This window comes from Ahaetulla prasina, chromosome 2 (assembly GCF_028640845.1).
Source record: "Ahaetulla prasina isolate Xishuangbanna chromosome 2, ASM2864084v1, whole genome shotgun sequence".
In the NCBI taxonomy this organism is placed as follows: Eukaryota; Metazoa; Chordata; class Lepidosauria; order Squamata; family Colubridae; genus Ahaetulla; species Ahaetulla prasina.
Genome location: NC_080540.1, coordinates 146,359,463 through 146,936,178, shown reverse-complemented (window position 1 = coordinate 146,936,178; position 576,716 = coordinate 146,359,463). Strand labels below are relative to the sequence as shown.

The 576,716-nt window shown below is 41.0% G+C and overlaps 7 protein-coding genes, 1 long non-coding RNA gene and 2 other non-coding genes across 18 annotated transcripts in view; 7 read left to right on the top strand and 3 right to left on the bottom strand.

Annotated features, from left to right (window-relative positions):
* The window catches only part of RPS26 (ribosomal protein S26), a 3,633-nt gene extending 313 nt beyond the window's left edge, over positions 1–3,320 (top strand). Inside the window, exons 2-4 of the mRNA XM_058170015.1 lie at positions 1,133–1,310; positions 2,063–2,193; positions 3,225–3,320. Of these exons, the coding sequence (XP_058025998.1) occupies positions 1,133–1,310; positions 2,063–2,193; positions 3,225–3,260 (345 nt within the window). The 3' untranslated portion in view covers positions 3,261–3,320. The remainder of the gene's footprint in view (positions 1–1,132; positions 1,311–2,062; positions 2,194–3,224) is intronic.
* Positions 3,321–17,610: 14,290 nt separating this feature from the next.
* Positions 17,611–137,022, top strand: ERBB3 (erb-b2 receptor tyrosine kinase 3). 2 transcript variants are annotated; one of them, XR_009153380.1, is made up of 29 exons: positions 17,611–18,044; positions 76,696–76,847; positions 80,234–80,420; positions 96,918–97,043; positions 97,877–97,942; positions 99,944–100,062; positions 100,645–100,786; positions 100,999–101,112; positions 106,858–106,978; positions 108,114–108,187; positions 109,039–109,129; positions 109,780–109,979; positions 111,849–111,981; positions 112,083–112,173; positions 113,534–113,688; positions 115,148–115,201; positions 118,320–118,461; positions 119,943–120,062; positions 122,530–122,628; positions 124,417–124,602; positions 125,629–125,784; positions 126,445–126,520; positions 129,251–129,397; positions 130,525–130,622; positions 131,539–131,688; positions 132,595–132,666; positions 133,444–133,711; positions 134,813–136,167; positions 136,283–137,022. XR_009153380.1 is itself a non-coding variant. In XM_058168536.1 (28 exons), exons 1-28 carry the CDS (start codon positions 17,960–17,962, stop codon positions 135,352–135,354), a joined length of 3,966 nt encoding a protein of 1,321 aa, XP_058024519.1. In that variant the 5' UTR covers positions 17,611–17,959; the 3' UTR covers positions 135,355–136,207. The 2 variants fall into 2 exon arrangements, 1 of the variants encoding a protein (XP_058024519.1); XM_058168536.1 differs by lacking the exon at positions 136,283–137,022 and having other exon boundaries at positions 134,813–136,207.
* An 11,452-nt stretch (positions 137,023–148,474) lies between these two features.
* Positions 148,475–169,438, top strand: PA2G4 (proliferation-associated 2G4). Its single transcript, XM_058166919.1, has 13 exons — positions 148,475–148,792; positions 151,807–151,935; positions 154,487–154,592; positions 154,928–154,997; positions 157,738–157,830; positions 158,853–158,916; positions 160,962–161,040; positions 161,225–161,303; positions 163,301–163,434; positions 164,142–164,236; positions 164,950–165,077; positions 165,611–165,664; positions 166,508–169,438. The coding sequence occupies exons 1-13, from the start codon at positions 148,705–148,707 to the stop codon at positions 166,571–166,573; spliced, it is 1,185 nt and encodes a 394-aa protein (XP_058022902.1). The 5' UTR covers positions 148,475–148,704; the 3' UTR covers positions 166,574–169,438.
* Positions 169,439–172,308: 2,870 nt separating this feature from the next.
* ZC3H10 (zinc finger CCCH-type containing 10) lies at positions 172,309–182,839 on the top strand. 2 transcript variants are annotated; one of them, XM_058166917.1, is made up of 5 exons: positions 172,309–172,472; positions 173,232–173,254; positions 174,483–176,626; positions 177,713–177,759; positions 180,278–182,839. In XM_058166917.1, the coding sequence occupies exon 5, from the start codon at positions 180,312–180,314 to the stop codon at positions 181,494–181,496; it is 1,185 nt and encodes a 394-aa protein (XP_058022900.1). In that variant the 5' UTR covers positions 172,309–172,472; positions 173,232–173,254; positions 174,483–176,626; positions 177,713–177,759; positions 180,278–180,311; the 3' UTR covers positions 181,497–182,839. The 2 variants fall into 2 exon arrangements, with proteins under 2 accessions (XP_058022900.1, XP_058022901.1); XM_058166918.1 differs by lacking the exons at positions 172,309–172,472; positions 173,232–173,254; positions 174,483–176,626 and adding an exon at positions 176,664–177,245.
* Positions 182,840–188,358: 5,519 nt separating this feature from the next.
* ERN1 (endoplasmic reticulum to nucleus signaling 1) lies at positions 188,359–294,356 on the bottom strand. Of its 2 annotated transcripts, none has more exons than XM_058169012.1 (22): positions 294,023–294,356; positions 266,301–266,421; positions 228,261–228,294; positions 219,101–219,179; positions 212,573–212,645; positions 211,490–211,612; positions 210,437–210,538; positions 210,076–210,337; positions 207,040–207,118; positions 206,428–206,584; positions 204,368–204,507; positions 202,939–203,130; positions 201,853–202,114; positions 200,485–200,575; positions 198,767–198,956; positions 197,099–197,198; positions 196,240–196,439; positions 194,799–194,946; positions 192,575–192,702; positions 192,120–192,243; positions 191,939–192,006; positions 188,359–190,390 (listed from the first exon to the last, which is right to left on the bottom strand). In XM_058169012.1, exons 1-22 carry the CDS (start codon positions 294,113–294,115, stop codon positions 190,184–190,186), a joined length of 2,973 nt encoding a protein of 990 aa, XP_058024995.1. In that variant the 5' UTR covers positions 294,116–294,356; the 3' UTR covers positions 188,359–190,183. The 2 variants fall into 2 exon arrangements, with proteins under 2 accessions (XP_058024995.1, XP_058024996.1); XM_058169013.1 differs by having other exon boundaries at positions 204,368–204,486; positions 294,023–294,354.
* A 12,069-nt stretch (positions 294,357–306,425) lies between these two features.
* Positions 306,426–308,262, top strand: LOC131191167 (uncharacterized). Of its 2 annotated transcripts, none has more exons than XR_009153441.1 (2): positions 306,426–307,119; positions 308,127–308,262. It is a non-coding gene; the product is annotated as an uncharacterized LOC131191167 (long non-coding RNA). The 2 variants fall into 2 exon arrangements; XR_009153442.1 differs by having other exon boundaries at positions 306,426–307,988.
* Positions 307,900–307,962, top strand: LOC131193776 (small nucleolar RNA SNORD104). The gene has a single exon (XR_009154028.1). It is a non-coding gene; the product is annotated as a small nucleolar RNA SNORD104 (small nucleolar RNA).
* Positions 308,263–308,297: 35 nt separating the features above from the next.
* LOC131193782 (small nucleolar RNA SNORA50) lies at positions 308,298–308,434 on the top strand. The gene has a single exon (XR_009154033.1). It is a non-coding gene; the product is annotated as a small nucleolar RNA SNORA50 (small nucleolar RNA).
* Positions 308,435–311,250: 2,816 nt separating this feature from the next.
* TEX2 (testis expressed 2) lies at positions 311,251–416,493 on the bottom strand. Of its 4 annotated transcripts, none has more exons than XM_058169008.1 (12): positions 416,270–416,493; positions 360,274–361,883; positions 346,946–347,146; positions 345,512–345,851; positions 343,349–343,596; positions 339,448–339,594; positions 332,598–332,697; positions 326,515–326,647; positions 319,790–319,915; positions 316,695–316,904; positions 313,873–313,993; positions 311,251–312,256 (listed from the first exon to the last, which is right to left on the bottom strand). In XM_058169008.1, the coding sequence occupies exons 2-12, from the start codon at positions 361,855–361,857 to the stop codon at positions 312,134–312,136; spliced, it is 3,333 nt and encodes a 1,110-aa protein (XP_058024991.1). In that variant the 5' UTR covers positions 361,858–361,883; positions 416,270–416,493; the 3' UTR covers positions 311,251–312,133. The 4 variants fall into 4 exon arrangements, with proteins under 4 accessions (XP_058024991.1, XP_058024992.1, XP_058024993.1 ...); XM_058169009.1 differs by having other exon boundaries at positions 416,275–416,493; XM_058169010.1 differs by lacking the exon at positions 416,270–416,493 and adding an exon at positions 415,877–416,222.
* A 49,900-nt stretch (positions 416,494–466,393) lies between these two features.
* PECAM1 (platelet and endothelial cell adhesion molecule 1) lies at positions 466,394–541,288 on the bottom strand. 2 transcript variants are annotated; one of them, XM_058169015.1, is made up of 16 exons: positions 541,030–541,287; positions 540,908–540,934; positions 522,988–523,281; positions 521,013–521,318; positions 509,567–509,836; positions 504,080–504,328; positions 501,482–501,763; positions 500,453–500,734; positions 496,449–496,556; positions 495,756–495,783; positions 493,604–493,677; positions 492,382–492,441; positions 490,432–490,500; positions 488,002–488,055; positions 475,729–475,751; positions 466,394–469,121 (listed from the first exon to the last, which is right to left on the bottom strand). In XM_058169015.1, the coding sequence occupies exons 1-16, from the start codon at positions 541,061–541,063 to the stop codon at positions 469,092–469,094; spliced, it is 2,190 nt and encodes a 729-aa protein (XP_058024998.1). In that variant the 5' UTR covers positions 541,064–541,287; the 3' UTR covers positions 466,394–469,091. The 2 variants fall into 2 exon arrangements, with proteins under 2 accessions (XP_058024998.1, XP_058024999.1); XM_058169016.1 differs by lacking the exon at positions 490,432–490,500 and having other exon boundaries at positions 541,030–541,288.
* Between the last annotated feature and the right edge of the window lie 35,428 nt (positions 541,289–576,716).

Sequence of the window (576,716 nt, the reverse complement as noted above, 5' to 3'; positions counted from 1 at the left end):
TTGAGGAGTTCTCGAGCCACGGCTAACGTTCTTAGCTCGCGGTTATACGGGGGTGGGTGTGAAGGAGAGGGCGACCTCAGGATCCGTTGGCCTCCGCGTGCTGGGCTGCGATGCTGTTGCCAGTTGGGAATGATAAATGGGGTTCGCACTCGGAAACATCTGGAGGTCCCCCCGTTTAAGGGAGACCATTCCAGTAGGGCGGGCCGGACTTAAATGGCGCCTGAGACCAAGCTGGGTTAGGATTTGGGTAGCACATGTATTTCCTTCCATTCTGGCTTCTCCTGAGGCGGTGGAAAATTCCAGTGAAGGAATATTTAGCGAAAGTACTTTATAGAAACAGGATTTAGTGTGACGTTGACAGTCTGATAGTTCAACTGAATAACCCAAGCGTCTTTTAAGTGGGTTTCCCCCCCCCCCTGGAGTGGCCCAGCCGTTTTCTGAAAGGCGCCAAAAGCACCTTACTCCAATTAAAAAAAAGTTTGATTACTTGGTTATTACTAGGATTTTATTTTAAAAAGTCATGTGTGAGAAGCAAACGTTGAGACTGTTTTTCTGGAGAGGACATTAAGAAATAAATCTAAGGTGTGGAGAGATAAGGTGTCCATCTTTTCCAGTTTGTGGGTTTAAATACTGGCCTCTTGTATTATGTGATTTATTGTATTTATAATAATAGATCCCAAGAAGCGAGTATTTAAACATACTTATTGGAAAAGATGGACATCTTTGCTTATCCCGCATACACATATATGTGCATTTGCTGCTGTTTACATTTGACTTTTTTAACTGGGAAAAAGGTAGTAATAGTTCTGTTTGTGTACACACATACAGAAAGAATATTGGTTAAGATATAAATTTATAAAACTCTACAATCAATCTTTGGAAGCTTGGAAAGTATCAAAGCTGTATGCAAAATGTACCTTTGAGTTAGAGGTGTTGAGAGTTAGTGACAGGAGATAGCAGTGCTTTCTGGTTATCCAAGCAAGTACTGTCTGTAACAATATAATTTGCTCTTAGAGGAAGATATTTTCTATAGCTTGGTACCGTAACATGTTCTCACATCTATTGCTTTGCGTTGCAGAGTCTGTTCTTTATTGATCAACATTCTGTTATATATTTTTGTTCCTTTAAATAGACAAGGAAGAGAAGAAACAATGGCCGTGCCAAGAAGGGTCGAGGACATGTCCAGCCTATACGCTGTACCAACTGTGCCCGTTGTGTCCCCAAGGATAAAGCTATTAAGAAGTTTGTCATCCGAAATATTGTAGAAGCAGCTGCAGTCCGAGATATCTCTGAAGCGAGTGTCTTTGATTGTAAGCCCTTTCTCTTGCTTTGCCCCTGGTTTTAATTGCCAATGTAAAATTGAAATTAGAAAATTTAAGGATTAGGAGAAGACATTACAATGAACAGTCATATTTTCCTTTGTATTTGAGATAGTAATTTGATGATTGCTGTTATGGCGCTCATTGTACATACTCTTATTATTCTCCTGTGTCTGACAGGAAGATTTTAATACTGTTTAATAATTGTTCATCCAAATTTTCCATATTTGTAGCATTGTAATTTTGACTGATTCAAGATCTGTTAAAAGAAAAGATAGGCAGGAAAGAACCAAAAGTAGATTCTGGATGAGAGTTTTCTTAAATTTCAACTGGAGTTTGATGGGAAAGTTTTCTTTCACCATCAAAAATAATCACTCCATTGATTTTAGTGCAATAACTGAAGTACTGTAATAGAATTTTTGGGTTGTTGTTGGTTTTTTTTACCAAGATCTATCTATCTATCTTTACCAAGACCTTGCTTTTAAATGAATAATTGTTGAGAGGAAATTAAGTTGTGTTGCTAAAAATATCTTGTTTATAATTGTTCATTATGTCTTATTTGGTAAAATAATATTAAAGCTTGGTTTTTTTCTTGTTTTTAGATTCCATAATTTATTCTTTTATGGTAATGAAAGGAATCCTGGGCAGATTATAACAGACTTTCAGGGGGAATCAGAAATCTGGCTGTTGTGTCTAATTGGATCTTTGTAGTCTTTTCTAGTTACCTTTTGTTTTTCCCTCAGCCTACGTGCTACCAAAACTCTATGTGAAGCTTCACTATTGTGTTAGCTGTGCTATCCACAGCAAGGTGGTGAGGAACCGATCCCGTGAGGCCCGGAAGGACCGCACTCCTCCTCCCCGGTTCAGGCCAGCAGTAAGTATATGATCAACTGCAGATTACTGCATTATTATTAACCCCCCCAAAAATTAACTTAGTTGGTGGACTACAAATACGCTGTTTTTGTATGATTATATAAGCAGTCCTTACAACCACAGTTGGAATCAGAATTTTGGTCACTAAGCAGTGTGTTTGCTAAATGACTCAATATGTGACCGAGCCTGATTTTATGACACTTTTTACCATTGTTGTTGAGTGTGTCTGTCTTCCCCAATTGATGTTGCTTGTCGGAAACTGGGTAGGAAGGTCACAAATTGTAATCACATGGCTGCACGATACTGCAGCTGGTCATAAATGCAAGCAGATTGTCAAGTTCCTAAATTGCAATCATACAGGTTGTGTATGCAAGGGTAGGATGGAAATAATTTTTTCCGAGGCTGTGTAGCTTTGAACAGTTGTTACAACCGTAAATTGAGGGTTGCCTGTATAAGCCAGGGCTGTATAGGGAATACTTTAACAGTTGGTTACAGGGACTATTTTAGAAAGAGATTTCAGGAGGTTCGGGGATGGAATGGTGCTGTGAGCATCTTCAGATAGGGGCATGCAGCCACTGGGCTGCACTTTTTGTATTCCTCACACAAGCAGATATGCTAAGGATTTGCCTTTCTGCATTCACATGATATGCTACACATCATTAGGATTGTATGATTCCATGTTGGAATGAAGTATTCCTGATAGTTATAGTTTATTGTGCTTTCTGTTATTGGCATGGAAAAAAGCCTAGATGAAATGTGTTTCTAAAAGCTAATAATTATCTGCAGCTTTTTAATTTAATAGAAAATGAAAGATTATAAATAAAAGGATTGAATATTTTCAATGAACTGTTGAGACAGTTAGCATTTTGTTGAACTGGCAGAGGCCACAGGTATTCTTTGTTATATAAGGCAGCTATATTTTAAATCTCTGTTGAGATAGAAATGAGAATGTTCTTAGTTTGTTATATTTATCATTAGTAATAACATTAGATGAATGTCTTCTAAAACACTTCTTTTTTTTTTCTCCTCCAGGGTGCTGCACCGAGACCACCCCCTAAGCCTATGTAAGGAGATATTTTAAAAGATGTCAATTGCAAATACTGAGTCAATAAATACATTTACAAGTGATGGTTGTTTGTGTTAACCCTAGAGTGTTTTTACAAAGATGAGTCTTAAAAATGGTAGGGGTACAAGATTAATAAATATATTTTAAGTATGCTCCAAATAACTTTCAAAAATAACTTGAGTGATGCAAGTAGCCTTGAAAATACAATTAGTTTGTTCAGCACTTAGAAACAATCTAGTGTTTCATGAAGCAGCTTTGAGAGAACTCTCTCAAACTTTCATCAAAACTTGATAGCAACTCTTTTTCTTTATGGGAATTCTCATATCTGAGAGAGTGGGCTTGCCATGCCCATCCTCTTGCATATTATCAAATCAAAAAGACTCAGTGGTTTGCAAGTATTTTGTCCAGTAAAATGTTTTTAGCATGCCATTTCAAATGCTATAGAATAGCTATTACAGCTTTTAATCATTGCCTTCCAGAACTGATATAACAAGCAGCAATTTGAAAGGTGATAGTTATGAATCAAAAGATTTTCATGCAAACTAAATATTTTTCTGGATTTTTTTCCCTCTCATGGAAATGTGTTTGAAATACCTGATTCTGTAAGAATAATACAAGTGCAGCATATAAAATTAATTTTTCAAAAGGACTCTATGTATGAGACATTCTGAGTCTCAGTTCCAATTTATCTTGTGCCAGCCAAGGATGATTCCTTATGTAACTGGCTGCTGTTGTGTTGGCACCAGGGGTGAAATGCTCCTGGTTCGGACCGGATCGCCCGATCTGGTAGCGATGGCGGCGGGTGGTTCGGAGAACCAGTAGTAAAAATCCCTGGCCTTGCCCCAGCTAAGCCGCGCAATCATCAGAGTTTTTTTTTTACTTTTAAAAGCATTTTTTCTTCGGCCGAAACGATACTTTTAAAAGTAAAAAAAAAGCTGATGATCGCGTGGCTCGGCTGGGATCGTCAGAACCCTTTAAAAGCTTTTTTTTAACAACCTTTTCAGCCGAAGAGGTTGTAAAAAAAAAAGCTTTTAAAAAACAACTCTGGCGATTCCAGCTGAGTTGCCTGATCGCCAGAACCTTTTAAAAGCATGTTTCCTACAACCTCTTCGGCGGAAGGGGTTGTAGAAAAAATGCTTTTAAAAGTTTTTTAAAAAAAGTTGGCCACACTCACCCAGTCACATTAGCCCCCCTAAGCCACGCCCACAGAGCTGGTAATAACAAATTTTACATTTCACTCCTGGTTGGCACCTAAGAGAAGCTTGTTTACCCATTTGGCAGGAGATGGATTTATGAATATGAACTCATAGTACTCTTACTTGGAAATCCTGAAGTAGTTCAGCGGGCACAAATTTTTCAGCCCCTAATTATGTTAGACCTGTGAGTTTTGTTGTTAGTTGCAAAGTCGTGTCCGACCCATCGCGACCCCATGGACAACGTTCCTCCAGGCCTTCCTGTCCTCTACCATCCTCTGGAGTCCATTTAGACTCATGCCTACTGCTTCAGTGACTCCATCCAGCCATCTCGTTCTCTGTCGTCCCGTTCTTCTTTTGCCCTCAATCTTTCCCAGCATTAGGCTCTTCTCCAGTGAGTCCTTCCTTCGCATTAGGTGGCCAAAGTATTTCAGTTTCATCTTCAGGATCTGGCCTTCTAAAGAGCAGTCAGGGTTGATCTCCTCTAGGACTGACTTGTTTGTTCGTCTTGCAGTCCAAGGGACTCGCAGGAGTCTTCTCCAGCACCAGAGTTCAAAGGCTTCAATTCTTTGGCGCTCAGCCTTTCTTATGGTCCAACCTTCACAGCCATACATTGCACTGGGAAAACCATAGCTTTGACTATACGCACTTTTGTTGGTAGGGTGATGTCTCTGCTTTTTAGTACGCTGTCTAGATTTGCCATAGCTTTCCTCCCCAGGAGCAAGCGTCTTTTAATTTCTTGGCTGCAGTCCCCATCTGTGAGTTACAGACTAGTAATTTTCATCATTCTCAACTGAATCATAGTACATGTCTGCCTTCCTCCTTAAGGCAGTATTATACTTTTGGAGTTGTGTATCCATGTTTTTTTATTAATAAGTTCTGTCCAGCTAGTATTAACTTTGAAAAATTAAAGTTGATTGTAAAAACATAAAATACAATCAGAAAAATCAGAATTGTGGCTATAAATGGAAAAGATTCCTTTCATTAAGAGCTTGTAATTTTGACATTTGAGATATGAAAATGAAAGTTCGTTTTGAATCAAAATTCTTTGTCCATTAATTAATACCCTTTTGAGAAACTTCAGCTGCTTTCTTGTGTACATGAAGTAAATGCTTTGTTCTTTGTAAGGGAAGAAAAAGTAAATTAGTTCTAACGTATAACTTCAAATGCTGTTGGTCTTGGTCATAATTAATCTTCAAAGGCCTCAGCAGGTGGCAGCACCTGGCTTGTCTAGTTTAGAAGGTAAGTTGGGTCAGATCACGTTAATTCTTGATTATGAGAGTTCCAGGAACTCAAATTGGTTGTAGTCTAGAGTGGGGGGGAAATGTTCTGGTAGCGGTTAATACTAACCATTTACATTGGCAAGAAAATTGCTTCTTTACTACATCCTTGATTTAGCTAACAGATCCTGTTTAGGTCTTCAGAGTTGGTCATAATAATGCATATTTTTAAAAGTGCAAAAGAAGCAGTTGCAGGCTTCTAGTATAGAGGTGGGGAACTATGACCCCTTTAAGACAGATCCACAATATTGAGTGTGGATTCTTTGGTGTAGCCATGCCTTCAGGCCTATTGTGGCAATTGCTCCCATTATAGTAACTGGCATCTAAGATGCTGCCAAAACTTCAAATGTGCCCACTGCTCTGAAAATTTAAATTATTTCTGGATTGGACCTGGAAGCGTGATTTGTTCTTAAGAATGTTCATTGTCCTCATTTTTATCACTTGACAATATGATGGCAATCCTTTTTGATAGCCTAGGCAGCCAGTGTAGGGTTTATTACTGTAATTGCATCCAGAAAACCATAATGGAGAATAGCAAATTTAAGGTTGCTGCATTTCAGGAGTATGCAGCTGGTGTTAGCAGAAGGTCTGCACTCCAAAAGTAGGGATAGATTCTGGAGTCAGGCTTAAATGCATGCCTCTAAGCACCTTTTGCTCCTTAAGCTCCATTGCAAAACTGACCACATGGTCCCATTTTCCTGAAAAAGCTGAGCAAATAGTCTGGCAAGTGATGGGTTAACCCTAACCTTAAACTGAACTCTTAACACTCCTGTAATTCCTGCTAGCAACTCAACGGGGCACCAGCAAATAGTGGAAGCAAGAGTCAGTATTATTCATTAAGAAAAGGAGGTAGGAAGTCAATAGGTTCTCACAGCACATTAATACCATTTGTGGCTTAATATATCAGTTGAGATGGAGAGAAATCTTACTAGAAGCAAAGATGTAAGGGGATCAGTAAGCTTCTAACTGGGGTATCAGATGGATAGATTTGTGAATTGAGCTAGATTAGCTCTAAACTGCTTCTGAAAGCTGCTACAATTGAGGGAAAGACAGGGACACTAGTTTTATCTATTAGATTGTGCTTAATTATCTCCTGTCCACCATGATAATGCCAGTTTGGGGGAGAAATGTAGTGTATTGAATCAGAAATTAAACCTGCCCTTATTGTGATTTATATCAAGGCAGATTTTAAGAAAAGACATCAAAATCTTTTGGGTTATCCCATCATAGCTCTCCATCTAATGTCTGGTTTTTGGTCTGTGATTCTTACCTTAAAATGGGATTACCTTGGTGGAATTGTAACTAGGCCCTCCCCTTCAGTTCATTGACTTTTTGAGTTCCCTTTGTCTTTCGTCCTCCATTGGAAACATGATTACAGATAAAGAACAGAGGGCTCCCTTTGCCAAACAACTAGCTTGAATGAAATCAGACCTCAGTGCTTCCACTGAGTGTTGCATGTCCAAAGATGTCTTTGGCTGGATTTCCTCAGGATCTTTTCCTTGGACTTAACGTAAACAATTGCTCTTGGTTAACTGCAGGATTTTATATTTTCAAAAGTAGGACAGCTGCTTCTGTTGCCTTTTCCCAGATGCCCTCTGTGGAATCTCAAATCTTCTCCCATAGCATAAAATAATTCAATTATGTCTGGCTGACACCTCAGGCATTCATATGAAGAGATACAGCAGACTTTGGGGCTCCGCCATCATATTCTCTGCATCTTTCACACAGCCATTGTACTGTGACTGGCTCTGTCTCCTGATCTACCCCTCCAAAAAGGAGTGGGGATATAATATTCCTCTTTCAGAGCTGGACTTCATGTATCTGATGAAGTGGAACAAAATTCCTAAACGCTCATGGGTAATCTTTTAAGGTGCCATAAAATTATGGCAACAAGCTGACACGTCTCTCCTTGGTGACATGTGAAATAATTTTAGGAAAGACATATTATTGAGGGCCCTTTTTTAAAGCCAGGCAACGGTCGTTGACTCTCATGGTCATTCTCAGATCCCTTGAATCTAAGGAAGAGGCAAGGGGTGGCTACTTCAGACTTGCTCCTTTCTAGGGGAAAGACAGGGTGCCGCTTAACTTGATTCAAACTATTGATCTGTCTGGCTCAGCAGTCTCTGTACTCTTTGGCAGTCACCTTGCAACATTTCCATAATAGAAGGTTTCCCAACCTTGTTTGTCTGGAGATGCAGATGATGAAACCCGGGATCTTTTTTGCATGCAAAGCATGTACTTTCCTCTCTAACTATGGCTTTTCTAAGGAAGGACATTCCTGACAAGCCCAGTCATGGGAGCACTCTTCTTAACACATTCTGATTCCTTTTCCTTTTGCGCGCTGCCTTTTGCACGTCTTAACTTCATGAAAAAAAGAGAGAGGATGAGATGTGTTCCCACCCTTCTCCCAGTAACCCCTCAGAAGTTACTGGGAAAAGAAATTAGCCAGGGCTGCCTTAGGACCAAACAGAAAGAAGGTGCCATGATTTCTTAGTGGCTTTTCTTTCCTTCAGAATAGCAGAACCTTTTGGAGAGTCCAGTCATTTCCAACTTGGTGGGCTTTAGGCATGTTGGACTACGGGTCCCAAGACCTCTGTATAGTAACGTCTGAGAACTCCAGAAACTGTACTCCAATGAAGCAAAGCCAAGACGGGTCAGGAAGAGGTGGAGACTTGCACAGGATCAAGTGGTAGGATGTGGCTTTGGAGAAGAAAGAAATGTCAGCTTTCTCATTTTAGATTCAGCTATGCTCATTTAAGGAGTAGTCTGTGAGAAGCTATTTTCTATGATCCTGCCGAAGGAGCCAAACATGCAAGGGGAACAATTAATTAAAATACTTCAAAATCCAAAGGAATGTGTGGTAGAAACAGGCCACCCATCGCTCGGCTGCTGTTAAAAAATGCAGAGTAAAACACGTTTGGTTAGTGGAGAATACTCCCTGCCCAATTATACTTATTATTTAGTTAGTTTCAAAATATCTGTACTGCTTTCTCAAACAACTTTACGCAGTGTAAAATCTGAAAAAGAAAAATCCATCCTTAAACTTAATAAAGCCATCTTCATAAAATAAAGAATAAAGTAAAATAATAAATCCCTCTGCACTGAAAACAGCCACCCACTTGTCATTAGACAAAGTATCAAGCATTCTGTATCTGCTGTAGTTTCAGAGTTATCTTCAATTTTTGCTCCATGTAGAGCTCATTGCAGTGATCATATTATATAATAATGAGCCATGAATACCATCACCAAGGCTTTTTGGTCCTGGTTGAGTCATATTTGGTGTACAGCTGCATTGGCAAAGGGTTCCTTGGCCATGACCTCCACCTCCTATTCAAGTAGGAGCACTAACTCCAGAACAACTTCCATGTTGCAGAGTTGCTCCTTCAGGGGAGCACAACCTTCTCCAGAACTAATACTGGAACCAACTTTTTTGGAAAGTCCATCTGTTTTAAAGAAAAACCTTTAATTTGATTTAATCTAATTTTTTTTTTCCATCCAGTTTTTCACAAGACATCTATAGCATTTCTGGCCCAGCTTGGGATAATAAAGTACAACTGAGTGTCCTTAATGTAGCAATAACATCTCATTTCAAAATTGTAAATGACCTCTCCAAGTAGTTTCATATACATGTTTAATAACGTTGGGGAAAGGACTAAGCTTGGTGGTAGCTCATAATCACAGGGTCAATTGCTTCTCTTGCACAACTGGAGGAGCTGTGCAGTGTTGTCCAGTCAAGTAAGAGCAGAATCACTGTAAAACAATGTTCTCTGAGAACACCATGGTCAATAATATCTACTACCACTGAGAAATCTCATAGGGGCAGGAACAGCGCATTTCTATCAACTGATGAAGATACCTACCATAGGGAACTAATTCTGTTCCAGCTATGTCTGTATGGGGCTGAATCCTGGACAGAAGGGAATGATGTAATTTATATTTTCTAGAATTCTCAGGGGAAAAATGTGGCAGCGTCTGGAACCCTAACGTCTAGTATGGTTTCCAGGCCTGACATCTAGCTGATTCCCCATTACTTTCTCAACAACTTTTCCCAAAAAGACGACTAGATAGAAGTTGTCTAATACTGGTGGATGAGAGATTGCTCTTCAAAGAGAGGCACCCCACTGCCTCATTCAACGTAGGTGGCAACTCAACCTTCTACAGTATGCAGTGGCATTAATTGCCAGCTGCAGATTTCACCCATCCGTTGCCTGAATAAGTTAGATTGGGAGTGAGTCCAGTCCACAGATGGTGGAGGCCATGCTACAAAGCATATTTTCTACCACCCAGGATCCATAAACTCAAAATAATCCCAGTTCACAGAGAGGTAACCATTCCCTCCCATAACTCTGCCCAGTTGGCATTTAACTCTGAGCAAATTTAAATGACTTTATTAGCATGTAAGTGTGTATGTGTCTCTACATGTGAATTGCAGCAGTCTTGCCTTCCTCCTCCACCTGCCCATCTTCGAAGGGGTGCACCATGGACTGATTTCTTTGATTTCAGAATTGAGGTTACTTTCAGTAATCTTCAGCAGGAATGGGAAACTACTTTTAACTCTCCAACATGAGTTGCTTCTCTGGACTTAACACATATTCATTCATGCAACCGAGAAACTGATGAATAATCCGGTTGTCTTTTCTGAGGTGGTTGCCATCAGGGAGGAGCACACATGTCCGATCTCTTTTTATGATGCTAATAAACTCGGCATGTGCAGTAATCTAAAGGAAAACCAATTCTTGAAGCCTCTGAAAAGGTACTCCATAATCTGGAACACCAGACACCTTTCTGAAGTAGCAGAGGAGGTACTACTGCTAAATGGATGTTTGTCAGACAAATATCTGCCCCAGAAGTCTATGAATCATACCTGTCCGTGACAGTAGGGAGGAAGGACTCTGATTTATCATGAGCCGACTTGTTGACATCCTGAATGGATTATGCTACAACACCAATCTGCCTTGCAGAAATAAGGGTGGTGGACAGAGTCTACATTACATCCTTTTGCTTAGGGAGCATCTTGCTTGAATGTTATTGCCTCAGCTTGTATCAGATCTTGTCTTGGCTCCTCATGTAAACAGATGCTCTCAGACAGGATGACGATATGCTTCTCGTTCTTAAGGCTTTGGTTCAATCTGAGCCCATCGGCAAAACATGGGACTATTGTGAAGACAAAAATGCCATTAGAGTTACTTGAAGTATCTACTACACAGGAGTGGGTTCTACTTACCTTTACTATTGGTTCGCAACGGGAGCGTGCACGCTTCTGCGCATGTGCAGAAGCCCCTTGATGAGGTTGGGGTGGGTGGGCGGAGCCTCCCTCCGGTTTTACTACCAGTTCTATAGAACCAGACAGAACTGGGAGCAATTCACCACTGCTACTACATAATGCTTACATTTACAATCTTTTGACCTGCCAGATTGTGTTGAGTTCCACTTGATTTCAGAGCCAGTGGCTTCTGAAATGAAAACATTCCAGTCCTTTAACATGCAGGTCACTCCTAGGATCAGATCTGCAAAGAAGCATATTTAATATCTGAATACTCTTCATAGTGTAACATGCGGGCTGTGATGATCAGGCAACTCAGCTGGGATCGCCAGAGGGAAAAAAGCTTTTAAAGGGTTCTGACGATCCTAGCTAAGTTGCCTGATCACCAGAATCTTTTAAAAGCATTTTTTTAACAACCTCTTTGGCTGAAGAGCTTATAGAAAACATGCTTTTAAAGGGTTCTGGTGATCCCAGCTGAGCTACGCGATCATCAGAGGCTTTTTTTTTACTTTTAAAAGCATTTTTTTGGCCAAAGAAAAAATGCTTTTAAAAGTAAAAAAAAAAAAAAAAACCTCTGATGATCGCATGGCTCAGCTGGGGGGGGGGCAGGGATTTTTGCTACCGGTTCTCCGAACCATCCGCCACCATCACTACTGGATCAGGTGATCTGGTCCAAACCAGGAGCATTTTATCCCTGGATGGAAGTCAAGGGATAAAAATCAATTGAGAATTGTCTCAACAATACCCAATGAACACAAATTAAAAAGGAAGGTGAGGTCCATAAATATTCTAAAAAATAACTACTTCTACATAGCATAGATGCAGCAAAGTTAACATTATTTTTTTGCATATCTTACCCAGCTGCACTTAAAAATATACTTGAAGTAACCGAGGTATAATTCAGAAATTTGATACTGATTTTGTTAGGAATGAATGAATACTGCCACCAGTAGCCTCTCACTGACCAGTGCACTCTCACAGAGAGGGCCTCCTCCAGATACCGTCAGCTAAGCAATGTCGGCTAGCGACCTCCAGGGGGAGGGCCTTCTCTGTGGGGGCTCCTACCCTCTGGAACGAGCTCCCTCTGGGGCTTCGTCAACTCCCCGACCTCAGGACCTTCCGCTGCGAGCTGAAGACGTTGTTGTTTCGAAGAGCAGGACTAGCGTGAACATAGTTTTAAACTGGGGTTTTAAATCAGGGGTTTTAAACGGGGTTTTAAATTTGAATTTAAAAGTTTTAGGCCATCAATTGAATAAGTTTTCTATTCTTTTTTTAGCTGTTTTATATGTATTATATGTTTTCTGTTTTTATTGGCTGTGAACCGCCCTGAGTCCTTCGGGAGAAGGGCGGTATACAAATATAATAAATAAATAAATAAATAAATAAATAAATAAATAAATAAATAAACTTGGTACAATTGCAATTTTTCATTACAGTTGCACTTTTTCTCCAAGACAGCCTGTACTTTTAGCCACAAGGGGGCGCCAAATGGCAACAGCAAAGTGTACTACTTCCACCTTTCTAAAAGTCTCTAGAGATTCTCAGTCATGCAGGTCATGGTCGTCTCAAAGGTGCCTTTTCAGGAGGCAACTGGGCTTCCTTGTTTTTTCTTTGAAGACATTTTGCTTCTCATGCAGGAAGCTTCTTCAGTTCTGACTGGATGGTGGGGAGTGGAAGGATTTATATTCCTTGCAGAGGGCTGGTCATTTGCATCCTTTTTTTGAGGGTCATTGAAGCTCATGGAGGTTGGAGGACACAGATAAAAGCTTCTTGGGTGAGAAGCAAAACATCTTCAAAGAAAAAAACAAGAAAGTCCAGTTGCCTCCTGAAAAAGCACCTTAGGGAGTTTCACCTTTTTAGTTTCCCCATTCTTCTCAAATATTGACCTTTCTTTGGTGGTTAAGGTAACGATTCGTCATGACTGAGGATGTGTTTCTGTTTTGATTCAGAATAAAAGAAAAAGAAAAATTCCACAGAAGAAGAAACAGTCATTTGGGGGCAAAATGGAAACTGTTTCAAATATAAAGAATTAAAACCACCTAGAAACAGATGAAATCAAGTCCTTAGGAAGAGTTGAGTAGGAAGTACAGAGAGGTTCCATGTTATTTACTACGGTTTGCCTAAAGCTTGCTGGATTGGCTTCTAGGTCAAGACTCAGCCAGGGGCTCTAATTAGTTAAAAAAAACAATCATCTTTTTTGCTGCCACCTATTTCCGGTGTGATTCACCTTTGGGTGGGGTGGAGAGAATTCTGGCTTTAAAACTCAGCCATGCCTAGAGAAACAGAACTGAGTGGCAGTTTTAGAGTGGTTCATTTCTGAACCAAGTGGGGAGGGCGTTGGGTTCCCCTGCATTAATTCTAGGCCATACCTGGAAACTGCTTTAATTCAAGAATTAATGTAAATATGATTCAAAGCTGCTCATAGCTGCCTTGCCTGTTGGTGTACGCAAGGAATGTCCCTTAGGCAAGCTCAAAAAAGTCAAGGCAAGGTGGCTGCATCGGTGCGGTTAAAGCTTCACCTACTTTTTGATGTGACACCGATAGAAAATGGAGAGGTTCAATTGCACCATGGCAGCCACTATCTTTTGACCACACCTTGAGGTTACCCCTGCAAAAGCTCGTAGTAGATGTGATGGGAGGTGCACCTGGAGGAGCAGTGAAGGAGAGTGTTGGCAACACAGAGAGAGGCCCAGATCAAGAAACTATGCAGTCCAGAGCTGGATGGGGAGAGGAAAGAAGTTCAGTGAAGCCACATTCTAGAATTTTCAGGGTAGCTATAGTAAATTAGAAGCTTATAGCTCAGTAATGGGTAACCTTTTTGCTGTTGCGTGCCAAAAGCGGAGGGGGGGAACGCAAGGGGGTCGCACGCATGCCCACACCCATAATTCAATGCCCCCCTGCGCCCCGCCCCCTGCACATGCCTGCATGACCCCCCAAGCTCCCCCTGCTTTTGGCACATGATGGCATGGTGGGCCTGGTAGGCTCATTTTTCACCTTCCCCTGGCTCCAGAGGCTTTCTAGGACCTGGCTATTTACGAGACCGCCTTCTGCCACCGATAGTCTCCCAACGACCTGTGCGCTCCCACAGAGTGGGCCTGCTCCGGGTGCCATCAGCCAAACAGTGCCGGCTGGTGACCCCCAGGGGGAGAGCCTTCTCTGTGGCAGCACCGACCCTATGGAATGAGTTACCTCCTGGGTTACGTCAACTTCCCGACTTCCGTACTTTGAGGCGGGAACTGAAGACTCTGCTATTCAATCGGGCGGGACTAGCCTAAATATTATTTTAATTTGATATTTTAGTTTAACTTAGTTTTTAATTGATTTTAAATTGTATTAATCAATTTTTGATTTTATAGTTTAGGGTTTTATATCGGTCGTTTGACCATTTTTAGTTTTAAATTGGCCGGTTAAATATTTCATTTTAAATGTATTTTAAATTTATTGTGTACCTATGTATTTTAATAAGACTGTACACTGCCCTGAGTCCTTCGGGAGAAGGGCAGTCTAGAAATCTAATAAATAAATAAATAAATAAATAAATAAATAAATAAAATGGCATCCTCCCCCCACACACACCCAGAAGCCCTCTGGAGGCTGAAAACAGCCCATTTCCCGACTTCCGGTGGGCCCAGAAGGCCCAAAAATCAGCTGGCCGGCGTGCACAAGCATGCTGGAGCTGAGCGAGGGCAACGCTCATGTGCCTACAGATATGGCTCCATGTGCCACCTGTGGCATACATGCCATAGGTTCGCTATCACAGTTATAGCTTGTGTCTGGCAAGATTCTGTCCATTAAGCAGAAGCAAGTAAAGGATTGAACTTGATTGGATTTTGAGTGTTCTCTCTGGGCTTGGGGGCTGATAATAGCCTAACTGGGGGCACGCTGGATTTGTGGCATATCCTAAAATTGTTTATGCTTCTGCTTTCACTGTGATTAAAATTGAGGTTGATTATAAGTGGGTTTTTAAGCAGAAGCATTGGCATATCAAGTTGTAGCTCTTATATGCAGTGGAGGATTTTGTCTTTGCCAAGTTTCAGTATCTCAATAAAGCTGAACTACCAACTGACTGGGGTAGCGTTTAACAAATGCAGAAGGTAGCGTCCTTCTGCATTTGTTCTTTAAATTTTGTCCCTCCTTCTAGTAGCTACTGGGGTCTGGTGTTCAATGTTTCAATTTTGGGTGCAGAAAATAATAAATAAATAAATTCTTAATTGCTGGGCAGTTGCTTCATGATTATGCTTGGAAACAATTCAGGGAGTTTACAAGCTGTAAAGTGAGTTGGATTTAACTTTGAAACGCCTCACTTGGGTGGTTTGAAGCATAAAAACAATTCCCTGCCAAGCTGCACCTTCCTTAGATGATCTGCCTGTGTTGTATGACTTTTATCACGAGTCTAGAGTCTTTTCAGCAAAATGGTGTATCAAACAGGTGAACCTTAATCTCTTTTGTGGTGTGGAGTCCTTAGCCAGCCAGCATCTGTGAACATTGCTTTCCCTCTCTGGCTACACTGATCTCATTTCCTCCCACTCGCCTTTGAGTATGGCCATTGTTCAGGGCGCCCACTCCTGAATTTCTGCCATCATCTCTGCATCATGTGTTGTGACCTTGCCAATGGGGACACTCTCCCGGCTGTATCCTCTAGCTAAAGATCTTGTGATTTCATAAATATGAGGCACAATTCCAGCCCTCTTGCCAGGATGCCAGAATTCTGAAAGTTTGTGAGCGCCCAGGAGAAAATAGAGAGTAAGTTGGCTACTTTTAATTGGCTACTTTCCCCAAAGGGTGGAACCCTGAGCAAAAGGGCCCCCCAAACTTGCCAGATAGATAGAAGGTCAACTAGCTGAGATTGAGCACCACAATGGTAGAGGAAAACAGAAATATTGTATTTTCACACCCAGCAACTCTGTTGCCGACTTCCTCAGATTCCTACACAATCAACTCCATAGTCACGGAAAGGAGAGAATGGGCTATTGAACCTTTGATCAAATCCATAATTGGGAATGAAATCATCTACTCAACTTAAAAGTCAACATTTCTAATTCCTAGATTATTTTGCACGTAGGTAAGGCTGGTCTAAAGCCCCTTCACTAGTTCAGATGCTACTCCCTTGGGGGTAGCATTAGACAGGATGGAACTGTTGGAGAATGGAGAAACTCATGCTTAAAATGAAGAAGGTCCCAGGGTCAGTCTCTAACCATCTTCAGGTGCTAGAAATCTTGGGATGAAGTCCCAAGAACCACTGTTCAACAGAATGAAGCTAAGATGGACTACTAATTTGTGCAAGGTAGCTTCCTATGTTTCTTCTAATATGTTCAAACTTCTGCCTCTTCCTAGCTTCCAACTATTAACCCTTTTGGAGATTCATTCAATAAGTACATTACTTTTCACATATTCCTCCAGTAACTTTGTAAAGCAGACCAAGTTAAACTGAGATACCAAGCTAGCTACCTAAAATCTTTTGATGAACTTTGTATGTCTAAGCAGGATATAGGATCTCCTATAACAAATGGAAGTGATGGTGGTTACTGTATAATTGTGATCTCATGATACACTGGACGATGAGCTAGTCCACCAAATGTGGATTATGGGCCATCAATTGATTGCTAACAATCACAGATGTTCTCCATAACTACCAGTCCCTAAACTAGTCTTTCTTGGTCTTCCAATGACGTACCCATTGCCATTGTAACTGAGTCCAACCACCTTAGAGCTGGTCATCCAGCTGTTTTTTTTCCTTGTATCTTTCCTAGCATTTGGGGCCTTTTTCAGAGTATCATGTTTCTGAATTAGGCTACATTAGGTAGGATTCAAAATAAGATACCAAATGTTAGACTATGAAATACTGTTGACCCAACTCTTTGAGGATAGTGCAGATCAGATTAACTTTAGTAAATATGCCAAATGAATTTACTATGGGGACAGGTGTTGAACATTAATTTTGGGTGAAGTCCAAGGATGGTGATAGAAAAAGATGCAAGTGGGATAATGAAAGACACTTTTAAGTCATCCATGAGGAAGAATTCATTTTGAAGGTGGGCCCATGAAGGAAATGAATGAACCATTGACCTCACCCCATTCCTAAGAGGACTATAAGGGGCGTGCATAAGTGCACAAAAGTGCCTACCGTTCCTGTCCTATTGTTTCCTTTCATTGTATGTGCTTTATTTATTTTTATTTATTTTATTTTGTCCCAACAATATATGTAGGTATCTTGTATATAATATATATAATTCTTGTATATAATGTTGTGACAAAATAAAAAAAGAAAGAAAGAAAGAAACCATCCAGTGTGTGACAAACATCGCTTTTATTTAGCCCTCCTCCGAGGCTATCCAACTTAAGGGACCAAGCCGTGACTGCTGTACCGATGCATCCTTAATTTCTATCGGGACAAAAACGGTCGGACGACGCTCTCCACAAACTGCTTAGCCGGCGTCGACTTTCCTCTCTCGCTCACGCGCGCGCGCGCTTTCTCCTTCTCAAAACAAATCTCCGCTTTTCATTCCTCGTTCCGGAGTTTCTTCTCGCGTGTCCTCTGATTGGTCGGAGCGAGGCGCAGCCCTGACCAATGACGCCCGAGTTTCCCGTGAATGAAGTGTGTGTAATTTGTGAGTTGTGCCGTGAGTAAAAAAAAAACAAAAAACACCACAGATCAAAGCGCTACGAGCCGGAGTTTGTGGCTCCGGGAGGGGGAATTGGCCACTTCGGGAGGGGAACGGGGGGAAAAAAAGAGAGGCGACGGCGGATTCTTCAAGGACCCCATGAAGCAGGAAAGGAACAAGTGATCGCCACCCCGCCACCCCACTCCGGTCAAAGCTGCCTCGTCCGCCTTGGGTCTGGATCAGGTGCTTCTTCTCCTTTTCCTCCGGCTTTCCCATTCCAAAGCGGAATGCTGTAGCCCGGGATCCCCGCCGCGGGAGAAACGAGGAACGGGGCTCTCTCGTCGACTTCACAACACCCGAACCATGAAGAAGCGCCAGATCCGAAGCTGCCTGCCCGCCCTAACGCTGCTCCTCTGGTGGAGCGTCCGCTCGGCAGGTTCTCAAGCAGGTAAGCCGCCCCCACCCCTCAACGCTCGCCCCTTGCGCTCCGCGGCCTCGGGGTGGTTGTGAGCGGGATCGCGCGGGAGGAATGGCCCTTTAACAACCGAGACGATCGAGGATCTGTTTAGCCCCAAACAGGATCTGAAGCTGTGGGCGTGTTGAACGCGGCCGCGATGCTGGCTCGCTCGCTCGCTCCCTCCTTGGGGATCGGATTCCCCCGAATCGGGAATGGAAGTTTTTCCTCGTGTTTTGTCCGCGGCCGGGGAAGGGGAAGCGTGCGAGAGTTTCGTCTCACTTACCGACGCTTTTGAACCTGCGCGCCGCTGCTGCCGCCGCGAGGCAAAACCTGTTTGCTGTCTCCCTCCCCGGACACCCCCCCCCCCACAACACACACACTTTTCCCGTCTGAGGGAGCGGCGAATGGTTTGGGTTTAGTTTAGGTTGAGTTGCGCGTTTTTGTAACTTTGGGGAAGCGAGGTCGCCGGCTGACGCGGCGGGCTGAGGAGGAAACGTGGGGTGTCCCCAAGTCCCGAGAAGGGAAAGGTGAAACTGAAAGGCAGAGGAATTTGGGAAATGCGGTTTCGCCGGCTTCGTCGCCTAAAATCGTTCTCGGCTTGAAAAGGCGGCGAAGGGCTGGGCTTCGCGGAGTTTTCTTTATCGGAGGTGGGTGGGTGGGGAGTGTTATTAGGGCATTAGTCAAAAGCGGTGAAGAACTCCGGCTTGTTTCTAGCGCCTTCGCTTTGAGCGTACGAGCTAAAAATTCAGTAGTGTCTCAGAGCATGGACAGAGAGCGTTTACTCTTTCTTAACGGCCCACATGTAACTTAAATAACCGAAACCTCTTATACTGTACAACTGAGATTTTGAAGTCTAAAGGGTGCTAAGAGACATTAAAGCCTGGTTTGCAAGTGATTTTGAACCTTTTTATAGATTAAATTGTGTTCAGGACAATTACTGTTATCCTTAAGAAGCTTGTTTTTCCAGAATCCTTTTGATTAGCCACAAACATTTAATTTTTCGGGGGTGGGGGTGGGTGGGGAAACCAAATATCTGTACACACACATCCATAGACAATATACAGTATGATATACTATTTTGTAGCATATTCAAACTATAAAAGGTGTTTTCAATTGCAGCTTTGATAGGATCTATGTGTCCAGACTATCCGAAGAAGAAAAATATGCTTTTGCTAGGCATCTTTGCGGATGTTAAGAGAGGCAACGAGAAATTGGTAGTGAGATGGGATGGACACTTCCAGGAGGTCCCGTAATTCATAAACTATTTAAGGAGTCTTTTAAAAAATCAAAAAGCAGTGGCAAAATTTTCTCTCAAGAAATCAGGAAATGTAGTGGATTGGTACTCTGGCGTTTCTGTGACTTTGACAGTCAAGGTATCTGACCATGAATAAAAAACATCAAAACACCATAACAAACATAAAGACAAAAATTTACACATGACAATAAAATTTATTCAAATTTAAGAAATGCTTGGAGGAAGAGATGCGAAGGGCTTTCACCAACCTCCTAGATACTCCCTGTGCACAAATTATGCAGAAGAGGCTTCTGATTAAGCTGCATCTCCTTGTCTGAGGATTTCTTACAAACTTTTCAGCCTTCCCATCATCCACTGCTGAGTTGCACCAGCGAAAGGAGAGGGAAAACCTATTTTGCAAACCCTGACTCAGCCTGAGGTGTCTGTATGTTAGGGAGGAAGGTGCCGATGATAAGAATAAGCAGATACCAGTAAGAGAGGAAAGGGTTTGATTTGCGAAGGACTAAGTCCACTGGGTCTTGTTTTATGGCTTTTTACACCAACCGTCAGTAATAAGGGGGAGGGGAAGATTGTTTAAGCAGATACTGTTCAAAAGGTTAATCATGCCTTCTAGGCATTGTACAACTTCATAGGTGCTCTTCTTCCTTAGATTCTGGACTTAAAAGACACAAGAAGTGACTCTCCTCCTTTTGAATGTCTTGCTCCCTCCGGGCACCTAAGGCATGATTCCCATAATTCCCAGCCACCATGGCCATTCTTATTTTCTCAATCTACATTTCCAAGTTGTAGATGGTTTATTCAAACTGATAAACTGGCTTTACCAGTCAGTCTCCAGCTGATGAGGATTTCTGAACTAAACCAAGAAAGTCAGATCCATTGGATTACTAGATTTTGGAATTGATTTAGAAAATCAGTTTGATCCTGCCTGGGCTTTGGAAAAACATGTTTCTACATATCCCAGTTTCTCAAATGGCCCAGAATTTTTCCAAATGGATATCTGATCCAGTTTGATGGTTCAAACTGTTTGGAATATGTTTTGTTTGGGGAGAAAAATCAAATCATTTTTTAATTAAATTATCTTTGAATCCAAATCTCTGAATGAAATAATTGCACAGCCATAATAAATGATGCTTGAATCACTGAAGTATTTTCCAATGGAGCAAAAATTTGTAATAGTAGATACCTTTAGGATGACCAAAAATCCAGTTTTTATTTTCAAAAAAGTACAGAAAATAAACCAAAGCCAAAGAGAAAATAATTTTCCTTACAATGAAGGAATTATGGCAGATAGAAAACCATTCCAACATCTCTTAAAGAGAGACCTCTTCCTTTGGCAGAATGAGATCATAGCTGAGAAGGCTGAACTTGCATGTTTGGGTTAGAAACTCCATATGGGGCAAGAATACATCATCAGGACTTTGAGGTTTTTTTTAGGTACAGATGGTCCTCAGTTAGCGACCACAATTGGAATGGCAACTCAGTTGTTAAGTGAAACAGTTGCTAAATGAAACTGCAACTGTGCTTATGATCCTACATCAGCTTTCCTTTGCTTTACAGATCTGTGAAGGTCGTGGATGCAAGAATTGGTTGTGAAGTTATTTTTTTCATCACTGTCATAACTATGAACAGTTGCTAAATGAGTTGGTCCCTAAACAAAGACTACCTGTATGTACCTGCTGCTAGAAAAGGGAAGAGGGGTTCTCTTTCAAGTGTCAAAATACCTGAGTGACCTTGGAGACAAAGTACTTAAGAGGGGCAGCCATCCTTGGCTACTCCTCCTCAAACAGCAAAACTTTAATTCTCAAACCAAGACCAGTCTCTCAAAAGGACTCTTTATTTCTCCTCTTCCTATCTAAATGAGGCAACTTGAAAGTCCATTTTACTTTGACACATTCCTGGTGCTTGAAATAAAGAAAACAACAATTCTTAAAAAAAGGAGGGTCCAGAGAAGCCAGCTGCTGGTCTGGCCCAACTTGGAGGGTTGTGAGCTGAAATGGAATTGCAAGCATTCAAGTTTAATTAGGATGCAAATCTGGGAGGCACTCATCCGATTAGCCCCAGCCTGACTTCCAATGCAGACAGATTGGAACATTTCTCCACTTGCAAAAAATGCCCCCAGGAAGGAAGGGGAGGGCTGTGTGTGTGTGTGTGTCACTGAGCATTCCTTCTTTGTCCTGGGCCTGGTTCTCCAGAATCCATCTCCCTTCCAAACTCATTTATTCCCATCTAACGGGCCCTATTCCCTTTGGGGGACTGTTGCTGAGGAGTAAAGGGACATTATCCTCCCAGGAATGCCGCCGATATGTTTTTGCTTTCTTAATTTAGGGATTAATGGATTAGCAAACTGCAAGTGCACGTTCAGCTGAAAAGCACTGCATTAAATCACAACTGACAAACAAGGTGTTGTCACTTGGTGGTTGCCAGTAGCCAACTGCCAAACAGGCAGCAGCACCTGTAGGGCACGATGGAGTTAGAAGGGCTGCTGCCATTGAAGCTTATGAAACTTTGTTTACCCTGTCATGGCAACCATCTTGACTTTTTGGGCTGTGCCCTGTGGACACCTCAGGTAATGGGAAATGATGAGAAGCAATAACTTGAGTTTTCCTGGACTCTCATTTGCATCTGCTGATGGGCTTGTCTATTATGGTACTTCCTTGCTTCTTTGAGGCTGTTTCTAAGAGATGCTTGCTGGAGTGGTCCTGCTACCTGTTTGTCCATATATCAGACACAGCTTGTCCCAAATTTGCTTTTACAAAAGGCAGTTGGTCTTTCTTGGTTTTTTTCCTAACGTTTCTTTAGAACTGAAAGAGCTTCTTGGATGAGAAGTGAAACATTAGGGAAAAAATCCCAAGAAAGTCCAGTTGTATTTTGGAAAAGCACCTTGTGACAACCATGACCTGGATGATTGAGAATCTATATAGCCAGAAACAACCTGTCTGTTAGAACCTTTTCTGATAAAGCATTGTATAAATCAGAAGGGAGGGGTACAATGATAGAGAAATGATAAAAAAATGATTTTTCTGAAATTGAACAGAAAAATAAAAATAAAAAATGTATTCCCACAAAAGATTAACTTCCCCTAGTAAAATATCCAATGGGTAGATAAGCTACACATTCCAAAGTAACAAAACAGCATGAACATAAGATGCAAGGCAGAATAAAACTAGTGAATGGAAACTGAAAAATACAAAGACACAAAACCACAGGGATAACATTCTTTTGTTATCTCTCTAGTTTTGTGTCTTTGTATTTGGATCCCTTACTAGTGGAATTTCAGAAACGGGGCCCAGTTATCCCCATCAAACAGTATCTCTGCTCCAATTCAAGTGCTTCCCTTCAAGCTTTCTAAAGAATATACAGGCCTTTTAAAATGGGCGTGAAAACTTGTATATGTGTTGTGTGTTTCTGTTAATGTCTGCACTTTTGAACGCGGTTGTCCCTAATAGTCATCTTTTTTACTAAGCATTTTGCTCATCATAATGTGATTCTTGCTTGTTATTTGATAAGAGTACACCATGAGTACACTTTCTGGTATTTGTTTTTCACTGGAATAATGCACAGAATCCAGAAGATGGCTAATACCAAGGCATAAATGTGTTTTAGTTCAAGCCCTGCAAACAGGTGTTCATTAAAAATAAAACCAGCCGTGTTCCCTCCCGTTCTCTATAACTGCTTGATCCTTGATTTAGTATTTCTTGTTGATGCAGAGCTTGATTTTCAGTGACATTTTTACCTAAATCTTTGCCTTGTGCTGTGATACACGTCTGCATCAGCGATTCACCTCTTAAAGAGCTAAGTGATTAAGTCATCAGATAGAGAGGCAGCTGCACATTTAAGGGAAGGCGCCTTTTTTGCAGGGAGTTATAATTTGGCTGTGCCTGTTTCTGCAGCCAGCGTTAGAGATGGTAGTCCAGGTCTCCCCTTCCGAATTTCTTCTGCTTGCTTGTATGGGAATGATTCTAGAAGTAGACTGGCCAGGGTAGGTATTGTACTAAAATCTTCCTAATTTGTTGAAAATCCCACCAATCCTCCTTGGCTAAATTCCTTCCTTCCTTCCTTCCTTCCTTCCTTCCTTCCTTCCTTCCTTCCTTCCTTCCCGCCCTCCCTCCCTCTTTCTCCTCCTAATTCTCGTTCTCCTTCTCCCTAGGTTAATGAGCTGATCCCTTCATTCGCAGGGTTTGGTGGCAGGTGGAGGACAAGTGCAGTGAACTTTGTTTATGTTTTTGCAAACAGGGTTTACACTAATGAGCCCTCTTGCTCGCTTCTCCCTGGTTTATAATAGAGGCCAGGTTTCCCTGGTTGCTTGGAACCAGTTTTGTGTCAACATTCTTGACCTCTGCTAATTGCTTTCCCCTTGTATGCCACAGTGATTGTCAAATGGAGAGAAAAACAAACAGTGCCTGTCGGAACAACAGGGAGGAATCCTCTGCTTCTCCAGTAGGCCCAGTTCAAAGCATACACACACCTGCCTAAGACAAACTGGGACTAGGGAGAAACCAAAACTGCTTTTAGAATCCTTGAATCACAATTCTGCTCTCACACAATAGCCTAAAAACTTTCCTTTAATAATAACAAGAAGTTTAACCTGAAACAATATTTTGATAAATACACGTGGATGAGTTTCCTGGTATCTTTCATACATTTAAATGGACAGAAAACAACTTTTTACAGAGTCGGATTTATAAACTCTTTGGTAGAAACACGATCATTCTAATGCCTTGATGTTTTCTTAGGCTTAACACAGAATGTGATTTCTTACCCACATTTACTTTGGGAAGATGATATCCAAAAACGATACACTGAACATATCCACCTGGGCCTAAGATAAAAGTGGAACACTTTTGAGTTGCATTAAGTGCCCGCACTTTTCATTTTTAAATGTCCCACCCAGTTGCAAATAAGTGGTTTGGTTATACCTTGAATGCATTGCTTAAGATGCAAATCAAGATACTCATTAAATTATAAAGCCTGACCTTCGGCTGTTATTTGGACTCATTCTAATTCTTCCAGGTCAGGGGCCTTCAAACTTGGCAACTTTAGTCTTGTGAACTTCAACTCCATGTATGCTAGGGAATTCTGGAAGTTGAAGTTCACAAGTCTCAAAGTAGCCAGGTTTGGAGAACCCTTGTCCTAGGACCTAGGTTAAAATGTAGCTTCTCCAAGGACATCCTATCTTGATCTGAAGGTTATGAAATCCATCTCAGCTCCCCTGGAGTCCTGTCCCAATATCTCCTAAGCACTCTCTTCCACTCAGCATTGCTCTTTCCAGTTATCAGCCTCTCTGTGTTCACACTTCCAATGTGTGTTGTATTTTTTCCATTCCAGAAAGAACATTGTTTAGGGAGTACAACTCTTAAGATGTTTTGGCTTTTCTAGCCATTCCCTGCTCTGTTAATAGACCTAAGCACCTCTGCAAAGGTCCTCTTTTTCAAGTTCTTGCCCAATGATTGTATCTTAGTTAGGGACACAACTGTACCTGGTTCCTCCCTACTATGTTTGCTCCAAATTACTTCTCAGCAGGTCAGCCTGCAATCAAACCCCCAGCAAGAGCAAACAAAATGCACTGGACCAAGCAAACCCTCAACTCCAATCCCCATCATTAGCAAGTGAGTCAACCCTCATGTCACCAGGAAAGGGAAAGCAAACACTAAAAAACCTCCTACAGTCTATGGTGTCACTGATTTATGTTACCCTTTCCCGTAGACCAGGCCTAGTCAAACTGGCAACCCATGGGCAGGATATGGCTCACACAGGCCACGCCCACCCCGGCTCAGCAAAGGCAAAAAACAGCACGATCCGGCCAGCAACGCTATCGAGTTTGACACCCCGTCCGAGACTGCAGGGTGGCTTCAAAGGATGCTGCTTCTTTTTAGATTTTCATCGATCTGGCAAAATGATTTAGGAGATACTGGAGTGCAAGATAAACAATAGTGAAATCTAATAACGCATCTGCTTTCATTTACTGCAGATTCAGCTCTCTCTCTCTCTCTCTCTCTCTCTCTCTCTCTCTCTCTCTCTGTGTGTGTGTGTGTGTGTGTTCTTTTAAGTTAGTTTTGGACTCCTCGCAACTACCAGGACTAGTCCCTACAGTTTTATTGGCACCATTTTTCAGTTGCCCTTGCCTGCTTCCTAGGGCTGACAGAGAGAGACTGGTCCAAGGTTACCCAACCGTCTTTGGTCCAAAGTAAATCCAGAGCTCATGGCCTTAACTGCTATACCAAGCTGGCTCTAGAAACTGGATTTCTCAGGCAGAAATACAAAGGTATGTTGTTAAAGACAAACTGTTTGGCCCAGTGTTAAACACAACGGGTGGAATTTGATACCATAATAAATCAAAGACAATCAAACCACATTCTGACTTGAAGTTCTTGATAAGGCATGTCTAAGTTTGGGTATGTATGTTTGTCTCTTTGTGTGTTTGTGTTGTACATATATATTTGTCTGGAGGAGGAGATCTGTGGGCTGAGATGAAGATGTTCAAGAGATAGTGGCCCACAGAGGCAATTATTTCTCAGATACATTTGTTTCTCATTGGAATGTCTCCAGTTTCTAGCTCAGACCGAGTTTCTCTCTCCAAGATTAAAGACCTCTTTGTTGGCAGAGAGTGCCTTTCCTTGTTTGCTAAGTTAAAGAGGACTAAAAGATCTTAGCTCTCACGCTTGGTGTTTCATATGAAAAATGGGAAGAGTTCAGTGAATTTACAACGGTAGTGCTTACCTTCACTGGAACTTGATTGTGGATGCCAGGAAGCTATAACTCATAAAATTTAAAGAAATAATTAGCAGATCTTATGCCAGCAAAATGGTTTTCGCTGGCTGAGATGATTCCCTAGAGTAGTGACGGTGAACCTTTTTGGCACCGAGTGCCGAAAAGGTCACGCGGAAACATTGCGCCCAGGTATGCTTGTCGGGACCGCACTCCGGAAAAACCGAACTTCCGGGTTCTAGCACTCATGCGTGCCTGACCAGTTTTCAGCACTACTATGCGCATGTAGGACAGCTGATCGTAGGTTCGCCATCATGGGCCTAGAGAGAAACGGCTTTTGGTACAGGTCTAAAGGCTTTGGATATGCTATCTAGCCATCTTGCTGGAGAAACAGCCTAGAATGCACTCATCCCATGGACATTTCTGCAAGTGAAGCAGCTCAGAGACTTTCGTTAGGAGGACTAGGCATGTTTTGGTCCTTGAGATGCCTGGAACTGTTCCACTTGCCTTGAGGTTCTTGTGTCTTACCTACAAGAGTGACGATTTGTTGTAAATGTTGTACCTTGATGAACGTATCTTTTCTTTTATGTACACTGAGAGCATATGCACCAAGACAAATTCCTTGTGTGTCCAATCACACTTGGCCAATAAAAATTCTATTCTATTCTATTAAGAGGAGAATATTCATAACTGAAGGGAGCATAAGGCAGAGGTTGTTCAATTGCATGCTCTTTTCCCCCAAAGAAAAGCTTTTCCTCTTCACTAGGGAATCCAGGGCAAGTGGCGGCAGTGAGGGGAGAGCATGGAAATTGTGTGTAGTGGGGGTTGCAGTTTAAATGTTAGAACAGGACTCTGGCAGCCAGACTCCTGTCTTGAGTGTCAATTTTCTAATTTCTAGACCTCAAAAATTGCAGTGTTCTCAAGGGTGCTCAGGGCCAGCATCAGGAGTGAAATGCTCCCGGTTTGGACCGGATCGGGTGATCCGGTAGCGATTGTGGCCGGTGGTTTGGAGAACCGGTAGCGATGGCAGTACGAGGCTCTGCCTGCCCACCCAGGTGTCGTTACTTCCTGGTCTTAACTTCTGAACTGGTAAGGAAGGTAAGTAGATTTCACCCCTGGCCAGCAGCCATCTCTGAGCACCAACCAGTTTTTCAGAGTTTCTGTAAGGGTAAAATGATCTTACCTGTCACCTTGAAGAAAAGAGGGACATACACAGAAAGGGTGACTTGGTGACACAGTTAGTTGTAAATACTTGTAAATATTTCAAACTGCCAGTTGCAAAATAAGACCGATAAACCATTCAAAGTGCTCTGGCAGGTTCTTCCTCCTTGATAATTGTGAGTTTTAATTCTAGTAATTTTTAGAAGTGGGCAACCGGCCCCGCTCTGCCAGAGACTAAAGCAGAAATGCAACTGGTTGGAACGGAATCTTGCCTCCATGAACTTCTAAACTCCTTTTTTTGAGGCTCTCAAATCCTTTCCATCTCCCTCTAGTTTGCCACATTTCAGAGCCCAGCTACTTTGAAAAGGGAAGTAACGGCAATTAGGTGCCCCTTAAACAGGAGAGTCCTTATTTTAATAAGAACTAGAGAAGGCACCAATTGCAGCAAAGACCTGTCCTAAAAGAGAACATCTCATTCCCCAGCCTGAGAATGATCCCCATGCCCAATACAGAATGTCCTATTTCCTATAGCTCCTGTCCAGTGGTGGGATTCAAGTAATTTAACAACCGGTTCTCCGCCCTAATGATTTCTTCCAACAACCAGTTTACCAAACTGCTCAGAAAGTTAACAACCGGTTCTCCCGAAGTGGTGCGAACTGGCTGAATCCCACTACTGCTCCTGTCTTGCCTCTACCTAAGACCAACAAGTAATAGTTGGTCATCCTCTATCTACTGCTTTTCCAGATGTGTCACACCTGTCAGGGGTAGTGTGGATGGGAAGAGTATTTAGTGGATCGGGGGAAGGCTTTACTTCAGATAGTCTAGGACAGGGGTCTCCAACCTTGGCACCTTTAAGACTTGTGGACTTCATTCTGGGAGTTTAAGTCCACAAGTCTTAAAGTTGCCAAGGAAGGAGACCCCTGGTCTAGGAGACTGAGTTGTGGTACTGATTGCCTGGCTTGCTTTCTCCGTCACCCCTCCAAATGTTCAGCGGAGGCGCCCTCAGACCATTCTGCCTGGTACAATGGCAGGCCAGGCTAAGGGACCGTGCCCCAGTCCTTCCCTCTGCACAGGGCTTTAGGCTGTCAGAGAGATACATAGCCAGGCTGGGAAGGATGATCCCTCCCATCTATATCGCTCGTGAAGGGACCTTTCATAATAGGTAGTGCTGGCTGAGTAAACAGCTCCCAGCAATAACAAGGACTGCTGGCCATGAAGCAACCCAAACTGGCAGCAAGACAAGAGGGAAGATATTGGAGGTGGGGGGGTCAGCTCTGGAGGAAAACACCTGTGATGGGTCCTCTATTTCTAGCTGGGGCTTTTTTATATATATACACAAGCAGTGGAGGTCCTGAGACAGGAAGCAAAGTAGTTGGAGAGAAAAAGAGGGAGCTCTCAAAGCTCTACAAGCGCTGAACAGCTCTGAGACATGGTAAGAGTTTGAGCAGGGAGAAACTTTGTGGAAGCTCACCATGGAAGGATTCTATATCAGGGGTTTCCAACCTTGGCAACTTAGAGCCTGGTGGACTTCAACTCCCAGAATTCCTCAGCCAGCTTTGCTGGCTGGGGAATTCTGGGCGTTGAAGTCCGCCAGGCTCAAAGTTGCCAAGGTTGGAGACCCCTGCTCTATATTACATCGACCAGATCTGGGCAGCAAAAATCCAGGCAGCCACTAGATGGTAGCAGGCAGTCTGTTTTTTCTGTATCTCTTGGCTACCAATTGACTAGCCACCCTAATTTCTGGTGCCCAGATGTGATAACCCTATTTACTCATTGCTGTATTATTTAATGCACGCACCAAAAATGACCCATATTTTGTTTAATCGTGACTCCTTAAATGTCACAATTGGCTGGCTTCCCTCTACATCTAAGCCAAATCAAACAAGCCACATTAAAGCTTATCGTTGTACGTGAACCCGGTCACCGTCAGCCTTGTTCTCAGCCCGCTTCCCAGAACCCTCCAACAAGCTGAAGAAGGCTCTTATAAGTATTTTGATTCCTTGCTCTCTTTCAACGATTTGAGTTTCCTTCCATAAAGAAAGGTATGTTAGATCAAAAGAGAGGAAAGCCGCGCTTGCCCATTTCCATGGGAGTAAATTCTGAGCGTCATGAAACAAAACCTCTTTCTGAAACAGACACGTCTTCTGCTCCTTCTCTCTGTTTTGTTGTGCTAAAATTAATCAGGATCTGGGGTAAACCAGGAGGATCTGAATGCTTGCCTTTCTTTCGGGTGGAGATGAGAAAGGAGGAAGTGGTGGGGGAACAACCACCTGTGCCCTCCAGGGCAGCTGCCTGTGCTAATTTTAGGCCTTTCAACATTGACCTTGGCCCTTGTAAAAATACGTTCCAGAGTTTGCCTTCTTGGACATTCTTGCAACTCCCTCCTGACCCAGGATTGCCCTTTGCAGCTTAGATATGGCAGGAAAAGTTCTCCCTACAAGAATTGCTATTCTGCTGTATTCTCTTTGCCTTAGGGGGGGTATTCCCTTCGTTTTCTGTTATTCTCTTTGCCATAATGTGAAAATTCAGGGTGCCCGACACCAATAGACCCTCAGCATTTTATGCTTCTAACATTGATGTTTCTAGATAGCTCTGATGACTAACTCTCCTTTTTGTACAACGGACCTGAGACTTCAAGGGAATGCAGATGGACCAAGGTTTCCCGCATAGACCTGGTGTCATGATGAAAGGGAATTTGAATCTTTCCCTGTCAATTTGGCAACTGCTGAGTCCATCACAGATCATTTTGCTCAAAAAAACATGGATAAATTCAGTCTTTGTTGATTTGTGTTGTAAATGTTGTACCTTTGATGAAGGTTTTTTCTTTCTTTTTCTTTTTCTTTTCTTTTATGTACACTGAGAGGGTATGCACCAAGACAAATTCCTTGTGTGTCCAATCACACTTGGCCAATAAAAAATTCTATTCTATTCTATTCTATTCTATTCTAAAACACTTGTTTGACCTGCCTAGAACTTCTTACCTTCTCCAGGCTGGAGTGAAGGTGGTATTATAACTGGGCTATGGGCAGTTTTTTTCCCCCTTTTCTTTTTGAAGTCTTAAGGGTAGACTTAGTGAACTGCCTCCATATCAGCAATAGATACTGGACAGAAACCTCCAAGATGTTTCCATTTGCTGGAGGACAAAACATGGTGCTTCATTGGGTCTCTTAGCTGAGGTGGAGGAGGTTGCATTCCTCACAGCAGGCAAATAAGTTTCCAGTACTCTCCTGGAAAGCATTTTGAGGGGAGACCCATGGATTGGAAGGGTCTTGCTTTGTCTACGGCTTCAGCAAGTTGTTTGGATCCAACCATGTTGTAGCTGGTGGGTAGTTGTATAAAAAGACTCTGGGTGGAGATTAGAGGGAGAATCTTCTGCTGCTTCACATTTAATTGACGGTCACATTTAATTGTACAGGAAGGAACTCCTTGAGTCAACTAGCAAATGACTGTCACTCCTTTCTTGGACTTGAGGGAAAACTTTCTGGTCTGCATGTTAATTTGTTGACTTCTGAGTCACCATGGTGTCACTGGAAAGGGCAGGGTTAAAATTTCAGCCCCCTTTTTGGTGGGGCTGTGTGAATTCAAGAGGCCAATAAGTGCCCTAAATTCCATCAGCCCAATTTGGAGCAGGTTTAGGGAGTATTAAAAGGAAAAAAAAACCATGGGTGCTTTAATTCTCCACCACACCAGTATACAAGGATACGGAAATAGTTTTTTTTTCTTTCAAGAGTCTGCCATCAAAAGCACAGTGGCAAGGCTTCTAAAGAAAACAAGGCATGATACAATGAAGAAAAGTACGTACATAGACAGTCCCTTCCAAGCTCTCTCTCTTTGTTCCCAACAAGCTAACAATTGCATTTCCACCATGTCATTGACAGTGCTTTAAAAGACAGCTGCCTGCTTGATGCTCTCTGGAGATGTTGAGACATACGTGTCATCAACAGATCTAGAGGGTACCATCAAAGGAAAGCGGGTCAAAGGCAAACTCTGTTTCTCAAGTACTTGTGAGCTGGAGGGACAAACTATTTCTTTACAATCATCACATCTGCACGAGTTCAAAAGTTGTAGGAGTCTTGCCAAACGGGATGGTCTGGAACCAGTAGCTGTTTGTTGCCTCTGAGCTCTTATTTTTCAGGCTGCAAAATATATATATTTTGAGAGAAAGCAAGATATTGGGTGGGGGAGCGGAGAAGAATGGCTGGATATTTACTCAGCCTTTGGTTTTTCTACCTGCCTTATAGGAAACTGTTGACATGTTCTGATCACAGTGGGCTCTGATAATGTGGGGAAAATAGAATGACTGCTAATCAGGTTTCTGCTGCTTTCATTTCCACTAAAAGGCAGCTTAGACAAAAAGCAAATTCTTTTGCAAAAGTTCTTGGCAATTGAGGCTCCAGCAATGGACCACATGACTTTGCCGATCATCCTTGTTTCATAAAGGTGGTCTCTGGAGATATTCCAGGGCAGGGGTCTCCCAGAGAACGCTGGGAGTTGAAGTCTACAGGTCTTAAAGTTGCCAAGGTTGGAGACCCTGTTCTAGGGGATAGTTGGTCCTTGACTGACAACAGTTCATTTGGTGATCGTTCAAAATTACAATGGCACTGAAAACTGTGACTTATGACCGTTTTTCACACTTACGGCCGTTGCAGCAGCCCCAAAGTCACATGATTAAAATTCAGCTGCTTGGCAACGGACTCTTATTTGTGACGGTTGCAACCTCCCGGAGTCGTGTGATCATCTTTTGCGACCTTGTGACAAGCAAAGTCAATGGGGAATGCAGATTCACTTAACAACCCTGTTAGTAACAACTGTCATGATTCACTTAACAACGATGGTAAGAAAGGTCATTAAATGGGGCAAAACTCACTGAACAACTGTCTTGCTTAACAACAGAAAATTTGGGCTCAATTGTGGTCGTAAGTAAAGGACTGCCTGTACATTAACCTCAAAGAGATGAATCAAGGCAGAAGTCAGCTAACGATGGGGCTGTTTTTTACCCCGGTTGACCAAAGAAACTTCTCCTCTTATCTATCTGCCTCCTCATCTGTTGTTACCGTGGATGAGAATTAGAGGAATTGGTTTCCACACCCCTGGAGGTTGCCCAACTGGGGAAAGCTGCAGTAAGGTAAAGGTAAAGGTTCCCCTCGCACATACGTGCTAGTCGCTGCCGACTCTAGGGGGCGGTGCTCATCTCCGTTTCAAAGCCGAAGAGCCAGCGCTGTCCGAAGACGTCTCCGTGGTCATGTGGCCGGCATGATTCAATGCCAAAGGCACACGGAACGCTGTTACCTTCCCAACAAAGGTGGTCCCTATTTTTTCTACTTGCATTTTTAGGTGCTTTCGAAACTGCTAGGTTGGCAGAAGCTGGGACAAGTAACGGGAGCTCATCCCGTTACACAGCAGCACGAGGGATTCAAACTGCTGAGCTGTCGACCTTTCGATCGACAAGCTCAACGTCCTAGCCCCTGAGCCACTGTGTCCCCTTAAAGCTGCAGTAAAGTCACCCAAAAGCCAAACCTAAACTAAATGCACCAGGATTTTGGCACTGAAAATCCCGGCTGGACTGAGAAGGTGGTTGTGGGAAAACCAGTGACTCTCAGAACCTTTGCTGACTGCATGGAAGAAATGGCAGAAAATGCCTGCTGCTTTAAACCAACTCTTGGGTCTTCCTTCCCATAAATACCGTTCAGAATCAAAGCGTGTGATTCACACAGACAAGGATGGTGGTGGCTGTCCGATGGCCCTGGTCCCATTTGGCATCAGGAGGAAAAAGCAGGGCTGGGATTGGCCCCGTTTGGTAGTAGTTGGCCATGGCTGAGCGCCAGGTCTGAGGTCATTGGCAGCCAGTGAGTGATAGAAAATGGAGCCGAAGCTTTGGAGATGAGAAGTTAGTCAGGACCGACAGAAAAAGTCAACAGCTTCCTGGGCTTGGCCTTGCAGGCAGACTTTGAACTCAGCCTGCAGAAATAACAATCATATTGCATGCAAGACAAACAACCGCCATCATTATTTCTCAATAAACACCTGAAATTTACTGAGTGCTGTGCAAAGGTTAAACACAGACAGTTCCTGCTCACAGGCTTGCAATTTAATGGGTGTAAGTTAACTTAGGAAGAAAAAAGAAGAGGAGGGAAGAGGAAATAATCACAGATTGTAGTGGGCTGCATTAAGGAAGGTGGTTGCTTTTTAGATTGGAAATATGCAGGTCAGGTTTAATTTTGTTTCAGGCTTTGCAGTGTAGAGCTTGAAAGGCATCCAGAGGGTTAGCTTGTTGACTGTTCTTTTTTCATTTTTTATATATATTATAATTAGATATCGGGTCGAATTGTATTAGATAGATATCTCACCTGAAATATGTTTATATAATTTATTTTTCTTGTTAAATAAGGATGAGAAAGCTTATAATTATTTGTAGACTTGTTATGTAAAGGGAAGAGACTTAATCAGGATTTTTTTGAAAAAAAATTCTTTCCAGGATCCAGCTAGGATAGATTTTTTTTGTATATTCAACGTTAGATTTATTTGATGTTTCTTTTTTGTACACAATTTTTTGTTGTTGCTGTTGGACGTATGTTTTTCTGTTTTCTCTATTTTGCATTTTATTCCTGTTGATAAAACATAATGAATGCATATTAACAGAGAGGTGCTTTTATAAACTGAAGTACATATAGAAGATGTGAGAAAGAGTTCTCACTGTAAAGGGACATACGTTACCATGGTAAACATCTACCACCATTGCTCTCTGCAAAAAACTATGCATAGAGCTATCAAACTTTTTGGAATATCCAGGAATGCAAAGTTCTATGCCAGGGGTCTCCAAACATGGCATCTTTAAGACTTGTGGACTTCAACTCCCAGAATTCCTCAACTAGCCAATCGGAGCACCCATATTGTTTTGGCATTGATCATGGCAGCTATCTTTAACAGAAGAATCTTGGGCATTTCAGGCATCCCCTGTGAAATTGGTGGGAAGAACAGAAGAATGAATGATACAGAAATGGCATAGGTTTCCTGCCTGAGCAGGGGATTGGACTAGAAGACCTCCAAGGGCCCTCCCAACTCTTGTTAGTCTATATTCTGTAGCACAGAAAGTAAAATTTCAAAGCCCAGCTCAATGAGATCTGCTGTTGGATACATTCAAGCTCATCTTGTGAGACAATGCATCTTAAACAAATGCAGGGCTGGTTTTAAATATCCAGATCAACAGAAGTAGAAAGTTTCTATAGGATAATTAAATACATTTTGAAATGGGCACAGACATTGGTTGCACTTTCTCTAAATACTGTCCCTGATTGTGAAAATCTTTGTGAAAGAACAGAATCTTTTGCTGGGAAGTTCTTTGCTGTAAGCATTGGAAAAAAAACACACCCTTTTGTGCTAATTTTCATGAATTCAGCCTCTCTTCTTTTTCCTCCTCCTTGTCCAAATGCTTTATCCCTTTTTGTTGAAGTTTTTAAACTTGGCTTAGTCAAGCTTGACCACCTCAGTCTGCAGTCTTTTTTCGGTCTCAGTAAGAGGGTGAGGGACTGAAAAGAGTCTGGAGACCGAGGCACAGCTTTTCCCCAAAAGGAGGAGATAAAATGTTGGGACAGCAAGCCCAAAATGGAAACGGTGGTGGCGGCACTGTAGCCAGAGGCAGGCTTTGTGGATATGTGTTGCTGGGCGTGTAGGAATGTGGCTGGTGCAGTCCTTAGTTTCACGTGGCAAATACCAGCTCCGCGCAGGAATGTGCAAAGATTGCACTGTATGAGGACTAGAGAACTGGTGAGTTTTATCTAAAAATTGCCCTGGCCCACCTAGAATGTAGGAGACATTTAGCAGGTGGGCTGGTGTCATTTTTGAAGGTATGACTCAGACTTCTAAAACCTTTGCAAATGTAAAGGATGGGTTTTATTAACCTGCCCCTCTCTGCCCTTGAAAGAATGGTGGGCCCTCAAGCCCCACATTCATACCAATTCCGAACTGTGAAAAGCTTTGCCACATTTATTCCCAATTTGCATATATTTTGCATACCCTTTCTTCTTCTTAATTACAGAGAAAGCTTGCATAGATTTGCATATCTTTTTCCCCCCCTCCTCCAATTTGGGGAAGAAAGCCCAAGAGGGCCTGTGCGGAAGGGCTCAGGTTTACTACACTCTCCCTGGGCGCATCCACCTGCCGTCCTCTTAAAAGTCCGTCTTTTTACAGCCTTGAGCATCCCTTGGTAAGGCAAGCTGACCCTTCTCACCAGGGTGAATTCAGCCCAGTTCACAAAGCGAATTCAGCTTGCTTGGGCCGTGATGGCAGCAAAGACCCCCAAAGTATTGCTGTTTGTGCTGTCTCTGGCTATTTCTATCACGCTGCCACCCTGGCAGCTTTTCCAGTCGGGAGGGAGCTGTCTTCCCTGCTGAGAACATGGATTTCTCTCCCCTCCCTCCCCTTTCCTCCCCCTTTTTTTAATCTGGGGACATGGGGCTTTCTGTCTCTGTAGCTCTTTTGTTCCAGGCTTCTGGCTGCTCTGACAAGCCAGCATTATGGAAAAGCCCCTAATGGGCTGCCGCAGCAGCAGCAAAATGAAAGGCAGCCCTACGCCTTTTCCATGCAAGGGCATAAAGGCTCCTCATTGTGTAGCCATGGCAGCCTTTTAATTGGAGGGAGCTCTGGGTCAGGACCCCGGGGCGGCCTGCAGCTCCGAAAAGGCCTGCCTCTTTCCTACCCACCCTGGCTAGACAGGGAAAGAAGCAGAGGCCAGGACTGTGGGAAGGAAGCAGAGCCCCCCCACATTGTGTCGGTTGCCCCCTCCTTGGAGAGAAGTGGGGAGTCCCTTCTTTCTATGGGAGGAGAAAAGGCTCTCAGGAGGTCATTTATTTCAGGCCTGCCCGTCTGGGGGAAAAAACAAGACAGGAACATGGTTACCCTGGCAACTTTCCCTCCGTTTTTTATTTCTTTATATTTATATCCTGCCTTTCTTATTTTTTACAATTAACTCAAGGTGGGGAACATATATCCAACACACCTTCCTCCTCTACTTTCCCCGCCATAACAATCCTGTGAGGTGGGTTGGGCTGAGTGAATTTTGTCCATCTTTTAAGACTTCTCTGTCCTGCTCCAAGAGAGGATTTATTTGTCAGAGCTCACCAGCAAAATGTGTTCCTAAATATGCTTAGTTTTAGGTAGCTTTCTGATTTCTGAATGGCGTTTGGGTAGCCCTGTGAAGACTAGAAACTTATTTTTGAAAACAGAAATAAAACACAAGATTGTTCCTTCTCACACCAACTGAGACCCCTGGGAAGTGTGGGCCAAATACATCCTAAGTTTTGAACAGGAGAACTGATTCAAGGGGCAAAATCTGCAGCGTGTGGTACTTGGGGTGGGCCCTATCCTGACTGAGGACACCCAACAGTAGAGACAAGTGACCTGCTATTGTGTCTCCTATAGGAAAGAGTTGAATTTATTTAAATCAACCAGTCATCTATTAGATCAGGACTAAGCAACTACAGTCACTTTGCAACCCATAGACTTCAACTCCCAGAATTCCTGAGCCAGCATGGGTTGGCTCAGGAATTCTGGCACTTGAAGTCCACAGGTCATAAAGGGCCCATAGTTTCCCACCCCCTGTACAGAGATGATACATTCCACCAATTAGCAGCAATGTGAGAAGCTATTAGATTCATTATTTGGCCAATTTAGGTGTTAAGATTGTCATATTCTTCTTGGCTATGTGGATCAAGAATTCTGGAAGCTGTAGTTTCACATACATGGAAGGTGAAGGCCAGTGGTGGGTTGCTCCCGGTTCTGTCCGGTTCTTGCGAACCGGTAATAAAAGTGGCGGGAGGCTCCACCCACCTGCCTGGACATCATAATGGATGATCTGCGCATCCCCACTCCCCTTGCGAACCGATAGTAAAGGTAAGTAGAACCCAACCCTGGTGAAGGCTAAGATAGATTGCCCAGCTGTGGCTCCAGATTTCCCATATACAAACTTGCAAGGAGTCCTAGGCCCATCAAGCCTTCACCTATACTTTCCAATGAAAAGTCATCAGTCCTAGGAGAAGAGCTTGTCACAGGCACTGACCATTTGTACCCATCAACCAGGGGCTGAAGCTGTGAGATGCTTTCCAGTGTCTGCCCAAAGTTTTACTCTTGTGCAGCTAACATGGCTGTTCTGACAACCATTCCAAGCCTGGCTCATCTTCTGAGAGATTTAGAAGCAAGGTGGCCATTGAAACATCTGCATATTTCTGGTTCTTTCAGAAGCCCCAGGGAAGGCACCTGCTCCCTTAAGGGACTAGCTTCTGGCTGTTGTAAATAATTTACTCTGTCAGCCTCAGAGAGTCAGCGAGCTTCTTAGTCTCACTGTCTAAAGCCAGTGGGCTTTCCTCTGTCTCTACTTCAGCAGCCTATTTTCGATGAGAAGGAAAAGTGGTGGGCAAACAGACAAAAGGAGCTTGCAATCCATTCTCTCCTCCCTTGGTACATAAACTTTCATCTGGTTTTTGGAGAGCGCTTAATCAAACCCTTGGGCTCCCAGCATTTGTGTTTTTGCACGTGGGTTGGTGGGGGTGGGTGGGAGTGTATTTAATAGCTCCTTGTTTGTTGCCCTTAAACCCTCTTTTACACTTCAGTGAGCAGGTGGGAGGATATAAAAATAAAATGAACAACAAAGAGATAAAACCCAGTGCAACCTGCAGTCCTCGACAGATAACCCGAGCTATGGGAAAGCCGGCAATGCCTTGCCTTCCCAGGACCAAACAAGGCCATCAGTCAGCCCCTTAGCAGACACACATCTCCTCCCCGGGCATCACATTTTCCAGAGGAAAACTGGGGAGGGTCTGTGCAATTCTATGTCATTGATCTAAATGGGATTACAGAAGAATCTTTCAAGCACAGAGGTCCTGTGTGAAGTTTCCTGTGGCTGTGGCCTGTCCATCTCTTTCCCACCCCCAAAATGCATAGCCTTGTCCATCTCTTGGTGGTGCTGGTGGAGAAGAGGGACAGGCCTTGCATAGCAGCTGTGTTCTCTCCCTCTCCTCTTCCCTGATGAAATGTCTCCCCCTCCTTCCCCCATCCCTGCAGCCCTATCAGTGCAGCATGCCATAGATATCATCCATATTCCATACATGCCTTCGCAACCCATAGCAGCCCGGCCTTCTGATAATAGATGACAGCTTGAGCTACTGTTCATTGCCGGACAGCAAAACCTTTCAGCAAATGTCTCACGGCTCCTTAAAACTTTGGATGGGGGTAAGGCTCTAGGCAGCTGTTGAGGAATAGTAATGAGCCGAAGGGTTGCGGATTTTGAGGAGGCTCGCTTCCCCTCCCCATTATTGTCCATTAATGATTGCTATTGTGATTTGTCTTTAGAACATCAAAGTTGTTAAGGGTGTATGAAGAACTTTGCTTCTCATGCAGGGCTTGTGAGTCAAGTTCCTTCTTTCTTTGAATTGTTATGCCCTCCATTCAAGGAAATACCTATTCTGGGCAGTCCTATGTAAAGTTGTAACCTCAAAGAGTGGAAGTTTTAAAAAATAATACTGTATTTGCCAGGTGCCAAGCAGACATTAGTGGTGAAGACAAGGCAAACCTTGCAGAGAACAAATCCAATGAGAAGACTATCATAATCAGAAAACCATCACGGATCCACTGTTAGACCCCTTGCAATTTGCATACCGAGCAAACAGATCAACAGATGATGCTGTTAATATGGCTCTGCACTACTGTTGTGTTTTGTCCAATCTCACCTCAGCCGGGGTCTTCTTATCTGCTTCCGAACAGGAATGTTCTAGTATGCCTCCCGGCCCCAGCCCTGGCTCCATGCCCAGACAGGCTGAAGAGGAAGAAATACCTCCAGCCCCCAGCTCTGGCTCCATGCCCAGGCAAACGGAGCAACTAGACCCCTCCCCCTCCTCCACAGCATTTGAGCCTGAGGAAGGTCGATTGCCAACAGCTGCCGACTGGAGTGACCCTCGCATCAGAAGACTTGATAGGCGGAGGCAACAGAAGGAAGGGAGGGGCAGGCCTGGATAAGTGCTGAGTCATGGAGCCACACCCCATGGCCTATATAAAGGATCTGCTTTCTGGCATTCTCTGAGTCAGGCAAAGTCTAAACATATCTTGCTGAAGTCACTTTCTGGTCTCCTGCCTGCCCTGAGGACTTTGCTAGGACTTTGGCAGAGCTGCAGAGGCACACCTGATTCGGATTTCCCTGACCCGGCCGTCAGCGGAGGAGTGGGACACGATAACTACATCCTACAGCATCTTGAGTCTCCAAAGACCTATGCAAGGGTCCTTTTTGTAGACTTTAGTTCAGCATTCAATACCATCATTCCAGCATTCTTCTAACTAAGCTAAACCAGCTACAGGTACTGGAACAGACTTGTAAGTGGATCACAAGCTTCCTAACAAACAGGAAGCAGCAGGTGAAGCTAAGCAAGATCACATCAAATACCTGTACAATTAGCACAGGGGCCCCCCAAGGCTGTGTGCTCTCCCCACTTCTCTTCTCTCTGTATACCAATGACTGCATCTCCAATGATCCATCTGTTAAGCTACTGAAGTTCACAGATGACACAACAGTGATTGGTCTCATTCGAGACAATGACGAATCCGCATATAGACGAGAGGTCGAACGACTAGCCTTGTGGTGCAACCAAAACAATCTGGAACTGAACACACTCAAAACCGTAGAAATGGTGGTAGACTTTAGGAGAAACCCTTCCAATAAAAAAAAATTCTATTCTATTGACCCGGTACCCCCATCTCATCTCAGATGCTAGAGGCATCTGGAGCAGAGCTTCATTGGATAGTTTCAGTCTACCGACCAAGCAGTTCTACTTGTCTTCCAAAAAAGTGAAGTCGATTCTGCAGTTTTAATCACATTACACAAATGTCCACTCTTTGTTATTCCTGCCCTGTTTTTTTCCCCACATGAGGCTAGCTGTGAGGACTAATAAAGGATGGCGATTCTTTTTTTTTTCCCCCTCTCTGGGTCCTGGTTCAGCTTTTGTTGTTTCTGAGGGTTGTTTTCTAAAAATGCCTTCTGCATTTTTAGGGAAATCAATGCTTGCTTTTTTTTTGTTTTTAAACCAATGCAGAGATCCTCTGGATGTTAAATTCCAAACTTGATGCCAAGCTGCCTGCTTGGAGAAGGACACAATAAGCCCCTCTTACTACTGCTTGTTTTGCAAATCAGGGGTTGAATTGCAGGCCAGTGACTGGTCCTGGGTGCTCTATAGTTCTTTTTTCAACTGCATCGGCCTCATTCTCTTGCTGATTTATTCCTGAGCAACCTATTTATGTGTTCAAAGTACAGTAATGCTGTCCCATCTTCCCTCCAGTTTGAACTATTTATATTTCATTTTGACTGAAATTGCTTTCAAAGGCACCTAATCACAGGCTCACTGTTTCAGTTGGCAAGGTGCAATTTTGGACACCATGAGTGAAAGTGCATATAGCCCTGTTTTCACCTGTCCAGTCCTAGAAAGGCAAATCAAATGCCTAAAAGGCCCATTTCAGCCCACCTGAATTTCAGTTCTCGTTTTCACTTCAAGCTCTATCCTGTGGTCACATGAGCCCTTTGAGCACAACAAGGAGACTCCTGAATTCTTCTCAAAGCCAAAACAGCTGCAGCCTCCAAAGAGTAGGAACTCCCAGGCTCTTTCAAAAGAGTTAACGTCTTGATCTCTTTGAGGAAGGGGGGAAAAAAAGAAAGGAAGGAAGGAATAGGGCTCAGTTTAGCTCTTTGCTCTTTTTTTTTCAAACAGCTGACCAGTAGATTTCTAACTCTCTTGAAAAAAGTTCCATGTCTATAATCTTGGCTGTTTGAAGGAACAGATTTCAGGTGACAGGTAGAGGGAGGGAAAAAAGAAAGAAAATTAATATCATTTGGGGAGAACATATGCCCATTTTGTGCCCTTGAAATGTGATGAGAAGAAAGTGTAGAATTAACCCTGAACAGCATTTGGACAGATTTACCAGTTCTTAAATGGTTTTAAGAACATGGTAACTAAGAACTGGTGTCCTGAGTTGGCTTTTTTCATCCTCCCTCTTAATTCTTGAGGTCATTGTGGTTTGGAAACAATCTACAGCTTCCAAGCTTATAAGAATTAGCCAATAGTTGTAGTAAACATGGCGTAGCAGTATGAGCACATCAGGATTTAAACCAGAGTTTCTTCATCCTTAGATTAAAGCTTTAATAATCACTAAATCATATTAGTTCTTCTCTGATTTGTTTTTCAACTACCCACTCGAGATGGCTAAACTGAGTTAATAGTTGTTACCACACCTGAGTTAATTTTCATATTAATAGGGAGCCTTTAAAGGATAACAATGTGGCTGACTCTACACTCCTGACTCCAGGAAATCATTAGAAAAAAATGGGTGAGTTATTCAAATGTTAATGACTTTGGGCTGTTGACATTAATGGCCTTAATTGGATATTCTTCTGACATTGAATGATGTGGATCTGCATTCTTGGTTCAAATGGCATTGATACATTCCCTTATTCAATATTTGCAGCCTTCATTAAATGTGTGGGGTCCATGGTGCTCTCTGAACTTGGTTGTTTTCTTACAGATGTTTCATTATCAAACTATCATGTAGTACTGATGATGTTACGTAGTTTGGTAATGACTGGTAACGTCTGCAAAGAAACAACCAAGCTCAGAGAGTACCAAGGACCTCTCAGTTCAACCCTGAGCAACAAATATTCTAATGTTAAAAGTAGATAAAGTAGAATTAAGTACACTGAAATAGATGCAAGGGCTGGATTGCAATAGTTTATTTTGGAACACTAATTATGACTGTACAGGATATAGTTTTCCCCTCAAATTTCAGAATTAAATCAGGCAAATTCCTATGGATGTGCTGAAACTCCCTCCAGGTGCTTTTGATATTATCAAAGCCTTTGTGAGTCACCTGATTCTCTGTGAATCTGGATGCAGTAAGGCTTAGGTTACCTGGCCGTTGAGAAATTAAGGACCTGGTTAGAGTGAAATCAGCAAAAAGTACTTCAGAAGTGAACCCAGGATAAAGTCCATACTGATAAAATAGTCTATTTGATAGGGCAAAGGATAAAGTAAACGGTAAAGACAACTTTCCATTTCAGTATCTTGCATGTTTCTGGAAAAAAAATTCTCTCTTCAGGCTAACAGTGAGATACAGTATGAAATATCTGAAATGAAAATGGTTTGGGTGATTGAGAGAAAAAAAATCTTACCATATAGAGACTCGGTTTTATTTTACCTGGTTTTTATGAACTTAATTGGCAACAATCTACCTGAATTTCTACAGTGGTGCTCCCCCTCATTAAGAACATTGTTAGATGAATAATCAACCAATTGGATGGCCCAGTCCATACATTCCAACTTTGATTTGCAAGTGTGTTTTCAGAGTCTCTTCCCGGCTACCCAATTCAGATGTAGCTTCTAAAATGAATCTATGACTCTCCTTTTTTATTATTTCCTATATTCTCCTTTTCCTGATCTATTTTACATAACTTCTTAAATCCACATCTAATATGTATAGTCTATCCTAGGTATATTTGAGAGTATATCCCCTGAATCAGGGGTCTCCAACCTTGGCCACTTTAAGACTTGTGGACTTCAACTCCCAGAATTCCTCAGCCAGCTTTGCTGGGAGTTGAAGTCCACAAGTCTTAAAGTGGCCAAGGTTGGAGACCCCTGCCCTGAATAACAGGATTACTTCCAAGTAAATCCAAATGGGATTATGCTATTAGTTCATGTAAATGAAACCCGTGTGAGTCATGTTTATTCCTGATATTATAGTCCTTTGCTTTTCCCTGTGTCTCTCTATGTTGAATGTTGTTTGACAATGAGATGGACAGCGTTAATAAAGTAAAATTATTCTCACGTTCTCTGCTTATACTTTGAAGAGTGGAGAGGTACTGATTCCACCCTGTATGTTGCAATGATCCTTCTAACAGGTGGTTTTTCAGAACTGAACAGATTTTGAATTCCAGAGTTAACAATTTAACGTAATTTTCTCATCTTGAATAACAGCATACAGATAGAGTAATCAATTTGTTGATGTCAATCCTAAGAAGCATTGACATTTCATCCTGTATAGACTTCCTTGGAAGTAAAGTTTCCTTACACAATGAAACCAATCTCCAACAAAGGCATGTGCAGAATTTAAGGTTTTATGGGTAAAATTGTAGGCTTACTTTTAATCAACTTAAAGTTTAATTTTAAAATTATAGTACTGAACTCCCACTTCTGAAGTAACCTCACCAAATGAACACAAGGAAGCTTACAAAAAGGCCTAGAATTTTAAGGGGAAGGGTAGAAGATGAGCAAGGGATGCGGTCTAATTGAGGGTCCTATCACAGCAGGTCTCCCTATAGCTTGGTCATCTTGAAGCTTGCGAGGATTATAAGTAGAAAATTGATTTCACAGTACAGGGTGCGCTCTGAAAGTGACATGTAACTTTCTGGACTTCACAACAAGCCCTTTTGTGGAATGACGGGTTCTCGAACTCTTGGCACACAGCCCAGAAGTTTCCTAATTTGGCTTTGATGAATTTGCTGAAAGGCTATTTTCAGTCCCCACAGGATCAGTCAGAAAACAGAAGCTGCCATTCATGTTCAGGTGGCAGGTTACGAATAACCATTTCGGCCCTCCCTTGTGTTTGTAAGGGGGCCTTAAGGTGATTAAAATGGAGAAGAGTCAAATACTTTGTTTATGCCTTATCTTTCTTATGCTCCCAGTTTGACCTTTCTAAAATAATTTTTCCTTCCTCTCTTAATACTTGCAGAGATTTTAACTGCAAATTACCTCTTTCAGTATACAAAAGATCTTTATATGTAATCATTTCCTGCTTCTGTTCTATGTTTATATTTTCTACTGTATGTCTAGGACATGCCCATATAGGAACCTTATAATTTAATTTATAAGAGTATTTTTTCCAAACACGCAGAAGGGCATTTCTTAGCACATGATTTTTAAAGGCCTTATCCACTTTTTTGTCATAAATTAAATATGCATGCCATCCATATAACAAATCATAACCTTCTATATTCAAAATTCTGTCCTCTGTTAAATTAAACCAATCACTTATTGCAGAGAGAGCAGCTGCTTCATAATATAATTTAAAATTAGGCATTTTAAACCTCCCTTTCCGAGAATCTTGAATTATTTTCATTTTAACACTAGCTGTTGTACCTTCCCATATAAATTTGTTAATTCCCTTCTGCCATTCCTCAAGATTCTTATCTTTCTTAATTATTGGTATCATCTGAAAGAGGAATAAAAATCTAGGTAAAACATTCATTTTAATAGCAGCAATTCTCCCCAGCTAAGATAATTGCAATTCTTTCCAATCAATCAACTCCTTCTGAACTTTTTGCCATAAAACCTCATAGTTATTCTTATACAATTTCACATTTGATGTCGTAATATAAACCCTAAATACTTAACCTTCTTTACAATTTCAAATCCTGTTACTTCCTCTAGTTTTTCTTTCTGTTGTCTGGCCATATTTTTATTATCACTTTTGTCTTTTTCTGATTTACCTTAAACCCTGAGACATTCCCATATTGATCAATTATTTCCAACAAAGATTTACTAGAATTTATAGGGTTTGTTAAAGTAATCACCAAATCATCTGCAAAAGCTCTTAACTTATATTCATACTGTCTAACTCTAATTCCTCTATCTCCTTTACTTCGTATTTTATCCAATAATGGTTCTAGAGTTAAAATAAACAATAATGGTGATAAAGGACATCCCTGTCTTGTTCCTTTCGCAATCTTAAAAGGTTCTGTTAAGCTACCATTGATTATAATCTGTGCTGTTTGCTCTCCATAAATTGCCCTAATTATTCTTAAAAAACCATCTCCAAATTGCATCTTTTCTATTAATTTAAATAAAAAATCCCAATGCAATCGATCAAAAGCTTTCTCTGCATCGAGAAAAATAAATGCTGCTGGAATAAAATTTTTCTTTTCTAAGTACTCCAGTAAATTAACAATCTGCCTAACATTATTCCTCATCTGTCTCCCTTTTATAAATCCAGATTGATCATTATGAATTCTTCGCTGCAGAATCAACATTAATCTATTAGCTATTATTTTAACAAAAATCTTATAATCATTATTTAAAAGTGAGATTGGCCTATAATTCCCAGGTTTAGAACAATCCTGTTCCTCTTTTGGTATCAATGAAATAAAAGAGGTTCTCCATGAGGGGAATTCTCCTAGTTGTATCTGATTAAATAATTCCTTAAGTGGACCTAACATCTCATCCTGTAAATTCCTATAATAACTAACTGTAAGCCCATCCGTACCAGGAGTTTTCCCCATCTTTAATTGTTTAATTACCAAAATAATTTCTTCCGAGGTTATAGGCCGATTCAATTCATCCGTTTGTTCTAAAGTTAAATTTTTAACCTTATATTCCTTCAAATACTTATCAATATCCCTATTCGATATATTATCTTTAAGATATAAGTTTGTATAATATTCTAAAAAAGCTTTTTTAATTTTATCCTGTTGATATCTCTCTTTACCTTTGTATTCTATTTTTTCTATAGTACGTTGGTTTGTCTTTTCCTTAAAGTGTATGCTAACCACCTACCAGGTCTATTTGCGTTACAAAAGTATTATGTTTGGCATATTGTATATTTGTTGCCACCTGATCAGCCATTATCATATTAAATTGATTCTGTAGTAACTTTATTGCATCTTTAAGTTTTTGATCATGTGGGTTATGTATTAATAATTGTTGTTTCTTATAAATTTCCTCTTCTAAATACCTACGCTGTCTTTGTTGCTTATTTCTCTGTCTATTATTAAGATATATTAATACACCTCTCATAAAAGCTTTACTGCAGTCCCAAACCATTTCTATCGATGTTTCATTATTCAAATTATAATCAAAAAATTCTTTCATCTGCTTTTTACATTGATTTACATTATCCTGATATCTAAACAAATTTTCATTTAATCTCCAAGTTCTTCTACCCTCTTTTCCATATTGCAATTCCATCCAAACAGGACTATGATCAGACAAACATCTTGGAAATATCTTAGTTTTCTTCACCCTAAAAAGCAAATCATTAGAAATTAAAATAAAATCAATACGTGAGAAGGATTGATGCCTATCAGAGAAAAAAGTATAGTCTCTTTCCTCCAGATTCCGCAGTCTCCATACATCTCTTAACTCAAAATCTTCTATCATATCAAAAAAGGATTTAGGCAGCTTTGCATGTGCAGGTATCTTCTTGGAAGAAGTTCTCTTGTTTTACATAACTTCTTAAATCCACATCTAATATGTAGTCTAACCTAGGTATATTTGAGAGTATATCCCCTGAATCGGGGTCTCCAACCTTGGCCACTTTAAGACTTGTGGACTTCAACTCCCAGAATTCCTCAGCCAGCTTTGCTGGGAGTTGAAGTCCACAAGTCTTAAAGTGGCGAAGGTTGGAGACCCCTGCCCTGAATAACAAGATTACTTCCAAGTAAATCCAAATGGGATTATGCTATTAGTTCATGTAAATGAAACCCATGTGAGTCATGTTTATTCCTGATATTATAGTCCTTTGCTTTTCCCTGTGTCTCTCTATGTTGAATGTTGTTTGACAATGAGATGGACAGCGTTAATAAAGTAAAATTATTCTCACGTTCTCTGCTTATACTTTGAAGAGTGGAGAGGTACTGATTCCACCCTGTATATTGCAATGATCCTTCTAACAGGTGGTTTTTCAGAACTGAACAGATTTTGAATTCCAGAGTTAACAATTTAACGTAATTTTCTCATCTTGAATAACAGCATACAGATACAGTAATCAATTTGTTGATGTCAATCCTAAGAAGCACTGACATTTCATCCTGTATAGACTTCCTTGGAAGTAAAGTTTCCTTACACAATGAAACCGATCTCCAACAAAGGCATGTGCAGAATTTAAGGTTTTATGGGTAAAATTGTAGGCTTACTTTTAATCAACTTAAAGTTTAATTTTAAAGTTATAGTACTGAACTCCCGCTTCTGAAGTAACCTCACCAAATGAACACAAGGAAGCTTACAAAAAGGCCTAGAATTTTAAGGGGAAGGGTAGAAGATGAGCAAGGGATGCGGTCTAATTGAGGGTCCTATCACAGCAGGTCTCCCTATAGCTTGGTCATCTTGAAGCTTGCGGGGATTATAAGTAGAAAATTGATTTCACAGTACAGGGGGCGCTCTGAAAGTGACATGTAACTTTCTGGACTTCACAACAAGCCCTTTTGTGGAATGACGGGTTCTCGAACTCTTGGCACACAGCCCAGAAGTTTCCTAATTTGGCTTTGATGAATTTGCTGAAAGGCTATTTTCAGTCCCCACAGGATCAGTCAGAAAACAGAAGCTGCCATTCATGTTCAGGTGGCAGGTTACGAATAACCATTTCGGCCCTCCCTTGTGTTTGTAAGGGGGCCTTAAGGTGATTAAAATGGAGAAGAGTCAAATACTTTGTTTATGCCTTATCTTTCTTATGCTCCCAGTTTGACCTTTCTAAAATAATTATTCACAATGAAAACTTGTGTGCAGAGTTGTGATAGTTATCTCGAAACAAGGCTGCTGTGTTTTGAGAATTCTGGATCTCCCATTATATGGCTATATATTTGGAATTTAACAGGGTGGTTTGGAAGTTATATATCCCAACATGCACACTTTTAACTGGTTGGGCTTTCCAGGAGATGCTAGTTAATGACCATTTATTTATTCATGGTGAAATTTGTGAAGGGCATTTTGTAGGATATCTTCTAAATTAGGGTTACCATCCAGCATCTGCAGCTGGCCACAGGGATTCCAAAATGATAAAAAGTGCATTGTGTCATGATAAGTTCCATGGGTTCAGACTTGTTTTGTGACACCACAATTTTATGTTTCACATTTCAATGTATTTCACTTTCCTGGGGAACATCTATTTATCACATAGCCTCAAAATGGCTTTCAGTGCTTTACCAGCAATATAATAAGCAGAAATTCCACAAGAAATGTGTTCCTAATATTATTTTCCTTACGGAGTTTTGAGGAGGACAATCTCCACAATCCGTGGCCTCAAAATTTATCTGCAAAACTACCTCTGGCTTTCTGTCTGGAACAGATGAAGCACAAGTTTCCAACTTTGTCAATCAATGTACTTGAAGCTGTTACAACTTCGGTGGGTTTCTGATTTAGATCCAATGTAGCTCAAAATAACTGAAATGTTCTAAAATGCATTAGAATTATTCATGGAAAAGTTGCATTGGTAACGTAAATGATGCATAAAAGAATCCTTGCTGCTCAGATTTCCATCTTGTATATCATAGAGTCCAGGCATTTTCTATCTACTGTATAGCAAAGACAGGCGGAATTCAAGCCAGTCCAGTTCTGTTTGCACGTTTTTTTATTGCCTCATGGAGTCATATATACATCCATCCCTCATGCATTTCCCCTTTGGCATAAGCAAGGATACGCAAAGTACTAAAAAGAGCAAGTCAAGAAATAAACACATGAGCTAGAAAGACGAAAAGCAAATGCAGCTAACTCTACTTTGCAATGCCATTCACTTATTTATTTATTTAGTTACTGCTATATAGCAGCAATGGGCTGCTTAGAGCAAAGGGAAAAAAAGTGATATCTGCCCCCTTCCCCATCCCAAGAATGCTGCTAATTATTGTATTTTATTTATTAGGCTTTTATCATGCCTTTATTACTTTATAATTAATTCAAGGCAGAGAACATAGATAATAATTCTTCCTCGTCCTATTTTCCTCACAACATCAATGAGTGTTTTCAGTGGCCTTGTGAGTGTGGAAGCTTGTGGGGCAAATAGAGCTCCAAAGGGTGCAGTTCTCCACAGATCATACCTATTGTCCTGTCCAAGTCCCACTGATTTAAGATTTAGGTGAAGCTCTTAACAGAACTTCTGAAGACGTTCTCATCAGATCCATAGATTCAATACAGGTAGTTCTGGACTTAGTGACCGTTCAAAGTTACAATGGCACTGAATAAAGTGACTTATGACCATTAAATCACACAATTGTGGCAAGAAAAGTCATTAAATGGGGCAAAATTCACTTAACAACTGTCTCGCTTACCAACAGAAATTTTGGGCTCAATTGTGGTCGTATGTTGTATTGCATTGGCAAGGCAATGACTGATACTTTCAATGCTTGCGAATTGTTCCTGCCTCCAGACTGTTTTAATACTTGGTACACTGACATTTGTTCTTTAAATTTTTCTCTTCTCTCTGTTCGAAAATTTTACTAACTCCATACACTTATGTCTTTCTCCGTTTTTCCCTTCACCTTGACCCCTTCACTCTGCTTTTATCATTTTATTTTGTGATCTGATTCTTAGCTCATTCTCTCTTTATGACAAAATCATTGCACTGTACTTCTTTCATAATGTTCACTAACTTTTGTATTCAGGTCTCATTCATTCACCTGTTCATTTTGAACCCCCTTCTTGTTTCACCATATCCACTTGCGGTCAAGCTATTTTTCAAGGTTTCTGCCATTATAGCCAACTCTCACTTCCATATAACCACTTGGCAGAAGCACACTCTTAAGCAGTCATTATAGTTTCTTTCAACAAACAATAGCCACGCTATCCACCTTTCCACTAGCACGTACACATCTTCAGCTTTCTCCTTTCTAGCAAATACGGAACCAAAGCATAGAAATCTATCATTTATAGGAGCTTTGCAATCATTCATTCTGGTGTCCCTGTCATGTAAAAATACCTTGATCTTTGATGCATTAATTTTCAGATCTATATTTCTCAATGTATCACATAGTCTGTCTCATGTTCACAGCAAATAATCAGGTTTCTCAGCCCACCACACAACATTGTTTGCATACAAAAAATACTGAAATATTCACTTCGCCAACACACGCATCTCTAATGTCACCACAAGCATTCCTTATATATTTATATGTTATTTATATTTATACATTAGATATCAGGGTACATCATACATCCAGGCCTTACTTCCTGCTTAGCACTAAAAATCTGTAAACATTGCATTGCAATATATTTTACTTTCATCATCTTATCACTCTTACTGCATTCAACAGTCAGCTTTCAATTTCATGTGTTTTACAGAAGACTATACAATTCAAGCTTATTCACCACCTTACATTTTCTTTACATCAACAAATTTGCTGTAGAGAATTTTCTCACATTATATGTTGAAGAGCTAAAATCTGTTCTGTACATTCATTGTACAGCAGCAATTCCCATCATATTTTCCATTTTTTTCACATTGTCACTTCTTGTGCAGTTTTGATCAAAATACCCCAGTATCATTACCAGTTAATACTTCTATAGGTTTTGCTTCTGCTACCTTTCTTTTTGGAAGAAAGTCATTATTGTTCCCCATACATGTGGATTCAATCTGCATACATGTTTAAATAAGTTTCTAGCCCCTCTATAAACAATCCACATACACGTTTCAAGATTTGTTCAGTCCCATTAATTAAATTTGCACCCTTATTTTTCAGTATTATCACATTTATTGCTTTTTATATTTTTCCCCTCAGACTCTTAAAATTGATAGTATTTGTTTCAGTTCCATTGGTTTCTAATTCCATTCGCTCAGTTAGAAATTATTTAGCTCTCTCTTCTCATCAAAATTTTTTGGTGGTGTTTCTGTTGCTTTTCAGCTGAACCATTCTTTACTCTTTAATTACATGCTTTGTAATTCTCTTATTAGGGTATAATACAATATTTTTCATTCTCATTTTTACAGCAATCATTCCTTTATCTGTGTTTTTTCTCATCCACAGTCTCTTTCACTTCATCATTACATACTGTATGATCCAACCTTTTTCATACTTTCCATTAGTATTACTACTCACAGTTTGTGGTATTCTGTAGCCTAATTCTTTCCCTCTTCACATGCTTATTCCTTATATCCACTTTTCATTCATTCTCTCGGAAGACTAATGTATATTTTAGTCATTCTGTGAATATCATTCTACTTTCACTCATTTCTTTTATGTCTTCCTTTCCATTTTAAAACTACCAAATAATGGTTACTCTCACATTCAGACTCTCTCATCACTTTTGTATTTATCAGTATTTCTCTTAGTCTTATGAAGAAATCAGTTGTGCTTTTCAGTTCTCTCCTTTTCCATGCATATAAGCGAACAAATCTATAAATAAATCACAATTTGAAACAAAAGATGTTGAATAATTGCTTAGTAAGCAGTGTCTACTAAATGGCCCAATTAGTTTTTTTATATTCTCTCATCTCCAATCATTAATTCAAGCTGCATAACAGAATAATTTCCCCAATTTTCTTGACCATCATAGAAAAATAATTGTTTGGATATTAAATTTAGTAGTTGGAACAATGGGCCAGAACACACAATTGTAGTTGATTGGTTGGATAGAGCTGGCTCCTGGATGAGACAATCTTCGTTATGATTGGTTGCTATGGATGTAAAGGGGGGGTTTCCCTTTTTTCTCGCCTTTTTCTTCTGTGTGCTTTGTATGCTGTCTGAATTTACCTTATGATGTTCCTGTGTTCCTGATTATCTTGTGTTGCATCTTTCTGGATGATAATAAAATACAAGTTTGTGTCAGTGTTTCTGGCTTCAACAGCTGGACAGCTGTTACACAGTTCCATGACAGTAATTTACCACTGCCTTTTTCCAGGATGTTTTTTCAATTCCCGGGTCAACCTGCCAGCCCTGGGATTTATTTCTCAATGGTCTCTGTCCAAATGGTAACCAGGTCTTTCTCATTTTTTCAAGATCTTTCATGACTAGCTGGCTATTGGATTCATCCTGGGTTTAGAGAAATTATATGCCAGCATAGAATGGCAGATGAGAAAATCTACTGTGGAAAAATATAGGGCACAACACTTGCGAAAGAAGTACTTGAGAGGAACGCAGAGCAAATACACCACACATGATTCTTGATGAATATTCTGATGTGCAGCCAAAGAAACATGCAGCTCACTCCTTCTCTATTTTGAAACTTTTTGAACTCAAGACACAAACTTCCTATGCCACAAGGCATTTTTCAAACATTTTTTGAAACTGTGAAACAGCTTCAAATGTAGTCTGCTATAAACCTGAAGAATGGGGCGGTCAGCTATTAAAAGTGGGAAAAACATAATTTCTTGTAGACTGTCCCAAATGTAGCAGTTTTTTTGGAATTCAGCTTCTATCTAGTAGAGCTGTGACAGAGAAGAAGCAGATAAAACAACCATACATACAAAAAAGAGGATATTCAGGTAATCCTCGATTTACAACTATTGAAGTTACAAAAAAACCTGACTTACAAAACTGGTCCTCATACTTACAACTGTTGCAGCATCCCTATGGTCAAGTGAACAAAATTCAGGCGTTTGGTAACCAGCATGTATTTATAATGATTGCAGCATCTCGAGTCCATGTAATCGCCATTTGCAGTCTTTCCAACTGGCTTACGGCAAGCCAAAGTCAACAGGAGAAGCTGGATTTGGTTAATCACAACATGATTCACTTAACAATTGCAGCGATTCGCTTAACAAATGTGGCAAAAAAGGTCATAAAGTCAGGCATGACTCACTTTAAAATGGCCTTGCTTAGCAATGGAAATTCTGGTACTGATTGTGGTCTTAAGTGGAGGACTACTTGCATGACTTTTCATATCCTTGTCCTAAATTAATTTATTTTAATTTCTAGGAAAGCAAGAATTGGCAAAAGATTGGCCATATACCCAGACTATGGTATTTGACATTTATATGCACATGATATTGTAAAACTCAGGGTTCTCAAGTTACATGTTTTGAGACCGAGATTTTATTTTTAACTTTCCAAGGACAACAGCTGTCGAAGTTCTACCTATAGCTATAGGAAACTCAGTCTTCACTATGTAACACATCTATTTGAAAGGCCGCATGAACAGAATTTTTGGTATCCCTAACCTAATATTTCTTAACACACCCTTTTGAGGCAGTTGCTGCAATCGAGCACTTTCTCTCATGTCGGTTTAATTTTTAAGAGTTATGTTGTTAAAGAAACTGGATGGCCGCCTGCCTTAGAACACAACTCTCGGCAGCTCACAGCAACAATAACAACAAAAACAACAACATAAAACCATATAACAGAACCTAAAAATTGGTGCCTCAGGGATCCCTTTGGGATGCCCCAATAATCAACCACAGATCCATCACTGTTCCCCAGTCTGTGAGTAAAGAACCAAGTCTTGATAGGCTCTGGGGAAATTAAATGGGTGGGGGTTGCCGGATCACCCAAGGGATGATGTTTCTCAAGGTAGGGGCAGCTGCAGAAAAGGTACACTTTTGGGGACCTGCTAGATAGCAACATTACAGGGAAAGGACCCAAAGGGTGCCTATCCTATACAATTTGGTAGGACAGGCAGATATTCTCACGGAGAGGCAGTCCAGTTGTATGTGTGCTGAAATAACATCCAGACTCTTTAAGCTGTTTGTGGCAGGGACCTGAAAAGTACCATGCATAGATATGATCCCATCTTTGGTGCAACTGGTTTTTTGTTTTTAGGGGAGGATTTCAAGGAGCCATAATAGTAAGACTGTTGTTGTTGTTGTTGTTGCTTGAAACAAAGGACAAGATAGTGTCTGTCCCCATCTTGAACAGCTACCAAACAGTTTAGCAGCCAAGTCTTATTTCATGGCTGATAATGGAAACAATAGTGCAACCAGAATACATTACTCACTTAGAGTACTGTATTAATGTTTATCCAAAACTTTATATGCTTTCCCATCTTGAGACTCTAGCTGGTTTCCAGTAACACAATCAAATAAAATCAACCTCCGTACAGGTTGAAAAACAATGTATGTAATGGAGCATAGCAGAGGTCGTGCATTTCTTTCTGGTTTACGAAGATCTATCGCCTACTTGGGTATAAGTACAGTAGCATTGTACTGTGGGAAGGAAAATGCATTGTTTATATAAAAATAATACCATGAATATCCGTAAGTATATCTTCACTCTGCCATCTGCTCCATGATTATAAAATATTGGGTGTATATTTCTCCTATAAGGAAGAAAGAATTTTGGGTTAGAGTTTTGGTCCCAGTGCTCTTGTGTGTGCGCACACATGTGTGCACATGTCTTCAAGTCAGTTTCTGACCCCTGATGACTGACTGGACTAGTCCCTGCAGCTTCTTGGCAAATTTTTTCAGAAGTGGTTTGTTTTTTTCCTTCTTCCCAGGATTCAGAGTGACTGTCCCAAAGTCAACCAGCTGGCTTTGTCCCTAAGGCAGAACTAGAACTTGCTGTCTCCTATTTTCTAGTCTGGTGCCTTAACCACTACACCAGACTGGGCCTTGGACTACACTTATCAACTCAGGGATTGCCTTCAAGTCTCTTTGGAACTGCCCCCATCACCTGCTACTCTCTGGGTGGGACATTTAGGCCATCCTTAGCTGGATCCTAGCGAACACATGTCACGGTTGCATCCCTGACTGCATCTTATGAGCTCAAGATGCTTCCTTCACAGGTTTTCTGGCACTTCCAATCTGTCATTCTTTGCTTCAATTTCTGGCCTCAAATCTAAGATGGCTGCTTGATGGTGGGGCTACCCTGTTAATCATTAATAACAGTAACTGAATGTTTTTAGAGTGCTTCTGTCAGGTGCTCCAAGCATTCCTTCACAGCAATGTTATACCTGTAAATGGTTCCCCCCCCCCCGCCTTGTAAAGGTGGGGTGGGGAGGGGAGCAGAAGCTGAGCTGAAGAGACCTACATTGTTCCTGAGGAATTCTTGTTAGAGGAGTAATTTCTGTGGGGGATTTCCGGGTCCTTGAGCCATTTTCTGTGTCTTAACCATTATTCTACTTTCGTCATTAGTAGGCAGAGTTAAAAACAAAAACAGAATTGGGGAAAACAAAGTAGAAGCAGTTGGAATGGAGAAGTATGCACGTAAAAGAATTACGGAGGTGTGTAAACATCAGGGTTGCGTTTCAGGTTGGTTGGGTCAAGGCTACTCTGTTTGTGCTTTTAATCTGTAAAGGAGCATAGTGGGTGGATAATTATTTACACGGTCCTGCCTGTATCCCAGAGCACCACAACATCCAAACACTTCATCGCCAAACTGAAATCATTGACTGCCTTGGCAGAACCAAAATAAAAAGTCCTAAACATGACCCCAGTATTTGGCTGGGAGGGAGGCTGAGAATTGTTCTTATGGTTAGAAAAGGAAGAAACGCAGGGCAGTTTTCAGAACATGCCCTGCTTTTCATTTGGTCCTCAGATCTTCCATTGGAAGCATAGCTTGGAAAGACAGCAAGCTCAGCCAGAAATCTGCCTAAAATACCAAAGCCAGACTTTGTGTACGTCTTAAATTTATTCTGATTTGTTGATTTCAGTTGCCCCGCTTAGCTGGGTAGCCCTGTTGTTTTTTGATTGACAGGAACAGCGTTGAAATGACACAATTTTAATGCTTTTTGGGTAGCTGTGGTCTCAGAGATCTGGAATAAAGATGGGAGACAGGTATAAATTACAGGAATGCGGGGTTTTCAGCTGTAGAGAGGAGAATCCAGGATCAGTAATCCATGGTTTTCTATGTTTTGTACTTGGCCACAAGTGTCAAAGAGCTGCAACCACATTTCTCTCACTCCCAGTAGAATTCTGTTTTAGAATATTGATTTTCCAGTTCCTATTAGTGAAGAGAATTCTTCATTCACTCCCAACGGTTCATTCTGTATTTGTCCCCGTTCAGATGAACGGTGAACAGCTGGATACATAATGAAGTATGTATTTGTAATATGCAATATCGAAAGTAAAGCACATGTCTTTCAGCAAATGAACATGCAAAGAGGAAGAGTTAATTGAAGCAGTAGAAGCTGAAGAGGTGATATTTTTAGAATCTGCTAGAACATCTTTGGGGGAATCTCCCAGAGGTGGTATTCAGCAGATTCTGACCATTTCTGGAGAACCAGTAGCAGAAATTCTGAGTAGTTCGGAAAACTGGTAGTAAAAATTCTGACTGGTCCCGCCCCCATCTAATTTTCTGCCTCCCAAGTCCCAACTGATCGGGAGGAAGTGGGGATTTTGCAGTAGGGTGGGAATGGGAGATTTTACAGTATCCTTCCCCTGCCACGCCCACCAAGCCACGCCCACAGAACCGGTAGTAAAAAATTTTGAAACCCACCACTGGAATCTACCTGTTTTATTGCTGGTTTGCGAAGATGAAAGGGATGAAAGAGTGTTGATTTAGTTGGGAAAAAGTAAAATAGAGGTGTAGAAAGAATGATTGATCCTGTAGCAAGATGAAGTTACTAACTTCCTTTTGTTGCAGGTAATGAGGAAATGTGTTGATTATTGGACCTGAACAATATATGTAGTCCTCCACCTGAGAGGCTTTGAGTCATCTACTGAGGAAACAGGGAGTGAATGGTTGGGTAAATTTAGCTTGATGCTATAGCAATTCGATGATTGAGATTTCTTGTCCAGATTTGCACTTCCTATACTTCAAGTTTCAACTCTTACCCTCATTCTGTGATTTCATCTAAAGTGATGAAAAAGTTGATTACTTTAAAATAATGGATGACTTCATTCTGAATAGCCTTGCCTGAGATGTAAGTTCACTTCTCAAAGAATCATAGAGTTGGAAAAAAGGTTATTGAGGCCAATCTTTGTTCAAGCCTATGGCTGAAGCTGTTCGGATAATGGGGAATCTATCACTTCTCTCTGGACAAGTGGTCTTACTGCTAGGAATGTAGTGTTGGAATCTATTTTTCTATCTAATGATTCAATATTTGATGCCCTGCGCTCTGAATGTTCAAACTATCGCACCATTGCACTCATTTCACATGCTAGTAAGGTTATGCTTAAAATCCTACAAGCTAGGCTCCAGCAGTATGTGGATCGAGAACTACCAGAACTACCAGAGAACTACCAGAAGTACAGGCAGGATTTCAAAGAGTCAGAGGAACTAGAGATCAATTTGCCAACTGGATCATGGAGAAAGCTAGGGAGTTTCAGAAAAACATCTACTTCTGCTTCATTGACTATGCTAAAGCCTTTGATTGTGTGGATCAAAACAAATTGTGGCAAGTTCTTAAAGAGATGGGCGTACCAGACCATCTTATTTGTCTCTTGAGAAACCTGTATGCGGGTCAAGAACTGGAGATGGAACCACTGATTGGTTCAAAATTGGGAAAGGAGTCCGGCAAGGCTGTATATTATCACCCTGCCTATTTAACTTATATGCAGAGCACATCATGAGAAAGGCGGGCTGGATGAATCAAAAATTGGAATTAAGATTGCCGGAAGAAATATCAACAACCTCAGATATGCAGATGATACCACTCTAATGGCAGAAAACGAAAAGGAACTAAAGAGTCTCTTGATGCGAGTGAAGGAGGAGAGTGCAAAAGTTGGCTTGAAACTCAACATTAAGAAAACTTAAGATCATGGCATCCAGCCCTCTCAATTCCTGGCAGATAGATGGGGAAGAAATGGAGGTAGTGACAGATTTTATTTTCCTGGGCTCCAAGATCACCACAGATGGGGACTGTAGCCAAGAAATCAAAATACGCTTGCTCCTGAGAAGGAAAGCTATGGCAAATCTAGACAGTGTACTAAAAAGCAGAGACATCACCCTGCCAACAAAAGTGTGTATAGTCAAGGCTATGGTTTTCCCAGTTGCAATGTATGGCTGTGAAGGTTGGACCATAAGAAAGGCTGAGCGCCAAAGAATTGAGGCCTTTGAACTCTGGTGCTGGAGAAGACTCCTGCGAGTCCCTTGGACTGCAAGGTGAACAAACAAGTCAGTCCTAGAGGAGATCAACCCTGACTGCTCTTTAGAAGGCCAGATCCTGAAGATGAAACTGAAATACTTTGGCCACCTAATGCGAAGGAAGGACTCACTGGAGAAGAGCCTAATGCTGGGAAAGATTGAGGGCAAAAGAAGAACGGGACGACAGAGAACGAGATGGCTGGATGGAGTCACTGAAGCAGTAGGTGTGAGCTTAAATGGACTCCAGAGGATGGCAGAGGACAGGAAGGCCTGGAGGAATGTTGTCAATGGGGTCGCGATGGGTCGGACACAACTTCGCAACTAACAAGAACAACAACTCTGAACAAGACCAAACAAGCCTTGATCCTGTAGATGACACCCTTTTAGGGATATAGAAAGTGCCATCTCCTCTTCATAAGGATAAGCATTCCCAGCTCTATTCTCTCTTCTTAGTTTCTTGCCCTTTGATCTTCCTTTTTGAACACACTCTTTTAGTTCCCTGGTCCTCCTTTAAATATTCATAGATTATTTGTTAAAAATAATCATAATGGTTAAAAAAGTTAACACAAATTAAAAAAAGAAAAAGAAAAAAAATTGAATGCGCAGAAAATACAATGGGGGAAAAATAAACCAGAAAGAAAAAATTAAAATATAATAAAAATATATAAAGAAATTACTTTCCCTTCACCACAAGTATATATTTTAGTAACTTATCATCGTCTCTTAAAATACAACAAATGATCTCTTCTTCCCCTATCTCATCTCTTATCTGTAAATAAACCCTTAAGACCTCACTGTCTTGTGGTTTCCTTACAAGGAGTAACTGCCTGGAACATTTGTGGGTGATCTCAAGTCCTCTCCTAGTTTGGAGTGGAATTACGAAGAGCTGGTCTACTTATCTCATTCCACTGTGTTTGTCAGTCTACCTTTCTTCTCTGAAAATCTGAGTTCTCTTTAAAATGTGATGTCCAGAGCTAGACATAGAAGTTGAGATGATGTCCAATTAATGCAAAATAATCTATATTTCTACTGATGCGATTGTATGTGTATCTAAAATTGTATCTAAAATTGTATTTCCCTTTCTTGTAACCGTATCACATTTTTGACTGTTATAGGTAATTCTCGATTTATGATTGGTCACTTAGCAACCATGCAAAATTATGGAAGATCTCCGTAGGGGTACTTACAACCTGGTTCTCATGGCCACCACCCCCTGAAGTCACATGACCGCTTTTCGGGTGCTCAGCAACCAAACTGCATTTACAGCCATATGCAACTCCTGTGGCACCTGAAAATGTGTTTTATGATATTTTGCCAAAAACCAACATTTACTTCTGGTTTTCTGGAACACCAGTCCATAGCAAACAATTGGTTGATGACATGTCATTCACTTAACAAATATGGATTCACTTAACAACCACAGTAAAAAATACTCCATTATGCTTCTGAGTTGAGGACTACCTGTATTCAATTTATAATGATCCACTATCGCAAATTCCTGTAATCTCTTATCCCATTTCTACATCTTTCATTTGATTTCCATCTGTAAGTTAATTTTGCCCCTAATAATTTTTTGAAAAAGTCTATTTATCTTACCTATCCAGGTGGTTTTAAATTTTTTAAAGTATCCTATTCAATTTTGTGTCACGAGCAAAGTTAATAAAGATTTTTTCCATGTCCTCATCCAAATCGTAAGGATAAATAGTGAATAATTCAGAATCCAAGATTGGACCTTGTGATACCATCACTAATATCCTATTCTAGTTTGATTAAATGCCACTGACAAGAATTTTTGAAGGGTGATTTTTGAGCCAGCTGTGGATCCATCAACAACTCATTCCCTCAAACCCATATTTAATTAACTGTTAAATAAAATGTTATGAAGTACTTCCTGAATGCTTTGCTGAAGCAAGATATATTAATCCTAAGCATTTTGACCATGTAATACAGAAATTAAGACCTGAATCAAGCTGAACTCATGTCTTCATAAGACGTGTTCATGTAGTTTTCAGGGCAACTTTATAGAATTTATTTGCCACTGCTTTTTTTCAAGCTAGCTTTATAGCCCACTGACCCTTTGTGGCCTCCCATCCAAACAGTAGCTCGATTCAGTGTTGCTCAGCTTCCTGAGATCATTCAAGGTGATGGTGCTATCACCTTGATCAGAATATGAGGCAAGGTTAGTTTGGCAAATCTTGTCCTTGACATATCCTTACTGACCTGTGGCGATCAGTGTATGTACAGACTGATATATTTACAGAATTATCTGCTTTAGAATCTTCCCAGTACTTATGTCATGTAGATCCCTGAATTATTCTTCTCTCCTGTTTGAAGGTAGGAATATTTGCCTTCCTCCATTTATTTGTCGCTTCACTCATTCTCCAGAATTTTTTTCCAGAAATGTTCAGTCAAACTACAAACAGCAAACTTCTTCGGTACCCTAGACTGCAATTCCTCTGGTCCTGGAGGTTTAAGGTCATTCAAAATAAGTAGATGTTGCCTGATAATGCTTCTGTCAATCTCAAATTTCAGTACTTGTCCTTCTTTTCACAATTGTCTAATAAAACATACACCTTCTCCTTAAAGAAGATATGGACAAATAGAATCCAGAATAATGAAGAGAACCTTGGAGGTCTTCTAGTCCAAATGGTTGTCCAATCTCTTTTTAAAAACCTTCAGTGAAGATGCATCCACAACTTCTGAAGGCAACCCATTCCACTGGTTAATTGTTCTCACTGACAGAAAATGTCTCCTTAATTCTAGGAGGGAATTAAATAGGATATTTTCTTTGTGATTTATTGGATTTTGCTATTTTATTCAGTAGCTGATGTATTTATTTTCTTTAAAGATCATTTTCACTACCCTGTTTCCCTGAAAATAAGACATCCCCTGATAATAAGCCCAATCAGGCTTTTGAGCGCATGCGCTAAAATAAGCCTCCCCCGAAAATAAGCCTTCCCTGAAAATACTTAAAGGCAGAGCTGGAAATCAGGTAAGACAGCAAGAGGAGCCTCATCTTGCTCCACATGCCCCAAAATAATAAGACCTCCCCAAAAATAAGGCCAAGTGCTTATTTTGGGGTCCAAAAAAAAAATAGGGTCTTATTTTCGGGGAAACACGGTAATTCAAGCTGAGCTTTCCTCACACAGTTCTGAGCTAACCAGCTTTCATCTCCAATCCTAGACAATGCACGCGAAAGCCTTTCTGATCAAGCAATTCACCCTTCAGCCAAACACTTTTCTACCACTTATTATGACATACAAGTGCATCCTTATACCAGCAGTCCACTATAACTCTCCTGTATAACCAATCGTTAGTTTGCAATGAATGACAACAACACCCAATTTTCACCCTAGATCTTCCACCCTAGATCTTCAGAGAACAGGGCAACATGTTTGCAGCTGTTTCTTGAAGTATCATTTGTCCTCACATGGATTAGCAGGAAGGGATAATTGGAGATTATTCTGTCATTTTCCTGAGCCCTGCTCAGAGGCAGACAGCACATTACACGATCTGAAGGGTCTACTTGAAAAACATTTGTTTCAACTTACTATAGTAAAAAAATGATCAACTGTTAGTGAGGACTGTTTGTTATCTTATTGCAAGGAACAATAGCATCCCCTCTACTCTTGAAGAAGTCTCCATCCTGTCTCCTGTTTCACAGTGTCTCTTTTTCCTCCTCTGAAAACTCAGAACCGTTTCTTCCCCCTCACCCTCACTAGCAACTAAATGTCAGGGTTGATGGAAAATGTCACAAAGGATCTATGTATCTAGTGGGTTACAATTAATTTCTTCTCCTCTCCTTTTCTTGTTAAAGTTGTAGAGTTCATGTTCTTCTTTGTGATCGTTGAAGTAAACCAGAAGTGAAATGTAAAATTTGTTACTACCGGTTTTGTGGGCATGGCTTGGTGTAGGGGGGTAATGTGACTGGATGGGCATTTTTTTTTTAACTTTTAAAAGCATTTTTTCTACAACCTCTTCGGCCAAAGAGGTTGTAAAAAATGCTTTTAAAAGCCTCTGATGATCAGGCAACTCAGCTGGGATTGCCAGAGGAGCCCTTTAAAAGCTTTTAAAGGGTTCTGATGATCCCAGCTAAGTTGCCTGATCGCCAGAACCTTTTAAAAGCATTTTTAACAACCTCTTCAGCTGAAGAGGTTGTAAAAAATGTTTTTAAAGGGTTCTGACAATCCCAGCTGAGCCGCGCGATCATCAGAGGCTTTTTTTTTACTTCTAAAAGCATTTTTTTGGCTGAAGATTTTTGCTACCAGTTCTCCAAACCACCTGCCGCCATTGCTACTGGATCGGGTGATCCGGTCTGAACCAGGAGCATTTCACCCCTGAATTAAACCCTATTTTCCCTAGATCTGAAAAGTGGAACTACAGACTGAAGCAATGAGAAAGTAAAATTTAAACCTCGGTGGTTAAACAATTTTGTTTTTACACAACTTCTCTCAATGTGCAATACATGATTTGACACACCCACTCAAGCAGTCAGGGTTATAATTATATTGTCAAAATATAAGTTGATTGTGACCTGCCAAATGAATCAAAGTTGGTTTAGTTATGTAAAATTGCTTTAGTTGGGTTCAGATGACTCTCCAGTGTTCAGAGAATAGATGAGGATGCGTGGATCTTAGTCGACTTCCCTGTTACATAAAGGATCTTAGTACACACATTCAAGCATATATGGACGGAGCCTTTTTATAAAAAATGCATGCAAAATACATATAAGTGAGACTGGCTATGTTCTTTCAGAGCTCCCCATTGACTTTCCATATTCCAAAAAGAACACATCAGCCTTGCTTTTGTGTGTGTGTGATTCCTTTGTGGAGCCATGTAAGCTGATGGTGACTCACAAGGTTTCAATAAACAGCTTTTCTGGCATTGTTTTTTTAAAACATTGAAATGGTTGGGTCCTCTGACTTCTACAGGTGTACCTTGTAGAATTAGAATTAGAGTCAATTTGGTTTAGTGGTTATGGTGCTGATTTAGAAACCAGGAGACTGTGAGTTCTAATCCCACTTTAGGCATGAAAATTGGCTGGGTGACTTTGGCCCAGTCATTCTCTCTCAGCCAACTCACCTCACAGGGTTGTTATTATGGGGAAAACAGAAGGAGGAAGGAATATTAGGTATGTTCACTGCCTTGAGTTATTTATAAAAATAATAAAGGTAGGATATAAATAAAATATGAATGGGGGGGCGCCTTGGCTCATTAGTTAAAGATGCTGAGCTTGTGCTTATCAGCTGGAAAGCTGATAGCTTGAGTTTGAAACCCAAGCACTGTGTGATGGGGTGAGCTCCCATCCGTGCCCCAGCTCCTGTCTATCTAGCAGTTCGAAAGCATGCAAATGTGAGTAGATAAATAGGTACCACTATGGTGGAAGGTAACAGCATTCTGTGTATAGTCATGCTGGCCACTTGACCATGGAAATGTTTTCAGGCTCCCTTGATTAAGAAATGGAGATGAGCACTGCCCCCTAGAGTCGGACACAACTGGACAGGTTAAACCTTTACCTTTATAAATAAAATGAATACAAAATAAAATCCTGCATTTCTGTGTAAATTTGAAAGTGGCTCTCTGGACTCAGCCCTGGAACCCTCCAATTCCCAGGAAAAATCAGGGCCTACAAGAAGCAAAGCATAGACCCATTTCACAGTGTGAATGACCTACCCAGTATTTTCAGTGCAGAACTGGAAAGAACACTTAATAGATTCGATTACAGGCACTGATAGGGCATTTTTAGTGAGAGTCTCTGATTTCTATGCCTTCGTTTATTACTAAGTTACTGCTTCCAGCAAGTTGCTGTTTCCAGCAACGGATTGTATACATATTAGGAGAGCAATAATTTCCACCTACCAGAGCCAACTCAGGTGTCCTTGTTTTGATAGGACAGAGACCCTGGAATTATGGCAAAGTCTTTGATGGCTGGCGGAGGAGAAGTCAGTTCTTATCTCAGCCTGGGCAGAGACAAAACTGCTCTTTTTTCCCCCTTCTCCTGCTCAGCTCTGAGTCACGTCTGGGACTTGAATAGCGGCCCTGCAAAAGACTTGTCACTGTGACAGGGGGACAAAACCCAGTAGGTCTGGCTCCTAGCCCTCGCCGGCTTCCAAACCACTACTTGTCACTTCCTCCCCGCCCCCTCCAGCTCATGTTCAGCATAGACTTGAAAAAAAACAAAACAAAACCAAAAACTCTGGGCCATCCTTGATTCTTTCTTTGTAATCCGTGTCTACACCATTGAGGCTTGCCACCCAGGGAAAACTATTAGGCCTTAAACGCTTAGAGTTGTTCAGAATGGGGAGTCCGAACGGGGATCCCAGCCTCCAAGGCTGAAGAAGGAAAGCGGGGGGGGGGGAGGCGGGGCAGATGATTGAGAGGTAGTAAACATTTCTTCCCTCTTTTCCTTCCACCCCTCTTTTTTGTACCCCCCCACCCCTCCTTTGTACTGTTATCTCTTCAGGAAGTGCCTCCATATGTCTGGCTGTGGCCTCTCTCCCAGGCTGGAGCCACTGTCTGGATTAGAGAGAAGGGGCTGTGTGTGCAAAGTTGCCAGTACTCTCTGATTCTCTGCCTATTTTGCCCACTGAGAGAGGAGGCTGCCAGCCGAATGGACTAGGACGGATGTGTCACTCATGTCTGGGAGTAAGAAATGGACTCTTAAAGGCGAGCTTCCCATATACAACACAGCCACTTCCTCCACAGTGCCAAGAGCATTCAACCTCGACTTACAAAGAAAGTGTTTGTGTGTGTGTTTGTGCGTGTGCGTGTCTGTGTGAACAAAGCGCAGGCAATCCTTGACTTTCGACCACAGTGGAGCTCAACATTTCTGTTGTGAAGCACGGCAGTTGTTAAGTGAGATTTGCCCTGTTTCGCCACAGTTGTTAAGTGAATCACTGCAGTTGTTAAATTAGCAATACGGTTGTTAAGTGAATCTGGCTTTCTCATTGACTTTGCTTGTCAGAAGGTCGGAAAAGGGGATCACATGACCCTGGGACACGGCAACTATCATAAACGTTAGTCAGCTGTTAAAATTGCCAAATTGCCACATGGCCAAGGGGATGCTGCAACAGTTGTAAGTGTGAAAAATGGTCATACGTCACTTGTTTCAGTGCCATAACTGAAAAGTCCCTAAACAAATTGTTGGGGCATCACTTTAAGAGATTCGGTTGCATGCCCTTGAAAACTATTTGGGTGTTACAGCTACTCTTCTCGCTTGGCTTGACCAACTCCTGGCTGCTTAAAAAAATCTACAGCAGGGTCCCCAACCTGTGGGCCGCAGCCCTCTAACGGACCATGAGGGGTTTACAATCAGGCCATGGAAACGGCCAATGAGCACACTCAGACCCTCATTTGTGCAAGCAGTGGGCAAGCACACGCACACATGCTTCATTTAAGTGAGTGGCAGGTGTGTGCGCACACCGCTTGCACAAATGGAACTGAACATGCATGCTTGCTAGCTGCTCGCCCAGAACCATCCCTTCTCCCCCCCCACTGGTCCGCAAAGCCAGAAAGGTTGGGGAACTCTGGTCTACAGTATATGAGGGAGGAAAAGAACATGGCTGGCCAACTGCAAGAGGAAGGTATTAGTTACAACCTGGTGCACTTCACAGGATCCCTGTGAACATGCACCTATTGTGAGGACCCAACTGACGCAGCTGTCTTGATAAAGCAAGCTCTAGTAGATCTGGCCACTGTTTAGAGGTGAGACTAACCGGAATACCTATGTGTGCTGCTTTTCATTGATTCTGTGAAAGAAAAAATATGCAAAATAAACTCCAGGCTTTCCAAGGAGATGCTAGTAGCTATAGTCGCACTTCAAGGACTCTTAATGTGAGAAAGGATAATAAGAACTTTCATTTTCTAGTAATCAAATGCATTATATATATCTGCTGCAGAATGCCTGGACACGGTCTTCCCTGACACTTTATGGTTGCCTCGGCCATAAGGATGCTAGTTAGGAACTGAAGTTAAACTCAGTTGGAGAGTACCACATTGTGGAAATTAAGCAAAGTAAAGCTAACTGAAGGCAAAAGGATATTTTAGCATGTTCACTTTTTCTTCTCTTGTAGCATCCTTAGATGCCTCTACCAGTCTTTCTTCTGCATAATGGACAGATGCCCGTTTTCATTTCTGAAACACTAGGAAGAGGATAAGGAACCTTTAGCCCATCCGACAATGACTTTCAGTATCCCTCACCCTTGGCTATGATGGCTGGAGCTTTGGGGGGTGGGGAGTTATAGTTCAGGGACATCAGGTGGCTACCGCTACCCATTCCTGCCCTAGAGCAGAGGTGCCCATTCCTTGTTATCCCTGCACTGTAACTTAAACGGATTCCTTCATGAGATTATCAGTCATGTTAACCTTCTGCAACGGAGAGGCTCTTGAACCAATTGTATATGATTTCTTGGATTGGCCAGATGACATTAAAATCCAAGTAATGTCTGTTTGTGCGGGTCCTCAAAAAGTTATACACACACACCAGCATGCTATTTGGGTGGTTGTTGTGCAGCTGCCTGATAGCCCTGTGGGTTCATTGGAAGAATATACCCGACAAAACAGAAAGGAGGGATAGGAGCAAAACCCAAGCCTCTGCAGGATGGGGGAGTAGAGGGTCCTTTCAGAGCAGATCCACATTTATTTCTTCGTGTAGCCTTGGGGTAAGATCTTTTATGTCCTTGCTAGGGTGGAGTTCTTAGCCAGGCCTCCAGTTCCGTCCACCTTTCCATGGATAATCAACCCGTTGTTGTCCAGCCAGGACATTGCCTAAAGCAGCCTTTTCAGAACAGAGCAGCTCCATCCAAGGACAATGCAGCCCCTGTGACTGGACTTCCCGCCCTTTTCAGATCTGGCAGGGGTTTCTGTCTCCACACCCAAGAGGCCTAATTCTTCTGTGAACGCTTGGACCCTCTGGATGATTCATGGGGTGAAAGAGATTTGATTTACGAGAGCAGACAGAACTGATTTTAAATGATTGAATGGACTTCTAATATGCCTCTCAAGTCAAATTCATCAAGTGGGATCAATCATATAACTTGAGATGCATCAGAGAAGCAGTTAACCATTAAACAAGGAGTTGTGATCCTCTAGATCAGGGGTGTCCAAACTTGGTCCCTTTAAGACTTTTGGACTTCAACTCCCAGAGTTCCTTAGCCAGCTTTGCTGGCTGAGGGACTCTGGGAGTTGAAGTCCAAAAGTCTTAAAGGGACCAAGTTTGGACACCCCTGCTCTAGATGTTGCTGAACTACAAAGTCAAGGTATTGCAAGGGTTAAAGTGTCAGGCTGGGACCAGGAACACCTGGCCATTCAAGCTCACCACTTTGGGTCAGTTATTTTCTCTCAGCCAAGTTGTGGCTGCAGAGAAAAATTGGAAATGGCTTGAGCTCCTTATCACAACAATAACAATCAGATATGCCAGCATCCTTTCTGACTCTCCTGTCTGGGGATGCCAAGAGTTGCGGTGTATCAACATCTGGAGGCCCATTGCTTCCCTCCCCCTTGCTCAAGAATTCTGTGTTGTCATTTCTAGCCACAACTGTATCTCTTTGTCCTCGTCCCCATGGTTGAAAAAGTTGTGATGCATGTTTGGAAAGCCAAATCCTGTTGTGTTCTGGGTACCAACCAACCCTCTGAATGTCACGCACTGTAAACTCCTGATTGGCTGTTGGTTGAGCCGGTTGGTTAGTGGGTTGTGCCACACTTGGCAAAAGAAGCTGCCCAGCCAGTTTGGCGGTGTGTCAGTTTGGAGGCAATAGGAGGAGAAAGCTTGTGGGCTTAGGAAGGTTTGCATTTAACTCCCGTAAACTTCGTAGATATTAAACAACTGTACACACCCAAGCTAGGGCCTTCAATAGGACAAAACATAGCCACAATTCAGTAGTGACAAGCCTAGCATCCCCCCCTAAAAGCTTTATTAATTTCTAGAAATTCCTTTTTATGAATTGAATTGCTACCTTGATTATAGGGCTTTGTTCCGAGTGTAAACAAAGTTCTCCATTTCTTAGTTGAAGAACAAGAAACAAGCAAGATAGGTATATGTATACATTTATCTCCTAGAATTTATTTTCTAAGTGTTGAAGGATACAGTTTTTATTATTCTGTGACAAGGATAAAATATTTTTACTAGATCTATCACTGAAATTGCTTCGTTATGCACCTACAAACTACTATTTATTTACTGTATTTGGAGTGGGTTTTTTTGGGACCAGTAACTTATTTATTAGTTACATTTGTTTGCTGGCCATATTGCTCCCAGGACTAGGATCAGAGCTCAACCAGTGAAGTGACTGGAAGATTTAGAGAAAACAAAAGAACACTTTTTTACACAGTGTATAATGAACATGTGAAGTTTGTTTCCATAAGAAATAAGAACTTGGATGATTTTAAAAGGAGATCCTTTTAAATCCACAGAGGACAGTTGTTTTAAAGAGCCATGAGTTTTGAAATGTCAGTCTTCAAGAGAGCTCCATGAGCATTATAGAGCCTAGATACATCAACAATATTCTGCAAAAGCTAATACATCCCTGCAAACATTCCATATAATGAAAAAATTAACATGGGGGGAAAAGGAAGGTCATTTTTGACGGCTCTAATTTTTAAGCAGAGTGAAAAATTTGAAAAAAACCCCCACACACCATAGTTTCAGCCACATATTCTAGTCATAATTCTTTGGGGGAAAGAATGCAGGGGCCTGTTGTAGAATTCAGTGCTCTTTGCTAGTTCTCTTTCCTGAGAGCGGAAACAAATAATTTTGGTGGAGTCTGTAGACATGAGAGGCTGCAAATTGGATGTTTGTTTGGATACTCTGGATGCTCAAGTTTTTCTTGTGTCTTCATATCCATCATATGCACTGACTATAGTTTCAATTATGTGATGACTGTTTTTTCACTCTTCTTAATGTCCCAACCCAATACTTACCCTTTTGAAATTTTGCAAGCTCCCTCCCCTTAAATGCCTTTCTGATGTAATTGTTTTTCAAATTGATTGCTAAGGTACAGGAGATCCGTCTTGGGATGGGGCTGCCAGAAGTGCTTGTCAAAAGCTGGTAGGGAAAGTTGCAGATAAACCAGTTGCCAAGTGCCCTAATCATGATCACATGATTCTGGGGATGTTGTGACAGTTGCAGAACTGGTCACCACATCTGTTTGTTCAGCACCCTTACAACTTCAAATGTTTGCTGAATGAAGGTCACTAAACGAGGATGACCTGCTTTATCACCATAGGGTAACTGGGCCAGTACTTCTGTAACAGTGAAATTATGACAGCCTTAGCAGGACATAATTTTTTTCTGGAAACATAGTTCTGGAGAAGATAGAAGTAGACCATTTTCTTCTTCTTTTTCCTTCCACGTTTCCCAGCATTAAAGCTTTTTCCAGAGAGCTGAAAATACGGTAGGATAATTTGAGCCTGGTGGTTTGTGCCTCAAAATGAGAACTCTGGGTTGATTTGTCCAAGAATCCATGATTTGTTGTTTTGGCTGTCTAGGTTATTCTCAGGAGTTTTTTCTGACATCATAGTTAGTTCAAAGGTGTCAATAGTCTTCCTATCCTGCTTCTTTAAAGTTCATCTTTTGCTTTTATAAAGTGTCACATCACAGCATTCAAATGTTTTCAAAATATTCAAAATGATATTCAAAATATCTTTTCCAAGGCCTTGATGGCTGCTTTATCAAGTGCTGGTCTGCAGCGTATTTCTTGACTAAACTGTATTCATTGAAATCTTACTTCGCATATTTGATTTATTTATTTGTAAAAATTTATTAGCCACCCATCTGAGATTTGGTCCCAAAAAGCAGTTCTGGAACTAAGCAGGAAGCTTTTCAAATGTATTTGCCATTCTGTTTGCTTACTGTGTATATCAGTTGATACTCTTGCCTTAATGGCTATGAAAAGTTTACAAAAATCGACATCCAGGGACGCAGGTAATACATTACTACAGAAATATTCAAAATGCACTATCCAGCTTGTTTGTCACTCAAATCACCCAATCTACAGATTAGAGACAAATGCAAAATAATGGCCAGTAAGATGGGGCTTGTGCTTAGCCTGGGAACTTGTTTCAATTCAAGAACAATTCTGTTCACGGAGAAATCTATCCCCTTTCCTTCTGCCAAGGAAATTTCTAGATTTTAATTTTGGGTGAGAGAAAAGGCTTTTGTTTCTGCTGCTACTGTGAAATCTTTGCTGGCCTGCCGCGGAGCTGTATGCAGCAGGCCAAACTCAGTTGCAATTCCCATTCACTTTTTTATTTATTTATTTATTAATCAAACTTCTATACCGCCCTTCTCCCGAAGGACTCAGGGCGGTGTACAGCCTTCATTTAAAACAGTTAATATACATATTAAAATGACAATTAAAAAGCTTATTCAATACTAGGCCGAAATTAAAACCGTCAATTGACCATATTTTGTTATTTTATTTTATTTTTTATTTATTTTTGTCACAACAGTATACACAAACATCGTCATAAATAAAAACAACTTATCATGAAAGAAAAATATGTATATATAAGTAAAAGTATGCAACAGCTATGTTAATTTGTAAGGATATATTAGAAATGACAGGGGGTTGATCCAAATTCCATAATTGGAGACAATTTGCATCGTGACATCATGATACAAATGGCACAAATACATACAAATGATGGCATCTGCATCGTTTATTTCATAATGTAGATTTACTCTTCAACTCCCCCCAATTGGGAGAAAATGAGTTCTCTCCCTCCCCACTAGTTCAATAAAGTTTTATTGGCCGGGATAGCTCAGGCCGTTAAGAAGCCTGTTATTAGAACACAGAGCCTGCAATTACTGCAGGTTCAAGCCCGGCCCAAGGTTGACTCAGCCTTCCATCCTTTATAAGGTAGGTAAAATGAGGACCCAGATTGTTGGGGGGGCAATAAGTTGACTTTGTATATAGTATACAAATAGAATGAGACTATTGCCTAATACACTGTAAGCCGCCCTGAGTCTTCGGAGAAGGGCAGGATATAAATGTAAACAAAAAAAAAAAAAAAAGTAAGGTGTCACTACTGAAGATCTCTGAAAGTGTTACAGTAAATGGCTGTTGGCATTGTTTATTTATTTATTTATTTATTTAATTTTGTCATAACAATATACACAAGCACAACAAGCATAACACAAAAGATTATATAATATATAAACATATATATGAGGAAAAACAAGGTAGTATAAGCATATATATATATAGGGGAAGAAACAATAGGACAGGAACGGTAGGCACATTTGTGCTCTTATGCACGCCCCTTAGAGTCCTCTTAGGAATGTGGTGAGGTCAACAGTGGATAGATTTTTAATAAAACTTTTGGGGTTATGAGAAGAGACCCACAAAGTCAGGTAATGCATTCCAAGCATAGATAATTCTGTTACAGAAATCGTGTTTTCTGCAATCTAAACTGGTGCGGTTGACATTAAGTTTAAATCTGTTGGTAGCTCTTGTGTTATTGTAGTTGAAACTGAAGTAGTCATTGGCAGGAAGGACATTATAACGGATGATTCTATGAGCTAAACCCAGGTCCTGTCGAAGGCGACGAAGTTCCAAGTTTTCTAGACCCAGGATATCAAGTCTGGTGGAATAAGGTATTTTATTGGTTACGGAGGAGTGGAGAACTCTTCTCGTAAAATACCTTTGGACACGCTCAACTGTATTGATATCAGATATATGGTATGGGTTCCAGACAGGCGAGCAGTAATCAAGAATTGGCCTAGCAAAAGTTTTATATGCTCTGTTTAATTGTGTTTAATCCATTCTAGCCAATTAATAAAGATGGGCTTACCACCCTCTAGTTATTCATCCTATAGTGTATTTATATGCAGGACCTGACTTAAGAATCTATAGTGCTTGTGCATAAGAAATAGGAGGTGAGGTATGCATTTAAAAGCTGAACAGGGCATTCTCCTTGGTTATTTATTAACTCCAAATTGATGCACTCATGGAAAACAACCAGTGGGTCAAAGCTTCCTTAACCTATGATTTGTGACCAGAGTGTGGACCTGCAAATACCAAATACTCAAAGCTGTACCTCTGTTTTTAGAGCAAAATAATCCAGTCCAGAACTTTCACTGATGACTCCTCTGCTTTCTTTTAATATGCCTGTATCCGAGTTGGCCTCTCTTTCACCTTTGCCGATAAATATGATTCAGCACAGTAATACTCCACCCATGTACAAATTAATCAATATTGAAACAGCTTTGCAAGTGTTTAGTCATAGTACTCCACCTGCCTTCATAGACTCTTTTAATTAAAAAAAGCACCACGAGTTTAAAGAATCAGGCTTTAAAATTTTCAATTACTGTACAAGGGTATATTTGGGCCTCACAGACCTTCTGCCAGAAACATTTGGAGGGAGGGTTGCTAAAAAAAGACAAGATGGCAGTCGCAGCAGTGCAATTTAAGCCTGTCCCTTTATATCTGCCTGCAACATCAAAACACGTACAACATGGGGAGAACTGTGATCACGCTGCTGAATTGGCCATCTTGGGTTTTCTAACTTTCCCAGTAGATAGCAATAGCACTTAGACTTATACACCGCTTCCCAGTACTTTAAGCCCTCTCTAAGTGGTTTACAGAGTCAGCATATCTGGATCATATATGCAGAGTCAATAATTTGGGACCTCATTTTACCGACCTCGGAAGGCTGGAAGGCTGAGTCAACCTTGAGCCTGGTGAGATTTGAACTGCCAAATTGCAGGCAGCCGGCAGTCAGCAGAAATAGCCTGCAGTACTGCGCTCTAACCACTGTGCCACTGTGGCTCAATAACAGATGCTGCTATTTTCTGAGAAAAGTAAGATGGTGGAAGGCTGCAGCCTACTGCTTTATTTGAAAGTGTCTTTTTGGAAATAAATAAAAACAAGTTGAGGGGTTGGGAACGTTGGGCAGGGAGTGTCCAGGAGCAGTCTATTCTATTTGCCTTCTTGTGAATGGGCATTTTATGAGTGAATGATCAACAGTGGCACCTATTTGGTGTGAGTGTTTCTAACAGCTGTCGAACTTTAAAATGTGCTCACTGACTCAAACAATCTGGAGAAATGGTGAGTACTTATTTGTGGTTTAGTGTCCTGTGTGTGCCTCACAAAGTTTGGTTTATTCAACCAATTGTGGTTGTATCATTGTGTGGTAATGTGTTCTGCAACACAGGCTATTATATTTAGGGCAGCAGAGTTAAGCCTGTTACCCTTTGGAAACATTTTCATCTGATAAGCTTACAGTCTTAGGTACTTGAGTGTTGGACCATTCACCCAATGAGCAAGGAGCATCTTATCTGTGCTCTCAGGGTAAGTGGCTGAGTTCATACATCAAATGCTTTGTTTGGTTTCGAATTGGTGCAGTGCACAATTCTGGCCATTATGGTTTGAAAGAGAGCCATTTTGGTCTAGTGGTTAAGGCATCAGGCCATGCAAGCTGGACCAACTGGCCGGCACGTATGCGCACGACGGAACCTGGAAAAGCAACTGGCTGCCGCGCTCATGCACACGGGCCAGCTATTCTCTTCCACGTTCTGGTGCTCTGGCCTGCCCACGCGCTCCAGTTTCAGCACTCTGCTGAAAAGGTTAACCATCACTGGGCTAGAGAATGGGAAACCATAAGTTCAAGTCCTCCTTTAGCTATGAAGGCTGCCTGGATGACTTTGGGCCAGTCACTCTCTCTCCACTTGTTCTGGGGGAAGTACTGTAGGAGGAGGAAGGTTGTGTTGGATATGTTTGCCATCTTGACATTTGTAGAAAAGTCAGGATAGAAATAAATAAAAACCGTAGCATATTACTTAGTGATCCTAGCCAAATGTGGTTTCTTCAGGAATACAGGATTAATAGAAACCCTAGATTCTGACTCCAGTAGGTAGTCCTTTTTAACTTTTTGGAATCTTACTTTTCCAGTCAACTGCTTTGATCTCTGTGGTAGATAGAGGAAGAATAGACAATTAGGTCTTGCTTGTTTATTCAATAAATATTTACATACCACTTCCTGTTACTGTAAATTTCATAGTGGATTTTGTGCTTTCAGGTAACTAGATCCAAAAAGGGGTTGATCGTGATCTCATCAAGCATCTTAATAAAAAAAAAAATCTTAATTCCTTACTTAATATCTTAATTCCTTACGGTTTCAACCTTATCACACCCTTCCTCTTGCAGTGAAGTGAATCTGCTTAAGCTGTGGGGAGAATGTGACTGTTTTTATTTACCTTCAGGGAGAGGACACTGAATGTGCAAATGCTCACAATTTTCGTTCATGCATGTCACTTAGGACTGGTTGACTTTGGTTAAAGCTAGGAAGTAGGACACCAGGGTGACAGTTTTCTACCCCTTTCTACGCTTTTGGTAGGACCTGTTTGTCATCCAGTAGAGCAGCATTTTCCAACCTCACACCCTCTAGGTAGGTAGAGACTGCGCCTTTTAAACATTTCTAGTTAGCATTCATATCCTGAACCTCGGAGGCCTCATCGTAAAAGCGAATTATAGACCTATACTCCATATTCAGGGGGTGACCATTCTTTCTAGATGTGATGGATCTTCACACATTGTGTGAAACTAAAATGTTTTGGCTTTCCTAAGTAATATTGAGCCTTTTCTGATTGGCTGGGACTCCTACTCTTCAGGGTAAATGTTTAGAAGTTAGGGAGAGGGAAGAGTTAATAATAACTTGTAAGTGGGAAAAGGAGAAAGAGGAGGTGGAAGAACAACAGGTACAGAATAGGCAGTACCTGGCTGGACAGTAGTGCCTGTGACAGGGATCTAAGTGTGCTAGTAGACCACCACTTCAGTATGGGTCAGCAGGATGGTACAGTTGCCAAAAAAGCCAGCACAGTCCTAGCTTGCAACATCAGATAGTATCACTCTGTACTGTACTAATGAGGCCACATTTGGAATCACTCCGTCCAGTTCTGCATCCAGTTTCCACAATACAAAAAGGATGCTGAGGCCATGGAAAGAGTGCAGAGAAGTACAACAAAGATAATAAGGGGTCAGGGGGCTAAACTGTGTGATAAACGGCGAAGGGAATGATGGTAGGTATGTTTAGCCTGTGAAAGGAAGGCTTAAGGGAGACATGATACTTGATGGGCTGTCATAGGGAAGAGTCGATTTATTCTTTATTCTTTATAAATAAATAAATATAAATATTTATTATTTATTTACAAATAAATAAATATTCTCCATAACATCTAGAGTAGGACAAGAAGCAACGGGTGGAAGCTCATCAAAGGGGGATCCAACTTGGAAATGAGGGATTTTCTGACAGTGGGAACAATTAATGAATGGAACAGCTTGCCTCTTGGAGTTGTGAATGCTCCATCACTAGAAGTTTTGTCCGAGATGGTATAAGAACTCCTGCCTTGGGTAAGGGATTGGACTAGAAGACCTCCAAGGTCCCTTCCAGCCCTATAATTCTATGAACAGTGGAGAATATAAAATGTTCTAGTTTGTACGTCACACACTTGAAATTTCTCTTTGGATATTAGCCAGCATTACTATCCTTCTGAGGAATTCACAGGTAGATGCATATCTCTAATGTTAATAGTTCCAAGAAAGAAGCAAAAGAAAAAAAAAATTTGGAAGAGGATGCTGTACAACATAGTTGCTTGGTGTTGCTCTTATTGGATTTTGTCATATCATCTAATCTTTCTTATCAGTTTAGATGAGTGGCAATCTGTTTTTAGGAAAAGTCCTTTATGGATTATGTCTCTGTTTCTTACATATTTTTGTTTTGTGTATCTTTGTTCCTCTGCCTTGGAAGCATTAGATTCCTTGGGAAATATTTAAGGGCAATAGTTTCTCTGCTTCTCAGCTTTTCAAATGTATCTGAGATTGATCCAAGGTATTTTGACTGTAGATTTATTCCCAGTCTTCCATTCCTTACAGCTCCTCCTACTAGTTAAAATAGCCCAAGCAAAGTGAACAGGGACAAAATTGACCAGAGTTTGAACTGTCAATTACCTTGAAATGGAAGCTTCCCATCAATAGAAACTATAGAGACATAATGAGATTTTGCTTAATTACAAGGACCTGTATTAATTAATTACAGGAGAGCCCTTGGTCATGATGCCATTGGATCACCTAAAAATTTATTCCATCTCAAAACAAGGGCAGCACCTTTGTCTAATGACAAATCTTTTTTTAAGATTGACTGTAATGTCTAATCATCCTCCCTTGTCCCTGAAGAATTTTGCAAATAATAATGCAGGAAGAGATAACAACAATACCTAAGCACCTTCATAAAAATTTAATTCATATGTTTTTAGATGGAACCCATGACAGTGAAGCTAACCTCAGATATACCCATCAAGATTGATATTTGATTAATTTGAAAGAACAGAGTCCTGTAAGAACTTCGATTGGACTGGAGTATCTTATCTACTCCATTCCTGGTATTTACTAGTGCCATGCTCTGGTGGACATCGTTGATCAAAGCAGAAAGTGATGATATATGGATGCCTTTGCTTTTTATGATGCAGACTATTATAGAATAAGCACTGAACTATGTCTGGTGAGCCACAGAGGCCCTGAGCCACAGGGTCTCTGTGGCTCAGACTGGTAAGACAGTCTGTTTTTAACACAGCTGCCTGCAATTATCTAGTCCCACCAGGCCCAAGGTTGACTCAGCCTTCCATCCTTTATAAGGTAGGTAAAATGAGGACCCAGATTGTTGGGGGCAATAAGTTGACTTTGTATATAAATATACAAATAGGATGATTGCTAACATAGTGTAAGCCGCCCTGAGTCTTCGGAGAAGTGCGGGATATAAATGCAAATAAATAAAATAAAATAAAATTAAAATAAAATAAAAATAAAAATTTATGCATTCCCTTTCTTTTCATTCTTTTTCCCCCCCAGTTTGTGCAGGCACCCAAAACGAGCTCAGTGTGACAGGAGATGCCCAGCAACGGTATCAGACACTATATAAAATGTACAACAACTGTGAGATCGTCATGGGCAACCTTGAGATAGTGCTCATTGGACAAAACCAGGATCTTTCTTTCCTGCAGGTAACTAGATGTGGTGGAGGACTTGATACGTTTCCTTTTTTCAGTGAAACTAGCATAGAAAATTCTCTGTAGGAAATCTTAGCTTCCTCCATCTACATTCACCAGACTGAAGTTATCTACTCCAATTTTTGTTTCTATTAATGATTGTATTATTATTATTATTATTATTATTATTATTATTATTATTATTATTATTATTATTATTATTATTATATTAATTATTGTATGTATACATGACAAATCGTTCCCATCACCAATCTCTTTCCACTTATGACTGTATGACTGTAACTTTGCTGCTGGCAATCCCTATGATTTATATTGATATACTGACCATCAATTGTGTTGTAAATGTTGTACCTTGGTGAACGTATCTTTTCTTTTATGTACACTGAGAGCATATGCACCAAGACAAATTCCTTGTGTGTCCAATCACACTTGGCCAATAAAATTCTATTCTATTCTATTCTATTCTATTCAAATGACGGTCATGCTCTCACTTGCTCCTGGCAGATTAAAAAATAAATCAGTGATATACATCTTACTTTGCTATATTTTCAATAAGCATCTAATTAATTGGATAGATTGCAGGGAAAAAACAGAAAATGCTTACATGCCCATTCCATTGTGTCTCATCATTCTTTTCCCTTCCCTAATACCTGAATCATGAGAGACTAATGATTGTGAATAATTTAAATAATTTATCCAAGGAACATGCCAAATTTATTTACCCTAAAGAGCTTTACTCAAAAATAAATACATTTAGGATTAATGTCTCATTATATAATGTTTTGAAGTCAGTGTCAACAATTTCAGTAGATTATTTTAGATTATGACTTATTCAGCAAAGTAATATTTTTTGATAGGTAACCCCAGATATAGGAAGGAAGCCTAGTTTGATTAAAAAGTAAAAAGAGGAATTTGTCTGATTAAGAAAAACATAGAATATGTGGGTAGTGGTTGGCTAAAAATGTCTCTGTTGGGATAATTTGTTTTCATTTCGCGATTGAGGCAGCGGAAGTTTGAATTATGCTCAGAGAAGTGGCTACAAGGGTGACATACCAGGGTGAAATGCTCCCGGATCAGACCTGATCACATGATCTGGTAGCAATCGTGACCAGTAGTTTGGCGATCTGGTAGCAATGGTGGAGGAAAGCTCTGCCCACCTGCCCAGGTGTCATTACTTCCTGGTTTTAACCAGGAAGTAATGTGTTTTTTACCTTCTGCACATGCGCAGAAGGTCTGCGCGCACATTTGATGCGCGCACACACTTCCGAACCAGTAAGGAAGGTAAGTAGATTTCATCCCTGTGACATACCCATCTCTAAATGGCTATAGGATAACATTAATCTAGACCAAGCATGCCTATGGAATGTGGGCTCCATGGCATCACAAATAAAACAGAAAAAAAAACAATTGGAGCAAAGTGATCAAAGTTAACTCACTGTCCTTCCAATGGCACAATAATCTGTCGATTATTAACCCAGTGGGTGTTTTCGATATCTCAGAGGTCTTTTCCGTGCCCATTTGCTCTCTTACAATAATCTGAGGTGTCTGAAAAACATTTTCTGCAGCTAGCCAACTCCTGACTCCAATACTGGCACATAGTTAACTAAAGAGATCATCATTTCGCCGTGAGCTGAAAACATATTTATTTATTCAAGCGGGACTGGCCTAATATTTTTAAATTTTAATTGGGGTTTTATCATTTTAGGGTTTGAAATTTTAAATTTTAAATTTTTAATACTGGCCATTTTTTCTAATTTGCTCGGTTTTAAATTGTTGTTTTAATTGTATATTTTTATATTTCTTATCTTTTGGCTGTACACCGCCCTGAGTCCCTTGGGAGAAGGGCGGTATAAAAATTTAATAAAACTAAACTAAACTAAAAAACATGTGCTGATGATCGCCACACAATATGGCAGCTGGCTGAAAGAGAATTGGTTACGTATATGGCTGATAGGCCTATTATTTCATCAGTTATAACAACCAATCTCAAGCCCTGATTGTTCACACATTATGTATATCTTGGCTATGTATAGAATTTTCTGGATTTATTTATTTTACTTCAGATATTGTATTTTTCAAGAAGATAAAGACTTTTAAATTTTACTTATTTCTTTGTGACTTCATGAACCCATCCATATATGCAGATATATATCTATATATACAGGAGATGCATGAGTAAAATGCATCTCTTTACATCTATATTTCTGGGTGAAGACTGAAATGTTATCATGATTTCTCAACCCCAATTAAAAGCAAATACTAATAAAATGAGAGAGAGGATAATAGTGGAGGAGATGTGGCAGGATTGATATAAAAAGTCTGAAAATTATTTCCCTAAATAAAGAACTGAGAATATAAATGTAAGCAATTGTAGCAAGACTTAACTAACAATGAGAAAGTCAGTACTAATGTTTATGAAGATAGAATGTAGAATATAGAGCAGGATATTCTTTATTGGCCAAGTGTGATTGGACACACAAGGAATTTGTCTCCATGCAGAAGCTCTCAGTGTACATACAAACAACAAAATAAAACAATCATAAGATACCAGTAGGAGAAGGTAATTGGAAAGATGAGAGAATATTGCAAAGAACTGGGTATGTTCAGCAAAGGAATTATGAAAGTATGAAATGTTTAGTGTACATTTACATGTTATAGGGAATATTTAAGTTTTTAGATATGGATTATATCCTAATAACAGTGTAATATAAAGATATGGAGTCTACCTGAAAGCACAGGGTGGGATTTTTTTTTGCCTATATCCCACAAAATTTCTGCCAACTATACTGCTTCTCAGACACAGCTGGCTTGGTAAAATTAAAAAATGAATGGTGATAGCTCTCTAAGATCTTGCCTTCTTTCCTGTTTGGCACATTTCAATCAGAAATCACTCCCCTCTTCCTTCTGATTTATTGTTCCTTGGCAGTGATCTCTATTTAAAAATGTGAGTCTGTTTAGCTTCACTCTACTCATTGATCCTTTCCACCAACTGTTCCTTGTTGTAGTTCATCAGAACTGCGTCCAGACTTTTGTGGAGCCCGTGATGCCAATGGAACAACTATCGTATCAAATCCAGCTTTTTTTAGGCTGCCATCCATTGAGGAAGAACAGGAAAACCAATTACAATCACATGCATTTTTCTCTTCCATTAAGTCACAGCATCCTAAGATGGCGTCAATTTTACTTGGGAGCATGATAGGTTAACAAAATGACTAGCCGCATATTTGATAGTGAATATATGCAATAAATGCTATGATAGTTTCCCCTGGCTTGTTTGCATTTCTGACAATTCCCTACCAGTCTGGCAAATAACGTCTGAAAGGTATGTTAAGTCTGGCTGAGTTATGGTGAGTTTTATGTTTTCATTTCATCCTTCCTAGACCATCCGAGAAGTAACAGGCTATGTTTTGATCGCCATGAATGTCTTCACTTACCTGCCACTGCAGAACCTCCGTATGATACGTGGGACCCAATACTACGAAGACAAGTATGCCCTCTATGTGGTCCTCAACTATGAAAAAAATGTTACACACGCTTTACACCAGATGGGTTTCAATCAGCTCACAGGTAAGATGATGATAGAGTTTGAGCTCTAGGCAAACCAGACTGTGTTCCTTTACATGTGAAGCAAATCTCCCGGTAGTTTGAACAGCTTATAGCATTATGCAGGGTTATTGAAAATCAGTGGTGTATGTACAGTCAACATAGGGGAGGTAGTTGCTTCGTGGTCCTCAAGCACACAAGGCCAAAGATCTGTCTAGAGTGGCACAATTGGTGAGAGTTAAGTGGCAGCAGGCAACAAGTAAGAGGGGTGACCTCTAAATGGCAGCAAAGAGTTACAAAAAACTCTAGCTTTTTGCTACTATCTAGTGGTTCTTTGGGTTTTTGCAGCCCCAATCAGGCAGTTCCTAGTACTGATGCAACTTGATGGCACTACTCCACCCATAAAGTGTCCTGAAGTAACACTGCTGGTGTTCCTGCCTAACGGCAGCTTCTGGACACAGAACCAGTGTCCTAGAACAAGTGTAGCCACCGGCTTATTTAAGTAATGACTGATGTTGGGAGGACATCTGAGAGGCTTGTCTTGAGAGATGCTTGAGAAAGGAATCCTGAATGAGCTACTTCCTTTCCTGACGAAAAGGATTCTCACACCAGAAAGAAGGAATGTGCGAAGGGCATGATGCTCTCCAATATTCCGAACACACGATACATCTTAATAAAGTCAATGCTTTGAGGAATACCTTTTACTCAGTAGCAGGGTTAGTAAAAAGGAAAAAGAAAAAGACAAAGAAGTAAAGGGCCCACTGCATCGATCCGGCTCCCTACTTCCCATAATGGCAGTCAAGAGCTGCTGTAAATAACCTTCTAGTGAAGGGGTCTCCAACCTTGGCAACTTTAAGACTTGTGGACTTCAACTCCCAGAGTTGGCTGAGGAAATCTGGGAGTTAAAGTCCACAAGTCTTAAAGTTGTCACGGTTGGAGATCCCTGTTGTAGGGTATTTGTTCGTAACAACTTAAATTCATCAGCCCACTTCTGGTCCTAGAGATCTCACCTAGCTGCTATCAATGAATTTGTCTGATTGCCTTTTAAATAGAAAGCTACCATATGCTCTGATAATATTGTGTTCAATCAATTAATTCTGGATTGTTTGAGGAGATTGGTCTAATTGTATAACTTTGAATGCTAATATTATGAGAGGAAGAGAAAAAGATCAGGGCTGTCAAACTTGTGGCCCATGGGCCGGATGCATCACGTGCTGGCCACACCCATGCCCGGTTTAACAAAGGGGGGGGGAAAGTCCCAACACATCCCGTGATGCTGCCGTGACGATGTGAGTTTGACACCCTTGCTCTACACCATCATATTTTAGAATGAAAAGTATCATTTGGACAATATCCCTGGTCTTGCCAAAGGCATAGCCAGGAGCCATTTAGATAAAGGGAGTTGTTGGGTGCCAAAGAGAAGACTACAATTTGTCAGGATTAAAATTCCTTTTCCCTCTGATACCTTGATGAAACGATCAACAGGTGAATAGTTCTTAGGCTTGTTATAATAAAAGACGTGTACAACGAGACACGTGCGATCTTAAAGTACACGGTGAGAAGATCTATAGGTTACATGTTATTTTTTATTTTATTTATTTTTTATTGAAAAAAGTTTTTACAAAAATTCCCCCCCCTTTTTTCCCCACTCCTCCCACTCCATCCCCTCCCCATTCCCTCCAAAACCACCCCCTCCCTCCCCCCCCCCCCCCGACTTCCCATAACAAACACAAGGTATAGTTCAAAAGAAAAAACAATCATTCGCTAAATTTTCCCTAACACAAATTATAATCCTCCCCTTCTTCTCAAATCCTAACTTCCCCCATACAAATCAAAGATAAATACATCCTAATCATTCAAAAACAATCTGATATCTCTTAATGTGATATCTATTTTGCGTATATTCAATCCATTTTTTCCATTCAGTTAGATATTTTTCTTGTGTAGTGTCTTTCAAAAAGGCTGAGATTTTAGCCGTCTCAGCCAAATTAGCAACTTTCAATATCCATTCTTCTATTGTAGGTAACTTTTTTCTTCCAGTATTGTCCTATCAGTAGTCTTGCCGCTGTTATTAAATTTAAAATCAACTTAGTCTCAATTACTGTACAGTCCGTAATAATTCCCAATAAGAAAAATTGCGGTAGGAACTTTTATCTTCTTTTTCAAAACAATTTGTATAATCCACCAGATCCTTATCCAAAAAGCCTTAATCTTCTTACAAGTCCACCAAATATGAAAATATGTAGCATCATCACAATTACATCTCCAACATTTCCCTTGCATATCTGGATACATACATGATAATTTCTTAGGGTCTAAGTGCCACCTATAAAACATTTTATAAAAATTTTCCCTCAAGTTCTGTGCTTGCCTAAATTTATCATGTCTAACCCAAATTTTTTCCCAAATTTCCAAAAATATTGGTTCTTGAATATTTTGTGCCCATTTGATCATACAATCCTTTATTAAATCCCTTTCAGAGTCTATTTCTATCAACACATTATACAATCTCTTTATATGGGCCTGAGTTTGATTTATAATTTGTTTTACCAAGTTTTCTTCATTCTGCATGATACCAATTTTCTGGTCTTCTTTCCACCTAGCTCGTAATTGCCCATATTGGAACCAAGTATAGTTTCTCAGGTTACATGTTATTAAGCAGATAACAGAAGCCTTGAGTTGCAGGAACTAGACATGTATTGAGAAGATGATAAAGCAACCTAGTCTAGTGGATAATGTCTATGGAGATTCTCAGTCATCCAGGTCATGGTTGTCCCAAAGGTGCTTTTCCAAAAGGCAACTGGACTTTGTTTTTCTTTGAAGATGTTTTGTTCTGAACTGAAGAAGCCTCTTGGATAAGAAGTGAAATGTCTTCAAGGAGTCAAAGTCCAGTTGCCTTTTGAAAAAGCACCTTTGATAATGTTAATCATGGAACAAGCGATACAATTTTAATTTTTGATTCAGTAAATGAAGTTCAGTAATGATTGGGAGCTTGAAAATTTAAGGAACCAGCTTCAAAATAGCTTCCTCCTTATTGTAATCTGTAAAGTTCATTACAAAAGAATTCAAAAGTCTCTTAAGGCAGAACTAGGGAATAATATCTCCCACCTCCTCAACTTCCACTAACTTGGGCTACTTCTCAGAAGGGGCATTATAAAAGCATTATATATTTACACTGTGAAAATATATTGAGATTGTTCCCCTCCCCAGAGAACTCTCGTAGAAGTTCTACTTTTATAATGAAAGCTTAGATCTCAAAGCATCTCACTGGAGGTCGTAGCGATTGTTGACAGAAACCAAAACAATTACCCAATATGAATGTGTGTATAGGCAAGCTCTTACTTGTGATTTTTGGGTTGTCGCCTTGGTTTTTCTTGCTATCTTTGTTATGATTGCACTTATCTGAAAATACGAACTGAAGGCTGAAAGGAAGTGTAATTGGATCCAAATATTGCATCAATATGACAGGCAAGAGGGGAGGGGAGAGTTCAGATCTATGGGATCTGTTTGGCTTTCTTTTTAATTAAAATCCTTCAGCATAAAATCGTTCGTTCAGGAAAAGAAGCTACATTGACTTCTCCTACCATAGGGAAAAAACACTCTGGACTTACCTGTTCCCCTTGCTGCAGCTTTTGTAATTTCAGCAATATAGTTTTGGGATGGGCTCTGCTGTTACTATGGTAAATAGTTGGGTGTCAGAAATTACTGACTTCTTTTAACTCAGCCAGTTACCTACCAGTAAATATCCCTTCGGCCTATTCCAGATATTCAGGAAGGATTTTGAACTGTGTGGGTTCAATAGTACATGCGCTTGGACTTTAAAGAAACTTGCTAAAGTAGAAATAGTGTACATAAACCAATTCTCAAATCAAAGCAGTGGGACTTAGTGGCATTCTTGATGGGTAGACAACCATCAAACCAAAGTAGATAATGGTATTGGAAGGGCAGAATTGTCATTCAGCAACATCTGAAGGGCAATACATTCCACACTTTTAAAAATTCTTAATATTTATTATTCTCTGTTTTTTCAGTAGCAAATTTAAGTCACTGCTTAATTAACTACAGGTAGTTCTCAACTTACAACAGTTTATTTAATGACTATTCAAAGTTACAAAGGCTCTGAAAAAAGTGACTTATGACTGTTTTTCACACTTACAACCGTTGCAGCATCCCCATGGTCCTGTGATCAAAAAATCAGATGCTTGGCAACTGGTTCATATTTATGACGGTTGCAGTGTCCCAGGATTTTATGATCAATTTTTGCAACTTTCTGACAAGCAGAGTCGATGGGGAAGCCAGATTCATTTAACAGCCATGTTATTAACTTAGCAACGTCAGTGATTCATTTAAACACTGTGTCAAGAAAGGTCATAAAATGGGACAAAATTCACTTAATAACTGTCTCACTTAGCAAGAGAAATTTGGGGCTCGGTTGTGGTTGTAAGTCGAGGACTACCTGTAAAGCAAAACTTCAACTATCTGAGTTGTGCGTAGAACAACAACTTGATCATCTTGAAACTCTCGGACAGACGCCTTTGAGATTCAACTTCACTAGTTCGTTTTTGAATATAGGTGGTCCTCAGGTAATAGAATAGAATAGAATAGAATAGAATAGAATAGAATTTTTATTGGCCAAGTATGATTGGACACACAAGGAATTTGTCTTGGTGCAGATGCTCTCAGTGTACATAAAAGAAAAGATACGTTCATCAAGGTACAACATTTACAACTCAATTGATGGTCAATATATCAATATAAATCATAAGGATTGCCAGCAACAAGTTATAGTCATACAGTCATAAGTGGAAAGAGATTGGTGATGGGAACTATGAGAAGATTAATAGTAGTGCAGATTCAGTAAATAGTCTGACAGTGTTGAAGGAATTATTTGTTTAGCAGAGTCATGGCCTTCGGGAAAAAACTGTTCTTGTGTCTAGTTGTTCTGGTGTGCAGTGCTCTATAGCGTCGTTTTGAGGGTAGGAGTTGAAACAGTTTATGTCCAGGATGCGAGGGATCTGCAAATATTTTCACGGCCCTCTTCTTGATTCGTGCAGTATACAGGTCCTCAATGGAAGGCAGGTTGGTAGCAATTATTTTTTCTGCAGTTCTAATTATCCTCTGACCACAATAATGACCACAATTGAGCCTAAAATTTCTGTTATTAAGCGAGGCATTTGTTAAGTGAGTTTTGCCCTATTTTATGACTTTTCTTGCTACAGTTGTTAAATACATCTCTGCAGTTGTTAAGTGAGCAACATGATTGTTAAGTGAATCTGGCTTCCCATTGACTTTGCTTGTCAGAAGGTCATAAAAGGGGATCACAGCAAGCTGACACAGCAAGTCATAAATATGAACCAGTTGCCAAACATCTGAATTTTGATCCCATGATCAAAGGTCGTAACTGTGAAAAACGGTCATAATTCACTTTTTTCAGTGCCCTTGTAACTTTGTAAGGTCACTAAATTAACTGCTGTAAGCGATTTTCCAAACCAATTTTTTAGCTCAGAAAATTTGTGCATCTTGCAATGTACGGTATTTGATAAGTTTGTTGGTAACTGCTTCCATGTTAAAAATTAGATTAGGGCTATTATGATGGAGAGTTCCTTAATTCAATCATAGTTCAAATTATTTTCCTATGATCCAGATATTAAAAAAAAATTCAACAAAGAAATATTTAAGTGATAAGTAATGAGCATAATGTAGCCTTTTTTGGTGATAGAATTTAGGAAACCTATTTGTCACCCTGCCACAGTGGTAAAATCAGTTTTTTTACTGCCGGTTCTGTGGGCGTGGCTTGGTGGGCGTGGTGTGGCTTGGTGGGCGTGGCAGGGGAAGGATACTGCAAAATCTCCATTCCCACCCCACTCTGGAGCCAACCAGACGTGATATTTGCCGGTTCTCTCAACTGCTCAATATGTCCGCTACCGGTTCTGCAGAACCTGTCAGAACCTGCTGGATTTCACCCCTGTCCTGCCAGTTCTAACAGCTTTTTCAGTCCCAACTCCAAGATTCGGAAATCAAACTGTAAGAGAAAAGACAGGAGAATAAAAAGCGAAAGAGAAATTCTTCAGCAAGGTATATAAGATAAGGTGAAAGGGGTTTGTTTTTCTGGGCCAGCTTCCATTGGTGTGGCTTTGTTGCAACACAGAGTAGTTTGTGACAGTGGTGGGAGTATTAAGCATGGCATGGAATGGATTCCTCTGTAATTAGCTTGTGGGTTTTCTTTAAAGCATCTTCATTACTGTCAGAATTTTAAAGAAACTTTAAGGATGTTTATTGGGATGTTTTCCCATGTTTAACTGGTAGCACCCTGACCTCTGGGTAGAATAAATTACCTGCACCAAAGGAATTCAAACTTTGAATTCTGCAATCTATAAATATCACTGGGGAGAGGAAATAAAAATATACGCACAGGTACATATTTACACAATTCATTCTACTTCTGATCTCCCTGGATTTTGACCTTTTCAAATTTAAGGATTCTATACAGGTAATCCTTGACTTACAACCATCCATTTAGTGACTGTTTGAAGTTACAACGATGCTGGAAAAAAAGTAACGTGACCGTTTTTCACACTGACTCATATTTATGACGGTTGCGGTGTCCTGGAGTCATGTGATCACCTTTTGTGACCTTCTGACAAGCAAAACCAATGGGGAAGCCAGCTTCACTTAACAGCCGCCTTACTAATTTAACAACCGCAGTGATTCACTTGACAACAGTGGCAAGAAAGCTCATAAAATCAGGCAAAATTCACTTAAGATCTGTCTCGCTTAGGAACAGAAATTTTGGGCTCAGTTGTGGCTGTAAGTCGAGGATAACCTGTATTTGTTACATTTTTCACAGCTGCCCTAATTAAGGGATGGTTTCATACTAAGGAAGGAAAACAAGCCTGTGTGTCTCTTATCAGCCAGCGAGTCAGGTATTTTAAGTGGTAGGCTACATCCCTGTTCCTTCCATGGCTATCTCTCTGAACTTCTGATTATATCTGAAATCAGGTCTCCCATTTGGAGATTTATGAGTGAAAGTCCAATCCACCAAAAGAATTTATGGATCTACTTCTTAGACAATAAGCTTTCAGGGTTTAACTTAATTGCATTTTTATCAATTTCAAGAAACAGGTTTATCAGTTAGTCATATTATACTGTCTTCTAGCTGGCCAAGCCTGAAATTTTACAACAGGTAAAGTCTAATAAACAATAAGCATATACAGTAGTGGCCAAAATTGTGCAACCTTTTGGGAAAAGTGTATTCACTAAAACTAGCTAATAACACCACTTTTTTGGGAGTAGTACCATAAAATTATATATCAGTGGAAAGATAATTTAATCAGGAATGTAATGCAATAACTTTTATGAAATATTTGCTATTAGAATAGCAGTTATAAAGAAGTATAACGAGGTATACAAAAATTATCACATGTCAGTTAATATTTAGTTGGGTAACCTTTAGTATGAATTACGGCCTTACAACGTCTTCCTATGGAGTGAACCAAGTCTTTTAGTTCTGCAGCTGTTATAATGTGAAACCAAGATTGATGATTGCTTCTATTAACTGGGTTTTATTGCTGGGTCACTTCTGACTAACAAGTTTCTTTAGTAGGCATCATAGATTTTCAACTGGGTTAAGGTCTGAGCTATTCCCAGGCCATTCCAGCAATGGAATGTGATTATCTTGAAAGTCCAAAAAAAAAAAGAAGATGTTATTAGCCATCAAACCTCAAAAATACACTTTTCCCAAAAGGTTTCCACAATTTTGGCCACTACTGTAAATGCCTGATTCAAATCCATACACAACAGAGTACCTGGAATTCACGGATCAAATAGCTTGATTTGGCTCTATAATTTGTGGACAAAACTTTAGGAAGACATATACTAGCTAATTAGCTGAGAGATACACTGCCCCTGCTTGTCTTAACTATGACGAATTGGATATTGTGAAAGATCTTGGGATTAATTTGCAACATAAGGAATCACCAACTATTTTACACAATAAATGCATAACAGCATCTGATTAAGCAAGTTCTAGGATCCTAAAAGGAACTTTTTCTGATTCCTGCTCGAGATTATAGTATACGGGTAGTCCTCGACTTATGATTTATGACAAAATGTCTGTTGTAAGACAGTTGTTAAGTGAGTTTTGCCCCATTTTACCACCTTTGTTGCCAGAGTTGTTAAATGAATCCCTGCAGTTGTTAAGATAGTAACATGGTTGTTAAGTGAATCCAGCTTCCCCCATTGACTTTGCTTGTCAGAAAGTCACATAAGGGGATCGCATGACCCCGGGACACTTTCGCCGTCATAAATATGAGTCAGTTGCCAAGTGTCTGAATTTTGATCACATGTTCGTGAGGATGCAGCAACGGCCGTGAGTGTGAAAAACGGTTATAAGTCATTTTTTTCAGTGTCCTCGTAACTTTGAACTGTCACTAAATGAACTGTTATAAGTCGAGGACTACCTGTATAGCCACATTTGAAGAAGAAAAGTTAGCAGTTGATAAGGTTTTTCTGTGGGAGGGGATTTTGCATTTCTTGGGATTTAGTAAACTCCTGAGTCTGCACCAGTGTGGAGGTTAAATTTTAGAAAAGTAGAACATTATTTCAAGAAGGCAGCACATAAGTTTGCAAATCAGTTCTCTGGCCTTTTGCAAGCTATGGTAGAAGAGTTGGTGAACTCAGTATTTTCAATGCCTGGAACCAAATATGCCTGATACAGGAAGGTACTTTTGATTTCCTTGTGGACAAATGAAATGGGAGAAGAACACTAAGTCCAATTTCATGGATTGCAAAGTATGTACAGATAGTCCCTGTCTTACGATCTCAACTGGGACTGGAGTTTCAGTCACTAAGCAATGCAGCCATTAACTGAGTCATACATGACTAGACTCAATGTTGTCACCATTTTTACCACATCCAAAAGCAATCCGTGTGGTCTTTTAAGTGAAACGCTTAAGCCAATCCTGCTTTCCCAGTGACTTTGTTTGTCAGAAGCTGGCTGGGAAGTTTGTAGTTCGCAATCACGTGACCACATATGCCGCAACCATCATAAGTCTGAGCCAATTGCCAAACTTCTGGATTGCGATCATGTGATTGCAGGGAGTGGTATGACAGTTAAAACTTTTGAGAACGGGTCGTAAATTGCTTTTTCAAAGGCAGTTGTAATTTCAAAATATTGTTAAACCAACAGTTGTAAATTGAGGACTCCCTGTATTTGAAAAACATTTCAGGAGGATTCTTTCATTACAATTGTTTTTCTCTAGAAATCATTGCTGCAATATGATATTTGTTCTATGATTCATTTTCTTAGTGACTAGACAGGATTACATTATCCAGATTCTGGAACAAATGCTAAATAGTTTGGCTGGTTGAGATTCCAAATCAATCCTTATATTAAAAATGCTTTGTAAGCATAGAATCCCAAAGATTAATTTATATTTTGCACAACTGTCAAAGGTATAGCTTATCTTCTAAAAGTTTTCTGGTCGGTATTGTTCTTGATCCCCATGCTAGATTAAAACAAACCACAGGGCTGTCTCCATGTTGTTCAACCTTCTACTATAACCTTGCTATCTTAATGTTTTAAGCCTGCATAGAGATCATGAAAACCATCCTGAGAGTAGCTTTAATTGCCCTAGCAGATACTCAAGTAGTAAATCCTGCCGCAGATAAAAATTTAATAAATAAATAAATAAAATAAATAAAACTCTTTCAGAAGTTAGGAAAATGAATCCAACCTCTCATCCTTTTTCTCCAAGCAGGCAAATTTGGATCAGGTGATTTAAGATGTGCTTAAAAGTCCCACAAGGGTTCTTGGGTGCTAATAAATTTGTCCCTGTAGCTGAGTTTTCATCTAATTCAATTTTTGCCTTCTGTGGATCACAGCAGCTGCTTCTCTGATTGTGTGAAATCTCGGTTTTGATTGGTTACCTATATGCATTAGCAAAGAGTTTTCCAAGTCTGGTTTAACATTTTTTAAAATTAAATTCAGATGACTAAAGACTGTCTGTCCGTGTTATTGATTAGCAAAGAGTTTTCCAAGTCTCTTAGTTAAAAACGGATGACTAGCTGCACAAGAGCTCCTGGGATCGTGTCAGCAGAGTTAGAGTAAAGCAGAAAACCTGCAACAGGTCTGTGCATGTTGTAGATTCCTGCCCAACCAACCGGTTTGGTTGATATTGGTGTTATTATTATTGAGCTACCATGGCACCAGGAGACAGACAACACCTGTCTATCTGTATTCCCATCACTTGATCTTTCTCTTGGATGACAGAACAGCCTTAGCTGGAGAGATACTACATTATGTGTTTTTAAAATATAACATTGCTTGTTACATGGAAATATACCTTTGAGAATTCACATCAGTGGCTAGTACTTAGAATGTATTTCATGCTACCAATAGTATGCTTGATAGAATAGTAGAATGCAGGATGTACTGTATACTTTCTATTTAAAAATTACTTTAGTAATTGTGGGTCAAATTCTGGTTTACATGAATGAAGAATATGCTAATATCTGCTACTTAATCTTCCTGCCAGCAGGAGTGTTTCTACATTAGCAGAGGGAATTTCATGACTCTCCCGCTGGGGCTAAACTACAGGTCCCAGATGCTCCAGCCAATATAGTCAACTTTAGGGATGACGGGAATTCTCCAACCCCACCAAAGCAAATTCCTCCCAGGATTTGTCTAGTCTAGTGGATGTTTTTGCTGACATCTCCAGCTTCTCTCAAGCCGAGACCGAAAAGCTTGTTAAGAACAGCAAGAATTCTTAGTCTGCAAATTTCAGTAAACAAACAACGCATGGAACTGGTCTATGTGTTTTACTTATGCCTCCCAGTAGTGGGTGTGATTGAGTAGTATATAGAAAGTTGTTACTGGTTCTTTTGCAAGCTACCTTTTAGAGAAAAAAAATCATATTGGCAGCGTCAATTACGTGTAAACATTGCTGGCCTTTGAGGATACTTGCTTATCTTTCCCCATTGCATATGCATTTTAAAACTATCAAAACATAACCTTGGATTGGACCTGGACCTTGAGGAGGGAGTGGCCGGCCTGAGAGGCCTGGACTATCCTGGACTATCCTGGTAGGATAGGAGTGGGGGGGGGCGTTGAGGTTTCCTGGCCTATTAGGCCCACTCTTCTTGGGATTACAATTGGTGTTTTACCATCTTCAACACCTTACCATCTGTAATCTGCATTGTCATCTGCACTTTATGCATTTATGCATTTTATGGCCGGTACATTATGGCCGTGGAAGAAGACTGGAGACCGATCTGTGATCTACAGGGAGTTCTATTTTTATTCTTATTTCTGGACGTAACTTTCTGGACTTGTTTACTTGGAAACATCTAATTGGAAACATCTGTGGACACCGCTGTTAGGGAGAGTAATACCACCTCCCCCAGGTCATGGACTTTAGGACTGAGCTCTGGGCAGAGCAGTAGTACCTTTGTCATCATGGACTTTGCTCTGCCTATGTTCCAGCCTTCGTCATCTTTAAGCCAGCCACCATTTGATCATCATTAGTCAATGGGTGTCCATTTGATTTTGGCATGACATTTGACCACTCCGGACAGCATCGCCTCTCGTCGGCCTCTATCCTCTATTTATGCACTTTATTTATGCGATATTCAGCACTTGAACTCTTGCGCCTGCGAGGTGCCCCCGCCTCGCAGGAATGGCCCGCCGCACTATCAAGGGCCGGCCTCAATGACGGGTCTTGGGACCCACAGAGGTGGCATGCGAAAAAAAAGAGCCTTTGGGGGTTTTTAGATAGGGTTTTAAGGGGAGGGAGGGTTAGGGCGGGCGTCGGGGGTAGCCCGTCGGGTGGGGAGCCAGTCCCTGCGCGTGCTCGTGACGGTTTTTTAACGGGTTCGGAGGTTAGGGGGGGAGATTACGTTCCTGTTGGTGAGGGTGGTTCGATTTGCACGGTAAGTGGGAGGGGCAGATATGGCGGAAGGGGGATCATATCGTCCTAGGGGGCGCGCTCGATGTTTGCAGGCGATCGCGCGCCCGATCCTCGCCCTTTCCCGTTCCCGGATGGTCAAGACCCTCAGAGCCTGGGCCTTGGCTGATGTTATACAACGCACGGTCCGTAGTCAATAAGGCCCCTAATCACGATCTTATTCAGGGGCGCGGACCTTATAGGCGTTCGGAAACCTGGCTGGGCACGGAAGGGGAGTGCCTTGTCGAGATGTGCCCGCCGGGCTTCCGTGCATTCCATCAGCCGAGGGCTCAGGGTAGGGGTGGGGGTGGCGGTTGTGATTAGAGAGTCTAGAGCCGAGGAGACCACTGTACCTCAGATTGCCGGGTGTGAATCCCTCCTTGTGAGATGGGGCCATAGGTGTCAGATGGGTTTGCTGATCACGTACCTGGCTCCTTGCTGCGTGTCAGCTGCCCTGCCCGAGCTCTTGGAGGTGCTGGCTGGAGTGGCAGTTGAGACCCCCAGACTCTTAGTCATGGGGGATTTTAACTTGCCATCTTCCGGCTCGTCATCAACGGCAGCTCGGGAGTTCATGGCCTCCATGACGGCCTTGGACCTGACCCAAGTAGTGGATGGCCCTACTCACATCGGGGGTGGCACTCTGGACTTGGTTTTTGTCTCTGGTCAGTGGTTGAGAGATCTGGACTTAAAGGAAATAGTCATTGAACCTTTGTCATGGTCAGATCACTCTCTTCTTCGCCTGGACTTTCTGACCGCCATTCACCACCGCAGGGAGACGGAGCCGATACGTTGGTTCCGTCCCAGGCGCCTGATGGACCCGGAGGGGTTCCGGACGGAGCTTGGGCCATTTCCTGACGGTCTGGCTCACGGCTCGGCTGAGGAACTTGTTGCGGCCTGGGAGCGGGCGCGGCGGGGCCTTAGACCGTGTCGTGCCTTTGCGGCCTCTGACCCGGCGCGGGTCCCAACCGGCTCCTTGGTTCTCCGAGGAGTTGAGGGGATGAAGCGCCGGAGAAGGCGCCTAGAGAGTTCCTGGAGGTCTAGCCGTTCGAGGCTGATCGGACACTAGTGAAGTCCTATACTAGGGCTTACCTAGTGGCAATGAGGAAGCGAGGCGTAGCTCGCCTCCTCCCTCATTGCATCGGCAGATAACCGCCCAGCCGCCCTGTTTGGTGACTCGCTCCCTTTTACATCAGGGGAGCGGGATGACCCGTTGCAGGGGCGTGCTGAGGAGTTTAACGGTTATCTATACGATAAAATCGTTCAGCTTCGGGAGGTCTAGATCAAGATTGCAGTGGCGGGTGAGGCGGCTGAGGGTGGTCTTGGGGATATTTTATGGGATGAGTTTGACCCTGTCGCTCCGAGGACATGGACAGGTTGCTGGGGAGGTTGAATGCCACCACATGTTTACTGGACCCGTGCCCTCCTGGCTGGTACTGGCCACTCAGGAGGTGACACGAGGCTGGCTCCAGGCTATTATGAGCGCTTCCTTGGTGGAGGAGTCTTTCCGGCCGCCTTGAAAAAGGCGGTGGTGAGACCCTCCTCAAGAAGCCTTCCCTGGACCCGGCTGTTTTAGGTAATTATCGTCCGGTCTCCAACCTTCGCTTCGTGGCGAAGGTTGTAGAGAGTATGGTGGCATATCAGTTTCCCTTGCACCTGGATGAAACTGTCTATCTAGACCCGTTCCAGTCTGGCTTCCGGCCCGGTTACAGCACTGAGACGGCTTTGGTCGCGTTGGTGGATGATCTCTGGAGGGCCAGGGATAGGGGATGCTCCTCTGCCCTGGTCCTATTAGACCTCTCAGCGGCTTTTGATACCATCGACCATGGTATCCTGCTGCGCCGGTTGGAGGGATTGGGAGTGGGAGGCACCGTTTATCGGTGGTTCTCCTCCTATCTCCGATCGGTCGCAGACGGTGTTGACAGGGGGGCAGAGGTCGGCTCCGAGACACCTCACTTGTGGGGTGCCGCAGGGGTCGATCCTCTCGCCCCTTCTGTTCAACATCTATATGAAGCCGCTGGGTGAGATCATCAGTGGCTTCGGTGTGAGGTACCAGCTGTACGCTGATGACACCCAGCTGTACTTTTCCACACCGGGCCACCCCAACGAAGCTATCGAAGTGTTGTCCCGGTGCTTGGAAGCCGTACGGGTCTGGATGGGGAGAAACAGGCTCAGGCTCAATCCCTCCAAGACAGAGTGGCTGTGGATGCCGGCATCTCGGTACAGTCAGCTGAGTCCTCAGCTGACTGTCGGGGGCGAGTCATTGGCCCCGATGGAACGGGTGCGCAACTTGGGCGTCCTCCTGGATGAACGGCTGTCTTTTGAAGATCACTTGACGGCCGTCTCCAGGAGAGCTTTTTACCAGGTTCGCCTGGTGCGCCAGTTGCGCCCCTTTCTAGACCGGGATGCCCTGTGCACGGTCACTCACGCCCTCGTGACGTCTCGCCTGGATTACTGCAATGCTCTCTACATGGGGCTCCCCTTGAAGAGCATCCGGAGGCTTCAGTTAGTCCAGAATGCAGCTGCGCGGGTGATAGAGGGAGCCCCTCGTGGCTCCCGTGTGACACCTATCCTGCGCAGACTGCACTGGCTGCCTGTGGCCTTCCGGGTGCGCTTCAAGGTTCTGGTGAACATCTTCAAAGCGCTCCATGGCATAGGGCCGGGTTACTTACGGGACCGCCTACTGCTACCGGATACCTCTCACCGTCCCGTGCGCTCTCACAGAGAGGGACTCCTCAGGGTGCCGTCAGCGAAACAGTGTCGTCTGGCGACACCCAGGGGAAGGGCCTTCTGTGGGGCTCCGCCCTCTGGAACGAACTCCCCCCAGGACTTCGTCAACTTCCGGACCTCCGAACCTTCCGTCGCGAGCTTAAAACTTATTTGTTCATCTGCGCAGGACTGGATTAGTTTTTTAAATTCGTGGGTTTTTAAGGGGTTTTAAATGGGTTTTGAATGGGTTTTTAATGGGTTTTATTATTTGCTAAATTTTAATTGCGGCCAATTTGAATAAGTTTTTTAGTGGTATTTTAATAGTATTTATTTTGTAATAGTACTGTCATTTTATCTGGCTGTAAACCGCCCTGAGTCCCTCGGGAGAAGGGCGGTATAAAAATTTAAATAATAAATAAATAATAAATAAATAAATAACCAACATTAGCAAATAATTTGGGCAACTCAATAGCTATCTGTCTGAAAACTTAAAGCATTCAAAAAGATCCAGAATAGCTTCACACATCTTTACACAATAATGAAGTTATTTCCTTGGTAATCCAAAGCAATCATTCAGGAAAGCAGTCCAAAGATAGGAAATGTAACTGTGAACCCCATTTGGTGTGATGTCTTGGCAATCTAGATTTTTGTATTTTAAATAGAGTCGTTAGTCAGAAGTACCTGAGGAACTGTGCCAGGCAGGAACTAAAGTACATCGATAAATATGAAATATTTATACTAGGCCTGCCTACTTCAGAAACTTCCTCCTGCAGCCATTTTTAGGCAACAAATACCCATAATCCTTTCTCCACCTGAAGAAATCCCTGTGGCCTCAAAGATATAGAGATAGTACCCACTCCAAACTGCTGGTGAGGGCAGTGATATATTTGACCTGGATTCAATTAATTATTTCAAGGCTCCAAGAACCAAAGTCGCTAATTTAGTACATATAGATACAGTATCTATATGTATGTAAGTATGCATGCATTGATGTATACTGTCAGCTTGAAAAAAGAGGAATGGGACAGGAAGCCAAATATCTGTGATACAAGTACAACAACAACAACAACAACAACAATAATAATTATAATAGCATTTTAGATTGGAGATGGAATAAATAAGTACGTATGTTTGTAAGAAGAATTCAGACTGCCTTTTGGGAGTTCATTCTATTCCCTTTTTGATACTGTATTACTGCACATGGAGAAATGTGGCCACCAAGAGCCGACACCAATTTGATGGCACATAATAACTAAAGGAAATTACTAGAGAAAGATCTATAAACATGCATAATAATGTCTGAAAAGAGCCCTTGGATAAAGATGTTAGATGTCCAGAGTTTCTGTGTGGCCCAGAAAAAAGCAGGAAACCTTTTTGCTTACATAGAAGTTATTTCTAACTTATCAAATTATGGGAATTGGATGTTCAAGATCCCATTTCCCTTTCTTGTTCTGCTTTCTGAAACAGGCTTGGCGGAGAAACCCAACATAGTTTTTGCCTGTCAATAATTTTCAGCAGGAAGCCAGGAGAATAGCAGATATGAAACGGTATCTTATACAAGCTTAGCTTCACACATTTCTTCTTCTTTACAAGCTCTAAATGTATAAGAGGAAATTATTAGAAATAGAAATAGAATAACAGAGTTGGAAGGGACCTTGGAGGTCTTCTAGTCCAACCCCCTGCCCAGACAGGAACATCACTTCAGACAAATGGTTATCCAACATCTTCTTAAAAACTTCCAGTGTTGGAGTATTCACAACTTCTGGAGGCAAGTTGTTCCACTGATTAATTGTTCTAACTGTCAGGAAATTTCTCCTTAGTTCTAAGTTGCTTCTCTCCTTGATTAGTTTCAATTTCAATTTTTATTTTTCAGAAATCCTCTCTGGGGGTGTTTATATTGGAAAGAACAAACAGCTATGTCACATGAACACAATTGATTGGGAAGACATCATCCGAGATCCAAAATTCCATGCAGTGGTCCATGACAATGGGGAGAAATGTGAGTATTGGTCACCTGTTCACATCACTTCTCACTGGCCTTTCATTTATACAGGAGACTTTAAAGATTGTGTGCTTCTTCTAGAGCAGTGGCTTAGTTTTACCCAACCTGTTGTTTTCCAGATATTTTAGAATTTATTTAGATTAGTGGCCACATTGCTGGTTGGAAATTTTGAGAGTTGCAATACCAATATTGGTAAATCCTGAAACTATGACCATTTGGTCAGCAAAGTCCGGTTCATTAGCTAAAAAAAAGCATAGTAGAAGAAGAGGAACAAAGGTTGGAGAATCTGAAATTAAACAAGAAAGAGCTGTTTTATTTAAGAATATAAGTTTTACTTAAGTGACTTCGAGCCAGTCACTCGCTCTCAGCCCAACCCACCTCAAAGGGTTGTTGTTGTGAGGAAATTAAGATGAGAAAGGAGTATAAGATATGTTTGCCATCTTGAGTTGCTTAAAAAAATAATAAAGGTGGGATATAAACTAAATAATCAATAAGTAATTTAGGATAGCATTGAATGAAAGGTAGTTATGACTGGTCCTCGGAGCTCCAACCATCCCAGCACCTTTGTAGTCACATGACCACAAGCTGGGTGTGTGGCCAATTTACACTCATAACCGGTTGCATGGCCTCATGATCATGTTTTAAAATTTTTAAATGAACCTTTCGTAGATTTTAAAGGGTTCAGCCTGAAGTTCCAGAAGCGTAAGAACAGCTTGTTGGTAGAAGGCTAGCATTCATCTTGCATGGTAACTCTGCTTGCATCAAGCTCATTATCTCTATTGTGATGCTGTGTGTCTTTTCCTCCTCCCCCCCCCCCACTTCTCATGCAGGTGCTCCGTGCCATGAAAACTGCAATGGCCGCTGTTGGGGGCCTGGTCCTGAAGACTGTCAAAAATGTAAGTATTACAAAATATCTGACATAATTCAGCTATTATCTTTAATTAAAAGTTGAGTGTCAACATTTTTAGCCTTTTCAGGGCATTTTCTAGTAGCAGTATAGTTCTATTGTGAATTCTCCAATGAACAAATAGCATTGAAACCGGAAGCTTGAACTCATGATCCATTGTGGCCTAGCCCCATTGTTGTCATAAACAGGAAAATTTCCTTTCAAGGCAATTGCTTATAGGCTATGCAAAGAATTTAAAAGCTGTGTTTTGTGAAGCGTCTTAGCATAAGTGTTGGTCACTGCCCAAAGTCACTTTTTGTGAGATGGGCAGCTATACACATTTGATTAATAAATAAATAAGTGGCATTTTCCCTCTTGAGGCAAGCATCTTAAAGCACTTGGAGATAGCATTCAAAGCAGCCACATCATCTTTGCAGAGGATGGGACTGCTTTAAAACTTCAGAAAGATGTTCCACTTCTGCTAACTCACTTTCAAATGCTTTGGTCAGCTCTGGTCCTTTGTGGGGGGAAAAACTGTACAAGCTATGCCTCAACTGAATCACGGTTAAAGAAAAGGGGAAAAAGACCAAATATCTGACAACTTCAACCCTTTTTTTATGGCTGAGCTACTATGATGCAGAAAGGTGTCAAGACAATGGTGAAATCCAAATTTTTTTATTACCGGTTTTGTGGGCGTGGTGTAGGGAAGGATACTGCAAAATCTCCATTCCCTCCACTCCTGGAGGAAGGATATTGCAAAATCTCCATTCCCACCCCACTCTGGGGCCAGTTAGGAGGGGTATTTGCCGGTTCTCCAAACTGCTCAAAATTTCCGCTACTGGTTCTTTAGAACCTGTCAGAAGCTGCTGGATTTCACCCCTCTGTCAAGAGTCTGCAAATAAACTAGGCCAGATCAATTTAAAGTGGAATCAGAATATTTGGGCAACAAAACAGATGATTGTCTGAACATGCTATTAAAAATAGTTTTTAGGTCTAAGACTTCCCAACCAATATGGGCAGTTGTAATTTTACTTGGGGATTTTGGCAGTTGTAGTCAAGAGTTGATTGCTTTAGAAAGTTGATTTTTCATCAGCAAAATTGCTCATGTATAGATAGAAACAAAACCTATTTTCCTGTTTCAGAATGGTTTACTGTGTAGAAAACTGTTATTTTATTTCCTTTAAATTACCGTATATATGTTTTCCACTTGTGGAAAACCATTGCAAAATCATCCTTTAAAAAAAACACGAGCTGGAAATATAGCAAAGCTACCTTCCCATTCCCATTCATGGCAATTTGGTGTCATTTAAACTTTGGGATTAGAGTTTGCTAAAGTTTGGTTTGAGCATCATATCAATGATGGCAACACAGTGGTGAAATCCAGATGTTTTACTACTGGTTCTGTGGGCGTGGCTTGGTGGGCGTGGCTTGGTGGGCGTGGCAGGGGAAGAATACTGCAAAAGCCCCATTCCGTCCCCCCTCTGGGGCCAGCCAGAGGTGGTATTTGCCGGTTCTCCAAACTGCTCAAAATTTCCACTACCAGTTCTCCAGAACCTGTCAGAACCTGCTGAATTTCACCCATGTGGCAATAGCAATAACACTTACACTTATGTCCCGCTTCACAGTGCTTTACAGCATACTCTAAGCAGTTTACAGCCTATTGCCCCCAACAATCTGGGTCCTCATTTTACCGACCTCGGAAGAATGGAAGGTTGAGTCGACTTTGAGCTGGTGAGAATCGAACTGCCAGTAGCCAGCAGTCAGCAGAAGTAGCCTGTAGTACTACATCTTAACCACTGCACCACCACAGCTCTTAATATATGATATACAGTATATGATAACATCCCAAAGGCTTGCACTTTTCATTATTATTTAGAAAGCTTCTGTGTTAAAGGGTCAATATTAAATGTGTTCATGTAGATACCCAAAATCCTTCGATTGGAGAGAATGAGTGACCTTTAGAGGGCTACCAGGACACTGATCAGCATTTTTTTCCCTCTCCCTACCTTAGTGACAAAGACCATCTGTGCTCCTCAGTGCAATGGACGCTGCTTTGGCCCCAACCCCAATGAATGCTGTCACGATGAGTGTGCAGGAGGTTGCACTGGGCCGCTCAAGACAAAGTGCTTTGTACGTAACCAGGACCGCTTTCCAGGCTGACCTTCACAATTGCCATTACCTCATCTATCAACTCTGCCTCTTTTTCCCCATTAGGCCTAGTTTCCTCATTTCTACTCTTTTGCTAATACTTTCAAAACGTCATACCATCTCAATCCTACCACTTTCTTTTGATTTCTGGAGTTTCGTTGCCAGGGTCTGCCAGCCAACACCATCCACCAGCCAACACCTTGCTAAATCTTCGCATTTGTATCTTTGTACAGTCTGGCCATCGCTAGTTCTTGAACTTTAAGGCCTTTTGTTTTCATCCCAGAACCAGTGTATCCTGCCTTTCCCGCGTTCCTTCCCACATTTTTTGCTCTCTGGTTTCCCTTGATCTACAATCTTTTGTGAGGTGCCAGGGAGAATTTGAAGCCCTTGTTGTGCAATATCCACCCCAAATCTTGTCTCCTTTTAATTTGCTCAGGTTCTGTTGTGTGCTATCAGGAAGGGTGGGGGAGACTCCATCTTTCATTAGGAGAAAAGTCTCTCAGCCTGGAGTGATGGGGACAAAGTCTGTTTCAACATCTGATGACATTCTTTCCTCCACCGCAGGCCTGCCGTCACTTCAATGACAGTGGAGCCTGTGAAACCCTCTGTCCTCAGCCAATGATCTACAACAGGCTCACTTTTCAACTGGAGCCCAATCCTGATGCTAAATACCAATATGGTGGCGTGTGTGTCAAAAATTGCCCACGTAAGTCCTAGGTCATGTATACAGTGATGTACTCTGATGAAACAGAGATCGATGAATTCCTGAGGGCTTTTTCTTCTGCTCCATGACTTTTTACGCTCCCTTTCCAGAGATTTTCTATCTCCCAGCCTTTCTTTGATTTGTAATATCTTACTCTCCAGCTACCAATTTCTTACAACTTTATTTTTCCCACCCTTTGTTTTACCTCCTCACAGATAATTTTGTGGTGGACCGGACCTCCTGTGTCAGAACCTGTCCCAATGACAAAATGGAAGTTGAAAAAAATGGCCAGAAGATCTGTCAGCTTTGTGAGGGACTCTGCCCAAAAGGTATGAATGAGAACAAGCATTTCTGACTCACAGACTTTATATGGGATTAGTGGATACAGACTTGAAAGTCTCATGCAGATAGTTTGTTAATCTTAATGATGTTAATGCACAAAATTCTTTTAATTTAAGCATTAATAATTCAATTCCCTTTGAAAGATCTTCCAAAACCAACCCCAAATCATCTGCAAAAGGTCTTAACTTTTAAGTCGTTTTAAAAATCTTTATAGCCACAATCCTTAAATGAAATTTAAATTTGTCAGTAACTAAAACATCAAAGGTGCTTATTTTTTTTTTTAAATCATCCCAGCATCTATTACTTTGAAATTGAGCAGGCTTCATCCAGCTTCTTATTGGTCCAGGTGAAACCAGTTTCTAAATTACCGTATATACTCGAGTATAAGCCGACCCGAATATAAGCCGAGGCACCTAATTTTACCACAAAAAACTGGGAAAAACTATTGACTCGAGTATAAGCCGAGGGTGGGAAATGAGGCAGCTACTGGTCAATGTAAAAAATAAAGATAGAGCCAAGTAAAATAACATGAATATTTATTTGAACGAAAAACAATAAAAGTGCAAAAGGGGGAAGGAGGATTCCCAGCTCTAAACAAAGGGAAATCCCGGAATGCCAGCGCGAAAGGCGGTGCTCGCGTTCCTCCTCCCTTGCTCAAAAGCCCCAACATGATATTGGAATTGGATGCCATTATATACCTGCTGAGGGGATAATTTGAATAACTTGAAAGATATAAAAGCTCTAAACATATTTGTTTAAAAATCTAAAATCTATACTTAAAATAAATGAATATAAAGTAATAAAGTTCTTTAAAGTTGTAATTCACTTTGCTGCTGAAAAGAAAGAAGCTTAACACCTTAAATGGTATTTATTAACTGAAATATCATCAAATCAAATATATAATGAGGTATATTATAATGACCTTTGTTTTCAGAAAGAAGCATGATGGAAGTTTTTCAATAAAGGGAAATATAGACAAAACTTAGTGTCATGCTCATATATCATCTTTACAGATGTTGTTAACACTATACTATGGCAGCATATGATGGTACAATGTTTCAATCAATTTCAGGATGAAAAACTCATCAATGAGGAGGAGTATAATTTATTAACCTTGTATGATATCAGTTTCTCAAGGACTCTAGAAGGACCGAGGAAGAAATCTCTGCCCCTCCCACTTTCCCTTTCCAACCCAGCCTTCCAAGGGGACCCGAGAGGAAGAAATCTCTGCCCCTCCCACTTTCCTTTCCAACCCAGCCTTCCAAGGGGACCTTTGAGGAGAAATCTCTGCCCCTCCCACTTTCCCTTTCCAAGGCAGCCTTCCAAGAGGACCTCTCGAAAAGAGCGAAAGCTTTCTCCTGGCCGTTTTACCACCACCATACCCTCCACGCCGGCCATCCTAGGCTGGGTTAGAAACAAGGAGGGGGAAGTTCAAGGACCACATCGATGGCACGAGCTCAGATTGCCGGCTGGGGATGATGGGCGCTGCAGTGCGATCTCGGGAGAGACTAGGGGGGAAGAAAAAATGACTGTTTCCCCACACCCTAGGATTGGGGAAAACATTGACCCCCCCCCTTAGTTGCGGGAGAAGGGTTGCGCTTCAAAGCAGTCGCCTCCATCCATCAATCCATCCTTCCTTCCTTCCTTCCATCCATCCATCCATCCTTTTTTTTTTTCCCAGCGAGCGGTGCGTGTGTGTGACATGCAAGCAAGATGTCTCACGGGGCATGTGAACTGGGTATGTCTAGTTTAGGGGTGACATGATAGGAACATTCCAATATCTCAGGGGCTGCCACAAAGAAGGGGGAATCAAACTATTCTCCAAAGCACCTGAGGGCAGGACAAGAAGCATGGGTGGAAACTAATCAAGGAAAGAAGCAACCTAGAACTAAGGAGAAATTTCCTGACAGTTAGAACAATTAACCAGTGGAACAACTTGCCTCCAGAAGTTGTGAATGCTCTAACACTGAAAGTTTTTAAGAAGATATTGGATAAGCATTTGAAGTGGTATAAGGTTTCCTGCGTAAGCAGGGGTTAGACTAGAAGACCTCCAAGGTCCCTTCCAACTCTATTATTCTGTTTTTTTGTTCTGTTTTCTTTCTAATCTATCTATCTATCTATCTATCTATCTATCTATCTATCTATCTATCTATCTATCTATCTATCTAATTAGCTAGCTAGCTAGCTATCATTATCTCGCTTCAAAAGACAAAACTTAAACACGAAGTTGTAGCTGAATAGCCCTACATAATTTAGCTTTTTCCAAGCTGGTGATTTCCAAAGGCTTTGAAATGCTTTCCTCCTCTGCCAGGATAAGCTGATGTGCTCAGAAGGCTGGGAATGGTGGCATTTCCCTACATTTCTTGTGGGCAGAAGGTGGACCCCTATGTTTCCTTGAAAACACCTCCCAATATTTATTAGAGTGACTTCTCTCCCCAGAAGAAAGGTGCGAGCGCTGTTTAACAATCCCGTCAGCTAAATCCTATCGAGTCAAAGGGGCCAGTCAATGGGGCTAGGATGAAATCTGGGTCACCAGGGACCCTTTTTTTGTGCCCGTTCCCCAACCAGGGCGGGCCAAGCAGCCGCTCTTTTAGCGGCTCTGGAATGGATGTTGAGGTAACCCGAAGAGGCAGCCTCTTTTCAACTCCCCCACCCCTTTTTTTTAAACGCGTCCTGCCGGGCGGCGACAGGGACACGGACACCAAAAGCGGCGCCCCGTTCTTCTCCGCTCTTTTATTTTATTTTAGTATTCAATCGGCAGCAGAGGCTCGAGCCTTCTGGGGCGCCGGGAAAAGGAGCCGAGGAGCTGCAGCAACGTTGCAAGAGAGCAGAAAAGAGTGGGTGGGGGGAGAGAAGCAAAAAAGAAGAAGAAGCAGCAAGCTTTCCAGCCGACTTCGGTGTGGCGCGAGAATCCGATCCACCGCCTCCTTCCCCCGGCCGACAGGGCTGAACTGCCGCGCTGCACCACCACTTCCCAAAACAGATTTCCAGACTTGGAAGCAGCCCGCCACGAAAGGAGGAGGAGGAGGAGGAGGAAGCGAAGGCGAGCGCCGGCTGCTCCTGCTGCTGTTTCGCTCTCCGCCCCTTCCAGCGCCTTGACGCAGAGCGAGAGAGAGAGAAAGGAACCGCGCCGTCCGACCGGCTGTGTGTGTGTTTGTGGTGGGGTCTCGTCCCAGCCACCCACCCACTCGCTCCCTTTCCTCTTCGGAGCGTGGGCTGGTCTTAGAAGCTGCGCTGTCCCGCGGGGCCGTCGCCTCCTCCTCTTCCTCCACGCCGCTCCTCTTGCACGCCTCAACCCCCATCCCCACCCTCTCCAGCGTGAAGGTCACCTCCTCCCTCTTCCAGGTGGCGGCGGCGGCGGCTCAGCGGAGCGCCACAGCCGGCAGCTCCGCTTCCTCCCACCTTCCTCCTTGCTAAAGGGCCAAAGTCGGCTCCCCGCCCGCCCGCGGACCCGAGCCAAGCCGGTCCCAGTCCAGCCGAGCGGTGAAGGCGACATGCCGGCGCCGCTCGCTTTCACCGTTCGGCTGGACGGGACCGGCTTGCTCGGGTCGCGGTAACTCCCGCCAGGCTGTGCCGCGAAGAAACCATTTAAAAGCCCGCCAGGGCTTTCTTCTCCCTCCGTGCTTCAGAAGTTGGGCTTTTAAATGGTTTCTTCGCGGCACAGCCTGGCGGGAGTTACTGCGGACCTGAGCCAAGCCGGTCCCGGTCCAGCCGAACGGTGAAAGCGGAGCGGGTCCGCAGTAACTCCCGCCAGGCTGTGCCGAAGAAACCATTTAAAAGCCCGCCAGGCTTTCTTTCTTCTCCTCCGTGCTTCAGAAGTTGGGCTTTTAAATGGTTTCTTCGTGGCACAGCCTGGCGGAGTTACTGCGGACCAGCCAAGCCGGTCCCGGTCCAGCGAGCGGTGAAAGCGGGCGGGTCCGCAGTAACTCCGCCAGGCTGTGCCGCGAAGAAACCATTTAAAAGCCCAACTTCTGAAGCACGGAGGGAGAAGAAAGAAAGCCCTGGCGGGGCTTTTAAATGGTTTCTTCGCGGCACAGCCTGGCGGGAGTTACTGCGGACCCGCTCCGCTTTCACCATTCGGCTGGACTGGGACCGGCTTGGCTCAGGTCCGCGCGGCGAACTGCTCAGCCTTGGGCAAATCCCGCCGGACGATCTCGCCGCCTCTTTGGCGTCTCCTGTGCGGGGTTCCCGAAGTACATCGAGACGTAGACTCGAGTATAAGCCGAGGGGGTGCTTTTCAGCACAAAAAACGTGCTGAAAAACTCGGCTTATACTCGAGTATATACGGTACTAATTGGCCTCAGATGTAATCTTCCAGTTGGTGTAACTTTAATTTTTGATTCTCCCAACACAAATTATTTCCTGGGTGAAGAATTAAAAAGAAAAACCACAATCTCAACAAGCCCCTAAGTGAAGTTTGAAAAACTGAATATGTATATACTGTATGTATGTTTTATAGATTTTGCATCATCGATTCTGTATGGGGTGGAGCTGTTAAAAATGATTTCAATGTATTATCAACTTTTGCATGTCAGCTTGAGCATCCAGCAATGAATGAAACACTATTCTTTATTCTATTGTACTAAATTAAGGGAAAAGCTGGGCGGGGCAGGGGAATTAAAGCCATCTACAATGGCCACCCTAACCACTGATTTTACTAGGGTCACTGTCTATCATATATCAGATATCCCAGGGATGAAATCCAGCAGGTTCTGACAGATTCTGGAGAGCTAGTAGCAGAAATTTTGAGCAGTTCGGAGAACCGGCAGCGGAAATTTTGAATAGTTAGGAGAACTGGCAAATACCACCTCCGGCTGGCCCCAGAGTAGGGTGGGAATGGAGATTTTGCAATACCTTCCCCCAGGAGTGGGGTGGGAATGGAGATTTTGCAGTATCCTTCCCCTGCCACGCCCACCAAGCCACACCCACGAAGCCACACGAAGCCACGCCTACAGAGCTGGTAGTAAAAAAAATTGGATTTCACCACTGAGCTATTCTATTCAGTTACTCCAGATGCCCTTGGCTGCACATGACTTGGGCATGACAAATTAGTTGCATATTATTTTAGTAAAACTTAAGTGGATTTACTGGGAATGCAAAAAGAGACACCCTGGGTCTTTATACTGTACCTTTGTCCTTGGAAATATGCATGCTGATGATTACAGAGGGTAAATTTGTTATGACCCTAACTTGGAGCCACTCCAAAACCTGGGAGAGAACCCAATCCTCCTAAACCAGGGGTTTGCAACCCGTGGCTCTGTAGTCACATGTGGCTCTTTCACCCCTCTGCTGCGGCTCCCTGTTACTCAAAATATGTGTCACAACCGCCAATGTGTGACACCTGCCGGCATGTGATTTATTGAGCTTTTTGACCCATCTTTTTGTTCAGAGTTCAAAATGTGTTTGTTGCATGCAGAAATAAAAAATTGTTTTCTCTGTAGCAGTTCATTGATTTCATAAATGCAACACATTATAGTATTTTTATACATAGTATAAAGGTAAAAAATGATATATGCAGTGTTATCTTCATTTTAGACGTCAAAAGGGTTTTGTGGCTCCTGGTGTTTTCTTTTCTGTGGGAAACAGGTCCAAATGGCTCTTTGAGTGTTTAAGGTTGCCGACCCCTGTCCTAAACCTTTCCTTTTCCATTAACCTCATGGGGATATATGAAGTGGAAGGCTAAATAGGAGTCATTTACCAACTATATAAAGAATACTTTATATCCTTTACAGCTTGTGAAGGGACTGGTATTGGAAGTAAATATCAGACAGTGGATTCCAGCAACATTCACCGATTTATAAACTGCACCAAAATCTTGGGCAATTTGGATTTTCTTATCACTGGTCTAGAAGGGTAAGTACGTGTCTCTCGGTGTTATTTCAAATTATATCCTGTTTTTCTGTCACTTAAATATGCAAAGATGGTGTCTCATTCTAAACATAGCTATATTTGTTGAATGGGTCAGTCTGAGCTTGGGTTGTATTTTCATGTCTCTGGATCCCAGCAAATTGGAATGGAAATAGATATAGCACCTCTTTTATACTTCCTTCTTTGCCCTCCAGTTGCTACCATTTTTGCTGGAATTTGGTAATTTCCTGGTAAGAAGCATGAGGCTATCCTTGAACTTACAGAATATGGAATTAAAGAATTGGAAAGGACCTTGGAGGACTTCTAGTCCAATCCCCTGCTCAAGCAGAAAACCCTATACCATTGGAGACAAGGGGTTGTCCAATCTCTTCTTAAAAACCTCCAGTGATAGAGCACCCACAACTTCTGGAGGCAAATCTAGGGCCGCGGTGTGGCTCAGGCTGTAAGAAGCCTGTTATTAAAACACAGCTGCCTGCAATTACTGCAGGTTCTAGTCCCACCAGGTCCAAGGTTGACTCAGCCTTCCATCCTTTATAAGGTAGGTAAAATGAGGACCCAGATTGTTGGGGGGGCAATAAGTTGACTTTGTAAATATACAAATAGAATGAGACTATTGCCTTACACACTGTAAGCCGCCCTGAGTCTTCGGACAAGGGCGGGATATAAATGTAAATTAAAAAAACAAAACAACGTTTCACTGGTTGATTGTTCTCACTGTCAGGAAATTTCTCCTAAGTTGTAAGTTGGTTAGTTTCCATCCAGTACTTGTCCTTCCCTCAAGTGCTTCGGAGAATAGGTTGTCCCTTTCTTCTCCGTGGCAGCCACTCAAATTTTGGAAGACTGCTATCATGTCATCCCTAGTCTTTCTCTTCGTTAGACTAAATATACAGTACCCAGTTCCAGCAACTGTTCATAATATGTTTTAGCTTCCATCCCACTAATCTTCTTTGTTGCTTCTCTACACTCTTGTGGATATTAACTTATGGCTACTAATCTATGCTAACTAATATATACTAACTTATGGATGTTATATTCATAGTTATGTAAATAATCACATACTTTGAATTAAGGAAATAAACTAAATTGGAATAAGTTATCCGATGCTCCGTTCTTTCTACAGAGACCCTTGGCACAACATAAGTGCCCTGGATCCAGAAAAACTCAATGTCTTCAGGACTGTGCGAGAGATCACTGGTGAGTTGGCGTGCAGAAATCTTTAGAGAAATGTGGAATGTGCACAGTAGCATGTTGTGTATAGCGCAGGTGGTAAGGACAGTACTCTTTGATATTTCATCTGTTTTCTGGTGTCTTCTTCCTGATGTGAAACAAGCTTGAAGAAAAGCTGGAAAGTTATAGAAACTTATTTGGAAAAGAGAGTTTGGAACTTTAAGGAAGATTATACTTCAGGGTTTGGGAGAAGAAAAGCCCACATTTCTTAGCTGCTGTGTTCCACATTTCTCTTGTGAGCTTTGAGCACTGTGTTGGCAGAAAGATGGAATACAAATGAAGTAAAATTCAAATAAAATAAAATGAGATGTGTGCATGATGTAATAAAACAGACTCAGACCCATGCAGGTCACAGTGTGCCACATGAAAAGCACAGGTTGGCTATTTGAAAAGAAAACTTGCATAATAAAAATTATTTGGGGAGGTGGTGACCTATTAGTCATGCTGCCTAGTCCTTATGGGAACTTTCTGGAGAGTTAGAATAATAAGTACAATTTACATGCGGAGGTTTGAATTTTGGAGGTGGCCTAATGGTAGCTCTCAAAGTTTGATTCCTAATATCACTAACCAACAAATGCGATGTAACCATTTCATCTTACATTTGGGGATTTTCTGGACTAAGAAACAGGATGAAAAAAACATTGATAGGTCTGCAAATAGCAAAGAACAATGTTGCTTCCCCTTTACAAAATTCTATGCGTGAGGCAGGCCAGTTGCATGGTAAAAAGTCTTTATTTGGAGGCACCTGGAAAGGGGGAATGTGCAGCAATGATGGAACAAGGTATAGGGATCCAGAAATTTCATCTTTGTTGTTGTAGGTTACTTGAACATCCAGTCATGGCCCAAGCATATGCAGAATTTCAGCATCTTCTCCAACCTGGTCACCATTGGTGGGCGCAGTCTATATAAGTAAGCATTCCCCCCCCCCCTTGATCCACAAGTTTTACCTTTGCCTTTGGACTGTAGGAAACTTTAAGGATGGCGATTCCTCCAATTTGCCTCTTCTGCTGAAGAGAAGTTCGCAAGTTTGAAAAGCCTCTACAGTAAAGGCTTTGCCATAGTGGGTTCCAGTAGAGCAGGGGTGGGGAACCGTGGCCCTTTTATGACTTATGGACTTCAACTCCCAGAATTGGAGAATTCCTGAGCATGGCTGGCTCAGGAATTCTGGGAGTTGAAGTCCACAAGTCATAAAAGGGCCACGGTTCCCCACCCCTGATATAAAGGGTTGGCACCAGTGATGGGTTGCCCACGGTTCAGACCGATTCTGTAGAACTGGTAGTAAAACCGGCGGGAGGCTGACCCGAACGTCATTAAAAGTGATCTGCACATGCGCGCGGGCACGAGGCGAACCAGTCGTAAAGGTAAGTAGAACCCACCCCTGGTTGGCACCTTCATGCATATGGAGACTCCTCTCTAGGTGATCCAAGGATGTATTTGAAGACGTCTTTGGATTCTGCTCTGCCAGTTTCCCACCCTCATTGTGCCTCCGGTACTTGTGAGTTTGAATGAGTTGCTTCCATTCCACTTCTGAGACGGAGACTGCTCTGTGCTTTTTCTAGCCGTGGATTTTCTTTGCTGATCATGAAGAACATGAATGTCACCTCCTTAGACTTCCGTTCCCTTCAGGAGATCAGTGCTGGCCAGGTCTACATCACTGAGAATCGACAACTTTGCTATTATCACACCATCAACTGGGCACGTCTCTCTCGCCGGCGTGCAGATCTTAACATCAGGAGTAACAAATCTCCCAGGAAATGCAGTAAGTGAGGATAATAGAAAAGGGAGGGATGGCGTCAATGAACAGAATTAAATAGCAGCAGTTGTTTCTATAGCAGTAATACATGATGTGGTTAATTGCTGGACTAGAAATTATTTTTTAGACGTGAGCAAACATACAGATGCGCATTACATAAAGCTACTCACTCAGACCAACCTGCTGCCTTCCAGATACATTGGTTTACAATTCCCAGAATTTGGGGACAGCATGGAACACATCTATCCCATAGGAACGAACTGGTCACTTTTCCTCTCCAGGACTAACCTTACAAGGACATCCCGGAGTGCTCTCCTTTTCAACTTCCTAGAAAGAGATCATTCTCATTGGAAGGGATGTTACACTTGGATCTTGTTAAGCCCCCTTTGCTTCCTACCTGGGTTTTCCAGATGGATGTGGCTAGAGAAGACAAGAAACAGACCAGTGGTGGGATTCAAATTTTTTTTTACTACCGGTTCTGTGGGCTTGGCTTGGATAGCGTGACTTGGTGGGCATAGCAGGTGAAGCATTCTGTAAAATCTCCATTCCCACCCCACTTCAGGGGAAGGTTACTGCAAAATCCCCATTTCCTCCCAATCAGCTGTGACTCGGGAGGCAGCGAATAGATGGGGGCGGTGCCAGTCAGAGGTGGTATTTACCGGTTCTCCAAACTACTCAAAATTTCCACTGCTGGTTCTCCAGAACTGGTCAGAACCTGCTGAATACCACCTCTGAACAGAACCCATCAACAATGATGAAATAATTAGGGGTACACACATCCAAATCAGTTTCAACCACTGAGGCATTCAGGTTCTTCCGAATATATAGAGACCCAATAAAATAGCAAAACTTTCCTGGTTACAATGAACATTCCCTGTCTCTCTCTCTTTCCCTCCCTCCCTCCCTCCCTCCTTCTCCTCTCTCTCTCTCTCTCTCTCTCTCTCTCTCTCTCTCTCTCTCATACACACATACACACACACACACACACACACACACACACTTACCCAGTCCTTCTCAGTTAGGCTGCCAGTCACTAGCTAGACTAGAGGGATGGAAGCTGCTAAGTCTTGATGCAGAAATGACTTCAGGAGAGGGCAGCTTCAGAACCCCTTTTTAATCTTGCTTTGTTGATTAGCTAGGATTGGGTTTTCCTCAGGCCCAGTTTTTTATCTGCTTCAGGTAACATTTTTTTTCTTTGTTTCCTTAATAAATTTGCTTCTTATCCACCCCCCAAATGGATCTTTTACTCAAGATTCCTAGCTTTTTGTCCTCTCCTGCTTACTTGCCTGGTTCATCTTTAAATTATGGCAGCTTTATGCTTATGTTCATTATGGAAACTTAGCCTAACCCCTCATAAGGGAAAGTGATTTGATCAGACCCACTCAAGACAACATACATTTTCCACTTGCATTGTGCTTCCGCTCCTCAGTGTCCTTATAAAATGAATGAGGTGAGTCTGCTTTTGACGTACGATCGTCTGCTGGTGGTGAGACCAGTCACAGGGCTGTCATACACATCGCACCCATCCAATTGCAGGGAACAAAACTGCAACCCCATAATATCCATACTCTAAAAATGCTCATTCTCTTTTGCCCTCAGCTGTCTTGGCCAGGGCAACTCATTGATCTTCCATTAACATCTTGCTATGATGGCGATGAGAGAACGTGGGTTGCTTGCAGTAACAGCAGTGTTGTCCGGGGATAGCAAATGCTATTTATCAAATAGAGCCATCAGTGTTTTCAAAGAGTGTTGATTAAAATATATAATCTTAAAAGGATTAGATTTGATCTGTTTTCCTTCAGACAGCTCAAAAATGAACCAAAGGGGCCTTGACAAGATGGCTCCCATTTGTGATCCGTTTTCTTTTCCTATCAGCTCAAGAGGGGAAGGTCTGTGACCCTCTTTGTTCCAGTGACGGCTGTTGGGGGCCTGGCCCAGACCAGTGTGTCTCTTGCCGAAACTACAGCCGTGAAGGGGTCTGCACTGTCTCCTGCAACTTCTATGAGGGGTAAGAATAACAGCCAAGGGCGCTTGCTTCCCTCCACCCTGGGTTCCATCTCAGACCCCTGTTTCTAACATGTCCTTTTTTCTCCCCTTGGCTGCATGAAGGGAGAGTCGAGAATTTGCTCAAGGGGACGTTTGCTTGCCGTGCCATCCACAATGCCAGAAGATTGAGGGAGGCCTCACCTGTAATGGACAGGTATGATAGAACACATTTTTGTAAGGAAGCGGGGTGGGGGGTGGGGGGGAGGGATTAATTTTAAATTACTCCATTTAACCACACTGCATTTCCAGAGGTAAGAGGCAGTTTAAAACATCTCAAATAATTTCCAGGAAATGTCCTGGGGCAAAACAGCTGTTCCTATTTCCTATCCTACAACTGCTTTTCCTAAATAAATGTAGCCTTTCCTGAGGGCTCGACAGGAAGAGCTGAGATGTTCCTCTCTTGAGAGATAGCTTTTGGAGGGCAGCAAAGACCCTGTTCTTTGTAGATGACAGCATGGTGAAGATGGGAAGACTGATAACCTTATCTTCCGAATTGTCTCTCTCTCTCTATATATATATATACTAGCTGGATAATCGTGCTCCGCTATGAAATTATGTAATCGGGCTTGATAAATCCACACTTACAGCTTAAAAATTAATGAGTAGTTATGATTCGCCTCTTCTCTCCCCTTCTCTCCCTCAGGCTTGCCCCACAGAATCCCCTCCTCTCCTCTCCCCTCCCCTCCCCTTCTCTCCCTCAGGCTGGCCCCACAGAATCCTCTCCTCTCCTATCCCCCTTCTCTCCCTCAGGCTGGCCCCATTGATCCTCTCCTGTCCACTTCTCTCCATCAGGCTTGCCCCACAGAGGTCTCTCTTATCTTATCCCCTTCTTCCCCTCAGGCTGGCCCCATTGATCCTCTCCTGTCCCCTTCTCTCCCTCAGGCTTGCCCCACAGAGGCGTCTCCTATCTTATCCTCTTCTTTCCCTCAGTCTAACTCCTTAGGATCAGAGCGTTTTTCAGGTGAGGAGGGGGAGTAGAATGTCTAAACTTCCAGCCCGCAGGCCGGATGAGTCACATGCTGGCCACGCCCATGCCCGAGTGGCAGTTGGAACAGAGTTCTTTTCAGTGGGGAGGGGAAGTAGAACATCTAACTCCTTAGCATCAGAGTGTGTTAATAATAATATAAGAAATACTAACGATCTGATGGCCATTTCAAAAAATCCTTTCTTAGCAAGCACCTAGAAGCCAAGAGGAACATATGTGCCAAATTTCAAGTTTGTAGGCTTTATGGTTCTGGAGATTTTGTGATGATACATGAGTGGTATTTCGTTTTTATATATATAGATTCCAGTTTAATATCTCTCTGCCTGCCTGTCTGCCTGCCTGCCTACCTAGCTAGCTAGCTAGCTACATATCCATCCTTCAAATAAAATTGCCATTCAGTAGAAATTTGATTGATAACCTTAATTTCTGAACTGTCTCTATACTGGGAACTGCCTACCTGCTCTGACTCAAGGCTGTAAGTTCATCGTCCCCTTCCCAAATACAAATGGTGTCCTGTTTTCCTCTTCAGGGTGCTGATGAGTGTGTGACCTGTGCAAACTATAAGGATGGGCCCCATTGTGTTGAAAGCTGCCCATCAGGAATCCTTGGGGTGAAGGGACTAATCTTCAAGTACCCTGATGCCAACAAGGAGTGCTGGCTGTGCCATGAGAATTGCACAGAGGGGTAAGGGCAAAAAACAGCATCCCGATTGTTACAATCATGTTTTCTCAAGCAGCATCCCTCATTGAATTCAGTCTCCCCTGTTGGTTGGGGAATTCTGGGAGTTGAAGTCCATACATCTTCAAGTTGCCAAGGTTGAGAAACACTATATTATATCACACTTCTAGTTGGTAATATTGGTTACAGCCTTTTATTGATTTTAATTGCTGGTACTGTAACCCCACCCCCACCCCGAGAGGTATACAAATGTTGTCTGGGCAGGATATCATATTTGTACAAAAAATACATGAGAACCTACAGACATATCTATCAAAGTGCCTGGAAAAAACCAACTTTTTCAGGTGTCTTTCAGGAAGAGGGCACACTCCGAGATGCTAAGTTTTCTGCTTCCCAGCTCTGAGCCCAGGGCTTAGTGATTTCAGTCCAAAGTGTGAAATTAAGATCTTTTAAGTAGCACTAAGAGTATGATTTCAGATAGTTATTTGGCTAAGATTCTTGCTGGCACTGCTATGACTGCAGCCACAAGTGTTGTATTGTTCAAATGTCAGGAACACAGCCAGGTGAGGAAGGCAATGGAAAACTGCATTGGAGTTAATATAGACAGTACACCTGGAGAAGCTTCAGGTGGCACACTGTATTCGTGGGGTCAAGGGACCACAGTCCTTATAATGAAAATAAGGCTGTCCAAACCATTTCACAAGGAACCAAACAAGCAATCATAGCCTTGCAGGCTTGTGAAGAAGGGGAAAAAAGTCTCTAAATCATCTTTTATTTATTTTATTTTGAGCCTGACTAGGTGACTCAGTGGCTAAGACACTGAGCTTGTCGATCAGAAAGTTCAGCAGTATGGCGCTTCGAATCCCTAGTACAGGTCTTCTGCGTAAGCAGGGGGTTGGACTAGATGACCTCCAAGGTCCCTTCCAACTCTGTTACTTTTACTGTTACTGATAAAAGGATACAAGGGTGCAAGAGTTTGAATTCTTCAGACTTTTTCATTGGGCAAGGTGGTTCTAAAAGCAAGAAATGGGGGACAGTCCAAAAATTATACCTGATGTACACCAAAATCTCTATCCTGGATGGAGATTGTGGACTGAAGTATTTCTTAGTGCAAGGTAATTATTAATGTCGGATTACTCACAGGGTTCGTGGACCAAGAATAGGATTGCTTGCCCAGTTCTGAAAAAAAAAATAAAGATCTATAGAGTCCCCTGATGTTGGAAATCTATAGGAGAGTCATATTGGAAATACTCTTTTGTTTGTCATTCCCTTGACCTACCTACTTCTTCTGTAAGAAATATATTGGCTGAGTTCTCATCTTAGGTTGTTTTATGGTTCAGAGCATTCTGTCATTCGCTGTGGTTAGTTTACAGTTTGGGATGTTGTGTGAATACAGGCAGTTGGATTATTTGAATGAATCTGGGTTCAGGTAAGCAAGCTAACCCTGGGCTTCCGTTTCTTACAGGTGTTTTGGTCCAGAGATTGGAAATTGCTTCATTGTGGAACTGCCTGGCCCCAGGTACCTGTCTAGGAGCTGTTGGGGAGTCTGGGGAAAAAAAGGGAGAGGATATAAAAAGAGTGGGTGGATAGAAAAGAGTCTTTGTGATTCTTCCTGTGCTCCCAGATTACTACTAATATTTGAAAGAAATTTTACCCTTACAAAGCATTGCTGGGAGAACCTACAACCACCTAGATGTTACAAAACTATATCCTTGTACCCAGAAAGTTCTAAGTTCCATCTGTAGTATCTCCAATCTTGCCATTTGATGGATGGACATTGCGCTACATAGGCTTAGGTGATCCTTGAGTCATTTAAATCACACCTCGACTATAGACAAACACTCTACTTTTCTCTCTGTCTTCCTTGAAGACAATAGTGGCTGTCCTTTAAAATGATTGTAAGGCTGATAGAGATAATAAATTGGATCCAGATTTATTCATATTAGAGCCATAGGATTGGAATTACCATACTCTAGATAAAGCCACTGAGTTCACTCAGTTTACAAGGAACACTGGAAATAGATAATTTATTTCGTACCGTGATTATTACTTCGCTCCTCCCTGGCACATCTTCCTCCAACAGCTAGAAAATAGCTTCAGCAGTTCCTGGTTGTGGTATATAATACTTTATATTCTGCCCCAAAGCATGCTGTATGAACAGCTGGTTGAAGATAACAGATTACAATCCTTTTGTAAGGGTTAAGCCCTCCTTCCGTTAAAACATGGTTAAAAATAAATGCTTTTGCTTCCTTATTTTGACAAATTTTTTTTTTTAGCCAAAGGGCTCCTCTTTCAAGTTCCTTTTCCAAATTAAACTGTAATTGTGGCATGGATTCTCTCCAAGAGAATCCAACCCCTTTCCAAGAGAATCCATCCCCTTTCCAAGACAGTGCGGTTGAAGGAGCACTTTGGCACACCTGTGGAGGCTTCCCACGGGCCAAGACAAGAAAATGGCCAGGATCACAGCCTCTTCTCTCTGTTGGCTTCCCCTTCCCCAATATTGGTTTTTTTAATTGTCCTTCCATCTAAGGCAGGCACTCCTGTTTTTGTTTTTGTTTTTTAAAAAAAATAGGTTCACAACCTGAGTTCTCAGCTCCCTCATACTGAAAGAATCTCAAGATTTCAAATAGGTGATGGGAGGGGAGGATTAAGAAGAAATGCAAATATATTGATTTGGGTATCACACATCTACCCTAGTGCAAGATTTCTACCTCTCCCAGCATTGGCTTAAAAGAGTCCTTCTTAAGAGCCATGGTGGCGCAGTGGTTAGAGTGCAGTACTGCAGGCTACTTCTGCTGACTGCTGGTTGCCTGCAATTTGGCTGTTCGAATCTCACTGGCTCAAAGTTGACTCAGCCTTCCATCCTTCCGAGTTGGGTAAAATGAGGACCCAGATTATTGGGGGCAAGATGTTGACTCTCTAAACCACGGTTTCCAACCTTGGTAACTTTAAGGCTTGTGGACTTCAGCTCCCAGAATTCCTCAGCCAGCAAAGCAAAGCAAAGCTGGCTGGGGAATTCTGAGACCTGAAATCCACAAGTCTTAAAGTTGCTAAGATTGGAGACCCCTGCTCTAAACCGTTTAGAGAGGGCTATAAAGCGGTATATAAGTATAAGTGCTATTGCTATTGCTGTTTTTCTCATTCCATTCCCACTTTTTTCTGCTCCATTTTCTATCTCCTTTTTCCCACTGGTGCCCATGGTTTGCCTGGAGGCCTTCATGAATGGCATGGGCCGGCTACTGCAGGTTCTGGCCTGTTGCCAGAGGGCGAGGAGCATCCCATTTTGATCTCCTTCCCACGCACCTGTTTTCTCCCGTAAGAAGGGAAAGGAAGTTCCCACCTTTTTTTGGTGGAGGCTCATTTCCCTACCCCTTTTTTCTCGTGCTCTTGAAACAGAGCCAAGAATGCAGGGGAGAAAGTCATTAGAGCAATTGTGAAGAGGATTGCTGGAATTAGGGCTCTACATTGGCTTGGAGCCCAGTTAGGTAGCAGTACTGTGGCTGGTCTTGAAAAGTTAAATAGGGTCAAACGGGGTTAATGCTTCAATGGAGGAACACCAGGAAATTAGGCTAGCCTGGGAAGTCAGAAAAGCCTTCCAGAAAAAGGGAATCCCATTGTTTATTTATTAAATTTATTTGCCACTCATCTCATCATCAAGCAAATATGTGCTTATACCCATAAACTCACCTTAAGAGTTCAGTTTCATTCAAAAGAGCTCTTGTTGTACTTGCTTGGAAAGTAAACTTCTAGAATTGGGCTCACTTGGCAAAACACAAAACAAGTAGGCAACACCCTCCCCAAGCCCCCTTATTATGGGTGAGATGCAGTTACCTGATGAAAGGAGGAAGTTTGGAGCGATTATAAAACAATTTGGCACAAAGCTTTGAGCAGCAACAGATAGTAGTAAAAGGGGTGCCAGAGATGTAGGCATTTAGGAGAAATTACTCGCAAACCTTTGCTATCCAGGTTGCCTTCTAACCCTCAAATTTGGGACCATCCTTGCAGCTCCATCTCTGTTTCTCAAAGGACTGTAGAACTATGGCAAGCTCTTCGATGCTGGGCAGCACTGGTGCCAATCACCTTTCTTGATTGTCCATCTGCCAAATGCATCGCTTCTTGGCTGAAGCATCTCCACCATCAGGCATTGGTGTACTGAAAAATGATTTATGAGCAACCTTCTCAAAGAACAATAAACATGCTTGCTGGGGGATTTATTTATATGAGCATTCTATTTTAGAACATTCATCATGTTCCACTTTCATTTTCTGTGGTAATTCTTAAAAAAGGTCAAAGGCTGAGTTTTTTCCCTTAATCTGATTCAGATTAAGCCCATTTGCTTATATTTGCCCATTTGCCATTTATTCTGCCTCTGTCCCTCCCTCAAGAAACATCTTACATGGCTGCCATCCGACTACTGAAGCTGAACTTGTATGGCCTTCTTATTTCACCAGTTGCAGCTTGAGGGCCAGAAACCTGTTTCCAGAGGAAGGCTAGGATGTTCAGGATGTTGCTGAAATCTTTCTCTCTCTCTCCCTCCCCCTTCCCCCCTCGCCCCCACTTTCTTCCTTACTGTTTTTTTCCATGCCTGTGTGGAATTGTGATGCATGCATGGATCTAACATACAGTGCTTCTCTTAGGAAAGCTCCAACAATGATTGCTATGATGGTTGTGGGTTGCCTCTTCGCCTCCTGTTCATTTGTTTTGCTCACCTTCTTGTACTGCCGTGGCAAGAAGATTCGGAAGAAGAGAGCCATGCGCAGATACTTAGAGAGAGGGGAGGTAAGATGATTCATCTGGGACAGAGGTTGGTTTCAGCAGGTTCTGACCAGTTCTGGAGAACCGGTAGCGGAAATATTGAGTAGTTCGGAGAACCGGTAGTAAAAATTCTGACTGGCCTCACCTCCATCTATTCTCTGCCTCCCAAGTCCCAGCTGATTGGGGGGAAATGGGGATTTTGCAGTAACCTTCCCCTGGAGTGGGGTAGGAATGGAGATTTTACAGTATCCTTCTCCTGCCATGCCCATCAAGCCATGCACACCAAGCCACACTCACAGAACCAGCAGTAAGAAAATTTGAAACCCACCACTGATCTGGGACATGTTTGAGGATCTCAAGTAACCAGTCAGATTTGACCATATGGAAGGAAAGGGGACATTTTCATTTATTATCCAACACCTGATCCTGATCTCTTTATGTTGTGAGGAGGCAGTCTATTAAAGCTGCACTTTTGCCTGGCAGTAAATCCAAATTAAACCCAAACAGAGTGCCTTCAGAGTATAGAACTGAACTTTGCCTGAAGTACAGCCAACTACCCTGAAATGGAAACTATCACACTAGAGAAAAATGAAGGAATATTTTTCATTTAGGACTGCCCTAACGTGCACTGATAATTGGAAAATACATATATTTGAAAGTGTGGACTTCAGTTGCCCACTTGGGCCTGCCATTTGACACTGTTAATACCTCCCTTCTCCCCATCTTACGGACACCCCCGGGTCCATCAGTAGCTTTGCTTGATGGAGGTGGTGGCGACGATGGGAGATATTGTGCCTGTTTTTGAAGACTATGAGAAATGTCAGTTCCTAAAAAGAAATATCGGTACTAAAAATGCCACTGAAAAATGCTGGCATGATGGGGAAGAATTTCAGTTATTTGGCATCATCTTGGTTTCTAGAAGCTGCGCTAGAGATAATAGCCGAATCCATAAAATGGATGCCATAACAAAACAACCATTTGTGAGAAGAGAAGGCTATAGCCGTCTCAAGATGCCTGTTGCCATCCTAGTGCTGTGATTTTTGTAGATTGAAGTGAAGCTTATTTCAAAAAACTTGAAAGTTTTTGGTATATTTGAGAATTATGATGCTCCTAATTTAGGAATAAGCAGCATTGTGCCTATAGGCACAAATGTGCCTTAGGTTCCTTGCTCTCCTGATTTTAAATATTTGTTTTAACAAAAATAAATTATTAGAAAAGTGGTTGGTTGCAAAGCAAAGAATTGGCTCTCTACATCGTATTTATAACTCTGTGTCATATTTTTACCCAGCAAAGCCTTTGAAAACCTACAAAAATCCCACTCGGGTGGCAGCAGGCAACTTGATAAGGCTAATCTTGTCATAAATGGCTGTTTTGTTATTGCATCCATTTTATAATTAGGCAGGTTTCTTGTGCTCTTAGCCCCCAAAATTGCCCATCCCTGCCTTTTCCAAGAAGAATACTGAGAAAACAAGGAGTCTCTGACCTGTTTTTGTTTTCCCTATAAGAGTCTGGAACCTCTGGATCCCAGTGAGAAAGCCAACAAGGTCCTGGCTCGAATCTTCAAGGAGACAGAATTAAAGAAACTGAAAGTTCTAGGATCAGGCGTGTTTGGAACGGTGCACAGAGTAAGTTGGAAATCTGGAAGGAAGAGCTTCTGCTTCTGTGGGGTTAAACATGCTCCACGCTGCTTCAAGCTGCAATGTAGCAAGGGGCAGAAAATATTGTGAAGAATAATTTGCTGCTAGACAGTTATATCTAATACAACTGGGGAAGTTGGAGAATGAGATAAGTAAACCTGTTGAATGGAGTAAGATTGCACTGACTAGTTTTTGATTCTTTACAGCCCTGCTTATTCTCTACAGCAGTGTTTCTCAACCTTGGCAACCTTAGGACTTCAGCTCCCAGAATTCCCCAGCCAGCCATGCACTAGAAATTGAAGTCCACATGTTTTAAGGTTCCCAAGGTTAAGAAACACTGCTTTACTACATTTTACTTATATCTGTCCTCCTCCAGATATGGTGGAACTACAATTCCCAGAAGCTGACTAGGCATTCTGGAAATTGTTACTTACCAGCACATCTAAACGTTAAGCGATATTGAAAAATGAACCAGTTCCTTTCAGAGGAAGGGCCAGATCTTCCATTCTAAACTAGTTGCAGTGTATGAATCTCTTCCTGATATTTTTTCAAAGAGAAAGTCAGAAGTGATACCTCTTGCTTTGTTTATTGTCACTTTTCATTCAGCAGCTGGCTCTAGAAAGCTGTGAAAACAAGGTGGCCCCTGGAATATCCTCTACTCTATGGTGAGGGAAAGAGGCTAGTGTACCATATATACATGTACAATCATAGAGCTGCAAGGGGCCATTTAGGCACCAAGACCAATCCCTGCTCCTTGCAGCATCCAAAACAGATGGCTGGCTAGATTCCATTTGAATGCCCCCAGCCTCCATTTGAGTGCCCTCAGTGAATTAGAAGCTACCCCATCCTGCATAGTTGGTTCTACTGTCAAACTGCTCTTATTATAGTGACTTTTTTCTAATATTTATATAACCTAAATTCTGTGTCCTGAACCCTGGAACTAGAGTATAGAGTATAGCTAATGTTCTTGTACATGACATCTTCTAGGTATTTGAAGGGGGAAATGATTAAGGGGATAACACTGTCCTAGTTCTCCTCAACCATTGTTTTTTTTTTTAAGGCTAAGCATACCAAACAACTTCAGTATCTCTTCATAGGACTTCGCCCCTGATCATCTCCTCTGCTCCTCTATGAATCTTTTCCAATTTCTCTGCCATCTTCTTCAAGTGTAGTGCCCAGTGCTAAACCTGTGTTTGAGTTGTGGTTGGATCAAAGCAGAATAAAAAAGGAATTATTGGTTTCCATGATTTGGTTGAAATATTTTTGTTGCTGCAGCCTAAAACTGCAGTTGCCTTGCTTAGCAGCCAAATCTCACTACTGTCCTACATTCAGTTTATGATCAGCTGCAGTTCACAAGTACTTTATCAAGTCAAGCATCCTTCATTCTCTACATTTGCTTTCTGTTTCCTAAGTAACATTGCATTTGTCTCTCTTAAACAGAGAAGTGACTCAGCTCAATATGCTGTGGGGTATTATATAAATAGAATAGAATAGAATAGAATATATTTTTTTTATTGGCCAAGTGTGATTGGATACACAAGGAATTTGTCTTGTTGCATATGCTCTCAGTGTACATAAAAAAAAAGATACCCTCATCAAGAATTCTAAGGTACAACACTTACTGATAGTCATAGCATACAAATAAGCAATCAGGAAACAATATCAATATAAATCGTAAGGATACAAGCAACAAAGTTACAGTCATACAGTCGTAAGTGGAAGGAGATGGGTGGTGGGAATGATGAGAAGATTAATAGTAGTGCAGACTTAGTAAATAGTTTGACAGTGTTGAAGGAATTATTTGTTTAGCAGAGTGATGGCATTCGGGAAAAAACTGTTCTTGTGTCTAGTTGTTCTGGTGTGCAGTGCTCTATAGCATTGTTTTGAGGGTAGGAAACAGTTTGCAGTATGTCCAGGATGTAAGGGGTCTGTAAATATTTTCACAGCCCTCTTTTTGACTCGGGCAGTATACAGGTCCTCAATGGAAGGCAGGCTGGTAGCAATTGTTTTTTTTTGCAGTTCTAATTATACTCTGAAGTCTCTGTCTGTCTTGTTGGGTTGCAGAACCAACCCAACAGGACAGACACAGACTTCAGAGGATAATTAGAACTGCAGGGAAAAAAAACAATTGCTAAAGAGCACCCCGACTGTCTGCTTTGGCTGAGATGGAGCGATTAAAAATTCTGATGATGGGCAAATCAGAGCTATCGCTGCTCCATGGTTAAAAGTTTAGACCAATGGGATCCTACGTGTCTTGTTTTGTCTGAAAAGAGAAGCAGATAGAAAAAATTCCACCTAGAGTTTGCTGAATGACAGACTGGATAAGATAGATAAGAACTTTAGAAGCTCACGATTCCCAGTGATTCCTCAACATTTATTGTTTTATTTATTCCTCAACATTTATTGTTTTCCTCATTTTAAACAATTAGTCATTCCTAGTTTTCCTTCTTTCTAGGGGGTCTGGATTCCAGAAGGAGACTCTATTAAGATCCCTGTAAGCATCAAAGTTATCCAGGATCCGAGTGGTCGACAGTCCTTCCATGCTGTAACTGATGTAAGTGCCATATAGGTCACAGGCAGAGAAGGTGCGATTGGCCTCCATGAATTCCTTCTCGTGCACAGGCAGGCAGACAAGAAATTAATAAGATCATTATCTACTGATAAATTTCTAGGTAAAGTGCAGTAAATGTCAAAAGGCATCGGATTTCTTGTTTTTCAACCTGCAAGGAAATCCTCTTCAGTGCAGTTGATCTGGATATGAATTGCTTGCTTTTGACTTAGTATTTATTCAACTTTGCTGGTCACTTTTAATTGTGATGGAATTGCTAATAGCTGATGTTGAATGTATGGTGAACTTCATCCCTGGGCTTCTGATTTTTGTTTCTGTTTTTATTGGTACACCTCAAGTGTTTCTGTAAGACGGAAGACTTTGCATCTGTGATTACTGATTAAGACCCTCATAATCATTCTTTTTGTAGTCCTAATCAGAAACATTTAAGATGGAAGAGGGGTGTCAAACATAAATTGTTATTATTTATCCCACTTTTTTAACATATAATTCAAGGTGGGTGAACTTATCTAATGTTTCCGCCTCTTATTTTCTCTACAAGATGGGTTGAGCTGAGATGGGTTGGGCTGAGAGAGTTGACTGGTCCAAATTCACCCAGCCAGCTTTCATGCCTAAAGTGGAACTAGAATTCCTGGTTTCTAGGTCACCACTTTGGCCAATCTACCAACTGACTCCCAATATTTCAACTTCTTTTCATATCAGACTTTTGGGAATAGGACCATGATGGTCTGCCTGCCTGTAAAAACAAGGGGGAGTTTAGAGCATTTCTATATAGCCATTGGTTTCACTCCCTATCTCCCTTCAACTTTATTGTTACTTTTAGTTTATCTTGAGGATGTCTGTCCTCATTGATATTGTAAATGCAAATCTCCACTTGTAAATTTCCACTTGTAATCCAGGGTTAAGTCTCCTTCCTCTTCCAGCTGCATCCAAATCAAGAGCTAGGAGAACTCTAATGATCTCTTGGGACTGAAAAGCAGAGGGAGGGGGGAAGAGGCCATTGCCCTCTTTTCCCTATAAGGCAGTGAAAGTAGTGTGTCTGACCACAGGCAGGGCACAGTCTGTAACACCCTGGATTTCTGTAAAGGTGCCTTCCAAACATGCTGGTTCTATATATGCTGAATAGAAATTGGGAATTACAATCCTGACACATTTGTAGGGGGTCGGACTGAGGAAGGTTATAGTAAATTAAGTCATCTGTATGAAAGTCAAAATGCACAAGATATTTATTAGTATGTCTAATTTTTTGGAAGAGAACTGCTGCAGGGGTATGTAGAAGTCCATGGTATTGACAACAGATTGGGGCATGACGGACAAGACAGATCTTTGGCAAATTATGTCCAAATTAACCTATCCAGGTGCATTAAAATAACAAAACAAAACAAAAACTTGTAGATAATGCCAAGCATTAGCATTGCAAGAAGGATCCTTATCTGATGCTCTTTCATCATTGTTGCTTCATGATCCCCACCCTTTACCTCTGTGGAAGCTAGTATTAAAAACACAGGCTGACAGTCTGTTAGAAGCTTTCCTTGGCCACTGTTTGGAGGAGATGGCTAATCTCTTATATATGTATAGGCAGACTAAGGATATTGGGTTAGGTGGATGGGTGAATAGTGAAAAGACTGAAGCAAGCTGTGGCTAAGGAGTACCACTGTTGATTCCATATTCAATCCGCACTAGACTTTTTTTTTTTTCTTGGAACTTTCCCAGTTCCTGCCTTCACTTTCAGCTGCGATCAAAGCTTTACCATGATGCTTTTCTTTTGTGCAGCACATGCTAGCTATAGGTAGCCTGGATCACGCCTATATTGTCCGTCTCTTGGGCATCTGCATTGGTTCCCAGCTGCAACTTGTCACCCAGCTTCTACCATTGGGCTCCCTGCTGGAGTACGTTCGCAAAAACAGGGACGCCATTGGCCCTCAGCTGATGCTCAACTGGTGTGTCCAGATTGCCAAGGTAGGTTTTGTACAAGAACAGCTGGAATCCTTTTCCGGGTCAATTAGGATCTCCCATTGTTTGAGGGAAAGAATGCCTTCCATTCTACTTCTGGCATATCCTAATTGAGGAACTTGAGGAATCTTCTCTAGTGTAATATGAGCTATATATCAGGGCCACTTGCAGAATAGATGGACTACAAAACTTTAAGGATACAGGATATTTTGTAGAAGCACAATTACATTTTCACTGTCATAAGTGGAGTTGGAGAAACATTCCTGAAATATGTTTTTGTATTCCGTTTAACTTACCTTGCAGTTATGCGTGTGTACGAGGGTGTTGCTCTTGGTTGCTCTTTTGACTCATACAGGGCAGCTGCATGCCTAAACAGATCTAATCTAACGTGAACTAAGTGTACATCCTAAAAATGTTTAAGTTTTTTTTAATGATGTAATATATTTTTATAAGTTCCACAAATGTTCAACCTCCTTCAATTTTGCTCTTCCCCAACACATTCTTGAATGGCCCCACAGATGAGCGTTCTTATAGATCCTGGGATCTGCAGTCCTTTCAAAACTCACAATCTCGTGAAGAGATAGGGCATGAAATAAAATATTTGGTTTATATTAGGATGAGCTGAGCTAACATGTAAGGGCAAGGTTAGCATAGAATATGCTCAAACCATAATGAGTCCAACTGTCTTGAGCTTTGGAATACAGTCATTCATAAGAAGACTGATTTTATCATGCATGGTGGACTTATGAAAAAGCAAAAAACAAACAAACAACCAGATAGAAATGCATAGGTGATAGAAAGAATTCTAAAGTTTAATAATCAGCTGAAACCAGAACTGTTCTTACTGGAACTTAGGGATAACCAATTAAAAAAAAACTTATGGAAGTTTGGTTTTGTATATGGTAACTGCTTCAAGACTTCAATATGCATGAAGATGGAAAAGTAATGAAATACCTATAACACAGGAATGGGATGTAAAGATGATGGAATTCATGGAAATGGCAAAAATGATATCTCCTTCTTAATATTCAGGGTATGTACTATCTGGAAGAACATCGCATGGTACATCGCAACCTGGCTGCCCGTAATGTTTTGGTTAAATCCCCTAGTCAAGTACAAGTGGCAGATTTTGGCATTGCTGATTTGCTCTACCCAGATGATAAGAAATACTTCTACAATGAAATTAAGGTTAGTACCTGTTTCAGGGAAAGAGGGAAGGGAGGAAGGAAGGAAGGAAGGAAGGAAGGAAGGAAGGAAGGAAGGAAGGAAGGAAGGAAAAGGAAGAAAGAGAGAGAGAGAGAGAGAGAGTACATACATACATACATACATACATACATACATACAGTAGATGGATAGATGGATTTTTATGTGTGTGAGAGCACTTCTGAGTGTTTTGTGCCAATTTTAATACAACTGTAGATATTCCTGATTTCACCATCAGACATTGGGGAGAAAAGTCCATTATTTGTACTTCTGCACTTGGTCATTAAAACTGGAGCAAAGCTATCTTTATAATCCAAGTGGTGATTTTTGTTGCTCCACAAGCAGTCAGATGGGTCAGGACACTAACTGAATGGTGCCCTTCTCAACTCTTGGTTGGTTGGAAGAATCATGATTGAACACATGACATGTCAAGGTTTTATTGCCAAGGAGTTGTGAGCTACAATTCGACAAAAATATATCCTTTAAGATTTAAAGTACCACTTTATTTCAAAAGTTCCAAGGGAAAGGGAATCACATTCAGAGTGGCTCAACCGACGAAGAAATTTCTACCAGTGTATCCATGTATGCATATCTACAGGTAGATCAAATTTATTCTTAGAATTTTCCTTTCTTTATGTTTTTCAGACACCAATAAAGTGGATGGCATTAGAGAGTATACACTTCGGAAAATATACTCACCAAAGTGATGTGTGGAGTTATGGTATGTATCTGATTGTTCCATCTATTAAGTATTTGACTGCAGCTACTTAGTCTTTGTTATTGTTGTAAGTTTCCAGAAATCAAGACATTTTTAGGGATCCTTGGTGCTCTGATGATGTTACCTAGTTTGGTAATGAAACGTCTGCAAGAAAACAGTCAAGATCAGAAGGCACCAAGGACCCCTCAGTTCATCCATAAGCTACAAATATTTTACTCTTATTGGTACTTTTGTTTTACTTGATCTTGCGTAGTTATAGCTTGGTTTTCTTTCTTGGACTTCATATCCATCTCTAACGACAAAACAAGCATTTTAAGACAGAGAGACAAATTCCGGCTTTGAAATATTACATTTAAAGATTGGATGTAAAGATTTCAGCTGCAGAACTTTTCAAACTGAATTTTAAAATAAATGTGTTGAACTAAATTGTAGTGAATGCTATCAAATTGATTAGTTTAATCAAATTAGCTCAATCTGATGATTTTATTTACTTATTTTTATTTATTTAATTATAAAATTTATTTGCTGCCCATCTCATATCCAATGACTGGGCAGTTTACAACATAAAAACATTAGAAGACATTACAAATGACACCAGATAAATCATTAACCCAAGATGGAAAAGAGAGAGCCGGACTAGACATGGGGTGGGTGGGAGGGGGATTAAGTTTTCATTAGTCAACCACCTCCAGCATGAAGCTCCCCAATTGGATCCTGAAGCCATCTGGCAGAGTCAGATTTTAAGGCTTTTACGAAAAGTCAGGAGGTTGGGAGTCAATTTCACCTCAGGGAATAGAATGTTCCAGAGCAGGGGTCTCCAACCTTGGCAACTTTAAGACTTGTGGACTTCAACTCCCAGAAAGCTTTGCTGGCTGAGGAACTCTGGGAGTTGAAGTCCACAAGTCTTAAAGTTGCCAAGGTTGGAGACCCAGAGAGCAGGAGCCATGGCAGAGAAAGCTCTTCTCTTGGATCCCACTAGCCAAAATTCTTTGGCTGACAGGATTTGCAGTGTGCCTTCTCTGCCAGCAAGGGTGGGGCCGGCCAGTCCCATCAGGGTGAGACAAGTAGCCTGGATCCCATGCCATGTAGGGCTTTATAGGTGATGAGCGACACCTTGAATTGCACCCAGAAGCAAACAGGTAAACCAGTGCAGCTCGCAAAATAACATGGACCATTCTAGAGGCCCTAATAATTGCCCATGCCACCACCGCAGTCTGTGCCAGCTATAGCTTCCGAATGCTCTTCAGATTCCATGGTTTGAACTGACTCATGTTGTTGAATTATTTAAATCAGATCAAGGATGATTCCCAACAGCTATACTAGACCTGCCTTTATTATGCTTTAAGGTACTTTGAGATCTTTGACGAAGTGATCCTCCAGTAAGAACTCAGAGATACTCTAAAGATTTTTATCAGTAATAATCAGCTTAAGAACTGTGGAGTGCTTGTCCTCCTTCTGCATGGGGAAAAGGGATCTGTAGTCTGTAATTTTCCTCCTTCCAGGTCAAAACATGCAGTAAATGAGAAGAAAGCAGGAACAATCTGCCCACACTCTTGGCAACTGTTTTGGTCCCCCTGACAACATTCTTCTTGCTTTTTAGGAATCTTTGTGTTAGGTCAGGGATCTGCAAACTCGACTCTTTTAAGACTTGTGGACTTCAACTCCCAGAGTTCCTCAGCCAGCTTTGCTGAGATTTCTGGGAGTTGAAGTCCACAAGTCTTAAAAGAGTCAAGTTTGCAGACCCCTGTACTAGGTTATTAAGAGCGGCTGCTTGCTGAAATAGTGGTTCTCCACTCACGGGCAATACGGGTAGTCCTTGACTTACAACCACACTTCAGCCCAACATTTCTATTGCTAACATTTGTTAAGTGACTTTTGCCCCATTTTACGACCTTTCTTGCCACAGTTTGTAAGTGAATCATTGCAGTTGTTTAAGTTAGTAACACGGTTGTTAGGGGAATCTGACTTTGCTTGTCAGAAGGTCGCAGAAGGGAAGCTCACATGACCCTGGGACACTGTGACTGTCATAAATATGAGTCAGATGCCAAGCATTTGAGTTTGGATCACATGTCCATGGGGATGCTGCAATGGTTGTAAGTGTGAAAAACAGTCATCAGTCACTTTTTTCAGTGCTGTTGTAACTTTGAACAGTCACTAAGTGAACTATTGTAAGTCAAGGACTAACTGTAATCAACTCTGCTTCTGAGGTTGGGGAGTTCTTCTGGCTTAGACAGAAGAGACTGTCTACATCAGGGGTCTCCAACCTTGGCAACTTTAAGCTTTGCTGGCTGGGGGGTTCTGGGAGTAGAAGTCCGCCAGGCTTAAAGTTGCCAAGGTTGGAGACCCCTGGTCTGCACACAATGTTGGGTGCCAGGAGACTTTCTCCCTTCATGTTCTAAAGCAGAGGTCTCCAACCTTGGCAACTTTAAGACTTGTGGACTTCAACTCCCAGAGTTCCTCAGCCAGCAGAGCAAACCACAGCAAAGCTGGCTGAGGAATTCTTAAAGTCTTAAAAAAAAAAAAAAAAAAAAAAAAAGTTGCCAACGTTGGAGACCCCTGTTCTAAAGTTTAAAAAGGCTTTCTAACCTAGGGGTTCCAATGGATAGATTCCAGGAGAGTTGTGAACGTAGATGGAAAAAATTAAAACTCTATTTACTCATAATTACAGGTAGCTGTTCAGCTAACCATGCAACATCTACTTTGACTTATCCACTCACATTTTCACCCTAACAGGAGTTACATTGTGGGAGATGATGACTTTTGGAGGCGAACCTTATGCTGGAATCCACCTTTCAGAAGTTCCTGACCTACTGGAAAAGGGAGAACGCCTTTCACAACCTCAGATCTGCACCATTGATGTCTACATGGTGATGGTAAAATGTATGTATACATATTTTTTATACTCTTGCTTCTCTAATACCTTCTAAAATAGGGGTTTCAAACTGGCAGCTTGTGGACCAGATGTGTCACATGCAGGCCACGCCCACCCTGGCTCCACAAAGGCAAAAAAAAATTCATGATATTTTGTGATACATCACATGACATGATCAAGTTTGACACCCGTGTTCAAAAATAACATTTTTTTCATTAATTAATCAAGAAACCACAGGTTTTATGATATTACCCTAAACCCACGGTGGAGATCTATGGCCCTTTTGCCCAAAAGTGCTTTTTTCAAGAGGCAACTGGACTTTCTGGTTTTTCTTTGAAGATGTTTCGCTTCTCATCCAAGAAGTTTCCTCAGCTCTGGGACAATCATGACCTGGATGACTGAGAATCTCCATAGACATATGGCCTTTTTATGACCTGTGGAGTTCAGCTCCCAGAATTCTTGAGCCAGCATTGAAGTTCACAAGTCATAAAGGGGCCATAGTTCCCCCACCTCTGTCCTAAACTATAAGACAGTGATGGCGAATCTTTTTGCCATCACGTGCCAAAAGTGGGGAGAGAGCAGGGGGGGTCGTGCGCATGCCCACACTCATAATTGTATGCGCCCCACCCCCTCGCATGCGCACATAACAACCCCGCTGTGCTTCGCCCCCGCTTTTGGCCCGGTGGGCCCAGTAGGTCCGTTTTTTGCTCTCCTCAGGCTCCAGAGACTTTCTCAGAGCCTTGGGAGGACTAAAACGGCCTCCATCCCCACCGAGATCTTCTGGAGGCCAGAAAAGGCCCATTTGCCAACTTCCTGTGAGACCAGAAGTTGGCAAGCAGGCCATTTTCAGCCTCCCCAGCCTCATAGAAAGGCTCTGGAGCCTGAGGAGAGTGAAAAACGGGCCTTCCGGTTCCACTGGAAGTTGGCAAATGGGCTGTTTTTGGCCTCCAGAGGGCCTCCGGGGGGGGGGGGCGTTTTTGCCCCCAGGGTCCTAGAAAGCTGAGGTCGCGTGCCCACCAATATGGCTACGTGTGTCACCTGTGGCACACGTGCCATAGCTTCCCCATCACGGCTATAGGAGATGTGGTATTTGGTGCTTATTTGAATTTTTTAAAAATCTTTTCTAACCTTACAGGCTGGATGATTGATGAGAACATTCGTCCCACCTTCAAAGAACTAGCCAATGAGTTCACACGAATGGCCCGTGACCCTCCTCGCTACCTGGTGATTAAGGTCAGTTGTTGCTGACTTCCTTTCCCAGCTGAAGTTACACATTAAACCAATGGGGGCCTTAAAGGTGTTAAATTCTGAACAGTTTGGTTAAGCATGTGTTTGTTATATCCGTGAGATGCCCTCATGCTTTTCTTCTGCAGTCCTAGTTGGTCAGTAGATACATCCTGCTTATTAGACAGGACCTGGTCATGTTTCACTTTTCCAAGATAGGCAAATGGAAAGATAGTTTGTGTGAGATGTAGGCAGGAGTTTGGGTGTGGCGTGCTGGGGCTTATAAAAAAATAAAACCCTTCCTTAAAGAAAATACATTGTTGCATAATAAAACATTTCCTAGTTCCTTACCAGAAAGTGACTATGTTCCATTAATCAGAACAGTCTCCTAAGTTCTCATCTCATAGCTGAGCCCTTAGGCATGGCATGAGAGGCCTTTAAAATCCCAAGGCTCACCATGGAACCTGCTTGAAACACAGGTGTGATTCCATAATATATTGCTTGATATAGTAAGATAGGGGTATTGAACTCACGGAGTCATGTTGTCGTCACGTGACGTATCGCGACTCCCCCCCCCCCGTTTGCTAAATTGAGGTAGGTTTGGCCAGTGCGAGACGCATCTGGCCTGCGGGCTGCAAGCTTGACACCTGTTAGTAAGAGAAAAGATAATTTTGGTTGCAGTTCATCCCTATGCAGTTTGGATCTTCTCTCTCATCATGCCTGGATGTTACAGAAACCAAGACCTGAAGGGAGCGTGGAATGGACTTCCAGGATAACTGGAGGCCTATTCCTTCCCTTTCTTCAGTTCCACACTCTTATCCTGAGATGAAATGTTCTGCTCAGTGATGTTTAATGACAATCCTCAGCCAGCTGTATTAAGAGGTTTGAAATAATGTTAAAAGGCAATGCTTGGCTTTCCCCACAGAGAGAAAGCGGGACACTATCTCCAGTAGAGCCACCTTCACTCAGCGAAAAGGAGTTAGATGAGATGGAGACACTGGAGATGGAATCCGAGTTGGAGGAGGAGGAACTTCACAATCTTTTTGCCTCGCGGCAGTGGGTGGACTCCATGCGGGTAAGAAAGTTCCGCTTACCATAGTCTGTGTGACCCTGCTCCTTATGGCTACTTTAGAACGGAAATTTGGGGCCGAAGCTCTAGAATGATTTATTAGATTTACACTTAGACTATCACAAATGTATATCCGTACTGTTTGGGACAAGTGAGATTTCTGATGTTGGGCGATTAATTAGAGGACCACGCCAGAAGGCTCTGTTTTACTTGGGAGAACACTGGCTTTTCAGTGTTCTGCTGCTGTATCTCAGGGGTCCCCAATGCCCAGTCCTTGGGCTGCCACCTGTCCGCGGCATGCCAGAAACTGGTCCATGCAAACAAGCAAAACTCCATCCACGGGATGCAAGCAGCACATGAAACCACGCCCCCTCCAGTCTTTGGAATAAACTGTCTCAATGGAATGGGTCCCTGGTGCCCAAAAGGTTGGGGGCTGCTGCTCTAGCTGATTGAAAGAGGCTTTGCTTTCAGTACTATCTTATTAGAGTCACAGTGCTTAGAATGCAGTATTGCCGGCTAATTCTGCCGACTGCCAGGAATTCGATCCTCATCAGCTCAAGGGTGACTCAGCCTTCCATCCTTCCGAGATCGGCAAAATGAGGTTCCAGATTGTTGGGGGCAATATGCTGATTGTGGTTGAAGTCCACAAGTCTTAAAGGGACCAAGGTTGGAGACCCCTGAACTAGAGTTTGGTAGTTGCATTCCTCAGGGGAGAATGTACAGATGTAGGATTAAGATGCATTTGTAAACAAAGGTTAACAAATGTTAATTCTTGTCTCATTATATGATATTATAATTGAAAACTTTCATTGAAGGCAAAATAAAGCCATTCTATGTATATATTAAGGAGGGGTGGGGAAACAATTGATATTCAACACTGGGTGTTTCTTTTTTCAAACAAATCTACTCCAGCCTCCAAATCTTCTGAACTCCTCTGCTGGATACATCCCCATGAATCAAAGCAGCCTCAGTGGAAGTCGGCAGGTACGGATTTCTTCTAAGTTTGTACAGAGGAAAAAAGCTGGAGTATAATAAGCCACTATAGGTCCACCACTAGTATGAGAGGGAGAGAGGCAGTGAATTAGGAGGGTGTTGTTAGTGGGTGGTGGGAAAAGGGAAAACCTTAATGCCCTTTAGAAAATTTATTTTCACTTTTCCTAATGCATCTCCAAGTGAGTCGCACTATTATTTTCAGACAGTGCAAGTATTGGGTTATGCTAAATATGGGAGCTGTGCTCCAAAATATCTGGATTGTGTCAGGTTGGAGAATGCTACGTTAGAAGGTTCTGGTGTCTGCTATTAAAGAAGCTCAGGTAGAGACCTTCCAGATAAAGGCTATCCCCCTTTGGCCATTCTTCATAATTTGTGACTTCCGAATGTCATTAGCCATGTATTTGTACATATTTAGGCCCTTGACAAATTTCCTGATTTTTACTTTTCTGAGCTTCTGATGGACTACCATTGACAACCAGCTGTCTTGGCCTTCTTGGGTAGTTCCAAATTGGACGGGTCTACTGTAGAGCACAACTGAATGACTCTGTATGTTTAAACATTGGGACAGTGTTGTCCAGCCTAGATATCCTCTGGATGTGTGGAATTCAACTCCTTGAATTCTCATCCGTGACAAAGCGGGCTGTAGAATTTTGGAAATAGTCATTTGTAGGGTATCATTACCGCTTCTAGTGATCAGAGAAAATGGGAGCCTTCCAGGCTTCAGTATATCTTTATCATTACCTGATTTCTGACTCCTTTTGGATCCAGGGTATGGGACTCGGCTCCCGGCAGACTTTGCGGATAAGGCAGGAGTCAATGGGCCGTACTATATCGGAGTCCTCTGAAGGACGAGGCACAACCTCGGATTACGACCTCACAGAGGATCTGTCACTGTCCGGAAGCTTATGCCGCAGCCTGCAATCCCGGGGAGACAGCGCTTACCTCTCTCAGCGGGAAAGTCTCATGCTGCCCGTTGGCAATGTGGACGGAGAGGAGGATGCCAACGGCTATGTTATGCCAGATCGAAATGGCAGAGGTAAGAGCAGCATTGAAATGCTTCCCCTGCAGGGAAATGAGATGTAGTTTGTGCCCTTCTCCTCTAGAAAGAATTGGATGTACCCATACCATGATGGAGAAATCAAGGTTATTATCAGATCTGCCCTATAGGCATAGCCTTGGCTCTCTTTTCACCCTGACTTGCTCCAGTTGTTGGCCAATAATTGGCCCTAGCTTATAACTTTGACTTACTTACTCTGAAGTGAAGACAGCCACACTGAAATAGAATAAACAAAAGCTATGATTCAGGGCAATTGCTATTTATTTCCTCCTCCTCCCCGCCCCCCCTTTCTTCTCCTCATAGCAATGGAATTATCCCAGATTTTGAAACTGGCATGGCCCTATAATGGAGTTGCAGGTACAGCTTCCATGATCTCTCATTCTGTGTAGTCAACACAAGTTTTGAAACATTGCACCTGAGGTTGTTATTTCTCACCTTAACCCTTGGAATATGGAAGAGTCAATATAAGTGTAACCCTACCTGCTTTCACACAAAGCAACACTAGATGGTCTCCATAGACTCTTTCTTCCCCACCTCTTCCATTGTTCCTAGAAGCAGAATGGACTACTGTGCTGAATTCACTTGCTGCACAGATGTATCCCAATTTCAGGGGGATTCTTGTCTCAACCTTAGCAATGGTTGTTTCTTGTTCTAGGTCAGGGATCTGCAAACTTGGCTCTTTTAAGACTTGTGGACTTTTTTTTTTTTTGGTTTACATTTATATCCCGCCCTTCTCCGAAGACTCAGGGCGGCTTACAGTGTATAAGGCAATAGTCTCATTCTATTTGTATATTTTTACAAAGTCAACTTATTGCCCCCCCAACAATCTGGGTCCTCATTTTACCTACCTTATAAAGGATGGAAGGCTGAGTCAACCTTGGGCCGGGCTTGAACCTGCAGTAATTGCAGGCTACTGTGTTCTAATAACAGGCTGTAACAGCCTGAGCTATTCCGGCCCGGCCAGCCAACTCTGGGAATTGAAGTCCACAAGTCTTAAAAGAACCAAGTTTGAAGACCCCTGGTCTAGGTGACCACAAAATGACAAAACCTTAGTCTTCTTTTGTCTTTTTTTTTGTACAGAGCGCGCTGCTGGCATTACCGCTTCGCTGATGCGTGGCTCCATCCCTGTCCACGAAGTGGAGGAAGAGTATGAGTACATGAACCGGCGTACTCCGCAATCCTCACAACCCCGGCCAGCCTCTTTGGAAGAGCTTGGCTATGAGTATATGGATCTTGGCTCAGAGCTGAGTGCCTCTTTGGGCAGTGTGCCAAGCTCCCAACTAACTACACCTTGCAGGGAGGATGAAGACGAGGAAGAGGACTACGAGTATATGAACAAACAGCCCAAACTTAGCAAGTCCCTGAGTAGCATCCGCAGTTCTCAGGGAGACTATACCGATATGGATTCTGGCATCACCCAGAGCTCCCCAGATGAGCAGGGATATGAGGAAATGGGTGCTGTGTTGCCCCCAGTCCAGTATCTTGGCTGCCAGAGTCCACCCTGTCCCAAGAACGGTTTCATGAAACCCTTGCGCACACTGGACTCCTCAGATTGTGCCTTCGATAATCCGGATTACTGGCACAGCCGGATGTTCAGCAAAGTTGATGCTCAGAGGACATAGCTGGGGGCGGGAAGCTTTCTCTGACTTCACGGGTAGCTAAAAAACCCTTTAACGCAATCACACTTTATGGTGATTGTGAACTGCAAAGGCAAACCTTCTATTCATCTGCAAAGCCTCTATGATGTTGACCATAGTTAGCAAACGTATCTAGACGGCTGATGAGCTTCTGAAGAACAACTGCATTGCAGTTTTCCCCGTCTTGCACTGTGGATCAACAGCTGTCTTCAGTTGGGTCTCTTCGGTTCGAAGGCTCTGGACCCGCAAGGCAAATAGGACCAGTTGAGGAAGCACAGTTCATACTGGAATCCGTTCCTGTTATGCAAACGGAGGGATGCCTACTTTCGCAGTGTAGGGGTTTGGAAGAGACTTGCTAACAGCTGCTCCAAACCAAAGTGCTCTGACCACAGATGGACGACACTGGAAGCAGCTCAGATAAAGCCAGCCCTCTAGGCTGCCGAGGGAAGACTTGCGCTCTGTGACAACCCTCTGTCCTTTACAAGCAGAGGGGCCTTAATCGTGAACCAAGCATGTGCTGAGCCTTATTGTTGGCCATAAGGCTGAAGGGACAAACTTCTTGAGAAAAAGGAGGCCGACCCTTGTTATATATTCCTCTAGTAATATGTATAACAGTAGAGGAGTTGATTAATCCTCAGGGTGGATATGAAGGATAATGGTACTTTTTCTCTCAGAACTTGTGACAAGCAACCTCACTGAAGAAGCCAATATGCCCATGTGTGGGCTACGAGATGACTAGGTTTTTGCTCCTACCTCTCAATAAGACCTTAGGCACTCTTGGTTCTGTCTATGTCAGAGGTCTCCAACCTTGGCAACTTTAAGCCTGGCGGACTTCAACTCCCAGAATCCCCCAGCCAGCAAAGCTGGCTGGGGATTCTGGGAGTTGAAATCCGCCAGGCTTAAAGTTGCCAAGGTTGGAGACCTCTGGTCTATGTCATGCTGTTTTGCTGTTAGGAATCCCCATGTCACAATGAGAAGAGTGGATATGAACAAAGCCTGAACATGCAGGAGGCCAATTTCCACTCTAGGCATTTAGATGTTCACGATTACAAGCAACTTGAAATATTCTTCTTTCTTGATTGTGGACGATTCAGCAATAATCTCCAATACTTCCAAACCACAAGCAGTCGGGAGAGAGTGCCAACCCTGTTATAAGGAAGTGGGGGGAAGGAATCTTTCTATGGCCCTATGCAGAAGATGCCAGAGGCAGAGCCTTTTTTTTTTTTAAAGCAATAAGTTTTATATTTCCTCCTTTTCTAGAATGGAATACAGGGATGTTTGTCAGATTAGGGACCAAGGAAAGAGACCAGCAGCAACTTAATCCTTGCTACAAAAAAAATGGATAACACGAGGGAGGTCTCCTTATTCCTGAAGTTAACTAATGTACTTTTGTTTGAAAGGGCATAAAAGCACACTGAGCTTTACGGCATTATTACAATTCTTTTGAGTCAAGCTCATTTATACAAGAGCATGATATGGGAACAATTTCCCCCCCTTTTCTCACCATCACTCCTCCCTATCCTGAGGGCTTATTACAGAATATACAACCTTGACATAACTCAGGTGTTCCGGATTCCACCAAATAAAGAGGCAGTTAGAAAAAGCAAAATTCCATCCCAATTTGGGAGAGGCAAAGGCTGTGATTTGCTTTTTTTTTAAAACAAAACAAAAAAAACCCCTTGATGATGGCTTCCGCACAGTTTCAACAGCATGTTCCTCTCTTCTGTAATTGATCACTATTGTAGCCTAGTGCAGAATTTACCATGCAGCATTGTTATAGTCAGAGCAATTAACCATACTGTTTTGGAGCCATACTGCTGGTCTCTGGGTACTATTTGGAATTGCCAATGTCTGAGTAAAATGTCAGTGGATATTTCAGAAAACATATGTGTGTGTGTGCATGTAATCAGTCTGCTTTGATAGTTGCCAGCCAAGCTATTCCCCCCCACCAATCACATTGAGTGAAGAAAAAAAAAATAAGACTGCGTGATATAAAAGGAAATTTGATTATTTGTCCACGAGAGCCAGGTTGCAACCATAATGGTGTATTTTCAAGCGTACATTCTTAAATTGATGGCTGAATTCGGTTGGATTTAAACTGACCTTGAGTTTCAAGGGATTCTGGGCCGTTAGTGATATTTTGCTACTGCTGATTTTGAGAAACACAAAATGCTGATTGAACAAATCAGTTCTGTTCCTGCCCAGATCAGAATTCCTTAAGGTATAGTCATACCTGAAGGGTTGTAAACCGCCCAATTCATTCTAGCTCCTGCCAATTAGAAATGCTAAAGAGCCATAGAAGAGAAGGATGCTACGGGTGCTAGTAGGCTGCCCTCTAGTGAGTAAACTGCATAAAATATCTTGCTTTGTGACTGGACTGAGAGAGAAATTTATTGAAACGAAATCTTTGAGGAAATGGGAGATATAAATTTGTTTTCCTTGTTCGTTAAACAAACACAGCTTTTCGCATTCCTTCTGCCCTCCGTAGCAAAACGAATCTGGGTAAAAGCAAAATAATGGAGTAAACCCAGATGAACAGAGCAGAATTTACTTCTGACAAACAAACATAGATTTGCTATATTCTAAAATCAAAATACACCAGTGCTGTGTGTAATTGCAAAAAAATTCTTGGCTTGATTTTTGAGCCAGGAAGTTTTTTTTCAGCTCTTTTTCCAAAGCTGCTTTCTATTCTTCCAGAAGATCACAGGCCTCTAGACCAGATGCTCATTAGAAATATTTTTAAATTTTGATTAGTGCATGTCCCTTCAAGAAACCCCCCCCCCCCGAATCCAGTGAATTTTGAAGGAAAAATTCCCATAAAACAAAACCGAAATTAGAAAAGCAATTTTAACAAGTTCTGGTTTTGGATGATTTGGGCCTGGATACCTGCAAGCGTAAAGAAGCAAAAATCAAGATAATATTCTTGTAGACACAGGTATGCTAAAATTTGATGTAATTCCTATTTTTTCCCTAGAGTTTTCCCAGGAGTGCAAAGTCTGCTTTTTTTCAGATCGGCTGAATGTTGATCCATTGGTTGTGACAGGAATTGAGCGGTTCCCGAGCCTGAGGTTTTGGGCTGATAGAGAGTGACTGCCTGAGGTGGGACTAGAACTCAGTTTTCTGGTCTTGGTGCCTCGTGACTAGAACAAAGTGGCTCTCTGTATATTAGCATAAACCGATATGTTACTGTTTGGATTTCCAGACTGTCTCCAAAGGCTGCAATCCAATTTTTTTTTTTTTGTTCCAGAATATCCCTGGCAAAAAACCAAATTGTTTGATGTGCACTACTTATACTTACAATAGAGATCATTATGAAGAAACATCAGCTAAAGCTTTCATAGCATAAAAATAAATAGTGGCTAGGGTCAGTGCTCTTCTATGCTTTGTTTAACAAGCCCCAATTGACTGGGTTCACTCATACGAACCCCAAATTAGGCAAACAATATTATTATTTAGCATGAAGGATGATCCCCAGTTACTATCATCATCACTTCGCTACAGATCAAATCCTTAACTGAATGAAGAACTACGTAGGCTACTTTCAAATCTAGCAAATCTATGAGACTTTCACCCCTGAGATTTCTTTTATCCATATTGGGGTTGACGTTGAGAGGAAAAAAGCCTTCCCAATTGTTAGTCCTCCCTTCACTTATAGCATTTACTTATCACATTTCCTGAAATGCTATATTTTATTTTGTGCAGCCCTACAACCATAGTTTTGGCACATTTATTTGATTTTAATGGTTTTATTTGTAGGAAAGAAATTTGACCCACCCTCACTTTAAGGAGAAAGGAGAGTTAAAATAAAGGGATCCATGATGCTGGGATTTTGAAGTGAAGGTGCGCTAATCCCTACACTTCTCTTCAGATGCTGTTGTTTTTCTCTTCAGTTATGCATCAGTGCCATATAAACAACAGCCAACATCAGAGATGAGGCTTTCATTGAGGTACATGTAGATACCAATTGTTTCAGGCTATGGCAAAAATAAAAACATGAAAGCAACTCATTGAATTGTTTTAGAACAATTGTTTTTGTAGGATAAAAGTGCCACTTTTAATGTTTTCCTATTCTGTATATTGTTTGTCATAAAACTCATGTTGAATTTCTGCCTTGCTTTGTAACTGGTGAAATGAAGGTTTTTGTCTTTTTTTTATTTTAAACCAAATTGGAAGGAATCCAAATGTTGGCACACTTTGAATCGCTCAGTACAATGTTCCAGCTTCAGAATAACAAGGAATAATAGTGTTGTTTTAAAAGCAAGCAAACAGACAAACAGATATGCACTGTCTCTATTGTCACAGGCTATGATGATGGGAGCCCTCTCCTGTGCCAAGATGGAAGCAACTTGCAAGAATAGAAACAGGCCCGGGTCACATGCGGAGTTATGTATAGAAGGATTTACAGGGCACCACAACTTTCTGCTTCCCTATCAAAGCAGTGCTGATTCAAAAAGCTGAATCTAACAAGGTGATAGATTTCCAAGGTTTGGGAGCCCCGATTACTGTGATTTCACTGGGAGCTGAATATGAATTATTACATATATATTCAGACTTAGAGGCCTATTTCTTGCCGGGCAAGGACTACACATTTAACCATTTTCAAAGAAAGGATGGTTTTCCAGACAGAGGTACTTCCTGTTGCTGAAGGCCTTACAGAAGTTTGTATGTATGTGTGTGTGTGTGTGTGTTTAATACAAATATCAATAAAGCACAAAGTTTGTATCTGTGTCTGTTGATGAAAATTAGTAGGGGATGGCAGAGGTAATTTTATTTAACGCTCCTCATGATAATGTATTTCAAGGATTGGTGGTATCCTTCCTCTATGTTATTTGAGTAATAATGAGCTGAGAAGTTAAGTGTGGACGTTTGATGCTTGACAGGCATGATGCCCTCCTTGGGGTGGGGGGTTGCTGCAAAACAAAGACTGTTTTTTACACTAAGCAATGAAAGACAGCTTTCCTCATCATTGCAATTTGCATTGGAGGAAAAAACTATTGACTTTCTGCCAACAGAAGAGCTTTAAAAAGAAGCAAACTGATTGGGAGGACTAGATCTCTATATTACAGGACATCATGATTTGCCTGAGCCCTGATTAGTGGTTTAAGCCACAAAATCTGAGTTCACTCATGCCATAAACCATAGTTTACAAGCTGCAGTGGTTAGTGTCATTTAATCTGTAGAATCAAACCTAGACAAACTATGTGACTTAATACAGTTTGTGAACCCAACCGATGATCGCAAGCCAAGGGGTTGTCAAACTTATTTTTGTTCAAGCTGTTTCCCATTCAAAAGGCCTGGAAAAGTTTCACATCCCTTTCACAATACCATCTTGGTTGCCTTTAACACAAATGACCCCAGCAGTCCAAGCCAATAACATCTAGGAATTTCTGGAGAAGGAGATTGAGGCTGCTCATCCCATCCTTCCTCATGTCTATTCCATGCCACGGAGGGTTCCTCAGCCCAAAGGGGTCAAAATGCATGGGAATGTGCAATCTTTTTTTTTTTAATTGAAAAAGTTTTACAAATTTTTTTTTACCACTTAATTCCCCCCCACCCTCCTCCCTCTCCCTTTCCCCCTCCCCTCCACCCTTCCCCCCACCCTCCCCAGGACTTCCCAGAGCAGAATACAGGTTATTGCATCTAACAATCATAAACTAAATTACACCAATAAACCATAATCCATTCTCTCTCCTCTCCCATTGAAACCTTAACTCCCCTTTCCCATATAAACAAGTACATTAATACAATACAATTCTTATAATCACTCATAAACTATTTGACACTTCAGTCTAAAATTTGGTTTGAATGTAGTCAATCCAATTTTTCATTCCAGTGTATATCTTTCTTGTAGGTAGTCTTCACATACACGAAAAATATTCTTTTGTAGACATTCTTTGAGTACATTAAAGTTTCTGTTTTCTTTCTTAAGTCCATTAAAATTAGTCCAATCTTCAAGTATAAGCAGTGCTCCATCTTCCAGTGTATCAGTAGCTAAAGTCCAACTACCAATATTAGATTTAAAGTCAATTTGGACCTTATTATTCTTCAAAGTAATGTCTTATATGATCCACCAGATTTATAATTCTATCATACTTATTAACAAATAATATCATTTTTCAATCCTTAATACTCCATCTCTTATTCTATTTTTATCATTACCTTATTTGACCCCAAGTCAAATTTTATCCAAAATAATTTACAGTACTACAATCACACAAATATTTAAATTATAAATTCAAACAATACCATTTAACTAATCCAGATTCTTCCCCATACTTCCATCACTGTATGTTACCAAACCTTCAAATTATTAATTCAAACAATACCATTCCCCCTATTTCCATCACTATAAATTACCAGATATTTTCTAACCATTTTTCATACATTCCCTAATAAAATATTTCTTTTTCTATTTTTATCAAGACTCTCCCAAATCAGATAATAGTTATTAACAATTCAACCATATATAAACCAATAACCTCACATTATAAATTCAAACAAGTACAAATAATTTTTTTACAAATTCCCAATAACTATTCTCACAGAAACTATATATAAATTAACCTTTCTTCTTATATTATATTCAATTTCAATTATAATTTATCTTTTCCCATAAGAAAAAACGTAGCACCATTTTTTATTACCTTTTTACTCACCCCATTTGTTCCTCTACTTCCCCTATTTTTCCTACTATTTCTTCTTCAGCAATTACAGGCCCATCTTTACCTTGTATTTGTTTTACTTCCTTCTCCCACCCTTTTACCATCTCCTCTCCTGTTCTCATCTTAGCTTTTAACAATAAAGGATTTCCAGCCTCTAGTACATTAGTATAAAAGTCTCTTGCTTTGAGAACTGTACTAAGACAAAACTTTCTTCCTTTATAATTCACTGTTAATCCAGCTGGAACATCCCATCTATACTGTATCTGATGTTTCCTAAGTTCTTCCACCAAAAAGGCAAACTCCTTTCTATTTCTTAACATTGAAAAGGAATTTCTTTCATTACTAATACATCTTGTCCTAATATTTGAATTTTGTTTTTATAAAATGCCTGTAAAATTCCATTCCTAATCTTCTTATTCGTGAAATAGATCACAACATCTCTTGGTAGCTGCCTTTGTTTAGCAATCCACAAGTTAACTCGATAATTTTTTTCGATATGAACTTCAAAATCTACTGCATGCTCTCCATTTATATCTGTGAAAGCCTGCACAAAAATCTCTTTTAAGTTCTCCTGCTTATTTTCCTTCAGTCCTCTAACTCTCAAAGCATACTCCATCAATCTATACTGCAATGTAATAATTTCTTCGTCTGCCCTATCCATTTTACTCTGAACTTCCTCTATTTTATTTTCCCAATTCAAGTTAAGTTGATTATTCTGGGTCTCCTCTATTTTCATTTCCAAATTCAAATTAGCTTGATTAATTTCTTCTATTCTTCCATCCAACTGAATCATATTTTCTCCAATACATCGCAAAGCTGCCAGCACACTTTCACTCATATCTTTATTCCAAGGTTCCACCTTATTTTTAAGTTCCAAGATTGCTTTTCAGTTTTCTCAATTTTATTTCCCAAATTTAAATTAATTTGATTATTCTGAACCTCCTCTATTTTCTTTTCCAAATTCAAATTAACTTGATCAGTTTCTTCCATTCTTTCCTCCAATGAGATCATACTTTTTGAAAAACATTGAGCTACTACCCCCACTCTTTAAGTCATATCTTTATTCTGAACTTCCAGTGTGTTTTTAAATTCCAATGTTTCTTTTTCAATTTTACTAAATTTTTGATCTATTAGACCCTTTAGTCTAATTTAGACCCTTTCATGTCTTCTTTTAACTTATGTATTTGAGCTGGCAAAACTTCAATGTCCTTAAAAGCACTTAACTTTGTTTTTGTTAGTTACGAAGTCATGTCTGACCCATCGCGACCCCATGGACAACATTCCTTCAGGCCTTCCTGTCCTCTGCCATCCTCTGGAGTCCATTTAAACTCATGCCTACTGCTTCAGTGACTCCATCCAGCCACCTCATTCTCTGTCGTCCCCTTCTTCTTTTGCCCTCAATCTTTCCCAGCATTAGGCTCTTCTCCAATGAGTCCTTCTTTCTCATTAGGTGGCCAAAGTATTTCAGTTTCATCTTCAGGATCTGGCCTTCTAAAGAGCAGTCAGGGTTGATCTTCTCTAGAACTGACTTGTTTGTTCGCCTTGCAGTCCAAGGGACTCGCAGGAGTCTTCTCCAGCACCAGAGTTCAAAGGCCTCAATTCTTTGGCGCTCAGCCTTTCTTATGGTCCAACCTTCACAGCCATACATTGCAACTGGGAAAACCATAGCTTTGACTATACACACTTTTGTTGGCAGGGTGATGTCTCTGCTTTTTAGTACACTGTCTAGATTTGCCATAGCTTTCCTCCCCAGGAGCAAGCGTCTTTTAATTTCTTGGCTGCAGTCCCCATCTGCGGTGATCTTGGAGCCCAGGAAAATAAAATCTGTCACTACCTCCATTTCTTCCCCATCTATCTGCCAGGAATTGAAAGGGACGGATGCATGATTTTAGTTTTCTTAATTTTGAGTTTCAAGCCAACTTTTGCACTCTCCTCCTTCATCAAGAGACTCTTTAGTTCCTCTTCGCTTCCTGCCATTAGAGCGGTATCATCTGCATATCTGAGGTTGTTGATATTTCTTGCGGCAATCTTAATTCCAATTTTTGATTCATCTAGCCCCGCCTTTCTCATGATGTGTTCTGCATATCAGTTAAATAGGCAGGGTGATAGTATACAGCCTTGCCGAACTCCTTTCCCAATTTTGAACCAATCAGTGGTTCCGTGTCCAGTTCTCACTGTGGCTTCTTGACCCGCATACAGGTTTTTCAAGAGACAAATAAGATGGTCTGGTACTCCCATCTCTTTAAGAACTTGCCACATTTTGTTGTGATCCACACAATCAAAGGCTTTAACATAGTCAATGAAGCAGAAGTAGATGTTTTTCTGGAACTCCCTAGCTTTCTCCATGATCCAGCGTATGTTGGCAATTTGATCTCTAGTTCCTCTGCCTCTACGAAATCCTGCCTGTACTTCTGGTAGTTCTCAATCCACATATTGCTGGAGCCTAGCTTGTAGGATTTTAAGCATAACCTTACTAGCATGTGAAATGAGTGCAATGGTGCGATAGTTTGAACATTCTTTGGCATTGCCTTTCTTTGGAATTGGAATGTAAACTGACCTTTTCCAATCCTGTGGCCATTGTTGAATTTTCCAAATTTGCTGGCAAATTAGGTATAGCACTTTTACTGCATCGTCTTTTAAGATTTTGAATAGCTCAGCTGGAATACTGTCTCCTCCACTAGCTTTGTTGTTGCTCAGATTTCCTAAGACCCATTTGACTTCACATTCTAGGATGTCTGGCTCAAGGTTAGTGACCACCCCATCGTGGTTATCAGGGATGTTAAGCTCATTCTTGTATAGTTCTTCTGTGTAATTTTGCCACCTCTTCTTAATCTCTTCTGCCTCTGTTAGGTCCCTGCCATTTTGGTCCTTTATCATGCCCATCTTTGCATGAAACGTTCCCTTCATATCTCCAATTTTCTTGAATAGATCTCTGGTCCTCCCTATTCTATTGTTTTCTTCTATTTCTTTGCACTGTTCATTTAAGAATGCATTCTTATCTCTTCTAGCTATTCTCTGGAATTCTGCATTCAACTGGGTGTATCTTTCTCTTTCTCCCTTGCTTTTCGCTTCCCTTCTTTCCTCAGCTATTTGCAGAGCTTCCTCAGACAGCCATTTTGCTTTCTTGCATTTCTTTTTCTTTGGAATGGTTTTAGTTGCTACCTCTTGTACAATGTTGCGAACCTCCGTCCATAGTTCTTCAGGCACTCTGTCTATCAGATCTAATTCTTTAAATCTATTTGTCACCTCTACTGTATATTCATCAGGGATATGATTTAGTTCATACCTGAGTGGCCTGGTGCTTTTCCCTACTTTCTTTAGTTTAAGCCTAAATTTTGCAAGAAGAAGCTCATGATCTGAGCCACAGTCAGCTCCTGGTCTTGTTTTTACTGACTGTATAGAGCTTCTCCATCTTTGGCTGCAGAGCACATAGTCAATCTGATTTCTGTGTTGACCATCTGGTGATGTCCATGTGTAGAGTCGTCTCTTAGGTTGTTGGAAAAGAGTGTTTGCTATGACCATCGTATTGTCTTGACAGAATTCTATCAGCCTGTGCCCTGCTTTATTTTGTTCTCCAAGGCCATACTTGCCTGTTATTCTGGTTATCTTTTGGCTTCCTACTTTAGCATTCCAATCTCCCATGATGATAAGGACATCATTTTTTGGTGTTAATTCTATCAGGTGCTGTAGAACTGGTCAATTTCATCTTCTTCAGCACCAGTGGTTGGGGCATAGACTTGAACTACTGTGATATTGAATGGTTTGCCTTGGATTCGGACTGAGATCATTCTGTCTTAGTTAATTTATTTGCATAAAACTTAGTTTTATGCAAACTAAGTTTTATGCTTAATTTTTTTAATTTTTTAATTTTAAGTTTTTATGCACCTAACTTAGTTTGCATAAAAGCTATTTTTGTTAAACTTTAAACTCTACAAAAAGAGAAGAGAAAAAAAAAGGGAAAAGAAAAAAGACAATCTTCAAATCTTCTCTTAAACACTATAATTAAATTAATCAAATCATTTTAAATCCTTCCTTTGGCTTAGCCTCTTCATGTAACTCCAGCGCTGACAGCTTTAACGAGTACTTCCTTTAACTTACATTTTCACGCCTTGTTACACTAAAGACGCCATTTCCTTTCCTCTTCTTAGATCATTCCACCCAAAAAAAAGAGAAGAAAAATATATAACTGGAGAGTTAAAAATTGATACTTGCAACTGCCGGTACTCCTGATTTTGCTTTGTCTGCTTGTTAATCCATTCCAAGTTTAAAATTGATAGCAGATGTGGATGCGGTGTTTTGCTCTGCCTTCTGCAGAGGCGTCCCAGATCCGGAGCTTCTCGAGCTTGGGAGGGAGCCCTCACCCACAAGCCTCCAGTATCATTCCTGGGGCTTTCCGGGAGGCTCTACCTCAGCTCGGTTGCTCACCTCTCCCTCTTTGCCCGAGGGAGAGGTTTCCGAACCGCCAGACAGCTGATTTGTGCTGTCTGAGCAGTTCTATAAGATTGCGAGGCTGGTGGTCTAAAAAAGACCGCCATCAATGACGCAGCACCACCGGAAGTCCAGCAATGTGCAATCTTTATGTTGGCATAGACCATGGGTCTCCAACCCTAGTAACTTTAAGACTTGTGGACTTCAACTCCCAGAGTTCCTCAGTCAGCAAAGCAAACCATAGCAATGCTGGCTGAGGAATTTTGGGAGTTGAAGTCCACAAGTCTGAAAGTTGCTAAGGTTGGAGACCCCTGGTATAGACTGCATTTATCTGTTCTGTCCAAACCTTGCTCGTTTTGTGGTGGGGGGGGTACGTGGTAGCAGCAATATATAAGCACTTGGTCATTCAACAGGTACCCTGAGTGCGGCAGACGCCATGGGGCTGCTCCAATTTTATTTTTGTTTCTCTGTACCCAGCAGCCTACCTGCCAGGCTACCTTGCTCAAGACGGGTATCATCGGCCTCAGAAATAAGTTACATGCCCCCGTGCAAGGGGCAATACATAGCTTTTCATACCCTTAACTATGATGCCGACTCTCATTGCCCTGCTAGTCAATTTTTTTTGTAATTGTCCTTATGTGTGCCCTGTTCAACTTAAATCTGCACTCTTGAAAAAATTCTTTTGACATGTGGAGTGGCTAAAAGTTTGATTTGAAGGTGAGATATGGTCTTCGTTCCCATCTCATGGCATGAGTGTCACAGCTATCAAGCAGCACTATTACTGGGTTTAGTTCAGGCTATTACTAAGTCAGGAAAAGGCCTCCTGGAGCCTTCCTGATGTTTCTGACCTACCCACAACAGGCAAAGGATTATGAAAACTACAGTTCACAATACATGGAAGGCATTAGGCTGTCTATCTCTGGCATTGTGTCAGGTTAGCCTGTCTTGTCAATGGCATCATTCTTCATCCCTTTCCCCCTAATTTCCCATCAGCTTCAAGGGGAGCCTTTTTTAAAGCAAAGCTGCTTCCTCAACTGAGAGCTAATATTCATCACAGGTTTTTTTTTGTTTGCTACTGTTATTTTTCTGCTGAACAAGCGTTGCACCTCTCTAACACAAATATATATTAGTTTATTAAAATTATACTAATTTGTAATTTTTTATATAAATATATTAAATTCAAAATTTTTATTACATTTTCTATATCTAAACTGGTCCTTCATTTCCCATCCTATACTCACAATTAACGCAACAAACGTTAACCTGGGCTTTTTTAAAAAGTACTCTTCCGGACCTGATGTAGAGATTCCGAGCATAATTCAGGCATTTGAGTCGGTCATAATAAAGACGATACTAACTTTCCCCCTTTCCTGATACATCAATCTCTCTCTCATGTTTTTAAAGTGGTCAGATAAAACCAAAAGAGTGATTGTTTTCGCACAACTTCAAGGCGAGTATATATTATATTATATTATATTATATTATATTATATTATATTATATTATATTATATTATATTATATTATATTATATTATATTATATTATATTATATTATATTTATTATATTATATTATATTAATTATATTAACCTATATATATTATATTATATTATATTATATTATATTATATTATATTATATTATATTATATTATATTATATTATATTATATTATATTATATTATATGCGAGTTTATGGGATTTTTAATCGGCATTCACGTTTGATGATCACACAACCAAAGGACCGGCATTTCTGGGTTAACTGGCAGAGCAAAAGAGCTCACTAAACGCCATGGGAAAGCAGCGGAAAAGTCGGGCAACCAGAATAAACGTCAGAGAACCAAGGGGAAAGAAGAGCCCGCCTGCAAATCTCGTCCCGGGCCATTATGGGGCGCTAGTTCGGAAAAACGAAAAGAGGGCTCGTTTTTTTTCCCGTCGTGCCTCGCCCACTTGCTTCGTCCTCGGCCCGACGGGAGTTGTAGTTCTTCGCCGCCGACAGAGCGGACTCGCTTCCCAGCGTGCCCCGCGCAAAGCCCGCGCGCTCGCTCCCTTTTCCAGCCTGTCTCGCGTTCCGTCTTGGTGAGGCGAGGCGGTGTCGGCGAGCGCGGCAGCCACCGCCACCACCAGAACCTCCGCCACCACCACCCGCCCCTCTTCTTCCTCCTCCTCCTCCGCGGAGCGTGGAGAGGGAAAGGGCTTGAGGCGAGAGGAGGAGGCGGCGGCGGCGGCGGCGGGGCTCGGTCCGACCATGTCGGGCGAGGAAGAAGCGGCCGAGCTGACGATCGCGGAAGACGTGGTGGTGAACAAGTACAAGATGGGGGGAGAGATCGCCAACCGTGAGTCTGGCGCACGGCATTGGGGGAGGCTGGGACGGGGGCCTGGGAGGGAGGGAAGGGCGTCCCCGAGCTGTCAGGGGGAGCGGCAGGACAAGCGGCGGCGGATGGCGGGGGTGACGGAGAAGGGAAGGTGGGGAGAGATCGCGGGAGTCCCCGGGGGCGTAGCTTTGCCCGGCAGGACGGAAGAAACCGGGTGCAAGTCGGGCTGGGAAGAACCGACTCGGAAGCCTCCCGTTGGATCGGGGGAGGGGGGGGGAAGAGAGAGAGAGAGAGACCCATTTTTGTAGCTGTCCCATCTAGGACTAGGGTGGACACACACAACCTCTTGGGGCGATTTTCCAGGAGAATCCAGCTGCCCGTGATCCTCGATCTCTTTCCTGTGTACTTTTTAAAATATATATACACATACACACATATTTCCCCATCTTTTTTTTTGCCTCCAGCTTAAGTAAACCCTCTCCTCACCCCCCCCCCCAAAAAAAACCTGGAAGGGAAATGTAATAGTTTTACTTGAATTAATCACCCTTTGCTTGGAGGGGGGGGGGACTTTCGCTTGCTAACCTCGACTCCTTTTGGTAATCATTCCTCCTTTTGAATGATATCCGTCCTTGATTAGGTGGTCGGATTCTTTTGGGGGGCTGGAACGGCGGGAGGATCCTCGATCTCATCCCCCCCACCGGTGTGTGTGTGTGTGTGTGTGGGGTGTTGCTGAATGGAGACGCTGTCCTCCGAGAACTGCAAGGCACATGGTCTGGGACTTGCCATGTGCTGCTGCTGCTGCTGGCGCTCGCTCTCTCCTCTCCTTCACTATCTTCCGACGTCCTGGCGGCCTCCCAGGTTTCCCCCCTTTTGTTTAAGGAAGAATGCCTGCTCCGGATCAGATCACCTTAAAACACACACACGCACACACACACCGTATTCTAGGAAGTCGATAATTAGGCCGGCGCGAAGATCGGCAAAGGGAAGGCTTTTATTACAGCTCAGCCATAACTTATGCCTCTGTTTGGAGAGATGGAGGCTTTCCCTTTTAGCAAACCAAGTATGTATATATAGCACACTTGACTTTTTTTTTCCTCCTCCCCCTAGCCCCGGTGGTTTTTATAGTGTGAACAAACAGACACGGACAGATTGAGTAATCAAATACCTGGATTGCTTCATTAGAGATACATCCAGTTTATCGTTTTTTTTAAAATATATATATTTGCTTTGGTGAGGAGCAGAAGCTTCAGACTTTGTCCGCTTTCGGATAAACTGCTTGGCGCAGATGCGCCATAATAAATGTTACTGGGAAACATTCCGAATCTAAAGGAAGGATGGAAGGCTTAGCTGCAGATGTTAGCTTTACATTTGCTCACGCAGAGAGAGAGAGAAAGAGCAGTCTTATTTCTCAATCATCATTTCCCCCCCCCTCCCCGAGGTGGGGTTAGCAGTCCTCTCCTTGCCTTTTTAGCAGGGATGTTGGAGTTACATAAAATAGATCATAACTTAACTAAAAAGGATGAAAATTATTTATGCAGCCAATTGAGATCACCTGCATTGTTTTAAATTGTATATTAACCTATGTTTACTGATTATATTTCACCTAAAATAATTTGAATGATCACAAAAAAAATAGGTATCTGGCGTTATTTTTTACTACCAGATATAAAATGTACTATCAAATGTTCAGTTCTGATTCACTTGTGTTTTACATAAATTAATGATGTGTTCTTATTGCTAGATGTTGTTGAAACATTTATTTAATAGAGGTCTTCTTTTAATGGAAATAAGCACCCAAGAATTAAGCAAAAAATAAATTACTTGCCTACTGGGAGAGACTAGTGGAAAATAGAGAGCTGTTCTTTGCTGGAAGAAGAAAGGATTTTCCTCTTGCAGCAATCTATTGGGTTTTTATAATTGGGCATGTATGGAATTTCATGCACTAATCTTACTGCAGCTCCTGAGAACCTATGTAGCTACTAAGATGCTTCTTAAATTCACAGAACTACAAAGGCCCTCAAACTGTAAGTTTAAATTGGATAGGTAGTTTCTTGAGGGCAGAAAGATGCCAGACTGGAAAAACTACCATAATGGGATAGAATGAATACTTAAAGATTTCACCACCCTATGCATGTTTAATTCAGAGTTCTGAAAACCCTTTTTTAAAGTTTTTACAGTGCTTTGACATAGCTAGCTTCTCTTAATTCAATACATACTAATTTGCATAAAGACAGAATTTGATACATTTTGAATGGGCAGTTGATGTGGACATACTGTCTGATCTGAATTCAAATGTTAAAATTATATTATGAAGTCTTATCATATAGTCTTAATGGCATTGTATATTACATTTTGTGGCTTTGAATGTGCCTCGGGACTGCTATTACCAAAATTCTGTTGGAATCACAGTGCATTTCAGAATAGCATTATGTTGCATTTTTTGAAGAGACCAAATGTTCTATTGCCCAAGTTCTGACATAACCCATGTAAAGTTACTTATTGAACAGAACGCTCAAAGTTGGAAAACTAATTTTTCCCCAAGTGAAAGAAAATAGGGGGAAAATCATGGCCACAGAGTTGCAGTGTAAAGATAAATAATGTGTAAGTAAAAATAATTTGTTGGCCAAAGATGGACCAGTTTGCTATTTGCTGATGAGACACAGTACAATCAGAGAAGGCTATTATAATTTTCAGAAAGACAGCCTGGGTTTTCTTCGTCTTTTTGAATTGTATCCTAAACAGGTTTGGGCTGAAGGAAGTTCTACTGATGTCAATCAGTTTTTAAAAATAGGATGTATGCTTAAATATTAATTAAAATGATGTACTGAACATGTGGAGCAATATCCTTCAGTTAGAAGGAAAGAAAGGATTTTCTTTCAAACAGACTGTATGCTGCTGATAATGAGGTGGATGAAAAATAAAACAACTACTGAAAGTTCACTTAGTGGTATCTTCCCCCAAATTTGGTGTATCAAAATTCTGTGAAATTTTAAAATCCGTTAATATTAAATTTGTATTTTTCTGTTGAACTTCAGGTGTCTTGCGTACGGTGGTAGAGGCAGCTAAATCTGGAGTGTCTGTCCTCAGCTTATGTGAGAAAGGAGATGTCATGATCATGGAAGAAACTGGCAAAATCTTTAAGAAAGAGAAGGATATCAAGAAAGGTATTATACAGCCACAATATTTTTTTAACATATCAGTTATTCCTTATTTAAATTCTATTCATTATTCCGTGCATTAATGTATGTAGAGGTGTTGAGATTGGAATTACTGGGATATAGTCAAAAGTATTTACTGCTACCAGCAAAGCTCACCCAGATTTCCGTCTCTTAACTTTCTTTGTGGGGTTTGAACTAGTTACTAGGCTGTAGAATTGAAGGGTAAAATGTGAAGTGGAGCGATGCATACAGCCTCTTTTCTTAGATTTGCATGGCTGCCTTCTACAGCTGATGTGCAGTGCCAGGAAAAGACACATTTGGCTCAAGGTAGAAGTGTGCACAAAAAGAACAATGGTATTTTTTTGTTGTTGTTTCAAACTAGAAACAAATCATTCTCGGGGGTTCTTACAAATCACTTCAAATTGGGCACAGTTCAGAAAAACAAAACATTGAACACTTTAATTGTTCCAAATTTTGTCTCAAGCAAAATGTGGCGGGATCCCACAGTAATTTTATGAGGGAAGTAAACCATTGTTGTTAAGCAGATTTTTTTCAAGGGCTGCTATTGCCATCTGTCTATCTGCTTCTTCCTTCAGTGGTCCCAGTAAATCCCGGAGAAGGAGATCCAGCTGATGGACCTTCCTTGATCTTCCTAACTTTCCTTTTCATCCTGCTTTTCCTCATTTGCCATCCCTGCTGGCCTCATGGTGAAAGTGGGGACTTCTGCACTACGTATGGCCCTCCTCAATGTTCCAAAGGCCATGTTAGCAACTGGCCTCTTCATTCACTTGTCACAACTTGCCATATTACTGTCACTGATATGGGTGCTGGTTGTTGTAAAGGAAATCTCTCAACTTCAACTTTCTCTTTCTTTTAAATCCCCCCTTGCAACATCTCTCCTTAAAATAGGACTTCAGATCAGTGTCTGGAGCAAAAGAATCTTACTTTATCCCAAATCCGCGCATATGAAACACAGATCAGGCCAGACCACTTTATGCTAGTTGTTCCTTGTACAATACAGTAATCCACAATTATTATTATTTTTTGCACATCCCTGGTTTACACAATTCCCAGCAGTTGTTGTGCATATTCTCATGTGTGCTCCAAATTTTATTTTGCTTTTCAAATCCATATTTTTGCACAGTCCTGGTTGTAAGTTTTTTAAGTTACAACTTCTGGGAAGCCTTGTCTGTGGTGCTGGGGAGAGCATCACATAAATACTGCTCATGTTTCTTGAAGCCTGTGATATCTGGTTAACTGAAAACATTGAATTAAAGTTTTGTTTGTTCTGTTCTAGTGGGTGATTTGATACCGTGAGCAGCTGGTTTATCAATTTCCCACTTCCTTTGCTTGAATTCGTGTACTTTGAAGCAGAACTTCTAAAGTGTTTGTTTATTTGCTTATTCCATGGGCTCATAAGGCGCCTAGCTCTGAGCTGCATACATATCTAATTCAATAATTGGATAAAAACGTATAATCTAAAATACCCCCAGAGACTAATAGCATGATTTACATCTAGATACTGCTAATCAAGAGGAAGAAGATACAGTATGTCGAAACACGAAGGCATGATGAAAAAACCTATAGTTTTTTAAAAAAAATTAGGATCATGGCTACTGATCTAATCTTTGGGGAAATGCCATCATAGAGACAAACACTGCTCAGAAATTTCCCAAATATTTGCAACTTCTTGGAAGGTGACATTCCGTGCAGGAAGGGATCTTCCCAGTCTTGGTGGAAGGGCAGAGACCAGTGGAAGTTGACAGTCCTGGAAGTACCCAGATTTTAAGACATGAAGGGTGAAAATCAACACCTTGAATTACGTTCACATATGAAAACCAAACCACATCAATGTTCTTAGGGATTTTAAAGTAACATAAATGTTGTCAGTCTTAGAGGCAAAGAATGTAAGCCTATTTAAAGATTAATGGTCTTATCTGGCCTATGTATTAGGAAGTAATCGGAAATGGGGTTCCTGATTTAAGTCAGTATTTTGAATGATTTTTCTTTGGTTTCACAGAATAATATATTAGCTTGAAACACCATCCTATTGAACAAAAATAAACAGGGTTTATTTCCATCTTGAGCATGTAGTAAGATTACAACAATAGAGTGGCTGAATTCGCCTTCACCTCTTGACTGAGAGATAGCTTCATCACATGCATTGTAATCTTTGGGAAGAGTCTGAAAAAATAGTTTATGCTTCTTCAGCTATTCATGGTTACACCTTAAGTGTCTGTCTCCAAATACTGACCAAGCCCAAAGAAGCTGTTGTTACAAGACAAGTTTGTGCAGCTTTAGTAAATGCTGTATGCTCACAGCATCAGCAGAAAAATAATAATTCAAATGAGCAGTTTATGGGGCAGATAAAGTTTCTGAATTATATGAAGATCCAGAGTATCACTCCATTTATTTCTGTCTTGATTTAAAAATGGATAAGCAAAACCAAGTCTCTAATAGTAAAAGTGATAAAATTTGTACAATCAACTAATATATTTCAAGTTGGGAGACGTTACAGAACTACTGTGAACTCACTGCTACTCCCTTTTTTGTGTAGGTATTGCCTTTCCTACAAGTATATCGGTAAATAACTGTGTCTGTCACTTCTCGCCCTTGAAGAGTGACCAGGATTACATCCTTAAAGATGGTGATTTAATCAAAATGTAAGTGCCTTTGATTAAAAATTTTTGCTAGTTTTTTACTTAATTCGTTTACCGAACTGAACTATACAAGACGAGCCTCTGTGAGATTCAGAAATGTATCACTGACATACTTTGGAGTATTGCTATTGACGTAATGTGGATTTCCCATGACAGAAGCCAAATAAAGTTAGTTGTCTGTGCCCTGCTTACCAAATTGTCGGTTTTATAGTTTGTTTGAGACCCTGAGGACAAGTAACTTCTACGCACAACATTTAAACCTTAGAATGTCACAAGAATCATCCTTGTTTCTCATTTTAAAAAAACATTTTAAATCTTTTCACCTCTTTGTGTTGCAGTGACTTGGGAGTCCACGTGGATGGCTTCATAGCAAATGTAGCACATACCTTTGTCGTTGAGGCATCGAAAGTAAGTGATTTGCTTGCAGCTTTGAGAAACCACAAACAGTCAAAGTGGATTTGTCCTAGTAGAGGGAATTTATATAAACGGCATCCCTAAGTAGAAAAAGGAGCTTGCGCTCGAGTTCCAAATGGATGGCCACAGCAGTGGAAATGCCCTTGCCTTTCTCTCGGGTGTCTCTTTTTTAAAGGGCCTGCCCAGGAAAGGAACGGGAAATGGCCTTTCAAAAGGACTGAGCTTCCTTAGCCTGGGAAGCAGCAACAGAAAAGAGGAGGCCTGTGTGCAGGCCAGAGAGGAAGAAGTCAGAGAAGGCCAGAATGAGCATGGCAGAGTGATGGCGTGGGCAACAGCCACAAACTCTAGCAGACACGAGGAGGTGGGGTGACCCGAGAACCCGTGGAGGGATCTTGGGGGAAACAACAACCCAAATACTAATCCTGTTGTCAGGAAAAGAAGGTTGAAGAGCTTGCCAGGAAAAGCTAAACCCAGTACCACAGAAGAAGACCAAGGCCAACGTCACTTAGTGGAAAAAGAATCTAAAATATAATTAGAAAGGCAAAGAACACAGCAGAGCTTTATGTACCTATCGACAATGGATGCTCTTAAAGACCCAAGACAGCTGCCCTCTCTTGCCTTGCTTTTTTGGCATTTGGGCTAGAAGAGGCTGCTAAAGAAGCAGGGAATTTATTTTATTTATTTATTTATTTATTTGATTTGATTTTTATACCGCCCTTCTCCCGAAGGACTCAGGGCGGTGTACAGGCAAGATAAAACCAACAATACAAATATACACATTAAAATACCTTTAAAAAACTTATTCAAAATTAGCCTGAAATTAAAAATTACCGTCAATTAAAACCCCATTTAAAATTACTAAAATTTACTTTTAAAATCCAATTTAAGCCAGCCCCGCGCGAATAAAAAGATGTGTCTTCAGTTCGCGACGGAATGTCCGAAGGTCAGGTATTTGACGTAAACCCGGGGGAAGCTCGTTCCAGAGTGTGGGAGCCCCCACAGAGAAGGCCCTTCCCCTGGGGGCCGCCAGCCGACATTGTTTGGCGGACGGCACCCTGAGAAGTCCCTCTCTATGGGAGCGTACGGGTCGGTGGGAGGCATGTGGTAACAGCAGGCGGTCCCGTAAGTACCCAGGTCCTAAGCCATGAAGCGCTTTAAAGGTCGTAACCAACACCTTAAAGTGCACTCGAAAGGCCACAGGCAGCCAGTGCAGTCTGCACAGGAGCGGTGTTACATGGGAGCTATGTGTAGCTCCCTCTATCACCCGCGCAGCTGCATTCTGGACTAACTGAAGCCTCCGAGTGCACCTCAAGGGGAGCCCCATGTAGAGAGCATTACAGTAATCCAAGCGAGAGGTAACGAGCGCATGAGTGACTGTGCATAAGGCATCCCGATCAAGGAAGGGGCGCAACTGCCGAACCAGGCGAACCTGGTGGAAGGCCCTCCTGGAGACGGCCGTCAAATGATCTTCAAACGACAGCCGATCATCCAGGAGGACGCCTAAGTTGCGCACCCTATCCTTTGGGGCCAATAACTCGCCTCCGACAGCCAGCTGCGGCTGCAGCTGACTGAATCGGGATGCCGGCATCCACAGCCACTCCGTCTTGGAGGGATTAAGCTTGAGCCTGAATGAAGCCAAGATCAAGTTTAAACCCAAGGACAAAAAGAAATGTATCAAAGTCAAGCACAGAACATGGAAGGGTTTCTAGACTAAGTCTCCTTTTGACTCTTCCCCCTGGCTCAGCCATTTTCTCTCCTACATCTAGCCCCCTAGGTATTTTGGAAAGGTAGTTCATAAACATGATCTGAGATCAAGTGGCTTAAGTGACTGTATAAACCGTGTTGTGGGCATGTGAAACCATGGTATTCAGGTTTTCTTTTGCTAAATGTCCATAGGTTCTTATTCAAGCAATTTACTTTTAGTGACATTTCTTATCGAAAATGTTTGTGCTAAGTGAATTTGCCATCTGCCAGTGGCTGCCTCTATTAATGGGAGCGGTTGAATCCATGTATAGTGTTGATCTCTATCACTGCCCAAAAGAGCAAACAGCTATATTGATTAATCAGATCATTATATATTATTCACAGCTTTTTGAAGGATTTGTCCTATTCAGTTTAACCAGGGCAGTCAGGAGAAAAAAAAAATGCTATCAAAATTATTAAAACCACAAACAGGACAGAAAATGGTAATGAATAATGAACAATTAAGCATGAGTCATGCTGTGTTACATTAAGGTGTCTTTTGTTCTTTCAGTCAGTTGCTGCAGATACAGCAATAGGGCATCTCTGAATTCATTCATTCAGATTTATTACCGTCATCTAACTCCAGTGGACTCGATGAAATAATTAAATCAGTCTAATAAAGAATAATGGCCATATAGATTATTATTTATCTTTTTCGGCAGTTAAGATTTTTGAATCATAGGAGGTATTAATCTGGCATCAGAAGGACACTGGGGAAAATAATATCTTGTGGATCCCAAGTGTCTTGCAGGTCTTATGAGGCAAAGCACCTGGGTCTAATCAAGATAAAGTTTCATATAGTCAGGAAAGTCAGGAAAAAAATCCACGTTTACCCAGGTTATATCTTTTATGTACAGTGCAGCTAAATTCTGAACAGAATATTTAAATCTGATAAGTTTTAAGGTTTATTTCTTACATGTCAACTGGAAAGTTCTCTTTTTTTCACTTTTAAAATGGATGCTTCTGTATTATAATTTTCTCCCCATTTCAGGAAACTCCAGTGACAGGTCGCAAAGCTGACGTCATCAAAGCCGCTCACCTCTGTGCCGAAGCTGCCCTGCGCTTGGTCAAGCCAGGAAACCAGGTAATAATAGGCAACTACTTTTCACATGGACCGTGGCAGTTTGAGGAAGGTGGCCAAGACTTTCCAGCTCCCGTTCAAGCTTGAAATAATTCTGAATATACGAATAAGAAACTTGACTTTTTCTGAGAGGAGGTAATGTGAGAGTGTAGTCTAGGCCAGGGGTCTCCAACCTTGGTCACTTTAAGACTTGTGGACTTCAATTCCCAGAGTTCCTCAGCCAGCAAAGCTGGCTGAGGAATTCTAGGGGCTAAAGTCCACAAATCTTAAAGTGACCAAGGTTGGAGACCCCTGGTCTAGGCTGAGCAGTGAGGCCTTCTTCATAAAAGTTTGCTACTGTTGCTTTCAGACTGCAGAGCAAATGTGGCCAACGGGCCTCTCTTAAAACTCAGCCCTGGCCAGCATAACCGAAAGTCTGAGAGGACAGGGGTAGCACTTCAGCAATAGCTAGAGAATGTTGCCTTTAAAGGGCTTATAAATATCCAGTCAGCATTTAACCCTTTGCTTAACTAAAAATTGACAAGGTTTGTCCTGGAAACACCTTGATGTTCTGTATGTATTTTCAAAATGGTGGCATAAATACTCGGCAGCTTAAAATTTTTAAAAAATGGGAGTAATCTTTCTTTTTTCTATTTTATTAATCCATCCTTATTTCCTAGGTTTTGATAAGCTGAGCTTTTCCCCTTAGCATCCTGCTCTTGAATGGGAAGCTTTTTCCCCCTGTCTTGGAATATAGAATAATTTTTGCGTTACGGCTTTGGAGTTCGTAGTATTGTGTTACACTGTGCACCCTTTGTAATTGATTGGACCTTTCTGACCTTGCACTCTCCGCTGGTCATTAAAGCATAGGCATCTTTTGCAGTTTTCAGTGAGGAACTAAAAAGTCACCTATGCTTTAATGAATATCATAAATTCATATCCTATGTCATAAATTTCTAAAAGAGTGAAATAGAAAATAGGGTATTGGACACAGTTTTTAATTGCATTATATGGTCATATTTGAATCGTCTCCATATTCTTTGCAGAATTCACAAGTAACGGATGCCTGGAACAAGATTGCTCATTCGTTTAACTGCACACCAATTGAAGGTAAGAGTTGGCTGGATGAAGAGTGAAGTTGATGCAGAATAATACAGGTTTTTATTTTTATTTTTTTTATTTATTTACATTTATATCCCACCCTTCTCCGAAGACTCAGGGCGGCTTACAGTGTATAAGGCAATAGTCTCATTCTATTTGTATATTTACAAAGTCAACTTATTGCCCCCCCCCAATAATCTGGGTCCTCATTTTACCTACCTTATAAAGGATGGAAGGCTGAGTCAACCTTGGGCCGGGCTTGAACCTGCAGTAATTGCAGGCTGCTGTGTTCTAATAACAGGCTTCTAACAGCCTGAGCTATCACGGCCCTTCGTTGACTTAACGACTGTAACGGAGCTTGCCCATTATAGTCATAAATTGATTGCCTTGCTTAATGATCCCAAGCCCTGCTCTCCCGATTGCAGTTAGGAAATGACTGTATAGGTCATTAAGTGGAATACACGGCGCTTTGTGGGGGGGAGGCCTAGCTCAGCCTAGCACTACAACATGTCCCCAGCTTCCATGTGACCTACTCCGGGTTCCCAGGATCTCCCCCACACTGAGATGCACCATACTCCTCTTTCCGCCTAGCTGTATTTCCTCAGGCCTTGGGCCTGCTTCCCACCTCTCTCCACCCCCACCCACCCCCGTCATGGAACGGGGCCACTTACTGTAATTCTCTTTTGGGAAGCAACCATTCCACCATGCTGCCTCCCTATATTATATATACTATATACAGAGACCGTTCAGTGCCATCCTGAAAGCAGGCCTCATTTTGGGAGTGGTTGCAAAGAATAGTTGCCACACCAAAATGGCACCATGTACTTAGGGAAGCTGCCTGGCAGATCAGTTGGCTTTCCTTCCCAAAGTCGTCTTCGCATTCTTCTGGGTCTCACAACATACTCCCCAATCCCCCACCCCTATTACCAATCAGTTTATTTACCTTTTATTATAGATCTTCTGGAAGCAGCCACTGTGCCATGCAACTTTCCTACAAAGCTGTGGAGTTCATGTTGAGAAAGGAGAACAGGTCACTCTGCCCCTCAGCATCCTCGCAGGCCGTGTGGCTGTCCCAGAAACAGACACCATTTTGGGAGCAGTCACAACTAATGTTGCCCGCAGGGACCCTGTGGAGCAGGAAGCAGAGCATGGTGTGCTTTAGGGAGTGGGGGAGGCCTTGGGAGACTCGGGGCAGGTGGGCTGTACCTGCATTAGGTCTCCCAAAATTTTCTTCATACCTGAGGCACTCCATGCTCCACTTAATGACTGCATCAGGGAGACCAGGGATGGGCAGGCTTCAATACAGTAGTAAGTAAAGGACTAACTGTATAACTTGCTCAGTGGTAACTTTGAACAGTGGCTGAATGCGGGATCATAACCCAAGGACCACCTATAACATGTTTAGAAATGCACTCATTGTAACAGTGAATACAGTCAGCTGCAGATTCCTATTACCATGCAAGATATAGAAAGACCATGTTAAAAATGAGCACAGTGTATTGCGTTTACTTCACAAAAATGCTATATAAGTGGGAAGGTGACACAACATGAAAGTGCAACACCTTGTGAAGATGAAAAACAATGCAAAAGAACAAAAATCTGGTATAAAATATTGACAAGGAGTAGAAAAAGGGTGAAAACATTAGGATGTGTGAAGCACCTGGAGACTGGGAGTATAGAGATAAGTTAAGACAATCCACTTTAACAGATATGCAAATATCACATAATAGAGGTTGTGGCTTCCTTCGTAACAGCTAGATTTGAGTTGTGTTATCATTATTTAGGGTAATAAAATGTAAAGATGACTTCTGAATAATTTTACAAAGTACAAAGAATAATAAAATCAGAAAGAATTTTACTGCCAACTACCAGTAGCAACAATATCGCATTTTCCTGCGTCAACTATGCTTTGCTTTGATAATGAGTATAGCCAGACATTAAGCGAAAATGTATTTCTGGTATTAGTTTTGATTTCAAAACACAGGATGCCTTAAAATCTTATATATAAGCCTCCCTTACAATACCAATACTAACATAAGCTCTTTTCTTCTTAGGGATGCTATCACACCAGCTAAAACAGCATGTGATAGATGGAGAGAAGACCATCATCCAGAACCCTACAGACCAACAAAGGTATGAGACAATTTAGAACTGATACTCACCCATTTTTATAATGATTTGCGGGGTTTGTTTTTTTTTAAATGAATTTTGATGGGAAATGAAATGGATGAAATGATTTTCAATTAGCGGTTTATTCTGCAACTTTCCAAACCCCATTTAGATGGAAATGGTCTTTATATATTTATTCCTTATCTAGAAAGGACCATGAAAAAGCAGAATTTGAGGTTCATGAAGTATACGCCATCGATGTTCTTATCAGTACTGGAGAAGGAAAAGTAAGTCTGTTTTATATCTTACCTGTAAGTGGATATTCCAAAGACACCCAACCTCATATAATATAATAAAATATATTCCTGATTGGGTTGCTTGTCCTGATGTCTTGGAAAATCCTCAGGTTGCTAATTCCTGCAGAGTTAATGAAAGATAACAGAGTGGTTGGTTGCTGTGTTGGACTCCTTCCTGACGTATTGATCAGGATATTCAGATGCTCAAAGGCTGCTGTTCTGTTATAGTCCCAGTGTTTGATCCTGCCATATTTCCATACAATATTTAAATGTTACTCATGATGTGGTTGCTATACGTCTGCATGAGAAACACACTGATTGGCTAGGATAGCAAATCTTGGCTGAAGAACAAGAAGCTTCAGAACAAGTTGAACAACAATAGATCAAGGTATTATTCTAAGTCATGGTGGAAGAATTATTCTTTCGTTCTCAAGATTCCCTTTATGCTACTTTTGTAATTTGCAGCCAGCTTTTGATTCATTGTGGTGAAAAATATTAAATACTTATAGATCACTGTTTTATTGTACTCATAGCAAGTAGAGGATTTTTTTGGCTGCAATTTCTACTCTAAGAAGAGGCTGCATCCTGCCTTGTTTTAAATTCTCTGCACTCTAGAAAGAGTGCAGAGAAGAGCAACAAAGATGATTAGGGGACTGGAGGATAAAACATATGAAGAACGGTTGCAGGAACTGGGTATGTCTAGTTTAACAAAAAGAAGGACTAGGGGAGACATGATAGCAGTGTTCCAATATCTCAGGGGCTGCCACAGAGAAGTGGGAGTTGGGCTGTTCTCCAGAGCACCTGAGGGTAGAACAAGAAGCAATGGGTGGAAACTGATCAAGGAAAGAAGCAACTTAGAACTAAGGAGAAATTTCCTGACAGTTAGAACAATTAATCAGTGGAACGACTTGCCTGCAGAAGTTGTGAATGCTCCAACACTGGAAATTTTTAAGAAAATGTTGGATAACCATCTGACTGAGATGGTGTAGGGTTTCCTGCCTGGGCAGGGGGTTGGACTAGAAGGCCTCCAAGGTCCCTTCCAACTCTGATGTTATGTCAAATTTAATCTTTATATCTACTCCCTAATTCAAGCTCTAAGAAAAAGTGAATTTTCTGCCCAGTATCTGTTGGTTTATGCTGATGACACAGCCATTCATTTCTGAAACAAGTTCATCTTCAATAGAGCACAAGCCTTAAATACTTAGTGCAGGGAAGAAAAAATAGAAATTAATTAAACAAAAGCCATACAGTATTCGCAAAATTAGGGGCAGATGACCTTTATGAAAAGAAAGTTAACAGCAATCAGACTGAGCAAAACAAATCCTTTAACTACATTGTGTTAAATGTTTTAGTATCTGGGATTACTTCATCACACACAAAATTTCCAATGCAGTAATTAGATTTGCCACCCAGCGTAGAAATCACAGAGGCACCGGCAAATCGTTTTTTTAAAATATCTGCAGGGACTTGTCCTGGCAGTCTCTTAGAATGAAACATGACTGAATGGAAGAGAAAAAAAATATGAAATAATTGTGTTTCGTCACAATCATGCTTTTGAGGGACAACATATTGTGGTACACAAATCTATACCTAATATGTTGCAAAAAATGGAGGCAATTCAATCCAAGTTCTTAAGAGCAATACTTCATGACCCTCGTTGTCTTCAAGCATGAGCTTGAGGCTCACATTGGATTGTGTGTCAGTCAAGGCCTGCATGAGGATTAGCCAATTGAAATACTGGCTAAAACTAATTTTGGCATGAAAGCTCTCTTCCCAGTTCACAAATTGTTATTTGATGTTTTACATACCAGTTAGGTCTACAATTCTAAATGAATAAACTTGGGAAATTCACTTACATTGGGAATGATTCTATAAAATCAAAATTGTATTTCAGAAAGGTGTTTTTTTTCTCCTCTCTTGCCATATGGCTGCCCTCACATGAGACTGGGTTGCTGAAAATGTTATGAATTACCTTTGTTTGTTTTTAGGCCAAGGATGCTGGGCAAAGAACTACCATTTACAAAAGGGACCCTTCCAAACAGTATGGTTTGAAAATGAAAACTTCCCGTGCCTTTTTTAGTGAGGTGGAGAGACGATTTGATGCTATGCCATTCACTCTCAGGTTTGTATGTAACATTCAATAGCAGGCCTTCCACTGTTCAACTGTTGAACAATTCTTGCCACTGAATAGTTTCTACTCAATCTAAAACAATATCTTAAAACAGTAAGTTATATTGTAAAAGGCAGGTTTTTTTAAAAAAAATTGCCAAGCTCAGAGATACGAAGGTTGATGACGCTAGCTTGTGGTTCAGAAGCATAACAGCATGCTGAAGGAATCTAAGAGATTGTATAAGGGAAGTACACTGACTAGGTGCGCTCGGAGTTTGTGTAATCATGAATGAACAAACTGAGTACATTTGCACAATGTGCCAAAATAAATAAACTACATTGTGACTTATTGCAGTTATGAACCAAGCTCCTTACAAGTTATGAAGGAGTCTAGTGCTCTATTAAGTCCTCCTTCTGGCTTGTATGAAAACTTCCCGTATCTTTTTTTAGTGACTTGGTGGAGAGACAATTTGATGCTATGCCTTTCACTCTCAGGCAGTGTCCAAATCAAATTTGCAGTCATAAAGGCTAGAGAAGGTAAGGCTCCTTTGGAGCTGAAGCCTGTGGCTGGTGCCAAGTTATTTACTTGGATAGATGCAGGATTCTTTGCAGTTTGGAGCCAGCTTATTTTCCTGAAAAGACTAACATAATTGTTGAGTAATCAGAAAATCCCAAAAGATGAATGATTGGATTCTGAATCTGTTCTTCTGTTTCCCATAGGGCACTTGAGGATGAAAAGAAGGCCAGGATGGGGGTAGTAGAATGTGCCAAACATGAGCTGCTCCAGCCCTTTAATGTCCTCTATGAGAAAGAAGGTGAATACTTGCTGCTGAATGTCAGAGCTATTTTTGTCTTGCATCAAGCTAGACAGTTTCCTTCCAGAGGCAGTTGCTAAGCATTGCATTGCAGGCTGAGACACCACTGGCTTTTCAGGTGTTTCTGGAACCTTCCAGTGCCCCTAATCACTGACCACGTTGCTTTGGAAAACAGGAAAAATTGGGGGTGGGGGCGGACCTCTAATTTGTGAGAGCCCTGAAATTCAGTGTAACTGCAAGACTTCCCTCTCTCAGCTTCCAAGCCCGGCAAAATTGGAAGAGGCTCGTTTTCATAGTTCACTGAGGCTTGGCAGATTTTAAAGACAAAGGGCATCTTAAGTCTGGGATAAAAACCCCAGTGCTAGAACGTACGACTGTGGAGGAAGGGGCAGAATTGATGGCAGTTACAAGTTCTAATTGGGCATTTACCATCAAGGTTTGTGGCTTTTGGATCAGGGGCAATGATATCTCAGGCCAATAAGCAGACCAGAAAGGTGCTGCTCAGATAGGAACCTGCACAAAATGCTGCCTTGGATTAGATCAGATTTTAGAGGCGTGGAACCGATTCGTTTTCCTTGTGGGAAGAGATGGGGCAGAACGAAAGTAATGTGATCTTTTGGTGCATTTTGTTTTCTTGCTGTGCATTCATCTTGTTGCTAATGGTTGCTTATCTTGCTCTGTTGTCAATCCTCTACTCCCCTCCCCCTGACTAGGAGAGTTTGTGGCCCAGTTTAAGTTCACGGTGCTTTTAATGCCCAACGGCCCCATGAGAATAACCAGTGGCCCCTTTGAGCCTGAACTCTACAAATCAGAATTTGAAGTTCAAGATGCCGATCTGAAGGTCAGTAACAACTCCTGTGCTCTTGCAAGAATCAAAGTCACGAGAACAAAATTTGTTGTAGCAAGGAGAATACCTTGAATTTCCTATTCTGGTGGTAAAAACACTGTGCTATAAATATTCATTATTGGATATGTTTAACATGTTTAACATTTCCAAATTTCATAAATGCAGAGCAATAGGCATTATCTCTGCCACTATGCCTAATTCACTGGAACTGGTGAAAATTGTTTTGAATTAAAATTAGACATTTTTCCTGTCTTAAGTTAGATTATATAGCCATTTTTTAAAAAGGGAGAGAGAGAGATTGACTTCCAGCTTTTTCTAGTTATGACTACTATCCAATAATTCTCTACAAATGGATAAAAATTGAAGCAGCTGACTCCAAAAGGCATGTGGCCCTGTTCCTTGTGATTCCAAGTGTTGGAACATTCTAGGGCTGGTTACATTCCTATAGGGCTGGCAGGAATCTTAGAACAAAGAGGAATCACTTATTAGGTATCTTTACTCCAGATATTTTTTTCTCCTTTTTCTAGGCGCTCCTACAAAGCTCAACAAGCCGTAAGGCCCAAAAAAAGAAGAAAAAGAAGGTAACTTGGCTCTGAGATGTATGGTGATGTAACTCAGTTGAGCTGCAAGTAGTGACAGCTCAGATATTTTTATGCCTTGGATCATTCTTACCAGAGCTGCTTCCTCCAAGTGGATTGTTAAGTGTAATATGTAATCCATACAGTGTTATGTTATACAATGTGTAGTTCTGTAGACCTAATTGAGTCAAGTGACTTGGAAGATCAGGAAATCTTGCTAACTCCAGGATAAATGGGGTATAATCATTTAATAACCTCTGGCAAATTAACAATATACTTAATTCTAGGCCAGGACTGTCAAACTCACGGCCCGCAAGCCGGATGCACACTGGCCACGCCCGGTTTAGCAAAGGGGGAAAAAGTTGCAATACATCATGTGACAACGCTTTGGCAACATGAGTTTGACACCCCTGTTCTAGGAGGTACAGTTGAAAAGAAATGACCCCATTAGATAAGTTTTCATATACTTGGATTTGCAGAAGTGTAAAGTGGTAGGACCAGTTGCACAAAGAAAATTTCCAACTCTAGATGGATTGGGGCTTTCCATCAGCAGGTGGCAGCACCCAGGTGACCCTTGGCTGAGCACCAAAACGCTAAGATGGTTTGAAAGATCAATAGGAAATCTCAGCTGTAGATTAAGATTAGGAAGAATCCCAGAAGAGGTAGTCCATTTCCATATCATGCCAGGTAAACATGGATGCAGTCCTGTAATCCACCAGGAGTCCAACCTGTTATCTGTCTGGGTGTGTGATACAGTCTCCCATAGAATAACTCACATCTTTCGATCTCACCAAAGGCGGAACTGCTTTAAATTTCATACAGCTGACTCTCCCTTTGTTTTTCCAGGCCTCCAAGAATGCGGAGAATGCCACAACAGGAGAAACAGCAGAAGACAATGAGGCTGGCGACTGAATGGTTCTGCTTTCCTCTGCCTCACACCTGATTCTTTCTCTCACATGCCCCCTTCGAACAGGAGAAACGAGTATCCCTTCATGGCTATTTGTCTCATAGGACCACATGACAAACAGCCTGGACTTCCCACAACGTGCAACCAGCTGAGATTGACTTGGCCATTAAGGGAGGAGTCTCTTGGCCACTTCAGAATACTTTTAAATGTGTGAAATAATAAAATCAGGAGTAAAAAAACAGTCTACATTCACTCTTTCTAGCCTTTGATACTACTTGTGCTCCTTAGAAGTGAGCAAATGCAGTTCTCAGCAAGAGTGGGAGCTTTCTTCTGGCTCCACCTCTCTCTCCTTCCCTCTTAAAGGTACTTTAACTCTTCTGAAAAATCCTTCGACATCTTTGCAACTAATTATACATGCAAAAACTCAATTCCTGACTTTAGAATTGTTTTACATGCAGCTAGTATAACTTGCACATCACTGCTTTTTCAATGTTTAGGCAGTTTTCCCTTCTTAAATGGCTAGGATGTTTCTTAAGTTACTAAAGAGGGGTGTCTTTTACAAACCCCAACAAGATATTTTAATTTTTGCAGACAGGCTCTTTGAAGATTATTCTGTTCCTCTAGGCAGCGTCATTATGTGTCTACAGAATTATTTTTCATTTGGTTATATATTACTGTTGGTTTAAATTATCATCCCAGAACAAAAATAGGTTAATTGACCACCTAGTAAAATCCTTTCCAGGCTCCAGAAGTAATAAAACCCGATTTAATGGGAGCTCTTTGATGTTTGTTTGTTCGGTTTTTTTTTTTTACATTTTTTGTGCATTTGCATTTACTTATCCTACACACATTTGCCTTTTCATTACTAAAACCTTTCATTGTATTGATGTACGTGATACATAAAACAGGATTTTTCAGAAGAATTGTCCTCTATAATTTTTACATGAATGAATGATATGCTACAGAATTGGTTGGACCTGGAATTGACTCCATTTGTGAGAATCTCTTTTTTATAGTATGTCTTTCTAAATTGTTCATTTCAATTGTATATGATTGTGTGGGATGTTTTTTTTTTCTATGTTGTTCCAAACCAGGTTCTTGTCTACACCCTTAATGTAGCTGAATGGGTTTCTATAAACTGTTTAGTGCTGAATGGCAGGCAATACCCTTCTGTCCAGCATACCTGGACTTTAGCATTTAGCAGTCTCAGTTGCTACCAAAGTTTAAGACCATCAAAGGAATTTTAGATGTGTCTTTTTTCTGGTTTCTTTTTTCTTTCTTTCTTTTGTTTCTGTAAACTTCTACTTAAGTTTCTAGAGTGCTTGCCTGCTTTTGTAAGGATCACTTCCAATGCTGATTTTGGAAAGTACAGTGGGGAATATGTTGAATGGAGATTGAATCATACAGAAGTAATGAGCTTGGAGGGGATCATGCACAAGACTTGCAGTGAACTGCCAATTTAATTCTAAACTGCTCCCAATTGTGAACCATGAATTTAAGGGAGATGGGGTGGTGGGGGGAAATACTATTTGTTCCTAGCAAGGAGCATTTTAGCATTTATAAGTAATGTTTTATTATTTCCCTTCCTTTATAGTTCAGCCACATTACCAGTTTATAAACCACTAAGGTTGCAATTTATTTAATTTTTCATCTTTCTTTTGAAAAACTATAAAGCAATTGTATCCCTTTAAAAAAAATGCAGTTGAAAATTTTGGAAGAAAATTCCCACAAACTGTTCTGTAACTTTGTTTTTTTTTTCAAATAAAATTGATTAGTGATACCCATGGATAGATTAATGGGTCTGCTATGTTGAGGGGGTGGAGGAGTCTGAAATTTGAAATATACTTGAAGAAATGTCTGCTTTTATGTACTTAAGTAACTGAAAACATGAAGAGTTTATTACTCTTAACTATTACTACCTATCAGATTCTTCTCATTTTTGAACATCTGAAGATGTGTAGTGCTAGGTTTCTTACTCAAGCATTATGCTTGATTCATTGAATATTCTACAGTGCATTTAAGAAAATAAGCTTATTTTTCTCCTATTTAAAAAGTTCCCTTTTCTGATATTTTGCTTTCCCCCCCCCCTTTTTTTTTTTCTTTTTTCTTTTTTTGGAAGAAAAGAGCAATCTTTTAATTCTGGCATTAAGTGCAGCTGTTCTTTGCTTTGGCTAATTCTGTTTGCAACAAAATTCTTGGTCTTGACCATACATTTTGTCATACATCAACAATAGAACTCAATGGGCCTTACATTTCCATCATTAGATCAACTAACTCTTCAGTAGTTACTAATCCTAGAAAAAAGCAATGCCAATTTTAACTTAACTAATGGAAAGAAATCATTTTAGTCCTATGCTGTAAATTTGGTTAAGTGTTGCAGTGCACAAAATCACACATGATGACTAACTTACCAGTTAATTACACAAATTTATTGGTAAGTGGCTACTTCCAACTTCTAATAACTGCCAATGTATAAGGAAGCAGCCTATTTCTTTATTGTTCCTACTAGTCTTTATTTTTCACAATTCCAACCAAAGGGCTTCACAGCACAGTTGAATTCAATGCACCATAGAGCTGTTCAATTTGGCTTTAATGCAGGTCAAATGAAGACCTGTCGGGAATCTGTTTCTAACTTTTAAAGTGCCTTTATGAGTCTTGAATAGAATGTAATTTAATTACTGACTTGTTTCTATACAGGAAATTGGGAAGCTCCCAACATGAATTCTGTTTTGGGTTATCAGCCAACCTTACTGTTTCTGTCTTGAATATCAGTGTTATGATCACTAGGTTTAGTAATAATATTTTCAAGCTCTTTTTGACTGCCCTGTACTAGAAATGTAGATTTCAATAAAGCACTTCATTGTAATTGGGCTTCAACCCAATGAGCTATGTTATTTATTTGCTCCTTTCCATCTCTGATTGTACAAGGCGGATGCTGTATCTTAACGTTGAGCTTTTTTAGATGGCCTAAAATCAATGGGGCTGCTAGGCTTTAGTTATTATATTTCTCTTTTCACAAACTAATATTTCCGCCCCCTGATTCATCTTTGCAATCAACCTGTGATATAACTGATCTAGTTATTGACTGGATTCCCATTGTGCTTTGGGTTTCAAAAGATTCTGTTAACTCTGCCACTTTAAGCCATAATATAGCATGTGAACCCATTTTCCCAGTAAGCTTTGTAGGTGAGTAGCAATTTAAACTCAGACCCTGAGTCTAATGCAGTATTTGATACTGCATTATATGTTCGATATTTGAATTCTGATTCCAAGTTGAACCATGACTTGTGATGTAATTTGAAAGATGCAAGTTTCATTTGCACCCTGAACCATAAACAAAACAAATCATGCTTTCCTACGCGAACCCAGCCCCTGCATGGGTTATTATTTGTTTTAATGTGATCTGTGAACCTCTCCCCAAAATCGAGCTAATTCAATGTAATTAACCACTTATAAAAGTAAGGAGCAATTCAATTTGAGTAAGAGTGCAGAGATGCTTTAGTGAATAAGCTGCCAACTATTGTATTTACAGTATTCAGAAGTTCTGTGGATAAGGAACTCATTCAAGCTGAGAAATTTTGCAAAATGAAACTAGGGATGTGAATGTGGTTCTGAGTCTATACCTTTGTCATAACTTTAGTGGGCAAATCACCATGGTTGGGCAAGTTTCTATGGAGTTAAGTAGGTTATTGGATCCCTCATTCAGCCCAACCAATTGTGTTGAGGAGAAAGTCAGAAAAAGCAGGGTACAAATACCAAAATACATTCAGGATAGCAAGGTCAGTTAATAGCTGCCACCTGCATTGAAGCTGCCTACAAGCTTCCCTCTAGCTCAGCACTAGATTGTATTGAGGCTCTTGGCTTGGCTAGAATGAGGAGTATGGCCCTATTAAGGCCTGGATCTTGAAACACAATATTGTATCAAATATCTGAAACAGACAGTGCAAGCAACATTCCTACAGCACTCTGTACCTTGTCAACCTACTAGATCTGTGGGAGAAAAAATAACCCACTGAGCTTTGTGGATCAGGGGTCTCCAATCTTGGCAACTTTAAGCCTGGTGGACTTCAACTCCCAGAATGCCCCAGCCAGCTTTAGGGGAATTCTGGGAGCTGAAGTCCTCCAGGCTTAAAGTTGCCAAGGTTGGAGACCCCTGATGTGGATGATGAGATGATCATAATGATATCTGCCATATTACTGGCTACCTTAGGGCTCTGTTTACTTGAACGCAAGCTCCGTTAGCCAATACCATTGTTGAGGTATTGTTTTGGTTTTTTTATACATTAGAAGCCTGTGTCTCTTAAATAGTTTTCTCATTAAAAAAAGGGGGGGGGGGTAGTAATAGGAGAGATCTTCTTAGTCATGGCCTTCTTATTCTCCCAGTTATTTTCCAAAGCATAAGAAGGCAGGACAAGAAACAATAGATGGAAACTAATCAAGGAAAGAAGCAACCTAAAACTAAGAAAATTCCTAACAGTGAGGACAATCAGTGGAAGGACTTTCCTTCAGAAGTTGTGGGTGCTGCTGCTCCTCCATCACTTTTAAGAAGAGACTGTCCACTTGTCTGGAAAGATAGGGTCTCCTGCTTCAGCAGAGGATTGAACTAGAAGACCTCCAAAAGCCCTTCCAATTCTGTTATTAGTCGGTCTATAAGATGCTACTGTGAATGTGTAGAGTTTAGCTTTAGTGTTTAGTATGTGAAGAATTTTTTTGGAACGTAATATTTATCAAGGCTTAAACAGTTTTGATACCTCCCGATCTTCTCATGAACCGTATGTGCAATTCTTCTGTATAAAAATAACAACCTTATCTGTTCTTAGGTACTCAGCTTTCTTAGCTGTCTTTCTTTCAAGACAGTAAATATTAAATTAGTAGGTTTTAGGTCTGAGGATCTTATGGGGTTTACTAATCCACCAAGAGTAATGAAATGAGACCATATATTAATTTAGTAAATAACCCTTTTTTTATTTTTGTCACACAGTATATATAAGCATAAGCATGTAATAACTATACAATATATAAGCATATATGTAAGTATGAGTATGTAATAACTATATGAAATTGTATACAATCGAAGGGAACATTAGGACAGGAACGGTAGGCACGCTGGTGCTTTTATGTACGCCCCTTACAGACCTCTTAGGAATGGGGTGAGGTCAATAGTAGATAGTTTTTGGTTGAAGCTTTGGGGATTTTGGGAAGAGACCACAGAGTCAGGTAGTTTATTCCAAGCATTAACAACTCTGCTACTGACCCTAACCCTCTCTTTAGTTAAATACAATAATTTGCAAAATGCAAGGGTTGCAAATTTTTAAAAAAATCATGGTTTATTATTGTGCAGGGCAGTAATGATTTATAAGATTAAGCAGATATTTAAATTGATGAAGTATTTCAGGAAGTACCTTCTGTACATAAGTAGGGGCAGATTGTGCTGGATACATAGCAATTCATTGCTGGAAGAAAAGTTCATTCTGCTCTATTTGTTCACTTTTAATCATAAACTGTTTCCCCTTGAATGAATTGTGCTTGGCTATCACGTCTTACTATTTAGACAAGAATTCGAGTAAAAGTTACTTTAAATTCAAAATGGCGGAAAACGATACAGACCTAACCGGGAAATGCAGAAAAAAAACGCAAGTGCCTTTATGGATGCGAACTACATTTCCCATCTTGCAACGCGGCAGGAACGTACTTAACTCGCCCCGCCCGCTCACAAAGCAAACTATAAATAGCAAGTGACGGCCTTCCTATGCCTTTCTGCTGTTTGCCGACGGCGCCATTTTGTTTGTGAGGCGCCTGGTTGTAGTTGGCGCGGTCTTGTCCATCCGTTGCCATCCATCCGTAGCCTGGCCGTCTATTTCTAGGGAGTGACCCCAGGGGCCTCGCCCCACTATGAGAGCTAAGGTAAGTTGTGTCTCGAGCCGGAAAATGTAGGTCGGATTTGAGTTCGTTTGCTTCAACGCTCCTTTCGATGGGTGGCCAAGAAGTAAGCGAGGGCCTTCATGGTAGGTGACGGAGGGACGGTTTGAAACAAACTGAAAAGACTGGTGGAATGGCTTTGGCGGAATAAAGCTGTTTTGAGCCTCTATACTAAACTCAGGGTTGAGGCCTCGATTAAAGTATTTTTTAAAAAGGGAGCATGTCGTATGTAGCACGGAGGAATGACAGTAAAGCATGGGAGGCTTTTTTAAACCGTCTAAATAATACTTGAAACATGGGAACTCGTCTGAAAAAGCTTTCATTTAAATGGAGAAATTCAGTTTTTAGTTTCAATACCTTCCCATCGTATCTTTTGATAATATAGCCCTGTTGAACTCTGTGGGCCTCACTTCTGATGAAGCCATATATTAACTGATCACTAACTTCTGAATGGCTATTATGTATAAGTAACTCTTGCTCTGCAGTAGCACGCAGCGCTCGAGGTTTTGTAGATACTGAACCTAAATGTAGTAGGTAATATTCTACATACACCGTATTGATTTAAATGCGGAATTCATTTTCATGCTGAACTTTTTCAGCTTTGCAGCTTTTTGCCCATTTCTATTTTCAATTTACACCTTGGTGAAATTTTGCAAAATATAATTTTAAATGTGTAACAATGTTTTATTTAGTTGCTGTAATCAGAAATTCTAATTGATTTTTTTTTCTTCCCACAATTTTTAGTGGCGAAAGAAGCGAATGCGCAGGTATGTGAGCATATGTTTTTACTTTATTGTGTTTGCTTGCTCTAAAAAAACTATTAGATGTTCTTTTAATCTCTAATAAGACCTTTTTTATTTGTGGCTTGTTTAAAATTAAGTGGTAATTTGTCAAAGCTCATGGTTGAACTTAGAAACTAGGTGACTTGAACTATGAGCCTGTTTTCATGCAAATTCATATTCTTGTACCTGGGATTGCAACTGACTACCTTGAATCAGAGATTCTTACTATTGTGCATCCAAATGTGAAAACTTTTGTCAATTGATAGCAGAAATATAAATAGAATTGCAAGGTCTATTCTTGAATTGGTAACAGTAAGCAATGGTTTAAGAGTGTAGGGACTGCTAAAAGCAACATTCAAGAAAAAAGGGTTACTTCAAAACTAGTTAGTGTCTGTAGTGCCTATTACATCCAGTTTCTTGTTACTGTGCTGTTTTAAATGAATATTCTTCAATATGTCTGTACAGGTTAAAAGTTTAAGACTGAACATTTCAGGGGCCAGCAAATGGACATCTTTGTTTCATAAATTCAGGGGTTTTAAGACTTGATAGCCTAAAGAAGCAGAATGTGCCCAAGTATACTTCATACAATGTTTATTATATTTCTATAGGTGGAAGGCTTTAAGGGGTTAGGATTAGTTTGGTTTTTTTACCACTTTAAATATTGAATAGGAACATAAGTTTCTTGGATAGGTAAAAATAACAATTGCTATGAGACAATTTTTATATTGCCTGGTGTTTATGTAAATAATATAAAGACAGTGACTGCCTCAGCTGGCTGACATTGGCTGATTTGGATTGGCTGGACCATCTGAGAATTTCTGGGAAATTACTTAAGTAATGCTGCCACGAAAACTGAATCCGTAATCATCAAACCTGTATATGTTGATCAGAAAATTTAAAATGGATTTGCTTTTTTTTGTACGCTGTGGAAGTATCTATTTGAAGAAAAATAGAATTATTAAACTAAATAGTCCAATAATAGTTATTGGAATTTCTATTTGATGTCTCCTGAAATGTTCCGTCTTAACCTGCTCATCAGAAATTGATCTAGAAATATGAGTAAGTTCTATATCCCAATTTCCTCATCCTATACATTGTCTTCAAAGTTCTATTTTTGCAAGCATCTTGTGTTTAACAGAAATGCCCCAAGTCTTAATTTAAACTCTTAAAATAATATTACTTTAGGATTTTCAGTTAATATTATTTTTTCTAGGCTGAAGCGCAAAAGGAGAAAGATGAGGCAGAGGTCCAAGTAGACATCATTCACAGTGCTACTGAAGCTGCAAACAGCGTGGAAGGGTGGAGCCTTGGGAAGCCGACTTCCAGATAATGCCTTCTCTTTGCTGCTGCTAGAAGACTGCTTGCCCTATCTTCAGGAGATTCCATCTTCAAGCCTGGGAGCAGTGATCCTTCGAGGATGGCATCCCTGAGCTTTACTATTCTGGACTGATCTTGTCCTTGGTGGCTTGATGTAGCAACTGTATCAAATAAAAACCCCTTTTTGGGGGAATTCTACATGTTTTTTTCTTATGATTTTTCAGTAAAAAGATTTTGAAATTATGGTGACACAAATGTGTCTAGGTGATTTCAGTTTCACTTTGGGAAAATTCATTTATGGTTTTTTAATTTCATTTCTCAGTTTGGTAAACCATTCTGTAATGCAGCTGATGGTTTTGAGTTGTGATAATTGTATAATAGAGTAAGATAACAGTCTTATGGTATTCAGATTTTTAAAAGATGGTTTTGAAGGAAAGGCATTCTGCTTAGAATCTAACCAACACCATTTCTTCATTTAAAAAAGTCAGAACTTTCAGCTCTACAAGTTCCTGGGGGGTATTTTATACTATACCTAAAGTAGAGGAAGCACACTTCTCTTAGATTATTCTGGAACCCATGAAATCTATCCCATATTTTTTTCTAAGATCAAATGAGTTTATGATTATTGCAGAACAGATAAATTGCATTTATTTGCTATTCAAAAGTGATATGACTAGAAAACTTGAAGAGTGTGTTTTATTGCTTGTTTCAGTTGCCTGATTATTCTTATTAGGTATAATATTTATAAAATTTATTGGCTGCCTATTTTAAAAGATAACCATGTGGCTTGCAGTCATAAAAGATAGATACCTACACACACAGTGCATGTATTAAAAACAAATTGTTTTATTATAGTAATTGGTTCTGATTTCTGATCTCTCTGTGGAAGTACTGTAATATCCACTGTAAAGGAATGATGGTAACTTAGCGCTAGAAAACAAAGACTGGATAAGTGACCCGAAGCCAAATGCAGTATAATTGACCTAAGCCTACTTGGATGTTACACTGAGATTTCCTTAAAAGTTTGATCTGTTGCACAATTATGCATATGAATGATTTCAAAGCCTATGTCATTTGAGAAAGAATGTATGGCTATAAAATGGTTTTAGAAAGCTTAGTGATTTCCAAAATGCTTCTAAATCATTTATTGCAAACTTCCACTTTAGAAGGTAAGAACCATTCAATAGAAAATTGTGCCAGTTTTGAGTTATCAAAGCATGCCAATTTCATAATTATTCAGTGGTGGGGTTTGGAAAGAGCGTTGTAAATTTACTAATGCTCAGGAATGTAACAAATTTTCTGTGAAGGGTCATCACATGGAAAACTGATTTCCACTGCTATAAACTAGTATAAATGCCTGGAAGTCACTATCTTCCTTTCCAAAAATAATTGATAAATTTTTAGCTTTGTTAAAAATTGGTTCATAAATAAAAACCACAAACTGCTACGGGGAGTACTTGCTTTTGGGGGTGATCTCCCAAGTTCGAGTTAGTAAAGCTCTACTGATGCTTTTTATAGACAACGATGGCTGCCCCAGATAGGCTTTTATAAAAGCTCCTAGGAATACTGGACGTTCGTCTTTTTCCCGCGTTCCCCATCCCCCCCCCACGGGCTCTTCCTTCCGCGACCATGATGATCACACATCGCAATAACGACGCTGTCGCCCGTCGTTGGATTTGGTTGCTGACAAAAAGCGAGAGTAGCAAGAATTACTTTCCCTTAAAAGATTGTAACCGAGCGCCAGCAGCAGGGAACAGTATCCGCCGCCGGAGCTTTACGCGTAGAGTTTCCCGCCACGAAAAAGTCCGGAGTCGGTAACGGAGGCCGAGGAGGCCTGGTCAAATTCGCCTCAAGTAACAGGGCGGAAGCGGAGGAAGAGAAACTCGTCGCTATGGCAACCTTGACAGCCGGGAACTTCGGTCGACGGCCGGGCTGGAGAACGAAGCATAGAGTACTTCCGGCGGCAGCGGCAAGAGGGGAGGAAAGACTGTGACCGGAAGGGGTTGCGCTTTGTTTGGAGCAAAAGAGGTCGGAGTGAGGGTGAGTGGGTGGAGGTGGAAGTGTGTGTGTGGTGGGGGCGGGCGGGGGGAGGAAGATCGTCTCCCTCGTGGGGCTCCAGCGGCCCCCATTTCCCACTAGAAATGAAAGGCGCGTCCTCTGAGAGGCTCAGGAGCCCGTCCTGCCGAGCTCCTTCCCGGGGCCTCTGACAGGGACCCCCAGCTTCCCTTCTTGTGGTCCCCTTCCCCAAAGCCAGCCGAGCTCTGCCTCGGCCTTTCCCTCTCGGGGAATTTGTTTTTAATTCTTCAAGGTTTTCCTTCTTGAGCCTGGGAGTTCTGTATTCAAGATCCTGTACAAGATAATTGGAGAATGAGCGAGAAAGCTCAGCAAGAAACTAGGGAGTCAGAACCCTGCATCGCCTTCACCCCTGAAAGCAAAGAGCTTCGTTTTTAAGGAATATGCAAGACTTCGGTGTATGTCCTGTCATCAGCACTGGACTCCTTTCACAAATATAAACGTGATGGGGTTGTATACCTCGGCTTTCTGCTCCTTGCCCTCGCAAGATGTGTATGGGACACGGTTGCTTTCATTAGGCTGTCAAAACTCTAACAGCGGTATTTTGATATTATAAAAAGCATACAACGGCGGCATCATAAAATAGGTTGGTGCTTTTAGATGTTATGTTTAGATGTTAAGGGATTTCTCAAAAGTTTCCTAAAATTTCTAGATCAAAATGCAATTGATAGGCTTGCTCAGTGACGCTTTGCTTTCCGCTGTATAAGCCATAGAAGGAAAACTGAGCACAAAGAAGGAGAAGCACAATCCTTTTCAGTTTGTGTGAGATTAGTTAAGAACAAGTGGGATGCAACAAGCCATATATTAAGCACTTCAAGAAAATGAAAACATTCTGTTCTCTGCAATACTTGAAGTCTCAGTAGCAGATTTTCAGGTATTCTCTGTCAAATTGGAAGCTGAGAAGCCCCTGGAACAATTTGGAACATTGAGACTGGGATTGTGTAAGAAAGTGTTGATCTTTCTCTCACACATAGTTACATAGGCACAAGCACAACATTAAGTGTGTCTAGAAGGATTTTCACATCTTGCTTTTTTTGCCTTTCTTGCTTTTAGGTCTTGGGGCCATTCTGGAATGCCTTTGAAAAATTTATATCACAAAGGTAAAATTCCAATTAGACATAAGTATCTGTTGCTAATGAAATATTAGATGTTTTTAGTTTAATGGAGGGGCCTTAAATTCAATTTACAATCGTGTCGTATTTGTAATTTGATTTCTGGACTGCGTATGGGAATTTCCTCACACAATTTTTTCCAAACAGTTTGAAACTGGGAACAGTATGATAATTCAAAAAAACAAAATGCTCCTCCATATGTAGGGATTTGTATCTATTTTCACTGTTTGAAATTGTGCCATTTGAGCAGACACCTCTTTCCCCTTCCTACAGCTTCATATAAACAGTGGTATTGTGATCTTAATGATGGATGATAGAACAAGCACTCAAATTCTTTTTGCTTTTTACGGCATTGATTTAGTACAGCTTTGATTTCAGATACCGGTTGGAGGGAATAGGTCTTTAGATCTGAATATATGAAAAGTAATTTGCATAATTTATGTATGTAATTGAGGTAATTATGTCATTTATATGAAGTTACATTTACAAATGATGCTGTGCCAATGATAAATTGATGCCATTTGCAAAAGTTAATGCAATATGTTAATGCAAGTAATGGAATAAGTTCAATTACGCAACTATGTGAATGATGTAAATTAAGTCAATTATTTTGACAGCTTCAGAAGTAGCAGACCATGATTTGGAGATGACCATTCTTTGGAGGTGAACTAAATTTTGGTTGGTTGCATCCAGAATTTGCTGTATGCGGGTGATCTAGCGGTGAAATCCACTTACCTTCGCTATTGGTTTGGGAAAGCGTGCACCTCTTCTGCGCATACACAGTCTTCTGTGCATGTGCAGAGGATAAAAAAGGGACGTAATGATGTCCTGGCAGGTGGGCGGAGCCTCCCGCTCAGTGATGAAATCCTCCCCCGTTTGCCATTGGTTTGTTGCCTGCGCATGCGTGGTGCACGCCAAACACACACTGCACATGCACACATGTGCAGTGCGTGCCAAACGCACACTGCACATGCATGTGCAGTGCATACCAAATGCACGCTGTGTGCATGCCAATGCACAGTACGCACCAAACATGCTGTGCTCAGAAAAAGGCTTGGGAAGGTAAGTAGAACAGCGACGGAACAGCTGTGCTGATTGTTGGAAGTACCAGTTCAATCAACTGGTAGCTTTTTTTTACAATCGGTTCGCCGAACCAGTAGCTTTTATCACTACTGGTTCGCCTGAACCAGTGCGAACTGATAGGACTTCACCACTGCTCCTGCCACCGCTGCTACTAGTTCGTGCAAGCCGGATAGATCCGGCCGGATTTCACCGCTGAGCTGATCCAACTGAGTGTAAAATTTAAGTGTATTCATGGTTGCCGGTTCTGAACTTAATCTGTTGTGACATTTGGAACAGGATAGAGATGGAAAGGGGAGCCAGATAGGTCCATGGCTCACCAATAGAATGTATGTGGAACCTCTGGCAGGATTCTAACCCAGTCCTTCTAACCTGCAGAGCCTCAAGTCAGGCTCAACCTCCAATGCCCCCTCCTTGCAAGAAGTCTTTCTTGCAGTCTTTTCCAAATGTTAGTGGAGTGCTTAGCCTGCTTTCAGATGAAGTGCCACTCATCTTATGCTGCTTCATATCTTAAGCTGGGAATTATGAATGGTGGCGGCAGCAGTTGTCAAGAGCTGCAACGCTGAAAGCTCCCCACAATTCCCTAGAATCCATCTGTGCTTAAAGCTGTCCAGTGGGAGTGTGTTCACTTTACTAATAATGCTTGAAGCTACTTCAGTTTGAATAACATCTGTAGGGATGAACGATGTCCACTCAGCAGGAGAAAGACCTATTCCCCTCTATTCTTTATTTCATTCGTATATTGCTATTTGGGTGAAACCTAGCCACTTTAGTTGAGTCATTCAGGAAAATTACGGTGTAGTTATATTATTCCAGTGTAAAGATGTATACCATCGTCTTACTGAGGGTGGATTGTGATTAGTGAGGTATTTGACTTGGTGAAAATTATAAGTTGATACCAGGTTGCATTTTGTGAGGCAAAATTCAGTTAGTGCGAGGCTAGTGTGCATGCAGCTGAAGCTAGTTCATTTGCAGTTTCTGCTGGCATTTTAGATATTAATTGTCATATGTGCAAAATGGAAAAAAGGAAGGTTCTATTGGAGGAAAGCTTAAAAAAAGGAGAGGGTCATTTTGGAAAAGCTAGACCAGAATACAGGTATCGGCAGGTGTGCTTTGGATATGCACTTATCCTCCAGCTTCTTTTTTCTTAAATATTGTGAAATCTATGTCCTATTTTCTATATAGAAAACGGATAGGAATGATATTTAATTTTTTTCTTTTTTTCTTCCTATAGCTATAACAAATATTTCTATAGTTGTTTGTAAACTGTACGGTACAAATATTGCAATCCCCCAGTTGATCATTTATCTGACATTTTTAAAAGGTGGGTTAATGCAATGTATATATTTAACTACAAATAAATAAAAATATGAGATCCGTTCATGGCCTCTTTCCCCTTTCATCCCTTATTTGGACTCCTGCACAGCTGCTTGAGTGAAGGACGCAACCGTGACAAGAAGATGCCTGACCGGGACACCTATAACGGTAGCGGTAGTGATGAGGCAAACGCCAATGCCGACGACATCTGCCGAGACTTCCTGCGCAACGTCTGCAAGCGGGGCAAACGTTGCCGTTTCCGCCACCCGGACATCAACGAGGTGACCAACTTGGGGGTCAGCAAGAACGAGTTTATCTTCTGCCACGACTTTCAGAACAAGGAGTGCGTCCGCATCAATTGCCGCTTTATCCACGGCACCAAAGAGGACGAAGACTGCTACAAAAAGACCGGGGAGCTTCCCCCGCGCCTCCGCCAGAAAGTGGCCGCTGGACTTGGCCTGTCCCCGGCTGACCTCCCCAACAGCAAGGAAGAGGTTCCCATCTGCCGAGATTTTCTCAAGGGGGATTGCCAACGTGGGGCCAAGTGCAAATTCCAGCACTTGCAGCGGGATTATGAATACGACGCCCGGGGCCTGACTACCCGGGAACAGGGTATCACCACCCCTGTGCGTCGCTATGACCCCTATGACCCAATGTATGACTCTGACCGATGCTATGATGACCACGACCCTGTGCTCAAAAGGAGGCGAGTGGACGGGCTCCACTTTGAAACGTATGAGTACAACTTCACTAGTCCGCGCACGGTGGAATATCGTCTCCTGGAAGAAGAAAACATCATGCTCCGCAAACGGGTAGAGGACCTCAAAAAGCAGGTCAACAACCTCCTGGCCACCAACGAGGTCCTTTTGGAACAGAACGCCCAATTCCGTAACCAAGCCAAAGTGATGACTCTCAGCTCCCCGGCTACAGCCACCGAGCAGACTCTGGCTCCGACCGTGGGCACTGTGACCAACTATAACCACAGCATTGCCCAAACTCACACGACTCTGAGCAGCCAAGCCCTGCAGCCACGTCCCGTCTCCCAGCAGGATTTGGTAGCCCCCGCTGGAGCGCAGGCAGCACCCCCGAGCAACGCAGCCCCTCCTATGAACCCTGAAATCACCCCGCTGTCAGCAGCTTTGGCTCAGACCATTGCCCAGGGGATGGCTCCCCCTGTATCCATGGCCCCCGTAGCTGTATCGGTAGCGCCAGTGGCTGTGTCGATGGCTCAGCCTCTGGGGGGCATTACTATGAGCCATGCCACTACTCCCATGGTGACCTACCCCATAGCCTCCCAGAGTATGAGAATAACAGCCATGCCTCACTAGCCCACGTGCCATCGTTCAGTCTACCCCATGCTGTTCCTAAGTCAAGGGCGGGCACAAATCCTGTTGAAAGTCAAGGCAAAGAGAACGATCCCAGAGGTGGATCTTGAAGCCTCTGGAAAGTCCATGGGGAAGGATAATAACCTGGGTTGGCATTTTGTCTGAAGCAGGTTTAGGGGCTGTCCTTTCACAGTGAAAACAGAGCCCAGCCATAACAGAAAAGCAAGCAACAAAAGCATTTGGAAAGTACAGAGGTCTCAGAAGTTTTTTCTCTGTATCTTATTTCTGTTTTGCTGTTTGCCTGTTCTCCTTGTAAGTGCTCCAATTATGCTTTTGAGTCTAAGAACTGAGCATATTTTCCAGCCTGTGGATTACAGAGTCTGTTGTGTGGCTGAGCAGAGGGGAAATAACAGTTCCTTCCCTGGTACTGTACTTGTTCACAAAGTGAAGGACAATTTCCCTTAGCTCGGTCTGACGAAAGGGCAGAGACTTCATAAGCAGACCGAGCCAGCCTGAATTTTTGCACTCTTTTTCTTGGTGTAGAAAGGCAGGGATCCAGGCACCTGGAATGTAACTAATTTAAATTGTATTAGTTTAATAGACAATGAACTGGAAAAAGTTGCAGCAAACAGAACGTCCCTTCCTTTGGGGTAGATTAGCTCTTAGTTCTGGAAAGAACAGGTTCAAAGCACGTACACAGCACTGATAACTTGATAGTTTGTGTAGTGGAGGCAATTGCGTGTGTTTGCATATGTGTGTGAATCCACACACCTCATGGATACACAACACCCACATCGATGGCATCTCTTTACAGGAACGTTGAGGCTTTCAAAGAGTCCAGAGTTTAGTTGCAGGATCTCTTGCTGCTAAAAAGCTGGAGTTCTGGTTGAAATAGACAGGGATAGGCCATCGTGCAAACTCAGTTCAGCCCCTTTCTTCCACTTCTTGCCTCTTGCTTTCTGGCTTTATTTGATATCTGAATTCCCCTCACATCCAAGGACTTTGTGGTAGAACCCCACCTGCTGTATGTTACTTCACTTTTTGTTTTGTTTTTCAAGGCACCACTTTTTAATTACATATATAAATAGATTCTTTCCCTCAGTGTGAGTTTTTTGTTTTTTTCTGGGAGGTGGGAGGGTATTTTTCTTTTTGTTTTTTGTTTTAATGTGAACTTCAGCTCCTCCTTGAGTCTGAAGTAATGGTATTAAAACGATTTGAAGGAAACGAGAAAAATGTTTGATGACCCAGCTATTTCTACAGTTAACAGTGTAAATGTTTTCAGCTATTAAAACAAATGTACAGTCCTCACCGATATTCATCCCTGTAATGATTTTCTAAATTAAAAAAAAAAAGAAACAAAAAAAGATCCTCTTCAGTCTTCTCCCAGCACTTCAGAGATTTCGACACACACAGTAAAAAATCTGGTTCAGGTCTTGTTGGAGCAGAAGGCATCTGCTTCCCAAAATATTGATCATAGTTGCAAGGAAGGGAGAAAGGAGACTTCCCGAAAAATCTAAGAGGTTTATAGGTGTCATTCTCCTGAATAAGCACTGAGGTGGATCATCAGCTAAGAGGAAGACAGACCCCAGGACATTGCAACCGTCATAAATGTGAGTCAATTGCCAAGCATCTGAATTCCGATCACATGACCATCTGGATGCTGCAATAGTTGTTAAGTGTGAAAAACAGCCATAAGTCACTTTTTTGGTGCCATTGTAACTTCGAACGGCCACCAAATGAACTGTTGTAAGTCGAGGACTACCTGCATACGTTCCAGATTTGTCTTTATATCACCACCATAGATCTTTTTATGGGGTTCAAACCCTCTGCTGGGAACGTACCAGTGTACCTTTAGATAATTGCATAGGGTACATGAGGTCCTGGCCCTGAATTTGCAGGGAGGGATTTCACTATGCGGAGGCAATCCGAATGGTATGCATAGTAGTCCAAATTCTCTTCAGCTCTCAGAGCAGAGAGATTCAAAATTTACGTACATCCCGCCTTCATTTACAAGGTTTTATCTGACACTCACCATTCTCTTCTGAGAAGGTGTGGGAGGGAGTTCTAAGAGGGAGGGGGGAAGTTATGTATCACAAAGCCATAAGGTCAGTTTCAGGCAGGTCTTGGAAAATGAGATAATCAGCTGTTCCATGGGAAATAGCATTTGTTGTGCAAATTTTTTCCCACCCTCCAAAAAAAAAGAGATGAATCAAAGAAGAACAGAAAGAACAGAAACTGGAGTTTTGACTTTTGCTCACTAGGAGCGGCCAGCTGAGGGGCCTTTCTGCCCTTCCCCTTATTTTTCTTCTTCCCCAGCCTCAGGGGACCTGAGTCCGCCAAGCAGATGTGAGGTGGGACCAAAAGTTGTCACAAGCAGTCCTTACAATCAAAATTGAGCCAAAAATTTCCATTGCTAAGCAAAACAGTTGAATAGAATAGAATTTTTATTGGCCAAGTGTGATTGGACACACAAGGAATTTGTCTTGGTGCATAGGCTCTCAGCGTACATAAAAGAAAAGATACGTTCCTCAAGGTACAACATTTACAACACAATTGATGGTCAATATATCAATATAAATCATAAGGATTGCCAGCAACAAGTTATAGTCATACAGTCATAAATGGAAAGAGATTGGTGATGGGAACTATGAGAAGATTAATAGTAGTGCAGATTCAGTAAATAGTTTGACAGTGTTGATGGAATTATTTGTTTAGCAGAGTGATGGCCTTCGGGAAAAAACTGTTCTTGTGTCTAGTTGTTCTGGTGTGCAGTGCTCTATAGCGTCGTTTTGAGGGTAGGAGTTGAAACAGTTTATGTCCAGGATGCGAGGGGTCTGTAAATATTTTCACGCCCCTCTTCTTGATTCGTGCAGTATACAGGTCCTCAATGGAAGGCAGGTTGGTAGCAATTATATTTTCTGCAGTTCTAATTATCCTCTGAAGTCTGTGTTTTTCTTGTTGGGTTGCAGAACCGAACCAGACAGTTATAGAGGTGCAAATGACAGACTCAATAATTCCTCTGTAGAACTGACTCAGCAGCTCCTTGGGCAGTTTGAGCTTACTGATTTGGCGCAGAAAGAACATTCTTTGTTGTCCTTTTTTAATGATGTTTTTGATGTTAGCTGTCCATTTTAGATCTCACAATATGATAGAACCCAGAAATTTGAAGGTTTCTACTGTTGATACTGTATTGTCTAGTATTGTGAGAGGTGGAAGTATGGAAGGGTTTCTCCTAAAGTCTACCACCATTTCTACGGTTTTGAGTGTGTTCAGTTCCAGATTGTTTTGGTTGCACCACAAGGCTAGTCGTTGAGTTTTGCCCCATTTTACAACCTTTCTTGCTACAGTTGTTAAGTGAATCACTGCAGTTAAATCTGTAACGTGGCTAAGTGAATCTGACTTTTCCATTGACTTTGCTTGTCAGAAGGTCGTAAAATGTGATCACGTGACCCCAGGATGCTGCAACCCTCATAAATTCAAGCCAGTTGCCAAGCATCCAAAATTGGTCATGTGACCACCAGGCTAATGCAAAGGACATATGTGTGAAAAACAGTCATAAATCATCTTTTTTCAGTATCGCAACTTCGAATGATCACTGAATGTAAGTTGAAGACTATCTGTACTTAATGTTATCATTTCAGCTGGAATTCACAATGGTCAGGGTGTGTTTGTGTGCCAAACCAAAGTGTTAATAAGGAAGTGCACAGGCCCATCTAACTCCTAGGAATGTCTGGCCTGATGTAGCAATAGCACTTAGACTTAAATGCTGCTTTACAATGCTTTGCAGCCCTCACTACACAGTTTACAGAGTCATATTGCCCCTAACAATCTGGGTCCTCATTTTCCATTTAAGGATGGAAGGTTGAGTCAACCTTGAGCTGGTCAGGATCGAACTCCTGGCAGTGAGCAGAGTTAGCCTGCAATCCTGTATTCTAATCACTGCGATACCATAGCTCCTAAGCTTCTCTTGCACCTTTACCGTAACCCCTAACCTTAACTGGATTTTCATCCAAATAGGATTATTTCAATGTATTTTACACAGAATAGAAAATACGTTGGATTTTAAATGCTAGAGGTCTCCTAAACATAATGACCATCTCTGAATCTTTGTTCTGATCCAACTCACACAAGCAGCACCCGGTGAGAGAATAGTATGTTTATTGCACAACTATACCCCAGTAAAACACTCCTCAAACCCCTGAGTTCAAGTCCCCAAAGTTGCAGAAACGTCGGCATTTATTCATGCAGGGAGTTCAATGAGCAAGAGCAAGAGCACTTACGACTTATATACTGCTTCATAGTGCTTTACAGCTCTCTCTAAGCGGTTTACAGAATCAGCCTATTGCCCCCAACAATCTGGGTCCTCATTTTACCCACCTCGGAAGGCTGGAAGGCTGAGTCAACCTTGAGCCTGGTGAGATTCAAACTGCCTAATTGCAGGCAGACAGCAGAAGCAGCCTGCAGTACTGCACTCTAACCACTGCGCCACCGCGGCTCATGCAACAGGGAAACAACCCGCTAGACACATACAGGAGCAAAGCTCCAATGAACAGTAAAGGGAGGTAAACCAGCAGATGGTTGCCCATAAAAGAATTCCAAGCAGCACAACTCATAAGCAAGTCTCACCAAGGAAATCCAGGTGTGAGAAGTCCTGACACGATTCCCCAAAGAACAGCAGTTCCAACAAGGAAACTCACGATGCCCAACGCAAGAGTAAAGAATGGGAAATGTAAATCATGGAGACGAAGACATTGCAATGGGAGAGCAAACGGTTGTCTCTGACACCACCAGATTCCCAATGCCTGGTTAAATCCAAGCCCAGTGTTTCTCATTAGAAGGTTCAAGGCTGTTCCTTGCGAGTAGCCTCACCAATCTCCTCTGTGCTTCTCTTCCTACTGCTCTCCATGCCTGTGTATTGGGCCGGAGTGGTCGCTGTTCCTCATCAGACACAGACTGCTTTTCAGAGCTGGCCTGTGGTAGCCATGCCCATGCCTCCCATTCTTCTGCTTGCACAGGCAGCTGTCTGTCTGGTCAATCACTCCCCCTCTCCCCAATGCCTGACAGTTCTGGAGCTACATCCTCATCAGCCCCCGGGCTCTCTGAATGTTCTGGGAGACCCATGGGATTCTTGTCTAATGGCCCCGTTCCAGCTCATCCTCCTTGTTGGATCCAGCGACTGTCGGGGGTATCACACTTTCTTAGTTATATTTATTTTCTGAATTCGTGGAGGCCTAAACCTAACCTCAAGTTTGAGTTCCATCTTTAACCCTAACACCATGCTTAATGCTAACCCAAACACTAACAGGATTTCTCTCCTTAACCTTAATAATAATCCTAACCCTAGTCCTACCCTAATGACAAGTTGACTTCCATTTGTAACCCTATTTTAACCATCACCCTATGCCTAGCCTTAAATGTAGCTTTGCACTAACACTAACCTTAGCCTAAGACTATCCCTAAGGTTAACTTTTATCCTAACCCTTAAAGAACCCAGGGAGAGCAGGGTACATCGTGCAAGGACCATGGGGAAGAGCGCAGTGGTGGGTTTCAAATTTTTTTTACTATTGGTTCTGTTGATGTGGCTTGGTGGGTGTGGCAGGGGAAGGATACTGTAAAATCTCCATTCTGTCCCCACTCCAGGGAAAGATTACCGGAAAATAACCATTCCCTCCCAATCAGCTGGGACTTGTGAGGCAGAGAATAGATGGGGGTGGGGGCCAGTCAGAAATTTTAACTACTGGTTCTCCCAACTACTCAAAATTTCCACTATCGGTTCTCCAGAACTGGTCAGCACCTGCTGAAACCCACCTCTGGATTTGAACTTTACTCCTACCTCACCAGGCCCCACACTGTCCTCCTCAGTTAGCCTTTGAAGAGCTCCAGGGCCTTACAGAATGCTGGATCGTATTGTTTTATTGGTCAACCAGGTGATGCAACTCTGGAAACAGTGGCCATATTTGCAGCTACCAGAGTTCGATTTGGCTAGTGGAAAAACATGGTGGCCCCTTCCAGAACTGCGCCACATGGCCATGCCGTTCTGCTTCATCAATAAAGTCTGCAAAGCCTTTTGGAAAGTTCCAGGGCTCAGTGGTGAGAGAAAACGCGTGGAGACTCAAGGGGAGGTGGAGCATGGTGGGGTGTCTTAGGGATGGGAGAGGCCTTTTGAGGCCTGGGCAAGCTCCATTATAATTGTTTCTCAAGGACTAAACAAGTATAAACAATTGATAAGTGAAGAACAAGAAAAGCAGGCCACCCATCACTCCTTCATTAATATTTATGCACTTGTCGATCGAAAGGTCGGCAGTTCAGCGGTTCGAATCCCTAGTGCTGCCGTGTAACGGGATGAGCTCCCGTTACTTGTCCCAGCTTCTGCCAACCTAGCAGTTTTGAAAGCACGTAAAAATGCAAGTAGAAAAAATAGGGACCACCTTTGGTGGGAAGGTAACAGCATTCCGTGCTCCTTTGGCGTTGAGTCATGCCGGCCACATGACCACAGAGACGTCTTCGGACAGCGCTGGCTCTTCGGCTTTGAAACAGAGATGAGCACCGCCCTCTAGAGTCGGCAACGACTAGCACATATGTGCAAGGGGAACCTTTACCTTTACCTTATGTTAAGTTTGAGCCAAATTATCAGTTGCTAAGCTCAGGGAAGTAGAAAGTGTACATTATGTTTTTAAAATATTTATTTCAGGAGAGGATCTAATCAGGACTTTGGTTTGCAAAGGCTATGTAGATAAGAATGTTTTTCATTCTTAGTAATATGGAGGGACTACAAAAGTGTAGCGGGTAAAAGGCTTCCAAGCCTCCATTCAGATGAAAAGGAAGCTGTGCACAGAAACTTGAAATAAAGGAGAAAATACAACTATTTCAAAAATCTACTTTTATTCTTGATTTGTGTGAAGCTCTTACTCAGAAGAAATATAAAAGTCCTGTACAAATAGAACTACAAAAATATGATTTCAATTAAGTTAGCTTAAGACTATCATTATTTTCAAGCTTTGAAATCCTGTAATGTTTCTCTTTGGATATCTTACCTTAATATTCATTGTGTATCCTAAAACTAGGGGGGGGGAACTCCCTGTAATATAAAGCCCTAAATAAACAGGACAAAAGACAAAGCAGAAACCAAGTCCCCATATTAATGCCCGATCACATAATTAGCCATTAATAATTTACTAATTTAAGACTCACAACAAGCACAGGAATGTAGATTAAAGCCCTCATCTTAAAAAACATTTTTATCCAGATTGAACGAAAATGAACAAGTCAATGGAAAAGATGTTTTCTATGGATTTCCTTCTTCATGTTTATTTTATTTTTTTAAATCAATTACTACCCTGAAGAGGGCTTTGTTTTTATTAGAAAAAGAGCAATTTGGCATGTTTCACCTGTACCATTTTCAATGCGGTACTAACTTGTGATAAAAATTAAATAAATATAAATACACAAAATAAATATTTTGTAAAAGAGCATTACAAATAGGTCAACTTTGGAGCACGCCGTTGGGGATTCTTATTTGTTCTGCACACACCCTAGTTTTAAAGATACTGGAAAGGAAAACCACAACCTTCAGCATGGGAAGCAAATCCATCCATTTAGCTTCCCACAAGAGTCTGTGCGTAAAGAAAACTGGGTTTGAATGATCTAGCAAGACCCCCGGTAACCATGTGCCTGTTTTCCCTATACTTTTTAAAGGGTAATTTACACCCAAAGCTTTTTTCTCCTACTAACTGTTCATTTGGGCGAACATCTTACAGTGCAATCTTATACTTGTCTATTCAGAAACAAGCCCCACTGAATTCAGTAGCGCTCCCGGGAAGAGTACAGAGTTACCGTCTTAATCCGACAAACGGAATAAAGCACTTCTGTCAATTCTTGCGCTTCAATTACACAGCTAACTATTCACATTCTTGAAAAGAAACCTGAAATAGCATTGGAACAATAATTTTCTCCAGCTATGTAGAGTTTAACATTATGATTCCATATCTGCAAGCTAGTAGCTCTGTACAGAAATTGTACGTGTTTGTGATTTCAAGGACAAGTTGAGATCTGCGCAAATATAATTGGAGACCGAGACAGGGATGGAGGGTGGGGGGTGGGAGGTGGGCACATGTCTGTATTGGATCAGGCATGTTTGATCTACCCCATATGCCCTTTCCAAATTATTCTCTATCTGCTTCAAGTACATAAGCTGGCAGTGGTACAGAGACAGCATGCTACAGGTAAAAGGATTCTCTTCCTGAGATCCAAAAGGTGCTTGGCAATGTTATCGTTTCAATCCTTTTTAAAAAAATCAAAACAAAACAAAACAAAAACAAAACCATTCTGTGCAGTAAAAAGGCCTGAATGCCAGTATTACAAGACCCTACACGACAGGGGTCTCTTTGAAACCACAAGTGAGATAGGGAAATACCCCACCTCGTGTTTTTTTTTTCCTCTTGGGAACTCCCTTGGACTGCTCCTGCTTTAGAAACCTGGATCCTGGTACCGTCCCGTCTCCCTTCGCTTCAAATTCAACCTGGAATTTTCTTCCTGAGTCAGAGCAGGCAGAGTACAAGGCACCTTTGAGACCTCCGTGTCTCAAAAGAGTTTGCTTTGGATTTGGTTCACTCTTTTGCAGTCTGTCAAGTCACCCTGCTAAGGCAGGCTGAATGCCTCGGCCCTTTAATGTGCAAGACAACCTCCAACCGTCAAACAGCATCTCCCAGAAACACCTGCCTGCCTGAGTTCTGCATGTAGTAAGGCTGGAACAGTCTTTCCAGGCAGCAGATGCGCATCGCGTTGTAAGTGTGCAGCAGGAGATGAGGAAAACGCGACGTAAAGTAGGCCACAAAATCATCTGGGACGGATCCCAGGGTCTCCTGTACCTCTGGTGGCAGTTCTCGATAGTGATGTTTCTGTAAGAAGAGGAAGAAAAGGGCAAGGGTAGGCGTGTGCTCACTTACATTGATAAGAAATCCACATTTTTAAAATGTTGTCATTTGCCTGCCTGCATTACTATGTCGAGCATTTTCATCAGATCAGCGTATCCAAGATAAGAGAAACCTTTGATTTTCCTGAGATATTTTTTTTTTAAGAAACGCAGCTCTACTTGATCTTTTACTGGAAAAACAAGCCTTTATTTTTTTTAATTTTTTTGTCCACTGTCATTTTTATGATTTAAATTAGATGTTTGCAACTGCTATTTACCCTGCTAAGTAAAAGATAAATGTTTTCTCCATTGTCACAAATAGCAGAATGGGGGAAAACTGATCAGGAAACAATACAGGTAGTCCTTAACTTACGACCCTAACTGAACTCAGAAATATAGTCCTATGTCATGGCGGTCATTAGGTGGATCACCATGTGACCATGCCCGATTCTCTGATCTTTTTTGTAGTGTTTGCTAAGCAAATGCTATGAAGCAATGTGGCGGTCATTAAGCAAGTCTCTTTTCCCTAATGGGTGTTTTTGCTGAAAACTGGAAGTCAGTGACGAAAACTGCCCAAACATGCCAAAAATCATGGTCATGTGACTGCAAATGGCTGCAAATGCAAGTTGGTTCCCAAATGTCCAAAATGCAATCAATATGTGTGTGTGTGTCTGTGTGTGTGTGCGTGCGTGTGTGCGACTGTGCGTGCAGCTATCGGAACTTCAAAAACAGGTTGAAAGTAGCTCTGGAGAGGTCCATTGCAACTTGGAATGGTCACTAAGCGACCAGTCATTAAGTAAGCACTACTTGTACTTAATCCTCTTCTTCTAGAGCTGTTCTAATGGTCACTTCAGGGAATTGCCTTTCATATTGACATTCAGTGTTGGAAGTTCTTTTAATCCAGTAGTCCCCAACCTTTCTGGCTATGTGGACTGGTGGGGGGAGAGAATCCAGGAACAATTTCTGATCATATGCTTTCTAAAATTTGTGTCTGAATAGAGCAGGGCTAAATAAATAAGCTGTAGAAGAATGATTAATTAATTAATTAATTAATTAATTAATTAATTAATCCACTACCCCCAACCCGCAGCCCAGTCCTGGGCCATGGCTTGTTGGGAACCAGACTGTGGAAATGGCAGGCGAGTGCCCATGCAGCTCCATTTGCAAAGTGGTAGGTACGCACTACTCACACACATGGAGCTTTGCGTGTGTGCTCGCCCGCCGCTTCCATGGTCTGGTTCCCAACAGGCCATGGCCCAGGACTGGGCTGCGACCAGTGGGTTGGGGATCCGGTTTTAATTAATCAGTCTTCTGCAGCTTATTTATTTAGCCCCACTCTATTCAAACACAAATTTTAGAAAGCTCATGATCAGAATTGTTTCTGGATTTAACTGCATAGTAACTGCAAAATTGCAATTGCTGTGAATATGAGAGGCAGCTGTGACAATGAATCAGCATCTCAGCATGACTCTCCATATTTAGAAGCCGGAGGTGAGCATCTGAGAAACAATCAGCAATCTCAAAACACACATACCTTGTTCCTCATTGCCCGCAAGAGATCTCTTACTGAGCCCCCTTTATAGGACCGGAATTTTCGAAGGTCTGCAAAGAAATATTCAAATTAAGACTTTTAGAACTAACTAGCGCTATTTTTTGATTCTTGCTTTCGAGATGAGTAAAACAATATACAGTAAATAAGGAAAATAAAGTCGAACCTGTCTGAAGCGGGACGGTTATGTGCTCTCTCCAGTCCATCTTCACCACAGCTCTTCCTGCTCTCTCCAGCTCCTTCACTATTGGACCATCTAGAGATTCTTTTTCTATCCGGTCACTCACATCCTGCAATTAATATCAGACATTTATAGCCCATCAAGTTTGGCTCCAGCTCAAAAGCTTCTCCAACGGGCAAAAGAAAAAGATGCTGTGGTTGCTTTCACTACTTACCTGGGATTCTCACTGCATGACCCATGCCACTCAAGTCAACTGGGGCTGCTAGGATTGTCGTTGCTAAGCAATGCCTTCAGATGACATCCTGTTTTATGACCGCATCACTTAGCAATGGCAATCCCGGTCCCAATTGCTATTAAAATTTCTGTATTTCTGAGTACAATGTAGTTCAGATTTATAGCATGCAAAGTCAAATAGTTCACAGAAAAAAATCACAACCAACCTGGAAAAATTGAAGCTGTTTCTCTAAGCTCCAGAAAAAAGGATGCTTCAGGACACAATTAGCCGAAGGTCGTTTTTGAGGATCCATATTTATCATTTGCTCTATCAAGTCACGGGCAACAATGTCCTCTGTGGGGGGAAAAATGAAAACAAATTGGAACCTTCAGAGCCTTTTTACAGAGCTAGTATTTTTCTCCCTTAGGAGATAGGAAGCCAAAATCTACAATCCCAGTGCCAGAAAGAAAGGAAGGAAGGAAGGAAGGAAGGAAGGAAGGAAGGAAGGAAGGAAGGAAGGAAGGAAGGAAAGAGAGAGAGAGAGAGAGAGAGAGAGAGAGAGAGAGAAAGAAAGAAAGAAAGAAAGAAAGAAAGAAAGAAAGAAAGAAAGAAAGAAAGAAAGAAAGAAAGAAGAAAGACCACCACAAAAACAATAGGTTCCTTCTATGGCTGATCTGGATAATATATGGATAGATCCTGTGTTTTGTTAACTGCTCCTGCAGGAAAAGTTGATGGCACTGTCAGAGTTGCTTAGTTCAGAATGCTACTAATCAGTAAATTAATCAGTAAACTTAATTTACTGTAAATTTAATTTAATTTAAGTAAATTTAAGTAAATTTAATCAGTAAACCAAAGTATAGTTTGCTTTATAATCCGAATGTAATCCAATCCACTTTGGGTGGGAATTGCACAATGCACCCAGAGTCACTTTTCAGAGTGAGATGGATGGCCCATAAATTTAATAAATAAATAAATAAAATGCACTAGATTACATTGGATTGGATTGCTGTAGTTCACTGTTTAGGAGCCATCATCATCATCCCCAAAGTGGAAAATTAGACTGGAGGACAAGATAAAAAATTAGATTCCGATATGAGTAATTTAAAGAACATGAAAGATCAAAAAAAGGAATAATCTAAGAATTAGGATAAGCCTAATTTAAAAAAAAAATTGGTTTAGTGCCAGAAAAATTGAAAAAAACTTTAGAAATCATAAAGCAACAAATAATAGCAATTATAGGGAATATTGAATGTTATGAGGCATGAATCATCCAATTTAAACAAAATCTCCCATCTCAATCAGACCAGAGAATCTCAATCTACCAAAGAATAAATGGCAGTTAGCAATTCCGAAAATGGAAAACCAAACAAAAAAGAAACAATCCAGTTGTGGAAAGATCTATAGGAAAGTCAGAAAGATTATAATAAAAATGCTGGATGGGTAAGAGAATTTGAAGATCAATTTAGTAAAAATCAAATGGAAGAACTACTGTAATAATAACAGCATAAATGGTTAAAAATTGAGTTAAAAGAATTAAAAAATGGATATCTCCTGGATATGATCAACTACATGGCTTTTGCCTCCAATAACTGATTAGTTATTGGAGGCAAAAGCCAATTACATCCAATTACAGCTAAACAGCTTAATGAAGCATTGCATAAAGGAAACATCAGTGACAGGTAAATAAGTGGCAAAGCTTATCTGATTCAAAAAGACCCAGCAAAAGGGGCAAAACCAGAAGATGACAGGTCAATAACGTGCTTAACTACAATGTTTAAATGTACACCAGGGATGTCAAACTCGCATTGTCATGTTATCATGTGACATATCACGACTTTTTTCCCTTTCGCTAAACCGGGCGTGGGCGTGGCCAGTGCATGACGCATCCGGTCTGTGGACCGCGAGTTTGACAGTGATACACTGTTTAAAATAGTTGTTCACTATTATGCTTGTATTATGTACAGGCATAATAATGAACAACATCCAATATTACTTAGAAAAAATAACATCCTTCCAGAAGAACAGAAGGAAATAAAAGGAAAAGCAGAGGTACAAAAGACTTAACTTCCGATTGATAAAATGGTTTTGAAGAACTGGAAAAGGTGAAAAACCAATTTACATATAGTCTGGATGGATTGTCATTGGCAGACAACATGCCAAATCCAGTCTAAATATTTGGCTGACTGAACAATCAATTATAACTTTGAAGAAATCAAGTTAAGATGCAAAAAAATTCACTGTTGAATTCAGCCGCCCTCTACAGAAATCAGTGAGATTCTATCACTCCTTGCATACATATAATACACACAAAAAATTCTTCAGTACAAAATATAACCCCAACTCAACCATCAGTTTTCACATGTAGCCTCAACACCTATGCTGGACATATGGAGGTATGCATGCCACAAACACCATCATCATCATTAACAACTGAATCCTAGCCTGCTTACCATGGATCTCCAGATTTAGGAAATCCAGACTGTATGCGCCCAGTAAAATATTGGCTTGCCGCTGCAGGGATTTGCCAAACGGATGGTTGCCTTCTGATATCACGTAGTAGAAAACACAACCAGCTGAAAAAATATCCACCGTGTGGGTCTGCAAGAGAACCATTTTCAAAAAATATTACTATGCAGCATCTTTAACAAGATTATAAACCACTGAGCAGCTTTTGGGAGTTGAACAGCCTTAACAATCCAGTGATTGATTGAATGAATGAATGAATGAAAGTTGGCCATATTAAAGAAAGATAAATTTCTAAGATATAAAAAATATGAAAATTTCAACAGGATTATTTATAATACCTTACTAAAATTCTAAAGATAGTAGGGTTAAATATAATTTACAGAACCTGTGAATACAGAGGTTGTATTGCACAAGGCAAATCTTGCATTTAGCTGAATACATAATAAATAATAAAAAATTAAATCTATATTTATTTCAAAATAATATATGATATTCTTGCATTGGCAGTACATGTTTTTTGACACAAGGGGGCTTTCTTGAATGCCTTAATTTTTATCCCTTTTTCATAAACTACCTTTCTAAGTGTGTTCCCTTATTTTTTGTTCAAAACACATCTGAAACATTCTCTTTCCCCAGCATTAAAACATATATTATTTCTCATCGTGCAGCTCTAGACGTGATACAACTCTACACAAAGGAAATAAATAGATTTAGTTTAAATCAAATCAAATCAAATCAAATCATAGTATGGTGCTTTCTTAAATTGAAAGGTTTATCTAATAATGTTAACAGTTACTCCTCCTTGAATGCTGCATTAGGGATGAGAACAGTTGCCTTTGATTTCAATGCATTAATTTACTCTAAAATTAAAATCTATAGAACCTAAGTGGGTTTGAAAGACTTCGAACTTTGAAAAAGACAACAGAGCTGGAACTGTAAAATATTATTTTAAAAATCCAGCAATTACAAATACTATTATTCTCCACTGTTTACAGCATTTTACTGAAACTGAAAACAAGATCAGATTGCTGATGACTTGACTCTCCCAACTGACCAAGGAGGGATTGGAAACGTTCCTTCCTTGCCCCTGGAAGTGTTCTTCACTCCAAAAGGAATTTCTGACTGAGTTCCAAAATCCACACTTATCTAAAGAGAGCTAAGCTGGTCTAGGACCTTATTAAAGATTGACTTTATCTTAAAGACGGATCAGATCTTTCTTTCTCGTTAGGAAGGAAAACTTTGTCCCACAGGTAAACACTTTCAAACTTCTGCAGGATATCCTACCCTGCTTCTCAACTTCTTCATGCAAGAGAAAGAAAAAAGAGGCCATTGCATAAATATGTGCCTTGTTTCAAATCATCGTTCAAGGAAACCCTAGCAAAAAAAAAAGATTCAAAGCAAACGAGCAAAATGCTTCTGGCTTACCGGATTCTCTTTGCTGTCCTCGCTCAGTATCTCCGGAGCAATCCAACCTTCGGTGCCTGGGACTCCAGACCGGCGGCTAAAACTGTGCCTGCCGACTGCAAGCTTCTTGCAGAGGCCAAAGTCGGAAATCATGGCTTTTACCTTGCCATGGGCGTTCGGCATAGAGATGAGGATGTTGTGGGGCTTCAGGTCCCTGTGGACTGAAAGGAAGGCATAAGGAAGACCCCGAATAAGAAAATAGCCAACTTACTGCTTCAAGATGCTGATCTCCTCTCAAAAACCAATCTAATTATAAACCTGGGTTATTCCCATACTGGTGATTTATGGCATCATCTGTCATCATCGAACTGCTGTGGTGCCACCACAAGAGTCCCAAGTATAGGTTTTATATTCTTATGATGATGGCTAAGGGATGCTACACAACAGCTTCTTTGTAGCAATCCCTAGCCATTGTTGTGACGATATAAAGCCACTATTGCAGAAATGACCTTCTTTTAATAACATGCGCCTTTCCCATTTTCTTCTTAGAGAAGAAAGTCAACCCTATACTTCATGGGGTACAAAGCTCACCAAAAAAGATGCTTTTTAGTTTTCCCTCATATATTTAATTCCTAGATTTTTATCCTACCTTTGTATTGCTGACTTCTCATCTTCTCATCAACTTCCAGCCATATTTATAATGTTGCCGTTACATAAAACAGTAGCTCTGGCCTTAATTTGTTTATTTTCCATCTCACAACCTCAGAAGGTTCCTCAATTTTCTGAAAAATACTATCCTGACATCCAAAACTAAGTCTCTAATCCTTCCCTCAAAAGAGGGAGCGAGAGAGCTGCCTGTTAAAATAAAAGGTCTTCTTACCTATATTGAGAGAGTGAAGATAAGCCATACCAGACATGGTCTGCTGTAAGAGGGTGATTGGCTGCAAGTCATGATGAGCAAAGTCCTTCTGTTCCACATACTAAAAGTACACATACACAAAATCAGAACGAGATTAACGTTGCAATGCTCTCTAGTCTCTCTAAAAAGCAGACTAAGCAGCCATTTGTTTCTGGGTAAACATGCATGCCACTGGGCTCTGTAACTTCTGCAGGAGAGCCCAAAGGTGCTTTTCCAAAAGGCAACTGGACTTTCTTGGGTTTTTTTCCGTGAAAACATTTCATCTCTCATCCAAGAACCTTCTTCATCTCTGATTGAACTGAACCATTCAGTCAGAACTGAAAAAGCTTCTAGGATGAGAAGGAAGAGGGTTGTTTTTTTTCATGGAAAAAACAAAGAAAATCTAATTGCTTTTTGGAAAAGCACCTTTTGAGGCAACCATGACCTGGATGGTTGAGAATCTCCGTAGACTTCTGTAGGAGAGGTAACGAAATGACCATCTGGTATTTGGGACTACAATTCCCATGAAGCGTATAACTCAGAAAGTAGCAGTAGAATTGGGAAATGAATGGTGTAAACAGGTTGGAGCTTGCCCTGAAACGTTTGGATATGAAAAACTGAGTTACAGAGCCCTCTAATTGGAAGGAGTAAAAAATGGAAGAAACAAGATTCTCTTGTGGGGCTGTAAATTCAGGGATTCCACCAGGTAACAGCAGATTGGACATAGAGAGATGTCCAAAGGGAGACAGGAGAAGAGAAGTAGGAGAAGATCAGCCTGGAGGTATGGGCAAAAGGAAGAAGAGGTAGTCTAAGGAGACAAGGGACCTAGGAATTTTTAAGGGAAGACTTTAAAGGAAGAAATATACAAAGTTTACTTGGGAGCAAGAGAAATAAGAGGCAAAGCCTTCAAATTAAAGGAGAGCCAGAAAGATTCCTGGTGAATGGGATGCAAAGGGGGAAAAAGCCCAGAATTGTATCTGCTACCTACAGATACCAGAGGAAGAGACAGCTTGGGGGTGCAATGGGATTTGTTTTGGTTGGTACATTCAGTCAAAGTCCCAAAGCTGCTTTCTCAAGAGGCAACTGGGCTTTCTTTGTTTTTCCTTGAAGATGTTTTGCTTCTCATCCAAGAAGCTTTTTCAGTTCTGTCTCATCCAAGAAGCTTCTTCAGTTCTGGAGTTTCTTGGATGAGAAGCAAAATGTCTTCAAGGAAAAACAAAGGAAGTCCAGCTGTCTCTTGAGAAAGCAGTTTGAGATAACCTAGATCAGGGCTCTCCAACCTTGGCAACTTTAAGTCTGGAGGACTTCAACTCCCAGAATTCCCCAGCCAGCTTTGCTTTGCTGCTTTGCTGGCTGGGGAATTCTGGGAATTGAAGTCCTCCAGGCTTAAAGTTGCCAAGGTTGGAGACCCCTGACCTAGATGACCGAGAATCTCCACAGATGTTCAGTCAACGAGGATAAGCGGGTGGCGAGTTTCACCAGCAGACTGGATTTGAATCTGAAAGCAAAGGGGAGGGTCAAGATGTTTTTATGTGGTGGATTTTAATGACATAAGCTGACTGGAGTCACCTGTGTGTGAGTTGGTCAGCCATATAAATTTGTTCAACAACAACAACAACAATATACAAATGATATATAATTCAGGTTTACCTCCTGTAAAGTGGCAGCACAGAGTTCCAGAGCAATGTATTGGAACTGGCGGTCCCTCTCTGTGCAGAAATAGCGGATTACATTAGGGTGTTCATCAGATTCACGCAGCAGCTGAACCTCCCGGTCAGCAAAGCTGAAACATTCGGGGAGAATTCTCTTCACAGCAACATCTCTGTTGTCAAACGTGCCCCTGTGAATATTCCAACATACAAGGGGGCAATGACTTAACCTTCATCCATGCAGTCAATTAGGATCTCACCTTGAATATGGTGTTAAGAAGCTTACAACGGTATTTCAAGAGATTTTAAATCTGGTTTAGAAAGAATATTCTAGGCTGTGGATACATTTATTGGGTATGTGTATGTTTGTTCTTTATAGTATTGCAAAGAGGACCCTGCCACAGGATAGTGTATTTTTCTAACCTGAAGGTAAAAAAGTGGCATGGGTAGCAAGAGAGGTGCACTGTGCAAAGTTCCTAGTATAAAATCACAATGTAAAACTTGGTTCTTGGTCTCTGGAAGAACCTTTCTGCTAAGGAAACATGATGGGAAAGGCAGTGAAAAATCTGTCAGGGCTACAATAAACTGTCAGTGATGCCACCTGAGTCCCTCCTAAGATCGAATGAACAGGAAAGGCAGATTGCATCATCCACATATAATTTCATAGCATCCCTAAAAGGCACAGAAGATCAGAGCAACTGCATTCATTTAGTAGCACTTTTCAAGTACCTGAAGAAACATCATGAAAAATTCAGATTCTGACTGAGCATTAGGAAAAGCAGCTGGACTGTGGGATTAGTAACCCAGGGAAGTGATGGTGGACAGGTTCTCTTGAGTTGGAGGCTACTCAGCCATACTTTAAGTTCTTAAACTGAGCCACATTTGATGGCCTAAAGCAGGGGTCCCCAATCCCAGGCCATGGACCAGCACTGGTCCACAGCCTGCTAGGAACCAGGACTCATTAGCAAGTGAATCCCCATCCGCGCACATGCAAGATCCAGGCAGTATGCAAAACCAGGCCCTCCCTCCAGTCCTTGGAAAAGCTACCCTCCACAGAACTGGTCCCAGGTGCCCAAAGGTTTGGGGGCTGCTGGCCTAGACTTCTGTTCTTACAATTAGTAAAAAGTGAGATCAACACGGATTTTATGCTATGAAGGAAAATTTAAGAAAGGCTGGTCTCTCTCAACAATATACAGGTAGTCCTTGACTTACAACAATGGAGCCTTGGATTTTGTTACAAGTCATTGCAGTTGTAAGTCAAGGTACTATGTGAGCAGACTTGACTTTACTACTGTTTTTACAATGGTCCTAAGCAAATTACCATGGTTATTGAGTGAAATATGCTGTTCTTAAGCGAATCGTGATTGTTAAACAAATGCAGCCTATTGGCATTGCTGGAAAACGGTAAAAGCCAATCGCAAAGTGGGATCATCTGGCTGCGGAAGGCTGCGAACTGATCATAAATGGGAATTGGCTGTCAAGCACGCAAAATGCAACCACATGACTGCAGGGGAGGGCAGTTGTAACTTTTGAGAGTGGGTCCTAAGTAACTTCTCTTAAAATGTGTCGTAACTTGAAAACAGTCATTAAATGACCGGTCATAAGTTCAGGACTACCTGTACAGAGCTGCAGAGACATTTGTTTGGTTATATTAATTTGTTACAAATGCATCAGTGAAACACTAGATTATGAAATATTTCCTGAAAATATGTCTTTTACCTATAAACAATTGTCCCCTCGGCTCCATGTCCAAGGACATCCTTTGGATTGAATGAAATCTTTCCAACGACAATAGTGCCTGAGTTTCCATCTGAAAAGCCATGAAAGAAACAGGAAGAAAAAGAACCACGCATTACATTTTTCCGTAGCTGTTTAAAGTATCAACTCCAAAAGTCAAAATAAAAGTATTAAAAGGAATTAAGACGTTTCTTCTGAGGCAGTCAAGACTTCAAAGGTGACAATGGCAATTCAAATATACTAAAGAAAACAAATACTAAAGTGGTATCAATAAGGTATACGGCAGTGGTGGGTTTCAAAAATTTTTACTACTGGTTCTGTGGGTGTGGCTTGTTGGGTGTGGCATGGCTTGGTGGGCGTGACAGGGGAAGGATACCGTAAAATCTCCATTCCCTCCCTACTTTAGGGGAAGTTTGCTACAAAATCCCCATTTCCTCCCGATCAGCTGGGACTTGGAAGGCAGAGAATAGATGGGGGCAGGGCCAGTCAGAGGTGGTATTTGCTGGTTCTTTGAACTATTCAAAATTTCTGCTGCCAGTTCTCCAGAACTGGTCAGAACCTGCTGAAACCCACCTCTGGTATATGGGCAGCTCATGGACCTAAGATTTTGTTAACTTGCCATGCTGCAACATACTGTAACTTCCCTAACCTGGTTTAGTCTAGAGGTGTTGGATTTCAGTTCTTGTGATGCCTAATCAGCATGGCTATTAGGTATGATTGCTAACAATTGTGGGGACTGAAATTCAATCCAGAAAGCATTGCTGATGAAAGCTTTCCAACCCTTCAACCCTAAAGATAGCAGTTCCTGAAATGTTTATATAAGGATGGGAAACATTGAATGGAGGAAGACCTGTGCTAGAGAAAACTCTTTACGCACACTGGTTTAGTGGACAATTGTATGAGGTTTTCATCTAGTGCAGGGGTCTCCAAGCTTGGCAACTTTAAGCCTGGAGAACTTCAACTCCCAGAATTTCCCAGCCAGCAAAGCTTAAAGTTGCCAAGGTTGGAGACCCCTGATCTAGTGTTTAAAAATCAGATTACATCACATTAACACAAACCTGAACTTAAAAAATATCACAGCTACGGTAGCCAAGCCTTCAACTCTGACCCATTAGACCTGATGGGAAATATCATTAATCCTAACCCCACTGGGGGAAATATATATATATATATAAATTTATATTTCTATACCGCCCTTCTCCAAAGACTCAGGGCGGTTTACAGCCAAAATAAAATAATTACACAAAAGTTAAAAAACAAAATAAATCTTTAAAAATCTAATTCAATTGGCCGAAATTTAAAAATAGTGAAATAAAATTGTAAAAAAAAAAAAAAGTTGAGTTTTAACACCTCCTTCTGGTTCGGTAGAAAGGCAGCTTCCAACGTCAGAGGCAGAGAGGTTGGAGTAGGCAGAGTGGTTTGATGTCTTGGGTGATGTATTCGGTGAGCTGGCGGCTGAGCCATCTTGCTTGACACAAGGACCCTCCAGAGCTTCTGCCTCAGGAGGAAGGTCTATGGCAGGTCTGAAAGGCTGCTGCTTCAACAACTGCAGCTTCTCTTCGATCTGTTTCTGGAACTGCTGGTGCTGGCGTTGTTGCTGATGGTGCATGCTCTTAAAAGAATTTTTAAAAAAGTAACCATAAGCAAGATGAATGAGCTGAAATGAACTCATAAACCCCTCTCTTTCCTTATGCTTTCAATTTCATACTTTGTTAATTCTGGGAACTGTAATATGAAGAAGTATTGCTCTGAGGAAAGCTTCTGAAAAGACTCAAAAATATCACATTCATTGAGACAGGAGTATACTATGTAAGGGTTAACTATATCAATGTTGGCTTTAATTTCTACACCACAATGCCTAACTGCATAGAAATCTGATTTCATATGTTTTCAGTGATGTGGAAAATTCTTGGCAAATCCAAAGTAAGAGTTTCTTCTTTTGATTATTTATTTTACTTTTCACACAGAAAGCAGAAATTGAGTGACCTGGGATGCCTAAAAGGCTTCCTTGTCAAAAAAAAACTGAACATGTCTATACCTCCTTATCCATGCCCAACCATTCACTATTGTTGAAAAAGGGCCGGATAGCTCAGGCTGGTAAGGCCTGTTATTAAGAACACAAAGCCTGCAATTACTGCAGGTTCAAGCCCGGCCCAAGGTTGACTCAGCCTTCCATCCTTTATAAGGTAGGTAAAATGAGGACCCAGATTGTTGGGGGGGCAATAAGTTGACTTTGTAAAAATATACAAATGGAATGAGACTATTGCCCTATACACTGTAAGCCGCCCTGAGTCTTCGGAGAAGGGCGGGGTATAAATGTAAACAAAAAAAAAAAACAAAAAAAATTGTTATATTATTAAGACATCCCTGGCTCAAGAGTTCATAGAATATAATTTGAGCATGAACATTGCTTTAAAGTGATGGCTACACACATACCATGGGGTAGGTAATAACAAAGGCTACCCAGCCAACAAGCAGGAAAGTGCTCAAGAGAACAGTGGCAAAGTCCTTCAGGATGGAATCAACCGGAGCCTCTGGTCGGGTTGTAGCTTGGCTGGTGGTCTCGGCCGCATTCTCTGGAACAGGGTGCGGCAAATTCTTCCCGGGACTGCCAGCCATATTAATTGCCTAAGAAGCAAGAACTGCATCAATTTGAATGATCCCCTCTCTGCTACGACAGCTTAGATTTGTTTTTTGAACCATTAGAAAAAAATAATGCAAAGATACAATTTTCAGCCTTGCTAAGAGGGAATGAAAACTGGCCCCAGCAAAAAATATACTATATATAGCTTTCAAAGATCAGGTTTAATGTTGACAGTTTCACATTTTAGATTTATTGGGGGGGGGTTTAAATTCTAAATTCAACGTAGAAAGTAGCCAACTCCTCGTAGTTGATCTGTTTTATCAGTCTACATTCAAAGGGAGGCTACCAATATTTCTCAATCAATATTGGACATTTCACTCTTGCATAGAGGGCCTTCAGTGAACTCTCATCCAGAGATCAGGCATGCTTAATTTATCTTCTGCAGGGCTCCTAACCTTTGAATATATAGCTGGGGTCCTTACCATGTTACGCAGCAAGCCCACCCACACCCTCGGTCTCCTGTTCCTCTGCAAGACCTATAAAATTACTGATTCCAGCCAACAGAGCTGCAAACTCTTCCTGTGCATCTCCTAGCAAATGAAATGCAATGATTCCATTTTGAATGCACTGTTGTTGTGTAGAAAGAAGATATCATTGGGAATTAGCTCCTTAGTGGCAAGGTAATGGCCAAACCATTTGAGGTAATCTGAGGAATGATTTTAATCTTAAGGTCATCAGTAGGGCCTATTCACACACTTTTAAATGGGGAATCCATCGTGCTGGAATCGATTGTTGTATCACCGGTATATATGGCATATTAAAATGTGTGTCAACCCCCCCCCCGCTGTTCACATCTGCTTTTAAGGTTAATTTGAATGGTTAGGGTTTCTAACTGATCTCTAAGTAGGATTTTTAACTCTAGTTCTTTATTGCTGATTTTAGATAGTTTTGTGGAATTCTGGAGATATATTATTTGATATTTGTGTTTATTTTTATTTTGCAAGTAAGCCAATTTGAAAAGGCTGTTTGGCCTTTAAGAATAACATAGGCTCCTGAAAAACAATACATTAATAATATATTTGCTTGGGGAAATGTACTGACAATATTTGATGGTTGAATCTATTTAAGAAAGGCTGTTAAGGAAGCCTACCTGTAATCTGCAAGGAATTGCATCTAAGATCTTTATTATATTTACTTCCATTTATGTACATTTATTTTACAGAAGTGGAATATTCTCTAGTAAATTTGTTAACTGGGTTTTTTAAAAAAAACCAAACAAACCTCTTCAAAAACCTTTTTGTCTGAATCTGCTGGGATTACATTTTCCTGACGTTTCGGCAAGTTGCTTGGAAATTTCTCCAGGATCCTGGTTGAGGCTGATAATGGAGTCTCATGATGCCCTTCAAATAGGAACATGGTTTCTGTTATTCCCAAAGGAAAAAAAAATGTCCACGAAACAGTTTCACACAGTATACTTTCATTTAAATGGCTCGAAAATATGAACAGTCCCAGTTAGATGATCAAAGGTTAATTTAACTCAGAATTCAATTTCCAATTTCTTGGAACATTGCAAACAAGACAGGAAGCCAATAACTGTCCTTCTCTGTTATTTGTTCCCAAAGCTGGTTGTGTCTGAGGTGCCATTCAACTATCATAGTAGCAGTCACTCATAAGGTTGCCTTCTAGGACTGGAATCTATATGGCTCCAGAGGTTGGTTGTCATCCCTTCCCGAGAATTCCTTCTCATTGGCCAGGCTGGCTAGGAATGCCTGGAGTTTTAGTTCTGCAAATATCCAGAGCCAAAAGTTCTTTACACCAGTCTAAGAGATTACCCAATCTCACTTAAAAGAGAAAACATAACAGAATGACAGAGTTGAAAAGCACCTTGGAGGTCTCAGAAACCCTGCTCAGAAAGGAAACCCTATAGCATTTCAGAGAAATCTCTTCTTAAAAACCTCCAGTGTTGGAGCAGCCACAACTTCTGAAGGCAATCCGTTTCACTGGTTTATTTTTCTCACTGTCAGGAAATTTCTCCTTAGTTCTAGTTGCTTCTCTCCTTGATTACTTTCCACCCACTCTTCTTGTCCTGTCTTCTGGTGCTTTGGAAAATAGGTTGACCCCCTCTTCTTTGTGCTAACCCCTTAGATATTGGAACACTGCTATCATGATGATTAGGGGACTGGAGGATAAAACATATGAAGAACGGTTGCAGGAACTGGGTATGTCTAGTTTAACAAAAAGAAGGACTAGGGGAGACATGATAGCTGTGTTCCAATATCTTAGGGGCTGCCACAAAGAAGAGGGAGTCAGGCTGTTCACCAAAGCACCTGAGGGTAGAACAAGAAGCAATGGGTGGAAACTGGTCAAAGAAAGAAGCAACTTAGAACTAAGGAGAAATTTCCTGACAGTTAGAACAATTAATAAGTGGAACGACTTGCCTTCAGAAGTTGTGAATGCTCCAACACTGGAAATTTTTAAGAAAATGTTGGATAACCATCTGACTGAGATGGTATAGGGTTTCCTGCCTGGGCAGGGGGTTGGACTAGAAGGCCTCCAAGGTCCCTTCCAACTCTGATGTTATGTTATGTCATCCAGTGGTGGGATTCAAGTAATTTAACAACCGGTTCTCTGCCCTAATGATTTCTTCCAACAACCAGTTTGCCAAACTGCTCAGAAAGTTAACAACTGGTTCTCCCGAAGTGGTGCGAACTGGCTGAATCCCACCACTGATGTCATCCCTAGTCCTTTTTTTCACTATAGACAAACCCAATTCCTGCAACCTGCTTTGAATTCTGTTGTGGAATACCTCTGTGGAATAGTTGCATATTGTATCCTTTTACGTTAATACCCAGGATCTGAAAAGAATCACATTGCTAGTTCATTAAAGCTTCAGTTCTGGGTTTCAACTTACTGATAGCGAATGAACTCAACAAGTCAGGACCTCAGATGTAACTCTGGAAAATTCTTTTTGTACTTCATAATAACTTTCTTATATTTAAAATGACTTTTCCCCTTCCAAGTTCCCCTTCCTAATATATATTTTGCAAAAGCCAGAAACATAGAGAACTTTCTTTAAAACTTTAAATTAAACCAAGTATAATATGGTAGCAATTGACTGGCTTCTACGAACCTGCTTTTTTGTGCATTATTGTTAGTAGATTCATAAAAAAGAGAATTTTATTATTTTTCCATCTCTTGTTTATTAAAAATCCATCAGAAATTAAATGGAAACGCAGTTGGATTTACTTGGACACAGTATGCTTCAAGAATGTAATACTTATTTTAATTTTCCTTTGTGTTCACCAGAGGGCAGTATAATGTAGAAAAAGCCTTTCTGGTACCTATTAAAAGCCAGTGGTTCCTCAGATAATGGAGTCCTTTCTTTGATTTAAATCCAGGTTGAAACCTTAGATCAGTACTTGGGGTGATCACACATTCTTCAATGGTGACTCCTTGTATTTTGGGGCCTTCTATCAATGGAAGGGGACTTCCCCGGGGCTAGAAAAAGAGAGAGGAACGATGACAAAAATGTGGGATCTTTAGGTACAGGAATGGAACATTTAATACTTTATAAATGTAAACAAAATAAATTCTTCCATGGATTTAAACATTTCACATTTATATACAGCCCTGTGGAATTCACATAGCTTTTCCATTTTTTGTTACTCAATTTGGGGATGGGCAGCTTATGCTTTTCAGAAATTTGGAACTGTAATTCATGCAAGTCGCTGTCGCCAGTCACGCTGGCAAAGATTCTTAAACATGGAGTCCAAAACATGTGGTAGCTTATGTTAGATTTAAGAAATCCAAGTATTTTTTTCCCTTTAATTAAACCAAATAAAGGGAACTAAACAGAATTCATTAAATATACTGGGTGTGCACCCAAACTGTGGTGGAACAGACAAAGAAGAGAGAGATCTGATTTGTGGGTTGCATCTGCTCTGCACACTTACCATAATAGCCACCCCTTCGTGCACCATTGATGGCGAAGCGTATAAGCCGGTTGAGTATTTCCCTACATAAAGTGTTGGCCTAGAGGAAGAACATTGGGAACCAGGAAGAAAAAGTTAATAGTGCGATGCCTGTATTATCCAGCATGCTCAACAGGTACAGTGCCCGAGGCTTATACAAATGTTTTACGCTAAGGAAGATTGCGAAAATAGGGAAACAATGAAGTAAACTTTGCCTTGAAATTGTCCTTGGAAAATAAACAGAAAGGGACCCTTGAACTTAACCTATTATTATGGGTTCTCAATTAAAAGAAGGGACTGATTGAAGAATACAGTACAGGCAGTCCTTGACATGACCATAATTGGAACCAGAATTTCCATTGCTAAGCAAGGCAGTGGTTAAATGGATTGAGCCCGATTTTATGACCTTGTCTTCAATGGTTGTTAATTGAATCACAGCAGTTAAGTGAATCATGGAGTCATTAAGCAAATCTGGCTTTCCCCATTGACTTTTGCTTGTTGGGAAACCAGCTGGGAAGGTCATAAATGGCGATCACATGATCCTGAGATGCTACAACCAATGCAAATACATGCCAAGCACTCAAATTTTGATCACGTGACCAGGGGGATGCTGCAATGGTCATAAGTGTGAGAAAGACTCGTAAGTCACTTTTTTTACTGCCACTGAAAATTTGAACAGTTGCTACATGAATGGTCATAAGTCAAGGACCTCCTGTATAGGTCCAGGATTACATTGATAGCCGTAAGATTATTACAGCAGAAAGGCCCTACAAAGATCAGTGTGCCAAGGAATTACCGTACTTTTCAGAGTATAAGACGCACCTTAGTTTTTGGGGAGGAAAATAAGAAAAAAGCTGATTGGCAGGTGGATTGGCCTCCTGGAATACCCCCAATCAGCTATTCCCAGAGGTGAATTTTAGCAACAGGTTCCTTGGTTGTGAGCTCTGTGCCTTGCTCTTTTTTTTTGCCTTTTTTTTTCCTGCCTCTGAAAGCCTCCAAAACAGAACTTCAGAAAAAAAAGCCTCTGAAGCTCTGTTTGGGGGTTTCTTTTCTGAAGCTTCTTTCAGCCTCTGAAACCTCTGTTTGAGAAGCTGGGTGGAGTTACATTTGGAGTATAAGATGCACCCAGATTTTCACCCTCTTTTTAGGGGGAAAAAGGTGCGTCTTATACTACAAAAAATACAGCACCAAGGTCTTAATGCAGACTTGAACAATATACACACTCTCCTCTCCTTCTCCCTCTCTCTATTTTCAGTTGTACATCATCCTCCGTAGATATTGCTCTCAACATATTTATGCTTACTAGGCCAGTATAGAGGGACGCGGTGGCTCAGTGTCTAAGATGTTGAGCTTGTCTATCGAAAGGTTGGCAGTTCAGTGGTTCGAATCCCTAGTGTTGCGTAACGGGGTGAGCTCCTGTTACTTGTCCCAGCTTCTGCCAACCTACCAGTTCGAAAGCACGTAAAAAATGCAAGTAGAAAAATAGGGACCACCTTTGGTGGGAAGGTAACAACGTTCCGTGCACTTTTGGTGATTAGTCATGCTGGCCACATGACCAGAGATGTCTTCGGACAGTGCTGGCTCTTTGGCTTTAAAACGGAGATGAGCTCTGCCCCCTAGAATCGGGAACGACTAGCACATATGCGCGAGGGGAACCTTTATCTTTTTTAGGCCAGTATGCATTCACAAAAAACGACAGATGAGAAAGAACAGGCGAGTTTTAATGTGGGCCTTTTCTCCCTGTTTCTGGGTAACACCTGGCAGTACCTGCCTCTAGGTGGAAATTATTAGAATCTTTTTCAAGTGCTGCAAAAGGGTGGTAATTATTGTTTTTTGTATGGATTAACTATTGGCACAGCCTGTTTTTTCCTTGCACCCCTGCCTGTGTCACACAGATACACACTTGTATATATGGCTCACTTCATTAGGATCACTGATGTAGTGAACAACACACCCAGCCATGATAATTAATGGCTGACCTCAAACTATGTCCTAGAGCAGAGGTCTCCAACCTTGGCAACTTTAAAGCTTGTGGACTTCAACTCCCAGAGTTTTGCTGGCTGAGGAACTCTGGGAGTTGAAGTCCACAAGCCTTACAGTTGCCAAGGTTGCCAAGGTTGGAGACCTTTGTCCTAGGGAGACATTCAGGCCTCACACAGAATAGCCCCTGCCCAACCCTTTGCCTACATGTCACCACATCTGCCTACATCTGCAGGGTTTTATTAAAATTGTGTAGGAGATATCCTTGCAAGAGAAAGCAAATCTTGGATTTCTATTTGTATCTTTTGTGGCCCCTGTGCAGAAGCTTATTCTTGCTCTCGTTTTGGGGTTGGCATTAACATTTGTCTGCTGAGTTTCTCATGAGCAAATGTTAGTAATGGCAACAGAAGAGGCATCTGGAGTCTAGGCTATTTGAATTCTTTTCAATGCAAAGTGCTCTTCATCCATAACCCACAGACTAATACAAAAAAAGCTGTTGGCAAGTACAGGAAGTCCTCAAGTTATGACAATTGAGCCTAAAATTTCTGTTCTTAAGTGAAACAGCTGTTAAGTGAGCTTTGTCCCATTTTCTCACCTTTCTTGCCACAGTTGTTAAGTGAATCACAGCCATTGTTAAGTTAATAATATGGCTGTTAAGTGAATCTGGCTTTCCCATTGACTTTGCTAGTCAGAGGTCACAAAAAGTGATCACATGACCCTGCCACCATCGTAAGTACATGCCAGTTGCCAAGCATCTCCATTTTGATCACGTGACCATGCTGTAACAGTTGTACGTTTGAACAATAGTCATAAATCCCTTTTTTTCAGTGCCCTTGTAACTTGCCGCTAAACAAACTGCTGTAAGTCAAGGACTACCTGTAATGGGAGACTGTACTTGAACCCCATACTGAATCAGATTGATCATTGAATCCCCGTAAGAGAATGACTGAGCTGATTTGGTAATACTAAATGCACAATTTTTGACAACCAACCAAATAGGCTATGATTTGTGCGGCGGAAAAAGCCTCTCACACTCACATCAGTTTGCTTTTGGCCTCCGTTTCTTTGGGAAATGGATATTTCCATTTAGTGATGCGCCCAACTTCACCGGACATGAACGTCAAGTATCGCAGTGTTTCCACTCCCACATTGGTGTGCATTACTTTCCATAAGCCTTCCCGCTGCCAGATGTAAAAAGCTACAACGGGGGAGCCGTAATTCTGGATCCACAAGACGTCTCCGGACTCACTGTCCACAGTCACCACTAGTCCGTCTCCATTAGATGCAAAGTGAGACATTTCTGGAACGGGCACAGATAAAAAAAAACAACACATCTTCATAATTAGACACAACCAGTGGTCTTCTTACTTTAACCTGCAGGTAGGATTAATGTTCTTACTGTATTGGGCGTCTTCGTCAGGCAACGTTGCCGCGTAATTGAAGTAAGTGGCATTCCAGCGGAGTTCCTTACTCTTGGTATCGTACATGGTGATGGTATACTCTGTTGAAAGGAAAACAACGTTTTGTGAAGAAGAAAAAAATAACGATGGCATCAAATCTTTCTACTTTCTACAGAGCACAAGTGTACTGTGGAATGCTGGGAAATTCTTACCAGGTTGGCTATTATGGGAGAGAAAAGAAAAAGGAAAAAGTCTAATCCAGCAGAACTCTCACGATCTTTATGAAATCAGATATTACTAAGCAGTTTTCTCATTGGACAAAGCCTCAGCAGGCAGCACTGTCTCATTGTGAGTGGGAAGCTAATCTGATCTCTTGGTGTACGGCCTTTATCTTTATAAAGCACCTATCTATGAGCACGAAATATTCCAATGATAAGCAGGACTGAAGAAATACATGCATGTATACAGAGAGAGAGGGAGGGAGGGAGAGAGAGAGTCCCACTCACTAAATGAAGGGAACACTCCTAAGCTGACTCTGGAGCTGATATGGATTACCTGTGGAAGCCTATGAGTCCTGCAGATTGGCAAACCCTATTTTAGTTTTTTCAACACTGACACAAAGGATTGCAGTGGGTCACGAGGTTAGAATGCTGGGCTGATGTTTGAGACCCGTTGCTGCCATGGGGCAGGGTGAGTTCCCGTCACATGCTCCAGCTTCTGCTGACCCAGTGGTTCAAAAACGAGCAAGTACGAATAAATAAATGGGTACCACTTTGGTGGGCAACGGGGATGTGAAAGGAGCCCATAACAGGGCATCCCCCAGGCAACTGTGATGCCACCGGCAAATCCTTTCATCACAAAAATACTTTGGTTCTTCTGACACAGAAGTATAACACTGACAGAAAGCTATCTCAGAGGCTGAGGCGCAAGAATGTTCACTCTGATCTCTGAGAAATCAGGACAGGTCCCCTCCTAGGGACTCCAGGGTGGCAGGAGGACTTCAGTATAAGCATCTCCCTTTTCCAATGGCTTGGCTTTCAAAACTTTCTTACCTGTTCGACCAAGATACAGCAGTGAGGTAGATGGGCACAAGCTTTCAGCAAATGAAGAGGTTAAAGTCTGCTGTTTTTCTCCTGTTGCAAGGTCTACTACATACCAGCTGTCCTGCTTCTTCCCTAATAGTAAGCATCAACATGAGTATAATTAAGCTTGAAGGGAAGTAGTGGTGTTAGTCCTCGATTTACGACCATTTGTTTAGTGAGCATTCAAAGTTATGTTGGCGTTGAAGAAATTACTTATGACCAGCATTCTCATATTCAGGTAATAAGAATAAGAATTCTTGGCAACCAGTATCTATTTATGCTGGTTGCAATGTCCTGGGGTCAAGTGATTTCCATTTGTGACCTTCCTAGCTAACTTCCAATTAGCAAAGTCCAATAGGGGAAGCTGGATTTACTTAACGACTTTGTGACTCATGTAACAACAGTAGCGATTCACTTAAGAACCATGGCAAAAAAGCTCCCAATATAAATTTAATAAATAAAATAATAAAAAAATTGAGCATGACTCACTTAACTTAACAATAGCCTTGCTTATTGATGGAAGTGCCAATCTCAATTGTGATCGTAAATTGAGGACTATCTGTATTTTCAGAATCAGTTTCCTGTCTACTAGCCTCTAAGATGTATGCTTTTTCATCTGGATCTTCTATGAATATGAAACAACGGAAGCTCACAGCACTGGCAAAAATCCAGCCAATGAATTAATTACTGAAGACTAAGTAAAATTCAGGTAATCCCAAAACAAACAAAAAGCCTAAAGTCAAACAAGCAAAGAAGAACTCTAAACAACTGCAATATGGACACGGTTTTTGGTAGTTTGTCAAACATAACATTGTACCCGGCACACAAAATATTTCTAAATTAACTTCAGTTCATAAAAATGACAAAGTAATCTTTGGGTTGTTGCATGAGGAATTATAAGATTTAAACATGAGAAAATATCCGAGAGCTGTAATGGAAAGAAATTTCTATATACAAGTACTCTGGAGGCACATACCCTGTGTTTTATACTCACATGGAAAACGCTATAAAATACATGCAAATGTTATTTTTCAGTAGGAAATGGAACATTACCCATGTATAGAATTCCATCTGAACTGCGGCAAGGGGAGGCCTGGACAAGCTCTGGGATGGTGAATGGCAGTTTCTGGAACATAAATATTCATATTAGCCATCTTCACTTCATAGCAAACATTTAGCGAGGATTGCAAGACAAAGGCAATTGATGAATCCCATTTCAAAGCAGATTGTTATTGAAGGGGACTGCCAGATTTGATTTGTTTCACGTACGTCAATACCAATTAGCAATATCTGCCATCTGCATTTGCCTTGCGTCACACAAAACGACAAAAGATTTATATCAGCAAGTAACTCTGTGGGTTTTGGGTCATTGCTACTTTCCCAGAGAAGAGATATCTGTAAGTCTTAGTTTTTGGCCCATTTACTCTTGCATCCTTTTTGCTAAATATATGGTTTACCTCCCTTATTTTACTACTAATTGGAACTTTGTTCACATTCCCTAGGGAGCACCTTAAAGTTTCTATTTTGAGAAGCAAGTCCAGGAAAAAGGAGCAGGTGCTATTGCTCTATAATGGACACTTCTTTTCAGAGTGGAAGAAGATGGTACATCTATTTGCTCTAAATACTCCAAGATGTATGATGACAGAAGAGACTAAAATTGAACACACTGGCATGGATAGAGAAAGACAAAGACATCATAAATCAACCTTCCTAAACAGAAGAAAACAAAAAAGACCCTGTCTTCTCATTGTAATTATTTATCTAAAAAGAAAAGCAAACTGTCTTTTAAATGTAGTTATTTATCTAGTCTCATACTTCCTCGAAGGAGTTCAGGGTATGTCATGGCCCCATCGGAGCCTGGGTCTGAGGAGGGCGACGAGATGGAGCTAGGATCGAGGGAGGAACGATCGGAGGAACAGGACACAGGACGAAGCAGCCCCACATCCCTGGCGCCTGGGAAGGGTCGCCAGTGAAGGAGAAAGGGTGCAGGATGACCAAGCAAGGGGAGAGGAGAGGGCAGGCAACGGAGCAGAGAAGTGACGGAGCTCTGGGGATGAACAATTACCTCCCCTTCCCCATCCCGGAGCACGGAGAATGGAGAGGAGGCAGGATCAGTGCAGGGCAAGGCAACCCGATGACTCAGGAGGAGGGCACCCTGCCCCTCTTCACAAGGCTCATCTGGGGAATGAGATTTAATGAGATGCCACTGGGAGGGGCACTTGTTGGGAACAAGTCTCATGTGCTGCTCCCCATGTTGGGGCGTGCATAAGAGCACAAACGTACCTACCATTCCTGTCCTATTGTTTTCTTTCATTATATCCAATTAATATAGTTGTTACATGCTTATGCTTATATATATATGCTTATATATTATATAGTTACTTTCATGCTTATGCTTATATATACTGTTATGACAAAATAAATAAATAAATAAATAAATAAGTAAGTAAATAAATAAATAAATACTTTGCTGTGCCTTGTTCTGCTTGCTTTGCCCTGCTTGTTCCTGGCTAAGCTATGTGCGAGTTCCCAGCGACACAGTTCTGCTCTGTGTTGTGCTGCAGTCCCAGTGAACTCTTCCTGTGACAAGGACTCCTTGGAACCAAATTCCCTGAACTGTGGCCTCTCTCAGAACTATGCTGCTCCTCTGGACTAATAGCAGCCAGGAACTATTGGAGGTGCGTGTTTAGAGCTTTGCTCCTAGACTTGCAGTGAATGGTGGGACTTTGGGGGGAAAGTTGGAGCAATAAAGGGGAGCTAAGCCTCCGTTCTGGCTGTGTTGCTTCTGTGCCCTGGGTCATCACAGGGTAGTACAACCCTCTGTGTTTTACACTCACAATAACCTTGAGAAGCTAAGAATAGAGGACCAGCCCAAAATGAATCAATGGGCTGAATGGCCCATCTTGATCTTCCCAATCAACAGCCAGCACTCCTGCTTTCGATATCTCTAGAAATGCAGTAACTCCCAATGTTGAGCAGCGAAAGCCGAAGTGCCCACTTTTAGCACTGCCTAATTGTCCTGCTAACAAAGCTAAGTGCAGAATGTAAAATTCCACATGGTGTCCAGGACTGTGATCATTTGCAAGAACATACAGTGCATTCATCCAGTTTATGTGATGCATATCTGTTTGCAGCACCTACCTTATCCTCACACCTCTGTATCACAAAACTACAACACACATATGGCATGTACCCACTATAAAGATACTGTATCTAAACTCAAGCAGGGGTAAAATAGTGTAGTATTTTTCATAGCTACATAGTACCGGTAAAAAGCAACCTACAACTTCTACATTTTAGAGATGAAAATAGAGGCACTGCGATGTATCTGTATCACCCATATCGTCATACCCATATTACCCTCTGATTGCAGAGTCTTTGCCAGCAGCCATGCCAAATGGGGTAGAACGGATTTGTAATCCCAACCTATCTGGAGGACACATGGCTAGAAAGAGCAGTCTACCTAGTTCCATGATGGCGAACCTATGGCACGTGTGCCAGATGCGGTATGCAGTGCCCTCTCTGATGGCAGTTCAGCTCCACCGTGCATGTGTGCGTGTGCCTCTCGCTGGCCAGCTGGTCTTTGGGTCTCTGCCACACATGCGTGGGGAACATGGTGTGGCACTGCGCATGCATGTGTGGGGGCAGGACGCATGTGCAGGGGGCATGCGCGTACTGCATTTTGGGGGTTCGGGCACGCACGCGTGTGTTCACGCACACACTTTGGTCGAGAAAAAGTTAGCCATCACTGACCAAGCTCATATAGTAAGCTTTTATGTACAGTACCGTCAAGCCAAATTGATCAAAATTATTATGGTGCTTGAATGACCAACATCATATAGCGAAGCAAATTTGGCAGACAAAACTATAGTAATAAGATGACACATTTTATTTTTAGCTTTTTTTTTTGTCCCTTTGAGTCAGTTTTGACTCTTGTTGAGTACATGGACAAGTTCAGGCAGTTTTCTTGGCAAGTTCACAGAAGTGGTTTGTCATTGCCTTCTTTTTCCTAGGGCTGAGAGATTGACTGGCCCCAAATCACCCAGCTGGCTTTCATGCCTCAGGTGGGATTATAACTGACGGTCTTCTGCTTTCTAGCCAGGTGCCTTAACCACTACATCAAACTGGCTCTCTTAGCTCATTAATCTTTGCCAAATTATTCATCCCAGAAGGAAAAAAATATTGCAACCATTAAGGAAACCATTGAGTATATATGAATGAATAATTCAAGTGCCCTGATAGTAAAGTATTACAAAGAGAAAGCAATACAGGTAGTCCTTGACTTATGACCACAATTGAGCCCAAAATTTCTGTTGTTAAGTGAGACATTTGTTAAGTGAGTTTTGCCCCTTTTACAACTTTTCTTGCCACAGCTGTTCGGTGAATTACTGTGGTTCTTAAGTTAGTAACACAGTTATTAAGTGAATCTGTGGCTTCCCTGTTGACTTTTCTCACAGGTATCAAACTCACCGCGTTACATGATGTTTCACAATGTTTTCCCCATTCACGGAACTGGAGTGGGCGTGGCCTGTGCATGACGCATCCGGCCCATGAGCCACCAGTTTGACACCCCTGACTTCGCTTGTCAGAAGTCACAAAACGTGATTACATGACCCCAGGACACTGCAACCATCATAAATTTGAGTCAGTTGCTAAGCATATGAATTTTGATCACATGACCATGGGCATGCTGAACTGTTCGTAAGTGTGAAAAATGGCCATAAGTCACTTTTTCCAGTGCTGTTGTAACTTTGAACAATCACTTAATGTACTGTTGTAAGTCGAGGACTGCCTGTATCCAGTAAAAAGTATGAGATGAAACATGGGCTACGATTTCAAGAGCTTCAGCACAGCAAGGGGGCCTTCTAGTTTATAAGGAACTGCAGTGAAAATTATTTATCCCTCAGGCATAAGTGTAATTGTGTTTCTGGGATGAGCTTAACTGCCAAAATAGCAATTCTGACCCCCTGTATATATGGAGCAACATTCAAAAAATAAAAAATAAAATAAAAAGGCATGGCCAAAAGGTTCAAGATCACAAAAAGTACTTCATGTTTCGTATTTCAGATCTGTGGGCAGGAAAAAAACCACATTTCCTGTGCTGAAGTAGTACAATAAATATGCTATGAAACAGATCTCAATCTTCCAAAGAAATTGGTGAGAACGTACTAAACCACTTGAGTAAAGTGCATCTTAGAATTATTTCTAAACACAGTGTGATTTCTACTTTCTTGTGGGAAGATGAAAAGTCTAGCAAAATTGCCACCTTCAGGACCACAGTGTCCTTCAAAGATCTAAAGAAATGCCTTCTTAACACTCTAAAGGCTGCAAGTGCTAACAAAACCGTGTTTAGAAAAGGTTGGTTCCTACACAGACTGGAGAAAAGGTGACTTATACCGGCAAACCTTTTTCTTCGCTTCCTGCTGCCTATTTCAGCCTTCTCCAACTTGCTGCTTTTCAAATGTCTTGCAATTCCCATTCAAAACCCAGAGAAACATTTTTCCCATCAGTTGCTATCCTCTTTAATTTCAGATGCAAAAGTGGTTGCGCTTTCCTCTAACTAAAGAAACTGTTACCACTCTGCCTTTAGGGCAATTTGAGAGGAAACACATTTTTCCCCCAAAATTGTAAGAGGAAGTTATAACAGTTTCAGAAAGGAAAAAAAAAACTTTGTAGAAAGCCAAATTTAATCTCTATTTCATCACAAAGCTGCTGTTCTTAAGTAACTAAGTAGAAATCTCTGATGAGTCCTATTTAACCCTTACATATTTTGAAAACAATGACAGAGGCACTACGGTCTAAAGTTAACCAATGCAGTTATCCCAGACATCCATTTTTTTCCTGGAATAGGGTGGATTTTTGGATGCTTGCTTGTCTGATCTCCTTGAGACTATAATTAATTGCCTGGTTCTCTTCTTGCTTCATTGAAAGATGCTCCCAAATCCAATTAATCTCTTTCAATATTGTACGTGTAATGTAATTCAAAAATAAGCCAAAGCGTTTATTAGGCTTATTGCAAAGCCAAAATCATTTTCCTTAAGACAACAATGAACATTTTTAATTCAGTTTTCCCTGCTTCCAAAGGAGGAGTCTGGGCATCACCATATGCATTACCACATGCCATTCCTGGAATTATAAACCTAAGCAGGCACTAACAGTTAACAAGCTTCCAAGACAATTACCTAATCTGTACAATATTTTCATAAAAGCAGACTTATTATTATTATTATAGATTTTACTTGTTATTTATTATTTTATACTAGAATTTTTAATTGTATATTTACTAAATGTTTATATTTGTTCTCGTCTATGACTGTAATAAACTGAATTGATTGATTGAATTGATAAATGCAAAAGTTTTACCAGGCGAAAACCAGTACTTCAGACCATATAGAATAATTGACAACTTCAGTACTATGAATCTGGTTTGCTGATTGGAACAGAAAGCAGAAAGAACTATAAATTTAGGAAGAATATATGTGCTTAAGATGTTTCCTATTGTGACCACCAGGCTTATTTAGGTTGCATAAATATCATACCTCCACATTGCAGTATCTTTTAACGTATTTTCCCAACAAGTATATCTGCAACCTTCTAGTAAGAAACCTAGACCATATATATTCCTAAACCCTAATGTAGTTTGGTTTTGGCTTGACAATCTTATTCCAAGAAAGGAGCCATAGTTTATGAACCACAGTAGATGAAATTGTCTATTGCCATATACTAAAAATCATCATGTTAGTGGAATTGATGAATCCATGTTAGTCAAGGTGCAATGGAGGCATTCTATTCCATCATCTCTGCATTCTTTTTGCTCTTCTTCCAACCAACTGTTGGATTTGCAATTTTTTTTTTTTGTTTACATTTATACCTTTATAATTGACATACCATAGCTCTGTATTTTAAGAGATTAGCTTTTTGCTAACTCATACTGCAGATAGTCCTTGACTAACAAGGGCTGCTCAAAGCTACAACAGCAATGGAAAAAAGCGACTCATAACTGACCCTCACACTTAATGTAGCATTAATTGTAGCATCCCCAAGGCCACATAATTAAAATTTGGATGCTTGGCAACTGGCAACATCCTACGTTCATGCAATCACCATTTCTGACCTTCCTTGATTCTGTTCCCAATTTGGGAGCAATTGAGGACTGCCTATATAGGCCCTTGAATCTTGTATAATGTGACATATAGAAATTTTCACAACAATGATTAATGTAGAAGAGCTCTCCCAGATCTGAATGTTTATCTCTGGAGATAAACCATTTGCAGAAGTTTTACAGCTTCCTAATTTTTCTTAAAAATAACTCCAAATGTTAGTCAAGTGAGGGTTTGTTTATATAATGGGGGAAAGAGAAAAAACTTTTTTGTCTGGGGTAAAAATATATTGAAAATTACTATATGTAGGCTTCTTGTCCAGTGTTATTCCTTATAAAATCACAATTTTACATACATTGTCAAAAGAGATCTCCCTTAAGCAGCAAGACAAGCTAGATAAACCTGCTTTGTTCATCTGAAAAAGCTGGGTTTCCCATTTAGTGAGAACAAAATAATTACTTTGTGATCAAATTATACGTACAGTTAAGCCTTCGTTATTCTTGCCACCAAGCGTGTAGAGGCTTCCATCATTGGGATCAGGAAGAAATGCTGGCCTAGGACTGAAGAAATAATTAAAACAGCAATTACTGCATCACATTTGTGAAAAGAAGAGGCAGCAGAGTTGTGGTCAGTGTACATTTTCTTGTGAGCATGGCTATATTACAAAACAGATGTGAGGTTTTTTTTATTTATTTTTTTGTTTTTTTGTTTTTTTTTATTTGCATTTATATCCCGCCCTTCTCCGAAGACTCAGGGCAGCTTACACTATGTTAGCAATAGTCTTCATCCTATTTGTATATTTATATACAAAGTCAACTTTTATTGCCCCCAACAATCTGGGTCCTCATTTTACCTACCTTATAAAGGATGGAAGGCTGAGTCAACCTTGGGCCTGGTGGGACTAGAACCTGCAGTAATTGCAGGCAGCTGCTGTTAATAAGGCCCCCTTTTTAAAAAAATCAAATATGTTTTTAATTAAGCACAGTCATTTAAACCAGGGGTCTCCAACCTTAGCAACTTTAAGCCTGGAGGACTTCAACTCCCACAATACCCCAGCCAGCAATATCCCACAATATCCCAGGAATTCTGGGAGTTGAAATCCTCCAGGCTTAAAGTTGCCAAGGTTGGGGAGCCCTGATTTAAACCATGGGTTTTGTGTGTACCACCAGCCTCTGAATTTGGACGGACATAACATAGTAATTTTTCAAATTACTTGATTTCAAATTATTTTTAATCTTTCAAACTACATGCCACATTTCAATTTGGAAATTAATTATATGGGTTCATTTTAGTAATAATTTCTAATCAGCTGTTCTGGTAAAACAGGGAACAGGTTGGGCAGATGTTGCTGAAATACAAGCTCAAGCAGCCTTGCAAACCAGAGTTACCTTGCCTATTCCTGCTGAAGATCAATGTTAGTTTACGAATTTGTTAGTTTGTTAGTATTTGTTAGTTTATGAATCAGCATGCCTCTTTTGAAGCAAACACCATACTGAACTGCTCTTCAGTCAAGAATAAAGCTGTAATGTGCAAAATAAACTTCAACATATTGTTCATATTAAAATAAAAGACTTTCAGTACATACTTTAACATAATCTTAGACTGACATTTTGATTTTTTTTCAGAAGTCACTCTGGGAGTTGAAGTCCAAACATCCTAAAGCTGCCAAGGCTGAAAAACACTGCTCTATGCTCTTGTGCCCACTGTATAGTTTTATTTATTTGGGCTTTAACTCATTTTTCTACTGCCCGCTGCAACCTACAAGGACTTCTGGCCATTAAGAGTTGCAAACTCAATTAAAAATGACATTAAAAAGAAAGAAGTCATTTAAGCCATAAGGTTTTTCAGGCACCATAACAAACTATTAGGGGTATTCTGAGAGTGTCAAAAAAGTGAAGATGGCAGCCACAGTTACTATAAAATCCTGCCGCCCTTTACATGCATTGTACAGCATACTGACTAGGGAATTCTGGGAATTGAAGTTCACACATCTTAAGTTGACAAGGTTGAAACAGACTGTACAAAAACATAGCATTCTCTAACCCTCCTGTTGTTGGCGGATCACAGAGCTCCCCAGCTTTCCTGCTTTGTAGGAGACAAGTAATTATTGATTATCCTCCCAGCCTTTAAAGTATATTTGAAGTGTCTTCTGAGAAGGAATGCGACAACTCACCATGGCCAACTCGCCATGGGACAGCTTGCCATAGGCAATTCAACAAATACAAAAAATACATTACTTTTGCTGGAACCATGACCAATAATAATAAAGAAAGTCAATCCAGAAATACAAGAATTACAATAATTTGCAAGTTGTCCTGCAGCGAGTTGGCTATGGTGTATTGGCCAAAGTAAGCTTCTTCTGAGCATCCTGCACAAACTAGTTTGTGCCAGGGTCACAGAGGAGATGGGCCAGGCGGAAATTGAGGAGCACTATCTCTTAGGCTCAGTAGTGGGTTTCAATTTTGTTTGCTACCGGTTTGCTTGTGGGCGCGTGCAAGGGATGCTTCTGCACATGTGCAGAGACGTCTGGGCGGGTGGGTAGAGCGTCCTGCCGCTGCTACTGGTTTGCCCGATCCGGCGGGAACTGGTAGCAACCCACCACTGCTTAGGCTTTATGCAATTTAGCACAGACTTGGATCAAGGTCTCAGTACCACATGATCTTGAGAAAATACACAGCTCCTAATACTCCCATGTTTCTCTCTAAAGTTTGGTGCACCAGAATAGTTGTTAACGGATACCTAATGGATCCAGGTAAAAGTGACTGATTTGACCAGAGCAGATATTAAAGTTTTGAGAACCACGACAGGTTCCCTGAAAAGAAATAGTGAGTGAATCACTGGAAATAAGAGGACACTTGTACCTTGGAAAAAGAAAGGGATCTGTGCATGACCCTTGCCTGTCCAGAGACTGGAGCTCAAAATGCCTAATGGAGCCAGGTCTGCACAATAGTCCTGTCCCCAATGCCATTTGCAAGAACCTATATTGGTGTCATGATTTACATCACCAGTCAACAGCATGATCAGTCAATTGATATTGATATATTTGGTGAATTGCTGGCTGTCTTCACAGTTTTACTGCAGGACCTGGAAAGCTGCAGCTCAGATGTTTTCATTCACTTTCCAGGCACTCAGTGGTAGCCAGCCTGCGTTTGGATGTAGAACTAGGTTTTGAGGCAGGATGTCTGGGTTTTCCATGTGGTATCCTGAGTGCTCCTATGTCATTTCTACTAGGGATCGTACAAGTGGCCTTGTTCCAAAAGTCCTTTAATCTGGATCTGCCCTGATTCTGTAAACAGATCATGCTGCTGTCTACACCAGTGGGTATCACACTCTCACCTGGTCTGACAATACTCTTAGAACCAATCTTATTGTCCTCAGCTCCAATAGGTTAAGCAGCATGTTTCCCACCTTTGAGGGAATGCACCAACTTATTTAGATGCGAGTTCCTCACACCACCAGGTTTGGCATCTGTGACCACTCTGTGTCCGATTGGCATTCCCTGAACCAGATTGGCTGAGAACATTAATATAACTATTTGCATATAGATGAAATATGATGGTAATTTGGTCCTGGATTAGGAGAAGGACCTACTGTAGTACCTCAAACCATCTTCCACTATAATTTTACCTCAGCTTCCTTGACACTGGGATCACAGTCTTTTGGAACTCGAGGGTCTGCCGCTAAGATATACCCATTTTTCTTTCATCTCTGATGGTGGAATCCCAGAGACGGAATTTGCTTCAAAAAACTGTGTATGTTCTTGTCTTGCATTTCCACAGACAGTGAAGCCTCATTGTGACACTGCTCAGTGCTATCTGCATATAGGTTACTTTGATAAGCCTGGTGTCTAGTTCATTGGAAAGAAGTTGTTAAGTCCTGCTGCATGGTAAATAAGCTCAGTGCTGGTGTTGCTGTTCATATGTTGGCCAAGGCTGGTGGAATTTCCTCTCAATTTGCTGTGTTGCCCCTAGGCCTGTGATGGCGAACCTATGGCATGTAGGTTGTGGCATGCAACCTACATGCCATAACCTACATGCAACCTACATGCAACACTTGTGGCATGCGGAGCCATATCTGTGGGCAGGTGAGCATTGCCCTAGCTCAGCTCCAGCGCACTGGCCACCTGATTTTCAGGCCTTCCGGGCCTACCGGAAGTAGAGAAACAGGCTGTTTCTGGCTTCCGGAGGGCCTCTGGGGGGATGGGAAAGGCCATTTTTGCCCTCCCCAGGTTCCAAGAAAGCCTCTGGAGCTTGGGGAGGGCAAAAAATGGGCCTACTGGGCCCACTGTGCCATCACATGCCAAAAGCGTGGGAGTGGGGGGGGCGCATGCAGGGGGTAGGGCGCATTACGTTTTGGGTGTGACCCCCCTTGGGTGTGACCCCCCCTTGCGCGACCCCCACTTTTGGCACGTGACGGCAAAAAGGTTAGCCATCACTGCCCTAGGCCTTTGCTACAGTTTGTCCTGGTCAATATGACTGATTGATTGGAATGGCTCCAATGGTCCTCCTTTCGTTGATCTTATTTTTTGGCTGGCATGTGGCCTCTTGCTTGAAGCTAGTGCCTTAGTCAGCTGGTTCATGCTTGCAGGGTGTAATGTATATTTGAATATTTAGGCGGGAAACAAGCACGTTGCTGATTGGTTGAAGCCGCCGGTTAAACTGTATATAAAGAGAGGTTTTTCCCCAGCCCGGTTGCTGGGTTCACCATATAGTAAAGAGCTGTTGTCACTATCCTGGTCTCCTGTCTCGTTATTGCCCGAACATAACACTGGCGACGAAGGTGGGATCTCGAGGCTAAGAGAACCAGGAACGAGCTGAACGCACGACAGAACCGAACCCAGCAAACTCAGTGCGAAAAAAACGCAGCGATGGCCAGCTACACTCCGCCCGCGCCGTTTGACCCATCCAGGGAGAAATGGGGAACGTACATGACCCGTTTCGAGAGCTTCCTCGAGGCAAACGAGCTGCAAGGAGTTCCAGATAACCGCAAAAGGGCATATTTCCTGAGCCACTGCGGTCCCGAGGTCATCGACATTGCGGAAGCCCTAGCAGAGCCAACGCCGGTACAATCGGTATCGTGGCAAACCCTGCAAAATTTATTGAAGAACCATTTCGCGCCAACACCGTCCAAATACGTACGGCGCTATGAATTTGGAGAGCGCAGACAGAAAGAGGGCGAATCCATCAGCGATTACATGGCCGCCCTGAGAAAAGCCTCCAAGGATTGTGGGTACCGAGATTTGGATGAGGAGCTGTTAGAACAACTCATCCGTGGGGTCAGAGACATTCGTTTGCGGAGGCGGCTGCTATCAAAAAGCAATCTAACGCTGGCAAACGCTCTGGACGAAGCCAGAGCTCATGAAATGTCGACCCAAGCGGCAGAAACCCTACAAAAGCCGCTCACACCAATGGTGAGCGCGAAATCAACCCCGGTCCACAACGAAGAAATCCAGACCGAATCAGACGGCGAGGATGAGGAAGGAGTTTGCCTCACCGAGAGAAGGGGCAAAGAAGACCGGGACGAATGCGGAAGTTGCGGAGGGCAACATCAGCGTCAACAATGCAAATTCAAAGACGCTACATGTCGGCGGTGTGAGAAGAAGGGGCACCTGGCTCAAGTCTGTCGAGCACCCCAACCTTCCCGCCGAAAATTCAAATCAACCAATCAGAGCGCGGGATCGGCTAGGCGACCCGTGATTGGTCGAAACAAAAAGGGCGCAAATTCAAATCGGACGACCGTGATAATCGGTCGTGCAGCAACCCGCGTGGAGAAGAAGATCTTCACAAAACCGAAAATCGAAGGAGTGCCGTGCCGACTAGAAGTGGACACCGGGTCAGCGATCACAATCATGTCCTGGGACACTTTTGCAAAAGCTTTGCCGAAAGTCGCCAAACGCAAACTGCAAACACAGCGGCTACGAGTGCACGACTACCAAGGGAATCGCATCCCTGTTCGAGGGACCACCTCTGTCCGCGTCGAGTACGGACCACACAAGAAGACCCTGCCCATCACGATAGTCGAAGGGACCCTGCCAAGCTTGCTGGGACTAGACTGGTTCCGTGCGTTGGGCATGGGAGTGACTGGCATCTACAGAAGTGACTTTAACCTAAAGGACACACTCATGGTCGAATTCGAAGATGTGTTCAAGGACTGCCTGGGCAAGTACAAGGGGACCCCTATTTCTTTCAATTTAGACCCCTAGGTAGCCCCCATACGGTTAAAAGCAAGGAGGGTTCCTTTTGCCCTTAAGCCCAAGATTGACAAGGAGATAGATAAACTCATTAGTCAGGGGATACTGGTGCCAGTCGATCATGCAAAGTGGGAGACGCCAATCGTCACCCCAATAAAACCTGATGGGTCAGTGAGAATCTGCGCTGACTACAAGGCAACGTTAAATAAAGCCTTGCAAAAAAGCGCTTACCCGGTCCCCGTGGTACAACATTTGCTGCACTCGCTGGGGCAAGGGCACATTTTTGCCAAATTAGATTTGGCACAAGCCTACCAACAACTGCCCGTAGACGCTAACACAGCCGAAGCCCAGACAATTGTGACTCACAGAGGTGCTTTCAAGTGTACCCGGTTACAGTTTGGGGTGAGTGTGGCACCAGGACTATTTCAAAATTTGATGGAGCGACTTCTACAAGGGCTCCCGGGGGTTGTCCCCTATTTTGATGATGTATTAGTATCAGCCGAAAATTTAGAAGAATTAGGGGAACGGTTGAGAAAAGTTTTGGGCATTTTCCGGTCAGCCGGTCTGAAAGTTAAAGTGAACAAATGCCAAATAGGGGTAGAATCCGTAGAGTTCTTGGGCTACAGAATAGACAAGGAAGGAATCCACCCCACTGAGAGCAAGGTCAAGGCAATAAGAAAGGCTCCAGCGCCCAAAAACAAAACAGAGCTACAGGCATTCCTGGGTCTAGTGAACTTTTACGCGGTCTTTTTGAAAAATAAGGCAACCGTTGCCGAGCCGCTACATAAGTTACTGGGAAAAAATTCCGTTTGGTCTTGGGGGAAGGCAGAAGCTAGGGCGTTCGAGGCAGTAAAAAACCTACTCTCGAGCGATAGTTTATTGATCCAGTATCATAGCAAGATGCCATTGGTATTGGTTTGCGACGCTTCCCCTTACGGAGTGGGGGCTGTGCTCAGCCACAGGCTTCCAAATGGCACAGAAGCCCCTATAGCGTTCTACTCCAGAACGATGTCCTCGACAGAGAGGAACTATAGTCAGCTGGATAAAGAAGCCCTAGCCATAGTTTCAGGAGTAAAAAAGTTTCACGAGTACGTCTTTGGGAGAGATTTTGAAATTGTGACAGACCATAGACCACTGTTAGGGTTACTGGCTGGCGATCGCCCAACGCCTGTGGCACTGTCGCCCCGATTGACCCGATGGACTATCTTTTTAGCAGCATACTCATATAGACTGCAGCATCGGCCAGGAAAAGAGTTGGGGCATGCGGACGCATTAAGCAGATGCCCACTACCAGGGGCGGTCGAAGACCCCACTCCGGGGACGCCCATACTACTGATTGACTCTCTGGACTCTGGCCCAGTCACATCAAAGGAGGTGGCTAGGGCGTCATACCGGGACATTACTTTGAGAACTGTACTCGGCTGGGTACAAAGAGGGTGGCCCGCTGCGCCGGGCGAGCGTTTTAAAGAGTTTGTAAAGAAACGTGGGGAACTGTCGGCTCAGGGGGGTGCCTGTTATGGGGGGATCGAGTGGTGATTCCAGAAAAATTGAGAAAAAGGGTGTTGGATCTCCTCCACGAGGGTCACCCAGGGATTGTAAGGATGAAGGGTCTTGCAAGAAGCTATGTGTGGTGGCCCTTAATGGATTCGGAAATTGCTGAAAGGGTAGGGAAATGCCAGGCCTGCCAGGAATCCAGACCACTACCCCCAACGGTCCCGGTTAGGGAATGGGAGAAACCCCAAGGGCCTTGGTCGAGAATCCACATTGATTTTGCCGGCCCCTTCCACGGTCAAACCTTTTTGGTAGTAGTCGATGCCTACTCCAAATGGCTGGAAATCATTCTCATGAGATCCATGACAGCCGAGGCCGTGATCTCAGTACTACGGCACCTATTTGTAACACATGGGTTGCCCGACACGCTAGTATCCGATAACGGCCCGCAATTCACGGCAACCCAGTTCGAGGAATATTTAGCAGAAGAGGGCATCCGACATGCCCTCTCGGCGCCTTTCCACCCTGCGACGAATGGCCTTGCAGAGCGTTTCGTCCGAAGCGCTAAAGAGGCATTGTCCAGACTCAAGCCAGGCGACTGGCAAACAAAAATAGATATTTTCCTGGCCGTCCAACACAGAACCCCCTGTGTCACAACCGGCAGAAGCCCAGCAGAATTATTAATGGGCAGAAAGCTCAGGTGTCCACTAGACCGGTTAAATCCAAACTATACACCGGAGGGTTACAAGGGGGAACTCAGAAAAACAAGGGGGATGGAAATAGGCGACCGCGTATGGGCACACAACTATGGTGAGGGCCCGACCTGGATAGCAGGAGAAATCCTAAACATAACAGGGCCGAAATCATACTTGGTAGAGTTAAAGGACGGCCGAGTATGGAGGCGACACATAGACCAAATACGAAAACGCATAGCCGAACAAAGCGAATCAATAGAAACAGAAACAGGCCCTGACTATTCACTGTTTGAATCCCCAGCTGACTCAAACCCGGAAAATTCGCAGGACTTATCTGAGTTCCGGGAGGTCCAGCGACGCCCACAGGTTCCAGTAGAAAACAGCAGGGACGACTCTGAAATTAATCCAGGGCCGGAGGGCCTAGAGGAGGAGTTGAGAGAAGCGAACAGCCCCTCCGGTCAGCTCAACCCACTCCCAGGAAATGGACTGCGCAGGTCCGAAAGGGTTAGGAGACGCCCAGCCTATTTACGTGACTACGTCGAAAAGTAATATGTAAATATAATGTAAATATAGGTAAAGTGTTTTCTGGGAGGGAAGGAGTGTAATGTATATTTGAATATTTAGGCGGGAAATAAGCACGTTGCTGATTGGTTGAAGCCGCCGGTTAAACTGTATATAAAGAGAGGTTTTTCCCCAGCCCGGTTGCTGGGTTCACCATATAGTAAAGAGCTGTTGTCACTATCCTGGTCTCCTGTCTCGTTATTGCCCGAACATAACACAGGGCAAAGCCTGCTCGACTACATGTTTGTTGACATTACTAGTATTTTTCTCCTATGTTTTTTTTTCCCCTCCTCAGCTCTCAAACTGCTGGGGAAGCTTCTGCTTCCTCCTGGAAGGCAGAGGTAAAGAATGAGGCAAGGGCTGCTCCACAGAGCAGGAAGAAACCTTAAGCTAGGCTTTTTACAACAAAGTGGTGTTATTAACCCTTTCCCTCCTGGCTTCATTTTTAAGGATAGAAAATGAGGTTTTCCTTCTTGCTATATCCCACAATGTCTCCCACCCCCAACTAATACTGAGAGGTTTATGTAAAGGTTTCAGAAGAAGAATAATTCTGGAAGAAACAAATAACTCATATAATCAACCATTTTGAAGCTACAAAAGCTTGGAGTTGTGTTAGTTGTTGTTTTCCAGTGCAATAAAAAAACAAACACCAAACTAGGAACTATAGATCCTGAAAAAGTAGGGCAAAAAGAAGGAGAACTTACTCTTCCATGTGCAGCGGCACCTGAAGTACAGGATCTGCAAACAAAAAGAAAAGGTCAAGGTACAAGCAATTAAACATTCTGGCCTCACATCAAGCTTACAGCCTGTGATCCAGCTGGCACCTGAGAGGGTTTGTAGTCTGCAAGAAAAATAAGATAAGGAGTTTGCAAGAAAAAAGTTCAAACAGAAAAATGCAGTGGAAGAGTAACCTGATTAGCAATTATATTCCGATTGCTACAATTCAGGGACTTGGCAAAAATGAGGTCCCTGAGTTGCCACAGTTAAATGAGTTTATAATCTGCAAAACCTTTCTGTTCTGCTCCTTGGGAGTTTCGGTTCTTCATTAACATTCTTACTTTCATCTTAAAATTTGCCACTCTCTCTACACCCCGAGTTTAATGTTTAATTTGTCCATTCTTTAGACTACATATTTATTCATTGCTTAAGTTACTCTGTGAAGTGTATGAAATGAATTGTAGTATACACACAATAATGTTCCTTGCACTGGAATGCAATGATCTCTCTGGCCTTTCGTGGCAGCTCCCACATGACATAACAATGCTGTATTATGACCAAGAGCAGATTGGAAGACTTGTAAACCTCCAAATTCTGCTAGCACCCCAGCATCTTAAACTAGTACAATCAATGATAAAGAAATCAAAATGAGTTTTGTCACTCTTGCTCTAGTTCTTATTATCCAAATTGTTACTTTTACTCAGAACTGGAAAGACTGCCATGTGCTTTATGCATATTTTCTACATGCAAGCGAGATAAGGTAAGACAATATGTTGCAAACCTTAATAGCTATTTATGAGAGCAAGGTTGGGTCGCGCATGGTTACTCAGCACCAGTCAGTTTATTGTGATTTTTAAAATTTCTTAAATACCATTTTAATAAATTTTAATAAATTTTTAAATTTAATAAATTCAAATGGTATCAAATGATTGATACCATTTGTATCAAATGATTGATACCATTTGTATCAAATGATTGATAAATTCAGCAACTGAATTTTGTGTGCAATCATGCCTCAGACAAAATAGAGCAATAAATACACAGTTAATATCAATGAAGTGATGAATTAAAACACTTCAATGAAATACTTATATGAAGAATATAGTCCATTTACACAAAAATTCAGGAGGATTTATGTGAGCATCTGCTCCTTTAAAAAACTTCTTGGAAGGAAAACAAACCTATACAGCAACACTGCCTTGTGCTACAAACAATTTCAGATCAGCTTCTTCCCCACATAAACAAAATGATGCAAGAGCAAAGAAATAAGAGGATGAGTCCTCTTACAGGGAAACTTGGCACTGCTTTACACAAAACCATTTTTCACGTAAACAGGTCACTTAACCTTTGACAAAAACTGCTTAGTCAGTGAGGTTTCCCCATTACTGAATGCCATGGCCAAAGAAGCAAACTTGTTGAATTGTTGCCTGTTGCGTTATATTTTTTAGGCAGAAGTCTTTCCAAGAAAAGGATAAATCTCAAACAAAATGTTCCCCACTGTATCTTCCATTATTTGTCATACGCCAGAAAATGCATTCAACATAAAATAGTTGCAATGTCTTTGGACCGGTTATGCTAGAAACCTTTCACCTGGACCCAGGTCTTACTTCACTGTAGGATACCTGCCTGTGCACATTAATGGTGAACAGAATATGCATCTATTTTGTTATGATGGCATTCACTCACTTTTCAGAATGGGAAAAAATAAAGAACTATGCTTTTCTCACACATTATGAAGCAAGCACCATTTTTATTTACGAAATTAATAGTCCTATAGGAAGAACTTACTGATTTATTAATATTTTCAGACCCAAGACTTACTTTTTGCCAATTGGCATCTAAATATTTAATTCTGGCCATGTCTTTCCCATTCTCCTTTCTTTATTCTTCTACTCCTTCATATACTCTTTTTACCAAATGATAAGAGATCTCTCTCTCTCTCTCTCTCTCTCTCTCTCTCTCTCTCTCTCTCCCCAGCTCAGCTCAGAGCCTCTTTATAAAGGAGAACCATATAAATTGCAGTAATAAATAATCAGAAGGCTTTAATTTTATACATTTTCCAAACTACTAAAACTACAACTTTCTCCTTCATTATAGAGGCATCAATATAAAATGGGTCATATTTCTCTTCCAATTTTTTCTAAGCAAATAAATTGAATAAATAGAATACTCATATACCCAATGTTTCACAAAAGACCTCAATATATATTTATTTTCCACTATTTCTTTGCGCTGCCCTACAAAAACAGCCAAGTTTCTTTCACACAGGGTAAATTCCATAGCGGTTAACAAGGATAGCCAAACTTTCACACATTCCTCAATACTACCAGCAGGAAGTCCTAGGATTTGATGGCATGAGTTTCTAGCATGGTCTGATGGTTTAATTACATAAAAAGCTTTCTGAAGAGACCCTGTCCATTTCCATGCACACGTCCAGATTAATTTGTCTGTTTATAAAATAATATTTAAATTCTGAAGTGTGCTTCTCAAGTAAATTGAAGGTTTCTTTTTTACTTCCATTTTGAATGTGGAATCTTTAAGAGATAAATCATACAATGCTTGAGCTATTGTCACCCCTGGGACCCCTGGGCCCAAAGGAATCGGGCTTGAAGAGGATGCCTGCTTCTGATCGGTAAGCCATGTTAGCTCTTTGCAACAGGCCAGGTCAAGTAACAGAAGCAACATGGATTCTAGGAATGCTCTTGAACAGGGGTCTCCAACCTTGGCAACTTTAAGCCTGTCGGACTTCAACTCCCAGAATTTCCCAGCCAGGGAAATTTGCTGCTGGGAAATTCTGGGAGTTGAAGTCCGACAGGCTTAAAGTTGCCAAGATTGGAGATCCCTGCTCTTGAACATTGTAGGGTAACAGAATCTTGAAAGTTAGAAATTCTATCTGCCTTACCTAATACCAAAAAAAATCAAGGCTTTTTTGAATTTCTTTCTGGTGCTTTCTATTTTCTTAGGACTGAGTTGCTGTTTTTCCTTTCTTAATGATTCGTTGTTCTTTTGCCTTTTCCCAAGGCCAGATCTACATTCAGGCAGAGACCCAGAGAGACATGTTCTCACCAGCCTGTCCTTTACTTGGAAACTGCTGGCCTCCATATTCACATTGGATCTCACTTTCTGTCCTTCAGGAAAACTGGTGAACACTGTTTTCTTACACAGAGCATTCAGAGACTGAGTGCATCAATAGATTTAATGCTGGAATGTTTTTTTTTTTACGGAAGTCATCAAAAGTCTTATAAATAAACAGTATACAAATGTTAGAGACAGTTCAGATGGAAGCTAGTGAAACCTTCAGCAAAATGGAGGAATCCCAAACAATCTGGCAGGACACTCCATCCCAGTCTCTCTGACCCCTGACCTCAATAGAATTCAGTGTTTGATAGACAGGAAGCATTTTCCCTCTTCATTGGGTATTTTCTAGAGGACGGTATCACCCCCCTGGTGATATTAACTACCTTGGGTTTGCACTCTGCCCTTCTCTTTTTATTTCTTTTTTCATTTATTTATTTAAAAGGTGTGGAATCAAGAAGAAAAGAAGGGTGGGGGAGAAAAGCAGGAAGAAAAAGAGATTTACGAACAATATAAAAAGAAAAAATTCAATGTACCTTAAATTAGTGCTGCATATTGAAAAATCTTTTATCAACTGAAGACTTCAGAAGACTATTGAAGTCAAATTGATGCTCAGTAATTAAAACAGTAGCTGCTATAATATGAATTATAAATCCGAATTAAGGATTAACAAAGGTTTTGATCTCATCTAAAACTTCTTAATTTAATGAATCAAACAGGAATTGGTATATTAAAATATCTAACTTCAGACGCAATGCAGGTCATATGAACAATTGTAATCCATGCACAGTTTACAATTAAATTCTCCGTCAGACTTTTTCTTCAAATATGAGTGCACAAAACAGTAAGCCATCCTCTTTTATGCTGTAAAGTGTCCTAGTAACTGTTAATATATTCAGAATGAGCTTAGTATACCATGTGAATTAAAGCTTGGTAATGTTTGATAGAAAAACAACTGCCTAGAAAGATAATTCCATCTTTAAAATATTCTACAATAAATTGTCTTCCAAAATTTACAACACTAACACCAAACATGACAAAAAATCTGATCTAATTAGTGCATTTCTGAATTATTAAAGTAAACAAATTCATACATTTTAGCAGACAATACTGAGGATAAAAGATCTTGTACTATTTTTCTCTAAGTGCAACTTTCACAGTATCTTTAATATTTGTTTTCCATTCCTTTTCCTATTGCTGCGTATCGATTATTATTATCGATATTAATCATACCATCTTTAACTTGGTTTCTGAGTTATCTTGCACTAAAGGTAAAGGTAACGGTTCCCCTCGCACGTATGTGCTAGTCATTCCTGACTTTAGGGGGTGGTGCTCATCTCCGTTTCAAAGCCTAAGAGCCAGCGCTGTCAGAAGACGTCTTCGTGGTCATGTGGCCGGCATGACTCAACGCCAAAGGCGCACGGAACGCTGTTACCTTCCCACCAAATGAGGTCCCTATTTTTCTACTTAATTAATTTTTTTAAAAAATTTTTGCATTTATATCCCGCCCTTCTTCGAAGACTCAGGGCAGCTTACATTATGTTAGCAATAATCTTCATCCTATTTGTATATTTATATACAAAGTCAACTTATTGTCCCCAACAATCTGGGTCCTCATTTTACCTACCTTATAAAGGATGGAAGGCTGAGTCAACCTTGGGCCTGGTGGGACTAGAATCTGCAGTAATTGCAGGCAGCTGTGTTAATAACAGACTGTCTTACCAGTCTGAGCCACAGAGGCATTTTTTAATGCTTTTTTTACATGCATTTTTTTTACATGCATTTTTTACATGCTTTCGAACTGCTAGGTTGGCAGAAGCTGAGACAAGTAACGGGAGCTCACCCTGTTACGCGGCACTAGGGATTCGAACTGCTGAACTGCCGACCTTTCGATCAACAAGCTCAGCGTCTTACCCACTAAGCCACCGTGTCCCTGTTATCTTGTACTAATAACTTATAAATAAGCCCCCGCTGAAGTTAGAAGCTTGTCAAATTCAGTCAAGTCTCTTAGTATTCTTATCTTTGTAATTCCTTTTGAACTAGGTTGCTTATTTGAAGTCACCGGAATCAATAAGGTGATTCTGACCATTCTGAAGAAAGAACCTCAAAAGATTTCACCTTTGTTTTATTAATAATTAGCTCTTGCAGTACAGACACTTCCCCCCCCCCAATGGTCATTTTTTGGGATAGTGTATTCACTTAGATGAAAATAATATTACTGAAGCAAGGGAAGATGGTTTTGATTGATTTCCCCCCCTATATTCCATACTTTTACTACTCGTTTTATGATCAAATAGGTTGAGCACTTCTGGCTTTATTGAGCCAAACACCATCTGGGAGTCCTGCTCCCTCAAAAGAAACAACCCATCCATAAAGTGATACAATTAATTTGGTAATAAAGATTAAAATTTCAGTCAATCAAACCTTTATTACAAGGCCAGAGAACACAACTATAAAATACATAACCTTGTAAGTATTATTAATAAAACCTAAAAAAAGAAACACAAGTTTTTTAAAACAAGTTTAATTAATAATAATTATAGGTTGAAATTTGGTTTTACTAATCTACCTCCTTATTCCATTTCTTAAAAACCATAAACGTAATCCCTGGCCTTTTATTTGACCGCTCACTTATTTGTCTCTGGCACTCAATTTAATACATTGTCTTCAATTCCTATTGGAAAAAAATGAAGTACAAAGTTCACCCTTGATAAAATATTCATTTTTTACTGTTGCTCTTCTAGTCCGTTTTAGTTTTCTTCATCTTAAAAAGTTTCTTACTATGTTTTTGAATACAGTTTTTTTTAATTAAATACATTATTTTTTGTTAAATAAATTCCCAGATATCAAATTTTTTAAAAGTAGCATTTTTTCAGAGAAGTCCAATGTAATCCTTCTTATTAATTTGATATTCTGATATAACTTTGTATGTGTTCCATTCCTAACATTAGAGAATCCCTTGAATGAGTAACTGCAATAATAACCCGCATATAATTTTAATTAATTTTATTGATTTGTCAGCTTAATTCCTAAAATTTTATTTATCATTATCTTAGTGTTTTGTGTTTTTTAAATCGTCTGTAGTCATGGAAAAAATGAGTCTCAGTTCATCTTCTTCAGAGTTGTAAATATGAAAAGCCATTCCAAATTATCAAAGGCTTTTTCCATAACAAAAAAGATTATAGCTGCTTCCTTCTTTCTCTGGTTTATCAATAGCATCCAAAAGATTGATGGATATTTCCTATTTCTAAACCATTCATTTCCGTCACATAATGTATTATATTAACCCTCATGTATAAGATTGCCTTTGTGACTTAAAAGACGACTTAATCTCTTTATGAGGATTTCTGTAAAAGTCAATAGAGAGAGATACATTTCTGGGCACAGGTGTATTATGTACTTTTTTGTAAATCAAGGAAATAAAACACTTGATGTGAAGGAGGAAGAACTTGATGTTATCGGATCTCATTCATTACCTGAGTTAATGGCTTAATGAACATTTCCTGGAAGATAATATCAGAGAAAAACCATCTGGTCTTGAAGATTTTCCAATAACGAAGATAGGAGATTTAACAGTGTGTACAAATTATACAATATCCTTATTTTCATACACTAACAAAATAATACTTAGGACTATCCAATGCAGATTAGAGTCCTATATGAAATGTTCAGGCTGCCTTTAGAATGCAATAGTGCGGATATAGGCTGGATAATTAAGAAAGTCAAAGTCAGCTTCACTGATTGTCGAAAGGTCTTTGTGTTGATCATGTCAAGTTGTGGTATGTGCTTAGAAAAATGGGAAATCCAAAACTTCTCATTGACCTCATATGAAGCCTATGCATAGGTCAGGAAGCCACAGTTCAGCCAGAGCATGGTGAAATAGAATGGCCCCAGGTTGGCTTATTTATTCAAATTATATGTGGAATATATATTGAGGGAAGCTGGACTGGAAGACGTTGAGTGTGGTTTTAAAATTGAAGGAAGACACATCAATAACCCCTGCTATGCTGTGTACTTCTCTTAATAGTTGAAAATGCAAAGGATCTGTAAGGTCTATTGATAAATGTCAAGGAGCAGTAGTCAAGAAATACATTAACACTTGGAAGAGAAGCAGTGGGAATAATATTTAGCTGTCAGTATGTGTTTATACCTACAAAGCTCAGAATCATGGAGGAAGTGGTTTTCTCTGTGACACTATATGGAAGTGAAAGTTGGGACTTCTAAGAAGCAGAATAGAAAAAAAAGTATTGATGCTTTTGAACTTTAGTATTGAAGAAGACTCAGAATTCCATGGATAGCCAAGAAGACAAACAAATGGATCACTGAATAATAAAGATAAAGGTAAAAGTTTCCTCTGTCCAATCATGTGTGACTTTAAGGGTGGTGCTCATCTCTGTTTCTTAGCTGAGGGAGTCAATGATGTCTGAAGACATTTTCATAGTCACGTGGCCAACATGACTATACGCCGAGGTGCACAGAATGCTGTTATCTTCCCACCGAAGTGGTACCTATTTATCTACTTGCATTTGCATGCTTTCAAACTGCTAGGTGGGCAGGAGCTGGAGCAAGTAACGGGAACTCACCCTGTCTTGCAGCGCTTGCAGTCTTGCAGCGCTTGAGTCTCAAACCCAGCTTTCCTGCTGACAAGCTCAGCATCTTTAACTGCTGAGCCATCATGCCCCCGAATAATATAATACAATATTTGTATAATATATCACTTTTGCATTTGATCTTGAACAAGATTCCTGTGAAACTGTTGACTGAAGAGAAGCCCAACCCACAAAGAAAGTGTCAGCCCCTGGATCGCCAACCGTGCTGGGGCTGCCATTTGGGGCTGCCATTCTTGTCTCTCATAAATCCCAGAACGTGACAGAAAGCTGCAGTCTGATAGACAAACTCAGCTGTGCCAGACTTCCAGGTTTCATAGATATTATTCAGATTCCTGAATTCCACATTTCCATTTTGCTCAGGAAGAATTGGCCAAATTGAAAACCTTCTTTAACTGCTGGAAATAAGGGACTATATATTTGTTTTTGAATATAGCAGTTTGTTGAGGTTGAGATTTAATTCAGATTAAGTTAGAAAGAGCTACCTCAAAATTTAGTGAATTTTTAGGATGTGCACTGCACCACAGTCAAAAGGCTACTATTTCAAATGTTTACTGCGCGCACACAAATTTGCTTATGCACATGAAAAGAAATCCAGCAACCAGCTATTGCATCAGTGGAAGGCTAGTTTTGTTATTGTTTTGTAATAGGCATACAAGAGCCATAATAACCTTACTGAGCAGGGAAAAAACCCAAGTTGTCAGATTCACATGTACACATGGCAAAAGTTGTTTGACAGCCAATATTTTATAGGTTTAACAACAGTCATATTGAGGCCAAAAAACTTTACAAGCATGTTCTCTTTCTATTTGTTATTCCCTAAGGTTTGGGTGAACAGAGAACACTTTCTTAACCCACTGTTGCATTTCAGGTTTTTCAAGGAGTATTATGGGGAAAGATTTAACTGCTTCTTCACAGCGGCGGATCTTGTAAAATATGGGTTAATTTTTATAGTGCGTCCTGTTTTGTCACTGTTAATAATTGCTGCCTTTTAAAAGGTTATAAAGTAAGTACCCACTGCTAATATTCCCACTCTATCCCTGCTAATTTTTTTACTTAAATATTTTAGAAAATTGATATCCAATTATTATATTTCTGCTCTTATAATTCTATTAAGTAACAAAGGGAGTGTTCTTTTCCATAACAAAACCAATTCCCAGCCTGTATTCATTGTCATCTTCCTGTCAGTTCACTCAGCAGTTAGATATTTCAAACAGATCAATATTACATAGAAAAATAAATAACAATGTTCATTCAAAGGAACCTCTGTAAACAATGCATGAAGAGTTCAGTCTAAATATCTGTTTTTTAGTATGTGTGTGTGTGTATGTGTGTGTTTGTGTGTGCATGCATGCACACACACACCTTGACTCAGTTTTTTTACTCCTGGTGACTGCTTACACTAATTCCCACAGTCTTATTGGCAGGGATTTTCAAAATGGTTGGCCATTGTCTCCTTCCTAGAGCTGAAAGTGAGTGACTGGCCCAAAGCCATCCAGCTAGTTTTGTGCCCTAGGCAGGTCTAGAACTTATGGTATCCTAGTTTTTTTACTAGTATTATATATTTTAAATTAAGAAAAGTGTTAAAGAGAAAGAATAAAAAAGCGGGCACTTCCGACGTTTTACAATGCAGTAAAATATCAAACCCCTTTTGCTTTACATTTCAAACCATTTCTATAATAAAATCATTCTAAGCACCAAAAGTTTTATTTTTTTTTTGTTTTGAGCAAAAAGTCCAGAAGTAGTTTCCAAGTAGAGTCTCTCGGTTTCTATCCCAGTGCTTAGACTACTACACCAAACAGGCTTTCACAAGGAGCTGTCTAGTCCAGCAATATTTTTCAGACACTAGGCAATCTATTGCTCTAGGAAGTTTTTAATTATAACCATCATAACTTAGCAGCCTTCTTCTCTTTGGCTGAAAGCAACTGGTTTTCAAAACTCTATTGCTTTAAATTATTTAACTGTCATTGGTAATAAGCAGAAAAAAACCCTAGTCTTATAAATCTACAGATTTGTCTAATTCCACATCTACGATTCCCAGCAATAAACTCTCCGTTAATGGAATCCTTTGTGAAGGTAGGTGTCTTCCCTACCGCCTTGAAAGAGGCGGTGGTGAGGCCCCTCCTCAAGAAGCCCTCCCTGGATCCAGCTGTCTTAGCAAATTACCGTCCTGTCTCCAACCTTCGCTTTGTGGTGAAAGTTGTTGAGAGTGTGGTTGCACAACAGTTCCTCCAGTACCTGGATGAAACTGTCTATCTAGACCCGTTCCAGTCCGGTTTCCGGCCTGGTTACAGTACGGAAACGGCCTTGGTCGCGTTGGTTGATGATCTCTGGAGGGCTCGGGACAGAGATTGCTTCTCTGTCCCGGTCCTATTAGATCTCTCAGCAGCTTTTGATACCATCGACCATGGTATCCTGCTGCGCCGGCTCAGGGGACTCGGAGTGGGGGCCCCCGTTTTTCGGTGGTTCTCCTCCTTCCTTTCTGACTAGTCGCAAATGGTGTTGGCAGGGGGGCAGAGATCGGCCACGAGGCGTCTCTTATGTGGGTTGCCACAGGGGTTGGTTCTCTCGCCTCTCCTGTTCAACATTTATATGAAGCCGCTGGGTGAGATCATCCGTGGTTTTGGGGTGCGGTGTCACCTGTACGCTGATGATACACAGCTGTACATTTCCACCCCTAACCACCACAACGAAGCCGTTGAAGTGATGTCCCGGTGTCTGCAGGCCATGCGGGTCTGGATGAGGAAAAACAGGCTCCGACTCAACCCTTCGAAGACCGAGTGGCTGTGGATGCCGGCATCCTGGTACAGCCAGATGATTCCATTGCTGACTGTTGGGGGCGAGTCATTGGCCCCCACGGAGAGGGTCTGCAATCTGGGCGTCCTTCTGGATGCATGGCTGTCGTTAGAAGAACATATGACAGCCGTCGCCAGAGGAGCTTTTTATCAGGTTCGCCTGATACGCCAGTTGCATCCCTTCTTAGACCGGGATTCCCTATGCACAGTCACTCACGCCTTCGTCACTTCCTGCCTGGAGTACTGCAATGCTCTCTACATGGGGTTCCCCTTGAAGAGCACCCGGAGGTTCCAACTGGTTCAGAATGCGGCCGCGCGGGTGATAGAGGGAGCAACTCGAGGCTCCCATATAACACCTCTCCTGCACAGGCTGAACTGGCTTCCAGTGGTCTTCCGGGTGCAATTCAAGGTGTTGGTTACCACCTTTAAAGCACTCCATGGCATAGGAACGGGTTATTTACAGGACCGCCTGCTGCTACCAGTAGCCTCCCATCGACCAGTGCGCTCCCATAGGGAGGGTCTCCTCAGGGTGCCGTCAGCCAGACAATCGTCGGCAGGCGACCCCCAGGGGGAGGGCCTTCTCTGTGGGGGCTCCAGCCTTCTGGAACGAGCTACCTCCAGGGATTCGCCAACTCCCTGACCTCCGGACCTTCCGTCGCGAGTTGAAGACATTTTTATTCCATCGTGCAGGACTGGCCTAATAGTTTTTAATGGGGCTTTTATTGGATTTTTATAGTTCTCAGCCAAATTTTGAATTAGTCTTTTAATATTTGTTTTTAATTTTTGTATCTGTTATTTTATCTGGCTGTAAACCGCCCTGAGTCCTTTGGGAGAAGGGCAGTATAGAAATTAAAATAATAAATAAATAAATAAATAAATAAATAAATAAATAAATAAATAAATAAATAAATTATGGAGGAAGAAAGAAAATGGATAATGATTCATTTTTTCTAAACCTGTCAATAGTTGTATTAACAGCAATCCTGGTCCTTATTGTTATTGCTTTTCTCAACTCAACCTAGTTCTAAATGTTAGCTGTTCCTCAGATCGGGCAAACCATTTTGGCTGCTTCTTATAATACCCTTTCTGAGAAGGCTGTTTTCAGCTGACTGCGATATCCAGACCCCAAAGTAGCACTTCATATTTTGTTTTCAGTTCCTTTCCTAAAGATTAGACAAAAAGGCTGTTTGTTATCCTTGGCTTTTTTGTCTATCTAAGAAGTCCTTCCCAAGGACCTGGGTTGGCAGATGTTGCTGAATAATATTAAAGGTTTTGTTGCAAGATGCAAGCTGTTCTAGTGCAGTTGCAGGTCTTTGCTTTTTGTGATTATCATTATCCAATTAATTGTAGTTTCTCCATTCTCTACTCTCTGTCTGGTTTCCCTCCACACAGAGCTGGAGGAATTTACTAGAAAGATGAAGCTATAAGACTTCCAGGAAGTCCTTTACTTTAAAATGAGGTATTTCTATATAGATACTGGATAGATATAGATACAAAATACTGGATAGTTTTGTGTTGGTTCTTTTGATAGAGAGGCTGGAGGGGAGGGTGGGCTGCTCCTTTTCTAAAGCTGGGGAAGCCTGCATTGGCTCGTTGTTTTGATAACTGATGCTTTATCAGTCTGAGAACTAATTCACACACTATCTTTTGCAGGATAGTTAAACATTGGTCTGAGCAGACTTTCTGTCTTCTAAATTCTGTATTTGGAATATGTGGACCAGAAAATAGAGCAAAAAGGTACTTGGCATCTATCTATGCCTCCTTTAAACCAAAGATATACTTTCCTTGGACAGCCACACAATCCTGAAAAAAGATGCAGCAGACTGAAGGAAATACAGACTGATACTATGGGATTGCCCCAAGTACTTTATTGGCAATGACTCTGAAGCACTACAAGTTATACCAAATCTCTCCTTTTTAAAAAAATTATGTTTTTTATCTAGCCACTGACTTCATGGCATCTGCTGTTACTTCTTACCACTATTTTCTCAAGACAGAACAATACAATAAGGCAGGGGTGTCCAAACTTTTTTGAGTGAGGGCCAAATACAGAAAAATAAGCAAAGGCCCGGGCCGGGGGGGGGGGGGGGATGGGCATGGCTTATTTTGGGGTGTGGCTTGGTGGTCATGTGACTGGTGGGCGTGGCTAACTGCTCATGTGACTGAGTGGATGTGGCTATGGGCATAGAAACTATTCAGAGGGCTAAAAAAAGTAATTTTTGACCAGTCCTCACACTTATGACCATCCTCACATTTATGCCCATTGCAGCATTTTTAACAACCATATCACTCATTTCACAACTGCTTCTCTTCACCACGGTTACAAGATAGGGTGCAAAATGTAAAGATAGTTGTAGGTGTGAGGACCAGTCAAAAGTGTGAGGACAAGTCAAAAATAACTTTTTCAGCCCTCTGAGTAGTCCTTATGCACAAAATGCTGCAACAGGCATAAATGATGACCGGTCATAAGTGTGAGGACTGGTCAAAAGTGTGAGAACCTGTCAGAAATCACTTTTTTCAGCCGTCTGGGTAGTCCCTATGCACAGTTTAGGCTTAAGTATACTATATGTGTGTGAGTTATATATATGTGCGTGTGTATCTCTATGTTTGTGTACGTGTGTGTTTGTGTTATGTTGATTTTTAATGTAATATTTTTAAATATAATTATTCAGAAAGGCATGCGGCTGGACAACAAACAGTATATAAGCCTAGTAAATTAATGTGTGGCCCGGGCCACACACAAGAGGTGACATATTGACACATGATTACTGTGTGTATTTCTAACAGAGATCAAGAACTCTGTGTAGGACCAAACACAGTCTGATGTAGTCTGATGCCAAACTACATCCTCAATTTGCTGTGTCTGAGTCAAGACGGGCTTTACGTCCACCCTGTTGCAAGCTGCGGACGTTGTGTTTTACAGGAATATGAAATGGGGGTACTTTCTGCAGTCACACAACCGCTACCACGCAAAGACAATTTTGCCTGAGTTTTCCGCTATCAGCCCTGTGTCAGCCTTACAAAACCCATGTTCAGAGACCTGGTGTGACCTCAGAAGGTGGCTTCTGTAGACCAAGAGTAAGAAGACACCTTCAGTGGCACCTCAATTGATCCAGTCACAAAATTGCACTACGGACTACTGTTTTATACTTTTTGATTATACTTTTCTTTGCAAATGTCAGCAAGCTGATTGATAAAGGAAGTAATGTACAATACTTTTTTTCTTGATTTTCTTGACTGCGCGCCCAAGTGGGTCTTTCCAGGCCGCTTTAAGCGACCCTGGTCTGCGTGGAAAGGCGTCCCTGGCCACCTGGGCCACGTGACAGCTCCAGGCAGCAATCCGCGTCCCGTGTCATCTTTTTGCCTACGGGAAAACTTTTTTTCCTTGCTGCCTCTTGCGCGGCGCATTCTTGACTGGCGGGGAAAAGCGGCGCGGGCTGCTCGCTGCCCACCCCTTCAGTCCCCATCCCCACCTCCGCAAATCCTTTTGTTCTTCCACGCGCCTCCCCAACTCCTTCCTTGCCTTGCTTAAGTCGCCTCGCTCGCGGAGGCTCCGACCCGCCTCCCCGTTATTCCCTGCCCGAGGAAGGCGAGGACAGAGCTGCTGGGCCGGGCACGGCCAGCAGCCTCTTCGCGCTGCCGCCTCCCCCTCGCCGTTATTCCTGCCCGAGGAAGGCGAGGACAGAGCTGCTGGGCCGGGCACGCCAGCAGCCTCTTCGCGCTGCCGCCGCCTCCCCCCCCCTCCCTTCGTTATTCCCTGCCGGAGGAAGGCGAGGACAGAGCTGCTGGGCCGGGCACGGCCAGCAGCCTCTTTCGCGCTTGCCGCCGCCTCCCCTCCCTTCGTTATTCCCTGCCCGAGGAAGGCGAGGACAGAGCTGCTGGGCCGGGCACGGCCAGCAGCCTCTTCGCGCCGCCGCCTCCCTTCGTTATTCCCTGCCCGAGGAAGGCGAGGACAGAGCTGCTGGGCCGGGCATGGCCAGCAGCCTCTTTCGCGCTTGCCGCCGCCTCCCCCCCTCCCTTCGTTATTCCCTGCCCGAGGAAGGCGAGGACAGAGCTGCTGGGCCGGGCACGCCAGCAGCCTCTTCGCTGCCGCCGCCTCCCTTCATTATTCCCTGCCCGAGGAAGGCGAGGACAGAGCTGCTGGGCCGGGCACGGCCAGCAGCCTCTTTCGCGCTTGCCGCCGCCTCCCCCCCTCCCTTCGTTATTCCCTGCCCGAGGAAGGCGAGGACAGAACCCCTCCTCACCTGTTTCTCGATGGCGGCCCGAGGAAGGCGAGGGTAGAACTGCTGGGGGCAGGCACGGCCAGCAGCCTCTTTCCCGCTCGCCGCCTCCTCTGCCCCCTCCCTTCATTATTCCCCGCCCATGGGGAGGAGCCGCGAGCCTCGCAGCGCGAAAAGGGCCATTTTAAATTATACTTCCAGAATTTGCTGCGGGCCAAAAAAAACTGACCCGCGGGCTGCAGTTGGCCCGCGGGCCGTAGTTTGGACACCCTTGCAATAAGGTTTCTACAATTACAATGCATTTTTTTTAAATTTGCATTTATATCCCGCCCTTCTCCGAAGACTCAGGGCGGCTTACACTATGTTAGCAATAGTCTTCATTCTATTTGAATATTTATATACAAAGTCAACTTTTATTGCCCCCAACAATCTGGGTCCTCATTTTACCTACCTTATAAAGGATGGAAGGCTGAGTCAACCTTGGACCTGGTGGGACTTGAACTTGCAGTAATTGCAAGCAGCTGTGTTAATAACAGACTGTCTTACCAGTCTGAGCCACAGAGGCCTTTATTTACTTCTTTATCCACCTTTATTATTTTTATAAATAACTTGGGGGGGGGAATATACCTAATATTCTTTCTTTCTCCTATTTTCCCCACAATAACTCTGAGGTGGATTGGGTTGAGAGTTGACTGACCCAGTTGATTTTCAGGCCCAAGGCAGGACTAAAACTCCCAGACTTCCAGTTTCAAGCCTGGTGCCTTAACCACTAGACCAGACCTGGGCAAATTAAGGCCACATCCGGCCCTTTGTACGTCCCTGTCCGGCCCGCGTGAGGCCAATCATAAACACCATAAATTAAACTTTTTTTTAAACTTTTATTTTGAAATTTTATTTTGAAAAGCGTGCCATTATGCACGTCGTAGACGTAGCACCTTCACTCGCATATACACGTGTGTGAGTGAAGGTGATGCTGTTCGCCAGGTTATCCCCAAGATGTCGGCACACCCCATGAAAAGAAAAGTTGATAACGAATGCCGTATTCAAAATATTTAATTTAAGTATTTTACAATGAAAGAAAGTTGGTGGCCCTCTGACACAATTCAGGCTTCTCATGCGGCCCCTGATAAAAATTAATTGCCCACCCCTGCACTAGACCAAACTGGCTCTGTTATATTTTGAATATATATTATATTTTGAGAATAAGCTCTACTGCATATTGATGTTGCAATTTTTTTTTAATTGAAAAAGTTTTACAAAATTTCCCCCCCTTTCCCCCCACCCCTCCCCCCACCCTTCAGAACCCACCCACCCCCGACTTCCCGGAACAAACACAAGGTATAGTTAAAAATAAAACAAACATATGCTAAAAATTTTCCCCTCCCAACTCAATTATACTCATCAGTATATTCTCATCAATTCCTAACTTCCCCCAAAACAATCAGAAATAATACTTCCTAATCATTCAAAGGCAGTCTGATAACTCTTAGTCTGATATCTACTTTGAATATAGTGATGTTGCAATTTTTAAATTGCCATAAGACACCCGATGTAGAGTTTGTCATTTTCACAGTTGCTACTGTCAATCTTTTAATAAACCGCTGATATTCTCTTCAAGTGAATCTTTTCATGTTAAGAAGATAAGCCATTATCTACCGATATATGAAAAAAAAGTTCTTGAATCTCACTCCATTTTGGGTTCATTAATTAATTAATTTTGGAGGATATAGTCCTTTCTATAGCCTGAACAATTTAATGACACTTGGAAACAAGATCAAAATTATAGCACCAAAGCTAATACCGATGTGGCCTTACTTTCTTCCCTTGTGAAAACTGTTTCAATTCTTTGCTTCCTATTTTTTTACCCATTTTTAGGCCATTTGGAGACCCTCAGATTTATCTGAGAGCCATTGATGGGTGAACTATGCTTTCGGAAAGATTTTTGGAAAACCAATAACCATATGCCTGTTAAATAATCTTTATTAGAATTTGTTGGGCAAAGAATTCTAAAAAGCTAATGAGGCATAAATTTTCTTAATGAAAATTACATGTATTCTTCTGCAGAATCTGTTCTTCTGTATTTTTAATTATTCTAATTTAGATGTTGTTTTCCACAATGTTTTCTGAGACTGAATTTAAGCTACCATGTCTACAATTTCCAAACAATTCTCCTGCCAAATGGATCTCTCTCTTTTTTTTAATTGACCTTACATGATTTTGATAATAAGTTGCATATCAGCTGGAAAATCAACAACTGCACCTTTGAGTTGTTTAAAAACTCCAGGGCCTATGCCATCTGGACAAAGTAACTTGTTAATTTTTAATTTGAACTAGAAGAGTGTACACACACACACAAATATAAATATGAAATAGGAGTACTGTTCTAGGTCTGACAAATTAAAAATTAACAACTTTGTAACTAATTAATAATTAAAAGCCTGATTTGGGGGGGGGGGGAGAAATCATGATATCCATTTTTTTTCCTCCAACCCATATTGCATATTCTGCCAAAACATCAAATCTGGCTTAATTCTAATCCTTGCTTCTGGACAAAAATTTTGATTCTCTTTTGTGCACCAATATACCCATTTTACCTGCATAATCCCGTCTTTGATTCTTGGTCACTCAAAGCAGGTGTAGGATTAAATGTTGGCAATTATTGTTGATAGATCAATTAGAAACAATTAGAAAGCATTACATTCAATATTTTATTTCTCCCTTTTGGTCTGATATGAGTGGAGATTTTGCAAATATTGCAGGTTTTTTTTTAGGGTTATGGAGTTACTGTCCATAGCTTTGATAAAATAAACAAAAGTGTAGCTTTATATAAGACTTGAGTGAAGATCATGATCAGTCTTCTTCAGAAACAATCAAGTTTTGCCTTTCCAATGACAATTGTACAGCAGTTGCTCCTTTAAATTGTGGCAGAGGTAAAGTTTAAGATCGTATGGTGTTAAGAATTGGTATCTGGGTCTTCTTGTATTCCCCTCAACTTTTGTATTTTAAGACTCTGAGCAAGAGATAGGAGTTATCCCTTTTCATTCTTGTAAAAATCTTGGAAGCTTGTCAATGCTTCTACTGTATATCAGCCATTGTGCAATGCAGTCTAAACATTGGAGCTAGTCTAATGAAGGAAATATTTCCCCTAACCTACCTTAATGTTTCCAGATTGATTATGTTTACCGCTTCCAATCAAAAGATTAACATTTTTTTTTCTCTTCTTGTTTTAAAAACTTAAAAGAAGTACACTAGATTGTCTGGATCTCTTCTGAAATGGACAAATTGAAGCTTGGCAATTATATAATAAAAGTCTTTTTCTGATGGTCTAGTTAGTAGGAAAATGAGGATTCTATTTTTAATTATCTTTTCCATTACAACTTTATATAGTATATCATTGCTTAGGAAGGTTTTTATGAGGTTTCATATGTTACAGGTACTTAGAAAACTATTCCTGATTAAAGCATTAGTGTGTTAAATTAACCATATTGTAATATAACGTATCTGAATGATTGAGATGAGTAGCCTTAGCAGTGAAATTATAGTGAACAAATTTTGGAATTAGAGGCTCCAAAGATGACATAAAATATGCATTCTTTTTCAATACTGCTTGTCTTAAACAGATTGGGTCAAATTATTAACCATGTCCTTCTTGTTGTCTTCTAAATTTTTTACTTAAAATTTGAATCAGAAGTGTTATGTATCTTTAAATATTTTGGGCGGGAAACAAGCACGTTGCTGATTGGTTGAAGCCGCCGGTTAAACAGTATATAAAGGGTTGTTTTTCCCCAGCCAGGTTGCTGGGTTCACCATATATTAAAGAGTTGTTGTCACTACCCTGGTCTCCAGCCTCGTTACTTCCCGAACTTAACACTGGCGACGAAGGTGGGATCTCGAGGCTAAGGAGCACCAGAACCGAGCTGAAGCACGAAAGAACCGAACCCAGCAAACACAGGGCAGAAAAGCGGAGATGGCCAGTTACACTCCGCCCGCACCGTTTGACCCGGCTAGAGAGAAATGGGGAACGTATATGACCCGTTTCGAAAGCTTTCTAGAAGCCAACGAACTGCAAGGAGTTCCAGACAACCGCAAAAGGGCATACTTCTTGAGCCACTGCGGTCCCGAGGTCATCGACATCGCGGAAGCCCTGGCAGAGCCAACGCCGATACAATCGGTATCGTGGCAAACTCTGCAAACCCTGCTAAAAAACCATTTCGCCAACGCCGTCCAAATACGTGCGGCGTTTTGAATTTGGAGAGCGCCGACAGCTAGAGGGCGAATCCATCGGCGACTACATGGCCGCCCTGCGGAAAGCCTCCAAAGACTGTGGGTACCGAGACCTGGACGAGGTGCTGCTGGAGCAACTCATCAGGGGGGTCCGAGACATGCGATTGCGGAGGCGGCTGCTATCGAAAAGCAATCTGACGCTGGCAAACGCCCTGGACGAAGCCAGAGCGCATGAAATGTCCACCCAAGCGGCGGAGACACTGCAAAAGCCTCTCACACCAAAGGCGAGCACAAAGTCAACCCCGGTGCACCAAGAAGAGATCCAGACCGAATCCGACGGAGAGGATGAGGAAGGGGTCTGCCGAACCGAGAAACGCGGCAAAGAGGACCGGGACGAATGCGGAAGTTGCGGAGGTCAACACCAGCGCCAACGCTGCAAGTTTAAGGACGCAACATGTCGGCGGTGCGAGAAGAAAGGGCACCTAGCTCAAGCCTGTCGAGCTCCCCAACCTTCCCGCCGAAAATTCAAATCGGCCAATCAGAGCGCGGGTTCGGCAAGGCGACCCGCGATTGGCTCAAACAAAAAAGGCGCGGATTCGAACCAAACGACTGTGGTCATAGGCCGCGCCTCAACCCGAGTGGAGAAGAAGATCTTCACCAAACCCAAAATAGAGGGAGTGCGGTGCCGACTCGAAGTGGACACCGGGTCAGCGATCACCATAATGTCCTGGGACACTTTGGCGAAGTCACTGCCATCGGTCGCGAAGCGCCACCTGCAAACACAACGGCTACGAGTCCACGACTACCAAGGGAATCGAATCCCTGTTCGAGGGACCACCTCTGTCCGAGTCGAGTACGGACCACACAAGAAGACCCTGCCCATCACGATCGTCGAAGGGACCCTGCCTAGTTTGTTGGGACTAGACTGGTTTCGCGCACTGGGCATGGGCGTGACTGGCATCTACAGAAGTGACTGTAACCTGAAAGACATACTCATGAATGAGTTCGAAGATGTCTTCAAGGACTGCCTGGGCAAGTACAAGGGGACCCCTATTTCCTTCAACTTAGACCCCCAGGTAGCCCCCATTAGGTTAAAGGCAAGGAGAGTCCCTTTTGCCCTCAAACCTAAAATTGACAAGGAGCTAGATAAGCTCATAAATCAGGGGATTTTGGTGCCAGTCGATCACGCAAAGTGGGAGACGCCAATCGTCACCCCAGTAAAACCAGATGGGTCAATTAGAATATGCGCTGACTACAAGGCGACGCTTAACAAAGCCTTACAGAAAAGCGCTTACCCGGTTCCCGTGGTGCAACACTTGCTGCACTCTTTGGGGCAAGGGCAAGTCTTTGCAAAGTTAGACTTGGCTCAAGCCTACCAACAACTGCCCGTAGACGCCAACACAGCCGAAGCCCAAACGATTGTAACTCACAGGGGGGCATTCAAGTGTACCCGATTACAATTTGGGGTGAGTGTGGCACCAGGGCTGTTCCAAAACTTAATGGAACGACTTCTGCAAGGGCTCCCAGGGGTAGTTCCCTACTTCGATGATGTATTGATATCAGCGGAAAATGTAGAGGAATTGGGGGAGCGTCTGAGAAAGGTTCTGGGCATTTTCCGGTCAGCCGGACTAAAGGTTAAAGTGAACAAATGCCAGATAGGGGTAGAATCCGTCGAATTCTTGGGCTATCGAATAGACAAGAAAGGAATTCACCCCACTGAGAGCAAGGTCAAAGCAATCAGAAAGGCTCCAGCGCCCACAAACAAAACAGAGCTACAGGCATTCCTGGGGCTAGTGAATTTTTACGCGGTCTTTTTAAAAAACAAAGCGACCGTTGCTGAACCGCTGCATAAGCTTCTAGGGAAAAATACTGTTTGGTCTTGGGGAAAGTCGGAAAGTAGGGCTTTCGAAGCAGTAAAAAACCTGCTCTCGAGCGATAGCCTGCTCATCCAGTATCATAGCTCATTACCCTTAGTGCTGGTTTGCGATGCCTCCCCTTACGGAGTGGGGGCTGTGCTCAGCCACAGACTTCCAAACGGCACAGAAGCCCCTATAGCCTTCTACTCCAGAACGATGTCCTCCCCAGAGAGGAACTATAGCCAGTTAGATAAGGAAGCGCTAGCAATTGTGTCAGGGGTGAAAAAATTTCACGAATATGTTTTTGGGCGAGACTTTGAAATTGTGACTGACCACAGACCGCTGTTAGGAATACTGGCTGGCGACCGCCCAACGCCTGTGGCACTTTCGCCACGTTTGACTCGATGGACTATTTTCTTAGCCGCTTATTCTTACAAGCTGCAGCATCGACCAGGAAAAGAAGTGGGGCATGCGGACGCGTTAAGCAGATGCCCACTACCAGGGGCGATCGAAGACCCCACTCCGGGGACGCCCATCCTGCTTATTGACTCTTTGGACTCTGGCCCAGTCACATCTAAGGAAGTGGCTCGGGCATCATACCGGGACATTATGTTAAGGACTGTACTCGGTTGGGTACAAAGAGGGTGGCCCGCTGCGCCGGGCGAACGGTTTAAGGAATTTGTAAAAAAACGTGATGAGCTCTCGGCTCAAGGGGGGTGCCTATTATGGGGTGATCGCGTGGTTATCCCGGATAAATTAAGGGGAAAGGTATTGGACCTCCTCCACGAGGGTCACCCAGGGATCGTAAGGATGAAGGGGCTAGCAAGAAGCTATGTGTGGTGGCCACTCATGGACTCAGAGATTGCTGAGAGGGTAGGGAAATGCCAGGCTTGCCAAGAGTCCAGACCTCTACCCCCAACGGCCCCAGTCAGGGAATGGGAAAAACCCCAAGGGCCCTGGTCAAGAATCCACATTGATTTTGCTGGCCCTTTCCACGGCCAAACCTTCCTAGTGGTTGTCGACGCATTCTCTAAATGGTTAGAGATCATACTCATGAAATCCACTACGGCCGAGGCAGTAATCGCAGCCCTGCGCCACCTATTCGCAACCCACGGGTTGCCTGACACTCTGGTGTCCGACAACGGCCCGCAATTCACGGCAGCCCAGTTTGAGGAATACTTGGCAGAGGAGGGCATCCGACATGCCCTCTCCGCGCCTTTCCACCCTGCGTCGAATGGCCTTGCAGAGCGTTCCGTCCGGAGCGCTAAGGAGGCATTGTCCAGGCTCAAGCCAGGTGACTGGCAAACAAAGATAGATTTCTTTCTGGCCGTTCAGCACAGAACCCCAAGCACTGCTACAGGCAGAAGCCCAGCCGAACTATTGATGGGACGGAAGCTCCGGTGCCCACTTGACCGTTTGAATCCCCATTACACACCAGAGGGTTACAAGGGGGAACTAGAAAAAACGAGAGAAATGGGCATAGGCGACCGAGTGTGGGCCCGCAACTATGGGGACGGCCCAAGTTGGCTCGCAGGGCAAATCATAAAAGCAACCGGTCCAAAGTCATACTTAGTCGAATTACAAGACAACCGAGTATGGAGGCGCCACATAGATCAGATAAGGAAACGAATAGCTGAACAACCCGAGCTAAATGAGACAGATAATGACCACTCCTTATTTGAACCCACAGCTGACCATAACCCGGGGGAGGCGCAAGACTTAGCTGAGGTCCCGGAGGTCCAGCGACGCCATCAGGGTCCCGATGGAAACAGCAGGGAAAATTACAAAAGTAATCCAAGGCCGGATGGCCAAGAAAAAGAGTCTGCAAGTAATCCAGGGCCCGATGGCCTAGAGAAAGAGCTGGGAGGAGCAAACAGCCCCTCCGACCAGCTCAAAACACCACCCAGGACTGAACCGCGCAGGTCTGAAAGAATTAGGAGATGCCCAGGTTATTTGCGTGACTACGTCGAAAAATAACATGTAAATAAGGACTTCCTGGTTGGCTCCGTTGGCAATGGAGGTGATCTTTCTGGTCACCAACCTCTGGATCATGTTGGACTGCTAAGACAGCGACAATCAGCTGTCCAGCAGTTCGGAAACCCCCCTCTTCGGGAGAAGAAGCGGTGGTGAGCAAAAAGAAGTAGAGGTAGAGCTTCCCTAGAGCTCCTGGAAGATACCAGGGGGCTCGAAGGGTTAAGCCCCCTCAGAACTTCAAAGTGCTCCAGATCTGAGGCTTTTTTCCTGCTCCGGCAGACCTAATTGCCGCGACCAACTTCCGGGACCAATTTTAACTTAAAGAAGATAATACCGGTCTGAACAGAAACAGGAGAGCTCTAATTATAAAAGCAAGTAATCAATCAATTCCCTGTTATTTTTTTTTTTTTAAGTTTTGGATTTGACTTCAAAGTGAAAATGGCGATCGTTCTTTAATGAGCTACGCAGTTGAAAACAAAAGTGTTACAATTCTCTGTTTGCTGTTTATTGCTAAAGGCCAGCTGGAAATTTTTTTTAAACATTGTAATGAGAAGGGAGAAGAGATTGAGATATTGAGACTGATTTAAAAAAAAAAAAGACTTAAAAGGTTTATACGTAATATTAGCCGGGACCAATTTTAACTTAAAGAAGATAATACCGGACTGAACAGAAACAGGAGAGCTCTAATTATAAAAGCAAGTAATCAATCAATTCCCTGTTATTTTTTTTTTTAAGTTTTGGATCTGACTTCAAAGTGAAAATGGCGATCGTTCTTTAATGAGCTACACAGTTGAAAACGAAAGTGTTACAAGTCTCACTGTCTGTTGTTTATTGCTGAGGCCAGCTGGAAAAATTTTTTTTTTAAACATTGTAATGAGAAGGGAGAAGAGATACTGAGACTGGGGGAAAAAAAAGACTTAAAAGGTTTATACGTAATATTAAGTTAAAGAGAAATTTTAAGAGATGGCAGCAAAACAATTAAAGTCAACTGCTACAAAAACTCCAGGAACATTAACACCGAGTCTCTCCAGCACATACAGCAGATACAAAATCACTAAATTTGGAAGCACTTCAGGATAACCTGAAAGAATTTATGAAAGAATCTCTTAACGATGCTATGAATTGGCAAACTTCCCAGATAGAGGATAAGTTTAAATTAATTACAGAAGAAATGTCAGAGATGAAAAAACAGATGTTAGAAATTCAGACTGGAAATAAAGAAGTTAAAGAAGGTTTGGTGTCAGCAGTACAGGGTCTGGCATCAAATGTGATTTTATTGGAGCAGGAAGTAGAAGAAGTAAAGAAAGTTAATTTAAAATTGGAAAATGAGATTGAGGCAGTTCAAAGTAAAATGGATAAAGTTGATGATGAAATTGTTTTGGTACAATATAGAGCAATGGAACTTGCTTTACGAATCCGTGGACTAAAAGAATGTAAAAATGAGAATTTGAAGCAAATTTTTTCGGAGGCCTTTGCAGAGATTTTGGCAGTTCGGCCAGTAGATGTGGCATTTTATATTGATAAAATTTATCGTGTGAATTCCTGGATAGCAAGACAAAGAAATCTTCCCAGAGACATTGTTATTTATTTTACTACTAGAACAGTGAGAAATGAGATTTTACAAGCTTTTTTTAAAGGAGACAAGATTCAAGCAGCCGGCCAAGATATTTTAATACTAAAGGAAATTCCCCCCAAAATGTTGAGAGGTAGGAAGGAGTTTGCTTTTTTGGTGAACGAACTTAAAAAACGTCAGATTGAGTATAGATGGGACGATTCCAAAAGAGCCAAGGATGACAAGAGCAGCTGTCAAACGCAAGGAACAAGAAGAAAAGGCTCAACAGGCTCAATCTGCTATTACCAAGACGGAAACAGTGGGAGGAGCAAGGCCCAAAGAAAGATATGATTTGCGGCTGGTGCTTCAAAAGTTTCCGATTGCTGATAATGGCAATTAGACTTTTATCTTGGAATGTCAATGGATTAAACTCACCACAAAAGAGAAGAAAGATATTTCATTATTTGAAGCAATTTAAAAATGACATTGTATGTTTACAAGAAACACATATTAGAACATTAGACCAGAAATATTTGATAAATTCGAAATTGGGAATACATTTTGTTGCATCTGCTACAGAAAAGAAGAATGGACTAGTTGTTTATATAAAGAGTAATTTATCTGCAACATTAATTGAAGCGGATAATCAAGGAAGATATATTGCTATTGAACTTTTATTGGAAGGGAGAAAAATACTTTTAATAGGAGTTTATGCACCAAATCAACAACAAGAAAAATTTTATAAGTTTTTACATAAAAGAATAACATCTTGGGATTATAAAACTTATATATTAATGGGTGATTGGAATGGAGTGATGGATACCCAGAAAGATAAAAGAAGTCTTAGAAATATTTCCAATCGTGTAAAACTGCCAAAGGCATTCTTTGATTTGATGGAAGATTTAGAATTGAGAGATGTATGGCGAACGCAATGAAAAGAGAGAGATTTTACATTTTTTCTGACAGACATCAATCTTTTCTAGGATTGATTTCATTTTAATTACTAATGATTTGTTTTTCAGAGTGAAGAAGACAAAATTTGTTCTAGAACCTTGTCTGATCATAGCCGGTATGGATTGAGTTAGATCGGGAAAAAGAGGCCAGGAGGTCGTGGAGGATGAATGAGAACTTGTTTAAATATGAACAAAATGTAAATGAATGTAAAACTCTAATGAAGGAATTTTTTTCTTTGAACATGGATAAAGGGACACCTATAGAGATAGTTTGGGACACCAGTAAAGCTTATATGAGGGGAATTTTATTAGAGATGAATAATAAATATAGAAATAGACTGCACAAAAGGCGAAAAGAACTAGAAGAGGAAATTAAAAGGAAGGAGCAGTTATTGGTAGGCAATCCAGGAGATAGTAAAACAAAAGAGTCAATAAATATATTAAGAGGTCAATTTAATATGTTAATGGCAGATCAGGTGGCAACTAATTTACAATATGTAAGACATAATTTGTTTAATAATTCTAATAAACCTGGAAGGTGGTTAGCATATTTATTAAGAAAGAAACAGAAACGACGATAATTGATAAAATAGAATATAGAGGTAAGGAAGTATATCAGCAAAATTTGATTAAAAAAGCTTTTTTAGAATATTATACTAAGTTATATTCTAGAGATGTGATTAGTGATAAAGATATAGATAGATATTTACAGGACCACGGTATTTTAGAAATTACAGTAGATCAAAGGGAAGAGTTGAATCAATTAATTTCTTCAGAGGAAATAGTGTTTGCAATTAAGCAGCTTAAAGCGAATAAAGCACCAGGTACAGATGGCTTGACAACTACTTATTATAAAAATTTACAAAATGAGATGATTGTACCACTTAAGGAGTTATTTAACAGAATACAAAGGGGAGGCTCCTCCTTCGTGGAGGACAGCTTTTATTTCATTAATACCTAAAGAAGATCGAGATGGTGTTAAACCAGAGAATTATAGGCCAATATCGCTTTTAAATACTGATTATAAGATATTTGCTAAGATACTAGCGAATAGATTGATGCCACTGATGAATCAATTAATTCATAATGACCAATCAGGATTTATTAAGGGGAGACAGATGAGATATAATATGAGACAAATTGTAAATTTACTTGAATATTTGGAAGGAAACAGCCAGGTTTCAGCAGCATTCCTCTTTTTGGTTGCCGAAAAGCTTTTGATAGATTGGATTGGCAGTTTTGTTTAAAGTAATAGAAAAATGCAATTTGGGGATTATTTTATTCAAGCAATTAAGGCTATATATCAAAAGCAAACAGCTCAAATAATAGTAAATGGTGGATTAACAGAATCTTTCAAGATTGAGAAAGGGACTAGACAAGGATGTCCTTGTCACCATTATTATTCATTCTAACTTTGGAAATATTATTGAGTAAGATACGTGGTTTAGATCGAATAAAAGGAATTAGAATTAAAAATCAAGATTATAAATTAAGAGCGTTTGCAGATGATTTGGTTGTTTCTTTATCTCAACCAATACATTCAGCTGTATATTTGATGGAGACAATTGATCAGTATAGTAAGGTATCTGGGTTTAAAGTGAATCAACAGAAGACAAAATGATAATTAAAAATATGAATACACATCAGAGGAAGAATTAGAAAGAATAACTGGATATGAAGTAGTTAAAAGGTTAAATACTTAGGAGTATACATTACAGCATCGAATGTAAAATTATATAAAACAATTATGAGGTATTGTGGGGAAAAGTAATTAAAGAAATGGAGAAATGGAAGAAGTTACAATTATCATTGTTGGGAAGAGTGGCAGCTATAAAAATGAATGTTTTGCCTAGATTTTTATTTTTGTTTCAAATGATTCCAATTTTGAAGAAAGATGCAAATTTACAAGAATGGCAAAAAGGGATTAATAAATTTGTATGGAAGGGTAAAAAACCGAGGATAAAGTTAAAAATAATGCAAGGCGTTAGGGAAAGAGGGGTTTAAAATGCCTAATTTGAAATTGTACTATGATGCAGTTGTTTTAACTTTAATTTCTGATTGGATTAATTTAACAGAGGAAAGGATTTTGAATATAGAAGGTTATGGTTTGTTATATGGATGGCACGCATATGTAATATATGACAAGAAAATTGATAAGACATTTAAGAATAATATGGTCAGAAGTGCGTTGTTGAGGATTTGGAAAAAATATCAATATAAGTTAGATGGAAAGATACCAATATGGACCATCCCCAGACATATGATAGAGAATATAAATATATTACAAAAAATGGAAGTTATCAAGTACAAAGAGCTTATGACTATGGAAAAGGGGAATTACAGTTGAAATCTAGGAGAAATTGAGGATGAAGGATGAAATTATACATGGTTCCAGTATGGACAATTGCAATCTAGATGGAAAATAGATCAGAAAATTGGTATAAGGCAAAGTGATGATAATCTGGTAAAACAAATAAAAGATCAAGGTCAACAGCATATAAAGAGATTATATAATGTATTGGTTGAAATTGATTCAGAAATGGAGTTGGTTAAAGATTGTATGGTAAAATGGGCACAAAATTTTCAACAACCTATAATGTTAGAAACATGGGAAAAAATTTGGGTGAGGAATGTTAAATTCACGCAAGCACAAAATTTAAGAGAAAATTTTATAAAATGTTTTATAGATGGCATTTAGATCCTAAAAAACTGTCATGTATGTATCCAAATGTGAAAGCAAAATGTTGGAGATGTGATTGTGAGGATGCTACCTATTATCATATATGGTGGACTTGCAAAAAAGTTAAAGCCTTTTGGATTAAAATATGGTGGATTATGCAGAACATTTTGAAAAAGAAGATCAAGTTTGTTCCACAGTTCTTTTTATTAGGAATAATCTCAGATTGCACTGTTATAGAGACAAAACTGATTCTGAATTTAATAACTGCTGCAAGATTATTGATTGCACAATATTGGAAGAAAGAAGACTTACCTACAATTGGAGAATGGATTAGTAAAGTATCAAATTTAGCAGAAATGGCAAAAATTTCTGCCTACTTGAAAGACTGTACACAAGAAAAATATATATTGGAATGGAGGAAGTGGATTGATTATATTCAAAATAAGTATCAGATTAAAAAATATCAATTAGTTTTTGAGTGAAGTTAGGAATTACCGTATATACTCGAGTATAAGCCGATCCGAATATAAGCCGAGGCACCTAATTTTACCACAAAAACTGGGAAAAACTATTGACTCGAGTATAAGCCGAGGGTGGGAAATGAGGCAGCTACTGGTCAATGTAAAAAATAAAGATAGAGCCAAGTAAAATAACATGAATATTTATTTGAACGAAAAACAATAAAAGTGCAAAAGGGGGAAGCTTTAGAAAATTTAGAACTACGCCGCCTTTGGTATGACCTGAGCATAGCTCATAAAATTATCTGCTACAATGTACTTCCTATCAATGACTACTTCAGCTTCAACCACAACAATACACGAGAACACAATAGATTCAAACTTAAAAGTGAACCTCTCCAATCTAGATTGCAGAAAATGTGACTTCAGTAACAGAGTTGTTAATGCCTGGAATGTGCTACCTGACTCTGTGGTCTCTTCCCAAAATCCCCAAAGCCTTAACCAAAGACTATCTAGTATTGACCTCACCCCATTCCTAAGAGGTCTGTAAGGGGCGTGCATAAGAGCACCAGCGTGCCTACCGTCCCTGTCCTAATGTTCCCTTTAGTTGTATTCCTTTTATGTATTCAATTCATGCTTATATTTATATAATTATTTAATATGTATTTGACAAAATAAAATGAATGAATGAATGAATGAATAGAATAGAATAGAATAGAATTTTTATTGGCTAAGTGTGATTGGACACACAAGGAATGAATGAATGAATGAATGAATGAGTGAGTGAGTTACTTCAACAACATTGTCTCACAGAAATTGACAATACAACTGCAAGCATGAAAATGAGTCCTCCTTTAGCTTCCAAGGGACCAGGGTGCCTCTGAAGGTCAGTGCTCTAAGCACTAAGAACCCAGCACAAATCTAAGCCTGTATGCACACCAATAGTGAAAATACCCTGCACAGTGTCTCTTGGCAGAGAAGGTTAATTTTCATAGACGTTGGGGTGGCTCCTTTTTTTTTTGGCAGGGCAATAAGGGTCTCTAATATCATTAAACCCAAGTGTGAGGAAAAGACAGCAGCTAAAATGTTAAGGCCAGTTGTGTGACCTTCTCCAATACAGTTGGCCTGGCTGTTTGCCAAAACTTAAAACACCCTCCCATCCCCCTCCTGCTAAAGCTTCTTTCTTAAAACAATTGTGGTCTTTGCCTTTCATTGTGCCAATCGACTTTAGAAGTCTGTGTGTGTGTGTGTGTGTGTGTGTGTGAGAGAGAGAGAGAGAGAGGGAGGGAGGGAGGGAGGGAGTGCAAAAGGGGGAAGGAGGATTCCCAGCTCTAAACAAAGGGAAATCCCGGAATGCCAGCGCGAAAGGCGGTGCTCACGTTCCTCCTCCCTTGCTCAAAAGCCCCAACATGATATTGGAATTGGATGCCATTATATACCTGCTGAGGGGATAATTTGAATAACTTGAAAGATATAAAAGCTCTAAACATATTTGTTTAAAAATCTAAAATCTATACTTAAAATAAATGAATATAAAGTAATAAAGTTCTTTAAAGTTGTAATTCACTTTGCTGCTGAAAAAGAAGCTTAACACCTTAAATGGTATTTATTAACTGAAATATCATCAAATCAAATATATAATGAGGTATATTATAATGACCTTTGTTTTCAGAAAGAAGCATGATGGAAGTTTTTCAATAAAGGGGGAAATATAGAAAAAACTTAGTGTCATGCTCATATATCATCTTTACAGATGTTGTTAACACTATACTATGGCAGCATATGATGGTACAATGTTTCAATCAATTTCAGGATGAAAAACTCATCAATGAGGAGGAGGAGTATAATTTATTAACCTTGTATGATATCAGTTTCTCAAGGACTCTAGAAGGACCCGAGGAAGAAATCTCTGCCCCCTCCCCACTTTCCCTTTCCAACCCAGCCTTCCAAGGGGACCTTTGAGGGAGAAATCTCTGCCCCCTTCCCACTTTCCCTTTCCAAGGCAGCCTTCCAAGAGGACCTCTCGAAAAGAGCGAAAGCTTTCTCCTGGCCGTTTTACCACCACCACACACTCCACCATCCTAGGCTGGGTTAGAAACAAGGAGGGGGAAGTTCAAGGACCACATCGATGGCACGAGCTCAGATTGCCGGCTGGGGATGATGGGCGCTGCAGTGCGATCTCGGGAGAGACTAGGGGGAAGAAAGAATGACTGTTTCCCACACCCTGGGATTGGGGAAACCATTGACCCCCGCCTTAGTTGCGGGAGAAGGGTTGCGCTTCAAAGCGGTCGCCTCCATCCATCAATCCATCCTTCCTTCCTTACTTCCATCCATCCATCCATCCTTTTTTTTCCCCCAGCGAGCGGTGCGTGTGTGTGACATGCAAGCAAGACGTCTCACGGGGCGTGTGTGTGTGTGTTTGTGGTGGGGGTCTCGTCCCAGCCACCCACCCACTCGCTCCCTTTCCTCTTCGGGCGTGGGCTGTTCCCGTTCGCCTGGCCTCCGTCCTCCGATCTCCTGCGCTGGGAGGCGGCGGCGAGCCAGCGAGCAACGGGCACCGCGGACTTTGGCAAGGAGGAAGGTGGGAGGAAGCGGAGCTGCCGGCTGTGGGGGTTGAGGCGTGCAAGAGGAGTGAGCGTGGAAGGCCTTTTGTGTGTGTGCGTGTGTGTGCGCGCCTGTGTGCCCTAGGGAGGCGGAGCTGCCGGCTGTGTGGGGGTTGAGGCGTGCAAGAGGCGCGCCTCCTCCTCTTCCTCCACGCCGCTCCTCTTGCACGCCTCAACCCCACCATCCCCACCTCTCCAGCGTGAAGGTCACCTCCTCCCTCTTCCAGGCGGCGGCGGCGGCTCCGGCTCCGAGTGGAGCGCCACAGCCGGCAGCTCCGCTTCCCTCCCACCGGTCCCAGTCCAGCCGAACGGTGAAAGCGACATGCGGCGCCGCTCGCTTTCACCGTTCGCTGGATTGGGACCGCTTGGTCCGCGCGGGCGGGAGCCGCCAGCCTTCGGCCGACGCCACCGTTGAAACCCTCCTCCTCAGCCGAGAAGGCTGGCGGCTCCCCGCCCCAGTGGGAGGAAGCGGAGCTGCCGGCTGTGGCGCCCGCTGGGCCGGAGCCGCCGCCGCCGCCGCCTGGAAGAGGGAGGAGGTGACCTTCACGTGCGGAGAGGGTGGGGGATGGGGGGGTTGAGGCGTGCAAGAGGAGCGGCGTGGAGGAAGAGGAGGCGCTCCTCTTGCACGCCTCAACCCCCACACAGCCGGCAGCTCCGCCTCCCTAGGGCACACAGGCGCGCACACACGCACACACACAAAAGGCCTTTCCACGCTCACTCCTCTTGCACGCCTCAACCCCCACAGCCGGCAGCTCCGCTTCCTCCCACCTTCCTCCTTGCCAAAGTCCGCGGTGCCCGGTTGCTCGCTGGCTCGCCGCCGCTCCCAGCGCAGGAGATCGGAGGACGGAGGCCAGGCGAACGGGAACACTGCACCACCAGGGCTTCCGCGCCAATGCACAGCCCGCCAAGTTTGCGCCGTCCGCCCACCAGACACGGGAATGGGGGCGGCCTGGGGCGACAAATCGCGAGACCTCGGCGGGCCCGCTCCCGTCCCTCCCATGGGAGTCCGTTCGTACCCCCTCCTGTGCGGGGTTCGAAGAGTGACTCGAGTATAAGCCGAGGGGACGTTTTTCAGCACAAAAAATGTGCTGAAAAACTCGGCTTATACTCGAGTATATACGGTATTATGTATTAGTTTAAGAAAGAAGGGAATTGATAGTGTGATGGTGTGAAATGGAATATGTTTTATGTTATATTTTAGATTATGTTTGTTAGTTACAATACCCTGTATTCTGTTCTGGGAAGTCTGGGGGGGGGGGGAAGGAGGCGGGGAAGGGGAAGACTATAAATTGATTGGTTGCCATTGTACAGGAATAATAGTAGAATTAAACAAGTTGGAATGGTGTAATGTCGGGACTGCTCGGCAAACACTCCCGAAGGGAAAGGGTAAGGAAAGAGGAGTAAAGAAGGAAGAAAGTAGGTAGGTAGGTGGGTAGGGAGGAAAGAAGGGAGGGAGAAGAAAGGATAGGAGGAGGAGAAGAAGGAGAAGATAGAGGGTTAGAAAGGATGGTAGTGAGAAGTGGGAAAGAGGAGGGGAAGTAGGAAAGCGAGGAGAAGGTGGTGGGGGAAGTTTAAGAAGGATGAGAAGGGAAGAAAGGATTAAAGGGGGGAGTGGCAGTCGAGCAGCCCTGACTGAGTATAATTTGAGTATAGGACTGATTGTTGGATAAGTGATTGTATTGTACACTGGTCAAATTGTGGGAATTATTATGGAAAAATAAAAAAATTTTGCAAAAAAAAAAAAAATAACATGTAAATAATATGTAAATAGTGGTAAAGTGTTTTCTGGGAGGGGAGGAGTGTTATGTATCTTTAAATACTTTGGGCGGGAAACAAGCACGTTGCTGATTGGTTGAAGCCGCCGGTTAAACAGTATATAAAGGGTTGTTTTTCCCCAGCCAGGTTGCTGGGTTCACCATATATTAAAGAGCTGTTGTCACTACCCTGGTCTCCAGCCTCGTTACTTCCTGAACTTAACAAGAAGTATGTAGATGGAATACAGAATAAACTTTGTATGCGTGTGTGTGGTTAGTCTACTACTGTATTGAACTCAGAACACTCTAGCAACAACTTCCAATAATATGAACAATATTTACATATGTTTCTTATGTAAATAAATAGCAAATATTAAAGAAACCTCTTCATGAACTATAACAGATTCAGGTAAGAAAATAAAAATTGGTTCAAAATCTATTTTGATCCAAGTAGAGATGAAACAAGGTTTAATTAGGCTTTTATCAGAATTGCTATGGTCAAAGGTATCTCATAGTTTTGCATTAAATGTCAGTAGCAAGCTTATTTCGTGCTGTGTCCTCAATCAAGAAATGTCAGAACACAGAAATGCTTTTAAAAAGAGTTTTAGCATAATTACCCCATCCTTTTCATGCACAAAAATGTGGCTTTCTTGTATATGGAGCCGAACAAATAGGCATTAAATATCTTACAATACATCAATTGAGAAGGTTGTGTTTCAGATAGGGATCTAAAGGAATACTTCAAATGCAATAACATTTTTAAATAAAACTGGATTATCCGGTCTGACTGTTCTGATCAACCAAAGACATTTTGCAAGACATTTGCTTTGAAATTAATAGTTCCTCTATACATGTCAATGTACTTCCCTGTTTCCATCTATCTTACCACACTTCTCCAGGGAGACTGGTAGTTGGTGCTGGACCAGAGAGTAACACAGGCTACTTTCTGTGCTGTGACTGCTTATTCTGGATTGGGAAGAAATGGTTCTTGCATTTTTGCTGCTTTTTCCCAGCCCCCAAATAGCAACTTCCTGGATGGAGAACAAGCAAGAGGCAGCATTTTCTCTGCTGCAAGGGCTATATAAATAGCCCACTCCCCATTATTCCTTTCCCCACTGAGATTCCCTCCCCCAAATTTACACTGAAAGAGGAAGGGGTCAGTCCTTAGAGGTAATCCAGATAAGAGGCACCAATCATGAGTCCTAACACTCAGTGGTGGGTTTCAAATTTTTTTGCTACGGTTCTGTGGGTGTGGCTTGGTGGGCATGGCAGGAGAAGGATACTGTAAAATCTCCATTCCCATCCCACTCCGGGGGGGGGGGAAGGTTATTGCAAAATCCCCATTTCCTCCCGATCAGCTGGGACTTGGGAGGCAGCGAATAGATGGGGGCGGGGCCAGTCAGAATTTTTACTACAGGGTCTCCGAACTACTCAAAATTCCGCTACTGGTTCTCCAGAACTGGCCAGAACCTGCTGAAACCCACCTCTGCTAACACTGCCTTTACTGTAAAGTTACAGTAACAGAATTTTGCAAGTCTGAAAGTATAGATAATCCTTGCTTATAACAGTTCATTCAGGGAAATGTTACAACAGCACTGAAAAAAATGACTTATGACCGTTTTTCAGTTATGAACTTTGCAGCATTCCCATGATAATGTGATCAAAAGTCAGATGCTTAGCTACTGGTTCACATTTATGACGGTTGTAGTTGAGGTCATGTGATCCCCTTTTGTGACCTTCTGACAACCAAAGTCAATGGAGAAGCCAGACTCACTTAACAACCGGGCTACTAACTTATCAACAGCAGTGATTCATTTAACAACTGAGGCAAGAAAGGCTGTGAAATTGGGGCAAAACTCACTTAACAAATGTCTCACTCAGCAACAGAAATTTTGGGCTCAATTATGGTTGTAAGTCAAGGACTATCTGTACATTCCTCCCCCCACCCCGCCTTTAAAGCTCAAGAAACTAGGGAAGATCGTTCTGAGGCAATGGCCAAGCCCCCATTGCTTCTGTGGGCTAAACTGTCTCTTATCTGACTCTGTGGTTCTTCCTTCTCCTTTCTCTCAAGGAAATTCTCACAGACTGTTACTGAAGGTGTCTACTGCTGTTGTTTCATCCACCTGTTTCTTTCAAACCTTTCTCTATGCCTTCTTACCTTCAGGTTTTCTGGAAGACCAGGGTGGGGTTGGGGTTCAAACAATGAACACTATATAGTAAACTCTGCCCTTTTTGAAAATGTGCTGTGACATAGCACACAAGGATAAAAGGGGAGAGAATTTGCTCAGAGTTTTCCTCATTTTGGCAAATGCTTCAGATTCTACAAAATCTGGGGATGGGGTGGAGATTTCACTTCCAAACTCTTACTGCCCTTGATGTAAGATGCTTACTATTGTTTCAGGGTCACTCATGCTCACATTTTCTCAGCTCAAAGCTAATTATGTTATTTTGGCACAGAGGCAAAAAGTCCCAGAAGCATCCCTAGCCATATGCAATAAGTCAATTAGCAGCATTATTCTACCACTTCAAGATATTGCAAATTGCAATGTGCTTTTAGTATTCCTTATTAGCAATAAGCTCAAGAGTTTCAAGAGTAATATATTATCCAACAAATCCAGCTATTTTCATATATCATCCTACAAATCCAGCTATTTCCAGGAGAATTACTTCTGGAAGAACAGATGACAGCCTGAGTATTTATTATAACTTTATAAACAAGAGTGTTTTAGCTCACCAATCAATACTCAATAGAGCAGCTTGGCAGTCAAAATTATTAAATAGTTTTTAGCAGTACACTGAGACTGTGCTAACAAATATATCAATAATACCTACATCAAATGCTTTAAACTTTAATTCTCACGCCTTAAGAGAAGGCCCACAAGGTTGATGGCAAGGAATCGGAAGGATCAAAATATGTGGAAGGGCCATAATTCCCTGCTCTTATCCTATTAATAAGCTGGCAGCTTGTTTTCAGCAATTCTGAGTGGTGTTTTTTTTTTTAGGCTTAAATGGTTATGAAGAAAATGTTGGTTGTGGTACATTTGCCTTGTAATGAGTTTGTATTGGAAAAAATATTATGTTTTTCCAGATGAGAAGTAATGTGCAAATTACAACATACAGTTGTACATAGCCTTCAATTCCAAATTAACTTATCGGAAACTAAGGATCATTAAAGCCAGTACAGATGGCTATCTATCTGTAAAGTACAGATAGTCCTCGACTTACAACAATAAGTGATTCTTCAAAGTTACAATGGCACTGAAAAAAGTGATTTATGACTGTTTTTCACACTTAACAACCATTGTGCCATCCCTATGGTCACATGATCAACATTTGGATGCTTGGCAACTGGCATGTATTTATGATGGATGCATGTCCTGGAGTCATGCCTTTTGTGACCTCCTGATAAGCAAAGTCAATGGTAAAGCCAGATTTATTTAATAATCATATTACTAACTTACCAAAAGCAGTGAGTTACTTAACAACTGAGCCAAAAAAGGTCGTAAATGGGGCAAAACTCACTTAACAACTGTCTTGCTTAGCAAAAGAAATTTGGGGCTCATTGTGGTCATAAATCGAGGACTACCTGTACTAACTACTTCTGAATAATTGTATCCTTACTTTCTACTTTAGGGTGGTACACATTTAACAGACCCCAAAACTGAATAGCAATTTTCTTCCTCTCCACAGTCTTCCTCAGCCACATGTGCTCTGCAAAATAGCTCCGGACAGATTTAGGGAGTTACAGAGGTGTGAATTTCAGTTTTATGGCATTAGATTTTTGTCCTTCATTTAAAGCCATAATAAAATATTGCAATGTTTCCCTCTCTCTTACACCCACTCACTCACTCACGATATAGGCATACCCCTCTTTTCTATAAAACCATTTGTCAGTATGCATATCTGGCTGACTGAAGTGTCCTTTCATGTTCCCAAACAGTTTTGGAAAGCCATGGGTACACTTCAGTGCAAACTTTATCTGCATGACAATCCCTTCAAGAGGAGCTCCACTGTTTTTGTAGTCTGGAGCATCTGCCTGATCATTCCACATTCTAATTGTCACTTAAAATACATTCCACATTCACACAAATAAATGGAGAGAATGGGATAGCCAAATACCTGGGTATCCATATTTTGCAGCTCATTAACAACTTATTCTAACTTTTATTTGTAAACTAATTTAAATGAAAAGCCTGCTTACTTATGGGAACAGATCTACCTATCCATTACAGATAAAACTATTTCTATCTGAGAAAAAAAAGTATTGTGGCACATGGCATTTTCTCACAGTTTTGTTGGGCAATAACCGGTCTGGACATACATAGTACACTTTATCAGGTTGAATCATAGCATGCGGTCATTGCAACAGAAGAAGAAAACTCTGAAGTTTTGGAAAAGTCCCCAGAGTCTGTAAAATACCGTATATACTCGAGTATAAGCCGAGTTTTTCAGCACGTTTTTTGTGCTGAAAAACGTCCCCTCGGCTTATACTCGAGTATATACGGCTTAAACTCGAGTTTTTTTTTTTTCTTCTTTTTTTCACATTATACCGGATGGCGCAAACTTGGCGGGCTTTTGCATTAGTGCGGGGAAGCCCTGCCGGTGCAGTGAGAGGGCGGGGCGGGGGAGCCGCCAGCCTTCTCGGCTGAGGGAGGGAGGGTTTCCCCGACCGGTAGCTGCCTCATTTCCCACCCTCGGCTTATACTCGAGTCCCCAGTTTACCCCAGTTTTTTGGGGTAAAATTGGGGACCTCGGCTTATACTCGGATCGGCTTATATTCGAGTATATACGGTAGCTTGAATTTCTTAACAAAATCATTGCACACTTTAATTAAGGGTAGATGTACCTTTCTGATGGCATAAGCCTTCCCCCCCCCCCGCCCCCGCATATCCTAGATACTGATCCCACAATTATGCTACCACCCTAATGTGAAATTAGACTTTTGAAGGCAACTATTAAAAAAGAGTTTTCCAAGATTCTTGAAGGCTTGAGAAATTGGTAGATTTGGCATGCACTGTACTCATGCCACTTGAATTCAGCAGGAGTCATGCCTAGGTTTATTCTCTTAATTTGCAATCCTGTGTATTCTAACTTGGAAATACTGTAAGTTTCATTGAAATCATAGGATCAAAACCAAATAATAAGCAACCTTGCACAGGCAAGTAGGCTCTTCAGAATGTGATTTAAAAAAAACAAAACTGATTCTGATATATATTAACTTTGCAATTACCACAAGTTAATGAAGAGAAGGGCAATATAGCATCTCTTATACTCACCTTCCTTTAAAGTCCATTTAATTGACCCCGTTCTCTTGCTAACTGCATGTAAACTCCCATCAAGAGTTGAAACGAACAATAATGTCTCTGGCAAAGTCACTGAATTGGCATTTCCACAGTTCTGAAGAACAAGAAAAGAGAGAGTAGAAGCGTTAGATTCATTTTGTTGTTAACTTTAGGAAGGTGAAGATTTGATAAGAAGATTAAAAATGTATATTCTGTCACGTAATGACCAGTTTCTCTTTCTTGCAAAATAAGTAGGCTAGTTAGCACAAGCAACCCAAGCAGGATTATACTATTTTAAACTTGTGCTTTTTATTAGCGTTGCTACCATATATTGAATGCTGGGCACTTTAGATGTTGAGCTAGGAGGAAAAGAAACCATGGTACATAATCATCCTTAATCTGAAGAGCACACTGTGCTAGTCAGGCCACAATTTAGATCAGAACACAATCCACCCACTGCACAGAGAGAAGCAAAGCAAGCAGTATTCATGACCTTGATTTGCCCTTTTTCTGCTGTGTGGGCAGGAGGAACAGGGAATTTATGGCTTTCAAGATGCTGCTGAGCTATCAGCCCTCACCCCAAAATGAAGGATGGTAAAGGATTCTGGGAGCTGTAGTTCAGCAGCAACTGGAGAACCTTAATTTTCCTACCCTTAAAAAAATACGGGAGAAAGAGAGCAAGGACTGCAGTAATAATGCAAATCAAGTAATGCCATGTCACACAAAGAGATGAGATTAGGATTTTCTCTATTGTCGTCGTCTCTTCAGGTTTTATTGGAGATATTTGGCACACATTTTTAAAACTAACCTTTGTTTTACTATTTACATTATACTTTTCATATATTTGCTACTTCAAAATGATAGGAACTGTGCTGTTAATTTGGGGGAAAATACTACTAAAAAGATAACCTCAGAGGTTAGAAAAAGGAAGGGGTGTAGGGATAAGCCTCAGTTTACCAACCTTTGTCATAAGACTAAGAAAGGGGAGTGCCACTAAATGCCTACGACTTATATAATTCATAAAACTTTGGAGTAAAACAAGCCCCAAAACAATGCACTGGCACTCTACAGGTACACAATTGAGCCCAAAATTTCTGTTAAGGGAGACATTGGTTAAGTGAGTTTTGCCCCATTCTATGATCCTTCTTGCCACATTGTTAACTGAATTACAGCAGGTGATAAGTTAGTTGTTAAGGGAATCTGGCTTTCCCACTGACTTTGCTTGTCATAAGGTCACAAAGGGTGATCACATGACCTCGGGACACAGCAACGATCATAAATATGAACCAGTTGCCAAGCTAACAGTGGGGATTCTGCAAAGATCATAACTGTGAAAAAGGTCATAAATCACATTTTTCAGTGCCATTGTACTGGCACATTTGAACAATCACTAAATGAACTTTTGTAAGTCAAGGACTACCTGTATTTCTTAGGGAACTGAGTAAGGAAGAACAGAGCGCAGCCAGTGTCTTGGCTGATGGTAATTAAGGGTTAAATTCTTTCTCCTTTGAAGGAAGAGAAGGGAGAAGGTCTGAAGAAAGAGGGTTGAATGTTGGGACAGTTGGAAGTTGGGTTCGTTGGCGGTTGACAGAGGAAGGAGGAAGAAGGGCCAGACAGATATTTCTAAACATCAGTTTCCATGAATAAAAAGACAGAAGGACCTTCCTGGGTTTCCTCAAGGAGGAGAAAACCTCCCATTAAAACCTGCGGACAAAACTGCTGCCTCAGCAAGGCAACTCTAAACTCTTTGTGGTATTCTGGCCAGAAAAAGGGGAGCCAGGGAGGAAAAGGCAGATCTTACCTTTCTAGAATCAGAAAATGAAAGAACTTGATGAATTTTGTGAGGTAAAACAATGGCTTAACCCAGAACAAAACTTTTTAAAAACCTACTAGCGTTTTTTCTTCTTTAAAAGGTAAAGGTAAAGGTACCCCTCGCACATATGTGCTAGTCGTTGCCGACTCTAGGGGGCGATGCTCATCTCTGTTTCAAATCTGAAGAGCCAGCACTGTCCGAAGACGTCTCCGTAGTCATGTGGCCGGCATGACTCAATACCAAAGGCGCATGGAACGCTGTTACCTTCCCACCAAAGGTGGTCCCTATTTTTCTACTTGCATTTTTTTACGTGCTTTCGAACTGCTAGGTTGGCAGAAGCTGGGACAAGTAACGGGAGCTCACTCCGTTATGGGGCACTAGGGATTCGAACCGCTGAACTGCCGACCTTTTGATTGACCAAGTCAGTGTCTTACCCAGTAAGCCACCGCATCCCTTTCTTTTTCTTCTTAAACTCTACCAAATAGAAAGAAGAAAAAGAAGCTCTGCCTATAGAGACAATTGCCCCAGGCTGATTTGGGACACCACTTAAAGTAGCCAGAAACAGAAAGGCCTGATCTCTGAAAGAACATCCTATGACAAGGTCTCATGGAAACAAGCCGATGAAACTGCATTGTGCCCCATGGTAACCAGGGGTAGAAAAAGAAAAGGCACTTCATGTCCCAAAATAGTTTAGGGACCTTCATTGCCTCAAATAAAAATTACTAATAAAATAGAGGAACATGTAAATTAATTTTATTTCAGGGGTTTACCCACAAACTGGTGTTCTCTTCAAAGCCTTTCAGGTTTTTCACATTCCATTAGCAGGGCTCTGACCATGAGTATTTTTGCTGTAATTCTTTATCTTAAAAACAACTGTTTGGTAAGAGCATTTGATTGTTTAGCCACCTGCCATTGCCTGAGAAGTTTCAAAAGTATATTTAACACACAAGCTACTACTGTTAGCTATATGAAACTCTTAAGGGTTGAAATGACATATTTGAGCATAGGATTGATGTTTTCCAAAAGACAAGAAACTGGCTGATCAGAAACAAAGATGTTAACCATATTGAATTATTTTACACACAGTGTTTGAAAAAAAGAAAGATACAATTGGTCAGAATGGGGTTTGTTATTTTGAAAAACCGAACGAGGGTTTCATTAACTGTTGAATTACCTTCGGTCCAAACAGCGCTATATTTGTACGTGGTAAGCAAATGTGCTACAGGATCAAATGAGTTATTTTATCCAATTCATATGATCGCATAAGAGATTTGTTCCTCATACAAAAAATAGTTTTGGAGGTACCTACTTAGAAAAAAACTGAACCCTTTTCAACTTCCTTATTGGGAAATCCAAAAGAGCTCACAGAAATATTTCTTTTACAGAGATATTTGGTTTTGCAGTTTACATGTACTGAATTTTTTTTGTAAAAAAAAACCACAAATGGGAAACTGTTCCTCTAACTGCACCTGTTAGTTGAGTACTTAGGCTCCATTACCTACCAGCACCTTTTCTTTGTGATAAACAATTATTCTCACATACAGATTATTTTAGGTGAGTTTCCTGGAGGAAGATTAAATCAGGATATTTCTAAATGCACATATTAATTTTATAGCAGGCTTCATATACCACCATATTATGATAATATGTGGTATTATATATTATAATATATAATACTATATATTAGTATTTCATTAATTTTATTATTTCATAATAATTTTTATTATTTAATATTATTTAATATTAAATATTTAATATTATTAATTATTTAATAATTTTATTATTTCATATATTTCATTAATTTTATGCTACTTGTTTATAGCACCATATAATATCAGTGCCATATTTTAGATTTTATAATTTTTTACCAATGGAAGTATCATTCTTATAATTTACATCTTAGTGTTATAAAGTTCTATTATCCTATGCAGTACTCTTCGTAATTAATTAATATGTTATGTGATATCTTAAATTATTACTTCTGGAAATGATTTTAAATACTTTATACTGTTTTAAGTCTCAATGACTCACTGATTGATTATATAATGTTTTTCACATTTCTAACTCTCCCTTAAAAAAAGAAGTCGGGACTTGAATAAATGCTTGAACTTAATTGGGACAATAGTAAAGACATATCTCTTAATTTATTACATCAGATTTACATCATGTGCTTAGTGTCCTTCAGCCCCATTAAAGTGGGATAAAATTTAAGATGATAAATTCATTTTCATACATACGAAGTTCTGTCCTACAGTAATATTACGTTGCATATAGTCTTCAGGTTTTCCTCTTCACAATAGGTGAAATCTAATGATACTTTTTCTGCTTATTAAAGCATTTCAGCCTGTGGCTCACCAAGGATGGAGATGCAACTTCATCTTGCACTCCCAAATGTGCTCCAATGATTTGGAAGATCCCTTAGAACAGATTTGGAGGCGGAATGCGACAACTCTCTATGGCCAATTTGCCATGGCCAATTCACCACAGGACAACTCAACAGGACAACTCACTGCAGGACAACTTGCCGTGGAACAACTCAACAGTTCAATTTAATTATTTAAAATAAATTTTAAAATATAATTTTTGTCATTCACATTTCATTTTGTCCCTCTTTTGCCATCCTGTCTTTAATTACTATATATACACCACAATTTCTTTGATATTAGTGTAACTCTTGTTCTGCAGCAAATTATCCTGCAGTGAGTTTGCTGCGGCAAGTTGGCCATGGCAAGTTGCTTGCGGTAAGTTGTTTTAGACCCATTTGGAGGGTGCAAAATGAGCACAAAGTCCAATCAGCGGACTTTAAAATCAAGGGGCAATGTTAAGCTTCATCCTTTAAAACTAGATGAAATGGAAGTACAGAAATTGTATCTTAAACTAGTGAAATAAACTGTTACAAAAATAATTATTGAGTTGAATAGGAGTTTCCTTCAGTTAATTGCTATTTAATCAATTAATTAATTACATTTAAAAGACTGCAACTTTTAAATATGGTGCAGGATGAAAAGAACTTGCTTTACTCTTAATCATCTTTAAGTGGCATAAACCTAAATGAAACACCTACTAAGTTTTAGAAGAAGATTCAATAGGCTGTATTTCCAATGACAGAATTGGTGGGATCCTTCAAACTCAAGCTCTAAGCCAGAGTTCCCCAACCTTTTGGGCTTTGTGGACCGGCCAGGGTAGTGGTGGAGATGATGGTTCAGTGCACATGGCGGGAAAGCACACACGCATGCGCAGCACCATTTGCACAAGTGGCAGGCATGTGCGGCTGCAGCCTACACAAACGAAGCACTCTTGCCTGCCTCATTTCCAAAAGGCTCCAGGCCTGGTAGTGGGCTACAGCCCGGGGGTTGGGGACCCCTGCTCTAAGCAATGACACCATTTGCCTAACATAACATAACATAACATAACATAACATAACATAACATAACATCAGAGTTGGAAGGGACCTTGGAGGCCTTCTAGTCCAACCCCCTGCCCAGGCAGGAAACCCTACACCATCTCAGTCAGATGGTTATCCAACATTTTCTTAAAAATTTCCAGTGTTGGAGCATTCACAACTTCTGAAGGCAAGTCGTTCCACTTATCTTGGTCTTGCAAGGCGTATCAATATTCTGTAGACCAAGAATGTTGCAGAATAGCTGAAAGACTTCTGAAATTCTATGAAATTAGCAGAACAGGAACTGCTCTATGGGATAAGGAATAGATTATTAAAAAGGGACACTATTGTAAGCACTTTAAGAATTGGACAAATATTTCTTCAGAAAAAATGTCAATATGTTTTTGACTGACTAATTCCATTTTCAGTATAGAAATAATTTACCTATTACTACAAGCAAAAAAGAAGAGAAGAAATACTGTTCAACCTTTAACTGTTGCAGAATTGTGCAATTTGCACGTTCTTTTTTGATGAGTTATTAGGAAATTCACAGCCACAACCAATAAAAGGGAGGGCACAAGGATGATCCAATAAGAGCTGAACCATATTTGCTTTTTATGAAAAAGGGGCACTGGTATTGATTAGCTTGTAGCTTTGGATATTGTCATATTAGGTACAGTATTCCTCGACTTACAACAGTTCATTTAGTGACTGTTCCAAGTTACAACAGCATTGAAAAAACTGACTTATGACCATTTTTTCACACTTATGACTATTGTCACATGATCAAAATTCAGATGCTTGGCAAGTGGTTCATATTTATGACGGTTGCAGTGTCCTGAGCTCATGTGATTCCCCTTTTGCTACTTTCTGACAAGCAAATCAACTGGGAAGCCACATTTGCTTAACAACTGTGTGACTAACTTCACAACTGCAATGATTCACTTAACAATTATTGGAAGAAAAGTCTTAAAATGGGGTAAAACTCAATTAAAAAATGTCTCACTTAGCAACATAAGTTTTGGCCTCAATTGTGATCTAAGTTGAGGACTACCCATAGTAACTTTTATTTGGTTAAATTTTACTTAACAATCTGCAATTAAATACAAAGACTGAAACAGCCACATTGCATTATATTTTGAAGCCATTCACATTGGATGTACGGGACCGCCTACTGCGACCGAATACCTCCCACCGTCCCGTGCGCTCTCACAGAGAGGGTCTCCTCAGGGTGCCGTCAGCGAGGCAATGTCGTCTGGCGACGCCCAGGGGAAGGGCCTTCTCTGTGGGGGCTCCCACCCTCTGGAACGATCTACCCCCCGGACTTCGTCAGCTTTCGGACCTTCGGACCTTCCGCCGCGGGCTTAAAACATACTTATTTAATTTTGCAGGACTGAGCTAGATTTTAAATTTTGGGTTTTAATTTGGGTTTTATTTCTATTTTTTAATTGGACGGGCTTTAGAATAAGTTTTTTAAATGTTTTATATTGTATTTATATTCTATTTATCTGTTTTTAGTGCCTGTAAACCGCCCTGAGTCCCTTGGGAGATAGGGCGGTATATAAATATGATTAAATAAATAAATAAAATAAATGCAATTAATATGCAGTGGTGGGATTCAAATAATTTAATTTAACTGGTAGCAGAAATTTTGAGTAGTTCAGAGAACTGTGAGTAGTTGAGTAGTTCAGAGAACAAATACCTCTGACTGGCCCCACCCCCATTTATTCTCTGCCTCCCGAGTCCCAGCTGATCGGGAGGAAATGAGGATTTTGCAGTAACCTTCCCCTGGAGTGGGGAGGGAATGGAGATTTTACAGTATCCTTCCCCTGCCACGCCCAAGCCATGCGCACCAATCCATGCCACACCCACCAAGCCACACCTACAGAACCGGTAGTAAAAATTTTTGAAACCCACCACTGGCGTGGCCATGGTGGTCATGGCCAGGGGGTGTGACAGACAGCATTTCTCCTCCTTTCGCTCCCTGGGAGCAAAAACGAGCCATGGGGGGGATGGGCTGCCCCCCTGTGCCCCATTTGGGCCTAGGAGACCTCCCTGAAGCCTTCTAGGAATGAAAACAGACCACGAAGGGGTGCCACAGCCCCCCGCACTCTGTTTTGGGCCTAGCACTTGCCTGGGAGCCAAAATGGGGCATGTGGGGACTCCTGGAAGGGGCGGGGAGGAGCGGAGCAAGCCAGCAATTTAACTACCAGTTTACCTGAACCAGCCCAAACTGGCTGAATCCCGCCACTGCATTTAAAGCTATTTTTTTAATGCATTGTTCTCTAGCTGATCCTCATCCACACCAAATCTTTGAAGTATTCTTTCAAAGATACTGTACAAATGGTGGATTTACTATCTCAACACGAGAGGGGGGGTTCCCCTTACAATATGGCAGTTCCAGCTGTTTGTTGAATCTGAACTAATTTATTTATTTATTTATTTATTTATTTATTTTGTCACAACATCATACAAAAAGATTATATAGTATATAAACATATATATGAGTAAATGTTAGGAGGTATAAGCATATATATATATAGGAAGAAGAAAAGAAAAACAATAGGACAGGAACGGTAGGCACGTTTGTGCGCTTATGCACGCCCCTTATGGTCCTCTTAGGAATGGGGTGAGGTCAATAGTAGAAAGTTTTTGGTTAAAGCTTTTAGGATTATGGGAAGAGACCACAGAGTCAGGTAAAGTATTCCAAGCACTGATGATTCTGTTACAGAAGTCATATTTTCTGCAATCTAGATTAAAGCGGTTAACATTAAGTTTAAATCTATTGGTTGCTCTTGTATTATTGCAATTAAAGCTGAAGTAGTCTTTGACAGGAAGGACATTACAATAGATGATTCTGTGAGTTAAACTTAGGTCTTGTCGAAGGCGACGGAGTTCCAAGTTTTCTAAGCCTAGGATTTCAAGTCTGGTGGGATAAGGTATTTTGTTGTTTTCAGAGGAATGGAGAACTCTTCTTGTAAAATATTTCTGGACACGTTCAATTGTATTGATGTCAGAGATGTGGTGAGGGTTCCAAACAGGTGAGCTGTATTCTAGAATTGGTCTAGCAAATGTTTTATATGCTCTGGTTAGTAGTGTGGTGTTTTTGGAAAAGAAGCTACGCAAAATTAGGTTTACAACTCTTAGAGCTTTTTTTGCTATGTAGTTGCAGTGGGCTTTGGCACTTAGATCATTTGACATGAAAACTCCAAGGTCTTTAACGGGATGGGGGTCGTCTGTAAGGTAATGTCCATCTAGTATGTACTTAGTTTTTGGGTTCTTTTTTCCTATATGTAAGACTGAGCATTTGCTGGTTGAAATTTGGAGCTGCCAATTTTTAGACCAAGCGGTTAGATGGTCAAGGTCGTTTTGAATGATAGAAGTGTTGTCTGTGGTGTTAAATAGTTTGACGTCATCAGCATAGAGAACACAATTACTTGAGATATGGTCACAAAGATCATTAATGTATAGTATAAAGAGTGTTGGTCCAAGGACGCTGCCTTGAGGAACGCCACTCTTGACAGGAACAGGATTTGATAAAGCATTGCCAATTTTGACCACTTGTTGTCTGTTAGACAGAAAAGCAGATATCCATTTGTGGAGGGGTCCTGAGATGCCATAGGATGTTAGTTTTAGGAGAAGTTTATCATGTACTAATTACTGTATAAAATGTTTAAAAATGTTTTATATATATATTAAAATGTATAAAACTTTGTCATTTGCCCCTTCTCTTATGGTGGAAGCACAGGGTGTAATAAATGAAAGGGAGAAACCAAGCGACTCTGGTTTTGAACTGAATTTGAACTGAATTGAAAAAAGATCAAAAATCTTGCTGTTCATTGTTTCCCAAATTAAACTAAACTTTATACACAAGGTTAACTTTCCAAAAAGGGGAGATATTTGCTACTGATCCTCTCAAAATAGTTTTTTATATATGTACAGGTAGTTGTCGACTTACAACAGTTCGTTTAGTGACCATTCAAAGTTATAATGGCCCTGAAAAAGTGAGTTATGATCATTTTTCACACTTACGACCATCGCAGCATCCCTGTGGTCACATAATCAAAATTCCGATGCTTGGCAACTGATTCAGGCTTATGACAGTTGCAGTGTCCTGGGGACATGTGATCATGTTATGCGCAAAGTCAGTGGAGAAACCAGATTCACTTAACAACCATGTTACTAATTTAACAACTGCAGCGATTCACTTAAAAAGTGTGGCAAAAAAAAAGTCGTAAAATGGGGCAAAACTCACTTAAGAAATTTCTCATGTAGCAACATAAATTTTGGATTCAATTTTGGTTGTATGTTAAGGACTACTTGTAGTTCACTAAAATTTCTGTATTTCCTGTGATACAAGTACACATCTTTCATTTTAGTGTTACAGCATTAATACCTTAATGAAGTACAGTTCAGTCCTCTGAGCAATTGGAATGTTGAAAGAACTAATCAGTTTATTACATAAAAAAAACCCATGAGGCATAGGGGTAGTTCCTGTACAAATGAATGAAGAAATAGATGACATTTGTCCATTCACGTCTGAAAAGAAAATGTCACTCGGTAGTATTTGCTTTGGCTAGAGACTTCAGCCTGAGATCTAACTGACAATATTTACTGTCAGAAACAGAACATGTATTTTCCAAGAAACCCCTTTGAAGTTGAGTAATATTTTAACCATTCAACTACTCTTTAATAAACTCCTGAAAAGCACATGGCATCAATAATCAAACTGGATATATAATTTATATGTATATAAATATATAATTTTTCTGATAAGGCACACACATTTTTTCTGATAACACAGAAGTATCCTAAGGACAGCTGTACAACCTTGGAAAAAGATAAATCTATAAACATTTCAGTGTTAAAAAAGAAAAAGAATTTACACATTTACTTTGAGGACTAATGCAGGTTTCAATATCTCATTATTATATATCTAATACATATAATTTGTGATCTTCTACAATTTACACTAAAAGTCAACTTGGCTTCATGGTTAAGATTCCAGACTAGAAACCGGGAGGCCATGAGTTCGAATCCTGCCTTGGGCATAAATCCTGGGACGGGTTCTCTCAGTCCTAGGGAGAAGGCAAACCTGAAATCTCACCAAGAAAACTACAGGGATTGGTTCCTGGCAGTTGCCAGGAGTCAGAATTGACTTGAAGGCACACAGATAAACACAATTTATAGCAGAGAATTTGTTTGTGGTGTACTTCACCATTAATTGCCAATGTTCATAAAATCCAGACACTACTGGAGAAAATAGTTCTTTAATTGTTCTTTCTAGATAATAAAAAGAATATTAGATTTCTCTCTTTGATCCAGATCTTCTAAATATAATTTCTTCAAAATTTGCAAGTGAAAGTTTGTGTGATGCCGTATAATACTTTTGCTCATCAGTAAAATGAGTTAATTATTACTCACTAGTAGTAAAATAAAACATGCAGTAAAATTTAACTCTGTCAGATTATTTAAGGATATAAGAAGTTTTGCATTATTTGTTTTGACTTCACTGCTAGATTAGTCACAAAAATATGTGCCTTCTTCTCCCAGTGTGGGCTGAGAGAATAGATTAGAATGGAATGAAATGGAATAGAATAGAAAAGAAAAGAATAGAACAGAATAGAGTAGAGTAGAATAGAATTCTTTATTGGCCAAGTATGATTAGACACACAAGGAATGGGTTCAAAGTCACCAAGATGGGTTCTTGGTAGGACAAGATTTGGGTTTCACCACTCCTAGCTCAACACCTTTACCACCATGCCCCAGCAATTCTCAATTCTACAGATAAAAAAAAATAAAACAAATTGTTTTCTAGGCTTTTAAGATTAATTCAGCTATGTACAAGGTAATTTTGCTTCCAAAGCAAAGCCTTGGTTCTATTGCCTGATTTTAAAAATTAAATGGAGAATATGGAGACATAGATATGAAAAACAGAAGACCTTATCAAAAAGATACACACTGTATGCCACGTGTATCTGAATGCCAGGCATCATCATGCTTTCAAAAGGAAAAGTAGTAAGAAGGGGATTAGTTGGGTTTAATGGAATGAAGAATTGTAAGGGAGAAAGCACAGTTAGACTGAAGAGATTTATGCTCAGAACAATAGATTTCTGCTACAATGACAGATGTAGATACAGGCTGCTAAGCAAAATAATCCATATGTATGTAAGTGTGTGTGCGTGTGTGCGTATATGTATATACGCATATATGTACATGCACATATACAGCTGCTATGTATAGGTAGTCCTCAACTTATGACAATTGAAGCCAAAATTTCTGTTGTTAAGTGAGACATTTGTTAAGTGATTTTTGCCCCATTTTACGATCTTTCTTGCTACATTTGTTAATGAATCACTGCAAGTTGGTTGTTGCAGTGATTCATTAACAAATGTAACAAATGTTGCATGGTTGTTAAGTGAATCTGGCTTCCCCACTTGTTTGTCAAAAAGTCACAAAAGGTGATCACATGACCCCAGGACTCTGAAACCATCACAAATATGAACCAGTTGCCAAGCACCCAAATTCTGATCACATTACCCTGGGGAGGCCTCAACGGTCATTAAGTATGAAAAACAATCGTAAGTCACTTTTTTCAGTGTTGTTATTGGTTGTAAGTTGAGGACTACCTGTATTCAAACTTGGTCCATTACTCCCTAACACATGATTGGTTCTAGAATCATTTCAGTGACTAGTCAAGGGGTCAATTTCCCCATTCTATGCTGAAGAATGAACTTTCAGCACGAGACATGAAAAGCTGCCTCTTCTAAATAGTATGGGAAGGCAGTCCTTTTAGAGGATCAAAAGAAAAGAGAAACCGAACATCTATCACATTGTTCCATCAATATCAGGGAGCATACTGTAATCTTTAATAAAATACGTTGCTTAATGTTTAACCGACAAATAGGTTGTTCAGCATCAGTTCTTTGATACTGAAAGTTCAGACTTTGAGATATGCACAGATTCATGGCAACCCAGTCCTTGGAGAAGGCCCAGCATGAACATATAGTAGTAGTGATGGCAGTCCGTGTATCTTACATCTTATAGTAGGGATTTGCAATTTTTTGCCAGTCAAGGGTGCCTTCTATAGTTTTAGGAGGATCAAGAACTGTAATATATGGGAGACGACTTCTGGTGTCCAGCGGCAACGGACGTCTGGAAGGCTTCTCCTGCCTCCAGCGCCCGAATCCGGCCGCCGCCGAGGCCCTCAGGGGCCAGGTGTTCCGAAAAGGACACCTGCCGCACGGACGGCTCGCCAGGGGTCTCCCAGCCGACATACAGGACTGTGGGGACCGATGCTGGCGCGTCCTAGGCTTGGCGGGGTTTGGAGGCCACAGGCCGCGGCCATTATTTTGGTCGTCGCCTGGGCGCTGTGCCCGTGACACGGGGCATTGGATTTATAACTGCAGCAGCCTGGTGGTGAACAGGGAGCGGAGAAGAATTGAGGAGGAGAAGGAAGGGAATATCGGTGGCGTGGTGGAGTGCTCCGGTGCGGGGTTTTCTCCCCTGCGGTTGGAAGGAGCACGAGTTATTCTGGAGAGGAGAACTTAAAATAAGAAGATTACGGTTTTGTGGAGCTCTGGAGAGAAGAGGTGATGGAGAAATTTAGGAGGGAAGGTTTGAGGCCCCCTCCTTCTGGGGAACAGTGGTGGCGTCCAGCTTCCGCCTTCACTATGAGAATTTTGATGACATCACTTCCCTTGACTTCCTGGTTGACTAACTGTACTCTGGACTCGTTGCTCCTGTGAGTGCCCCTGGTGGATCCGGAGGAAATTACAAGGATACTGTGCCTGCCTGAGGATTTTGTATTTTTTTTCCTTAATGGCAAAGGTCAGAGACCAACTGCTGGAGAGATGGAGAATTTTGGAAAAGTTATCTAATATGGACAAGAAATTGGATGAAATAAGAGCAGAAATTGTGACTATCAAAAGGATTTAAAGGATACTCAACAAGTTTCAGCAGAAAACAAGCAGAAAGTGGAAGGTTTGGAGGGTGAGATCGGGCAGTGCAGAAAAGAGAGGAGACGACAGGCAATGCTGTGCTTGGACTACAGATGGATAAAATGTCTTATTTCCTTAGGTTTCAAAATTTGGAAGAAGTGGACCAAGAAGACTTGAGAGATGTTGTGACTAAATTGTTGGGAGAATTTCTTGGGAGAGGTGTTGATTTCATGAATTGGGATGTGGATCGAGTTTATAGAGTTAATTACAATATGCACGCACGCATGCAGTTCCCAGAGAGGTTCATGTCAAATTTGTGAGAAGAGAGACGAGAGATGAAATTCTTAGAAAACATAGGAGTGGGGCACTGATTTACAGGGGCAGGGAGATAGCCATTCTGAGGCAGATTCCCAGACAGGTACGTGAAAAAAGAAAGAAATATTATTTTTTGTCAAGCAAATAGTACCAGAAGGAGTGGGCTTCAGATGGCTGATGCCAGAGGGATTGATGATTTTCCGGGAGGGCATTACGAAAAAATCAGTACAATTGGAGGCTACGGCCTATGTGGAGGAACACAAAGCCCTCCTGGAATCAGATGACCCAGGAATTGAAGAAGGGAGGTTATAGATCATGGGCGGAGCGGCTGCCGCTGTTATGCCCTGGAGTTGGGTCAGGCTGAACCCAGAGTTCTGAGATCCAAAACTAGGAAGTGATAAAGATATTTGGGATTGTGTTGGTTTTCCTTATTCTCTTTTGTACGATATTCTGTTTATTCTTGACCCTTCTTTATTACGTATTTAAAATTTGTAAACTTAGCTACTTCGTGTTACCTGCTTGCCATATGGCTGTTGTATGTGTTAAAAAATTTGAGTAAAATTCTTATTTTAGATAAGAAAAATGAAAATTTACCATACCTGATATGTATTTGTATAAACCTTTTTTTTGACTAATAAAAACTTTTTGAATAAAAAGAACTGTAATATATGGGGCTACATCATAGACATGGATTTTTTCGGTGTGCGTATGTTAATTGGGAGTCTAATTTAGGATTTATTTCTCCTCCCACCTGCCTAAAAATTGCAAGAAACCATTCTACCAATTTGGTAGATGTGATCAGAAAGGAACACAGTAGCCACAAAAAACAGCTTTTTTGCTTTTGCCTCAGGTTGTTGCCTCAAAGGAGTAAGGGGGTCCCCTGAGTAAGGGGATCATATTAAATACTGTAACTTCTCAATGTTGAAGTGAAAGGAGATGGTTCTGCTTTGTGGATATATGTAAGAGCTCCCTGCAGCTGTCTGTTGCAACCCATGTTGAACTTTTTCTCCAGACCTTTTAGCACATAAAAGAGCTGTGGATAGCTTCAGAATGGGAGATGTGCTGCTTAATAACCTTTTACCTCACTAATAAAAGAAGCTGGTGGAGAAAGAGGACATCCCTAAGACAAGTGCTTTAGAGCAGGGGTCTCCAATCTTGGTCCCTTTAAGACTTGTGGACTTCAACTCCCAGAGTTCCTCAGCCAGCTTTGGACCAAGGTTGGAGACCCCTGCTTTAGAGTGCAGCCACAGTTTGCCAATGGCCGCCATCTTTCTACTCACTGGCAGATGGGAAAGGAAGATATCCCAACCTACCTTTCTAGTTAGATTTTTTTTACACTAACCCACCCACCCCATCAACCTTTTGGGGTGGGGTTGCCTTGAATTATTTGTCCACTAAGCCTCTTTATGTGATCTATGAGCTTCCTCCTGCCTCTGTGGGTGATTAAACCTGTGATTTTGGAAAAGGGGTGGGTGATACAATGGTGAATTACAATTTGTATAGTTGCCTAAGTTCTTGCCTGGTGCAGCACAGCCTATATTGGATTAAAGATTTATGGTTATAGGTTCAAGGAATGGAAGAGGAATTAAGAACTAGTTTCCAGCTGTTTTGTTCATGGCTGGCTGGGGAATTCTGTGAGGTGGAGTCCACAAGTCTTAAAAGTTGGACACGCCTGCTTATTTATTTTATTTATTTATTTATTTATTTTTCGTATTTATATACCGCCCTATCTCCCTAGGGACTCAGGGTGGTTTACAGGCAGATAAAAATACATATAAATACAAAATAAAACATCCATTAAAAAACTTATTCCAAATAGCCAAATAATTAAAAATAACAGTATACATAATAAAACCCATTAAAACCAATTTAAATTTAAAATCTAAAATCTAGTCCAGTCCTGCGCAGATGAATAGATGAGTTTTAAGCTCGTGGTGAAAGGTTCGGAGGTCCGGAAGTTGACGAAGTCCTGGGGGAAGCTCGTTCCAAAGGGTGGGAGCCCCCACAGAGAAGGCCCTTCCCCTGGGTGTCGCCAGACGGCACTGCCTAGCTGACGGCACCCTGAGGAGTCCCTCTCTGTGAGAGCGCACGGGTTGGTGAGAGGTATTCGGTAGCAGCAGACAGTCCCGTAAATAGCCCGGCCCTATGCCATGCTTAGAGAAAAGGTTGCAACTGACAGGTGCAGGGAGCTCTTACATACACCCATAAAGCTTCAACATTAAGAAGTGATATCAGCAATTTGGTGATCCTTAGCAGAGGTTCCACAACATTTACAAAGTAATAAGGATCGCCAATCTAATCATTGGTCTCCTCTGAAACAAATCTGTATTGGACTCCAGTATGGGACTCTATACTGGGAATTGTAGTTACACATCTGGAAGCTACCATGCTGTGAAAGGCTGATGTATAGGATTGTAGCATAACGGGGGGAAATTCTTTCTACTTATTTTGTCTAAACTGGCCTTTTAAAAATACCTCTCTTATTTTATTTTATTTTATTTCATCCTATTTCACCTTTATTGTTTTTATAAATAACTCAGGGTGGTGAACATACTTAATGTTCCTTCTTCTTCCTATTTCCCCCCACAATATCAACCCTGTGAGGTGGGTTGAGTTGAGAGACTATGTCTGGCCCAAAATCACCCAGCCAGCTTTCATGGCCAAGGCAGAACTAGAACTCACCCCAAAATTGGGTCCCAGGCCAGAATAAGCTGGGTCACGCCAAGGTTACCGACTACTTTTGAAAACAAGGGATTAAAACAGATAAATAGGGGCAAGGGCAAGAGAGGAAAAAGCAGCAGGCTTGCCAGATTGTTTCCAAAGGGTAAACTGATTAGGCAACATGGTGCCTTCCAGGTGTTTTGGATGTTATCCATGCCAGTTGGCTAATGCCCAGAGACTGTAGTATTTTTAAATCAGTGCATCTGAAAAGCACTCGGTTGGCTATCCCTTGATTGTTGTCTAGCATGTTGATATAGAATAGAATAGAATAGAATTTTATTGGCCAAGTGTGATTGGACACACAAGGAATTTGTCTTGGTGCCTATGCTCTCAGTGTACATAAAGGAAAAGATACCTTCATCAAGGTACAACTCTTTTAAGTATTGTACTTACAATTGTAAGTAATTACTTGTAAGTGTTGTATTAAGATGGACATCCAATGGCATGGGCATACGTTCAGATTCCATCTTTAAAGCAATGCCATCTGATGGACTCAAATGGTGTTGTTGTTTTTTTATATTGCTATGTTTTCCCCCTTCAACTGTAACCTTGATCCATCCTCAGTTTGAATATCCCTGACCTGCTGTCCTTTAAACAGGGCTTGAAGACCTGGCTCTTTCCCAAGCATAAGGTTAAGTCAGGTATCTGTCCGCCTGAAAGAGATTGTTCTGGATTCTGTTTTTAATTTGTACTGGTATGCCAATGCCATCCGGAGCTGTTGTGAGCTGGGCAGCCTTACCAGCCTGACAAAGAAATACTGAAGCAAGCTAGATCTTTGCCTGGACTGCAAAAAGGGATCTCATGTCTATGTATTAAACAGGCATGTGATTTTAATCATTCTTCCACTTTTCATCCAGCTATTTAAAACGTGCAACAATATTGCAAAGAACAATTGCAAGGAAAGTTTATAAATCTATAAAACGAAATGAGAGACACAAGGCGTGCAAGTAATGCCAATTATTTCAGTAAGTCATCTCTGAATGGGAAAATGAATATCTATGAGTCATAATAATTTCAACTATCCTCTTTGACTTATTTCATTTCTGTCTATTTGCAACTTATTTTCAGTTTTAGTTTTCAGTTATTTATTGAATTTAAAAGAGAAATAGGATTCTAAATTCGATATAGTTTTCTAGAAAGGACCAAAAAAGGACCATATTATCTCTCACTTATTTTATTCCATTATGCCTCTTTTTCCAAATGTTTTTGTGTTCAGTAGCAAGGACTCCTTTAATCAATGAACGGAATAACTGTTACTCACAATATAACTGACTTGTTCCCCTGCGTTATCATTACATTACCTACATGAGAATTTTGTAAGAATGTCTTGCTCACTAATTAGCCAAATAACACATTATCCAAAACTTAGAGAACTCTCTTATCACCCTCAAATTAAAACGAAAGAGCCTGGAAAGGAAATGAATTTAGGTGGTAAACCCACTACTGATCTCTTTATTTTCATTTATTTTTAATTGAAAATAATATATTTTTCTATTTTGCTTAGGATACCCTTTCCTGTACAAATGCTTTAGCACAATATCTATCTGAGGTCAAAATATTTAGATGGTGATTTACGTTAGAGGTATCAAATCTAGGCTGCAAACCTCCAGACCATTTTTAAGTGGGAGCTAAGGTTGTCCAAGTTAGCCACAATTCTTACAGCCAACACTCTCATAGAGCCTGTTTCTTTTTTCTTCTTCCTATGTCAACGTATCAGTGATATCAACATTTTGTTAGTTCTGCATTTTGATACGTGCAAAATAAAATATTATATATGATTCTATATCATAAAAGGCTGAATGTACTATAAAGGCCTGCATTTAAGTTTCAAAGCTTAAAGTCTGTTAACACAGATTGCTTTTTTAAAACAGCACCATCAAAATAAAAAAAGCCCTGCAAAGTAATCATAGATATGCTGAGCCATGAAATCCATAGTAAGTAATACATATAGACTAGAATTCAGTCACAGCGCCAGGATGTCGGAATTTTAGCATTTTAGACTGAGATGTGCTAAAACCCAAGTGACTTTCAGGAGCAAGCCAAAACTTCTGCGATTTTAACATTTTATGCCTTTTATCTAATTATTACGGAACACAAGAAAATATTACCTTTAAACCACCACTTCTGATTATATATAGCCCTCCTGTAGTTCCTGTTTATGGTTTAACAAAGCTGTATGTTCAGAACAAGTTGTTTTCCACAGCTCACCAGAGGCAGCACATAATCCTATGAGACTAAAATCCAATGCATGCTTATTTGGGGAATCATATCACTGAATGCAGCGAGACCTGCTTTGTGCTAAATGGCACAGGACTGTGTTGTGTATAAAACAATATTGATCACAAATGTCTTTAAAAAAAATACCCTGAGGTGTAATTTTCGTAGAAATGTTGTACACCTGAGTGGGAATTACTCTCTAAAATAGCATAGAATTAATTCTACCGTTGTATGATTCTATGATCTGATACCCAGGGGGACTTCTGCCCAAGTAAATATGCCCACTATTGCGCCGTTAGAATCTCTATGCTGCAACATGAATATTCTAAATTCTTCCATATGTTTTCAGTTTCATGGTTCCCAGTTGGGCATCGGGAATTAAACAAACAGAACAATTAAATGAATGACACAACAATCAATTCTGCCTGCCAGACTTCAGCAGTTGAAAAAGGATATAATGGGCTAATTTTTTGCTTAAAATGAGTTGGCTACGTTTCTTTTCTATAGTATTACAAAATGCTTGAAAGAATAGCATAATTCAACCAGGTTGTAACAACTGTTCGTCTAAACCATCCCATCTGCCACTCAAATAATGTAGGTTTTGGTATCTACGAAAGGAACTTTCCACTTTGCTAGAAATAATAAAACAGAGTATAAGAGAAAGTTAAAAATTAGGGATAAAATAAATTCTAAAACGAGATTAAGAATTACAGAAAGAGATGGTTTTCTGCAGACCTGCTAAATCCTGAGACTCCTAAAAGAATTGCTCTTTATTGTCCCATATTACTATTAATGTAATACAAGATAATAAATTACTATTTTAAACTGTATAAAATAATTTATATAATAATTTATTATAATTTTATAATATATAGATGCTATATTACTATTATCCTTCTCATCTTTCCTATTACCTATTTCTTATCTTCTTATGACTGTAACTTTCTGTTTGTATCTTATGATTTATGTTGATTATTTCTAATAGTATCCTATGACTATCACTGAATGTTGTATCCAGAGGTGGGCTTCACATAATTTAACAACCGGTTCACCCCAGCATCGAAAATGTGAGCGTGCGGCCTTCTGCGCATGTATTTTGCTCGCATGCGCGCTTGCACGCATGCATGTGGCTTAAAAACCGCAGCTAGACACGACGGCATAGGGCTGGGGCGGGTAGGTGGGCCAATCCACCCACCCGCAATTCACAACTATTGGTTCACCAAACCGGTCCGAACCGGCTGAATACCACCCCTGGTTGTATCTTATGATTTATGATGATTGCATTTTATGATTATGATCATGATTTATCACTTGTTAGTTTGCATGCTTGCTGAAAGCTTATGCACCAGAGACAAATTCTTTATGTGTCCAATCAAACTTGGCCAATAAAGAATATTCTATTCTGGACTGTTGGTCTGAGCTCTGAGCTTGGCAATTTGGTTGCAAATGTTTCGTCACCATTCGAAGAGACATCGTCAGTGTGCTTTGCATTGTTCATTTTGTTCAAACAATTCAAAGCGCACTGACAATGTCTCCTCGAATGGTGAAGAAATGTTTGCAACCAAATTGCCAAGCTCAGACCGACAGCCCAACTACCAACCCAAGCTACTTATATTCAAACACATTTTATATTTTATTCTATTTAGCCCGGGCGTAAGATAGGAGGAGCTTTCGTGTATGTCAGGATGTGAGGGTTTGGTAGCTGGTTTATCTTCAGAGGAGCCTTTTCTGATGATCTTAACCACCTGACAGATTTGTAATAAGCTAATCAGTCTTAAGCAGTTTAGAGTTTAAAGTTCGATATCATCATCTTAAATTGTGCCCAATAAATAACTGGTAGCAAATATAATCAGAGTAGGCATCATATGATCCATGCATCTTGCAATGATTAGCAGCATGGCTGCTAGATTTTTTATTACTGCCAACTTTCAGACAATTGTCCCAGAGCACTTTGCATAGTCAAGATGGGATATAACTAAGAAGTGGATAACCTCTGGTACATCTGACTGGTTTGGGAATGGTTGTAGTGGGCACACTAGATATAACTGTGTAAAAGGATGCCTTGCCATGGTCGCCAGCTGGGAAGCACTTCCAGATAGTAAACCTGCTTATTCAAAGGAATATAACCCTGTCCTGAACGGGATAAACATCAGTTCCTTAGTCATATTTACCTACAGAATCTCCATCTTGTCTAGATTTAATTTAAGATTTATTTATGTATTTATTAAATTTATAGGCCACACATCTTGTTTCAAGACAAAGGTGATTGTTTTGAAATCGTTCTTGTTCGTCCACTGTCAAATTTGGAAAATGCTTGGATGGTAAGGAAAAACAGAATTGAATGTTCACAATATATTGATAGCACTCCACTTTTAAACTCGAGAAGACCTCCCACCTCAGTGGCTTCATGTGTGTGTGTGTATGTGTTTCTATATAGCTATATATCTGGAGGAATATAAGGACAGGATGGTACCTGTGGGACATAACAGATCTTCTTGTTGTGTTGTGTTGTGTTGAACAGCAGTGCCCTATCACCGCCTTTACAACATAACCTAACAGAAAACACTAGGACTACAAAACAGCAAGCTGAAGGCCTCTTCTGTGAGTTATCAAGATGGTTATCGCCAACACTCTCACCCTTCCTGTTTAACATCTATATAAGGCTGCTGGGTGAGGTCAGCTATCAGTTGGGGTCTGATTTCATCAGTATGCTCATGATACCCAGTTATACCTCTTGGCCCTGGGACAATAATGTAATGCTGGCAAGGTCTTGTTTGAGTGCCTGGAAGTTTTGTGAGTCTGGCTAGGGAAGAATAGGCTTAAGATCAACCCTGATAAGATGTAGTGGCTGTGGGTGTCTCACAGTCTGGAGTGGTTTCCCTTTTTAGCCCTGAGTGGGGTCACCCTTCTCCTTCAGCCCTGGTGTACAATTTGGGGGATTTTTTTGGACTTCTGGCTCAGGCAGCAAGTGGCAGCTTAAGCCTTTGCACAAGTTACACACCTACCTGGCACATGGACTTCTTTACCTTCAGCCACCTCACATTTTGATTATGGCTATGCCCTCTACATGGGGCTGCCCTTGTAGACCACTTGGAAGCTGCAGCTGATGTGCTGTGGTATGTCCAGATAATACCTCTGCTCTGTGAGCCAAATTGACTACCAGTAGTCTCCTGTGTGTAATTCGAGGCACTGGTTATGTGGCCTAGGAGCTATTACTTGAGGGAGTGCTTACTTTCAGTAGTTTTTCTGCCCATCCTATCTGGCAGAGTTGATATGGTCCCATTGATTGAGTGGTGTCATCTGACGGGACTCAGGAAGTGGGCTTTCACTGTTATGGAGCCTGACCTTTAGAACGGTATTCCCTGATATTCCTGTGGCCCCCAACCTTATTTAAAATGAACTTTCAAAACCTGACCATGCCCTCAGGTCTTAGATTAAAATTATGCAATTCTTGCAATGACAAACAGTTTGCTACCGGCTGGAGGAAATCGGTAATTCTGACTGCTAGCACGTAAAGACAAAAAAATTTATCCCACTGATCCTGATTGTGTGTTACATGAATAGATATAATGGGATGGATGGGTAAACCAGGCATGTATGTTTGTGCAAAAGTATGCACCTATGTCTCAATCCACCAGCTAACACACACGGTAGACAGATGCTATGTGAATCTTATCCCCCTCCATAAGATGAAATAGGAATCCAAAAGAGGTTTAAAGGGAATAAAATTAGAGGGGAAGGGGATTAAAACAAGATTCTACCTTGAACTATTTTATTATGTTCTACTCTAAATATCACCCAATGCTAACCAGGTAGTTTCTACCATACTATTCTACCACAATGATAGCAATGGCACACAAAAAAACCCCAGTCTTATTTCTTGAGATGCAAAGTAAATTCTATAAAAGATGTTTGGATCTTAGGAAATTATGATTACAGAAATATGTAAACCAGAACTGTATGCTTTTGGTGCACCAAGAGCCTTTATGTTGTTAATAATCAGTATTACTGTCTATCATTACCAATATCCAGCAGGAAAGTCTTCCTGATACACAAACATCTGGTGATATGCTTGCTGGGTTTATTAACGCTTGATTAAAATAATAGAGTATATCAAGAGTTAATAAACCAGACAGGTAAATCATCTGGATGTTTATGTGCTAGGAAGACTTTCCTGCTGGATATTGATAATGGTAACCTATAATGCTGATTACTATGAACATTAAAATAGCAATGTTCAAAGTGTCATACAACTTCAATAAGCCTATGCCAGATGCAACAGATACATATTAGGAGCCAAGAACCTATTTCTATGAAGAATGTGGTTTATGACTACCACAGAAAAAGCATCAGGCATAATTTCCTATAGAGGATGTTGATCATATCTCTGGTAGAAATGGATGCTCTGCGGAGAAATTAGAAGCTATCTGTCTTTGCTTATCCTAACTTCATTGGTCAATTGCTAGGCTGGTGAGTGATGAGAGAATAAAGTTCCAAGGTGAGAAGTGTCTGTTCCAAGAACGTTCCAGAACTTTTTATGTATTCTCAAATTAATTACTTGGGAAAAGCATGAGGTTTTGGAATTATTTCCTAATGCCTACAAATGCATAGCCTTTTAGGTCTGATTTCTATTAAAAAGAGAAGAGGACATAGGATCCAAGTCTTCTTGCTTTGCTTTTTAGTTAATTCTTTAAAAAGCCATGAATGACTAGAACTCAGACCCTGGAACTAAAGTCGACTTAGTTCCTTGATCATGAAAAATAAAATGTATATTCTTTCTAAGTTTACTCTGGTTGAATCAACACAATCCTTTGTTTAAGTGAAACAGGGCCCTCCCAGTCTGATTATTTACTTATGTTCAGAAAGCAAATGGAAGAAAGAACAGAGAAGCAAGGTACATAATTGGTATAGGAGACCAATAACTTCACAGGCCACTCCCAATGCTGCCTTAATGCAATCATAATGAAGAAATATTGGTGGAGTCATTCTATTAATTAATTAGTGCAAGTAAAGAAATACGCCAAATGCATTACCTCGTAGTAATAAGCTTGATTGTGTTTTGTCTGGGTTCCCAGGTATACTGGTCAGATGGTAGGGTCAGAATGCAAGTTACTTTTGCAAATATTTTACTGAACTTAGTTTCTGATCCTGCCTCTATTTTTGATGGCAACACAATTTCAATTCTCTCTCCCTGCCCCTCCCTCCCTCCCTCTCTCTCTCTCTTTTTATACATAATTCAAGGCGGCAAACATGCCTTATGTTCCTTCCTCCTCCTATTTTCCCCACAACAACCACCCTGTGAATTAGCTGAAACATCATTTGTATTTCTGAGAACCTGCCAGGGACATCTCGGCAAGGCAAATATTTAGGACAGCTTCCGCACCACAACGCAAGCAACCAAGGTGATCATCCTTGATGCCCTATGATTCACGGACCTTATTTTGTCAGCTAGTGCTCTAATTACATTGCTAGGTTACAAGATGATAGTGTGCGTGCATTTAAAAAACAACTCACTAAAATATGTTTAATGGAGAAGGAGGAATGGTTATTTTTATAAAATAATTTATGTTAAAAGGGGAGTGGAAAAAAATATGACCTACGTCAAACAAGAGCTAAAAAACATTTTAATATGTTTAAGCATAAAATAAGGTTTTCAATGCTTTCTCTGACTTTCTACTCCTGTTCAGTATAATTTAAAAACTCCATATTTATCCTGCTCTTCCACAAGGAATGTCTTCCATTTACCTTCACCGAATCAGGCCTGATTACAATAATCTTGCCTGCTGATTAGATTCCTGGATTGAAGAGGCTAACTTTAAGGATCTTTGGATAATGCAGTTGCTCCAGTAAACAATTTACATTGGATTATATTCGGCCTGTTCGGCTGGGAGTGCATTGGTTGCCAATTTGTTCATAAGCACAATTCAAAGCACTGATGATGATTATGTTTAAAGCCCTAAAGCAATGATCAAGAATGGGATCAGCTCTTGCATTTGAGAAGGGCACTAATTGAAAAAGAGATACAGTAAATGGTGATCTGCAATTCCCAACATACTGAGAAATGTGAGTAGGTAGAAGACAGAAAGAAAACTATACCATCTCTGAAATGTTAATGATTATCCTTCGTTAGTATGTGTTAAGACAGATGCACATGATATAATAATTTCTTCCATTCAATCACATCTGATTCTTGGAGACTGTCTGGTCAAGTACCTAATTTTCTTGCAATAAGTGATTGGCCTAAGATCACCCAGCTGGCATCGTGTCCAAGGCAGGATTAAAATTCACAGTCTCCACAGTTTCTAGATGGATGCCTTAAGCACTAAACCAAACTGGCTATCTTAATTCTTTATAAAGCTTATCAATTCTCTCACACAAATTATGGAGCAACACTGCTGACCATACATAATGTGGCAAAAGCACCTTGCAATTCGATTCATATACACGAGTGCCAAGAGATCACTCATAATTAGTGTGCTTAACTTTACATAGCAAGAAAGTATAGTGAAATCAGAAGTAATCTTCCATTGCACCCTATTGCATAATTTTCAAGACAGCCTAAATATTTGTCAACTTTACTCATCAAAATTATTCTGATTTGCCTCACAACTAAAATCTTGACAGCCTTTCAAATAAGACTCCAAACACAAGAGCAAAACAGCAATAAAAAGTAGCCATACCCCCAAAACTATGGTATATAATTTTTAAAATGTTTCTAACTTAGAAAATGCATGAATATTTGTCTTGCAGGGATAGAAACAACAATAAATATAATGCAAGCAAATTAGTACAGTACTTATAGACCTGGTTCATGACTAAATATAAGATTGTTTGTTTGCTTTTTAAAGATGAACACTAGCCAGATATTTTTAAAATGGTAAAACATTTTAATGAAATTAAATAAATATTGTATCTTATATGATAATGTTCTATTAATTCTGAAGTATGTGTAACACCCCCCCTTTCTCAACTTCAGCAAAATGACAGAGAAAGAGCTTTCTTAAATTATTTTTCCACATTTGCTTTATTAAATTTGTATGGTGCACAAATACCAGCTTGAAGCTACTGGGTCCTCCTATCTTTATAGGAGTATAGGCATATACTCAGAGGTGGGTTTCAGCAGGTTCTGACCAGTTCTGGAGAACTGGTAGTGGAAATTTTGAGTAGTTCAGAGAACCGGTAGTAAAAATTCTGACTGGCCCCACCCCATCTATTCTCTGCCTCCTGAGTCCCAGCTGATTGGAGGAAATGGGGATTTTGTAGTAACCTTCCTCTGGAGTGGGGTGGGAATGGAGATTTTATAGTATCCTTCCCTGCCACGCCCACCAAGCCATGCCACGCCCACCAAGCCACACCCACAGAACTGGTAGAAAAAAAGTTTGAAACCCACCACTGCATACACTGCTACCAAAATATGTGACAGAGATCATGGGATGGTTGTGTTGGTGGCTGGAATGTTTTTTACCTGGGATGCTAATTGATATTTATTGTGATATTATTATTTTATCTTTTTAATTGCTGTTCCCTGTCTAGAATCATATGGTTGAGGTGGATGGCCATAGACCCTGAAATAAATTTCTAATGATGTAACACCTCAATTTGGGGATAGGTGTTAGCATCAATAACTATACCAGTACTGTTGTTAGCTCAGTTGTTGAGCTGTGTAATTATAAAAAGTGTGGAATGATCTGATTTATCTCTATTAAATGGGAGCAAAATTTCTCAGAACCCAGGCTTTAATAAAATTGACTCATAAAAACTGTGCCAGCTACAAAAAAATAATAATAATTACTGGCTAAGATAATGAGCAAAACAGTTAAAATGTTTTCATCCAAGAATGATCCTCCCCCCTCACACACACACCAAAGAAAGCAAAAGAGCATTAGGAAAGCCCTGATCCATCAAGTCAATGGTTCATACTGTCCAATATTGTCTGGACCAAGAAGTGCCCATAGCATGACATGGATGAGGAAGTGTGAACTTCCCCAGGAAGTCTACTTCTTTCTGAGTAGACCCTGCAGCATAAAGCCATCACGCTTAGCAGAAACTGATATCCTGATCTTCCCATAAATCTGTCCAGTCAACTTGCTCAAACAATCTAACATGAGAACATCATCCCATCCAGCCATAGCAGATTCCACAACTTTACATAAGCCTTTGTGTGAGAAATTATTGTGTTATTGGCTCCGAATTTCCCTACATTTTGCTTTAACAGACGACTCTGTGTTTAACACTAAAAAAAGTGGGAGAAAACCTTTTTTTTTCTGTCAGGGTTTTCCAAGCTGTGTTGAATTTATACAGAGCTCTACCAGGTCTTCCATATGGTCCCAAGCCTTGTAGTCAGCCTTCCAACCAAATTTTTCTGTGCTTGAGCCAGATTTATCTTCCAGGTAGTTGGCTTTCATCCCTACTAGGGCAAACCTTCCAAACTCTACCCTTCAAAAGTACCTTCATTGCATCACCCTGACCACTGTTGAAGCGATATCAAGTCTGTCCTCATTGCTGTTATTTTCACACACAACAATGGCTGGATAGTTGACTCCCAAAGACATTGTTAGTCACTTGCTGGGAAATGATCACAGCCTCAGTGCAAGAGGTGTAAGATAAATTTTACATTCACCCCCCCCCACCCCGCAAGTTCAAGGAGGCGGCAGAACAGTTTGCAGCCCTGCCATCAACAGAAGAAGAGCAAGAATGTCATTTTATTTCAGGTAACAAGAGCAAAGGAGAATATAGGGCTTCCTTCAAACAAAACTCTAGTTTAAATCAGACCAAACAGCAGCACTCCTAAAAGTCGGGAATTACTTTATATTTTATATGCTTTATGTTTTAAAGAGAGGGGGAGAAAACCCAGGAAACATTACACTAACTTTCCCCCAACCTGGCGCCCTCTACGTGAGCTGGACGTCCACTTTATTGATTCCCCCGGCCGGGAGGCAGCAGCGTGCTGGACCGGATAAGATCCGGAACCAGCCCCGGGATGGTCTGTTTTGCCTCCATCCCCGCCCGAGGGCCACCGCTGCTGTTTGCCCGAGTCTCTCAGCTGCAATAGCAGCTGCTTGGGACGCGCGTGTTCCCTCCGCCGCCCGCTTACAGCAAGAAAGTCTCTGCACCCCGGAACTTAACTTCGCCCTTTCTTGGCCCGTCCTCAGTTGTGTTTGTGATGTCGCAACCAGTTGTCACTTCTTTCCTCCCCCCCCACACCGCTCCACTTCTGGGAAGCCCCGACGAGCCGGACGCCCCTCTCTCCGCTGGCCAGCCCTCCTCGGCGCCCCTCTCTCCTCCGGGGACCGCAACGCCCCCCTAGCCCGCTCCTACGCATCCTTACCGCGGGCCCCGGCAAGAGAAGCAGCAGCAACAGCGCGGCCAGCCGGAGGAGATCGCCACCGCCAGCCGAGCGCTCCGGCGCCCTCCGCTCCATCGCTCGCCCTGGCAGCCAGCACCGGGCCCGCCGCGGCGCAAAGCAGAAAGCCCGGCCCGCTCGGCGATCGCCGGCGCCCCTGCCTGCAGCGTGTCCGGCCCTTCCTTCTTCGGAGGCGGAGCTGAGCCGCAGGGAGCTTTCCCGGCAGCCACGCACCGGGAGGAGAGCCGGGCGGGGTGGGAGGGGGAAAGGCCGCGAGAGGGAGGTGTTGCGGTTGGAGGGCGGGGGGGCTTTTGCCTGGCCGGCCTGGCCCTGCCTGCGCTGCCCTGCTCCGTCTGCGGGTAGCGACGTGTGGACGCGGCTGTCCTAGGGTAGCTCTACACCCCCGGCTGTATAAAATAAACAGAAGCGGAATCTGTCCCTAACAAGGCTCCGCCTCTGGCAAGCCAAAGATTGGATTTAATCAGCCTTGGAAATGGATCGATCTGCTAGCCTCCACTCGCACCTGCCTCAGGTGTATGTGACACCTGGACTCCCATAAATCTAAATCAGTTCTCCTGAGGACATGCTGTCTGGGGATTTTGGGTTATATAGTCCAAGATACTGGCAGAAATCTAGATTAGGAAAACTAAAGCTTCTGGAGTTTGGTATGTGTCTTGGTTCCCATATGATTTAATACTTGGCTATTGATTCTTAGCCTGGTTTGATTGCATTAATCTCTGTACTGATGAGATGGTGCAATCTGTACCCAAGCTACAGGTGAGGGTTTAAACGACTCCTCAAACCGCACAATTAAAAGGTAAATATAGTAACGAGGGTTATAGTATCATACCAAATATCATAGTAACACTTTCTAACTCCCCATGCTTAGTTATATGAATGGAAGTTACTCTGAAATGATACATCCCCAATATACATTTCTTTGCTATACCATAGAAATCGCTCACTATTGTTGATAAGGCTACCAAACCGGCCTGCAGAATTGTTAGATGGCAGCAAAGATAAAGATTTTCTATATCTCTTTGCTGTCCTCTAGTGGTTACCTAGATTTTTGCACCCTAGATCTGACAGTTTTAGTAGTAAAATATATTTGTATTCTCTCTCTCTCTCTCTCTCTCTCTCTCTCTCTCATATAGATATATCATACAAAATGGCAAACAAAAGTGATATTGGATACCAATATATTCCAATGTTGGAAAGTCTTCCAACACTGGATTTAGCAAATTTAAGGGCAGGATGATAAACAGAATAATCTATGCCTAAACTTAATAGAATAGAATAGAATAGAATAGAATAGAATTTTTTATTGGCCAAGTGTGATTGGACACACAAGGAATTTGTCTTGGTGCATATGCTCTCAGTGTACATAAAAGAAAAGATACCTTCATCAAGGTACAACATTTACAACACAAATGATGGTCATAGAGTACACATAGGGTACTTGTAAGAATTATCAAATTTAAAGCAGTCTGTGCAGAATATTTCATAAATATAATTGTGCAAATTTTCCTCGATGAAAACCACTTGAATAACATGGGGCTCATTTTAAAGTTATTGTGCTTTGAACCTGAAAAGGATCTTCCTCACTTTCCCATTAGTCATTGGCCTAGCTTACACATAATCCTTACTTTCTGAATTGTCAATAGGATAAGCTGGGGATCGCATTTTAGATAGATTGATAAACAAACACAACTTTCCAGTTTTAATAGCCACTCAAGTGGCAGGATGAACCTGGAAGTATTTTATAACATGTAGAAACATGCTTGTTCATAGGGTTTTTCATGGCCATAGCCATTGCAAGCAAACACCCATAATTCTTTCTCACTGAATCAATTTATTCTACAGGGATAGTATTTATTAGATTTTACAAAAATAGAAAATTAAGAGTAATTGAGTATCTTCTTTTGTTGCGGGAAAATGTTTGAGAGCTGAATCCCAGGGTACTGAAATAAATTTTAAAGAGTATGATAAAAGCTTCTATAATATCCTGGCAATTTTGAATTGCGGATCAAGTTAGTCCAATGAAAAGTATGTTTGCTTTGCACATTGGCAGGAAAATTAAGCAGGAAAAAGTCACCATGACCCTCCTATGCCTAAGTACATTTCAGCCATAATAAAAACCGAACCCATGCATTTCTATTAGCTATTCATTAGTTCCAAAGGTCCTTGAACAAATACAATGGTGACCAATGCTGCTTAGCAAATGATTTTCATGAAGGCTCCTATTTAGCGGTTATATTCTATGCTGCATTCATCATTCCTTGATGGACTTCATTTTCTGTTATCTTTCATAAAAACAAAGCAAATGCAATGCTGTTCCTTTATAAATTGGTGCCTCTGTAGCCAGAACAGTAAATAGCAGAAAAAGGAAAGAATCAGCAGGGTGAGCCAGCCAGGAATTTCTAAAAAGAAATAAAACGGAAAATAAATTTATATAAATCCTTAACTTAAAACCAGAACCTGTATTGACTTATGAGCATGGTAGGTTTGTTGGGATGGAAATTAACATGCATGGAATTAGGACTTTGATCATGGAAATTTACGTCCTAAATGAGGACACAATATTGTTTTCTAAATGATTTATGGAGAGATTAATAGGTTTCTCTTATGAAAATTGGTATTTGATGGAGGACTGGAATGAAATAATCTATCCACCACTGGACAGAACTTCTGAGAAAAATATTAGATGACTTATCTAATAGGTGAATATCTAAAGAAACAAAATTTACTAAGGATTGCAGAGGAACAGAGACAGGATAAGAATTCACATATAATAAGGGAACATTCTGAAGCTATAAAAGAGATTAAATTAGGAAAAGTGCCTGGACTAGGTGAATTATCAGAGGCTTATAAATATTTTGAGGATGAATTTTTACAACCTTTATAAAATATGATGAACGCTATCCTACAGGGAGGAAAGATACTAGAGTTGAAAAAGGCTAATGTAGTATTAATACTTAATGAGGGACAAGATTTGACTTTAACAAAAAAAAACCTGCAGCCCATTATTATTGAATAATGATTACAAGTTGTTTACAATGATTATAGCTAATAGACTGAAAATAATTTTGCAAGAATTTATTCCGAAAACCAGTGTGGGTTTTTACCAAAAAGACAGTTAAAGGAAAATGTTAGAAATCTGCCGGAGATTTTGGAATATTTGGAGTACCATAATGAAAAACAATTCACATTGATTGTCTTAGATGGAAAAATGGCCTTTGCTAATTTGAACTGAGCTTTTTTGTTCAAGGTTTAGGAAGGTATGAATTTTGGAGAGAACTTTATAAGGTGGATAAGATTGATATACACTTCATAGAAAGTACAAAGAATTGTTAACAGAGATCTAATAAAATCTTGTGAGATAAAAAAAGAAACAAGACAGGGATGCCCACTGTCTCCTCTCTTCTTTATTTGGATTGTTGAAATACTGACCAAAGATATAAGGCAAGATAAGAGGACTGTGGGAGTAAAGATTAAAAAAGAAACTTATCAGTTGAATGCTTTTGCAGATTTATTTATTTATTTATTTATTATTTAAATTTTTATACCGCCCTTCTCCCGAAGGACTCAGGGCGGTTTACAGCCAGATAAAATAAACAGTCCTATTACAGAATAAATACTATTAAAATACCACTAAAAAACTTATTCAATTTGGCCGCAATTAAAATTTAGCAAATAATAAAACCCATTAAAAAACCCATTAAAAACCCATCGATAAAACCCATTAAAAAACCCATAAAAAACTAACCCAGTCCAGCGCAGATAAATAAGTGAGTTTTGAGCTCGCGGCGAAAGGTTCGGAGGTCCGGAAGTTGACGAAGTCCTGGGGGGAGTTCGTTCCAGAGGGCGGGAGCCCCCACAGAGAAGGCCCTTCCCCTGGGTGTCGCCAGACGACACTGTCGCTACCGACGGCACCCGAGGAGTCCCTCTGTGAGAGCGCACGGGTCGGTGAGAGGTATTCGTAGCAGCAGGCGGTCCCGTAAGTAACCCGGCCCTATGCCATGGAGCGCTTTAAAGACGTTCACCAACACCTTGAAGCGCACCGGAAGGCCACAGGTAGCCAGTGCAGCCTGCGCAGGATAGGTGTCACCGGGAGCCACGAGGGCTCCTCTATCACCCGCGCAGCTGCATTCTGGACCAACTGCAGCCTCCGGATGCCCTTCAAGGGAGCCCCATGTAGAGCATTGCAGTAGTCCAGACGAGACGTCACAAGGGCGTGAGTGACTGTGCACAAGGCATCCCGGTTCAGAAAGGGCGAACTGGCGCACCAGGCGAACCTGGTGGAAAGCTCTCCTGGAGACGGCCGTCAAATGATCTTCAAAAGACAGCCGTGCATCCAGGAGAACGCCCAAATTGCGCACCCTCTCCATCGGGGCCAATGACTCGCTCCCGACAGTCAGCCGCGGACTCAGCTGACTGTACCGGGATGCCGGCATCCACAGCCACTCCGTCTTGGGGGGATTGGGCTTGGGCCTGGTTCTCCCCATCCAGACCCGTACGGCTTCCAAACACAGGGACAGCACTGATAGCTTCATTGGGGTGGCCCGTGGAAAAGTACAGCTGGGTGTCATCAGCGACAGCTGGTACCTCACACGAAGCAACTGATGATCTCACCCAGCGGCTTCATATAGATGTTGAACAGAAGGCGAGAGAATCGACCCCGCGCCCCCCCACAGGTGGGGCCCCGGGGGGCCAACCTCTGCCCCCCCGTCAACACCGTCTGCGACCGGTCGGAGAGATAGGAGGAGAACCACCGATAAACGGTGCCTCCCACTCCCAATCCCTCCAACCGGCGCAGCAGGATACCATGGTCGATGGTATCAAAAGCCGCTGAGAGGTCTAATAGGACCAGGGCAGAGGAATAACCCCTATCCCTGGCCCTCCAGAGATCACCCACCAACGCGACCAAAGCCGTCTCAGTGCTGTAACCGGTCGGAAGCCGGACTGAACGGGTCCAGATAGACAGTTTCCTCCAGGTGCAGGGGAAACTGATATGCCACCATATTTCTACAACCTTCGCCGGGCGAAGGTTGGAGACCGGACGATAGTTACCTAAAACAGCCGGGTCCAGGAAGGCTTCTTGAGGAGGGCCTCACCACCGCCTCTTTCAAGGCGGCCGGAAAGACTCCTCCAACAAGGAAGCACTCAGAAGCCCCTGGAGCCAGCCTCGTGTCACCTCCTGAGTGGCCAGCACCAGCCAGGAGGGGCACGGGTCCAGTAAACACGTGGTGGCATTCAATCTACCCAGCAACCTGTCCATGTCCTCGGGAGTCACAGGGTCAAACTCATCCCAAACAACATCACCAAGACCGCCCTCAGATACCCCGTCTGAATCGCCACAATTTTGGTCCAGACCGTCCCTAAGCTGAACGATTTTATTGTATAGATAACCGTTAAACTCCTCAGCACGTCCCCGCAACGGGTCATCCCGCTCCCCCTGGTGAAGGAGGGAGCGGGTCACCCGAAACAGGGCAGCTGGGCGGTTATCTGCTGACGCAATGAGGGAGGAGGCGTAGGAACGCCTCGCTTCCCTCAGTGCCACTAGGTAGGTCCTAGTATAGGATCTAACTAGTGTCCGATCAGCCTCTGAACGGCTGGACCTCCAGGAACTCTCTAGGCGTCTTCTCCGGCGTTTCATCCCTCTCCGCTCCTCGGAGAACCAAGGGCGGTTGGGATCTGCGCCGGGTCAGAGGCCGCAAAGGCACGACACGGTCTAAAGCCCCAGCCGCAGCCCGTTCCCAGGCTGCAGCTAGTTCCTCTGCCGTGCCGTGAGCCAGACCCTCAGGAAGTGGCCCAAGCTCCGTCCGAAACCTCTCTGGGTCCATCAGGCGCCTGGGACGGTACCATCGTAATGGTTCCGTCTCCCTGTGGTGTTGGGTAGCGGTCAGAAAGTCCAGGCGAAGGAGAGAGTGATCTGACCATGACAAAGGTTCAATGACTATTTCCTTTAAGTCCAGATCTCTCGACCACTGACCAGAGACAAAAATCAGGTCCAGTGTGCCTCCCCCAATGTGAGTGGGGCCATCCACTACTTGAGTCAGGTCCAAGGCCGTCATGGAGGCCAAGAACTCCCGAGCTACCGTCGATGACGAGCCGGCAGATGGCAAGTTAAAGTCCCCCATGACTAACAGTCTAGGGGTCTCCACTGCCACCCCAATACAATGACATGGTATTGGTTTTGAAAACTCTTTTAAAGGTAAATGCAATATTAATGGGCAAATTCAAATAATTTGGGGTAATTAGCAAGTTAAAAGATTAATAAACAGAACATGAAGATGTTAATAAAGATGTGAAAATAGAATATCAAACAGAATTGATGAGTAAAACAGGTTTTAAGATTGAGAAGAAGGTAAAATATCTCGCTGCCACTATTGACATATATGAAATATGAAATTTCAAAACAACCATGTTAAGACATGGAATTAATTTCAAAACGATATTTACATTATTGCTGGTAAGGATTTCAATGATAAAATGAATTTCTTGCCTAGAATGATACTTTTTGTTATAGACAATACCTGTTTTGACAACTAATGCACCATTTAATCAGTGACAGAAGGATACATCGGAGTTTGTATGGCAGGGGAAAAGCATGTGTTTAATTATAAATTGTTATGACATGGAAGGAAAAAGGAGTATTGGGTTACCTCATTTGGAATTGTATTTTGTCATTTGATGGTTGGTTTGAGTTATGGTTAGGGTTAGATTTTGAGTTAGAAGGACATGACCTGACTCTTCAATGCCCACTTGTCAAACTTATTGAATTTCATGACTCAGAAATATGCTCCATTTTGTTGAAGGCTGAGAATTCTACAGACATGACTAAAATTCTACTGAAAATATAGGGATGTATAGTGGCACAGTGGTCAGAATGCGGTATTGTAGGCTAATTCTGCTGATTGCCAGGGGTTCAATGCTGACCTGCTCAAGGTTGACTCAGCCTTCCATCCTTCCGAGGTTGGTAAAATGAGGACTCAGATTGTTGGAGGGAATATGCTGATTCTGTAAACAGCTTAGAGAAGTGGTATATAAATCTAAGTGTAAGTGCTATTGCTAAATGCATCTAAGTCTAACCATTTGTATGATTGTAGCCAAGGGCTGTTATCCTCATCAAACTTATTGGTAATAGATATTATTATTCTGGGATTTTACTAAACCTAACCGAAGGGAAGATTGAATGGCCCATTAACATTGTGAAATAGATTTCACTGTGGCTGCCCACACTGTAATTAGAACTATATTGCCATTTCTACCCCAAAATATCCATCCCCTTGGCAATATCCAGCAAATTGCAAGGAATCATTTGAAGCATGCTTGCAATGTTGAATATTTTGATTAGCATTTACATTTCAGTGAAAGACAAAAAGTATCAATTAATTAAATAACAGGGTTTTTTAAAGTACTGCTGCTGAACTAATAACCAGTGATGGGACCCCTGAAAGAGATGGCAGAGTTGCTACTACCAGGAGCAAGATAAGGCCAATGAACTTTTCCCTAAGGTTAGCTGAGGAGGTTGAAAGCAGGTTCCCTGGATTTTCTCATAAATAACTGCTCTGCAAAATGTTCTAGTGCACTGAGCAGCTTCCACTGAAAAGAATGGTTGGGTACAGTATATAATCAAAAGATGCCAAGCAACAATATAAAAAAATCCAATGTTCAAAGACCGGTTGTCCAGTTGTATCAAAATACCAGTTAATGACAAACCCTTCCAGGATAGCTTGCCATACTGGCTGGGATGGAAGTGGAAGAAAGGAAAGGAAAGGAAAGGACGGAAGAGCTGGAATCTCCCTCTATTGATTAACAGGACAATGGGGAGCAGGGTGTTGTTGGAATCCAGTGATTTGGAATGAATGAATCAATGATGTCAGTTCTTAAATCAAACAAATGGTGTGATAGGATTCCCGAGGTGCAACCACACACCTCATTCTTGAAGTGTTGCAGGGATTACAGACAGATCCATCTTCCATGTGTGTAACCCTCTTTGTATTTCTCTCTACTTCTCTACTTCTTCTATCTCTCCAGAAAAATATTATTTTTAACATAAATAATTATAACTCGTCATACCTTTTGACTGATAAAGCTAGATATGTATGAAGACTAAAGAAAGATTCATCAGCTCATTTCAAGGCCGTATGCAAGAAATTAAGGACAGCAGGTATCTAAACAAACAAGTATGCCATACTGAGATTTCATAGTTATAGGTAGTGCTTGACATACAACCATTTGTTTAGTGACTTACAACGGTTCTGGAAAAAAATGACTTATGAGCGGTTTTCACATTTATGACAGTTGCAGCATCTCCAGGGTCACATGATCAAAATTCGAATGCTTCACAGCTGGCATTATTTTATGACAGTTGCAGTGTCCCAGGAATCATGTGATCCCCTTTTGTGACCTTCTGACAAGCAAAGTCAACGGGGAGCCAAATTCACTTAATAACCGTGTTACTGACTTGACAACTGAAGCGATTCATTTAACAGCTGTGGTAGGAAAGGTCATAAAATGGTGCAAAACTCACTTAAAAACTGTTTCACTTAGCAATGGAAGTTTTGGATTCAATTGTGGTCATATGTCAAGGACTACCTGTATTTAAATTTATATTTTTAATAATATTATTGTATTTTATTTGCAAAGAAATAAATATTGGTAAACCAAAGGAAGGACATTGAACAAAAAAAACAGCTAGAGAATACAAAGAACAACCACATGACACTTCTTATTTTTTATAAGAATTATAAGGTATTGACTTTTTAGCCAAGCTCTTCCATTCTTCATTCACAAGAGGCAAAAAATGGGGAAAAGTGTCAATCTCATTGCCCTTCTCAGCAATTTATTTGAATCAGGGTGGACAATCTTTCAGCTGTCTGAAACCAGCTTTGGCAGTGCTGATTGGGGTCGATAGCAGGCAAAATTCAAATATTTTGAAAACTCTGGAACATGATGCGTCAGCTTTTTCTGACAGAATTACCTACTTACACCCTCAGTATGTGTGACAAACCTACTTTGGTGAGATACTCCAAATTTAATCTCCAACTGTGTTTGTATGTATTAATATAAACTGGACCTATGGGTGAGAACAGTGAGTCTCAACCTTCACACCTTAAATCCCACCAAATATCTGGGTCCTACTGAAATAAAAACAAAAAGGCAATGTTTTCCAATAAGGACATAACTATATTTAAAGGGATTTCTTTGGCTCCAGTTAGCTCTTTGGAATAGACCAGGGGAGTTGGGAAGATGGGCAGTTTCCAAGTATGATAAATAGATAAGAAATGGGTTTCCAGGCATGCTATTTTATTGTAGGGTATATTTATAGAATCTCAAAAACTTGTTGACACTCCTTCTTAAGGCCAACGAAGTCAAGGCAAGAATGTTCGGAGTCCTTTTCTCACCCTTTCTCAGGGCTGAGCAAACATTTCCTTTCTCCTTTCCCTTCCTTTCTCAAGACCACAACTAAATTCCATAACAGCTCCTAACACCAAGCCTCTTGAGGCTCTTCCAGACCAGGATGTGCTTTGCAAAGCTATGCAATAACTTTGCCTCAGGGTACTCAGTTGGAGTCCAACTCTGCTCTCCTTCTCCCCATCCTGACTCCCTTTCTCATTGGGAGAGAGGTGCCATGTTTCACCTAGATCAGGGATCTCCAACCTTAGCAACTTTAAGCCTGGAGGACTTCAACTCCCAGAATTCCCCAGCCAAAGCTGGTTAGGGAATTCTGGGAGTTGGTCCTTCAGGCTTAAAGTTGCTAAGGTTGGAGACCCCTGACCTAGATCACATCTGCAATACCACCGCACTGCACTTATCACTGCTTGAGAAACTCTCTAAGCTGCTTTTGACTGACCGGGGCAGCCATGTAGTTTAAGTCCCCAAGGAGAGTCCACTTTTTTAAAAAAAAAAAAATTATATCCCGCCCTTCTCCGAAGACTCAGGGCAGCTTACAGTGTTAAGCAATAGTCTTCATCCATTTGTATATTATATACAAAGTCAACTTTTATTGCCCCCAACAATCTGGGTCCTCATTTTACCTACCTTATAAAGGATGGAAGGCTGAGTCAACCTTGGGCCTGGTGGGACTTGAACTTGCAGTAATTGCAAGCAGCTGTGTTAACAGACAGACTTAGTCTGCTGAGCCACCAGAGGCCCTGCATATTCTCTTTCAGCCCTTTGGCAAAAAGAACTAACAAGGTGTGCATCTTTCCAGAGAATTGGCCTTTCAAATGTGCACTGGAAAGACCAAATGCCAAAAGTGGCGGGTGGGACTAGAGCAAAAACTGAGTGCAACGTTACAATTTGATAAAGCAAATAAAATTACTCTCCAGTCAGGTTTTTTATTATTTCTCCTTCTATCCCAGTTGTGCAAAAGCAAAGTCCAGTACATGTAGTCCTGGACTTACGACCATAATTGAGCCCAACAAATTATGTGGCTAAGTGAAACATTTAAGTGAATTTGCCCCATTTTACAGCTTTTCTTGCCATCGTTGTTAAGTGAATCACTGCAGTTGTTAATAACACAGTTGATAAATGAATCCGGTTTCCCCATTGACTTTGTTTGTAAGAAAGTCGGAAAAGGTTTGACATTTGAAATCAGAGAACAGGAAGATAAACAATATTATAAGATATGGGATCTATTTTACCAATGGTTAGAGGGGAAAATATCTTAAAAAAAGATTTGAGGTTTTTATAAGGGAAAAATTGTTGAAAGATATAATTGATTTAAGATGTTGGAATGGATGAGGTAATAAATCTAAATATTAATTTAGAATACTTTATATGAAATGAGAGAATGAAATATTATAGTTAATTAAATGATTAAGTGATTAAAATACTTGGATACATATCAGACTGATAAAATGTAAAATTAGACAAGCTAATGAGATGTACATGTTGAAATTGCACAAAAGATTTGTAATCAACCAACCAGCACACTGTATTTGTATTGAAGATGTTTTTATGTTTGTTTGTCTTGTAGGAATTTAGCACCCACCCCTCTCCTAGAAGAATGAAATATTTTAGAAAATATATTTCCCTGGATGAGAAATGGAGAAACATGTTTTAAAGACAAAGCAACTCCCCCCCACCTTTGTCAATGGGCCATTAAGGCCTGAGCCAGTCCATTGTCTACATGACAAAGATAGGATTAGCCCCTACCCATCTAGCAACAGAATCTTACCACATGGCAAGGCTCAAGCAAGCTTGAGAGACAACCTACAACATTACCTAAGACCCCTAGACCACCTGGGAGTTTGACAACCAATCAGGATACTCTTCCTGTGCCCCAGAAAGTTCAAAGCTCAGAAAAAGCATAAAACCAGGGAGCACACAGGATCTCAGCCCTTTTCTGTTCAGGATCTCAAGCCATGTGATCCTGGCTACCATTAAACCATCTTTCCAAGCAGCCTCCATGTTTCCAGTGTCTTTGTCCCCACTTGGAACTGAACCCAGATGGATATTTCTTCCAACAGTCTAAAAAAATAAAAAAACTTTTAAAAAAAAGAAAGTAAGTAAGTCAGAAAAGGTGATCACGTGACCCCGGGACACTGCAACCGTCATAAATACGAGTCAGTTGCCAAGCGTCTCACCAGGAGGAGAATGCAATATGAAAAACAGTCATAAGTCACTTTTTCCAGTGTCATTGTAACTTTGAACGATCAATGACCTACTGTAAATGGAGGATTACTTGCATTCCTCTGATTTTGTAGGCTAGTTTTGCTAGCCCCCTTTCCTATGCCTATCTATCCCAATGCACTTATCCATTTTCCAAACGAGCAATGACTGCCCTCCAGTGGATAGAAACACCTCACAGACGTTGAAGTCTAAGAAAGAGTTGAAGTCAAGATGACAACATTACTCAAATTATCTGGCCAGCATTATCTAGATCTGCCCGGAATCTAGTAAATGCATTCTAATCTACTCGTGTACAAAAGTACAAAATATATTAAGTAGAGAATAGAATAAATCCATTGAGTTCAAAATACTAACAAGAATCAAATAATAATTGCTGAAGACGAGATTTCTTTTTAAAGAAGGCAATCCTTAAACTCTGCAGGTTTAATGGTAACTCAAAAGCTTCTCGCCTGTCATTTACTCACTGTATATTTTGTGCAACCTGACTAACACAGGCGCTTAGAAGCCAAGTCTATCAAACATACATATGAAGTGGGAGAAAGTCTCATTAAAACCGGCGGATAGGCAAACATAGGACTCAAGAGATGGTAAATCGGCCCTGGTTTTTTTTCTCGGGCTAAAATTCTTGAGAGGAATGTAAGAATTTAGCGCCCCCTTCCCCCACCCCCAAAAAAACCCAAACATGAAAAATACGGCGGGAAAATATCTGCATTGCGCGTTACCGGCACACTTACCGCGAGTTGGCGCGGGTCACGTGACGGAGCCATTCTATCGCGATTGGTTTCTAGAGAAAGGGGCGTGTACCTAGGCGCCACGCGGCCTATAAATAGAGACGCAGGCCGCGTACTCTGCCTTTTCGTCGTGGGATGGAAGGCGTGGGAGGTGCGTGCTTGCGACCTTTGCTTTTGGGAGGCTGGGAAAGAAACGGTTGCCTCCGCTGTATCTATTCTGTGCCGCAGTAATCCGAACGATCGTGAAGCGGCAAAACGTTTGCGCCTTTTTTACAGAACGTTTCCTCGTTGCCGTCTAGCGGTCGTTGGGATTTTTGCCGCCTGACGGATGGGCAGCAGTCCTGATTGCGATTGAACATCTGGCAGATGTTATTGACCCAGCATTTATTTTACAATAAAAATGCCTGGGATTTGAGCAGAGCCTTTTAGTCGTGGTATGGTAGGGATCCTGTCTTGCCTCGCTGCTCTGATTTGGGGAATTTTTGTCCTTACTAACTTGCACTCGTACACCTTGCTTAAGGGGTGGGTAACTCACGACGGCAATGACTGCAGTGCCTTTTAGAGCCGTTTTACGAAACATCACGTGGAACTGAACTGAGAAGATCGTGGAGAAGGCATTGCGTTAGGACGGGGGACTGCAAACGTGGCTTTTTTAAGACTTGTGGACTTCAACTCCCAGATTCTCCCAACCAATGGAGAATCGTGATTGTGAGTTGGATGTGCTTCAGTGCCCTTGAGTACATTGTCCTTGGTGCTGACAAATTAAGTCTCGGTTGGTGAAAAGGGAGACTTTGGGGCTTCTTGAGGTATAGTGGTGTGGAGGTGGCGTTTTATGGTCCATAATTGGGCAGTAGATTGTACTTTGCTTTTGCAAGGACTCTCGAGAGGGAGAGAGGTCCGGTATATGTCTTGATTCCAGAGGTAGATTTGTGAGGTTTGGAATACGACTTTGCTGATGCCAAAGCACCCACCCCTTGTGCTTTCAGATGTGTTGCGCCCCTGACTTACCTAATGCTTTCTAGTTCACATGTTTGAAAAAGTTGGAATTGGTGAATAGGGCATGACTCACTTGCCATATAAAAGAAAGGTTAGAACTTTATTCTAGTTTAATGATGGCGGTGTATCCTGAGTTGGAAGTGGGTGGGGGGAACGTTTTCCTCCCTCAAATGTGAAAAGTGCCAGTGGTCCTGCAGAGAAGGTGCTTTAGAGCAAAAAAAAAAAAAGTTTAAGTTTTCCAGCCTGAAATTTATGAGCACAAGAGTGATGGCTGCTATGAATGTTGTTAAAAGAAGTGAAGAAATTCATGGGTGACATGTCTGATACGGACTTGAATAGTCTTGAAGACTCCAAAGGTTTCCTCCACATTATTAACATCTCCAAAGAACTGCAGTAGGAGAGGGATATAGCTGCATCTCCTTGTGAGCACATCAAAATAAACCTTTGTAATCCTGCTTTTGAGTGATCTAAATTGGGAACCCTATGCTGGCTGCTGTGATGATATTTTTGGCGTGTTAGACTGCTGATGCAGATGAAGAGACACTGTATCTGAGCCACCAGCATTAGTTGCCCAGGTGCAGGTAATGGCACCCTAGCTCTTAATGTTCAGTGGTATGTTCTCATTTTAAAAAAAGACATAAAACTAACCTCTAGATCTGAGCAAAGATATCTCAGTATTCTGAAATCACTACCCTGAATCCTGCTTTTTTTTACTCTAGGTGTGCCAAGATTGTCTTGATGCTGAATGAAAACCTCTGGAACCAACTGTCACTTGTTGAACCAAGCAACACAAAGAGGGCTGTAATGTGGGGATGTCTTGAATGTTGTAAATAAATAAATTTAAAAATGTAAAAACTGCTTACTTTGGATATTTTTTTCAGATAGGTTTGAAGCACTGCCTTTGAACTGGTGCATGGCCCATTCATGGTCTCACTGGCTACGCTACAGTGCAAAAATAAAAAGCTTGCTTATAACTGGTGTTGCTCAGCTTAAACCTGAGTGATTCTTTTAAAGACAAGTTACAATCCATCTCATGCTTAATGTTAAAATATGTAAGTTCCTCAAATAACTGCAGTGAACCTTCAGAGGCTGGATCATCTGGGAAGAGTATTATGTAATTGAGTGCTTCAATTTTATTTTGTTAGAATATCTGAAGATAACATGAGTTAAAGGAAAGGTTGGCTCTCATTACCTGATGTCTTTGCATAATCCCATTTTCAAAGATGATTATAATCTAGCATCAAGCAAAAGTAGTGTGTAAAACCCCACTCAGACAAACTATAAGGTACTGCAGCTCAGTGCAATCTTGTTGGTGTTATATTTCATCCAAAAGCACATGCCCACCCAACTGATTGTCTCCTATTAAACATTACCTGCTACTAGAATTGTCCTTTGCCTCAAAGATGTTTTAGGTTTTAAAAGTTTACTCTGGACATTTTGTAGAATTCTAGCACACAAACTAACCAAGTGCACATTACTTTGGGCTTGTAATACAAGCCCAAAGAGAAAACAGGACTAAAGATACATGGAGGGTGGACACTCCTATATGGGACAAACCTTTGGCATGCTAGTGGAGCATCCAAGAAAAGCCAGCAGTCAAGGTAGGGTGCTCCAATGCTAATTTCCTTCCATTTTGCTTAGGACAAAACTTCAATGGAAACAAGTTTTAGAATAAAAATACAGTTCTCTGATTTAGCCACAACTTTATAGTATGGATAAATCTTGCCACAACCAGAGAGTTCATTGCAAATAATCATTCAAGTGTGTGTGTAACATACAACTTGTTAACCAATCACATCTTTAATGCCGAGTATAGTAATGAGATAAACAACTCAAGCCTCTTAAGAGTACAACATGTTGAATGTGTAGCTTGAAATTAGGTTTTGCCAATCTTTCAAGGATGGTGAATTGATCTATTCCTGGATAAAAAATTTTTTTGGAGAACAGTTCTACAGAACAACCTCTCAACCTTTTTTTTTTTAACTTGGAGGAACCCTCAAAATTTTCACATCTGTCGGAACCCCTTACACAAATATAATTGTATTTATAGTTAAGTCAAGATCTCTTGCAAGATCTGGGCAAAACTTTAGTAATACTATCAAATAAATTAGTGCTGGTTAAATTAGCATGAAGTGATTGTAATGCAACCCAGCCTGGGTTGCATTACAATAATTTCATACTAATTTAATGTGTATTCAATTCAATGTGACACAGTGGAAACTGGATTTGTGGTGGCCTGTGGTTTAATGTGATAAGCAGATAGTTTGTCCCATGTAGTTCCTAGTATCTGGAAAAAGGCCTGAACTTGTGTGTCTGGCGCAGCTTTATTTTACATCCTGTTGAGATGCTGACTGTAAAGGAACAGAAACGGGTGCATCTCTTGAGAAAGCTGACCAAGAGATGCAAATAACTTCTATTTATTGAGCAGCAATTTTGCAGAAATTTCCTGAAACATTTGATCAATAGTTAGCACAGCTATAATATCGAACCACATTTTAGTTCAAAATGGTGCATTAATACAAAGAAAGAAAAAAACTTAAGGGCTGTTTGATAGATAGCAAGTCTTCCTATCTGGGAAGCTAATTCTGTTGTTTAGAAAATAAGACTTGTGAGCGAAAATGGACTGCATCCCCTAAACCTTGCTTTACAAATTGAAGAGGAAAATTTACAGTACTGTACCAAAAAATCCAAAATTTCCCCAGGCCTTCTATTTGGAGCAAGATTCAGGAGGCATCTTGTAGGAATGTAAATTAAATCCTGAAGAATTGTATATTATTTAAATTCTAGAGCTTTTTATCCTCTGGCTCAGTCTCCAAAGAATCTTGAGTACTCTTGGCTTAGAGGACTGGCTGGCTCCAGGTGCCATGAAACAATCTATTTTGCCTGACTGCTCCCACAGAAAATATGAGTACTGGATATAAGAGCTGAAATGTTCAGAATTGTAGAATACGATTTGGTAAATTTTTCAGTATTTCGGTCTCATTGAATTATGAGCGCTATATTCCTGGATATGCACCCACACTTCGACCCCATCAAACATCAAAACAGATTTTTGACATGGGATAACTTTATTTGAAAAAAAAAAAAAAAGCAAGCCCACTGTAGTAACCCATACAGTCTGATTATGAAGTGCAGTGAATTTACTTGTGCCAAACCTGGATAAACTTGATTACATATTTGTGCATCTAGTATTTTGACTTATTGCACAGAGGGGGGAAAAGAGCTGTGAATAAGACATGCAGATTTAAGAGGAAGGCAAATGCTTTCATTAAGAGGAGAAGAATAGTACATAAAATGGAATGGTCCCAGAGTTGAGGTAACAAAATAGTTGTCCAAATAATATGATTATGTCAATATATTAAATGCTAAATTTTAAATAAGTTTCAGGCAAGGTGCTTTTAAAAAACAACTTCAATTAGCTTCATTTGGAGATTGCAAATCATGAGAAATTTGGACGCAGGAATCTAACACAACATACAAAAAAGATCTTAGAAATGTGTAAAGCCTAGTACACTATCAAAGAGTGAACTCCATAGCTCACTTGCTTTCTTTGTAAACTAAATTAACATTCTTTCAACATAAGTAGTTGGCAATACTGAGTATCAAACACTCATTGCTTATGTAGTGTTCAAAAGAGTTAGATTCAGTATTCTGTGTTTAGTCCATACAGAAAAGGAACAGCAAGGCAGTGTTCTCTTGGCCATTCTCACTTGTAGTGCTTTGGAGTTGTTACTTTCATACAGGAATACCAAACCAGCCTACAAGGTGTTTTAGCTACATTGACCAAAAAAAAAAAAGCAGCTGTAATCAGGATTTGCACCTCCTTAAATGGATAAACGAAGACCCACTACATAGTTGGGAACAAAAACAGTTGTAAACATTCTGGTTGGTGAAAGTGAATGGCTCCTTCCATGCAATCGTTTCCGATGAGTACATGCATGGCCTTGGACGTTTCCATGTGTAGTCAACTCCAAGAGCCATCAGCCACAACTTCTGCAATTGTAACGCATTAACTAGAAGGCTTACTGTAGTTTGGTCTCATGGCTTTGTCTTAATTTGTTTCTTTTTCTAAAGAATCACAAGATCCCTTCAAACCAATTCTGTATGTTTGCATGTTTTATATGGCTACTTGTTTCCAAGAAACTCAATTTCATGTGAAAAAAAAGAAGTTACTATGCATAATCTACATGAATTGACAATATCACCTATACATCCAATGTACATTCTTAGCTCCAGAAACCACTTCAAATTTGCTTGACACAAGCTATTGGGACTGTAGGAGTGAAGAACATGCCACTTCCATTTGTATCTCTAGCTGCTTGAGAGGAGAAAGTCTTCCAGTTAGACATGTTCGTGCCTTACTGAAAACAAGTTCCAAATGACTGGATGAGACAAACTGTGAGTGTTCAGTGTGTATCCTGAATTACTGCACATCCATAAAGTACTCCCATGTGGATCAAATCTGTTGGATCAATTGCTGCTAGTTGGATTCCTCCCCCTAGTTTACTGCAGAAGAGTGCATATTAACTACTAGGGTTTAAAGCCTAGCACAGATAGAACTAATGTTCTAAAGTCAATAGAGACCCATAACTGGAGCAATTATTGGCAGAAGCAATCTTATCTTTAAAAAAAAATGGCACAAGGACAAAAATCAGCTAGATTGTTTCATTTGAAAGAGAACATGAAAACGACATCTGTTAATACTGTAAACTGCAGTCTTCACGTTTCATGGCTGTTCCAATTCGGTATCTTCAGAAACTTTCAAAGGGCACGTAGATGAGCGGGGGTCCATGACTGAGTGCATTAGAGGAATATAAAGATCATCCATGTTTGGCATGACAAAAATTTTCTGCAAGGTATAATAATGAGTTAGAATGCAATTCAAATATAAAGTCAAAAAATTAAATATACCAAACTCTTATATTGGAATCTCCCATCAGGCCCAGTAAAATTCTAAACAGGTTTATTTGAATCAAGTAACATCATGGATCACTAGTAAACATCTATGTACCTTAAATTTAGATTTGGAACAGAGTCATTATGGGTATTAAAGCAACATTGCTTACAAAATCTTAATTCCATTACATTTCAGCAAACATTAAAAAAAAATACTTGACTCCTATCTGCTATTGCTCCTTGCCCCCATCATTCCAATTTTTTTTAAAGGAAATAGCTAGAAATTTGAATAGATATATTTAATAGTTCAATAAATTCATGATGAACAGAATTCTAGAAATATAGTCAAAAAAAGTATGAGCAACAATTTATTCAAACTATTTGTCCCATGCTAAAATCAGTCTTTCTTCATGAGATTATCCATAATAATATTCCTTCTAATTATTTGGTATCTCTTAAAGGAAATTAAAATTAGGCACTATGCTCCTACTTTTAAAAATATGGGCACAGAAGGTATTACTTTAGTGTGGATATGGCACACTTCAAGTCCAAAGACAGTATTTCAGGGTATCAGTGATCTCACTTGGTGCCTCCTTTCAGATAGTCCTCCACTTAGAACTGTTTGTTTAGTGACTGTTTAAAGTTATGGCACTGAAAAAAAGTGATTTATGATCATTTTTCACACAACCGTTCCAGCATCCCCATGGTCACGTGATCAAAATTTGGAGGCTTGACAACTGGTATATATTTATGATGGTTATGGTGTCCAGGGGTCATGTGGTCATATCACCTTTTGTGACCTTCTGACAAGCAAAGTCAATGGGGAAGCCAGATTCACTTCACTTTGTTACTAACTTAACAATTGCAGTTATTCACTTAACCACAGTGGCACAAAAGCAGAGGTGGGTTTCAACAGGTTTTGACCAGTTCTGGAGAACCGGTAGCAGAAATTTTGAGTAGTTTGGAGAACCGGTAGTAAAAATTCTGACTGGCCCCACCCCTACCTATTCTCTGCCTCCCGAGTCCCAGCTGATCAGGAGGAAATGGGGATTTTGCAGTAACCTCCCCCTGGAGTGGGGTGGGAATGGAGATTTTACAGTATTCTTCCCCTGCCACGCCTACCAAGCCATGCCACACCCATAGAACCGGTAATTTAAAAAAATTGAAACCCACCACTGCATGAAAGGTTGTAAAATAGGGCAAAACTCACTTAATTGTCTTGCCAGCAAGAAAAATTTGGGGTTCAATTATAACTGTAAGTCGAGGACTATCTGTATATCTTTTGCTGGGATCATGGAGTCTGTTGAGCACAGAAGGAGTACAGTGTGTCCCAACGCCTATTCTTAAGTAGTTTTATGGCTACTGCAGTATGTTCCTATATGTGTTATCAAACTAAGGATCTGAAATTCTCAGAAGGAATGACTGGTGTTATACCAATATGTAGCCATTCAGCGTGAATGTGTGCTTTTTCATCTTAGATACATGCTACCATCTTTAAGCTCACAGACGGCTTAGCTAATGTCTTACTTATTCTTTTAACACAGTTAATGCTAATGATATTTGAAGTACCTGAAATTCTTGTTCTAGTTTCTTCTCTATCCACTCAGTTACATGAACCAAAGTCACTTCTCTTTCACCAAGCTTTGGCCGAGCTTTTAGCTCCAGATAAGGGGGTCTTCGGAAACCGTACCTGAAGATAAAGAAAATGATCCAGGTTAAGATGTTTCTATCTCAGATTTGAATCATATTTTCTTGAAGGCCTCCAGGAGAATATAACCCATGCTCAACTAAGATGAGACATGCTTAACCAAAGCCTTCCTGAGATATTCTTGAACAAACAGAAATTTTAACCTAGGCATGGTGTCTACCACACCATGCTCTCCAACCCTAATCTTGCTGGCTATGGATTCTGGGACTTGGGATCCCAGACATCTGAAGCACTCTTAAATCAGGGAAGGCTATATTACCTCATATAACCTAATTTTGTGCATTTGCAGTTTATGTTCAAGGATTTTGTGCTTGGAGGAGGATTGGAGGCTCTAAACCAGGCCTGTACAAGGCACAGAGGGGAAAAGGTCACTGATAAATTAAAAATAACTGTGGGCTGCAAAGGAATATCTGGCATACCAATCAGCTATTTGACAGCAAGTAAGAGTGCCAGTGGGACTGAAGCTGGCAGCAATGGTGTCTTGGAAGATGCTTAGCAATGCATCTTTTGGGACAATAGTGAATTGATTACTGTTTTAAAAAACTTCAGCAGCCTGCAGGTCGTATGTTGTGCAGGACTGAACTATTGTGTTCAACATAACATTTATTTCAAGTGAATACATATCTCAACATTAAAAGTAGTCTCATTCCCCCCTCCAGTTCAGGGGTGTAATTTTGTTTCTTCTATGTGCTCTGTAAACAGATTTGTCCAATTCACAATATGTCATTTTGAAATCAGATATATATTAACAATCAGTGTTACTGCTGAAGTCTAGTACCCAGCTAATACTAATTGGTGAAGGACTTTATGTCTGAAAAATTTTATTCACCTGACTTATAACTGAAATTAAGTCCAAATGATCTAGCAATAGGTACTATGATTCTCTCAAGAATGACCACAGTGAGAAATCAAATCAGCACCTTCTTAAATTCTTTTGAGTGGCACATGACATGACTTTTGTAATTTGTTAACTAAAATAGTTACTTTGTATTTTAACTTAACTTATTTCTGTCTTTTATGAGGATTTATCAAACAACTATAGACTGGAATGTAGGAAAACTTTTTATCCTATCGCTGTATGGATTGATTGATAGCTTCTAACATTCCTAAACTGAAAAGGAAACTGAAGAAGAATGAATAGATACTATTTCCTGATAAGAAAAAGTTTGTTAGTGCAAAACTGGTGTCTGGAATGTCTCTTTGTGAGCTTCAAACAACTTTCGTAGTAGATTTACTGTGCAAAGGAGAGGTTACTTTTATCCTGTCCAATCAACTTTCCTCTTGCATTTTCTTTGTTATGTTAACTATAAAATGGAATGTAAGATGGGTCTCAGGGTTCTCCCTTTTCATAGTGAGATCTCACTTTATCAGGGTACCCTAATAAATTGCTTTTAAATGATCTTCCAACTCGGTTGCTTATTGGGAAAGTAAACCAAGGCAGAACCTAGGGCCAGATTTGCCTGACACTTGTCATTAATCCTTTTCCCAATACAGTTTAAAGTAATTATGTATTGTTGGACTAAGATAATGTTTTCTGAATTACACTGCGCCTCCCAGAGGTTAATTTCCTCAAATGGAATTCCATCTCGATTAAGGTAGCCAATGGTGAAGACATTGGACTGAGAAGGCCCAACTTCAATTCCTCACTGAATATGGATCTCACTGAGGGGTTGGGAGAATAAAATTATGGGAACCCCAATATAAACTGCTTTTGAACCTCCCAGATAAAAAGACAAGATAAAAATATTAAGTGAAACACTCCCAGATAAATGAAAACAAATTTTCATTAATAATTGCATTCCATATTTCTTTCAGACAAAAAGAAGCACCGAAATAGTTTTTCTCCTTTGGCATTATTTTCAGTTATAAGAAACCACTGGAAAAAGCTTTGGCATTGACCTCTTAATTAATACCTCTGTTGATCCTCAAGTAGTTCAATATGCTGTTTTACCCAGCATGCTTCTGTATTATTCTATATTAAAGGAAGGGAAAGGTAGGAGAAAAGAAAGAACCTCCTTTTTGACCTGATTTCTGGTTGCTGTAGCTTTTATTCATGGATGATAAAATTTCTAAGCTTTGTTAGCTTTTCAGTTTCTGGAAGTTTACAAAATGCATAATAAGAAATGGAATTATACATTTTTACAAAAGATCTCTTTTTGGATAGAAGAGTAATTCAATCATACGAGCAATTTAAAATAACACCCAGTTCCATTATATTTGTCAGTAACTGTTCATAGGAATTAATGGCAAAATCCCACACACTTTGTCTCAGAATTAACTTATTTAACCCTGAATAAAATGGTACATGTCAGACTGTAGCTTATGACTCACAGATTGGTACTGCAATTTTCTAAAAAGGATCCTTACTAAGAGTCATATGAATACTTGTTGAATTCTATAAGAATGATCACATGCAGACCAACTTTGGTTCTGTATGACCTCAAACTACATTTCTGCTCCATTATTCTTTATAGTTCATTAGTCAAATGGTCCAGCTTTTTTATCTTGGATGTGTTTGAGAAAAAGTGGGAAATTTGGGGACTGGAAAATAAAATATGTTTTAGGGACTTCTTTCACAGCCACCCATAAAAACAAGAAATCTATTTTGGCTCTTTGGTTAGTTTGAGTGCCACGTTATACATGACAGATTCCAAAATCATAAAGTCTTATTAACTACACTTACCATATACGATCAGTAGGTGGGGGCGGAATGTTAATTACTAACATCCCTTTACACTCTTGAACCTCCACTGTGAGCAGGAGTGGTGTATTGGAGACTTCCTCAATCTTTTTCTTAATGAATTCTGTCTCAGTCGCCTTCTGGAAATATTTTGACTTGGTAATTTTATCCACAAATCTCATTATTTTACTTGTTCGGTGCCCTACTCCATACCTTTAAGGAAGGAAAGAAGAGAAAGTCATTTAAGTGAGTTTCAGCTTACTTTACTTTAAAAAGCAAAAGCTAATGCTTTGTGGTATTCTGCAGCTGAAAATACAACATATTAAGGGCACAGAATGCCAATCTGCTACTACAGATTGTGAAGTGTTGCATAAGTGAACAGACAGCCCAGACTTACAGTTTTCGTAAATAAAAATGGAAAAGATCCAGAGACCTGGCTGTGACAACTCAGAAGCAGAACTAATTTAAAATCAGATGTCATCTAATCACACAATAAAGATTCTGCTGAAGTGTTGTTGGTCCAATGTTCACTATTACTCTTGGAAAGCCCTACATTCTACTGGGGATTCTCCTAAATGTTTGAGAGCTTTGGCCAAACAGGTGGTTTACCTAGCTGCCTTTGGACCTTTCAACCCTAACTGCAAATTCAAGGATTTAGCAAGAGAATGCACAAATTAACAGATTCTGGATTTTTCCTTATAGCATTATTGTTCTCCACTTTTTATATTAGGTTTTGCTGCAGGTTTATGTTTGATTATTACTTTGTGTGTATTCCAATAGATTAGAAATGCAAAATATAAATGTTAAAAGAAGGATCCCCCGGGGACTTTACTCAAATAGTTGTTTCCGACTATAGGGGTCAGTGCTCATGTCTATTTCAAGACCATTGAGCCAATGCTGTCCAAAGACATTACTGGGGTCATATGGCCAGAATGATGTCACAGAGCCCTGTTACCTTCCCACCAAAGTTGTACCTATTTATCTACTCGCATTTGCACGCTTTCAAAGTGCTATGTTGGCAGGAGCTGGGGAATATAAATGTTAGATATAAGAAAATAAAAAGAAAGATTATAAATAAAAGAAAAATCAGGTATTTTTCTGAAAATAAATAAGCTATACCTGCTAGAAATTTGATAATGCTGCTAAACATAATCTATGCAGCCAAAGGTCTACTTTAAGGTCTATTGATTAATCTTTGGATGATCTGCAGTTTACTGGCAAGAATCAACTATTATTATTACTACCCTATTATTAAATAGCAGCAGCAAATCCTCTCTACTGAAATGGGGAAAAAAGATCTTTTTTTCTGCAACAGATAAAGCAGAACGATCTTTCTCTCAAGTAAAGACCTTTAAAAACAGCTACAGGAAAATAATTATTTCTACAACTTCGATCATCTGTTACAGTTGCTAAATTATTTACAGTCTAGCTAAGAAGCTGCATTGATCTATATGCTAGTCCAAAGAAACATTTCAATGCCTGTTATATAAATGTTTGTCTGCACTAACGTACAGATATTTTCAGACATCAGCTAGCTAACCAGCAATTCAGAAAAATCCATGAAACATTTATTTTTGATTAAAGAATTGTATTTCATTCAGCACAAACTATTCTCCTTTCTTGATAGCACTTGAAATATACAAGTTGGATGTTCTTACACACTGAATTTGTTTATTGTAAAATAAGCTGCTATATGCATGAAAATGCTAGCATGAAGATCATTCTTAGACCTAATTCATTCTAAATCTTTTATCCAATAACTGCAGTAAACAGCCATCTGCAAAACCAGATAATTTACATCGTGACTTGTACATTTATAAATAACACATATGGAAAAAACAGAACTGCCTCATATCCCTTATAATTTTTTCTACTAATTAGCAAATATAATTAAGAATTACCCAGAGATAAGACCATTTGGATTACTGTAATAAGAAGTATCTAATTATTTCCAGATGATATGGCCAGTAAAATTGGCACTCTGAAAACTGAATTTCCAAAAGCATTAAAATGATAAATACAAACTGGAAGCATTGAAACATTTAGAATTAACACTTAGCTTAAATATCCTATATCACTGTTGGCAAATCTTTTCACTGAGCAACAGAGCTGGAAAGGTAAGACGAGTGTCTCACAACCCAACACATCCCACCCCACCCTAATGGCCATAGCAGCCTGGTTGCTTCCCTTCCCCACCGTCTCTTTATCGAGAGGGGTGGCAGAAGCAAGATTCATGGAGCAAGACGTGGCTCCCAGAAAGCCGTCTCTTCTCCCCCGCCTCACCGGGCATGGCAGGGGTCCTGCCCCTCGCTTAGCCACCCGCCCCTTTAGGGATGCAATTTGGGGGTGGCAGGTCTTACCTTTCAAGCTCCGTCGTGTTCCTCACCATTGTGTCCAGGAAAACATGCTGTAAAAGAAACTTCTCACGAGTTCGAGAAGTTTGATTGAACTCGTGAGAAGGTTTTCTTTTACAGCATGTTTCCCTAGACACAACGGCGAGGAATGCGACGGAGTTTGAAAACCTACGTTCCCGCTTCTCGCCCACCCCCACCTGCCATCCCTCTCAATAAAGAGACGGTGGGGAAGGGAAGCAACCAGGCTGATGTTGCCATTGGGATGGGGTGGAATGTGTTGGGCCACTCGGCCGGCGCAAAGAACAGGTAGGGGAGGACATGACCCCCTTCCCCTACCTCCGGCCTCTCCTCCTCACATCGTGTTGTTTGCACAGCAAGTAACCAGAGGAAATGGTGGGACTGGCTGGGCATGCATGTAAGTAGTTAGTGGGGGGGTCTTAGTTTGTTGTGGGGGCTTATTTTATCGCATGCGCTGAAAAGCCCGATTGGGCTTATTATCCGGAGAGGTCTTAGTTTCGGGGAAACATGGTATTACAAAATCTAGTGTGAAATAATATAACCATTTGGTATATATGTGTGTCTGTTTGTACACACACACAAACACACAGAGATTTTTTCTAATGTTAGAGAAGATATCTTTGATGGAATGACTAAGCATGGAAGAAAGATGCACCACTGTTGATAATGCACACAATAGGCAGAGACAAACTGAACCAATGGCTGCCTAAAGGCAAAAAGACTCACCCTTCTGCTCCTCCCACTAAAGTTTTTTCACTTCCTGATGTTTCTGGAACATCATCTTCCTCTGAGGATCCTGCACTAGAAGATTCTTCATCGCTGTCTGCAAGGCAATATGCCCTTGGCCTGAAACTGAAAGGAGGGACACAGGTCAAGACAGAAGCAACACTTCATTAATGTATGTCAGGACAATGTTTTGATGGAAATTAGAGACTTTCTACTATTCACTTCTGTCTCCCCAGTTTGTTTTTAAGTGCATTCGAGTTCAGACAAAGGTTAGAAATGTTGTACATCAATCTACTTTCCCTGTGCCAGACTTTGCTTAAAATAAAAGGAAACGGATTTGAATAGCCTACATGCGGTGGAATGAAATGTCAAATAAATTAAAGACATATAAGGATATGTCTCTTTCATATCTAACTTCCCAGTATAATGGAATACAATGCTGGCAATTATAACATTAAGTTGATGATGAGAAACTTGGCGTGTACTTTCATTTTTTAAAATGTAATGGGATATGCTTCTGAGGTCCAAATGAATTGCTGTATCAAAAGTCAGAATTGATTTTGTAAGTGCTGCATGCTTCCAGAAGAATATGTATTCCTTCCACTGTCTCTTCCACACATGCATGTCTAGCCTATTAACCCAATACCCACAGCTGAGTTCTAGCCATACCCCACTCTAGGCCGCTAGTAATATTGGAATCAGAAATATTTTAAACAAGACATTTGGCAAATAAATGCAAAAGACCAGTTACAGCCTCAGATGCAAAGAGTGCCTGGCATGCTAAGGAAGAGTTTCCATAAGGCTTGGAGCATCTTTGCAGGATCTCTTGTATTTCAAGCTTTAAAAAGAAATGCCCAGTTGATTGTGCCTTAATTGTGAATTGTGATTTAAGGAGAGAAATGCTCAGCACCTCTACAATTTCATCCATAGCTTTTCCTGGGATTGAAATCTATTCACAATCAGTTCTTGAGAAATTGTTCTTTAAACCTAGGTTAAGTAGGTGGCAAAGTTAGAAAGAAGACTTTAGCCAAATTTGATTTGGCAGCAACCTCAAGCTTCTTTCCAGCTGAGAAAGGACTTATTTCCCTTGTGTGTAATAGAAACAGTACTTTTGCAAAATCTGTGCAACTGCCTATCTGTTAGCTGACTGCAAAATGCACCACATAATTATCTGACTTTTTTTTAAAGAAAAAAAAAGGAACAGCTCTTTAAAAATTCAATCGCTACAGAGTAAAGATAAAGATTGTTCAAGAGATCGTTAAACTTTTTCTTGCCAATAATATCTTTTGTCACCCATCATTCCCCAAGATAGTTTCCCTTTGGGTTGATTGGGAAACTTTCTGGATAAAAGTGGAAAAAGGGACAGTTTGAAGTAGATAACACTAAAGAAGTAATTTAAGAGGCTTTCCATTCACCCACTGATCCCTCCTAAAATAAGCTTACTTATTTTATTAACATTTTGTTGTTATGTATTGTACATAATATGTATGTAGCCTCTTGAACGAGTCCCCAGGAATAAACAGTCACTTTTTGTTTGCTTTATGTTTCAGTGTTATGAACAGAGAATCTCCTATTCTTTTTCTTCCCCCACACTACACCCCAATAACAATTTACAATCCTTTATCAAGGTGCATCCCAGACCAAAAGAAAAACAGGTCAGAAAATTCTATCCAGTAAAATTAGTTCATAGTTTAACAAGCCAAATATTTAGAATTAAAACAAATGCAACAACCACATAAAATACAAAGGTCTTTAATTCCCCCGCTTAAAAGTAGTCAAACTGTCACAAGAGGGAACTGATTCCTAAGAGCCCAAAGATTGGAATGTGACTCTGGAACGGCAAATGGAAAGACAACTTTGATAATATTTGGGGGGGTTAGGAGCCTACAAATGCTCATCAAAGGAAAAATTAAAATACTCATTGTAATAAGATGAATAATCCTAACCCTAACTCTCTGGAAGTCCTAGAGAAGAGAGGCTTAGACCAATTATTTTCTGTATTGCACCATTTCTCCAAAAGTTCTGTACCAATCTGATCAGCAAGTGTTTCACACAAAAATTATATGATCAAAAACTCAATTGCTCCACAGCAAACCATGCTAACATGAAAATGATAGACACAGACACGGTAACCACCACTCAAATGGTACCATTAAGTACAGTGGTACCTTGGTACTCAATTGCTTTGAAACTCATCAAATTTGGTACGTGACACATTTTGACATGAAAATTTTGTCCCAGTACTCATCGTTTGTTTGGTACTCAACGCACAAGCTAGTACTTGTCGGTGTTGGCTGCCTTGTGACTTACTATATTAGTCCTTATGGGAAAAATTTGTTTGGTACTCATTGATTTTGGTACTCATCACACCTCCTGGAACAATTTAACTATGAGTACAAAAATACCACTGTATTTGCATCCCAATGTCTGATTTGTTACAGCATGAGGATAATGATAAGGCCAGACATATCATCATTAGCTTCCCCATCTTAGAAATTAACTCAAATTTCTGTATCTTGCACAATTTGACAAGTGTTCCTAAAACTGCCTGGGAAAACAAATAAGCTAGACTATCCTGCCAACTTTTATAGATTGCTATGAATACTTCTTTCCTACTGTCCAGAATTTCTCCAAAAAGATTTATATGATAGACTCCAGCAACTTTCAATTAGGGGAGCAACATTCTCGCCATCTTCTAATCCACCCAGAGCAAAGCTCTTGGTCATTTTTAAAGAATTCCACATGCTTCTGTTCACTAGATTAGATTTAATAGGAAGTCATAGCCATAGCAAATAGTAACTGTAGTCTGGCGTTTCAGGAACTGCTTCTGTGGTTTTTTCTAAAATGATGACATTCTCATCGCTTTTGCTACAGACCAGTAGGAAGTCCACCACCCATCCACTCCAATTATTTTACTTTTGTAATGACCGTTGGCAATCTGTATTATCATCTTGTGTTTTAAGCCAAGGATAAAATGCCTTGGCTTTCAATTTTGTGCTTCAAACAGCTAAGTTCAAATACACCTTCAGCCATAGAGGTCTCTCTCTTTCAACCCAATCTAACAATAGGGTTATTGTTGCAATGTATGTATGTATGTATACAATTTATTGGCTGCCCATCTTACCATATGATAACTCTGAGTGACTTACATTTACATCTTAGTTAAAAGATAAAATATTAAAATCAAAGACACCTGGGGAGGGTATGATCTGCCATTATTCAATCAACCACCTCCACTGTGGCTTTCCCCCACTGGGGCTACAAGCCGACTGGCAAAGCCATGTCTTTAGGCCCTTACGAAAAGATAGGAGGGTTGGGGCCAACCTCACATTGGAGGGCAAGATGTTCCAGAGGGCAGGAATAATAGCAGAGAAGGCTCTTTATACACTATGTTGAGCGTCCAAGGAAAAGGCAGGAAATAAATGTCATAATGTAAATAAATATCCTTGTTACCTTTTAATTCATTATAATGAAGTCTACAATAGCAAGGAAAAAAAAAATACTTCAGAATGCTACAAAGCCTTCCGATAAATGTTCAAATTTCTCTTTAAAACCATAAGGAAGGAAAAGCAGTGTCCTGTGATAAAATACTTAAACATCTCTGGCCTTAAGCACCCAACCATGAAGAAAAGAGCTATTCATAGGATTTTCTAATAATATTAGACCAGAATAGCAATGAAACTGCATTATTATTTGCACTTCGGCACCTTCATTATTTAGCACACAATTTTATTTACAGATAAAATTCAGAAGGCTAGCTCTGAGAGGTCTTTAAAAAAACAACAATAATTCAAAAGTTAGAAGCATTCATACTTATCATTCTACCCATGGCTCAATTTTTCCAGACTTATTGCTTTACATTGCAGGTGTGAATAAGGCAAACTAGACTAGAGTGTTGGAACTGCACTGTCTTCAACTGACTGTCTCTATCAGTAATATTAGAGAAGTACAACTTGTAATAAGTGATGTTTGCTTCCAAATCTAGAGAGCACATTTCTCCATCCCTCGACACCCTCACAGACAGACATACTTCAGACATTTCAAGAACTATGGAAAGGAACGGTATCTTTTAAAGACTCCCCTTCCTCTATTACTTCAGGAGCTGTTGCAATGATTCCAGCTAGAACTAGTATCCAGGACACATAGCTATGAAGTATGGAAATCATACAGGTTTGATCAAGCATTTGAGAAGGCAACTGTATGTGCATTAAAGCTAATTATCAAGAGATGCTGGTTCCAAAGAACTGTCCTCTCCATGCCCAGGTTGTGTAGCAAATGCACTGTACAGTGGTTTCAACACTTCTGAATGTTTCAGCACTAACAGAATCAACAGTACACAGAATGGGATGATATGACACATACCACTCACCAGAAAAATATCCCAGATTGACGAATCCAAATATTATTAAAAAGAAAAGAAAATGAAGGGGAAATAAGAACAAGTGTTAAGTTAGAGAAGTGACAGTAGAGAATAATTTCTGGCTAATTTCTATTAAGACACTTTATTTGGCCAGCATGAAATAGGCAGAATTAGTTAACTTTTTTAAAAGTGCGTTTTGCTAAGTCGCATAGTGTAATCTAGATTATTATTAAAGTATCACATACACTGCTTATGAAAACATAAATTAAAATATATAGCTGACAAGTTTTAATTTTTTAAAATGTACATAGAAGTCAACCATTCTGGGGGAAGGGGGAGGCAAAATATATACTATTGCAGAGTTATGTGAAAGGTATAATCAGCTACATCTAGTGTCAACATAAACTGGGTAAGCTAGTCAATTAAAATATGAAATCAACGGAGAAGGATCCAATAGAAAAAATAATTTAAAAATGAGTCACAATTCATCCATAAATACAACCTGTTTATTTCAGCTTTTATTAAAACAGAATGTAAACACATTCACTGATTGTTGTACGACTGTATGCCTTGAGTCTTAACCATATTTTGTAGCAATATTTCTTTCCTAAGAGTTTGGGAGTCATGCCAACAGCAAAATACCTTTTCTTCCATTTAGTGCAGGCTGTATGTATGTCAGCTTTACTGCAGTTTGCCCATCTTCCTGCAAGGCTGATAAATGGATCCTTCAGCAGGAAAACAGCAAACAGCCTGACAGGAGAACCAAACACATCTGAGAATTTAAAATCTCACCCAAAGTTAAGCACAGACTAGACTCGAGCATGAGATGATGAGGAAATGGAAGGAAGGAAGAAGAAAAATTCTTTGTTGCGTTTTGTAGCTAGTTGAAATTTGAATTGGTCTGTATATACATTCCACTGCCCAATATGCACAAATATTTATATTTCAGAGTCTATTCTATTTGCTGGGATGGTTAAGGCAGAGGTCTTAAACATGTACTATAAGCCAGGGGTCTCCAACCTTGGCAACTTTAAGACTTGTGGACTTCAACTCCCAGAATTACTAAGCCAGCTTCACTGGCTGAGGAGCTCTGGGAGTTGAAGTCCACAAATTTTAAAGCTGCCAAGATTGGAGACCCCTGCCATAGGCCACTGAACTCTTTGCTACAGTCCACAATCGTTCAACGATGACTGGTACTGCTGGAGCCCAAATCCTGCTGGACTAGCTCTGCAGACACCTGCTCCCAGCTGCCGCCATAGTTATATTTTTAATCCCACTTTTTAATATTACACTAGTATAACTCAATACATATTGTGAGCATAAAACAATAACAATATATAAAAGGCTCATCAATTCATTTTGAGTTTGGGGGCAACAGAGTTAGACTGTGTACGATAGCTTTCACATAAACAATTATACGTACCGTATTTTTCAGAATATAAGACGCAGCTTAGTTTTTGAGGAAGAAAATGGGGGGGGGGGAAATCTGCCTACCAGGTATTCATCTGGCTAGCGTCATTAGTCTGGTCAGCTTCAGCACATCAGTTTGCTGGTTTTTAGCAGCACATTAGTTTGCTGCTTGGGGATAAAAAACAGCTTCTAAAGCACAACTGATCTTTGGAGAGAGAAGCAATGAGAAAAGCAGGCAAACCACGGAGATCGCTTCACTCGCTAGCGCCTACTTAGGGCTGGAAAAAAGCTTCACAGCTGAGTCAGAAGGAGCAGGCAAAGCATGGTAGCACCTCGTTAGGGCTGGAAAAAAGCTTCGAAAAAGCTACAGTCGGAGTATAAGATGCACCCAAATTTTCAGCCTCTTTTTTAGGAGGAAAAAAGTGTGTTTTATACTCTGAAAAATACGGTAGTCTTCGACTTATGATGACAATAGAGCCCAGTATTTATGTTGCTAAGGGAGAAATGTGTTAAGTGAATTTTGCCCATTTTTCTACTCTTCTTGCCACATTTGCTAAGTGAATCACTGCAGTTGTTAAATGTCAAACATGGTTGTTAAGTGAATCTGGCTTCCTCATTGACTTTGTTTGTCAGAAGGTTGCAAAAACTGATCACATGACCCCAAGATACTGCAACTGTCATAAATACGAGCCAGTTGTCAAGCATCCAAATGTAAATCACATGACCACGGGGATGCTGCATTGTGTCATAAATGTGAAAAATGGTCATAAATCACTTTTTTCAGTGCCGTTGTAACTTCAAACGGTCACTAAATGAACTGTTGTAAGTTGAGGACTACCTATCCTATATTATTTACTATAAAGAGGTCATTGAGTTCTTTCATGGATAAATGCAGAATGCTGCTCCTACGAATTTTTTTCCGTGCAAAAATTTAACTGATAACAATATTCCTTACCCTTCTTTACCAAATTCTCCAGATTTTAATGCTTCACCCAGAGGTTCTTTCCCAAGTTTGGTCAAATTCATCTTTGTCTCAAGGGTCATCAGAAAAGATCCATTGTACAATATTTCCAGGTCAATCCAAAGTCCTAGAATTGTTGGGAGAACATTATGTTACATATAAACAACAAGAAGTATTTTTCAACAAGTAACGAGTAAGGTGTTTCCAGAAAATTTTTTGCCACAGGTTGCAAATTACACAGGTGCCTTCAGATTGTTTCTACCTCTTTTGTAGAAGTCAAGGCTGTTATTATAAATGTAAACAGCAATTTGATCGGTAAAGACAAGCATGATGTAGACTTCATTAGATAAGTCAGCAGATTTAGAAAATGTTAGCATTCTAATTGGTAATAGCATTTGTATTCTGCTGTATTGATCTTGCAGTTAGATTGTATCAAAATCTTAAGAGTTTCTAGAAAATAAGAGGGTGATTCTTTCTCAGAAAGAGACTTGCTAAGGAACTCTCACTTTCACTGTTTTTTTCATCTTAAGAAAACCTGATGACCAGTTTTTATCCTGCAATACACTATTGTTGAAATCTTAAAATTCATAGATTGCTAGCTTGTGACAGTGGAGCCTCCAAAGTAACACAGGAGAAAGGATGTTTTGTTGCATTCAGACAAATAGAATGTGAGCTCAGTTAACACATACATGCACAAACATACATTCATTCATGCTGTTGGATGTCTGCATTTCAGTGTGGATAAGAGGCAAACCTATTCAGAAAAATGGAAGCGGAATAATTTCTACACTGCACACTAGAGTAGCATTATTTATATTATATGTAGGATCTTTGCATAAAAAATGGGCTAAGTCTAATGTTTTTTCCCCTCTTCTGATCAAATTTTCCACTTTGTGCTACAAAGGAATACAGGTAATCCTCAATTTACAACCACAATTGAGCCTGAAATGTTGATCCTAAGTCATTGGGGTCATTAAGCAAGGCACCTACACAAATACTTCACTCAATGACTGCAATCCTAGCACCTCCAGTTGTAGCTGTTAAGTGATTCTGTAGATCATTAAGCACAGTTTAGGGCAGGGGTCTCCAATCTTAGTAACTTTAAGGTTTGTGGACTTCAACTCCCAGAGTTCCAAAGCTGGCTGAGTTCCAAAGCTGGTTTAGGGTCCCTGAGGGGGAGGCTCTACAAGGCCTGGGCCGGCTACAAGATACAGTAGCGTGGACAAAGCTGCTGTGGGCCAGGCAGCCTTGGATCCTCTCTCTGCCCCTCCAGGCCTGAGAAGCTTTCAGTCGGCTCCCCCACCCCATTACACTCAGAAGATAAATTGTTAGCCTTATCTTTGCGTTTTTCTGCCGATGGTGACAGGTGCACCCAGCTGATGCGAGATGCAGCCTTCCAACAGAGGCTGCCTCACACCACTCTGCACGTGGCTGCTGCGGCCTAGTGGGATGTGGGAGAGGCCAAAGGCTTGCATGACACAGAAGCCTTGCATGTGCTGGTGGGTTGGGTAGAGAGATAGACAGGTGTGGGGAGTTGCAGTGCAGAGGTGGGTCTCAGCATGTTCTGACCAGTTCTGGAGAATCGGTAGTAAAAATCTGCCTGGCCCCACCCTCATCTGTTCTCTGCCTCCTGAGTCCCAGCTGATCGGGAGGAAATGGGGATTTTGCAGTAACCTTCCCCTGGAGTGGGGAGGGAATGGAGATTTTACAGTATCCTTCCCCTGTCACACCCACCAACCACACCCACAGAACCGGTAGTAAAAATACTGACTGGCCCCACCCCCATCTATTCTCTGCCTCCTGAATCCCAGCTGATCGGGAGGAAATGGGGATTTTGCAGTATCCTTCCCCTGGGATGGGGAGAGAATGGCGATTTTACAGTATCCTTCCCCTGCCACACCCACCAAGCCATGCCCACTCAGCCATGCCATGCCTACCAAGCCACGCCCACAGAACCGGTAGTAAAAAAATTGGAAACCCACCAGTGTTGCAGTGCCCCTGCAGTTAGTCATAAGGAGGGGCAGAGGGCCCAAATTTTTATTATGTGACTCTAGAAGTGCGGCAATAACTTTAACTTCAAATATAGGTTATACATCCATCTTTTCAGCACCATTGTAATTTTGAATGGTCACTGAACAAATGGTTGTAAATTGAGGACTACCCTTATGATTGGAGAAACGATGATTTCATCAGAGTCAACAGGGCTGCAATTTTTGAATTGTTTAAATTTACTTTGTTGGCAGTTAAATTTTCAAAAATTGTAACAGCAGTTTAAAAATGAAAACTGCTAAGAATTACTATTTTGCCACCAGTTTAAGTAGCACGAGCTTTGAAAGCTGTAAATCAAATAAATGCTCTTGTTATAAATGCCCATCCTTGCTCTTTAATATTGTATTCAACAAATCTAAAAGCATCTAAATATTGCCTTCCAGTTTTCTATAAAAATGCCCCAAATAAATATCCTTATGAACCCGTCTTAAGGACAATTAAAAAGCCTATAAGAAGGAACATGAAAGCTGCCTACACAGCCTATGAAAATGTTTCAGCCTTGCAATTTGGATCCTGTCATCTGCCCTGAAATCCATAGGGGGGCATCCATCTATCTGAGGCAGACTAGCAATAACCTGAGTGCGACTGTTTGTAATTGTACTGTTCTGATCTGTATGTAATATACTGCAATTATAAAGGGGAAAGCTTTAGAGAGCATCTGTGAGGCAGAGAGATAAAACAGCCACATCACAGACTCAAAACATTGTTCCTATTTTGCTAAAGAAGACAGGAAATGAAAAGGATCAGCATCTCAGAGCAGCTGCACTGTGTTATTTACAATCAGTTGTGAGGAAGCTTGTCCCTTTATAGCAAACCAAACACGCCAAACCCCTGAAGAAGGGACCACTTTGGAATGCGATATCCGCAGTCAAACGTATCTAGTAGGGATGTGCAAAACTTACCCCTTAATTCTCACGTCGCAATTTTCACTATAAAAAAACCTTATCATGGGGAATATTTCTAATATTCTTGTTTTACAGAAGAACAAATATGGATGCATGAACAGGTTCAAATGGAAGCCATTGGCATAATGCTTAAGGTGTCTGTCTAAGTTCAAATGTACCTTACAGTCTCTCGACCAGTGGTGGGATTCAGCCAGTTCGGGTGAACCGGTAGTTAAATTACTGGCTGGCTCTGCCCCTTCCCACCTCGCCCCTTCCAGGAGTCCCCACATGCCACATTTTGGCTCCCAGGTAAGTGCAGGGAGGCCTCCTAGGCCAAAAATGGGGCATAGCAGTAGGGCGCCCCCCAATGGCCTGTTTTCGCTCCCAGGAGGCTGCAGGGAGGCCTAGTAGGCCAAAAACGGGGCACAGGGGGGACAGTGCATCCCCCTCGCAGCCCATTTTTGCTTCCGGGGGAGGGGGTGCAGGAGGCTGATTGCTGCCTGTCACACCCCCTGTCCATGCCCACCAAGCCATGCCCCCAGAACCAGTACTAAAAAATGTTGAATCCCACCATTGCTCTCAGCTCTACTTAATTGGTCAATTCACCAAGCCTATTTTCTAGGGTGATTATTGAGAGGTAAAATGAAGAGAAATCCTCAAGTAAGCTCCCACAAAAATCATGGAATATAATAAACTGGGGCAGGTGTACTTAAACTCAGATGTATTTGCCCCCAAATACCTCAAAAATTTACCTCAACATCTCAATAAAGTATGTTAGTATGAAATATAGTGCAGCACCTTTTTTTCCCTTCTTCTAAGTCCGCATTTTTTCCCTTACACTTAGCTGCTTATAATATACCCAGGAAAGTATTCCTAAATTGAACATGCTGCAGTTTCACAATTAGGATTGCTTTTCAACTCTAAAGAGCTAAGTAGTAAGTGGCCTCTTTTCTTTCATTTAAATGCACCTCTAATGGAGACAATAAGCTATTTAATGATATTATCATGCGATATTATATTGGTTGCCTCTGAAATCTTTTTCAAAGCTTCAGTTTCTTTGAAGGAGTAATTCCTGAGAAATAGACGAATTTTTCACTCACAGGAAAAGTACCCAAATCTTTAAAGGGTGAATGAGGCAGAAAATAATAACACCCATTCAGGAGTCCTAACCAGTACATTTATCTTTCAGCACCAAAGATCTGGAATTTGCTTTCATGCCTTATTTTACAATGCCGTGTCTCGGTAACAATCTAGTCAAAGAATAGCCACCAATTGCTCTACAAGGGCTGGAACATTCCTATTGCAGTAAATTGAATGAACCAATTCAAATATATCATACTGTTGTTTCACAATGAAAAAAATGGTGTTGCTTTTTTTTTAAAAAAACCACTATCTTGCAATAAGAGCAGATTGAATTCTATTTCTATGAGAGGATGAAAACAAAAAAAAGAGTCATTCAAATTACAATTCTGTTCTTCGGAGTTCATTAATTTGTATTCAGATGCTCTTTTGACAATTTAATATGGCATTTATATAATGCAACAGACATGAATAGAGCCTCTTTGATTAATCTCCTCCAAAATAAATTTACTGATCAAGAACCAACAAATACATTTTTCCTGTGATTTCAGTTGGTGTAATTCAGTTGCTTTCATTTATGCAATCAGTGAGTCAGCAAGCTCCAAGTACCAATTCTTTTTTAATAAATTCATTTAGTAATGAAATTAAACAAAAATAATAATTCAAGGAGATCATGGATGATATAAATTTTTCATTCGTGACAAATCCAAATTTTCCAATATCAGGCAATAAAAAGTAGTTGTACTTTAGCTGAATGTTTTATATCGTGTCACTAAATAAAAAATAATAGTGTGCCTTTTTTTTAACTGGGTTGTTTTTTGTTGTTTGGGCTTTTAAAAAATTTTTGTAAGTCACCCAGAGTCTTCTAAAATAGGCAGTTGTAATAAATTAAATTATTAAACCACAGATAGTTAGGAAAGATGTCCCCATTTCCTTGGTGCTCTCTGAGCTTAGTGGTTTGTTTGCAGATGTTTCATTACCCAGCTAGGTAACATCATTAATGTATAATTACTGTAAGTGTGGGGTTTCCACTCTGGTGATATTCAGTAGTTTGCTGTGCCACTGTTAGTTGGGTGTGGTTTTGTAATACCCCTTATCAAGGAAGGAAGTAAACCCTAGCAAGGAAAAAAACTAGCTGGGTAATGAAACAACAACCAACCAAATTCAGGGAACACCAAGAACTCCATTTCTAGGTAGTAAAACAAATAGAAAACATGATTTGCTTGTGGAAGAAAACAAATAATAAACTAAGTTAACTGAAGCTCTACGCCATGGCTGTCAAACTTGCAGCCCACAGGCCAGATGCGTTATACACTGGCCATGCCACACCCGGTTTAGCAAAGGGGGAAAAAGTCACAATGCGTCACGTGACACTGCCGTGACGACACGAGTTTGACATCCCTGCTCTACGCAATGATGCAATCAATTCAAGTAGCATTTACATACTCCACTCCTCCCCCATTTATTTATTTATTTACTAAAGAGATTTCTAGCCCAACCCAATCCCAAAAGGAGGGGCAAACATTGAAAACAAAGCTGCAACAATGTTAAAATAAAAGCTACCCAGCTCTGGCTTGTAAGAATGACACCATGCAATAGGGTTTCCCCCCACACACACACACTTTCTTTCAAAATGCAAGGAGGGTTAGGGCTATGTCTAAGCCTCTAAGGTAAGGATTCTATAAATTGGGGGTTGTTACCCAAAAAGCCTTATTCATGCTATTTGAGCAAAGCATTGCCTGAGATAACACAATACCCCACTGTGTAGACCTAAAGATATGATGTGAGCACTCTTGAGCTGGGCTCGGAAGTTTATTGCTAACCAGTGCAGTACATTTAACCAGATGTTCCTTTATGCTGTATCATATCCTCCCTCCTGTGCAGTTGCAGCTTGGATGTTGCATCCAGAAGCAGTCCGATGCAGAGAAAAAAAATGATAGAGCACTCTAAGAGAGACATTGTTAGGATTAAAGAACATTCATTGAGTGCACATTATGATTAGGTAACAGCATGATAGTTTTCTATTATTAATGCATCCTACAACATTAAAATTCAACGCAGTACCTTTGTAATCAATGGTAGGTTTATAGGATTGAAGGATTTTCGGCAGTGCAATTCCCATGTCCAATTCTGTTAGCGTTAATTCATTCATGAAGTATGGCAACTAGAAGAAGAAAAAAAGTAGAATAAAAAAGTGCTTTCTCTCTTTTCCCAACATTCATGGTGTTTGAATGATTGACACTTCCTGGGATGGCCCAGAGCCATGTTAAGATCCCGGGAGGCCGTTGAAAACAATAATCTGATTTATTGAAGTATTACCTGCACCTTTACTTATCAATAAATCATGGCTGACTGTTGGGGGCGAATCATTGGCCCCAGTGGAAAGGGTGCGCAACTTGGGCGTCCTCCTGGATGGACGGTTGTCTTTCGAAGATCATTTGACGACCGTCGCCAGGAGGGCTTTTTACCAGGTTCGCCTGGTTCGCCAGTTGCGCCCCTTCCTCGACCGGGATGCCTTATGCACGGTCACTCATGCTCTGGTTACCTCTCGCTTGGACTACTGTAATGCTCTCTACATGGGGCTCCCCTTGAAGAGTACCCGGAGGCTCCAGTTGGTTCAGAATGCAGCTGCGCGGGTGATAGTGGGAGCCACACGTTGCTCCCATGTAACACCTCTCCTGTGCAGTCTGCACTGGCTACCTGTGGTCTTTCGGGTGCACTTCAAGGTGTTGGTGACTACCTTTAAAGCGCTCCATGGCTTAGGGCTAGGGTACTTATGGGACCGCCTGCTGTTACTGAATGCCTCCCACCGACCTGTACGCTCGCACAGAGAGGGACTCCTTAGGGTGCCGTCCGCCAAGCAATGTCGGCTGGCGGCCCCCGGGGGAGGGCCTTCTCTGTGGGAGCTCCCACCCTTTGGAACGAACTTCCCCCTGGACTTCGGCAACTGCCGGACCTTCGGACTTTCCGCCGAGAGCTGAAGACCTATTTGTTTGTTCGCGCAGGACTGGCATAGGATTTTAATAGGATTTTAATTAGTTTTAATGTTTTAACATTTTAAAATTTGGGGTTTTATTCTAAATGTTTTAATTCGGCCATTTGTATAATAAGTTTTTAAAATTATGGTTTTATGTGTATAATGCTGTTGTTTTTTATTATGGCTGTAAACTGCCCTGAGTTCTTTGGGAGAAGGGCGGTATAAAAATTTAATAAATAATAATAATAATGGCAAGTATATGCATATAAAGTGGTAACAATGCCATAAGTGTATTTAATTTTGATGTATGAACATTTTGTTCTTATTATTCTACCTTTTGAAACTTAAAACATTTTCATAGGCCCCTTTCACCCTGCAAAGTTTTGTAGGCCATAGGAGTGTACATACAGGTAGACTTCAACTTATGATCACACTGACCCTGGAATTTTGGTTGTAAATCATAGCAGTTGAGTCACCATGTGACTAAACTTAATTTTACAAGTGTTTTTACAGTGCTTGTTAAGTGAGTCATCATGGTTGTTAAGCAAATCAAGTCATAAGTCTGAATCCAGCTTACCTAGTAGAGTACGTTTTTTGCCAGAAAACTGCAAAAATCATTGCAAAATGTGATCGTATGACAGTGGGATGCTACAACTGGTTGTCAATGTGAACTGGTTGCCTGAAATGTGACTAAGTGTCACATGGGGTAGTATGTAACCAAAATAAGAAAAAAAGGTTCCTGCTTTATTTAAACTAGAAAGACACACATTATTAATTCTTCCAAATAAAGATGGGGTGTGTGTGAGAGAGAGTGAGAGAGAAAGAGAGGGAGGGAGGGAGAGGGGGGGGGGAGAGAGAGAGAGAGAGAGAGAGAGAGAGAGAGAGAGAGAGAGAGAGAGAGAGAACACGTGCACATATGTTCTTGGTGACTGCTTCGACAAATCTTGCAGTTTTCTGTGCAACATTTTTGGAAGTGGGCTGTTTTATTCTTAGGGCTGAGAGAGAGTGATTAGCTCCAGGTCATCCAACCCAGTTGGCTTTCTTGCATAAGGCCGGACTAGAGCTCATGGTCTTCTGGTTTTTAGCCTGATGCCTTAACTACTACACCAAACTGGCTCTTTTGTCCCAAATGAGAACATTACAGGTTTTCTGTTCCTTTTACCAACACATGGTTTTCAGTGCTTTCTACTATTTTTAATTTTTTGAGAGGTGTGCTATTTTGCCTATATTGTTGTTCTACATGTTCCACAGAATACCTTTGGATTCTGCCAGCTGCAGCCACTTAATATTCCCTTGCAGCACATATGAATCTGGACATATCAAAGCTGGAGTGAAACTAATAAGAGCTTCCCTTTCTAACTCAAGTGACCGAAAGACCATAAATCTGTTTCCAAAAATAGCTTGGCTGACAGATCAATAGGTGACAGGACTGTCCCAATGTGACATAAAAGCTCCCTCCTGCTTCACTCTGCATATCTTCTCCAGTCCATCAATCTGTCAGTTGGTCTATTTCTCAGCACAAATGTACCAGTCTTCTAAATCACCAGTAGCACTGTTTTCAGAAACATCCTGAGTGACAGATTACCAACGTGGAGCATCCCTGTGCCAACAACAAGTCACCAGGGAAACCTGAAAAGCGGCTAAATCATCTGCATCAAGCACTCACTCAGATACCAAAGCCCATTACTACTCCATTTTAAGGAGAGCAATCAGTCCTGCCAGCTAGTGACGGCAGAAGGGGAGGGGGAGCAAACTGAGGAGAATCACCAATTGCTTTCCTTCAATTGTCCTGTATAAGTAGTCCTCAAGTTACAACCCCAATTGGGACCAGAATTTCCATTGCTAAGCTAAGGATGGCAATACCAATAGCACTTGTGGGTCCTCATTTTACTGACCTCAGTGCTGTGTTCAGAAACATCCTGAGTGGCAGATTACCAGCATGGAGCATGGAGTCTCAGAAGGATGGAAGGCTGAGTCAACCTTCACCCGGTCAGGATCAAAGTCCTGGCAGTGAGCAGGATCAGCCTGCAACACTACATTCTAACCTCTGCGCCACCACAGCTCCTGTTAAGTACGTCATACCCAATCCTATGCCCTTTCTTAAAAATGGGGATCACTTCAGTCGTTAAGCAAATTTGGCTTTCTCCATTGATTTTGCTGGATGGAGGCTGACTTGGAACATTGCAAATGGCAATCACATGACCCCGGGATGCTAAAACCATTGTAAATACATGCTGGTTGGCAAGCAGCATAATTTTGATCATGTGAATTTTGGGATTCTGCAATAAATGTGAGGACCAGTCATATTTTTCAGTGCCATTGTAATTTCGAATGGTGGCTAAATGATGTTGTGCCTCATCCGCTTTCCCCGCAGCCGGGGCCTTCTTATCTGCTTCCGAACGCTGAGGAATGTCCTAGCATGCCTCCCGGCCCCAGCCCTGGCTCCATGCCCAGACAGGCTGAGGAAGAAGAAGCACCTCCAGCCCCCAGCCCTGGCTCCATGCCCAGGCAAACGGAGCACCTAGACCCCTCCCCCTCCCCCACAGCATATGAGCCTGAGGAAGGTCAATTACCAACAGCTGCAGACTGGAGTGACCCTCGCTTCAGGAGAATTGATAAGCGGCGTCAACAGAAGGAAGGGAGGAGCAGGCCGGGATAAGTGCTGAGTCATGGAGCCACACGCCATGGCTTATATAAAGGATCTGCTTTCTGGCATTCTCTGAGTCAGGCAAAGTCTACCTTATCTTGCTGAAATCACTTTCTGGTCTCCTGCCTGCCTTGAGAACTTTGCTAGGACTTTGGCAGAGCTGCAGAGGCACGCCTGATTCGGATTTCCCTGACCTGGCCGTAAGCGGAGGAGTGGGACACGACAAATGAATGGATGTAAGTCAAGGACTACCTGTAGTGAAGCCACTAGGTTAGGACTTGCAAGTTCTGTTACTGCAGCTCAGTTGTGAGGGCACCACACACTTTGCTGCTGTTTCAAGTTCTGGAGATATGCACATTAACACTGTGGTGAGCAGCAGCTCAAAGTCAAATAAGAAACCAGAACTGGCTCTGCAAAGAAAGTAGAGAAATATTTCTCACTCTCCTAAAGAAGAATGGCATATAAATCAGTGGACAACAACCAGTGGTCCGTGGACCACTGGTGGTCCATGAGAAAATTTTGGTGGTCCGCAGAAAAATTATTTGCATTTTTACATTGCATTAAATACTATTTATCTTTTTAAAAAATTCATATTAGTGGTCCTCGGGATTTAAAATTATGAATTTATTGGTCTCTGAGGTCCAAAAGATTGGTGACCCCTGATATAAATCACTATTAGAACCTGTGATGAATACATGAAGGGCACAAGACATGGACTAAAGCCCACCTGTTTTCTGTTTCAACAAAAGCCATCTAGAAGATACTTATTTCTATTAAAAACAAACAAAAAGGGAAGTGGGGCAACACACAAAGGGTTACATCAAACTTGTGAACGACAGTGCCTTGGCATCCATTTAAAAATCTTCAACAATGTGGTGGAATTATCAGCTGGAGGGAAAGGTGCCCCTCTAGACAGAGTAAAGAGACATTCCAGTTTAGAGTTTGTTCAGGAGAGAATAGTCTGAGGTAAAACTTTTAGGTCTATATCTGCTATTTCCCAAGGGTGACAGGCAGTCTGGAGAAATTCTTGTAATATAGATAATCTACAATAAAATATCTAATTGGTCCTATTCGAGTGGCTTGGGTTGCTTGTGCCTGCCAAACAGCGTCTCATAATCCCAAATGTGTCCATAAACCCAAAATGAGTTGCCTGTCCCTGCACTAAGAAAAAAATTAAGGATCTGTCAAAAGGTCTTGTGGAAGAGAGGGGGAAGGGAGAGTACATTTTACTGGATTAATGTACAGTATGACTTTGTAATTATAAACTAGTTGACAAAACGTTCATCTTAAAAATCTTCCACACCTTGATGTTGTCTCAGTGCATTTGGAGGGCGTTAGACTATGGAAGATTGTTCTTAAGAAATGTAGGGATGTCTGTCCTGATTTAGCTGGGGGAATTCTACTTCTTGTCAGCATTGGTTTTCTCCTCACTATTCTGGCATCACTTTTCTAGCACTTCTGGTGCTCAGCTTTAAATAGATCCTCCATCTTCCTAGCTATTAATGGATCACTAGTGTAGCAACATTGAGTATAGCAACAAGATCATTACCAAGATGACATGAATAAGAGAGAGGGTGTGTCAATAATTAATTCAACTGACCTAGTGAACTCCACGTAGATTTCCAATACTATTATTTCATGGACATTTGAACAAACTGTTTCTAGCCTTTAGTAGAAAGAACAATAAAAGCTTTGGCTGAGCTTGGAAGGCAAGCTTTTGTGTCCAAAATTGTAGGCTTTAATTCACAGATGCATCAACCAGTACCCACATTGGCTGCAGTTGCTTTTTTAAAAGATGCCAAATGACTAGCTCTACTAAAATATTCAAATGGGAAATTTGTTTTCATGCTAATATGTAATCATTCCTGCAGAACAGCATTAGGAAAACTGATCATTTATGCTGCCAGCTAATTTAGAAGTTAGTCCGCTTGTTTCATTTGTGCAATTAAGACAGGTAGAGGAATTAACTGAATGGGACACAGCTGAATCGAAGCACCACCTTGGGTCATACATTTTCATTTAAAACTCATTTAGGGGAACAGAGACACAAAAACAGTGCTTGGATCATTTATTATTCAAAAGTCTGCAGACTGGGGGCACAAACAGCACCTATCAGAATCTCTGCCTTTGGCTCTCTGATAACTCTGATAGTCCTGAAGATTAATGCTTGGTGTGGATAAATATTTCGCTCATATGAAAATCCTGAACTGTTGCAGACTGATGGACCTGAACCTGAAGCCAAAGCACAAGCATTGAGTTGTGCACAACAGGTAAATGGTTGCTGGAAAAATTATTGTTAATAATCTAAAAAGGTGGACAAAACTATGTTTATATTATTAAATAAAACTTATTTTGGGGGTTCTTAAAGGGGGAAAAGGGACGTGATGGCTCAGTGGCTAAGATGCTGAGCTTGTCGATCAGAAGGTCGGCAGTTCAGCGGTTTGAATCCCTAGCATAATGGGGTGAGCTCCCATTACTTGTCCCAGCTTCTGCCAACCTAGCAGTTCTAAAGCAGGTAAAAAATGCAAGTAGAAAAATAGGGACCACTTTGGTGGGAAGGTAACAGCTCTCCGTGCGCCTTCGGTGCTGAGTCATGCCGGCCACATAACCATGGAGATGTCTTCGGACAGTGCTGGCTCTTTGGCTTAAAAACGGAGCTGAGCACCGCCCCTAGAGCCGGAAACGACTAGCATGCATGTGCGGGGGAACCTTTACCTTTAAAGGGGGAAAAGTATCAGATCTTCTGGAGGAATCATCTCAATGAAGGTTCATTTAGTACTTTTGAGTCAAGGCAGAAAAGGGAGCAGGCCATTGCATTAGAACGGCAAAGGTTACCATCTTTTCTCTCAAAATGTTTCCGTTCTTGACCTTCTGTTTTCTTTTCCTTCCCAATCCTTTTATGACATATCTTTTAGGATGTCTGTCTAGGGCAAGGACTGCTATTACTAATTTTTGTAACCTGTTCTAGGAGTTTACTTCAGCTAACAAGTGGAATTAAAAACGGTTCAAATAAAAATAAAATGGTGTTCCCTCAGGAAGTAGAAAGACAAAAGTAGAAAACCTCTAGAAGCATTTAATCTTCCAAAAGTGTCCAGAAACCACCAAGAATCTGACTAATAGTTATGATAAACATGCCAAGCAACTTTATGGTTCAAGAGAAAAACAGACTGGTGTAGTCCCTGACACGTTGTTTGATAGCATCCTGCACTGCCAGCAGTCTGAAACTCTATAACAGTTCTCAAGAATGGGCTACCCAAACAGATGGTAGAAATTTAAGAAAATATTCCTACCTTTATTTTGCTGAGCTTCATCTGTATTTTCTTTGACACCACGGTAGACCAATATTTCTCTCCCAAGAAATCCCAAAAGATTCTTCCCAGCAGAGCATTGAGCCAGGCTTCCTGTTCTTCATCTTCACTATGGGAGGTGGTTAACAACTGACAAAATATTTCAAAAAACAAACAAACTTTTAATAAGTTTCACAATGCTACTACTGAATATATAAAGTGAACAGTTAATTTAAACATGTTTATTGAAATAATTGTGTTTTTTTGTACTTAACAGCAAGTTAAAAATATTTCGCATGAATGAGTCTAATATATTGTCCAAGGTTGTCAGCTGATGCTTCAGTATGTAAATCACCAGTGTAGGAGGAATAAGACTGGAAGCTAAACAGGCTGAAGAACGGGGTCCCAGAAAAAGAAATCAAGCAGAGCTTTGCCTCAATTCAGCCCATGAAGACTTTGACACTGATCTAAAATCAATCATCCAATCTCTTCAGGAGCGAGCTGCTGCCTTTGGCAGTCAGAGATGAGTAGCATCAGCTGTGTTTCATTAAAAGCTGGCATTCTTTCCCATCATGAACATTTCTATGCAACAGCAATCAGAAGTTGAAAAAATGTTTTGATCTTATGCACTTTCATGACCAGTTTCAAAGCTTCTTCCCCAGGACATTCCTTTGACAGGATCTGACTATGATTTCTGCTTTGCCCAATGATCACAATAGCTTTTAGTAAGGAACCTTGTGCCTTCTTAATCTTGGATCAGACTGGGACTGAGTCTTTTCTCAGTGATTCCACTGTGCTTCTATTAATATTGAGTTTTAAGAGTTTTCCTAAAACTTTTGAGTAACAGCAATATGCCATATGTGGGATTGAGAGGACATTTTTGCAAAATGTCTGTAGTTAACAAATCACAGAAGACCATGGCCAGGCCATCTGAAAGTTAGGGGGAAGACCTATGCATTCCTCATTATCTCTAACTTCCTAACTGCTGATAAAATGAAGGCCAGTTTCCAATTACACCTTATGAACAAAAATATAACTAAATATGGTTGGTTAGCCTTGGGTCTTACCAATGGGACTACTATGTTTGGAACATGGCATTGGGCTATGGTTACTATCAAAGGGCCACACTGGTGATGGCAAACACTCACCTGAAAATATAAGTCAAAATGACCGAAGAAGTCCAAAATAGGTATCTTATTAAAATAGCAAAATTACAGCAATCATTGGACTCCCAACTAGCTGAAGCTAGCACTGATGCTGATCAAAGAAGATCTTCAGGTTTGCAAAGAATGAAAAGGGCATAAGCACAGTTCAGTCTCCTCATAGGAATACTTTACAACTGTAAATTGTAAATAATTTACAAAGAAATTGGATGGGGTGGCCCAAGGCATCTTGGCTGTCCTCCTATCTGATAACAAGAGCATTTTGTATTGCTATGCCACTTATCTTAAAAATAACACAAATGCCATAATAATTGCCTTTTTTTGTTGTTATTTTAACCAGATGACCCTCATTGCATCTCAGGGGGAGCATAAAGGCATTCCTTATCTAAATCTTTGAGGAAGTTGCCATTGTAAAGGTATATAATTGTAAATCAAAGCCATCCATTACTTAGGAAGGACATATGCCTGAGGGAGTTGATTTGAAATAAACAGAAAAAAGCTTCAACAAGTGTGACTGATCTGTATCCAACAAAGAGAGGGGATAGAAAAGATTCAGAGATCCAGCTAATACAAGTTATTGAACTAATACAAATATATGCATAGACATAAAAGATTATTTATGCAGATTTAAGTATAAAGAATTGACCTCTCAATGTTGCCTCTAGATAACAAACAGGGTCTGTTGTGGTTATTATTTGGGGAAGTTGCTCAAGCCAGAGCTTTGTTTGTGAGAGATTAAATCAGAAGCAGGTGTAAGTCTTGCTGATTGTGTGATCTATTACTGAACACCCCCCCACCCCACCCCACCCCCGCATTATATTCTCAGAATCAGAGCTGGATTGTGCACAGCAGCCTGAATAAGTCAGCTTGTGTTTCAGACCCAGAAAAGATGGCTATTAATTCAGAATGGAGGCAAAACAACCCTAAGAATGACTCCAGGTAGGAACTGCTATAACAATAAAGGAAAGAGTAGTTGAATGTTAGTAGGAAGGCAAGATAGTATCTCTGTGGTGCCTTAACACCAGTCTCTCTGCCAACCTTGATAATATGGCTAACATGCTGTTAATAAGTACCAGATTAGTTAACAGAAAAGTGTTTGCCTCCACAATATCTTCCAAGAAATATATCAACTTTGCTTATTTAAGTGGTTGATAGAAGGGACTTATATGAGTCTTTTACAAATGCATACCCTGGTGTGTGTATCAACTGGAGCTTCCAGGTAGGGGGAAAGAAGGTTTTTAATCTCTAAAAAAGTCATTCATCTGCTTAGGTATCCTGGTCTGCATTTCCATTGTGCTGGGAAAATGAGATGAGACTAAGATTGAGCTAGTGTACCCTCTATCTCACTGCTCTAGAGCTTACTTCACTCACTATGGGAAATATACAAGCATCAACAGTGGACATTACATGCAAACAAAGCAAGAAAAGAATCATAAATAAGTCGCATTTCATAAACAGTATTCAAGACAGTCCCAAGTAAAACAGAAGACACTGTATATAGGGTATGCAAAGGGTGATCTTCATAGAATTTAATTTGGATGGGAAAAATCCAGCTCAGTACACAAATTCAAAGTAAACATTTCCACAAAAGATTATTCTACCCTCTGCTTGAACATATTCAGCAAAAGAGAACTACAGTTTTTCTGGGTAATTAGTTCTACTGTCAAGCTGCTCTTATTGACAGAACAAGACTTCCCAATATAATAGCTGCCTTCCTGTAATTGAAATCCATTATTCCACCTCCTACACTCTGGAATGAGAGAGAACAGGTCTTTATTATCATTTATTGATCTGATTATACCAGACCTTTATTTTGTACAACTTAAGACAGTGTATGTAATGCTTCCTCCTATTAGTCTCATAACAACTACCTACTGAGGTGGGTTACGCTGAGTGTGTGTGATTGGCCCAAAGGCTTTCAGGCCTAAAGGAGTACTAGAACTTCCAGACTCCCAAATATTAATCCAGCCTTTTAACCATTACACAAACTGGCTCTTTATCTTTTGAGCGACATCTTTCAGCTATTTGAAAATTGTAATTATATTTCCCCCTTTCCAAAACTGTCTGCTTTCTCAAGGCTAGGTCTTAGAATCTTTCTTCGTAATTTTTAGATTTCATAATTTAGATTGTGACTTTCACTGTTCTGCTCTGAATCTGTTTCGGTTTTTTGAAACATTTTTAAAATGTGGGGCCCAGAAACTGGACACAATACTTAAGTACCGTGACAAAAAAAAACTGAAATGATTTCTTCCTGTGAATTTAGAACATATTTCTGTTAATCGGCTTAAAATAACTTGTGCTTTGAATAAATACTTGAGTACACATCCTTTTACAATAGTTTTAAATCCCAATTGTTATAATTCTATTTCTATTAAAAAGAACAGTTGTTGCAATATTTTTAATTTTGCTCTCTAAGTAGTTCTATTGATGGGTAGTCCTAGAAGTGTAAGAACTAAATGAAATATCTACTGTTGCAGAGATTTTTTAAGCTGCATCAAAATAATGTTGAATGTTAAGAAAGTGAGCATACCGTAGAAATGTTACTAGCCCCACACTTCTTTGGGAACAAAAAACAGCCCCTGCACACTTGAGCTTGAATAAAGAATTCTATTCTATTCTATCTGTTCTGTTCTGTTCTGTTCTGTTCTGTTCTGTTCTGTTCTATTCTATTCTTCTGTTAGCAGTCACCACAAGATAAATCATAACACCTCAATCAAGAATATTTAAAGACTATACTTCACCTTTTTCACGGCTGTGGGGCTGCTGTCAGCACTGTGATCGGGACTAACTGTAGGGCTTGGGTGTTCTGGTGGAATGCACCTTGCCATGTACACATTATAGTCTAAAAGTATTTTCTGCCTGATGTTGGAACCCAGGTCTTTCAGCTTTGGCTGAGGAAGGATTTCTTCTACACTTCCTTTACTGCTGCTGCGGCTGTGTGTTAGAATCCCAGACTGGCTATTGGATCGACTATGTCCTGGCAAGAGGCCTGAATACAATAAGAAGAAAAATCAATGGATAAAGCATCAATACATAATCAAATATGGAACATAAGAATGAAACAGAATGAAAAACAGAAGATTATGATGCCAATACTCAAGCAAATTACAAGGTTGTCAAAATGACAAGGCGGTGAACATACACTGTGATTTAATCTATTCATTACAGAAGTACACACATTACTATTCCACACAATCTATTCAAGATTATACTGTATAATCATTTTGACTTTAACATAAACCACAGGAGATATCACTTTGTAGCCTTCAGTTGTTGAACTCCCAGAGCCACAGCCAACATGGACAATATGCTGGGTATTGTATTGTTGTTCAATAATATCCGGCAAGCCACAGGTACTCCCCCTGCCCTCTGCCGTTCTATGGCAAATGGTAAGTAAACTATCTGGTCATGCATCTTTTTCAGTACCATATATAAACACACCAATCCTTAATTTAAAAAAGGTTTTGGCAATGTTTACAAGAAACTGTCTAAAAATAAATCATAGTAAATAGAACAGAGAGAATTTTAGAGGAAAGAAGACAGCTGAGAATGTAAAACGCTGCACCAAATCTGATATGCTGAACAATTATAGACTAGAAAAGAACCTGAATGTAAGCAAAGCTAAAAATCCAAGAATCATGAGTGTCAGCAAATAAAAATACAAATACACTCACACCCACTAGCCTCAATTTAAAAGTTTTACAAGACTGAGTAAGTGGAATCACTTTCCATTATCATTCCCACTTCTGTGAAAGGGTTTTTCCATAAACTAGGTTAAGAGGAAACATATCTGAACTACACTTCAGCTTTTCAGAAGCTTGCCATAAGTTTGGCCAAACGTTTATATATAAACAGTGCAAATATTTTGCACATAGATAACTTGAAGGTTGATTTTGAATAAAGGCTTTTTAAATTGTGTTTGAGCAATCTGCATTGTCTTTAATGAAATACATTTCAGTTGTTTTAAAAAGAATAAAAACAGATATTACTTCCCTAAACATCTTCTGTAATTATTGCTGTATTAAATGCTCAAAGGTTCAATTATGGCCAAATTTCCAGGCCCTACTAATTTTAAAGAGATAGTTTTAAAAAATTTTCGTGAGCCACAATCCTAAAAAAGAACGTTCCAGAAGTATTATAGAAAAGAGAGTATAGGGGACGTGTAATAAAAGATGAAGAATTATATTAACCATTAATTGCTGTATTATATATATCAGATTTAAAGATTTGAAAACTTTGGCAGAAGTCTAATATTCCTATAAGGTTAAAATGTCATAAAATCGTACCATTATGATAACTGAACTACGTATTTAATATTAATAAAGTAAAATTAAGTCTCTTCAAGAAACAACCTTAAAATACTTTTGCCTAAAATGTATGTGTATTATTTCTGGAAATATATTGGAGTATCATGTCATTTTAAATTATTGTTTTGCAAGAAAAAAAAATCAAAGATAGATTAATTCCATGTTTACTCAAATCAACCACTTACATAAGGCAGGATATTAGAATGTAGTTTTGTTAAAATTTAATGTCTTAGAAGACATTTAGCATTCCTCGATGAACTCACTGAATAGCAGAGTTCTTTCTTAATGATGCAACAGCAATAGCACTTAAGACTTGTATACCACCTTATAGCGCTTTACAGCACTCTCTTGAGTAGTTTACAAATGTCAGCATATTGCCCCAACAATCTGGGCCCTCATTTTACTGACTTCAGAAGGATGAGTCAACTTTAAGCTCTTCAGGATTGAACACCGGACTGTGGGCAGAGTTAGCCAGCAAACCTTCATTCTAACCACTGCGCTACCAGGGCTCCAGATTAATCCCAATTAACCTTTAATAAGATGATATTTTGATCTTATTACACAGGGCCTCAATAGAATAAGCAAACAGGTGCCTACCTGACTTGCTTCCCCAAACGACAATTGGCTTTTTTTCTTCAGATTTTAATTTTTGGGCGACAAGGAATCTCCTAAACCATTCTTCTTTCTCTCGACCTGTCCTTGCAAATAAATAAAGCACTTGGTTCTTCCCAGACTTTGCTCCATCCTGAGAGGGTTTCCAGATTTCTTCATTGCTTAGGTTTTCCTTTTCTACAGAGATTTTTTCTTCTGAGATTTTTTCTTCTTTATCAGTCTGGGCTTTGGCCATGAAATCGTCTTGTCTCCCAAGCTCAATGCAGATTGGATACTTTTTATTCCAGACTCGTTTTCGAGCCAAACTTTTGGGAACCAAATAAATCTGCAAACCAAGTTGTGAAAGAGTTTCACATTTCATCTCAATAGAGAAGAGACTACAGAATACTAATGCATTGCCATAATCAAAGAAACAATCAAATCAAAACAATGTTGGGCAAGCTGCCTGCCCAATACTCAGAATTGATCAAATATGGATTAGGAACTGTAATTCTGGAACAAATTATATTTGGGCTTCTTTTGTATTTTATTTGACAGGTTGGAAAGACTTGGTGTGGGGCAAATCTCTTATCAGCCCAGCACTTTTCTTTCTTTCTTTCTTTCTTTTTTTTTGCTACTAGACTTTCTTTTCTCAAAAATCTGGGAAACAAGGCTTTAGGAGTATGGTGGTCTGAAGAGCAGCCATAGCAAGTTTTATGGGAATGGGTGCGCATGTATGCCAAATAATTGCTATCTGTAATTTCATCAGCAATCATGAAGCATGAAATCTTACAAATCAACTGAACTATCCAATGTTTATTTTAAACCAGGGGTCTCCAACCTTGGTCCCTTTAAGACTTGTGGACTTCAACTCCCAGAGTCCCTCAGCCAGCCACAAGTCTTAAAGGGACCAAGGTTGGAGACCCCTGGTTTAAACCATTTTATTCCGGTTATACAAATCATTTAAAGATCACAGCAGACAGGGCCAGAGAGGATTTCAGATGTTTGTAGAAACTTCACTCAATCTTTGATGGGATTAGAAGCATGGTAAAATGACCACCTGTCAAACCTAGATAATATCCCAGACATGGAGCTGGCATTAAAAAAAGTACTAATAACTCTGGGAATTAGACAAAAAGTTTTTTGTCTAATGAGTTTCACTCAATAGGATGATTTCCTTCTATCCACCCTTCCTCCCTTCCCCTCCCCTTTAGTGTGAAGAGGCAAGGATACCAGTAGCAAGAAGACTTCCTATATAGGAAGACTTCCTATATATTCCCGAGAATTCCTATAAGCTATAGGACAAATGATTTCTCCAAGTTTCACAGATCTTATAGTTAGCAGCGGTCTGCTTCACTCGAACTGCAATAATTCAGATGAAAACAATGTAGAACAGAAATCCAAACAATGCCAGATAGAAATTATTAATTCTGAACTCACCTTACTATCTGTAAGATCATAAATTTTCTGGCTAATGTAAGTAACGTCTGGCTTGCTTTCATTGTATAAAGCTCTTCTGGAAATATTTTTGTTAGGTTTTGAAAGTCTCAGGATGCTTCCTTCGAGTCTCACGAAAATAGAGTGAGTCAATGTAGCATGATAGGTTTCTGGATCATAATTATAGATCTCATTCATCCAGCCCTACAGAAATTAAAGAAATGAAGAGATTTTTTATTTTAAGACAAAATTAGTAAAGATGTGTTGATTGCTGACATCTTGAATCATTTTAGTCAGTTGGGTGTATGAGTTGTTGAGTTGAGTTTGAGTTAAGATTGTAACTTTCACATTTCCCACATAGTAAAAGTCTCCCAAAAGATTTAGAGGACATTTGATTAGTGAAGGCTGACCTAATTGAATTTCCAACCCCCCAAAAAAAGTTTATTTTATCTTTGGAAAAATATATTGCACATATACTGCGTGTGTCAGAACAAGAGTAGCAGGTTGTATTTCACAGCAGGTTGAATGCACTTCTTCTATAATTACTGGAAAGAGATTTTTAAATATCAAAACTGGAATGGGATCGACAGCTAAGGAGGGCATAAGGTGGTCTACTTGGAATGCTTGCTTGTTTCTTCCTAACTAGCAAGTCATGCTCAATAGCTGTACTGGGAAGGAAGATGCCTCAGTACAAAGGATAACTGGCACTTCAAATTCTCAAGAGCTTTTTTTTTAAACATATTGTTTTCACCTCTCCTTTATATCTCATATCTTGTCTTTAACATGCGACCGAAACATCTCTGAGATGTAATTCTAATACGTCCATTTTCACTCATGTTAGAGGTAAGCAGCACTACAGACGCCAGATGCTACAATTCAGCCTCCTAATCTTCTGAATGACTGCTGTACTTGAGGTCATCAACTAATGATAATCCCTTGATACCATTTAAAGAGCTGCAGCTGAACTCTTTGGCTTTGGAATATACTAGTTAAGAGTGGGAATAAGAGTAGGGTTTTTACAAAGGCAAACTACTCTTACTTTAAGACCATGCCAAGCCCTAAAAATGACCCCAAACCGCATTGCCAAAATTAGTCCAGTTTGTTACTGAAATTTGGTAGTGCAATATGAGGGTGGGAGATGAACTATGGCTGGTCCTTCTGCCTTAGGTCATGGGTCTGCAAACTTGTCTCTTTTAAGACTTGTGGACTTCAACTCCCAGAGCAAAGCTGGCTGAGGATCTCTGGGAGTTGAAGTTCACAAGTCTTAAAAGAGACAAGTTTGCAGACCCCTGCCTTAGGTCATACAGTATGATCCTAAACTCAATAGTGCTCCTTGGTCAGACTGCAGTGTACATAAAAGGCCTGTTTAAAAACAAAAATATTGTATAAATAAGGAATTGAAAACTATTGTAATTAAATTAGCATGCTCTTTGTTTGCTACACACAACTTGGTGCATTTCTATATTTACTGAATCTAAAATAGTCCCAGCATACATGAAGCAATTCTATGCCTCTGTATTATGTCACATAACTTATTATCAACCAGTTGTAATTGATTGATAGTATAGTATGTACAAGGTGTGGGTTCTACTTACCTTTACTACTGGTTTGCAATGGGAGAGCACATGAGCACGAAGTTTCTGCACATGCACAGATCGTCAATTATGGGTTCTAATTTTTTACTACTGGTTCTGTGGGCGTGGCTTATTTTGTGGGCGTGGCTTGATGGTCATGTGGCAGTGGGTGTGGCTTGATGGTCATATGACTGGGTAGGCGTGGCCAACTCAATGTCTCTCATGTCAAGGGGTACCTCGCCTGGCCCCTCCCCTCCCAGCCATTCCTTGTCACACCCAGGCTCAATGTATCTATAGTTCTGCAAAAATGTTGTTCACCTTTTTTCAACTTTATTAGTATTTATTACATACTATAGATCAGGGGTCTCCAAACCTGGCCACTTTAAGACTTATGGATTTCAACTCCCAGAATTCCTCAGCCAGCTTTGCTGTCTTAAAGTCTTAAAGTGGCCAAGGTTAGAGACCTCTACTATAGAAGCACTTTCATGGACCACTGAAAGGAGGAAATGGCTCACATGCTTTGCCCAAGAGTGTGATAGGCAACAGGCTTTTAAGGGGCTGCTAGAAATAAGGGGGGGGGGAAATATTTTCCAAAGCACCAGAAGGCAAAACAAGAAGCAATGGATGGAAACTCAACAAAGAGAGAAGCAACCTAAAACTAAGGACAAACTTTCTGACAGTGTGAACCTATATAGGTTTCAGTCATAATTTCACATATAAAATAGCCATTCATGTAATACAACCTGCATATTGTTCAAAACAATCATTAGTATTATGGCTGATGTTTGACAGCAAGCCTAAAATCCCCATTACCTCCCCACTCCAGGGGAAGGTTACTTCAAAATCCCCATTTCCTCCCCACCCCACTAATCTGTTCTGGGAAGGAATCAAACTCCCCTCTCTTCATTTCCCAAATAAAATATCCCAGATAATTAAGGAATAATCAAGCTGCTAGCAAGGAACCTGCCTGGAATTCCACATTCCTGCCAGCTGCATAAAGGAAACTTTTTAAGCAGAAAACAGCTAGAGATCATAGAAAGTGGAAGCCGGAAGTTCGGCTCCATTTACAAGCAGGCAGAAAACTCATTCAAGACAGGATACTTCACAATGGAAATTGTCCAAACCTTTTTAGAAACACAAAGCCCATGTTGCACAAACCCCAAAACTTCCAAAACATTGAACCATATAAGAATTCCTCTTCTTATCCAATTTGTTGTTCAGCTGACCCAGAAAGGAGCTTCTAGCCCCTCTGTCAATTTAAAACGACAGTGTCCCCCCCCCACCTTCTTCTTTGCCAAGCGATCTCCTGGCTGAGAAGCAATCAGTTGGGAAGCTTCTTGGCTTCTCAATTTAAAGGGACGGTGTCTTGTTTTTTTTTTCTCTTCTTCGACAAGAGAGTCTTAATTTTTTTCCTTCTAGCCGATCAGCTGGGAGTCGGGAGGCAGCAATAGATTGGGGGCGGGGCCAGGCAGAATTTTTACTACCGGTTCTCCGAACTACTCAAAATGTTTACTACCGATTCTTGCGAACTGGGGAGAACCGCTAGCAACCCACTACTGCTTCCCGCTGCTTTTACTACCGGTTCTAAAGAACCGGGAGCAACCCACCCCTGGTATGTACTTTCTGAGAGCAAGAAGAAAAAGTCCTTAAAAGTATTATCATTTTACTGCAGAATATAAGACTAGTCAGTCTTATACATATTCCAAACATGCCTTTCTCATTGCCTGTTTTCCATATTGCTGTCATTATATTTAATTAAATAACAGAAAAACCATATGCTGCACTATTGATTTATTATCCTGTTATATTAAGAGAACTCATTTGCCAGCAGCACAGAGGCAATGGCTTATCTGATGATAATTAGGTGGCCATTTTCCAAGAGCTGCTATGGCGTATTATCCAATTTTATAGACTTCCAATTCTGATTCTAAAATAATTATTAATTCTAATTTAATTCTAAAATAAGAATTTTCAGAAATAACTGTTTACAGGTAGTCATTGACTTATGACCAATCATTTAATGACTGTTCCTTGGAAAGGGTGCTATACAGTCTGTAAATCTGAGGATTATTATATAAAATAATATTACAAACCTCCAAAATAAATAAAATTTGAAGATCAAAAACAAACCAATCTGACTCAACAAGGTAAAGCCTGCCTTATCTCCTGTGCTTCTGGTGCTATGCGAAGATACACGCACCAATCCTGCTGACAGATTTGGGAGCAAACTTTTATACTTTCACACTTTTGTACCTCTTTTTTTTCTACATCTTTCCCCCCTTCGATGCACAAATTAACTTCTTTGTTTCTTTGCAAACTTTTCCCGAAAGATGAGTTACTAAAAGATAACTAAAGAGGATATTACTAAAATGTTTTTTTAAAAATCACTCAGCCATAGCTGGAACACAAGAGAAGAACCTCTCTTCCCTGGTTCAGTCAAGGTGAAGTTAAGCTAGAGCCTTAAACGCATTCACAACAACAGTGACTTACACCTGAAAACATATTCCTATAATTATATGATCAGGAAAGTGCCAATATGCAGTAAGGGGTCATCCTTTTTTTTGTTGTTGTTGTTGTTAACAGTCTTCAAATGGTTATTTCCTTTATATGTTTAGGACCTCATATTCTACAGATAAGACTATATTGCACAATTAAAGCTGAACTGTAGCATTTTCCCACCTGCCTCCAGGTGTGCTTGAGAAGTTACCAAGGGTGACCATTTGAGAGCACTTAGCCCTATCAGATCTGTCACTGGCTCCCATGGGCAACTGACCAATGACAGATTGAACAATGGAAGTCAGGTCTGCTCACAGCCAGGCTCCATTGCTTCCTGGATAAAGTCTCTTTCAAGGTTACAAACCATTAAGAGATCCTTACAAGGAATAAGGAATCAGTTATTTTTCTTTCTTCCAGTGCCAGACCTAGAGCTTGAACTGAAAACTTCCCCTAAAACAGTTGCACTTATCAGTACTACTTTGAATTTCAGAAGCAGTTGGTGCTCTTTATCAATGGTAATATGCCAAGCAATTTGTTTACACACATATGGATCAGGGCTGCTACAGCTCTTTTCAATTATCAAGAGCTACTTTACTTGAATAGTTCTAATGGATACAGTTAATCTAGTGGATCAAACATGAAAGAACAGCTAAAATAGTAAATAATCAGTGATGTTGGGCAACTTTTATCTTAATGTAACCTGAATGTGTTTAAAAAGGGGGGGGGAGGAGAAAATAAGTAAAAGAGCAAGGGGAGCCAAGATCTAAAGTTCTGTTTTAATTTACTATATTCCTCTAAACTGGTGTTTACCATTCACAGGTACTCCTCGACTTACAACCACAATTGAATCCAAAATTTATGTTGCTAAGTGGGAAATTTAAAATTTGCCTCATTTTATGACTTTCCTTGCCACATTTGTTAAGTGAATCACTGCAATTGTTCACTTAATAACATGGTGTTAAGTGAAGCTGCCTTCCCCATTGACTTTGCTTGTCAGAAGAGTCCCAAAAAGGGGATCGCTTGACCCTGGGACACTGCAACAGTCGTAAGTATGAGTCAGTTGTCAAGCATCCGAATTTTGATCACGTGACCACGGGGATGCTTCAACGGTCTAAGTGTGAAAAGTTGTAACTTTGAACAGTCACTGAACGAACTGTTGTAAGTCAAGGACTACCTATATCAGTGGTTCTCAACCTTTATAGTGCTGCGACCCCTTTAATACAATTCCCCATGATGAGGCGACCCCTTTAATACAATTCCCCACGATGTGGCGACCCCCAACCGTAAAATTATTTTCGTTTTGAATTTATCGCGCCTGAAGCCATATTGGCTAGCGATCTGAACTGCTTGCGATTGCCTTGAGGACGGAGGCATTAAAGCGGATACTCCTCCCCTATTAAGTTTATTGCGCCTGAAGCCAGGTTAGCGATTGGGAGTGATTGCAGCTGGCTTGAGAGGGAGACATCAGAGCAAAGATTTCTCTCTTTTTTTAATTGATCATGCCTGAAGCTGAATTCAGCTAGCGATTTGAAGAGCCTGCAGCTGGCTTGTGAAGTCAACCATTGGAGCACGATTCTTCGACTCACAAGTATACTTCCCATATTTCTGATGGTCTTAGGCGACTCCTGGCAAATTGTCATTTGACCCCCAAAGGGGTCCCGACCCACAGGTTGAGAACCACTGACCTATATGTTAGGTTACAGTTCCAAAAATTGCCAGCCCACAGCAGTGTGTACTGCCTAGCAGTAATGTGAAAACTAGGTGATGTTCAAAATGTAAAGGTCAAAAAGTGGTCCAAAGTATGTAGGGCAGAGTGTCTCAACTTTGGGAACTTCTAAGACAGCCGTTCCTTCCCAGGTGCATAATCCCAGGTAAAAGATATATTCATCTTAAAAGAATTGCAGAGAGTTACTACATTCTTTTCCTGCATATTCTGAACTCTTTTATTTGCCAAGGTATGCAAAGTGCCATACAACCCAAGTAAATATATCATCCATTAGGAAAAGATTATTCTCCAAGGATACATGAATATATGAATCATACATGTAATCCTAATAAACCTGCTCCAGGAAACAACCAACCTAGAAATATTATGGAAATCCAATCAAAAAAAGTTTAACGGCATTCTCAACTCTTGTCAATAGTAATTTGAGGGTTTGGGGCTTCACACACGATTTGATATAAAAAAGCACAATAATGTCCATCGACATAAAACAAAATATTGTGCTTTTCTCTCTGATAAAAGGCCATTCTACTGTTTTATTTGTTCTTTTTCCCTTCTCTGTTCTCACCCCATCTCTCTTTTTTCATCAGTAACCATCCAACAACCATCTGTGCAGTTATGAAGCTAAAATATTTCCCTAGAATTCTTCATGTTATTATTTGGTAATCTTTTTCAGTCCTTACTAAAATAATTAGAATCCATAGAATAACCTCAGACTGGGCGCTGGAGGGTAAATTATTATGGCTTCATCCTATTACTTTGCTTATGTATATCAAATTATTAATTTACAGAACTTCAAATTTTCATCTAATTCTTCTCCTATGTTTGTAAGGTATTTGCAGAGCTATTAATTTTCTATGGGAAAGTACCATATTTTTTGCTCATAAGATGCACCTGATCATAAGATGCACTTAGGTTTAGAGGACGAAAACAAGAAAAAAAAACCAGGCGGAGCCTAAAAGGACCACAGATAGGTGTCCCTTCATGTCCCAGCTCTGCCTATTGACTCCTGCATGTGGAAAAGAGTCAGAAGAGGCAGGCAGTGACAAAGACAGAAGAGGCGGAGTTCAGCACTGTAAAAGGACCCCACCGCAGCAGCCCGACTGCTATTCACCAAAGGACCGGCACTGTCCACCTTTTTTTGGGAGTGGGGGGAAGTGCATCTTATGGAGCAAAAAATATGGTAAATCTTGAGTTCATTTTGACTTATTCCACAAAAAGAACCAGAAATATCAATTCCCTAACTACTAGGCCAATTGTACATTAATCAGCTGTGCGCCCATAACACTTCAGTTAAGTTATGGTGCCAGCTTTACAGAATGAGGTTCCTCCTGAGATCCTTGATAAATGCTTTTAAAGACGTGGCTCTTCTCCCAAACATTTGGTGGTTGGAACTCCTTGTGGGTGTTGGACATGTTTTGTGTTGTTTGCCATCTTGTTACTGTTGTATTCTAGTTTTAATTGCATGTTGCTCTTTTTGTTTTTAAGCTATGAGCTGACCTGAGTTGACTGGAGTGAGGCGATGCCTGTCAAATTAAATAAATAAATGCTCCTATGTATCAGCTCTTGGCTGCCTGTATGTGAGATCATACAGAAGCTGACCAGATTAATAGCTCCATAGTACGTCCACGGTGATGAAAGGACAATAGTTTCCAACCACAAAGGACAATAGCAAAGTTGAGAGAGCAACAGGATATGATACATAGCAGATAGAGAACCTGAGGGGAATACTTTGTTGTTAATGATAGAGCATGTAGAATAACAAGTGTTTAAGATACATGCAGAGAAAAGAAACACACAGTCAAAACCTGATTTTACATTTTCTTTCACAAAGTTTAATAGCAATTCACATCTATCAAAAAGACACACCATTATTTTAGACACTAAAATAGTATCCTGGGATACTGTTTAAGGAGGCAGTTCTTGTAGGCAGAACTTTCTATTTTGCTGCCCCAGCAAATCTGCACACCAGGCTTATCAGAGAAATACGGGAAACTGAACAATGCATTTATACAAATTGCATAAACCTCTTAAAAATCAAATCATGAGCACCACTGGAATAGTCTTTTGAGGGGGAAAAAGAATTTCTAAGCCTTTTTATAAGGAATACTAGAATTAACTTTCAGTACACAAATTAAATTCATGCCTATGCTTGCACAAGCCTTCAGCATTTAAGAAGCGTACATTATTAAAAATAGTTATTAAAACATTTTTTCAAATATTATACTACACAATGTAGGTTATAATTATAGTAAATGAAGAGTGAGCAATGGATGGTTTTTGTATTAGATTTTCCAGAACTTCTAACTATTGGCTATTTTGGCTGCAGCTGCTGGGAACGGAAGTTCAACAACATCTGGAGGGCTATAATTTGCCCATTCTTTACATGAATTATTTGTAAATCCTTTCCTTTTAATCAATAATCACTGTCTCTTCTATACCTAGTCTACTTTAATTTAGCATCCCATAGAATTTCCCAACCTAAATAAGACAGATATTTTGCCATGTTTTTACCACAAGGCAGTCACAAGTTAGGAATATAAATCTTTTTTTGAAAAAAAAAATCTATGAATAAAGGGATCAAGCTTAAATACTGCTTTTCACAGCTTACTGCTAAGAAAAGCAGTATTGTTCCAAAAATAATCTCTAAAGACTGCTGATATTCCATTTGACTGCAACCTGGGACATCCAAATATTTAATCAAAACAGTTTAATTTGAATGTGAAAAGTATTGATATGTGATTCTATTTCATCTGAGGTTTTGGAATGAACAGGGGGAAGGACAAGCTAACAAAAAGCCGTACTATTTTTTGTGGGATATTGAAGAAAAACATAGTGAGTGCGAAATTCCAAAACAGGATGGGATAAAAATCTATGCTTAATGATTTATATAAAAATGTTTTTTTAATAGAGAGAGATACATCTTCATAAGTATTCATTTTTATCTGAAAAAGTATATGAATATTAAGAAAATTGTTGGAAAGCAAAGATTATGTATGGAGAATAACTGATAATGAATTTTCATACTTTAAATTTTTTAAAAAACCTAGATCATCCATCCATCCATTTATCTATCTATCTATCTGTCTGTCTGTATATCTCCATCCATCCATCCATCCTTCCACCCTTCCTTCCTTCCTTCCTTCCTTCCTTCCTTCCTTCCTTCACTTCAGTGTATAAGCCATTCCATTTCAAGAGAAATGGAATTCCATGTGATTTATACTAAGTTTTAATAAGACACTAATATTTAATAAGCTGAGAAACAAAAATCAATACAAATATAACCAATCAGTAGATGTATTACCATGTGAAGATAGCATGATAGTAAAAACTATGTATCCAACTGCCTTTTTGAAGATCCATGTTTTTACGGCTCTCCAGCAACGTAGTAAGAACAGGAGGAACATCATCAAGCAGGCTCAAGCTGAAAATCCCTGGAGATGACAGTCTCTCAATAATGGGGCTCTCAACAAACTGTCTTTCCCAGTTTTTACTGGGTTGGCAAATTCAACTCAAAAAAGGTAGTCTGTCCAAGCCTTGAGCCATCCAGGACTTTAAAGCTTATAATCAGCCCACTGAATTGCATTGTTTATCATATAACAGCAATGTTATATGATAAACACATCTGTGATTGGTTTGGCCACTCTGAGCTGCACCGACTGAAGTTTCTGAACAGTCTTCAAAGAGTTCCATGTAGATCACAGCCATAAGTGACAAGGGCATAAGAGAGTAGAGCCCCTTGATTCAGGAAATACCACAATTGACATACAAAATATAACTGTACAAAACAGTGATGAAATCCAATTTTTTTTACCGCTGGTACTGTGGGCATTGCTTGGTGTGCGTGGCAGGGGAAGGATACTGCAAAATCCCCATTCCCTCCCCACTCTGGGGCCAGTCAGAGGTGGTATTTGCCGGTTCTCTGAACTACTCAAAATTTCTGCTATCAGTTCTCCAGAACCTGTCAGAACCTGCTGTATTTCACCCCTGGTACAAAGGCCTCCTTGGCCATGGCCTGTGCCTGCTGTTCAAGCAGAAGCCATAAGTTAAAGCAGACCCCCCAGGTTATGGGTCAGCTCTGCTTGGGGGACCGCCACCCTCCAGTCAACTTCCAAATCCTTTGAGTTCTGTCTTAACAACTTTCATTCACCCTGTCCTGATAGCATTCAGTGGCCCAGCAGACAATCTTCTAGCTCAGTTTTCCTAACAGGGCCTAAGTCTCTTTAATGCTGCTCGGTTATTCATAAATGCAGTAAGAGTGGAGAAGAAAGCTTGTTTTACTGGTCTTACTGCCACAGTAAATGCTAGAATGACCTCTTGTCCGTGTTAAGTTAAATTCATTACTCCTCTTTACACAACTGTTGCTCTAAGCATGTTTTCTGTCATTCTACTTCCATGGATCAGCAACGAAGGAGAGACTGCTGGGAAGCCATCCACCAAATACCGTTATCAGTTAGGCATCTAGCTATGTCAGATGGAGGTGGTACATCCATCCTTGTGCTCCTTGATCTTTTATTGGGTTTCACTACTTCACAACTAACATTATCCTCTGGGTTCTGGAGATGGGGAACAGTATCTTACAATGGTTTGCTTCTTTTCTCTGGGGTTGATTTCAACCAGTGTTGCTTGAAGGGGGAGAGACTCTTTTTCCACGCCTTTCCTCTGTGGGGGCCATTATGTGCCATCAAGTTGTTGTTTTCTCCTAATGACCATTTAGATATTAGGGCACTGGAGGATTCTACTCACCCTTCCTTCTTCTTCAATATCTACAATATATGGAATTTGTGGGTAAGGTCATCTACTGCTTTGGGATTCGGTCTCATTAGTGCAGGTAATCCTCGAGGTACGACAGCCCTCTTACAACTATTTGACGTTATGAACGCACCCCAAAAATCTACTTACAACAGGGGTTCAAAATTGCAACCAACAAGAAGCCTGTGCAGCCATGTGGCCTGGATTCAGTCACTTCTGAAATAGCAGCTATTTTTAGACTCGTGGCTCCTTTTGGGACCCAGAACTTAGTCACCTGTGGTTACGACAGGCGATTTCCAAGGTCCATGTGGTCATGTGGTGTTTTTTTCCCCATCAGGGACTTTGCAGCTAGCATGCTTTTATTTTTTCCCCTCATTTCTGCCCTGTGGAGGACCAGAAGAGTGAATCTCTTGTGGCTGTTCTTGTTGCTATTGCCTTGAGGCCTGGAGTAATGTAATTGTCTTTGTAAGTGCTTTAAAATTTTCTTTTACATTATAGCACTGAGTGTGTTGTTAAGTACTTTACAAACTACTGTGCTTATTTGTAAGTACTTTACAGAGCTGCATAATATTTTTAAATAACTGTATATTTGTTGGTGTTTGCTTTGGAATTGCTTGCAGAAATACTAGCCAGTGTCTACAGAAAGCAGATTCAATAACTATAAAGTTCCTTTGCATTCTAATGCATGGTGTTTGCATGTGCTTTGAGATTACTTGCAGAAAGTTCCTTTGCAGGATCCAATCTATGTCAGTCACCGAGATCAGAGGTTTAGTCTTTTGAGCTTTCAGACTTGTGCTGGAGCTCATCCTCAGAGAACTTCTCACTCACCAGAATTTTCCCCTGCATTCTACTTTACTGTGTTTGTGTTAGGTTTGAGGATTAGTGTGTACTATTGTAGATTGCTTATAGAACAACTGATGGTTGGGTGGCAGTGGTTCCCTCCAGAGGCTCCACACTGGGAACCCTTACAAATTCACTCCCACCCCAATTTAAGTCCAGGCACCTGTGTGAAAGCACTGCAGTTTGGAAGCAGAAGTCTGCCTTACCTTGCCAGAACAGCTGATGGGCAGACAGAAGTGGTTTCCCCCAGATGCTCCACACCAGGAGCCATGCAAAATCTCTAAACCTCTTGGTTCATTTAATGATCGCAGAGGTCATTTAACGAACTGAAGCAATCAGCAAGCCTGATCTTCATTCACCTAACGGCATGGTTGATTTGCTTAATGAGCATGGTTGTAACAATAAGTCTTATTCATTTTATGACAGTTTTGACTTATGACCCTAATGGGCACGCTCCATTAGGGTCATACCTCAAGAACTACCTTATGCTTGTGGGTATTTGGACCGCTCTGAGAATGTACCATCTTTAAGCTTGCATGGGGTAGCAGTTCCACATTCAAGAGTGATATGCAATCTGGGAATCTTCCTAGACTCGCAGCTCCTGCTTCATGAGCAGAGAGCAAATGTGGGTAGGAAGGCCTTTGCTTGAATTTATCCACTGCCTCCCTTTCCTGAATCAGGTGGCTCTTCAGTCACTTACTCACCCTGGTCACCTCGCTGCTCGACTATTGTAAGGCACTCTAGTTTGCCCATGTAACATTTCCTTTCCACAAAGCTGCACTAATTGCCTGTTCCATTGCAAATCAAGGTACTGGTTGTTATGTATAAAGCCTACAGGGCATAGAGCCTGGTTACCTGAGGCACTGCTTATCCCCTACAACACAAATGTCAAACTCAATCATGTCACGTGACTTTTTTGCCTTTGCAGAGCCAAGGTGGATGTGGCCTGCACGTGATGCATCCGCCCCACGGGCTGCCAATTTGACATCCCTGCCCTAAGGTGCTTTGATCCGGCAAGATCCGTGGTGACTCAGGCTGTAAGATAGCCTGTTATTAAAACACAGCTGCCTGCAATTACTGCAGGTTCTAGTCCCACCAGGTCCAAGGTTGACTCAGCCTTCCATCCTTTATAAGGTAGGTAAAATGAGGACCCAGATTGTTGGGGGGGTGGCAATAAGTTGACTTTGTAAATATACAAATATACAAATAGAATGAGACTATTGCCTTACACACTGTAAGCCGCCCTGAGTCTTCAGAGAAGGGCGGGATATAAATGTAAATAAATAAATAAAAAAAGACTGGCAAACTTCATTTCCCTCAATTAACCATGTCATCTATCAGGACTCTGGAAGAACGCCTGTTCTTTCATAGCGCCTGCCCTTTGGAATGAGATTCTCCCAACTTCTAGATTTGGATTTTGGGTGGCCTTGAAGACCTGACTCTTTGCCTAGGCGTTTGGCTAGAAAAAAAGAGGATCCCCTTTTATGGCATGGATGTGTTTGTTGCTGCTCGTTTTGTGATTTTTGCTTCTTTAATTTTGGCCTCGTTATTATTGTTTAATGATTTTCATATTTTCTTGTAAGCTGCCCAGAGTTGTTGGGAGTTGGATGGAGTATAAATTGAGTCAAATAAATAAATAATAAAAGTTGAGGTTTGATTAACACATTGAACTCTGTCTTACAATATATACAACACAGTAAAGCTATCATTTGACCTCATTAATCTTCCAGTTAACAAACCATAGCATTATAAATGTACAAATTACTCTGAGGGGAAAAAGTATTAATTAAATTCATCACAATCTACCAGCTCAAGCAAGAAATTGGCATTCCCTCTATGTCTTAATTCAACACAGAGCTAAATGAATTCCAATACTGTTTGTTAATATATTTATGTCTAAACAATGTATGCAACTACAGAAGTTTCAAGGCAAAGCTGTGACTCACCTTAAATATTTCAGGCTCCTCAATATCCAGAACTTCTGCATTAACCTGGCTGTTCCAACTGGAATGTCGCCTGTTATTTGTAGCACTTGGTGTAAAAAGCCAAATTATGCAGGTAGCAATAATAAATCCAATAGCAATTCCCAAGAAAAGTCCACTGAAGTAACTAGGGAGAGGAAGTATAAGGTAAACATAGATCAACATGGTGAGAAAGTACAGCGTCTTCATTGGAAGCCTAGCTTGTGGTGCTGGTAGTTCAATTCCACCTTCACTTCTAATTAGTGTAGAAATTTCTTCTTGTACCTCTATCTTCTCCAAACTCTCCAGTTGTTGGTCTTCTCTGTCATCCTCTATTAAGCAGAAGTCCTCAGAATACAACTCGCAGAACTCTTCATCTTCCTTACTTGCCAGGGCAGACAGGCAACAGCGTTCAAGTACCAGAGAAGTCTTAGAATTAGAATCCTTTGTGCTTAAAAACGGGGAGCTTCTAGGTTCAATTTCTTTTGTGTTTCCTTCAGTGGCTTGGGTTTTGGTACTCTTATTTACACTGGAATTACTTCCATAGAAGTCTCCTTCCGAATCACATTCTTCTTCCTTTATACTATAATTATTATTGCTTTCCAAATGGCCATTCAAGCTGGAGAGATTAGACAGTTCTGAAGCACTTGAAGATAAAGCTTTGGGCCTGTGGCTGCTACTCTCATCACTCATTATTTTGCTGAAGAGCTGAAAGGGCTCATAAATCACTTCTGAAAATCGCCTCTTTGTGTTCTCAATTTTGGCTTCCATTTCAGGTACTTTAAAAAAGGAGCGAGTGTCTGGAGACGTCAAGGGAGATGAGGGGGCTGTTTTGGAATCACTACCTGTGCTTTGAGGCTGGGTGAACTGTTTGAAGAGGTGCAAGTTCAATTTAGAGTCAGGCGGTTTGAACGACACTGTTTCAGGCTCCTGCTTAGAAGTGTCTGTGGACAGAGACTTCACTAGAGTTTTCATTAACTGTCTATGTCTCGTGGGTAGAGACGGCTCTTTTGGTTCAATGTCTGTGGAAAGGGATTTGACTAAGCTCATGAAAGGCTTTGAGCTAGTCACAGTGGTTGGCGTGCTAGACAAGACATGTGACTTGGAAGGGGAGGACAAAGGAGAAGATGAAAGGCTGGTTCTCAGTTCTGAAGGCAATGCCACACCAAGTGGGCTAGGGGCTTGGCCCAAATCTGAGGAGGGTGATGCAGCCAATGGCACCACACTAAACCCTTCGGACTCCAAGGGCTTCACAGTTGGCAGAACTGTGGGAGATGCAGCCACAAAAAGCGAGGTAGTGGGAAGAAAAGAATTCTGCTCACCATGATCAAAGCATAGGTCTTCCTTAGCTTCAAGTGCAGTTACAATGCTTTGGTCATCGGGTGTCTCAGGGGGAGACTCCGTACACTTTTCTTCTTCCTCCTCCTCCTCCTCCTCCTTCCCAAATGCCGAGAAATGAATGGTGATGGTTTCTCGGGAAATGGATCGTTGGACCTGCACTTTTGGCGCTGGCTGCTTTGAGGACATTTCACTGGTTTTTTCTGCATGGCTAATGTTCAGACTTGTCATTGCAGGTCCCAGAGATACACCAGGGTCTATGAAGAGGAAGCCAAACATAAATTAGACTGAAACTTTTTAATGTTGCACAAGATAATATTTGTACAGATAGCCCTTAACTTACCACCACAATTGAGCCCAACTATTGCTAAGACAATTGCTACGTGAATTTTGCCCCATTTTATGGCCTTTCTTGCCACAATTGATAAGTGAAACACTGCAGTTAAGTTAGTAACACAGTTGTTAAATGAATCTGGCTTCCCTATTGACTTTGCTTATCAAAAAGTTGCAAAATAAATACTGGAATACTGCAGCCGTCATAAATACATGCCAGTTGCCAAGCAGCTGGATTTTGATCACATGACCATGGGGACGCTGCAATGGGTTGTAAGGAAAATGGTCATAAGTCACTTTTTTTAATGCCACTGTAAGTTGGTTATAAGTCAAGGACTACCTGTCTAACTATAAGTTTAAACCTAGCAAAAAGAAATACATTGGAAAAACAAACAACCACTTCACAAACGTATGGAACAACATAGGAAAATAAACCCATCAGGACAAGATTCAGCAGTCTATCTGTATTTGAAAGACAAGCCTCACTGTTTTGAAGACAGCAAAGTCCACATTCTAGACAAAGAGGACAGTTGAGATCAAAGGGAGTCAAAGAGTCTATCTATATTAAGATTGAACAGCCCTCCCTCAATAGAGGGGGAGGCAGGGGTAAAATGCTACCAGTTCGCACCGGTCCAGGTGAACCGGTAGTAATAAAAGCTACTGGTTCATCTGAACCAGTATTTCTGACTATCAGATGTGCTGCGCAATTTATATTCGCTAGAAAGCAGGAAATCCTGCAAATCTAAATTGTGTGGCACAACTGTTCCCCCCTCCCCCGCTGTTCTACTTACCTTCAAATGGCTCCTTTTTCTGTGCAAAGCACATGTTTGGTGCGCACTGTACATGCGTGCACGCAGCATGCGTTTGGTGCACTGCACATGGGCATGCAGCATGTAGTTAGTGTGCATTGCGCATTCACACACCAGTGGTGGGTTGCTACCAGTTCGCACTGGATCGGGAGAACCGATAGCGGCAGCAGTGGAAGGCTCCCTTCACCCCACCGGGACGCTTCTGCGTATGCACAGAAGTACCCTGCGCGTACACAAGTGCGTACACACACACAAAAGAAAAAGCGGTTGACAAATTGACCCATCATAATTGTATGGAGAAAAGGCATTAAAAATGGATTCCCATATGTTTAAAAGTTAAAAAATGAAGACTATGTGGCATGAGCTATGGTGGTGCAGTAGCTAGAATGCAGTATTGCACGCTAACTCTGCTCACACTGCCAGGAGTTCCTTCAATCCTGACTGGCTGAAGGTTGACTCAGCTTTCCATCCTTCCGAGGTCAGTAAAATGAGGACCCAGATTGTTGAGGGCAATATACTGACTCTGTAAACCACTTACATAGGGCTATAAAGCACTGTGAAGTGGTATATAAGTTTAAGTGCTATTGCTTGGATTGAAGACATATTATAGTATAAAAATATACAGGCCATTCCAAACTGATTCCATGTACTGAATGGAATCTCTACACATTGCAATAGTTGTTGATAAGGGGTAAAAAATAAACTGAGTTTAAAGAATTCTGTAGTGTATATACATACTTGAGCAGTTCTGCATTATTATTTCAGCAGTAAAAAATATTTGCATAGATAATAAATTAAAAAATGAAAGTTTTAATAAGTTGATTATTTGCCTCTCCAAGTTGTCAGTCAGGATAATTATGGTTCTGTGATAGTTCTAGTCATTCCAGAGATTATAATGTCAAGCAGTTAAATTTATTAATCAAGGAGTTCAAATATCAAATATTTTCTATTCTTTATCTGAACATTAATCTATTAAAGAACAATGCTTTAGGGAAATGTTTGTATGTGTATACATATATACAGAGATTTGTGCATATATACATGTGCTGTAGTAAGATTGTGAATTCAGGATTCCAAGATTATGCATTATATAACCATGTTCATACTTTTGGCAAAATGAACCGAAAATCCCATTGAAAACTGAATCTCTTCCATACAAAAATGCTTGTATGCCAAACAAATAGACTTGTTCTTCCAAAAATTCAATTTTCATGTAAGAAGAGTTCCTTAGCAGATCAAAAGGGTGAAAATAGCAAGCTATCATGAGAAAAAAAACAGTTCTAAAACATCTTTTAGCTTAAAAAGAACTGTATTATCAACTTCCCAGGAAGATGTGACTCCTGGACCACAACCCAAAATCAGGACTACCACACAACTGGTAAGCAAGACCATATGATCTCCAAGAGTGCAACTAATATGTACCCCTAAATGACAGTAGTGATTAATAGCCTTTATTACTTTATCCAATTTCTTTTAAAAGATATTCAACATGGCTGTCATTACTATTTAGAAATGACACAAATACATATTCTTTATTTATTTATTCAAACTATATGCTAAATATATTTTCAAGGAGGCTGGATTAGAAGAAGGTAAGAGTGGTTTCAAAATTAGAGGAAGAAACGTCATTGTGCTATGCTGATGACACTAGACTGATAGCTGAGAATGTGAATAATCTGCAAGTTTTAGTAATTAAGGAGACAGTGCAAACATGGGATTAAGATTAAATATAATGGCAACACTGGCCTTAGAATTGACAGTGAAATGGCAGATAGTTTCTTCCTTTTAGGATTATCAGCAAGTCAAGAAACGTACTGCAAGCAAACTCTTGGTAGGGTAGTAAGGAAGACCTTGGAAAAGATATTCAGAGGTGTGATGTCTATGTTACAAAGATCAGAATTTCCCAGGCGATTACTTTCATTATGACCTTCAATGGAAATAAAATTTGGAGCCTGAAGAAGCAAGATACAAAGAGTTTTGATGTTTTTGGTTGGAAAAGACTCTTGAGATTACCACAGGTAGCCAAGGAAACAAAGGAGTAGAGAATAAAACAACTCAGTCTGAAATTCTCACCAGAGGCATGAATGACCAGGTTCAAATCATCCTAAACATTATGTGTAGACTCAAGTATTTACAGAAAACTCTAATGCTAGGAAAGGTGGAAGGAAAGAGAAGAGGACAAGCAGCTGGATGGACTCAGTTACAGTACAGCAGTGACTGGTACACTATTGGAAGACCTGAAAAAAAAGGAATAGGAACTGAATGTCATGGAGAAATTTTAACTATATGTAAGAATTGACACTGACTTGATGGAATATAGTCAATCCAATTATGTGAAGATCCAGCTCCCTTGACAGAAAAGAAGAAGAGGAAGGGAAAGAGGATGATTTGATCACAGTAGTGATGGGTGTTATCATTGGAAACCATGAAGGGTAAATTGGGAATATATCATCCTTGAAAAAGTCTATCTGTACGACCATTAAAGTAGATATTGACTTGATAGGATATAAGCAATCAATCAAACAATGTGGACAATAACTGTTGGGATAGCAACACAATATATTTAAACATTTCATTAATCCATACAAAACAGGGCAAGGGGGGGGGGACACCTCATTGAATCTAACAGGCTTAATTCTGAGTAAATATGCATAGGAAAATAAAACACAATTTTGTGATTCTTGCCGTTCGTAAACCTGGTGCTCTCAAACAGCTGAAAATTACTCCCTCAAATGCAACAGTTGACTTTCTTCATTTTTTATCCCTGTGTCAGGAATTATATGCATTATTTATCTGATGATGTTAAATGGATTCCTCTAATAAAACTTTATGTTATGAAAGCTCTGCTTTATTAGAGCCAAAGACAGGCAGTCATTGACTTAAACAGTTTGTTTAGTGATGGTTCCAAGTTAGAACAGAACTGAAAAAACTGACTTATGACCATTTTTTACACTTATGACCGTTGCAGCATCTCCATTGTTACATGATCAAAATTCTGATACTTGGCAACTGGCTCATATTTATGACTGTTGCAGTGTCCTGGGGTCATGTGATCACCTTTTGCAACCTTCCGACAAGCAAAGTCAATGGGGGAACCAGATTCATTAAACAATTATGTTATTAACAACGGCAATGATTCATTTAACAACTCTGGCAGGAAAGGTCGTAAAGTGGAGAAAAACTCACTCAGCAACTGTTTCACTTAACAACATAATTTTTGGGCTCAACTGTGGTCGTAAGACAAGGACCAGCTGTACATGCATTTTACCAACATACGCAGTGTTACAACTACTTATATAAACTTACTGATTTCATTTTAAATGAGAGCTCATTCAGACCAGATGCTTTTGATTGCACGTACCGATGTCAATACACCTCTGGCTTTTGTGGCCACAGGCACGGCCACGGACCACCAAGACTCAAGATTTAAATCATAACATTTCTTCAAGCCTTCACAGATGCTCTGTGATGACATTGTGCCCCCGCACCCCGATTGAGAATCAGTGCTGTACATCATTTCATAAGCACATGTAACCATAAGCAGAAATGTAGTTATATAACAGAATAGGAGACTTGGAAGGGACCTTGGAGGTTTTCTAGTCTAATCCCCTGCTCAAGCAGAAAGCCCTATATGTTTTTCCCTGGGGCTTTTACTGGAGGAAAAAAAATGTTGTGGTGCCATCTCCTCAGCCCTAGCACACAAGTACCTTCAATGTGTCCTCCGATCATTTTTCCATGGATGTAGCTAAGAAGAGCTTACAGTCTTGCACACGCATAGAGTGTCACAACAGCACAGGGAGACAGGCTGCTGGCAAAGCAGTATTTCCGCATTAAGCAGAACACAATAGCCACACAATGTGCAGTTTGCAGTCCAAGCAGAAAACTTCACAGCAAATTTTGCACCTTTGCAACTTAGGCCAGGCAGTGTCAAAATGCAGCTCCACTGAAGTTTGGAACATAAAAATCAAATACTGGCTTCTTCTCATTCAAAAGAAAAGAGAACAAATCAGAGAGACCTTTACGTTGGTTATTCTTTGAAATGGATAGAAATGAATAATAAGTTTACAACACTGTTTTGTGAGTGAGGGAAAACAAGTACTATTGTAGGATGTTTAGATTTGCTCAATTGTACGTTCTAGGAATAGTCAGATCATTCATTAATGACTATAGTATATCACTGTGCATGGTTACTAGAGAACTCTTCTCCTACCCTACCAAAAAATGTCATATCACAACTCCCAGAATTCCCAGCCAGTGATAGTTAGGCTTGCTAGGAATTCTGAGACAAGGCCCCAATGTATCCAGAGGGCACTAAGTTGAAGAAAGCTGGTTTGATTGTACAAAACTTTCACAAGATTCCACTAAATAAGGATAAGCAACATCCATGCCGCATTGCCTGAAATAAGACTACAATTGGTCCTCCGTGCTTATAAAAGTATTTTGTAGGCATTGAAGATGCTGGCCTGCACAGGCAGGTTGCTGAGCACTATGAAGACGCAAAAGCTAGGCCATAGGAAGTGCTCCAGGAAGGGATAGGGCGGGCCTGAGGGTGACAGCCTCACAACTATCCAAGCAGGTTTCCTGAAAAGAGTACAGCTTGGTCAACCAAGTGGTGCCACTCTATGGACACATAGTTGTCTTCACTCTAGAACAGGGGTGTCAAACTCAAGGCCCACGGGCTGCTTAGATCTGGCCCACGGGGCTGCCCTGGAAACAGCAAAGGACCGGCCCGCGGTGCTTCTGCCAGCGAAAACGGAGCTTGCGAGGGCCGCATGCAGCCCTCCTGAGCTCTGTTTTCACTGGCAGAGGGTTGCAGGAGGCCGTTGTAGCCAAAAACGGAGCTCTGGAGCCCGTTTTCGCTGGCAAAGTGCTCAGGCCACCACAGGCGCCTCCGACACGAGTGACGTCAAGCTGGCCATGCCCACCACGGCCATGCCTACCCCAGTCCCCCGAGGTCAAACACAACTCTGATGTGGCCCTCAATTAAACTGAGTTTGACACTCCTGCCCTAGAACAGGCACTGCTTCAGGATTATGGACAAGGAAAGTGGGGTGACAAATTTGGTCAGGGATGATGGCCTGGGAGACTAGGACTGTTCAAGGGAAGGTAAAATGAGGAGGATGCTGAGAAGAAAGGCAAAGTATAGCTGCCCCACTGTGAGGGTCTCTGATAGATAAGAAGTGACTATGAGCAAGACCTCTTTGCTGGGCCAAGGAATGGAGGATGATCTCTGCCAGGCATGGGGAGAGAAAGGAAAAGGAAGGAGAAGACATGAGGGGGATCTGAGCAGCATTTCATAGCACGGATTTTAGATTTTATCTCCCTTGTGGAACAAAGTCTACAAGTAATCCTTGATTTACAACCTCAATTATGCCCATACTTTTGATCGCAAATCATTGTAATCACCTGGTTTTAAAATGGCTTTAAATATCTTTTGCTTTTTGCTTTTTATACTTGTATTGTTTCCTGCACTTTTTTTCCCTTTCTGTAGCTTTTCTTTGTATGTTTCCCTGGTTTTTTTACATATGTAAAAGAAGTTTAATTAAATATTTTTAGATACGTATCAGAAATAGGGAAACATACTAAGAAAACTTACAAAAAGAAGAAAAAGTGCAGGAAACAATACAAGTTAGATTAAAAATATGATTTATTATTTTAAGCCATGATACATTCATAGACTCAGATATTACATGAGACCTAAACCACAATTATAGTTTAGCAGAATGTGTAAATCTTATTTTAAGTGTATTCCTCATTGTCTGTGTGTGTGACTGTAAACCACCGAAAGTTACCCTGTGGTAAAATGGGCAGCCAATAAGTTTTATAAATAAATAATAAACTACTAAACTATTAAAATAAATAAAACTATTCTAAACATCTTACAGTATTTTGTTTTCTTTCTCACTAGATGCCAAGTGACATATCTCCATTCTTACTTCTACTAAAGCAACGTTTCACAATGGCTACATTCATACATCATAAGTCACAATGTAGTTTCTGTTTTCTGACCCCAGCAACTGTGGATCTGTAATCTATGGCTTATGACTTTGTGTGCCATGTGAACCCAGTCAATACTTGCTTCTTAAAACATGTTTAAAATATGGCTTAATGTCATATCGCAAGATGCTAGATTTTTATTCATATTATGACTTACTACATCCAACTTTCTTTCTTCCCATACAGTGTCTTCCCCAATGATAACATTCAAATTCCAAGATCAGGGGAAGGAGCCTCACCCATGCATACACTTTTGTGCTGAAACTGTACTGAGTAAAATACTAATCATTTTTCATACTAATTTAAACATACCTTTTTTAGTTATTCCTGTCATCACATATTTCCAAAAAGTATCTCAAGTACGTTACATATGGCTTATATGATGTCTGCCACAAGTTCAATTCCTCATTTAAAATTCCACCCTTTTCTTCATAACTCTTAATAATTAAAAATGTGGGGTTTTATTAGGATTTGGATGTTTTCTGTATCTTTCTGCTAGCTATCCTCTGAAGTTATTCAACTTCTTTTTTACAATCTACTTAAAACCTATGCTTATTCATCGACCGATTCTTCATTCTTCCTGAAAAGCCTGAATTCTTTCTTCTAGCTATCATGGAAAAAAATAAACAGTCATACTCAACCTTTAAAGAACTTTATAGTACCAACATTCTTATTTCCTGTTAAAGGAACATCATTGTGCTGGGTGAGATCAAAGATCAAATGATAGTTCACTGAATCATTTTTGATGGCCAGAAACCTCTCTTAATCCTTTTGGGATATCAGTGGGCTGATAATGGCAGCAGGGTTGCTATTACAAATGGATGGAACCCATGGTTTTTTAGCTTTGGGTTCTGTAGTAGAATTGATTTTTTAAAAATAAACTATTGGACCTATTTCAAATGTTATCTTTAAAATGTCTAATACAAACAAGAAGTTTATCCAAAATGTACTCATAAAAGTGGTCAACAGTAAGCAGCACATATCAATTTAATGTCTCTGTTCAATACACCATTGTTAAGCAAATCGTAGTGTGACATGTGAACCACATCTATGGTTGGATATTTGTAGTGAATTGGAGGAATCTTATCCCAAAATGTTCAAACACTGAAAGTTATTAAAGAAAAAAACAGATTGGCCTATCCAGGCAAATGGGAAGAGATATATCTGAAGTCAACAAAAATGGGACTTTAAGAAACCAATCAGAAGTAGGAAACTTTCTATCTCGAGTAGGCCTTTAAAGGAAGACGGGATCTGTTTTCCTTTTATCTTTTCCATTGGAGCTCCTCTTGGGCTGTTTGGATACCTGGTAAGAAAGAAAGCCCCAACCCAAATACTTGGGTTGACAATTGAAGAATTATATGGCAAACTGGTGGCTAACAAGAGTATGATGTGGTATATAATTTGGGTTCTCCTATGGCAGTGATGCTAACCTTTTTGCTGTCGCGTGCCAAAAACGGGGAGAGTGGGGGGGCTCGCATGCATGCCCACACCCATAATTCACTGCACCCCGTCCCCCCCCGCATGAACACATGACCCCCCCGCACTCCCCCCACTTTTGGCATGCAATGGCACAGTGGGTGTGGTATGCCCATTTTTCACCCTTCCCAGACTCCAAAGGCTTTCTAGGAGCCTGGGGAGGGTGAAAATGGCCTTCCCCACCCCGGAAGCCCTCTGGAGGCGAGAAACAGCCCACTTTGCAATTTCTGGTGGGCCTGGAAGGCCTGAAAATCAGCTGGCTGGTGCGCACATGCCCACTGGAGCTGAGCTAGGGCAACGCTTGCATGCCCACAGATATGGCTCCATATGCCACCTGTAGATTTGCCATCACGGTCCTATGGACTGTGAGCTGAGTTGGGGACTTTATGCTGTTGGTGATAGTTTGTAGAATTTTGGCTGAGCAGGTGAGCCAACTGACATCAACTTCTTCAGCATTAATTTATTCTCATTTCTTGTTCTGTTTCTTTCAACTTCATTCTAATTTTTTGTCTATTTATTTAATAAATAAATAAATAAATAAATAAATAAATAAATAAATAAATAAATAAATAAATAAATAAATAAGATGTACATAAGAAAGACTTGAATTTCTATTATTTTCCTTCTGAGGAAAGGGAGGAGACTTAGCAGAGGTCTGTCCTCCTATTAGATTAAGTTTCTGAAGGAAGAAGGAGTTGCCACTTGTTCCTCTATAATCCCCTGCAAGGCAATGAGTGACAAAGCCGAACAGATTTCACATCTCTCCTGGCTGCTCTTGGATGAACTGAAATATGGAGGAAAACATATTTTAATGCTGATACTGCCAAGGGCGACTTAAGGCTGCCTCATCCATAAGATAAAAGCAAAGTTATAAGGGACATGATAGGGGAAAAAAGAGGTTGTCAGGACATATTTGTAACATCCTTAGGTGCAAATAAGGAAATGTTAAAAACTTTTTATCAACTTAACTTAAATAAGTTTAACACACCACAAGATAGAATATCTCTTAGGATCAATGCACGTTTACCAAATAGGATGTGACTGAGGTCCTATCAGAACAGAGTAGAGCTGATACAACTGGTACAACTGGCTGAAGATTAGAAATAGTGAATAATAACGAAAGGGGAGAAATCATAAACGTAAAGTGTTTGTAAGATAATGTATAAAATGTATAAAATCAATAATACGAGTGATGGAAATTATAGTGTAATAAGGGATCGTGGGACAAGAAGGATTTAAATATTATAAGGGGAAATGGGAGAAAATGTAAATATAAGAAGACTACCGCTACGAAACAGTTGTAATAAGGGAATATATGTTATGTGTTTTGTGTTTGTCATATTGTGTTGTGTTATAAATAATTTTTTTTAAAAAAAGAACAGAGTAGAGCTTTAATAAAAACTATCATGAAATGCAAGTTACTAAAAACTGCTTTCTTGTAATTTTTTAAAAAAAATTGTTCTCAGAAGGGGAGGAAACAAATATTCAAGAACCACCTTAATCATCTTCTCCTATTTCCTGTCCTTGTTGAAAAACCAGTTTAATATTTCAATGGCCTAATTAATGAGCTTTTGGCCTGTTTTTTATTTATTCACTCACTTAAGGCATATTTACCAATTCTTTAAGCAGCTGCATGAATAAGTCAGTCCTCAGTCTTGTCATCTAAAGACATAAAAGTAAAGGTAAGAGGATTGGAAGTGACAGAGCTGAGTCTAAGCTAATGTAGACACAAGTTATTGACCACAAAATAATTCAGCAGATCACAAAGCACGGTAGAAAGGCTGATGGTTCTTATACATAAGAGACATGAACCAGCTTATCTCCCCATCATGATTTTATTAGTATCCACACTACATTTCTTGGTATTAATTAACTGAGTTAATGTCATTCTTTCACTCTTCACACCAAAGGATGGACAATTAGCAACCCCTATTTAATTTGGGAGGTTTCCAAAACAATACTGATACTAGTACCCTGTTTCCCCCAAAATAAGACATCCCCTGATGATAAGCCCAATCGGGCTTTTAAGCGCATGGCAATAAGGCCAAGCGCTTATTGCAGGGTTCAAAAAAATATAAAACAGTGTCTTATTTTCGGGGAAACACAGTATTTGGAATATTGTTAAACTACTGAAGTTTGCAGATGACACAGCAGTGATCGGTCTCATTCAAGACAATGATGAATCTGCATACAAACAGGAGGTTGAACAACTAGCTTCGTGGTGCAACCAGAACAATCTGGAACTGAACACAGTCAAAACCATAGAAATGGTTGTGGATTTTAGGAGAAACCCTGCCATACTACCACCTCTTACAATACTAGACAACACAGTATCAACAATAGAGACCTTCAAATTTCTAGGTTCTACCATATCTCAAGACCTAAAATGGACACCTAACATCAAAAACCTCATCAAAAAAGCACAACAAAGAATGTTCTTTCTGCGCCAACTCAAAAAGCTCAAACTGCCCAAGGAGCTGCTGATCCAGTTCTATAGAGCAATTACTGAGACTGTCATCTGCACCTCTATAACTGTCTGATTTGGTTCTGCAACCCAACAAGACAGACACAGACTTCAGAGGATGATTAGAACTGCAGAAAAAACAGAAAAAACTACCAACTTGCCTTCCATTGAGGACCTGTATACTGCACAAGTCAAAGAGGGTTGTGAAAATATTTACAGACCCCTCACATCCTGGACATAAACTGGTAAAAAAAAGGCTCTGGCAATCACAGCTGAGCTGCCTGATCGTCAGAGCCATTTTTTTTTTTTTACTTTTAAAAGCATTTTTTACAACCTATTCGGGTGAATAGGTTGTAAAAAATGTCTACTGTTGACCTCACCCCATTCCTAAGAGGTCTGTCAGGGGCGTGCATAAGAGCACCGGCGTGCCTACCATCCCTGTCCTAATGTTCCCTTTAATTGTATTCATTTTATTCATTCAATTCATGCTTATATATATATATTATCTAATATGTACTCGACAAAATAAATAAATAAAGAAAAAAAATATATATAAAAAAGATCACGCTCCACAGCCTATCACCCCCCCCGCCCCCGCCCTGTTCTACTTATCCCATGCCTCCTTTTGCCATGCATTGTGTGCACGCACCTCACATTTGGTGCATGGTGTGTGGTGTGCAGCCAGCGAATGGGTACTAAACCGGTTCAGATTTCACCACTGCTCTAGGTGGAGATCACCCTTCAGATTGGTAGTAGGAACCAGAGATATGGCTGTGTGTCTTTCATTGTTCTGGTTTCTCTTATTTCTTTGGTTTAGTTTTATTTTTTTGTACAAGCTACGTTTAACGCTGCAAGCTTCAGAAACTAAGATGTCTCATTGTTTCTTTGCAAGTAATTTCTGTTGATGGCCTTTTCAAATTACTTTCATTTTATTCAGTTCTGTGTTCCCCAGTAACCTCCTCTTAAGTCCTATGAGGGAGTAGCAAGAGTTACAATCAAGGGAGACAGTTTCTGACTCAAGCAAGTTTTAAAGCTATTGGGCTTTCTCCAGCTGAGTCAAAATGTCATCTGCCCATCTTGGAAAATGAAAATGTTTGTCTCTATTGCTAATACCCTTTCTGCCTTCTGTTGCTTCTGTTTTAAATCATTGCCAATCCAAGAGAGTGGGTGGTGCTAGAACGAGAGGAAGATAACACTCCATTACCAACACAGCTAAGGACAATTTAAACCCTCTCAGTCAAGGCTGTGGACAAGATAAAAGCAACATTTTATAGAGACACAATAGAGAAATGTTGCCAGGACATAGCTGTACATGTTAGGTGTAAATAGGGAAAGGCCTTATGTTGACTTCTTTTAAACCCTTAACGACAAACATAAGAACAGCATACTAGATTATGAAGCCAGCAGCAGCAGGAGCCACAGCTTACAAAAGTGACATGAACTGGCCAGCTTTAATAGAAATGTTTTAGGAAAACACAAGATTTGCCTGTATTTCACCCACTGTGAGGAAAAGTACAACGAGCTGAATGTCTGCACTTTGCTGTCATCATCATCAATACACCCACTTGAATGTGAAAACAAATACATTCTCGTATAATAAGAGGGGGAGGATGAAAATCTTGCAACAAGTGCCTGGAAGAATGCCTGGGCACCAAAAATCAGTGTATTGTGCAGAAAAAGAAACCATTCTGATTCACCTGATTTAGCAACAGAACTGCATTTTGCCTCCGGATACCGTAGCTTTTTTCCTAACCTAACTGGAAAATTCTTGATTGTATGATTGCAACACATCTGAAGGGCACCCTGTAAGGGATACTTGCTTTATGTCACTTTTGCATTTCTATTTTTCTCAGCCATAGATCCCATTAACTGTGGCTCAAAATCTGTGCTCCTTTGTCTCATCCTAGCCTATAAATTCATGCTTATATTACTATACTAAAGGGGTACTTTTGATTGGTCCTCATCTTCTCTTCTGTGTGCAGAGTTTCTGGCACTTTAATGGCAGCCACAGTGATAGCAATAGCAATATCATTTAGAGTTAGTAATAGCACTAAGACTTATATACCGTTTCATAGTTCTTTGCAGCACTGTCTGAGAGGTTTAATAGAGACAGCATATTGCCTCCAACAACCTGGGTCCTCATTTTACCAACCTTGGAAGGATGGGAGGCTGAGTCAACCTTGAGCCGGTGAGGATCGAACTGCTGGCAGTCGGCAGAGTTAGTCTGCAATACTGCATTCTGACCACTGCAGCACCATAGACCTTTCCCTGTTTCACCAGGGTGGTGATGCATTAATGGTTGAGTTTGCTTCCTCTGAGGAACAGAACAATTTAGAAAGCCAGTTTGGTTAAGGCATCAGACCAGAAACCAGGAGACCATGAGTTCTAGTCCTCATGTCCTGCCTTAGACACGAAGCCACCTGGGTGACCTTGGGTCAATTACTCTCTCTCAGCCCTAGAAAACAGACAAGGGCGAATCACTTCTGAAAACCTTGCCAAGAAAGCTGCACGGACTAATCCGGGCAGTGACCAGGAATTAAAAATTGACTTGAAGGAGAACACACAGAACAAATTACGTTTTGTGTTGTCTCACAGACCGAAGGAAAAACACATTAAAGAAGCTAAGTGAATATACCCTAAATGTTTCTCTGAAAGAAACCAGATTCCTTGAGTGGCTCAGACTGCTAAGACAGTCTGTTATTAACAGCAGCTGCTTGCAATTACTGCAGGTTCAAATCCCACCAGGCCCAAGGTTGACTCAGCCTTCCATCCTTTATAAGGTAGGTAAAATGAGGACCCAGATTGTTGGGGGCAATAAGTTGACTTTGTATATAATATACAAAAGGATGAAGACTATTGCTTGACATAGTGTAAGCCGCCCTGAATCTTTGGAGAAGGGCGGGATATAAATGTAAAAAAAAAAAAAAAGATTATTCTCTTCCTTTACCATCCAGCATAAAGTATACACTTCAAAGATATAAATGTTCCACAGAAAAATTCTGCTCGATTTATTTTTTATAAAAAAAATATTTTTATCAGAACCATTTTGAACTTCCCTTATTCAACCATCCAAAACTAAAAATTACTTCTACATGAAGTTTGCAGTAAATTACTCTTCAGATTACATTCAGCTTTCCTATGCTGCATCCTCTCAAGCAGCATTGAAGTGCTCCTTTACAAACCTCTCAGATTAAGTTCCAGGATACTGAAAGTTGAAGCTGTAACCAGTCAAGTCCTCATTTCATACAACAATTATATAAATGAATTTTTCAATTCATTATTTTCTGAAAAATAACCACATGTTTTCCACAGGAATCCAATGTAAAGCTTGGCAAGAACAAGAGAGAAAGCTAGACGCAGAAGGTAGGATCATCAAAGTAAGGTCTTTTAACCTAAAAATTAATGTGTACTGCTGAGCAGGTGCTGCCAGACTAAAGAAAATTAATAAATTATCTCTAAAAAAACATTTCCATTTTAGGGAGGTCAATAATTCACAACTCTATTTAGTATCAGAGATTTTAATTTGGGAATGGAAATCCAACAAACATGGAGGCTACCAGATTAATGAAGACTGAAGTTTAAAGCCAAAGTGTCACACATTATCCTTTCTAAACCATAATTTGTGTATTTTTAATTTGTTTTCATGCCGTTATCCTCACCTTAACCCTGCATCGAAAGCTGCTCTCAAAATTTGACTTGTTCTTCAGGTCCTTCCTATAGCTTCTTGATGACTCAGAATGAGGAATGTATGTAAAGCTTACCTTTAAAAACCAACGTCTGCAATTAGCAAAGACATTATTAGTTGCCTACCAATTTAAGCATTAAGGATTCATTCAACCAGCAACTAGAAGACCTACAAATTACAGCTTTTGGGTTCTGATGGATATTTCAGATTTTATATATAAGCTTCCGTGGGATCATGACACTGGTGCAATCAGTTGACAAATTAAGTGGAAATGGAAATATGAGCAGCTGTTCACACAGCAACTAGCTCCCCCAACCCCCCGAAAAAAAACTTTACTAATGCATGAACATCTGCAGATAGGATTCGTTGAATGCCTGGTGCTGGGAGTGAGCCACAAACAGTACAAGAGTGGCACTTGCCTTTTAGTCATTTCAACAGCTTTTAAAGAGCAAAAAGATCAGTAAGCACAATAACCTATTGTTGGAAGAAATATCCATCTGGGTTCAGTTCCAAGTGGGGACAAAGACACTGGAAACATGGAGACTGCTTGGAAAGATGGTTTAATGGTGGTCAGGTTCACATGGCTTGAGATCCTGAACAGAAAAAGGGGAGAGATCCTGTGTGCTCCCTGGCTTTATGCTTTTTCTGAGCTTTGAACTTTCTGGGGCACAAGAAGAGTACCCTGATTGGCTGTCAGACTCCCAGGGGGTGGGGGTCTTAGCTAGCTTTGCTGGCTGATGTAATCTTCCCAGGTGCCATGTGGTGAGTTTCAGTTGCTAGATGGGTTCTATTATGATGCAGACAATGGCCCATTGACAAAGGTGGGGGGTGGCAGGAAGTTGCAGGGAGCTGCTTTGTCTTTAAAACATGTTTCTCCATTTCTCATCCAGGGAAATATATTCTGCCTTTTTAAATATTTTCTAAAATATTTCATTCTTCTAGGAGGGGGGTGGGTGCTAAATTCCTACAATATAATAAAATGTACTTCTTAAACTATGGTTAATCATTGTATGCACAATTCGTCCCTCCAGTGGGCTTCATATTCCCTCCTAATGTCATCATAAACTCTCATTTGCAACTAAACATCAAGCTAAGTCAAAGCAGAAATATTTTAACTGTATGAATTGACGATTATGTCCAAACCTTAACCAGGAAAACTCTAACTTAGTCAATGTCATCCTTGTTCACAATCCTGGCTTTTTTCTCCACAGTGCTCTCCAACACTGGCTGGAAGTTATATCCAGCACAGTTGGAAAACACCAAATTGAGGATTGTTACTTTAAATAAAGAACAGACCTAAATTCAGATCAGGCAGTAGAAAACAGAAGTCTCCAGAAATCTTCAGATTTCCTCTTCATGATCATGTGGAAAAAAGATTGAGTATGCCATTCATCTGGGCTAATTCACATAGGACTGTCTACACTGAAGTTTGAATTGTGTCTCAATGATAACTCTCCATCTAAAGAGTAGGAAGGAGAGATATCCACGACCATTAAATTAAGGAATAACAAAAATCTGAACAAATAAAGGTAATCTCCGTCTGCCTCCTCCAGCAAGCCCTACCCCCAAACAAACAAAAATTAGATTCTTTCAGTTTTTTTTAGTTTTTTTTATTTGCATTTATATCCCGCCCTTCTCCAAAGACTCAGGGCGGCTTACACTATGTCAAGCAATAGTCTTCATCCATTTGTATATTATATACAAAGTCAACTTATTGCCCCCAACAATCTGGGTCCTCATTTTATCTACCTTATAAAGGATGGAAGGCTGAGTCAACCTTGGGCCTGGTGGGACTTGAACTTGCAGTAATTGCAAGCAGCTGTGTTAATAACAGACTGTCTTAGCAGTCTGAGCCACCAGAGGCCATACTGTAAAAAAAAGAATTTCCTGATCGACTTCTAATTCACCTTTAAATGACAGGGTCTTCCAGACAAAGAATTCCCATTCTATAAATATTTTGGATAATATTATATGTATAGGCATCACAGTCCTTTTGCCTGTTGAACTTGAATGTCAAGTTTCATATTTCAGACCTTTACCGTTTAAGGTTCATATTTTTGACTCGTACACAAGATCAAACTATTTACAAACTGGTCCAATGTATTGTGACCTTTTCATACTGCTCATGGGTAGGGAACATATGCCCCATAGGCTCCTCTCCCAAGAAATTCAGTAGTCATAGTAAACACTGCACAAGTAATGCAATTTCCCATTCACTTTTGGCAAGAAACAAGAGTGTTACACTTGGGAGAGTGAATATTTAGAAAACTTTTCAAAAATCAATTCCCTCAGGAAAAAAGGGGACCAGAAATCCACCTTACTAGCTCTCCATCAGTACTATACACACACACATGTGTGACCTTGCCACCAGCCACTGAAAAATCGCCACCTCAACTTAGCAACTATGTTCTTACATTATTTAAGTTTCTGGACAGATTACAAAGAGTATATTAACTACGAAAGTTCTACAATAATTACACTGTAGATTACCAAAGAATGGAAAAAACACAGCCAGGCTCTCTCTGTCAAAACTGGTGGCAGCACATACAACTCTTCATAAAGTTACAAAGAGTAAATTTCACAATGAAGAGGTAGGTACACACTCAACCTATTCAACCAACAAAGAGAGATCCTGCAGAAAAACTTTCACGAGAATGAAATAAAGTAAAAACCAAACCAACTTCATGACTTCACGGATACAGCTTTGTAATTTTCTCAACAATTCTAGAATGTGATTTTGCTTCTGCCTTCTTGAGGATATGTCGTCAATTTCCCTGTATAGTCAACAACTGTAGGATTTTTTTTTTTGATGATCTCCCATCTAAGCACCTTCAACCCTGCTTAGACTTTTGAAAACAATGTTGTCCTATTACTGTCCCCTTGCAAGGGTGTCAGAGCAAACAAATGATTCCATCTACACAAAACACTATACTTACTTAATCAACTTGTCTTCACGGGGACGATCAAGACTTTTTTTAATAGAGAGAAATGACAGAGTCCTGCAAAACACTGTTAAGAACCCAGAAAGGAAATAAGATTCTGACTTAATCTTTGCCTTTTTGGCAAAATAACTTCTACCCTGTGCACAATATTAACCGATTAACACCACTGTGCAGAAGAATGCAGTAAAAGAAATCCATAAGCTCTATCAAATATTTCAGCTGTGTTCTGAAAACATAATATAAGCTCTGTAAAATAGAGCTGATCAGAAGCCTTACACGATTTTGGAAAATGCTCTGAGTTCACCCTGCCAAGCAAAGATTTAATAAGCAATAGTTAGAAGCAAGGGATTAAAAAGTTTTATAACCCAACACTTTTGTCCTGGAATATAAAGGAAGAAACTGCTGAACAATTCACAAAAATAACACTCAAAACACATTTAAAAAAACAACAACTGTAAACATGACTAATTTTCATTTGCCCTGCAAAGAAAATATGTTGAAACAAATACAGGTTGATGGCATTGGCATATCTGCCTTGGGAAAAAAAGATTCCTGGCATTCAACCTTTCATTTGAAGCCCATGTAGATAAGGATTTGTTTTAATATTTTGCTGGTGTCCTTTTTATCTTGAGAGAAAGAGACACATGAACAAATTGCAACAGTCTACAGGTAGACTTCAACTTACGACCATATTCGAGCCCAAATTTTCCACTGTTAAGCAAGTCAGGTGTTAAATGAGTTTTGCCCCATTTTATAACCTATTGTGCCACAGTTGTTAAAGAGAATTCACTATACTTCCTAAGTTAGTAAAATGATTGTTAAGAGAATCTGGCTTCCCCATTGACTTTGGCTGTCTGAAGGTTGCAAAAGGGGACTCACATGACCCTGGGATACTGCAAATGTCATAGATATGAGCCAGTTGCCAAGCATCTGAATTTTGATCCCGTGACCATGGGAATGCTTGCAACAGTTGTAAGTGTGAAAAATAATCATGTCACTTTTTTCAGTCATTTCGAATGGTCACTAACTGAATTGTTGTAAGTCAAGGACTACTGTATCGATCTCAGTAGTTCAGAGTTCCCTTGGTCAACATTGGTTTGTTGTTTGTCTTGTTCGGAGTAGAACAATCTGTTCATCTCTAGGTTGATAAAGTCAGCAGCTACTGGATTGATACCTCCAACAAGAATATATAAATACAGAGCAAATTTATTCCAACTGTCCCATTCACTGGTTATATTTTTTTATAATTCACTGGTTATATTTTTTTATAACTGCAGCAGCATTTTCTCCTCACCTCTCCATACTGCTAGCGCCTATCTCCCCTTTCAGATGTACCCATCTACCTGGCTAAAATTTCACTGCAAAAGGGTAATCAATACACTCCCAACATTGGGTTCATATTTCACATTAGGCTATAATCTGACTTTTCTGACTGTAGATATGTACATTCTATGAACCACAAGCCACAGTTAAAGAAGCTATGCGTTGTATGTTTTGCTGTTTTAATTATTTTAAAAGGTCTCCATTTTTATGAAGGAAAATATGCAAATGAACAGAATTAATGAACTTACTTAAGTAGCCTAGAACAAGCAATATAAATGAGTGCAACCAAGTAAGAACATAGTAAGTTTCTTCAGCCTCTGCTGAGCTGCAACCATACCCCATACAAATTTCAGCAGATCTGAAATTGGACTTCTGACCCAATCTTTTTGGCTACATAATTTTGGACAGGGACAAAAAACAAATTTACCTAAGATTGAATTCATCCAAAAAGGCACATTCTTAACATATCTGGTGCATGAAAAATCTCATATAAGCTATCTTTGACAAATACAGAGCTTTTAATCAAACAAAGTAGATATTCTGGGATGAAGACTGGTCTTTCAGAAAAGATTTCCTTCAAAAAAGTTAATTAACAAGATTTGCTCTATTAATACTGGGTTTAGATGATGCAGCAAGATTAACAAATCTATTTAAAAAATCAAGAGAACAACAATTAGAGATAAGTCTCTTTGCCAGGTAAAAAGGCAGCAGGAAAATGTCAGGGAGAAGCAGAAGCAACAGGAGGTAGAAGCAACTGGTAAGAAAATATATTCATCTCTAGCAACCTCTAGCAATCTCTTATATATATGGGCTCAATATTTGTGAAATACCAGACAATGTTCTGAAGCCTGAAGATAGCTCCAAAATAGGTATTTGATCTGAAATAACATCATACATAAAAGAACGAGCCATTCTTGTAAAAAAAAATATATTACAGAAAGTACACTTATCTGATCTGAGAGAAAAAACTGGAAAGCTTCAAATAAAATTTTCAAAAATAAAGCTAGTTAATGGGGTCATAAAGCATGAAAAGTCTCTTGACATCTTAACACTAAAAACATTTCTGGATTATTACAGATCCAGAATAGAAAGTGAGATGAAATTCTCCACAAAAGCAACTCAACAGTATGAGTAGGAAAAATCAATGACTGATAGTTTGATGTAGCTATTTTTTTTCCTAGTTAGCAAGTTGGCTTCCATGAACTGTACCAATGCAAATAGGTCAACAGAGCTGTTTATTATCACGGTACTGAAATAACAGCAGCAGCAGCAACAACAACAACAGACAGTAAGTGCCACCTATGCAAAGAAGCTGAAGAAACACCTGGTAAGCTGCTGCAAGAAGATCGCACCGACTGACTACAAGCAACAGCATAACAAGTAGCAACAATGGTGCATTAAAAGATCTGCAAGAAATATCATTTGCCTGCAAGAACTGATGGGGACCATGAAATAATGAAAGTCATAAAAAATGACTGTGGCAAAGGCAAGCAAAAGTAGTACTGATAGTAAAAGGGGTCTTGGATGCAATCCCAAAATTTGCCAGCATTAACAAGTTTGTTATCAGTCAATTGCAGAAGGCAGTTTTACTTGGAACAGCTTCCATTCTGCAACGATATCTGTAACACCATCAAACATCCACATCTACCTAACCCAGTTTCTTGGAAAGGACTTGATAGGTAGACAAAAATACCAAACCCAGTCTGAACATCTGGCTGACTGTGCGACAAACAACAATAACAACAACAACAATCCAAACCTCTTCATCTGAACAATTCTGTAGAGAGTTTATTTCTAGGCACATTTAATCTTCAGCAAGAATATTACTTGCCTAGTTATATTGCTCACAATTCATTTGCTTCCAAACTAATTGTTCAAAAGCAAGGTTGCCTACTCTTTAACCTCCCCTCAAAGATGCCCAAAAGCTTATCATCATATATAGTAATCTCTCCACTATCAGATTTCATTTGTCTGATATTGGAATCAGAAGTCTTGCATATTGTAATTCAAGGACACAAATCTCTGAAGACTAAAAGTCTATAGCAAGAACTAGGAATGTGATTAACAATTCTAGCTATTGCTCAATATGAAATGGAAGCCATATTTGTAGGGACACAAAGTTTAATTCTTCTGTCTTTTTCATCCATCTATGCAACTGGTTGAAGACTTCCTGCTTTTCAGTAGAAAAAAACAATTACCACAGACATCCATTGTTAGGGTAATGGATTAGACTTGGCTTGGATGGGTATTTTTTCCTGATTTTTCCAGAAGTAGCTCTTATACAATATTAAGTCAATTATACTTTGACCTGTTCTTGAGGAAATACATTATGTTTGACATAATTTTGGATGTTGTCAATTTTTGTCCTAGAATTACAGGGAAACAAACTTTCCTACAGTTGCTTATAAATATAAGGAAAGGCAGTTTGTTTCAGATCCAACCTGTCACTGGATCATGATGTATTTTTCTTAACACATAAAATAGCAATGTTTTGACCTTACTCCTTTTCAAATAAATTCCCAAAATAAACCAATATCCACCCTGAGAGTAACCACTCGGCCTCAGGGACAAATTATTTTCCTCCCACACGTATTACAGAGTAAGAGTCCATAGCAAATTAAATTGAGCGTAGTATTGCTTCATGCTCCTTTCTCTCCATTTTCGCTTACCTTTTGACAACTGCTTCTACTCTAGTTGCTGAATCTTTATTCAGAATTTCCCTGATTAACATCAGCCTGGGAAAATTAGACTATAATGGCTGCATGCCTTCGATTTACTGCACAACCTTTTATCAATTCAGCAAATCAGAATTTAAAAACACAAAAGATCCACAATAATCTATTCAGTACAATATATATGAGAACCCAAACTCTCAAATTCTGGCTTAAATGAAATCATATACATTTGTAGAATTATTAAAGACTTTTTTTTCTTTTCATCCTCATCTAGTCAAACGAATGGTTTAATGTGCATCTATTCAAACTTAAACCCAATCAGAGTATGCAAAATCCTCTCTTCCCAGCTTATTTCTACCAGCTCTTCAGAGATAGTCCTCAACTTACAACCACTCATTCAGCAACTTTTCTAACTTACAATGGCACTGAAAAGATTACTTACGACTGGTCCTCGCACTTATGATCATCTCAGCATCCACAGGGTTGCACGCTCAGAACACAGGTGCTTGGCAACTGCCATGTATTTACAATGGTTGCAGCATTCTGGGAGTCATGTGACACTTGTGGCCTTCCAACAAGCAATGGGGGAAGCCGAATTCGCTTAACAACCGCATGATTCACTTAACTATATTGCTTCGCTTAACAACTGTGGGAAAAAGGGTTTGGACACTATTCACTTTTTAAAACAATATTTATGTTTCCTATTTCTAAACTGCTTATCTCCCTCACAGAAGGACTCTTAACAACTGCCTTGCTTAGCAATGAAAAGTCTGGTCCCAGTTGTGATCATATGTAGAGGTCTACCTGTATGCAAAGATCTACAAGCAGAAGATACATTCCGAAATGTATGGTTTGCATCTTGTAAGATCCCCTTTGAATTAATTCCAATTTAGTTTTTGTTCTAGCCCCACCAACCAGCCTTAAAGAGTAGTCTTCAGCTTTTAAAGAAGTTGTACATAGTTTGATTAAATTGATCAATGTTTAATATGATACTTCTTTATGATAAACTGTGCATCCTCATCATCATGGAGAAAAAGAATCAACAGCACAAACCTTTTGGAATGACATTTGGTTTTTTTTTCATTCTTTTTATCTTTTATAATTTTTCTAATTAAAGATAATTTATCTATTAGGATCTTCAATATTAAGTCACAAAAATGACTCCAGTTTCATTCTGAAGCACTCTGTACATTTTCAGATGCAGTGTTAACATCAATTACCAACAAAGTTTTAAAAGCTTCACCTATCACACTGTTATCTTTAAAAGATATAAATACTGGTGATTCATCTGCTTAAGTTTTGAATATTGCCATCTCAAATCTAATCTAAATTTTGAACACTGCATATCTAACGGCTACACACTGTTAGCAACTAACCTGCAATTTATTTATTTTTTGTCTCCAAGTATCCTGAACTTACAGATAACATCACTGATTAAATTAGTATAAAGGTCAGTTCTCACAGGATTTTTCAGCCCTAGTAATTCCATTTCAACTACTATAGATCAATGCTAACAGTTCTAGATTTTTTCCAGTACTTTTTTTTTTGCTTGACCAAAACCAAGATGGAAAATATCAATAGATTTAAAGGTCATGATTTCTATCTGAGAAATCTCAGTCCAGAAGAGGAGAATAGAGAGACATAGAAATATATCTATCCTCTTCAAATTCACAAGGAAATCACAAGATGTGCTGGAAATGTCACAGAGAATGCAAAGTGCTCCCAATCCTCATGTACCAATAACTTAACACTTTTCATAGCAGTGAAGCTCCAAATGGATCCCAAGTTGAACTAATATAGCATGGCTGTAGCTAGTGCAGCCTGTTATATGCGGCAAATCCAACTGCAGATTATTGAATAAACTGGTTAAACAAACCATGGTTTAGCGCAAGGTGAGAATCCACACTCTCAAAACTATTCAGCGCTGAACCACTCAACAATTTTTTTGACTTAAATACTTAAATACAGGACTCAATGATAGGCCACGTCTCTATGGACTTTGTTTTGCCTTGGAGAAAGAAAGATCCCAAAGCTAACTTACCTATTGATAAATGCCATGTAAGCTACTGGGAAAGTCATTCAATTAGTTGCCAAACTTGCCTTAATCTCTACCAGACAGGTAACAAGTCATTTAATTTTAGGAGAGCTTGTTTTGCATAATTAATCAACTGCTTAGATGTTAGACTTCACCCTAATGAAACCGTATTCTGTAATTAACATCTTTTGTAATTTTCAGGCCATTACTTTTGAATGAGCTAAGCATTAAGGATCTCACAGATGCTTTCTTGCAGTCTCTGCCTTCTCAAGGTGAGAACGTTGTTTCAGCTTTGCCTTTTCTTCCTATCTCCTTTGGTTTTTCAAAAAAGAAAAATGTCTCAAGTGCATCTGAAAATAACTGGTAAAGGAGCTGGAAATTTAGGATTAATCAAGGGAGTGCTGAAATGGCAATTAGTCTCTTTAGTACACAAGAACATCTGAAAGCACACAAATTAGGACATGAATTATTAAGGACACAGTCAGATAGGGCTATCAGCTTGAATGCTTCCTCTGAATGTGCACATTGAAAGGCACACAATGACTGCTCTAAGTATATCCATGTTATAATCCTAGCAGTCAAAAGTAATTAAAAAACATTTATTTGTTCCTCTTATGCTTCTGTTCGTTGTTAAGTTTTTGCTTCTTTTTTATTTATTTATTATTTATTTATTATTTAAATTTTTATACCGCCCTTCTCCCGAAGGACTCAGGGCGGTTTACAGGCAGATAAAATAAACAGTACTATTACAAAATAAATACTATTAAAATACCACTAAAAAACTTATTCAATTTGGCCGCAATTAAAATTTAGCAAATAATAAAACCCATTAAAAACCCATTAAAAACCCATTTTGGTTAGGTTTGTATCTCAGGTTTCTTTCATGAGCTCAGTGGAGCAAAATACACACCACCACAGCCGCCGCCACCAATTTTCTCCTTAATAGTTGCCCTATGAGGTAGGCAGGCCTAAGAAAGAATGATTGGCCACAATCCACTCACTGAGTTGCCACGGCTGTAGACTTGAACTCAAGTCTCCCTCATCCTAGTTTAATATTTTAACCTATATGAGGTACCTAAACATCCCAAGAAAGATAGCAATGTTATTTCTAAATTAAGCCAATAAGAAAGACAGTCCTATTTAAAAAAAAAATAAACCCTCTTATATGGAAGGAAATTTTCTATAACCATCATGAACTCATCTATGATTCCTATTTTCACATTTCTGATTAGAAAACGTCTTTCACCAATGTGATGCTCATAAAATATAACTTAACGGCAAGATTCCCGGAGAAATGTGTTAGAATACCATAATCAGGAGATCTCAGTTTTCACTGAGCAACTGGCAATTCTGGAAAAGAGATGTCTTCCAATTGGCCATGTTCATGTAAACATGGACAAATTACCGTATTTTGCCGAAAATAAGACCCTGTCTTATATTTTTTTGAACCCTGAAATAAGCGCTTGGCCTTATTGCCATGAGCTCAAAAGCCCAATTAGGCTTATTATCAGGGGTGTCTTATTTTGGGGGAAACAGGGTAGTTTCCTATCCATAAAGCAAAAGTCCACTGGCTGCTGAGGTGACAGGATAGCTGTGTTTCCCTCTGGAGAATTACTCAACCTTTGTAATCATATGTAATTATATTTGCTACAAAGAAAACTGGAACATCTTTCTATTTCTTATCCTTTCTTTCACTTTTTAATCTTTTTATTTGTTTTTTTAAAAATTCTGTGTTTTATGTTCTCTTTAAGACTTTTCGAAATATTTATATAAGAGGATTACTCAACTCAACATTCCACTGGCTCTTACAGAACAAGTTTGAAAGCCTTAGCCATAAGCACTTATGAATTAAGTGGCAAAGCAAATACTCTATTCTGAGCTTCTCTCAGGAAAAAAAAAGTTTGAGAATCAAACAATTAAAGAACACTGTCACTGTGTGGAACACAAGAAAAACAAATATAAACCCCAAAGGCTATACGGATTTTGGATTTTTATTTGCATATCGTTGCTTCTTCATTCAAAAATACTAGATGGGATTTTCCACATAAAAGTATTTTTAAAACGCTGATAGAAAAGATTTGTGTAATCTTTATTTAATTATGTTTTCTAATTTCAATAGTTTTAAATGATTTCAACTAAGTACATTTAATAATCTACTTGTTGTTAGAGAAATAAAAGGTAAAGTCATAGGTTAAACATGCTTTTACAGTTAGAGATTCTAAATCCCTTCTGCAAGGGCATTATTTTTAGAGAATTGAAAAACAATCAGCTACATAATCCCTTTTGAATTCTTGGAATTCAGACAGACAAGCACCTGCCACATAATACCCCAGACTTAACAATTATCAATAAGAAAGACAAAAAAAGTGGATAGTGGATGGGGCAGCAGAGACAGAATAGAACTGAAGAAAAATCAAGAAATACAAAGACCTGCAAATAGAAGTAATTTACAGAAACCCTTACCACATCAGTCATTTATCAAGGTCAAGAAGGACCATGCTAGGTGACACATCTGGTGACAAATGGGTTTCAGGACTGTTGGCTGAGCAATCAGGGACAGCAGCTGTATGACTACTATCCTGGAAGAAAAGTTATTTACTCTTTACAAATATATGAAGACCAAAAACAAAGAAATGATGATCAAGTCTAATGAGAAGAGAATATCTGAAAAGAATGCAACAGTTCTGGAAAGAACAGCATCCAGAATGGGCCCATGACAATTCGTCATGGCTAACTCGCCACGGCCAGCTCACCATGGTCAACTTGCCAAGGCCATGGCCAATTCGCCATGGGACAAGACTTACACTAGTAACTCAAAGAAATGGTGGAATAGAATCATTAAAGAAAGGATGCAAAAGGAGGGACAGAATGGAATGTGAATTACAAAAAATTACAATATTTCTTTATTTATTTTGAATAATTAAATTGAATTGTTAAATTATCCAGTGGGAATTGTCCTGTGGCAAGTTGTCCCACAACCAGCTGGCTGCAGCGAGTTGGTTGTGGCAAATATTCCCATTCCAATCCAGGATCAGAAATAACAGAACAGAGACTAGCAGATCAACATTGATTTACAATATGAAATAAAGCATAAGATGCTACTGAACTGTATTCATTCTCAAACTAGGGCCTCTCTCCGCTGCCTTCTCTTCAGAAAGAACAAAATCCTCTATCTAAAAAACAAGAGAAATTGAAATAAAGCATAACTAAGCATCCAGAACAGGACAAAAACAACAGAATTACCGTAGGTTGCTTGCATTGAAGCTTGTTCTAAAAAAAACAGCTAACACAAATATTAAAAAATCCCAATACTGTAATGTCAAATATAAGCACCAGCTCACGGCATGAAACAAACCAGGTAAAGTACAGCATGGTTGCAGATATAATTGAAAAAAGTGGATGAAAAATCAACAAAGAAGAAAAAAAAGCCGAACAGTGCACCCCCAAATGGAAGATCAGGTTGGAAAATAAGAGCAGCCTGCTAAAATCAGGTGTAAGCAAGCTGGAACAGATGAAGCTGAAGAACAAGAAAATCAAGGAATACCTGATTAAGAAATAACACCTAGAAACAAGGAAGATCAAGGAAGCAATGGAAATAATAAAGCAGCAAATAATAGTTATAGCCAAGAAGATTGGCAGGTACTACACTCAAACTGCACACTAGTAAGCAGAATATTCAATTACACTGAAAATATCAACTCTAATTGACAAAACAATTTTGGAAAACTGCAACAGAAGGAAGACCAACTTGAATGTAGCTTGGATTAATTACAAGAAGACATTTGACTCCCTTCCACATGATTGGATACTCAAGTGCCTAGAAATGACAGGAGTCAGAAGAAACGTCAGAAGCTTTGTGCAAAGATCAATGGCGCAAGGGAAGACACAGTTACTGGTCTATAGTGATAGACTGGGAAAGGTTAGTATCAAGAGAGGAATCTTTCAAGGAGTCGCACAGAAGTGGGTTTCAGCAGGTTCTGACCAGTTCTGGAGAACCGGAAGCAAAAATTTTGAGTAGTGCGGAGAACCCATAGTAAAAATTCTGAGTGGCCCCACCCCATCTATTCTCTGCCTCCCGAGTCCCAGCTGATCAGGAGGAAATGGGGATTTTGCAGTAATCTTCCCCTGGAATGGGGAGGGAATGGAGATTTTACAGTATCCTTCCCCTGCCATACCAAGCCACGCCCACAGAACCAGTAGTAAAAAATTTGAAACCCACCACTGGAGTTGCACTATAACCACTACTGTTTGTCTTTGCTTTTTGATTCAAAAATACTGAACTAGTCAGGCCATGGCTTTCAAACATTAAAAACATCTGCCAGGCTATCCCACTTCTTTTACATGGATGTTTTATAGCTAAATGGAAAAACACTATCTGAAGCAGAATTGTTGTCAACACATACAGATTTGGCAAAGCTCATTAAAGAAAAATCCAATCTGGATCTAAAGAGAAATTTTCAATGGAACAGTTTGTCTCCTGGAGTTGTGGTGCACTATTGCAGGAAGTCTTCAAGAAAAGTTTGGACAGCTATCTTTCTGAGATACAATAGTCTCCTGCCTTGGGTGGGAGGTTGGACTAGAAGAATTTATGGGGTTTTGTACATAGGTTTTTTAATAAGGGTTTTTTAAAGGGGGGGAGGGAAGTGACGGGTGGGGGGAAGAACCCGTCGGGGAGGGTAGGCCCAGTCCCGGGACTTGTTCACGGCGTTTTTTCACCAGGTCCGAGGGAGGGGGGTGAGGGGTACGTTCCAGATGTGGAAGTTGGTTCCATCTGTACGGTAAGTGGGAAGGGCAGATATGGCGGAAGCAAGGGGCCGTATCGTTTTTTGGGAGCACGTGCTCGCTGTTTAAAAGCGATCACATGCTCCGGCCCCCCAGTCTTTTCCCGTTCCCCGGAAGGCCAGGATCCTCAGAGCCCGGGCCTCCGGTTGATGTTGTGTAATGCCTGGTCCGTGGTTAATAAGGCCCCCCTGATTTGTGACCTTATTCAGGGGGAGTCCATGGACTTTATGGGCATTGCGGAGACCTGGTTGGGCGCAGAAGGGGGGGTGCCCCTAGTTGAACTGTGCCCTCCAGGTTTCCGAGCATTCCATCAACCGAGGGCCCAGGGTAGGGGTGGAGGGGTGGCGGTTGTAATGAAAGAGGGTCTGGAGCCGAGAGAGACCACTGTTCCTCAGATAGCCGGTTGTGAATCCCTTCTTGTGAAGTGGGGCCATAAGAATCAGATGGGTCTGTTGATCGCGTACCTGGCTCCTTGCTACGTGACTACAGCCCTGCCTGAGCTGCTGGAGGTGCTTGCCGGGGTGGCTGTTGAGATCCCCAGACTTTTGGTCATGGGTGATTTCAACTTGCCATCGGCCGGCTTGTCGTCAACAGTGGTTCAGGAGTTCCAGGCTTCCATGACGGCCTTGGACCTGATTCAAGTAACTGATGGCCCTACTCACACGGGGGGATCCGCGCTGGACCTGATTTATATCTCTGGACAGTGGTTTAATGATCTGGTAGTAAGAGATTTAGTGACAATACCGGTGTCATGGTCAGATCATTTTCTCCTCTGCCTAGACTTTCAGACCGCTACTCACCACCGCAGGGAGACGGAACCAATGTGTTGGTTCCGTCCCAGGTGCCTGATGGACCCTGAGAGGTTCCAGACAGAGCTTGGGCCGTTTCCTGAGGATCTTGCCCACGGCACGACCGAAGAACTAGTGGCGGCCTGGGAACAGGCCGCGGCTGGGGCTTTGGACCATGTCGTGCCTTTGTGGCCTCTGACCCGGCGCAGATCTCAATTAGCTCCTTGGTTCTCTGAGGAGCTGAGAGAGATGAAACGCCGGAGAAGACACCTAGAGAGTGTCTGGAGGTCCAGCCGTTCCGAAGCTGATCGGACACTAGTTAGGTCTTTTTCAAAGACCTACCTAGTGGCACTGAGGGTGGCGAAGCGTTCCTACGCTTCCTCCCTCATTGCGTCGGCAGATAACCGCCCGGCCGCCCTGTTTCGGGTGACCCGTTCCCTCCTACACCAGGGGGGACGGGACGACCCCTTACAGGGACGTGCCGAGGAGTTTAGCGGTTATCTATACGATAAAATAGCTCAGCTCTGGGATAGCTTGGACCAAGATTGCGATGATCCGGATGAGATGACTGAGGCGCGTCTTGTCGATGTTGTTTGGGATGAGTTTGATTCTGTGGCTCTCGAGGACGTGGACAGGTTGCTGGGGAGGCTGCATGCCACTACATGTTTACTGGATCCGTGCCCCTCCTGGCTGGTGCTGGCCACTCAGGAGGTGGCACGAGGCTGGCTCCGGGGAATTATAAATGCTTCTCTGATGGAGGGGATCTTTCCCGCCGCCTTGAAAGAGGTGGTGGTGAGACCCCTCCTCAAGAAGCCTTCCCTGGACCCAGCTATTTTGGGTAACTACCATCCAGTCTCCAACCTTCGCTTTGTGGCGAAGGTTGTAGAGAGTGTGGTGGCGTGGCAGTTCCCTCAGTACCTGGAGGAAGCTGTCTATCTAGACCCATTCCAGTCCGGCTTCCGGCCCGGGTATAGCACGGAGACAGCTTTGGTCGTGTTGGTGGATGACCTCTGGAGGGCCAGGGATAGGGGTTGCTCCTCTGCCCTGGTCCTGTTAGATCTCTCATCGGCTTTTGATACCATCGACCATGGTATCCTGCTGCGCCGGTTGGAGGGGTTGGGAGTGGGAGGCACCGTTTATCGGTGGTTCTCCTCCTACCTCTCCGACCGGACGCAGACGGTGTTGACAGGGGGGCAGAGATCGGCCGCGAGGCGCCTCACTTGTGGGGTGCCTCAGGGGTCGATTCTCTCGCCTCTCCTGTTCAACATCTACATGAAGCCGTTGGGTGAGGTCATCAGTGGCTTTGGGGTGAGTTATCACCTGTACACTGATGATACCCAGCTGTACTTTTCCACCCCAGGCCACCCCAGCGAAGCTGTCGGAGTGCTGTCCCGTTGCCTGGAGGCCGTACGGGTCTGGATGGGGAGAAACAGACTCAGACTCAATCCATCCAAGATGGAGTGGCTGTGGATGCCGGCATCCCGGTACAGTCAGCTGCAACCGCGGCTGACTGTTGGGGGCGAGTCACTGGCCCCAACGGAAGGGGTGCGCAACTTGGGCGTTCTCCTGGATGGACGGCTGTCGTTTGAAGATCACTTGGCGGCCGTCTCCAGGAGAGCTTTTTACCAGGTTCGCCTGGTCCGCCAGTTGCGCCCCTTTCTTGACTTATGCACGGTCACTCATGCTCTCATCACTTCTCGTCTGGATTATTGCAATGCTCTCTACATGGGGCTACCCCTGAAGTGCACTCGGAGACTTCAGCTAGTCCAGAATGCAGCTGCGCGGGTGATTGAGGGAGCACCACGTTGCTCCCGGGTAACACCACTCCTGCGCAGTCTGCACTGGCTACCTGTGGTCTTCCGGGTGCGCTTCAAGGTTTTGGTTACCACCTTCAAAGCGCTCCATGGCTTAGGGCCCGGGTACTTACGGGACCGCCTGCTGTTACCACATGCCTCCCACCGACCCGTGCGCTCTCACAGAGAGGGTTTTCTCAGGGTGCCGTCCGCCAAGCAGTGTCGGCGGGGGGCCCCCAGGGGAAGGGCCTTCTCTGTGGGAGCACCTACTCTCTGGAACGAACTTCCCCCCGGTTTACGCCAATTGCCTGACCTTCGGACCTTTCGCCGGGAACTGAAAACTTATTTATTTATCCAAGCGGGACTGGCCTGATTTTTAAATTCTAAATTTTAAATTTTAAATTTTTTTAATTGTAATTTTATTGGGTATTTTATATGGTCAATTGGACGGTTTTAATTTCGGCCTTTTATTGAATAAGTTTTTTAATTGTTATTTTAGTGTGTATATTAATTGTTTTAATGTAGGCTGTACACCGCCCTGAGTCCTTCGGGAGAAGGGCGGTATAAAAGTTTAATTAAATAAATAAATAAATAAATAAGACCTCAAAAGTCCCTTCCAGCCCTATGATACTATGATACAGCTAAGATATTGCAATGGATTTTGGATTGGACAAATTTTCCACCTTTACTATCAACAGTATCTCCCTATACTAGGTCCTTGGGAAGGACTTGATAGGTGGATAAAAATGTCAAATTTAAATATCTGGCTGGCTGTGTGACCAACCACAATAATAATATTCAGAAATTGTTATTAAATCAACAGCACTTCCAAAAAAAGCTATCATATATTCTGTTAGAGTGATTCTATCAAATATGGGACACAGCAATCAGGTTATTTTATTTTTGGCTCACTCATGGAAAGCAGAGCTATTGCTAAGTGCTTTACAGAGATAATTATTCATTGGTTGAAAAAAATCCACCCACTCCCTTTTCATTCATCTGATGTGGCATGCCCATGTTCATATGTATTATGAAAAGGCTAACAAATCTGTATTCAAAAGTTGATAAAGAGATAATTTTCATACAGGATCAAGCAGAGATTTTATTATAGTCCATTTAAAAAAGTCAAAGTCATTATTATTTAAATAGAATAAATACTTTGAATGTTGGACCTAATTTGTGCAAGCATGTAGACTTCTTTATCATTGCACTGTAGTTTTTCTTCTTTAGTACAATTATTTTAAAAGTAGAGAATAAATAGTAATTTGATGCCCAAATTCAATAGTTTAACTTAATTATTGTAAATCAGAGATGCTCCCAGTTCTAGAAATGGGAAATAATGCATTTTAGATTCAAAACCAGTCTACCTCACTTATTGCCTTCAAATATAGGGCCCTTGATGCTCTCTGAGCTTGTTTTCTTGCAAATGTTTACAGAAGTGCACTGATGATGTTACCTAGTTGGGTAATGAAATGTCTGTAAGAAAAGGAAAGGGGCCTCTGGTGGCTCAGCAGACTAAGTCTGTCTGTTATTAACACAGCTGCTTGCTATTACTGCAAGTTCAAGTCCCACCAGGCCCAAGGTTGACTCAGCCTTCCATCCTTTATGAGGTAGGTAAAATGAGGACCCAGATTGTTGGGGGCAATAAAAGTTGACTTTGTATATAATATACAAATGGATGAAGACTATTGCTTAACACAGTGTAAGCCACCCTGAGTCTTCGGAGAAGGGCGGGATATAAATTCAAATTTTAAAAAAAGAAAAAAAAAACCAAGCTCAGAGAGACCAAGGATCCCACAGTTGAAACCTGAGCTACAAATATTATCTTCTATCAGTGCCTTCAAATATACTGAACTTCCTAATCAGCATGATTTTGGAAGATAATGCCCAACATCAATGGAGTGCAGAGATTGGGGAAGCTGGCTTGTACAATTTAGTGAACTAACTTCAGATAGGAGGGAAGCTACAGAATTGTTCATGGGAGGTGTAGGTATAGGGGAGAAAAGTAGAAGCCAGAAAGTACTTTAACAATCTTATTTCTTTCTACCATCCCCAATATACGTATCCCTCATCCAAACAGATACTACATGGAACTATGAAACATTATTTCCACAAAGGTACATTTTTATTTAAAATTGCTGATTATTTGAGAACCATGGCACTAGCATCTCTATGTGTACATTGCTAACCAACCCCCTTCAGCATACCAATACAGGTTTTTATAGATTTCTTCAAAAATGATGAGAGGATGTCCTACCAGGATTTAATTATAAAAAATTTGAGCTATTAAGGGTGATTACTGTAAAAAGTGCTAGGCATTAAGATTCACGGTCCTTTTTGAGACCAGACCTAGGCATTTAATAAAAATCTTGAGGAATGTGAACAAGAAAAAAATTTAAACCATATATGCTTGTGGTAAAGGTCAGTCTTAGCTGAGCTCCATCTGAGAGAGTTAATCTCTTTCATGATTGGGGAAAGATCCTGTAATGCTGAGTGAGCATTGAAATAAACAGACAGCATTTGGAAAAGCAGAGAGAGAAATTCAAAGTTGGAGGAAAAAGAAGAAAGAAAATATGGAGGTGGATAAAAGCAACTAAATAAACAGAGAAAAGATACAGGAATGTAAACTACATTTCCATAACATGGATGTTAATTTAAATTGTTTTTCAAAAGAAGATGAAAGGAATGCCAAACAATAACTATTAACGAAAATATCTATGCTGAGAGTCTATCTCCACTTGCCACACGTGAAGGTCAGACAAATGAAGGGGTTGAGTTTATGCCCTCTTAATTAACTTCCTAATGTTTTGCTATCACCAGAGGCTCAACAGACATAATTTGGATTCAGTTACAGTAGCTCAAATTGTTTATCAAAATGTGTCTGGCAATGCCAAATTTATAGGTGAAACAACCTAAAATCATCATTAGGTATACAAGGTCTATTTTCCCACTTCAAGCAACATTATTCCACCAGAGCTTTGGGTTGCATCTATTCTATTATTTATTTGTTTAACTTTATATATATACCTAGGTTGCCACCGCGCGTTGCCACAGGTTCGCTGCCCACACATGTGCGGTGTGCGCCAAATGCACACTGCACATGCACAGTACATGCCAAATGCACTGTGTGCACGCATGTGCACTGTGCATCAAATGCATGCTGCACGCACATGCACTATGTGCGCCAAATGCACACTTCACATGGAAAAAGGAGCCTTTTGAACCTAAGTAGAACAGCCGGGGGGGGGGGGGGAACAGCTGCACCATGCTATTTAGATTCGCTAGAAAGCAGGATTTCCTGCTTTCTAGTGAATATAAATTGCGTGGCACAGCTGATCATCAGAAATACCAGTTCGTTCGAACCAGTAGCCTTTTTTTTTTACTACTGGTTCGCCCAAACCAGTAGCTTTTATTACTACCCGTTCACCCGAACTGGTGCGAACCGCTAGCATTTAATCCCATATATACCTCACTTTTATTACTCTTTATGACTAACTCAAGGCAGCAAACATATTTAATACTCTTTCTTCTTCCTATTTTCCCCGCAACAACACACTGTGAGGTAGGTTGGGCTGAGAGAGTGTAACTGACCCAAGGTCACCCAGCCAGCTTTCATGGCTAAAGCAGAGCTAGAACTCACAGTCTCCTGGTTTCTAGCCTGGTACCTTAAACACTAGCCCAAACTGGCATTTTGCCACCCCATTACCTTGGAGGCAAATCACATGACTTTCTGTGAATGCGATCACAAATGTGTTTTGGCAGTGTTGAAAGGGGCAGACACGATTCCATTTCTACTCACTAGCCAGCTTCCAGGGCAGCCATGTTTCTCCCTGGGTTTGCCTTCCAACAAGTATGTACCATGACTTGTTTATCTTCCATACCTGTCACTTCCTCCCATACTGTTTTGGACATCATCTTGTTGTGTCTCGTCTGATCTCACCACAGCCGGGGCCTTCTTATCTGCTTCCAAACACGGAGGAATGTCCTAGTATGCCTCCCGGCCCCAGCCCTGGCTCCATGCCCAGACAGGCTGAAGAGGAGGAAGTATCTCCAGCCCCCAGCTCTGGCTCCATGCCCAGGCAAACGAAGCAACTAGACCCCTCCCCCTCCTCCACAGCATGTGAGCCTGAGGGAGGTCAATTGCCAACAGCTGCAGACTGGAGTGACCCTCGCGTCAGAAGACTTGATAGACGGAGGCAACAGAAGGAAGGGAGGGGCAGGCCTGGATAAGTGCTGAGTCATGGAGCCACACCCCATGGCCTATATAAAGGACCTGCTTTCTGGCATTCTCTGAGTCAGGCAAAGTCTAAACATATCTTGCTGAAGTCACTTTCTGGTCTCCTGCCTGCCCTGAGGACTTTGCTAGGACTTTGGCAGAGCTGCAGAGGCACGCCTGATTCGGATTTCCCTGACCCGGCCGTCAGCAGAGGAGTGGGACACGACACATCTTTGCTCCAGACTTCCAACAAGACAGAGGAGAGGAAAGCAGAGCTCCATTATTCTACTGGGGGCAAAAAGAGGCTGTTTTAGTGCTATTCCAGTGCAGTACTGGGTTCCACTTACTTTTGCTACCAGTCTGGAACTGTGAGCACGCACATGCTTTGCTCACTCATGGGGCTTCTGTGCGTGCTCAGAACCTTCTGCGCATGTGCAGAGATCCATGATGGCGTCCGGGCGGGTGGGCAGAGCCTCCCACCGCCACCACTACCGGCTCGCCTGAACCGGAGCAAACCACTAGAAACCTACCTGTTCTGTCCCCCTCAACCACAACCCAAAAGACACGCAAGCTGACTATATTTGCCAGCAATTTATTCCTACTACAGATAACAGTTCTGGCAACGAACCTGCGATTGCCTGCCAAGTCCTCCTATCTCTTCAGTGCAACTGTGGTCCATTGCTGGAGCAACCCAGAGTTCAGAAATAAACAGAAATCCAGAAGCCAATTTCTTAGTCTCGCAATAAAGCACCCAAAGTTTCCAAAAGTCAATATGTGTCCGTCATGAAGCCCAATGGCAGCTCCACCCACTTTTATATCCTGTGGGGTGTGGCTCCATGACTCAGCACTCCCTGGGCCGCCCCCCCCCCTTTCCTTTGCTGCGCACGTTTCCCTCGGCGTCGCTGCCTTGCATCTAGCCAAGATTGATCCTCCTCAGCTGGCTCTTGGGGCGTTGCCAGGGAGAAGGAGGGATCGGGGGAAAGAGGCCATGTCAGCTCCTCCTCCTCCACCTGGCCTGCCTCTGGAACCTGGAGTGGAGCCAGAGAGGAAGGTCCTGCAGAGGGAAGCCCTGTCGGCTCTTCCCCCTCACTCTCTGAGTCACTCTCTGCCAGGAGGCCAGGTTCAGGGCTCGCAGACACAACACCACCACTATTCCACTGGCAGTAATAGCCAATCAAATTTCCTCTGTTCTATTTGGGGAAGAAGTATTTTCCACAATTCCATCTCAATAATGTTGTCAAATGTATCTTCACTGTAGATGCAGCAATCCTGTTTTTTTTTTAATTTCAGTGTTCTGAAATTAATGAGGCATGGTGTTTTAATCACCATTTCTTATCCACAAAATTTAAAAAAACGCTGCCCAATAGCTAACCAGTTGGACTTCTCCAGCTCCACAGAAACCGACTAGTGGAACAATCATAATATGGTCTGGTTCCCTCTTCCCCAGGTCTATTTCTCCTCCTTGGATGTTCCAAAATGCTTATTTAATGTAAGGCAGGTGCTGAAATGAGAAGGGGCAGGCATACCCAGCCTTGAGAATTCCAGGCTAAATCCTGAAATCAGACTTCTCCCATTCTTGTTGCAGGACCTTGATGGATAGAGGATTTGTCCACTGGTTGGGAATATGCTGAAAAGAAATGGTAGCAAACAAGAGAAGAAAAACAATCATTTTGACACATTCAGTACTATGGTCAATACTATTCAACAGTGGTTCACACAAAATACAACAGAAGCAGGACTGGATTGGCAATATGGGCATCACATTTTTATGCCTCCACGGATTTGGCTCAAGGATGGATGATTAGCACTGTATCTCAATTGCAGGGAAACTGCAGTATAGAATAACCTTGAGGGAGAAGGGGAAGGGATGCTACCTAGGAAATGATCAGGTAAGGGAGGCCAGAGCCCCCAGGGTCTTAATCGTCAAGAAGGAAGAAAGTTAGGAAGGACCCACTGTAATGCATCAAGCAGGAAAAAAATGGTGGTGGGAAGTTTGTACTTTCAGACTTACGAGATTCTGTTAATGTGGCCTTACAATAAAGTATAGTATACTTAGCTCATCGACTATTCATTATCCTGTTTCCTGTCTGGTTTAACAGGGAAGGCTGGCAAGAACACCCTTAGAATACCAATGCAACATCACTATACGTCTCAATCTATCCAACACCAATAATAGAGCAATCTACACATTCTGAAGAACAATATACAGTACATTTTATAGTAAATATGTGTTCTGAACTATTTAATACTCTGTATTTGTGCATCCAATTTGTGATATGGTATGGCAGCAAATGGGCATTGCGCCACTACCTGAGAAATTGTGAGAGAAACGCCCACAGTGGTATGGCCACGTCCTACGAGAAACACCCACACCGTTGCCTGCCTCTCTTCCCATTTTAACACAGATGGCAAGCGCCCACGTGGTAGGCTGAAGCAAAGATGGCAAGACGCAATAAATGCAGACATGAAATCTGCCCAGTTGGACCCGGATGCTGCATTTGATTATGCGAGATGGCATTCATCAATCCAAAAAGTGGACCCTGCACCTGTGAGAATAACGCTAGAAAGACAATGATGATTTGTGCATCCAGTTTGTCATATACAATATGTCAGGCCAATGATTTTGTAATACAGCTTTGAGGGTTTTTTTCCTTGATGCACAGGGAAGCCTTTCCCTGTACATTTCTGTATGTAAAGTGCGTTTTTTATAAAAAAGCAGAAAAAAAACTAAAAAACATAGAAATTGTATAACCTAAGCTGTGTAGCATTAAGTCCTAAAAAGCTAGTGCAAATAGTTAAGGTGCTGGACAGGTTTTGTATGTAACACATGACAAACAATTTCCCCCTTTTGGCTAGCAAGATACGAAAAGGTAAAAAGCTCAACAGAGGGCATAGTTAAATGAGAAGTTTGCTTTATATTTTCAATGCCAGAATTACCCAGAAACTAAGCACATGATGCACTCTTTCTACAGAGCTTTGTAACTAAAGCAACGGTTAAATAACTCTAATGCAGAGACAAAAGGCAGCACCAGGATTTTGCAGTAGGGCATGCTTAAGCTAAATGAAACATAGATTCATTAGCAATTACTATATTGATTAAAAAGAAACAAATGTCAAAATAATTCCTATTTAAATGTGCATACAGTACTTTGCCTTGGAATAAAAAAAAACCCAGAAAACCTCAACAGGTTTCCACCATGAATAAATTGTTAGTTGCATTAAAGAGAGTTAAAAAACAAGGCAAATTGCAATGTAGTGCCTCCATTTTCAAGGCAATTTGAAACATATGTTTCATATATTAGATTTTGCAGTCCACACACCCTCATCTCCTGGGCAAATTCACACATGCACAGCCAGAGAAATCTAACTGAGATTGCTCTGTAACAACAGCAGCTGCTTCCCTTCTTGAGCACAACAGCCTCATAAAGAGTCAGGAACTAGTTTCAGGCTAGTCAGGAGCTTTCAGCTTCATCATAATTTATCTGTGGGAAAGAGAGAGAGTCATGGTTTATTGGCCCATATAAGATTGCCTTTATATGTACTACTAAGAATGTTTAAACAGGATGTTGAAGAAGACATAATGATTACATTTGTACTTTTTCCGAAACCATAAAACAAAGTCCATTGTTGTTTGGTATAAGGCGTGATTTGGTAGGTCAATATCTAATGCCTTGATTATGTAATTCCTTCCAAGGTGTCCTCGGTTCTTTTTAGTCCTCCATTGGAGCATGGATCTAAGAATAACGATGTCAACGTTCTTCAAAAGGAATTCTACACAAAAATCAGGTCTCAAGAAGAACAATGCTCCGTCCAAAGTGCTTTTTACTTCTTGATGGCATTGCTTCACAGGAATGCTTTTTTTATAGCGATTAGGGTTAATATAAGAAAATACCAGTGAAAAAATAGTACAAAAAGCATCAGAGTATAGTGACACCTCCAACTGCAGCCTTTGTTTCTTCAAATTGGGTAATAGCAATCAACTAAAAAAGGTTTTGCAGACACAAAAATCATTGTGTGCCACAAGGAAGTGAAAGTCAAAGAGATGGGTTTTTAGCTCCTATCCTGATGGTATATTGGAGTAAGTGCTTGGGGAGCCCTTACCAGTTGTATTTTATGTTACAGAGAGTGTATTTTGGCCAAATGCACAGGATTTTTTAAAATTATAAATTCCCTCTAGCACTGGCCCCCCCAATCTTTTGGGCACCAGGCTCTATCTGGTTCCATGGAGAGAGGTTTTTCCGTGGACCAGATGAAATGTGATTTCATGTGCTGCCTGCATCACAGGGATGGAATTCCACTTGTTTGTGTGGTCCGGTTTCTAGCATGCTATGGTCCACGGACCAGAGGTTGGGGACTCCTGCCTTAAAGTCTTCTGTAGTTAGATGGTCTCCAAATCTAAACTGATTGAGAGATAAAATTAAATTTTTATAAACCAGATGAATCTGTATAACATAGGGGTTCCCAAGTTGCAGCTTCCCAACTGTTCCCGGGAGCTCGCGAAGTGAAAATTTAACCAACTTTCCACTCTTCCCATGTAAGATGGATCAAGTTTTGTAAAATATTGTGAACATCAATTGCTTATGAGCCCCTGGAGGATCCCAATACAAAGTTTGAGAAATCCCACCTTAATCTTGTTATTTCTGTTTCTGGTAATTTCATGTTAGCCAACTTTTAAGAAGCGTAACTTACAGACAACCAAGTCCACCGCCTCCATAATTTATATTACAATGTACACATTTCAGAAGCCAATTTTCCTTGGCAAAATCATTTACAAAAGTTTATTTTCAGGTTAAAAAAGTACAGCACATTTTCAACCGACAATATGAGTCACAGCATGAATTAATGCCGCTGCCTTCAGATGCAAACACTTTTCAATACTTTCAAGCCATGAAAACAGAACAGGAAAGAGAGAAGGGAAAGCACTCACAAAACCTTTCTCAAACTTTTAGGAAGGTGAAACTTTAGAAAAAGAGAAATATAATAATGCTGACTAACAAGTGACACCTCCCTCAAATGAGAAACAAACCATACATTCTTAACCAATTAATTAGGATTTAATATATAAAGTAGCATTGTGAAGCAACCAAGTCTGAAGATTTAGTAGGCATGCCCATGCAATTCTCTGTATTGTTTCCATCTTGTGGAACTGGCCAGTTTAGTTTACATCACTGTGATTTCCTGATATATCTCATTCAAATATTAACCAGGTCCAACCCTGCTAAGCTTTGAATCCAACTATATTGCCGAGGTATGTCTTATCTCCTGAGATGAAGTATCATCATAAATGGTGAGATAAAGTAATCATAAATACTGTATGAATAACTGTAAGCTATATATTTCTCCACCTTAGGCCACATGCCTAGTACTTTTCACTAGTTAGCAAACAGTCAAAAACAAGATGAACTGAATATGGAAAGTTTGGAAATGCTCTGTAGATTCTACGGAGGTATGTTTCATGTTCTAAACTTATAGTTTTGAAAAAATAAATATGATTATCGTAATAAAGATCCCAAACTGTTCTCTAATCTGCTGATCAAATCCATACCACTGCTTTAAGACTAACAAAAGTATAGGAAAAGAGAGGACCTAACTTTCAAAATGCAAAACTAACAATTATAACTGAACAAAAGACAAGTAAATTGAGATATAGCATACTTCTCTTATTTTATGCAGAGAAGGGATACCTTATCAGGGAGACGGGCAACATCTAAATTTAATACCTAAATAAGGTGTACCATGGTTGCATTCTCAGATTTTTATTTATTTTATGGAAAGTTAGTTTCCAAATGATGCCTTTATTGTTTGTCTGATCCAATTTGTCCTAGACATACTGTATATCCTGTAAAAAGTGAATTAAAAACAAATAACGAATAGGTTTTATTCTTAATTGTTCAATGAATTTTTAGGACTACTTTTTGTAGATATACTTTGTGCTGATTAGAATAGGTGGGGATTATTCTTCTTGTGAGTGCAAACCTGCAGCAAAGTCCCAACATCTCAGAAGATATCCATGTGAAATCTTAAAAACTCTAAAGCAGTGTTTCTCATCTTAGCCATTTTAAGATGCGTGGACTTCAACTCCCAGAATTCCTTAGCTAGCATTGGCTCAGGTTAAAAAGTGGCTGAGGAACAATGCTCTAAAGCCTTTGATGCAGATTTTATTATCTAATCAGGTTTGTTCTGTCTAGGCAGCAAACTGCCTGGACTACTTTAGATAACAAACGTGGAATCTTACCTTTAATGAAAAATAGTTCAAGGCAAAAAGAATTAAGATAATTAAGAGGGGCCAAGCCAACAATAAAGTATTATTTTGTTTTACTTATCAGGAAAGTTTTAAAAGGCTGCTTCCCTTACTTCCAATCTGAAATAGCACAGTTAAGGTATGACTCAGGCTTTTAGTACTTTGGTCTAACTTCAGTGATCTTAGCAAAGCTAGGCAACTTGCTTGCTTCATGATTAAAATGAACTTACTTCCTGCTGTGGAGTAATGCTTTCAGGTTTCCACAGGAGTAAATAATACTATAGAAGTTTTTTTAAAAAAACATGGAAGAAATTTAGCAACTCTGCTGAAACTACCAAGTCTGAATAAAATCAAAGCATAACACTTTTAAAAAATTGAAGGAGCCGCCTTCAGCAGGAGAGCCTTAATGACTCATGTGGACCAGGTCCTTATTATTTTTTTAAAGGTTCACAGTTAAAAGATTAAGATTGTATGTTTGGGTTTCTATTTCATATAGCATTTTGTTTACGCTTATTCGAGAAAGGCAACTGTATGAAGTACTGGACAGACATTATACACAAGATGGCTGTATTCTCAGAATTGTCTATTTAAATTAGAACCACACTAAAAACATAGATACGTTTTCTGACAGATGTTTCTCAGATGTTTGTTCTACACTTGGAAGTTTCAACAAACAAGGAATCATTTTTACAGCTTTCTTTCAACTTGGATACCATTTCATTATGTAACAAATTATTAATAGAAGAGAATATTTGTAGCTTAGGGTTCAATTGTGGCATTCTCAGAGTTCTCTGCGCTTGGTTGTTTTCTTGCAGATGTTTCATTACCAAACTAGGTGACATAATCTGTGATAATATGATGATATTATCTAGTTGGATAATGAAATGCCTGCAAGCAAACAGCCAAGTTCAGAGAGCACCAAGGATCCCACAACCAATTATCTATAGCAAATCATTTTGGATATATAACCTTCATTAGCATTAACTAACATGGCTAATGTCAAAAATGTATAGAAGATGTAGCATCAAACATGGAAGGCGACAAGTTACCTTTTCCTGATCAGCAGTCATATAAACTCTTCAGGCATGAATGGGGAGTTTCAAGCTATTTTCAAAAGAATTTTTTTTTTATTGCTGAATCCCTTCTATTTCTTTTGACCTTGAAAGGAGCTTATAAAAGCTTAAGAGTATCACACAGAGGTCAACTTAACAGAAGAATCAGTGACAAATGACATGGTTAGTTTCTAAGTCCTTTAGCGTACTTGAAACACTGTTGTTCGATTGTAAACAAGGCTTCTATATTTTTATATTTGAGGCAATAAACAAGGACTTGCCTGTCTGTCTCCTAAAGGAGCAATAAGATGACCACGTCAATATTTAGAACATGGCATACAAAATTGACATTTTCTCTCCGAAAGCTTCTTCTGCAAGACACATTTTGCAGTTCAATATTTTATGCTGGATCACTTCAGTCCCTGTTTCAAGATTATAGCTACAGTATTTCACAAGAAAGGAAGATGATTCATCCTCAAAAGGGAAAGTGGATAATACGCTTCTATGCAGACAAACCAGATGTAGGACTAAATTGCCAAGAAAGCCAGCTCAGTCCTAGGCTGCATCAACAGAACGATAGCATCAACTTCACGGGAAGGGATAGTACCTACTCCATACTGCACTAGTGAGGCCACGCTTGGAATACTGCATCTAGTTCTGGTTGCCACGATACCGAAAAAGATGCTGAGGCCCTAGAAAAAGTGCAGAGAAGAGCAACGAAGATGATAAAGGATCTGGAAGCTAAATTGTGTAAGAAATAGCTAAGGGAACTAGCCATACTTAGCCTATGAAAGGAAGGCTCATGGAGAAATGATACTTGAAGGACTGTCACAGATCAATTTATTCTCCATAGTAACTATGGTAGGATAAGAAGCAATGGGTAGAAGCTCATTAGAGGGAGAGCTAACCTGGAAATAAGAAGGGATTTCTGACAGTGGGAATGATTCATCAATGAAATAGCTTGCCTCCTGGAGTTCTATATAGCTATCCTGGGTCCTCCTAGGTCCTCCATTGCTGAAGGTTTTCAAGACAAGATTGGACATTCACTTGTCTGGAATGGTATAAGGGCTCCTGCCTTGGGCAATGGTTGGACTAGAACACCTCAAAGGTCCTTTCCAGCCCTATGAACTCATGGAGTTCCATAAAATTTTACTAAGTGAGGCTGAGACCACAGCTATGGAGCAGTATTTTCACAGATAGGGAATTTCAAGAACCAAACAAACACTGAAGAGATGATTAAAGATGTGAAAGTATGGTTAATTACACTGCCTCTCTCACTATGACCATTTGGTGTAAGTTCTATAGAACATGCAGTCCCAACACATCTGAAGGGAGTCAATGTAGACCCCAGAGAGGGAAGACCTCCGGATATACAAAGATTAGTACAGTGTCAATCATTCATGTGTTCACTAAGGCTGTCTTAAAACTTCCATGAGCTCCCAAGGGGCTCCATAATCTCCCGTAAGTCATTTGGTTTAGTAAGTACATACGAGTGTACGTTTGTTTCATCCAAAGGAAGAAACACTGCAAAGCTCACCCTTTGGGAAAAGGTGAATGCTTTCAAATATTATTCCCAGATTAATTTATATAATTAATATATAATTAATATTGATTTATACATCAAGAGAAATTCCAGTTTGCATATCTGGAAAATGATAATTCTAAATAATTATTTAGAATTCATTGGATTCCATTATGTGTGTACAAAAAATAATTGTCTAAGAAGCACTTTGCTGATGATGTAATGAGGATAATACTTCTTTAAAACGCATGTTTTTAGTATGTGCTATACCACAGGTGTCAAACTTGATCACATCACATGACATATCATGACTTATCATGATGTTTTTTGCCTTTGCAGAGCTGGGTGGGCATGGCCTGCGCGTGACGCATCTGGCCCGCAGGCCTGTGCTTTGACAGGAAAATGCTTTTAAAGGGTTCTGACTATCCCAGCTGAGTTGCCTGATTGCCAGAACCTTTTAAAAGCATTTTCTTAACAACCTCCTCAGCCGAAGCGGTTGTAGAAAAAATGCTTTTAAAAGGTTCTGACGATCCCCGCTGAGCCGCACGATCACCAGAGGCTTTTTTTAACTTTTAAAAGCATTTTTCAGCCAAAGAAAAAATGCTTTTAAAAGTTAAAAAAAAAACCTCTGATGATCGCGCAGCTCAGCTGGGCATGGGCGGGGGGGGGGGCAGGACAGGGATTTTTGCTACCAGTTCTCCGAACCACCCGCCGCCATCACTACCAGATCAGGTGATCCAGTCCGAACTGGAAGCATTTCACCCCTGCTTGGAGTGAATGGGATATCATAGGACAGGCTAGAGAAAGGGCTAGAAAGCCTGAGGGAGAGAAGGGGATAGAATAGGAGATGTTTCTGTGGGGCACGGCTGAGGGAGAGAAGGGAAGAGAATAGAGGAGGCTTCTGTGGGGCAAGCCTAAGGGAGAGAAGGGGAGAGGATAGGAGACGTTTCTGTGGGCAAGGCTCAGGGAGAGAAGGGGATAGGAGAGGATCTATGGGAGCAAGCTAAGGGAGAGAAGGGGAGAGGAGAGGCCAATCATAACTACTCATTAATTTTCAAACTGTCTATTTATCAAGCCCGATCACATAGTTTCGTAGCGGAGCACGGGTATTCAGCTAGTAATATATATAAATATGATTGTGCAACAAAAGCTAATTTTTTCAAAAGATAATTCTCTTGAACTATACAACTGGATAATATAAATGGATTTTTCATGTGCTTACTATGGCTAAAAGACTAATATTGTAACAACGGGAAGATTCACTCAATGGATTGAAGATCTGATTACACTTGCCACCAATGAGTGGATATGGACATAGGAGTGTGGACAAATTTAATGAAATACAGAATTCTTTTATACAAAATACATGAAACCCTCTTCTTATGACCACAATTGGGACCAAAATTTCTGTTGCTAAGCGAGGTGGTTGTTAAATCAGTTGTACCCAATTTTACGATATTTTTGTCATGAATTTTAAGCAAATCTGTACAGTTGTTAAGGGAATCAAGTAGTTGTTAAGCAAATCTGGCTTCCCCCACTGACTTTGCTTGTTAGAAACTGGCTGAGAATATCACAAATGGTAATCTTATGATACTGGGATGCTACAATCGTAACTATTTGTAACGTGCTGGCTGCCAAACATTTGAATTTTGATATGTGACAGTGGGGATGTTGCAACCACCGTGTGAGGATCTGTCACACAGTTCAGTATTGTTGACAAGTCATTAAAGAAATGGCTACAAATCAAGGACTGACTGTACAGTAGGCTAAAAAGAATGAGAATTATATAATTGTATTAAAAATACACACGCGCACACACTAATATTTACATTACATATACATTAAGTGTATATAGAATTGTAATTGTTAATTGCAATTACAATTGCAATTACAATTGTAATTGTGTTATTTTTTGTTTTTTCTGTTGTACTTTTTCACTAGAGCAATTTCTATGCATATATTTGTATGTATTCGCACTGCAATTAACATTGTTTTTCTTGATTTTTTTACAAAAAGCAATTAAAAATATTTTTTTAAAAAATGAAAAAAACAACACTCCAAACTGAGTAAGAATCAGAATCAAGAAGATTAATAAGAATCAACACTACTCCTTTCTCTACAAAAGGGGTTCCCAGCCCACAGTCCATGGAGTGGCACCAGACTGTGGCATTTCAGCAACCAGGGTGCATAAACAAGCGAAGCCTCATCCGTGGGATGCAGGCAGCATGCAAAACCACACCCCCTCCGTCCGTGGAAAAATCTTTCTCCGTGGAAACAGTGCCTGGTGCCCAAAAAGTTGGGGGCCGCTGCTCTACACTACTCACTATGGTTGGGAAAAGTCAGTTCCTGTGTCTTTTTTTTTTTTAATTGAAATTTTCTTCATTGCTTTTTAGAGCTGAAATTTCTGACTATATGTATTCCAGTTATACGACTGCATTTCCAGATATAGTTCTTAGGTGTAGTTCTTATATTGTGACAGCAACTGTAAAAGAAAGCATACCTAAAAAAGCCATGAAGTTCAATATTGTTTGATCCACTTTATAAAAATAAATCCAGATGCATGCAGCACTTCCTTGTATTTTTCTTTTCTTTTATCTGCTCTTTCTGTGAGTGAAGACTCAAATGAAATTGTTTGTATTCAAATTTTATACTAATGACTGGGCATGCGGAGAAAGGAAACTGGTAAGACCAGTTATATATCTGCTACATATCAGACAGAAACATTATCATTTTATTATCTGTTTCACTTTATCTAAAATCTTTAAAGTTCTCTTGAAGAGAAGAGGCACATCGAGTAACAAACAGGAACATACTCCATTTCAAATATTTCTTGCCCAAAACAAGAATCTAATCATTTACATGTCACATTCTGCGTGTGGCAACTAAGTTGAAAAGTTACATGAAGCTGCAGAAAATTTCATCCTCAGGATGTTATCAATAAAGTTAAAGAGCAGGAGACACAACAATAACACAATCAACAATAACAGTGTAATCAACTTGAGCCACTTGGTTCAGCAGATAGCTTAGTTAACATAACATAACAACAGAGTTGGAAGGGACCTTGGAGGCCTTCTAGTCCAACCCCCTGCCTAGGCAGGAACCCTACACCATCTCAGTCAGATGGTTATCCAAGGTCTTCAAGGTCTTTTCAGAAGCACATCAGTTTGAAAGCTACACAATTACAAAGTTAGTACTGAAGCAGAAACTGCTTCCAATCCATACAAATCTTGTCATCATAACTAGTGAAGTTCTATACCAGGGGTTTCCAACCTTGGCAACTTTAAGACTTGTGGACTTCAACTCCCAGAATTCTGGGAGCTTAGCTGGCTGAGGAATTCTGGGACTTGAAGTCCATAAATTTTAAAGTTGCTAAGGTTGGAGACCCCTGTTCTATACAATGGTTCATTTCAACTGCACAGCACAGGCATTCAGCAAGGCTGTGAATTTATCACCCCTTCAATCCTAAGCGATATCTATACTAATTATTACTATGTAAACAACAGGTTTAAGTACAATTTACATATCTTCCCACAGTTCAAGCACAAGCTGATTGATTTTAAGGCATACAGAAAAATGAGGGTCACAAAATCCTTAACACAGAACTATTCTGAAGTCAGTAAGAAACAAATGCAATATTTAAAAATGAATTAATAAATGCCACCGAATTGCAAGAAGCACTGTTGAAGCTATTTTTTTTAATCATTGTTTTTATGTAATATATTTTGTCCTTAGAACAGGATCAAAATATCTGAATTTTTTAATTCTTAAAAGGCAATTCTAACCTTACTGAAAACTGCAAAACAGGACCATTTCAAGGTCAGAACTTCTTTTTAGTAAAGTCAAATAGCTGTTTCAAAATTGTTATTTAATGAAGTAATTATTGAAGTGAATGGAAGATAAGAGTTAATATTCTGGTTCTGCCAAGTCAAAAATAAAAATTTAACGTGAAATTTAACTTTCCCCAACAATGAAAACTCAGCCTTTTGCAAGATAATTGTTGTGTGGAGGAAGAAAGGGAGGTTTGCATGGCTCTTCTCCCTATTACATTCCCAAATGATCATTAAAACCCCAAGAGCTCATTTCAGCAATGCAAATTTACCTGGAAACAAATCCATTACATTCTCTTCTCTTGAAAAGGAGGGGAGGATTTTGTTATCAATTAATCTAGGAGGAAGCAGGAGTATACATTTATATTTTCAGGCAAAGCAAGTAATACTTTTGACGCAAGCAAGCTAACCAGCACCCTGTAATCAAATTAATGGAAATCGTAATGCTTCTTTTTCAGCCATTAGTCCAGTCATACATCTAAACTCAGTTGATGGAAAGAAAAATCTATGTTCTCTATGCTGAACTGGTCTCACGGGGATCAAAGATACTGATGCGCATCATATTTTCATAACATATTGTTTAGCTCGGACAAAGCCAAAACACAGGATGTGCAACACCTGCAAACTGAAAGCAAGTCACTTTCATTCATACTACACTCACAGCTTTACACGAATATGCACCTGTTGCAGCTTTACTTTTGCTTTTTTATTCTACTCAGGTTATGATATTTGCCAAGAAATTAATCTTACTGTATTATTATGGAAAGGTGCCCTTCTAGAAATGCGTAGGCTTGAATGGTATCTGGAACAAAGATCACTCCTTTGTATTTTTGCTCCTAAACAAGCAGCTGATGCCCAAGAAGCATGACATAATCAGAAATGCTGGCTGTTCTTGCTATGTCGTAAGGCCTTACTTACTGCAGGGCTGGGCTGAGGAGAAAATCTGAACAGGGACAGCTTAGATGGCTTTACAGAGAGTGTTCTGGATGGATAAATGGATAGAAAAAGGAGTATGCAAAGGGATACAGAAAAGTCTGATCTATTGTTCTCCATCATGCATCTTAGGATACTGTTTGACCAAGAAAATTCTATTCTCATAGGAAAGTAACCTACTCACAAATGTCACTGCCTCGTATTCTCCTGTAAGTGTTCCCACTCCTGACAACAATACAATATTTTTTCCCAGTCATAATAACTAAAGGTTTGATCCAGGCTGGGTTCACACAAAATGCAAAGCTGAAATGTGATCAGTTAGTTTGCAGCTCAGTTTGCTATGTAAATCCAACCATAACTGGTTAGCTTAGTTCAGCTCAAAATGGGTCGATATGCTGAGCTTATACTTACCTTTATACAGTATATTGGACATTGTTGCAAAGAACAAATAATAGTGGAATCTTTTTGAGAACTCTAAAAGGGAGAAGGTTTTCTTCAACAAATTTAAATTTAATAAGCTAAGATATACACCTAAATTATGTCATTATTTATATTTGAAATGTCTTTCAAAGACATTTTCCTACACTTTATTTCCAATATTTATCGCAATAGTTCTACAAAGTACCATAAGTTGAGCCACAGAAACCTCCCTCTGAGTTTTCATGGCAGAGAGTGAACGTCAATCTACATTCTTCTAGTTGTAGTCCAAAGTCTTTAGTATGGACTACACAATATATTAGTCCATATAAGTCTTTACTATGACCCAATATATTTAGCCAAAAGACAAGCAGTTCTTACAAAACACAACAGAGGATGCTTTGTCTCATCAAAATAAACCAATTTGGCTTTAAAGTCTTTAAAGTTCTTGGAAAGATCTTCCAGTGACAGATTACAAGAATAATACCTGGAACCCAAAGCAGGTTCAACATAATTAGACAGAATTCACAAATCCTAAGCCATAAAATAGCTGTTTAGTTTTGGTTGTTGTATAACCAAAATTAAAGTTTATAAGTAATAGTTTTTGGACCACAAACTCTGTCGTGGTCTGTTCAATATATCATATTAAAATGAACCATGCTTTAAAACAGACATTCACAGATGTCCTTAGTTCATGGTGCCCTATTCATAATGCCCAGGCTAAAATTGTGAATTACTTTGAACTAGTAGTTTATACAGTGTCTGACAGATGTTGGAAATCATTGTGCTTTTCCTGAAAATCTAAAACATCTCACAGCTCTCATGTGAGTTTGCTGAGCTGTTCCAGGGCACCACAGTGGAGTTTGGGAACTGAGCCCTTAGACTAATGGGTGAATTCAACAACAGAGGTGAAGAATTCAAATAAATGAGCATTAATTTTAATTAACTTCCAGTTACTTCAATAAGCTTACTGTAAATGTAAACAACTTTGAATCCAGTATATACTATAGCTCTAAGCCACAATAAAATTTGATTTGTTTGGGGTTAATATACAGTAAAGAATTAGGAGAACTCAACATTTTGGTTTTTGTAAATCTAGCCACTTGTGTTATTCTAAACTATGGCTTGGTCTTAAAACAGATTCACAAAGTATATGTGTAATTTGCTTAGTTGAGATTCAGTTTCTTTTGCAAATTCAGACACTGGTTTACAAAAATGGATTATAGTTTATAGTTGGATAAATCCAGCAAGCTGTGATTCATTTAATAATCCATAATTGAACAAACCAGAGTTAGCATATTATGTGAACAAATCCTTAGTATTAAACTTTTCCCAAGAGACTTCAGCCACAATGAAAGGGAGTTCATATTCCAACAAAAACAATCCATATCGCATGTTTGTTTAGCAATGTATAATTACAAAAGTCTAATCTTATGCAGAGTAATGCATATTTAAATACACTGAAATAATTATTTTAAACATTCCTTAAATGCTTCACGAGAGAGACAGGTTGGTAGACTCGATAAGGCACCAGGCTAGAAACCAAGAGACTATGAATTCTCGTCCTGCCTTAGACATGAAGCCTGCTGGGTGACCTTGGGCCAATCACTCTCTCTCAGCCCTAAAAAACAGACAAGGGCAAATCAGACAAGGGCAAATCACTTCTGAAAAACCTTGCCAAGAAGCCTGCAGGGGCTTGTCCAGGCAGTCGCCAGGGTCAACACTGATCCTAAGACACAAAAATAAATAATTGCTTCAGGAAGCTCAGGTTACAAAGCTCCATGAAAGTTAACATTCAAGCAAAGGTTACAGTTAATTGTGCAAGTTTAAATCTGATTTCTACAACATTTCTTGTACAATAGAAAGTACCTAAACAGCAGACATAATAATGGAATTTGGGAAGTTGTTCAAGAGCATATTGTCTTACTGTTGTTGTGGAAATGTTAGTTTTGGTTTATTATTATTATTAACCAAATTTTGAAGATACAATGTTTCCTGATTGCTGTGCTCTTGTAAAAGAATTTCAAACTGAATTTACATCTGTAAGAAATCTATCATTACAAACGGCCTACTTGCTGTAAAAAGCATTCTGATAAATGCTAAAGCATTTAAATACTTTACCATTTAATAAATGCTAAAGCATTCAGATACATGTATATTCAAAGAATAATTTGGGGAAATAAATTTGCTCTTCTGGTTTTTCTTATGAACTTTAAACATCCAGAAAACAAAACACAAAAACAATAAGCAAATATCCAAGAAAAAAAATTCTTGCCTTTTAGCTATCTTTATCAGTTATCTTCTTCCACAACACTTCAAACTTGGTAGCATCTTCTTCTGACATCTTAAGATTTCAAAAGATCAAACCCTAAACTCATTTAGAAGTTACGCTATCCTTCAGATCTAACTCAACTTCAGCTGTCTGTATGGACATACCTATACAATTTTCTTGCCAACACTGTGGAAAGTATTTGCTACTGCTCTCTTCCTTTTTAAACAGCTTTGGGATTTCTTAGTGGTCTCCAATCTAGATCCATCACAGTCTTAACCTTTCCAAAATCAATCCGAGTCAGCTAAATACTATATCTTGTATGACATTTAAGCCAGAGCTGATCAGAAAACTTTCTAATGCTTGTAAAACCTGAACAGATCAGAATCTGACTCAAATTTCAAGAGCAGCGAGATTGGAGAATTGCCTTAAGATCTTCACAACCCCTTTCTGTGGTAGAGTTCACCTTCTGAACACCACTTTGGTTAAAAAAAACTCAGAACTACCTATCACTCAGTGGCAACCCATCCCAATTTAATACAGTGTACAAACTGTGCTCTTCTTGTAGCTGAAAGTCCCCAGACTGTTTGCCTGTAAATTTCAACTACAGCAGAGTCCAATGTAAAAATAAATTCCTCCCTTGAGAGTCTCACTATGAAAACCACTTTTCTTATCCCCAAAGAATGAGCCAGTCGGCAAGTCCCCTTCTTAGAAAAAAACAAATATTTATTTATTTTTTTATTTTATTTTATTTAATCACATTTTATACCGCCCTATCTCCCAAGGGACTCAGTGCGGTTTACAGCCTAATAAAAACATACATATAAATACAAAATAAAACACCAATTAAAAAACTTATTAAATAAGGCTGAATATTAAAAATTACAATAAGATAATAAAACCCCGTTAAAACCAAATTTAAAATTTGAAATTCTAGTCCAGTCCTGCGCAAATAAATAGATGTGTCTTAAGCTCGCGGCGAAAGGTTAGAAGGTCAGGAAGTTGGCGAAGTCCTGGGGGAAGTTCATTCCAGAGGGTGGGAGCCCCCACAGAAAAGGCCCTTCCCCTGGGTGTCGCCAGCTGGCACTGCCTGGCTGACGGCACCCTGAGGAGTCCCTCCCTGTGAGAGCGCACGGGTCGGTGGGAGGCAATCGGTGGCAGCAGACGGTCCCGTAAGTAACCCGGCCCTATGCCATGGAGCGCTTTAAAGATAATTACCAAAACCTTGAAGCGCACCCGAAAGGCCATGTGGCAATTGAGTCAAGTACAGTACCAATCTGTGCAGTACCAAGTCTTACAAAGCCATTCTCCTCCAACAACATCTTAATTTCTCATATTGAGAAATTAGTGTCACCCAAAATTTAAACTACTGCTATCCATTGTGTTCTAATAGATAGATGACATTCCCTTATTGGGGATTGGGGTGGTGGTGGCAGCAACTGAACACATCCTGGGGAGCACCAGATAAAGAAAACTGTTTTTCTAGATTTGTGAATTAGAGAAGATATAACCAGATTCCTAAAAGAGTACTCTAATAGCAATAACACTTATATACTGCTCCACAGTGCTTTACAGCCCTCTCTAAGTGGTTTACAGAGTCAGCATTTGGCCCCCAACAATCTGGGTCCTCCTTTTGCCGACCTCAGAATGACGGAAGACTGAGTCAAATTTGAGCAAGTTAGGATCAAACTTCTGGCTGTGGGCAGAACTAACAGGGCTCTTCTTTTACAAAGCTTTCCTAGAGAAACTCATGCTCCAATCTCTTCAGCCAAGACTCCTCTTCTGCTCTGTTTAAAGCAGGGGTCTCCAACCTTGTCAACTTTAAGACTTGTGGACTTCAATTCCCAGAATCCCTCAGCCAGCAAAGGTTGGAGACCCCTGGTTTAGAGAGCTCCATTTATGAAGGCATCTCTTTACTCAAACAATGCCCCCTCCAGCTGAAACCCAAATCCCAGATTTCCTTCTGTGAAAGGTGTCACAACTCCACCTTTCTTACATTGGCTACTTTCTAACATATGATGCATGGTGGCAGCTAGGTTACATATGATGCATGGTGGCAGCTAGGTTACATATTGGGAGGCGGAGGGGTGGGAGCTGGGGAAGAGGGAGTGAGAGAGAAGGAGGGAGGGAGGGAGGGAGGTAGAGAAAGAGAGAGGGAGGGAGGGAAGGAGGAAGAGAGAGAGAAATGGAGGGAGAGGGAAAGAGAGAGAAAAAGAGAGAAATGGAAGGAGAGGGAGAGAGTATGAGGGAGGAGGAAGAGGAGGAGAAGCACATAGCACGACACCTTCTTAAGACTGCAAAAACTGAAGAGGGGAGAAAAAAAGGTCCAGGGTTAAAAAAGATGCCGGGAATTAAGTTTCCCAGCAATGTAAACAACTAGCAGCCTGCACGGCTTTCCCGCACTCGCCGAAAGTCGGCTCAAAGTCTCGCCTGGAAGGGACCATCCTAAGGCGGAAGCTCAGACCGGCTTCAAGTCCCTCCCCAGTCCCGAGGCGAGGAAGGTGCAGCGCCCTCCTCCTTCTCCTCCTCCTCCTCCTCGCAAGCCCAGGGACCGGCGCTCTTCTCATGCTCAGGGGCCCGCCGCCCAGACGAAAAACGGTCCCGAGGGCGCGGAAGACCTTTGCTCCCCCGGAATCCGAACCCGGCTGTTAAGCGCGATTCTGCAACTCACCGGCTTTCTCCTCCAATCGCGGCCCCGGCCAAGCCCCCCCACGACCCGACCCGACCCGTCCGCCGATGCCAAAGCGCTGGGGCTCATCTAGGCTCTGCCTTCGCCGCCTGCCATGTGGGACTGGCCGGAGAGGCTGGCGGGGCTGGTTCCCTTGCCCCGGCAGCCTTAGGCCCAGACAGACTCCGAGGCCGAAGGTCTCCTCCTCCCAGCAGCCCGAGAGAGAGAGAGAGCGAGGCAGGCGGGAGGGAGGGAAGGAAGGAGAGAGAGAGAGAGAGAGAGGCGGGCGGTTCGAGGAGCCTCTTAGCCGGGGCTCCTCGCTGCCGCTACTGCACCAGGCGGCTGCAGTTGCCTGTCAAAAGGCTGGGCGGCCAGGGAAGGCAGCGTCGGGCTTACCTCACCTGCAGTAACTCATGGCATGGCATGGCATAAGGCAGCCCGAGAGGGCGGGCGGGCGGGCGGCGTGGCGTGGCGAGCGCCCGGTGGCTTCTTCCTCTCAGCCCAGGTCGGTCCCCAGGCTCGCCCTGTCTCGTCACGGCCAGCGCGAGCCAGGCGGCAGCGGGAGGGAGACGCGCGACGGGGACCCGGCAGAAGCGCCGAGGCGGCCCCGCCCCACCGGTGGGCGGGTCTGATGGAGACACCGCCCCCTCCCGGTGAAAAGCGCAAGGGAGCTGAGACGAGAGAGAGAGGGAGGAGTGGGAGGGATCGGTTCGCTTTGCTCCAGACAGGAGGGGCGATGCCCTTAGCTCGGGAATCTGGAGAGAAGGTCCGGAATCGGGACGGAGTTCAGGCGGATCCCGCTCGAGCATTCTCTCTTAAAGCTTTAGGAAACTGGAAGGGCAAGGGTGGGGTCGTAACCGCGGGGCCTAGCGGGCGATTCACTTTTTAGGGTGTGCTTAAATGTTCGCGTGTGTTTATATCTATGTATATACACCCACGCACGCCTGCCTGCCTGCCTGCCTGCTGTCCGTAGTAGTCAAGCCTGCTTAGCAGGATGGGCAAGCAGACATTTCACTCAAAAGGGTTTTGTAGGCATGTAGGGCAATAATGCTAAGGAGTCTCAATTAGAGGCCGCACAGGTGGTCCTCGATTTACAACAGTTCATTTAGGGACCGTTCAAAGTCACAACGGAACTGAAAAAAGTGGCTCATGACCGTTTTTTCACAGATTCGACTTTAGCAGCTTTCCCATGATCATGTGATCAAAATTCAGATGCTTGGCAACTAGTTCATACTTATGACCACTGCTGTGTCCCAAGGTCATATAATCAATCACCTTATGTGGACCTTCTGACAAGCAAAGTCAATGGGGAAGCCAGTTTCACCTGACAAGTGGGTTACTAACTTATCAACCGCGGTGATTCCCATAACAACTGTGGCAAGAAAGGTGGAAAAAAATGGGGCAAAACTCACTTAACAAATGTCTCACTTAACAACAGAGATGTTGGGCTCAATTATGGTCGTAAGTCGAGGACTACCTGTAAGGAAGTAGGGTTTATAGTGTCACAAGACTCTTTCTGATGTTTCAGCTGGGAAATAGGCCATGAGTGGATGCCCCAATCAAGTCTTGTAACCATTTTCAAGTTCACACATCTTAAATCCTAATGTAGATTGTGGACTTGGAATTTAGCATGATGTGTTATTTCAATGAACTTTCCTCCAAAGGCTGAAAAGTAATTGGTTAAATTGCGGTTCAGTTTTATGCAAACCTATCCACTCTAGTATGTCTCTGATCCCAATAAGTTATGGTTCATTCTATAAAGGCTAGTGTTGTGTGAACATTGTCATTGTGGCTCAGGATTAAATGTGAATTAAGAGTCTTCAAGAAATCGGTTAAGAATTCGGGTTACAAGTGGTATGTTAATTGCCCTACATGTTTAGTAGTATAGTATCAATTTTAATTACAAATAATTACTTCTTAAATATCTGCTGCCTTATTAAGTGGGATAAATTTTTTAACTGATCATATGATCGTCAATTGACTAAGCAAATGTTTAAATATTGCAGGATACATTATTTGTATTGTTGTTCCTAACATCATCTAAATGCTTTATTCTTTCTCTACATAAATAAATGTAGATCCAGCTACCAATTTATAATCTATACCAGGGATGTCATTCACCTACTGATACTAAACAATTCCCAGCAGCCCTGCCAAAATGCTCAATGATAAAATGATAAGTGCTTGGTGTTGTATTCAGCAACATGTGGAAAACAGCAAGTTTCCTATTCTAAATATAAAGAGTGAAGAAAAGTGGAAAAGATGAGGTAAATGGGTGTGTAAAATTACAATTATTTGGTATAATTACATAAATGAATTTTCAGGCCATCAACTTTTTTTTTTTTTTTTTTATTCAAAAAGTTTTACAAAATTTTTTTTCCCCCTTTCCCCCCCTCCTCCCCCCTCCCTTCGCAACCCCCCTCCCCCCCCCCGACTTCCCGGAACGAGCACAAGGTATAGTTAAAAGTAAAACAAACATATGCTAAAAAGTTTTCGTCCCAACTTAATTATACCCCTACAATCATCAATTCCTAACTTCCCCCAAAAGCAATCAAAATAATACATCATAATCATTCAAAACAGTCTGATAACTCTTAGTCTGATATCTACGTTGAATATAGTCAATCCATTTTTTCCATTCCTTTAAGTATCTTTCTTGCGTATTGTCTTTCAAAAAGGCTGATATCTTCGCCATCTCAGCCAAATTGGCAACTTTCAATATCCATTCTTGTATTGTTGGTACTTCTTTTTTCTTCCAATATTGTCCTATTAGTAATCTTGCTGCAGTTATTAGATTTAAAATCAATTTAGTCTCAATTACTGTACAATCCGTAATAATTCCCAACAAGAAAAATTGCGGCAGGAACTTTATCTTCTTTTTCAGAACATTTTGTAAAATCCACCAAATTTTTATCCAAAAGGCCTTTATGTCCTTACAAGTCCACCAAATGTGAAAATATGTAGCGTCATCACAATTACATCTCCAACATTTTGCTTGCATTTCTGGATACATACACGATAATTTTTTAGGATCTAGATGCCATCTATAAAACATTTTATAAAAATTTTCCCTCAGATTCTGTGCCTGCGTGAATTTAACATTTCTAACCCAAATTCTTTCCCACGTTTCCAATAATATTGGCTCCTGAAAATTTTGTGCCCACTTTATCATACAGTCCTTTACCAAGTCCCTTTCAGAATCTATTTCAAGTAACACATTATACAATCTCTTTATATGCTCCTGAGTCTGATTTCTAATTTGCTTTACCAAATTTCCCTCGTTCTGCTCTATACCAATTTTTTGATCTCCCTTCCATCTAGCATGTAATTGCTCATATTGAGGCCATCAACTTTTTAAAAGTCTCTTTGAAATTAAAAATAGCCTCTTCCTATTGCAGAGAAGATGGTAAGGTTTACCATGAGACTGTGAATACACCCTATTCTTGCCTTCTCTTTAGCTGGAGAGATCTCAGATAATCAATAGATGGCAGGAAAAAGCAGGGTTTTTTCCCCTCTGGGCTATTGCTGCCATCTAGTGGTCTTCTGGGTACATGCAATCAAGATACTAGAAACCTGCCTATAAAAGCACCCTGTCGCTTTACACTTTCTCCCTCACCAACCATCAGTTGACAGGAGAGGACTAATATGATGATGAACAAAACAAGAACATTGTCTGCATTTATAGTGTAAACTAAGCCATAATACTGTTTCTCTGTGGCTTCTTGTGTTCTGTGAACTCAGCTGTTTGTGTTTAATCTATTGCATTAGCTGAACTGTAATTTTTAAATAAATCATGGTTAAACTAAATCTATTGTGTAACACAGCTTAATGCTCTCTTATAGTTTTCCTTACCAGTTTAACCAATCAATTTTGGGATTTCTAGATCATCTCCCATCCAAGTACTAACTAAATCTCACCCTGTTCAATTTCTTTCTCTTTTCGTTTACTTAAAAAATATTGATGGTTCTGCTTAGTTTCCAAGCCCAGAGAAAGTCAGCCAGATGCCACTAAACAATTACTAGCTTGAGTCAGGGCAGCTAGTAGTGAATCAGTGGCTGAGCCTTGAGTCCAGGCTCATTTAAAAATTTGTTGGACATAAAATTGCTCCTGAAGTTGCATATCATTTAATTAGAGCAGTTACCAAATACCTATATATAAAACCATTACATACACACACATATACACACACATATATCTGCTTATCATTTTATATATATAGTCAATTGTAGCTGCTCTCACTAATAGATTTCTACCCACATGGATTAAGCAAACTGCATTATTCCATATGCTGCAGCTGTGTCAATGCCAATCTATCAATTGCCATTGAAAATAGGCTCTGTACAATGCTCCTTCCCTATCTCTCTGATTTATAAATGTTTCACATTTGGAGGAGAAAACAGGGGAAAGTGTCTTATTTCCAATACAAAATTAAAAGCTATCCAAAATTCTGATTGAGTAGATCTTGTGATAATTGGGAAATCACTGCCTCTCACCTCTCCAATGAAGTAAAGGAAGAAGAACTGAATATTTCTGTAAAAAAGTTATTATACATACATAATTGCGTTAGCATTTTAGATATCTCATATGTTTGTAACTAAATGTTTGCATGTGATAGCATTGGTATTAGAGCAGTGGTGAAATGTAAAATTTGTTACTACTGGTTCTTTGGATGTGGCTTGGTGGGGGGGGTTAATGTGACTGAGTGGGCGTGGCCAACTTTTTTTTTTTTACTTTTAAAAGCATTTTTTCTACAACCTCTTTGGCCGAAGAGGTTGTAAAAAAATGCTTTTAAAAGGCTCTGATGATCCCAGCTGAGCCGCACGATCATCAGAGGCTTTTTTTTTAACTTTTAAAAGCATTTTTTCGGCTGAAAAAAATAAAAAAAGAACCTCTGATGATTGCGCAGCTAGCTGGACATGGGGGGGTGCAGGGATTTTTGCTACTGGTTCTCCGAACCATCCGCTGCCATTGCTACCAAATCGGGCGATCCGGTCCAAACTGGGAGCATTTTACCCCTGTATTAGAAGTCATCTACTAAGAAGCTGAACTTTCCCAAAGGTGCTTGTTTCAAGAAGCAACTGGACTTTCTGGTCTTCCTTTGAAGACATTTTGCTTCTCATCCAAGAAGCTTCTTCAGCTTTGAAGTTGATGCACCAAAGTAACATTTCTATGATGATTCAGAGCTGAAGAAGCTTCTTGGATGGGAAGCGAAACATCTTCAAAGAAAGACCAGAAAATCCAGTTGCCCTTTGAAAAAAAGCATCTTTGGGACAACCATGACCTGGATGACTGAGAATCTCCATAGACATCAAGCTGAACTTTCATTCAGCATTTTAGAACATTTGACCAAAATATCACAGCATCTTATTCCCCAACATAGCATGCACTAATGAGCATCAGTGTTGCCTAATAAGACCTTCTTTGATGCATGCCGGCTGACTGCCTGGTCTGATGTTACCAGCTTGGCCCTGCTCCCTTGCCTTCCAGTACATGGAGAAAAAATAAGACCTTCCTGAAAATAAGATCTGGTGCCTTTTTTGGTGGCTCAAAAAATATAAGACCCAGTCTTATTTTCGGGGAAACACAGTATATTATTCTTAACTAATAATCCTTGACTCATGAATAGTTGCTTAGCGATCTTTTTTTTTTCCCCAGGGCAATTTTTTTTTATTTTTCCATAATAATTCCCACAATTTGACCAGTGTACAGTACAATCACTTATCCAACAATCGATCCTATACTCAAATTATACTCAATCAGGGCTGCTCGACCGCCACTCCCTCCCTTAATCCTTTCTACCCTTCTCATCCTTCTTCTACTTTCCCCACCATCCTTCTCCTCGCTTTCCTACTTCCCCGCCTCTTTCCCACTTCTCACTACCATCTTTTCTAACCCTCTATCTTCTCCTCCTCTTCTCCTCCTATCCTTTCTTCTCCCTCCCTTCTTTCCTACCTACCTACCTGCCTACCTACTTTCTTCCTTCTTTACTCCTCTTTCCTTACCCTTTCCCTTCTGGAGTGGTTACCGAGCAGTCCCGACTTTGCACCATTCCAACTTGTTTAATTCCACCATTATTCCTGTACAATGGTAATCAATCGATTTATAAGCTTCCCCTTCCCCCCTCCCCCATTTCCCCCCTCCTCCCCCCCTCCCAAGACTTCCCAGAACAGAATACAGGATATTGTAACTAACAAACATAAACTAAAATATAACATAAAACATATTCCATTTCACACCATCACACCATCACACTATCAATTCCCTTCTTTCTTAAACTCTAATACATAGCAATTCCTAACTTCACTCAAAAACTAATTGATATTTTTTAATCTGATACTTATTTTGAATATAATCAATCCACTTTCTCCATTCCAAAATATATTTTTCTTGTGTACAGTCTTTCAAGTAGGCAGAAATTTTTGCCATTTCTGCTAAATTTGATACTTTACTAATCCATTCTCCAATTGTAGGTAAGTCTTCTTTCTTCCAATATTGTGCAATCAATAGTCTTGCAGCAGTTATTAAATTCAAAATCAGTTTTATCTCTATAACAGTGCAATCTGGAATTATTCCTAATAAAAAAAACTGTGGAACAAACTTGATCTTCTTTTTCAAAATGTCCTGCATAATCCACCATATTTTAATCCAAAAGGCTTTAACTTTTTTGCAAGTCCACCATATATGATAATAGGCAGCATCCTCACCATCACATCTCCAACATCTTAGCGATCTTTTGAAGTTACAACAGGTCTCCTCAAATCTACTTGTGATCCATTCCAGAAGTTATGATAGCCACATGATTATGGAGTTATGGAGTCACATGATCGTATTTTTGAGCGCTTGGCAACCAGCTCACCTGGTCACATGACTGCCATTTGCAATGTTTTTTGCCAGTTCTGGTGTTTATTTTCAGCATCTGACAACATATGTCCATTGGGGAAAATGGATTTGCCTAATGACTATGGTGTTCACTTTAATGACCAAAATAAAAAATGTCAAAAGAACTGGGTCTGGTCATGTGATGCTTGAACTTACAATTACAATTCTGTAGGAAGTTTGGAGGGAAATTTCACTGTACATACCCTTAGACCAGGGGTGTCCAAACTTGGTCCCTTTAAGACTTTTGGACTTCAACTCCCAGAGTCCCTCAGCCAGCAAAGCTGGCTGAGGAACTCTGGGAGTTGAAGTCCAAAAGTCTTAAAGGGACCAAGTTTGGACACCCCTGCCTTAGACCTTCTAGTTTGATGATTAAAATCTTGTAGAGCCCTCGGCAAGAATGGAGGAGTTGTGATCCTCCAGGTTATATCTCCAGGGCAGTCAAGGAGGAAAGCAAATTGAAGCAGAAACAGAGAGGGGAAAACAGATCAAAAAGTGGAGGCCCATTAATGTTAGGAGAGCATTGCTCAATATTGTAAAGACCATCAGTTGGAGATGAAACTAAAATTAGAGTGTTTTGCAAAAGAGCCTGACGCATCAATAAAGTGCATAAGTTAAATCCCTGAGGTTGGTATTTCATGCCTCGGGTAGTGAAAGGGCACACAGAATGATGCTGCATTTACAGCACTGAAAACCCCAGCAGTCATTTTGGACTTCAATAAAGGAAAATATTCATAGCTCAGGGTTGAAATGAGGCGTCCTTGGTGTTCTCTGAGCTTGATTGTTTTCTTACAGACGTTTCATGACTAGCACTGATGATGTTACCTAGTTTGGGTAATGAAATGTCTGCAAGAAAATAACTAAGTTCAGAGAGCACCAAGGACACCTCATTTGGAGTTTTACTGGACAAAAGGACACGATCTTCCAGCAGCTCTTAAATTACCCCAAGTTAAATCTTTGGCCCAACTAATGCATGAAGCTCAATCAAAATGCGCCCAGCTGAAATTCCTCAGGGTGGTGGATCAGATACCTTCTGTTTCTAATGCAACCTTGCACCTTGAATAGGTTGAATGAAAGTAGAGACCAGGATTTGGTGGTTAATTTTCACCTGTTGGCTGAAAATTGTCTCAATTTGAGATCCTGGCCCCCTTGATTACATTAGAAAATTATGTCTTTTGGGATGCACTCTCTTGAAAGCCAAGTAGGGTCATTAGATATTGCTGTACAAGTGGCATGGTAGGGGTTATAATAACCAAGCAATTAAATGTTATGCTTATTAAATGTTATGGATTGCCAAGCCAACGTAGACAAAGCCCATAAACTACAGATAGACCAAATCCCTATAGTACAGGGGTGTCAAACTCCTGGCGTCACATGACGTATCACAACTTTTTGCTCTGCTAAATCGGACGTGGGTGTGGCCAGCGCGTGACACATCTGGCCCATGGGCCGTGAGTTTGACAGCCCTGCTATAGTACATCCTAAAACCTGCCGCACATAGTAATAATTATTATTTATAATTAATAATTATATATTATATATATAATAATATAATAATTATTCTCACATAGTAATAATTGGCTTGTTCAAGGGACAGAAGAGTTTTTTACCTTGGCAAGGTGCAGTGATTTTAGATTTATTTATACCATACCTATGTTGTTTTCATTTAGATCTGGTTTGTCTACTATAAATCTTTATAGTCTTAGTTCTTCTGTTATCTTAGTTTTTCTATCAAAGATGGTGGTCCTAACTTGACAACGATGGCAATGTTGATTGGAATCTTTGCTTCTCCTCATGCTATCTTCCCTTTGTTTTAATATTGTATTGCTGCCTGCTGGCCTTCAGACGTATTAAAGTTTAAGGAAATACATAAAATGTGGAGGTACACTAGGAAAGCAGAGTGTGAGAATCTCATCCAGAGAAAGAGATCTTGTTGCTTTATAGCAGGGGTGTCAAACTTGCAGTGCCACATTCTCGTCACTGACATATCACAACTTTCCCCCCATTGCTAAACTGCGGGTGGGCATGGCCAGCATGTGACGCATCTGGGCCGCGGGCCATGAGTTTAACACCCCTGCTGGAATGATGAAGAGCACAATAATGTCACTATTCTGCAAAGCCTCGTTGCAAAGGAGAAAGAAGAGACTGCACAGTAATGTTCTTGCTTGCTCCTGTCGTATTTCAGTGTTAAAGATTAACTGAGGGGAATACCACAGATGCAACAATTACCATTTACAGTTGTGTTCAAGTGGAGCTGCTAACACATTTCTGCCATTTAATGACCATGAAGATTTTTGCAGCTCAGATAAAATAGCCCTAAGAAACGTCAACTGGATTCCAACATTTGTACACTAGAGAATATATTTTATTCTTAGGATTCTTCCTCATGTCCCTCTAACTTTTGTATGCACATTCCATGGTAGCTACTTCTTTATGCCACATCATCATGATACTGCTTTAGTCTTATCACCAGCTCACACCCAAAACAGCTTTAGTCCTCCTTAACTCCTTAAGTTTTAAAGTAACATTTCCCTCTCTTCACCACACAACTTTTGTCAGGGATAAAATTTGACATGCTTCACCAATGAGATAGTTAGATGTTAGATGAATATTGCATCCAGTTTTGGTCGCCACGATGTAAAAAAGATGTTGAGACTCTAGAAAGAGTGCAGAGAAGAGCAACAAAGATGATTAGGGACTGGAGGATAAAACATATGAAGAACGGTTGCAGGAACTGGGTATGTCTAGTTTAACAAAAAGAAGACTAGGGGAGACATGATAGCTGTGTTCCAATATCTCAGGGGCTGCCACAAAGAAGAGGGAGTCAGGCTGTTCTCCAAAGCACCTGGGGGTAGAACAAGAAGCAATGGGTGGAAACTGATCAAAGAAAGAAGCAACTTAGAACTAGGGAGAAATTTCCTGACAGTTAGAACAATTAATAAGTGGAACGACTTGCCTTCAGAAGTTGTGAATGCTCCAACACTGGAAATTTTTAAGAAAATGTTGGATAACCATCTGACTGAGATGGTGTAGGGTTTCCTGCCTGGGCAGGGGGTTGGACTAGAAGGCCTCCAAGGTCCCTTCCAACTCTGATGTTATGTTATGTTATGTTGTAATCAGGAATCGGGATCTGCTCAGTTCCTACTACGAAGTATAGGGTGACATGGAGAAGGGACGTGGAGCTTTCCTACTCTATCTAGTCTAGTAGGACAAGCAGATATTCTTAAAGAGAAATGGTCCTACAAATAGCCAGATTCTCTGTCATGTAGGGCCATGACAGTGGCAAGCAATCCTCACTGCTATAGCTAAATTGAGGCAGTGGGCTTGCACAACACTCCCCACAAGTCATGAATTGGTGCCTGAATTTATTATTATAACTTGGAGTAACTTAATTTGGAGCGTGCTCAACATTTTGCTGTATGCATGGTTTGATGACTAGTGTGTGTGCCCGTATGTGCACAAACACAGGTGAGGTCTCACATCTGACAGTCATCTAAATCCAGACAGCTACTAGATTTAAAACATTTTCTGTTGTCTAGTGGAGGGGTCCCCAGCCCCGGTATGCCAGGAACTGGGCTGGTCACACAAGCGAAGCCCCATCCATGGGATGCAGGCAGCATGCAACACCCCCCTTCCAGTCCACAGAAAAACCTTTCACCACAGAACCGGTCCCTGGTGCCAAGAAGATTGCAGGGCACTGATCTAGTGGCTGTTCAACTCAGAAATAATAGTCCTACAGAAGTAAATCATGGTTCATGACCAGTGGTGGGTTTCAAATTTTTTTACTATTGGTTCTGTGGGTGTGGCTTGGTGGGCATGGCGTGGCTTGGTGGGCGTGGCAGGGGAAGGAGACTGTAAAATCTCCATTCCTACCCCACTCCAGGGGAAGGATACTGCAAAATCCCCATTTCCTTCCTATCGGCTGGGACTCGGGAGGCAGAGAATAGATGGAGGTGGGGCCAGTCAGAGGTGGTATTTACCGATTCTCCGAACTACTCAAAATTTCCTCTACCGGTTCTCCAGACCTGGTCAGAACCTGCTGAAACCCACCTCTGTTCATGACATATAGTGTTGTGCAGGCCCAGCCAGTTGTGATTTGGAAAGAAACCACGACCACTACATAAAACCAAGGGCAACATTGTCAATTAGTAAAAAAGTTGCGCTTCCTACTACTACCTCAATTTTGTTCCTGTTGGAGTCTAAAAAGAAGAAAAGTATCAGTGGCTGAGAAGATATTTTATGCAAAGTTGTTTCCTGTTCAGTTGTTATTTACTGGAACAATTACAAATATCTAACAGAGGAGGCTTCTGTTTCGGCACCTTTTGGTTCAAATTCAAGATAACATTTGTACAGCAGAAATAAGATCTGGTATATTGTGCAAACGACTCTTCTACGCATGCGCAAGATGGCGGCTTACTGAAACGCCGGATCATCGGCTGGCGGATCCCTGGCTGATGGCGATGTTTTGCTGTCGCCTATGCCGCTGGCTCCCCTCGGCCCGGTGAATATTACATCTCAGCAATCGCGGGTGGGGTCTTTGGACCTCCTTGAACCCGCGGTTGCTGCGCTGGAGGCCGGAGGAGCCGGAGATGGGGCGGATGAAGATGGCGGCCCTGCGGAGGTGCGTGGGCGGCCGGCCGACCCTCAGCTGTTCTCAGCTGTTTGGCGGTGAGCGGCGTGGGTTTCTAGCGCCGCTACCGCTTCCATCAGGCGACACCCACCCTGGACTAAGCCGCATGGACTCGGCTCCCCCGCTCTTGTTGTCATCTCCCTGTTGGTTACAGGGTGAGCGGTGGGAGACGAACGGCCATGTGGAGGTGTGGGGGGGGCGGCGGATGCCAGCTTCGCCGCGACGCCCGGGTTGTGTGGCTCAGCACTTTGGCCCTCGCTTTTTCAAAACATCTTTTCCGTCGGCGGTGGAGGCTTGGCGGACTGGTGAAGGCGGCCTTGTGGAGATGGGGGGAGGGGCTGCATGTTTTTCAGTTGAGATGGCGCTTATTCAGCTGCGCCTTGTTTGCACCCCTGGACTACGCCTCCTTGGGCTTCTGGTTTCCAGCTTGTTGGATCATCTCTCCCACTGAGGGTGGGGGCAAATGATGGACATGACGACCATGTTGAGGCGTGGGGCAGGAAGGTGTATTCTCCAGCTGACACTGTGGCTACCTTTACCCCACCCCGGACCTCCTTCCTGGACTGCTGGAACATCTCTCCGCAGACGGCATACTCCGTCCAGCGGAACATCTACCTGGTGGATGGGTTGAGGCGGTTTACGATCTTTTGTCTGCTAATCCATCAGGATATAATGGATTTTACATCTCTTTAGGACGGACTGCCTGTCTTTTTTCCATCTCTTTTTCCATCCGTTACGGACTCCAGAATGACATCCCAGTATAACATCTCGGCTGCCAAATGGGACATAGTCAGCTGATGGTTGATTCTATCGTTATTCGCCACAGGAACTCTTGCGCCTGCAGTGCCCCGCCTCGCAGGAATGGCCCACCACATTATCGAGGCGGCCTCTATGACGGGTCTTGGGACCCACAGAGGTGGCATGCTAAAAGAAGGGTTTATGGGGTTTTTAGAAGGGAATTTTAAGGGGTGGGAGGGTAAGGCGGGTAATGGGGTAACCCGTCGGGTAGGGGCCAGTTCCTGCACATGCTCATGGCGGTTTTCTTTATTAGGTCCAGAGGTTATGGGGAGGCGTGTTCCTATTTGTGAGGGTGGTTCTATTGACACGGTAAGTGGGAGAGGCAGGTATGGCGGGCGAGGGTCATACCAAGTTTCGGGAGCGCGTGCTCGATGTTTGAAAGCGATCACGCGCTCCGACCCCTTGACTTCACCCGTTCCCCGGATGGTCAGGATCCTCAGAGCTTGGGCCTCCGGCTGATGTTGGGCAATGCCCGGTCCGTGGTGAACAAAGCCCCCCTCGTTTGTGACCTTATACAGGGGGGGTCCGCGGACCTTATGGGCATTACGGAGACCTGGTTGGGCACTGAAGGGGCATGCCCTGGTTGAGTTGTGCCGCGGGTTTCCGTGCATTCCATCAGCCGAGGGCCAGGGTAGGGGTGGGGGTGGCGGTTGTGATTAGAGAGAGTCTAGAGCCGAGGAGACCACTGTACCTCAGATTGCGGGTGCGAATCCTCTTTGTGAGATGGGGTCATAGGTGTCAGATGGGTATGCTGATCACGTACCTGGCTCCTTGCTGCGTGACAGCTGCCCTGCCCGAGCTCCTGGAGGTGCTGGCTGGGGTGGCAGTTGAGACCCCCAGACTTTTAGTCATGGGGGACTTTAACTTGCCATCGTCCGGCTCGTCATCGACGGCAGCTCGGGAGTTCATGGCTTCCATGACGGCCTTGGACATGACCCAAGTAGTTGATGGCCCTACTCACATTGGGGGTGGCACCCTGGACCTGATTTTTCTCTCTGGTCAGTGGTTGAGAGATCTGGACTTAAAGGAATTAGTCATTGAACCTTTGTCATGGTCAGATCACTCTCTTCTTCGCCTGGACTTTCTGACCGCCATTCACCACCGCAGGGAGACGGAGCCGACACGTTGGTTCCGTCCCAGGCGCCTGATGGACCCGGATGGGTTCCGGACGGAGCTTGGGCCATTTCCTGAGGGTCTGGCTCACGGCTCGACTGAGGAACTTGTTGCGGCCTGGGAACAGGCCGCGGCGGGGGCCTTGGACCGTGTCGTGCCTTTGCGGCCTCTGACCCGGCGCAGGTCCCAACCGGCTCCTTGGTTCTCCGAGGAGCTGAGAGGGATGAAGCGCCGGAGAAGACGCCTGGAGAGTCTCTGGAGGTCTAGCCGTTCGGAAGCTGATCGGACACTAGTGAAGTCCTATACTAGGACTTACCTAGTGGCATTGAGGGAAGCGAGGCGTAGCTACGCCTCCTCCCTCATTGCATCGGCAGATAACCGCCCAGCCGCCCTGTTTCGGGTGACTCGCTCCCTCCTACACCAGGGGGAGCGGGATGACCCGTTGCAGGGACGTGCTGAGGAGTTTAACGGTTATCTATACGATAAAATCGTTCAGCTTCGGGATGGTCTGGACCAAGATTGCAGTGATACGGGCGAGATGCACGAGGGTGGTCTTGGTGACATTGTGTGGGATGAGTTTGACCCTGTGGCTCCCGAGGACATGGACAGGTTGTTGGGTAGGTTGAATGCCACCACGTGTTTACTGGACCCGTGCCCCTCTTGGCTGGTGCTGGCCACTCGAGAGGTGACACGAGGCTGGCTCCAGGCGATTACGACTGCTTCTTTGGTGGAGGGTGTCTTCCCGGCCGCCTTGAAAGAGGCGGTGGTGAGGCCCCTCCTTAAGAAGCCGTCCTTGGACCCGGCTGTTTTAGGTAATTATCGTCCGGTCTCCAACCTTCGCTTCGTGGCGAAGGTTGTAGAGAGTATGGTGGCATATCAATTTCCCTTGCACCTGGATGAAACTGTCTATCTAGACCCGTTCCAGTCCGGTTTCCGGCCCGGTTACAGCACGGAGACGGCTTTGGTCGCGTTGGTGGATGATCTCTGGAGGGCCAGGGACAGGGGTTGCTCCTCTGCCCTGGTCCTATTAGACCTCTCAGCGGCTTTCGATACCATCGACCATGGTATCCTGCTGCGCGGGTGGGGGGGATTGGGGGTAGGAGGCACCGTTTATCGGTGGTGCGCCTCCTATCCCTCCGACGGGCCGGAGTCGGTGTTGACAGGGGGGCAGAGACCGGCCCCGAGGCGCCGCACTTGTGGGGTGCCGCAAGGGTCGATCCTCTCGCCCCTTCTGTTTAACATCTACATGAAGCCGCTGGGTGAGATCATCAGTGGTTTCGGTGTGAAGTACCAGCTGTATGCGGATGACACCCAGCTGTACTTTTCTACACCGGACCACCCCAACGAAGCTATCGAAGTGCTGTCCCGGTGCCTGGAGGCCGTACGGGTCTGGATGGGGAGAAATAGGCTCAAGCTCAATCCCTCGAAGACAGAGTGCCTGTGGGTGCCGGCATCCCGATACAGTCAGCTAAATCCGCGGCTGACCATCGGTGGCGAGTCATTGGCCCCGATGGAAAGGGTCCGCAACTTAGGCGTCCTCCTGGATGAACGGCTGTCTCTAGAAGACCATTTGACGGCCGTCTCCAGGAGAGCGTTCTACCAGGTTCGCCTGGTACGCCAGTTGCGCCCCTTTCTGGACCGGGATGCCCTATGCACGGTCACTCACGCACTCGTGACGTCTCGCCTGGATTACTGCAATGCTCTCTACATGGGGCTCCCCTTGAAGGGCATCCGGAGGCTGCAGTTAGTCCAGAATGCGGCTGCGCGGGTGATAGATGGAGCCCCCCGTGGCTCCCGTATAACACCCATCCTGCGCAGGCTGCACTGGCTACCTGTGGCTTTCCGGGTGCGCTTCAAGGTTTTGGTGACCACCTTTAAAGCGCTCCATGGCATTGGGCCGGGTTACTTACGGGACCGCCTACTGCTACCGAATATCTCTCACCGACCCGTGCGCTCTCACAGAGAGGGTCTCCTCAGGGTGCCGTTGGCGCGGCAATGTCGTCTGGCGACACCCAGGGGAAGGGCCTTCTCTGTGGGGGCCCCCACCCTCTGGAATGAACTACCCCCCGGACTTCGTCAGCTCTCGGACCTCCGGACCTTCCGCCGCGGGCTTAAAACGTATTTATTTAATTGTGCAGGGCTGAGCTAGATTTTAAATTATTGGTTTTAAATTGGGTTTTAGTTGATATTTTAATTCTAAATTTACGGGCTTTTTAGAATCAGTTTTTTAATTGTTTTATATTGTATTTATATGTCTTTTAAATGCCTGTACACCGCCCTGAGTCCTTCGGGAGATAGGGCGGTATATAAATTTGAATAAATAAATAAATAAATAAATAAATAAACAAAAGATTGCTCAAGAATTACCCAATCCACAATCCCTTTCATGATTTTATACTTCCTTTTTTACAGTTTAAAGTCCGCTGTTTTATTTTAATGCACACCCTGTGATTTCTCTGTTGCCAATATTATGGAAGATCTTCAGCTATAAACAATATTATTTCTGACCTGTGCAAATCACCTGGGTAATTACGGAATCCTATAGAAATAATCCTCATTTAGCACTGCCTTTTTTAGCAATTGTTCAGTTGCAATAGTGAAGAAAAAGTAACTTTGCGACTAATCCTTGCATTTACAACCTTTGCAGGTCTGCAATGCAAAAGAAAAGTGAAGTAAGATTAGAAGCACAGTCAAAGTTTCACTCAGTGATCGTTTTGCTTAATAACTGAATTGCTGGTCTCAATTGCGGTCACTAAATAAGGACTACCTTTACACATTCACTTACAATCTTCTCCAGACTGGCATATTTAGGATGTACATTGGATTGCAAGCAGTGGTGGGATTCAGCCAGTTCGCACCACTTCGGGAGAACCGGTTGTTAAATTACTTGAATCCCACCACTGATTGCAAGGCATAAATATATAACACAAAATACATGTATAAAAATAAAGGCTTTTAAAATGAAACTTGACTCCAATGATTACATGAATGCAACCTTTAATTTTCATTACAATAAAAAAAACTATACAAAAATGATTCCTAGATGGTCTGCATACATTTACAATAATATACAGCACAATTCAAAGTGTATCTCTACTAGAAATAATCCTCATTAAGTACAAAGATAAATAAAACCTAATAAAACCAATTGGCCCAATACCTGGGAAGCATCAGACTGTCTAATCCAGCATGTAAAATGGATTATTTCAGTTCTGAAATAATAAAGCTGGGTCATCCACATCCTGCGCAGACTGCACTGGCTACCTGTTGTTTTCCGGGTGCGCTTCAAGGTATTGGTTACCACCTTTAAAGCGCTCCATGGCTTAGGACCGGGCTATCTACGGGACCGTCTACTGCCGGCTTCTATCTCCCATCGTCCGGTACGTTCCCACAGAGAGGGACTCCTCAGGGTGCCGTCAGCCAAACAGTGTCGACTGGCGGCCCCCAGGGGGGGGGCCTTCTCTGTGGGGGCTCCGACCCTGTGGAACGAACTTCCCCTCGGACTTCGACAATTACCTGACCTTAGGACCTTTCATGAACTTAAAACTTATTTATTCCGTATGGCTGGACTAGCCTGATTCTTATTTTTATTGGATGGGTTTTAAAATTCTGTGATTTTACGAAATCGTTTTTAATATTTTGGGCATTTAAATTAGTTTTTTAAGGGATGTTTTTTAATTATTGTGTGTATGTATATTTTATCTGCCTGTTCACCGCCCTGAGTCCTTCGGGAGAAGGGCGGTATACAAATTAAATTATTATTATTATTATTATTATTATTATTATTATTATTATTATTATTATTATTATTATTATTATTATTATTATTATTATTATTATTATTATTATTATTATTATTATTATTAGAAAAATTTACCACCAGGCTCCACTAGGGGACAAATTCAGTACTGTATACCAGGGGTGTCAAACTCAAGGCCCGGGGGCCGAATCCGACCCACAGGCTGCTTAGATCTGGCCCACGGCACAGCCCTGGAAACAGTGAAGGACCGGGCTGCAGTGCCTCTGCCAGCAAAAATGGAGTTCTCAAGGGCTGCACGCAGCCCTCCTGAGCTCTATTTTCATTGGCAGAGGGTTGCAGGAGGCCATCTCAGCTGAAAACGGAGCTCTGGAACCTGTTTTTGCTGACAGAGCGCTTGGGCTCAGGTGCCCCCCCCCACACAAGTAAAGTCAACCTGGACATGCCCACACTGGCCACGCCCACCCCAGCCCCCCAAGGTCAAAACAACCCTGATGCAGCTCTCAATGAAATCAAGTTTGACACCCCTGCTGTATACCATACAACTGCTACATATAATGCTGCTGAGGGAGGTGGATGAGAGACAGTATTTTAAATAAATCATTGTGGAAGGATGCTAAGAGAGCCACTTCGCTCTAATGGTTAAGGCTCCAAGCTAGAAACCAGTTGCCTGTGAGTTCTAGTCCTGCCTTTAGGCATGAAAGCTAGCTGGGTGACTTTGGACTGATCATTCTCTCTCAGAACACAACATCTGGCTTGGGTTAGTCAATCCCTTTTGCAACCAATGGATCTTCTGCTGAGCTGAAAAAAGCAGATCCTACACTTGTTGGAAAAATGCTAGGAGGAAAAAAAAATTGGGAGGATGCTGTATTGCAAAAGAAAAATTAGAATGATTTGTTCAAACAAATTGTTTGTTGTTATTTCAAGCTGCTTTTTCTCTTTTTCCTTTTCTTCATTTTTGAATCCAGGAGATGATTTGCTTTCTCTGAAAGCGCCTTTGTTTTCTCTTTTTGTGTACCCAGGTGTACATGTGAGTATGCTTTGCCACAGGCATGTTTCTTTTATTATCTGCTGCTGCTGGACCCTTTGTCTTTCTCTCTTTGTCACTCAAGAGGCCATATCAATCAGACCACGTGGGTTGTCCCCCACAATACTGGAAAACATCTGCATTTCCCCAGAAGCAAGCAGCTGGTGGCCTAGAACATGTGGGTGTTTGCTGAATTAATTTCTCTTTTCAGTCTTTGAATGAGCCTACCTGTCATTAGTAAGCTGCCGAGATACCAAGAATGTTCTTTTCTGAAGCAGGTATATTGAAGGCAGCACGTCTCTAATTCCTTTTCCTCCATTGTTTTGCCATTTGTTGTCTTTTGGCTTCGAAATCAAGCTTTGTTCCTTTGTTTGAACTTATCAAGCCATCTGCTGCTGTCATTTCTGCTTTCTGTGGAGCCTGCTAAGTCACCTGGCTCTCCCTTTTCTGCCATGCAATCCATTGCAATATCTTCAATTTCAGATTCATAACAGAATATAAATCTTTGGAGGGTCAACCTTTGCAGATTTTTAGCCAATGCTGTTTACTGACTCCATTTTGAGGCAAACAAGTTTAATTATACCTATTTTTCAGCCTTCTTTTTCAGCCATTCTTTTTTAATAAGCTTTGGACCAATCGAGTATGAACAATGAGCTGCTTACGTGGCTCAGTGAGTTGAAAGCTGAACTTTGTTGAATAAAAATCCTAACTGTACTACCGGTAAAAATATATCAGCTCTCAATCTGAATCCTCCACAAAGGATTGCAGTGTTTGAGGTGTTTCTCAATCTTAGCAACTTTAAGAGGTGTGGACTTCAATTCCCAAAGTTCCCCACCCACTATGGCTGGCTGGGAAATTCTGGGAATTGAAGTCCATACCTCTTAGAGTTGCCAAGATTGAGAAGCACTGTTATGATACATTAAGTCATAATCATGGTTCATTGAAGAAGGTGGAAAGAAAGAGAAAAAGAAGATGACCAGCAGGAAGGTGGAAAGGAAGGTGTGGATGAATGAATACACTGTCAGCAGACCAAAAAGACTAGCTTAGGGATAAGTCATCATGGATAAAATCTATCTAAGAGGCCCCTAGGAGTTGAAAAGAACTTGAGGCCACATAATCAATTTTTAAAAATAATTGAATGAATGATAGCCTGTGGCCGGCTTGCACAATATACCGGTACTTAGCCAAAATTAAGCATATAAAATAAAACAAACACATAGGGCCATGGTGGCTCAGGCTGTAAGATAGCCTGTTATTAAAACACAGCTGCCTGCAATTACTGCAGGTTCTAGTCCCACCAGGTCCATGGTTGACTCAGCCTTCCATCCTTTATAAGGTAGGTAAAATGAGGAGCCAGATTGTTGGGGGGGCAATAAGTTGACTTTGTAAATATACAAATAGAATGAGACTATTGCCTTATACACTGTAAGCCGCCCTGAGTCTTCGGAGAAGGGCGGGATATAAATGTAAATAAATTTTTTTAAAAAACTACAGTTTTAGTAGCAACTTTGTACCAAAGATGGCTGTAAAGTTTTGTGTCATACAAAAACAGCACGAAGCAAAACATCTGATAGTTGGCAAGCTTGGGAAACACCGGTCTAAATGATGCCAGCAGCATTTGTGATTTACAGTTTTGTATGCTCGCTATAGAATATATAGCTTTATACTTCCTTTTAAGGAGACAATAAATCTGATAAGGGGAAGAGGGTCAGCTTCCTGCAAGATAATTGATTTGCTGTTGAGAGCTTGATCTAAGCCTGGGCTCAAGTCAGCCAAGGTTAAGAAACACTAAAAGATTCTAACACCACTAAAAGATTCTAACAACAAAGAATGCAATGATGAAACAGTTAAAGCAAACCTCTTCAACATTTTCTTTGGCTCAGTTTTTGTTAACTCCGATAACACATATCCGACTTTCCACAAACGTACCAGCAATGATTATGATGATTTAATTCATATAGATTTCACAGAAGACAACGTTGGAAAAGCTCTTCACAACTTAAAACCATCGCTATCTATTGGACCCGATGGACTGTGTGCATACTTCTTAAAAAAACTTTCCATTAATATAGCAGAACCCCTAAGTATTATCTTTGATAAAGCTTTCACTACCAGTTCTCTTCCCAAACTTTGGTCACTAGCCACAGTCATCCCTATCTTCAAAAAAGGAGACCCCAGCTTAGTCGAAAACTACAGACCGATCTCCCTTTGCTGTGTCACCTGCAAAGTCATGGAATCTATCATCAACCAATCCATTACCTCATACTTAGAAACAAACAACCTACTCTCCAACAAACAATTTGGTTTCAGAAAAAAATTATCATGTAACTTACAACTTCTCCACTGCAGAAAAATATGGACTTAAGATCTTGGTCAAGGCAAATCAATAGATGCAATCTACATAGACTTCTGCAAAGCTTTTGACTCAGTAGTACACGATAAACTTCTCCTAAAACTAATATCCTATGGCATCTCAGGACCCCTCCACAAATGGATATCTGCTTTTCTGTCTAACAGACAACAAGTGGTCAAAATTGGCAATGCTCTATCAAATCCTGTTCCTGTCAAGAGTGGCATTCCTCAAGGCAGCGTTCTTGGACCAACACTCTTTATACTATACATTAATGATCTTTGTGACCATATCTCAAGTAATTGTGTTCTCTTTGCTGATGATGTCAAACTATTTAACATCACAGACAATACTTCTATCATTCAAAACGACCTTGATCATCTAACCGCTTGGTCTAAAAATTGGCAGCTCCAAATTTCAACCAGCAAATGCTCAGTCTTACATATAGGAAAAAAGAACCCCAAAACTAAGTACATACTAGATGGACATTACCTTACAGACGACCCCCATCCCGTTAAAGACCTTGGAGTTTTCATGTCAAATGATCTAAGTGCCAAAGCCCACTGCAACTACATAGCAAAAAAAGCTCTAAGAGTTGTAAACCTAATCTTGCGTAGCTTCTTTTCCAAAAACACCACACTACTAACCAGAGCATATAAAACATTTGCTAGACCAATTCTAGAATACAGCTCGCCTGTTTGGAACCCTCACCACATCTCTGACATCAATACAATTGAACGTGTCCAGAAATATTTTACAAGAAGAGTTCTCCATTCCTCTGAAAACAATAGAATATCCTATCCCACCAGACTTGAAATCCTAGGCTTAGAAAACTTGGAACTCCGCCACCTCCGACAAGACCTAAGCTTAACTCACAGAATCATCTATTGTAATGTCCTTCCGGTTAAAGACTACTTCAGCTTTAATTGCAATAATACTAGAGCAACTAATAGATTTAAACTTAATGTCAACCGCTTTAATCTAGATTGCAGAAAATATGACTTCTGTAACAGAATCATCAGTGCTTGAAATACTTTACCTGACTCTGTGGTCTCTTCCCATAATCCTAAAAGCTTTATCCAAAAACTTTCTACTATTGACCTCACCCCATTCCTAAGAGGACCATAAGGGGAGTGCATAAGCGCACAAACGTGCCTACCGTTCCTGTCCTATTGTTTTTCTTTTCTTCTTTCTATATATATGCTTATACCTCCTTATATTTACCCATATATGTTTATATACTATATAATCTTTTGTATGATTCCTACATATATTGTTGTGACAAAATAAATAAATAAATAAATAAAATAAATAAACACTGATTTAGATCATGAAAACATCTGGCAAAGCCTCAAGGCTCTTTGAATGACTGATCCTGAACGAGAAGACGACACAGAAAGCAGCCCTTTCCTCTCTTAGTAAGAGCTGATGGGGTGATTTTGCCCTGAAAGCCCAGCTTCTGAAGGACATTCTGGCACAGCCTTGAGAAACAACAGTAGCTATGAAGAACACCACAAATACTGTGCTATAAATTCAATTCCATCTACAGCTTATTGTACCCGAAACCCTTGACAATGTCACCACGTCATGGAATATCATTGGTATTTGCTAAAAGCAAAAAGAAAAGAACAAATATTTAAAAAACCCTATTCCTTGACTTATATGCACTTAAATCTCCAATACTATGATACCTTTATTTTAAAGTTGGGAAAGAAGCCTCTTAATTTGTCAAAGTTAATATGATTTAGTTTTCAGACCCACCACATTCTGATAGGTTTTATCATTTCTACTACTTGTGCCATCCAGTTTTTTTTTAAACCCACTTTGACCAACATTTTTAACACACAGGAGTATAAAATCTGGTCAAACAATGTTAATTATATGATTTCTTCTTGAATTCCCTATTTTCCTTTTTTTAGTAGTAGGTTCAAATCTGCTCCTTTCAGGCTGTTCCAATTTTCCAACAGGGGAGATACACCATTTTGCTCCTCCAGTAGGAAGCTCTGATCTAGGATCCAAAAACATTCCACTAAGTTAAAGGTAAAGATTTCCCCTGTCCAATTGTGTCTGACCTAGAGGGTGGTGTTCATCTCCATTTCCTAGCTGAGGGAGCCAGCATTGTCTGAAGATAATGCTGTCTTCAATGACAGCATTGTCTTCAAAGACAATGCTAAGGGGTGTGCATAAGAGCACAAAAGTGCCTACCGTTCCTGTCCTATTGTTCCCTTTCATTATATCAAATTAATATAGTTGTTGCATACTTTTGCTTAGATATTATGTTTGTGTATACTGTTGTGACAAAATAAAAAAAGACACTTCCGTGTTCATGTGGCCAGCTTGACTATACGCCAAAGAGCATAGAATGTTGTTACCTTCTCACCAAAGTGGTACCTATTTATCTACTCGCATTTGTATATTTTACAACTGCTAGGTGGGGCAATTAATGGGAGCTTACCTCATTGTTTTGAGAGACTTGCACAAGCTTCCAGGCTGGTCCTATGTAGAATTATAATGAAAGGAAACAATAGGACAATAGTTTGTGCTCTTATGCACGCCCCTTACAGACCTCTTAGGAATGGGGTGAGGTCAATAGTAGGCAGTTTTTGGTTAAAGCTTTGGGGATTTTGAGAAGAGACCACAGAGTCAGGTAGTATGGTCCAAGTATTAATAACTCTGTTACAGAAGTCATATTTTCTGCAATCAGGATTGAAGCGGTTAATATTAAGTTTAAATCTGTTGTTTGCTCTTGTATCGTTGTGATTGAAGCTGAAGTAGTCTTTAACAGGAAGGACATTGCAATAGATGATTCTATGAGTTAAACACAGGTCCTGTCACGGTGGCGGAGTTCTAAAGCCTTACTTTGTTGGCATTCTTCTTCATTATCTGACTTGCTACTCCCCCTATTTTTTACTATTTGTTCAACCTTAGTATAATGGTTAAACCAAGAGGTAAAAATGGTAATTGCAGGGCAAATTTCCCTTCTGCAGTAAATGTATACATTATAGGTTAAGTAAGTCAGTATTGTGACCTACCACTTTGTGCAAACAAGACTACTGTATATCCATATGCTTCAGTGTCTCTTGAATACAGCAGAGGGCTGCTTTGGTTTATCTGCCCTTTTCATATCTATCCAGAAAACCAAGGATTGCTAATATCTCATTTTATTTATTAAATTTATACTGTTTCCTTCAGTAATTCAACATGCATAGCCTTGTAAGAGGACAGCCATGTTACTTTGTAATGTTAATAAATCAGGAACCTGGTTGCACCTTTTCCAACTAATACATTTTATTCAAATATATAAACTTTTGTGAGATGGAACTGTCTTCATCAGATGGATAGGCCGGCTAGATAATTAGTTTAGTTTAGTTTAGTTTAGTTGATTCAAATTTGTATACCGCCCTATCTCCCTAGGGACACAGGCAGATAAAATACATATAAATACAAAATAAAATGTCCGTTAAAAAACTTATTAAATATAGCCCGATAATTAAAACAATATATATAAAAACCCATTTAAAATCTAAATTTAAAAAATTTAAAAAACCTAATCCAGCCCTGCGCAGACAAATAGATATGTTTAAGCTCGCGGCGGAAGGTTCGGAGGTCCGGAAGTTGACGAAGTCCTGGGGGGAGTTCGTTCCAGAGGGTGGGAGCCCTCACAGAGAAGGCCCTTCCCCTGGGTGTCGCCAGACGGCATTGCCTAGCCGACGGCACCCTGAGGAGTCCCTCTCTGTGAGAGCGCACGGTATAGGATTTAAATTCTACAGTTCTAGACAGATTAGAATGAAACAGTGGCTATCATCCAGTGAATCTCTGTGGACAGGTAGAAATGAATCAGGTGACTAATCATTTCCTAATATTTATGTGTATAGATTAGTTTATACAAGACATTTGTTAGTAGATTACCATTGATTGCATTGATATGAAAGTTGAGTAACCTTTGTGTTGCTGTTTCAAGGAAAGTAGACCAAGACTTTCTTAGTACCCCTGTGCACACACATACACACAAACCTCAGTTGTTTCTTGATTAATGTTGGGAGTGTCGATGTTTTTGACCCAGTCAGCAAATGTAAATTTTGTCAGCAGGACCCAGCTGCTCCTGCAAAGGTTACAGATGAATGCAGCAGAGAGAAACTGTACTCTCTGCATTTGTATAAAGGCCATTTGTATAAAGGCCATTTCAATAATAAATGCCTTTTTGAGGCTTTGTAATGCAAAACCACACAGCCTGCGAGGAATTCAGTTTATGGCATTTGAGTAATGCAGGTTTATCATTTTGGTTGTGAATGTATTTAGTTCTTTGCCTTCCTATTGACAATCTCCTAATACCTGTTTCTACTATATAATTAACGATGACTTCATTGAGGGCACCTTATTGTTAATGTTTACTTTATAATAAAGGTTACTGATTGAGTTATAAGCTAGGAAACTATTGGATTGGTATTTTTTTCTTCTCATGTTGCAAGTACTACAACAGAAAAATTAACAGAGTCCTGGGTGGAAACAGCTAAATAAAAATTCTGTGCTTGTTTGGAACCAATTCTGGACTGATGTTTCTCAACTTCACTTAGATGGTGTTGAGCTCACCATTTTTTCACAGGTTCTGCTGCAATTTATTTGAAAAGCTGCTGTTTTAGTCACAAGGCTGCGACTCTGCAGTCTTTGTAGACAGTCTTAATTTCCCCATTGTTAGAAACGTCATTCTCGGAAAAACGCATCTCCTTCTCTTCCCCAGAGTTTTAGTATCATGTTCATTTCAAACACACCTCCCTTTCTCTCCCACTTCAGCCGCTGTAAGTAACATGCAACCATAGTTACAGAGATTGGGGAAAACACAAGAGTCAATGTTTCATATTTTCATGCTCACAACTCACAGGGGTTGTGAAATGCAGTAGATGTTTTGGTGGGTTTTAGCTCTTTGTTAAAAGTGACTGGGTGAGAGAGCCCTAAATTAGCACACTCGTATTTTTTTATCATGTCTGTGGGCTGCCCTTTCTAACCTACAGTGGTATCTCAGTACTCATTGTTAATTGATTCCGAGAGGTAGGATGAGTACCCAAAACGGTAAGTACCAAACAAATTATTCCTACAAGGAATAAGGTAGCAAGGCAGCCGACATTGACACGTTCTAGCTTGTGTGTTGAGTACCAAACAAGCAATGAATACTAGGATAAAATTTTCATGTCAAAATGCATTGAATGCCAAATTGGATAAGTTTCAAAGCAATTGGGTAGCAAAGTACCACTGTATACTGTAACCCCTCAAATCCCACCCTCTGGAACGAGCTTCCCCCAGGACTTTGTCAACTTCCTGACCTTCGGACCTTCCGCCGCGAGCTTAAGACACATCTATTTATCTGCGCAGGACTGGACTAGATTTTTAAATTTTAAATGTTTAAATTTTAGATTTGGTTTTAAATTGGGTTTTATTATTTATATGTCTATTTTAAATATTTGGCCTATTTAATAAGTTTTTTAGATTAATGTTTTACTTTGTATATTTATGTGTTTTTTATATGGCTGTACACCGCCCTGAGTCCCTAGGGAGATAGGGCGGTATAAAAGTATGAATGAATGAATGAATGAATGAATAAATAAATAAATAAATAAATAAATAAATAAATAAAATTATAGATGTTTCTTTAAGTTCTGGGCAAAGTAATCTTGGCTAAGAGAAAATAGGGAGTTTTGCTGACCGGAAAGAGCTCTGAGGGAATCAGTATTTTAGCTCTTAACAGCTGGTTTTAAAGGTGCTGTTGCTGAAGTGGAAATTTCTTGGCAGAGATGGACTGCTTGTGAACAGCAAAGAAACCTCTCCAGTTCATCTGATAAAGAGAGGGCAAGCATCGCTGCCAGCAATCTGACAAATTAAGAGGCAGCTTTTCTTGACTGGTTGAGCCCTGCGAAATTTGCGGGTCTCTTATCTGTTGCATAAAATGCTTTTTTCTTTTATTACAAATATCTAGCAGTAGTAAGGTTTCTTTTTCAAATTTCATTCCCACAGACCCTGGAACCTATAATGTTCCATTCAAAGATTGTTCCTACATGGGATTGGCTGGAATACTGGGCAGAGATGCTACCTTTGGTCTCATTTCTAGAACAGTCTGTTGCAAACACTAACTCATCATTTGTAAATACAGAGAACACTGACTGGAAGATGCAAAACAAAAAAGGGCAAACAGTTTCCAAGCATGCCCACGACTGACGGCTAGCTTTTTGTAGCGGAAAATGAAAGAATTAATGGCGGGGACATTGCTGCTTTGTGTTGTCAATCACTTGTCTATTTAGAGATACTTAGAGATATTTAGGCTGTGAACCAATAGGGCTAGATGCCAACAGACTTTTGCCAATTATTTGAATTTGCAATTATAGAAAGGGGGGGGGAGGCAAGCAATTGTAAAAACAAATTTGGCAAATACTAAACATATTTTGCAGTCCTAAAATTCAGAATGAAACAAACCACATGATGGGTGCAAAAGTTTATGGATTAGGTTAACAAATGTACCTGTGTTACTTTGAATTGACACAAGGGGCAGTTAAGGCATTCTGAATGTAGCAATTGCTCTCTGAGTCTTTAAAGATACAAAGCCAATATAAAAAACTCCATTGCTATTTAGAGATTAATTCACAAAGCATTTAACATATAACTGCAGAAATTAGAAGAACAAGGACTCGGCATACTGTTGACTGCCTTAACCGTTAGATCCTGCGATGGGGAAAGCATCACAAAAGGAACTGTTGGACTATCCTAGAGTTACTCTCTAAAAATCAAACAAAATATTTAGTTTCTTCATTAATTCCATTCAGTAATTTGATAATTGGGATTATATCTGAACTGAATATTTTACGGAGAAGGACAGATTTTCATTCAGATTTGTGAATATAATTCTTTAAATCACCAGATGAATTAACAATAGTGGCCCTCTTAGACTTGATTCATATTTTACATTCAGATAAGGAATTAATTCTTTAACGCTCAGGCAATTACAGGTAGTCCTCTATGGCTTTAGGACTGTTCGCCTCATATCCTTGTCCACGCCTCCTTGTCCACCAGGGTTCCACCTCTGGCCATTCACTCGTTACGTTTCTGTTCGGCTGACATGCCCCTAGCTGTTCGCCCCGGCCAATGGGCCCCAAACCCTCCTTCCCAGATGCTTCAGCGGAGCCCATTGGATGACATACTGTTTGTCCCCGGCTTTTAGCCTCCCAGGATTATTAGCCGCCAGCCAATCTGCTGGCAGCCAGAAGCCCCCATGCAGAAGGGAAGGGGGTGGAAGCTCCCCTGTACCTGATCGTGCCTCCCTGATATGGGAAGAGAAGAGCGGGGGAGGGGGTGTCAGCCAGCTTCGTCTAAAGGAGTTTTTGTTTCAGGTGGGTAAAGAAAAGAAAAGAAAAGAAAGGGAGGGAGGGAAGGGATGGGACGGGAGAAAGAAAAAAAGGAAAAGAAAAAGAAAGAAAGAAAGAAAGAAAGAAAGAAAGAAAGAAAGGGGGAGAGAAAGAAAGAAAAGGGAGAGAAGGAAAGGAGAAAGAGGGAAGGGAAAGTGAATGAGATATGGATAAAAGCAGTGGTGAAATCTGAACCAGTTTACTACAGGTTTGCTCGCTGCATGCCAAACACGCGCTGCAAGCACACATGCATAATGCACACCATGCACCAAATGCGAGGTGCCCATGCGCACATGCGCAGTGCATGCCAAAAGGAGGCATGGGGTAAGTACAACAGAGTGGGCGGGGAGTGTTCAGCTGTGGCGCACAATCTTTTTTTTACTTTTAAAAGCATTTTTTTACAAACTATTTGGCCGAATAGGTTGTTAAATATGTTTTTAAAAGTAAAAAAAAGAGACTCTGATGATCGTGAAGCTCAGATGTAATCGTCAGAGCCTTTTTTTAACCTTTTAAAAGTATTTTTTTACAACCTATATAGGTTGTAAAAAAATGCTTTTTTAAAAAAAAAAGGCTCTGAGGATTGCATGTCACAGCTGTGATCGTCGGAGCCTTTTTTTAACGTTTTAAAAGCATTTTTAACTACTGATTCCGGAGAACAAAAAAATGCTAAAAAAGTAAAAAAAAAAAGTTCCGACAATCGGGGGTTGATCACCTGATCGTGGGAACTTTTTTTTTTTACATTTTTTACTACCAGTTCGGCAAACCAGTAGCCTTTTTTACGATCAGTTAGGGAGAACCTGACTGATCCGGGAGCATTTCACCCCTAGATAAAAGATGGGGACAAACATTATGTCGTTCTGGGATGGAGGGCCTGGGGCCCATTGGCCAGGGTGAACAGCTAGGGGCAAGTCAGCCGAGGAGAAACATTAAGAGTGAATGGCTGGAGGCAGAACACTGGTGGCCAAGCAGGCGTGGCCAAGGGTACGAGGCGAACAGTCCCATTCCAAGCTAGATTAACTTAACAATGGTGTTACTAATTTAACAACTTCAGTTATTCCCTTAACAAATGTGGCAAGAAAAGTTGTAAAACAGGGCAAAACTCAATTAACAAATTTCTCACTTAGCAACAGAAATTTTGGGCTCAGTTGTGGTCATAAGTTGAAGACTAGCTATATTGCATCTCTCCCTTTTGAACATTTTCACAAAAGAACTTGAAAACCAACCAGTATTAAAACCAATTGCCTAGTTTGGAAAGCAGATGTGGGAAATTCTGAATGATTATGTTTCCAGGAGAAGCTGCCTAGAAAATGAACAAACTTAATGACAGTGAAATGCAATCTAAACATCCTTGTAAACTCCCACCAAGTTTTGCTGATCCTATTGTCAATGGTGGTTAATTTAGAAGTCAGGTGGGAAAATGAAATAGCATTCAGAAAATTTTGCAACACCATACCAGATCATCAAGCTGGCGAATTAGCAAACAGATAAGAGAGAAATCATGAGGCAAATATAGCAAATACAAACATATGTTTGACTATGGGAAGGAAATAGATTTCCCAAGCTCATGACAAGTGTGAAAAATTGTAAAACCTGCATGTGAAAATTCAGTCGGCTGAGTCTCTTATTAAAGTCAGATCATCATCGGTGCAGTTTTCTAAAAGGCTTCGTGAAGAACGGAATTGCATTTCTCAGGAGATTAGCCTTTTAGTTGAACTTGCACTAACCATTCCAGATAGTATCTGGATGTTGAATGTTGTCTTTCTCATTTAATAACAAATTTATGCCCATAGAGATTACCTCATAAACTTAAAATTGACCTTGTTTTTCTAACTTATAATGAAGGCATAGACATTACTAAAGCATAGAGTATCATGAACTTATTTTGAATTTTGTAGTGTAGGAATTTAGCACCCACCCCCCTCCTAGAAGAATGAAATATTTTAGAAAATATTTAAAAAGGCAGAATATATTTCCCTGGATGAGAAATGGAGAAACATGTTTTAAAGACAAAGCAGCTTCCTGACTCCCCCCCACCTTTGTCAATGGGCCATTAAAGCTTCAACCAAGCTCACTCATTTCCCCCCACCTTTGTCAATGGGTCAGAGGTAGAAATTCAATCCCCCCCACCTTTGTTAATGGACCATCGTTTGCAACACAATAGAACAGAAACTCACCACATGGCAAGGCTCAGGCAAGCTTGAGGGACAACCTACAATGTTAGCTAAGACCCCTAGACCACCTGGGAGTTTGACAACCAATCAGGGTACTCTTCCTGTGCCCCAGAAAGTTCAAAACTCAGAAAAAGCATAAAACCAGGGAGCACACAGGATCTCAGCCCTTTTCTGTTCAGGATCTCAAGCCATGTGATCCTGGCCACCATTAAACCATCTTTCCAAGCAGCCTCCATGTTTCCAGTGTCTTTGTCCCCACTTGGAACTGAACCCAGATGGATATTTCTTCCAACAGTAGTAACAAAACATGACCTTTTGTAAGGTTCTAAAGGCCTAGCTCTGCCAACGAGCTTGAGACCCTAATGGAAGAACATCACAGTGGAGGGGGTTGATCAATTAACAACAGATCCCACCTCCCCCCATCCTGCTCCTGCCCTCTCCATCTTTTAATAGGGCTGTGATGTTCTGGATTTTATATTATTAATGTTATTAATAATATAAAATTAATAACATTAATAATATGGTCATGTTATTAATTTATATAATTTTTTATTTTTTATGACTGTAAGCTATCCAGTTACCCTGAGGCAAGATGGGCGGCCTATAAATTTTAGAATACATAAATAAATAATAAAATCAAAGTCCAAATGTTATGATCTACACAATGCAGCCACCTATATAGCCAAAAGGCCAACTTTAGCTAGAATAATAATGACAAAGGACTTGGAAGAAGCAGATAAGCTGGATCTGTGGCAGTCAGGCCTTGGGCCTGAGAGTGGGACATAATATGGCAAAACTGGGATGGAGGGAGCACAGTTATCCTACTGGACCTGTCACTAGCCTACAATATGGCAACCACAATACAGCCACCTGCAAAAGCTGGGAAATGCTGGTGCCATGTGGTGGTTCTGCTCCTTTTTCAGTAAGCAGAACCCACTTAGTGATAATTTGACCCTTGGACAGTCAATTATGGGGTAGCTAGATTAGAGTCTGTCCTTTCCCCCTGAAGGATGCTACTGGGAGAGGCTATCAGCTAGATGAGGATAAGGTATCAATAAGTGTAATGGTAGATAGGGATGACCTTGGAGAGAGGAGGAAGAGATGCTGCCTAATCAGATAAGAGGGAGCATAGCTCACAGTTGTACAATGGACAGAACAAGATGCTTAGGAAGGAGCTTCTCTTAGGTTATCAGGCAGTAAAGGTGATGGGGGGCAGAGTAAAATTGTACTTTCAGATTCGCAAGATTCTGTTAATGTAGCTTTATAATAAAGTGGAATTAGCTCATCTAGTCAGGTTTCCTGTCCGTTCTGCTTGGGAAGGCTGACAAGTTAGCAATTTTAAACTGTAGGTCTCCAGTCCAGGCTGAATGGGGGAGTATGGAAGATACAATGTACGAAGGCAGTCAGAATCTGAATGTAAAAGAACTGATTCAACCTAAGCAAGAATGAATGGCTATTTATTCAGAAGACTACTGATTCTGGGATTGCACCAATTTTGGCTCTCAAGAAGTAGCCTTTACCCTGAAATTAGGAAGTCTTCCTGGCTACTCAGATCCTGATGGAAAGCAGGTGTAAGCCATGCCCAGAGGACCTTCTCCCAGCTATGACTTGGTGCACCCATTCTGGCCTTATCTATAAAAACAGACATTAATATGGTCTTACCTTCCTACACCCTTTCATTTTGCATCTGGATTACTGTAGTTTGTGTTACGTAAAGCTTGCCCTTGAAGACAACCCAGAAACTTCAGCTGGTGTAAAATGTAGCAGCCATAAAATCACCACTCTATTGCATGTAACAGCACTGTTGGGGGAGCTGCATTGGCTATTGGTATATTTCCAAGTGCAATTCAAGAAGCAGAGTATTACTTATAAATCTGCATGTAGTTCTGGCCCTGGCTATGCACAGGAATACCTAGCCCAGAGAGATTTTGCCTGCCCAATCCAAGTGAATAGAGAAGGCCTGCTGAAGGTGCCCGCCTATCCAGAAGTAAAATTGAAGGGCACTCTCTAAAGTGTTCCCTTCCTCTGGAAATGACTTTCCCTTCAAAATAATGATACCTCGCCTTCTGTGGTGAATGTAGTCTGGAATCCCAGTTGGGAGGGGTTGCTTCCCACAAGGCAGACAGACAGCAGAGCTTGGAAGTCCCTAGGCAGGGAGAAGGCAAGCACAGACCCTCCCTAGAACTTCCCAGGATATACAGGAAGTCCTCAACTTTGGACCACAACTGAGCCCAAAATTTCCGTTGCTAAGCGGAAAGTTGTTGTTGTTAAGTGAGTTTTGTCTCATTTTACGACCTCCCTTGCTATAATTAAGTGAATCACTGTAGTTATTAGTAACATGGTTGTTAAGTAAATCTGGCTTCCCCATTGCCTTTTTTTTTCTTTTTCTTTTTCTTTTTTGTCAGAAGGTCGCAAAAGGTGCTCACACGACACCAGGACACTGCAACCATCATAAATATGAACCAATTGCCAAGCTTCCAAATTTTGATTACCTGACCATGGGGATGCTGCAATGGTCATAAGTGAGAAAAACAGTCATAAGTCATTTTGTGAGCACCTTTGTAACTTCTAATGGTCACTAAATGAATGACTGTATGTCAAGGACTACCTGTATCTATAGTTATGCAGATAGTTGCTTTAGTCTGGCAAGATTTCTATCTGTAATTGAACATCAATAAAGTACTCAGAAGTAATTCCACATGTTGCTCTTGATTCTTGTGGCCTGTTGTCAGTCTTGCCAGACTAAAGCAACTATCTCCCTAAACTGTAGATGACCAATGACTGATCCTTGCCTCTATGACCTTTGCCCATCTGAAACCCAGAGTCTGTGAGTTCTAATCCTGCTTTAGGCATGAAAACTGGTGGGGTTAGAGCTGGGATGATAAGATGCTGGGCTAGAAACCAGGAGATAGTGAGTTCTAGTCCCACTTTAGGCATGAAAGCCAGCTGGGTGACTTTGGGCCAGTCACTCTATCTCAGCCCAGCCCACCTCACCTCACAGTGTTGTTATTGTGGGGAAAATAGGAGGAAGAAAGAATATCTAGTATGTTAACCACCTTAAATCATTTATAAAAATAAAAAGGTGTGATATAAAATAATTACAGTAAATATACAGTATTAGCAAACTATTAGGGGCTTTTCTAAGTGAGCTCTGGAATTAGCTTCAGCTATTCCATCTTAATCATTTTGTGCTTTTTTCAGATCTAGCCATGGTTAGATCTGTTTAGTAAGAGATAAAGCAGTTCAATAACATCTGCTTTAACGCTTGCCAGTAGAAGATAAAGCGGTTGACCACAAAAGGCTTCCTATGTACAAAGTGTCGGTTTAGCTGATGGGTTGTGGTCTTGTATGCTAAGAAACTCTGCAAGCAGGCCTGTTACTAGAACAAAGGAAAGTAATGTAACATTTTGTTTAGTTGTGGTTAAGAATATCTATACAGGGGCCTGGAGATAAAAATTATCAGTATATTTAAAAAAACATCCGGAGGCAGAAAGCAGAACTAATTAAGCGCACCACATGCATGTTATGCGTTAGCATAATGTACTGTGGGTTCTTAGGTAGAAACAGGAACTAATGATGTACTAACTGATGTGATCAGAGGTTTTCTTATCATAAAAAATGCTGTTTTTCCTGATTTGGGGCTCTTGATTTGCATTTGGGTCCCAAGCATGCCTCTTTACTTCTGGGCAGAAATAAGGTGTTGAGTTCCATTCCCTCAACTTGGCACGATTACAGGTAGTTCTTGACTTGCAACAGTTCATCTTGACTGCAACAGTTCAAAGTTACAACAATACTGAAAAAAGTGACTTATGACTATTGTTCACACTTACGACCATTGCAGCAGCTTGATCAAAGTCACATGATTTTGACTTGATCGCATGATCAGAATTCAGAACCTTGGCAACTGAGTCGTACTTCTGACCGCTGCAGTGTCTTGGGGTCATGTGATCTCCTTTTGTAACCTTGTGACAGGCAAAGTCAATTGGGAAGCCAGATACATTTAATAACCATGATATTAATTTAACAATTTCGATGCTTCACTTCACAACACTGGCATGAAAGGTCGTAAAATGGGGGAAAACTCACTTAACAAACGTCTCACTTAGCAACACAAGTTTTGGGCTCAATTGTGGTTATATGTTGAGGACTATCCGTATTGGCTTCTTGCACCAGATGCAGTGGTGGATTAAAGCTGACTGGTGCCCTAAGCACTGACAAATCTTGGTGCCCCCCTCCTTTGTTTTTTAGAAATCTTCATTGGGTTTTTTTCTTTCTCAACTTTGTGGTGCCCACTTTCGGCCTGGTGCCCTAAGCATGTGCTTAGTGTGCTTAATGGTTAATACACCACTGACCTGGTGAAACGAACCCATTATTGGACTGGAGCAACAGGTCTGCAAAGCAAAGGAAAGCTGAAGTAAAATTGTAAAATATAGTTGCTGAGTCACTTAATGACTGTGTTATTTAACGATCAAGTTCCCAGGCCCAGTTGTCACTAAGCAAAGGCTACCTATAGTTATTTCCATTTGCCAAAGGCTAGGACCAAGTATAGCATAAGCCCCCACATGGGTGGGAATACAAACTTAGTTTTAATTAGGAAAGCAGACAGTTTGGGCAACAAAAATATTAGCTGTCTGGAAGGGCTCAGAGATTAAAGGCAGGAATACTTGTGAACAGGAGAACTACAGGTAGTCCTCGACTTACAGCAGTTCATTTAGTGACCATTCAAATTTAACATGACCCCGGGACACTGCAATCGTCATAAATGTGAGCCACTTACCAAGCATCCACATTTGGATGGCATGACCCTGGGGATGCTGCAGCAATCATAAGTGTGAAAAATGGTGATAAGTCATTTTTTTCAGTGTCCCGGGGTCATGTGATCAGCTTTTGCACCCTTCTGACAAGCAAAGTCAATGGGAGAACCAGATTCACTTAACAATCATGTTACTAACTTAACAAAGGCAAAGATTCAGTTATCAGCTGGGGAAGAAAAGTCGAACAATGGGGCAAACTCACTTAACAAATGTTTCACTTGGCAATATACATTTTATAAAATAACTCGAGGACTCCCTGTAGTGGGCTTCTGAGTTGTAGCCGGCTTCTTTTTCCAGTTGTTTTTTTCTAACCAGGGTGCTCCAGATGTGCACCTCCTGTGCTTTTACCATTCTATTATAAAAGTAGATGCTGAGATTTCTGCTTACCAAGCCGATTAGATATTAGGCAAGTTGACAGCCATGTTGTTACCATGTCTGAGTTGTTTGTGAGATCAGACTTTTGCTTGATACCATAGTTTTTCCCTCTGAAACATTATTTGACAAAGGAAGACTGACTCAGCCAGTCAATGCTGTACACAACTGTACTCTGAGAAAATGAGAAGCTTTAGAGGCTGACAGTCATTGGCTGAGTTTGTATGCTTTGCAGGGGAGACATCTCACTGAGCACACACAACGGTGTTTACTTTAGAGTAAATATGCACAGGATTATTCCCCTAAAGGTTTGGCCAAGTTGGGGCCCATATTAATAAATGTTGAGCAGGAAATAACCATGAGCTTTGTTATATAAAACTGGAGTGCTGACTAAGGTTTAGTGGTTATTATATAAGAAAATACTATTGTGTAGGCTGTTTCTGCATAGTAGAAAAAGGCAATAATTGTGTAAAGACTGAAATTATATGTTATTACCTTTCTCTTTAGAAAGGACATTTAATCAAGTCTGTTTTGCTGTGTTTGATTATATGAATTAATCCATAACACAAAAAACAGAATAAGGATCAACATCCAAAAACAACTTTGATGGAAAAAAATAATCCTAGCTTTTAATAGCTCCCAACATAACTACTGAATAGTGTGTGTATCAAAAATTCCCACTCCAAAAGGTCTTTGCAGCATGTATATATAGTGGACTCTTTTTGTCCTCATTTAGCAACTGCTTCGTTTTGCATTTACAGTGGTGATGAAAAAGTAATTTTACAACCCATCCTCACATTTACAATCTTCACAGGTCTGTAAAAGCAACGAAAAGCTGAAATAAGGTCATTAGAACAGTTGCAGTATTACTTAGTGTCTGTTTTATTAAATGACAGCATTGTCACTCCCGATTGTGGTCACTAAATGAGGACCACCTGTAGATGAGACAAACTAATACCCATCAGCTGCTACAATTTACAGGGCCTTGGTCGTGTGCAAAGCCTGTGTACGTACAACTTGTAGAGGCAGCCACACTACTCCCAAATAAGCAGATGCTGAAAGGAAGGATGTTTCTCTTTTCAACATGTGCATTGAACACAACTTCTGTACAACTGAAAAGAATCTCTCTCGCTATATATAAAAGCGAAATCCACTCACTCATCACAAAATCTCCAGAACGATAAAGCCTACAAACTTGATATTTGGCACGTACATTCCTCTTGGCTTCTAGGTGCTCGCTAACAAAGGATTTTTCAAAATGACCATCAGATCATTAGTATTTCATATACAGTATATTCATACAAAGTATATTCATATACAGTATATAAACATGCTCTGATGCGAAGGAGTTCGACGTTCTACTCCCCCTCCTCACCTGAAAAATTGCAACTGCCACTTGCCTCACATTCCGTTCCCTCAGTTCGAAATGGGAGACGTTCCACTCCTTCACTCAGGAGCAGTCTGGGGCTCCTTACAGAACTAAACGTCGCTAGCTCACCAAAATGTCTACGCCTTCCACCTATGGAACTGCTTCCAAACTCAAGGAGGCGGGAGAGATATTCCCTTATGTGTTTCAATCACCGACCACCATTGAGCCAACGGATTGTGAACCAAATTTCTCCTGCAATAGCGTCCCAGCCCCAGTTCACTTCTTCTTCTTCTTCTTTTTTTATTTTGTCACAACAGTATACACAAGCAATAGTGTCCCAGCCCCAATTCACTTCTTACACTGACCTCCTCAGTTCAGACAAATCTGTTCCTTCTACTGTAATACCAGTTAAAGGGAAAAGACTGTCTTTCTGCTGCCCGGAAGTACAACGGATGCTTCAAAATGACGTCTTTTGGAGCCAGAGAGATGAAGGAGGGAAATCTTATGCCAACATTCAAAGTGCAGGGGCAGGTCTATCACAGGATAGGGAGGGATAGACTCCATGTCTACCACATGGAGAGACCTCAGCAGCAGCCTTCATTTCTCCAGATATACTTTGTTGTGATGATGACAATGAGAGTCTGTCAAGACCATGGGGATGCTATAATGGTCGTAAGTGGGAAAAATGGTCATGTAGCAAAGCACGGGTATCCAGCTAGTTTTATATATTCTGAAAGTATTGATTGCACAGAATTGGTAACAAGTGGCTTCCATTTCCATTTTTAGTCCATCCCATTCCATTCTGAAGGAGTTCTCCTCAGACCACTTGCTAAAGAGGGTTGCCCTGCCTGAAGAGTGGAGCAGCTGGATCTGAGCCACCAAGGTTTCAGCAATTCCTGCTTCTCAGAAGGCCATGGAAATTAGCATGCAGCAAAGCAATACAACAGCTTTATTTACTAGTCTGCCCCACATTTGCCTGAGAGGCATTTTTCGATAAGGATGATTTTAAAAAGGATGAATGGCTGCAGCCCATTTCTTTGTTTGAAATACAGGTAGTCCTTTACGTATAACAGTTTGTTTAACGACTGTTCAAACAACGGCACTGAAAAAAGTGACTGGTGAACAGTTTTCACATTTATTTATTTATTTATAGAATAGAATTTTTTATTGGCCTAGTGTGATTGGACGCACAAGGAATTTGTCTTGGTGCATATGCTCTCAGTGTACATAAAAGAAAAGATACGTTCATCAAGAATTCTAAGGTACAACACTTATTGATAGTCATAAGGTACAAATAAGCAATCAGGAAATTAAAATTTATCAGCAGTCAGGAAATTAAAATTTATTAAAATTTATCAGCTGCCCATTTTATCATAAGATAACTCTGGGCGGCTTACAGTCAAAAGATATTTATACATTAAAGCATAAATAAATTAAAAGCAAGATTTAAAAGTCAGGACACATAGGGAGAGCAGGTGCATAATGGGGGAGGTGGGATCTGTTGTTACTTGATCAACCACCTCCATTGTACAGTTCCTCCATTGGGGATCTAGGCCAACTGGCAAAGCCAGGTTTTAGGCCCCTACAAAAGGATACACTTACAACCCTTGTGGAATCCCCACAGTCATGTGATCAAACTTTGGGTGCTTGGAGCCTCTGACAAGCAAAGTCAATGGGGATGGGGGGAGCCAAGATTCACTTAATGACCACATGATTCAGTTAACTGTAGGGATTCAGTTAACAACCATGGCAAAAAAGGTCATAAAATTGGGCAGGACTCACTTAACTGTCTTGTTTAGCAGTGGAAATTTTGGGCTCAATTGTGGTCGTTAATTGAGGACTATCTGTAAACCCTCCTGCCCAGGCGGGGGATGGGGTGGGGAGTAAAGAAAAAGAAGAAAGGTTGTGCCTTTGTCTTTTAGGAAATGAGTGTGTTGTTGTAACTGGCTTTATTCAGCATCACAACTGTAAGGAGATTAGGTAGGTCTGGCCTACCCTCAGGGTAACCATTTTGGGATCACACCATGATATAGTTTAACATTCCCAAGGGGCCCTACCACCAGCCCCCAAAATGTGGTTACCTTGAGTTGCCAGAAAAATGGTGAAGCCTCTGATCCATTGGTGGAAACTGAAGTGATCCTGACCCACTGATAACTCTGCACTTTCATGTTTAGAAGGATTATTTAGGGGAATTATTTCCCCCTTGCATAATTTCATGATTCCAGATACAGGTAGACCTCAACTTACAACAGTTCAGCTAGTGACCGTTCAAAGTTACAGTGCCACTGAAAAAACCTGACATTACCATTTTTCACACTTAGGATTTATGAAGCATCTCCATGGTCACGCGATTTACATTTGGATGCTTGACAATTGACTCATATTGATGACTGTTGTATTGTCCGGGGGCCACGTGATCCCCTTTGCGACCTTCTGACAAGCAAAGTCAATGGGGAAGCCAGATTCATTTAACAACCGTGTTACTAATTTAACAAATGCAGTGATTCACTTAAGAAATGTGGCAAGAAAGGTCGTAAAAAAAGGGCAAAACTCACCTGACAAATTTCTCACTTAGCAACATAAATTCTGGGCTCAATTGTGGTCGTTAATTGAGGACTATCTGTAAACCCTCCTGCCCAGGCGGGGGATGGGGTGGGGAGTAAAGAAAAAGAAGAAAGGTTGTGCCTTTGTCTTTTAGGAAATGAGTGTGTTGTTGTAACTGGCTTTATTCAGCATCACAACTGTAAGGAGATTAGGTAGGTCTGGCCTACCCTCAGGGTAACCATTTTGGGATCACACCATGATATAGTTTAACATTCCCAAGGGGCCCTACCACCAGCCCCCAAAATGTGGTTACCTTGAGTTGCCAGAAAAATGGTGAAGCCTCTGATCCATTGGTGGAAACTGAAGTGATCCTGACCCACTGATAACTCTGCACTTTCATGTTTAGAAGGATTATTTAGGGGAATTATTTCCCCCTTGCATAATTTCATGATTCCAGATACAGGTAGACCTCAACTTACAACAGTTCAGCTAGTGACCGTTCAAAGTTACAGTGCCACTGAAAAAACCTGACATTACCATTTTTCACACTTAGGATTTATGAAGCATCTCCATGGTCACGCGATTTACATTTGGATGCTTGACAATTGACTCATATTGATGACTGTTGTATTGTCCGGGGGCCACGTGATCCCCTTTGCGACCTTCTGACAAGCAAAGTCAATGGGGAAGCCAGATTCATTTAACAACCGTGTTACTAATTTAACAAATGCAGTGATTCACTTAAGAAATGTGGCAAGAAAGGTCGTAAAAAAAGGGCAAAACTCACCTGACAAATTTCTCACTTAGCAACATAAATTCTGGGCTCAATTGTGGTTGTAAATTGAGGACTACCTATATAAAGATGGAGCTAACTTACTTACCATTGTGCTAATATGTAGACATTGCGGAATCTTTAAAGCACAATTGTTTTTGGTGTTGTGTCTTGTGAATAAAGATTATTCTTTATAGAGTATACTTGCGTTCACTTTGTAAGCATTGCATCACACTTGGATTATGCAGCCCAATTAAGAAGAGCAGATTGCTTTGACTCGGGCACCTGTTCCCAATGGGCACAATTACTAGTAATTTATTAGACCAACAAGAACCTGTCACAAGTTTCATGAGTTATCAGAAAGGTTCGCTCTAACTATTTATTAACTAATATTAATATATTAATATTAATATATTAATATTAATAATTAACTAATCCAGAAATATTTTACAAGAAGAGTTCTCCACTCCTCTGAATACACAAAATACCTTATGCCACCAGACTTAAAATCCTGGGTTTAGAAAATTTAGAACTCCGCTGTCTTCGACATGGCCTGAGTTTAATTCATAGAATCATCTATTACAATGTCCTTCCTGTTGAAGACTACTTCAGCTTCAGTTGCAACAATACACGAGCACACAATAGAGTTAAGCTTAATGTTAACCGCTCCAATCTTGATTGCAGAAAATATGACTTCAGTAACAGAGTTGTTAATACTTGGAATAAAGTACCTGACTCTGTGGTCTCTTCTCAAAATCCCCAAAGCTTTAACCAAAAACTGTCTACTATTGACCTCACCCCATTCCTAAGAGGTCTGTAAGGGGCATGCATAAGAGCACAAGCGTGCCTACCATTCCTGTCCTATTGTTTCCTTTCGTTATATCCAATTAATATAGTTATTACATACTCATGCTTATATATATGCTTATATATTGTATAGTTATTTCATGCTTATGCTTATATATACTGTGTGACAAAATAAATAAATAAATAAATAAATAAATAAATAAATAAATAAATAAATAAATAAATAAATAAATAAATAAATAAATAAATAATAGTGGGCAGTGGTGGGCTGCTGCTGGTTGTAACAACCAGTTCGCCTGGAACTGAAAATGTGAGAGAGTGCACAAGCACTCACTTTTGTCCTGACTGTTACTTCATTTTAATGCCGAATGTAACATACAATCCAACAGTCCTTGAGTCAGCAGAAAACTATGAGGATATAAATTGTGCTGCCTCAGTGACTTGTGCCCATCTTACCTCAGGGATGGGCCTGATGAGCAATGCTACTCTTACAGTTGTAATGCAGGAGAATTTCAATTCAAATCCAAACCTTTATTGTCAGAGTATAACATGTGTACAATGAGATTGGCTGAGCCTCCCTTCATGCAATCCCCCCCCCCCCGCAACACAATACAACTCACAGTGAAAGACAAAAGAAAAAAAATCCCTAGCCCAGTGAGTCCTACTAACAAACACTCAGTCCTATTGCACCATGAAAAGGCCACAGTTACTGCATTCCCCTGGTTTCATTTCTCTTCTCTTCCAATATAATTTGCTGGTAGAAAAGAATAACAAACATGGGTTGTAGTCATGTCATTGTCAGCATTGTCAACAATGACGTTTTGGAGATCATTCGTATAACAAAACTTGATTTGGGCAATGATAGGACGCAATAGGCTAGGAAAGAGGCAAAGGCAACATTATGGAGATATAACCTTTGAAAATAGTGGGGCATCTTCAGAAAGAGATGAGCGAACAATCATCAAAATGATTGAGCTGTATCCAAAGTCAATTCAAAATAATTTAAAAGTGGTGGCAAAACCTAATTTGCCACTAGGGGTCAGAAGTGGTTTAGCACTCATATAGCTGGAAATTTCCCAGTTCTAAACTAAGAAATGTCTCTTTCAGAAATCCTTGATAAACAAAAGAATAAGCTTAATTAATCAAGGAAAGGAAAGGAAATTGGTTTATGGGGATCAAACAGCAAAAGCCACAGTATATATAAGCCAGTAGTGTGAATGAATGTTTACTGACATTCTCAGTCTTTAAGATCACACCAAAAGGATGTGAAGTTAACATTTCGGGGCAAGATTTATATATATATACATGTGCACAGTTGCGCACATGCATACACACATTCCTCAAATTAATGGTTATTCTCCTAAGTGAAAACTTGTCTTTATTTTGTTACACAAACGCTAGTGTCAAACTCATTGTACACACAACGAGTCACACAAAGAGGAACAAGTGACAAAATCTACACCTTAATATTGCAATGCCAGCTTCATCCCTTACCTACTTGTATGATGTGCCACAATGCAAGTAAAAAAATTCAGAACTTGTGTTATGACATATCAACATTCATACTGACATCATCATGTTAAGAATAAGACAATATGAATACATTACACTTAGATGGGAAAGGAGGGAATGGACTTTAATAACAGAGAATCAGAAATTTGGTTTCTAATTCAGTTGAATCTATTGAAAGTACCTATCTCTTTATAAAATATATTCTAATTGCAGAAACCAATTAATAGAATTGGCTTAGTAAATTTTCTCAACAAATCTTGCTATGTCTAGAAACAATGTTTAAATCTAAGTGTAATTTAAAAAACACTTCTGATATGATTTCATGTAGCAACTGGAACATCTCTGTAATTAATGTCAGTTGACTTGAATATGGTTGACAGTTCCCATTTATATATTTAAGCTCATTCCTTGCATCACAGTTCTAACCCCTGTGATATTTTCAACAATATCTTCATGCTGAGAATAACATATATACGACCAGTGATAGGATTCAAGTAATTTAACAACCGGTTCTCTGCCCGAATAATTTCTTCCAACAACCAGTTTGCCAAACTGCTCAGAAAGTTAACAACCGGTTCTCCCGAAGTGGTGCGAACTGGTTGAATCCCACCACTGTATACGACTGACTCCTTCATCTTAGATCAAAGTTAGGGGGCACCTTTTGAATTACATAACTGATTCTCAATAGGTCATTCATTTATAATTGCACACTCTTTGTTTTTAGTAAATTTATCAAGTCTTCTGGAAAAAGTGTAATAAGCATTATATTAACTTGGAAGGAAATTCCCTTTTAACTTAAGAGAATCTCCCTTCGGAAAGAAAGATTGGATAGAGGAAAAGCCTCGTCTGCCTTCTTCACTGTACTGAAGTCACATCTCAAAGTACTTCCAGGTGGCCACCTACTTCAACCTTTTTACCATCTGCTGCAAATTTGCACCATTGCATGAATGTTCTCATTGCTTAGCCGTAGCTTCCTCTGTATCCTGCCAGTATCCCTTCCAGCTCACTACTGGGAAGGCACAGTGCCAGGATCCAACTGCCACTCCACCCATTCTTCCCTTGTTCTGCTTCAGAACAAAACAACATCTCCAACTGCCCATTGTGGTGAACGAAATCAAGACAACTCTTAAAGCAATCATAGAGAAAGGGCTAGATGGTAGAAGGCACCATAACACTTTGACTGCTAAAAGAAGGAAAATTTCAGAAACCACTAAGTGGGCAGCAAGCAATTGTTTGTCCCTAGCTCTGGAGGAAATTTTTTGGGATTGTCTTCCCTTGGTGTTTCCTCTGGAGAGGGAGAAAGTGGACTTGACCCCATGAGATTATGGAGATACAGGTAGCCCTTGATTATTTTTTTTATCACAACTGAACCCAAAATTTCTGTTACTGAGTTTTGCCCCATTTTCTTGCACCTAAATTTTGATCCTGTGACCACGAGGATGCTGCAACAGTCGTAAGTGTACAAAGCGGTCATACATCACTTTTTTAGTTGTAACTTTGGACAGTCGCATAACGAATGGTTGTAAAGTGAGGACTACCTTGTACAGGGGTGTAATTCTTGCAAGGAAAGGGGTCCATGATGATCCTCCTAGTTGAAAAATAAATTGGGGGGAAAAATCTTTTCAGGAAAATCCTACATTACAGAGATAGGAGAAATATATACATTTATTTATTTAGGTCTTTGGTTATTCGGGTTTTCTTCCGCGTAAAATTGGAAGTGTCTTGGCGACGTTTCGACGAAGTCTCATTCGTCATCTTCAGGCTTCAGCTTCGTGCTTCCAGAAGCACAAAGCTGAAGCCTGAAGATGACGAATGAGACTTCGTCGAAACGTCGCCAAGACACTTCCAATTTTACACGGGAGAAAACCCGAATAACCAAAGACCTACATACAAACACCTGCGAAAACCTCAGAAAACATTTATTTATTTTTTCACAGTTTTTTTTATTGAATTCCCATACAGACAGAAGGTCAAGATATGGGTTGTTTGTTAACCACTAGTTTGTAGAGACCATAAGAACAGAGGAGTGCCTCGTCTTCTCCAGGCAAAGTGGATCATTTCAGCCAATTGTTAATGATTGAAATAAATTCTTACTGCTTCATTTAGTTTCCTTTGGGGATGAAAAAGATGCTGTTGCCTTTTTGTTCATTTTTGAGAAGAGATATTTGTGGGAGTTTTCTGCTATCTCTAGTTGACATGTATCTTGTATTCTTCCTAAGGATTTGCAATGCTCAAGATGCATAAATGAACCACACAATGTATGAATCCAGATTACAACACTTTCCCAAGAGTATTAATTCAGTATAAATGTGATTATTGGCAAGTGGGAACCCAGGGTATGATGTATGGAATGGTTTGGAAGATAATGTCACATGAAAATTAACCAGTGATCATTTCGCCTCGTTGAAGAGAGGCTGTAGTCTTGGAATCTTTTAAGGAATCTTCTTTTGCAGCACCTCACATTCTAATGGCTTAGTAATTGGAATTATCAATAGATATCAATTGAGTTAGCTATTTATCATATTTTTGAAACATCCATCTCCCTCAGAGAGATACCCTGGGTGCTTTAAAATATTAAAATATAAACACAATATATAAAGATTAAAAAAATTAGAAAGAAGCAAAAATTATTATTTTTTAAAATATTCATTTAAAAGGCAAAGCGAGGGCTTTCAGGGCACCAGCCAGCCCCTTGGCTGCATGCTCCTCTGGGGTCCCCACAAAAAGCCACAGAGGCATGTCTTAACTCCTTTTCAGAAGACCAGATGGCCTGCCTTACAAGGCGGCCACAACTGCAGAGAAGACTCTCTTTCTGGACGCCGCCATTCAGAGCTCATTGACTGATGGGGTCTCTGTAGAATAACTTCCCTGCCTAACCAAGTGAGAATGCTTTCCATTCAAAGAAAAACAATTAAATTATCATCTGAAAAACTGTTTGATGTTTAGGCTTTCATCACATATCAGATCATTGATCTTAAAAGATTTAATTTGTTATTTAAATACACACACAAAAAAAGTATACTGCCATGACTAAATGCCATGAGGAGAAAGCACAGAGACTGGGCCTTCTGGAATCTTCTAAAGATCCTATGCCAATCAGTGATGCATGCCCCAAAGATTACTGAAATCAGGAAGCTCCATTAATTTCAAAGAGGATAAAACTTATAAATCATATTTATGGAGTAATGGCTATATGATATTGAGTTACTGTTATGATTGATTGATTAAAAGTGCCTGTGATTACTCAGTTACTTTGGATTGCTTGAATGTATTTTGTGGACTCTTGGGATTCACAGTTCTTTTAAAAGTTTCTGTACACCAAACAATGGGGAAAAACTACTCCTAATTTTTTTTTGTTTGATCACTAGAACAGAAACACAACAGTGAGAAAACCAAACTCTGCTACATTGTGTACACACAAATTTGCGTGAAATTCAAAATGCTTTTGCAGAGAAGGCTACTTCTGAAGCAATCACAAGATATTGTGCAGTTGATATTGGGCAACTCTCTGTTTTTTGTTATAAGTATGGATGGATGGATTGATTTTTGGTGGAGGAAAAGAAGATGGATGAAAAACGGTGGGAAGATACCATAAAGCAGGGGTCTCCAACCTTGGCAACTTTAAGCCTGGAGGACTTCAACTCCCAGAATTCCCCAGGCAGCTACCTGGGGATTTCTGGGAGTTGAAGTCCTCCAGGCTTAAAGTTGCCAAGGTTGGAGACCCCTGCCATAAAGTGACAAAATAAACACAACGCCATTGCATGGTAAAGCCATTAATGTATCAGGAAGATCCTTGATAATTGCTAGTATTTCTGGAGCATGAAATCAACTGCTGAAACTTTCTGAAATGATTGCAGAGATATCCAAAAGTCAAACTAGACTTCAGAAAATTGTGTCTCTATATTAATTCACGTACTATATAATAAGCAGTAAGCTAAGGTCATGATCCTCCTTTTTGGAGTCTCAGTCCTCTAATTTCTTAAAAAAGAGCATTTTGGCAGGCTGAGATTTTTCCTAATACATTGCTGAGGGAGGGAAGGTAGGGGAGGATGCATCTAATGTTGTTTCCTCGGTTATTCAATATATGAATGCCCCTGCGTAGTTTGCTATGAGGTGACCCTAGGAGTACACGATGCATTTATATCAGAGAAGAGAGAGCTATTTTTTTCTCTCTTTTGCAGTCTGTACGACTGCAAAAAAACAAGAGCTCTGTAGGAAGTGATCCCACAATCTCATTAGAAGATATTGGAGGCTGATTCTATTTTTATTCTGTTTTTCTTTTCGGGGATTTATATTGACCCTTGACACATATCTGCAGACTAAGAAAAACCACGTTGCCAAATATCAGCAATTTCCCACCTGATTTTGGTCGTGCACTCTTGAAGGAGGAAGGGAAGGTGCTAAGAACTACAAAAACAAGGTTGGGTATCACATGTTCCCATGGGCTCTGAGTTGCCCAGCCCTGGTTTATGTCATCAGTGTGTGCCTACTTTTTTTGTTATTTGGATGGAAAATTAAGATTCCTGCAACGTGAGATATGAAACAATACCACTATGAGGTGGATTTCTTTCTATGTGTCATTGTAGGGAAACTCAACTATCGTTTATGGAACTGCAACTCGAGGGGATGTTTTGGTAACAGGCTCTTGCCGATTATTTTTTCAAGTGGAAAAAAATGGAACAAGCCAGCAATTTCACTTTGCTAAGGTGTTCCTGGAAAACGCTGGACATTGCTTAATGAAGAAGTTTCTGACCTTGATTTCACTGAACACATTGCTGCTTTCCCCTGACTTTAGATCTGTTTCTGAGAAGCCTTAGCAGTCTTAAAATAACATTATTTTTATTTTAGTCTCCTTTTTATGATACTGGTTGCTGTTTACTAATGTAATCTACTGGTTTTATCTTATTGCTTTGCTGCTTTTAATTACTTTGAATAACCTTTGCACTTTTTCCAGAGAAAACCCGTATTATTTAATCCAGCAATTCAGAAGCAAATCCCATTGAGTTCAATAGCCTCAGGTAACTATACCCTCAATAACAATAACCCTCAGGTAACTATAGGATTGCAGCTTTATATATTTTCTCTTCCAGGTTTCATAAATTGGATCTGTGTTTCTTTCAAATTACAATATTTTAATTCAGTAGTAGAGAGTTTTAGAGAGCCTATCCATGTTTTGTAATTGTTTGTTTCCAAAACATGTTCACAAGCGGGCATAAATTGATGACAGCTGTGCCTGTTAGCACAGTCTTTCATGGACTACAATCCAATTTATCTGATGCATTGGTGTAGTCTTTAGTGATAGCTAGATATGCAAAACAAACAAAAAGATTAAAATGTAAAGCCACAAAGAAACATAGTGGGCTAATATGGTTCTTTTCAGGGAGAAAAAAAAATGTAGATTTCCTCCCAGATAGGATGAATCTGATCTCATTAGAGATTCTTGACAACTATCATGTCTGGAATCTTTCTAATGGAGCTGAACTATAATTTCTTGTGCTACATATCTTTTTCTTTTTAACCATACTTTGTTCTACAGTTGTTGACTCAGACATGGATCCACAGCAGAAACATGGAGAATTTTAAACATTCAGAGTTTTAATGGCCCATTGTTCGAGTGCTATTGAAACTGAGCCCAGATTCAATTAAGAGACTGCACAAAAATCCTTTTAAAGTGCTACCTTAGTTGCCCAATGGACAAACTTGGCATCTGGGATTTGTATCTGAATCAGAGAACCTCACTGCAGTGGGATTATGCCCATGCTCATTTCACTACTCGTACTACATGTGCCTAAGCATTAAGATAAGGCAATGTTGATTGGTAGGGCACAGCTACATCAGAGCTTATAGTTGATTTAAGAATCAAGATTCAGGAAATTCTGAAAATGATAATGCTGAAAAGGAGGGTGATTTCAACCCCTATACTTACTATATAAAATCATTAAGTAGTCATAATTGCTGCAATCTGTACTTAAATACATACCTGCCACATCGTTTTTAACAGGGTGGGCAACATGTGATCCCAGCATGGCCTAGAATTCTCAGAGACTCTAACCACGGTGTTGAACAACCACAGCTGGAAATAAATGTAGTCTACCCTAAAATAGGTGTTTTACTGTTTCCCAAATAAAAACAGCCATATACAGTTCTGCCCAGCTCCAGGGATGAAATCTAGGAGGTTCTGACAGGTTCTGGAGAACCGGTAGTGGAAATTTTGAGTAGTTTGGAGAACTAGCAAATGCCACCTCTGGCTGGCCCCAGAGTGGGGTGGGAATGGAGATTTTGCAATATCCTTCTCCCAGGAGTGGGGAGGGAATGAGAATTTTGTAGTATCCTTCCCCTGGAGTGGGGTGGGAATGGAGATTTTGCAGTATCCTTCCCCTGCCACACCCACCAAGCCACGCCCATAGAACCAGTAGTAAAAAAATTGGATTTCACCACTGCCTCAGACCTCTCCTCAGATATTATGTGGCCTCTGACCATCTTATTTTACTCATTCCCATGTTGGATTATGTTTAGGTAGCTTTTCAGTTCTACTTTAAGAACTTTAAATTCCACGTTTGTGTTGAGTCACACTTGGAATCTTAAAATCCTATATATTTTTCAGCTTGATGCTAGCGCTGACTGGCAAGCCTTCACAGCTGCTGCATTTTGTGGAGAGATGGCATAGAGGTAGTTTAGTGTATTGATAAGATATTGGACTAAAAAGCAGAAGATGCATTTCCAGGCCTTTTTGGGCATAAAAGCTGGCTGGGTAACTTTTGGCCAGTGACGCTCTCTCAGCCCAACCCTTTTCACAGGGTGCTTGTTGTGGGGAAAATAAGTGGTGGCAGCATTATGTACCCTGCCTGGGGATGTACAAAATAAAGGAAGGATATAAATCTAACAAGAATGACTTGTATATATATAAAACATTTATATTGCCTAATTTCCAAATGGCAACCAAAAGATACTTTAACAGGTCACAATGACAGATTATTTTCTTCCTCCCAGAAGACCAGCAAAGTGAGAAATGGTGAGCAAGCAGCGTGTAGAAACAGAAGGGCATAATATATGCAGATAAATTTTCTCTGATTCTTTTTCAGGGTTCTTCCCCTTGCTCCTGCCTCAACTCTGGCTAATAATAATGGACTGTGAGAATAACCTTGGGAGACGGGAGGAAAAGCCACAGCCCAGATAACAGCCTGATAAGAGAAATCTGATGAGTCCAAAAGTGGGACAGAATGGAGAAAATATCTCAGAAGGGACCCATCAGCCTTGCAAGGTAGACCAAGCAGGAAACATGGCCAGATTAGCTAATTCTCCTTTATTGTAATGCTACATTAACAGAACCATGGAAATCTGAAAGTGCATTTCTAACCCCCAGCCCCGACCCAAGTCTTCTTTATAATTCAGGAAACTAGGGAGGGTCCCTTCTGAGCCACTTGGCCTACCTCATTCCTTCTGTGGATTAAACTGCCTTTTATCTGATCATTCCCTTGGCTGTGTTTCTGTGCCTTGTTTCCTAAGGTCATTCCCACATACTATGACATCACCCTCCCTAGTTCTCTGGGAAGTAAAAGCAGGGGAGGGGGAAGTGGTTTCAGACCTGCAAGATTCTGTTACTGTAAGTTACCCCCCCAAAAAAAGTAGTATTAGTATTCATGATTTTGGCATCCTAGATTGGATTACGGAATGGAATGGAAAGGACCTTGGAGGCCTTCTAATCCAACTGGCTGCTCAAGCAGGAGATCGTATTCCATTTCAGACAAATGACTGTCCAATCTCTTTTTAAAAGCCTCCAGTGATGGAGCAAGCAGTTGGATTAATTTCTGAAGGCAAGCCGTTTCACCAATTAATTTTTCTCACTGTCAGGAAATTTCTCCTTAGTTCTAAGTTAGATCTCTCCTTCATAAATTTCCATCGGTTGCTTCTTGTCCTGCCTTCAAGTGCTTTGGAGAATAAGATGACCCACTAGTCTTTGTGGCAGCCCCTTAGATATTGAAAAACTACTATCATGTTACCCCTAATTCTTCTCTTCATTAGACTAGACATATCCAGTTCCTGCAACCCTTTTTCACATGTTTTAGTCTCTAGTCTTCTAACCAGATAATAACTGGATAATAATAATCAGATAATAAGACCTGCAGGGTGTCTACAAAGCCCACCCACTCCTGTCTCCATTTTAGTATTTCCAAGATCACACCCATATAATGAATAGGAAAGAAAATGATTCTTCACAAATAGCATTCAAATTATTTCTTTAATAAAATACCACATCAAATTATATAGAATAACATCTGAATAGGAAAGCATGGTCTGGATTTTGTATGCACATCAAGAGAGATGTTGCAAAGATTCTGTAGCATGATTTCATGTTGTGCTTAAAAGCTGGGGTACATCATTTTAATATTTTGCTAATGAGGACCTAAATAGCCTCACTCTTTCTATGAGTCACCATAAAGTTTCTTGAAACATGGACACTGTTTTTCATGTTAGAAGTGATGTTACGAATCTACAGAGACCATGAGAATAATCACAATGTTTGTTTACACACCATTTAACAGAAAACAAAAGTTTAACACTTGACTTTATGGTACATTAGGATTTATTCATGTATTGCCAATAGTAATATTTTTTTCTTTGTTATGTTGGATTGTGTGTATGTGCTTGTTTCTAAACACTAATGAAATATAGAATTGATCAGGGATGTTGCAAAGATTCTGCAGCATGATTTCATCTGAGATATCATAAAAACAAAAGCTCTTGTAGACCATGAAGTCCAGCCTTCTGCTGAGTTCAGGAGAGCTAGAGCTACATCATCCTTAAGTGTTGGGCCAACATCTGCTTGAAAAACTCCAGTAAAGGAGAAGCTACTATCTGTCTCCATAATTGATTTAATTTTGAACTGCTTTTACCACTGAGGCATTTATCTTGATTTTTAAGCAAAGCCTACTTTCTTAAAGCATTATCTTTGAGGATTTGTTCACTAGCTTCTTTCAATATGGCTAATCCTGCATTTGTACTGGCACAGTAGATTATGCCGAAAACTTTCTTGTCTTTAACTCAATACAATGCACTTAAATGAAAGCCATATGGGATATATATTACAAATTAACATCGGATTTCATTCTTCCCATCAGTTAACACTGAGGTAAACTTGAATGACAGAACCTCACTCAGACTCGAATGTGGATAATTTATTTCAGCGGCAAATTGTCAACAAGAGGCTGCTCTCCAGAGATTTGCGCCTCAGAAGCAGCAATGGCAAAAACAGCAGTTTATAGGCAAATATGGTCCAAGGATTGTTCCAAGAAAGTAAGACAATGTTGGAAGACTTGTGATTCTCCAATCAGGATACACAGCCATTCCCACAGGCCCAGCCAACATGGCAGAGAATCAAGAATGCTGCAATTGTCCTAGAGCAGAGATATCAAACTCACGTTGTCACATTGCTGTCACGTGACATATTGGGACTTTCCCCCCCTTCGTTAAACCGGGGGTGGGCGTGGCCAGCTCGTGACGCATCTGGCTGTGAGTTTGACACCTCTGTCCTAGAGCCTCTGGTTTATGCAAAAGCTACCTTGGAATAGACTGAATGGATACCACAGATAGCATGGGGTCTATGCAACTAGCTATTCCTCCATTTATTTTCTTGTAACTTTTGAAATAATACATACATATAGTCATTGCATCAAGATCCTATGAACACTGATTATGTTGAATGTGTATTGGGGAAACAGACAGGAAATAAGCTCCTGATACTGTTTTGTTCCCATATTTGTTTAGTCTAGTATCTGTGCACAGTGTCAGTATTATATACAGTATGTATCACTTAACCTTGGCTTATTGAATACTTCATCATAGGCTGCGGGTGATGGCTTATCATATTTTGGGAATCAAATCATTGTGACTTAGGAAACCATGATTAAGTAAATCATGCCTTAGACTCTAAGGCTTAGAGTGATGTGTAATTTAACATTTAACATTACTATCATGATTATTGTCAGGCCTTGGTTTTCTAGGCATAACCAAGCAGCTCACCAGCCATGAGGATTTTAGAGTTCAAAGAAGGTATTTGAGATTATCTGACAAGCAGCAATTAAAATTCAAGGCTGCACTGCAATTGATTAGTCTCTTGGCGGGGGGGGGGGATGTCAAATTCTTTGTACTTATTTAAAAGCTATTGTCAGAATGGCATTTGGTTCTTATGGGACATGTCCAGTTCTGAGGAATCAGATGTAATGGGAGAGCTATTTGTTAGAGCAAGTAATAGCTCTTTCTAATTGCACATTTCAAATGGCAGCTCCTTTAAGGGCATTTTTATGGTCCATTGCAAACGGATATTTGTGACAGGAGAAAGGCGCATGATTAAACATTTCTTGCCACTTATCTGGCCAAGGAGAACTGACACATTTCATTGATGGTGCAAAAGTAACATGAAATGTTACACAACATTTTGCTTTCTATGTAAAAGATGTTTTCGTGTAGACCACATTTCAATCTGGAAGCCACTGCTTTGAAATGTTGAAACACCAGCAGTGTTGTGCCTGCAAATTCATTGCCAGACTGCTTGCATGGTGTTCTAGGACAGGGAAGTCACTACCAGATAATGTATCTTGGCAGGTTTATTTTCTGGCTTGAATGATTCAGAACAACCAACTAAGATGGCAAATACTTCTTGTAAATACATGCTTCCATTTAAGAATGGCATTAAAAAAAATATGGAACAATCATTTGGAAAGTGTGCCTCACTAGGTTATGGGATGGCAATGGCAAACAGCAAAAGTACTGTATACTGTAGATGCTCGGTTCACCCCACAGGGGTTACCAACCGCTCAAGCAAAGTGCGACTTCTGAAAGCACCTAAATGCTGCAGAATAAGTGGAACTGGTAGGACATCCTCCATCTTGTTTTCACGGATTTCCTCTGCCATCTTTTCCTAAGTCCCGTCAGGAGAAGGTTCTATTCTCTGCAAGCAATAAGATTATAACATTAGAAGAATTAATGAAACACAGCACGCACAATAAATGCAGTATTTCTTTGAATGGAAATCTCCATTTTGTGAAGTAATGTCTATTCAGCATGATCAGTAACCACTGATGGCCTTATCCTATAGCACACGGGTCTCCAAACTTGGCAACTTTCAAGACTTGTGGACTTCAGCTCCCAGAATTCCCTGCTCTAGCACGTCATACCATGTCTTATTATTGAATATAGCAATAGCACTTAGTCTTATACACTGCTTCATAGTGCTTTTATAGCCCTCTCTAAGCGTTTTTTTCACCCAAATTACCATTGTTTCCTTCATTGTTTCCTCCTCCATTTTAAATTTAAGGAGACAGTTATACATTTTAGTAATTACTCTAGATTTTTTATTTATTTATTTTATTTTTATTTTATTTTATTAGATTTCTAGGCCGCCCTTCTCCCGAAGGACTCAGGGCGGTGTACAGCCAAGATAAAAATAAACAATGTACAATTAAAAATAAATTAAAAAACTTATTATACAGTTTGGCCGATAAATTAAAATATATAAAAAATCTAAAAAACCCCAATTTAAAACTTAAATAGCATTTAAATTTAAAATCAAGACAATTTAAGAAAGCCCCGCGCGAACAAACAAATATGTTTTCAGTTCGCGGCGAAAGGTCCGAAGGTCAGATATTTGGCGTAAACCAGGGGGAAGTTCATTCCAGAGAGTAGGAGCCCCCACAGAGAAGGATCTTCCCCTGGGGGCTGCCAGCCGACATTGTTTGGCGGACGGCACCCTGAGAAGTCCCTCTCTGTGTGAGCGTATGGGTCGGTGGGAGGCATGAGGTAACAGCAGGCGGTCCCGTAAGTACCCAGGCCCCATGTTTTTCCATGTCATGCAAGATTTTAGAAATCACAACCATGTTCATCCTCTTAGATATTTGTTTTCTATTAGTGTACGGTAAAGAAGTGCTTATTTGATTTATACGGCCACCAGTGGTGGATTGCTCCCAGTTCTCTCTGGTTCTTGCAAACCAGTAGTAAAAGCAGCAGGAGGCTCCGCCCACCCACCCGGACATCATAATTGACGATCTGCGCATGTGCAGAAGTGCACGCTCCCATTGTGAACCGGTAGTAAAGGTAAGTAGAACCCACCCCTGACAGCCGCCCATCTTGCTGCGGCAACTTAACACCACATAAAACACAATATCAGATAAGAACTACCATAGTAAACAACAGTGTATAAAGAGCCTAATGGCAATTGAGGGCAAAATCCAATCAACAATAAAATGGCAAGATTTCAAGGGCACTAACTAGCCTCCCAATCCCCATGTCTGGGAATATGTTAAATTTTTAAAAACTTTCTGAAAAACTGGGATGGTCTGGGCCAATCTAATTCTGGGGAGAATATTTTTCCAAAGGGCAGACCCTATGTCAGAAAAGATTTGCTTTCTGGGTCTTGCTAGATAATCAACAGTACCGTAAGTATGCCTCTGCTGTCAAAAAAACAGAATAGGTAGAAACAATCAAAGAAAGATAATCTCACATGTTACGCCAGACTTTTTATTTTAGTTACCACTTCCTACATTTTTACATCTCTAAAATATTTTTGAGGTTTAATTATGAGAAAAGTAGATCACATTTTAAGTGGGATTATACTCTAGATTGCATAGTCATTTGCTGAGATAGGTGGCTACAGAAATCCAACAAATAAATAAAAAAGCATTACAATATTGACAGTTTTTATTTTATTTTCTTAATTACCTCTAGGATCGAAATTGCTCTTTTCACCAAACAACTGAACAATTGTACAATGTTTTCACTGAGCGTCACTTCATCCCATCAAGGTCTCTTCCCTAGTTAGTCATTGCTAACTCAAAGCTTGTCAGAGTATAGATGAAATTAGATGGCTTAGTTCTGATATGCAGGATGCTACATTTTCTTAAATTCAGTTGCATTAGACATTTTAACACAAAACAATACTCCAAACTGGAGACCTTTCTGGCTCTACTAAATATCTTTTAACTACCCTGAGTCATCTTATATTTTTAGTAAATTAGTTCTCCAACATCTCTGAGTTGGACTAATTATAAACAAGTTCAAAGCACCAATCTAATGCTAGAAGACCTTATCATCTCTGGACATTTCATTTTATTTTACTTTAACTTTCTCTTTCTTCAACTACTCATTGATCCAAAAGAGGATCTCCCCTTTTATTTCACGATCACTAAATTTAAGGAGTCAGCTGTGTCACAAAGATTTGAAAGTCTAAATACTGTAATAATGTCTACAGATCACATCCATCTACACAATTACTTTCAAATCCCATTGCTGTGCTGTGTGGATATGTCCCAATATTTCCATGTAGGTAGCTTTTCAATTTCATTTTAATTTTTTTTCTACACATGCCACCACCCATAAAGTTTTCAGAGTCTCATTGTCAGCAAACATTCATAGCCAAATGAACAGAACCTGGAGGTAACATCATTTGACTTTTTAGGGATTGTTACTTTGTAATAGAGAAAGAAGCTTGTACATTCTAATAGCACTATGAGTTGCGTCATTAAGAGTATACAAATACGCATTTCTAAGACATATATCCAATTACTATTCTAGAATTTCAATATTTTTTTAAACAAGTTTTTATTGATTTTTTAATTTTCCACCCTACACACATACATAGTTTATGGACAGAGTATTGGCCATATTATATCTTATACAATTCAACATATTCAAATATATTTTACTTAATTACAATTTTTGCCAAATATTCTTTTTTCATAATTTTTATCCATATCCTAATATTTCCTTGCTCATTTCCCTAAGTCACATCTTCTTTTGCCCTCAAGTTCTAATTTCTCCATTTTTATTAATATTCATTCTCTTTCATTCTTTTTTTAACTGTTTCAATTTTTATCCAAATATATTCGGGGTTGCCTTTCTTCTGTTTCATCTTTTCCTTTTTACAGCAATCCTTTCTTCTTCTTCTCACTCCTCTTCCTCCCTTCTTTTATCCTCCCTACTTTCTTCTCTCCTCTCCTACTCTTTCTCTACTTCCCCTTCCTTTCTCCCACTTCCTCCCTGTCTAACTTTCTCTCCTACACTTATTTCCCCCATCTTTCCTCCTCTCCTCTCCTCTTCTCTTTCTTCTTTCTCTCTCCCTTCTTCTCCCTTTCCATCTCTCTCCTTCTTCTTACCTCTCTCCATTGCTGTATTTATTTTCATTTCAATATTTCTGGTGTCCAAACAACCCTGATTTTCTCATTTATTGAGAATTTCAATTTTGGGTGTTTGTGTATTTCCTAAATACTGGTATCTCACATTACCATTTTTAACATTTTCTTTGACATGGACAGTGTAAAGTAAATTTACATCTTTCTCATTTTGCCACTTAAAACATATTATATATTGTACTAAAATCTCAATAAAACAAACAAATGTATCTACACAAGGAGGTAAAAGGATTGAAGGAGCATAGTCTACGAAATCAAGTTTTACTCCTGAAGCAAACCAAACAATACTAAATTAGTGTTTTATGAAGTAGCTCCCTTATTGTTAAGATATTTCCTTTCAATATGTTTTCAGAAAGTGGTGGTAATATTAAACAGTGCAGAAAGATTGCCAGTTCTGATTCCAGGAAGGAAACCCACACCCAGTTCCTTTCTGAGTAACTCAAAATTTGCCCGTGAAACTTTCAAAACTAGCTTGGGATAGCTTACATTATGAGTAGCATGCCTCAGGGTGAAATTCAGTCATCCAGGATTCCGAAGTGGACAATGACAAACAGTAGTTCTATGAGCTTCTATTTTATGTCCACTGGAAAGTAGGATGACATCTCCTAAAATAACTCCAAATATCTACATAGTTCACATTTGCTTCAAGTTTCATTATACTTTGAAACTCTCCTACTTTAGTTTGATTTCAAATAACAGAAATAACGGACGTTTAACAGGGAATCCGTTAAATTATACAGATGTTGATTTCAGCTATGCTGATTTCAGTTCCTTTCAGAGCATCTTCTAAACAGGTGAGTTTAACTCGTAAAATCGCAACATTTGTTTGTAGCCACTTTTAACTACACAATTAGTTTGCATTTTTCTCAAACAAACAAAAATCCTGCTGGGAATTGGTAAAGATGCAGTGAAGCAATTGTATTATGTATCCATCTTAGAACTCATAAATACCAGATGGATAGTGATGTTAGTTTGTTGCTGCTAACATCTTAAAGAATTAAACCAACAATAGTATAAATTCATATGAATTATAACCCACTTCATCAGGTGTACATAAAACCTCCAAAGTTTAAACCGCTTTCTCGCTTGTCAGGAGGAAAGGCACGTTTCATATTTGCAAGTCAAGGAAAAACACTAGCCAATGAGGTTTGCCCTTTCAGGACAGTAGGAAATATCTCTAGAGAACTGATTGGCTGACAGAGGACTGTCAACCAATCAGAACTTGCTTGCTAGTCAATAATTATAACTTATTCTGCCCTCAGGTCTGTTTCTAAACTCACATCTCTTCCTGATCAGAAAGAAAGAAAGAAAGAGTATATTTTCTCAGTGTTTCTGTACACACTATGGTGGCAAAGCTCTTTCAAACTCACAATTACTCATCAGAATTCTGTACTTTGCCTCCTTTTTTTACTCACGCCTGCAGACTGTTATAACAGGTTCACATCAAGTTGAAAGGTGAAGCAAACTGAAAAGGCATTGTAAACAAGCCCCAAACAGCAAGATTCCTAATATGCATTCACTGCACAGAAGCAACATCTTCCCATCTAATACAGAAATATAGTGAAATTGCTTACAACTGCAACCCTCCAGTTACAGTAACTGTGGGATCTGCACAGCACTCATCTCACACAAGTAACTGCCTTGTTCGTTTGTTAGAAATACCTCAACAGAGTTTAACAGGCCATAGGAGTCATGCGACCATTCTCAACAAGGTTACTGTGTGATGAACAGAGTTGTTCAGATGATCAGCTGAATCTTGAATTTTGAACAAAGGATCCTGAGGCAGAAAGCTTTAGATAAAAGGGCAGGCTCATTTAGATTATCCTTGAAAGCTTTCAGGAAAGGAGACTCCAGAGTGGTTGATTGCATGACTGAATTTGTGCTAGGGAAGTGTTTGCAACGTTCGACCTAAATATATGTTGGCTTGAGTTCAGAGATTACAGGATGCTGAAGGAAGAGAGGGATAATGGTTGCAAATTCCTTTGTTCCCCTGAAAAATTGCTCTGGAGGGTTGAAGGACCCTCTAGAATAGTTCGGAAAAGGACACAAAGAGCTCAAGGACAAGAGGATAAATTTAAATCATCTTATTTTCCAGTGGAAGCTAGTTCCTGATCCCTCAGGGTTCTTTCTCTTGGCCACATCTTTGTGCTTTCCTCCCTGTCCTTGAATTGGAAAATATATTAGCATTAATAGCACTGACCCCACACAGCCTATCATTACAGCATATCCACTCTGAGGCCAGGCTAGGCAGCTTCCGGATAGTGATTGCAGATTCCATGATGTCCTTTCCTTTCCCACTCAGTGCCACTTACACTGGGAAGTCCAACCACCTACTGCTCTGTGAACATGCAATATACTGTAGGAATAGAATACAGAATACAGAATAACAGAGTTGGAAGGGACCTTGGAGGTCTTCTAGTCCAACCTCCTACTCAAGCAGGAGATCCTATGCCATTCTGGACAAATAGCTGTCTAATCTTTTCTTAAGACCCTGCAGTGATGGAACACCCACAACTTCTGGAGGCAAGCCATTCCACTGATTCATTGTTCTCACTCTCAGGAAATTTCTCCTTAGTTCTATATTGGATCTCGCCTTGATAAATTTCCATCCTTGCTTCTTGTTCTGCCTTCTGGTGCTTTGGAGAATAGCTTGACTACCTCCTCTCTGTGGAAGCCCCTCAAATATTGGAAGACTGCTATCAGGTCATCCCTAGTCCTTTTCTTTGTTAGACTAGACATACCTGCAACTGTTCATCACTCTTTCTAGAGTCTCAACCTTTTTTTTTTGTATGTGCATTCAGTTAGCCTTATTTTTTTTTTACTATTATTTATTGCATGCTTCTTCTAACAGGTTTATTAAATGTTTTTAGAAGTTTTTCCCCCTGTAGTCTCCAGCACAAGAGACAAAGAAACAGTAGCAATGTGGCATTAGACAGCCAAGAGTAGCAGAGACATTCTCAGGATAGGCAGGCTCAACAAGGTTTGCAATGGGTTGGCAATATACATACAAGTTGACTAATACCCAGTTTGTATGTCTATTGTATATTGTGTTGTGGATTAGGACAATGTGTTATCACACACTGTCCTAATTCACAATTCAATGTACGTACAAGCTGGGTATTAGTCAATTTGTATGCTCCTAATCCAGGACAATGTAATCCTTGAAATTGTTTCAAGCATTAAATTTATCACATCTCTTTCTGTTTTTTTATGATATATACCGACGGATTCAGAATACACTTAATGAAGTGCAACAGGCTCTAAAAGATATTTATTTATGAATCAAATCCAGACAATTTGGGTTCTGTTTTGACAGCTGAAATATTAAACACTTCTCCCAATATGTACCAGTCAAATGAAAAATATACTTACAGAATGTCTGTTCTCCTCAGCATCTGAAAATAATAAGATATTGATTAAAAATTACCACTCCTAAAATTACCATTTTAGTAGACAAATGTACACTCGAGCACTCTAAGATTTTCCTTTAAGTAGCTCATTATTTACATTTATCTCACCTTTCAAGATGAGGTTTCCACAGTCTTTGCTTAAATAATCCTAACTCTTTCATTTTTAAGATAAAGAAAAGTAAAGTCTGGTGCGCTTTGAGCTTGGTTGTTTTCTTGCAGACATTTCATTACCCAAACTAGATGACATCTTCAGTAAGGTCTAATTGCTTCTGACAATAGCATAGTATTCATTTATTGGGAGCATACCAATGGGAGCTAGAACATTTTTGATGAATCCACTCTTTACATCGATTTCAGAAATCAAGAAAAAAAAAGCATTCTGATTTGATGACTATTTATATTCCTTTTCCCTAACTCCTGCATAAACCTGAGCAATTTACCCATTGAACAAAGTAGGATTTACTTTCAAATTGATATGCATGAAGCTAAAAAAAGCAAAATTTATTAGAGTAATTTATAAACATGCCCAGTTTGTATTATCTGCAGCGAAAACAAAAAAGAGAATGGTTCCCAAACTGGTGAATATTTCAAGGACGACCCTGAAGCAACAGTTATTCCAGCTACCTCCCTGTAGCATTAATACTAATGGCCATACTTGAGAAATGCTAATTAATATAATTTGTCAAAAGAGGCATATGACAGATCCGACGCATGAACTAGATGCGATGCTTATGATGGTAGAAGTCCCCAGGGGACCAGAGAAATACATGTTAGTAATGTGGAAAAACATTCTGAGAAAAGCAAGCAACATCCAACCAGAGAGTCTGTCTTTATCTCTAAAACTAAAAATGTTAACCCATGCTATGCAGTCCTCTTCCTTCCCACAAGGCTTAAGTCCATTATTTACACAAAACTGACTCACTGGAAATTTCCCTACTTCTCTGTGACATAATCACACAGAATGGCTAAAATTTGTTGATCAGGCCAAGAAAGACACATGGAGTTATTTCTGAGTAGATTCCTTTATTGTTCCTCACCTATGGACAGAGATCTTGCCAGAAAGCAGCTATGTGACCACAATAGATATACTCTGGAAATTGTTAGGGAGGGCCCTTTTTAACTTCCTCCCAACCAAACTTTCCATACATCCCTGCCTCCTTTCCCTCTGGAATGCAGCCCCTCCTTCCTGGGAATCCAGACTACATTCCACTACACTCATCCAACTATAGTTCACAAGGTTCTTAGAAAAATAGAATAACAGTACTGTAACAGCTATGGCAACAGAGTCTTGCAAGTTTGAATGTGCATCCCTTTCCCTCACCTTGTGGGAACTAGAGAGAGCCCTATCTGAGATGTTGTCTCAAGGTATTTTCTTGACAAGGGCTCAAGCCCCTCTTATCTGACTGTTGTCTTTATAATGGGTCTTCCTTTGGTCCTTCAAGGCTATTCCTAATACCCTCTATGCAACTCTCTCACAAAACTCATGCTCCAAATAAGTTTGCTGGTCGGCCATGGAAACTCAGGGAATGGCTTTTGATTAGTCACTTTTTATCAGCCCAACAGATCACGAAAAATGGTACTTGTGGGAAAAGAGAAAAAATGAAATGTTATGCATGTGTCAGCCCTTTGAGTAGACTAAGCAAACATATTTCACAAGAATACTGGAACTCTGATGAATTAGTCTATATTAACATCATGAAAACATGATTGCATTTTTCATTATCTCCAGAGAATCAAGGCAGAATACAGCTGAGTTTCTTTCTACAGGTCATCCTTGATTTATAACCATTCATTTAAAGACTGCTTGAAGTTACAACAGCACTGAAAAAAGTGGCTTAGGACCATTTTTCACACTTATGACAGTTGCAGCATTATGGTCTGTGATCATAAGTCAAGGACTATCTGGAATGCTTTCTTCCTTTCCCTTATAATATACAATATATGGTAACTATCATCACCTAGTTTCTCCGAGATCTTCTCTGTGGCTTTCCACGGAGCCTTAAGCTTTTGAGAAAAGGTAGGATCATATAAGTCTAAAAAATAAGCAAGTAAATATTTCCACTCCCCTGCAGCACCTTCTAAAGTTAGAAATCCACTGTTTCATATTGATCCCAGGCTCTTCTCCAATTGTTTATTCAGAAGAAAGAGTTTTCTTGCACAGATATATATTTGGCAAGAAAAAAACAGACAGGATGTGGCTCAAGCTTTTGTTCAGCCTTCTCCAATTTGATGAGTTTGACTTCACCTTCCATAACCCCCAGCCAGCACGGACTTCACTAACAAGGCAAACGTAAGATATGGAAAGCAATTGTGATTTTTGTAAAGAAGATAAACTCCAGAACAATAATCCCCTTCAACCAGTTAAGATCAAAGAGTTATTTGAAATGACATATCTGAAATAAATTACCCAAGACTTTTGTAGCGTGCTAACTATTGTTTTGCCAGGAAGAAGGAAATTATAAATTTTGTATATTTCAAATGAAAGGTTGTTCGTTAATTGTATGGGAGATTGGAAAATTGGGAAAAAAAATCAATGGATATCCCATGTTTTACTCACCGTATATCAGTCTGGTGGCCAGCAATATTTTAATGCCAAGTCTAACCTAATTGTTTCTCTGCTGCATAACCTAAGTTAATACTAAAACAGCTTAATTATTTCATCTCCCAATGCGGCTTTAAATCAGCTTTCCTCAATCTAGTACTACGCAGATGTGATGGGTCTGCATTTACTATTATTATCGTATCTCATTAGCTGGTTATCTTCATTACTACTGCATTAGATCCTTAGCAGGTAATGTTGATCCTTCATTCAGGTATTCACTCAGTGTTCAGGAAAATTTTGAACACTGCCTGCTTGCAGGTAATCCTTGACTTACAACTATTTGTTTAGTGACCATTTGAAATTCTAGTAGCACTAAAAAAAATGACTTACGACCACTTTTCACACATAAAAATAAATGCTTCAGATATAAGTGCTGTCATGATTCTAGAGCTGCTTATATCTACTCTGCCAGTCTGTCTTGATTGTGTGTACAGGTAGACCTCAATTTACAACAGTTCATTTAGTAACCTTTTGAAGTTACAAGAGCACTGAAAAAAGTGACTTATGACCTGCGGTGGGATTCACGTACCTTCCCTACCAGTTCGCAAATGTGAGCGCACTCACGTGCGCGCTAGCTGTGCTCGCACACACCTTTGCGCATGCACACGCATTACATCAGGTCAGGTGGCAGAGCCTCCTGCTGTCGCAGCTACCGGTTCGCGCAATCCGGAGAGAACCAGTTAATTCCCACCACTGCTTATGGCCAGGGGTGGTAGTCACTTACCTTCACTACCAATTCCCAAATGTGAATGTGCAGAGCCTGATGTCATCCGGGTGGGTAGGCAGAGTCTTCCGCAGCTGCCACTACCGGTTCACCTGAACCTGATAGAGCCGGCTGAATACCACCACTGCTTATGACTGTTTTTCACACTTATGACCATTGCAGCATCCCCATGATCATGTGATTAAAATTCGGATGCTTAGCAACTGCCATGTATTTATGACAGTTGCAGTATCCTGGGGTCACGGGATAACTTTTTGTGACATTCTGATAAGCAAAGTCAATGGGGAAGCCAGATTAACTTAAACAAGTGTGTTACTAATTTAACAACTGTAGCAGGGGTGAAATCTAAAAATTTTCCCTACTGGTTCTGTAGGCGTGGCTTAATTGGTGGGCATGGCTTGGTTGTCAGGTGACTGAATGGGCATGGCCAATAATAAATAATAAAAATAATAAAGTATACAAAATGTGGGAGCGCACCAGTCTACTTTCTTTAAAAATAGAGGCACCCGTCTATCAACTGCCTTTTTTGGGGAGGCACCGATCTACCTTCTTTAAAAATAGAGGCACCGGTCTACTAGCTGCCTACAGTGCTGATCAGCTGTAGTGCAGCCCTTTGAAGCGCCGCAGCAGTCATTTAAGGCTGTTTGCAGCCATATCACCACCGAGAGCTTCAGGGACAGAGAAGAGGAACACCAAGGTGTGGGTGGTGGGGGAAGACAGGGATTTTTACTACTGGTTCTCTGAACTACCCGCCCCCATCGCTACTGGATCATGCGATCTGGTCTGAACCGGGAGCATTTCACCCCTGAACTATAGTGATTACTTAACAAATGTGACAAGAAAGATTGTAAAATGGGAGAAATTTCCTTTAATAGCTGTCTTGCTTAGCAACATAAATTTTGGACTTCATTGTGATTGTAAGTTGAAGCCTACTTGTATTATGTTTCTATTCAAATTCAAATCTTTATTTGTACAATGAGATTGGCTGAGCTCCCTCAGTGCCCCCCCCAACACAATACAACTCACAGTGAAGACAGAAAATCCCTAACCCAATAAATCATATTAACAAAACACCCAGTCCTATTGCACCAGTGTTTTCTTGTGAAACACCAGTGTTTTCAATTCTTGAATTGAAGAACCTTTAAATTCAAATTCAAAATTGATTGTGTGTATAGGTAGAATTTAATTTGAATTTAAAAGTCCTTGCACATGTAAATCCAAACACATATAAGGAAATGAGTACATATAAAGTTTATGAATTCTGATGTTATAAGGAAATGAAAATGGACAATGTCCATCTACCCTTCCAGATCTGGACAAAATATCCAATCCTAGTATTTTTAGCATTAGCAATGGCACTTAGACTTATATATCATTTCACAGTGTTTTAAAGTCCTCTCTAAGCAGTTTACAGAGTCAGCCTATTGCCCCCAACAATCTGGGTCCTCATTTTACCCACCTCGGAAGGATGGAAAGCTAAGTCATCTTTGAGCTGGGGAGAATTGAACTGCCAAACTGCAGGCAGCGGTCAGTAGAAGTAGCAGCCAGATAATCACTGCACCACCACGGCTCATTTTAAAATGATGTTTAGCATTTTCATGGGATTCCAAACAAGGCTGGTATTTGCTAGGAAGGATCGCGACTCATATAAGAGCATCCTTTGAAGGTCTGGAATTTGGAAGCAGGAAATTGGCACGACAAGTTTCTAGAATTCTGCAAAATGCAACACGGTTTTCTCATGCCTGGTGCTGCTGAGAATATTTGTTTTTCCACAGAATGTTGTGGGTGGCAGAACGTTATGCTGAGTTCTTCCTGTCTCGACACAAAACCTGCCGCCTAAAAACTGAGTCATTTTTCCAGCGTATAGCACAAATGAGTAATTTGTTGATTAGAAGAATTTGGGGCGGGATAGTGTTATAACAATTTTTTTAAAAAAGGTAATGAACCTAATATCACTGGACCAAAATATACTTTACCAGATCATGAAGCACTTTTTTAAAATGGCAGACATGGCTTTACACATAGATAGATGGTGTGTGAGATAGCCAAAATGGAGGAGAAAGAGATCAGTAGGAAACAAAACATAAGCCGAGTAAATATATAATTTTGTGAAAATATTATAGGCAATAACCAAGGTTGTGTTGGCTACAGCAGAAATGTTCCAGTATAGGAGACATAATGAATTCTGCTATCAGAAACAGGTATATCATTGTTCTCTTCAATCTGATGCTGTTGGGACCATGCCCAGAGTAGTATGAGTGATTCTGGGCACATTTCCAAAAGGATATTGACAGGTTGGAGAGGTTTCAGAGGACAGTAATATGGATGATAGAAATTCTTGAGGACAAGCCTTAGGAAGACAGAAGGCGCTTGCGATGAGCGGTGTGAAGAAAAGACTTAGGAGATATAGTAGCCATGTTCATGGCATTGAACTATTTTCCATGGCCAATGTAACTAGGAGCAGAAATAAAAGGTATAAATTGCAGCAAACTAAATTTTATTTAAATATCAGGAGAAACTTTCTGGATAAGACTTGCACCACAGTGGAACAGTCCACCTATAAAAGATTTTTCACTTCTAGAGGCTTTTAAGAAGTTAATGCATAGCCACCGCTCAAGAAGGGTTTTGTCAGGTTTCCTGAACATTGAACATTTCAATTCCTTGTGGCCATCTCCAAGTCTACCAGTTGGTATCATTGATTGACTGATTTTTTTTCTTCTCTTGGCTTCTAGGTACTGTCACTCAGTTACCATATCAACACCCAGGAGGTTTTGTGGCTATTAAATGGCAAGACATAAACAGTATAATCCTCATTCTAGATGTGCATATTTAAAAAGAACACGGGAGAGACTTAAGTAGTGCTTTTCTTCATTATAATATGAAGAGCCCATCAAGTTTATAAAATAATGAGTACACTGATTTTTTAAATACAGGAATATGTCCAAGGTATTATGCAGCTTTAAAGTATAACCATCAACTAAATAGAATAGAACAAGAAATAAAACAAGTATCTTCAAACAGCAAGTCAAGAGAGAATGAAAGATAGATCTTATTTGGATAATGCCTAAACAAACTAACATTCACAGTCAATTATATCCTTCCTTGACAACAAATGTTCAAATATAAGTGGGCAATATTCGAGACACAACAAAAGAGCGTGTACACAACAGACTCATCTCTATCACACTGTAGAGAGAAAGAAAAGTTCCATAAATAGAGTGAAGTGCACAATAGAGGAAATTTCGTGAGCCCTATTATCTGGGCTGTAGATGTCAAATGGGCAAAACAAAAATGAAAATAAATGAAGGGGCAGCTTAATTAAAACAAAAAATTCCTCAATGATTCCCCATGCATTTTATAATTCCCCCCTTCCATTACATTAAAAATTAAAATTCAATGGCAACGTTTGGGGAATGCCTCCTGGCACCATGTTTGTGCCTGAGAAAAGAATGTAAAGAAAGCGATTGGATAGAGAAAATTATTTAACACAATAAATAATATTGTAACAGCATGACATTTTCTCTGGTCATGGTGTTCCTATAGGAACCAACTCTCTTCTCACTTAGATCCATAACGCTAGTGTCAGTGTAGTGTTGAGAGTTTGTTTGGTGCAGTAGATGCAGTATTGAACTAGTACAGGGAGCCCCTCGTTCAAATCCAATCTGAGCCATGGTAATTCATTGGGGTGGGGTGGGGACTTCAGATGAGTCACCATCTCTCAAACCAATTGAGCCCACATTATGGATGTTGTAGGTATGGAAGGAGAGCTACACCTACAATTGATCACCTGACTTCTTGGAGGAAAGGTACAGTTCTCTTCTATGGAAAAGCATAATGGAAATTAGCAAATAACTTAAGTACACTTTCCAATTATGAGTGAAATGGGAGTGGAATACTCCAGAGATCACTGTTGATATTGGCATTGAGTATGCTGCTTGAGAATTGTGAATTCTCTGGAAATTGTTACTTCACAAGATTTGTTAGTTCAGAAGGCCACACTTTTTCCCCCTTAATTATTTTTACAAATAACTCAAGGCAGTGAACATACCTGGAGAGAGTGACTGTCCCAAAGTCACCTCTCCAGCTTTCATGCTTAAGGAAGGACGAGAATTCACAGTCTCTGTTTCTTAGAATCTCAGAAGCTAGTGGAGCTTTTAAATGGAGTTCACAGGCCAAGATATTTCCCCACCTCTTTATTTTGTTGATTCTCCTGTATGGGCGGAATGTGTGTTTTTATATAAATACCATTATGAACTATCTCCATAATTCAAGTCAACATAGTTATGTTTCAATAAGTAACATAATAAACTTCCAAACTGCTTTTAATGTTGTGTGATGTCCTGCTTATCTGTTTGAAACACTTTTCCTGTGTATCTCACAGGAAAAACAGATGTAATTAGAACAATACATTCTTACTACGTTTCCAAAAATAACTGGAGTTCCAGCCGGATATGTGCAAGAGAGAAGGTGGAATATAAAATGAAGGGGTGCTTCTCGCCAATCAAATCCAGATCACATTTTTAATCAAGGGACATTGATTAAACAAATTTTCTTCCTTCCAACAAATGAAATACTGATTTTAAAAGTTTTGAAGCAAGACCTGCCTTTCACAAGCTCATTTAGGTTGATGAAGTAGTGAAATTTGTTTTAGTATAAATTTTCCCGAAAGAGAATTGCTGCATAAAATATAGCAACCTATACCTCATCCTAGGTGATGATGCAAAAAGGAAATGTAGAATTTTATCAGGCCCCTGTCAGGAAGCAGGAAGAGAAAGAAAAATCCTCCTACCAGTAATTCTTTAAAGTTAAACAAAGCTGAGGCAAATAAAATTTTGCATTCTAAGAAGTGTCTGTTGAGATTCTCAATCAGCCAAGTCAGAGTCCCACCAAAGGTGCTTTTTTCCAAAAGGCAACTGGACTTTCTTGATTTCAACAAGAAAGCCCAGTTGCCTTTTGGACAAAGCACCTTTGAGGCATGGAAACATTGTAGGCACTCCTCATTCAACGACCAGACATTTTACAACAGTACAAAGTTACGATGCCCACAGAAGAGGTGCTTTATGTCCTTTAGAGCACCCAGGCTGTCGTAAAAGGTCATGCGCCCCTCCTGCAGTCACATGCTCCCATGTTGGGTAGGTCAACTTAATTCTGGGCTCAATTATAGTGGTAAATTGAGGACTGCTTGTATTGATGTTACCTCCCAGCTGATACCACCAAGTTACCTCCAAGTTAGGGATGTTTATATGTTTATAAGATGGCTGAACACAACCACATGTTTACTGGACCCGTGTCCCTCCTGGTTGGTACTGGCCACGCAAGAGGTTACACAAGGTTGGCTCTGGGGAATTGTTAACGCTTCTTTGAGGGAGGGTGTTTTCCCCGCCGCCTTGAAAGAGGCGGTGGTGAGGCCCCTTCTCAAGTAGCCTTCCCTGGACCCAACTGTTTTGGCAAACTACCGTCCGGTCTCCAACCTTCGCTTTGTAGCGAAGGTTGTTGAGAGTGTGGTGGCGCATCAGCTTCCTCAGTACCTGGATGAAACTGTCTATCTGGACCCATTCCAGTCCGGTTTCCGGACTGGATACAGATGGAGACGGCGTTGGTCGCGTTGGTGGATGATCTCTGGAGGCCCCGGGACAGGGGCTGTTCCTCTGCCCTGGTCCTATTAGACCTCTCAGCGGCTTTTGATACCATCGACCATGGTATCCTGCTGTGACGGCTGGAGGGGTTAGGACTGGGGGGCACTGTTTTTCGGTGGTTCTCCTCCTTCCTCTCTGACCGGACGCAGATGGTGTTGACGGGGGGGTGGGGAAGAGATCGACCATGAGGCACCTCCTGTGTGGGTGCCGCAGGGGTCGGTGCTCTCGCCTCTCCTGTTCAACATCTATATGAAGCCGCTGGGTGAGATCATTCATGGTTTTGGGGTGAGTTGTCATCTGTACGCTGATGATACGCAGCTGTACATCTCCACCCCTAACCACCCCAACGAAGCCGTTGAAATGATGTTCCAGTGCCTGGAGGCCATGCGGGTCTGAATGGGGAAAAACAGGCTCCAACTCAACCCGTCCAAGAATGAGTGGCTGTGGATGCCGGCATACCGGTATAATCAGTTGATTCTATCACTGACCGTGGGGGGGGTGAGTTGTTGGCCCCTACGGGAAAGGTCCGCAATCTTGGCGTCCTCCTGGATGCACGGCTGTCATTAGAAGACCATATGACGGCCGTTGCCAGAGGGGCTTTTTATCAGGTTTGCCTGATACACCAGTTGCGTCCCTTCCTGGACCGGGATGCCCTGTGCACAGTCATTCATGCCCTCGTGATTTCCCGTCTGGACTACTGCAACGGTCTCTACATGGGGCTCCCTTTGAAGGGTACCCGGAGGCTTCAACTGGTCCAGAATGCGGCCACGCGGGTGATAGTGGGAGTGGCTCGAGGCTCCCATATAACACCTATCCTGCGCGGGCTGCACTGGCTTCCGGTTGTCTTCCGGGTGCAATTTAAGGTGTTAGTGACCGTTTTTAAAGCGCTCCATGGCTCAGGACCGGGATACTTACGGGACCGCCTGCTGCCACCGGTGGCCTCCCATCGACCAGTGAGCTCCCATAGAGAGGGTCTCCTCAGGGTGCCGTCGGCCAGAAAATGTCGGCTGGCGACCCCCAGGGGGAGGGCCTTCTCTGTGGGGGCCCCAGTCCTCTGGAACGAACTACCTCCAACGTTGTGCCAACTCTCTGACTTCCGAGCCTTCCGGCATGAGCTGAAGACTCTTTTATTTCATCAAGCAGGACTGGCCTAATAGTTTTTAATAGTTTTAATTAGTTTTTTAATGGGTTTTAGCAAATTTTTATATTTCGGCCAATTTAAAATTAGTTTTTTAAAATTGCTCTTAAATTTTGTATTATTGCTTTTACTTGGCTGTAAACCACCCTGAGTCCTTCGGGAGAAGGACGGTATAAAAGTTGAAATAATAAATAAATAAATAAATAAAATAAATAGATTGAAAAGACCTTTACTTTCACAGTACACCAAATATCTGCTCTCTGATCTATTCCCCCTCTCTCCCACCAACATTGGTGGCCCATAAGAGTTACATATACCTCTACTAGGAGCTAGGATAACATCTTCCTTGGAGTATTATTCCAAGACCCTTAGGACTGGCGCATAAATGCAAGTATAGAAAATAGCCAGTCAGTGAGAGATCCACATATTCCTTAAAACTTTATATATTTTCATTTCTATATTTGAGGATATTTTTTTTAGCATATATATTTTTTCCAAATCAGTTTTTCCAAAATTATAAAAGATAAAGTTCAGTAAAACATAACATCCCCAAAAGTTTAAACTTAAATCTGGTTAAAAAGCTTTCGCATAAAAAAAAAGAAAGAAAACACTCCGAATAAAATTATTGGTTATAAGATTAACATAGAGGTAGAGATTACCACACCATATTTGGGAAGATAAAAAGTTGTACATTTGCCAAAGATGTACAAATTGACATGCACTGTTTCCTGTGCAAATTGATGAAAGGTTGCCATTCATCCCTAGATAAAAATAAGCTGTGTACCTGAACAATAGTAATCATGAGAAAACAATTAAAGTATCGAAGAAATCAACCCAGATTTCTCATTTGAGGCACAAATGATCAGGCTCAAATTATCTTACTTTGGACACTATACGAAGACCTAGCTCTCTGGAAAAGGATCTAATGCTGGGAAAGGTGGAAGGAAAGAGAAGAAGAGGACAACCAGCAGAAAGGATGGATAGATTCATTTACAGTGGTGATGGATGTGCTGCTTGGAAGATTTTTTTTTTTTTTTTTAATTCAAAAAGTTTTACAAAATTTTTTTTCCCCCTTTCCCCCCCTCCTCCCCCCTCCCTTCGCAACCCCCCTCCCCCCCCCGACTTCCCGGAACGAGCACAAGGTATAGTTAAAAGTAAAACAAACATATGCTAAAAAGTTTTCGTCCCAACTTAATTATACCCCTACAATCATCAATTCCTAACTTCCCCCAAAAGCAATCAAAAATAATACATCATAATCATTCAAAAACAGTCTGATAACTCTTAGTCTGATATCTACGTTGAATATAGTCAATCCATTTTTTCCATTTGAAGGACCAATCTGTCCCTAATTGTCATGGAGAAAATCTATCTGTGTGGTTGTTAAGAGCTGGTACCTATCTATTGCACATAATCACATAATTGGGTGGCTCAGCTTCCACAAGACTCTGAAAAGACAAGATTCATGGCACTCTGGCGCAGAATGGGAGAACTCGCTGCAGCCAATTCTCCACTGCCAACTCTCCACAACCAGCTCACCACAGGACAACTCGCCACAGCCAACTCACCACTGGACAATTTACCATCATTTAAAAAGGGAAGAAAAATAAGGAATAGAAAGCAATAATGAGATGTTTCGTTTGGATGACAAGCAAGGAAAGTTTTAAAACCACAATTTATGATGACATCAAGCTTAAACGACTGCATACAAGGAGCTTCAGAAAGATGTATTCAGATCAAAATAATTGTAACAGGAATAACACCAGGTATGTCTTAAAGGATGAACTGAGATGTATCGTCAGCATGATGTTGATGAGTAGTTTAATAACTGCCTGCACAGTAATCCCTGACTTTACAGCTACTCAGAAGTAAATCCCTTTAATAGGATTTACTCTTGGAAAAATTATGCCCCTTAGTTGCTCTTCTATAATCCTATGCAGATATGTATTCAGAACTTAAATTCCACAGAATTTCATGAGACTTATTTCCAAGAATATTCATTATGTCTGGTATGAGTTTGCAGTCTATGAATTCATTATTTTTGTTTTCTTCTTTCTTTAAAAAATAGGTGTAAAAGTATCAGGCAGACATAGTACTTAAGTTTTGTATCTCATTTTTCCCATTTGTTTACTTACCATTAATAGTTTTTCTGATTTCAGTATAAACTGTCTCATTATTTGTTACAGGAGCTGGAAAATAAAATCAGTGTAGAATCAGTGTAGAAAATTCCTTCAACACTGTCAAACTATTTACTAAATCTACACTACTATTAATCTTCTCATCGTTTTCATCACCAATCTCTTTCCACTTATGACTGTCTGACTAACTTTTTGTTGCTATCATTAAGGGTTAAATTGTAACCTATGACCATCATTTGTGTTGTAAATGTTGTACCTTTGATGAAGGTATTTTTTTTCTTTTTCTTTTATGTACACTGAGAGCATATGCACCAAAACAAATTCCTTGTGTGTCCAAACACACTTGGCCAATAAATTCTATTCTATTCTATTCTATTCTATTCTATTCTATTCTATTCTATTCTATTCTATTCTATTCTATTCTATTCTATTCTAAATGGGTCAAAATAAACTATAAAGGTGGCTAGGAAGCTGACCAATGTAGCTGCTTCCAATATAGCTGAGAGAGGCCATAATTTCTCTATTTTGTTTAGTTCCTAACCAGTGGGTATAGCACTGAACCATGGTTTAATCTGCAGAGGTCATTTCTGCATCAGTGACTTCCTTGGCTTCTAGCATCTTCATAGCATCACTCAGTCCTTGATGAAGTAACATACAGCCTGTTCTCATTGCAGTTATTTTGGCAGAATGATGATTGGATGACTTCAGAAAATGCTATAAACCACTTGTGTGGAAATGATATGTCAGTTATCTCTTGCAAATATGAACAGAAATAATTTCTATACCTTCCTGTTTTTTTTCTATCCTCCTGAAAGATTGTTATGAATGTGTCTAATAAATAACATCTTTAGTTCAGGCAATTAATTCTCTGGCAAATTATTCCTCTGATCAAAATACAACATAGGTGACCCAGATGGCTCCTTCTGTATCTTCCTCCCCATTACCAATCTTTCATAAAATGATAAGCTAATGATTTTTATCCAGGAAAGCATATCCATCACTCATTCATCATTTATTTTTTATGAGAAGATCCTACGCTTTCAATAATGCCATATACAAAGATACATTTTTAATAACAACCAAGATGCCATTATTAAGTGTCTGCATCAAACTGATTGCATGTAGGAAAGGAAAAAAAATTGGAACCTTATGCAAACCTGGAAGTGAGACATTCAGTCTTGTTTTGTAGAAGAAAGGAAATGTGCTGGCATGACAGCTTGGGAGGTTTTTTTTAACCTTTTAAGGATTTCTGTTTAAAATATCAAATGAGATCATCCCTGCTTATGAGGCCCTAAAAGCTCCATTAAGGTGTGGCCCACTTTCTAAGTTCATACATATACAAACACTCACAAAACTAACATGAACTAATCACAATCTTGCCTAGGTTTCTAATACCTAAGAGTCTGGATTCAAGGCATTACCAGATGTGTCTTCAAATCTGCTGGGAGAAATGCCAAGGCATTTGGTTGACTAATAGGGGTGGGGCATTTTTGCTCCAAATAAATTGGTCCTTAGCACCCTTACGCTACTCCCCACTCACCAGGGCACGGGGTATGTTCCCACTCACACCTAATCCATTTATTTGTCTACTGGGGGACATCGCACAAGCCTTTTAGAGCCTCCGTTGAGTGAACGAATGGCAGGATTCAAATACTCTAATAAAGGCTTCAGGAGGACAGGACATATAGGCCCTGACGGATAGTTTTGCATGAACTGGGCATATGTATTGCTCTCTAAGCTAGCCAATAGGAAAAAATAATTCCATAGACAGACATAATGCCATAGATGAACAGAACTCAAGCCCTGGAAGATCGATATAGTGAAGTGATCTACAGACCCACTAGTCAGCCTTGATGGCTGGAACGTAGGATCCCTAAGGGGCACCAGGTTGGGGAGACATATTCAAGCCTCAGTTGCCCATAGTCATAGTGAGGTAACTTTTATACAACTACTTTTCTGAAGTCAATCTAACACGGATTTGTTTGCATCAAGAGAAAAATTATGAAGTTGTTTCTCATGCTGGTGCCCCCATAGTCTGATTTCTTTTCCCTCCTCCCCCCAAAACCCCTCTGCTCTGGAAGAAAAGGGAAGTTTTCAGACCCAATTGTGAGGCAGCCGAAATGAGAAGGGCCCACTTGTTCAGCATTTGATTTAATCTGCTGTTCAGAAAGCTGAAGGCAGAACTGAACTTTGATAGCTTTTTCAGGCTAACGATTCAGTGCAGGTGGCCCATCTTGTCACAATGAACAGGATAAAAGGCTGGTTTGTTAATTAATAAACAAGCTAGAAGGAAGACAGCTGCTGGCTCTTGAAACAGGGGCTGTATTTCTTCCTGTTTATCCAGACCTAATTGTTGCTGCTTTCGGGAACTACCCATCAATCTCACAGCTGTTCTGGACACACTGTGTCCCAAGACGTCCTCCTTACCTCGGTAAGGGGGAGGCACCGATACTTGAACTTCTGTATATTCCACTTCAGGAGCTTCAAGTTCAGATCCTGCCACAAGCAGAGTAAGAAAACTTTTGTTTCTGTTGCATTCCAAAACAACCGAGAAGTTGCTCATGCCTGCCTTTGGTTCAAGTTGATCTTATTCCCACTGACTTTATAAAAACAATGCAGGGATTTGTTTAAATATGTGCATTTTCCTACAGCAAACATCTTATGGCTTGGTATGATGTATAAACCAGCAGAATAAGACATGGTGTTTTCATGCAACACATTAAGCCATGGGTTGAGGGAAAGAAAGAAAAAACATATCAGCACAACCTTTGTGTGTTCACTTCCTTTTGTATAATTTTTTTTGGGAGAAGTATAACTAACCAACAAACCAACACATCAAAAATATTAATACAGTGATAATGCAGTAAAAACCTATCTACATTACAATGATTAATGGGGGGATCTAAATGCTTATTTTGTATTTATATCATAAATATCTTTTTTTCTAGTTTTATCCTTTATTTCTTTGTTTCAATCCTGTAAATCTTTCTTTTTCCCCTTAATTAATTGCCTACCTGATTATAGGCTTTATTGATTATATTATAATTATTATAGATTATTAATTGATGGACTGATTATAGGTTGTGTTAACAGAGGGATAGACTCAAGAACATGTGAAGTATTAGTACCACTTTATAAAGCCATAGTAAGACCACATTTGGAATACTGCATCCAAGTCGCCACGATATTAAAAAGATGTTGAGACTCTAGAAAGAGTGAAGTAAAGAGCAACAAAGATGATTAGGGGACTGAAGGCTAAAATATAGGAAGAACAGTTGCAGGAATTGGGTATGTCTAATCTAGCGAAAAGAAGAACTAGAGGAGACATGATAGCAGTGTTCCAGTATTTGAGTGGCTGCCACAAGGGAGAGAGGGTTAACCTGTTTTTCACACCATAAGGCAGGACAAAAAACAATGGATGGAAACTAATCAAGGAGAGAAGCAACCTAGAACTAAGGAGAAATTTCATGACAGGTAGAACAATTAATCAGTGGAATGGGTTGCCTTCAGAAGTTGAGGGTGCTCCAACACTGGAATTTTTTTAGAAGAGACAGGACAACCACTTGTCTGAAATGGTATAGAGCAGGGGTGAATCCGGCCCACAGAGTCCTTAGATCTGGCTTGCGGGGCCGCCCTGGAAACAGTGAAGGACCAGCCAGCAGTGCCTTTTCCAGAGAAAATGGCTGTGTGTGGCCCTCCTGAGCTCCGTTTCCCTGGCAGAGGGTGTCAAGAGGCCATCACACCTGAAAACGGAGCTCGGGAGCCCATTTTTGCTGGCAGAACACTCAGGCCACCACAGGCATCCCCTACATGAGTGACGTCAAGCTGGCCACACCCACTCTGGCCACAGCCATGCCCCCCAGGTCAAACACAACCCTGATGTGGCCCTCAATGAAATCAAGTTTGACACCCCAGTATAGAGTCTCCTGTTTGAGAAGGGGGTTGGACTAGAAGACCTCCAAGGTCCCTTCCAACTCTGTTATTCTGTTATAACTCTGAATTTATATGCTATTAAGCTGGTGTCAATTCTGGCGACCACAAAGATGGAATTCCTCTATGATGATTTTCGCCCTTAATGTTTAGTTTAGTTTACCTGACTGCACTGCAAAAGGATGGTCAGCCAGGCTTGACTCATTTTACGCATCTCTAAACCGCTTTAGGTGGCCTTGGCTTAAGGAAGGAAGTGTGGTTTTAGCAAAGTTACAGCTAAAGGCAATTCAAGGATGTACTGTTCATGGTTTGAGTGTAAAATAAAGGTAACATCAAAGGAGAGAAAAAAAACCTGTTGCCAAGGGTTGTATCCCATAGGTGGATACAAGCAGAGAAAGGCACTAGGCTAAAAAGTTAACATTTGATGTGGAAACCCAAAGATATTACCTCTATTATCCTCTTTTGCACTGATGTGATTTTTTTCGTCATCTTCATTATACTCTGAACCTAAATGGCAAAAATGAAGATAGAAAGACAAAAAGGCACGTCAGGGAGAGAATGAGTGTTTTTACCAGTGGTGGGATTCAAGTAATTTAACAACCGGTTCTCTGCCCTAATGAATTCTTCCAACAACCAGTTTGCCAAACTGCTCAGAAAGTTAACAACCGGTTCTCCTGAAGTGGTGCGAACTGGCTGAATCTCACCACTGGTTTTTACCCATTTCAGATTCTGATCATTCTCATTCTTTATTTTCAGCTATAACTATCAACTAGTCGCTAAGGAATTACTCCTGAAAAAAATGCATCCGTTAGTAATTCCCCATCACTGTCCTATATTTGGTTACATTAACACAACTATTACACTGAGCCAAAGGAGTTAATGATTTTGAGCATAGCCTGGACCATTATCATTGTCATTGTCATCTTGGCAATGTTGCCATTACATTACAAAAGAAAGGATTCTCCCGCATGATCTGCTAATTGCAGATTGGAGAGGATCCGCCAAGTGAATTTAGAGGAGAGGCACCAACAACAGTTTCAACACTGAACATCAAGAGGGAGAGTTCATCTGCTCCAGTTGTGTTTATCAGCTTCTTCCAGCACAAGCTGTGTTATCTGGTCAATCTAAAGTGGACCAAGCCCTGGGGTGAGAGCCACCAGTGGTGGCTGCTGTGGGCATCTCCCCTCTCTGATCCTTAGCCACTGATTTTCAGGGCCACAGGAGTGTCACAGTTCTCTGTGCCAAAATGCTATTGCTCTCACTTCTCTATCAACCTGTGGCTAGCATGAGACGAAATGGAAGCAAATTATTTGGTAAAACTATGGGTAGCTTTACTTAAAGGGTGCTACTTCCAGAAAAAAAGCGGGGGAGAAGAGCAGCTTTGATGCCAATTCTCTTGAGTCTGTTTCTCTTTCCCCACTTTGCTTGCCTTCGGATGATCACTCATAGGACAGGAAGCCTAACCTCAGAAGTCCTGCAGGTTTTCTCCTACCAGAAGCTGGCATGAAAGGAGATGTTCTCTGGTGCAGACCAAATCCCTATTCTGCTTTGCCGCCAGGGCAGATTAAGTTAGAAAGGCCAATTTCCACAATGGATGGCAGCATTTCATAGCTTCTGTGAGGATGTGCCCAAATCTATAAAGGGATTAAAAATCTAATCTTAATCTTACCATAATAGAATTCTCCTTCATTATTATGTCCTGTTGTCAGTTTCCCATCCACTGAATTGGTTGCTCTTTTGGATCTAAAATGAAAGAGAACAAGGGAAATAAAGAGGCACTTGCATTACAAATTACACACAGGATTATCCAAGATCTCAGAAATATAGTTGTGTACCCCTCTGATGCCATACAGCAGCTGTCCCCAACCTTTCTGGCTCCATGGACCGGCAGCAGAGACATCAGTGGCAGTGGAAGCTTCACACACATGCCCACCGCTTCCACAGCCCAGTTCCAAACAGGCCGTGGACCAGTACTGGTCCACAGCCTGGGGCTTGGGGATCCCTGCCATATAGGCAACCTTTCTGAACTGGTGACTCTATTCAGGAGTATTACAATTGTGTTATAGCAATGGTTCTCAACCTGTGAGTCGCAACCCCATTGGGGGTCGAATGACGATTTGCCAGGGGTCGCCTAAGACCATCGGAAATATGGGAAGTATACTTCCGAGTCGAAGAATTGCGCTCCAATGGTTGACTCCACAAGCCAGCTGCAGGCTCTTCAAATCGCTAGCCTAATCTGGCTTCAGGCGCAATAAACTTAATAGGGGAGGAGTCTCTGCTTTAATGCCTCCGTCCTCAAGGTAATCGCAAGCAGTTCAGATTGCTAGCCAATCAGCAGTTCAGATCGCTAGCCAATGAGGTGCGATAAATTCAAAACGAAAATAATTTTACGGTTGGGGTCGCCACATTGTGGGGAATTGTATTAAAGGGGTCACAGCACTATAAAGGTTGAGAACCACTGTGTTATAGGCTCTTCCCCAAAATGGCTGACATGCCCACTCACAAAAGCAGAAGGCAACTATTGAGGTTTCTTCCTGACACTTTTCTAGCCCTCTGTGATATTCCTCACCTCTTCACCTTTTTTCTGGGGAGGAATACCTATACTATTAATTGGGAAAATGTCTGACTCTGTTTTTCCTTCTTTATCAAATATTCTTAAGTCAATATTTCTACATCTCCCAATGGACCATTCTTCCATAGTAGAAAGTTTCCTAATGCTCTCAAAACATTCATATAATTTAACTAATCAATTAAATTATTTGTTGCATCCATTTGGGCAGATCAATGAAAGCATTCCTACAGAACAGCATTAGGAATCTATTTATTGCTACCTGTAGATATACGTGCAGAAAGCAATTATGTCTGGAAGAGTTGGAGGTAAAAGGAAACCAGGCCACCAAAGAACATAATTGGTGGACGCTATCAAAGCTAACACCAGCCAGAGCACAGAAAAACTCAAAGAAGTAGTGCAAGATGTGGAGAGACCTGACCCATAGAATTGCCAAAAATCTGACACAACTGAATAGATGACATCCTCCTCCCACTCCTTCTCCTCCTCCTCCTCCTCCTCCTCATCATAATCATAAAAGGACAACAAAGAATGTTCTTTCTGCGCCAATTCAGTAAGCTCAAACTGTCCAAGGAGCTGCTGATTCAGTTCTACAGAGGAATTATTGAGTCTGTCATTTGCACCTCTATAACTGTCTGGTTCGGTTCTGCAACCCAACAAGAAAAACACAGACTTCAGAGGATAATTAGAACTGCAGAAAAAATAATTGCTACCAACCTGCCTTCCATTGAGGACCTGTACACTGCACGAATCAAGAAGAGGGCCGTGAAAATATTTGCAGATCCCTCGCATCCTGGACATAAACTGTTTCAACTCCTACCCTCAAAACGACGCTATAGAGCACTGCACACCAGAACAACTAGACACAAGAACAGTTTTTTCCCGAAGGCCATCACTCTGCTAAACAAATAATTCCCTCAACACTGTCAGACTATTTACTGAATCTGCACTACTATTAATCGTTTCATAGTTCCCATCACCAATCTCTTTCCACTTATGACTGTATGACTATAACTTGTTGCTGGCAATCCTTATGATTTATATTGATATATTGATCATCAATTGTGTTGTAAATGTTGTACCTTGATGAACGTATCTTTTCTTTTATGTACACTGAGAGCATATGCACCAAGACAAATTCCTTGTGTGTCCAATCACACTTGGCCAATAAAAATTCTATTCTATTCTATTCTATTCTATTCTAATCATTGATATACATATATAATCAATAACAATTTGAATTCCAACTTACACAGCCAACTCTGTAGAAATGTTTTTTGCTGGATAAGGGAGGAAAAACAATAAATTACTATGTTGCAGTACATAAACAGAAAGGCAGTTGTATAAACAAATGAACATGGAGGAAAAGTAAGTCTCATACTGTTACTCTGACACTGCATAAAAAAACTCTGGAAGCATATGGATCTCAGTTTAAACCCATGTTAGTTTTCTCTAATTTGTTAAGGAATAATTTGTCATCGTAGCTATCAGAAATAACAATAGAATTTGTAAAGTAGGGCCATGTAAAATGGCAAATGAGGCAGTTATGAAAAAAACCTTACAGGAAAACATTTGTAAAAATACACTAGAGGATCAAAACAAAAGAATTCTCTATAACCAGTAGGGAACCAATTATCAGAAAATAGTTTTACAAACAGCAACATACATATCTTTCCACTGACAATCAAAAATCCCCTTAATCACGTAGTTTTTAAATAGGAGATTTCTACAAAATTGCATTACTGCAGGACAAACGAAGCACAAACTTAGTTTGGAGAAAGAAAGAGCATTAATTAAAGTAGGTGGAAGTGGTCTTCTTTATTCCTTTTGTTAAGGTTAATAAGGAAAATGCAGCATGAATTCTAATAACCAAAAGGTTCAGAAGAAGGTTTCTGTACTATTCACTAATCAAGTAAGAACTAAAGGTTTTTAAGATAGGCCTTACCCTTTGCTTTCAAACGACAATTCAACCAAATGATTGTAATTATAGCAGCAAGAAAAATCAGGAGGATTGTGGTTACAATAAGTCCTTTCTTCCACGAAGCCATGACAACTAAAAATTAAGAGAAAAATAGGTCACAATTCAGGCATATAATATTGTAAGAATCTCTTCTGACCGTGTCAACTGTTCACTGTGTCTGGGTCAGTTATGGCATTAAGTTAGAGTTTATTTTAACTGTTCTGCTAATCTTGTGCACAAAGGTAAACCATAATGTAGGGGTGGAAAAAGGTTGATCCTCTAACACACACACACACCCGGCTTTTCATGGTTTCCATAGTCCTCTCCTTCAAAACAAGGTAACCAGAAATGGTGCTACTGAATCACAATCCTCTCCAGCTATGTTAAAAGGAGGAAGATCCCTGGGGTTTCCAATAGAGGAATATTTGGAGGGGGTGGGGAATGTTACAGGTAGTCTTCGATTTATGACCACAATTGAGCCCAAAATTTTTGTTGCTAAGCGAGACATGTATTAAGTGAGTTTTGCTCCATTTTATAACTTTTCTTGCCACAGTTGTTAAGTGAATCATTGCAGTTCTTAAGTTAGTAACCCAGTCGTTAAGGGAATCTGGTTTCCTCGATTGACTTTGCTTGTCAGAAGTTCGCAAATGGTGATCACGTGACGCTGGGACAGTGCACCGGTCATAAATATGAGTCAGTTGCCAAGCGTCTGAATTTTGATCACGTGACCATAGGGAGGCTGCAACGGTCATAAATGTGAAAAACAGTCATAAGTCACTTTTTTCAGTACCATTGTACGTTTGAGCAGTCACTAAATGAACTGTTGTAAGTTGAGGACAGTTTGACAGTTAGGACAATTAATCAGCAGAAGGAATTGCCTTCGGAAGTTTTGGGTGTTCCAGCACTGCAGGTTTTTAAGGAGAGATTGGACAACCATTTGTCTGAAATGGTATAGGGTTTCCTGCCTGAGCAGGGGGTTGGATTAGAAGACCTCCAGGGTCCCTTCCAACTCTGTTATTCTATTATTCTGAGGACTACCTGTATTAATACTTTGCTTGCACTTGGAGTTGTTATGGGAAGGAGCTGTACAGGCAGGTCCTGCCATGCAATTTTACTGTAACACAGGGGTGTGAAACTTGATTTCATTGAGGGCCCCATCAGGGTTGTACTTGACTTTGAGGAGCTGGGGTCAGTGGTGGGTTGCCCCCGGTTCAGACCGGTTCGCAAGAACCGGTAGTAAAACCGGCGGGAGGCTCTGCCCACTGACCCGGACGTCATCAGGAAGCTTCTGTGCATGCAGCCTTGTTGTGAACCAGTAGTAAAGGTAAGTAGAACCCACCCCTGGCTGAGGTGGACATGGCCAGGGAGGGTGTGGCCATCTCGACGTCACTTGTTGAGGCTCTGTTTTTGGCCACGATGGCCTCCTGAAGCTCTCTGCCAGTAAAAACAGAGCTCAGGGGGCCCTCTCTGTTTTCGCTAGCAGAGGGCTGCAGGAGGCTGTCACAGCCGAAAATGGATGCCATGCAGCCTCCCGGAGCTCCGTTTTTGCTGGCAGAGGGCTGCAGGCAGCTGTCACAGCTGAAAACAGAGCCTGGGAGTACCTTGTGCAGTCCTCTCAAGCTCTGTTTTCACTGGCAGAGGCACCATGGGCTGGTCCTTCACTGTTTCCAGGGCGGCCTCATAGACCAGATCTAAGCACGCTTGAGTTTGACACTCCTGCTCTAACAGAATTTATTTTTATTTATTTATTTATTTTGTCACAACATATATAAGCATAAGCATGAAAGTAATTGTATAATATATAAGCATATATATATATAAGCATAAGTATGTAATAACTATATTGATTGGATATAATGAAAGAAAACAATAGGACAGGAACGGTAGGCACGTTTGTGCTCTTATGCACGCCCCTTAAAGACCGCTTAGGAAAGGGGTGAGGTCAATAGTAGACAGTTTTTGGTTAAAGCTTTGGGGATTTTGAGAAGAGACCACAGAGTCAGGTAGTGTGTACCAAGCATTAACAACTCTGTTACAGAAGTCATATTTTCTGCAATCAAGATTGAAGCGGTTAATATTAAGTTTAAATCTATTGTTTGCTCTCGTATTGTTGTGATTGAAGCTGAAGTAGTCTTTAACAGGAAGGACATTGCAATAGATGATTCTATGAGTTAAACACAGGTCCTGTCGAAGGCGGCAGAGTTCTAAGTTTTCTAAACCCAAGATTTCAAGTCTGGTGGCATAAGGTATTTTGTTGTATTCAGAGGAGTGGAGAACTCTTCTTGTAAAATATTTCTGGACACGTTTAATTGTATTGATGTCTGAAATGTGGTATGGGTTCCAGACAGGCGAGCTGTATTCAAGAATTGGTCTAGCAAATGTTTTATAAGCTCTGGTAAGTAGTGTAGTGTTTCTGGAGAAGAAGCTATGTAAGATTAGGTTTACAACTCTTAAAGCCTTTTTTGCGATGTAGTTGCAGTGGGCTTTGGCACTTAAATCATTGGATATGAAAACTCCAAGGTCTTTGGACAATTGGACAAATTTGGAATTGGACAAAATATAGAGGAAAGGCCACAGAATAAAGGCTAGGTGTAATGAAATTCTCTCTGCACTTTTGCTTGGTAGGAAAGAACACGAACTTCTTTCCATTGTCACATTACATTCCTAGATGTACACAGGCATCCGCTTCTAACATCAAAGTGAGAAAATGTGCGTCAGGATGCAAATTCTCCCCTTTTGTCTATAGAGGGCAGTGTTTATGTGGCAACACTGTGGTACATGTGTTTCATCACTTGCCCCGTATCTATGTCACTGAAGAGCTATTACAGGTAGTCCTTGACTTACAACCATCCACTTAGTGGCCATTTGAAGTTACAGCGATACTGAAAAAATATGATTTACGATCATTTTTCACACTTAGAACCATTGCAGCATCCTCATGGTCATGTGATCAAAATTCAAACTCATGGCAACTGGCACATATTTATGACAATTGCACTATCCCAAGGTCATGTGATCAGCTTTTGCAACCTTCCCAGTCGTCATCCGACAAGCAAAGTCAATGGGGGTGTGTGAGCCAGATTCACTTAACAACCATGTGCTTCTATAACTGCAATGATGCATTTAACATCTGGCAAAAAAGGCCGTAAAATGATTCAAAAGTCAATTAACAACTGTCTTGCTTAGCAATGGGAATTTTGGTCTCAGTTGTGGTCGTACCTGTGCATTCGTTTGAAATCTGGGATAATTCACGTTTCCTGTCAGATCCTATCTAAGTTTCATCTTGGCATTTGCAATATTATACATGTAGTCCTCAATTTATGTCCACAATTGAGCCCAAAAGTTCTGTTGTTAAGTGAGACATTTGTTAAGTGGGTTTTGCCTCATTTTACGACCTTTCTGGCCAAAGTGACTCACTGCAGTTGATAAGTTAGTAACCCGGTTGTTAAGTGAACCTGGCTTTCTTATTGAGTTTGCTTGTCAGAAGATCACAAAAGGGGATCACGTGACCTTGGGACACAGCAACGGTCATAAATATGAACCAGCTGCCAAGCATCTGAATTTTGATCACATGACCATGGGGATGCCGCAATGGTCATAACTGTGAAAAACAGTCATAAATCACTTTTCCCAGTGCCGTTGTAACTTTGAACAGTCACTAAAACGAACTGTGGTAAACCAGCGACTACCTGTACAAAACAGAATCTGAGAGATTGTTCTAAGAAAATGTTTTCAGAAATGCAGAAAAAACTGTCCCTTATCCTCTTGTGGTGCACAGTGCACACTTTAATTCTTTCTTTTGTACCCTTGTACTAACCAAGCGGTTCTTAGCACTTCTTGGAGGTATTAAGTAATGAAATTTAACCTCATCCAGTGCAATATCTACACCTTGTATCATGATGACACAACGCTTGTTCATCACCATGGTGATCAACAACAGAAGGCAGGGCCGATAGACTTTATCTTCTGCGCTCAGGAGCAGGACATACCCTTGACTAGGATCTTCTGGCTTTCCACAAAAGATTTTGCTTGGTTGTCAGCTCTGCAGAAGTAACTCCCTTCATCCTGGCTTGTGAAGCGTCTCTTTTCCCAAAAAACTGTCCGTTTTTTCTTTTCTGTGACCTGATATAAGGATTTGCCGTCATTTTCTTTAAAAAAGTGGAACTCAATAGGGAAGGATCCTGATTCAACCGAGCAGAAAAATAGGAGGTCGCTGCCATCTTCTATGTTCTCTTGTGGTTTTCTTCCAAAAGTTATGTTAACAACTGGAGCTGTGGATGAAAGTACATGGGCAAAAGTCAGCAGCGGATTAAACTGGGTTAACAAAGGTCCCAATCCTTCCCAACTGTGTTTTGTTTTTTACTTATTTAGTATCCTGGTTTTATAATTTGTACGAACAACTCAAGGCAGCGAATATATCCAACGTACTTTTCTCCTCCTATTTCCCCCACAACAACAACCCCTGTGAGGTGGCTTGGGCTAAGAGAAAGGGACTGGCCAAAGGGCACCCAAATGGCTTTCATGCCTAAAGTGGAATTAGAACTCAAGGTCTCCTGCTTTCTACTCTGGTGCTTTCACCACTAGACCAAACTGACTGGGAATTGGGTTTATGTGTAAAAAAAATGGAGTTGCTGTAGGTCAGGGGTGTCAAACTCGCGGGCTGCGGACCAGATGCATCACGCATTGGCCACGCCCACCCCTGGTTCAGCAAAGGGGAAGAAAGTTGCGATACATCATGTGACGACAATGACATCCCTGCTGTAGGTAAACATGAAGCGGTGTCATCTCTAACGGAATTCATTTCCAGACAGCATGCAAAGGCAAGGAATTCCTGTCTATATTAGGATCTTTAAAAAAAAAAAAGAAGAAGAAGCAAATTAAGAGTGCTAAGATTTTTGAAAGGAACCTGAGGAAATCAATAATTTCCGCAGATCAGTTTTCCCAACCTGGCAGATATATTCAGATTCAGCAATTCTCGCCAATCTTTTTTTTTTAAAAAAAGCATACCAAATAATTACCTATTATTGTGACATTTAGCCCTTTGCTTTGTTGTGAAAAAGAGTGGCCGTTCTTAGCATGGCAGCTGTATTGTCCAGACTCGTGGATGCTAGAGGCTTTCACCGTAAAATTTGCTGGTATGTTTTCTTCAGTCATAATCTGCCTGATAAGGACATTCCCTCTGTAAAGGGAGTACGTGATAGGCAGAGTCCCAAATTTTGAGTAGCATTGTAAGACAAAGAACTTCTCCATTACAGCTACTTGGGAAAATGGTTGAGAAAGGACAGGCAGAGAAACTGGAGCTGTAAAGAAACAGAGTATTATTAATTAATCGATTAACTAACTAACTAAATTTATTTGCTGCCTATTATTATTATTATTATTATTTATTTTTTATTATTTATTTATTTTGTCACAACAGTATATATAAGCATAAGCATGAAAATAACTATATTATTTAAATAACTCCAAAGCACCTGAGGGTAGAACAAGAAGCAATGGGTGGAAACTGATCAAAGAGAGAAGCAACTTAGAACTAAGGAGAAATTTCCTGACAGTTAGAACAATTAATAAGTGGAACGACTTGCCTGCAGAAGTTGTGAATGCTCCAACACTGGAAATTTTTAAGAAAATGTTGGATAACCATTTGTCTGAGATGGTGTAGGGTTTCCTGCCTGGGCAGGGGGTTGGACTAGAAGGCCTCCAAGGTCCCTTCCAACTCTGTTGTTATATTATATTATATAATATATAAGCATATATATGAGCATAAGTATGTAATAACTATATTAATTGGATATAATGAAAAGAAACAATAGGACAGGAACGTTAGGCACTTTTCACACACTGGGAGATTAGTGGCAGTTGAAATAATAAAATAACCCTGTTTCATTACAAGGCAGTTAGTTCCTAAAATTAGAAATGAAAGTGCAGAAAGAAAACCACACACAATGGTGAGAGGAAAGACAGTCTGTACTTTGTCCAGAAATACGGGCCTCTGTGGCTCAGACGGGTAAGACAGTCCGTTATTAACAGCAGCTGCCTGCAATTACTGCAGGTTCGAGTCCCACCAGGCCCAAGGTTGACTCAGCCTTCCATCCTTTATAAGGTAGGTAAAATGAGGACCCAGATTGTTGGGGGGGCAATTCAAGTTGACTTTGTATATAAATATACAAATAGGATGAAGACTATTGCTAACATAGTGTAAGCCGCCCTGAGTCTTCGGAGAAGGGCGGGATATAAATGCAAAAAAACGCCAAAAACAGGTAGTCCTCAATTTACAACAGTTCATCTAGTGACCGTTCAAAGTTACAACGGCACTGAAAAAAGTGACTTATGTTTGTTTTTCACTGTTTACAACATTTGCAGCATCCCCATGATCATGTGATCAAAATTCAGATGCTTGGCAACTGGTTCATACTTATGACCATTGCAGCGTCCCGGGGTCATGTGATCCCCTTTTGCGACCTTCTGACAAGCAAAGTCAACGGGGAAGCCAGATTCACTTAACAACCGAGTTACAAGCTGATCAGCTGCAGTGATTCACTCACCAACTGCGGCAAGGAAGGTCGTAGCATGGGGCGAAATTCATTTAACAAATGTCTCACTTCACAACAGACATTTTGGGCTCAACTGTGGCCGTAAGCCGATTACTGTATTCTTTATGAAGGTGGCACGTGACAAAAAATGCACTACCACAGGACACTGATGAACTGATTCATTTAAGGAAGCATGAGGAACTGCACATTGTTGTAAAACATGGTCACGCAACCATGGTGCACCGCAAACAGCTGTAAATGTGGGCTTAAACAGCTGTAAATGTGGGCGCTTCGGAACCAGGTCCTAAATAGCTTTTGAGGGTTCATCATAACTTTGAACAGTCGCTAAGCAACTGATCCTAAATTGAGGATTACCTGTACCATAAAGTCGCAGAAAGGCTTGCATTCAGCATATAAATATTTCCAATATTTATCAGATAAGAAAGCCTTCCTTAGTCTTGGCTTTTCCAAAACACATTGGACATGCCAGCTAAGATTTCCAAGATTAGTTGTCCCGACTCTCAGCATATCAAAAGAGGAGTTCTTGGTGCTCTCTGAGCTTGCTTGTTTTCTTGCAGACATTTCATTACCCAAACTAGGCAACATCATGATGTTGAAACGTTTAAAAATGATTAAAAGTTAGAATAAGAGATAGAAATAAGAGAAAAGGGGAATATTAGTGTATACACTTTTACGTAATAAAACAAAAGCAATAACAAGAGAAAACATGGAATAATTAAATAATGATAGACTATAACGTAATATAAATGGGTATTATTATTAGAAATATATAAGTTGGTTGAATGTAATAACTATGATTAATTCTACTAGTTTTATTTGTATTAGAATGTATGACACCCAGATGCCATACTGTTCACGCATTGATACATATATGTAAAACAAAACTAAAAAATTGAAACAAACAAACAAACAAAAAGAAAACAAGCAAGCTCAGAGAGCACCAAGGAACCGTCATTTCAATCCTGAGCTACAAATATTCTCCTTTATTGGTATCTAGAAGAGGTCCAGGTTAGAAAAGCCAAAAGGAAAAACAGAGCGATTCACATCTTTAAATCAACCTACCATAAACGTAGATAAACACTGGGTCACTTTCCTTGGAAATGTTGTTTATCTCTGCTCTACACATATAGAATCCACTGTCAGGTACACGAAGTTTAGCCCTGTAAGTGCTGGAGTTTACCAATATTTTGTTGTCCTTTATGAGCGAGAGACTGATCGGCATGGAACCGTTCACTTGACACTGAATTTGTACCATGCTGTTTTCATCCCACCTGGTATTATTAACCACTAACATCGGTTTGGAAAACAGTTCTGCAAAATAATGAGAGAACATAATACTGATCTGGAAAAGGAAAGGGGTCCCTGAAGGTATCTGTTTATTTAGAAAATGTATACAGTTACCCATCTTAAGCAAATAACCAATATAAAGCAGTAGTCAAAGCACTTCACAAATACAGTCTCAAAAGCACGGTCTAACAACCTGGTCTTCATGATGGGGGGGTAACCAGGATTTCATAAACTTCTGAAAGGCCAAGAGAGTCAGAACCATTTAGATCTGGAGTGGGGGTGGGAAATACTGTTTCTTAAGACAGGCACTGTCACTGAGACCGTGTGACTCCTATGCTCCTGCAAGATGGCTTTATATCAGCGAAGAGACCTGAAATATATGTGCCCTGATGGGACAGGCAGAAATGACTGGAGTGAGGCAACTCTCGCCCTGTGCTATATATGACCTTAAAAATTAAAGCTGGCACCTTACACCCATGGGAGTTCCATAGAGGTGATTTAGACTTCTGCATCAATACAGTCAAAGAAGGTAGGCGTCTGTTATTCAGAGACAGTGGCATAGCTATTGCATTATATTTCTGTAAATGTTAACTTGTTGGCTAGGGAGAGCTCAAACAACAATGTGACTTGCTTTCCACCTGCCTCCCAACAGGAATCAACCAATCAGCATGCAGGACATGCAGCTCCACACCATACATAGTTGAGATTTGGGAGGTATGCATGTCAACCTGCCTGCAACTATCTGCAACCTACATTTATCCATCAATCTCTTCGCAGTGTAGATATGCGTCGACGCCTACACTCAGTAGTGGATAAGTCTAAATCAGGGGTAGTCAACCTTTTTATATCTACCGCCCACTTTTGTATTTCTGTTAGTAGTAAAATTTTCTAACTGCCCACCGGTTCCACAGTAATGCACCGTGTATCATCATCTGCACATGCCTCTCGCACATCGTGGATTGGGTTGGGGGGGCGCCGGCTACCAGCTCTGCTTGTCTGTTACAGCTGGGTGGTGTGGGGGGAGATGCGCGAGCTATTCTGGGACAAGGTTCTTTTGTTTGGAGTCACACTACAGCGCCATTTAGTTTCACTTACGTAACGTGAACTAAACTTATGCGCAGGTGATACAAATAGTATATTTTCAGAAATTTAAATTGTCACGGGGAATTTTACGAAAACCTAATGAAAATGTTTTTAAATAATGCTATGAAATCTTTTTTAAAAATCAATTAAATTTTTTTAAAAAGGAAAGTGCTTTAATATCGAACAAAACCCCTACCACCCAGCATGAAAGCTGGAACGCCCACTAGTGGGTGGTAGGGACCAGGTTGACTACCACTGGTCTAAATCAAACCTGAGGTGTACTCAATACTATGCCTGCCAATTGTTTCCTGGACCAATTGAATGGTTCAAATGCTTTTTAAGACAGGGTGTTGCAGTAATTCAATCTGGAAGTGACTAAAGCATGAAAGACTATCGGCAAACCCAAGAAAAGGCACAACAGGTACATAAGATGGATTTGTGCAAATGTCCTGCCCATCTAGCAGTTTGAAAGCATGCAAATGCGAGTAGATTAATAAGTACCACTTCGGTGGGACAGTAACACCATTCCATGCACCTTTGGCATATAGCTTTGCTGGCCACAGGACCACGGGATATGTCTTCGGACAATTCTGGTTCCCTTGGCTAAGAAATAGAGATGAGCACTGCTCCCTAGAGTCGAACACAACCGGGCAGGGAAAACTTTACCTTTCTACCTTTTAGACATAGCTACCAACTATTCCTTGATTAGAACTCATGAGTACAGGAGGATCCCCTGATTGTACACCAACTTTGCCTGGGGGGTGGGGATTACTAGACCTTCTAGAGTTATCAATGGCACAACTCCAGAATTAGCTTCACCCCCAAATCCAGAGACACTCATATTTGCTTGCATGAGTTGCAATCCAGTAAAGATACCTACCACCTTCAGGGACTAGATACACACTAAGGTATGTCACCTTACAGAGTGTAAACCACCCTTTCAGAACAAACAAGCAAAAAATCATTAAAATAATTAGTGGGAGCATATGCTCAAAATTCTTGGATAATAGTTCCAAACACAGATTTTTTCCCCTTCTGTCAACCAACAGGGAATGTTAAGTTAATACCATGTTTCCCTGAAAATAAGACCCTGTCTTATATTTTTTTGAACCCTGAAATAAGCGCTTGGCCTTATTGCCACGTGATCAAAAGCCCGATTGGGCTTATTATCAGGGGATGTCTTATTTTGGGGGAAACAGGGTAGCACTGGAATTATCACCATCAAAGTTGACACTAGCCAGAGCACAGAACAACCCAAAGAAGCTGTGCAAGATCAGAAGACATGGAGGGATGTGGCCCACAGAATCGCCAAGAATCGGTCACGACTGAATGCATAACATCAACATCAGCATTGAAATTATAGTGAGGAGGAATTTGTATGGTGATTGTAGAGATGAAAGAGAGGAGGAACAGGTTAACTATAATAACTGCAATGTACAAAGCCTCTTCCTTATCAGTACATCATGAATGGGATATTAAGTCTTAGTACCCCAGGCGCAAACTGCACATTTATCTATGAAATGTGTCACCTGCCACAATTCAGTGATTCTGGGCGGCTTACAAAACTGAACTGCCTTTTTCTGTTTTTAATAGCCAAAACAGAAGCTTTATCGCCCAACAGAAATTTGCCATTCTCAAGTTTGCAGAAATAATGGGGGAATGACAATCTATTGAAAGGAGCTATTGAGTCATGGGTTTCCTGCTATGTAAAAGGACCTATTTATGTCAGTATTCTCTGTGCATTACTCAGATAGCCATGCAGCCCCTAGGCAAAGCTTCAAATCCTTGACATGTTAAAGATATAAGATTTCTATTATTGGCTTAAGTTCAGAATTTTAACAGATTTATTTTTCGGAATCTGGAAATATAAATGTTATTACATTATAATGCATCACTGCTTTTTAACTGAGATAACTGGCACTTTTTACAAAGCGTACAAAATTATTGTTTAAATTTCATGCATGGGCGAAACTGCCCCCAACGCCACCCTTTCAGCATTTTTCTCTGGGTCTAATTTTCCTTGTCACTATCAGGAAACTCTGGATGATTCACTTTCGCTCTAAGAACGCTAAATGCACTTGTTTGTTCGCTTGCTCGCTGCCAAATGACTGGAAGGTGGCTTTCGTTTCTTCCAGGAAATTTGGATGAATGTTTATGTACTTTTCCAAAAAGACATCCACAGTACAATGGAAACAATAAGAGAAATCATAAAAATAATAGTACATTTCTTAAAAAGTCGTAAACTTAAATCTTAAAATACGTTAAACTACAAGCATTACAATACTCATTCATTTTAAAGTGTACAAGTAGTCCTCAACGTATGACAACAAGTGAGCCCAAAATTTCCGTTGTTAAGCAAGGCAGTTGTTAAGTGAGTTTTGCCCCATGTTTCAACTTTTTTTGTCATGGTTGCTAAGTGAATCATGCAGTTGTTAATTGGATCCCATAGTCATTTAGCAAAGCTGGTTTCCTCCATTGACTTGGCTTATCAGCTGGGAAGGTTACAAATGGTGATCACACGACCCCGGGACAGTGCTACTGTCATAAATACATGGCCAGTTGCCACGAGTCCAAATCTTGATTAGGCGACCGTGGGAATGCTGGTATGACAGTGATGCAAGTTTGAAAACCAGTCATAAGTCACTTTTTTCACTGCCGTTGTGTGAGAAATAGACTCACCACTCAGAGATTTGGCAAAGTCATTGAGTGAAGCAGCAAGCAGTTTATTGAAAAATACGTTCTTGCAAGAGGGGGTGGCTAGCAAAGTAGATTCCAGCAGCATTTCATTCCTTCAGCCCAAAGCGCAAGTCCCTCCCTTGTTTTCCCCATTTGACAAGGGCCATAAGGTTCAGAACATTTCTGGAATGCCTGTTTCACCCACCTGAATCCCCTCTCTATTTATATCTCTCCATCACCCTCTACTTAGTTCACCTTTTCCCTTGTTTGCTTTTAGCAGTGAGTGTGTACAATTCCACCCACCAGTAGCCCACAGGTCCTGCTTTCTTGGAACCCATTTGCATCTGCATAAGAAACTGAAATAAGCAGTTAGTTTCTTTATCCTATGCTTCTCTGTAAGCTCTTGTGGTTAAACTGTCAGCTGCCATGTTTCTGTCAGCTAGCTTTTCCTTCTAAGACCTCAGACATTTCCTCTTTCTTCTAACTTTTACTCTTTCTTGTTATTCTAAGGTACATTATTTTTCTAAGTACATGTTCTTAAAAATGTTAAATTATGTCCAATGCAAAAACAGCACTTCGTTATTTTCCACAGTTGTAACTTCGATTGATCACTAAAGGAATTGTAAGGTGTAAGTCGAGGACTACCTGTAGTGTAATGCTACCCTACTGTAGAAAGAAGGCCCTGTGTTTAGCTGAAGCAAGTCTAAAGTATGCACTACATTAGAGTAATTCATATTTGCCCACAGACTCCATGAGATGGCTCAAAAGCATCCTGAATGCTATTTCTGAGTTTGAAAAGTGCTCCTGATAAATGTTATTGTCTACTGTGTCCTTCCCAAGTTTTCAAGTGGATTCATGGTGGGCTGAAGGATTCAACTGCCTTACTCTTAGGCAAGGGCCTCTGGTGGCTCAACAGACTAAGTCTGTCTGTTATTAACACAGCTGCTTGCAATTACTGCAAGTTCAAGTCCCACCAGGCCCAAGGTTGACTCAGCCTTCCATCCTTTATAAGGTAGGTAAAATGAGGACCCAGATTGTTGGGAGCAATTAAGTTGTATATAATATACAAATGGATGAAGACTATTGCTTAACACATTGTAAGCCGCCCTGAGTCTTCGGAGAAGGGTGGGATATAAATTCAAAAAACAAAAAACAAAAACGACATTGTCTTCATATCCTACAGTTTGCCTAAAAACCAAGCAACACTTTCTGTGTTTATTTCCAGAACTGTGGTATATGAATGTCCAATCCTGCTCTACTTAAAACTTGAGGAAAGGAAAGGCGTATGTGTTTAGATACTCCCTTATTTTCTGCTGGATTCGCCTGATAAAGCTCCACTAGGTGTCAAGGACATCATAGGACCTCACGAGGCCGCTCTGATTAGAACTCACCCATACGATAAATTCATATCTTGAAAAAGTAGATACTCCATTCCATAATTAGTGAAAACATAGACTAAGATCAGGCTGTGAGTTATTAAAGCAAGATGGAGAAATCTCTTACCAGCCACCACAAGTTCTTCTTTGTTGATTTTAGATACACTTCTATGCTCCACTTTGCAAATATAATTGCCATTGTCTTCCATCTTGACTACCTTGCAATACGTTAGGGTTTCTCTGCCCTTGGTGCTATTCAGAATTGTTTTATTTTTCTGCAAAATAATTTCAGTTTGATCCTGGCGAAGTAGGACAGTTGAACATGTTATGCAGACCTTATCCCCTTCAGTAATATTCTGTGGTGGGTTGATGGTTATTTTAGGAACAGAAAATGGTTCTGCAAAAAAAAAAAATAAAGAAGAAGAAGCAAATCTATCGTAATTTTAAAAAACACAAAACAACAGCATATGAAAGGTTCAAGAGAGGTGGCTACGTTACTCCATTAAAGCAAAAACATGAGTCTGGGCCTTGTAGTAGCTGTCAGAAAAATAATTTGGGCTTTCAACTCAAGCTGGGGCTGCGTAAGAATAAATAAAAATGAGATCCAGAAAGCTGCAAGGAAAGAAGAAATATTTATTCCTAAAAGCAAAACAGTTTGCATTTAAGGGTAAGCTGCAGAGAAATGGGGTACAGAAGCAATTTTTTATAGGGGGAGCTTGTCCAGATGTCATGTGCTGATTCTAGGATGACATTTGTTAGATTCGGGCAATAACGAGACAGGAGACCAGATGAGTGACAACAGCTCTTTAGTTTATAGTGAACCCAGCAAAGCGCGTCCGGCAAAACCCCTCTTTATATACAGTTTTCTCCGGTGCATTAACCAACCAACCTGGCTGATTTGTGTCTCTGTTACTTGCTATTCTTTTTCGTATTTGATCTATGTGGCGTCTCTATACCCGGCCATCCTCCATATCTACAAGATATGATTTCGGCCCTGTTACCCCCATAATCGTTCCTTTTAACCAGGTTGGGCCTTCGCTATAGTTGTGTGCCCACACCTGGTCACCGACTGTCATTTCCCTCGTTTTCCCGTGTGCTCCCTTGTACCCGTCTGGGGTGTATGTAGGGTTTAGTCGGTCTAGTTGGCACCTGAGTTTCCGTCCCATTAATAGTTCCGCCGGGCTGCGGCCAGTTGCTACACAGGGGGTTCTATGTTGGACTGCAAGGAAAGTGTCTATCTTTAATTGCCAGTCGCCCGGCCTTATTCTAGAGAGCGCTTCTTTGGCGCTCCGAACGAAACGTTCTGCAAGTCTGTTCGTCGCCGGGTGGAAAGGCGTCGAGAGGATATGTCTGATGCCCTCCTCCGCTAGGTACCCCTCAAACTGTGTTGCCGTGAATTGCGGGCCGTTGTCGGATACCAGGGTGTCGGGCAACCCATGGGTGACGAATAGGTGTCTCAGGACTGAGATGACGGCTTCTGCCGTTGTGGATTTCATTAGAATAATTTCTAACCATTTCGAAAAGGCATCGACTACAATTAAAAAGGTTTGCCCATGAAATGGCCCGGCAAAATCTATGTGAATCCTAGACCATGGCCCCTGTGGTTTCTCCCATTCTCTGATAGGGGCCGTGGGGGGTAGTGGCCTCGACTCTTGACAGGGTTGACATCTCCCTATCTCGTCACTAATTTCATTGTCCATCCTGGGCCACCACACATAGCTCCTTGCTAAACTCTTCATCCGAACTATACCCGGGTGGCCCACATGCAACAGTTCTAGTACCTTTTGCCGTAATTTCTCCGGGATAACCACCCTATCCCCCCATAACAGACACCCCCCTTGAACAGATAATTCTTCTCGTTTTTTTGCAAAGTCCTTGAAACGCTCGCCTGGCGCAGCGGGCCATCCCCTCAACACCCATCCAATCACAGTCCTTATGGTAATGTCCTTGTAAGACGCCCTTGCCACTTCCTTGGAAGTGACAGGGCCAAAGTCCCAAGAGTCAATCAGTAGGACAGGTATCCCTGGGGCTGGATCTTCGATAGTCTCTGGTAACGGGCATCTGCTCAAAGCGTCCGCATGCCCCATCTCCTTTCCCGGGCGGTGGATCAGTTTGTAAGAGTATGCCGCCAGGAAAATAGTCCATCGGGTCAGTCTGGGTGACAGTGCAACGGGCGTGGGGCGGTCGCCCGCTAACAGGCCCAACAGGGGTCTATGGTCCGTCACTATTTCAAAGTCTCGGCCGAATACATATTCGTGAAATTTCTTTACCCCTGAGACTATAGCAAAAGCCTCCCTATCCAGCTGGCTGTAGTTCCTTTCGGCCGAGGACATTGTTCGGGAGTAGTATGCTTTAGGGGCTTCTGTTCCATTCGGTAACCTATGGCTGAGCACAGCCCCCACCCCGTAGGGGGATGCATCGCAGACCAGTACTAATGGCAACGTGCCGTTGTATTGAATGAGGAGGCTATCACTAGACAATAGGTTCTTTACCCCTTCAAATGCCCTATTTTCCACTTTTCCCCATGACCACGCGGCATTCTTTGCCAGTAGCTTATGCAGCGGTTCGGCTATTGTCGCCTTGTTCTTGAGGAACACCGCATAGAAGTTGACCAGACCCAAAAATGCCTGTAACTCCGTTTTATTTTTGGGGGCTGGGGCCTTCCTGATGGCCCGCACCTTGCTCTCCGTGGGGTGAATCCCTTCCCTGTCTATTCTGTAGCCCAGGAATTCTACGGTTCCGACCCCGATTTGGCATTTGTTTAGCTTAACTTTAAGCCCGGCAGACCGGAAAATGCCCAAAACTTTCCTCAGTCGTACCCTTAGTTCCACTAAGTTTTCGGCTGATACCAAAACATCGTCAAAATACGGTACCACCCCGGGTAGACCCTGCAATAGTCGCTCCATTAGGTTCTGAAACAGCCCTGGGGCTACACTCACCCCGAATTGGAGCCGGGTGCATTTGAATGCGCCGCGGTGCGTGACAATGGTTTGCGCTTCGGCTGTGCTGCTATCTACTGGTAATTGCTGATAGGCTTGAGCCAAGTCTAGTTTGGCGAAAACTTGCCCTTGTCCCAACGAGTGCAGTAAGTGTTGCACTACTGGGACGGGGTATGCACTCTTCTGCAATGCTTTGTTTAACGTTGCCTTATAGTCAGCACAAATCCGGACTGACCCGTCCGGTTTGACTGGGGTGACTATAGGTGTCTCCCATTTTGCGTGATCAACGGGCACTAGTATCCCCTGGTTTACTAGTTTGTCCAGTTCCCGGTCAATCTTGGGCTTTAGGGCGAATGGAACCCTCCTAGCCTTCAACCTGATGGGGGCAACCTGGGGGTCTAAATTGAAGGAAATAGGGGTCCCCTCGTACTTGCCCAGGCCATCTTCAAAAACGTCCTCGAACTCCTTCAGCAGTTCACTCTTGAGGTCGATTTCGCTTCGGAACACCCCGGTCACTCCCATGCCCAAAGCCCGGAACCAGTCAAGTCCAAGCAAACTTGGTAAGGTTCCGTCGACTATGGTGATTGGCAGGGTTTTCTTGAACTGTCCATACTTGACTTGGACTGACGTTCCCCCTCGCACAGGGATTTGGTTTCCTTGGTAGTCTTGAACTCTTATATGCTGGGACTGTAACCTGCGCTTCGCGATGGCTGGCAAGTCCCTCTTGAGGGTGTCCCATGACATCATTGTGATAGATGAGCCGGTGTCCACCTCCATCTTGCAAGGTACCCCTTCGATGTGTACCTTTGTAAAAATCTTTTTCTCTAGCCGCGTCGATGCGAGGGCTACTCTTGCTGAAGTCTGGTTTAACTTCGCGCCCTTTTTGAATGGACCAATCCCGGGCCGCTTCGCGGTTCCCGCACTCTGGTTGGTCGGTTTAAATTTTTGGCGGGAAGGTTGGGGGGCTCGACAGGCCTGCGCTATGTGACCTTTCTTTTCGCACCGCCGACACGTCGCGTCCTTGAATTTGCATTGTTGTCGTTGGTGTTGGCCCCCGCAACTCATACATTCACTCCGCTCCTCTTTCCCCGGCCTCTGGGTGTGGAAAGCCTCTTCCTCTTCCTCCCCTTCCGACTCGGCCTGGACTTCCTCATTGTGGACCGGAGTTGCTTTTGCTCCGACTCCTGGTGCAGTCGGCTTTTGTAATGTTTCTGCCGCCTTGGTCGACATTTCATGAGCCCTAGCCTCGTCCAGGGCTAGTGCCAGGATCAGGTTGCTTTTGGACAGCAGCCGCCGTTGTAATCGAATGTCTCTGACCCCGCAAATGAGTTGTTCGAGTAAGGAGTCCTCCAAATCTCGGTACTCACAGTGGTTTGCGGCTTTTCTCAGCGCTGCCATGTATACACTTATCGATTCGCCTTCTCGCTGTACCCTCTGCCTCAACTCGAACCGTTGCACGAACTTTGAGGGTACAGGGGCGTAATGCGCTCGAAATGCCGTTTGCAGCGTTTGCCACGGTACCGACTGTACCGGCGTTGGCTCTGAAAGTGACTCTGCGGTATCGAAGACCTCTGGACCGCAATGGCTCAGGAAGTATGCTCGCTTCCTGTTGTCCGAAACTCCTTGTAGTTCGTTTGCTTCGAGGAAACACTCGAAACGAGCCATGTATGACCCCCATTTCTCCTTTGCTGGGTCGAATGGCGGTGGCGGCATGTAGCTGGACATCGCTACTTTCCGTCCTTGAAACTGGCTGGGTTCGCGCCTTTTTTTCCGATCTCACTGCCTATATCCCACCTTCGTCGCCAGTGTTAGATTCGGGCAATAACGAGACAGGAGACCAGATGAGTGACAACAACTCTTTAGTTTATAGTGAACCCAGCAAAGCGCGTCCGGCAAAACCCCTCTTTATATACAGTTTTCTCCGGTGCATTAACCAATCAGGAACGTGCAAGTTCCCGCCTAAATTTCCCTCCAAAACTCTTAAAGATACATTACAACATTTGAGGGGTGTGTTTAGGTATATTTATTCTTGTGAATATGGAGCTCCTCTGTGAGACCTAATTTAATTAACTCTATCATGTTTGCAAACCTTATCCTTTGATATGTGGATTAGGTCTAGGTAACTTATTTGAAGAAGTTTGTTAATTTTAGTTGATTAATTTAATTTCAGCTTGACTTTTAATTATTTAGTGGAGACACTGATTCTTGGTCCATTGTGAATTTGTTAATATTTTAAGGGGAAGATGGAAACAGTATAAAGTATACTGTTATAAAGAATCTTTATACACATCTTATAATCTAACTGAGAATTTAAGATGTCATTGACTATGGTCCACTTCTTTAGATATATATAGTATTATCCATATAAAGGAATCTGAGGAAAGGGAAGGGTGAGAGGGATAAAAGTAAAGATTAAATAAGCTATAGGACAGCGGTCACCAACTGGTGGTCCACGAGAAAATTTTGGTGGTCCGCAGAAAAACTATGTGCATTTTTTATATTGCACTAAATTAGGGTTCATCAAACTACAGCCCCTGAGACAGATACGTGCAATGAATGTTTGTATTGCTGCAGAGAGTCTCCCCCTTCAGGGTCTTTTTCTATGGGCAGAGGGGGGGGGAATTCTGACTTGGGGTCTGCTTCAGCCTCCTGGTGCGGGACTTTGGCGAAGGCTGGAGGGAAGCACCGCTGGTGGCAAAGGGAAGAGGGCCTTGTTTCAGTGGGACTGCATCATGGAACTGGCTGACCATCTCAGCCCACTGAGCCTCCAGGTGCCTGTACCTGGCCTTGTACTCCCGCAGGTCATCCCTCTGCTTGGAAAGCCTATGCTCATAGTCCTCAGTGAGGTTCTTCTGCTGAGCCTCCTTCTCGTTCAGATCCAATTTGAACTGAGCCAGGTGTTTTGCCAACTCTTTCTCATGGTGGCTGCTTAGCTCCAACAACTGCTTCCTGTTGGGGCCCTAAGGAGCCCGGGCGACACGGGAGGAGTGGCTGGGAGGGGAGAGTAGAGGCTGGTGAGGCACCCCTTTACGTGAGTGACATCGAGTTGGCCATGCCCACCCAGTCACATGCCCACCTAACCACGCCCATCCAGCCAATCATTAGGCAGATCATATTAGTGGTCCGTGGGATTTAAAATCATGAATTTAGTGTCCCTGAGGTCCGAAAGGTTGGTGACTCCTGCTATAGGAACTAAAAATAATTATTTATAGTTAGTCAGGCTGTACTATTATTTATTTCTTGGGATTGTTGAGACTCTGCAAAAGTATGTATTTGGTTTAAGCACTTGCTGTCAAATGGTTTGTGTGTGTGTGTGTGTGTGTGTGTGTGTGTGTGTGTGTGTGTGTGTTGAAGTGGTAATTTCAACTGTGTAATGAAAACCCTGCCCTACTCCTTTGTACATGCATGCAACACTGACATATATACAAAAGGGACAAGGGATAATCACTATCTTGCCAAATCTTGGCAAATTTTGTTGCATTCCAGATCTTAACTGAGTGTGGATCTTCAGGTATTTTCCCAAGGGCCTTTGGAATTAAGATTTCAACTGAACAGGGTTTTTAATAAATTGCTTCTGAAAACATCTACTGGGAAAAATGAAAACATGGCTATTAATGTCAACAGTTCTCTCTCTCTCTCTCTCTCTCTCTCTCACACACACACACACACACACACGTTGCTAGGTCAAATAATGATCTAAAGCAGCTTTTTATCTTTAAACCCACAGCACTGCATGGGCCTAAACAAAAAAAACCATTTATAATATAATTCTGTACCCCTATTGGATTTACTCTCACGTTGGGAAGATTATTAAGGGACATACACAATGTTCTAAGAAATATGTATGTCTGTTCAGGCCAGGATAAGACCTTTTAATAAAATAAAATAAATAAATAAATTTAATAAAATTCCATCTCTGCTACTTCATGATGGTGAACAGACTTGAGCACAATAATTGTCATGAAATATTTGAGTTGGGTTCCCCTAACTGCAACATCTCCACTACTGCAAGTTAAGCTCTATACCCACAAAAACACAGGTGGTTGTGTCTATAAGGCAGTAGAGCCAGTTAACCTCATCCTTTTGGGGTGCAAAAGAAATGACTGTGGAGACAATTCAGCAGCAAGGATTTCGAAACTTTGGGGTGGATGCAGACCTACTGGGTATTCTTGCCTTGTTCTGCTTACTGGTTTCTACAGATATCACCCTACCCTTAGCATAGCAGTTTACTTGTGTCAGAAGCACCAAAGCCCTTCCGGGTGGAAAGATTTAGTCGGTGACATCCCCATTGCTCAGGGGAAACCCAGTAGGGGGCTCCTTTCATGTCCCCAGCAGGAGCTGGAGCAAAAGACGGGAGTTCAACCCTGCCCCATGACAGCATTCGGGTCTCCAGCACAGGCTTGCTAACCTCCAACCCAGCATCCTAACCATGCAAGTCATTGTGCTTCTCACCCTACCCTTTGCTGTTCTTTTAGTGGAGTTGAAGAGCAACATGGTAGCTCCCTGGAACAGTAGTTACTCGCATAACTTAGAAATCACTAGAAAAACAGGGAAAAGGTGAAACAATTGGGGTTTTTTTGGTGCTGCCCATTGGTCATTTTGAGAGCAAACCCATGAGCTCATGAGTTCCTTCTAAGTTTCACATCGGTAATAAATAGAGCAATTGTGGGAAGGTTGAAAACAGTTGTTGGAATGAAAACCGTGGCGGTATGCAATGTCCTTTATTTTTCCTGGGTTAAAAATAGTGACGTTCTTATCACAGCATGTATTAATCAGCTGATCCATGCAAAAAACATCAACTGCAGAAGGATACAAAGATGCATATGTAGTATTACTTTCTCAGGACCAAACAGTAGACAACTGACAAAGTTGTACAAATGTAGTGGGAGCTCTTTTAAGATGTCACAAGGCTAAGGATTATTTTATTTTCTGTAATGATTTTTGAGGACTAGATACTTCGACATTTAGTTCTGTTCAAAATCCTTCTATGAACAGTGAAAGAATTGGACAAAAAACTTCAATTGATTTTAAAATATACAACTGTCAGCATCAGGGATAATGCAGAACCAGTGATTTCGGCAGCCATGAGTCAGCTAACATGCTTGGAATTTCTCTGACAATTTAAAAACTGCCTTGTTGATTCAAAGATCCATCTGGCATAGCAATTATTTATCAATATGTTAGGATATTGAATTTAGTAGCTGGAACAGTAAAGTGTACAATAGGCCAGAACACACAGTTGTAATTAATTAGAGAGTGCTGACTCATGCATGAGGCAATCTACGCTATGATTGGTTGCTGTAAGCATAAAGGGGGAGGTTCCCTTTTTCCACTCCTTTTTTTTCTTTGTGTTCTGTGTACTGTTTAATTTACCTCATGATGTTCCTGTGTTCCTGACTATCTTGTGGTTTTTTTTCTGATGATGATAAAGACTGCTATAAATTTGAAATATATATATGTGTGTGTGTGTGTGTGTGTGTGTGTGTAGGTCTTGGCATTTTCGGGTCTTTTCCCGTGTAAGGTTGAGAGTATCTTGGCGACGTTTCGACGAGGTCTCATTCATCATCTTCAGGCTGGTGTCTTCGGCTTCGTGCTTCTCGAGCAAAGAGTGGTCGGAGCTGCCGTCTCTCTATAAATACTGGTGGGGAGGTGGGGAGTGTTGCTGTGAGCGGGTTGGTTGGCTGTGTGGTTGCATCTTGATTGGTAGATGGAGTGGGTGTTTGCAGATTGGTCGGCTGTTTCGTAGCATCCTGTGTGGGTGTGGTCCTGTTTTTTCGTTCCTGAGCTTTGGTGTTGTGGCCTCTGAAGTTCTGTGATGTGATGTCTTGAGCAGATGGCTGTGATGCAGCATCCCGGGCCCTGGTTTGGCTCCGAGTCCGAGGTCCTGTCATGTGTTCCTGGTGTGTGTCAGCCTGCTTTGTGTGGGGATCAGAGGGGGGTGCAGCAGCCAGTGGTGTCAGCATGGTCTGGCTTCTGGATGGTGGTTGTGTTTCGTCTGTGGGATGGGTTTGGGTTTGAATCTGGTGAGGATGATTGGTGGTGGCGTTGTGTGTTGTCCTGGGTCCAGGGTCATATATATATGACCACATATATGTGATATATATATGTGTGTGATATATATGTAGGTCTTTGGTTATTCAGGTTTTCTCCCACGTAAAATTGGAAGTGTCTTGGCGATGTTTCAATGAAGTCTCATTCGTCATCTTCAGGCCGGTGACTTCTGCTTCATGCTTCTAGGAGCAATGTGTGATCGCAGCTGTTTCTTCCTTTTAACTGCTAGTGGGTGTTTTGAACTGATTGATTGGGAGCTTGGCTGTGTTCTGATTGGCTGGAGGTGTGTTCTGATTGGTTGGGGGCTTGGCTAAGAAACCCCAAAGAAAAATTGAGTTAGAAAATCAAAGAGTATATGAAATCCCATGCACTACCTGCACCACCACATACATCGGAGAAACCAACAGAAAAATATGTGCACGCATTGAAGAACATAAGAACTCAGTCAAAAAAGAAGAAACAACTTATTCCCTGGTCCAACACCTTAAAGCCACAGGACATAAAACTGACTTTAATGTTGTGTCTCGTCCAATCTCACCACAGCCGGGGCCTTCTTATCTGCTTCCGAACACGGAGGAATGTCCTAGTATGCCTCCCGGCCCCAGCCCTGGCTCCATGCCCAGACAGGCTGAAGAGGAGGAAGTATCTCCAGCCCCCAGCTCTGGCTCCATGCCCAGGCAAACGGAGCAACTAGACCCCTCCCCCTCCTCCACAGCATGTGAGCCTGAGGGAGGTCAATTGCCAACAGCTGCAGACTGGAGTGACCCACGCGTCAGAAGACTTGATAGATGGAGGCAACAGAAGGAAGGGAGGGGCAAGCCTGGATAAATGCTGAGTCATGGAGCCGCACCCCATGGCCTATATAAAGGACCTGCTTTCTGGCATTCTCTGAGTCAGGCAAAGTCTAAACATATCTTGCTGAAGTCACTTTCTGGTCTCCTGCCTGCCTTGAGGACTTTGCTAGGACTTTGGCAGAGCTGCAGAGGCACGCCTGATTCAGATTTCCCTGACCCAGCCGTCAGCGGAGGAGTGGGACATGACATTTAAAAAGACCAGAACGATCGCCAAAACTGAACACTTTAACAACAGAATAATCAGAAAAGCCATTGAGATAGAAAAACGCCCACACAGCATGAATAAACGAGATGATACCTCCCGCCTACCAGCCATTTGGAAACCCGCCCTTATCGACAAATGAGTCCCTAACATGAGGAATGACGCCAGACCCACACTCATGAGAGCCACACAGCATGTCACCACCACACATCCACGCGGAAAGCAGACTCAAACCCACACAGATGATGAAACACAACCACAGACCAGAAGCCAGACCGCAGCTGCATCGTTAGCCATTTCAAATCCCTCCAATCCATACATGCAGCAGACTGACACTCACCATGAAGATGCAGCACGACCACCAATGCGAAGCCAAACAACAGCAATGCCGCTCACCAACTCAAATCCCCCTGCAACTGAGACTAACCTGAGCACAGCCAAGCCCCCACCCAAACAAAACACACCCATCCAATCAGAGCACAGCCAAGCCCCCAACCAATCAGAACACACCTCCACCCAATCAGAACACAGCCAAGCTCCCAACCAATCAGTTCAAAACCCCCACTAGCAGTTAAAAGGAAGAAACAGCTGTGATCACACATTGCTCCTAGAAGCATGAAGCAGAAGTCACCGGCCTGAAGATGATGAATGAGACTTCGTCGAAACGTCGCCAAGACACTTCCAATTTTACGCAGGAGAAAACCTGAATAACCAAAGACCTACATACAAACACCCGTGAAAACCTCAGAAAACACACACACACACACACACACACACACACACACACACATATTTGTTTTCTGAGGTTTTCGCGGGTGTTTGTATGTATTGCTTCGTGCTTCCCATTGCTCCCAGAAGCACGAAGCTGAAGCCTGAAGATGACGAATGAGACTTCGTCGAAACGTCGCCAAGACACTTCCAATTTTACGTGGGAGAAAACCCGAATAACCAAAGACCTACATATACATATACATATACATATACATATACATATACATATACATATACATATACATATACATATACATATACATATACATATACATATACATATATATATATATATCACTGCAAGTTTGTGTTAATATCCCCAACTTTATCTGGACAGCTGTTGCACAATTCTCTGACACAATATTACTTAGAAAACTGGGGTCATTCATAGGTTTCCCTTTTAGGAATATTTCATTGATTTTAGGAGTATTTCATTTATTTAACGTTTAGAAACATTTTAGGATATTTCATTGATTTGACATTTAGGAATATTTCATCGATTTAACTTTCAAGTTGGCTCCTAAAAGCCAAGTTGACAAGATGTATGAGATGTAGAAAGAACTATTACTAAGTGATTCCTCAAAGTGTAAAAAAAAAATGTACAAGAGAATATATTTAGGCTGGTTGGGCTTACCATGAGAATGTGTTTATCTGGGATAATGGGAATTTACAACTCAGTTTGCAGCATTTTTTAAACAAAATCAAAAAGCATAATTTTACTTATTAGTTTTGAAAGTAAAAAGCTAATTAACTTACCAGTAACGGTGACAATTGTTCTATTACTGCGCTCTGATGTTTGAGATCCTGCCATTGAATTCATCTGGACAGCACATTCAAAATATAAAATACTGTCTCCGGCATCGATGGGAAATTCTAATTCAACAAAATTTTCATGTTGCGATGTTCGTTTCCTGTCATGAACAACTCCATTTGCAGACTGTGCATTTTTGTAAAATGTGAAATAAAAAGGTGGCTTTTCTTCTGGCACTTCACAGCGTAAAAGTACATTTTCACCTTCCATCACTGCTGTTCTCTGGGCTTTCAATATCGGCTTCATTATGCCTTCAAAATAGAGAAGTATTCATGAATTAAAATATATCTTTGCAAGTGACAAGCTGGAAGCCATTTTAAACAGCTTGATCTTCGGATTTTCATGTGTTAATACATGAAAAATCTCAAGCTCTGAAATAAGGAAGCCTAGGATCTTGGCTATTTTCTTCCTAAGGATCTTCTTCTAAAGTTCTCTTTTTTTTTTCTTGAAGTTGTTATAACAAGTTATAAGTTATGACAAGTTGTAACGAACTGGAGAACCATGTTGGTTAAGGCACAGGGCTAGAAACCAAGGAACCGTGAGTTCTAGTGCCACGTTGGACATGAAAAGCCAGCTGGATGACTTTGGGACAGTCAGTCTCTTTCTCAGCCCAACTAGCCTCACAGGCAGGGGTGAAATCCAACAGGTTCTGACAGGTTCTGGAGAACCGGTAGCGGAAATTTTGAGTATTTCAGAGAACCAGCAAATGCCAATTCTAGCAGATGCCAGAGTGGAGTAGGAATGGAGATTTTGCAATATCCTTACTCCAGAAGTGGGGAGGAAATGGAGATTTTGTAATATCCTTCCCCTGGAGTGGAGATGAAATGGAGATTTTGTGGTATCCTTCCCTGCCACACCCACCAAGCCACACCCATAGAACCGGTAGTAAAAAAATTTGAATTTCATTACTGCTCACAGGCTTGTTGTTGTGAGGAAAATAGGAGGAGGAAGCAGCATTAGGTGTGAGTTATTTATAAACATAATAAAGGCAGGAGAAAAAAAGTAGTCCGAAGAGGCAAATAGCAACTGACAGAGAGATCTTTTTGATAAAGTGAAAAAAGGGCCACTTTCTTTGGGAAAAGGATCTCCTAAAGAAAGCCATTTTATAAGTCATGGTTTTTTAATGGATTAGAGCCAAATGCCACTGAAATGTTGCAAAGCCTCTTTGGATTTCTTCCTTGTAATGCAGACTTGGAAAAGGCTGTTTTGCTGCTTTGAAGATTTGTAACACTAAATGGTAGAATAAAAGGATTTTCAAAAAACAACTGAATCTGCAGTCCAGATAGAATTTTACACAAGAGAAGCTACATCCACAGAAAAATACCAGGAAGACCTGACTATGAAAAACATGAGACACAAGTGACAAGGCTGGGTGTTTTCCAGGAAAAAGTCTAAAATATGTTAAGTAAAGAAAATGAAAAATAACACAAAAAGATTTTCTGGAATAAGAAAGAAAGGAAAGGAAAGGAAAGGAAAGGAAAGGAAAAGAAAAAAAGAAAAGAAAAGAAAAGAAAAGAAAAAAGAAAAGAAAAGAAAGAAAGAAAAAAGAAAGGGAAAGAGAAAGAAGGAAGGAAGGAAAGAAGGAAGGAAGGAAGGAAGGAAGGAAGGAAGAGAGAGAAATAGGAAGGGAGGGAGGGAGAAAGGAAGAAAGAAAAAAGAAAAAGAAAGAAGAAGGAAGGAAGGAAGGAAGAAGAAAGAAAGAGAGAAAGAGAGAGAGAAGGAAAGAAATAGGAAGGAAGGAAGGAAGGATGGAAGGAAGAAAAAGAAAGAAAGACAGAAGGAAAGAAAAGAAAAGAAAAGAGGAAAAAGAAAAAAGCACTGTGGTAAAAATACAAGGAAATTTTGTGTTTAATCTTTCCTATCTATAAAGAACAATTTTAATACCCGAGTTATTCCTTCAAAGTATAAAGATACACCTACCTTCAACTTTAATGAGCAAAGAATCACTGGATTTTTTTTTCTCCTCAACACTTAATGAACATTCATAGTCTCCTGATGAAGAAAATCTAGCCTGTGAGATTGTATACTGGGCGCTATCTTGTTCAACTGTGTTAGTGAACAGAAGCTCACCATCCTTGAAAAATGAAAATGTGTAATTCAGTCGGAAATGTTCATTCTTGCTAATGTCCACAGAACAGTTGAGGATGAGTGTTTCTCCATTGCGCACTTCATTTTGTGGAAAAGCCTGGAGTGAAACTTTATTGATAGTGAACACTGGAAAAGAAGAGAAATGTTCATGATATTAATTTTAGGAATCATCCACAATCTGTTTTTCACCGTCAGAAACTATTACATTGGATCCATACATACAATGCATTTGAATAGGATGTTAGACCCTAAAGAAATCTGATTGGATTTCTTATGAATTTTTTGATTAATCAAATCAAGAATAGGCTTGATTTGATTAATCAAAAAATTACATGATTTGCATTTATTTGATACATTCTTAAACTGAGTAAAGGTGATAGACTTGAAGTCGAAAGCATACTAGATTGCAAAAGACTGTACTAGGTCGTTGTGTAAGGTATTAGTTATCTTTTCACTTGATGTTTCTAAATATCCAGCCTTATTTTTTCCACAGAAGGATTATTTCAGTTGATGGAACAACTTCCTTGAGAGCAAAACTGAGGGGTTAATAAAAGAGAAAACCTGAGTAATTCAAGGAGGCTGTCCCTCAACAATGAGGAATGACAGTGAACCAACTGTAAATTAAATAGGAGGTTGGTGTGGTACGGAGTCCGACAAGGCTGTATACTATCACCCTGCCTATTTAACTTATATGCAGAACACATCATGAGAAAGGCGGGGCTAGATGAATCAAAAATTGGAATTAAGATTGCCGGAAAAAATATCAACAATCTCAGATATGCAGATGATACCACTCTAATGGCAGAAAGCGAAGAGGAACTAAAGAGTCTCTTGATGCGGGTGAAGGAGGAGAGTGCAAAAGTTGGCTTGAAACTCAACATTAAGAAAACTAAAATCATGGCATCCGTCCCTTTCAATTCCTAGCAGATAGATGGTGAAGAAATGGAGGTAGATGCTTGCTCCTGGGGACGAAAGCTATGGCAAATCTAGACAGCGTACTAAAAAGCAGAGACATCACCCTGCCAACAAAAGTGCGTATAGTCAAAGCTATGTTTTTCCCAGTTGCAATGTATGACTGTGAAGGTTGGACCATAAGAAAGGCTGAGCGCCAAAGAATTGAGGCCTTTGAACTCTGGTGCTGGAGAAGACTCCTCCGAGTCCCTTGGACTGCAAGGCGAACAAACAAGTCAGTTCTAGAGGAGATCAACCCTGACTGCTCTTTAGAAGGTCAGATCCTGAAAATGAAACTGAAATACTTTGGCCACCTAATGAGAAAGAAGGACTCACTGGAGAAGAGCCTAATGCTGGGAAAGATTGAGGGCAAAAGAAGAAAGGGACGACAGAGAACAAGGTGGCTCGATGGAGTCACTGAAGCAGTAGGCATGAGTTTAAATGGACTCCAGAGGACAGGAGGACAGGAGGTCAGGAAGGCCTGGAGGAATGTTGTCCATGGGGTCGCGATGGATCGGACACGACTTCGCAACTAACAACAACAACAACGTGGTATGGAAGTTGATGGATGCTACACTCTTTGACTGATATATTCTATTGTATTTGAATTTGTTAACTAGAGATATGTCATAAGCTTTTCTCCTCACCCTATTCCTTTCCTCTTCTGCTGCAGCATTTTAGGATCACCCCCCAAATCTGCCCAGGTGATCTGTGGAAACTGCATGGGAGAATCATCCCTCTTCTTCATGTTATTTGTCTTTCATTTATTTCTTAACTTGAATGTATACGATCACCCACTTGTACTGGACAGAAACAATAAAATAGCCTGTGATCAAACAACAAGAACACTTTGAGAGCAATTAAAAAGAGCTCATTTGGTCTAGTGGTTAAGGCACTAAGCTAGAAACCTGGAGACAGTGATTTCTAGTTTTACATTAGGCATAAAGACAATTGGGTGACCTCAGTGGTGAAATCTTCCCAGTTTGTCACCGGTTTGCTGTCTGCACGGTATGTGCACGCGCAGTGTGTGCCAAATGCACACTGCACATGGGTGCATGTGCAGCGCACACCAAATGCACGCTGCATGTGTATGCACAGTCCACATCAAATGCATGCTGCACACATGTACATGCGCAGTTTGTGAAAGGAGGCTTAGGAAGGTAAGTAGAACAGCGAGGGGGGGGAACAGCTGTGCCGCGCAATTTAGATTCACTAGAAATCAGGATTTCCTGTTTTAAATTGTGCAGCATAGCTGATCGTCAGAAATACTGGTTCGGACCAGCTGGTAGCTTTTTTTAATTACTGGTTACCAGTAGTAAAAAAAAGCTACCGGTTGGTTTGAACCAGTATTTCCAACGATCAGCTGTGCTGCACAATTTAAAATCACTAGAAAGCAGGAAATCCTGCTTTCTAGTGAATCTAAATCATGCGGCACAGTTGTCCCCCCCGCGTTCTACTTACCTTCTCAAGCTTCCTTTTTCCGTGCGCAGCACAAATTTGGCATGTACTGCGCATGCGCATGTGTGCAGCGTGCATTTGGTGTGAACTGTGCATGCACACACAGCATGTATTTGGCGTGCATTGTGTATGCTTTTATCACTCCCATTCACCCAAACCGGTGCAAACTGGTAGGATTTCACCACTCGGTGCCCTTGAGCCAGACACACTCTCTCAACTCTCAAAGGAAGGCGATGACAAACCACTTCTAAAATCTTACCCAAAATAATTCAGGAAAGCAACCCAGGCAGTCACTCATTCCTACTGAATGCTCAAATCTCCCTCCTTCCCTCATATGGCCAGTATGACTATACGCTGAGGTGCACAGAATGCTGTTATCTTCCCACCGAAGTGGTACCTATTTATCTACTTGCATTTGCATGCTTTCAAACTGCTAGGTGGCAGGAATGCGCAGCATCTTTAACTGCTAAAAATATTATTTATAAACTTGGTTGTTTGGATTGAGGTAAAACATACATTTCGTGAATGAATGAATGAATGATAAAGCTGCCAAACTTAAGTCTCATCCCCTAAACCACTGATTCACCAAAGCCTCACCATTTCATTGCCAATCAACTAGCCACATCAGAACCAGCTCACTGCCTTAGTCCGCCTCTCATTTTCTGAACTTTGCAGATGCTTTGTGGCAATGGAACAGTATCTGTAAACTGAACTTGCGGTACAAACCAGCAACAGGACTCTTAGAATTCGGAAAACTGACAATGGTCACAGTTATTAACTGTGAATCCAAATGAAACAGATTTGGCACAAGTGACCCCAAAAGAAAATGCAAACAGCAAATGCAGTTATTAAGATTTAGTTAACTTGGGGATCCATTCTCCCTAAGATGATTTCTCCTGAAGAACATTATTGAGTAGCAGAAATTTGTGCTAAAAGTTGCTGTTATTGGGTGCATTATATTATTCAACTGTTACTAAATACTTTTACACTGAATGTTTGATGCAAAATTTGGCTGAGAAAGGTCAGGGAAATACACCGGAATAGTAAAGTATCTACAAATACAACTATCCTATCACCAAACAGTGAATTGCTCTACATTAAATATGAAAATAAAGGAAGGGGGCTTTCTTTAAATGAGAAGTCCCCACATATTTTAAAAAAATATTTATGTAGTGATTCATGGTTGCAGAATGTTCAAGAAACACAGTACTAACTAAACCTGCCCATAATGCTTATCCCCCAAGCTTTCAATCAAGCTGAAGTCTCCCAGTCACTGCCCGATTCTCTCTCTCTCTCTTCCGTACAAAATCCCTCTAGAACACGGCTGCAAGTATTAATTTTGTTATTTTGTTCATGAGAGGAATGTACGTTGATGAATTAGTTATAGGTCATTTCCACACTTGTGACTCATAGCAGCATCCAACAATTGTAAAGTGATGTACAGCCTGTCCTCACTATATTATTTTGTCCTCGCTACTATTATTTTGGCACAATAATGATTGGGTGATTCTAGAAGATACTATAAATTACTGGTGTGGAAATGACTTCAGTATCTTTCTAAGAGAAGCTTTCCAAGTGTGTGCTATCAAGGGTTTTTTGTTTTGTTTTTTAAATAATTTTTGGAGTCAAAATCCCCAAAGCTTTAACCAAAAACTATCTACTATTGACCTCACCCCATTCCTAAAAGGTCTGTAAGGGCCGTGCATAAGAGCACCAGCTTGCCTACCGTTCCTGTCCTAATGTTCCCTTTGATTGTATCCAATTCGTATAGTTATTACATACTTATGATTGTATTTATGCTTATATATCGTATAGTTATTTCATGCTTATGCTTATATATACTGTTGTGACAAATAAAAAAATAAAAAAAATTAAAAAAAATTAAAAAAAATCCAGCTGGTTCTGACAGGTTCTGGAGAACTGATAGCGGAAATTTTGAGCATTTGCAGAACTAGTAGCAGAAATTTTGAGTAGTTCGGAGAACCAGCAAATATCACCTCTGCTGGCTCCAGTGGGAATGGAGTAAGAATGGAGATTTTGCAATATCTTCCCCCAGAAATGGGGATTTTGCAGTATCCTTCCCCTGCCATGCCCACCAAGCCACACCACGCTCACCAAGCCACGGCCAAAGAACCACCGGTCTGTACCATCCTTATATATTGAGGTGGATCCAGTGATGGTATTCAACCGGTAGGGGCAGCTGCGGGAGGCTCCGGCCACTCTCCTGGACATCATCACATCCTGTTTTGACACTCTGCGCCTGAGCAGAAGATCCTGCACATGCACAGAGGTGTCACATGCGCACTTACATTTGCGACCTGGTAGCGAAGGTAACACAATACCACCCCTGGATGGATCTGCTTCTTTGATCTAAACTAGTGAGCAGATGCCAGGAAAATGTGGGTCTTGAATGATCCTAAACTGACCAATCCATAGAACATGTCATGATAAGGAGGGCAGCAATTTGATCAATCAGTAAGCAATAACATAACATAACATAACATAACATCAGAGTTGGAAGGGACCTTGGAGGCCTTCTAGTCCAACCCCCTGCCCAGGCAGGAAACCCTACACCATCTCAGTCAGATGGTTATCCAACATTTTCTTAAAAATTTCCAGTGTTGGAGCATTCACAACTTCTGAAGGCAAGTTGTTCCACTTATTAATTGTTCTAACTGTCAGGAAATTTCTCCTTAGTTCTAAGTTGCTTCTTTCCTTGATCAGTTTCCACCCATTGCTTCTTGTTCTACCCTCAGGTGCTCTGGAGAACAGCCCGACTCCCACTTCTCTGTGGCAGCCCCTGAGATATTGGAACACTGCTATCATGTCTCCCCTGGTCCTTCTTTTTGTTAAACTAGACATACCCAGTTCCTGCAACCGTTCTTCATATGTTTTATCCTCCAGTCCCTAATCATCTTTGTTGCTCTTCCCTGCACCTTTTCTAGAGTCTCAACATCTTTTTTCCATCGTGGCGACCAAAACTGGATGCAATATTCCAAGTGTGGCCTTACCAAGGCATTATAAAGTGGTACTAGCACTTCACGTGATCTTGATTCTATCCTCTGTTTATGCAGCCCAGAATTGTGTTGGCTTTTTAACAGCTGCTGCACACTGCTGGCTCATATCTAGATGGTTATCCACTAGGACTCCAAGATCCCTCTCACAGGTACTACTATTGAGCAAGGTACCACATATACGGTACTGGTGCATTTTGTTTTTGGCCTAAATGTAGAACCTTACTTTTTCACTGTTGAATTTCATTTTGTTAGATAGCGCCCAATGTTCAAGTCTGTCAAGATCTTTCTGTAACTTGAACCTATCTTCTGGAGTGTTGGCTATTCCTGCCAGCTTGGTGTCATCTGCAAATTTGATGAGTTCCCCATCTATCCCCTCGTCCAAGTCATTGATGAAGATGTTGAAGAGTACTGGGCCTAAAACAGAGCCTTGGGGTACTCCACTGCATACTTCCCTCCATGTGGATGTAGTTCCGTTGAGGACTACACGTTGAGTGCGGTTGGTCAGCCAGTTACGAATCCATCTGGTGGTGGTGCTGTCTAACCCACATTTTTCTACTTTATCTAGTAGTAGGTTATGGTCTACTTTATCAAATGCTTTACTGAAGTCCAAGTAAATTATATCAACAGCATTCCTCTGGTCTACTAATTTTGTCATTTTGTCAAAGAATGCGATAAGATTAGTCTGGCATGATCTGCTTTTGACAAACCCATGTTGGCTTTTGGTTATTACTTTGTTTGCTTCTAGGTGTTCGGTGATTCGTTGCTTGATTATCTTTTCCAGAATCTTCCCCAGTATTGAGGTCAGACTGATAGGTCTGTAGTTTCCTGGATCTGTTTTTTTTCCTTTTTTGAAGATGGGAACTACATCAGCTCTTTTCCAGTCCTCTGGCAGCTCCCGTGTGCTCCAGGATCTTTGAAAGATATAGTTCAGTGGTTCTGAGATCACGTCTGCCAGTTCCTTCAGAACCTTGGGGTGTAATCCATCCGGTCCTGGTGATTTGAACTCGTCTAGGGTAGACAGGTGTTCACTTACCATTTTCTTCCCTATTTTAACTTGTGTTTCTAATCTGTTTTTGTAGTGCTGTTTTGATAGGTTGGATTGTTTTTCCTTTTGTGTAAAGACAGATGCAAAATATGAGTTAAGTAGATCTGCTTTCTCCTGTTGCTTGTCATCTTCTTGCCACTTTCTCCCAGCAATGGGCCAATTGTTTCCTTGACTTTTTCTTGTTTTTAACATGTTGGAAGAAGCTTTTTATTATTTTTACTTTTGTCGCTAGCCTTTGTTCATTGTGAGCCTTAGCTTTCCTCACTTCATCTTTACAGGCTCGGGCTGTTGCTGATATTCTGCCTTAGTTATTTGCCCTCTTTCCATTTTTATATTTGTCCTTTTGTCTTTTAATTTGTCAGATAGTTCTTTATGCATCCATGCTGGTTTCTTTTGTGATCTATTATTTTTCTTCTTCATTGGGATTGTGTTAGACTGTGCTTTTATAATCTCACTTTTCAAAATTTCCCAAGCTTCTTGAGTTGTTTTCCCCCTGAGGATTCTCATCCATTGAATCCTTCTCAAGATCTCTCTAAGTTTATTGAAATTAGCTCTCTTAAGGTCCAAGACTCTAGTTTGACTTTGTTCTACTACTTGTATTTGCTTAATGTTGAATTCCAATATTGCGTGGTCACTTGCCCCCAAGGTTCCTGTAGCTTCAACACCTTCTATCATTTCATCTCTGTTAGTGAGAATTAAGTCCAATATGGCTGACCCCTTGTCGCCTTCTCTATTTTTGGGAAACAAAGTTGTCTGCTAGGTTTGTTAGGAACCTGTTGGATCTTCCACTTGGTGCAGAGTTTGTTTCCCAGTTGATGTCAGGGTAGTTAAAATCCCCATTACTACTGTGATGTGCTTCCTACATACCTTAGTTAGCTGACTAGCAAAAGTTCATCTACTTCCTCTGTTTGGTTGGGTGGCCTATAGTATAGACCTATGGCAATATCGTTTTCACCCTTTTATATTGACCCAAATACATTCAAGATGATTTTCATCATTGTTGTGCTCTATTTCTGTAGAGATGTAGTTATTTCTTATATATAGTGCAACTCCACCTCCTCTTTTATTTGGTCTATTTCTTTTAAATAATTTATATCCTCTAGCTGTATGTTCCATTTGTCAGTTTCATCCCACCAAGTTTCCGTAATGGCAACAATATCATATCTACCCTCATTTACTTGGATTTCTAATTCACCCTGTTTATTCCTCATACTCTGTGCATTGGTGTATAGACATTTGAGTCCATTTGGATTGATCTTGTGTTTACTGTCTACATAACCTGTGTTGACTGCCCCTACTTTCATGCCACCTGTTGGTTTAGTGCACATGGTATGGCACTCACTGTTAAATGCTTGGTTTTGCTTGATAGCATGGTTGATAGTCTTACCCATACAGACATCTATGTTACATGCACTGATAACCCTTTTAGTTTTCGATTGCTGGGGACAGAAATTTTCCTTATCAGTTAATTCTCTGTCCCCACTGTCCGGTTTAAATGTTTATCCAGAAAATCTGTGAATGTATTGCTAAGTAACTCAGTCCCTTTCTTTGATGGATGCAATCCATCTCTTTCATCTCTTTCATCTCATAAAATGTTGCAGGCTTTTGTCCCTGCTACTAGGGCATGGTGAGAACTACAACTGATTGCAAACAAAACCCTTTGAAAAAGTATTGGGAAGTTCTCAGGAGACGGTGTATTCCTCTCCACAGAATGAAAAATAAAGTGGGTTGTTTCCTTACGTTCCTATCCATTTGTCAATTGTGAACATAACACATAATTTTCATAATCCAACCAACCTACTGAGGGGAGAACAGAGGAGCCCTAACCTTTGGAAGTTTTTACAGCTGATCTTTCAAAGCAGTGGATTGGGGAGGGGGCAGGAAAAAGAAAGGTTGTCCTGGAAGAACCAGTTGTAGAAACAGCTGGAAGATCAAGAGAAACACCAAGTCTTTAGATGTCATTGACAGTAGCTGCTATTGGGAAAAGACATTAGAGACTTTCGGGTCTTTGAAAACTGCCATAGATAGATTGCTTTCCTGCGGGGAAAACTGTGGAAAGCCTTCTTTAGACACAAGGAAAATTTAAACATGAATTAGGCATGATTTAGGAGTTGAATCAGGTACATTTGAGGTTAATTCAGGCTACCAGGACAGCTTGTTTACATTAAAGAGGCCAAATGCAGAAATAAGCATTACTTAGGTTGAGTTTATGCCCCATATTATTGAGAGTATCTCTGTTGTTCATTAACAGTTGGGTTGGGTTGATATTGGATACTGTTGGCAAAGCAACTTAAGGACAAAGGCCTTGGAGTAGGGTCTGGGTCTGTCAGAAAAAGACAAAATTGTGTGGCCTGTTGTTTTACAGGTGACACTGCTGCAGCTAGATAATTTTAGGCTCTGAAAGTGGTATCTAGAGCCAGTCTAAAAGGCTACACTCACTGTGTATGTTCTTCATGTAAAGTTGACCAACACAATTTTCCTTCTCCCTACTAAGTTGCTCTTTCATTGGAATAGCAACTAGTGATGCTCCATTCCTGATAAAAGACAACAGACAAAAGGTAGTTTTGCCAGGCCTGACTGAAACAAAAATAAGACGTTTAGCATATGAAATCTCATGTTTTAAATAGACTGAAAACAAGGTCAGCTTCCATACAGGGAACATGATTTGGAGATGACATTTGCAATCATCCATTTCTATTCAGGAAGCATAAACGTGATCGCCATTCCTAATTCATAAAAAGGAGTTTTGCTCAGAAATGATGTCTAACCAAACGAAACGTGCACTATGGCTGCTTGCAAGACAGGATATTATAATATGCCAGGGAATTTTCAAGGAAGGTCTTGGTAGAAATTTCTTGATTTTATGGATTGGTGCCTATTCCTGAACAGGTGCCATGTCCCTCTGAGCCTATTACTGCCACTGTTACGTATGGAGGTACATGGTGATATTTGCATGCCTGCCGCTGATAGGGTGTTTCAGCGGTGGGAAAATTAAACCACTGTCAGTGGCCGGCTTGCATGCTGGCGCTCTATAAAGAGCCAGGCTCGGCTACTGCCGAGCTGTTCATATTCTGCCTGCTGCTGAATAAAGTGCTGAAAGATACTGCTCATCTCTTCCCCACCTCAATCTAATAGCCACCATTGGACCAAGAACCCAATTTGCTTCCAACTTAGCTGTAGCTCATCTGTTGTTTTTCTTTTCCTTGGGCTGCAACACTGGAGCTTCCTGGAGCTTAAAGGCAGGTCATTTTTCCCATTAGTGGGAATGTTTGCCTCATAGCACCCTTTAGCTCAGGGGTCTCCAACCTTGGTCCCTTTAAGACTTGTGGACTTCAACTCCCAGAATTGAAAGCTGGCTGAGGAACTCTGGAAGTTGAAGTCCACAAGTCTTAAAGGGACCAAGGTTGGAGACCCCTGCTTTAGCTCCTTGGCTGCCTTCCCTCCACACATGTAGCCATGGCGACTAGCAGCTATTTTTATTATCTGAAAACAAACATGATGAAGCAGAAATGGGAATGGAGGGTGGGGTGCAAACTGGCATGCCAATTCTGGCATTGCCCCATGGAGGGAATGCTGGTCAGACAAATGTGGATCATTGCCAGAAGGATTCTGAGATTTTGGTGAAGAACATTTGGGGAGACATCTGGTGGCTGAATGAAAAAATCCCAAGGTGATATAATTTCAAATAGAAATAGAGAAAACGTTGGAGGCACTAGATTCTAGTGACTAGAAGCTCTGAGGGGATGGCAGTATTTGAAAGATGGCGTATGAAGCTGAATCCAGCACGGAGTTAAAATAATGAAGCAAAGCCAGGCTTGCTATTCTTGATGGATTCTACAGAAGGACCTCATAGACTGATATAACTGCTGGAGGCAGGGGTACTCTGCTTGTTTTTCTTTCCTGTATGAAGCCTGAAGTCTTTGGAGGAGCCCAATTATTTCATAATGATCTACTGTATGTAATCTAATTTTAAAGGTGGTGGAGAGTTTGCTTGTATCTACTGTAATGAAGATCAGTAGTCACTTCTTTAAACATTCTTTTTTCTTTTCTGCACCGTCTATTCACATTTTTCCTATCTTTTCTTTTTCGTTTTCGTTTTTATTTTATAAATGTTATACTCTCTAATAAAAAGTATTGCAAAGAAAAAGCTTTACCCAAGTTACATGCTAGTTTGAAATGTACCACATCACATGAAGAAAAATGGGGCTTTAATATTAAATTAAGCTGAAAAAGTTGTTGAACAATCGGAGAGTACGGATTTGGCACCCCATACAATTTCCTAATGTATGTTTGGACTTTAGCAGGTGTTTGATTTTCTGGGTTCAGTCTTAGAATTCCTACTGTAAATATTGTCAATCCTGAGCAATGGTTATGTTCTCATGTCATATAACTTTGGCACCAACATCTTTCTAGCACATTCTTGTATTGTGTCCCCGGGAAGTTGTTTTCCTCTTGTTTCCAGCCAAAGAATAAGACAAGTATACTACATCCTTGTTGTACTGGTGATGCCATCCACGGGCAGTCTCAAAGTTGATAAAATCTGTTAGGCGTTGTCTCCCATTGCTTGGAAGAAGTCAACGGCTGCAATGACTAGGAACAAAGGAAATGGGAGACAGGATAGGGATTGGCAATGGGAACTACAAAGAAAATGCTGGTATGGTTTCTGCAGATCTGAGGAAGGGCGGAGAGCACTCTAATTTAGTTATGGAGAAAGGCCCAAGAAATAAATGGCACCTGTAAGCTTTTAAGCAAAGGGCTGTATTGAAACAGAGTGAATAAGAACAATCAAAACCTGCCTTTACAAAATTCTAAGAAAAATCATGTGCCCATTATAATGTGATTAGCAGTAGGAAATCAATGATTTGGCTATTCTTCTCCCTCCTCCAATCAGTTTATTGGCTGACATCTAATAATGGCAGCAAGGAACTAGCAATCTGTTTCCGACATGGTATCTACTGCTGGCTGTACACTATAGATCTGTAAGACTTACCCTTTCTACAGCTGAGAACTATATGGAGCCCATCTGCCCAGCCATCCATCTCCCGAACCCCGAACTCCCAAAAATTATGTGAATTTTGATTCCTAAACTTCTCAGAAGAAATTCAATTGGAAGTCCACACATCTAGACGCCCAGGCGACGCCCAGGGGAAGGGCCTTCTCTGTGGGGGCTCCCACCCTCTGGAACGAACTCCCCACAGGACTCCGTCAACTTCCGGACCTCCGAACCTTCCGTCGCGAGCTCAAGACACATTTATTCATCTGTGCAGGACTGGACTAGATTTTAAATTTATAGGGGTTTTAAATTGGTTTTAATATTTATATTTCTATTTTTAATAATTGGGCATTAGAATAAGTTTTTTAATGATTATTTTAATTTGTATATAAATGTTTTATATGCCTGTGAACCGCCCTGAGTCCTTCGGGAGATAGGGCGGTATACAAATATGAATAATAAATAAATAAATAAATAAAATAAATAGACAATGCCAGGTTTGAGAAAGATTGCCCTAAACAAATAGTCCTTCTTGACTTATGACCATAATTGAGCCCAAAATGTTTGTTGCTAAGCGAGATGTTTCTTAAGGGATTTTTGCCCCATTTTACAACCTTTCTTGCCACAGTTGTTAAGTGAATCACTGCAGTTGTTAATAACACGGTTGTTAAGTGAATCTGGCTTCCCCATTGACTTTGCTTGTCAGAAGGTTGGAAAAGGGGATCACATGACCCCAGGATGCTGCAACTGTCATAAATATATGCCGGTTGCCCAGCATATGAAATTTGATCACATGACCATGGAGTTGCTGTAATGGTCGTAAGTGTGAAAAACGGTCATAACTCACTTTTTTCAGTGTCCTTGTAACTTCAAAAGGTCACTAAATGAACTGTTGTAAATCAAGAACTACCTGTACACACAATCAAGACAGACTGGCAGAGAAGTTATAAACATCTCTAGAATCATGACAGCACTGATATCTGAAGCATTTATTTCCAAAGTGGGAATGATAAATGCCTTGTAATCTGTTTACATGCATATGTGAAAATTGAAGATTTCAAAATAAACACCAACCATCTCACTACATAAATGGCTACTGATGGTTACCACCAAGAGTTCTGCTTGATAATTCAACCAGCAAAGTTAGAATGGCTCCCAAGCCTGCCTTTTTCAAAAACATTTTGTTCCTTCACGAATAAGATGTTTTTAATGCTATGCCTATGAAATGACATTTGAAGAGCCCATTTTCAAAAAGTCAGTGTCACTGTTATTTTTTATCAGTTCATCAGTGATTTAAATCACTCCAGCTTACCCCCAGTTGAAGTCAGGAAATCTGTGATCTTTGTTAGTTTATCACAACTCAGGGTTGTTGTTTTTTCTGTTGTTTGGATCATGGGTTGGAATGATCTTATTAATTATAAAATAGCACCATGGTCAACATGTACGTGTTTGGTATCCATGCATTCAATAACTACACAAGTTTTCACATTTTTTCAGGCTGTAGAACACGTTAGGTGACTCCCTGCTACACAGATAAAACAATATTCTCTGAACCCCAGATCAAGAGTTTTAAAAAAAACCTAATAAAAGGAAAATGGACGTGTTCAAATAAACTTTTTAAATTTTCATATCCTTTTTCTGTTGTTGCTCTTAGAGCCTCATGAAATCCCATCAAATTCTCATGGAATCTTGAGATCTTTGGAACACAATTTGACAAACCCAGAACCATTTCCCATTTTTGTGGAAAATTTGGAACATGCTGAATATTTTGAAACAAGGCAGCCATTGTGGTCATTTGTACCAATTAGCAGAGTTGAAAATGATTTTGGATCATTTACCCAATGCGTCATTTCCCCATATTTAGTGGGGAAACATTCAGTGCTCCCAAGTCAGAAAAAAGTGTCAAAAATGGGAAGATACAGTATATTCCTCTTATATTCATAGATTATGGTACTTTATTTCTAGGAAATGGTTCTTTGATCCTTTTTCTCCTAAATTCATGCTATACAGTAATCCAGATCTTGGAATTAATTAAAAGAACAATATTATATGGAAAGAGAGCCAGTTTGGTATAATGGTTAAGGGCACAGGCTATAAACTAGGAGACCATGAGTTCTAGTCACGCTCCCTGAAATTGCGCTTCATAAATTTAAGTTAGTGATTAATCAATTTGATATGCAAGCTTTAATGTTTGAATGGAATAAAGAATTAGAGATTTCCTATTTTGCCCAGACAATAGGAAGAAGTATTAACACCAAACATTTCAGTAGTTCTTATGTCTTATTCAACAAAAATATATATTTTAGACACGTTTCATTTAAATAGAAAAGGCCTAAGAAAATCTTAATGCAGTTGGAGATATAATGAGATTAACACTTCATTTAAACTTGTTTTTGTTCAATATCCTATAATTGTTCCTTTTAGGAAGAAAGTTATTACATGGATTAATTCATCTTTGAGAGTATCCTTTGAAGTTTCTATTATTTCTACCAACTGCAAATTGACTTCTGGGCAAAGAAAATTGATTCCCTGTGTCTTATATTATAGCTATAAAAAAACCCGTTATTTTCTCAATACTGAAAGAAAACCATAAGGCTTCAGCTACTTAATGACTTTCAGAAATGATGTTAGCAACATATGAATAAATTGCCTACAATGCTATGTTAGTTATGGATGATGAAATATGACTATTATTTATTGAAATGTTTATGTAGAAGTTTCATATAAGTTGTGTGTGAATGAATGAATGAATGCTTCCGGAACAAAAATAATGCAAAAAGAAATAATAAGCAAAAGAAATTAGGAGCACAAAATAAGAAAAAAGAAGAGAAAACCTAGTTCATACGTTTAACATTTATATTGTTTCTGCTCTTCCAAAAAATTCTTGATTCCATCACATCTAGACACTAATTGATATATTGCCTGCTTCTCCCTCCCTTTCTCTCTTCCTCTCTTCCTCCTTTCATTTCCTTTCTCTTTATCTCTCTCTCTGTCTCCCTCTCCTTCTCTCTCTCCCTTCCTCTCTCTTTCTCTCTTCTCTTCTGTTCTCTCCTTTCCTTTCTCTCTCTCTCTCCCTCTCTCTCTTCCTCTTTCTCACCTTCTCTTCCTCTTCCTCTCTCTGCCTTCCTATTCTCCTCCCTTTCTCTCTTCCTCTCTTCCTCCTTTCATTTCCTTTCTCTTTATCTCTCTCTCTGTCTCCCTCTCCTTCTCTCTCTCCCTTCCTCTCTCTTTCTCTCTTCTCTTCTGTTCTCTCCTTTCCTTTCTCTCTCTCTCTCCCTCTCCTTCTCTCTCTCCCTTCCTCTCTCTTTCTCTCTTCTCTTCTGTTCTCTCCTTTCCTTTCTCTCTCTCTCTCCCTCTCTCTCTTCCTCTTTCTCACCTTCTCTTCCTCTTCCTCTCTCTGCCTTCCTATTCTCCCTCCCTTTCTCTCTCTCTCTCCCCCCTCTCTTTTTTCTCTCTCTCCCTCTCCCTCCTCTCTCTGACTGTCTCTCCATCTCTCTGTCCCCCCCTCTTCTCCCTTTCTTTTTTTTAAAAAAGTCACCTTACCTCACCCTCTTTTTAGGATCTCATTAATTCCATCTAACAAACCTCTATTGCTTTTCCTCTCAACCCCATTTATTCTTCTGTTATATTAATTAATTCCTCATTTATTCCTACTATTTTACCAAACCACTATGCCCTATTTCTTTCAAACTGGCCACTTGCTTTTCCATTCACTCATTACATCTTTAGCTCCTTCTCTTCTTGTTTACCACACACATTTCTTAAATAAACATTTTCTTACATGTATATTTTTTCTGGCATATGGAACTCTCACTTTCCAGTTGACAAAGTGGGAAGAAAGACAATCCTATACATAGCTGCTTTTACTTCTTCCAGAAATATTAAATCCTTAAATCAGACGTCATACTGAGTGTCACAGCTAACAGGCAAAAAATAGAAGACATCAATCAGACATCAACACATCCCACTTAGAACATAAACCTATAAACCTCATTATAACTTGGTACACTGCGTGAATTGAACAACTGTAGTTTGTAATCCAGAGCTTCTGGTTGTTATGGCTTGTCAACAAACAATGATTGAGCAAAACTACCGCTTGGTGAAATAATTCTCAAAGTTTATAATATTGCAACTTCCACAAATTGTAACTGAATTAGTGTGTATCCCTTTCCTCCAATAATAACCTACATTCTTTCAGCAATGAGGCTCTTTTGAGTACTTCAAAATTCAAAAAGTTTGGGTAGTTTGACTCACATAATCTGATATGATCTATTCATACTTTTTCAAATTTCAAATTTCTACAATTTAGCAAAAATTGCTACTTGTTCTTTGCTTCCAAACTAGGACCACAGTTCTTAAGATGTTATCCTCTGAATAGGGTTTGTGACATTAAAGTTATGGTTTGAACTTAATATGATGTGACTTGTCCAATCCTGTCTTAAGGAATTTCTTTAAGCAGTCAATGAGGTTGGTGATGATGGGGAAACTGAACATGAATGATAACTTCAGGGAACCCCACTGGGTGCCAAAGTGACTGAACATTTTGGCCAACCATATTCTAAAAGGAGAAAACCTCCATGTAATATTCCAAGAATGACAAATGCTTTCTGAAAGTTCTCTTTTGCTTTGAAGAGCAATGAAAATCAGTGCCTTTATAATATCCAGTTAATTTTTGTCCCAGATACCTCCCTCCCTCCCCCCCTTTCTCTCACACAAACATGCAGAAAAGAGGAGAGAAAAGGAGAAAAGAGAAGAGAAGAGAAGGGTGGGGAGGGGAGGGGAGGGGAGAGGAGAGAAGAGAAGAGATGGGAGGGGAGGGGAGAGGGGAGGGGAGGGGAGGGGAGAGGAGAGGAGTCGGGAGGGAAGGGGAGAGGGGAGGAGACAGAAGGGAAAGGAGAGGAGAGAGGAGAGAGGAGATGGGAGGAGGGAGGGAGAGAGGAGAGGAGGGAGGAGGAGAGGAGAGAGGAGAGGGAGGGGAGTGGAGAGGAGAGGAAAGGAGAGGAGAGGAGGGAGGAGGGAGGGAGGGAGGGAGGCGGAGGGAGGAGGAGAGGAGAGAGGAGAGCGGAGGGAGGAGAGGAGAGGAGAGGAGGAGGGGAGGGAATGGAGAGGAGGGAGGAGAGGAGAGGGAGGAGAGGAGAGGAGGCAAGGAGAGAGAAGAGAAGAGATGGGAGGGAGGGAGAGGGAGGGAGGGAGGGAGAGGAGAGGAGTCGGGAGGGAAGGGAGAGGGAGGAGACAGAAGGAAAGGAGAGAGAGAGGAGAGGAGATGGGAGGGAGGGAGGGAGAGGAGAGGAGGGAGGAGAGGAGAGAGGAGAGGAGGAGAGGAGGAGGAGAGGAAAGGAGAAGACAGGAGAGGAGAGGGAGGGAGGGAGGAGAGCGGAGGGAGGAGGGAGAGAGGAGAGCGGAGGGGAGGGGAGAGGAGAGGAGAGCGGAGGGGAGGGGAGGGGAATGGAGAGGGGAGGGGAGAGGGGAGAGGGGAGGAGAGAGGGGAGAGGAGAGGCAAGGAGAGAAGAGAATCCCCCCCTTCCCCTGCATTAGGGTTTCAGCCTGAATTGGCAATGAAGGCACAACGGCTATTGACACTTTTGAAAAATAAGAGATCTACTTTTAAACTATTGTAGATAATTCCAAACTGGCATACAGTGAAGAATGTAAGGTTTAGTACTGATTATGATGAAGGTTGATAATTATAATGATGACTTGAGTCTAGGAGGAAACCCAATCAATACCTATATTAGAAGAACAACTAACAGCCTTATGATCCTTAAAGTCTAATCAATATTTTATGGATCAAGCCTTAGCGAATTGCAGTCCATTTATTTGAGTTCATGGAATATTATGCTTACTGAAATACAACAGGAATAGCTTCTACAGTGCATACAGTGAGTCCCTTGGGAGATAGGGCGGTATACAAATATGATTAAATAAATAAATAAATAAATAATACTCATATAGTAATATGATTTCAGAATACTCCATGATTATTATGAAAAAAATTGTGGTTCAGAATGCTTCTACTCTGATAAATTTGTTAGACATTAAAGGGGGCATACGGGAATTGTAGAGTTGACTATAATAGAATAACTTAGCCCATAGCATAACCACTGTAGAAGCTGAAGATGGGAATAAAGAACATTCTGTGTTTACCCTTTAAACATATTGTGACTTTTAAATTTTCACCCGGGCCAAATACTTGTCTCACATATGCAGATCTAGAGCAATAAATATTTGCATAACTTCAAAGTTATTCGGAGTAGAATGGTACATATATTTCAAAACATGCAAACTCACCGTTATCTTGACTTTTCGCCTTGCCGCCTAAGAGGAAAGAGAAGGAGAAGAGCATTAAACAACGGTTAGGAGGAAACATGTATTAATTTGTTTCTACTGCTGGTGTCCCATCCAGAACTTACAAAGTAAGAGGATCAACAGCAAAAGGCAATACATCTCGTAATCGGAAAGCGAACATGAAACTCCAGCATAAAGAAATGATCATGAGTTCCAATAGTTCCCTCCTTTAAGGACTTTATCTTTTCTAAAAAACGAAACTCCGGCAGCACAAAAGTCCCCGTGGAAGGCAATTGGACAGATGTGTTTTCAGCAACCAAGGACTACAAACTGGCAAGATATTGGTCAAGCGTTCATTCCCATTATTGGAACTGGAAGTGGCAAACAATACAGATCAGTCTCCAGCAAACAGACAGGAAATGACTGGCCTTTCCGTAGAGCTTTTGTTAACACGTTTGCTTTGTCCAATTTTCTTAAAGTACACGGAAAACCAGAAATCCCAATGATATTTTTTTCAGTGCGTTTTAAAATAATTTTGAATGGCTACTTTAAAGCGTATGAAAGTCATTCTTTAAGTGTGCTTTTACAGAGCCAGCCATACAGACTAATGGTTGGTTTTACAAAGGTAGCAAGTTTTTACTCATGATGTCAAATGCTTTTCTTCTTTCTTTCTTTCTTTCTTTCTTTCTTTCTTTCTTTCTTTCTTTCTTTCTTTCTTTCTTTCTTCCTTCCTTCCTTCCTTCCTTCCTTCCTTCCTTCCTTCCTTCCTTCCTTCCTTCCTTTAGTGAAGCTGTTGAGCAAGTGTACATTGTCTTGAACACACATCCATTTTTCATACAAATAATCATTTCTAGATGTTGGTGCCTATTCAGGAAAATCTGCATTGGCTGCAAGGATGACTGTGGGTAATTGGTTTAAATGAGGATCTGTTGCTGTGGTTGTGGTTGTGGTTCTGGTACTAACGATGAAAGCTGGAAATGGTTAGGTCTTGCCTCTCTAGCTATGAAACCCTCCAGGGGCAGATTTGCAATAGAGTCAAAATCTCATTTTGCTACCCTTATTGAGTCGCCCTGAGGACTAAAAAAAAAAGAGAATAAAGTAAAATAAAACAGCAGACTCTTAGCAAGCAGAAGGATGTTGGAATAACACATTCTTTACTACCGACATCGACTTACTGCATAAGGATTATAAAGCATCTCAGCTCTTTTCCATCTGAGATTAGCACTGTTTCGAAGAACTCAGGCATAGACGCTTAAGTATGCAATGCAAGGAAGATTTAAACTTGGGATAGGTTTATTCACGGTTTCATTCCAATGATAATTTACATATCAAAGGAGGTTTTACGAACAAAACAGACTGTCCCTAAATGGCTAGAGCCTTCTAGATCTGTTGATTTTCAACCTCCATGCAGTGGTGAGATCCAAAATTTTTTATTACCGGTTCTGTGGCGGTGGCTTGGTGGGCGTGGAAGGGAAGGATATTGCAAAATCTTCATTCCCACCCCCTCCAAGGGAAGGATACTGCAAAATCCCCATTCCCTCCCCACTCCTGGGGGAAGGATACTATAAAATCTCCATTCCCACCCCACTCTGAGGCCAGCCAGAAGTGGTATTTGCCGGTTCTCCAAACTACTCAAAATTTCCGCTACCAGTACTCCAGAACCTGTCAGAACCTGCTGAATTTCACCCCTGCACTCATGGTTTCTGCTGCCTGAGCTGACAAGAACTGTGGAGATTGTATTAAGTCCAAAACAACTTGAAGACTCTTGTTTAGGCAAGGTTGCCGTAAGTGAACTCATCTTTTCCCATCCTCAGAGCACACTTGTGAACTGGAATAATGACCGTGGAACGTTTAAATGAGGATCTGTATCGGTGGAAACGAAAATAGATTTTGTTTTTGGGGTCCGTGGCAAAAGAATTTGTAGGATTTTAAACTTTTTTAAGTAAGCGCGATCCCAGGAACTTTCCTTTGTGAGCGTTTCCCTTTGGCCTCTCCCACACCCAGTCCATGGCCTGAATCAGAACCTGTTTGTTTTAGCTGAGGTCACTTTTTCCACAGGCTCTCTCTGCCGATGAGGATCTGTATGCTGTCATTCCTTAGCTATTCAACTGTCACTTGTGAGCACTTGCGGTCCAAAACTTATTTCAATTTAAAGAAATAAAAAAGAACAGCATTTCTGAAAATGGAAGGGAAATACATGTTCAAAGAAAATGCAGAGAAGAAGGAAAATTAAATGCCTGCACACCAATATTTTATTTCTGGTGCGAGTACACACATACCCCTGCCCCCTCCCTTCCCGACGCCCATAAAACAGATATACTTGAATTTTTGTTGGTTTTGTTCTGGATTCATAAGTTAAAGAATTTAAAGTAATGTTGATGAAGAGTCATTATGTAAAGTAATGGAAATTACCCACCCTTTATAATTCAACGTTCAAAAGAAGGAAATACTTCAACCAGAGGAACTGAAAGTTTACAAAATGTCAGCTTTAACTCTTTGGAAAGTCGCCAATAAAGAAGTCTGTAGATTTGGTTGAAAGGTTTGGAGATGCAAATGGAAGAATCCCAGAAAGCTAAACTGTTCAGGGACTTCTCGGTGGTGGCACCCACCCTGTTGAAGGATATCCTCTCAGAAATTCATACTAGTCCCACCCTTTTTGATTTGCATCAAACTTTTTATTTAACATACTTTGTTTTCCTTTGATGTATTTTTTTTAAATCTCTACATTATCCAGAGTTGCTATGCAGTTGGGTGGCCTCAAATCTGAATAAGTGCACAAATAAACATTTTGGAAGTTGACACTGCTTGTTTAAAGCATAATCTGACACTCCGAGGTTTGGAAAATGGACCATCGAAGAATCAGGTTTCACATTCATATAGCAAACTTCAATTCAACTTAGCATACTTCAAGGGGTATAACATAGGGAGCCAATTTGGTATAGCGGATAAGGCACCAGGCTAGAAACTGGGAGAGCATGAATTCTAGTTCCACTTTAGGTGCAAAGCCAGTTGGTGATTCTGAGCCAATCTTTCTCTCTCAGCCTCAAGAAGGCGGCAAACTACTTCTAAAATGCTCCCAGTAAAACTGCATTCTTGTCTATGTAGCTGGATTTAAGATGCTACAAAAGCTGAAAAGAAAAGGGCAGGGGGGATAATTTAGTGAAATGTATAAGGATTTCTTCAACTCTTTGCAAGAGAAAGGGATATTAAATGTAAAAGTCAGTAAAGACTCCCTTACATCAAGCTCAAAGCTTGGTGACTTTACAGCCATGGCTCTGCTATTTTCTTGGCAACCATGTGGAAATAGTTAGCTCCTGCTTTTCCTTAAGATGTTTTTTCAACTTCCTAATTAAGGCCAGACGGGACATGGTGGCTCAGGGGCTAGGATGTTCAGCTTGTCGACTGAAAGGTTGGCAGCTCAGTGGTTCGAATCCCTTCCGCGTAACGGGGTGAGCTCCCGTTACTTGTCCCAGCTTCTGCCAACCTAGCAGTTCTAAAGCACGTAAAAATGCAAGTAGAAAAAATAGGGACCACCTTTGGTGGGAAGGTAACAGCATTCCGTGCGCCTTTGGCGTTGAGTCATGCTGGCCACATGACCATGGAGACGTCTTCGGACAGCGCTGGCTCTTCGGCTTTGAAATGGAGATGAGCACCGCCCCCTAGAGTTGGCAATGACTAGCACGTATTTGCGAGGAGAACCTTTACCTAATTAAGGCCAGAGTCCTAAGATTTCCTGGGATCTCCTATCTCGATAATAACCCATCTGATTCTACTTTCCCTTTTGAGATCAGCCAAGGCTGGCTTCAAGTGTAATGAGTATTGCATGCCTTATCTCATTATATTGTAGTTGCTGTTATTTTACTGTCACCCTTACTTCCCTTCCCCTGCTTTGTTAGTCATCTTATACTGGGATAAATTACTTTGGATAAGATGGGAATGGGAAGCTGGGGGTAAGCCTTCTCGGAATAAAGTTGCCAGTTTCTGGTTTCTTCCAGAGGTTTTGGACTGCCTCTCCCACATAATCCACTGCAGCTGGCCATGCAGACATATTTGAAAGCCCCGGATTGTCTACTTCAAACAAATGGATAGAAAATAATTTAAACATATCAGCAATTGTGGAGCACTATGGCCTGTTCCAGAGGTGGGTTTCAGAAAGTTCTGACCAGTTCTGGAGAACCGGTAGCGGAAATTTTGAGTAGTTCGGAGAACCGGTAGTAAAAATTCTGACTGGCCCTGCCCCCATCTATTCTTTGCCTCCCAAATCCCAGCTGATTGGGAGGAAATGGGGATTTTGCAGTAACCTTCCCCTGGATTGGGGTGAGAATGGAGATTTTACAGTATCTTTCCACTGCCACGCCCACCAAGCCATGCCCCGCCCACCAACAGAACTGATAGTAAAAAAAATTGAAACCCACTGGCCTGTTCCCCTCTCCTGTTCCTTTTGTATATTTCAAAGCAAACATGTATTAGAGAATACTGTACCATAGCTCCACAATAACTTCTTGACAACCAAATTGACCCTATAAATAACTATAAATCTCCGAACATTCCTAATAATTTGGAGGAAATGAGAAATATCCAAACATGTTTGCATGCATCTGCAGGTGACTTAAGTTTATTTATTTCTGCAATACTTTCTTAGTTTCTGAGGAAAAGCAGACATCATGGAAGTAAATCTATCATTTATATTCATCTACTTTTTGATTTATACCTTCTATTATGTGTGCTGCCTATCCAGAATAAGTTTTCTGGGAAGTATGAAAAAATAAATAGAAAAAAGTCAAAGCACAATCGGAACAAGAATGGAATTGTAGGGCTATAGATCCCTCAACCATGTGGGGTGACCTATTTGCCATGATCCCATAATGGTTATGCTTTTCTTGCATTTCTGCACTAGAAGCCCAATTAATTTTTAGCACTGTGGAGAAATTTATACTCCAAAGCAGGGATCTCCAACCTTGACCACTTTAAGACTCTCGGACTTCAACTCCCAGTTCCTCAGCCAGCAAAGTGGGAGTTGAAATCCACAAGTCTTAAAGTGACCAAGGTTGGAGACCCCTGCTCCAAAGGATGAGAAGAATTGCGTTTTGGAGAAGGACACAAGCTTGGTTTACAAACTCACAAGTCCTTTTTAAAGTTAGTTTTATATATGTGCGTGTTCGTGAAGGGTGTGTGTGTGTGTGTGTGTGTGTGTATGCATAGTAAAAAGTATCTATCCGGAGTAAGCCGCAGTGTACATTAGACTTTGCTGGTATAAATCAAGGAAGTTGAAGAAGGCACAATCTTTTGTTCTCCCAGCTTTCCGTATTTATATAAGGACTCCTTTGTTTTCTTCTACTCAATGGGAAGCATTTTTCTCAAGCTTATAACTTCAGGTGTAATCTCTGCTGCAGGCTTTATGTTATATTCATTCCCATGGCAGGAAGCAGGAAGGAAATATTCTTCTGTGTAACAAGACCCAGCAAGTATTAAACCCACCCTTTTATTAATGGGAAAGGGGCACAAATACAGTTGCCATAGCAACAAATGACCAGGAAGTAACTGGCAAATTTATGAGTAAGTTCCTCATGTTGTTTCTTATCGAATATACATTCTTGCGGCAAAGCTTTGAACAGTGGCCAGGTTACATTGTTCTGTCACAGAAAAAAAGAGGCATATTTATTTCATTTCATATTTATTACTTCATTTCATTTAGTAGATTTTTATCCCACCTTTATTACTTTATAAGTAATTCATATCCAGATTGCATTTTTTTAAATTTATTTTTTATTTTATTTTATTTATTTGTCACAATATCATACATAAGCATAAGCGTGAAGCAACAGTAGGACAGGAACGGTAGGCACGTTTGTGCTCTTATGCACGCCCCTTATAGACCTCTTAGGAAAGGGGAGAGGTCAATAGTAGACAGTTTTGGTTGAAGCTTTGGGGACTTTGAGAAGAAACCACAGAGTCAGGTAGTGTATTCCAAGCATTAACAACTCTGTTACTGAAGTCATATTTTCTGCAATCAAGATTGGAGCGGTTAACATTAAGTTTAAATCTATTGTTTGCTCTTGTATTGAGGGACTCTGGGAGTTGAAGTCCACAAGTCTTAAAGGGACCAAGTTTGGACACCCCTGCAATAGATGATTCTATGAGTTAAACACAGGTCCTGTCGGAGGCGGTGGAGTTCTACATGTGAGAAATACAGAGCAGACCAAAGATGCACTTAAGGACGTTTCCAAAGGGGCTATTTGCACAGATGTAGAAGTACAACCTGACTCTGTGGTCTCTTCCCAAAATTCCCAAAGCTTTAACCAAAAACTATCTACTATTGACCTCACCCCATTCCTAAGAAGTCTGTAAGGGGCATGCATAAGAGCACCAGCATGCCTACTATTCCTGTCCTAATGTTCCCTTTGGTTGTATCCAATTCGTATGGTTATTTCATGCTTATACTTATATATACTGTTGTGTTTGACAAATAAATAAATAAATAAAATAAATACTTTTGCCTGGTATCACTCATTCTATGAATTTCTTAACTGAGGAGCACTGAAAATAACCAAAGCAGCAACCACTTCTTTTGCAGCTATGAACTTCTGTAGGATATTTTTAGGATCAGGGTTTTTTTAGCATATTCTAACATCTTGTCTCAGATTCAAAGGTCCTGAAAGGAGAAAGGAAGCACAAGGGCTTTGCAGCTGTCCTTTCATAGCAACTGTTTGAATGTTGTGTTAGAAGACCTTAAAAATGCACCACTTTATCACACAATGGGAATTAATTAGAGCCACTCTGAACTTTTTTTTAAAACATCCTTGTAACTGCTATCTGTGAGTGAGTGAAAAGGGATGAAACTAACCGAGTTCTCTCTCTTTCTCTCTTGTAACTTTACAGGAAAAAGCCAGTTGCAAAGTGTAAGGCTGCTGGCTGATTTTTCTCTGCCTTAAAGGAGGGGAATAAGATGCAGGGATTTTGCTGCACCGGGGTCAAATTTCCCTGCACTCCCTTTGTTCCTGAGGCCTAACTGTGTGCATTGTCTATACCCGTTATGGTGAACCTATGGCACGCGTGCCACAGGTGGTATGCGTGGCCATATCAGTGGGCATGCAAGCTCAACTCCTGATTTTCCGGTGGGACCAGAAGTTGGCAAATGGGCCGTTTTGGGCCTCCAGAGGGCCTCAGCGGGGAGAGGCTGTTTTCACCCTCCCCAGACTCCTAGGAAGGCTCTGGAGCCAGGTGAGAGAGAAAAACAGGCCTACCGGGCCATCGCGTGCCAGGACTGGGGGGAGTAGGGGGGCGCTTGTGCATGCGCGGTGGTGGGGCACATAGAATTATGGGTGTGGGCACACATTCGTGCCATCCCCACCCCCCACCCCCACCCCACCTGGCATGCGATGGCAAAAAGTTAGCCATCACTGGTCCATACAGATAGTTCTCAACCTAGGATAGATTGTTTGATGGCCATTCAAAGTTTATTTATTTATTTATTTATTTATTTATTTGATTTTTATACCGCCCTTCTCCCGAAGGACTCAGGGCGGTGTACAGGCAGCAGTAAAAAATAACAATACAATGTACAATTTAAAATAGAAATTAAGAAACTTATTATAATTAGCCTAGCATTTTAAAAATTTATAAAACTAAACCCCATTTAAAATAAATAACAAATTTAAAATCAATTAAATTTAAAATTTATAAAAATTAAAAAATTTAAGCCAGCCCCGCGCGAATGAAAAGGTGTGTCTTCAGTTCGCGGAAGGTCTGAAGGTCAGGTATTTGGCGAAACCCGGGGAAGCCTGCTCCAGAGTGTGGAGCCCCACAGAGAAGGACCTTCCTGGGGCCGCCAGCCGACATTGCTTGGCGGACGGCACCCTGAGAAGTCCCTCTCTGTGAGAACGTACTGGTCGGTGGGAGGCATACGGTAACAGCAGGCGGTCCCGTAAGTACCCGGGCCCTAAGCCATGGAGCGCTTTAAAGGTCGTAACCAAAACCTTAAAGTGCACTCGGGAGGCCACAGGTAGCCAGTGCAGCCTGCGCAGGAGCGGTGTTACGTGGGAGCTACGCGAGGCTCCCTCTATCACTTGCACGGCTGCATTCTGGACTAACTGAAGCCTCCGAGTGCACTTCAAGGGGAGCCCCATGTAGAGAGCATTACAATAATCCAAGCGGGAGGTAACGAGCGCATGAGTGACTGTGCACAAGGCATCCCGATCAAGGAAGGGGCGCAACTGCCGAACCAGGCGAACCTGGTGGAAGGCCCTCCTGGCGACGGCCGTCAAATGATCTTCAAACGACAGCCGTTCATCCAGGAGGACCCCTAAGCTGCGCACCCTATCCGTTACAACGGTACTGAAAAATGTGACTTATGACCATTTTTCATAGTTACAACAGTTGCAACATCCACATGATAATGTGATCAAAATTCAGATACTTGGCAACTGGTTCATATTTATGACAGTTGCAGTGTTCTGGAGTCATGTGATCACCTTTTGCAACCTTCTGACAAGCAAAGTCAATGGGGAAACCAGGTTCACTTAACAACCATGTTACTAACTTATCAACTGCAGTGATTGACTTAACTGTGGTAAGAAAAGTCGTAAAATGAGGCACAACTCATATAACAAGTGTCTCACTCAACAAGAGAAATGTTTGGCTCAATTGTGGTCGTAAATCAAGGATTACCTATAACAGGGTTTCCTATCTTTGACCACTTTAAGGCATGTGGACTTCAATTCCATGGGGAATGGGTGGCTGAGGAATTCTGGGAGTTGACGTCCATATGTCTTAAAGTGGCCAAAGTTGGGAAACTCTGGTTTATAAGGTATCTGTCCTGCCCTCCACTTTAGCACCAGGTCACTGTCACAACTGTGGGAAAGCAACTGGTTTCAAAATGGCTAACATGCTATCCTTTCACCATCATAGATACCACAGGTGGGTTTCAGCAGGTTCTGACCAGTTCTGGAGAACCGGTAGTGGAAATTTTGAGTAGTTCGAAGAACCAGTAAATACTGGCTGGCCCCGCCCCCATCTATTTTCTGCCTCCCAGGTCCCAACTGATTGGGAGGAAATGAGGATTTTGCAGTATCCTTCCCCTGCCACACCCACTAAGCCATGCCCACAGAAACAGTAGTAAAAAAATTTGAAACCCACCACTGATAGATACCAATGTGTTTTCAAATGGAATAGGATTGGTGGCTTAGTAGCTTTGCAGCTTCCTTTTAGAGTAGCGTTTTTCAATAGTATAGATTTTGTCTCCCAGTTTTCCCAGCCAGCATGAGAAATTCTGGGAATTGAAGTCCCTGCATCTTAGTTGCCAAATCTGAAACAACTTTGTTTTAGAAAAATATCTCAGATTGTGTTAGAAACAACAAAGGCACATAATATGTTCTCAAAACATAGATAGGAGTGCACCACCAGTAACTTATTTCTGCTTTCTTCCTTTTTACAGAGGAATGTGGGAATGGATTTTTGTTAATCCAGAATCTGCAGAAGCTTCAAGAAGGTGACGAATAATCTTTCACATTCTCCCATTGTTCAGGTATCTCTTACCTGTTCTCTGGACTCCAAGATCTGCTAAGCTAAAGATGATTGCAAAAATACAGCTTCAGGGTTACAGGTAGTCCTCAACATTTGACCACAATTGGGACCAGAATTTCTGTTGCTAAACAAAGTGGACATTAAACGAGTTGCATTCAACATTATTTTTAGGCAAATCACTGCAGTTAAGTGACTCACCTGATTTTTAATCAAATCTGGCATCGCCATCAACTTTGCTTCTCAAAAGCCAGCTAGGAAGCTCCCAAATGATAATCTTCTGACCCTAAAATCTTCTGACCCTAAGATGAATCATAAATAGATGCTGGTTGCCAAATTTTGATCTCATGACTGTGAGGATGATGCGACAATCATAAGAGTGAGGGTTGATTGTAAGTCTTTTTTTTCAGTGCCGTTGTAACTTCAAACAGTCACTAAACAAATAATTTATAAGTAGTCCTGTTATGAAGCTTGGTTCAGGTTTCTTTGGAAACATATTAGGCCCAAGGAACCGAGAATGACACATGGTGTTATTTCTGAGCAGTTTTTGACAGAAACTTGACAGAAATCTTGCCAGACTAAAGCAGCTATCAGCATAACTATTAAGATATAGTCTGTGAATTGCCAGGGAGGATCCAACTTCACCCTTTTCCTTCATGCCAAAGAGTTCTAGTTCTGTGATCTCTTTCCTCTCTGGGAAAGGGCCCCTCCCTCCTGCACCTCTGGATTACATTCCGCCGTAATACTGTTGTGTTATTGTGACAAAAAGATCTATCAATCAATCAGAATAGAGCTGGGAGGGATCTTAGAGGTCGTCTAGTCCAACTCCCTGCTCAAACAGGAGACCCTGTACCATTTCAGAGAAATGGCTGTTCAGTCTTAAAATCCTCCACTGATGAAGCACTCTCAGCTAGCTCAACCACAGTTGTGTCAGACGCCGTGAGAAGAAACAAGCCAACTTGGTTTTCTTTCCGATAGTGACTTCGTTTATTGGGTCTGCTACAAACTGGGTCTCAGTAAAAGTCGATGTCTCTCTGTATAAAGTCAGCGCTGAGAGCTTCTGCCTCTCAGCCCCTTTTTAAACATCCCGCGCTGCTCATGTCCCGCCCCATGGCTGAACTGCTCCGTTGATTGGACACCCAGCTGCTCTCTCCCTCCTCGTCTGACAGCCTCAGCTGCCACATCATCTGCCAAATCCTGGAACTAAAGCAGCTCTTCATAATGCCCAGCCCTCATCTCCCTCTATCCCGGCCGCCAGTGTGCTGATTCCCTTCCCATGCTTCCAAAACACAGATTCCTGCACCCTTCGAACAGGTCCCCAATATGTCATTCCTTTGGCTCTTTGATTAGGGGTTGCTCCCATGATCCGGATCCCTGTAGTGTCATGTGTTGAGCTCGACAAGCACCTACAACTTCTGCTGACAAGCTATTCCACTGGTTAATTGTCCTCACTGTTAGGAAGTTTCTCCTTAATTCCAGGTTGCTTTTCTCTTTGATTAGTTTCTATCCTTTTTTTTTTTTTTTTGTCCTGCCTTCTGGTCCTTTGGAGAATAATTTGACCTCCTCTTCTTTATGGCAGCCCCTCAAATACTGGAATACTGCTATCATGTCACCCCTCATCCTTCTTTTCTCCAGACTGGCCACATCCAATTCCTGCAACCATTCTTCATATGTTCATATGTTCAAAAAGATGTTCAGCTACACCTTTTTTTAAAAGATGCCATGCTGCTATTGGAATACATAATTGCTGAAATGTACACTTTTGCTCTGTATTTGTTCCCGTGTTTATAATAACTACACATAGTTTTGTAATTTAAAGACATGAATAAATTACTAACATTGTGTTTCCCTGTTTTGAGATCTCTTTATGAGGAACAAAAAGTAGTACATAAATATCTGATTGAATATACAGTTATTCAAAATGGGAAAACTGAAAAAATATTAAATTGTTCCAGGGAGGCAGAAGAAAGCATACGGAGAGCAAAATTTACCTTTGCAAACAGTGGTCTGGCCATACTTCTTCCTAGCAGTAACAAATTTAAGAACAACTGCAATTTCCCTCTCACGTACATGCCACTAGTCATTGTGAGTAAATGAGATATAGAACAAGATGTCTCACAAATAAAGCCCTGATACTTTCTGACAAGATCCTCAAGGGAGAAATCACATCCTGTTAAAGCAGATGGAACGGAAGGAATTTGTAGGGAAGGCAAGTAAACTGAAGAACTATATGTGATCCAAGAAAGGCCAGGACAAAACTAAGACTGAGCTTTAATCTGAATCGGAAAACGTTAGTGTTCTTCAATCTACAGTTTTATTAAATAGATGGCGTTATAGCAGTTCTGTTGGAAGGTAACATAAAATGACCCTATGCAAAGGGTTGTTAGCTCCCATTTTGTAGGGAAGGCTACAAAGTCTTGGTTGAACGAAAACTTCCCAGAGGTCTAAATAAACAAAGTAGGGGCTGCTGCTGAATTGTAATTTCGGCCATTCATACTAACTGTTGCTGTAGTTGAGGTTTTACCTCCCTCTCCTCCTGTGGTCTGTAACCTAGAAACAAACCAAAATTTTGGACTGAAGCCCTTGTGCATTTCCACTGAGCTTTAATTCTACAAAAAAAACCTTCCTTATGCCTGAGCTGTATAGATGGTATTATCCCCAGCAAGCTGTTGGTTATCATATTTAAAGCCCTGCATGCAGTGGTGAAATCCAAATTGTTTTACTACTGGTTCTGTGGGTGTGGCTTGGTGGGCATGGCTTGGTGGGCGTGGCAGGGGAAGGATACTGCAAAATCTCCATTCCCACCCCATTCCAGGGGAAGGATACTGCAAAATCCCCATTCCCTCCCCACTCCTGAGGGAAGGATATTTCAAAATCTCCATTCCCACCCCACTCTGGGGCCAGCCAGAAGTGGTATTTGCCAGTTGTCCGAACTACTCAAAATTTCAGCTACCGGTTCTCCAAACTGCTCAAAATGTCCGCTACTGGTTCTCCAGAACCTGTCAGAATTCACCCCTGCCTGCATGGAATGGGTCCAAGTTACTTGAGCAACCATCTCATCCCAGTGGGACTGGTTCACCCCACCTGTGCCAGGAGAGGGGGCGTGCTGTGAGAGAATTTCAACTGGCAGGGTCCAGGAGAAGGGCCTTCTCTGCCGTGGCTCCTAAATATTTTACTCCCTGAGATCTTTGCTGATAGGAAGATTGAAGTTCATATCTCTATTAACGCTGCCATCATTTCTGGCTCTTTGCTGAGGTCCAGATAAGCTGTTTGTATCATCTTTGCTCCCAAAAAAGAGAACATTTATCCAGATGTTCTTGCTCACCCCCTATAATGGGAAATAGGAATAATCCCAAGGAACAGGAGGAACAAGACATCTGCAAACAAGAGATTGGTCAGATAAAAGAAATTTGGGCCTGAGGCAGAAATAAAATTTGAGATGGCATCTTAGACTTAACCCTCCCTAGTTTTCACCAAGATAAAGAGAAGGAAGAGGGAAGCATATTCAGATATGCAAGATTCTTTTACTTACTGTATGCTGTAACCTTATATTAAAAGTAGAACTAATATTCACAACTTTGCTTTTTTAGTCTGCTCTGCATCAAAGAGTTGAGTAACCGTCCTGAATAAAATAAAAGTTGTAGAATTACAGTTTATAAACTTTTATGTAAAGCCTGAACGAATGCCCAAGTCTCCATCATTGTCCTAAATTCTCTACAGATAGTCTTCGGGTTCAGCAAACATTCAAAATTAGAAAAGTGCTGAATGAGGGGGTCTTCCACACTTCCTTGTGGTTGTCCCAGTGTCCCCATAGTCACATGATCACAATTTGGATACTTGGCAAATAGCTCACAATTACTGTGGCTTCCCACCGTCATGTTATCACTATTTGCAACCTTCATTAATGCACTATCATTAAGTGTTATACCGTATGATTCTTGATGAAGGTATCTTTTCTTTTATGTACACTGAGAGCATATGCACCGAGACAAAGTCCTTGTGTGTCCAATCACACTTGGTCAATTAAGAATTCTATTCTATTCTATTCTATTCTATTCTATTCTATTCTATTCTATTCTATTCTATTCTATTTCTATTCTTTGCTGGCTTTTCACAAGCAAAGTCAATGAGGAAGCTGCCAGGAGGTCACTTTTTTTGTCTGCCTGCCTGCGCTCTGTAAAGCCCACCTGTAGCACCCTCCTGCCTGCACTCCATAGCATCTGCCCGCAGCACCTGTCTGGCCCTGTGCGCCACCATAGCACTCACCTGTGGCATCTACCTGCTAGCTCATTGCTTTCACCTACCAGCGGGCTTGCCCAGGACACTTGCTTTTTTCCATATTATGGTCATGTGAAATACTTGCTTAACAACCGGTGCAGTCTTGGGGTTATGACAACAACCAGGTCTGCCAGGATTGTTGTTGCTAAGTGATGTGGTCATGGCTTTGAGCTTTCTGACCACATTGCTTAGTGATGGGAAATCCAGTCCCAATTGCCATCATAGCCTGAGGACTATCTATCCTATCTCTAACCCTGCTCATCAAGCCATGCCGAGCAGAAATCTATACATAATGCTCAAGAGCACCTTTCTCCATACTACAAGGAGAAAAAGGAAATAACATAACTACCGTTTGGTCCCTTTCGCTGGGCTCTGGCACCTGGCCTGGTGCCATGCAGGAAGAGGCTTGGCAATTTCTCTCTTGCTCTTTTCTTCTGCTGAAAGGAAACAGCAAAACCATCAATGCATCATTTTCCTTGCAGGACCTGAAGTTCTGGAGTCAGGAGGAAGGGTCAGGCAAGCATTTCCTCCAACAGGAATTAAAGCTACAGCACCTCAACAGCATTCTGCTCCCAGATAACTTAGCTTTGAATTGGTTTCAACTTGATGACAATTTTATTACAGTAGAAATAAATCAGCTCAGCTCACCAATGCAGCTGACCTTTGGCCCTCTATGTCAGGGGTCTCCAACCTTGGTCCCTTTAAAACTTGTGGACTTCAACTCCCAGAGTCCCTCAGCCAGCAAAGCTAGCTGAGGAACTCTGGGAGTTGAAGTCCACAAGTCTTAAAGGGACCAAAATTGGAGACCCGTGCTCTATGTAGCATTTGCACTCTGAAGCATCAGCATAGTCCTACCACCTTCTCACCATATATTCCTTCTCAAGCAGTCAAATCCATTTTCTTCCAGGTAAGCCATGATGTAGCTCAAGTTAAAATTCACAGTTAAAATTTATTCCTCAGATTTACCATGCTGGAGTTACACCAGTTCACAGGAACAATCGCCTTGCCGCTTCGTTCCAGCATCTGAGCACAGAACTCTCTGCAGATTTCACAGGTAATCTCATCAACAAATCTGGGCTTATTATCTGCATATATGTATTAAAGTTATATCCCACCTTTCTACCAGGAACTCAAGGGGCTTTTATGAAGTTCCCACTTCATTTGTTTTTATTTATTTATTTATTTATTTATTTATTTATTTATTTATTTATTTATTTATTTATTTATTTTGTCAAGCATATATATAAGATAACAGATATAAGTATAAATATGATTATGAATACAGGAAATAGGTACAAATAAATGAGGACAGTAGGACAGGGACGGTAGGCATGTAGGTGCGCTTATGCACGCCTCTTACTACACTACACTGAGTACACTACATTGAGGCCAGTGGGGCTGAACTTTCTACTCACAATCCCTCCCAAACTACCTAGCCTGCTTTTTCCTGCTTATATACGTAACCAGCATGGAAGAAGCTCTTGCTTTATTTTGGTTCACAGCTTTCAGATTCAAGCATCACATTACTTGCCCTCTTCCTTTCTCTAGCTTCCCTAACTAAAGACATCAATGTTACAACCGTGGCTGAACTCAAGAGAAGAAGCCCATGGCTGCTAAACGGCTCAGTGATGGCAGTTTTCAATGGGAATTGACATGCAAGAAGATAATACCTTGAAGGCAGGCAGCTGAATTAATAACAAGAACTTGGGGTTTATGTTTTGCAACACAGCAAGACAAGTGCAAATTTGTTACTCCAGTTCAGGATCAGGTACTACCATATTTTTCAGGGTATAAGATGCACCTTTCCCCCCCCCCCTAAAAGGGGATGAAAATTGGGTGCATCTTAGATACCGAATGTAGCCCCGCCCACCCACTGGCCCCCACCCTTTGGCCTCTGCCTCCCAGCAATTTACCTCCTTGCAGCAAACAGCAAGAAGAAACAGTCCATTGTCACCAACTCTCAGCTGTTTCAGGCTGCAGGGATTGCCATTGCCTATTGCTGCACGAGCCTCTGCTGCTTGCTGCAAGGAGGTAAATTGCTGGGAGCAGATTTTTTTTTTCTTGTGCTAATCAAGCTATGCTGAAAATGAAAATGAAAGTAAAGCAGGCTATTTGCTGTTTGCTGCAATGAGGCAAAATTGCTGGGAGGCAGATTTCTTTTTCTTGTTTTCCTCACCAAAAAAAGTAGGTGCAACTCATAGTCTGGAGCATCTTATACTCTGAAAAATACGGTAATTATGATTTGTACAACTTACTGGTTGGCAGAAAGAAGCACCAAGTGGCTTAATATTCTTAGATTATCAGGAATGAAGATAATCACACCCACTTCCAAATGTTTTGGAGATATTTGGACAGTAGTCATAGTGCTGGTTTAAGTGCCAATTGTAACGACACCAAAGACCAAAATTGATTTCAAGCTCACGTGCAATCTTCATGTGGAAATGGTCCATTGATGTTATTTTTGTCTACATTGGCCTTGACTGCCTGATTCATGCTGGCTGTGCAGAGCAGGAGTTCTTTGTGTTAATTCCCGTTTCATTCTTTCAAATGATTCTCTTTTGCAGAACAAAATCCAGGTTTTGCCTGGTGTGCTCACATTTTGGACCTCTCTAGGAGGAAACTGAAAACCGGTATCTCCTATTTCCCACTGAGCTTCTAGCCAGCATCACAGGGCTGTCTCTTGTGAGCTTGCTTCAGCAGTGCAGAGGTCTCCTTATCAAACTGGCTTTCAGCCAAAATGCTTATTCCCCTCGCACCAGTCCCAACACAAACATGTTGACTGCACATTTCCCAGCATTGTGTGGCTGGAAATCTTGATCTCACAGCAAAACTAAATGCCTTCTTCTTGGAAGCCCGTGCACAACTAATGGAGATTTCCCTGCAGGCTTCCTTCCAAGACTGAAGTAGCAGAACTTTGTTCTTTTCCATCCCCTGTCTTTGATTTTCCCTGCCAAAAGAAGACACAAAAACACAGATCTTAGCTACACATTGCGCTGTCTTGGGGCTAATTGTTGCTGAAGTATAGTTTCATTTTTTTTTATTATACACATCAGTTGCTGGCCTTCCTGACCACTAAGTCATGCATACATAATTAATAGAATTAGGTATTACAAAGCTGGCTTTTAGCTTAGGTGGCTTTCAAAAAATTATTCGGTGCATTATGTTTTGGATGGCTACAAGAGAGAGACCATCATGCCCAAGGGAATTATGAGATCTGAAGCACGTGCACCCTTTAAGAAATCCTAAGGAAGTCCTCCCTTTGAAAAACTGTTAAAATCAGGGGTCTCCAACCTTGGCAACTTTAAGCCTGGAGGACTTCAACTCCCAGAATTCCCCAGCCAGCTTTATTTATTTATTTATTTATTTATTTTATTCGATTTTTATACCGCCCTTCTCCTGAAGGACTCAGCTTTGCTGGGGAATTTAAGCCTGGAGGACAGTTGAAGTCCTCCAGGCTTAAAGTTGCCAAGGTTGGAGACTCCTGTCTTAGATGACTCTGAACTTCCTCAGCAGCCACGAAGTGCCTGCAGCAACATCTTCTCACTTCCTCAGATGTCCGATATAAGGGATATGGTGTGATAGATAGGATAGCTGTGACTCATGTATTTGGCATGTAGAAACTTCCTCAATTCGTATCTAACATCGTGAGAAGGTCTAAAGAAAAAATCCTATCTGAAATCCTAGAGAGATTCAGGCAATCCGTGTGGTTGCCACTGAGTTAGCTGGACTGATGATCTGATTGGTCAGGATAAGTGAGGTTTTTATGTTTGTGTTCCTTGCTTTCCATTGGTAGGACACCAATACAGCTAAAGCTCTCTTACTTCACTGTTCTGGGTAGGAGACGGACAGTGTCGCAGGGATAGAAATAAATTGCCAGGGCATCATTTGTGCCATGTTGACATGCAAGTCAGTAAAAGTAAACCAAAGTTGTCTTGCAAATACAGGTAGTTCTCGACTTAACAATTCATTTAGCAACTATTCAAAGTTACAACGGCACTGAAAAAAATGACATGACAATTTTTCACACTTATGACCATTGCAGCGTCCCTTGGTCGCGTGATTTACATTTGGATATTTGACAATTGATTCTTATTTATGATGGCCACAGCATCCCAGGGTCATGTGATCACCTTTTGCAACTTCCTGACAAGCAAAGTTAATGGGGAAGCCAGATTCCCTTAACAACCATGTGACTAATTTAACAACTGCACTGATTCACTTAACAAATGTGGCAAGAAAAGTTGTAAAATGAGACAAAACTTAACAAATGTCTCACTTAGCCACATAAATTTTGGGCTCAAGTGTGATTGTAACTTGAGGACTACCTGTATTTTGCATCATAAACCCCATCACTGTATGTGGATCTAATGGAAGATGTAATTCAAAGTCCTTGGGAGGCACCTTCCTGCCTAAATCTGAACAGGATCAAGCTAACATTCAAAAAATAAAATAAATAATAATAATAATAATAATAATAATAATAATAATAATAATAATAATAATAATAATAATAATAATAATAATAATAATTTAATTTGTATACCGCCCTTCTCCCGAAGGACTCAGGGCGGTGAACAGGCAGATAAAATACAGACATACACAATAATTAAAACAACCCTTAAAAAACTGATTTAAATTAGCCCAAAAATTAAAATAATAAACACCCCCATAAAATTACAAAAATTTAAAAACCCATCACATTCAATTAAAATTACAGATAAAAATCAAGCTAGTCCAGCCATCCGAAATAAATAGGTTTTAAGTTCGCGGCGAAAGGTCCTAAGGTCAGGTAGTTGTCGAAGCCCGAGGGGAAGTTCGTTCCACAGGGTCGGAGCCCCCACAGAGAAGGCCCTCCCCCTGGGGGCCGCCAGTCGACACTGTTTGGCTGACGGCACCCTGAGGAGTCCCTCTCTGTGGGAACGCACCGGACGATGGGAGATAGAGACCGGCAGTAGACGGTCCCGTAGATAGCCCGGTCCTAAATGTAGGTGAATTTGCCAACACGCAAACCAAATAGCCAGAATCTCTGTTTATGCCAAAGCAGGCACCTGCTCGAGGGAGCCCCTTTGCCCCCCCCCACAACGGTAGCCCAGGCCTGTGTAGTATCCAAGGAACACACACACACCTCTCACTTAGCAACATAAAGTCTGGGCCCAATTGTGGTCCTATGTCGAGGACTACCTTTAGCCTGGTGTATTTTTTTTTCTTCTCTCAGCAGTTTTCCAAGTAGTGAAAACTCTTTTTTCCCCCCTCTCCTTTGAATTTCACAATGTCACAAGCATTGTTACAAAATCTGCAACCTCCACCCGTAAGAGATCTACAGCACATAGCAACAGCCTGGTTTTCCTATTCCCTTCCTCCACTGTGCTCTTGTGCTGACCTTCCAGATGTCATTTCCGTTTGAAACAGAGCAGTGCAGCATCTGCAGAGAAGTTTTATGTACTGTGAGATGGGTGGGTATCTGCAAGTGGAGACTCGGTAGCAAGTTATTTCATTTTATTTTTATGAAGGTGGGGGCCTAAAGGAACTTGGGTCCCTCAAACAGGCACACTAAACTACTAGATAGCCTAGAAGAAATTAGGGCAATCACTGATCATTTAATGATTATCAGGAACTGTAGAACTGCCCATGATTATAGCATAGGAATCTAACACAGATTTTTTAAAGAAGACAACGATAACTTGGAAATACCAATAAAGGAGAATATTTGTAGCTCAGGGTTGAAATGAGGGGTCCTTGGTACTCTCTGAGCTTGATTGTTTTCTTGCAGGCATTTCATTACCCTATTTAGTTAACAACATCAGTGCTAGTTTTAGTACAAGTATACTAGCACTGATAGAATAGAATAGAATAGAATAGAATAGAATAGAATAGAATAGAATAATAATAATAATAATAATAATAATAATAATAATAATAATAATAATAATAAAAATAATAATATTTTATTTGTATACCGCCTTCTCCGAAGGACTCAGGGCGGTGAACAGGCAGATAAAATATAAATACACACAATAATTAAAACAACCCTTAAAAACTAATTTAAATGCCCAAAACGTTAAAAACATACTCCCTGTAAAATAACACAATTTTAAAACCCATCCAATAAAAATAAAAATCAGGCTAGTCCAGCCATATGAAATAAATAAGTTTTAAGTTCGCGAAAGGTCCTAAGGTCAGGTAATTGTCAAGTCCGAGGGGAAGTTCGTTCCACAGGGTGAGCTCCCACAGAGAAGGCCCTCCCCTGGGGCCGCCAGTCGACACTGTTTGGCTGACGGCACCCTGAGGAGTCCTCTCTGTGGAGCGCATCGGACGATGGGAGATAGAAGCCGGCAGTAGGCGGTCCCGTAGATAGCCCGGTCCTAAATGTAGGTGAATTTGCCAACACGCAAACCAAATAGCCAGAATCTCTGTTTATGCCAAAGCAGGCACCTGCTCGAGGGAGCCCCTTTGCCCCCCCCCACAACGGTAGCCCAGGCCTGTGTAGTATCCAAGGAACACACACACACCTCTCACTTAGCAACATAAAGTCTGGGCCCAATTGTGGTCCTATGTCGAGGACTACCTTTAGCCTGGTGTATTTTTTTTTCTTCTCTCAGCAGTTTTCCAAGTAGTGAAAACTCTTTTTTCCCCCCTCTCCTTTGAATTTCACAATGTCACAAGCATTGTTACAAAATCTGCAACCTCCACCCGTAAGAGATCTACAGCACATAGCAACAGCCTGGTTTTCCTATTCCCTTCCTCCACTGTGCTCTTGTGCTGACCTTCCAGATGTCATTTCCGTTTGGAAACAGAGCAGTGCAGCATCTGCAGAGAAGTTTTATGTACTGTGAGATGGGTGGGTATCTGCAAGTGGAGACTCGGTAGCAAGTTATTTCATTTTATTTTTATGAAGGTGGGGGCCTAAAGGAACTTGGGTCCCTCAAACAGGCACACTAAACTACTAGATAGCCTAGAAGAAATTAGGGCAATCACTGATCATTTAATGATTATCAGGAACTGTAGAACTGCCCATGATTATAGCATAGGAATCTAACACAGATTTTTTAAAGAAGACAACGATAACTTGGAAATACCAATAAAGGAGAATATTTGTAGCTCAGGGTTGAAATGAGGGGTCCTTGGTACTCTCTGAGCTTGATTGTTTTCTTGCAGGCATTTCATTACCCTATTTAGTTAACAACATCAGTGCTAGTTTTAGTACAAGTATACTAGCACTGATAGAATAGAATAGAATAGAATAGAATAGAATAGAATAGAATAATAATAATAATAATAATAATAATAATAATAATAATAATAATAATAATAATAATAATATTTTAATTTGTATACCGCCCTTCTCCCGAAGGACTCAGGGCGGTGAACAGGCAGATAAAATATAAATACACACAACCCTTAAAAAACTAATTTAAATGCCCAAAACGCTAAAAACATACTCCCTGTAAAATAACACAATTTTAAAACCCATCACATTCAATTAAAATTACAGATAAAATCAAGCTAGTCCAGCCATACGAAATAAATAAGTTTTAAGTTCGTGGCGAAAGGTCCTAAGGTCAGGTAGTTGTCGAAGTCCGAGGGGAAGTTCGTTCCACAGGGTCGGAGCCCCCACAGAGAAGGCCCCCCCTGGGGGCCGCCAGTCGACACTGTTTGGCTGACGGCACCCTGAGGAGTCCCTCTCTGTGGGAACGCACCGGACGATGGGAGATAGAGACCGGCAGTAGACGGTCCCGTAGATAGCCCGGTCCTAAATGTAGGTGAATTTGCCAACACGCAAAACCAAATAGCCAGAATCTCTGTTTATGCCAAAGCAGGCACCTGCTCGAGGGAGCCTTGCCCCCCACAACGGTAGCCCAGGCCTGTGTAGTATCCAAGGAACACACACACACCTCTCACTTAGCAACATAAAGTCTGGGCCCAATTGTGGTCCTATGTCGAGGACTACCTTTAGCCTGGTGTATTTTTTTTTCTTCTCTCAGCAGTTTTCCAAGTAGTGAAAACTCTTTTTTCCCCCCTCTCCTTTGAATTTCACAATGTCACAAGCATTGTTACAAAATCTGCAACCTCCACCCGTAAGAGATCTACAGCACATAGCAACAGCCTGGTTTTCCTATTCCCTTCCTCCACTGTGCTCTTGTGCTGACCTTCCAGATGTCATTTCCGTTTGGAAACAGAGCAGTGCAGCATCTGCAGAGAAGTTTTATGTACTGTGAGATGGGTGGGTATCTGCAAGTGGAGACTCGGTAGCAAGTTATTTCATTTTATTTTTATGAAGGTGGGGGCCTAAAGGAACTTGGGTCCCTCAAACAGGCACACTAAACTACTAGATAGCCTAGAAGAAATTAGGGCAATCACTGATCATTTAATGATTATCAGGAACTGTAGAACTGCCCATGATTATAGCATAGGAATCTAACACAGATTTTTTAAAGAAGACAACGATAACTTGGAAATACCAATAAAGGAGAATATTTGTAGCTCAGGGTTGAAATGAGGGGTCCTTGGTACTCTCTGAGCTTGATTGTTTTCTTGCAGGCATTTCATTACCCTATTTAGTTAACAACATCAGTGCTAGTTTTAGTACAAGTATACTAGCACTGATAGAATAGAATAGAATAGAATAGAATAGAATAGAATAGAATAATAATAATAATAATAATAATAATAATAATAATAATAATAATAATAATAATATTTTAATTTGTATACCGCCCTTCTCCCGAAGGACTCAGGGCGGTGAACAGGCAGATAAAATATAAATACACACAATAATTTAAAAACAACCCTTAAAAACTAATTTAAATGCCCAAAACGTTAAAAACATACTCCCTGTAAAATAACACAATTTTAAAACCCATCCAATAAAAATAAAAATCAGGCTAGTCCAGCCATATGAAATAAATAAGTTTTAAGTTCGCGAAAGGTCCTAAGGTCAGGTAATTGTCAAGTCCGAGGGGAAGTTCGTTCCACAGGGTCGGAGCTCCCACAGAGAAGGCCCTCCCCTGGGGCCGCCAGTCGACACTGTTTGGCTGACGGCACCCTGAGGAGTCCCTCTCTGTGGGAGCGTGCGGACGATGGGAGATAGAAGCCGGCAGTAGGCGGTCCCGTAGATAGCCCGGTCCTAAGCCATGGGCGCTTTAAAGGTGGTAACCAATACCTTGAAGCGCACCGGAAAACAACAGGTAGCCAGTGCAGTCTGCGAGGATAGGTGTTATGTGGGAGCTCGAGACGCTCCCTCAATAACCCGCAGCCGTTCTGAACTAGCTGAAGTCTCCGGTGCTCTTCAAGGGAGCCCCATGTAGAGAACATTGCAGTAGTCCAGGCGAGGTAACAAGGGCATGAGTGACTGTGCATAAGGCATCCCGGTCCAGGAAGGGCCGCAACTGGCGGATCAGGCGAACCTGATAAAATGCTCTCCTGGAGACGGTCGCCAAATGGTCTTCAAAGGACAACCGGCCATCCAGGAGCACGCCCAAGTTGCGTACCTTCTCCATCGGGGCCAATGATTCACCCCCGACAGACAGCCGCATCTGCAGCTGACTGTACCGAGGTGCCGGCATCCACAGCCACTCCGTCTTGGAGGGATTAAGTTTGAGCCTGTTCCTCCCCATCCAGACCCGTACGGCTTCCAGACACCGGGACAACACTTCGACAGCTTCACTGGGGTGGCCCGGGGTGGAAAAGTACAGCTGGGTATCATCAGCGTACAGTTGGTATCTCACCCCAAAGCCACTGATGATCTCACCCAGCAGCTTCATATAGATGTTGAACAGGAGGGGTGAGAGAATCGACCCCTGCGGCACCCCACACATGAGGCACCTTGGAGTCGATCTCTGCCCCCCTGTCAACACCGTCTGCGTCCGATCAGAGAGGTAGGAGGAGAACCACCGATAAACGGTGCCTCCCACTCCCAACCCCTCCAACCGGCGCAGCAGGATACCATGGTTGATGGTATCAAAAGCCGCTGAGAGGTCTAATAGGACCAGGGCAGAGGAGTAACCCCTATCCCTGGCCCTCCAGAGATCATCCACCAGCGCGACCAAAGCTGTCTCCGTACTGTATCCGGGCCGGAAGCCGGACTGGAACGGGTCTAGATAGACAGCTTCATCCAGGTACTGGGGTAGCTGACATGCCACCACACTCTCTACAACCTTCGCCGTAAAATAGAATGGAATGGAATGGAATGGAATGGAATGGAATGGAATGGAATGGAATGGAATGGAATAGAACAGAATAGAATTTTATTGGCCAAGTGTGATTGGACACACAAGGAATTTGTCTTGGTGCATATGCTCTGTGTACATAAAAGAAAAGATACCTTCATCAAGAATCATAAGGTACAACATTTAATGATAGTCACAGGGTACAAATAAGCAACCAGGAAACAATCAATATAAATATAAATCGTAAGGATACAAGCAACAAAGTTACAGTCATTCAGTCATAAATGGAAGGAGATGGGTGATGGGAACGATGAGATTTAGTAAATAGTTTGACAGTGTTGAGGGAAATATTTTTTAGCAGAGTGATGGCATTCGGGAAGAAACTGTTCTTGTGTCTAGTTATTCTGGTGTGCAATGCTCTATAGCGTTGGTTTGAGGGTAGGAGTTGAAACAGTTTATGTCCAGGATGTGAGGGGTCTGTAAATATTTTCACAGCCCTCTTTTTGACTTGTGCAGTACAGGTCCTCAATGGAAGGCAGGTTGGTAGCAATTATTTTTTCTGCAGTTCTAATTATCGTCTGAAGTCTGTGTCTGTCTTGTTGGGTTGTAGAGCCAAACCAGACAGTTATAGAGGTGCAGATGATAGACTCAATAATTCCTCTGTAGAACTATAACAGCAGCTCCTTGGGCAATTTGAGCTTTCTGAGTTGGCGCAGAAGGAACATTCTTTGTTGTCCTTTTTTGATGACATTTTTGATGTTAGCTGTCCATTTTAGATCTTGCGATATGATAGAACCTAGAAATTTAAAGATCTCTACTGTTGATACTGTGTTGTCTAGTATTGTGAGAGGTGGAAGTATGGAAGGGTTTCTCCTAAAATCTACCACCATTTCTATGGTTTTTAGTGTGTTCAGTTCCAGATTGTTCTGGTCGCACCACAAGGCTAGTTGTTCAACCTCCTGTCTGTATACAGATTCATCATTGTCTCAAATAAGACCAATCACTGTTGTGTCATCTGCGAACTTCAGTAGCTTAACAGATAGATCATTAGAGATGTGGTCATTGGTATACAGAGAGAAGAGAAGTGGGGAGAGCACACAGGCTTGTGGGGCTCCTATGCTAATTGTACCAGTATCTGATGTGATTCTGCTTAGCTTCACCTGCTGCTTCCTGTTTGTTAGGAAGCTTATGATCCACTTACAAGTCTGTTCAGGTACCTGTAGCTGGTTTGGCTTAGTTAGAAGACTGTCTGGAATGATGGTATTGAATGCTGAACTAAAGTCTACAAAGAGGACCCAAAGATCAGCTTTGATAGTCAGAGCCTTTTTTTTAACTTTTAAAAGCATTTTTTACAACCTATTCGGGTGAATAGGTTGTAAAAAAATGCTTTTAAAAGTAAAAAAAAAGGGTCTGACAATCATGCAGGTCAGCTGTGATTGTCAGAACCCTTTTTTAACTTTTAAAAGCAGCAAGCGGGCAAGCAGGTGACCAGGTGATTGGGTGGGCATGGGCGGGGAGGCAGGGATTTTTGCTACTGGTTCGCTGAACCACCTGCCGCAATCGCTACTGGATCAGCTGATCCGGTCCGAACCGGGAGCATTTCACCCCTGATGTATAGACATGGCAGTATGGCATCCATTAAGCAATCTACTGGTCCATTCCAATAGGAAAGACCCAGAGTAATTTTACTTCACCATGTTTATTGGCTGGATTAGATCTCATTAGATCTCATTCCTTAGATCTCATTTTAATGTGGATTTTTTTTTAAAAAACAGTATCTTCTGGTTCAGAGTCACAAACCAACTTTAAATTCATTATATTCAATTAGTAAGTTTTAAATAAAGAGAGGGGAATAATTTATATTTGTTTAGAAGGACAAATCATGCACACACACCAGCTTTTTTAAACAGGCTTGACTAAAAACAGGTTACAATCTTAGTCTTTAATTTTTTTTTAAATGTTAAGATTTAGCAAAAAAACCCATGAAATGTTTGTGTGAGTCTTTGTTTTAGCTTTTGAAAAAAAGTCATTTTTGTAGACAGGTCTCTCACCTTTTCCTTTGGGTGGGTTCATGGAGAGGTAACATAACTGTGTTTAACCAGCCTGCCTTACTATAGCCAATTTCATGACATATGAAGTGTGTCTGCATTTGTGTGTGTGAGAATGCAGGCCCATCTTGGCGGGGAAGAAAACACCAGATAATTCTTGCATTTCAGGCTTATCAAACGGGCCTGAGACAGGGCCAGTTTCATGACGTGAGGAAACCCTCAAAAGCTTGCCAGCTGTTCCCTGAGAATAACAATTAAACAGGAAAGGAACAAAAGTAGCTGGTAACAATGGATACCCTTAATTTCAGAACCCTGGAAGTCTAGACATCATGGCTGTGACCATGTAGTTATCATCGTTCTCTTTAGCAGTGAGTTTGGAAGGGTGAGGGCTTAGTATGGACATAAAAGACAAAACAAAGGCAATTTCCCCACCACTCAGCCAATGTGCTAACCTTCCATCTTTGCGCTGGCAAAAAATAATGCCAGCAGAAAAGCTACCCATCCAATTCAGTCCCTGTTGCATCGTTCTGAATCACAGCTGCTGTATGGGAGTGCCAGTCATTAAAGTGACTGGAATTTAGGAGATTAGTCAACAGCAAAACATCCCTCATTAGGGCACCATAGCAAGAATGGGAAGGGTCTTGCTTCAGGACTCCACCAGAGTTCTTAGACTATTTGGGTTTGGCTGTCCTCCTCCTCCTCCTCCACTCCATGTAGACCTTTATCAAGGCAAAACAAAATGTGAAATCAAGAAACACAGGAAGGCAACAAGGTAGAAGAACCAATTCACTAGATCTTGTAGACCAGGAGAACTGGAACTGGACAGCTGTAAGCCAGCCTCTCTTTCTTCCTTGAATTAGAGGAAGTGCAGAGTTTCTCAATCTCAGCTATTTTAAGATGTGTGAATTCCAGTTCCCAGAAGCTCTCCAGCCAGGAAATTCAAGTCCACCATCTTAAAGTTGCTGAAAGTTGTTGTGTTAGGCCCAAAACCAAAACCAATAATGATATACATGGTGATTCTTCCAAGCCAAGTTCTTCGTTGTTTCACACCTATAGACAAAATCTTGCCAGATTGAGGACTCTACTATCTGCACCTACAATATATTCTGGGAACTATTAGGGAGGCACTGTTTTCACTCTCTTTCTCTCACATACAACATCTAGGTTGAGTTGCCTCTTACTCCTCTGAAATGCAGCCCCTTCTCTCCTGGGGATCCAGCTCCTCACTTCATCCATCACACATTGAGAAACTCTGGCCTAACCTGTCTCTTCTCCAGCTGTGTTTGGACTGCAATCTCATAACTGAAGGAGATCCAGTTATGAGATCGAAAAATGGCTAAGAAAATAGATCCCTCCTCCACTTTCTTTACTCTGAACTCTCCCAGAAATCCTGAACATTGTACATTGCTTAAGAATTGCCATATTTGCATACCTTCCAATATTCCTAAGCATTATGAAAAATAGCTTTCAGAGAAAAAATAGATCAGATATGCAACCAGCTTATAACAGTATATTTATTAGCATTTTTTGAATCTGCATTTTACTTTCTAAATAAATCAGTGAGCTTCAGTAGTTGTGATGTTTAGAACTCTATAAACCTTTTAGTGTATTTATTACTGTTCGTGACAACAAATCCTAGGAAACCAATCTTTGCTCTCGTTTATCCTTCTCCTCTTCCTGCCTTGCTGGAGCAGAATATCTCTAATATCCGCCTGATGTTTTTGTGAGAAGGTGGCCATGCTTAAAAACATAAGCAAGAAACATCATTCTGGGATGCCAAGATTCAGTCGGCAATTGTGCACTGCATAATGGCACCATCTAGTGGAAACGGCCTCCACAGAACCGTCTGGTCTTTTTTTATTATTATTTCATTTTGTCACAACAGTATACACAAACATCGACATAAAACAACAACACATCATAAAAGAAATATATATATATAAGCGAAAGTATGCAATAACTATGTTAATTTGATATAATGAGAGAGAACAATAGGACAGGAACGGTAGGCACTTTTGTGCTCTTATGCACGCCCCTTATAGTCCTCTTAGGAATGGGGTGAGGTCAATAGTAGACAGTTTTTGGTTGAAGATTTTGGGATTTTGAGTAGAGACTATGGAGTCTGGTAATGAGTTCCAAGCGTTAGCAACTCTGTTACAGAAGTCATATTTTCTGCAATCAAGTTTGAAGCGGTTGACATTAAATTTGAATCTATTGTTTGCTCTTGTATTGTTGCGATTGAAGCTGAAGTAGTCTTTTACAGGAAGGATATTGCAATAGATGATTCTGTGTGTTAAACACAGGTCATGTCGGAGTCGGCAGAGTTCTAAGTTTTCTAATCCCAGGATTGTCTGGGCCAGGCCTTCTACTGCTCCACGAAAGACTGATTTTAGAAATGAAAACTCAGGAACTAACTTTTGCTTTTTGTCTTACGGAGAGAGTTGCACCTCTGACAAAAAATAAACTTTCATGCAATTCCACTGTGACTGAACTGCTTGAATAATGATTTTAAAAGCATATTTTCTGTGAAAGGACATTTGTCCATTTGTGCTTAAGCTAATTTAATTCATAATCAATATTATATTGCACCCCCCAGGATAAGCTGAGAGGATAGAGGGGATCACAGGCTACAGAAGTTGTTGGGGAGCAGCCTTCGCAGCTTAGATAGTCATTCTGTGACCATGCCCATACATATTCTCTAATTTTCAAACATGTCCCCCATCCCCCCCAACATTTAAAACTCCTCACCCTAAATTAAACTGTGGCTTGCTTGTTTTTATCATTGAGGTCTTGTTTGAATTTCGCCACTACACTTATATGAAAAATGGCTTATGGGGGGGATGGGTGGAAACCTAAGCTATTGTCTTCTGATGCTGAAATTTGGCAGCGCATTGACATGCACTGCCTATTAAATTAAATCAGGGGTCTCCAAATGTGGCTACCCTATAACTTGTAGACATCAACTTCTAGAATTCCTCAGTCGGTTATGCTGGCTGGAGATTCTGGGAGCTGAAGTCTAAAAAGTGGCCAAGTTTGGAGACCCCTGGATTAAATAACTGTACAATCCATCTTCCAGCTGCACAAAAACTTCACTATCTTCTCATCTCCCATTGAAGACTTTGTCTCTAACTGTGGATTAATGATCTCTTAACAGCTTTAGGAATTGTTTTGTAACCTTTTCTACACAGAAAAGCTTAAATGACCTTTTAAGGAGGGTTTCCAAAATTATTTTCAGCAAGGCATGAGATGCCTTTAGAATTTGTGTGATAAGAAGATTGCGATGAAGAGAATCAAAGATGGTGAGATTGCTAAGGGCAAAACTGGCCCAAATCAGTCTTGATTATTTAATAAAGTAGTCTTCTATTTCGGTCTTTGGACTGAAATAAACATTGCATATGTTCATATTGCTGAACAAAATTCATGGAAAACTGCCAGGATCTTTCTCAGCAACTAGAATTAGGAAATTTGGAACCATTCCCTTACTCAATCAGAAGGTGGTTTAGTTTCTGAAATACTCTTATTTAGAGTCTACACTTTGTGACACTTTGTAGGTCAAACCCACAAAAATATGTTAGATAACATTTTTTGGACAAAGCACTGAGCCCATGCACAAACAAGGTTTTGTAGTCAGTTTAAATGTCAAGAAACACAAGTCTTACATTTGCATTAGCTACTGTATGAATTATTCCATGTTTGGTCAACTAAATCTCAAAATTATCTGCTTATAGTTTATCTTGCACATGGGTAAAATATGTCTGTAATGCCATGGCAACATACAGTGAGTAATGGCAGAAATTTCCAGGTATCTATAACTTTCACATTGATAAAAAGTGGTTTTTAAGATTAAGGCCTTTTCCTAAATAATAGTTACAAAGTATGAAAATAAACATTTTATCACATCTGGGCACTTACTATTAGTGTTAAGCATAGTGACACCATTGCAGCTGTATTGCTCTTTTATTCCATACTTCCCTTACAATACATAATGAAGAATCACACAGTTGGCTCTTGTTCTCCTTTTAATTATCTTCATTTAACTAGATAGGATGATAACTTTTTCATCTTGGAACATTACATGGTGGATGACCTTGTTTATAAATGAATGAAAATGAATGAAAAAAACTCAATCCCTGGTCTTACTTATTCATTTGGACTCCCTTTGTATACATTTCATTTCAAAAGCAATGATGATCCACCAACATCAGTGTGTTTCCGAAGTTCGTGCTGAGCAAACAAAATATTTTTATTTTATTCTTATTTTCAACTGTTTTTACAATATTTATAAATAGCTTTTATGTTTTATGTCTATTTGTATTCCACCCAGAATCACTCTGTAAGGAAAATGGGTGGTCTCTAAATATGATGTATAAAGAGTAGAGTAGAGTCAAGTGAAGTTGAGTCGAACAGGACTAGAGTAGAACAGAACAGAACAGGAGGAGAGTAGAACAGAGTAGAACAGCACAGCATAGCACAGCAGAGAACAGAACAGAACATAATAATAGAGTTGGAAGGGATTTTGGAGGTCGTCTAATCCAATCTGCTGTTGAAGCAGGAGACCTTATGCCATTTCAGACAAATGGCTATCCAATCTCTTCTTTAAAATTTCCAGTAATGGAGCACCCACTACTTTTGAAGGCAAGCTGTTCCATTGATTAATTGTTCTCACTATCAGGAAATTTCTCCTTAATTCTAGTTGGGATAAATTAATTAGGATTGCATGATACGGCTTGCGAGTTGCACTGCTTGCTGGTTAGCTTCTGAGTGTTCATTGTTATCTATAAAGTCTTATATGATATAGGTTTGGTTGTTTGAGTGACTGCCTATCTCCCATAACATCTGCCTCAGTGGTGGGTTTCTACTGGTTCGCACCGGTTTGGGCGAACCAGTAGCGATAATTTGGCCACATCCCCGAACCAGTCGCCACTTGCTCACCCCGCCCAGTCACTCCTCACCTCCCGGGTGGCAGCGCACACTTGTACTTACTTGTACTTGTGCATGTGCCCAGTCTGTTCTGCAGCTTGCCTGCTAAGATGCCTTCCCATGCGGCGCTTGCCCTGCGCCCCAACTGACCTACCTCCTCCTACCTATAGGTAAGCACCCCCATCCCCGTAGCTTGCCGCATCCCCGCCACCATCCCCACTGGGCTCGCGTGGCTGACTAAACCACCATGGCTCAGCCCAGCTCCATTCCAGGCCGCACTGCCTGTGGCCTAGCTTGCCGCGGCCCCTCTACCATCCCCGCCAGGCTCGCAATCTTACCTTCTTCCTCCCACAGCTGGTGGTAGAAGGGAAGGCAAGCCAACGCCTACAAGAAACTGCTTTTCAGCCCTAGCTATGTGTTTTCAAGCCTGGGCTATTGCAATAGCTTTTCAATCCAAGCAGCCCGGCCCTGAAAACGCATGGCTAGTTCCTCATGGACGCTGAAAGTACCGGCCTTCAACCTGGCTGTTTCTCTGTGCCTGGCTTTCCGAATGGGTCCCCAAAGCACTGTGCTGCGAAAGACTCACTCTCTCCCAGCAAGAGAGTGGTAGAGAGAAAACAAGTTGCTGGAGAACACATGGAGGGACTCCATGTGCTTTCCAGGTCAGCGGCTGCTTCTCTCCCCTACTGCTCTGGCTGGGAATGGGAAAGCATCTTTCGCAGCACAGCGAAATTTAGCTTTGGGTCCAAATTCATTTTCATCAGGAAAGTGCTGCGGGCGGCAGAGAAAAGCTCTGCCGCCTGCAGCATTTTCTGGATTGGGAGGACCCAAAGCGGTAACTCCTTGCTGTGTGCTTTCCCAGGGCCCCGAGGGCCGCCCTCCCGGAGTGCTGCTGCCGCCACTCTGGACCTCTCCTTCTGCCGCTGTTGCTGTGGCTGGAGTTTGCCATCAGGATCGAAGGCAAGCAAGTGGGCCTGGCCACAGGGACTGCTGGAAAGGCCGTGTGGAGGGCAGGCAAGCATGACAGGGCTGCAGGGAAGGGAGCTAGCAGCCTACTCCCTTCCCCATGGCCCTGCCATGCTTGCCTGCCTTCCACACGGCCTTCCCAGCAGTCCCCTACACCCGCTTACCTTCCAAGGTTGGGTCCCACATCTAGCCCACGACAGGAGACACAGCCGCTGTGCTGGGGCTGAGAGGGGCAGTGGCATTCTGGGAGAGTGAGCGGATCTTGTCTTTCACCCACCGCCACCACTGCCACTGCCAGCCAAAGCTGCACAGGAAAGTTCCTCAGGAATTCTGGGACGCCCTGCCCGCTGATGCCACCCTGGAACTCTCCTTTTGCTGCCGCTGCCGCTGCTGTGGCTAGAGCTCACCATCAGGATCAGTTTACAAATCAGTCACCAAATATAAGCAACAATAAGGACAGGTAAAGAGCTCTTAAATGGGTAGGTAATTCATGTCCCTAATTGTATAGGGAATTGTGAATATATTCTGAGCAATTTAGATTATATAAAATGCTACTGTATATTGGCCCCCTGAAGACCTTCCTCCTATCTTCCCCTTATTAGATTCATTGGGTCAGTGGTAAGTAAAAGAGGTTAAAAATATACTGTTCACTCAAGAAAGGATGACAGATTGGCTCATGTAAGAACAAATAAATCTGTGGTGTTAATTTTATAACATCAAAGAAAGACTGTGAAAGGAAACTGCTGAGAAAAGAAGAAAAACAAATAGGTAATAATTCTAAAATTTACAAATTCTAATTTTCACTAGGGGTTGCAGGAAAAATTTGAGGGATGGAAGGTCTTTCAGCAATCAAGGTACAGGTTGTGCAGGGGTATTCATCTTTTTAAAAAGAAGTTAATAAAATTTACTCACTTTCCAAATAAGGGCTGTGAACAAAGAAGATACAGAATTAGAGACCTAGGAATATATGCAGCATTGGTACACTTGTATTATTAAAGCCAAAGTTTGTCCCTGTGAGCTGTCTGAATGATAAATGAATTAGAAGTCTTCTTTAAACTGTTCTGAGTTTTCTGAAAGAGCAATGGATAAGTGGAACTGAAGTCTAATCAGCCTGGAAGGAAAGATGTAGGTTGCCAATATCTCTTCTGATAAATACCTAATACATTACTCATCAAATTTCCTTTTCCACCATGAGAGATCAAAAACTTCCACAATCTTTAAGGAATGGAATATTGCCTCTGACAATTTGCGCTTTTGGTTTACTTGCTATGTGGACCAGTAGTGGGTTTCAATTTAGTTTGCTACCAGTTTGCTCATGTCCGCATGTGCGCCGCTTCTGTGCAGAAGTGTCTGGGCGGGTGGGCAGAGCTTCCCACCGCCGCTGCCACCGGTTCACCCAATCTGGGGCGAACAAGTAGCAACCCACCACTGATGTGGATACAAAAAATAACTATTTTAGCAACCTCTAAATATGGCCACCTTCTCTCTATTTTTTGCTTTTTCTCAAAAGGACAAGTGGGAACCATGAAGTATTACTTTCAGGAGAAAGTAATGGCCTGGCAACGGGCTGCGGCTGGGGCTTTAGACCGTGTCGTGCCTCTGCGGCCTCTGACCCGGCGCAGATCCCAACCGGCTCCTTGGTTCTCCGAGGAGCTGAGGGGGATGAAACGCCGGAGAAGACGCCTAGAGAGCTCCTGGAGGTCTAGCCGTTTAGAGGCTGATCGGACACTAGTTAGGTCCTATACTAGGACCTACCTAGTGGCACTGAGGGAAGCGAGGCGTTGCTACGCCTCCTCCCTCATTGCGTCGGCAGATAACCGCCCAGCCGCCCTGTTTCGGGTGACCCGTTCCCTCCTTCACCAGGGGGAGCGGGATGACCCGTTGCAGGGACGTGCTGAGGAGTTTAACGGTTATCTATACGATAAAATCATTCAGCTTCGAGATGGTCTAGACCAAAATTGCGGTGATTCAGATGAGGCGTCTGAGGGTGGTCTTGGTGACATTTTCTGGGATGAGTTTGACCCTGTGGCTCCCGAGGACATGGACAGGTTGTTGGGTAGGCTGAATGCCACCACGTGTTTACTGGACCCGTGCCCCTCCTGGCTGGTGCTGGCCACTCAGGAGGTGAAACGAGGCTGGCTCCAGGCGATTACGAGTGCCTCCTTGTTGGAGGGAGTCTTTCCGGCCGCCTTGAAAGAGGCGGTGGTGAGGCCCCTCCTCAAGAAGCCTCCTGACCCGCTGTCTTAGGTAATTATCGTCCGGTCTCCAACCTTCGCTTCGCAGCGAAGGTTGTAGAGAGTATGGTGGCATATCAGTTTCCCCTGCACCTGGATGAAACTGTCTATCTAGACCCGTTCCAGTCCGGTTTCCGGCCTGGCTACAGCACGGAGATGGCTTTGGTCGCGTTGGTGGATGATCTCTGGAGGGCCAGGGATAGGGGTTGTTCCTCTGCCCTGGTCCTATTAGACCTCTCAGCGGCTTTCGATACCATCGACCATGGTATCCTGCTGCGCCGGCTGGAGGGATTGGGAGTGGGAGGCACCGCCATCGGTGGTTCTCCTCCTATCTCTCCGACCGGTCGCAGTCGGTGTTGACAGGGGGGCAGAGGTCGACCCCGAGGCGCCTCACTTGTGGGGTGCCGCAGGGGTCGATTCTCTCGCCCCTTCTGTTCAACATCTATATGAAGCCGCTGGGTGAGATCATCAGTGGCTTCGGTGTGAGGTACTAGCTGTACGCTGATGACACCCAGCTGTACTTTTCCACACCGGGCCACCCCAATGAAGCTATCGAAGTGCTGTCCCGGTGTTTGGAAGCCGTACGGGTCTGGATGGGGAGAAACAGGCTCAAGCTCAATCCTTCCAAGACAGAGTGGCTGTGGATGCCGGCATCCCAGTACAGTCAGCTGAGTCCTCGGCTGACTGTTGGGGGCGAGTCACTGGTCCCGATGGAGAGGGTGCGCAATCTGGGCGTTCTCCTGGATGAACGGCTGTATTTTGAAGATCATTTGACGGCCGTCTCCAGGAGAGCTTTCCACCAGGTTCGCCTGGTGCGCCAGTTGCGCCCCTTTCTAGACCGGGATGCCTTATGCACGGTCACTCACGCCCTCGTGACGTCTCGCCTGGATTACTGCAATGCTCTCTACATGGGGCTCCCCTTGAGGGGCATCCGGAGGCTTCAGTTAGTCCAGAATGCGGCTGCACGGGTGATAGAGGGAGCCCCTCGTGGCTCCCGTGTGACACCTATCCTGCGCAGACTGCACTGGCTACCTGTGGCCTTCCGGGTGCGCTTCAAGGTGTTGGTGACAATCTTTAAAGCGCTCCATGGCATAGGGCCGGGCTATTTACGGGACCGCCTACTGCTACCGAATACCTCTCACCAACCCGTGCGCTCTCACAGAGAGGGACTCCTCAGGGTGCCGTCAGCTAGGCAGTGCCGTCTGGCGACACCCAGGGGAAGGGCCTTCTCTGTGGGGGCTCCCACCCTCTGGAACGAACTCCCTCCAGGACTTCGTCAACTTCCGGACCTCCGAACCTTTCGTCGCGAGCTTAAAACACACTTATTCATCTGCGCGGGACTGGATTAGATTTTAAAGTTATTGGTTTTAAGGGGTTTTTACTATTTATATTGTTTTTAATAATTTGGCAATAGAATAAGTTTTTTAATCGTCGTTTTTAATCTGTATTTATATGTATTTTAATTGCCTGTGAACCGCCCTGAGTCCTTAGGGAGATAGGGCAGTATATAAATATGAAAATTGCCTTATACACTGTAAGCCGCCCTGAGTCTTCGGAGAAGGGCGGGGTATAAATGTAAACAAAAAATAAAATAAAAATAAAAATAAAATAAAAATAAAAATAAATAAATAAAACCACACAAGCAATTCAAGGGATAGCTAGCTTCAAAGATCACAGAAGC

Excerpts from the sequence above, each read along its gene's own strand:
- ZC3H10 (XM_058166917.1), top strand. The coding sequence starts at position 180,312 with ATGCCTGACCGGGACACCTATAACGGTAGCGGTAGTGATGAGGCAAAC.
- PECAM1 (XM_058169015.1), bottom strand. The coding sequence starts at position 541,063 with ATGTATTGCCTTTTGCTGTTGATCCTCTTACTTT. Across the intron at positions 509,837-521,012 it reads AACAATTGTCACCGTTACTG|AACCATTTTCTGTTCCTAAA; the intron begins GTAAGTTAATTA and ends TTTTTTTTGCAG. Across the intron at positions 500,735-501,481 it reads GCTAAATGTCACAATAATAG|CTCCAGTTGTTAACATAACT; the intron begins GTAATTATTTGG and ends TTTCATCCACAG.
- ERN1 (XM_058169012.1), bottom strand. The coding sequence starts at position 294,115 with ATGGAGCGGAGGGCGCCGGAGCGCTCGGCTGGCGGTGGCGATCTCCTC. Across the intron at positions 196,440-197,098 it reads TCTTCACTCTCTCAATATAG|TCCACAGGGACCTGAAGCCC; the intron begins GTAAGAAGACCT and ends CCTTCCTTTCAG. Across the intron at positions 194,947-196,239 it reads AGGACAGCAAAGAGAATCCG|ACCCACACGGTGGATATTTT; the intron begins GTAAGCCAGAAG and ends GTTCTCTTGCAG.
- ERBB3 (XM_058168536.1), top strand. The coding sequence starts at position 17,960 with ATGAAGAAGCGCCAGATCCGAAGCTGCCTGCCCGCCCTAACGCTGCTC. Across the intron at positions 113,689-115,147 it reads CATGAGAATTGCACAGAGGG|GTGTTTTGGTCCAGAGATTG; the intron begins GTAAGGGCAAAA and ends CGTTTCTTACAG. Across the intron at positions 131,689-132,594 it reads AGTGGGTGGACTCCATGCGG|CCTCCAAATCTTCTGAACTC; the intron begins GTAAGAAAGTTC and ends AATCTACTCCAG.
- PA2G4 (XM_058166919.1), top strand. The coding sequence starts at position 148,705 with ATGTCGGGCGAGGAAGAAGCGGCCGAGCTGACGATCGCGGAAGACGTG. Across the intron at positions 161,304-163,300 it reads TCAGTACTGGAGAAGGAAAA|GCCAAGGATGCTGGGCAAAG; the intron begins GTAAGTCTGTTT and ends GTTTGTTTTTAG. Across the intron at positions 165,665-166,507 it reads AAAAAAAGAAGAAAAAGAAG|GCCTCCAAGAATGCGGAGAA; the intron begins GTAACTTGGCTC and ends TTGTTTTTCCAG.
- TEX2 (XM_058169008.1), bottom strand. The coding sequence starts at position 361,857 with ATGACAAGTCTGAACATTAGCCATGCAGAAAAAACCAGTGAAATGTCC. Across the intron at positions 343,597-345,511 it reads CGTTTGGGGAAGCAAGTCAG|GCCTCTTGCCAGGACATAGT; the intron begins GTAGGCACCTGT and ends TATTGTATTCAG. Across the intron at positions 326,648-332,597 it reads ACCTACCATTGATTACAAAG|GACTTTGGATTGACCTGGAA; the intron begins GTACTGCGTTGA and ends CAACAATTCTAG.